Source organism: Ostrinia nubilalis, chromosome 25, assembly GCF_963855985.1.
Source record: "Ostrinia nubilalis chromosome 25, ilOstNubi1.1, whole genome shotgun sequence".
Classification (NCBI taxonomy): Eukaryota; Metazoa; Arthropoda; class Insecta; order Lepidoptera; family Crambidae; genus Ostrinia; species Ostrinia nubilalis.
In genome coordinates, this window is record NC_087112.1 from 6,750,670 (window position 1) to 7,263,071 (window position 512,402).

General features: G+C 38.2%; 5 protein-coding genes and 15 non-coding genes across 25 annotated transcripts; 18 read left to right on the forward strand and 2 right to left on the reverse strand.

The window, feature by feature from the left end:
* Positions 1–51,861: 51,861 nt before the first annotated feature.
* LOC135084097 (uncharacterized) lies at positions 51,862–57,783 on the forward strand. The gene is made up of 3 exons (XM_063978840.1): positions 51,862–54,214; positions 56,957–57,153; positions 57,766–57,783. Exons 1-3 carry the CDS (start codon positions 51,862–51,864, stop codon positions 57,781–57,783), a joined length of 2,568 nt encoding a protein of 855 aa, XP_063834910.1.
* Positions 57,784–113,876: 56,093 nt separating this feature from the next.
* Positions 113,877–241,280, forward strand: LOC135084238 (zinc finger protein GLI4). Of its 5 annotated transcripts, none has more exons than XM_063978993.1 (21): positions 113,877–114,179; positions 153,224–153,266; positions 171,710–172,124; positions 204,940–205,058; positions 225,173–225,265; positions 227,129–227,332; positions 228,248–228,434; positions 228,779–228,922; positions 230,491–230,653; positions 230,924–231,118; positions 231,292–231,456; positions 232,913–233,030; positions 233,414–233,616; positions 233,925–234,023; positions 234,477–234,642; positions 234,948–235,068; positions 235,872–235,997; positions 236,659–236,749; positions 237,167–237,337; positions 237,880–238,020; positions 238,356–241,280. In XM_063978993.1, exons 3-21 carry the CDS (start codon positions 171,961–171,963, stop codon positions 240,465–240,467), a joined length of 4,782 nt encoding a protein of 1,593 aa, XP_063835063.1. In that variant the 5' UTR covers positions 113,877–114,179; positions 153,224–153,266; positions 171,710–171,960; the 3' UTR covers positions 240,468–241,280. The 5 variants fall into 5 exon arrangements, with proteins under 5 accessions (XP_063835063.1, XP_063835060.1, XP_063835061.1 ...); XM_063978990.1 differs by having other exon boundaries at positions 153,224–153,262; XM_063978991.1 differs by having other exon boundaries at positions 113,877–114,175.
* A 15,179-nt stretch (positions 241,281–256,459) lies between these two features.
* On the forward strand, positions 256,460–256,532 carry Trnaa-agc (transfer RNA alanine (anticodon AGC)). Its single transcript has one exon. It is a non-coding gene; the product is annotated as a tRNA-Ala (tRNA).
* Positions 256,533–256,785: 253 nt separating this feature from the next.
* LOC135084148 (dual specificity protein phosphatase MPK-4-like) lies at positions 256,786–257,780 on the reverse strand. Its single transcript, XM_063978893.1, has 2 exons — positions 256,976–257,780; positions 256,786–256,851 (listed from the first exon to the last, which is right to left on the reverse strand). Exons 1-2 carry the CDS (start codon positions 257,675–257,677, stop codon positions 256,834–256,836), a joined length of 720 nt encoding a protein of 239 aa, XP_063834963.1. The 5' UTR covers positions 257,678–257,780; the 3' UTR covers positions 256,786–256,833.
* A 5,616-nt stretch (positions 257,781–263,396) lies between these two features.
* LOC135084185 (twitchin) lies at positions 263,397–474,449 on the forward strand. Its single transcript, XM_063978926.1, has 163 exons — positions 263,397–263,593; positions 291,328–291,546; positions 294,748–294,887; positions 297,478–297,499; positions 297,945–298,107; positions 299,114–299,255; positions 300,475–300,610; positions 300,687–300,890; positions 300,962–301,263; positions 301,421–302,047; positions 302,134–302,306; positions 302,400–302,573; positions 302,666–302,920; positions 303,008–303,127; positions 303,310–303,726; positions 304,048–304,155; positions 304,271–304,384; positions 304,500–304,673; positions 304,766–304,879; positions 304,970–305,071; positions 305,156–305,254; positions 305,337–305,432; positions 305,851–305,940; positions 306,043–306,138; positions 306,250–306,402; positions 306,920–307,009; positions 307,096–307,191; positions 307,384–307,476; positions 307,611–307,700; positions 307,807–307,899; positions 308,032–308,127; positions 308,646–308,738; positions 308,850–308,933; positions 309,020–309,136; positions 309,249–309,344; positions 309,845–309,958; positions 310,090–310,158; positions 311,131–311,235; positions 311,481–311,525; positions 311,858–311,890; positions 312,104–312,166; positions 312,489–312,581; positions 313,497–313,547; positions 313,848–313,946; positions 314,035–314,127; positions 314,219–314,338; positions 314,522–314,638; positions 314,824–314,919; positions 315,009–315,068; positions 315,190–315,264; positions 315,350–315,406; positions 315,480–315,575; positions 315,699–315,785; positions 315,954–316,034; positions 316,114–316,206; positions 316,760–316,840; positions 317,505–317,681; positions 317,856–318,059; positions 318,650–318,694; positions 325,778–325,922; positions 328,954–329,190; positions 329,617–329,753; positions 332,896–333,021; positions 333,108–333,537; positions 333,624–333,729; positions 333,810–333,970; positions 334,055–334,193; positions 334,283–334,497; positions 334,608–334,939; positions 335,063–335,246; positions 335,471–335,595; positions 335,906–336,083; positions 336,568–336,692; positions 338,031–338,190; positions 338,741–338,874; positions 339,240–339,411; positions 340,789–340,940; positions 341,424–341,574; positions 342,291–342,399; positions 364,122–364,318; positions 364,963–365,104; positions 365,657–365,805; positions 366,555–366,712; positions 367,232–367,373; positions 368,352–368,491; positions 370,117–370,351; positions 373,375–373,581; positions 374,195–374,358; positions 375,019–375,154; positions 375,923–376,047; positions 376,775–376,931; positions 377,517–377,714; positions 379,899–380,158; positions 380,703–380,853; positions 381,793–382,074; positions 382,541–382,681; positions 383,425–383,583; positions 384,230–384,368; positions 385,301–385,464; positions 386,648–386,811; positions 387,446–387,595; positions 388,764–389,031; positions 389,725–389,885; positions 390,512–390,653; positions 391,148–391,256; positions 391,711–391,915; positions 393,570–393,837; positions 394,354–394,514; positions 395,457–395,601; positions 396,079–396,231; positions 397,229–397,357; positions 397,855–398,045; positions 399,588–399,702; positions 400,209–400,404; positions 401,338–401,556; positions 402,101–402,302; positions 403,031–403,175; positions 403,738–403,869; positions 404,715–404,928; positions 405,855–406,008; positions 411,169–411,405; positions 412,271–412,485; positions 413,890–414,109; positions 414,819–415,001; positions 415,490–420,295; positions 420,849–421,016; positions 421,770–421,922; positions 422,688–422,837; positions 423,742–423,936; positions 424,677–424,881; positions 425,500–425,658; positions 426,805–427,009; positions 427,820–427,956; positions 431,290–431,499; positions 432,982–433,188; positions 433,693–433,841; positions 435,358–435,478; positions 436,369–436,566; positions 439,174–439,293; positions 440,424–440,588; positions 441,074–441,244; positions 442,131–442,247; positions 442,714–442,879; positions 443,657–443,817; positions 444,507–444,665; positions 448,952–449,159; positions 449,888–450,074; positions 451,201–451,355; positions 452,277–452,429; positions 453,722–453,851; positions 454,338–454,437; positions 454,793–454,958; positions 461,533–461,657; positions 463,225–463,420; positions 465,479–465,648; positions 466,310–466,428; positions 467,013–467,163; positions 468,174–468,340; positions 469,309–469,447; positions 470,237–470,354; positions 470,847–470,983; positions 472,788–472,957; positions 473,684–474,449. The coding sequence occupies exons 2-163, from the start codon at positions 291,374–291,376 to the stop codon at positions 473,888–473,890; spliced, it is 29,658 nt and encodes a 9,885-aa protein (XP_063834996.1). The 5' UTR covers positions 263,397–263,593; positions 291,328–291,373; the 3' UTR covers positions 473,891–474,449.
* LOC135084144 (uncharacterized) lies at positions 274,701–279,350 on the reverse strand. 2 transcript variants are annotated; one of them, XM_063978889.1, is made up of 2 exons: positions 278,693–279,350; positions 274,701–275,264 (listed from the first exon to the last, which is right to left on the reverse strand). In XM_063978889.1, exons 1-2 carry the CDS (start codon positions 278,729–278,731, stop codon positions 274,941–274,943), a joined length of 363 nt encoding a protein of 120 aa, XP_063834959.1. In that variant the 5' UTR covers positions 278,732–279,350; the 3' UTR covers positions 274,701–274,940. The 2 variants fall into 2 exon arrangements, with proteins under 2 accessions (XP_063834959.1, XP_063834958.1); XM_063978888.1 differs by having other exon boundaries at positions 274,701–275,907.
* Positions 343,363–343,524, forward strand: LOC135084328 (U1 spliceosomal RNA). Its single transcript, XR_010259825.1, has one exon. It is a non-coding gene; the product is annotated as a U1 spliceosomal RNA (small nuclear RNA).
* Positions 344,430–344,591, forward strand: LOC135084325 (U1 spliceosomal RNA). The gene has a single exon (XR_010259823.1). It is a non-coding gene; the product is annotated as a U1 spliceosomal RNA (small nuclear RNA).
* LOC135084336 (U1 spliceosomal RNA) lies at positions 348,628–348,789 on the forward strand. The gene has a single exon (XR_010259833.1). It is a non-coding gene; the product is annotated as a U1 spliceosomal RNA (small nuclear RNA).
* LOC135084335 (U1 spliceosomal RNA) lies at positions 349,716–349,878 on the forward strand. Its single transcript, XR_010259832.1, has one exon. It is a non-coding gene; the product is annotated as a U1 spliceosomal RNA (small nuclear RNA).
* On the forward strand, positions 350,925–351,086 carry LOC135084326 (U1 spliceosomal RNA). The gene has a single exon (XR_010259824.1). It is a non-coding gene; the product is annotated as a U1 spliceosomal RNA (small nuclear RNA).
* LOC135084329 (U1 spliceosomal RNA) lies at positions 351,998–352,159 on the forward strand. The gene has a single exon (XR_010259826.1). It is a non-coding gene; the product is annotated as a U1 spliceosomal RNA (small nuclear RNA).
* Positions 353,291–353,452, forward strand: LOC135084337 (U1 spliceosomal RNA). The gene has a single exon (XR_010259834.1). It is a non-coding gene; the product is annotated as a U1 spliceosomal RNA (small nuclear RNA).
* Positions 354,667–354,828, forward strand: LOC135084330 (U1 spliceosomal RNA). The gene has a single exon (XR_010259827.1). It is a non-coding gene; the product is annotated as a U1 spliceosomal RNA (small nuclear RNA).
* On the forward strand, positions 355,759–355,920 carry LOC135084338 (U1 spliceosomal RNA). The gene has a single exon (XR_010259835.1). It is a non-coding gene; the product is annotated as a U1 spliceosomal RNA (small nuclear RNA).
* On the forward strand, positions 356,740–356,901 carry LOC135084331 (U1 spliceosomal RNA). Its single transcript, XR_010259828.1, has one exon. It is a non-coding gene; the product is annotated as a U1 spliceosomal RNA (small nuclear RNA).
* Positions 357,754–357,915, forward strand: LOC135084332 (U1 spliceosomal RNA). The gene has a single exon (XR_010259829.1). It is a non-coding gene; the product is annotated as a U1 spliceosomal RNA (small nuclear RNA).
* LOC135084333 (U1 spliceosomal RNA) lies at positions 359,387–359,548 on the forward strand. Its single transcript, XR_010259830.1, has one exon. It is a non-coding gene; the product is annotated as a U1 spliceosomal RNA (small nuclear RNA).
* LOC135084334 (U1 spliceosomal RNA) lies at positions 360,482–360,643 on the forward strand. Its single transcript, XR_010259831.1, has one exon. It is a non-coding gene; the product is annotated as a U1 spliceosomal RNA (small nuclear RNA).
* Positions 363,489–363,650, forward strand: LOC135084339 (U1 spliceosomal RNA). The gene has a single exon (XR_010259836.1). It is a non-coding gene; the product is annotated as a U1 spliceosomal RNA (small nuclear RNA).
* Positions 474,450–512,402: the final 37,953 nt, after the last annotated feature.

The following is a 512,402-nucleotide window of genomic DNA, read 5'->3' on the forward strand; positions in this document are numbered from 1 at the left end:
TACGACGCGATACAGTGGAATTCAGCTCGCACAGCACTACGTACCTACAATTTTATTCACCTACAAGTTTTGTCTCTTTCTATCGCGTGCCTCTGAACTCTTCTTACGCTGTTAGGGTTGCTGTCTAATGAAAAAATAATTAATCTACTTATTTGTAATGAGGTACGTATGTAGGTAAGTATGCATTCATTATGGAAAACCTTGGGAGAGGCCTTTGTCCAGCAGTGGACGTCATTTGGCTGAAACGAACGAACGCATTCTGAGCAGTAGTCATAGTAGGTTAGGTTCCTATACTATCCTAAGAATTATTGATTACCTACATGGCCAACATACCTTTCAGCATCTTTGGGAAGCGGAAAAAAAAAGATAAATCCGGTAGATTACTTTTCCAATTTAAACACCCGAACGCCGCACAATATTTCTTTCTCTTTATGTCCATATTTAAATAATACTTCGATCATAGAATTATAATCATACTACAACGCACGCCAGCGTCCTGACGAGCGCGCGCGTGACACTCGACTGATATAATACCCGCCGGCGGGGCGCTTCGCTGTAGGTAATTATCGGATGTACCGCGCGGAGTGAGCCAGGCCTGCCCCGGGTGAGTTACAGGTGCGTTGCTGGTATTCAAGGTATAAGTACGCTCTCTTCTTGAAAGAATGTAGGTCGTATCAGTCCGGAAATACCGCAGACAGATAGTCCATTCCACAGTTTGGTTACGCGGGGTAGGTTCTGGAGAAACGCACAGTTGTGGACTAAATAAGGTATGTACGCTCTTTTCTTGAAAAATTTAAGGGCGTATAGGACCGAAAATACCGCAGACGACATTCCACAGTTTGGTTACGCGGGGCAGGAAATTTCTGGAGAAACGTAGTTGTGGACTGCTAACCAATGATGACATCTAAGTGATGGGGATGAAAGTGCAATTTTCATGAACCTTGGAAGTTGGAACTTTGGAAGTTCCGAGTATCCTACCAATTAGTGTAATTAGTTCCAAATACCCCGTCATTAAGGGATAATACTGCACACGACCACCGGAACCAACACACGGCGCGTGGCCTAAAATATTTTGATTGAAAAACTGGTCAAGCGCGAGCCGGGTTTCTGCTGAAGGGGTTTAAAGAAATTATTTTAAAAAGTCAATATTTAGTCATGCAGCAATAGGGCAACATAGGAAGGAAAGGTCACTTTTCTGCAGTAAAATTCCATCTATGGATCGGTACTTATTGTCATTCCATAATATGTTGCCTCTGTGATATAAGAGAAGGTCATGCCCTGCATTACAAGACTTGATGATGATAATGACTATCATACCAGCAATGCTACCTATGAAAGACTTTTAAAAGACCAATAACATGATCGGTAAATGCCTACGTATGACCGGTATGGTATACAACCATTTCTGCTTTTTTGTGTTTGTGATCAGATTTTCGCTTCAGCTGGACCCAGGGTTATAACTGTCCGCTAACACATGATACTTCCCAGGTAATTCATACATTAAAAATTCAACACCTCACAAGCTCATTTGCCAAACCCTGCGGGGCCCTAAACGCACCGAATGCAGCACGGCAATTAAAATCAGACACCGCGGGGACACGTGCGCGTGACTCACCGGGAAACTCAAACAGCGTGTCGTGCTTCGCCGATGACTGTGTGTTATGGAAATATAGAACATACTTATCAAAGTTTTCACGGGGATTTTCGCGAAAAATTTGCGGCAAAATACGTGTTGAAGTGGTGAAATACGTGTTAGCAGTTGAAATCACGATTTGAAATCACCGACATTTTAAACACATTTTTTTTCAGCTCTGAACTCTATCGATCGGTTTACTTCACCAATAGCTTTTTTGCACTGTAGAATGATTGCTATTATATTATTAGCTATTCTAAAAAGCTAAAATATTATCACATAATAATTATGTGGAATGTTTATCTTTTGTTTGTTTTGTTTGTCGGAGGATCTTTACCCAGAAAAATCAGTTTGCTCTATGTAAGTTTTCTAATTCTTCAACTCTCCTTTTATATTTATTTCACTGAACTTCTATTATTCTCTTCTTTTCAATGGTGTTCAGAAAATTTGCTAATCTATTTCAAAATCTGTAAATAAAACATACAATGATTTGCAGTTTCAAATTTCAACTCGCTTTACAGTTAAGTTACAGACAGACATAACTCATTGTCCTAATTGGTACCGCCCATGGTGGAACAAAACAAAAACAATGGAAAGCACACGCGGGTTAATTGACACCATTTACCCTTTCCAAATCAAGGCAACATCCTTTTTAAAAAAAGCTTTTAACGAGTACACCATTTACGGAGTCTGACGTTTGATTTGGTTTCTGTGCGTGCGAGTTCTGAAATATCATATATTTCATAAAATAACGCATTGCAGATCTAAGTCAACGCTCGCATGACATCGCTGTTAGTACTGAAATTACGTTTTTTTAATATGAACTTTAAAAGTTGAAATAGTGCCGCTATGGCCAAATAAGGTGTAAGGTACAGGTCAGGCAAAAATTAAGCCCGTATCATGACATGATACCAAGTATATATGAATCATGGTAGGTAGGTGTGATTGCGGTAAAGTACCTGCCTTGTTCTGCATAACAAAACCATTACTCAAAAAATTTGTTAATTCTATTAAAAATACCCACCACGGACATTCAAATTCAACCACTATGCTAGCATTTGTAACACTTAAACTGCGCTTACTACTACTACTTCTGCGACAAAAACCTCGATGCCAAACCATATCTTGTCGCAGCCCCTTAGTTGATCAAAATTGACACCGTTCAACACTAATCGAGCTAAAAAAGCACAAAAACATAGCTGCTTCTGTGACAAAAGCTCGACAAACTGCGACAAAAACCTCGACGCCAAAACATAACTTGTCGCAGCCCCTTAGTTGATCAAAATTGACACCGTTTAACACTAATCGAGCCAAAAAAGCACCAAAGCAGGGTTGTAATTAACCGTTGATGTCACGGCCTAACGCGCAGGGCCCGTACACCCTTTGATCTCTTGTTTCGGCTTATCAAAAGCTTGTTGCGTCATCATTATTTTTGGGATCGGCAAAAATAGAGACGTGACGTCATAATTCGGGTATACAGGTATCCTGCCTATACTGGTGGGGTCAAATTTTTTAGATTATATTTCTGAATTTTCTTGCGGAAATAAAGTAGCTTTTGTTGATAATTAGTTTAAAATTACAATACAGCAAGAGAAGGAATCGCGAGAGATTAGAAGAATATGGGAAAATTCAAAATATGGTACTTTACTACCTCTACAAACCCTTGAGAAAAGCTAGAAAATCGATATCAGAGTCAAGAGTTAAATATATCCAATTAATCCCTAAAGTTGGTTAATAGAGTCAAGTTGTTTGTAACGTAAAACTTTACTTACAGAAAGCTACAGCAAGCTCCTGTTTACAATTAAGCTTCCTGAATTCCTGATCTAATTTAAACTAACAAGATCTCTAATGAACCCACATATCCATGTTCTAATTGTCGAATAGGAAGGCTGAAATGCGATGCCTAATCCAACTGCCGATGCCTTAATTGTTAGTGAGAATTCTAGATCTAAATACAGGCGTATAATAGCACATTAAGCTTAACATTGACCTACATATCGAGCTTAAGCCACAAGGATTGACAAGGAATAACAAACAACTTTGCAAAGCAACTAACAGTGTCGTAGGAAATGGAACTAAAGAAAATGGAACCGTTAATGAAACTAGGTAGTCAGATAAACTTCAATTACATTACTGTAATTGTGTGTTTGTAACGTTAGTCTCATCTGCAAATAGTAGTACTTAAGTAGTAGAAACGTACGCGTCACTATCATCACATTGCGTCGGATGTCATGTGCAATCTGCCAAACATCTGTACCCCGTCTAACTTCCAACCTCCAACGGTACAAATCGCTGAAGCTCGTAAAAATACCTTAACCGTTCCACTTGGGCTGTCGACGGTACACAGGCAATTCCAGGATCCAACCAGTAAGATTGATGATGCGTACACGCGTTCAGCTTTGGAGGGAAATGAACCGCAACCAATTTGTGTGAATCCTTGTTAAGTACTTTACCCCGATTTTTGGGAAACACCAACGCCTTTTTAGGAATTCTTATCTTGTGCGAGAACTCCCTTTTTTGGGGAAATTGGATGTTCCATTTAGATTTTTAACTCGGAATTGCTCGAGCTCATAACCGGGGTTCAATAGATAAGTGCAACTCTCCCTTTCATAATAAAAATGAAAATATTTACACACGATTTCAAGGAAATTCGCTCTTATTCCAAGAACTTTAGACTCTTCAGTATGAAGGAAAAATACTATTTTGTATTTCAGACCAAGTTCTGGCAAAATATCCCAGCTTATCTAACATTAGAACAATACATACAGAGTAGTGTTCTATGCTAAAGCTTATGCATGTGCTATAAGCCGGTAGTCCGCTAAAAACTTCCTAGGATTGCGTTAACAATTTCATTTTGAAGTAAGATAAAGAAGGAACATTTTATTTCACAAACCAAGAATAAGGAAAATCTATGGTCGCAGTAAACGGACATTTCTTTCTTTTTGTTTCCTTATATTAAAGTCACACGTGCTGTTATTTCTGTTTCAGAACGCGTTTGTTTTGCTTTAGGAAGTGCTCGTAATTCTTGTGGGTAGTGGGATAAACAGACCGATAAAACTACTAAGGCAAGTAAAACACTAATGTGTATTTTACGTGACAACTGAATGTAATAAGGGGATTCTTTGAGGGCAAGGAAGACAAAGTGGACGACCGAAGATCGCACCTGTTCAAATCTATTTAGTGACAAGTCGCAAATGTTACCGCAATCGGGAATCATTTTGATAAAAAGATACAAAAACCAAACCAGTAGCTTCGCTGCGGTCATCCCTTGAGCTAACAGTATACCGTGGCAAAGGCTTCTTCTCTTTAGGGTGGTTTTAGTGTCACGCGGACTGTCAGTGCGGATCGCTCCGCACAGTGTAGCCGATCTGTATGAACTGCTAGAGAGCGGAGCAGTTCCTCCGGACCGCATTACTCTAAAATGCTCCCTAGAAGTTCATACAGATTGGCCGTGCGGAGCGGGTCCGCACAGGGACGGTCCGCGTGACGTTAAAACCAGCCCTACACCCTTCACTCCTAGTCCTGGTGGAAACACCTCGCCGCATGGTCATTGGTCAGATTACGGATGTCACTAGGTCATTTCAGCAAATAGGTCACCGTCACCTACCGCTCGATTTGGTTCCTCCCACATTGTTAAGAAGATTAAGAAGACCAGTTGCTCGTTTATGAGATTCTAACAGCAGTAGACTGCTTTATTATAAAATCAACATCATCAGGCCATTTAGTCTCCACAAGGCAAAAGCAAGATTTGGCCTACATTACCCACCCTGGCCAGACGAGTCGGGGCCGCATTTTAAGACAAGATATTAAATAAACAATAAACTAGCTGAACGGATTGACTTGTTTCATTGTACTCTGGGTGAATTCACAAAGATGACGCTTTTTAATTTATGTTATTCTTAGGTTTATTTGTATATTTTCATTTAATTTACTTAAAAAAAAATTACTATTGTTACGTTCCTGTCATATTTCGCTTGTCTATTGTATTGGATTTATGTAAAAATAGGCTTAAGCTTGGAAATAAATAAATAAATAAATAAAATAATTATTATAGCATTTGACTATGAAAGAACGTAGATGTGTGATACGTATAAGTTCATTTCAATGAGAATAAGGTCAAATCGACCTCAAAATCCGATAAAACCATTTCGCGATACTACATGCGACCGACAGGTAATCTGTGCCAGCTTCATTGCAATATTCCATCTATATTATCTAGTCGGCAAACAAACCGTGAATAGTCGGTTTTTGCCGGTGAAGTTCCATTTAGAACGGAATAGGTTCGTCCAAAAGGCTTTTTGAATCAAATATGACAGGTTATTTTAGTTTCGTTTGTTTGGATTTTAATAAACCAGTCAGTTTGTTTGTAGTTTTCAAATGGTTAGTATGACAGTAAGAATTTTGTGTTATCTATTTGGTATAACCAGAAATTATGTGTCTTAGAATTTTTTTTTGATGCAAGACAAGGCAGTTATTTGAGATGCAGTCTAGGATGGTACATATTATCTGCCCTGTAAGTGCCCATTCACTCTCGCCTTGAAAAGGCCCGGATTATAGTGTTCAGGAAAGACAGCAGCAGGCAGCGGATTCCAGTCCCTGCTGTTCAATAAACAGTCAAAGATACGTTTAGGCACATAGATAATAGCCTGACATGAATGTGTAATATCATATTGTAAGATTTCCAAAAAAGGTAATTTGGTAAAGAAATGGTATTCCGACAGATTTGTTCAATCCGCCATTAAAACAATGGGAACAATTTCCAAAAAACAAAATTAAAAAGTACTTTGTATTTAATACGCGAAGGCGCAATAAATTATTATTATAAATGGGAGCTTAAACTGGAACGAAACAAAACGAATTTTCCAAAGCTCCGTCAGTATTGGAAAATATCCTTTGCGAAATTTTGAAGCAGAAACGCGATTTTGTTGGGAAGCTATTATGAATATTTGGAGTGTTATGTACACAGTTTATAGTTAATATGTAGACAACAATGTAATAACTTAATCTGTGGCTCAACAAGAGTTAAGGCATCGCCTGTGTAGGTTGCGGACTTAAGGTAGACTTGCTGTTGGTAGTGAGCTTTAGTATTTTACCTAAATTCAGTACCTGACATTGTTGGTTTGGTATTGTGAGCAATGTCTGAACTGAAAACATTCGTGGCCAACCGCGGTCACGGGAAGGCTTCAATATCTAGGCTGAGAAAAATGCTTTCGAATACGAAGCATTCCTCAAACCAGCTCCAAGTAACACATGCACATCACCAGGCGTGCTAAAGTTTTCGTCAGCAAGTTTACAATTGGACAGCACATATACGACAATTTTCCAGCACATTCACTGATGACTTCAGAAGTTGATGAAGGTGATGAAAAATGGCATGAGGAATTAATTGTTAAGTAAGGGATCAACTTGTGTAAGAAGTTAGTGTCTCGAAGTAGTGGTAGGGTTGAGACGTGTAATAGTGCTCTTTGGGAGCCTAGTTGCATAAATAAATGATTCGATTTGCTATGAAAATCGTATCCATGCGATATCCAGGCAAACAAACTAAGGGTAGAAGAAAATTAAAATTCATACTAATGTGGGTACTTTAACAAAATTTCAGCAAACATTTTCAACTTCGCTATTTATAAAAACGCGCGCTGATGAGTGTCGTATTTTCTTCCTGTTCCAAATTGCTTTCTGGGAATATCCGATGTCGGCCATTTTTATTCCAAGTGGCTGTCGAAATTAAATAATGCATCTTTCGGGACAGACGTTGATATAAATTACAAAATTGGCCACGTGAGAGTTATCCGTTTGCAGAGGATCCCGTACGTTAGATTCTGGTATTTTTTTCCTGTAATACACCATAATAATTTATTAACGTCTATTGATATGGAGTTTATCAAGGAATCAAGCCTAGGATCGAAAGACGTCAAGCGTTCAATTCTCTAACAATTAGTAACAATGAAGGTAGACGTCTAGCATCCAACTGTCAATGAGATTATGATTCATCAAAATCATCATCATTTCAGCCATAGGACGTCCACTGCTGAACATAGGCCTCCCTCAATGATTTCCACAATGGCCGGTTGGTGGCGGCCTGCATCCAGCGCCCCTTCTCGCTACCTTTATGAGATTATTTTTAAGCTAGACGAATCCAAATTAAAAATTAGTATGTGGCATCCATACAACGATACCAGCAATATTTTATTCATGAAACAAATAAAGCAGTTTCATACAATTTATCAGTAACAAAATCCACTTTCAGAACTAAACGATAAATTAAAGTCAGCCGGAGTCTCAAGGGAGTAATTAAACAGGGTGACAACAATTCCGAATCGTACTCGGATCTCAATTAACAACTTTTCTTCTGAGACTATTATCAACAATATTAACTCGCTGACCTTTCGCGGCACTAATCTAGAAACTTGAGTGAGAAAGCGCTAGATGGAACTTACTTCTTCAAGCACTTTAATCGGGTCAGGAATCAGGATCATAAGTTAAATTATATTTTTTTCATCTCAAGTTAAGTCTTCTATTTTTCTATCGCAATTTCTTGACTTATCTAAGCCCAACTCGTATCGTACATGCCTTAAAGTTTTACGAATTGGGGAATCACACACACAGCAAATTATGATTAAATAAATGCTTTATCACCTAAAAGTCTACATGTCCTAAGGCTTTCAAAGCACCAGCAAACTTTTTAAAGCAACTTATTGAAAATCCAATCGCATTTATCATTGACTAGCGGCCGCCCGCGACTTCGTACGCGTGGATCCCGTTTTACCCCCTTCATCTATCTTACGCGGTTTAGATTTTTTCATACAAATGTTTTTTCCCGCTAACTCCCGTTCCCGTGAGAATTTTGCAATATTCTGTTGTAACTAAGCTTTAAATTTACTAAGGTACTATCGGGGACTCGGACGCCTTGACACCTTAAGGGCCTAAATTGTTTGCACACGCACGCTCGATTATGCTACGCCCCGTTCATTCATGTTTCGGGTCTAAGCAGCGTCGGCGCACCACTGTAGATGTTTGCCCTAGCAAACCAAGCTCTATGTAAAGCGTTTAGGATTGAGTATTGCTTATTACCCGCATCCGTAGCGCTCGTTTGGCAACGTCGCATTTTAGTCAATTTGAAACCCAGTAAAGAATCGCTACAAAATATTATATGGGGCTTCGTGTAAAATTTGAACTAGCGATTGCTCGCTCGGGTCACAAAATTGGTATCGCACATTGTAACTGCAATTTCCCGAGAAAAAAGTAGCCCTTTCTATAAATTATTGTTGATATTAAGAGTGTAAATCTCATGATATTAGTTTAGCTAGTTAAGGCGAGAAATACAAAATCATACAGTTACTTTCGAATTTTACTTATTTAATAGGTATTTAATTTATTCGGAACTTATAATTTATAAACAATATGTTATTGAATTAATTAGTAAAGAGTTAAGGAATATTTGTGGCTTAAAAACAATTATTGTAAGATCTGGCTACATAATAACTTTCTTAAATCCTTGAATGTAAATAAAAACCTATAATAGGTTTCTATTTATTTTTAATACATTAGCAACTTTTGTTTTCCGTTTTAAAGAAACACTTATCTACGTTATTACAATTTAATACAAATATTGCACTAGGTAGCAATGATCCAGGTAATTGGTTATCGTAAATATTATAATATTAAGTTAGTTTTATTTCAAATTCAATTTTTTATTGCACATTAAGTGTCTTTACACAAGGTCTTAAATCAATAACAATTAAACTTAAAACGAAATAATACTTAAACAGTTAACAATGTATAGATAAGTATGTAAGTAAATATTATGTATAAGAATTAAGATTTATTTTGAGAGGCATGGTTCAGTAATCGCGCGGAGGTCAATAAAAAGGCAATCAAACAGTCCAATTACTAGCACGGGTCAACACAAAACAAAATCAATCGGTTAATGATCACAAAACTTCACAAAAAAACAAAGGAGAGAATATGTCGACAGTTCGCCAAAGTAAAAAGCAGACAGACCTCGTATAAAAACACAATATTAAATAATAATTAACTTTAAAAAAAAAAACCGACTTCAAATGCGTGAACACAAAAAAAACTAAAAATTGAAAATATTGCGTATAAAAAAGTTCATCCCCAATTTTCCACCCTTGGGGGTGAAATATTTTCTTCAAATTCGCATGAAACCACCCTTTTGATAATACCTATTCAACAAAAAAATAATCGTTCAAATTGATTTATAATCGGCGGAGATATTGCGTATAAAAAAGTTCATCCCCAATTTTCCACCCTTGGGGGTTGTTTTTTCTATTATTAAACTTAAATGGGACCACCTTTGAGGTATTACCTATACGCAGAAAAAAGATTTGTTCAAATCGGTTCATAATTGGCGGAGTTATCGCGTAACAAACATAGAAAAAAAAAACATACGGGTCGAATTGAGAACCTCCTTTTTTGAAGTCGGTTGAAAAATACATATCTATTTGTTTGTAACCAAATTCTATTATAAAAATTCTAAGGCTGAGTTGCACCATCTTACTTTAACTTTGACAAACGTCAAAAGTCTGTCAAATTCCATACAAAAAGCACCGGTTACCGTTATAGCTACGGTCAAAGTTAGGTGGTGCAACTCAGCCTAAAACTGAGAAAGATTGAAAAAAAAGAAACATTTCGTTTTAAACCTTAACCGTATGACAATAAAGTGCACAATGGTATTTCGTATTGCAACCTAAGCCCTGATTGTCTCTTATTGGTCGTAGTAAAAATATAGTAAAATGCGTAACCAATTAGAGACGGGGTGAGCACGTGACCGGAGCGATGCGCTTACGCTAAAATTTCTACAAAGTGGTCAGGCGGAAGAGTCCCCGATAGTACCTGCATGCCAAATTTCAAGCGTCTATCTTACGTGGCTTAGATTTTTTCATACAAATGTTTTTTCCCGCTAACTCCCGTTCCCGTAAGAATTTTGCAATATCCTGTTATAACTAAGCTTTAAGTTTACTAAGGTACCTGCATGCCAAATTTCAAGCGTCTAACTTAAGCGGTTTAGATTTTTCATACAAAAGGATTTTCCCTCTTGTTCCCGTTTCCGTGGGAATTTCGGGAATTCCTTGTTGTAACTAAGCTCTAAGTTTACTAAGGTACCTACATGCCAAAATTCAAGCGTCTAACTTAAGCGGTTTAGATTTTACATACAAAAGGATTTTCCCGCTAATTCCCGTTCCCGTGGGAATTCCTAAGTATTCTATAACCTGCCCAGGAGTATGAAGAATAATTGTACCAAGTTTCGTTAAAATCCGTCGAGTAGTTTTTGTTTCTATAAGGAACATACAGACAGACAGACAGACAGACAGACAAAAATTTTACTGATTGCATTTTTGGCATCAGTATCGATCACTCATCACCCCCTGATAGTTATTTTGAAAATATATTTCATGTAAAGAATTGACCTCTCTACAGATTTATTATAAGTATAGATTTTGTATCTTTTGCTTTAATTTACGTACTTTAATTAAGCTTCAAGCATTAAAGCTGAATCCAACATTTCGTACTAGCATTTTCCAAACAGGATTATCCCTCGTACTTCAATATTAATGGCCACCCTAGCGATGAGGGTGATTGCCTAATCTGAGCATTAGTGTCTCAGGTGCATACAGACAGAGACGTGACGCACGTAATGGTATACTTTGTTGTAATCACTTTAAGTGGTTCTTTTTAATGTGTTTAATGATTAATTTCATAGTATCTATTTGTAAAACAATGTTCAAAGTAACAGTATAAAAAGTGCTCAATATTAATGAACTCAAAATCCATACAAATGTAGCCGGTAGCCGAAAGTTAGTACATAAATGGTGGGCGAAAATTTCACTCTGGAAGCATTTCCATGTTCATCAATTTTGCCTTTAAACGGATATCGGATAATTGGATATATAGGCATCTATTCTAGTGTTGTGGCAATTATCTGACGATTCTCTAGTACCGATAATGACTTAATTAACCATAACTTTGCATCTATATCAACTGTTTGGGTTCGTCTTCGAACATAGGCCTCCTCTTCAACCTTCCCTTCTTTTCAACTACTTTTTACTACTTTTAAGCTTTTGTCCCCGGACACTTACATCCAGTTTATTCCAGCCTGTTGCCAGATATCATCTGTTCATCTTTTAAGCGGTCTTCCTCTGCCGTGGTAATGATTGTAGAGTCTCCACTCCAAGATCTTTCTGGTTCACAATTTATGAGTCTAGAATTTTTCTAGGTTTGTAACCAAAAATATTAAAGAATTAATTGCAATAAGTATTGATAGTATCCAAAATACTTAAAGAATTAATTGCAATAGCTTTCAATACCACAGAATTAAGAAATCTTTAATCATGTGACTGAACACCATGATCAAGGTATAGTTGTTTTGTAAATCTTATCATCGATAATCGACATCATCCAACAAAATTACCTCCTTAACTTTACAGAATATTGAAATTTAATCGGTTTCGGTCAAATTAATAATCGGTTTATCCCTTAAAATATTAACGACACTACTCTGTGATTAATTTCAGCGGGCTTCGGACTTCGGATTAAAGGGATTGATTAAAGATAAGAGAGGTCCAATAATATAAGGTTGACCTTGTTGGTTTCCTTAAACCAGAGAGTACCTACTATTTATTATATTATTTATGAAAACAAAACAACGCAGGCTTTTGATTGGTTGATTAGATCGGTGTTTGAGCTTAATTTTGTACAGTCAGCGTTAAATACTGATAACCAGTTTGACCTCTTTGACATTTATTTTCTCTTTTCTCTTCATTTTTTTGATGTGTATTAAGTTGTCAAATATTTTTTTTCTTTCTTCCTATCTTTATTTAGTTTAGTTCGTGACACCCAACAAAAAGTTGACAACAGGGTCATTCCATCGTTTCGGGTGTTACGTTCGTACACACATATTCAACAATTTCATGTATTTTGAAATAGTATTTTAATAATGTTAGTGCCTTAATCTGTCCGTTTTTAGTTGTTTTATCTAAATAATAAAGTTTGTACAGCTTAGAATGTAGGTTAACGAAAATATGAGTCGAAAAGTGTGCGTTTCGGGCGTTACGAGATTTTGCCTCTATGTTCTGACTGTTTCTGCATTTACTCGAAATTTAGCGAATTTTCTTAAGGAATCATACCTAAAACTTATAGGACTTCTAAAGTATGAAATTTACAAACCATGTAATATACAATCACTATTACTTAAAATGTTTTACTATTTTTTTATAATTTCTTTCTTTGTTTCGGGTGTTACAATGGTTCTGTTTCGGGTGTTACGAGTACAAAAATTCAACGCTTTTTATCGATAAAATCGGTGTTTTATTAGTCTCTAGGTACTACAAAATAAGGAGTACAACAAATAAACACAAATAGAGCCAATTCTGGTTTGAAATTACGAAGCAGCTTTTTTAGAAAAATATACAAAGTTCAAGTTTAATTTTTCCTCAAAATATAGCTTTTTCTATTGTTTTTGGCTTGAAATAGCATTATTTTTATTTATAATTACGATATTTATTGGAAATGTCGAACATCGAGACTTTTTAGCAATACCTTAATTTTAGTGTTAAGTCAACATTTCAAAAAAGTCTTAAATAGAGAAATATGACTCGTTTTCCGATGCCAGCGCTAGAGGGAGGTGGAAGGACCCTCACAGTAATACTTTTTGACTTCTCCAAGCAATATACACACATTATCGACATTAAATAAAAATGTGATACCCGAAACGTTTCGGGTGTTACAGTTTTTAATCAAGAAAAAAACACACTTAATTAGTATCATGCTCAGATATTAGTTAGTATTTGAAATCATTACTACCATGACCTTACTTTTACCAAATATTGTTATCCTAATCCATGTGTAAGGTACAATAATAAAGCAAATACCTGTTTTTTTGTTTCGGGTGTTACATCGCCGAAGTAACAAGAAAACACACTTAAAACTTGATGATTATCAATTTTTTTGGGACTATGACGCTATCTACTAATACTATGATAAATACCCTCAAATCATGTAGTGGCAAAACGGTTCACAGATTGATAGTTTTTTTTAAATCGAATTACTAATAATTAGAGAGAAAATGATCATTCAGACAGTTGACTTAAGTATAGACTTTGAAGACTAATAACTTAAAAATTACTTGTTTCTTTCAGATTTTTATTGTTGCAAATTATAATTTGGAAAGTTTACTTTCAAAATTCATCAGATTTAATGCGAAAAGTACATATTTAGTTTTTCAGCCTCGGTAACATTTGTCATGGAATGACCCAACACAACAACTTGATTTTGATTGTAACAAAAACGTGTAGCGAACTTTGTGAATACTTTGGGTATCACGAACTATTTGACGCTGAATGCTGATGCTGGTATGAGAAACACGGATACATGTATACGGTATACCTAGATAATGAGCTTTAATAAATGCCTTGGGTTATTATAGATTATTACGTAAGTTTACACATACCGTCGCTAAAGTTTGTTCGGAACTACACCTAGCTGTCGGCACCTCCCCTGCAAGCTAGCACACTAATAAAGATCGCAAGTCCCACACAATAGGGAGGATATACACAGGAAACTTGTGAGACAACAAGAAAGAAGATACGAGTATGCAAGAAATATCTTTAACAGAGTAAGTAAATATTTTTAATGCAGTGGTGGAGCAGATCGTTTTCAAGAATTAACTTATGAAAATGACCTTATGGAGGTGGCAGGAAGGCGCTGAATGCAGGCCGCTACGAACCAGGCGATGTGGATATTAGTGGGGGGGGGGGGACCTATGTTCAGCAGTGGACGTCCTGTGGCTGAAATGATGATGATGATGATGACGAAGACCACATCGTTTTCCAAGAATTAAATTATTAAAAAATCTTAATTTAAATTGAGCTCCTTATGCTTTCATGACTGGAGGTTGAAAGAAAACTGTCGACATTTGCAAGTATATTTTACCGGTAACCCAGTGTGGTGAAATAATCCTGTTGAATATTTTCAAACTATTTTACCTTATGATAAAATAAAACTCTCCAGTTTCCCAACTTTCCTCGTAAAACGCAACACTGCTAAATTTACTGCAAACCAAATTTCGTAAATAAGGAACACGAGCGGAAACTTAAGAGACACGACACAACTGACAGGAGATGACGATTATGTACAGCAGGGGTTCCCAACCAGCAGTCTACGGACCACCGTGGTCCGCAGGAGTTGAAAGGTCATAGCAGACTTATCAGCTCGGAAAGGTATCGCCTTTCGCGCGCTGTCAACCGCGAGGCGAGGCGTTTACGTTACGGTGCGGATAAGTGTGCGTTGTAGACGTTGCGTTTTATACAAAGAATACTGACCGCATCGAGTTAATAAGTGTGCTACGTACGTTCTGAAGGGTTAGTAGTAGTTTCGCACGAATGTGCGAAACGTCCCCTTTCAATAATAATATTTTTTTAGTAGGCGTTCCGCCCGGATGTGCGCCTACACTAAAGAAATCAAAGTGGTCCTTAGTCCAGAAAAGGTTGGGAGCCACTGATGTGCAGGGAGCGCGGGCGAAATCGATGTCTGAACCGCAGTACAATCCAATTGTGCCAGTAAAGCTGGATTCATAAGCGTAGCACGTGTCGTGATGTTTCAGTGTGCTTATCATGAGTTAACGTTAGGTTTGCTCGCTAGTGACTGCGTAAGAAATGACATTTAATGTATGACAGATTGAACAGCGCCCCTAGCGGCTACTTTCAAGAACGAAAATCTTCATAAATTATTTTTTTGTCGCACTCGCCAGTGAGTGAGCTCACGATGCTCACGAAGCTCATGATAAAGCACACGGGAGGCAGTTTTAAGAGGATCAGTTTGAAGAATCAGATTTTGAGAGCTATTGACAGGAAGCAACAAAAGGCTGAATTATTTTTTACCAAAAAATATTTAAAAACATTAAAATTATTTTAACAGCACAGTGCACAAATTATATCTCAGAATCCTCCAACTAATAAAAAGTTAGTTGGAAAATATTTCTACATGTTTAACATTAATTCAAACTGCAAAAAGTACTCCAAGCCTTTTGCGGTGGAATTTTTAATTTTATGCAACGCGGCGTGCCAACTTTATCTGCGACGTTTAATACCGAACAGCGACATCTGTCGGCGTCTGTTAAAACTTTGTCTTGTCTGCGACGTTTGATTTATTGAAACTTAGTTCTTTCTCACATGCTTTAATTTTAGTTAACGTCTTAAGAGTTGGTAATTTTTTTTAAGTCGATGTGCGAGTTTTAGTGATTTCAATTAATAAAATTGTCATAATTATAATCAATAAAGTACCCTTATTTGAGGCGAATGATTGATCTCCCTCTAGTGTAGTAAAATGATGAGCTTTCTAAAAATTAAAATTAGATTTTAAGTTATACGCGGTCGCGAATACTGAACATATTTTGCATTCTCACCTTTGGTGTTGTCGTCGTGATAAGTTACAAATGGACAGAACTATAAATCTTTCTCCTTTTCCATTTGTAAAGTCAAACAAGCCAAACGGTTTCGAATTTCAACCTCCATTTTGCATCAGTTCTGTCTGCAAACGGATCGACAGCCTCATTTATAATGCTTTTTGTAGCTTTCAGCGATCATAGATATGAAAGACTTGTGGAAATCTAAGCTACAAAGGCTTCAAAAGCTTTTAACTAATAAAAGTCACTTAAAGGACGTAGCACACTTATCAACCCTAAAAGGGATCGTAACCGTATCAACTCGAGGCGGTCAGTATTCTTTGTATGAAACACCATACTGCACCGCACTTATCCGCACCGTAACGTAAACGCCTCGCATTCCGGTTGACAGCGCGCGGAAGGCGATGACAGCTCGCGAATGGCGATACAGCGTGGATCCCTTTCCGAGTTGATAAGTCTGCTATTATCTTATAATTTGGCTAACATTTATAATATTTGCTACCATCATTGTAGTGGTATTTTATTAGATGAAATGAAAATTGTATGTGCAGACGACGACACGTCAAGCTGTAAAATGTAGCATTTTATGCCGTTATAATAGGTGCGTTTTTGCTACAGAAATGTATAGTCTGATATGCTAGCGCCTGTACTGTACTTGTTCGTCAGTCTTACGCCCGTATTTACAAACATTACTATGAAGTCTCGAAGTGCGCGTGTACGCACAGGGTGACAACGAACCAATCACAAAGCTCTATTTAACGCTGTGCGTTAGATTTGCTGATTCACTTAAGCAAGCATCGTTTGTGAATACTACGGGCGTTAGCTACGATAGATTTAATAGTAGTCTTAATGAGTTTATTGAAGAATTTCATTACCCCAAGGCTACTATCGATTTCATAACCACGTGGGCGCAAATAGGTATAATACTGACCTAAAGCCACTAGTAATTTGGCGCTATCGTAGGCGTCGCTTGCAAAAACCATGTCAAAGTGTTGCCCATTGACCTGATGACTGATCATTTGTGAGTTAGTATGTCGATGAGGTTTTTTATTTGGTAACGCCCACCCGTATTACGTGTGGAACAATATTGAGAAGTCATCGTGTACTTGATTCAACTTTTGAATGGGTAGCTGTAACAAACCTTTGTTGTACGACTAAACTCAAGCTAATTTGTACCTTATATAGGTACCTATTATAGGTATACAGTGTCAGGTCAGCCCAAAACCCGCTACAAGAGTAGCATTCATTAAATCTTCCTGCGTGCAGTTGTTTGGGCACGCAGGGCACGACATCATGTGCTTCATCCACTGGGGACAAAACCGCACTTGCACTGTGAGTTTGAGTCATCCAATTAATGTTATTGTAAATCAATTAGGAACACTGTTCAGCACGTGTTGTGTACTATGCAACAACCCATCCACTATCCACAACTGGCATATTCATTCATTATTAATATTGAAATAGAACAACTATTTTAATTAAAAAAGTATGCTGCGAGTTTGTTAAACATGACTTCACGTCATAGACTTACAATTTATCAAGTGATACAAACTAATGCTGATAAAATTAATTAATTAAAAATAATGAACTAAATCAAAACTAAAGAAAGCGAATTAACAACCCAATACCAAAGTCCAATATCCAATTTAAATACCTATTTAACAAACAAGTTCATTCAACATTTAGACACGTGTGCACCGGACGGGACACCAGCGCTTAATGAGCTTTACCGCTACGCGTACGCGCGTGACGTCACACATCCTACGGTGCGCCGGCGCAGCGAGCGACCAAATTGTTGAATGGACTTGCGGTGTAAAAAATATAAACATTGACACGGTTTTGTGGTTTGTTTTTATGACAATGTAACTAGATACGTCGTTTTACGGGACTAGGAATGCAGGATTCTTTATCGGATATTGTGTATTTTGTTTTTAGGGTTCCGTACCTCATTTTTTATGTAGAGCCTTCTTCTAATCTTCTCTGCTAGGCATCAGCCCATAATTTATGTTATCCCGAAGCAGTAGTAGGGCAAGCTATATTTGGCACGTGTATTTGACTGCAATAACACGTCATGTAGGCCTGCCTAGGATGCGCGATAAGCGTTTATCACGCATTTTATCGATTTTACGTGATAAGCCCATACATTTGTCGTCTAAATCCATAGATAAGATTTTATCACGGTGCGCAGCCTAGCCCGGCTGATGTTAAATGAGATACAGTCTAGGTCTTAAAGGTATTAGTATTTATTTTAAGCGAAGTGTCTAATCGTTTCGCCATTATTTTTAACCGACTTCAAAAAAGGAGGAGGTTATATGTTCGACTGTATGTATTTTTTTTTTTTCTATGTATGTTCACCGATTACTCCGTCAATTGTGGACCGATTTTCAAAATTCTTTTTTTGTTCGATAGGGTACACTTCTGAGGTGGTCCCATTGTCACCAAGTTAGGATCTGATGATGGGATCCTAGGGAAATCGAGGGCAACCCTCAAATTTTATAGGCACGTATATCGTTTTTCAAACTTTTTCTTAAGTTATTCAAGTATTTGCTCCTGGAAATCATCATCTCATATTGATGAGCTGATGATAGAAGGTAAAACTCCTTAATGCTTAGGAGTTGGAAGATAATTCTTTTAATTTTATAGATAAGTATAGTTTCTAAAGTTATTCAAGTGTTTACATCAGATATTCATCATCTCATCATGATGAACTGGTCATGCTAGGTACAACTCCTTAATGCTTAGGAGTTGGAGGATAATTCTTTAAATATTATAAGTACAAATAGACCAACAGTTGTATTCTTTCATGTTTTTAAGGTGGGCTGACGGTTTAAGGTCTTTTTAGGTTTCCTATATGGTAACCTGTATTTTGTAGGGAATATTATTTTACGTGCCGTGTGGGGACGGCCGTAAAAGAATACTTTTCCCCACCGCCCACAGGAGGCGTGTCGTAAGAGGCGACAAACCCCTGTAGCACCGGACGGGCAGCAGCGTCTGCGTGCGAAACCAAGTAAAAAACTGCGATCGCCAACCCGCCTGCCAAGCGTGGCGATTAGGGCAAAACCCTCCAAATGGTGGCACAAACAAAAAAACGGCCCCTAGTCCCCGGCGGCCCCACTATCCCGGACCACGGTAGCGGTCACGGTAACGGTGGGGCAAGGGGTGCGAAGAATCCCCGGGGGATGCCAAGCTACCAACACCGACGACCTCTGGCCCTGGCAACCTATAACGCTCGCACACTGCGTACAGATGTGAAGCTAATGGAACTCGAGGAAGAATTGAGCAGGTTACGGTGGGATATCGTAGGATTATGTGAAGTCCGAAGAGAGGGAGAGGACACCATAATTCTCAAATCCGGAAACCTGCTCTATAACCGGGAGGGCGACCAGCAGTCCCAGGGTGGTGTCGGGTTTATCGTCCACAAGTCCCTTGTCAACAACGTGGTCCAGATCGAGAGTGTTTCGGCGAGGGTAGCGTACCTGATACTCAGAATCACCAAACGGTATTCGCTGAAGGTCATACAGGTATACGCACCGACCACGGAACACCCCGACGACGAAGTGGAGACTATGTATGAGGATATTTCCAGAGCCATACATAGCTCCCGGTCCCATTTTACCGTTGTGATGGGGGACTTCAACGCGAGGCTAGGTAAACGAAGCGATAATGAGCCGAAAGTGGGGCAATTTGGGTATGGAGAGAGGAACGCACGTGGCCAACTGCTGGCTGGCTTTATGGAGAAGGAGGGCCTCTTTATGATGAACTCCTTCTTCAGAAAGCCAAAACAGCGAAAGTGGACATGGCTGCATCCCAATGGCGCTACAAAAAATGAGATAGACTTCATCTTGTCGACGAAGAAGCATATATTCAATGATGTCTCTGTGATCAATTCGGTCAAAACAGGAAGCGATCACCGAATGGTAAGAGGCACATTGAATATCAGACCCAAGCTCGAGAGATGTCGACTGATGAAGTCTACGCTCCGCCCAGCGCCCATCCAACTCCAAAACCCCGAAAGCTTTCAGCTCGAGTTGCAAAATCGTTTCGAATGCCTAGGAGACTGCGAAAATGTGGACGAATACAATGACAGGTTCGTGGAAATTGTCCAAACGACTGGGTCTAAGTTCTTTAAAACCCGTCGTTCAAAAGGAACCAAAAAGATCTCTGACCTCACTAATCAACTCATGGAAGAGAGACGGAACTTGGTTTTGCAGTCCTCTGAAGATGCTGCTCAGTATCGGCGCCTTAACAGACAGATCTCCAAGTCTTTGACTCGCGACCTACGCCAATTTAATACAGACCGTATTAAAGAGGCGATTGAGCGAAACAAAGGCTCTAAAGTGTTCGCAAGAGATCTGTCTGTTGGCCAAAGTCAACTGACCAAGCTGAAGACAGAGGATGGCAGAGCCATTTCGTCGGGGCCGGAGATATTGGAAGAGGTTGAGAAGTTCTACGGACAATTATACACGACTGTACGCGCACCTGTCACAAATCTAGCCGAAGACCCAAGAGCTAGACTGACCCGACACTATACCGAAGATATCCCGGACGTCAGTCTGTACGAGATTAGAATGGCTCTCAAACAGCTGAAGAACAACAAGGCACCGGGTGATGATGGAATCACGGCTGAGCTTTTGAAGGCAGGCGGAACGCCGGTACTAAGGGCTCTTCAGAAGCTGTTCAATTCCGTCATCCTCGAAGGAAAAACGCCTACGACATGGCACAGAAGTGTGGTGGTACTCTTCTTCAAAAAAGGTGACAAAACCTTGTTGAAGAATTATAGACCCATCTCACTTCTGAGCCATGTCTACAAGCTGTTTTCGAGAGTCATTACGAATCGTCTCGCTCGCAGGCTCGACGACTTCCAGCCTCCCGAACAAGCCGGTTTCCGAAAAGGCTTTAGTACCATAGACCACATACATACGCTAAGGCAGATTATACAGAAGACCGAGGAGTATAATCAACCACTTTGCCTGGCGTTTGTGGATTATGAAAAAGCCTTCGATTCGGTCGAGACCTGGGCAGTGCTACAGTCTCTCCAAAGGTGCCAAATTGACTATCGATATATCGAAGTGTTAAGGGGTTTGTACAAAAACGCCACAATGTCGGTCCGCCTCCAGGATCGGGACTCGAAACCTATACAGTTGCAGCGAGGGGTAAGACAGGGAGACGTCATATCTCCAAAACTGTTTACCACCGCCCTGGAAGATGTCTTCAAGCTTCTGGACTGGAACGGATTTGGCATAAATATCAACGGCGAGTACATCACCCACCTTCGATTCGCGGACGATATCGTAGTCATGGCTGAGACCTTGGAGGATCTAGGCACAATGCTCGATGGCCTCAGTAGAGCCTCTCAACAAGTGGGCCTCAGAATGAACATGGACAAGACAAAAATCATGTCTAATGTCCGTGTTGCACCCACTCCTCTGAAGGTTGGAGACTCTACACTCGAAGTTGTTGACAATTATGTATACCTGGGACAAACAGTCCAGTTAGGTAGGTCCAACTTCGAGAAAGAGGTCAATCGTCGAATCCAACTCGGATGGGCAGCGTTCGGGAAGCTTCGCCATATACTCACGTCCGAAATACCGCAGTGTCTTAAGTCGAAAGTATTTGACCAATGCGTGTTGCCAGTGATGGTATACGGATCTGAGACGTGGTCGCTTACTATGGGCCTCATAAGAAGGCTCAAGGTCACCCAAAGGGCGATGGAGCGGGCTATGCTCGGAGTTTCCCTGCGTGATCGAATCAGAAATGAGGAGATCCGCAGGAGAACCAAAGTAACCGACATAGCTCGCAGAATTGCTAAAATCAAGTGGCAGTGGGCGGGGCACATAGCTCGTAGAGACGATGGCCGTTGGGGCAGGAAAGTTCTCGAGTGGCGACCACGGGCTGGAAGACGTAGCGTGGGCAGGCCTCCTACTAGGTGGACCGACGATCTGGTAAAGGTCGCGGGAAGAGCCTGGATGCGGGCAGCGCAGGACCGTTCATTGTGGAAAACCTTGGGGGAGGCCTTTGTCCAGCAGTGGACGTCATTTGGCTGAAAAGAAGAAAGAAGATTATTTTACACTAGACATGAAGAATATGGTCTCAATGTACTGCCTACCTTCAGTGGTAACATCAAGGTAATAATTAGTTATAGTTAACTAAAAAGCAAGAAATAAGTAAAATTTTATAAAAAAAAAAAAAACCGACTCCAAAAAACCTACACTAAAAAGTAGAAAAATAATTACTAATTACCTAGTTATTTATTAGGACGAATTAATATTTATGTAGGTATACCATGATTGATACTTTTGGAGTCGGTGCAGGCAAACTTTACATGTTTCATAATCTTGGCACCGACTCCAGAAGTATCAATCATGGTATACCTACATAAATATTAATTCGTCCTAATAAATAACTAGGTAATTAGTAATTATTTTTCTACTTTTTAGTGTAGGTTTTTTGGAGTCGGTTTTATTTTTTTTTATAATTTAATCTCATCGAGTAAAATCAAATGTAAATAAGCTAGCTTATGACGATTGCAAAGAGGAAAAAATACAATAAATTCTATAAATAAATAGATAAGTAATCGTCGATTTAATATGATTTATTTATAAACCGATTACCAAAGAATGTCAACAGCGTCCGCTACGTAATAATCCGTATTATTTAATCATTTAAATTAATCCCTTGCCCAATTTTGTGACAGTAATAAATTGGGTTTGAATTACCAGCCAATATAATATTCATAAACGTTGACGGTCTGGATTGGCGGTGTGAGTGCCTCGTTGTGGTCGCAGTTGCTGGTTTGAATACTACTACTACTTACTCTAATTACTTTTAAATATTTTTATTTATTTATTTATATTAGGAAGACCAGGGTTTACATAATTGATTATTTTACAATTAATAACACTTGATAACCACTTATAGGTCCCCACAGATAGAATTGTGGTGGATATTTAAAGAAATTATAAAAAACAGATATAATTAATATGGTACACGATACACCTAATGTTGTATTGAAGAGATAGCACCATATTTGAACTTCCCGTTACCTCATATTTATAATAAAAAACATGATATAAAAAAAAAACTACTTGATAGGCTTGAAAAAACGCTCGCTCAGCAGCCGCCTAAGCGCTGGTATGCTAGTATAGAATAAATCAATATCTAGTTCCTTACTCAGTCTGTTAAAGGACATTGTCAGAAACCGCCTAAAAACCGCCCAAAAACATTAACCCATCATAATTATTTTCTATTTTTTTTAATACATTAAGCACCCTTTCATTCTAATGGACACTTAAGCATTGAAAAATTAAATAAATAAGTCTTTTAACGTTTATTCTATAATACTATTACAACTTCCGGACGTTTTGGTGCGTGGCATGGTCTAAAACCTATCAAGTTCCATAATTTTTGCCGATAAAATCTGTACGAGGCATTACCGTACTTTATTGCTGGGAGTCCATGTATAGTGATGTTCCTGCGGCCATCATAGACAATAAAATATCGATTTTGAAAATAAAATAAATCGATTAAACTGCTTTGCCTCTCAACAAGTGGGTCTTAAAATGAACATGGACAAGACAAAAATTATGTCAAATGCCCGTGTTGTACCCACTCCTCTGAAGGTTGGAGACACTATACTCGAAGTTGTTGACAATTATGTATACCTGGGACAAACAGTCCAATTAGGTAGGTCCAACTTCGAGAAAGAGGTTAATCGTCGAATCCAACTCGGCTGGGCAGCGTTCGGGAAGCTTCGCGAAATTCTCACGTCCGAAATACCGCAGTGTCTCAAGTCAAAAGTATTTGACCAGTGTGTGTTGCCAGTGATGGTGTATGGCTCTGAGACGTGGTCGCTTACTATGGGCCTCATAAGAAGGCTCAAGGTCACCCAAAGAGCGATGGAGCGTGCTATGCTCGGAGTTTCCCTGCGTGATCGAATCAGAAATGAGGAGATCCGTAGGAGAACCAGAGTGACTGACATAGCCCGCAGAATCGCTAAAATCAAGTGGCAGTGGGCGGGGCACATAGCTCGAAGAGCTGATGGCCGCTGGGGCAGGAAAGTTCTTGAGTGGCGACCACGAGCTGGAAGACGTAGCGTGGGCAGGCCTCCCACTAGGTGGACCGACGATCTGGTGAAGGTCGCGGGAAGTACCTGGATGCAAGCAGCGCAGGACCGGTCTTTGTGGAAATCCTTGGGGGAGGCCTTTGTCCAGCAGTGGACGTCTTTCGGCTGAAACGAACGAACGAAACTGCTTTGAAGACTAGATTTGCGTTAAAAGCTAAAAAGATATTGACACTATTACAAGAAGCTATCTAAAGTGTCCAACTGGTCGAAGGTCGTAAATAAAATAAAAATAATTAGGACCATAAACTGATATTCATGGTAGGTATCATAACTGTAAAAGTGTCAGAATCCGATGTTGAATCCAATGCCAGTTGAAGTGTGAGAAACATAATATATCAACCTAGTATAGTTGCCAGTCTCTCATAATCTGTGCCAATTAGGGTTTTCGCGATTGAAAAATCCGCCAGATGGCAATACCACGCAATACGTAGACGTGAGGTCCAAATGCTGCATGATTGGTTATTTTTGACATGACATTGACAGATATCCACCAATCATGCAGCATTTGGACCTCGCGTCTACGTATTGCCATCTCGCGGATTTTTCAATCGCGAAAACCCTCATTCATAGCACATGTATAATAATAGATTAAATGAACTTTTATAGATTGTGAAAGAGAAGATAAACATTTTATTATTTTATTAAAATCTTGCCACGAGGTAGTTTTTCAGTAGAAACCAGGATTGGATAATCGCTACAGGCAAGTATCAGAACATTTTATAAATATTTTTAATCGATTATATCCTTGTGAATCGTTTTAATAAATTGTCATTTTACTTTTTCAATTAAAACTTTTTCAATCCCTAGTCTTGTCAAACTGTCATAATGTCAACAAATTATAAATGTCACGTCAGTTGACTCAATTTCAGTCTTCTGTGCGTTTATTGTATTTTTATTTCAATGAAATAGTGCTAAAGGGTTAGTACTAAAAGTGAAAGCCTTTTTTCAGAAAGAAAACCAATGTGGTGCCCTTATTATTCATACTGTTTGAAAGTTAAAAGTCAGTGATACAGAGTTGCCGACATTATAACTCCGTAGTGATACCATACCAAAGAAGAAGTTTTCCTAAACATTTGTGTTATTTTTATATGTGATCAAATAAAAAGGATTAATTCTACTGCTCAAATGGAATAACTTATCCCAAGAGACCGAATATAAAAAAAAAACCTCTCCATAGAAATTATCACCATCACGAGGATGTGAATTTTTTTGAGAATTTGATATTGGTCCTGTAAGAAAAGTAGTTGTATTTCAGTAGTAGAATCAACCCTTCTTGTTTCATCAGCAAGAGTAACTATAAAAACGCCCTGTAGGTAGGTATTATTAAGCTGAAGAGTTTGTTTAGTGTCAAAGACTGTCACACAGTGTAACTTAAATTGGCATATTATGATAATGAACATAAAATCTTAAATAAATATTTATGTTAATATTTTTTCTATTTATTTATTTATTTTCCCAAAGCTTCACAGTGACAGCTGAAACAGCAATACTGTTGTAAAACTAAACTTAGAACAAACTGTTACAAATATTTTACAAATTAAAATAAAACAGCATGTTGCTTTACTTTCTCGTATAGGTAATAAATGTAATTAATGGCTAGATTAATTATTAATGTTACTTTGTTACCCTCAATAGTGAGGAGATCTTATAAAATGGTAACCCTGATTTTCATTGTCATTCAAGTGCTCTTTCTTCGCATAGGCTTCTGTGATTTGGCCAAGGGCCACACACATTGCGATAACATTATGCGACATTGATTTGACAGCAGCGGAGTGAAGTCTTGCGACTATGCAAAATGATACCCTGTAATCGTAGCGCATATAGACATAGACGGGGCGGGGCACATAGCTCGTAGAGCTGATGGCCGCTGGGGCAGGAAAGTTCTTGAGTGGCGACCACGAGCCGAAAGACGTAGCGTGGGCAGGCCTCCCACTAGGTGGACCGACGATCTGGTGAAGGTCGCGGGAGGGGCCTGTATGCGAGCGGTGCAGGATCGGTCTTCGTGGAAATCCTTGGGGGAGGCCTTTGTCTAGCAGTGGACGTCTTTTCAGCTGAAACGAACGAACGAACGATACGTATTACCACTATTTACCAGACATTACTATTTATTGCATACTCGCCGGATTACACGTAGGAGCACGCGCGTTACAGCTTCGGCCTTGCATTATTATAAGATCTTGTACCGCCCTTTTACGAACTTCCTCCGTGAGGATATCCCCGCCGAATTCTATGATGAACCTATCAAAAGTCATATTCTGCAATGTCAACCCACCACAAGGTGGACCGACGACCTGATAAAGGTAGCGGGAAGGCGCTGGATGCAGGCCGCTACCAACCGTGCGATGTGGAAGTCATTGGGGGAGGCCTATGTTCAGTAGTGGACGTCCTGTGGCTGAAATGATGATGATGATGATGAAATGAATGAAAATGACAAATCTTCGAACGTGTATAATACCGTGCCAAAGTAATCATATAATTTTGGCACCTTAATAACTATTGCCGTTTTTGTTGTAAAGATCATGCAGCGCTACTTGCGGATATTATTGGAAAGAAAACTATGTGGGCTCTAGATCTGAAGCCGCTTTAACGAACACGAAGTGCTCATACAATGCGGCGTATTTTCTTCCAGTCTTTAGTCAGGACTTTAGTCGAATTAAAACCCCGGTTGAACGTGATATAGCCGCACTAGAATACGATGCTTTTTTGCATAATCGCAAGACTTCGTTCCGGTGTCGACCGAATGTTATCATGATGTATGTGGCCCAGGGGTTACCGTAGCCGCTAAGGTTTGAAACTTCTTGCTTAAAATATTGTAGTCTTTGGCATAGACTACGACGGTAGTCATGGAGATAGGAGTTTGTTATCTCGTGTCAGATGTAAATGGTGAAAAGAAAACTCATGATTCGTGTTATTTTTATGCAATATGTAGGTATTTTATAAAAGTGGAACCCCGAGTGATCTCCAAAACCCATTCTATTATTATATACGATTCGGCTTCGATATCTATAATACAATAGGAGTTTATTTCATGTGTCAGATGACAAGGGTGGAAACAACCTACGATTCATGTTGTTTACAGTTGTTTATTTACGTGCAATATGTGGGCATATTATAAAAGTGGAATGCCGAGTTGTATTTCTAAAACTTGTTCTATTATTTTTATACTATTTGGCTGCGACATTTGCGCATTTTTCGCGAATCGGTGTTCATACATTCACACAATACATTAGACGCCATGTTGTCATAAACGACATATTATAAAATCGCTGTGATTTAATATTCTTAATCATTAATTTTATGGCAAGTGTCCATCAGGAATCATTGTTCTTACACACAGAATCTTATTATTTCGCTTTCGGGTAGTAATATGTCAAAATTGTTGGTTTTTAGGCGAACAATGTATGGAGAACGAACATTGTCCTTTGTCGCCAGCACGCCATATAAAGCTATTCTGTCTATAGTTAGTGGTTTAGTTTATCCGTTATTTGGTCAAATAGTTTATTCAGTACAAAGGCCGTACCACCACTTCGGGACTACATACGGGCTGGTGCTGAGAAGAAGTGGCGGAAGAAACTCAGTCACGTTTGACAGCCTCTTCTTCGATTAACAAGAGCAATTTATAACTTTCTTGACACGTAATAAGTGAATGTGTTATTTTACTACTGACACTGATTTATTAAGTTACTATAGGATTTTTCATTAGAGTTATTTACTCAAACTTTCAATAATTGGTGTATTTAGGACTTTCTATTATTTATAGTCATTAAATATCATTTTAAAAGTTTCACAGGTTTTTGTCCTAATTGTCATCTAGTAAGTCGGTCAAGTGTGTATCTAACTTAGTAATACATAGAAAGTTAAATAGAGTAGCGAGTTCTAATTCATCCGTATTTTATGTATTTACCCTGATTAGTATCCCGGAGTTTCTCTACATCATGAGCGTTGCGAATGTTATTCGTAACTACAGGACCGAGAAAGTTTCCCACAAACTCTTCTACATTTTAAGGGTCATTTGAAAAGGTGGTTTTAGGTGGATAATTCTGAAAAGACGGTTACAGGATTTGATAAAATGGGATTGCAATTTATAGAGTATCATTACGACTTTTATAGCTACCATATACAGTATAGTTTACCTAATCCGCTTTTGCATCCGTTCACTACTAGCAAGTTTTTTTTTGGGGAAGGCCTTTGTAAAGCTGTGGACATCATTTGGCTGAAATGTTCGAAAGAACGAACTAGCTATATTTCTTAATGTCGTAAGTTCATTAACCAGACACTACGTTTGCTGACAATTACGAGGTCTTCCTCTACCGCCCACCTGCCAAGTGTTAGCTAACTTTTTGAGCAAGGTCTATCGACAAGCCAGGGGATCTAGACAAATCCCAAAATTTAAGTACCATTCGTGACAGTTTTAATTTCGAAATCGCTTTGTATCTAACATTCAAAAACAAAGCAAAAGCGATTGTCACGTATGCAACTTTGTCTAGCCCAGCTAGACCTGCAAAGTAAATTCAAATGGGCAAACTGTTGGTTCCTGTGTTAATTAACATCCATGTAACAACAATGTATGCATAGTTTTGACAAATAAATGACTATATAAAATATTGCCATTCAAAGTTACTTTACAAATACAAAACCAGAGGATTGGTCAGCGAAACGTCGCTCAAACATCACATATCACCTAGAACGGCACCAAAGCGAGCATAACTGTAACAGTTCCGTACGCCACAACTGAACATGTTAACCCATGAATTGCAAAGCGTTTTTATAAATATTCCTGTTGTTGATACGAATGTGGCAGACGGCGCGTGACGGTGTATGTGTAGACTTAAGAGGCCATTAAAGACATCCGTATAAAAGTGGGACTAGCATAAAGATGTTCGTTTCTGGTAGGAAAAGTCCCACATAATCTAGCTGACCCCGTGCCATTTCATTAGATCAAAGAAGGATTTCTACTGGTCCTGCTGCCTGCCTGCATTCAGGTGCTTCCCATGACCTTCACTAGATCAAGATGTTACAAAATTCTATAAAGAAAAGCCATTATTTCCATGACCTTGCAAATGTCGACTCTAATGGGATTCTGATGAGCAAAGTATGAAAATATGTTTATACCAACTAACGGTTAGTATCTAAGGGACGTAAATATTCGCAGTAATAAAATTTTGATAAAGGTCCAACCAGTCCAACTTTATTAGCAGTTACTACTGATGTACCTTTTAATTAGCATATTACCGCAACTTTTAACTAAAACTCTAATTAGGTTTGTCGATGTAACTCTGCTTGCCGTTAAAACGATAAACAGATTACAGACCGACTTGAAATTTTTATTAAAACTAAGTCATCATTCATCATCATTTCAGCCACAGGACGTCCACTGCTGAACATAGGCCTCCCCCAATGCTTTCCATGTTGATCGATTGGTAGCGGCCTGCGTCCAGCGCTTCCCTGCTACCTTTACGATGTCGTGTTACCAGGGCCAGTCGTCGTTGGTGTGGGTAGCCAGTCCGCCTCCGGAGATTCTTAGCACCCCCCGCCCCGCTGCTACCCTGACCGCTACCGTAGCCAGGAACTGCGGGGCTACCGGAGACTGGGGGCCTGGTCGCTGTTGTGTTCCTCATTGGGGGGATCATTGCCGATACTCGCCACGCTTGGCAGGCGGGTTGGCGAGCGCAGTTTTTTATATGTTTCGCACGCAGACGCTGCTGCCCATCTCGTGCTACAGGATTTTGTCGCCTCTTACGACACGCCTCCTGTTGGCGGTGGGGAATTGTATTCTTTACGGCCGTCCCCACACGGCATTAAAACTAAGTATAGGTACCTATTTGTTACATTACATGCGGGCACTTTTGGGTCTCCCCATCAGAGTCTATATCTATAAAGCATTTGTCACACTGGAATTCACTGGATACGTTCTGCCACAAACTTTTGTTCTGCGGCCTAGCTACGTCCCTACGCACCGGTCAGTTTGCGTTCTTTGCTCGTTCCCGCACTATCAGATCGCATCAATGTAAAACATTATAGAGCTGTCAATTTTGTTTACACGATGCGGGCTGCGATCTCTGACCTGACCGCAGACCGCATCCAGTGTGGCAAATCCTTAATTAAAGGTAATGATCGGGATTGTTTAACTATCTATTGATACAACACTATCAATCAGGCAACGATAACATAATTGATTGAATAAACAAACATTTGCGATCTTTCAAGCACCATTACGCAAACAACATAAAGCAACCATCAAGCATTAATGACGTTGATACGGAAACCAAATGAAATAGTGCGTTCTTAGTCTTACAACGTAGGGCTGTTAAGGTTTATTTATTGAAACAGATACATTATCTTTTTTCTGAGAGAATGAAGCGGTTTATCTATCGAATTCAGACATTAAACTTTGATTGGTACTTGTTTGAATAGTGTATTTGGTAGATACTACCGTTCTATTCATAAATTAATAAAACTTTAAGTTTTTTTTACCTGATTAGCATGATAGCTTTAAATTAAGACGGAATATGTTTCAGGAGAACAAAGATATTAGAGAAAATTACGTTAAAATGGTACTAAAATGACCGCTACCAATGTCGATTGTAATATTAATGTACTTAACCCATTTATAACTTTGCAATGCTAATATTAAGTACTTCTGTAATTAAATAGTTGGTGTATCGTAAATGATGAAGCAATTCTGTTTGTTCTCATCAAACAATCACAATCTTGAGTACATGTCATGTATGATGTTCAATGAACAAACTTACGAGTGAACGTGTTACCGTCGGTGAATCGGTTGGAAAACGGGCCATACCTGAAAAGAAGAAACACAACTCCGTTAATTTTCATATACTTATTTTAAAACATAAATGAGCTTACAGTTATGACTACGAGTAACATGGTGTCTGTCTATAGTTGGACAACACTGAAGTATTTCACATAATGACATTTACAGGAGGGGCGCTAGTGGCGCTAGCTACTATCAATACTGGGATATTATAGTTCAAAATTTTGACATCAAAAATTTATGTAGTTCAAAAATTCAAAATTATAATAAGAAAATCGTTCTACTTTATTCTGATATCTCTGTGCTTTGATTGACACCTGACAATCATAGTTTATAATAGCTAGTCCTTTGGCCGCAAAACACAAACATGCTATAGGTCTAGTCTCGCTTAACTCAGCCAGTGCTTGAGGTGTAGGAGCGGCACGGCAAGGGCGACATTGACATATTATGACGTGATCACGTGACTAGGGTTTCTGCTCGAGCTTTCTCGAACTCGAGAAAACTCGAGAAATTTAGCTTCATTCGAGACGAGAAAAAAATTACCGGAGCTCGAGAATTCTCGAGTTTCGATTTTGAAGCTTTAATGTTCTTAAAAGCCTATTTTCTTAGACAAAAGTAAGTTTTTAATTATTTAATAGTCAACGTTGCTTTTAGACTGGCCTAGTCTTTCCTTTTTTAACTGATTTGATTTGCAAAAGTAATGATCTCAATCGAAACTAAGTACCTAATAATGTTCACCAACGAGTATGCTATTTATTATGTATGTGTTACAGGAAATGTATGAAATCTAGGAATTGTATACTTTTCCTAGGAAATGTATACAATTCCGAAGCTTAAAATTTGTGTGCCATAGACAACTAGGCGTACAAAAAATTTGGCGATTCGATAGAGACCCCGCGTAATCGGATGATGCAATATCCTCCCCTCGCACCGCATGTCCACGCGTATTTATTGAAATCTTAACATTTCCGATTGCTGTTTAGGAAATGTATAATTTTCCTAGGAAATGTGTCTAATATAATTTACATCACACATTTCCGGGTGATTTTAGGACTTATACACAATTCCTAGGAATTGTATACAATGACGGATTTCATACATTTCCTGTAACATATCGACGGCAGAAAGCGGAAATGTCGTATCTCAAAAATTGGCTAAAATGACTTTTAATTGTATTGTATTAAGAAAAAAAAGCCGCGTCGAATGGTGTATGTATCGTCTTTCTACGATGAAAAAAAATATAGATACGTCATAGAATTTTTTCCAGTTTTTTTACAATTTACTTGACCAATTGCTGTAACTGGTCAAAAAAACGCAACTTTCGAAAATAAAATAGATACGACCACACTACTAGTATGTTAAACAGTTACAGCACTCTTTTTCTGAGTCGAACATTGATTTTTAAGGAGATACAGCATTTCAGCCGCCCTAAAATCTTACGATGTCGAACATACAGCAAATGAGCCGAACTGACGTGAGTACTTATAAAATAGTTACTGCATTTCAAACGTATCATCTAATAGCGAAAATCTTACTAACATCATTAGAATAGAGTCTTGTTTTGTGTACAGCAAGTAATACGTCACTCTAGCAAAACAAACCCCCTCCACCCGCTGCGTCATACGCCATTCTGATCACGCGGCAGTTGTGCGTTAGCGCCGATAGTGAGAACGCAGAATTGTAAATTCTTAAAATAAATATTATTTTACATTTTTATTTGTTGTTTCGTTTCAGCCGAAAGACGTCCACTGCTGGACAAAGGCCTCCCCCAAGGATTTCCACAAAGACCGGTCCTGCGCCGCTCGCATCCAGGCCACGCATTTTGTCTTGTCCATGTTCATTTTAAGACCCACTTATTGAGAGGCTCTACTGAGGCCATCGAGCATTGTGTTTAGGTCCTCCACGGTCTCAGCTATGACTACGATATCGTCCGCGAAACGAAGGTGGGTGATATACTCGCCGTTGATATTTATGCCGAATCCGCTCCAGTCCAGAAGCTTGAAAACATCTTCCAGGGCGGTGGTGAACAGTTTCGGAGATATGACATCTCCCTGTCTCACTCCTCGCTGCAACTGGATAAGTTTCGAGTTCTGATCCTGGAGGCGGACCAACATTGTAGCGTTTTCGTACAAGCCCTTCAGCACTTCGATGTATCTATAGTCAATTTGGCACCGTTGGAGAGACTGTAGCACTGCCCAGGTCAGTCGAAGGCTTTTTCATAGTCCACAAACGCCTAAGTGGCTGATTATAATCTGCCGTAGCGTATGTATGTGGTATATGGTACTAAAGCCTTTTCGGAAACCGGCTTGTTCGGGAGGCTGGAAGTCGTCGAGCCTGCGTGCGAGACGATTCGTGATGACTCTCGAAAACAGCTTGTAGACATGGCTCAGAAGTGAGATAGGTCTATAAATTTTTCAACAAGGTTTTGTCGCCTTTTTTGAAGAAAAGTTTCACCACACTTCTGTGCCATGCCGTAGGCGTTTTTCCCTCAAGTATGACGGAATCGAACAGCCTCTGAAGAGCCTTTAGTACCGGCGTTCCACCTGCTTTCAGAAGCTCAGCCGTGATTACATCATCACCCGGTGCCTTGTTGTTTTTCAGCAGTTTAAGAGCCATTCTAATCTCGTACAGACTGACGTCCGGGATATCTTCGGTGTAGTGTCGGATGAATCTAGCTTTTGGGTCTTCAGCTAGATTTGGGAAGTACACTCGTGTATAATTGTCCGTAGAACTTCTCAACTTCTTCCAATAACTCAGGCCCCGACGAGATGTCTCTGCCATCCTCGGTCTTCAGCTTGGTCAGTTGACTTTGGCCAACAGACAGATCCCTTGCGAACACTTTAGAGCCTTTGTTACGCTCAATCGCCTCTTTAATACGATCTGTATTAAATTGGCGTAGGTCGCGAGTCAAAGACTTGGAGATCTGTCTGTTAAGACGCCGATACTGAGCAGCATCTTTAGAGGACTGCAGAACCAAGTTTCGTCTCTCTTCTATAAGTTTATTGGTGAGGTCAGAGATCTTTTTGGTTTCTTTTGAACGACGGGTTTTAAAGAACTTAGACCCAGTCGTTTGGACAATTTCCACGAACCTGTCATTGTATTCGTCCACAATTTCGCAGTCTCCCAAGAATCCCAGGCATTCGAAACGATTTTGCAACTCGAGCTGAAAGCTTTCGGGGTTTTGGAGTTGGATGGGCGCTGGGCGGAGCGTAGACTTCATCAGTCGACGCCTCTCGAGCTTCACAACGGTAAAATGGGACCGGGAGCTATGTATGTATGGCTCTGGAAATATCCTCATATACATATAGTCTCCACTTCGTCGTCGGGGTGTTCCGTGGTCGGTGCGTATACCTGTATGACCTTCAGCGAATACCGTTTGGTGATTCTGAGTATAAGGTACGCTACCCTCGCCGAAATACTCTCGATCTGGACCACGTTGTTGACAAGGGACTTGTGGACGATAAACCCGACACCACCCTGGGACTGTTGGTTGCCCTCCCGGAAATAGAGCAGGTTTCCGGATTTCAGGATTATGGTGTCCTCCCCCTCTCTTCGGACTTCGCATAATCCTACGATATCCCACCGCAACCTGCTCAGTTCTTCCTCGAATTCGGCGAGCCTCACGTCAGGCCGCAGCGTGCGAGTGTTAAATGTTGCCAGGGCCAGAGGTCGTCGGGGTTGGTAGCCTGTCGGTACCCGGTGATTCTTAGCACCTCTCGCCCCAACGTTACCGTGACCGCTACCGTGGCCCGGGATAGTAGGGCCGCCGGGGACTAGGGGCCGTGTTTTTTTGTGTCTCTTCATGAGGGGATTTTGCCTTAATCGCCACGCTTGGCAGGCGGGTTAGCGATCGCAGTTTTTTTTTGTGAGGTTTCGCACGCAGACGCTGCTGCCCGTCCGGTGCTGCAGGGATTTTGTCGCCTATTACGACACGCCTCCTGTTGGCGGTGGGGAAGAGTATTCTTTATGGCCCCCCCCCCCACACGGCACTTGTTGTTTACGTGTTTAAAAATAATAAATGGCAAACCTCAGGACAAAGTATAAGTAAGTGATTGTTGCAAGCAATAAAGAGAAAGTATAGCAGACTGATTTATGTAACTAATGAACAAAGAAGGAAAAGTAACATGATGATTATTTTTATTTAGTTTAAAAACTAATACTGAATTTAGCAGATTGATTGTTGAAACTAATGAAGAAGAAAAACTATGGCAGGCTGATTGTTAAACTTTTAAAGAGAAAGTGTATGCTTCTTAAAATTAATGAAGAAGAGAGATAAACTAATAAAGAAGAATATTTTAGTCGGACTGATTATTATAATTAAAAAACAGACTGATTTTTTTGTGCCATTACATTCTTAAAATTTAAATAAAACAGTTAAGAAAAAGATACAGTATTTTATTGTTTTCACATCTCTGACTCTTATTGTAGATAAAACATTTCAAATGTAGAAAGTTATTTCATTATAAGGTCCATACAGCTAAATAGCCCTGTACAGTTTATCGTTTCTTTGAGATACAGCAGATCCGCTGCCTGGGAATTGAAGTCAACTTAAATAAGCCATACATTTTACCTTCCTGATACAACATTTCTGCAGCTCGACATTAAAAAATCAATTGCTGTAACTAGTCAAAAGTCAATGAAGTAGTAACTCTAGATTATTCCAATCACCTTTATTAAATAAAGTTTAATTAGTAGACAAAACATGTAAAATTTCAGCTTTCTAACTTTCTTAATTTAAGATTTATGAATTTTTGAAATAGTTTTTTTGCTCTGGTGTAAAATCGGACTTTTTGAGATACGACAAAATCGCTTTCTGCCGTCGATATGTTTAATCTGACTTATTTAAACACTGAAAAATTTGTTAACTAGACAGTCACCTTACCTAACAGACGTTAGGTTAGGTATTCGTGCCTCCTCGTAAAGTTTATTCAAGTAGTTATCTGTAAGAAATTAAAAAAAAAAATATTAAAAAGTTTTTTTTTGTTCATAAAAAAAACTATTTATCGTAATTTTGCTATTTGGACTTGTGTTCTTTAGAAAACAAGTGATTCAATTGTAGCTCCAGATTTTTATTGTTATTTATCCTTAAAGTACACGCGACTTTATGACTTTTGTTATTAATTAGTAGGTAAATATTAATTATGAAAGAAGATTTTATTTTTTGTTTATTTCCTTACCAAAATAAGTGTTACTAAATTCTAATATTGATTGTTGTGCATAAAAGTAGGTATAATAGATTAAAAAAACCTGTGTTTTTATTAAATTTCAACCGATTTCAGCAGTTTTCATTAAAAGACTCGAGACCCGAGAAAACTCGAGACTATGGCCTCGAGAATTCTCGAAACTCGAGAAAAAAAATAGGTCGAGAAATCAGAAATCCTACACGTGACAGAGCATACAAATCCGAAGGATATCTGAAGTCTCGCTGACGTTACAAAAACACCCCCCCTCGTGCCGCTCCCATACCTCAGGCACTGACTGAGTTAAGCGCTAGACCACTAAACTTTAAATATTACTGCACTTAATAACACAATACCAATAAGTACAATATTATCAAAACACTTAAAGTTATCTGTTTAATCTGGCTACCGATCTCGACACTTGTAACGGTAGGTGTGGTTATCAGCTGACACAACATGGAAATGAGGTCAAGCACCTACCAAGTCAAAGCGTTACGTCAGCGCTAAGTCAATTAAATACCATAAGATTATGGAATTCTGGAGGAAGGTTACTCTACGGACCTAATAGAAGAAGAAGAACTAAGTCCAGTATTTGAGAACTGGATTCGGTTATGGAAATTGGGTCAAGCACCTACCAAAGTACCAAGTCAAGACGGTTACGTCAGCGTTAAGTCAATTAATGGTATACCATACGATTATGGTGGAATTATGTGGGGAGGTTACTCTATGGGTAGACGGCTACCGTAGACTTGAAAATGAACAATATTAGAACAATTATGAATCGACACTAAAACATGAATAATTCAGATAAAGATTCAAGCCAATCACTGGTCTGAATCAATTTTCAATCTAGATTTGTTTGAGCTTCGTTTTGTCTGAAGGTGAATTTAATTTTACAGTCAGTCTACGACGATACTAAACAGCATTTTAGCATCAACAGAATAGGCCAATACTTACCGGTCATTATGGAAATCATAAGGGAGGCCTCTGTTCAGCAGTGGACGTCCTATGGCTGAAATGATGATGATTAAAAAGTAAAAACAGATACAAATAAATAAGAATAACATCCGTAAAAGTCCAATCTTGTTATTTCATCAAATAAAGGCAATTTCTCTTCTTCTTCGTCGCTACACTCTTGCCAGAGTGGTCGTGGTCGTCACGCCTGGTTTGGTGGCAAGCTTCACAATCCGTCGCCATTCCACCCGCACTGCAGACTTTTTTGTACACGTGGAGTGGACCATTGAGTGCGGTTTTGAAATGATCAGTCCAGCTCAAGCTCAAAGGCGACCTGCCGCGCGCTCTGCAAGACAAGTCGTTCAACAGATGCGCAGAAGGCAATTTCGTTCGTTCGTTTCAGCCGAAAGACGTCCACTGCTGGACAAAGGCCTCCCCCAAGGATTTCCACAAACACCGGTCCTGCGCCGCTCACATAGGCCTCCCACTAAGTGGACCGACGATCTGGTGAATGTCGCGGGAGAGGCCTGGATGCGAGAGAAGGCAATTTAAGAGACCACAATTCTATCACTGCAAAATCTTAACGTCTCAATCATCAAACTCCAAAATTGAGCTACACTGTTGTGCGTGCCGCAATTGCGTGCGCGCATCCATCTCAATTGGATGATGGCCGGGGTCACGATAATTGGGATGTTATGCAGTTAACTGGTAACGCGATAATTTTTCTAGCGATGTGGGAATTGACATCATCGAGGGATGCGTGTGAGCACAGCTACTGTCAAACTTGTGTTGTCATCATCATCATTAGCATCTTTTCGTCTCCACTGCAGGAATATGACCCAGCAAGTACTTAGAGGATTGTAAATAATCTCAAAGTTGCACAGCGTGCTATGGAGAGGGCTATGCTCGGTGGTTCTTTAAGAGATCGAATCAGAAATGAGGAGATCCGTAAACGAACTAAAGTCGTTGAAATGATCATGATGCTGAAGTAGAGAATTTGACTGATCAGAAACGAGTTTGCAAACGATAATGTCGCATATCAGAAGTTATGTGGCTGTACGTACATGAAGGTACTATTTTACAGTCAACCTTTTAAATCAATTTAAAGGCTTCTGAGTTCCTGAATCTTAAAATAAATTCAAAACTACCGTGTGGCAATGGCGTGTTAGAATACATGACGTAGGTGGTCCAGTACTACTACTACTATGTTACATCATTAATTCTAAGGTACAAAATGGCCACCGTAAAACAGTGAAAACATGAGGCAAAGGGAATATCACACATTATAAAATCCACGGAGCGACAGTGGCTGTTAGGGCGCTGCTGCCTGTAGGGCTGCCACCTAGCTTACACTTACATCAACCATGTGAAAAAACAAGGTAAAGTTATATCCGAATATTCCCAATTTTCATTGATTCCCGTGTAGCTAGGATCGTCAGCTTGTGTCCGCCAACAAACAAATATTGAATGCCGAGTTTATCCCAGGGGAAAATTAAACTAGTCTAGATGGATGGATATCATCCCAAACGAAAGTAAAACCTTGAAAAAATAATGCATTGTCAATCCGTCTAAACATTTGCATCTTTTTCCTTCCATCATTTGTTAGCACTGATTCCAGTGTTAATACAGTTGAAGATAATATCATTTGTAATGTGAATAGTGTAATAACTAACCCTTTTTTTTCATGCATTTTCCAATCGAAGAAAAAAAACTAATAACTAACCCTACGTTGGACCTAAGTAAATAGATAAATCTTACCCCGTCGGATGGTAACCCTATCCATGCATGGTTAGCAGTCAAAAGGCTCGTATAAATAAAATATGACTTAGTGTACGTCATTTCTACCAACTGCAGAGAAGAGGCTAGCTTTTTACAGTTTTACAGTCTGAAAAAATAACTTAACAATTTTCTACACGTGTAACGTAAGGGACTAACATCAGATTTGTCTCTGTACTCTGTATTCACTCAATCGCTTCATAATAACATTTCCTTCTTCCATTTTCGTTAATATTTTTGTCACAGACTATTTAAGTTCAGAAGAGTCATGTTTCTCAAACCGGCGAGAACCGCTGAGTAATTATTCACTGTATCACCGCCTCTAGACGTAGTAATTTGCGGCAACTGACAGTGTTATAAATTAGTTCAACTTACTATGAACCCGCTCATTATGAGGTATAAGACGCACGACGGGTGTTGTAGTGATGCTACATATGAACATGGTAGAATATTTTGAAACATTATTACCTACATGACATTCAGTTTAAATCTTTATTCACTGAATTTTCCCTAAGTAGCTGATTAACTAAGACATAATTGTAGCATTAGTGTATTTGTAACTTGTCTACTATATGGATTCTGTAAGACTACAGAGCCTCTGGAAGGCATCGGTCTACGTTCGAACTTTCCACATTTAATACGTTAATCTGAGATCTGCTTTAGTACCTACTCATTGACAAAGATGACAGTGACAAGTTTCAAATGCGTATCTATCACTTGCTAGTAACCGAAAACCGCCTACTCACTCGATGCATTGCCTTCAACACCGATATACCTACCCACCAGTCGTCCATTTAACCACAACACTATTGTGTAGGCAAAATCAATATGCGTCGCTTCTGTCTCCATTTTATATGGGTCATCGGGCATCCGTCAGCCATGCCTGACTGAAATAGATGAGGGTGTTTTATGACGGCTCTTTTATCGCCTCCGTGGAAATCTGGTTACACTGGAAAGGTTACAAGATAATGCTATTTTGATTGGGAAAAATGGTTTCATGTTTATTCGTAAAAAGCAAAGGCGAGTGTTGTGAAGAAAGACTGACATTTCTCATATTGTGACAAGTAATATTTGAATACAGAATACACATATCAGTCAGAATACGCAAAACGTTAGCGCGACAAGCGTACAAATCATTACTTGTGTTGTACACCTCAACTCTTGCTGCGCGACCTATTACTATAAATGGACGATAGATGGCGTTGTACCAATTCTACATTGCGGTGTGAAAGTATTTATCTGCTTCATCACTACCGTGGGAAGAGAGAACATCTGTTGAGAAAACAGTTGTGAATAACACGCATCAGTAAATTTTTGATACCGGATTTATTTATTTACTAGAATAAATAACTTTTATCTATTAGAATACATGAGAAGCTTATCGGTGGATACAGTAATTGTTGGTATACATTAATTGTATTTATTTTATTTTTTCCGATAAAGATAAAAGTAGTTAGTGTTATTAGCTGATTAAATATACGAAACCACAGAAATACATTCACCAAAATAACGGGCCAATGTTTTTACGAGCAATATTTTAGCGCCGATAAGTTATGTTGTCCTGTAGCCATAGAATAGACATAAACAGAGAGCTCACTTGACTTGATTGTCATTATATTTTTTTCTATCATATTCACGTTTTGTGACAGGGAAAGATCAACGAATTAAAGAACTATAGTGTTATTTTTTACCTATACAATAAAAATACATTACACAGCACCATCTGGTTTTGTCAAGAAAGAAAAGTTTCATTAAAATCAAGTTACAGAGCGCAAGTGTTGCTGGCCATACTAATAGATAGACAGACCTAGACCAGACCCTAGACCTATCATTAACGAATCAGCGATTAGCATCAGAATTAGTTTTTTACCCAATAAATATTTCCGGTACCCATATGGCTTACGATAGCTGCATACGTTTCATAAACGACACTATGATTTGTGCCTATCCTTTAAAGCTGGCGGTACTTCTGTATTTATTTCCACTATGCCCTAACCGAGGAAGTATCTGATACTGTTCGTGATAGTTCCACGTTTGATGTCAGCGTTTTATAAATGGTATTTCCTATCTGGAGGATTGGGATATCGGGAACTGTGGCATGAAGATTACATTCGATTTACTCGATACCATTAGGGCTTGTTCCCACGGAGGCATCCGTTTTTTCCAGGAACTGTTTTTGCAGGATTTCATTTAGTATGAACGTGTTTTAATATTAACGTTCTCACGAATATTCCGTTTGCAATGTCCCGCAAAAAATCGATCCGTTCGAATTTGTATGTTAATTCGAATTTACACACATTTATGTGTGTTCACATGACAATCCAGTTTTGCGGGATCCAGTAATATAGTCCTGCAAAACTGGACTGTCATTTCAGTCAGGCTCAGATTGCTATGGGAACGAGTCCTTATGGATAAAAGAAATTGTATCGTTTATAACTAAAATACATACGTATTGCTATTGAATCCTCGAAGATTTCCTGGATTATTTCTAAATGGAACTCATTTGTGATGAGCAGACTGGAAATTAAGTATGATTTAGATACTTTCTACACTCTTCAATAAATTAAAATGATCAGTGTACCTACCATGAGTTTACGTTAGGTGTGCTCGCTAGCGAAAACGTCAAAAATCTCTATGGAGATTTTGTTTCTTGAAAGTAGCCGCTAGGGGCGCTGCACAATATGTCATACAATTAATGTCATTTTTTTACGCAGTCGCTAGCGAGCACACGTAACGTAAACTCATGGTAAGGGGGCGTCCATAAATTACGTGAGACTTTTAGGGGGGGGAGGGGGTCAACAAAAACCTCACTAAATCTCACGTGGGGGAGAGGGGGGGTCTCAGGAAATATCACGTAATTTTTTCCACAAGAAATAGAGAAATAGAGTTTGCCAGAAAACTGGGTTTAAAACTTAAGTAAAAAAATTGGCCAAGTGCGTGTCCTGCCACGCGCAGTGTAGGGTTCCGTAGTTGTCCGTCGTTAACAAAATATATTTCAGAAGCAACCAATTACTTCATCTAAAGTAGCTTTTAATATTTTCTTCTAAGGATTTTTTATTAGATATGAAATTTTATAATACATGAGTTAAATGACTATTACTCTTAAACCAACTGACCCTAACCGTTATAGTTTTCTTGAAAGTTCATAAAAAGCAGTATTGTTATGAATTTTTCCAGATTTTTCAAGCCAACAGTCTAGTTTTTAGAGGGGGGGACGCCCTACTCGAACAAAAATTGGCACTTTAAACTTTAATAGTTTGCAAACGGATCCCTAAATCGAAAAATAGTCTTTGAAACCCCCAAGTCATCCAACGATAGCCTACACGATGGTGTAGAAGATGAAAAAAAATCATCCCCACTTTACATGTAGGGGAGCTACCCTAAAAAAATATTTTTTCAAAATTTTATTCTACCGTTTTGTCTAGTGCCAATAGTTTCCAAGCAAAACCTCGGACAGACAGACATATCGAAACTATAAGGGTTCCTTGTCAGGACTACGGGACCCTCAAAAATTATATTTTCCATGATGATAATGACATTTTATTCTATACCGTCTAAACAAATAAAATTAACAATGCTTCCGTCTTCATGTGTGAATACTAAAATGCAGAATAAATGACGAAATTAAGAAAATTATAAAACAAGTTTTTTTTTTATCAAAATCGATCTTGCTAGGTTATGTAGAAAGGAACAATAATAGACTAGGTACCTACTTCTGTAAAAAAAAAATCAATGAGACCCTAGTACTACTAACCGCTGTCACTACACGTGTTTTTCTGGATCTATTCGTATTGCTGTTGGTGTACCTTTATCAATAAATAAAATAAAATAAATAAAATAAAATCAGTAGGCTTAGTGCGACTTTATATCGATCGTGACAATGACATGCATTAAATGTATGATGATTGTACAGCGTCCCTAGCAGATACTTTCAAGAAATAAAATCTTAAACTTTATAGATCTTTTTGATGCACTCGTTAGCGGCAACGGTAAATGCAAACTCGCACTAAGCACACAACAAAAAAACTTTCTCAGTTAAATTACTCCAAAACTATTAAATTTCGGATTTTTTTAAAATATCACGTGAGATTGGGGTGGGGGAGGGGGTCAGGCAAAATCTCACCAAATCTCACCAAGGGGGGCGGGGGGGTTGAAAAATAGCCAAAATTGTCTCACGTAATTTATGGACGCCCCCTAAGCACACAGTTTTAAATGCAAGACGCGGTTGGTAGTCTAAATTCCAAGACACATGCAATTATCGCGACTTAATGTACTGGTGACGCCATCTTTTGGTGGCATGTATTAACTTCAGTGGCAGCAGAGGACATGCCACAATGAGTCAACTGTCTGAGTAGTTTTACAAAAGAAAGTAATTATCTAGAATACTTCAAGCCTTTCACGTGAAGTCCTATAAATAGAGAATAAAAAGATAAACTAAACTTAACCAGTTAACCCTTACACGCTTATAACTATTCCAAACCATAAAATTATTTTTTCTTTAGTTATATCTATTTGTTTTAGTCTAATTTAACATAAAAGTAGTACAGAAAATATAAGTGCTATGTATTTCAGTGTTTTTCAGTCGGGGACACATATGTCCCTATATGCGTTAAGGTAAACATTGCCTCATATATTGAAAATAGAATACTTCGACGCTTTTATTGCAAAATAAATACAAATCACACTAAAACTACACATCAAATTTAATCAATAAGCTTATTTTTAATATTTATAATAAGAAATTTAAAATAGAATCTTACGTATTTTTGTGTCTGATCAAGAAAGAGGTCTATGATGAGATGAGGCCTCATCTCATCATAGACCTCTTTCTTGAAGTTAGACCTACCTAACTAGACTGTTTGTTTCAAGAACAACTTTGAGTGTAGAGTCTTCCCCGTTCAGAAGAGTGCGTGTAACACGGATATTTGACATAATTTTTTCGTCTTGTCCATGTTTATTTTGAATCCCATTTATTGAGAGCCTCTACTGAGGCCATAGAGCATTGATTCTAGGTCTACCAAGGTCTCAGCCGTGCCGTGACTACAATCGTTGAATCTTACTTGGGGGGACAGCATCCGAGAGGCTTCGCGACTTCTTCTTATCCAAAATACCGCAGTGTCTCAAAACCTTTGACTGAAAGTCTTTGACCAATGTGTGTTGGCTTGGCGGCTATGACGCACGGAACGGAGCCGTGTTCCTTCACTATGGGCCTTATGAGAAGGCTCAAAGCCACCCAAAGGATGATGAGGAAGTCCGAAGGAGACTCAAAGTAACAGACATAGCCCGCATAATTACCACACTTTCGCGGCAATGGGCAGGGCACATAGCTAGCAGAAGTGATGGCCGTTTGGGCAGAAAAATTCTTGAGTGGCGCCCATGGATAGGAAGACGCAGTGTGTCAGGCCTCATGTTCCTGTGCTGCTCATATACATTCATGTATACGAGCAGTACAGGAACGATTGTTGTGGAAATCATCAGGGAAGCCTCTGTCCAGAAGTAGATACCCTTTCATCAAGGAGAAAACCATCTTCGTTGTCACTATTGTCAGTCATCATGACTTCTAAATTTCGTCTTCCCTGAGTGAAATTTTTTCAAATCGCTTTGATGGCAAATGATTTACAAAAAAATGTATAAAACATCAATGTAAACATACAAATTATAACGAGGCAAACAATATCCTTAGTAAGAACCAAGTTGCCTTTGACGCACATAGGGACACCCGTGTCCCAATACATATTTTTCCATAATATTCATTATGCTTACGAAGAAAATAGAAAATAAGTAATAAAACTATAATTATACTTATTAGTGAATGTAAATCGGAAGAAACATAATGGCCAAAAAGCTGCTAAGTAATATTAAAATATTTTTTAATTTTGACGTCTAACGAATTTTTTTTTCACGTTTTGTGCCAGTATTTTTTTACACAAAGAATTGCGTTTTTTATTATTTATAGCGCATAAACATAAAAGATAATAATAAAATTTAAGAATATTAAATTCCAAAGGGTTTAACTTAACTAGTATTACTGTAAATCGTAAAAACTATGCGGGGACAAATGTGTCCCATATGCGTGAAAGGGTTAAAAAGCCACCATAGAGCCGAGGCAGGACGCGGTTGAAAGGAAAATTCTCGATTCAGTGGGTACGTACGTCTAATGAACCTGAAAGGGCAAAAAGACGTTTAAGAACTTTAAAGAAAGTCGCGATTTGCTGACCTGAAGTTCTGTAGAGTCTGCTTTTACGACCTCTATTGAGCTTCAGGCTATACAGAGTGACAAGAGTGGGTAGTTTTAATATGACGCTAGTTGGTGCTATAACTATGCTGGGGATAATGAGATAGCTAGTCAGTTCCTCTGTGGTTGATGATTCATGATGCCAGTTAGTGCTATAACTTTGTTGGAGATGTCAACGTGAAATTGTGAACTCTGTCAGTTTATAATATAACGCGTTAGATTGTAAACTAACAGTGGGTTAGGTTAGGTTATATTGTAATTTAACTACGTCAGATTATAATCTGACGGTATTCACAATTTCACGGTGACAGAGATACTAGATAGCCAGTTCCCCTGTGATTATGATTCCGGGTGAAGCTGGCTTTCCACTTTCGGCCTGCCGGGCTAGGATACACGCCGTGATATACTCCTATCAATGATTTTAGACGTCACAATCGATAAAATGACGCGATAACTGCTTATCGCGGCGAGCATCTTGGGCCTAGGCCACTTGCCATCAGGTGAGATGCAGGCCAAGAGCTTCTCCATTGTCGGAAAAAATTAGAGGATACGAAAACGTAGACACTTTGTAACCCAAACACATCACTGGAAGGAAACCGAGTCATTATATTTATTTTTTTGACAACGATCAAAGTTATATGGTGACAAGTTGAAGCAACTGGACACAAGAAGTTACTCGTAGCAAAGATAAAATTATTGCAGCATAAATTAAACTAACAACACTAATATAAATACTGAGTAAGATACGAGAGACAGCTTGTAATAAGCATTGTCAATCGATCACTCTTGCGACATTAAAATGATATAGCTAACCATTTATTATTAGTCTGTGTTTAAATTAGCTTTGTTTTTGTAAATAAAGATCTTTAAACATTCGCAATCATTATACAACTTTCTACTTTCGTTTGTAAATGATATAACTGTCATTACTCATTATCATAATGAACGGACTGGAAGACAAATCTCTAACTAAGCGATGCAAAACTTCTTGGAATTTTACTGCTGTAATAAAAACTAAACTGCAATAATAACTAATTAGATGTAAGATTAACTGATGGTTTTACTTGTGTCTATGATTAATGTGATAATATCTCAATGATTTCTTATGGTAATAGCAAATAACTCTACTACCCATTATAGAGTCTGCCGTAAAATTACAATTGAACGTCTACTTCATACAAATAAAAGGTTAAAATTCTTAAACGATGTATTTGTTACGGCACTGTAACAAGTGGGATAACTTTTAAACTTACGCCAATATCGGCCTTTATAAACGTGTCACAAGAAACTCGCACACCGCGATGTAACTCAGCACAGCGACACCTATTGACAGATTTACAAACTAAAGTGACTAAGAATACACTGTGCTGTTTTAGAATGTTTTCTTTTTTGTGTTTTATTCTCCTTCTATTTTTATTCCATTTTTTTTTATGTTTTAACTTAACATTTCGGAGCCTGAAGATTAATGACAATTGATATTGTTTGTTTGTGAAAATTGTGAATAATATAATACATTATCATTATGGTCATCTTCATCAGAATCAAGGTCAGGCATTGACTAATCTAATACCAAGCACGTTAAAACAACTGACAAACAAATGAGCTGTTCTTTCGTCAGCGAATACGAATCGCTCGAAATTTTCCACGGGAGTAGGGTTGCCAGGTGTCCGGCTTTTTACGGTCTTGTCCGGCCTGTCCGGCTTTTTATTTGACTGCCGCGCAAGGCGAAAGACGAGCCACAGAATAATATGAAGCGCACGCATCAGGATGCTGGGCAACCGATGATGATAGTGCTCACTCGTGAGCTAGCACACACACCCTACACAGGAGTAGGGTTGCCAGGTCCAAAAACCCAAAAGCCGAACTCGGTGCTTAGTTTGGCCGGATTATTTATTCAATTCGCGGAAAATAATGTTTGTACTAAAATTTTTTTGTGGCCCCCAACACATTTTTTTTTATATTAGTGCTACTGAAATGCGCTTGCAATTGGAGGTAGCGGTTTACTCCAATTGCAATGTGGTGTTTTAGATGGGGATTCTGTGGGTGTTCATTTAAGGCCCTGGCCCGAACACCTAGCAACCCTACACGGGAGGCTGAAATTTTTCAAACGCACCATCATTTGTTAGCCGGACGTGTCCAATAACAACGATAATATTAATTTTCGTGCCGTTCGCGGTTTAATGGTCTTGTTAATTGCGTGCGAAGTACATAATTAACCACCGGTGGAACATCCAGCGCAGAACGAATGTGATGGTATAGTTTTGTGCCAGGTACATAAACATATATACAATAAATCTGTTTTTGTGCCATGTCAAATTAATTTTAGAGGAGTTTTTGGTTCAAGATTTGGTTTTGGGGGAAAACTTTAGCCGAGCATTTTGCTGTAAACATCGGGAGTTGTGCGGTAACATTACATACAAAAATAAAACACCCGAACTGAGAACCTCCTCCTTTTTTTGAAGTCGGTTAAAAATACGCTGTTTATTTTCTTTTATCGAATTTACCTTTTTCAGGTTTAGGATATTGCTTTTGGCAAGAAGTAATGTATGTAAAAGAGCTTTTTAAAATCCTACTTGCAAAATAAATGAATTTGAATATGAAAACTGCAGGTAAATAATTTGTTAAATACGTAATACATAGAAAGACCTTTACTTATTTACATAAAATCATTTCCTTTGCCATAAATTCTTTCATATTCGCCCAATGTAAACATGTAATTTTTTAACGTCTTCGAATTTCTGATAACCTGTGGTTATTTACAAACAATGTTTCCACCCGATTTAACTGACTGTACGGGCGTGATAACTGTGACATATTTTGAACTCTACCACAAGGAAATAAGGTTGATCATTACCTCAAAGCTTGGAAACATCTCGCGCCGAAGGGACGCGGTAACACGCCTCGTTTTCTTGGTAAATGTTTATTTAATGCCAGAAATTAAGGTTAAATTAATCAGCTCTTTATGGCTTTGAAGAATTTAACGATATACAAACACGGTGTTCTGAGAAAACAATACTTGTTACGATAAGTAGTAAGTAGTTTTTCTAATGGCTATATCAACAACGTCTATAACCCAGCAAAACTTTTTGAAGAAATTTCGCTTATTCTTATTAATACGATAAAATACAGAACCGCAGAAGTAAGTAATCGAAGAAGAAATAATACTCACTCCAACCAAGGAAGTGTTAACAAACATTCAACGTCATAAATCGTCCCTCGACACCTCATAACTGGCGCCCACCGTGGGGCCGAAGGGCGCACCTAAAACAATTTCCCATTACACCCCACAGAACTGAAGAACCAGAACAAACACTCTAAATGCCATTACGTTAAAGACCAACCTCCTTTGTTACGCTACATGGTCTGCAATTATTTGGCGTCAATACGAAATCAACCCTATAATTGTTCCATTAGAGCTGATTTTACTTAGTTGGAAGCGTATCTAGGGGAAGCTAAGGCAAAATTGAAGGTTGAAGTCGCGAGACAGTCTGGAGTTGTGAAGACCATTGTTTTGCAGCAGCATCGTAAACAATATTACATCAGGATTGATAAGTACGTTCAAAACAAAAGGCTTTGCTCCATTGACAACGAACAATACGGAAACTTCGATCTTCATAATCGAATCCGACCTTATTTTACCTTTAGGTAACATTTTTATTGTTTCATTTGGCACAGTCAGCAGACGGCATAAAACCGGGATCGGCCGACCCAGATACGGGATTAACGACGTAAGTGCCCATATAAAGGCTGAAGAATAACACACGGTTACCAAAACACGAAAGTTTATTGATAATATTGTAAACTTACAAACGTGCACGTGAGACTATAAAAGGTTAAAATCTAAAACGGGCAGAGAAGATTCGGGATTTTATGATTGTTGTGATGTTGTGTAAGATATCTGAAGTGCTATTAGATCGGTAAATACTGAGTTACCTCATAGTTTACAGTTTTGAGCCAAAATTACCATAATAGCGGTTCTAGGAAACTTTCTGAGTCGAGATAACGAAAGTCTTGAGGAACTTCTCGAACTATTGAGTTCTGTTAAATTCCATCCTTAGTGTTTAATACCTCCATGCTCAGCATACTGGCTGATTCGATATTTTTTTATAAAAAAAGAAAAAAAGGAAAAAAAGCTGTCAATTGTTTTTACATACTTCGCAGCTCGCTTTTTGTCTGTAACACAATACAATTTTTCTGCGTCGTATCAAATCAAATATTATCATCGTCGTTTTCTTAGACCTACTGGTCAAACGTACTCCATATTTTGTGTGGTCATTTCGAGCACGAATAGCTCTTTGGATTCTACAGTCAATAAAAAACGCTCATCGAAAACTCTAAAATTTCCAGGTAGCACTTTTTAGCACGCCATTGTTAATTTCGTAAGCCGAAAATTCAAACTTTATTGTATTACTTTTACGTTATTTAAACGTTGACTCAAGCAAACACAGTTTTACTTGTCAATTATTTCGTAAAATCGTAATAAATAACTCGTCTTTTCAAACTCATTTTCATCGTTGAAAACTTGAACATTAGGTCGTATTGTCAATATTCATGATCAATTCAATCGTTATTGTATTACTTTTACGTTATTTAAACGTTGACTCAAGCAAACACAGTTTTACTTGTCAATTATATCGTAAAATCGTAATAATAACTCGTCATGTCACACTAATTTTCATCGTTGAAAACTTGAACATTATGTCGTATTGGCAATATTCATGATCAATTCAATCTTTATTGTTTTACTTTTACGTTATTTAAACGTTGACTCAAGCAAACACAGTTTTACTTGTCAATTATATCGTAAAATCGTAATAATAACTCGTCATTTCACACTAATTTTCATCGTTGAAAACTTGAACATTATGTCGTATTGGCAATATTCATGATCAATTCAATCTTTATTGTTTTACTTTTACGTTATTTAAACGTTGACTCAAGCAAACACAGTTTTACTTGTCAATTATATCGTAAAATCGTAATAATAACTCGTCATTTCACACTCATTTCCATCGTTGATAACTTAACATTTTGTCGTATTAGCAATATCCAAAATGGATGATGATTCAAAGTTAACTTTACTGAATACTCGTCGGGAGTATGTATTTCGTGAGATTCAAATATTGTACGATTTATCTCAACATATTACCACAGACAGGAGCAAACTTGCGATATTTAAAAGTCGTTTCAAGCGCATAGATGCTATTCGAACTGAATTTGTCGAAATTACAGACGAAATAAACCGGTTAATTTTAACAATTAATCCAGACACACAAATTGATTACAAGAAGGTAGAATCATTTGATTTATTGTATTATTCCGTTGTTTCGGTTGCTGACGAGGTGTTGCCGTCGTTAGTGTCAAATTCTGCCGCGGTTGCGAGTAAGGTCAGTGACCCCGCGTCATCAAAACAATGTCCTCAGGTTCGTTTGCCAAAAATCGACCTACCAAAATTCGATGGCAATCTTGAGTTATGGCGAACATTTTATGACACATATCTTTCTTTAATTCATGAAAACGCAAACCTCAGTACTATTGAGAAATATCATTATTTGCTTTCTTGTCTCACTGGATCTGCATTGTCAATAGTTAAAAGCATACCAGTAATTGCTGATAATTATGAAATTGTCTTCAACGCATTGATTGAAAGATATGATAACAAAAGAATTTTAGCTGTCAATTACTTGGAAAAAATATTTAATTTCACACCATTGAAAACAAATAGTTTCAGTGAATTGCAAAAGTTAACTAACTTGCTAGTAGAATCTGTTAATGCTTTAAAAGCAATGAAAATTTCAAATTTGGGTGAATTTATTTTATTCTATCTTGCATCCAAGAAATTAGATTCTCAAACCCGTGAGCGTTTTGAGAGTGAGAACTTTAAGGTTGGAAATATAGTACCTGAGTTTGAAGACTTAAAAACATTTTTGTTAAATTACATCAAAATTTTAGAAGCCTGCGGTCGTTCTACTAAAACAAACAATTTTCAAAACTCAAATTCTAAGCAAGGTGCAGAACTTAAAACAAATTATAATCACAAATCTTCTTCTTTTCCTATTGAATCGGGATTGTGTTCAGAGACAGGGTCGAACTCATGCACAGGGCCGTATTTGACTTCTGATGATCACGGGGAGGATTGTAATTCCGAACCAGACTTGAACACAGGGGTGTATTCAGCATCAAATAAATTCCCTGACTGTTCATGTTGTGGTTATTCTCATCATTCTATTTACAAATGTCCAGTTTTTCATGGAATGTCAACCATTGATAAATTAAGTTTTCTTAAAAGAAAAAACCTTTGCAGCAATTGTTTACGCCTGAACCATCAGGTAGATAATTGTTTTTCTAAATCAAATTGTTCAAAATGCAAGCAACGTCATCACACACTACTTCATGAGGATGTGACTGCTTGCCCCAGTACCTCTTTGACTGTCAAGCAGTTACCTAACACTGATACTTCAGTGAATGCAGTGAATGCTAGTGCCCATGTAACTCATGGCCAATCGCAAGTGATTTTAGGCACATGTGTTGTTCAAGCTCGTGGTCCCAGCGGTGTGATTAAGGTTCGAGCCCTTATCGATAGTGGAGCCCAAGATTATTTCATGACTTCTTCGTGCGCTCAGCGGCTTGGCTTGCCATTGCGGCGCTGTATGATTACAGTTGCTGGACTAGGACAAAATACTGTACACCAGGTGAAAGGTGTGACGTCATGCGTTATCCACCCCTGTTTATCTGAAGAACCTCGGTTTGAAATCTCACCAATCATAATGGATACCATTACAAATAAAATGCCAACAGCGCAAGTACCTTCACACGTTCGAGATTCTTTTAGACACTTGGTGTTAGCTGATAAGCAGTTTGATAGACCTGCAGAAATTGATCTGTTGCTTGGAGCAGAGTTATTTCATAACATCTATGATGGCCAACGTTTGTTTTTTGGCTCTGACTTGCCAGTAGCTCTTCACAGCGTGTTCGGATGGGTGATCAGTGGAAAATTAGATCTTTCTTGTCGACCACCAACTTCAACCACCTCTCTCTTCGCTTCTACACTTGCCCTAGACAATGTAGTCAAGCGTTTCTGGAAAGTTAAAGAACCTCCTATAGTAAAGATTGTTAACCCAGAAGACGTGAAGTGTGAAAACATGTTTTCTGATCTTGTAAGGCGAAACTCAGATGGTCGTTATGTGGTGCCTATAATGCTTAAGGATCCACTTGAAGAATTGGGTGATTCGCATCAAATGTCTATGTCTCGCTTGCATAATTTGGAAAAGCGACTTATTCGTCACCAACAGTTGAAAGCTGACTATATTCAGTTCATGCAAGAGTGTTCTGATTTGGGACACATGACTTTAGTGGATTCACCTTCAGGTGCGAATGGAAACATCATACCACATCATTGTGTGATTCGCCCGGAGAGCAGTAGCACAAAACTCCGTGTAGTCTTTGATGCTAGCGCGAAGACTGGAAATGGAAAATCATTAAATGACATTGTTTATACTGGACCGAAACTACAGAATGACATTGTTGATATTATCACAGCACTTCGGCTGGATGGTATAGTTTTTACAGCTGACATAGCTATGATGTACAGAAATATTGATCTGCGTCCCGAGGACAGACAATATCAACATATATTCTGGAGAGACTCACCGGAAGAGACTGTGAGTGAATTTGAATTAAACACTGTGACTTACGGTGTGAGTAGCTCACCTTATCTGGCTATTCGTACACTTCATCAGTTGGCTCAGGATCATGGTGAGCAATGGCCTCGTGCAGCAACTGCATTGCTCAAAGACACCTTTATGGATGATATCGTGGTGACAGCTCCGTCGGTGGACGTTGCCTTAGAAATAAAAGACGAGCTAATAAACTTACTCGATTGTGGAAAATTTGAGCTGCGTAAATGGAGCAGTAATTCTCTTGATTTTCTTTCACATCTTCCAGCTGATCATTGTCAAACACCTAAAGCGTTTTGTGATAAAGAAAATCAATGTAAACTCAAAATTCTGGGCATTCAGTGGGACCCACTCAATGACAAGTTTACTTACACTCATTCAGAAATGAACCCGGCTTGTACCAAGCGGATTGTTCTCTCGAGTGTGGCAAGAATTTATGATCCACTCGGATGGCTAACGCCAGTGGTATTATTGGCCAAGATGTTTATACAAGAACTGTGGCGTCTACAACTAGACTGGGACGAACCAGTTTCTGCTGAAATGTTACAGAAATGGCAAGATTTCGTACGAGAACTGACAAATTTATCTAGTATCAGTATACCTCGGCAAGTAGTTCACTCAACTACTGCTAGATGTGAACTAGTGGGATTCTGTGATGGATCTTCCAAGGCGTATGGATGCTGCGTATATTTACTTACGTTAGATGAGCCCAAAACCTCTCATCTGCTGATAGCCAAGTCTCGCGTTCTCAAGCACATGTACCAACTACTGGAAAACAGAATTATTATCGTTCAGGTTACGGCGTTTACAGATAGTAACGTTGTGTTGGTATGGTTGAATACAGCACCACACAAATTGAAAATGTTCGTTGCTCACAGAGTCGTAAAAATTACGGATGATCTCAGTGTTGATAACTGGAAGCACGTAGCAACGCATGATAACCCTGCGGATTTATGCAGCCGTGGATTTCGCTGTTCCCAGCTTGTTTCTCACAAAGTTTGGTGGCATGGTCCTGCTTGGCTTGTGACTGAGAAATCGTTGTGGCCCGTGCAAACGGATATCAGTCCTCCTGATATTGTACCCGAATTGAAACCGGCGGCTTCTCATACCTTAACTGCGTCAAAGGAAACTAATATTGATGCGATTAGCGAGCTCGTGGAAAGATCTTCATCTTTTTTACGTTCTCAGCGTGTTCTCGCATGGTGCCTTCGGTTCATCGGCAACTTGAAAAAGAAAAGGGACGACCATGAACATAACACGGATTTGACTACCACGGAACTTGAGAACTCACTGGTTGTTCTTATTCATAATGAACAGAGACGCCATTTTTCTGAAGTTCTGGACTCTTTCGCTACCAACTCCAGTTTCAGATGTAACAAATCGCTGCTCAAGCTCAGTCCATTCATTGATGAAGCTGGATTACTGCGTGTGGGGGGGCGTTTGCGTAATGCGCAGCTTCCATTAACAGCGATTCACCCATTTCTGCTTCCGAAGCACTGTCATTTGTCAAAGCTAATTATTGATCACTACCACCGGGTATACTTACACTGTGGGCCGCGTGTCCTTCAGAATTGGAACAAAGAAAATACTGGATTCTTGGTATTCGCAACATGATAAGATCCAGACTTGCGAAATGTGTCACAATGCTTCAAGGTCAAGCAATTACCAGCACACCCCTTAATGGGAGACCTTCTAGGCCCGAGAGTACAACCAGCTCGTTGTTTTCAAAATATTGGAATAGATTTCGCCGGACCTTTCACTGTCAAAGAAAGCACTAGACGTAACGCTCGCACTTATAAGGCTTACGTTTGCATTATGGTCTGCTTGGCAGTTAAGGCTGTTCATTTGGAGGTTGTTACTGACTTGTCGACTCCAGCTTTTATAGCAGCCCTTGATAGGTTGTTTCACGCCGTGGACTGTGCAGGCTCATAATCAGTGACTGCGGTAGAAATTTCATAGGAGCGAAACGGTATCTTAACGAAACTCAAAGGTTTTTTTCCCGCTTTGAGGTGTATTATGTATATAGTTCTAGGGAAGTTTTATTTTTGTTTCTTAACTAATTAATTCGTTCATTTTGTTTTAATGCAGGTGCTTATCCTTGCAACTTTTAAGTTGTTGCTAGAGTGCAATATAATTTAATTTTCACTGTCCCTGTAAGAATGCGTGCAGTGTTTTATTATTTCTTCTTTTCCTCTTGAAGAGGTTTAATTTACTTTTTTTTTGAAATCCCTAAGTGATTTCAAGTGGGGGGGTATGTTTAATACCTCCATGCTCAGCATACTGGCTGATTCGATATTTTTTTATAAAAAAAGAAAAAAAGGAAAAAAAGCTGTCAATTGTTTTTACATACTTCGCAGCTCGCTTTTTGTCTGTAACACAATACAATTTTTCTGCGTCGTATCAAATCAAATATTATCATCGTCGTTTTCTTAGACCTACTGGTCAAACGTACTCCACTTAGGAAGGTATATTTTTAATTTCTCAACAATTACTTCAAGCATTCTCCTTCTTGGCCATAAAACCTTTTTTTTTATCATTTACTTGTGATAAATTCTTATGAGACGAGTCTCAATATAATTTGCAGTCTGGTTATATTGTTGTCGATCAAACAAGTTGCAAAATGACACGCCCGTATTCACAAACATTACTATGAGGTCTCACAGTACGCGTGGACGCACAGGGTCACACACAAACCAATCACAGAGCTCTATTCAACGCTGTGCGTTCGATTTGCTGCTTCACTTAAGCAAGCATCGTTTGTGAATACGGGTATTATAGTTTTAAGTCTGCACATGATCCAGCACTCATCAGTAAAATCAATAATCTGTGTACACGAAACACAAATTAACTAAGTAGGCACGCACTTGTTAGATTAATTATATTATGTACATACCTGATTGATATTAATATTTCATGTGACCTATAATTAATATTAGTAACTACACTATTAATTAACTTTCTGTAACATCACACACACCAAGTATCAAACAGCCGCCATATTAACTGTCAGATAAAATTAAGACTTCCGTTTGCAAATAAGAATTTATTGTAAGATTTCCAGCTTTTGGATAATAATTATTAATATTTCTTAAATATTATTAAATGTATAATTAATAAGCCAACTTACTATCCTTTGATCAAAAACAAATATTGTAAAATGAGAAATTCCAACTTCCGGGTCCGTTTAAATATTATTTAACTTCCTGTTTTCTGATTGGTCGTCTTAAGTGACCAATCAGAGTTTAGTAGAGGAAAGGTAGGAGTATGGGTATAAATATATGGAATTCCTCGTTGAAAGGCAGTCTCGATGGATCTTTGAGGTGATGCTGACCAAAGTTAAGTGTACATTGTTTATTGATACCTACTATTATTATGCTTGTTGTGTTATTGTATTGTATTGTATTGTATTATTGTGATATTGTATTAACACCTGGCTATGTGGCTGCGCCAGGCCTATTATATTGACACCTGGCCAATTGATGGTGACATGCCACGGGGTCGGGTCGGTAGTTTGATGACCAGTATAAAGAAGGGCAATGCTTATAGTTGCCGGTTGTGTTATGGTACAAAACCTAAGTCGTAACCTAACCTAAACCTAAGACTTAACGTAACCTAACTTAGAACTTGTGTTCTGTGTGTTTGATTATAAATACTGGTTATACAGAATACCGTCAAAATGTTAATAATAAATAAGACTTAATTACTGCTAGACTACTCATTTTTATATAAGTTATAAATTGTTGTAACTGGTTGGAAAAGAGGCTGACAAAGGTGACTGAGTTTCTTCCGCCACTTCTTCTCAGCACCAGCCCATGTTGTCCCGAAGTGGTGGTAGGGTAAACTATATTTGGGACGTGTATAAGTGCCCTGGAAAAGGGCTTTATACTGAATAAACCATTTGAATTTATAATTGGATTTTTAATTTGGAACTTGCTTATTTATTAAACTACAGTATTATAGTCCTATATATTTCCACGGTATAATACGATATGATAGGAATATAACGTAAAGTATTTTATGCTAGATTTTGCTTATTATTATTCTTCTTTTTGTGGTAACTTTATTAATTAAAGAATCTGCTTTAATACATTAATATTTCCTAATTTACAAATGACTAATTCCTAAAATCTAACATCAGAAGTGGGATTCGAGCACTTTTGCTAATACGTCCTTATCTAAGTTTCAGAATGGAACCTGCTCTCTGGCTCAGACCTGAAAACCGTATGGGATGCTGCTTTCTCGAATCGAAGACCTGATGAAGACGTGGTGCTGCCAGCCTTCGAGCCAGCGGCCGGCGGCAGCGGTGCAGAAGGGTGGTGCAAATACTTCGAAGAAAGATCGAAGGAGTTTGGATGGAGCAGCTTGGTGACGTCGCAAAGGCCGGTAAGGCCCTTAGGGGCTTTGCTTTAGTATTTATTAAGTTGTGAAATTGTAACACCCATCTGAACTGATATCGCTGTGCTCTAGTATAATATCAAATCTAAGAAACGTCCCTCAGAGCAGAATTGTACTAGTAGTAAATAGTCCTAGTATGGCAGTGTTGTTTAACTTATGGTCGAAAATAGGGGGACTTTGTCAGATTAAAAAAATAAAACAAAGCATGAAATTTATTTCAATAATCAAAATACATTGTGTAGGAAAACATCAAAAATAGTTTTCATATTAAGAAATCGCATAGCTAGATACCAAATACAACTAAAATTTATCAGATTTAAACTACAATATTACATTTGAAAATATGTCGGGTCAAATTGACTAGTAAAATAAATGAATTTCAAAAACAATTAAAAAAAAAACGTATTTATTCACTACGTTTTTTTTTTCTCTTCTTTATCTCACCGCCCGGATGATTTAACACCGTGTCTAGTTATTTTCTTCTTTTGGATGTATTATATTCGATAAGTCTTTCTTCTAGTCTCGTGGCATTTTATCGTTTTTTCTGTAGTCTGCTGTTTTACCTCTTCATGCCATTCAGACTCGTATAATCCATTGTAGGCTATGGATATATCCTAATCTTGATTGATGGTTTTTTTTAAATTTAGTTTACTTACACTATTAAAAACACTTGGTTCATAACATGATTACTACCGGTACATCCATCCAGTGAAATTTAATATTTATGCTGTCTCTGATATGCTCAACGCATAATAAATTGTAATTGAATGTCAGATTGGCCGAACGTATTATGAGAAATTTAACAATAAAGTTACACTACTGTTCCAAGGTTAACGGGTATTTTTAAAAATCTCGTTTGCTAAAAATCAGTGGAGCAAATAAATCATGTAATAGTATACAATCAATGTTGAATGATGTAGCTACTTGATAATTATATACCTTGATTAATTAGAAACCGATAGCAATATAAACAAATAGATACTGTTACATACAATTACACCATAAACACTTATGTTCTCCTAATATTACACATTATTTCACAAGTCCTCGACTCTAGCTTTAATTAAACAATTTTCTTTACACGAGAATAAATATTTATAATGTGCAAACGGTCAATACAATTTCTGAAAAAAAAAAAGTGATAGATTTCTTATTTATTTTTCAAGGCGTTGGTTTAACAATGAAAGAAAGGTATGTTATTAATAATTATCTAGTTAAATTACCTCGGCGATCTATAGGTGCCTAGATACTACATTAATTTCATTTTACGAGATGATTCGTCACTATTACATTTCTTTCCGGTGTTTACATGTTTTTAAATGGACAACTGACTAAAACAGAATCGATTACTTAATCATAAATAGTAAATTATTTTACACCATAATAATAGCAGAACCCTTGTTACACTGTCAATAAATTACTGTAGATTATCGACTAAATACAAAACAATTGTGTAAAAAAAAAAAATATTTATTCGTCGGCGTTTCGTATTAAGTTAAAGTATGTTCTTCTTCATTCATCTGTCTTATGTTAGTAGTTAGAATAGAAATGAACAAACATTATTGTAAAAAAAAAAAAACCAGGAAATAAAATATTCACATTAAAATCAGGCTACTTGGTATAACATTGTTTATAACTAAACCTCACTTTTTCTAAACTTTGCTAAACTCCGTATAATTTTCAGTAAGGATATAGTTATTTTAAGACATTATTCGATACTATTTTTGTCTCTTTAGAAAGGGGCCCAATATATTATATGAAATGGTTTAAGTTTCTTTTACACGGCTTTCGAGACCTAATAATATTCTAACATTACAAGTAGGTGATGTAGTATATCTACGTGTCCCAAGACCATTGGTTAAAAAAGTTTTAGGTATCTTCAATTCAAAGGACCTTATTTCATTTGTAATTTGAGAAATAATATTGCATAATGTGGTCTCTGTTTACGGATAATTGTTTTGCTCTGAGAGGAATGAAAATTAGCGTTGATTATAATAATAATAATAATAATAAATCATTCTTTATTCAAGTTACTAGGACTCAGTTTGTTAATAACAATTGCACTTAAAAACTATGTTAGTTGAGTTGAAACAGATGTAAAATTGAATTTAGATTTAGATTTAGAATTGAAATAAGTATTATAATAAATTATACTCATTTCAATTCCAAACCCACAAGTGTGAGGTTATGCATACATGAGTCATCCCCGCTTCACTCCATAGGCTGTGTCACAGCAATGCCTCACGTACACACAATCCAACCTGCTCGCAATCATGGTCAGGATGCTGTTGCCACTACTCCGGACCCTGCGCACCAGGGATGCACATTTTTTGCGCATTGTGGTAAAAAAGCAGTTGACCCGTGCCTCTGCAAACATCCCTGACGCACTGCAGAAGCGGGGCAGTCCCAACAGCACCCTGAATGCATTATTGTACTGCACCCTTAGGGCATTGAAGGTTTTTTGAGTGTATCTAACCCACAGGCTACACGTGTAGAAGGAGGTACAATATGCTCTAAAAAGAGCAATCTTGACATCCGCTGTACAGCGCGCAAACCTGCGAGCCAGCATGTTCGCTCTCACCGACAATGCCCGCCGTTCTCTTTCTATATCCTCATCATCCTTGAGGCCAGGGGTCAATACGTGACCAAGATATTTAAATTTATGCACTCTCTTCAGTTCAGAGTTATTAAGGAAGACCGGTGGTAATACATCATGACGTCTACCCCTGGCCTCAAAGACCATGAGTTGGCTCTTTAAAACATTATAAAGTAGACCATGGGTCCCCGCATACTCCTCACATTTGGCCACCAATTTTCTCAGACCACACACAGACGCGCTCAGCAGCACCATATCATCCGCGTAGCTTAAGTTATTGACGCAAACTCCATCTATATGACAGCCGATTCTGGTGCTGCTGAGCTCGCCTATGAGGTCATCAACGTACAAGTTGAAAAGCGTTGGCGAGCACAACCCCCCCTGCCTCACCCCGCACTCCAACCCATACGCATCCGACATGGTTCCCTCCCATTTAACATTGTTGACCTGGTCTTTATACCAATATTTAAGGATATTTACGAGTTCAACCGGCAGGTGTGCTTTTTCAAGTTTTTTCCATAATTTGTCGTATGAGACCAGGTCAAATGCCTTAGAAAGATCTAAAAAGCATGCGTATACGGGAGTTTTGCGCTCCGTGTAGTATGTGACTGTATGCTTAAGACACAACACCGCGCTTTCCGTTGACAACCCTGGCCGAAATCCAAACTGACTATCACGCGGTTCAAAGTGACCATTTAGCCGTGTATTAAGCAAGCCGTCAAAGACCTTGGAGATAACAGTTGCTAGCGAGATAGGCCTATAGTTATTTTTGTCCGCGAGATCGCCCGTCTTATTCTTCACTATGGGCACTACCACCGTTTTTGTCATGTCACTAGGGATGTAGCCATGTCCTATGGAAAAATTGTATAACATGTACAATAATCGTGGCAAATGTGGCCCAGCAAATTTTAGGTGCTCAATGCTGAGACCGTCATGACCAGGGGATTTCCCTCTAGACATCGCTTGTATTTTTAATTTAATTTCTTTTATGGAAAACGTTATCACCCTGTCCACTCCGGCGACAGCATCCAGCTCCGACTGTGAGGGACCCAATGGTGACTGTACAGCAAAATGACTTCTAAACAAGTTAGCTATCTCTTTAGGCTCACTTATACCTGATATTATAGTTGCTTAAGAAAATTATCGGTATTGGCCCAAGGAAATGATTGATAGAGATAAGATTTCAGAGCTGACCGAGAGATTGAGGTATTTTATGATTAACTACTTTGTAACTATTTTATGTGTATCAAAAAGAATATAGGATAAGAAACTTAACCAATCGTTAGTTTGGTCCTAAAATGTTTGTCATTTAGTAGTTTGTCGTTTCTTTTTCTTCAAAATGAATGTCTGCTGGTTTCTTGTGTATTGGTGCCAATAAGTGATCATGGACAGCAGATGATTGCGAAGGTTGGTACTGATTCTCGATGGGGTAAGAGTTTTTGTTAAGGACCTTGACTTGAGGAGACTTCAACTGTGACTTTTGTGACAAAGACTTTTGTGTATTAAAATTTATAAACTTTATAAATGTGAAAAGAGATATTATAAATTAAACTAAATTAAACGAGCACTGTCACATGGTCGGTGTATTACAAGTGTGTAGTGTATGGTGGAGTGTCATAGTGTGTGTGTTTTGCACATATTTTTTCCCAATTAAATAATCGTAATAAACAGTCCAAACTTTATGGTGATTAATAACTAATGATATAATTTTGTCTGTTCACTAACGCTGTTAATGACGGCTCGTGTTATTGCGTTTCGTATTATTATGTTTATTTATTTAAGTTCTTGTACCATGTTTTTTTCTCTTTCTTCTATTTTTATCTTCTTATTTTCTTCTTGTAAGTAGCTAGAATAGGAATGAAGGTATTTCATCAAAACTTCTCAATTCTGCCTAATTTCATTGGTACTTTTTTTTAAATAATTTAGTGTCCTATTGGATTAGGCAGCAAAGACTAAGCTATGTACAAAGTTATATGGTCATTAATCTTTGGTATCCAAGGAATTTTTTTTTTTTTTCTCTCAAATTTTTCTTCTCTGGTTTCCCTTATCTTTGTTCGACCCTTTTTATATCCGTTTTTATTTTTCGTTATATTTTGTTTATATCCTAGTATCCATAGTACAAACTTTGCTTAGTTTGCGACTAGAAACTTAGTGTAAATGTCCACGGAAAAGGTCCAAGGATATTTTTATGTACCTACACAAGCAAACATTCCAATGAATATTATATCATTATACCGTTTAAACATAAATGCGGTAAATTGTGTTAACAGTTAAAACCAAGTAGTATAAGAAATTTAAGCATTGGTTTGCCTAAGCCTAAAATGTTTATCCAGTAGTTTGTCGTTTCTTTTTCTTTTGTTTCTTTAAAATTATACAAGACTTTAATTTGAACTGTGACTAAGACTTTCCTGAACAAAGGTTTGTAGCGATCCTACCTACTGGACTTCAGATAAACTAACCATGTCAGGTCAGACTTAAGACTACATTGTAATAAAATTAAATGTTATAAGACTGGTTGCAGCCAGGGGAACTCACTATATTTCTATTTAGGATTTTGGCAAATGAAATATATTTCTTGTTTATCTTGAAATTCAGAAACGACAAGCTGCTGGAATTATGTGAGAAATTGGACCGATATTGTTGACGGTCATTACTGTAGTTGAAGATGGGACCGATGATGGTCATTACTAGAGATGAAACGGATAGTTGTTTGGCCGGATACCGGATACCGGATATCCGGCCAGCTGCTAGGCCGGATAGCCGGATATCCGGCGGCCGGATAGTTGACCCATTGTCTCGTTGCATGTCGTGACGAGTTTAGCGCCGCACAGGTGCTTCAAACGCGATCAGTGGGTCTATTAGTAGACTAGACTAGTCACACTTTTCGAAAATCGAATCAGTCCGAATTGAATGTCAGATTTTGCCTCTTGTCTAGGGGGCAGATCAATTCGGTCGGTTGCCATCGTGGAGTGTGTGATTGAATAGCGAAAATTAAATTAGTTTACTTGCTGCATAATCTGACTGAACTGCATCATGACATCAGACCATCATTGAAAAAAGATTGCCTATTTTATTTGGCAATATTTAGACTTAACAGATATTTACTATTTATGTATTCGTCATTAGAGTGAATAGCCCAGAAAAAGAAATTAGTTTTTTTAAAGACCTTAATATGGCTTTTTGTAACTTTTTGGACTTTAAGTAAAAGTCGTCATTATTATAAGCCATTTTATTGATGTTTACCTCATTTTATTAATAGGAAATTGTCGTAGTTTTTTAATATCCGGTATCCGGCCGGATAGTGAGTTACTATCCGGTATCCGGCCGGATAGTAAATTAAGGCCGGATATCCGGCCTACCGGATAGTTACCGGATATCCGTTTCATCTCTAGTCATTACTGTAGTTGATGGGACCGATGATGGTCATTACTGTAGTTGATGGGACCGATGATGGTCATTACTGTAGTTGATGGGACCGATGATGGTCATTACTGTAGTTGATGGGACCGATGATGGTCATTACTGTAGTTGATGGGACCGATGATGGTCATTACTGTAGTTGATGGGACCGATGATGGTCATTACTGTAGTTGATGGGACCGATGATGGTCATTACTGTAGTTGATGGGACCGATGATGGTCATTACTGTAGTTGATGGGACCGATGATGGTCATTACTGTAGTTGATGGGACCGATGATGGTCATTATACTGTTGTTGATGATGGGACCGATACTGTTGATGGTCAAATTGTAATGATTTTAAAATAATATAATAATCAAGTTAAGAATTACTAAGAACTGTTTATTGAGACTGTAATTATTTTATGTGAGACTGTAATTATTTAATATTAACTATTAAATGGGTGAATGGCAACATTAGAAAAAAAAAATAATTTAATTGATAAATAGGTACTTCGAGAGCGAAGTACATGTCAGTATGGCCGTGTTAGATTAATTATATTATGTACATACCTGATTGATATTAATATTTCATGTGACCTATAATTAATATTAGTAACTACACTATTAATTAACTTTCTGTAACATCACACACACCAAGTATCAAACAGCCGCCATATTAACTGTCAGATAAAATTAAGACTTCCGTTTGCAAATAAGAATTTATTGTAAGACTAGCGGCCGCCCGCGACTTCGTACGCGTGGATCCCGTTTTACCCCCTTCATCTATCATACGCGGTTTAGATTTTTTCATACAATTTTTTTTCCCGCTAACTCCCGTTCCGGTGGGAATTTTGCAATATCCTGTTGTAACTAAGCTTTATGTTTACTAAGGTACCTGCATGCCAAATTTCAAGCGTCTATATTACGCGGTTTAGATTTTTTCATACAAATGTTTTTTCCCGGTAACTCCCGTTCCCGTGGGAATTTTGCAATATCCTGTTGTAACTAAGCTTTAAGTTTACTAAGGTACCTGCATGCCAAATTTCAAGCGTCCAACTTAAGCGGTTTAGATTTTTCATACAAAAGGATTTTTCCGCTAATTCCCGTTCCCGTGGGAATTCTTAAGTATCCTATAACCTGCCCAGGAGTATGAAGAATAATTGTACCAAGTTTCGTTAAAATCCGTTGAGTAGTTTTTGTTTCTATAAGGAACATACAGACAGACAGACAGACAGACAGACAGACAGACAGACAGACAAAAATTTTACTGATTGCATTTTTGGCATCAGTATCGATCACTAATCACCCCCTGATAGTTATTTTGAAAATATATTTCATGTACAGAATTGACCTCTCTACAGATTTATTATAAGTATAGATTTCCAGCTTTTGGATAATAATTATTTATTTCCAACTTCCGGGTCCGTTTAAATATTATCTAACTTCCTGTTTTCTGATTGGTCGTCTTAAGTGACCAATCAGAGTTTAGTAGAGGAAAGGTAGGAGTATGGGTATAAATATATGGAATTCCTCGTTGAAAGGCAGTCTCGATGGATCTTTGAGGTGATGCTGACCAAAGTTAAGTGTACATTGTTTATTGATACCTACTATTATTATGCTTGTTGTGTTATTGTATTGTATTGTATTGTATTATTGTGATATTGTATTAACACCTGGCTATGTGGCTGCGCCAGGCCTATTATATTGACACCTGGCCAATTGATGGTGACATGCCACGGGGTCGGGTCGGTAGTTTGATGACCAGTATAAAGAAGGGCAATGCTTATACACTCGACATCAAATAAATCGCACCTCCCGCGACAAGCATTTTCAAACGTATGCATCCCCACTTCCCACCAATATTGGCACCATTTAAAAGCCTAGTTCTAACCTTCATTTCATTAAAGGAAAGGTTTTTACCCCAAAAATGTGTCTTTAGAAGGATCCAGAGTCACTTCTTCAAAAAATAGGTAGTTACGCTAGAGCCATCTTTTATGGCTATAAAACTGTTAAGTTGGGATTAATCGCTATCCATCTGTTAAAGAGGACACGTGAGATCATTATTTGGTTTTATAACCATAAAAATTGGTCTAATTGATCCCATAGGTGGGTCCAAAGTGAGGTATTTTTTCAAGTCACATTTATGGTATATGTTAATCATTTATTAAGAAATCAAATGTGTTTTTCTTTAAGGATATTTATTGGGCTTTCAAATAACACCAATATTGTTGGGGCACCATGATTGTGTCAGAAGAAAATCGTTAAAGTTCGCGTCGCGGAAGGTGCGGTTTATTTGATGTTGAGTATAGTTGCCGGTTGTGTTATGGTACAAAACCTAAGTCGTAACCTAACCTAAACCTAAGACTTAACGTAACCTAACTTAGAACTTGTGTTCTGTGTGTTTGATTATAAATACTGGTTATACAGAATACCGTCAAAATGTTAATAATAAATAAGACTTAATTACTGCTAGACTACTCATTTTTATATAAGTTATAAATTGTTGTAACTGGTTGGAAAAGAGGCTGACAAAGGTGACTGAGTTTCTTCCGCCACTTCTTCTCAGCACCAGCCCATGTTGTCCCGAAGTGGTGGTAGGGTAAACTATATTTGGGACGTGTATAAGTGCCCTGGAAAAGGGCTTTATACTGAATAAACCATTTGAATTTATAATTGGATTTTTAATTTGGAACTTGCTTATTTATTAAACTACAGTATTATAGTCCTATATATTTCCACGGTATAATACGATATGATAGGAATATAACGTAAAGTATTTTATGCTAGATTTTGCTTATTATTATTCTTCTTTTTGTGGTAACTTTATTAATTAAAGAATCTGCTTTAATACATTAATATTTCCTAATTTACAAATGACTAATTCCTAAAATCTAACACACTTAAGCATTGAGTACAGTTCTCAAGTAGTGACTACGCCCCTCATAGTACGCGACCCCCAAACTGGAAGCCCCTGTCTGGCCTTCGGGCAATTTGTCACTGGTCCAAGCCCCGACCTACCCTCACAACCCCTCAAATAAAAAGCATTTGAATAATCGAAATGATGACGCAGACCGAACTCGTCTCGCGTAGGACGAACTACGAATGCAATGAAAGAATACGTTGGTTTGGTATTGAAAGAAACATTATTGAACTCTGCAGTACAGTAGTCACATTCTCCTCAGCCATAGACTAAAGAATTTCAGAGAATCAGTATGGGGAATCTGCCAATACCAAAACGGTGTAATGTGCGTAATTTCATACATATTCATACTGATTAACAGCCCGATTAGACTATGGAACGCCAAAAAGTCTATAGTAGAGTTAATTGGTCCATAGTACAGTCTGACTGCTCTACAGATTATAAAATTTTGTTGCAAAATTGCAGCTATCACAGATGTTGTAATCACACTAGTATAGTACGGTATGATCTTCAATGCTCCTGGTTAAGAACATGTCTACGAAGAACTGAACAGGATCAATCAATGGTCTGCAAGTGGAGTTTGGGTTGTAAAAAAATGGCAAAATAACTCAGTTTCACGCTTAGAGAGCCGCAAACCAGGGAAAAACATTTGGATAGTCTTCCTGTGACAGACTGCTGTGAAACTGAGGACAACAGCTAGTTTAAAATATTTGCTTTAAGTTAATGTCACTTTTATTAGGATTCAAAATCGATTTTCAATTTCTGACAATTCTCATAGAACAAGATGGACAGGTTCGTTGACTCTTACCCAATAAAAGTGCTAATAGTTTCTGAGGCACTCACTGAAATTACTATTGCCCCATTTTTACGACTGTTTCGTGGAAGCTGAAATATTCGTATTTAGCTAATATCCAATATTGGATTGGCTATAGGATTAAAGTGGGCACGTCCAATGGGACTTGGGTCTAGTCTAGTCTGCTTTACGATCTAGATAGAAGAAAGTGTAATATGGACTAAGACCAAAAGGTAAGGAGCAAATGTAAAATAGGTTTATTCAAAATCGCAGGAAAACGCAGCGTGGGACGTCCACCCACAAGGTGGACCGACGACATCATAAAGGTAGCAGGAAAGCGCTGGACGCAGGCCGCTACCAACCGGGCACATGGAAAGCATTGGGGGAGGCCTATGTTCAGCAGTGGACGTCCTATGGCTGTGATGATGATGATGATTTTCACAATCATCTTTGACATGCTAAGATGCACAATAAATACAGGACGAAGTCAAAAAATCGATTCAATTTCAAGCAATTAGGCTTATTACTGGTTGAATTATTATACATGGAATTTATGACTGAGATTGGAGCAAGTTTAGAGGGTTTTTACCCAAGTCCCACTTCTCGAGATCTCAGTAAAGCCTAACAGGATCGAAACATAGCTGTATCTCTTTATGATTAATCGGAATAAAGAATTATAATCTATTGAAACAGAAGGGAATGGAAACACTTGCTTACAAGTCAACTTTTTATATTTCGCACAGTAATCGGACAGAGTTTCAGCTTAACTTAGTATTCGGTATCGAATGCCCCGGAAAATGAGCTCCTCAGCTATATAATACAAAACCCCCACCCAAATGGTGTGGCCATCGATAACCAACCGGTAGTGACGTCACAGTCTTATAGCGGATGTAGTCAAATGGCGTACTCTGCATTACGGATGTGGCGGCGTTGGCTTGGCGCTGGCTTGGCGCTGGCTTGGCGCTGGCTTAGCGCTGGCTTAGCGCTGGCTTAGCGCTGGCTTAGCGCTGGCTTGGCGCTGGCTTAGCGCTGGCTTGGCGCTGGCTTAGCGCTGGCTTGGCGCTGGCTTAGCGCTGGCTTGGCGCTGGCTTGGCGAGGCAGGCATAGGCTGGCATACGGTGTTGCGTTACAATCGGCCATCCTGAAACAATTGCTCCCGCAATGGGAACAGAGAGGTTTGTGATTAGCTTTCCATAGCAGATCTATTAAATCTTCAGTCTCCAACTGCTCGTCCGAGCTGCTGGCACTGTCAGACACAGGAGCTATACTTTGGTAAGGCCACAAAGAGTCTGCAGAAACTAATGCCGTAAAACTTTTGTATCTTAAACCCTTGATGCTTCTGAGTTTGTACCTATCATTGCCAACAACTTTGGTTATAATATAGGGACTAGAATAGAGCTATGTAGCTTAGTGTTGACCTTAGCAGTACTACTAGTAGGAGCCTGTCTCCAAAGCACCAGATCACCTTCCTTACAAACATGAGCGTTTTTTTTTCGACGTTTATCAAAATTACGTTTCATCCTGGCACTAGCTTTTGTTATACGATCACTTGCTTTCGCAGGTTTGCTCTTGTGTGGTTTCAACAACACGCCCCGGTATAGAAACATCGCATACTGACCTACCACTACGAGAAAACATCAACTCATATGGTTTAAACCCAGTAGTTTCATTAATGGTATTGTTTATACCACAGACTACATCAGGCAACGAATTGGACCCGTTACCCGCAGCCTCGCCCGGGTCCGTAGCACGCAAAGCATTGCGGATAGTTCTGTTTGTAGCCATTAGCACGCGGGCATGAAATAGCTGTCAACGTATGTTTAAACTGTCTATCTGTTCCAAATTTCCTAAAATATCTAGTACTAGTAAAAATATCCAAACAAACTAAAATCCTTTTTAGTACTCTGATAGTTTCTATTGAGTTTACTGTTCGAGTTGGTCCCGCAATAACAAATTTACAAAATGCGTCGGTTATCACTAACATTTATACGCTTGCCCTTTTTATTTTTTTCTGCAGAATGGACCAAGATAGTCTACGTGGACCATTCGAAAAGGCTCGGTTGGTTTGGGAACAGGGTGCAACATACCTTCCTTATTGCCATGTTCGCCTTTCTTTTAGGCACAATGTAAAAAAACTGTTACATATTTACGAATAAATCGTGACATTTTAGGAAACCAAAAATCAGTTTTGATCAATTCTAGGTATGCAACGTTTTAATCCTACCGTGCCCTTTTTCGTCATGATGCATTTGAACTAGGTATTTACCACCTAACTGTTCTGGAGCATCTTATTGAATCTTACCAATTAATGGGAATTACTACAAGACGATTCCCGTATAGTGTTTTTCGGTAAAACAATTATCATTTATCAACACAAAATCTTTTGTTATATCGAGGCCTGCCGTACTACTTTTTAACTGATCAAGTATAATTTTTAATTTATCCCCTTGTGACTGAAATTTACTGAGGTTTACTGAGACTTGAAACATTAAATAAATTTAGACACACTTTAAACAAATGGCTGTTAGCTAAGTGCTTCTACTCCATAAGAACTCCAAAGGAATAAAGGTTGACATTGTAATGTGTATTTTATGAATCATATTGTGTAGTATTATTTTAAATTTAAGTATATAACCTAGACATAATAATGGAATCGGAATTAATCACTTCATTGTATTTTTAATTATTTACTAAAATGTGCTTTATTAAGTAACTATTTTATGATCAAACCACTGTACCATATTCTTGGAAATAAATGTTATCTTATCTTGAACTGTATGAAACCAATCTGAAACTTGTAACTGTATGACGACTCAGGGCATCGACGTGACGCATCCTCTCGCCTGGTTTGTTTTCAACACTTACTTATATCATAATATTGAGTAAAAAAAATAACCACAACCTTGCGATTCGTAGGATAATATCACGCTTCGTTAAAGTAGCTCGCACTGCAGTACAGTCAGTTACAATTTTGACATGTTTACCTACTACATACACACGAAATTTTCGTAACGACTCGACTACCGCCAATGTTTCGAGTTCGTAGCTAAGTATGATACATGCTCTTTTCCTTACAAGTAAGTAACGCCGCTAAAGTAAATGACAGGTCGTAAAGTTTCATCAGATTTTCGTTGTAATAATATAAGTACCCGCTATTCTTGCTTTGCATGCATCTGTACGTATTTCTGTCGGCAAGGCGGAATCTTATAATGCTAAAACCGGCTTAGCGCAAATACACTTTTTCAGTTCCTCAAAACTGGCGATTTGTTTACTTACTATTTCAAAAGTATTCCAAACACAAGTATTTTTTTATTTTGTTTAGATCAGTTAACGGACGGGCTAGTTGTGCGAACTTGTAAATAACTTTTCGAAAATAACTACAAAAACCGGACGGGTGCTGGAAATTGTGAAACTGCAGTCAACTTTGATTCTGCAGGATGTAATCCGTGTTGTGAAATTTCATGACCTAAATAGGTGTACTTTATTTCGTTAAAAGGAGCATTTTTTTTTATTTAGAACTTTTGCAACACTATTTGTAATATTTGAATTCCTGAATCGACATCTACCGAGGGCAATAAGAGATCATCTAAAAACGCCAGGATTTCGTTTTGAGGACCGTCAGTATTAGATGCCGTTCCGTTTTGGTTAGCGTTCACGAGTTTATTAATAAAAGGCATAAAAACAGCCGGTGAACTGGCTAGACTGAAGGGAACGCGGGCATATTCGAATTGTCCTTGCTTACATATTCGAATTGTCCTTGCTGACATAATAATGAAAGCACTTTTGTGAGAGTCTTCAGGAGACAGTAAAACCTGATGGATACCCTTGTACCATATCGAGACAAGTAAAATTTACCTTACCGGCTAATTTTGAAATGTGATCTTCCTATATTTTATCGTTACAGTGTTCAGGGCACGATAATCTACGCAAAGCCTGCTGTCGCCGTTCTTTTTCTTTACTAATATTACGGGCGATGCTTAATTACAATCAGATTCTTTTAAAATAGTACCGGCATCTAATAATTCCGAAACTACTACTAAAGTCTAAGTATCTCTTGCTCACAATGATAATCTATAAGGTTGTCGATATATGGGCTGATCAGTGGCGAGTTTAATTTTAATTTGAACTAAATCTGTACATCCTATTCCGTTTGTACTACTTGCAAAACTATCTTCATACTGCATTATTAAAGGAATCAAACTACTACGCTCGTTTTCATTTAATTTTCCTATCCTTATATCGGTCAGCGAAACACCACCTATCATAGGGTCGGACTTTTAGTCTACCGATGAGACATAATGTGAATCTAACATATGCGAGGCACTTTTGAGTTGAGACTGGCTTGGCACTTTAAATAAACAGAATTAATCATAAGATGACATGGCTTGGCTACTGACCTGGCTTACTGTTGGCTCCTCGCAGCTCAAGGCGCGCGTCAGGACTTGACCAGCTTTCCACACGACGTCCTTTCCACCAGTGTTCACCACCTTGATGTTATCGTTCGAATCGTGTATATTTCCAAGCTGATCGATTTTCTTCAATCACGTAGATACTTTTTTTTCTTCTCCGTCTGGGTCAAATTCTGGTATGAGCGATGCAGCACGATGAGCACAGTTTCTCGTTCTAGGTCACGTATCGCCCTGTCCACTTCATTTTCCAAAAGATGCTTCAATAATTTTCTTGCCGGGGGTAGTGATAAATCACGGTCATCTTCGTTTTCGTTTTGGTTTGGTTCTCGGTTTGAAGAATTCCATCCAGGTGGCCGGACCCCGTAGCCTCCATCTCCAGGACGATTACGTTTCATATCCCACTTCTGAGTGAAACAGAAGGGAATGGAAACACTTGCTTACAAGTCAACTTTTTATATTTCGCACAGTAATCGGACAGAGTTTCAGCTTAACTTAGTATTCGGTATCGAATGCCCCGGAAAATGAGCTCCTCAGCTATATAATACAAAACCCCCACCCAAATGGTGTGGCCATCGATAACCAACCGGTAGTGACGTCACAGTCTTATAGCGGATGTAGTCAAATGGCGTACTCTGCATTACGGATGTGGCGGCGTTGGCTTGGCGCTGGCTTGGCGCTGGCTTGGCGCTGGCTTAGCGCTGGCTTAGCGCTGGCTTAGCGCTGGCTTAGCGCTGGCTTGGCGCTGGCTTAGCGCTGGCTTGGCGCTGGCTTAGCGCTGGCTTGGCGCTGGCTTAGCGCTGGCTTGGCGCTGGCTTGGCGAGGCAGGCATAGGCTGGCATACGGTGTTGCGTTACACTATACTAATATTATAAAGAGGTAAAGTTTGTGTGTTTGTATATTTGTTAAATTGTAAGGGGTAATCTCGGGATCTACTGAACCGATTTTAAAAATTCTTTCACCAATAGAAAGCCACAAATTATTGCTTAGTGTCATAGGTTATATTAAAAACCGATAAAGACAGTAACCCAAGTTTTAAAGAGTACGCATATCTTTAACGAAAATTTGGCGAGCCCTCGTTCGCAGTGCAGTAATTGGAAGAGGGATAGGCTTACGGCGTTCGGTCACGAACATCTGTGCGACAAACCGCCAATCGCGGCCAAATTAATTTTGATGATATTCGTTATATTGACGTCAATTTATCACAATAGCTTAGTAAATCGGGAAAGGTGAATTTGAAAAGTACTGTTAGTGTTAATCAAGCACTCCACGTTTTCATGGTTTGACCATCCCTGAATGTAGAAAAAGAAACGAAAGTCATCGATGTTTAAGGGTTTGATCATTCTTTATGCAGAACATGGCAGGTATTTGACCGCAATCGCAGCTAATGTCAAGTGAGATGCAGTCTAGGATGATACATACTTATAAACTCTTGCCTTCAAAAGGCCCGGATTGATCCCAAAAGTATTTTCATGGCATGGCTGAGTTTGGCATCTAGGGATGTACGAGTAGGTACATGTAATCGGAAAAGTCATCCGACGTTGATTCAGGTTGATTCAAACTCAGTCTATGTGCCCTTGTTGAATACAGACTAAGGCATCAAATCGGAAACTTCTGAGTCGAGAGATTAAACTAACCACTTCATAATTGAACCATTATTTTATCTTTACCAAGTTTCTCTTTAATACCCGTTTTTAAATCGTTCCATAAATGTATCCTGAGCGCTTAACTTATTACAGCACTTGTTTATATGCAAACCTTTTGTTTAGAAACAATGGCCTTTTAGCCACGCCATTTAAAATCTCTAAGTACAGGAATTATGTAGCTTTGTTTTATGAACGTTTTGGATTAAAATTACAGTCGTTTCGCCTGCTTTTATGGGGGAAACGTTTGGTTTTCTTGATTTACATAATAATAAAGATGGAGCACTTTATCTTATTTAGACCCCATGCGATGACTTCATTAAACATGGTACGGTATAGTAAAGTCTATCGTTTAGGTAGTATTCAGAACTGACGACCGATGGGGCAGCAAGGTTCTGAAGTGGAGGCTACGTAGGTAGGGTACTGGACCAACGGCCATATAAATTAGCAGTATGCTACTCGTACCAACCGGTCAATATAGAAAAAACTCCCATAGGGAGTGGAAATCCTGTGGCTGAAATGATGATGATGATGTGGAGATAACTGAACAAAAGCAACCCTATTGCTTTAAGATACAGCCCTCAATATAATCAGACCGCGAAATCTAAAGACGCTACATTCTGGGAAACGAGTTTTCGCTAACTTTAATACTTTCATTCAAGGTTTGATCGAAGAAAGATACGGAACGCTTACGTTACGGAAGTGTGTTGAAAGTTTTAACCCGGCGCCAATGACGTGAAAATAATTTCAAAGACGATGACCCCGGGTCATATTGACCCTAATTTCATCGATCACTTTTTAGGAAATTGAACAAGTAATCTTAATTTTAATTACTGTCCATGTATATAGGGTTCATTATTGAGTTAATAAAACAAAAATAAAACGAATACAATTCATAAATATTTTTTTTGAAATTTTTTAATTAAAACATGAAAAAATCGTGTATAGAAACACAATGAGTCTATATTTTTGGTTTTTGATAAAGATTTTTTGTATTAATAGGAATAAACAATGTTAAGTAGTGTAAAAGAGATAAAAATCAACTTTTTTTATGCAGATACAATGAGATAAGTCTTCTACTTCATCATTCAGAGCCATGGAACTGCTGCAACTGGTGCAGTATGTAATCAAATGGTCTGGGCATGTAAATGCGGCATGACGCACTTGCCGGCGTCGTACTGATGCAAGGTCGAGATTATCCAAAGACTGAGTCCACATCACTTGCGTCTTTTCACTTTTGTTGTCATTTTTACGTTCTGGCTATTACAGTCTGAAATTCTTCACTTTCGGAATCCGACTCTTCTAGCAACGTTTAATTCTTGCTGGGTCATGTAACAAAGACATTTTGACTAAAAACTTAAAAAAGAACAACATAAACTAGCACTAAACACAAAATAAGCGAATAAAAGTAAGCCACAAAATAACCGCGCCACCGATGACGCCGGGTCATAATGACCCGTTTTAATTTGAAGCCTGTGTATCTCGCTACGTAAGTGGAGTCACACTGAGCTAACTAACGGAATGGACTTAGGGAGGTTGTATCTCCAGCTATACGAACGATCGAACCACAAAATGGACGCAAACAAAAATTATGAACGTTTGAAAATGCCTCGGGTCAATATGACCCAGCGTCATTGACGCCGGGTTAAGAGGTTATAAAGTCTGTATATGGATCATTAATGAATCTGGGCCAGATGAATTCGGGAGGAAAGGCAGTTTGTGAGTTTATTTATTCCTACGCCTCCATGGTCCAGTGGTAATACACTCGACTTGAAGTTTCTAGGTTCGATTGGCAATTCGATTTATTACGCATGAATCTTTCTTTCTATCCTATGTGTTATAAGTTACAACAACAACCAGGGGTTGTTGAGATTTCAGACTAAATGAAACGTCATACGTTATTGACATGGCTCATAATGTCGGCTTAACTTGCCTTCTGTCAGAAGTTCCGATCACAGTTTTGTTTTTAGTACAATAAAATTCACGCATATGATGTCCTTCTAACCAAAACAAATTACTATCGAACACAAATAATTTTATTGCGTACTACCTGAAAATCCGAACCCAGAACTTCTTCGAGTCGAATGGATCTAACTCTCTTACCACCGGTAGTAACTATTAGACAATTATAATCTGTGCCACTGGATCACGGAAGCATTATCATTAAATCTAGATACCCACACATATCATTTCTATAAACCGTTCCACTTAGACATGTATAATAGATACGATTTCCTTTGATTCGCAAATACGTCTCATAACACAATGTAATATTCATAAGGCAACGCATAAGAGCCAAAGCACACGATACATTGCGGCGCCGCAGAATCGCCATATCTGAGTGCCACAGATATTTGAAATAAAATAGTTTATTCAGTACATTCATATTCCTGCGGGTGGTAAGAGGCGACTTAGGGACTACACATTAAACAGAGAACGGGCAGCAGCGCTCTCTGACAAATCAATCTTTTAAACTGCGATCTCCAGCCCGCCTGCCAAGCGAGGATTATGGCATAACCTTCCACTATAGTGGAGGAGGCTCATAGTCCAGCAGTGGACTGCAAAGGGCTGTTAGTGATTCTTTCCAGGGCACTTAATACACGTCCCAAATATAGCTAGCTCTACCACCACTTCGGGACAACATATGGGCTGGTGCTGAAAAGAAGTGTCATGGCAAGAATTTCTATGTAAGGGCTCGTTCCAATGGAAATCCAGTTTTGCGGGATCCTGCATTACTGGAAACTTGATCGTGTGAACACAACTTCCAAAGAAAGTGTGTGTTTGAAATTCGAATTCCAAATTCGAACGGATCGGTTTTTTTCGGGACACTGCAAACGGGATGTTTGTGTAAATGAAGTCTACTATTAAACGGGATCCTGCAAAAAACGTCATATCTCCGTGGGAACAAGCCCAAGCCCTAAGACGACGCAGCGAAACCGCTCGGGCGTCGCACCGCAACCGCAACGCATCATGTGCTTTGGCCCTTAAACTAATTAATTGCTTCCCCTTACATTAATATGTGCGGCGTAAAGTACACCGGGGTGGTAATCAAATTTCCTTTGCAATTTGTAAAATGTACACAAGTTTGAGGGTACACGGAATTTAAGACGTAATCCTTAATGAAAGGAGCACGGGATTAATATGAGTGAGATGTATGAGATTATAATTAGGTAGTTAATACTATCAACTGAAGTACTTACCTACTTTTTAGAGCTGTCAAAAGTTGATTTTAAATATGTATAGATATTATTGGGAGCTACGACGCGGTAACATGTTCGCAGCCTCAATTAAAAAACTACTAGTCTTTTTTCTACTCTGGCACTTCATTATGGCAGGACACATAGAACGCAGAACTGACGGGCGATGGGGCAGTAAGGTTCTGGAGTGTAGGCCACGTACCAAGCAAAGTCTAGCGTGGGATCTACAAGGTGGACAGACGACCTCATAAAGGTGTCAGGAAGGCGCTGGATGCTGGGCGCTACCAACCGGTCATTATGGAAATCATTGGAGGTGGCCTATGTTCAGCAGTGGACGTCCTATGGCTGAAATGATGATGATGACTCCATTATCGATTTCTAAATATATCATGGGGAAAAAAGTAACTATTTCATTACGAACTTACGATAAAAAATCAGCAGCATCCAGTGAAAATACAAATTCGCTACAACTGTTACAAGTTACGGGACAATCCAACGGTAGACACAAAAAAAGTGTACTTTTTCTAAAATATTCCCACTCATACATAATATTGTAGGTTAGCAGATACAACATACAGCTTTTATAATACAATTAAGATGGGAACTGCTCCGTTTTGATGCACAGTCTCACCGAAATTAAGAATAGAGTCATTAATCCGCACGTTTGTAAAATTGTGTACGCAATTATCTCGCAGAAGTCATCGAGAAATATTTTTGTTATGATGGCCTTCTGACCGGAAGCCGTAGTCTGGGCAGGCCTGCCATTAGGTGGACCGACGATCTGGTGAAGGTCCCGGGAAGTACCTGGATGCGGGCAGCGCAGGGCCGCAGGACCGGTCGTTGTGGAATTCCATGGGGGAGGCAATTGTCCAGCAGTGGACGTCATTTGGCTGCGACGACATGGCCTTCTCATAATTTAGCAGTTTTTTTTAGTTACATTGCATTCAGTTGAATATGTAAAAATTATGTCCACTAAAAATGCGATTAGACCATTCGTCTTGGAGGGAAAATGAGGAAATTGCTCCTGACCTTGTTTTTATCAGTGAATTCTAAAATATCAGTCAAGTATTGCAACTTAGGCGAAGTTGCAATACTTGAAGGTCCAAGCGCCCGTGACGTCCAAAGGGTCTGGAGACCACTGTTTATAGAGGAATATCCAACTTTAAAGATAATTCATCATCATTTAACACAAACAAACAAGACATGAAGTCCTATCAATGTGCAGTAACTCAATACAACGAACATACCGACCGAATACGCTTGTTAGTAGCCAATTATGTAACAATTTATCTTCGTAAAATCTGGGATATTTTCTGGATACGTGGCGTGTGCCCGGATGAGATCCCCTTACCAATTAACTTCGTTGTAACACTTGGAGGTCTTGCGAGTTAAGTTAATTTGTAACGAGTTTAAAATTTCACGTTCAGAATTCACTTCTAGATTTTCCCAGAAGTTTCTGCATAAAATTTTTAGATGTCGAGTGCCATTTGTGGTTGAGGAGCGTCAGAGGTTTATGTACAGTTTAAAAGTCGTGCACTTATATGGAAAGTGGACGATTCTAAAATGGGGTTGTAAGACTAGATCAAATGGTCCTGCCTCTACACTTACATTAATAAAGTCATGAATGTCATCTTACATAATATGTTTTCACTAGTAATTTGACTTTTTCAACTGTCAGAATGGGCAAACTCAGCCAGTGGTGTAGTTTAATTCCACTGTCCACCGTGTCTCTTTAAACACTCAACATTGGAAACACCAGTGTGCTTCAAATACGCACCACTGAAGCCATTAGACAGAATAATAATAAAGTGCCTCGCTTTTCTTGCGCTTATTATCCATCTAGGCTTTATTGATCTAAGCCTCTACATATTAACAGAGTTTAAATTCTAATGCTGAGTAAAAAAAAACATAAGACTAAAGGCAAACAGAAATCTATTATTATTTGAAATTGAATTCTACACGGCATTAAAGTCAAGCTAGATGCTCGCTGTTCACGCGAAATAGCCCCCGGCGTATCGTCGAACATTGATATGATACATACGAATGTTTATTCGGCGAAATGGAATAATGGAATATGTTTACATAAATTTAATAAAACGCTCAAAGTCAAAGTCAAAGTCAAAATTTCTTTATTTGTTTGGACTAATAAATAGTTCTTACAAATCGTCATTTTGCTCTTAAGGAGCCTCTACATGTCTCATAATCTTTTTACCCTACCAGCGCTTCGAGACCAACATTTGGCAAGTGCTGAGAAGAAGCGCCGCAACAAACTCAGTCACCACTGTCTGCCGGTTAATATAAATAAATAGAAATATTAGTAGTAGGTACATTCGATTCAGGAGCAGTTCACTGAATTTACCATGCATTCTTGTATGGTGTATCTTATAAGAATGGGTATACAAGATTGCGTGGTATATTAAACAAGGTAGTGACGTGCTAATATCTAGACTTACATATTAAGATACAAGTAGAAATTACTCGCATACATAAATTTGAATAACTTGGATTGACCAGTCCCCGAAAGCAGCGCCTGTTCACAGACATGACGAGTGAACCAGCCATCGCTTCACTCGACCATATTAGAGGGAATGTAACGACCCGCCTCACTACGCCACCACCCCAGAGACATTTTAGTGAGAATGACAATTCCAAGTTATCTCTTTAAAATAAAAAACTAATAATAAAGCTAAGTAACAGTCCAGATTGAGAAGCATGACACTATAACATTTGAGAAATTATTATGAGTTTATACATTACTTTTCATTTTAATTCTTTTTAGTGCGAGCATGAGAGGACCATAATCCTACTCCCAGGATGACTTATCATTAAGAAAATCTCGAGTTGTATAATAGGCTTTTTTAAGCATGTGATCTTTAACTATATCTCAAGGCACCAACTGAACGGAATGGTACACAAATTATCACAATAGCAGATTATTATGGTAATACGAAACAAACTAGAGTTTGCAAGGGTAATATTTCAAATTGGACTGTTAACTAACATAGAACAATCAACTTTAACTATAAAGAACTTCTTGAGGATGAAACATTTAAAAACGTCATAGGTATGGACTCATTGTCAAGAAAATATTGAACAAATGGTTTAAAATGCTAATGACCGAATACACACAATAGGTTACGCAAAACTATTCACGAAAGTATCTCAAAAAGAATTGCTAGCACATTTAAAATACACTTAAAAGACTTGAAACATACAGAACAGAAGTAATTTTAAATAGCTAAACGCTATGAAGCCAAGAAGCACGAAAGTACATTCGATGATAACGTTTCGCATATAAATTAGGTAGAACCCACAAAAGTTGATGAAAATAATAAAGCTGGATGAAATAACGATGGAAAATTCCCTACAAAACGGGAATCTGTTTATGTTGAAATCTTATTATAACTGTGTAAATTTTCAAAGAGAACTCACTGAGAAATTTTTGAAACGAGATGGCAGATTATAGGGCAGTGTCGGGACTTTTCTCAACGTTAATTAAAGTAATTTCCTATACCTGTTAAGATTTTAATTGAGGTCCTAGTAATCAGACACCAGACTACAAGGATCTAAGTTTTATATTACTTTAGAAGTCTAGTCTATTTTAGGTCTAGCGTTAGATTTTTTGCAACAAGAAGACTTACCTTTTTAGATTCAACGCCATTTCCTGTAACAAACAAGAAATTATTTAAAAACATAATGGCATGAAAACAAGGGAGACCAATCACAATTGATTTGATCAACAAATTGAAAGCACTTTGTCTAAACGGTGATTTTAGTTCCGCAACATTGGTTTTCTATACAATTTAGAATACCGTTTATTTCAATGTAATAGACCGTCACACAGTTCATGATGATGACACAAAAGATGCATCGGATTCAATACAAGTGCATAATGGGATGATTGTGTGGGCTAACGGAACGATTTATAGTGTGTGAATGATGTTCGGTATGTAGTAGGATGTCATCCCACGGATGCGCAGAGGTCCTAGATTCATGACCATTTAGAAGTCTCAAAGCTTTATTCACAAACTCGAAATTTTCCTGTGCAGTTTTGATGACACTGACATATTTTGCTGCATTATTAATTTTTTAACAGCCGAGAAACTAGATCTCAGAATTTTTTAGTATGGGACTCACCGCCGGTGAATCACCCTCAGGCCAATCGATATTTTAAGGACTGAGTCTGCAACCAATAAGCCATGCAAAATGCGTTTATGTATGTTGATAGTAGCGAATTTGGAATATAATTAGTTCTTTTCATTTCACCTTCACACTTATTTTATCATTAAAGCTTTTAAATATTTTATCAATGTTAATCTCATAATGTGTTTAAAACCAATACGATAGTTCAGTGGATATAGCGCAACAAATTCACCTTATACAAAAACCTAACCATATAACAAGTTGAAAATACACACAAAAACTCAGATCACGCAATAATGCATGTAACACGTGGGGCAAACCCCTTACTTACGACCCCCTAGCTAACAAACTGGTTTATTTTGAACCCTACCACTTGAGTAATAAAGGCGTGGATTTGTATGGTGCGGTGCTTAACACCCCTGCCATATAAATGACTGCAAGCAGTGCAATCCAGGGTGCAGTGGATCGATACAGCGAAATATTCGGAACCCGATTTTAGTAATTGAGACCGTCTGCCGTGAATGCGTGGTGCAATTTATATCTAGGTGTGTCTTTTGAATGAGAAATGACTCAGCTAACGTTATCTTCAAATCGAAATCCGCTTCTTATTGCAGTTACTACAAAAGGTGCAAAAAAATCTTGATGTAATTAATAACTTAGCGGTTTCTTTTCTCGCAATAAGTACTAATGCTACTACCTCGATGATAGAATCTTTGAATACAGTTCTCTTTCTTTTCAAAAATAAAGGAATGTTTTCTTTGAGTAAAATTTTATATCTACAGTATTCACAGTACTTTCCCTGCAGGTGGCGTTACAAAATTCCACCCCGTATAAAGCAAAAAGCTAAAGATGAACGGATTTTTCAGACAGAATAGCCTACAATCTTTTGTATCACTCACACCAAACATGACTCACATCTGCTTTTAGTTTGTTCCGATTTGCACGCACAAGGGAAACAAAGAATCCATTAAAAACAACATTTGAAAACAAAATCAACAGATTGTTCTAGTGCACTAGAGCAGCTTAAACGGAAACAGATCTAGACAAGGTTAGTTCACGGTCAGATCCATCTATTGATAAAAACATTGCAAACAAATTCACAGCGGATCAAAAAAAAGATAACGTGAAATGTTTTCTAACAACGATTAGTGGATCAAAAAAGATAACAACGGTTCACAGTAAATGTAATAGAAAAGAGCTACAAGAAAGAAAACAGGGCGTTTCTTTTACCGAATATTGTAAATATTTGCACTTTATAGACAGTGCAGTATTAAACAATGAGGAAAAAATTTTAAACGTAGTTTTATTTTTGGTCGTATCTGTTTTCGCGGAAGTATACATTACGTAAGCTGTAACTTCATAAGCAGATACGGCGAAAGATAATATCCCGAAACTCCCAAAGGAACAGACCGCAAGATGTTGATAAAGTATTATAAATGTATGAAAATAGGACGAAACTGTGGACGTATTCTGAATTCTCATACAATGGAAAATGACGTTCCTATTCGTGATAAGCGCTCAACTAATCGTCAACTATTCAGTGGAACTATTAGCACAGCAGACGTATTAACTCTAATTGGGAACTCACTGGTGCATACGTGCGAGTTCGACAGAAATACAAGCGAAATCAATTATACGGCTTATGATGCTCAAAACAGTAAACGCAATTAGACAGTTGACAATATTAATACTGCCCATGATCATACGAATTGTAAAAAAACGGCAAAAAAGATTAATGCCCATCAGACGATCAAATGAAACAAAACCAAACGGCGAAAAAGATTAAAGTATTCGTTTTATGATTTATTGATTATACAATTTTAATTTAGAAATTTCAGATCGTTTAGAAATCTCGGTCGCTAGATACCAGAATTCAGAACTAACTTCACACACGAATTTGTTCTTTACAATCTACAGTATACGTTCTAGAATGGTGAGTCAATTGGAATTGGAGCAAAACAAATAGAGTGATCCAGAAACAAAGTCCCAAAGTGAAAACTGTTAACAGAACTGGAATATCGATTTCTACAAACAAGTCAACGGCCTGTGGTGATATATCGGCTACTAGACGGAAAACTCGTGTCTGGGCTGCCATTCACGGAGCTATAAGGCTCTGGCCATACACACTGCAATAATTAAGTTAAACTGGTCCATGTACTACAAACTGTACAGTCTCTTAATATTTTACTATTGTGCCTCGAATGTTTGTATGGTTGGTATTGTGAATGGATTAAGTAACTGCTCAACAATTGCATTTCTAATCTATACTAACATTATAAAGCTGAAGAGTTTGTTTGTTTGTTTACTTGAACGCGCTAATCTCCGGAACTACTGGTCCAATTTGAAAAATTCTTTCAGTGTTAGATAGCCCATTTATTGAGGAAGGCTATACAACATCACGCTACAATCAATAGGAGCAGAGCAACAATGAAAAATATTGCGAAAACGGGTTTTCACGCGTACGAAGTCGCGGGCACAGCTAGTTATGTATAAATGGAGTGAATGATTTCAATTTGCAGCATTCAATAACTGGCCTTGACCTTAAAAATTTTCAAGAAAGAAACTATTGTTCTGGAATAACTGGCCTATTTTAATCTTGTCTAAAATTTTTGAAGGTAAATTATCTTATACTTTGCCATTGACTTTCTTTAAATCGTAATTCATTCTTCTACGTGACAGTAAAGGAAATAAAACGACGATCCTTACTATCTACACTTCCCTTTTGCACTGTGTATTTTGATATGTTTCGTCTGAACAGAGCTTAATCGTATGTCAAGCCGAAGCCATAAAACGGGCGTCGATAAACATGCTGTCACGATACATCGTAAATGAAATCGTAAAGAACATGACTTTCCACGAGATAAGCTTGTGTCGCCGTTTAAGTGCAACACTGCTTGCCGATTTGGTTACAGCTCGGAAAATACTGACGATACAGCCAAAGAACAAGGTGGACCGATGACCTCATAAAGGTAGCAAGAAAATGCTGGATGCAGGCCGCTACAAACCGGGCGATGTGAAAATCATTGGGGGAGGCCGATATTCAGAAAAGGACGTCCGATGACTGAGGCAAAAAACTTCTGCCGACTGAAAGAAATTAAAAAGAACATGAAACTAAACTTAAAACAATAAGTCATAATAAAACACTAGACGTAAACTGAAACAAATTTATTCTTCTCAATTTAATCTGCGAAATACTGAGCTAAGAAATTATATCATTACAAACTGACTAATTTAACTCGGACAAAACAGCGGTTCTTATTAATCAAGTCTGCACAATTTCTTTGGCCAAACAAGAGCAAAAGCCAAACGGAGAAGGGAAAGTGGAAACAAAAGTTGCACGGCTAATTTAAACAGAAAATGGAGTGAGGGTCTTTTTGGCTAATAGCATTTAAATCATGGCTATTCGTTTCAGTGCTCGTAATCAGTTCCTGTCACAATTTGGGAAATGGATCGTATGATATGAGGGATAAGGATAATCTTGGGGGAGGAATCATCGACTTTTGCAAAGATACTTGTGCAAACTGATGACCAATATCGAGTTATAATTAATCATTACAACTTTTAAGATTTTAATGTAAATATTTATATCACAAAATCATGTCTACCCATGAAAAAAAATCAGCTTGCCGCTCTCAGCAGGGCATTTAATTTTACGGCTAAAATACGACATTCAAAAATACAAATTGCTTAATATGAATGGTGTAAAAGTGTGAATTTAGCTGCACTTACTAAAACGACTTTAAAACTGTTGAATTGTTTAATTTGAACTCGTTTTAAGGAAGGAATTATCGAGTCTCACGACACGAATCGAGACTTTAGTGCTCATTTACATGACAAAATACAGAACTAACCACGGCATCTGAGTTCACAGGATCGCCCCAGCTGTGGCCCAAAGAGAGGAACAAAATACATGCAAATACGATGTACTATTGTACGCATTGCAGTACGTGAATTTGTGATATCATTTCACACATTCAGGAATATCTGTTACCAGTATGCGCGACATGCGTACACAATGAAATGTATTGTATAAATAACTTGCAGTAATAATTCGGTTTAATCTAGTTCATATCAAATGTTGATTAGATAATGGTATTTTGAAGGCAGTTAGTTCTGTTCTGCTGTTACAAGTTTTATGATTCAGTTATTACGCTACTTTTCAATTCTGATATTATCAGAGACTAGAAATATTTAGAAGCAGAGTAATAGTATGGACTATCATTGTAGAATGCGCTCCATATATCATAGTTATTGACGACGCGTTCAACCTTTTGAATAATAGACATTGCACGTGTTACAACAACTAAGCCATCTGGATGTCTGTGACATATTGAAATATTACAAAGCTGGAGATTGTACCTTGTTATTTCTTTATTCTGTCAAGGCAAATGCATTGAAAAGTAACAAATGGCAGAAATAATGAAGCGAAGTCAAACTTTCAGGAGGGACGAAAACCCAAGAAATGATGAATGGGACGTGTTACTGTGGTATGTAAGAAGAGGGATGGAGCAGCATATCATCGACGTAGAAAGATGAGGATCTTAATTCGACGAAATTGCTGAATACGGTCTGATATACGACATTTTGAGTACTTCCCCAAATTGAGGAGTACTGCAGTTTTATTTGCGCATCTTTTCTTAAGAATGATAAAATATTAAAGTAAAATGCGTCGTTTCAAGCCCCATCTATTTTGGTAGCATCGTAAAAGAACCGCATTTATCTTGTGGCGTATTTTTAGACAATCTTTGTTACCTCCACTTCAAAGAATATCCAAACATATCTCATTTTTCGGTTTTAATTCAACTAATTCAATCTTCTTGGTTCCCGCCCGTGACCCTTGGTGTTCTATAGAGTGGGCAGACATTTCCGTTGTAACAAGCATTGATTTATTGTAAACCTCTTAGCATTTATCAACCGAGACCAATCCAAATCAGTCGAATTCACGAGCACTGTTGTAGTTGGGAGGCGTGAAATTGAATTCTTTTGATCCACGGGTCAAGTGTACAGGTCGAGTTGGAATAGATCTAATTAAAGAGAGTGAGAAAGCTTCAAACAAGAATATTAGAGATATTTTGTTAATGTAAATTAACAATTACTTTCTTGAGCGTAACTAGCAATTATAAAATAGCTTGAGGAAAGGAAGGAACAAATTTAAAAGGAAATGTTGGAGAAAATGTATCTATTTGATATCAGGTTTTGCCAAATTAAAAGTCAGACCTTAAGGCGATTATAATTAAAAGTGAACGGCCAAAAATAAATATGAAACACACAAGATTAACCAAGATATCTTTAAAAAATTACGACTTTATCAGATGCCAGTTTATCAAACTGGATGGAAAAACTATTAAAAAAAACTAACACTGATTGACCTAAACCAGGAAGTGCGCACATCGTAATCTACTAACATTTTAATCCATCGCATCACTGCAAAGCCGATGCGACTAGCAGGAACGCTGTATGTAACCAAAACAAGTGTAAAGGGCAATACACATAGCTACAGCTACGACCACGCGCAAGCGCAATCACAACAAGCCCTCCGAGTGCACTGGCCGTGTGCCCGTGACTCATCTGTCAAGTGTATGCGTGGATGCGTGCGCGCAGGCTACCGAATTAAACCCAGATAACGTGCGCGCTATATTTAGAAGACGTTAACTTAAGACTTAAGAGCACTTGGAAAGATGGTTTTCAAATTTTTGGGGCAAGGACGAAATTCCGAAGCATTAAGGTTTCAAGCCATAAATTGTGGATTCAGTGAAAGGCGGTCCTGAGAAAGATTTATTTTCTCTGAGGCACGCTTAACACCTTTAAAGTAAGATTTAATCTTTTCAAGAAATAATTTGTGGTCGCCACAACACAATAGATTTTAAACGGAAATTGTAAACAATTCATAATATTAAAGATAGGTCTCAATGTCACTCCTTGGGAGACACCTATTCACACTTTCGACAGCGATTACTCAATGGCCACTGCGTCATTCTACAATACAACAAAGTCGTGGACAAAATTAAGGTATTATTTTAAGATTTAGTTAGAAAGAGTCGACTCATCCGCGGGAGCGAGAGATCTAAATATGGCGATACCAACGCAGAGTTCAAATCCGAGCGTTTTGCACGACGCTCAAAATTATAGTGGTGAAACACATGTTTATGAATCGTGGAAAGGTAAATTGAAATTATCTTGGTCATAATAATACGATAAAATAATCCGTATGATAGGGAGGAGTGACACAGACAAATTATTAAATAAAAGTGAGTATTACAGTTATCCATTAATTAAGTAGCAATACGGAGCTACAGGCCTGAAATAAGTAGTTTGCAATAAATAGCCAATTTAATAGTGATTTATAATTTGATTGCACTCCTTACTTAAGCATGAGTGACATGATGATTTTCCAATGAGTGATGTGTTATCAACATATGTCGTGATAAAATGATTAACTTTTAAAAAAAATAAAACCGACTTCAAATGCGTGAACAGAAAAAAAAACTAAAAATTGAAAATATTGCTTATAAAAAAGTTCATCCCCAATTTTCCACCCTTGGGGGTGAAATATTTTCTTCAAATTCGCATGAAACCACCCTTTTGATAATACCTATTCAACAAAAAAATAATCGTTCAAATTGATTTATAATCGGCGGAGATATTGCGTATAAAAAAGTTCATCCCCAATTTTCCACCCTTGGGGGTTGTTTTTTCTATTATTAAATTTAAATGGGACCACCCTTGAGGTATTACCTATACGTAGAAAAAAGATTTGTTCAAATCGGTTCATAATTGGCGGAGTTATCGCGTAACAAACATAGAAAAAAAAAAAAAAAAAAAACATACGGGTCGAATTGAGAACCTCCTCCTTTTTTTTGAAGTCGGTTGAAAATAAACTGATGACAATAAGTGACGTCTTATCATTGTTCGTAAACTCAATGGAGGCTTTTCTTATTTGTTTTGAGAATATAATATATTTGAGTTATATCTAATAGAAGCTTGACTATTGGTTTTAGAACTTCTCGACGAATTCAGCTTCTAGTTCAATAATATTAAATCCATGAACAAGGCGCTTGCAACAGTGCCGAAATATCGGAAACTCGAAATTATGGTACATGGTAGCAAACCCGTCAGTAATAATAATTATGTTAGTAACCATGAAAGTTTAAAACAATATATTAACTATACTGTAATCTTGTAAATCTTTCATGGAAATTGACAGGGTTATACTGACTGAAAAAAGGTGATGATTTAAGCTTATGCAATCAAGAGTCAATCAATGTTCTACTTGACAGCCTAAATATGAATTCCATCGTTGAAGCCTTAAAAGTCCACAAATCTAATAAGAACGACGATAAAACGTTACATAACGCTAATAGTGCACTAGCTCTCGAAAAATACTTTCTTAGGAGCAAAGTAAATTCTACTTTAGTGGGAACTTGCTACTTTATTTCCTCTATAGAGCTCAAGTTTTCTCGTACGTCGCTCGGACGCTGTATTTTACTTAGTGCTAGTGAAAGCGTTTTTAATGGAACGACATTTTATAAGGACGTGGGTGATGTTTATCGATTTGGAAACACTACTCAGTCTTAAGATTCTTGTCACAATTTTCTGTGATAGTTAAAATTTGCAAAAACTGTTTTATCTGAAAGTTAAAAGGAGTATTGGTCATCATACCACCATACAGGTGTTATTAAGCATAGATCGATCCATCCAGGAAGACGCACCCCACCATTTTTCCGCTAATGTTTGAGTGTTATCGGTACGCGCTAAATTACCCATGAGTGCACACGCACACTACAATAATGACGCTCGGATTGCTCAGAATCAGATCAAACTCCCCGCACATCCTGAGATCGTTTTGGATGTGAAGAAGAATAAGTAATTTATTCTGGTTCTTATGAAGTTTTAACAATAAACACGATAATTTATGACAGATACAGAATTACCAGGCAAAAGGAGAAAATTAAGATTAGAACTAATTTCCCTTTTGCGAAATTAATACAATGTGATTATTCCAATTCATTATTGAGTTATTCCAATTCAATCAACAGGAACTAAAAAACTGATCGTCGCTTCAACAATTTCTCTGAGATTGTTTACTGAGACAATTATAATGATAGAAAGAGTGGTCGCGAAGAATTCTGTAATTACGTCGAATTCTTTATTGCTGTGAGAAATCTAATCAGTCTTGCCAATAACTAGTAACGAGGACACAGATGGATAAATCTCAGTGATGAACACACAAAAATTATTTCATCAGTTTTAGAACTGAAGTAACGCTCAATTTTTTTCAATATCTTCATGTATGATCAACGAAATAAGTAGAAACTTTTGTTCCGCTTTACGTATCTGTTGTTTTTGATATTGCATTTGATAATTAATCAAAATGATTGTGCCATTTACTTCCTTTCTATTGAAACAAATTAGCTTAGATCGCACTTTACTTTAAATCACAATAAAATGTCTAACCTAATTATTTGAACAAACAAAGATTTTGTAACGCAAAACATTTAATTAAACAATATTTCATTGATGACAGGTGTAAATAGCACTTAACTTGATTAATATTGTAATTTAATATTTATTAAGACAAGACTTAAAAATGTAACAGCTAGAAATCGTTATCAATTATCGTCAAAATATTACTTGTAGCGGTCGTAAAAAAGTGACGTTTATTGAATTTTAATTTAATTTCATTATTAATTTCCTTTTTTCTGTAATGCGGATTTCGGCACGTTTGCGGATTGACCATCACCTAGGTTCTAATGTGACGTGCGTATACTCGTACCTTATAATCACGCTATTGATTGCGTTACTGAGGGTAGGCCTCCTACTAGATGGACCGACGATCTGGTGAAGGCCGCGGGAAGAACCTGGTTGCGGGCAGCGCAGGACCGTTCATTATGGAAAACCTTGGGGGAGGCCTTTGTCCAGCAGTGGACGTCATTTGGGTGAAACGAACGAACGAACGAACTGATTGCGTGTGTGTAGTCCGAGTAATAGTAAAAACATGTATGAAGAATTTAAATGCGGGCAGCCCGCATGCGTTCCAGATCTGCACTGAAAATCAGCATCACAGGAATAAGAAACTAACATTTCTAAGGAGTATGTCATCAACTTGCAATACTTTGCTTCTATCCGTAGATCAGCCAAGAAAAGTGTACCGCACATCCTGCGGTTATACACTTTCTCTAAGATACCAAGAGCATGAATGGATATTAATATCGCTAGCATGAGTAATAAGTCGTCTATTACCAGTAGTTAATCTCTTTTTTTCGTATTATACCAAACTAAAGAAAGAAGCAAGGTTTCTTTTACATTTTATATTTCTCGTTCTTACTGCTACATCTCTTGTATTTGATCTACAGCTTGACCATCAACAAAAGCTCAAGCAACGTGACCTTTATTTAATACACTTATAGTGACAACGACTACGACACAATAACCCCAGAAAGTATTTTTTTGAGAAAGTGGCCATATTTTTTGCACTGACATTTTGTGAATATGACGTTCTGCGTCAAATCCGTCCGTAGGAGACAACATTTCACAAGTCACTCAGTATTCAGTTGCAGTACATGCATTGTCACAATTAATGCAGTACGAAACCAGCAAACCGCAGGCGAGTCACCAAATTGCGTAAAGGCATCACGGAGGTCTAGAATCTAGGATAAGCGGTCCTCTCGGCTTACGGCCCGCGATGATAACCCAGGACAGAGGTTCTCAAACTTGAGAACTAAGACGTTAATACTTTCGATCAGTTATAGGAATCTTTAAAAATAAAAAGGAAACGCTGAATAACTTTTTTTTTCTTTTTTTTATGTGACAGGAGGCAAACGAGTAGACGGATCACTTGATGGTAAGTGATTACCGTCGCCCATAGACTTCCTAATTCCAAACAACTGCACCAAATTGGATGATTCTTTTTTTTAGTTGATTATTGTCTGCCAGCAGGACAAAGTTAGCATGAGATATTTTGAATTTGAAAAAAAAAAAGAGATAATCTTATATTTATTTATTTTCCATATCAATACACACAGTAAACATTAATATTTTCTGCCAAACTGTGACACAGTTTGTCGGCAGCAGTTCTCATAGCGGTACGAAGTTCGCTGGGACAGCTAGAAGCAAATATTTCTTGACTGAAAATAAAGTAAGTACTAAACGATTTTGGCTGAATATTACGGAATACAAATGCTAAAGAGGATTACATTACAGTATCCCGATTTTAATTAACGTTAAAGGGTCGGTAGATACTAATACAATGGGCGACTAATCGCTTTATTAATCCGCATCAAAATTAAATGTAGAACGGAGTCAGCAAATTCAGGTTATCTGTGATTACCTGATAGGTATGAAATATGAATCAACACTAATCTCCATTTATTGTCCCGAAAGCAGTGATAGAGTTAAAATAATACTGGGACGTGTAAGAGCGCTTTTAAAAAGCCTAATGCAGAAAGTATATGACTTTTATGATATTTTGATCGTCAACTGTATCAGCTTAAGTTTCCTTAGCACCCATATGGGGCAATCTACAATAGATTGGCAGTCGATCTACCTGGTCATTGACCTGGAATATATAGTTTCGTTGGCGAGCATGTACGGCACCAATTTTCTACACACGACTGAGAAATACCAGCACGGATTTTCGAACTTGGTTATGGCGACTTTCATTTATACGGCGGTATTTAGTTTTCCAAATATAGCCATCAATTTTGCTTTATAAAGGCATCCATCAAATCTGTTAAATTGCGGTCTTCAGTCCGAAAATAGTTTTATTAAGATAATTATCATTCATAAGCAATTTCGTAAAACGATGTCAAATCATAATCAAATAATCTTCACGTCAGAAGGCTGTACGAGGTGCTATACTAACATAACAGCCGGCAAACAATTGAATGACCCGATGATGCAACAGTCATTACCACGGCTGCAGTATTGTTATTGTTCAACTCCACCAGTTCTGGTAGACCCTCGTTAAATACCTCATTAAACCACTGATGAGGTTCCAGGCAAACTGGCCGCATTTTACCACCTGCGCCAGTTTTTCCTGGCCCGCGATACCTCCCGCAGAATTATGGAATTGCCAGCGAAATTAACCATTTTCAGAGTTCACATTTCATTGGACGGCAAACGCCGTACGTTGTCGCACTTGGCCTCCTTCACAGAAATGGCGAACAGGGGTTTTGATCAAGATCAAACCGAGTCTATTCTATTGTGAAGATGAACTCACCCACGGTGTAGTTGTTTATGATTGTGATTAAGCCGAAAAAACATAGTTTTTTTGTACATAAAAGTATCACATTATTCACATTGTTACGGCTACAAAGTTGCGCCCGCATTTTTAAAGGTTCAATCGCAAATGCTCGTAAAAGGTGTTGGTTAACTAAAAAGACCAACACCGGACCTGGAACTTGAACAAAATAAAACTCGTTCCCCACGCAGCCCCTTTAAGGTACGCCCGAGGAAACTAAAGCAGCTAATAGTTTCAGAACCATTTTAGGTTCCACTCAGCGGTCGCACGGTGTTGTGGCGACAGTAAGAGCGGTTCTCCGACCCAATCGGAATGACAATGACCGACTTTGCGGTCCTTTTCTCCTTTGAGATCATCGTCTGTAAATAAACATCGCGTTAAAGGTTACCGTAATAGTAACGTTTTCGAGGAAAGTCGGCTGGGATTTCTTTTGACACTCATTTCGTAACTAAGATGTGTAAAGAGTAAGAAAAATTCGCGCTTCAGAATATTTTATATGGTTTCGCTCAGTCAGTAAGTTAACAGGGAAACTTTTCCCAGAAATTACTCTTGATTGGTGGGCCTTTTTACTATCTCATCTGAACTATAAAAACACCAAAAAAGATACTGAAGTTTTAGTAGCAATCCTTCTATTACGTCATATTCAATACTTTCTAAATTCAGCATACGCTTTATCTGTTTTTCTATCCAGATGGTAAAAAGGGAAAAAGTTTAATTGAAACTGAAAGGATGTCGACTTGTTCTCGGTATTCCGCTTTAGAGATTTGACGTAAACCGCTAAGATAAGCCGTTTAGGCAAACGGACAGTGTCTCAGGAACAAAGGAAGAACAATTTGTGGACGCAATTCGCTAAGTAAGCCCAAGTAATTTACGGCGTTTGGAAGAAAAAATGGCCGGCCGCAAGACGTTTCTTGCCTTAAGTTAGTTGGCTAAACCAAGAGATTATTTTTCTAAACATCTGGGAGATGACATCATAGTCATTAACAGAACTGTATTCTAAGAATTGGGCAAAGAATGGTAACTTTATAAGGAGTAATTAGCTCATGATTTTAGAAAGGATAAAGGAACCCTGAGATTTTAATAACAATGTAAAGGTTAATCAAGGCAAAAAGCTATAGAAATTCAAGCCTTTTCAAAATTAACTTCATTTCTCTTACCCGACTTTCCATAACGGTATCCGCAGTTCCCTCGGAACATTCTCAAAACAGGGTTTGTAATTTCAGCATTATTATGCACATAATCATGGAACAAGACATCTATCGGAGTCCTTCATAATTTAATGGAAGTAGGTACAGAGAAAACTTTCCTTGGCCATAAGATCGAGACCATAAACGCCATGACGTCAGAGTCAGACTCGGAGCCAGATGTGAAGATAGCATTGTTTGGAGTCAAATTTAACTGCGTCGGCCGCATGTGTGTGGCTTATAGACCAGACCGTGGTAAAAAGGAAAAAACGAACCAGGGCAACGCCCTGGACGTGGTAGGAATAGTAAGTGCACGATCGCGACCTTTGCGTCACTGGGGAACACTAGAATCTACTGCGGAACGTGTCAGAAACGGAATGGTCTTGTGGATTTTTTATTACATCCAGTAATGGAATGATTATTCTGCGGGTGATGGTTTGTCGAAGTTTTGTTCGACTTTTTACATGGGTTCCATGTTTGAGTTCAATCTCTTCTGTTAAGATATGAAGAACTATATTACGTAGATTTGCTCTAATTTTGATTCCTAGCCTATTCTTAGTCTACTTCAAAATTTGTGTACCTTGAGCCAAACAAAATAGGAAGTTAACTGACTGAGGGCACTTCGTAGCTTTCATGAACCTTTGATTCAGACGACAAAGAGGAGTAAATATTTACGATGAATCTAAGCAATTCTTCTGTGATGTCATATCTTTTGAAAGACGATTGTATGAATCAAGCGAACTATGGTATGAATATGTTTGTTTCTAATGCATCTGTTAAGACTTCAGTTAAACTTGAAGGTGGTCTAGATTTCCAAGTGTCAGAAATGTCTGCTTACTTAACTGTAATTTACGTAACTTATGAAACATTTTCTGTTAAAAAAATCAAGCCAACTGCATGTAGTGCAGAGACGAGTGTACAAATTAACAACGCATCTTGATTAAGTAATTAAGTCCAGTAAGATAATTAGCACTGTTTTGAAATCATCAGAATGTTATTCTTTCTTTGATTGTGTAATTGTTGATGTAATAAAAGTAACATTTGGCGCGGTCATCTGAAGTTGCGATTTTATAATTTCTGTGTAAGAATTTAATGTCTAAGATTGTTCTGATTAATTTCGTTGCGGGTCAAATGACAGTTTAACTTTCCCCCGGGACAAACTTGACCTACACTGGTTGGGTTATAATGGCGGTCAAGCTGTAGATCCGGGCTACACAGGAGTTGCAGCGGCGGGAACGACAGGCGGGAATAGACCCGTCTAAGGTAGTTTTTGGTGAAGGAATACATAAGATTCCTGTTAGAACTGTATAAGATGTTTAGCTAGATTTGCCATAGTCTGCGGCGCACAGAATCATCAGTATTATTGCCAACGACAGATTTTATAGGAAATTGATGGTGAGTTGCAAATGGTTTAGCAAATCGTGACCATATTGTTGCATTTATGTAAGAAGCCATCAGAAGTAATGATACCATTCTTTGCGGTAACGACGTTGTTACCTAAGATATGGTTTGTGCCTTTTTATCTTTGCATTATATTTGATGAGAGAAACATTTACGTTGAGTCAAATGTTGAGTGAGAGTAATTTAAAGGTTAATAATAGATACCTAATGATTTGTTTAACGATAAATAACAGTGACTTTTTAACAACTCTACCACTCTCTACGCCGCTCTGTCTCTCTCTACGAATAACTTTTAGCTTAAAGATAACTATTTTAAAGACAATAAAACTGTGTATGGGGAAGTCATAATTTGAAACGCTATCGATATAATAAATCATTATCGCTAGCGGATCAAAACTTTATTAACAGCCTAAAATTCACGCTAGCACATGATAAATATTCCCAGAATCCCATTAATCTAATGCCAATTAAAATTATCCCCAAAATTCCGGGCGACATTGATTGATAAGGCAAAACAACCAATAATGATGGAAACGCCGCGCTCTGACCGATAACAGGGAAATTAGGAGGCTGGTTCAAAATGATAACAGTGGGTAATTTCTCTCAGCACTTGGAGGATACCTTCAAGGTGAACCGCCGACCTCATAAAGGCGCTGGACCGATCGGTTATTATGAAAATCTTTGCGGGAGGCCCATGTTCAGATATGGACAACTTATGGCTGAAATGATGATGATGATGATGATGACTTGCGAGGATCCAGGCGGTTAGCGCAGGACCGGTCACAGGAAATTCTTGGGGGAGGCCTTTGTCCAGCAGTGGACGTCGTTTGGATGAAACGAACGAACGATCACTCCGGGAACACGGATAGAAGTAGAGGAGTCGAAATATCTCACGTGACATTATGCTTGCACTTGCACTAAAGAGGGTAAGTAGGCCGAACTTACACCAAAGACTGCGACTTCATCCAGACTTGGAGCTACCAAGTCAGTGAACAAATGAGTGCGGAATTCCACCAATTTATAAGCTTCAGCCTAATGACGTCCACTGCTGGACAAAGGCCTTCCTTGAGGATTTCCACAACGACCGGTCTTGCGCTGGTAGCATCCAGATTCTTCCCGCACCTTCACCAGATCGTCGTTCCACCTAGTGGGAGGGAAGCCTGCACAATTTATTTTTTGGGATACCATTAGTCTAGTTTTTTCTGGATGATGTTCTATTGAATTTAGAGATCTGCAGCGAGCATCCACCTTACCAGCTAACTGGTAGCTAGTAGCTACCTCATGCCAACCAGTTAGCTGCTAGCTAGGTATGATGATTGTTGAACTTTTAGATTAGGTAGGTAACTTAAGCAACCACAATGTGAAACTTGTACGTGATGATGCGACAATTATAATTATCGAAGTTTTGTCTAATTTTAATGTTTAATTACTTCTAGGGACTAATAATTGCCTCTGATACGGCGAAATTACGTAACGCCTACCTCAGTGTTAAGTTACAAGGTTAATTGACAATTTTCATTATCACATGTGGTTTAATGCTACTGTTTTGCACTGGTAACATTTAGTGCCATGGCCAAAACAATAAAAATAGAATACTTAGTGTGAAAACAGTTTTAACACTTTACTTTTTCTTTTTATGGTGAGGTTTTGAAAAAAAATCGATTTTATATTTAGTTGTAAAATAATGGACAGAGTAGGAAAGAACATAGCATGATTTCTTTCCATATCTTGAAGTTATTATGCTGACAATACCAAATTGTGTTTAATGTGTATGAAAGAAAAAATATAAAATTATGAATCTTCTAATAAAACTCATCCAAGCTCCAACATTACAAAATAATATTATAGATATTAATTTAATTAAATTGCCTGCTTAGATTCAATTCAATTCTAGTGTTTTTACTAACAATGGGAATTATTTTAAGTAGGTTTCTATTTAAACTCATAAATAAAAGTAAAGGGTAAATGAAGACCAAAAACATGGCCACATGGAAACAAAATCACACCCTGAGAAAAGGGTGTAACATAAAAACAAACATTACAAGTACCTAACAGCACATTCATGTGTAAACATAATAATTTATGGTGTAGCCTCTACTTTTTACTCATTGTTTTAAAAAATTGAAAAGAACTGAATATCTCCGTGACAAAAACTAGTATTTAATCGAAGATAATCTTGGCTAGAAATTCAATGTCTTGGAAAATATGAAACATTCAAGGAATTGGAATTTATTTTATTCTAATCTTCTAGGCTTCCTTAGAAGCCTTCCTTAGAATTTAATATCTTAATATTAAATTTTCTTTATCCTACATAAAACAGGTGTTGAATGTGTTCAACAAGAGTCTTAAAAAATAATAAAAATTGGATGTTCTGGACCTAATTTTATAATTAGTTCACCGCTCATGGTAATAAACATAAATGGAATATGTACGTACCTACATCCTATCAAAGTAGGTACCAAAATCAATTTTATCATGAGTAGATAAAAGGTACAGAAGTAATATAGATTTGTATATTATCTTACTCTGATATTATTGATCCAATAGTAAAAATTACAGTTAACAACAATCAGTGAGCTTTGCACATGAATTAAGTTAAGCCAAGAAGTGAATCTAGAACTTGGTCAAATTCTTCTCATACATACATGCAAGACATACCTATAAGTATAACACTTGCATTTCATTATAACAAATTAATTCAAGAACCTACATGTGTAGCGTAGTAACAGTAAATCTATGTGCAAAGATGATCTAATTAGACACAACACTTATGTAAACAAAGGCTTGTATTTTTACTAGGCACACCAATTGATTATTCCATGCCAGTAAGTAGGTACTTAATTGGCCGGAAATAATAATAAGGTAGTGGGAAAAACAAGTCGATGCGTTCCCTTTGAAGAAACAGAAGTAGGAATATCAAACATTCACGATTTCATACACAATGCATCATTCCGAAGCATTTCCATGACTAGCACATACATATTATCGAACGGCTATTGTGTTAACAATAAAAAAGCATTCAATGAAGTCTATAAAAGGGGGTAAATATCGATCATACACTCACCACAACATGATAAGCATTAAGCCGGCGAACCTTAGCAATCGTACCGATCTACGACTTCGAGTCACGATTTTACACAGTAACGTTCACTTAAAATCACAAACGAACACAACACTACAATCGCCGGGTCAAAAACATACGATCAGAACCAAATTTCAGTCACAATTTTATAGAAAAACACAATTCACAGCAATATTCACGATAGAACTGTTTAGTGGAGCTGTCACATCAACCCACTTCGGCACAATCGGCAACAGACTGCCACCGGATTCGCCCATAGACATCAGCTTTGCTCTGTATCGACTACAAAATACTGTTCCAATAATCCAGCAAAATGCGATACGACATTACAATGCAAAGTAACCGTAATCTTATAAGGACATTTTCTTTGGTCGGGTAGGATCACTGCCATCTAGCGATAAAAATAAAAGTTTTAAAAGCAGACTACTGCCATCTAGTGAAAATGTGAGAAGACATGTGCTTTTAATAGCAACTAACTGTACCCTGACATCTATTTTATGTTTAGCGAACTAACTCAAAGCACTCACAAAGTTATAACGTAGCTATTCTCAAATCATGTAACAGATGGCGCTAATTAGATATTTAGCTTTTGTCGCGAGTTACCAGCGAGTAAGCACAACAATAACTGGGTTTACAGTTCGAATCCTTGGCAAGACAAAAGGTGTATTTTTATTTCATTCATAATAATTATCTATTAGAAGAATAGAAAATTATTATAATTAGTGAATTAAAATTTAAAGTGCTATGGTTTGGTCGATATAGAACCGTTCGGGATAGAACCGACGGAAAGTTGCAAGCCATTTTTCCAAAAATTTAAAATACTAACGTTACCATCATTATATATACTAGAGATAGCGATGTTTGTTAGATCTAATCCTGCAATGTTTCAAAATATGTCAGATATTAATAACCGGACACGCCGGGACAATAGATTGGTTGTTCGTAGTTGCAATACTGCGCTTATGCGTAAAAGTGTGTTTTGTATGATACCCGCAATATTCAATAAAATTCCGAAGACATTAAGGGAACTCAATATAAACTTATTTAAGCTAAAACTGAAAAGTCTTCTTGCAGAGAAAAGCTATTATAGTGTTAATGAATTTATGACAGATAAACTTTAAATTTGAAATTAAATGTTTCTAAAACAAACACACACGACACAAACTAAAATAATAATAAGTAATTTTTTATGACATTTTAATTACTATTTTTGAATTTTTAATATTGAATTGACATTGTAATATTACGACGACTAGTGACTTATAGTTTTGACTACTTAATAAGCAATCAAGTGTTTTGTGCCATTAATGCATGTGAATTATTAATTTATTCATTGATTTATTAATCACTTATATTATTGTATGCCAACCAGGCGAAACATAGTGAGACTATCACAATGTAATATTTTTATCTGTAAACACCTATGTTTCACAATAAATAATTTTGAATTTGAATTTGAATTTGATATTTTACATTACTATTTATTGTGAAAAAATACTGATTAACGTAAATGCGCCTATTACCGCCAGTTTAAGCTGACTTCGGATAAACGTTAGAAAATTAGATATAAGACGTGGTGATAGAAAAGACATTTTAATTTATTTATAACAATGATGAAGTAATCTTTGAATTCAAGTAGTAACAATGAGTATTCAATCACACAATAATTAATAAATAGCAATTTAATCTGAAAAAGCAGTTGTTTCTATTACCGACCTATAGACGAGGTGTGTTTCTATTAACGTTTTTTCTGTTTCTATTACCGACCGCTAAGAATATTGCTCTTCAATTGGGTATATTCCAAGAGGCACGGGTTCGATTCCTACTATACCACTTGATTTTTTCAAGTTAAATTTGTTTTGCTTTTAGTTTTAGTTATTTGTTTTTTTTTAAGTCATTTTTTTATTATTAAAAGAGAAAAGGCCCGCTTCTCGAAAATAAATAAATAATCAAGCAAAAATAGTAGAATAATACATTCCTCTATTATACTTGATTACGCGGAACCCGGTATTCTAGTGAGTAGTGGGGGTCATTATTTAAACTATATTTGAGTTTTAATAAAAAATAATTTTAATTTAATATTTTATTGTTATTTTTAATTTGACTATAATTTTAAATTAGTTTTTGACCTATGTTTTTTGATTTTAATTGTGTGTAATTGTGTATTTTAATTTAAACTATGGACAATTGGAAACTGTCTGTTTAATTATTTTAAATATTTTTTTTTATTATTCAAAAGATCTGAAAAAGTTACATAGTAGTTGTGATAATGCACGATTGGTTTGGTGTCATGTCATAAATGTTAGTTATATACAAAATACAGGCTTATAAGTCTTCGTAGGTGGCGTTATAGTTATGAGGCGGTAATAGAATTAAGTATGAATAATTACTTTATTCTATTAGCGACCGTAAAAAAAAACAGTAACCAGCTAAAATATCTACTTTAAAGAAGACGTAATCAGTGAAGTATCATTTTTATTAGGTTCATTTTATATCAAATAGGTACTAATTAGAATTTAACAGGTTTTTATAAAATCTATTGTCATACATTATTAGAGATATTCCTTAATGTTCATTGCAGTTTTATGCCAAAACTATGACAATTAACGTATGGCGTTAATTGATTTCATTATGTGAAATATTCTTATGAATCGATCAAGACAACAAAATGGAGGTTAAATGCGTAATTAAAGATATAAATACTAAAACAAAAAACTTTATCAAAATTCTAACAACGCCATGGGTCGTTATTAGGAACAAAATTATGAAAAGTGTTTCTATTACCGCCCTTATTTAAAATTGTATTTAAGCCACAAAAATACAGCGAGAGGGCTATATTGAGGGTTTATTAAGGAAACTAAAGTACGAATTAATATTGTTATGCAAAAACATGTTGGTATACTAATTTTGAATGTGTTAAAATCGCTAATTAATAACAAGGTGCACCTTAAGTAGCTGGGAGCGCGTCAGTATGAAAAGTGCGTCCGTTGCGGGCGCGTCCCATTTAATGTCAAATAACTCCGTTTACTGGTTATTTACGAATACAAACTTTAATCGTTTTGATAGTCAATAAACATATCTAGATATTTTTTAGGTAACGTGTTTTCTGGAACCTGTTATTATGTCTTTTATGAAAGAAAGAAAAATAGGGCGGTAATAGGATACAAATTTTGGGGGGTCGTTAATAGGCGCACTTACGTTACTTACTTAAAATGTTATTTAGAACAGAAATTAAAATCCTAAAGGTCAAACCACTCAAATAAGAAGCTGAAGGTCACTAACTCTTAAATTTCTCCCTATTTAGTAAAAGAAACATTCCCATACACAGTCAATTTTTGTTTTTGTGACCTGTTTTCGGCCGTAAATTTCCGAGAAGCCGAAAAAACCGGGATTCGGCGTGAAGCGAGCTAGGGACCCGGCACTTCCGCCCGCTGACCGCGGCAGGCGGATTAGGGTGTTAGGACTAGTGCTGCCATGGAGTAGATAATGTACTATGTACATTATAACTTTTTTTTATACAAGAACAAGCAAGTCAAGATATACTTAATTAAATTGAGGCGCATGAATGGCAAAGTCGAGGCAGAAAAAGAAGAAGAGCTAAGTAACATAACATAAGTAAGGAGAAGGGTACAGAGTACGCAGAACTGATGGCCAATGCAAATGGGTCAGTAAGGTTCTGAAGTGGAGACGGAAACCGCAGCGTGAGACGTCCTCAACACAAGGTGGACAGACGCGACCTCATACTCGTAAAGGTAGCAGGAGGGCGCTGGGTGCAGGCCGTCATCAACCAGTCAATCTGGATATCATTGGGGGAGATCTTGTTCTGCAGTGGACGTCCTGTGGCTTAAATTATGATGATGATGGTGAAGTAGGAGCTTTAAGACAGATTTCTTGGCTTTTTTAGGCAGAGAAGATTGATAGAAGGCTTTTGAGGATGCTTTAGCCTAGCAGTAAGGTCAAAAAGTGATATTGAAACGAATATCAGCAGGCAAGGTATGAATTCAAGGAAGGACATATTAATGGTGTTATATGCAAAATGTCTCCATTCAACTTTGCAGCGGCACGGAGGTTACATGAAGTTCTATATCTTTACCACTAATAGTATAAAACAAAGTCTTTTTCCGCTGTCTGTCCCTATGTTATGCTTCTTAGATCTAAACTACGCAACGGATTTTGATACGGTTTTTTTAGATAGAGTGATTCAAGAGGAAGGTTTATCCTACTTAGTGTAGTAAGTAGTAAGTACTTACTATATTTTGGTGATATTTTTATAATTATTTTTCCAACCGACTCCACACCACCCCTGTGCTCAGCGTGAAGAATGCTATTAAGTGGATGGGCAGAAAAAACAAAAATATCTCTATCGGCGGCAGACGTGATAATTAGTAGAGCGGCCAACGCTGATTGTGGACCCTATCATGTTTGCTAACTACCGTCCTATACAACAAGTATGATTACTATTTTGACTCTTGATGTCTCTTTGTGATTTCGAGAATTTCGTTGCGGGTCCCATGACAGAACTTTCCCCTGGGACAAACTTGACCTTCACTGGTTGGGTTTATATTGGCGGTCAAGCTGTAGATCCTGGCTACACAGGAGTTGCAGCGGTGCGCGGTGGGAAAGAAAGGTGGGAATAGTCCCGTAAAAGAAAAAAATACACAGTGGAACATAAAACCCCCTCCTATTTTGAAGTCAGTTAATAAATCAGCAAAATATGCGAGCGTACGCTTTATTAGACGTGATAATTAGTGGAGCTCGGTTAACGCCTAACTGACCTGACTCTATCATGTTTGCTAACTACCGTCCTCCTATACAACGAGACTAAGTATTGGTAGGATGATTACTATTTTGAGTCTTTGATGTCTCTTTGTACATACCTCGAGATTTGAGAGAAAAGGAAAAGAAAAAACACCACCAACATCAAGTTTTCACCAATATCTGAAAAAAAAAAGCTGGCAAACGTAATGTAACGTATTTAGATAATATTACGGCTACCCTGCTGCTGGCAGCAAGTGGATGAAAGGCTGAAATAATGATGAAAAGGTCAGGCAAGAAACACCAATAAGTAAGTACGATCTCTCACTTTTTTCCAGCCGCTGCAAGCTATTCATGAGGTCGTCAGTCCATTATGTAGGTAAACCATTATTGGTATTAGCCTATTTCTCACTAATAGTTTCTACAAAAACGTTAACGAAATTCAGTTTGCCATAATAAAATAAAACCCATCGTGGTCTTGCCAATATCGCTCGCGCTAATACCAATAAAACCCATGAAAAATAGCTTAACCCATCACTATAACGTTGAGAATAATCGATAGGGCCCGTGTGAATTAATAAAACACACTATATTGGTATTGCCCAGTAAAAATGGTACGGCTGTGGTGTCAGATGCCACCGTAGGATACCAATAAAGCCTATTTCGATTTATTGGCTTGTTCCTTCGGTACTGGCGAGTATAGAAGTGTCTTAAAGTAATAAAAAAATGGCGATTTTTTTTTAGTGAAACAACTGGGCCCAAAATTGATTCCCTAATTTGGGCTTTTAATTCATGCTGTAGCCTTAATACATACAATATAATTTTGCGATAATATAACTGAAGTGTCCCACATTTCTGACATTTACAGAAGGGTGCTGATATTAATACTGGGTTATTAGTTCCGATTTTTGCCACTTGACGATTCAGCAAAGTTGCATTTAAAATAAAAATATTGGTAAAAAATAATGTCAAGACCATTTGACAGATTTATTTCGGACTTTGTCTCGATACTAAAGTACTTGATCATTGTCTCTACTGTGTTTAAAGTGACAGGGACTACAATTCTGCGCAGTCGGTGACATTAGTCAACATCTTAACTAACAGGTAATACTTAACTTTCTTTTAATGGGTCTATTCAAACTAACAATGAGTTAAGCACCCATTTTATTCCCTTTATTGCAAAATCTCCTACTGTAAGGGCGTATTATTGTCCAACGACAAACAATACTGAATATTGTCTTTGTTTTTTGAAAAAATGTTTTCTTCGAAGCCTTCTGTGTGTGACTGTAGATCGTAAATGTATGTATGGTTCGTTTTGGGTGAAAAAAGTATACTTTTTACACATGCTGGGTACAAAGGGTCCTGGGAGATATTTATGACTTTATATCTTGTCGTCTCGCTCGTATTCACTGTATGAGTATAAGACTCTTGGTTTTGTTTATTAAGAGTTTTCTGTTCAAAATGAGTGCAGATTAATTTTAATTACTTTCTCTGACATTTTAAAGGGGTGCGGAAAAAACAATTTAAATTAATAAAAAAAGTACGAGTAACTAAATTAGTAGTATTTTACAGAAATTATACAGGGTGTTAGGTAAATGGGTATATGAGCCGACACTAGCCCATGTTAACATGGGCATATAAATGGTATGGTGAAGTCAGAAAATTGATATATTCATTTTAATTATTTAAATTTTCATACAAATCGGATTTTATAAAATTTATTTTGTATGAAAAATTAAAAAAATAAAATCATGATATCAAATTTCTGACTTCACCATACCATTTATATGCCCATGTTAACATGGGCTAGTGTCGGCTCATATACCTACCCATTTACCTAACACCCTGTATATAACATTTATAATTTATTTGTTGAAATTAGCATCTGGGTATACCTACTAAAGTTTACAGTATTAATAATACATTATCCAGTAGTCCAGCAGTGAACGTCATTCGGCTGAAACGAATGAATGAACAAAGTCAAAGTATTTATTTGAACCAACCTGGGTAATGGATACCGCATATCCGAAATATTTAATCACATGAGTAAAGTAACCACAGTTAACAGCATGACAATATTTGCCAATATAGCGTAATTCCTCAAGGAATTTTGAACTTCACACTTTCTTATTAAAGTTCAAAATCATTTTGGCACATTTTGGGGTAGCATGATGTGCTGTCTTCTAAAATACAAACATTGGTAACGTAGCGCCCTCTATACTTGGAAGTAAAAATTTAAATCTCTGAAAGACCGCGCGTCATTTTTCCCGCCAATTCGCGGCGGCCATATTGTGACCACTAATGAAGGCTAGATGAGTCTGTGTTTCCATTCGCCGCTCATGTTGACCCGCCCCCGCTGGCGGGTAGGCGGATTATTTAAAACTAGTAGAGTTAGGTATTTTTAGATAGACACCAAAGAATTATGAGGTTGTTATTTATTTATAACTTCACTGGATTAAATTCTAGGACCCTTTTCAGAGCACGTCCGCGACGACCACTGGCCGGAAGACGTAGTATGTGTAGGCCTACGGAATCTCTAAAAGCGAAGTACCACTCACTGATTAATCACGAATTAATCAGAAGAACATAGGAGGGACCTAAGGTTCGACTCACCCCGTCCCGTCATTCGACAAATCCTGTGCATTGAGAGATTTTACACCATGGTAAGTAGTGTAGGTTAGTGTTCGAATCAGAAATGAGAAGATCTGTAGGAGAACCAAAGTGACTGACATAGCCCGCAGAATCGCTAAAATCAAGTGGCAGTGGGCGGGGCACATAGCTCATAGAGCTGATGGCCGCTGGGGCAGGAAAGTTCTTGAGTGGCAACCACGAGCCGAAAGACGTAGCGTGGACAGGCCTCCCACTAAGTGGACCGGCGATCTGGTGAAGGTCGCGGGAGGTGCCTGGATGCGGGCGGCGCAGGACCGGACTTTGTGGAAATCCTTGAGGGAGGCCTTTGTCCAGCAGTGGACGTCTTTCGGCTGAAACGAACGAATGAATGAAGTAGTTCCATGAGATTCGTAGCTCTATTCCAAGTGGAGGGTATTAGTAAATCGAGCAAGCACAGGTGTCCGGCCCGACACAGTAGCAATCTATTTGTACAACGGACCCGCTACGGAAGACTTTTGCGGGTAATCATGACTTTAGCTAGTCGTTGCATGGTTGCATTGTTATGTGTGATACATGGTGATACACGTTAAATAGTTACTTTAAAAACTTATGTATTCGCCCACATTAGTTAAAACTACTAGAATTAGCAAGTAGGAATTATGAATAGTCACATTACCAATCTTTGCATTGCAAAGGTAGTCAAATAAGGAAGCGACTCCCTTCATGTGAAGCCTGAACTCTAGATTTTTGGCTTTTGACATTGATTACCTTAAAATTTTTAAAACATTTTAACTCTGTAAGCCAACCTAGCTAAATTAAGCAATCGGTTAAGATGATTCAGCTTATCCAATGAAAGGAATGATGAGCTAAATCATTTTTTATTTTATTCCCATGTAGGTAAGTTAAATAGGTATTGTTGGTGGAAATTTTCTGCATACCGTCAACATGATTCACTAAGAATCGATCCAATAATTAAGACCTCATTTAGGACACCCAGAAGTTTTGTAACGACATACCTTTTCACTGTATCATCAAGACTCTATTACCATAGAAATAACTAATATTGTTTAATTTATCACGATATCTTTAACGAAAACGCCATAACCAGCTATGCATACAGTCGACTGCGGAACAAACTATCCATTTTCGTTGCAAAATCGTCTCTACTCCAACCACATAAGATACTAAGGGGTTTAGCTGAAAGTATCGTGGGTTGTATTTCCCGAACATGGCACTTTAATCAATAAAATAATTAAGCAATAACTACCATCGATTAAATTCAATATGGCGTCGCGCCCAATCGACAAGGTGGAGTGTATGGGCCCCATAAAATGGTTAATAGATAGATATTGCCCGGAGACCCGTGAAAACGACATCGGCTTTCTGTTTTACCGATTCGGCCCAGTGGATTGTACCATAACTGAGCCATAAAAAAGTCCCACCTTTCGTTCCCACCAGAACAACTGTTCTCAGGATCAGAAGCTCGACCTACAATAAAATAAATAAGCAAGCATGGAAGCCTACTATCCTGGAGAAAAGAAAATTGTTGAATGAATCTGCAATAATATTAATTCAGAAGAAAATAGGAAGAATACCTTCTTACCTACGCTACGTGTACTATGACACCATCAAGAATCGAAGCTGAGACCAACTGACTTATTCACTCACTCATCACGAAATCTCAGAAACTACAAGTGCTAGGAGTCTCAAATTTTGCATGGGGGTTTCTTTTAGGAAGTAGATGCTAGACGGGGTTTTGCAAAATTCAACTCCTAAGGGGGTAAAACGGGGTCTACGCGTACGAAGTCGCGGGCGGCCGCTTGTTTATTATAAAGCTTTAAGCTTTGCTTGCAAAAGTCCATCTAAAATTAAAAATTAGATGCAATTTAAACATCAGCAAAATTAGTACTACCTATTAATTAACTAACATTAAGGCGAACATTTTACCTTCTTAGCAACTTTTAATAAGTTGCCCCAAAACATAATTTTCGTTGTAGAGTAGGTATCTTAATTCAAAAACCGTCATACAATCTCAACTCAATCCAATAAAGTTTCAAATTCAACGGCACAAATGCAACAAATCATAAATATGACAGTAATAAATTCAGCCCAATGCAATTCCAAGCCCGTTTCTGCCGCGAAATATTGCCAGATGAAAGCTGGACAAAGACCGAGGGGCGAATCAAAGGGCCAAGAGGAACCAATTCACTGGACACCATAGGATTTTTTATAATCCCATCGATTAACATAAATTCCATCGAGGCGGCCTGTGACACTGGCACAGTCGGGGTATAACAGCCAGGTCATTTATTTATTAGTCAACTGGGGTCTACCCGCGGCTTCGCCTGCGTGGATTTCGGGAGGCACTAAAAATCTTTACCGCGTGCGTCTACCGATCTAAAGATTTTATTGCCAAAAGCAGATACATTTTATTAAAACTATGACGGTCTTCTTCTTCTTTTAAAATTTAAATTGCACCTTTATTTGCTTCGAAAACAATTACACGACCCTCCGATAGTATCAAGGGAAAATAAGTTAAGATAGAGATTATTCCCATGTAAAAGCTCCTACTGAGATGTCTTTTGCCCTCGCCTTTTCCCGTTTAGGATCAACTTCGCTGGTAAGAATCGTCAGTGGACACTGGAAAGATCCAACTCCCTCGTGTCTCTTTGGACATTTGTCATCCAAATCGTTTGTAATGTGCTGGCTGTATTCTCCTGGCATACGGGCTCTTATCAAAATGTTTGCTTTTTATAAAGTTCTAAGTTAACCCTGTTAATAAGCTGATCGCTTACTTCTCAGTCCGCGACCGGTTCGGGTGAGAAATTCACTGTTAAGTGTACGTTTTTTTGGGCATAAAACTACATCACGGTATCTTTGAGATAGGAAGAAGTTGTGGTGTGATTGCTTGGTGTGGTATTAAAAGAAGTTTTATCAAAAAGCATTTTGATTCACTTGACGCTACACCCACATGAATGTGTAGCAGCTAATATACAATAGACTCACTAGCTTTTGCCCGCGGCTTCACCCGCGTTTGTCACAGGTCGTCATAAATTATAGCCTTTAATGTTATTCTGGGTTATAAACAATAATACTGTAAAGTTTCATCAAAATCTGTGCTGTAGTTTTTGCGTGAAAGAGTAACAAAGATGTTCACATCCAGACATCCACACAAACTTTCGCATTTATATTAGTAGGAAGTAGGATAGTAGGATTATTTTTCTTTTCCATTTGAAATAGCATTTAATAAATTGGATAATTTTATTTTTTTTAAACTGGAAGCGATCTTTTATCACATTGGAATTAGCTGTCTTAACACTTTTTTTATGAATAACAAGGCAGGTATTTGACCGCAATCGCACCTGGTGTTAAGTGAGATGCAGTCTAGGATGGTACATATCTGCCCTGTAAGTGCCTATTCACTCTCGCCTTGAAAAGGCTCGTTCCCGAACTGCTGAAACACAACAATGCTGATAACATTGTTTTTGTAGCGGCAGACTTAACAAAGATGGTATAGATTATAGTTAAGCGGACTTAAAAAAACTAGCTGAACCTGACAATACTCTTTATACTTACTATCTATCTTCTTATCTTCTTCTATTATTATAAAGCTGAAGACTTTGTTTGCTTAAACGCGCTAATCTCAGGAACTACTGGTCCGATTTTGAAATTTTTTGTATTGGGTAGCCCATTTATAGAGGAAGGCTTTTAGGCTATAATAACATCACCCTAAAGTAAATAGAGGCGCAGTATAGAAAATTTTGCAAAAACGGGAAATATTTTCACACGTACGAAGTCGCGGGCATAGTTAGTGTACACAATAATAATACTGCCGTTTTACTTTTTGAAGTATACTAATTTATACGAGTAGGTTGAAGTTTTATATTGTCCAGAGCAATAAATGTAGAGTGTACATTATAAATCCGACTCCATCATTATCTGTAATGTAAACAATCCCACAGATCTCAGTGTACATTACATTACTTACTTCGACAAAATCTCTGTTGTATGAATCAGCGCGCGCGCAGGTGTAAATCCACTTATTTAGCAAATAAGGGAAGTTTTAACTGTAAGGTATTTACGATGGGAACATGACACATAGGTAGAACCTTCTGTCATTGATTTGGTTTATATTTTCATGGGCTTGATTTTTTTATCGTGGCTCTAAAATTTAAATAACTGTTCTTTCTATCATCTAGAGAAAATCTCTTCAAAATTGTTTCGTTTTTGTCGAAATTATAGACATCTAAAACCATAACCCTCCTTCTGGCGCAGTCGGGTAAAAAGCAATAGTTTTGACATACCAACAGATACTAAATTGAAGGTTTCCAGGAGTGTTGCTCTGCTACCGTTCATCACTCTTCTTGACCTTTTATGGGACTCGAACTCACGACCGTCTTTGTAACTGCCATGGCAGCGCCAAGTCACTAGATGGCGCTGTGCGCTGTTAGCTTAAGTATCTTTTATTGTTTTATTATTGAAAATAAGGTTAACTTATGAATAGGTGAGTATGGCAATTTAAAATTAAGAAATGTGAATCTTAGAAGCTTTTCCTACCTTAGTCATACGCAGGCAATCTTAATAGGAAATGTAGAGCTTGAGCACACAATACCTAAAAGTAGCAATGTAGCCTAAATTGGATCAACTTGGCTTATACAGGGTGTCCCAGAATGGGTGAATCAAACTGCTAGGGGAGGTAGCTCTACTAATGTACTATCCCTAAAAAATATGAAAAAAAAAATAAAGCGCATAAGGACACAAAACATTTTTTTTAAAGTGAAAATAAATCAGCTTTGCCTAAGTATCTGGCTGTGTTTGGAGTTTATTTGTACTTTTGTATTACTAATATAAATTATACATGATCGCTTCGTTTATCTGTAAACAAACTTTTGAAAATAATGACTAGATTTAGAGTTTAGAGCACTTTATTTAAAAAAAAATCCGAACTCAATTTTTTTTTTTCATATTTTTTAGGGATAGTACATTAGTAGAGCTACCTACCCTAGCAGTTTGATTCACCCAATCTGGGACACCCTGTATACGAGTATTATTATGTAAAATAGATAAACAAAAGAAAGCTTAGTGGTCCATGTGCAAGACAAAAGACCAACGGCCTGAAAGACAGTTCAGGGTTCAAAAAAACCTTTTTAGTGCGATCCACACATTATCGGTACATGTTTATGTTTGTTTAAGCCCATTAAGCACAGCTTGATACTCCTATAGAGGTAGAAAGTCCCAAGTTCCGACCATCCTGCACCGTAAGTCGACCCCGCATATTTCTGCAAAATGTCAAAACGAAAAAGGACGTGTTTATTGCTGTACACATGCATAATTTTTATTATGGCCGCAGAAAAAGTGACAAACAATAACAATACATCAGTCCCGCACCGCAAAAACCTTCGTTTTACTGAAATATTGTGCAAGAATGAATATTTAAAATTCAATGCCGACTCATTTCATAAATCTGAATTCTTAGTTGAAACGCTTCACGGGCAACGCTTCAGAGGTGTTGGTTAAGTTGACGCACATTGTTATTCATTATAAATACACAAAATAACTTAATTAAAGACCGAAAACCGGCATTATAAGTCAGAAAAAATACACAGCCTCCGCGCCGGTCGAGAGCTCAGCTGTCCCTGTCGCACCCGTTCAATTTCATCCTCCATCCCTTTTCGTGCCAGACGAACTTGTAAATTGTTCTTTTTACAATGCGTCCAGAGCGAAATGACGTAACTCAACCTCTTAAAAGCACTTACGACTTTATTGCTCAGTAAGAAAGTTGAATTTGAAATGTTTTGAGTTCATAGTGATGTTTAGTGTATTGAGCCGCTGATCAAGTTATCTCTCTCAGACAAAACAAAATACAGCACAAGTCTTTTGAGCTTTCGAGTTTAGTTGCTTTACCGCGATTGCTTTTTGTAGCCCCGTCCCTTTTCTTGGTGCATTTCATTCGTAACACAAACGGGTTCGATCTGAAATCCTTTGGCTCAGCACCCCAAGGTATAACCAACTTTATTGGGTAACTTATAAAGGTTTAAATAGTTTGGTAGTTGTTAATAGTAAGGTTGTTTGAACAGTTTTCGTGAAGTTGTAACTGTCACGTTCTATCGAACAGAGATGTGGTCTTTTTGGTCGTGCATCGAGACATGCATTGCTCTAAGTTAGTTTTCGTACGATGCAACTAATGCATGATTCATTTCGCCTTTAGCGGGTGACGAGAGTCCGCGCACATGCCTGACATCGACATTCCATTGTAAACGATAGTGTTGTTTGTTTCTTTTTTATCGGATTGAGTTACTAAGATAGTCTAGTAACAACTTTATCATCGCAATGTTTTGTTGATTACTTACCTTAAGCGGCAATTTCTCTCTTCTGATATATTTCTCGCTAATAATACGTTCTTGAAACCATAAAGGCTGTAAGTTACTATAGAAATATCAAAATCACTCTTTCTATCTCCACTATCTTTATAAACATCAGTTCTATGTACACAGATTTTTTAAATATAAGTTTTGTAAGCTTATTCAAGCCAGTAATAGCGTAATATCTAGTACCTACCTTTCATGAGGTAACGATAGGCTAAAGTTATGACAATGAATTAAATTCCTAATATTGTGAAACGTATTAATTACAGTTTAGCACCGTTTTACAGCAAGTACAGGTAGGTAGGTACTAGGCGCTTTTTAAGCTCGAGCACAATCTGAAACTTTTTTGTATTAAATCAAACGAGAACTGGGCTATTTGCTATTGTCACGTTCTTAATAGCCTGTCCCTTCAGAAAGCATCAAGTCAGTCACCACCAACGTATTACCTATTTAAATCGTTTACTCTAAAAACTTCAGTTCTGTTCACAAATATAGGTACCTAAACCAAATTATCGAAGTCCATGATGCACCTCATCCTTTTACCTATCGTATGTTTTTTTTAGTAATGAAATTAAAACAAAAGTCTAATTTAACTTTGAATAGAAGTTAAAAACTTTCCAGTTAAAAGTATTTACAGCAGCAAGCTTTCCTCAAACCAATACGTCTTCTAATCATCCAAAGAAACGCAGTATTTGCCTGTGAACTAGCGCAGCTTCTGTATATCTACTACATTTTTGTGGACTTTCCCAGAATTTGTCCTGCTTGAGCCATCAGTGCCCCTGTCATCGGCTCCAACCAATATTTGCTCAGTAGTCGGTACCACAAACAGTCATGATGAGTGTTGACTGTTGACCAACCACTTCACAAATAGATAATTATTTAGACCGTATAGACAATGGGTTTGCTTATGCTTGAAGGTCAGACTGGCTTAAGATGTCTTGGAATTTAAAATCAACTGTTTAAAAGTCCAGTAAAAGGTGAAGATTTAAAATTGATACCTATTTTCTTTCTACATAGTGTAGACTCAAACTCTCGTTCACACAAAGCTTTCAAGCTTGTGACTCGGCTTTGACACAAGCTTTTTGTTATAGGTAATCTCACAGTAAAATTTAATATCTCACAGTAAAATCAGAAACGAATAAATTTCAACTCAAAAAAGCGACCCAAGGCATTATATTCAAAATTCGTGAATATTGCTGCTAATATAGTTTCATAACGGTATTTAAAATATTTGAAAACCAATAAACGAAACATCTCAATCAATATTCAAACACTGAAACCTTTTTTTTAAATCATCAAGTGATTTATTTATTCATCCAAGGGTTGTGGGTAATTACAGGCCTGTTCATCTCCGCGAGTTTACATCTAAAACAAAACACGCACGATGGCCCACCTACAGGATACTATTCGACAAGGCCTCACTTACGAGCGAACATTAACTCACGCACGCGTATTCTTGTGTATGATGGAAGAAAATAAAGAAAATGGTGTACTAAATACTGTGCAGTATTTAACTGCCTAAATAATAATAAAAACACAGAATGTACTTTTTTAAGTTGCCCCAAGGCACTGAGAGGTAAATAAGTAGTTAATTATTCATGATATTTCATGCTAAATCATGTATTTCCTCCGCCATTTTCCGCAGTTTGGCACCTCGCGTCACATCATTTTACCGAAGTCAGCCCTATAGCTTCGGCGTAGTGCCGATCACTGACGTTTGTCAAAAAATGGTGCTTGACTCTTGAGACAGGCTAAATTACACCGTATTGTTAATGACATTGAGCATACATTTTTTTAAATACCTTCGCGAAGTAAAACTTCTGTACGTAGTACTTATTATTATTCTGTGGTAATTATGTCTAGATTCGGACATATTAATTTTTCTGAATATGTTAGTAAGTAAACTGATTTAGCTATATTATCAACTTGTTAACTTAACTGTTATTAAATAAGACAAACAAATTAAGAATATTCAAAAATGCAAGTCCACACACGGAATTTGGACTTAGAAATAATGTTTTTTCTATTGGGACTAGCATCCCGTTTCTCGTTTGTTTGTATACCAACTGCACTGTTTATTATGCTTGCTCCAGATAAGTTTTATTTGGTTACCTGAGATAGAGATTTGAAATTTAAATATTTGCCTTCATTACTGGAGTTTCAACGTTTGCTTTAACTTTGGATTGAGCTTCTTCACAATTTCCGAAAGTTTAAGTAGTTTTTTTAATGACTTTTTGTAATTGGTATTTTTTTCTTCTTAACAAAAAGAATATCCAAGTACCTAATCTATAATTTACTTCTGTCAATAATATCCATTCTAAAGCAGTCAATTTCCAATCTACCAACAAACCCTTCATTCATAGTCCGTCCTGGACGACCGATCCCATTTTGCCTTTGGTTATCGTAATGTCATTGACCTATCTCACTGTGCTTAAGTGCTGTACCAGAGCTTTCAACTTATAAGCTCCGAACTTCAAAGTTTCAAAGTGATTCATACCGGTAAAAACACCTGTGGGCGTCAACTTTTTACTATTTTGTCAGCATAATTAGTTTACAAAACAAATAAAACATTATTTACTCACACCTCATTATCAATTTATTTATCCAATCGTCGATTCCACACGAACATAAATCAATAAATTTGTAAATGCAAATTCATGAATTATCATTGTTTATGTTAGTGCATCAGTCAACATAGCGCTAAGAAAATGAGATTAAGACATTATCTGGTTAGTACTATCCACGCTGGAGTGAGATGGAATACAAATACAACTGCATATAATTTGTACGGAAATAACTTTCGGTGCGAGCGGGATGGCGCGATTGAAATGTCAGGTTCGACGCGCGCATAATGAGAAAAGCGCCGTCTCTTTCGCTCCTGACGTCTTACAATCGTTTATTGTCATGTTACTGTCTCATTCTGACGTTCAAGATTGAGATGAAATTGCTGGCGGCGCGGTGCAAGTCCACTCGGGCTACTATATCGGATCGCACTGCGCCGGTGTCGGACGTAGCCACTATCGTTCTTTTTTTCTTTCGTAAATCATCAATAAACAATCGGCATTTATTTTTTTGAACAAAACAAGTGACTGTTGACAATCTAAGTGCGAGTGCCAGTGACATTGCATCGGTTGACGAATAAAAAAATGTGTTAAAAAGTTTTAAATTGACAAGTGAGCATGTGTGGTGCTGTATTTATTAAAATGCGAATGGATTGCTACCGCTGCGATATAGTTTGACACATGATGACCTGACAAATCAAGATAATTATCAGTAAGTTGCTTCTTTTTATTATTTATTTTTTTCAGCCGCTTTTCTAAAGCACATTCTAAAAATTCAAAAAAATTGAGAATGCGGCGTTTTGTGTTTACCGCTAGCGGGATTTTGCGTTCTTCTTTTCGGGTGAAGTGACAAGTCTTCTTTTTAAACCCAAACATGTGGTCCAGGGCGTTTTGTACCTGCGGCCAAGACGTGAAGGGCTCCTTTTTGTGGTAAAAACAAAGACATCCCAACGGACGACGGGGTGTCGCGCCGTAGTACAGTCACGTTTTTAGCCATTCCTGAGAATTCACGGAATTTATTTTATCACTGCTACGTTCGCGTTTTAATAAACATGTAAAGTACCTAAAGCGAATGCGCTTTGACGGAAATCGTGTGAATGAATGAACTCCTCAGCGGAAGACATTTAATCTTATTCATGAATAATCGAGGTTGAAAATGAAGGAATGATTGTAAAAAATACCATGTTATACATTGACTAAATCTAAAAAAATAGGAACTACCGAAAATAGGCGTATTTACCTGAATATACTTAATTTTACATAAAAAACACTTTTATTCAAATATTGTATACTTAAATAAATCCCAGTCAAGAAATATTGTATAATCACCATAATAAAGCATCTGAAAATGTTGCAAGCAAAATAACAAACACACAATGTTTTCTAAATTCACGATTATTTTCACTGAAGTTGTTTCATCCATAAAATGACGTTAGGTACCTTATTAGGTACAGTTATGTCATATTTTATTAATAAAATCATCAGTTATTATCAAGATATTATCCATACCAGTAGGTATCTGTATTCTGATTTTAAGTAAAGCAAACTTGTTGTTCCCAAGCTTTTTAACTGACTTTAAGTCAACGGAAAATACATACTAAAGCTTTGCGTTAACGAATATCAATAATTTATTAAGTTTTTAAATTGTAAGATAATGCCAATTTAATATAATTACATATGCAACTCCTTTTACATCTGATAGCTTTTAAAATTGTTACTGAAAAAATAAAGGCTTATTTCAGAAATGACTCCCAAAATTCCCTTCAAATTAGATTCAAGTGGAGTAGTCAAAACATTATTAGTATTTTCAATAGACAATAGAATCTTTAAATAATAACTATGAGCCTAACAAAACAAGTATTAATTTAGCTATAATGTCAGAAGCGGTTTAATTGTACTAATCATTTTGCAGAATTTAATATTGTGGGTATCCTGAAAGAGTTCACAGTTTTCGTGAAATGCAATACAGTGTGAGTCACGTTAAAGTGTACATATGAAAATAGATGAAACTAGACCTATTTTTATCGACAAAAAAGAGGTCAAAAATTTTTTGAGATTTTTTTTAAATTTTTTATAGATTTTTTTTTCTTCCAATTACTTATTGTAAAGAAAACGTAATAAATTTTAAACCAAGCGGTATATCCTGATAAAATAAAAACAGTAAAAATGCTGAATAACAGGCGATATTAAAAAAATACACAAAATACACAAAAAAGGCCAACAAATAATAAAAAATGATACTTTTTGAAAAAAATCTGCTTAAAAATTCGTGTTTTTTTGGTTATTTGATAAATTTCTCCAAAAAATGCCCCTATAACTGGTGGTTTTTATTACTTTTTATTATTCTCTATCGTATTACCTTTGTAAAACCAAAAATCGCATGTCTCTATCCCTATCACAACATTTGCTATGACCTCTTTTTTGTCGATAAAAATAGGTCTAGTTTCACATATTTTCATATGTACACTTTAACGTGACTCACACTGTATAGTGATATTAGGAGTAATCTACACAAAAATGCGACAATTTTATTGGAACTTACCTGTACTTACATATTATTATCTTTTACTCCTTCCATAAGGGGTTAATTTTTAAAACTTTGAAGTGAAACTTACAACCTGGAAATGAAAAATTCAAATGGGCATTATGTTTTCAATGTATCGCTATTGGTTTCTATAAATAAATTAAACCTCAAAACAATAATAAAATACTTATTATTATTTAATAATCACTAGTTAACCGACGGAATATTAAATACAGTTAATTATTGCTTTGAAACTAATTAAAACGTCAGTAATCATTTTATCATAATTACCCGGTCATAGATAACGCTTTCAACGCACAGGAAAAACAGTTTTAATCAGCGTAATTATTATATTAATTTAATTTAACATAGATATGAAAGAACAGGACTTTTGAGCTTTTAACATCACTAGTTGGGTTTTATATCGGCAATATTGTTAAAAGTTACATTTTCTTTACAATATAGTGTAAGTGAATATGAATACCAGTTACACACAATATTCAATATTGTCAGCAATATTGTGAACTTGAAATAACCTATTTTAGTTAGTTTTTATACCGGAGCTGTGTTATTAAAGCAATTGATATAAAGTTACAAATTTTAAAGTAACCAAGCAAATAGTAGTTTACGGAGTAAAAGTTACAATGTTAAAAAATACTTAATTGATGACTGTAGATCCCATAGATGATGTAAAGCTTGCGTTACAATCTCTATAAATCTTTTTGCTAAATACTACTTAAATAAAGATATTTAATCAGTAATCAGCAGTGTACTTATACCTTTAAATACAACATAATGACAGCACTAAAAAGTTGTTAAATAAAGAAAAATAAGGCCAAATTCACATGCTTGTTCCGCGCATATGTTAATAAGTTTAAGCATAACTAATTTCTCCTGAAGCTAAGTTTAATAAAGGTGCGAATCCCCTTTAGAATTCGCACATTACTTAAACACATCGAAAGCGCCGAAAAAAGTTGTTTTGAAACATAACGAATATAATTAAAATTCATAAAAGTTTTGGTGAAAATATCTTCGGCAATTCAAACCGCACAGCCTTTGTTCAGATCAAATCGATAATTATATTGTCCGGATATTAAAATGAGCTATAAATTACATTAACATCTTCACATTTCACGATGCATGCGCGATGCCCCCCCCCCCCCCCCCCCCTATAGATCCCGATCGATTTGACCCCACCTCAGGGCTGCCAAAACTATAATAAACCTTTAAAAATCTGAAACTTTTTACTCCTCCTCAAAGAATAAACTAAATTAAGTCATATAGCTTTTGTGACTAGGGAAAAATTAAATATCGCTATGTATTTTCTATTATTTAGCTTTCTACTTGTGAAAGAAAGAGAGACTACTTTTTAAATAAACTCACAAAACAAACTTTAACTCTTTGTTATAATAGTGTGACTAGGGATTTCTTTAGATCTTTAGCCCACATTATTTCGAGCTGAGCTTTAACCGGCATCTGAAATCTCATCGAAAATCCCAATGTAACTTGCAAGAAATTTGGTTATACACGAGGTAATGTAAGCTTTAATTTGACTTGTATTCAAAGCTACACAACCTTCTTTTGCCCGAATATCTTGTCGCAACACAATGTACCAACCCTATCACCGATCACGACCGAGCATCGATGAAGTAATGATTTGTTTGTATCACACAACCCATTGTAGACTAAGGTCTTCCAAGAGACTCCTGTGGGTTCCAATATTTAGTTTCTAGCACTAACACTGCAATAAAACTACCAACAATATGTACGTTCATCGATAATACTCATTCTTTAACATAAGGTAGTATGCTCTGTCTGTCTTGCTTTCACGCCTAAACCACTGAACCGAATTTAATGAAATTTGTCATAGAGATAGTTTGAGTCCCGGGAAAGGACATACGATAGTTTTTATCCCGGTTTTTGAAAGAGGGACGCGCGCGATAAAGTTTTTCCGTGACAGAAAATATTCCAAGCCGCGGGCGGAAAGCTAGTGTACAATAAAAGCTTTTAAGTTTGTTAAGAATCATGTGATAAAGCTGTTTCAGTATACGCAAATCATTTGAGAGGCGTTTATTAATTTGCAAGATTGATAGTTTTTATTGGCGCAGACTGTGAACGTTTTCAGTGAGTTTATCTGCAGTGATAACTTTGTTTTAAAACCCCTAATAATAAATTACAACAAGTGTAATTTTTGGGCCAAGAACAAGCAAACCAAGCACAAATTAACAGTGCGTTTAGGATCAGAATTCCGAACAAGCGCCATAGCTCATCTCTACTCCACTCCAGCGCAGGTCGACGACTCAAGCCGACTAGGGCTGCGAGATGGGTCTCAACCTTTTCTTAGAAGATGCCATTGTTATTGTTACGTTGTGAAATATTGTTTTCGGGGAAATAGTCAGGAGTATGGTTCGTAGGTATCGTTTAACTTTTAAAACCCTTGCGGGGTTGAAATAATTGCCACAAACTATATTCAAATTCCACTAATTGATTACATTAGTAATGCATATTATGTATAAATCAAATTACATTTAATTTTAAAAACATCGTCTAGAATAGTACTACCGGACAAGAAAGACCCTTATCTTTTGGTGCTATCTTATAAAATAGAATACAGGTTCATCAAAATACTTATTATTGAATTTAGATTTTAGACGCATTGTCTACAGCTGAAATTGGTCTTTAATTTTAGTGCTATCTGGGGTAGTTAAAATAGGTTATTTGGAACTTAACAAATGCACACAAAATCTTGTGTGATACTCGTATACTGGCGTATCAGAATAAACAGAGCATCTTAATATGTAGTTGTAATAAGCGATATTGCAATTAAAATCCAATTGCTGTCGAGTGTAACACACTATATTGCCACACACAATACTCAATATTGTTTCTAGAAGAAAAATAAATAAATACATCCAGTGGCAGCCCTGCATCTATCGATCTTCAATCGAGTTGATTAAGCAATTACCGAAACTACACGTCCGAGCTATCGCGCAGGCGCGGCAACGTCTGCGGTTTGTGTCTATTAACTTTTAAACCCACACAAAATAAGCCATTATTCTCTTATGCCTTTCATAATAAGGGTCATCGGTAACAAACTTACAATGATGGATCAAGATTGGTTTGGAATCATCACGTATGATTCGGCGAGCGACATTAGAGAGCAATTTTGGAGATCACGTCTCGCAAAATTGGGCGCTGTGCTAGAGTTGTGTTTAGTGTCTTATTATGTCAAATATAGACTTGTGTGAATGGACTTGGAAGATATTATGTCGAAAGTCAAAAGCAATATTTCTCTATAGAGTAAAGTAGGTAAGTAAAGTATAATGTTTAATCTAAACTTTTGACTAAGTTTTTAAACAAAAATTATAGAGTCTTGTCACCGTTCCATTAATTTACTGGGAATCTCTAGATTGCAATAATATAAGTATGCAATGCAATAAAAATATTTCCACGGGTTACTACTGCTCAAGTAAAAAAGACTGCTACAAAGATATATAAAGCTTTTAATATAGTTATTAATTAAAAGTATTATTGAGAATATTAAGATGAGTAAATGTCACTGGAACACGCAATATTCGTTTCTGTCACTCACAGGAAATTCTCATAAAATACCGTAGTCCTACATTTATACCTATTAAGTATATTTATTCCTTATATTTGTCGTTAAATTCCAAAACTATTTTATCTCATTTCTCTTAGATGTTTATGCGACTTCAAAATATGATATTTCTTAAACCTCTGCGTATTCCAGAACAATTTAAAGGCAAATAAACAGATGTATGAAAAACAGTAAAAAAGGTACTCAGTTCAGAAGAAGGCAGGTCCTATAAAATGCTCAAGTAAAACCACACGAGCCCTACACTTGGTTTTATATTGGCTATTAAACTAGTATATTATTGCGCACAATCGCACGAACAATAACGTTATAATAAACGTATTTATTGGACTCATTATGGTTTAAGACAAATAAATTATATTGGGAATTAAAAATATTAATTAAGAGTAAGCAATATTCGATACTTATTCATAATTACAAGTTTTCAACTGCCTTTAATTTTATTATTGTTATTAAATAACAGACTTAATATCACGGACTCACGGGGCACCGTACAGTACAGAACAATGAAAAAAAAAACACACTTAACAATCAGGGCGATTGACGCGCTATTTTGAAACTTAGGCAATAATTTTATTACATCTTTATAGTTCAAAATTCAAATTTATTCTATAACTCTAATTAAATGATGTCAAGATTAGGGCCCATGAGTTTTCAAACTAAGTATTCAGTAAGAAATCAAAGGGAAATAACCGAAGTGAAATGTACATAATATAGTGAAGAAATTATGTAACGAGCCTAGATTAAAATAAGACATATAACCGCTAATAATTACGTGGTCCACCCACGGTTTACCGGTCAATTTCGTGCTCAGGTACGTACAGTCAAGCACATCAAACATTTATTGCAAAGCCGCTCTTATTCCAAGAACATAAAGACCTCGGGCGTTGCTGGATGTGCTGTCGAACAAAAAAAGTGCTGCAATATTGCTGATATCGTTAACGTATTCGGGCTGGGTCTGGAACTGGTTGCGCGGTCACGGCCTTAGATGAAGACATTCGACTGGACAGGGGAGGAGTGGAGTCGCTCACTATATTGAGATTTTGAAAATATAGCGTGCAATATTGCTCGTATCTTAACGTATTCGGGCTTTTCGGGTTTTTACTTGAAGACAGTCAACTGGATAGGAGTGGAGTCACTGACAATATTGAGATTGATAAAAAAATAGGCAATATTGCAAATGTTTGGCGAAAGTTGGACGAAAAAAATTTTTTTTTCATAAAAAAAATACAAAACAGGTATGTTTCGCCAATAAAGTGAACGCGTTCGCCTGAACAAGTAAGAACTGGAGTGATAAGATGTTTAAAGATTTTAAAGGGTGGAATAAAAACTATTGTGACGTGCGGACGTGCGCTACTGAGTACAGTCGCGGAATGAAAAGGTTCGTCACCTTAGTGTCGGTTTTCGCTTGCACTAGGTACTGTAAGAGTCAAACCTGCCAACATACCAGTGCAAGAAACAGTGCTGCTAACATTTAAATAAATGTGACGTTTGCTAACGAAGAAGGTTTTGCTTATTTTTCTGTCCCATCAGTGCAATGTTACAAAATGTATTTTTTTTATTTAATAGAAATAATAATGGCAGGTTGAACCAACAAGAAGGTTTTAGTTTATCAATCATAAAAATTTTCTTGACAAGATAAATGTCAAACAACTTTAATCTGAATAATTTTGAACTTTACTGACTAACAGTTAAAGATTATTTTGTCTATCTCGAGATTATTCTGTAACATAGTTTCAAAAGGTAATATGTGCTCGCGATTCGTTGAAGGAATCAATTTGAAAACTGACGAACCTTTTCATTCCGCGACTGTACAAGATGCTGTTTTAAATATGTTTCAATTTGTTATAAATTGTGAAGTGAGATCGATCAATTTATTTTCAAAGTCTGATGTCTTTACAACGATACTATATCTCGCTCTTGCAAGCTTAGATCTTGAAAATATTACAGGTAATGCCAAGGGTAGCCTTAATGGAGAAACTTAGATGAGGACCGATGAACTTAAAGCGGAGATTAATTAAGATAAGTCTGCCAGGGGAGTAATTGTATCTTTATTAATTAATATTTCAATTCCAAGGGTGTTATTACACCGGCGGTCACATTCGATGTGCAATCAACATCTAGACCTTAATTGTGCGACATTATTAACCTTTTATTGGAAATTACAGGTTTAAATTCGACCGTATGATAAGATCGTAAGATTCTTAATATGGTGGACACTTTTCCTGTGCCCTTAAAGCTTAGTGTCGTGAATGATGGCCTTTAACTTGACAATCAACAGATAGGTCATTAATACATTGATCAAGATCTTAACAAAAACCTACTTAATCAGAGTAGCTACATCTTACCTGAGTCTGTCAACATAACAACGATGCTGCATTTTGGCCTGGTCAAATAAAACATCCTTTATTTAACATAGGTAGTTGAAAATTTCAGGTACAGCTCGCTCACTTTCTATCAGGTGAGATGCAGGTTAAGTTTCCCTGTGATAAGAAAAAAAAAATGGAAATGACATATTCATTTAATTTCCCCAAACCGAAATCTTAGTACTTCGGCAGTTTTAAAAATACGCTATTCGTTGAAAGCTATTCTAGCCAAGAGAACACCCACTTTTAATCCCAGTATACTCTGTAATTATTTTCAAGCTTAAGTTTATATCTAGTTTTCTTAACCCGTTAAGTACAGTTATTCTTTGAAAGGGCGCTCTCTACAGATCTACATTGTTAAACACAAACAGGATGACCCCAGCAAGACTAATGATGTTGCTCCCACGACTTCATCAATTACGACCTCAGCGGATATTGTTCTTCCATCAATAATATTACTATGACCACAACATAAGCGTGAGCAGTAGTATCCTTTATGATCTAAAGGAGATAGTTTATTGCACTCAAGAAAGTAAAGTGTAAATCCACCACTGAATGCTTAAGAAAACGAATCATTAGTGCTAATTTCCCCTCTGAATCCTAGGTCCAAGTTTTGCATTTGATTACAAGCTTTGAAATTCAAAAACTCATGTAACAGCATATGTCAGATTTGATCCCACTTTTCCGGAAGATATTCAATTTTATGCTTTTAACCTTAGCGGTGGCTTTGATTGTGTCTGATAGACCCAAAGTTATGGATCCATCTTTAGGAACAAGTCCTACTGATGCAAGCAGGCATTCAAAGGTTGCAAATATTAATCAGCTAGGGATCGACGAAATTACAGTTAAGATTCATACTATAAGAGCCTTTTGGTTGAAAGGAAAATTCTTTACCCTCGTATAACAAGCTTTTGATTAAAATTTATGAAAGAGTGGGCTTTCTGTACCTTTCTAATTTCTTTTTGGTTTTGGTTACAACACGGAAGGGGTTTTATAACTTTCTTATTAAATTATCGTTCCAGTGAGAAATGTTGTTTCCCAAACAGATATGACTTGATAATAATTAGGATGCGTTCGATAGGGTGTATCGGAATTATCACGCTTGCTCTAATTTTATATGCGTCATAAACGTTGAAAGTTACTATAATTGTTAAATAAACATTTTAGGCTTATGTTGGTGACTCAATTTTTTAAAGCAAATGAATAAACAATTTAAAGAAACGATCTACAAAAATAAACATGAAACAGATCTGCCTAAAGATAAACAGAATAAAAACGTCAAAGATTTCTGCCTACAATTAGCACAGTGTGAAAATATAAAGCAAACATGAGATAGCGATACAAATAATGATTATCTGCTCTTTGTACAGTGAATGTAGATCAAAATTGTTCAGCAACCGTGACACGACCAGAAAATACGGGCACAAAATATTTGAACAGTCACTGCTGTAATAAACGGACAGGAGCGAGACGAATCCCGGTCTCTACAAATAAATAAAAAAAGCAAGCGTCGAAAGAGCCATCTTTCTAGGGTAGAACTAATTGGTGTTCGTTGGTTATACTTAAAAAAGTTATTTGTTATACTCTACACTATTTTGATTGATCCTTCGCGCCGAGACGTGAGGTAGCCGACGGCAAAAAACAAAATTGACCGACATAAAGATCCAGCCATGTTTCTTTCTGTACTTACTTTAGTTAACGGGCACATTTTCACATATTTAAAACGAACGGTTTATCTGCACTTAGCGTACAGATAATGATCCTGGCGAATCGATGATTACACTCGATAGTTAGATAATAAGAACGAAATTAAAACTACGTTATTATGTTAATATTATGTAATTATGTCCTAAGGGACATAATAGGACTGGAATTTTTATAATAAATATCAAGCTGCTAGCATTATTAGCGAAAATTTAATTTTAAATAAGCGCTATTACTGTAAAGAGCGTATTATCATATTCAACAAAATATTATCAGTGGATTGTTTAATCGGTACAATTATGGACTATCATACTGGATCAGGACAAGTTGTTAATGCACCTGTCAAAATCTGTTTTATTATTAAGAGAGGATGATCTTGTGTTGATATGTACATGGATGATATAGCCATAGCTCTATAAACGAGAGCACCTGTGTGCCCACTTATGAATATGTAGCCCCTTTGTCCCCAAAGATTCTATGCGGAGTTGCTAACAAGGGATCAGGAAAAAAAGGCCAAATACACCAGATTTGTTGGCGAACAATGGCCAGACGGTCAGGTAGAATGGATTCCCTATTGTTGGCTGCCATTAGGATGTAATACCTCAGGATTCCGACGCAATGGATGCCATTGGCAAGCTTTTGAGATCTAAAGCTGTCGGTATTACTTGGAAGCTTGTAAATGTTTTTGACGAAATACTCGTAACTTCTGCGACTCGAACTACTACAAAAATTATTGGGTCCGTTATATCTCCAAATGAATAAAGTATCACTACAAGATCCTGTCAGTGATACAGCCATAACGAATATTGAATTCCAAAAGCCAGTAAACTTAACAATTTATAAGTTTTCCAAAAAGCCCCAAACCTGTAATTCCCGTAACAAAAAAGGCATCTCAAAAAACACCGATACAAAATTGAGGATGATTTATACAAGAACTCTATTAATATTTCCACATCTTGATCAAATTCCGTATAATCAGATATCGGTAACATTAAAAAATAAATTTCTCTATGGCTACATTACAAATCATGGCCGGACGCCGCCCGTTAAAATTAATGACATTTCTTTCACGTGGCGTTGGTTGTAAGTAACCGTCTACCTGCGTCTGACGTGTGTATTTAGACATCAAAATAGACCTCTCTTTCACTCCGATATCTGTGAAACAAGTTTCGGGAACAAAACAATTCCTTTTGTTGTCCGCTTCTAATGATTTTCGACACTTTTGGAGTATTCTGCGAATCGGTTCGTCTGGTAGTTCGAAAAAAAGGTCGCAAGGTGTTTCGGAGTCAAATGGGGTGTAATTTACGAGGTTGACGCAAAACGTGATAAATCCGACACCGATATTACATTTAGATCGGAGATTAGCTTCACTTTATTTTGGAGCACGTACGCTCAAGTAGCCGTGGGCTGTCGCCATATTTTTTTGCTATTGGTCCATTAGAAGCTGAGATATTCATTTTTCTTACGCATTTTTAAATTAATAACTTCTTTCCAAATGTTAGCCGTTAAACATACCTACCCAATATTTGTATTCTAGAAATCTAGACTATTTAGGTTTGCAAAACTAAAAAAATAATGATACAAAAGTGTCTGAAAGAATTAGTTAAAATTAGGGGAGTAGATAGAAGCTTAGAATGTACCAGAAGAGACTTGTGTGCTCAAGCAAAGCTCCAATTATGAAGGCCTGTTTATCCAGCCACTTAGTGGAGGCAAATGAATTACCAGATTTTAAGCACCGGAAATCAAACACAAGTATTAAACAATCAAGCAATGGAGTGTGCTTAAGTTTTATCTTATCTGAGACAGACAGACAGACAGGATGCCCGTGTTAACTCCCATCCAAGTGACAGACAGAGCTCGGTAAACTGCTTGTTAGTGGATAACTGAAGATGATTGCTTAATGTTAATAAAGAGCGAGTTTGGTGCGGTTGTATTAGAGAGTAATGACCGGAAGTGGAGCTTCTGTTAAACTGTTTGAGTACCATTTGAAATTAATTATGGGAAGCAGAACTATGGCTTGGGACATAAACTGGACCTAGAATATGCATTGACACAGCATGACGTATGACGAGTGAATGAACCAAGTTTATGTGATACGGTGGGGTACACTTGCTACACTGATGCTATCGGAGATGATACAGGAATTTTTCAAGCCGTGTAATTTTTTAAAGTTCCCAAATTACGTATGAGTGTACCAGGCACAGTCCAAACATCACCCTCGTAAGCGTCAGGTGATAATCACAGTTTGCCCTGTCACTTAACGTTGCTTCGCTAGCTACTGCGAGTTTCCACGACGCCCGAACCTGGTCACTATCCCTTAAAACCTTAGAAATACGGTTCAATTCAAGGCACAAACGCATGGACCTAAATGGAATTGTAATGTTTAAATATTGTTTCAATATCACAATGTTGCTGTACTCTTGCATCTAAGAAATAGGGTTCATTTTTGAATGGTGAAACTAGTGCACCAATGTTTGGACGTTATTATTATCTTGACGTTGATTTAGGCTGCGTGCGCGCAGGATTATATTATGCGTCGGGTGTATTGTTAGCTTTTTTATTACCACAGATAAAAAAGGAGTGTGGCAGGAATACAGGTCTAGCAATTGAAGTAAACGTACCCTTTGCGTAGAATTTATTGTGATATCGTTTTTTGGGTTTTTGTTTTTGGATTCATGGGCCTTGAGAGGATAAGTGCGGGTTTATTTTATTGTTTGAGGTTTTAAACACTTAGTTTACCTGCGGATTACTTATGATACTTTCTTTGATCGGGGTCTGAAAAATTCATCAAATTGAAATCTTTGAATAATCTATTTTTTTTAATAGATACTAGAAAGTTAATTATGATGATTCCTGGAATCCTAGTTTGACTCCGTTTAAACTGTGTAATTTAGAAAATTTACAATCATCTGTCATATGTATAAGTGTAGCATTGAGATTGTCTGGTCTACCATCTTGACAGGCCATTGCCATTGCCTCAGAACCCATAGGTATTTTCTTCAGTAGGTGCTTTAAATAAGTAAATGCAATAAGATGCCATCATTAAGATGTTAGTTAGTGAAATATCGAGTAGATACCTTTCTCGATTTCTCGATCGAGTTTATTTATGCTCCAATAAAACATAGATTTCCTAGTATCCTGTTCGGATCTAATTTATATCTTATTTACAATCCAATACTACTATAAGTTATCTAGATTTATTGGAGACATCGGTGACACGGCATGAGAAGAAACGCTGGTAGTTTTAACGTGGTTATCTGAAGTAGACTTAAATATTACTGAAGAAAAACATTATATTCTGAAAAAAATTGACCACTTTTTTATTTACTGAAACATCAAAATGATAATGAGATCAATGATCATTTTATTTTACTAAATTACGCTGTAAATAAAAAATAATTTAACGCCCGTATTCACAAACATTACTATGAGATTTCACAGTACGCTGTGCGTTCGATTTACTGTTTCACTTAAGCAAGCATTGTTTGTGAATGGGCGTACGTGCAAAATTGGCTTTCGTTTTGACAATTTGATTGATAAAAAATTAAAAATCTTATCATAAAAAATAATAATTATAATTTATTTAAGCTTAACTGTAACTATAACAATAACCGGTGTTTTTGTATAGAGTTTAACAGACTTTTGACATTTGTAAAAGTCAAAATAAGATGGTGCAACCCAGCCAGAAACTTCTAAATAAACTAGCTCTGCCCCGATTTGAGTGACCAAAGGTGTCACACCATCAAAAAGCACAATTCATTGTCCTGTATCACCATAGTATATCACCGTTGCATCATTGGCAGTAGAATTTCTTGTCCAAACACCGGGAATCGAACCGAAGTATCGCCCACTCGCATTCCTAACCAAACCAGTTTGGGAGGAATTAACTTATTAGTGCATGGGAAATTTACGGCGAAACCTAGTTTAGAACAATACTTGAAGGTTTAGAGAAATGAATTAGGTTTAGGTATCAAGTTTGGTCACAGAATAAAATGTTTGGTGCCAATTTACTTACATCATTTATTTATTTAAGAGGACAACCAAAAAGATATACTCTTTATAACGTTTTTATCATCATTATAATCATTTAAAAGCGATAGGACGTCCACTGCTGAACATAGGCCTCCCCATTGATTTCCATGGTGATCGAACTGATCGATTGGTAGCTGCTGCCTGCGTCCAGCGCCTTCTTCCTACCTTTATATATCCATATTTCATATCCATCCTATTTCCCATTCTTTTTAATATTTTTTCTATAGGTAATTTTCATTATTTTTTCATGCAAGCCAGTAAAAGGAACAGTAGAGTTCTTTATGTAAAATCAAATTGAATTTGTTGCCTGCTTAGGTACTTTGGGCAGCTTAAAGCTAAGACTAAACTTTATATAAAGTTTTAAACTTTATTTCATCGACGATTAGTCTGAACTCTTAACTCGATTTATATGACATTATGTTTGATAACGTGATAAACATCAATAAGATGGTCGTGATATTATTTTTCTAAAACTATAATTTTCATCTCCAACTTCAGAAACAGCTACGGTTTTCAGGTATAAATAATATATTATCATTTTTATCGTCTCGTTTGATTGTACATCACAGATTGCTCGTTACAATGCCCCGGGGCAGGGTTTAATTATTATATTTTCTGTTTATGAGTTCGTATGAACAAAATATAGCAATGGAGTACGTCCCATCGTAAAACATGATCGTGCGCCGCTCGTCGAATAAAAACCATCGTAATTTGACTGTCCGGAGTCGTAGTAGGTTTTATTGTAGGTAGGTAGATCATTTATTGAATTAAACTCTATAATAAAAGCATACTCTCTCTTAATCTCTATGGTGTAGTTACCTTACGCCCGTATTCACAAACGATGCCTGCTTAAGTGAAACAGCAAATCTAACGCACAGCGTTGAATAGAGCTCTGTGATTGGTTCGTGTGTCACCCTGTGCATCCTCGCCCACTGTGAGACCATAGTAATGTTTGTTATACACCATAGAGACAGAGATTATGTTCATTAAGGTTTGCTAATGTTATTTACGAATTATATGTATTACAATATTATTTAATTTTGTCATGTACCATCCTTGCCATCCGCTTTTCACTTAACTTCGAACTCCTTTCCTTATTTTCCTTTTGCCTGTTGGCCTGTCCAAACAATAATCCCAAACCTACTAAAAAGTATAAAATTACTAATTTTTATTTGACGAATTTGCGATATAATAATATGATTACATTGTAGTAATCATATTTTAACCAAGCCTATGCTTACTTTTAATTTACTTGACGTTGTTGATTCACCAAAACTTTCTCTCTACAATCATTTAGACGAAATCATTAAACTTATCATTAATAAAATATCTCCATCCTAACGGTCAGCGATTGTATCATTATCGAGCAATCAAAATACTCATGTAATAGATCAATCTCAAATTACCTTAAACAGTTGAACTACGAACAAACTGAAGAGCTAGTTAAATCATATATAATGTGACACACACACATACACACACACACACATAAACACACACTCACACGCACGCGCGCGCGCGCGCGCGCACACACACACACACACACACACACACACACACACACACACACACACACACACACACACACACACACACACACACACACACACACACACACACACACACACACTTACGTGTACGCACCCACAATTCACACAATCTGACAATGAAGAAGTTTCAAATATTTTTTATTAATTTTTTTTTCTTATTGATAAACTTAAAAATATAAGCATCATGGCTGAAACTTAAATGGGCGGCCGGCGTAACGTCGCGGCACCGCCTATGTTTGAGTTCCATGCGAAAATATATACGTAATTTCAATAATTATTTTCTCAAACATTTCTTGATGGATTTAAAAATAAAAATAAAACCTTCATCGTCTTTTTAGCTTTGGACCATATTTTTAATCCCATTCGGTGAAATATGGTTTTTCAACATCACGAAACTTCTCCATTAACATACTTTTTATCTATGTATAATATGTATGTATTTACAAAAAAAAAGGGATTTAAGTAAGTTTAAAATATATAGTTCTCGTAATTGTAATATTTAGTTTCTAAAAAATAAAAAAATAAAAAAAAAATGTAACTACTTCTCACATGATAATTTTATCTGCGAGCTGCGCGTGTACTACGCTCCCAACAAGTACCGAATGCGCTGGCCGGTACATTTGTCTATCCATACCTGGCATTGCAAAATTAACCTTACTACAACGCCTTAGAAACCGCAACGTTGGAAGATGTGTACCGGCCAAACGTTGCCCGGTTGGACGATGACGAACACTACCAGTCGCAACACAGTTTTTACTTAGCGGCGGGTAGGGGACGGAATCTGATACATTTTGCCACCCTCATTATTGCTTATTCAGTAGTACTTTTTACTATTAATATAATTTATGTAAAACTATATTGTGTAAACAAACAATGTACCTACACTTACTGATAAGTTATGTTTTTGTTGATTAGTTAGTAAGAATAATGGATGGCTCAATAAAAATATTTTTGATTTTTGATTTTTTTTTTTGATCATTATTTTTATCTCTCAAAGTGCTTTTAAAATATTTCTTTATAGGATTATAACACTTGTTTATTATCATTCTTGGAAACGTGCTACTATAAATGTATGGAAGGATATCCTGATTGATAGTAATGATTTTATCGACGCACTAGCTGTGCCCGCGACTTCGTACGCGTGAAAATAGTTTGAATAATATTTCCTGTTTTTGCAACGCTTTTCCTTACTGCTCCGCCCCTATTGTAGGGTGATGTTTTATAGCTTAAAGTTTTCAAGACGGACTAGTAGTTCCTGGGATTAGCGCATTCAAGTCTACAAACAAACCTTTCAGCTTTAGTACTTATAGATAGCTTATGTGCGCATCTTATCAATATCCTTTACTTATGTCTTATTGAACTATAAATCAATAGATTTGAATGTTTTATGATTTCTGATCTCTACACACATTACTGATTAACTTGCATACGATTATAGAATATAATAAGTAAGCTTTAAAAATAGCTTTTTATGTCACACAGCTTTGTATGCTTATTCAAGCTTTTCAAGCTTCAAAATGTATGTTTATGATTATTATTTTTTTTTCAAATTTCACATTTTATGCATATCGTTCACCTTATTATACCTAATATATTCACTTTGACAACATTTTTTTTCTAGATAGATACATGACACAAAAAAAAAATCTAACGAGAAATTAGAAATATAAAAGCCACTTTTTAATATGACCATTTAACAAACAGAATGCAATATGCAAACAATTTCAGCACTTCAAAATCTCATACAAACACAAACTCATTATTTGTACAAGTGGTTCCACTGTGGATCCACCATGGATCCATTGTGCCTATTGTCAACTAAAATCCATATGACAGATTAAACAGACTGTTAACAAAAGAATATGGGGATTTGTGAAAATTATAAAGCTTTTGAGTACTTAGGGACTCAGATGATGTACCTGTTTAAGTACCTGTCAATGCGACTGTCATTTTTTTTGACAGAATTTGCTCGGTGTTGAGGACGTTTGCATTTAAGGGTTAAGTTTTTTTAAAGGGATATTGGGTTCGGACCATTGTCGGTGGTTTATTAAGAATAATGTAGGAAAGATGAAAGCACGTAACTGTTTAGAAGTGGTTAGTGGTTATTCGTACATTTTATTTACAATTTACCGCTTATTTCTAGAGGTTGCTAGGACAAAACGTAATTCGAATCGTGTGTGTATCACGTGTTAAAAAATCGAACTTTCCCCAGTTCGATTTCACTGGGGATTAAACAGAAAACTTAGAATTCTAGAGCTTATATTTAGCTTTTATTCACCAAGGCGGTTAAAATAAATATTTTAATGTTTTTATGTTCACTTCAATATTATCTTCGTGCTGTGCTAATATTATTATAGCGTGTTTTAATATGTTATTATTTGCATACTATACAAATACAAAATGGCTGACACACCAAATCCAAACATAAATCAACTCCCTCACTCCACGACAATTACTCACAATCCTTCCAAAAATAGATCTTGACCGGAAACCCTGGATCGGAACATTTCAGGGCTGCGCCAACTTCAATTAACACCTCCCACTTGAATTTCAACCCTCCAATGCCGAGTTACGGTCTAAAATACCTTGACAGAACCAAAATACAGTTTAGTTGTGTAGTTTGCCCACAATATCTCAGTGTAACTCTAAAACTGTTTCCTAGAAGTCTTAAGCATTCTCAATATTGACCAAGCAGACCCGGGAAACGGTAGCATATTGATACTTTGGATTCCATACTGTCAATATTGGTTGAGAATGCAGTCGGATTGGGTAACTTTTTTGGATTGTGGACGCTTAGACCCTTTCTTGGGTTTGGTACAGTCAACCATAAACTGCTGAGGAACTTTGCTTTCGTTTCTAATTTTTAGAAAAAAAAAATGCTTTTGACTTTTTAAGCTCTTTGAAAAATGATCCAAATCCCTCACTCTTATCCATTTTTGAAAAATAAACAACTTTTTAAACATGTAAAATCTCTTACAACACGCAAGTTAACCATATAACTGTATCAATTAATTTTACATACCTATTTTAAAGTGTTTGTTGCTAAAAGACTTAATTAAAAAAATAACTGTCTTTTCTTAACCACGTGTATTAAAAGCAGCTGTAAAGAGTGTCGCATCATAATTATGTCAACGATTATCTTTAACATATATTTTTTAATAGTAGCAGTATTTTATAAAATATCACGACACTTTAACTAAGTTAAGTTTCACCAGAAAGTCCATGCAAGTTTGATTAGTAACAGGGTTAGCACTTCTAAAAAGTATTTAAAACTATTTTCATTTATTTTCTCAAAAAATGTTCATGTATTTGTATGACATTTGAAGGTTAAATTACATATTTAAAATGAAAGAAAACAAAAACAACAAATCATGTACAGAAAGTAGTTACGAAGTTACATTATTAAACATATACTCGTACAGCAAAACCTTTGCTTGTACCTTCATTATAATTAAAACCGGTCTCGAAATAATAATTAGAATTATTAACATGTTATTTTATAATTTTGGGCACAGCGTTATCTGTTGATTATTATTTTTTGAGTAATAATTACATAAATTACCTTGATGCTTCGGGCGATGCGCTAAAAAGGCTCGTGAAAGGTTGGGTTTTAAACGTACAAAATTATAAATTCCTCGCTTGTTCCATGAAAGATGTATTAATTTATCTGCCGTCCAATGTAACGTGGGTTATGAATGCAATATCATAAGTGCCACTTGTGGTCTAAACTGAATAAATATTTTTGATTTTGATTTTTTGATTTTTAATATCAGTATATGCCTTCTAGATTTCTAATGTATTAAACATTAGTATGTTTTGTAAAAAGGATCGAAATAAGGTTAAATTATATTTAATTGCTCACTTTGGTACAACGAAGGCTTTCTGCATGCGTAATTAAACTTTGGAATACTTGGTATAATCAGAATATGGTTACGTAAATTTCTGCAGCATTGTCTTTTCGAGCTTACAATTTTTAAGGTTTGAGTCTTCTTACTTATTTTAAACTAACAATTTGTTGAACTAATTCAGTTAGGTATACTTTATTGAACTGTCTCAGTTTACATTGAGGTGTGCTTTTTGAGTTCTTAAGCATTATTTTTATTTCTTGAGATATTATGTGGTCCCGGTAGAGTAAAACAGAACCACTCCCACTCTTTCCTTGTATGTGTCGAGTGGCGACCTAAAAATATTATTTAAAAAATGTATAAATTATAAATTAAAATTTGGAATTTGGATAACATTTTATTTACAGAAATTTTACACGCTTATAAAACTAAAACACGAAAACGTTGCATAATTTAAAATTATTTCAAAAATTATCTATTTTTTTCTCTGTGCTGGCAACCCTGCGCTCCACTGTCAATATTGACCGGCGCTCAGCCGCGACGCGCGCGCACAACCAATATTTGCTTGTTTGCTATGTGCGATCACCGTAATAATGTACAATCCCATCATACTACCCATTGTTGTTGCAATACCGACCTTATTGTAACTGCATAAGGTCCTACAGTGTTTACCTTGACGTGCCATGAAGATTTTTTTAGTTACGTTAAAGGAAACATGTTATCGATATAGGTTTTTGTAGCAGACTGTTATCAGCGTTTGCCTTACATTGTAACAATAGGTTTAAACACAAATACTGATAACTGATAACAAAGCTTTGTAAGTAATATTATGATAAAAAAGTTATAGAGTCATAGAATATACTTTATACTGCAGCATTTCACTGACGATACGTAGATTTGTGTCAAAAAATTACCATTAGTGTGCGATGCGAAGTTTTACTGTTGACTATTTCGGTGTTTTAAGTTAACCTATCTCATAAAGAAAGCTCGCACTGCAATGTGGTAGAAATTTTCCACACCAGACTTAACTTATTATTAAGCTAATCTACGGTCAGGAACATATAAGTAGATTGGTTACTCGTAAACTAATAAAGACATAAAATATCAACACCATCATCATCATTTCAGCCATAGGATGTCCAAAGCTGAACATAGGCCTCCCCTAACGATTTCCAGATTAGCCGGGTGGCAGTCGCTCAAATCCAGCGCCTTCCCAAAAAACTTGTAATGACATTTCATCATCATCATTTCAGCCATAGGACGTTCACAGCTGAACATAGGCCTCCTATAACGATTTCCAGATTGTCCGGTTTTTTTATGCACAACGAGGAAGCTCTTGGCCTGTATCTCATCTGATGGTAAGTGATGATCAGGCCAAAGGTGGAAGCGAGCTTCACCCGGAATCCTCAACATCGGAGGAACTGGCTATCTTACCTCTAACTGCCGGAACACAACAAGCTGTTAACATTGTTGTTATGGCGACAGACTTAGGTAAGATGCGGTAGCTAGCCAGGTGGCAGCGGTCTGTATCTAGCGCCTTCCCAAAAAAACTTGAAATGAGATTTCAACATCACACTATCATCGTCCATTGTTGACTTAACACAGTCCTCCCCAAACCTCAGACAAACAGAAATTATTCAATAACAGAATACTTATAAACGCCTACACACAATAACAATCAGCAAAACAATGAAGAAAGCAGAGTTAATCGGTAAACCTGGCTCACAATCACAATGAGGGGGGCGGGGCGCGAGCGCATGTGTGTGTGACTAGGGTTACCAGAAAAAAATCAGAAGTCCGGAGAAAAGATCCGATTTTCATTGAAAAATCCTGAGATTTTGTTGCAATTTGAGAATTTTCTCTAAAACTTTCTGAAACATTTTAAAAAATCGCATTAGTATTGTAGGTAGTATTGTTTTTATACTGCGGATTTTAGGGGACCATACTTACGCATAGCCACTTGGATAAATTGTGTTAATTTTAATTGTGCAATTTAAGAACACTTTTTTATTGGTTTAATTTTATTTAAAGAAATCTTTTAAATATACTGTAACCTATTTTATTAAAAAGTCTAAAAATCCTGAGATTTTTGAAAATCCGGCCGGAGAAGAGTTCAAAAATCCTGAAATCTTAGGACAAATCCTCAGACATGGTAACCCTATGTGTGACTGGTGTGTGGTCAATACACGAGATTAGAGTGCGCTTTCAGCGAATATTCATTGTTATTAAGGTACGTAACTCAAAGGGTGTCAGAGACTAAGTTCGTTTAAGTTAAAGGACGTCCACTGCTGGACAAAGGCCTCCCCCAAGGATTACCACAATGACCGTTCCTGGGCTGCCTCCATTTAGATGCGACCTATTACCAGCTTTTTTCCCAAAGTGGCAGAGGTATACTTGGTGGGACGCGTTGAAGAGAATTCCAACTGACAGAGGTCTTTTTCCGAACACGTTATGTTACCCGTTAAATTGCAAGTTGCTTTAAATTTCCGCAGGCTTTTAAAAATATTTAATTACATGAACCATAAGTATTTTACTTAAAACAGTTTAACGACCAGTGAAAAATAGGTACCTACATAGAGTTAATTTAACGAGCTAGACAGTTAATAAATCGAGTGTTACAACGAAGCTGCGTTTTATCGAGGACATACTTCAAGAGGCGCCAGCTACGCCATATTTGATTAGGCTTGAACTTGGTAGCTTACATAATATCACAGACGTTTTAGAAGAGCAGCTAATGTAAAGGAACTAATATTTATTAATTACTTTATCCGTCGTGTCATATGCTAGTTGACATGGGCAACTCAGCGGATAGGAGAAGTCTTAAATAAACAATTTGCAAAATCGAACTGCTTAAGGCGGGAATTAAACCCACGATCTTTCGCTTGCCGGGCGACTTCCAACCGTTTGAGAGGCGACTCTAATCGCTAAGAAATTATAATAGGAGAAGTCGATCCTTAACTTCGAACTCCTATGTTCTTCTGATTAATTTCGTTGCGGGCCCAATGACAGGTTAATTTTCCCCCCGGATAAAATTGGCTTTCACTGGTTGGGTTTTTATTGGAGGTCAAGCTGTAGATCCAGGCTGCACAGGAGTTGAAGTGGTGGAAATGAGTGATGGAAATAGTCCCGTTAGCACTGAAAACACAGTACAAAACCCTCCTAGTTATTTTACTATGGAAGTTAGACAGGCTCTTTGAAAATGTTCGTGTGCTAAGAAAAAAGTAGCTCGTAGAGACGATGGCCGTTGGGGCAAAAAAGTACTCGTGTGGCGCCCACAGGCTGGAAGACGTAGCGTGGGCAGTCCTCCTACTAGGTGGACCGACGATCTGGTAAAGGTCGCGGGAAGAACCTGGATGCGGGCAGCGCAGGACCATTCATTGTGGAAAACCTTGGGGGAGGTCTTTGTCCAGCAGTGCAACGAACGAAGAAAAAAGTGATCGTGTTTCAATGAATACGAACTACTACGTATTATTCTTTAGTGCAGTAAGAGGTACGTGTATATGAAATAACAATAAACTGTATTGACTTGATTGGCACTCAAACCCTCCGAGTGTAATCCCTGAAATCATTGAAACATAACATTTTATCTCAACAATCAACTTTACGAACTCAAATATAACTGTTGAGCCACAGTGTAGATAGGAACAGTAGTTGTGGTGCCAACACCTAATAAAGTACAAAATAGCATACAAAAGGCTAATAATAATTTCAAGTCACAAACATTCTGAAAGCAAACACTTCATTTTAGTATTAATATTAATTAATTTTCAATCAAATGTATCGATTTTTAATAGATTTTAAATTAATTAAAATAGTCAATGAATTGCTTGTGGCTTGTGTCGAAATCTGTAACACTTTGTTTTGAGTTTTGACAGTTAAGAAAAGAATTGTCAGTTGATTGATTGATGGTGTTAATTCCCAGTATTATAATAACCTAGAATGTGACAGAAGTTAATTGATTGCGATAATTTTGACATCGGTGTCAATGTCAGTGTATGGATATTCTGTGTCTCTTTATTTTGTGGTCAACGGGTGATTACTTCCCAAAACTTTATGGTCCAAAATGCGCACCGTTTCTCCTCGAACGTGCTGTAATGATAGTGATGTGCTCGCCTCTATATAATTTAAGAAGGATTGAGTTATTAGTGCTGCTACGGCTTGAGTTAAACGAGTACTGGTTTAATGTTTAAGAGCCGTATGTATGATTTGGAGTTACAATCAATAAGATTTAATGACATATTTGCAGGTCAGATTGATTGTAAAATTTTATGATGGAATTGGAATCGAGAAATTGTATGAAATGTTTCGCCTGAATACTGGGTTGGATTCTCAGATGGGGATCACACATTTTGAGCACTCTCGTATCAACCTAAGTGTATTCGAAATTGATATTGTGCTGTGTACTTTCCATAAATAAATAAAAAATACAAAATAAAAGTGACAAAATAATATAAGATACAAAATTAGTTGTGTCTTCTTCAGATTTATTTCTTGCTTAACCTAAGATAAGTCTATTAATTTTCACGCCTCGAATGTAGAGTCAACAGCATAATATACAATGTTTTTAAAGTAAAATAGCACTTACTCAAATACACAGCGTTAAGCTTGCTGTGTCCATACGTGGGGTGCTTAACGTCTTTTTGGTTGTCCTAATGTGATTTTGATATGACCATCGTCGAGTGTCGGTAACGCTTTGAGTTTCACATTAGTAGTAGCGTGATCAATTTTCTTAGGAATGTTGTGGCGACGAAATTAAGATAAAGTATACGTCTCGCTTAGTTGTTAAAAGGTGACAATAATTCTATAGTTGGATTTAGGGCGTTAGAAGAAAGCTATTATCACTGTATTTTACAAGCTTTGCGTCAAACCAACACTACAACAATGTCGTATTGTAACCTCTTTCTAAAGGGTTTCATAACTTTATTTGTGATTGGTTTTGTACTGGAGAAAAATTAAACTTCAGTATCGAACTCAGAACATTTTCGTTGTGAGTGCAATGATGGCTTAAAACTAAGTAACTCTGATGTCTTGACAAATTTTAATTTTAATAATGTCAATTCGATGTAGGTAGTAACTCAAGAAATTTCTTAAAAAATCAATCAAAATTACTTTATCATTTCATTGAGACCTGTTAAAGAATTTTAAGGCTTAATCCAAGCGTGAAATAATTAATTCTATCATACACACTTTCTTTTTTGTCACCATACATGTAAAATATTGCTGATATGAAATCAGATTGATGTTATGATTACAAGATAACATAAACCCACCTTCTGATCGATCTCCTGATATCTGATGGTATCTTTCGTGTTATTTTGAAGATCTTAATTTATTCTTCGCGTATCGATGCAAAAATGAGATTGGCAATACAAGTAAGTATGGTGCTGGGCTTCAAGCTCATTCATAAACTTTGTTTGGTAGTGAAAAACTAACATCTTATTTTCTTTGAAAATTTTGAATGTTTTGTTAGTAAATTATTTTTTGTTCTTCTGCTGTGCCTTTTCCATTTCATTTGGAATCTTATCTCCTCATTCTAACTAGATATTGCTTTTTTGCTTGGTAAAACTAAGCTTTAAAACTATTACCGAATATTTTTTGACATCAATTTAAACACAGCCAGTGTAGGTTAGTTTAAAACGATCCAACCAATCTAATTTATATTTAAAGTCATTAACACTATTGTGCTACATGGTCAATATGTAATTATAAAATGATCTAGAAGCAGCTCTTTAGAGTCTAAAGATTGTAATATAATTTCCAACTGTTTTTGTTACTAAACAAGTCACTATAGTTGAACTTCAGCTGAGCGTTGCATCATGCAAATTTCGAACTTTTTATTGTAAATACACGAGTTACTATAACATTAAAGAGAAATAACACAAGCTTTCCAAGCCACTATAACACTAAAGAAAAATAACCCAAGCCTTCAAAGGAAGCAGTCTATTACAATGACAACACCGTCACACGTGTTCAAGACAAAAACTGCTATTAAGATTGTATTCGGGAACACAATCGAAAATTCGGGCTCGTCATCATCCCATCTCGGCATCATCAGGACATGTTAATCTGAGATCATTAGGCACGATAAAGACATGCAGTGATTACCCTACAATACTACACAAAAAAGGTTGACATAGTATAGTTAGATGGAGAAGCTCCATTATGCATTTTCAACCCGATCGAGCTGCGAGTCAAATGCGACTCTCCCTCCCACTTACACATCAAGATAAATATTGTGGCATCTTGTGTTGCTTGAAATAGATGCCATTTTGAAACAAAAACATAAATGCTGTCAAGACGTGTAAATTTTCAAATGATTTTAGTTTTCTTTTAGATAAATCCAAACACAAAAACGTTTCATCATAATAAGATCTAGCTTTTATGTTTTATTATGAGAATAACTTCTACTTCTATCTACACTGTGGCACTGTAATCAATTCAAGGGCCCCGAGAAAGCGACAAAAGTACGCCCACATACCTTTAGAATAATAAGGTAATTTCTAAACCAAAAAACCTGAGGTATGACACTCAATTAAAGCAATTGTCTCCATTTGACGTCAGAGGCTTTAAATAACTTAAAGCTTATCTTGGGATTGATCTTATAACTCTTTGATGGGTTCAAGGTTACTGGACATCAATTATTCTGTTTTGGACAAACATAATATGAGTAAGTAATATAACCATTGAAAATCTTTACTGGCATAATTTTTACATTATTCGATTAAATCTGACATACGGATGTAAGCGATTATTGAGAAATCATATACCTACCTACACATATTTATAGGTGTTTTGGGCAAGCTCGTTTCACTATCATCATATCTTTCAAGTTATAGATTGATATCACGAGCTGGACCGTCATATTAAAACTTGAAAGCGTTTTTTCTTATTGGCCAATAAAGTGATATGAGATCTCTAACTCGGTGAGGTGAAGGCTACGGCCATTATGACGCCAATTTTTGGAGAACGACTTTTACACGACACGATTTTTCGATCACAAAGTTTTTTCGATCTGAGTGTGACATTTTATGCACCTATCTTACTGAGCTTATTTATACTGTGGCTCCACAAGATCATAACGGTTCTGACTGATCAAGAAATTATTGTATGGATATGATAGCAAAACGCTCTGTCATCTATTTTGTATGAAGGGTTCGTTATAACTCGAAAATGAGTTGCTCTTTTGGTTGAAGCAATTAATTAATATTTTGAGGGCTTTCTTCGTATACAGTTTGGGCTGGGCTTCCAATTATTTATCGTTCGGCTTGAGATCTCACTCGAAGTTGTTTACTGGGAGAATGTTGGAATAGCTCGGGAATTTTGTTGACGTTTTGGAATTTTGGAACGTTGATGAGAAGAATTTGAGTAGGTTGTATTGCTTAGGTAGCAGGTATTCTTGAGTCTTTGTAAACCCAGATTAATTTGACACTTAAGTTTAAAGTACTTCAGTTGGCGAAGGAAGGCAATTGTTTCTTGTTTTAAGCAAATCAGATTTATTACAAGCAGTAGTTAGCTTTCTTTTGAATTCTTTTAAACCTATTCTTAGCTAGAAGCTAAGTTGCTTCTTAAATCTTTGAATATTATTCAGAGCACATTCTCAGGCATACTGGCAGTATTACTTTCACGCATTATAACTTAGAAACTTTATCCCCATTGAAACTGGACCAAAAATCACCACACACCATATTCTTTTTTGATCGGGCAACACAGCCCGTGAAGCGGTCCGCAAAACAAGTCCTAACGAACATATTTTTTCCCTTTTCTACTCTGGCAAGACAGTATGTCTGCCCGCTTCTCCCGCGGGCGGTACAGGATTTTTTTGGGACCACAAAGCTTGTTCTTATACGTAATGGCTTCATTAAAGATCCCCACGGTCTTGGGAAGAAAGTTTAGGCTGCTCGAGCACGATTAAGGTGTTTGAACGCTAGTTTTGTGGTTGGAGTCGGTCATGGGAAATTTAGAAGAATTATTGTGGTCTTAGAACAGTGATTACTTACTTAAACTAAGAGGTAATTATAGGTATTTACTTTACTGGATAATCGGAGTGTCAAAACCGTCTTATTGATGTTTAAATACATAACCTGGAAAAGAAAAACAATGAAGATTACAATAACTGTGCTTAAGTAAAAGTACTGAGAGCAGTCGTTATTATTGTAAAGACACTGAGAATCTGTACAGACACTGAAAGTCTGATAGATACTAAAGAAAAAGAACATGGTGGTAAAGTTAGTTTAAAAATCAAAGTGTTAGAATATTAAGTTATTGTTTTATTTGTGACACCAGTATCGCCTGGCCACCCTGCTACCCTGGTAGCAGAAATTAGTTACCCTGTGTCCGATCAGCCTTAGATTCCGCAAAAACTGGCCTCTCCTCACAAAATTTCACGTGTTTGAGGAATAATGTGTTCAATCGAAATCGTTACAGTAATCGCTGCTGAGTTATTACGCAATTATGGCCAGGTTTTTGAGTATCCTGAAGATTTTGTGGTCGGTGAACAGTTTAGTGGTTCCATTTTGGAGTAATTTGGATTCCGGTGGCTGCTGCTGACAGCATTTGCTAATTGCAAATGATGTTTTAAACGGTATTATGATATTTTATGGCTTACTGGTATTGGAAGAGATCGATCCTCGAATTTTTTGGTAGCATTATTGCAGTATTGTTACGGAGGAGTGTTAAGAAGATAATTTGTTGACTCTAGGTACTGATATACTGTTCAGGTATTTCTCGCGACCTTCATCGGTCCACCTAGTGGGAGTCCTGCTCAGACTACGTCTTTCGTCATTTCAGATATTGCCCCATTTTTGTTAAAACATAATTTCTTATCACAAAAATATTACATTCTTTCAATAGTTTTGCACATTTTATCGACCACTAAATTATTCATGAACTTTTGTAGAAGTAACTTAAGTAAAAAAGCAAAACGGTCACAATCAAGCTTGATTACTTATTCCGCGAGCAAGCGAGAAAGCATACGATGGCAGGTCTTATAAATTCCCAGAGCAATCACCATCGAATTTCTTACTTTAGTGCCTCGACCGAGGGCAAGGCAAAACGGAACGGCCAGGACAGTTCAAATATAAGCTCAAAGTTGCACAGCGTGCTATGGAGAGGGGCTATGCTGGGTGATCCGTAAACGAACTAAAGTCGCTGTCATAGCCGTACGTATTAGCAAGGTGAAGTGGCAATGGGCAGGACACATAGTACGCAGAACTGACAGCCGATAGGGCAGCAAGCTTCTGGAGTGGAGGCCATGTACCGGAAAGCGCAGCGTAGGACGTCTACCCACAAGGTGGAACGACAACCTCATAAAGGTAGCAGGATGATAATTATTAAATTTGCTGACTGACAATCATCATCACTTCAGCTACAGGACATCTACTGATGAACGTAGGCCTTCATCAATAGTATTTATTTATGTCTCTCTATCTCCTCTCGGTTTTTACACAGAAATCTTACTGTTTCGCTCACAGAGGGAAAATCTTGGCCAATCAGCCATTCAAAGTTGTCCCAAGAGACTTGGCTTTCCTCCCCAAATCTTGGCTAAGCCAGGTTGTATTGTATTGGCTGTTCTCCCCACCTTATGCCTTAGTATCTTGACCGAAGCGTTATTCGTTTTATTTTCGCCTTGTAATTAGGTATGCCGTTTTGTGCGCGTGAGTTCTTCGGGGAACCGATAATTTGTTGCCGCGGAAACGTACCGGTATACCGGTAAATAAGTTTATTATACAGGGTGTTGATTTCAATCCTCGCCATATTTATTTATGTGATCTATTATGACTGACATAAACGCACTATCCTCCAAAAAAAAAAATTAGAAACGAAAGTGGAATATTTTGGGAATATTTTCCGTGCGACATCAACTGTACTGTGGCTCGCAATACTGCAATAGGTTTCCACTGCGGCACCATCAAGCTACGCGTATTGCTCGCTTATCATGTCGGATAGCTTACTGAAGGAAGCCACTTAAAGTAGGTAGTGTAAATAGGTATTTTTCTTTGACTAACTAAAGTTAGTTCTTTTTATTTTTTTTATTGAAGTAATTTTTTTTTCAGAATAAGCTACTTAATCAACTCCCTAAATATGGCGAGGATTGAAATCAACACCCTGTATAAACGGTATTTCGTTTAATTAAAATGTTTATTCAATAAGATACCGTCATTAGTTGCCGGCAATTTGTTGTAATTTTTGTGTGTGACGGTGGAGTTGATGACATTTTGACAAGTGATCAAAATTTGAGTTGATCGCAGCTGCATCAAGCAGATGTGCGTCATCATGATCAATAAAACTGATGACGTTTATGATAGCTTTAAAACCTCATTAATTTTGAAAGATAATCGTCTCCTTAAATTAAATGGATTTTACATAAGAATTTAAATTTTAATGTGTTTGTTATTATGTCACAAGCCATTGTGTTTCTTTACAATTTTCAAAGTAACATTATTTTTCAAAGGACTGCTTCAGCCAACGCTGTTTCACAGCACAAAAGCAGCAATCTAATTTTTTAATCGATACATGTTTAATATCAATACTAACTGAAGTATTTCTGAATCATATCGTAAGCTCAGAGCTTTATAAGTGGTGACTCATTAAGACAAGCATTTATTAAGAATGTGTCTTCATCATCATCATCATCATTTCAGCCATAGGACGTCCACTGCTGAACAATAGCCTCCCCCAATGCTTTCCATGTTGATCGATTGGTAGCGGCCTGCGTCCAGCGCTTCCCTGCTACCTTTACGATGTCGTCGGTCCACCTTGTGTCTTGTCCCATTTCAATGTTCCAGTGTCTAAAAATAAAGCAGAGAAATCCAACAATTTAGATCTTACCAAACAAAGTGCAAACAAACTTTATAAATCGATCGCTTTAATAGATAATAACAACAATATGGCCAACATTGGCCGCACAAAACCAACATTAATCTGGACGCAACATGTGTTTATCTCTATTCACCCATTGAAAAGGTGCAATAAATATGGTGCGCGCGCGCACACGTTTGCAATTGAAACGTATACTACTTAATAAACGCTGGCGCAAGTATGCCGGTACACGATCTCGACTCGTGTGGCCGGCCGCACAACCCGACCGATGATATTTATCGACGTCGATAAAGTCGATATAAATTTTTGTGCACGCCCCCATCACTAGAAGTGTCAAAAGGTTAATTAGATGCGATTGTGAGGTAAAAACGATGCTCAATTTTTTATTGGGTTTTGGGTTAGATTTTTCAATGGGCGCAGATTGAGGTGGCAAAAAATTACAGTTTGTAACAAAATTAACAATATGAATTAAATTGACGGACCAGACGTCCACGTGGTAACAAAACGGTCGCGGATTTGGATCCCGGAAAGGCAAAAATAGTTGTAGTAATGAACACGAGTAAATTATTCGTTCATGACTTACGGTAAATATGTGTTTAATAATTATAATGTGTCTTAGTAACGTCTAGACACTATTCTCTTACTTTGTTAGGCTGAAAACAAGTACAGATTAACCTTTAAAATGACTAGAAAGTAAACAAGAACTTTGAGAACTAATCCCCATCACATTCCCACCGTAATAAACATATTCCTATTATCAGATACGAGACAATCGTCACCATCGATCTCTCGATTAGATCTCGCGGCGACATCGCATTGAAACAAAAACGCAGCACCGATTCGGAGTTCAGATATCGATATCTCAGTTCGAATCGATTTATTCACAGTCGAGAACAAGATATCAGTCTCGGGCTTAGATAAGATAGAGTTGTTCTTTGTATGTGTATGTAAAAGTTGCATTAAGACGACTTTATGTAAAGTATAAAGGTAAAACAAGCTCATATAGCTTTCTCGAAAAGTTCATTCTAAAATTGCGTCAGAAGTTTTTGAGATTTTCGGGAAGAATGACGACAACACATCAAAATAAATACTATGGCATTTTATCTAATTGTAAGGGCGTTCCCACAGCACGCATCTATTTTTGTGGTATCCAGTAGTGCCGGAACCCGCAAAACTGGATTTCAATAGTGTGAACATTCATTTCGTCGTTTCAGTCAAATGACGTCCACTGCTGGACAAAGGCCTCCTTTGTTTTCCAGCATCTAGTATGCGCTGCCCGCATCCAGGTTCTTCTTGTGACCTTTACCAGATCGTCGGTCCACCTAGTAGGACGCCGACCCACGCCACGTCTTCCAGCCCGTGGTCGCCACTCGAGAACTTTTCTGCCCCAGCGGCCATCGTCTCTATGAGCTATGTGCCCCGCTTACTGCCACTTGATTTTAGCAATTCTGCGAGTTATGTCGGTCACTTTGGTACTCCTGCGGATCACTCATTTATGTGTTATTTGCTGGACACAACAAACGGGATGTTCGTGTGAACGTTAATATCAAAACACGAACACTACTAAACGGGATCCTACAAAAAACGGGATGTCTCCATGAAAACAAGACGTAATAGACGCCATTTTGAAACAAAAACTTTAAAATTCTGTCGACAAAATAACTTCTACAAGATAATACGTGTAGATCTCAACCAATCCAGCATCATACATGTAATCAATTTGCGATCGATCACGTGTGGTCTTTATCCTGATCGGTGTGGATTTACTTGTTCTTTCTCACCATATTTGCCTTGTGAATAACGGTAGTGATGTGCAGTGTGCATGTCGATATTTTATTTTAAAACTAAATCAAATAATATGTCGACAAACTTAATTTTATTTCTTGGTTGCTTTTGAAGTAACTTTATGAGGCATAAAAGGAAAACGTCAATTTATTGTAACATTATAGGATTACAAAAATAAATAAATAAATAAATACTTATTCTACTAAACATTAAAGTAGCTGAGGCAGTGGTAGTATTTATATTATGTAGGTAATTAATTGATCAAGAGATTTAGAAACTTATTAAGCTTCAACATTATTAGGTTCACTTTTGCTTTTATTAAAGCAAAATGGCTATCAATATTATCTTGAATTAACAACGTAGAATATTCCAGACAGAATCAGCTCCACGAGGTGGTTATACTCATACTCTAATTTATTTGCTCTATAATGTGTGGTCTGTATCGATTGCCGATGCGATGCATCGATATCTCGGGCAATGTTATTATCGCGACGTATTTGCCTGCGCGTGCGCGAGTTTATTTTACCGACAGCTAGAGATGTGATTACATCGATATTCTGAATTAACTCTGCAAACGAGTTCGAAGTTTATATTTAACGTTGAGTTATTACAGTCTTATTAGAATAGCGGATTAAAACGTGATGTTTTTCCAATCGAAAGCAAGATTTAAAGAAAGACAAGTTCTTTTATTAACAACTTTATGAAGACTCTATAAATATAATAAATATTACTGTGTTGGCATCTAAGATCTTTTATAGACTCTACAAAGAACAAATTTGAATACTTATACACGTTCCAAATACAGGACAATGTAACAATTACTTTCGATTCAACATTGGATTTATGAGTTTAGGTACAGGCGACTATTTTGTTACAAAATCGAACTTATTTTATCACTACATAAGATGCTACAGTGATAAGCTTGATAAATGTAAATGGCATTAAATAGCAAAATTATATGTACTACTAATACGTTCTCTACAAAGAAAACTGTCTATAACCACAGGTTAGTAGTTAGAACGATCGCTTCACAAATGAAGTCGTGGCTTCATTCAAATCGCACAATATCCTGAATATTCTAAAGACATTTCCTTGAAAACTTAATGGGAAGTAGGGAATAGGTTAGCAGAATCTATCCCACTAATGCTTCGTCATACTAACTACGTATTACTATCCAATTTTGTTATTGACTCCAACACTACAAGTGTCCCGAGGCGGCTTCTAAGTTACTTATAAATAAGTTCTAAGTGCTAAGGTGCTTAGGGAGTTATAAGAAGTCTGCTGCATGCTTTTGCCTGTATAATCGACGAATAGGAGTGCTGTAAGTACTAAGTACCGGTTGGATTGTAACAACTGAGGTTTATAAGCTGGTTTCAGATGTTATGAGACGCCATAGGCATCTAACATGGGTCAGTCAGAATGATGGTCAAACTTTAACGTAACGTGCAAGAAACAGTATCACACTCGTATTACTAATATCAACATCAATAATGATAACTCAAGTATGGTTATCATTGAGACTCATCTGGGAATCAAACCTAGAACATCTGAGTCGAGAGAATAATCTGTCTAATTAATAGACTGTCAAAGTTTTTATAAGATAAACATTAGTAACTTTTTGTCTTGAATGAGCTTTAAATTTTTCAAGTTTGCGCACAGGTTTATGCATGGTACATAATTTATTTTATTGTCCTTTTTAAGTCATTTTTTACTCACAACATATAAATCTCCTCGCGTTGTATATTAATTACGAATTCAAAATAAAACCTTAATCATTCTTTAGATCAATTGACCCCAATATGAAATCGATTTCGAGGAACGGGTTCGATCGATTCGGGCTCAATAGGGTTGCCAGCTTCGCATTAAATGTTGACATGTGAAATTATAGTATGCAATGTAGTCAGAAAAACTGTTTTAACTGCTACAGACGTATTAAAAAACGTCTTTTATGAACTGACACTCAGAAAAAAAATACAAAATAGCAGCACGGCAGATAATAAAGTATGGCCGTTTCAGAGAGAAGAGCTTAAATGGCTTCGTTGCAGAACATGGATAAAAAATATTTGAAGTATATTAATTGATACATGTAACACTTGAAAAAGAACAAAATTTAAGATGTTCTAGCAGAAATATGAATTTTGAACTTCTATCAGCACATTGTACTTTAATATCTTTTTAGTGACTGACCGAGTGGCAGCCCTAGCCCCACTATATCACTGGTGACACTCGAGAGACTGCGATAAATCTTGCAAGGGTTAATTAAATGCCACACAATGCTTTATAAGTGCTTAAGGACTGGCTGGTGAAGGGCCGGAGATGGAGGCAGCTACAGTGGTGCCTGTAGGTACTGTGTTAAGTACCAGATAGGATGCCAGGAGACTCGAGTGTAAAAGAGCTTTTTAGAAGCTTCTGAGAACAAATGAATTGTGATAAATAAGCTAAGACTAACTAAGACTTCTGTTAAAGCCCAATATATATATGAGTAAAATAATTCACTCCATTTTCATCATTTTCCAGCCCTCAGAGCCCGAGCGGATAATACAGAGAAGATCATCATAGTAATAAATAGCGAATTGACATCATAGTATAAAATAAGACCATCAAGGAGGAATATTTCGAATTAATCTTATTGTATCTATCCTCCCTGTCTTTTATAAACATGATAACCCTCTTATGCGGTCGGATAAAACAAAGCCATTTTTTCTCTGAGTCAGAAACTGAACTTATCCTTGATAATATACCAAACATCAAATGTTTACTTGTGCCTTTACCAGCTGGATCTGATTTCCATCAATTCAGACGATCCCAATTGACACTGACAAAAGTCGAACCAGCTTCACGCCATCATTACAAAACTAACAGTTTTAACGCGTTAATTGAACGGACTCGCGCGTTGCTTTTCCGACAGTTGGCTGCGCGCGCGCACGCTCGCTGATAGTATCCTTAGATCTTAATCGACTGATGTTAGCGACTCTGACGGTGCTGCGAATGATTGAAGATTTAGTTCTTATTTTCTGACCGTTGTTTCATGGGAATAAACTTCATTCATTCGTAATTTAGAGCTTTGTCTTTTCGATTGAGTTTTCATTCACTCATTGCCAGACAGCCGCGAGAGAGTGAAGTGTATGTTGACTATAAGTACTAACAATTCATGTTCATTCAATCAATGTTCCTAAGTACTTTGTCTACCTCTTCCTTTGATATTATAGAAACATTGACTTAACTTGTAATCTTAAGATACGTCAATTAAACTGTATCTAAAAAAACCCGTCTGATTGTGCTCAAATTCAATATATTCAGTATGTGATGGGACATCGATCTCCAAAGTAAAAACTTCCCCATTTATTATCACATCTGATTTTTAATAGAGGCTTTTTTTGACCAGAAAACAGAAGCGACTTAACCCTCTACTGTCTTTACGACAATCAGGCTCAATCCTTGACTTAAGCCATAATCTCAGATATGAGATATGAAAATATTAAACTCTAAGCGAAACCAGTAGCCCGACCAATCAATCAACTCGTCCGTTAAGCTGTGATTAGACCGTTTTATATGTTAATAGCCATTGCAATTAGCCAGGCATCCATCATGAAGTTATTTTCGATTAGTTTCGTTATACCTAACTGCTACCGCTTTTATTGGCGTGGATGAACATTCGGCGGTCAAGTTTAAGGCCATTTTGAATGATCTCCTATTATTATTAAGTTATTTATTACGTCATTACGGTTATTATTTTTTATATTAGTCATTGAGACTTGGAAAAAGTATTTTGATTTTAGTTAGGGACCAAAAATACTCGTTATAATTATGTAGGATGTAACGCATTTGCTGTGAATCTGTACTTCTGTTATAAACATAATGTAGAATTCTTTCTACATTTTACTTTCTAGTAATCTCTAGAACTACTCAACTGATTTTGACAATTCTTTCATCAGTAGAAAGCTACATTATTCCTTAGTAACTTAGGCTAAGTAAAGAGTTTTTCAGAAATTCAACGATTTTCTTTAATTTGATGAAAAACTGTGCAAGTTATGTTTGTTTGCAACAACACAAACAAACATACATAAGAACACAGTCATCTCTCCTCAACATTGAACAAGAAATATGACGCCTTGAGACTTGATTGCGATATTAATTATTGTCGTATACGACAGCGTTTTAATTATTGTCGTAAGCGACAGCGTTAAAAATACACTTCGGAATTAAAGCGACGACTTTATACACTCCTGCGCAGGATATTGATGGGTGCCACAGACTTGCAACAAAATTAATAGTCTTGACTAAAAGTCGGTATGTAAACATTACAATGGAGAGAAAAGAGCTGTGCATCAATTTACTGTCAAACCAAAAAAGCGTCACATCGGTGATGCCAGACCATTTTAAAAAAATTTGTTACCTATGTAGTATGATGTTAAGAAATGGCTACTGTAAATTGCACTTGCTGGCATTTTAGAACTAAGTATTTTTTTAGCCCTATCACATACCTCAGCGATAATAATATCATAAAATAAATCATCTCGCGTCCTTTAATCACCTGCTAAACAAATCTTGTGATTACCCCACAAGTGTGAACTCGCCGTAAGAGCGTTTTACACTCTACGACTTCACCATGACATGTTGGGATAATATTCATAAACCTACATTAAATTGTTTAGCGCAGTTTCTGTATCTTCAGTTTGAAAATTCAAAAGTGCAGAAATATCTATGCTAGTTGTCATACTAAGGGAGATATTTTTTTTGGTAAGCTTGAGACACAATCGAATTTTCCGACAATTTTTCACAAAAGATAGAATATCATACGACATTATGATGCATCATAAACGTATTTACAATATTTCTGGCACACTAATGCCCGTTTTCACCATCAATCCCTAATTTTTAAGTGACCCCTATGACAACAAAAAGCCTGTTATCATGTGTCATCATAGGGTCACTTAAAAATTAGGGATTGATGGTGAAAACGGGCATCAGTCACTTGTTCCTTGACGAAAAAGCGACTAAGGCCTGGTTTTTGAACTGAGATTGGTAGTTTGAGCGTGCTCATCTTCTACTTCTTCGCCTGTGCAACTTCGTTCACCAAATCGTGCCATGTAAATCCCCTCAGGCGGTGCACACACCGGCCGATAATTAAAGAGGCCAGTGGATGATAAATAACGAACTGTCGGTGTTTTTGCCGCAGATGTCATTACCTCGACGGACTCTATCAGTCCGCGCGAGATTAAGGGATGTGTGTAGAGATGGTAACACCGATTGAGACATTAATAAGTTGTAGGAGACGAGGAAAAAAAAATAGCACGACGCGCCAAAATTTGATTTCCACTATTATTTATTTTACTTATTTTATTTTACTATGCTCAATATTAAACGTAGTCACGTTTGTCTATAAGAAGTAGACTGAGATTGAATCGAGTTTTTAGTGTTTTTTCATAATACAGAGTAAACCATTTGACAAACAGTATATTATCATGTGTAATGTGACTGCAGTTCTGAATATACAGGGTTAATTAGGGATAGTTTTATAAAATTGCAATCATGGATTTCTATCAATGCCTTTGAGTTATGACTTTATTCCCAAGTCATTTTTTAATAATGCCTATAAATACATCTTTACAATGTATGCCAAAAATTGAATGAAAAATATTTTAAACATTGTTAAACTTACAAAAGAAAATAAGAATAATAAGAATAATAATAAGAATAAATTTATTACTTAATAAAACTTAGCCTAATAGAAGCATAATACATAAAATGCTGTTTCTTTTTTTTTACTTTCATTCTTATTGTGCATCACTTGTGTGGCTCTAACAACTCTATACAGATCCCGTTCACGACAGCGTAGCGCATGTATAATCGAGAGGGTCGACTTGATGAGAGTGCGTGAGAGCTTTTTTGCTGTGCGCGCGCACCCGCCCGAAAAACAAATAATTGGCTGGAAAAAATGTCGCCCAATTGCTTGTTAATTTTTAGACGTTACTTTTTAGATTGCTCGGCTTTCTCTGGTGGTGATGAGTCAAATACAGGTTGTAGGTTCGAATCCTGATAGAGGCATATGTTAGTGTTATGAGCATCATAAGCACGTTATGCTTAACACTATGGCATTTTATGTAGTTATAATAGGGCGATTTTTCAATAAAAAATCATGGTTTGTTTAACTGTTGACTATACATAATTGACGTTATTGCTGGTAAAATGTAATAATTTATTTATTATATCGAGAAAACTAAAATGTCTTTTTTAACTTACAAAGAAATAAAAAATATTAATCAGAGCTTAAAAAAAAAATAAGTATAATATTGGATAGATCTTTTACACAATTTTACTTTTGAGCTGCATGAAACCACAAAGCTATGTTTTGGCTACTGTCTTTCATCATAAGCTTTACATATTTAAGTCCATACGCTAATTTGACAAAACCTTCAAATCCAGATGCAATCCAATGACGCAATCCGAAGATAAATATCATAGCAATCAACGCGTGGCGTAAAAACTGTAAATTACATCGCAGGAGCGCAATAAACAACACCTCGACAATCGGACACGGCTCAAATATATTAAAAAACACTATTTATGGTGCGAGGCCTCCATACTCTCACTACACGAAGTGGGACGCCACAGAGTTGCGACGCGCGACTGTTACGTCATTGTCACTTACAGGCTTTTGCCCGCGTGAAATTGTATGTCACAAAAAAATGTAGCGCGAGTCCCTGTTTCAAAAACCGGGATAAATAAATATCCTCTTTCCTTTTCCGGGACTCCGACTATATCTATACCAAATTTCATCAAAATCGGTTCAGTGGTTTAGGCGTGAATGTGTAACAGACGGACAGATACAGTTACTTTCGCATTTATTATTATTAGTAGGGATTCTGTTTTACACATGAGAATGAACAACTATATTTTCTTAACGCCACCACTTTAGTAATTAGTCTCTTGATGACTATCGACATGTGAAATGCAGCTAGTTTATTCATATCTTAACAACCAGCTACAATCTAGTTAATTAATTATAATAATAAGCCACGAAGCTGTATCGCAGATTTAAAAAGGAAGTCTTAACTAAAGTAATTAGTTACTTACTAAACTTCATTTATTATTTATTTATTTTATTTGTTATTTTCACTTAACGGAAAAGACAAGTCAAATTGGTAAAAAAGGATGGTAAAAAGTAGGGTTACCAAATTATGTAACTTCATTTTAATTGGTAATTTTGTCACCAGATTTTTTTGAATATACTTAGGCTAGAATACAGATTTAAGTAACATACTAAATTGAGTGTGCTTGTAATACCTACTTTCATTTGTTTTCTATAATATTCCAGAATAATTCTATGCTGAACAGGTGTTCTACTAAACTAAATTTGTCTTCAGTCGCATTTCCGTGGCGACACATTCAAGTCCCATTGCTTTATTACACCAGCTGAAAACCCATTTTGTATATTTCGAAATTGTGACCAGAGACATTTTTTGCGCTAATTTTTAGTTTGCAAACTGAAATTATAAATACATTATTTTTATTTGCAGATGATGGAGTTGTCACAGGCTCATTAGGACGGAAGAAGGGTGAGTAAGTTTGTTTGTCTACACTTATACACTAATATTATAAATAGGAAATATCCTTGGACATTTTACACTGCAAAATTAAGCAAAGCTTGTACTATGGGTACTAGATATCGGATACAAACTTACTTAAATACTTTTTTTTATAAATACACGCACAGATAGAAATCACACAGATTTAATTTTACTATTCACACACCAACAATTAACATTTCACCCCACAAATACTATGTCAGCGTTTGCATGTAAGCAATCAATATTTAAACCTACTACTCCTCACCTATATGTATCAGATAATCTACAAACCATACAAATTAACCATAATTAAAATAAGTGAATTTAGCGTGAAACATAAATTCACCATGTGCCTCAGGGGCTACAGAAAACTACCTACTATTAACCTTTACTGCAATAAATGTCTCCAGCGGTTCAGATGTAGTCGTAAATAGAAACATTTTTCTCACCGTTTAACACAAAACATAATGATTGGGTGGATTAAGCTTGTCACTAGGGCTGCCACTTAGAAAACACGTGAGGATACGTAAAAACGGTTGAAGCATACTCAACTTTTAGTTTCTGGATATTAATGATAACTTGTTTTAACCGACTTCAACAAAAGGAGCAGGTTCCCAATTCAGTTGGTATTTTTCTTTAGACTAATAAGTATTGAGAAACAAATAGTTTTCCTTCATTATGCAAGTTTTGAAAATTTGAAAATAAAAAAAGAAGCTTTAACCTGATATCACCTGATAGTAAGAGTTTGGCGTGACGCGTGACTTCATCAAAGGCCTGATAAAGCTTCTAGAGTAGCTTTACACCATTATTTTGATTCCTTTCTGGCCAATTTATTAAAGGCTAGAATAACTTTAAATCGCTTAGAAGAGATTACAGATTGAAGTGAAAAAACACTAGCATACAGACCATTTTACTTGTACTGAAATATTCAGTTTAATTTTCTTTGCTTTTTATAAAGATTTTTTGGGCTTTTTTTGTTAATTTTAATATAAAATTTGATAACCCTATGCCCTATACCCACCAGTAACGCATTAAGGCGCTTCGTCACCGGCAATTTATTAAGGGCAACCGCAATTAACAAAACATAGCACCTGCCCGGACTATTATTTATATAAACGTAAACCAAATACTTTGCTGATGGGATTTTGTTAATATCAAAATATATCATCTGAGATTAAGGATCTTGAGTGAAGCTAGCCTCCACCTTCGGCCTGATCACTTTCCATCAGGTGAGATGCAGGCCAAGAGCTTCTCCGTTGTATAACAACGACTTCTTCCTCTATCAACTTCTGGAACTTAGTACGCTTCGAGGTCGAATAGCATGTCAGCCACAATTATGAATTTCATATGTATTCTTACTGTGATTGCCACAACGCGTACAAAAACTCATAAAAAATATCATTTTATTTTTGCAAGTAGGATTTTAAAAAGCTGGTTTGGGACAATAAATAGGCCAGTGCTGAGAAAAGCGTCGTGAGCGTTTTCATTAGAGCCATAACACGAATTTTGCTAGGTGGATGTAGGATTGTAGGTACTCGTATTACTGTGACCACAAGGCGTTGTGAGCTATTTTTTTGCTCAATGAGCGTTATCGGTCTTTGCGCGTAACATGTTTATCACCCCTTCCAGTGTATATTTTGTGCTAAAAAATTACCTGTCATTCTTCAAAGTTATTTTTTTTTTCATTCATTACACTGGCCTACAGCCATTTTGGTGCCGGGGATTTAAGACCTGATTTTAAGTATGTCTTGCATGGCAATATCAAAAATGTAATCAGTTTTTCTCTATCAGCTCTAGTTCCCGAGATAACTAAAAAACAATTTTCACAATAAATATGTATTTTTATTAGCATTAAACATCAAGAAATTGTCTTTTGAGTGATTTTTTCGAATGAAACTTACTTGGGCAATCTCGCATGATTCTCAACAGTAGTCGGTCATCATATGAGCGTCCCATCTTCCTTGGTAACTATTTTCCATTGTTTTTATGTCTTGGTGAAAACGTTTTCCTTGTTCTTCGCTTAGTTCTCCTAAATTTTGTTGGAATTGATCTAGTTTACTGTTAAAATAGTGTAATTTTATACCTATATAACAGCCTAAATCTTTGAATTGAACCAGCACATCCTATACTAATTCTACATAGTTGTCAGCCTTATGCTTTCCCAGGAAATTTTGTACAACTGCTACAAAAGATTTCCACGCAAACCATTCCGCAGCGTTCATAGAAATCTTAAATTTAGTGGAGTCTTTTATTAATACAGTTATTTGAAATCCATCAAATATACCTGCTTTTAGTTTTTCAGTACTTAAACTTGGAAATTTCTGTTAAATTAACTGGAAATATTTGCCATTTTCTCCATATCATAGGCACTCCAAGCTTCAAAAACTTACGTTTGCCTTTCTAGTATCTTCGCAGATGTTCAACGCACATTATACATACAATTTGAGGCACCTAAACCTTACCTTTGTATTTAATTTCTATACCGAAGTAAGCAAAATACAAAAAATTCGCCATGTTTTTGATAGTTTCACGCTGATATTTCAGTAGTATTCACCACAAACTTATCAAAATTAATCAGGATCGTTAACACAACATCTAGACGTACTATCCATAGCTAAATAGTAACATAAAGTTTATCGATGTTATTGTAATAATGACTATTTGCGAACAAGACGGGAAAAAAAACTAAAATGAGGGTAGTCGACAAACTAGAGCTGATGAGTTGAAATGAAGTATGTCAATATATTGTAGATTACCCATATTATCGATCGTATATACAAAAAGAGCTGCACCAAAAAAACATTTTTTTTTTGCAGGCCTGTGTTATCATTTTACAAAGGAAGTTCTTAAACATATTACAATTAAATGCATTGGCATAAACCACTGAGGTTTGTTTGCAATGCTTGATGCGGTCAGTCTATTTAATTGAAATTGGTTAATTTCGCTTTTCGTATTATATTGTAGGTAGTATAACGCCGTTAACGGCTACTGAGCTTTGGCAGCACAAATTACTTATCTGCAAGTGTTTTACAAGTAGATATTATATCCTAATTATAAAAGTTAATAATATTAAAATGTTTATAAAAGTAATTATTGGCATAAGTAGCTTGTAACGTACACATTACATGGCAATTTGCACTTTTAACGCAAATAATCTGTCTTATTTATAGAGAAATAGATGGTAACATTTTATTTATAACTAGCTTTCCGCCCGCGGCTTCGCCCGCGTGGAATTTTGTCTGTCACAGAAAAACTTTATCGCGCGCGTCTCTGTTTCAAAAACCGGGATAAAAACTATCCTATGTTCTTTCCCGGGACTCAAACTATCTCTATGCCAAATTTCATCAAAATCGGTTGCGAGGTTTAAGCGGGAAAGCGTAACAGACAGACAGACAGACAGACAGACAGAGTTACTTTCGCATTTATAATATTAGTTGGGATGAGCTTTATGCAATAAAGGTCTTTACCAGCCCATATCTTGTCGGCCGTTTGGTGTAGTGGTTCAGAACGGACTACTATGCCGAGAGGTCCCGGGTTCGATTCCCGGCCGGGCAGAAATTGAAATGATGAATTTTAATTTCTGTGACGGGTCTGGGTGTGACTATGTATAATATTTATGTATTTAAAAAAAAAAGTATATAAGTAGTATATCCGTTAAGCTAGCACCCATAACACAAGCATTAAGTTGCTTACTTTGGGGCTAGCTGGCGCTGTGTGAAATTGTCCAAAGATTTATTTATTTATTTATTATTTATTTATCTTTTTGGCCAATGAACCTTTGGCCCCACAGCTGGGCACGGGACAATTCCCACCTCTCGTTCACACCACTGCAACTCCTGTGTAGCCAGGATCTGCAGCTTGACCGCCATAAAAACCCAACCAATGAAGGTCAAGTTTGTCCCGGGTGAAAGTGAAACTGTCATTGGACCCGCAACAAAATGAATCAGAAGAACATAGGAGGAGTTCGAAATTAAGATTCGACTCCCCTCCATTGCAAAGCACAGCTGGGCAGTGGGCATATGACAATTTATTCAAAACCATAGCAATTTTGAACGTGCGTGGGCTTTAAATTGCACCTGGCTACCACCATCTTACCTAAATCTGTCGCCATAACAACAATGATAACAGCAATGTTGTGTTCCGGCAGTTAGAGGTAAGATAGTCAGATCCTCCGTGGTTGAGGATTCCGGGTGAAGCTCTCTTCCACCTTCGGCCTGATCATCACTTACCATCAGGCGAGGTACAGGCCAAGAGTTTCCTCGTTATGGTGAAAAAAATCGAAATAGGGTTTATCACAGTAGATACAGTAAATATCAATATTCCCTCAGTATTTTTTCAATCTGCAGTGAAAAAACAGATATAGGTACGAGTACATTTAGTCCGACAAAAAATATACATTTATGTTTTTACCAGCTATGATTGGTCCATTTTTTCTTTCATAAACAGCTCTATAAAACTAGTAATAAATAAAAAATCTAGTTTCGATCTTAATCGAGACTTCGCACTTACCTAAATATTGTTTTATAGCGGTAATTACTTTCTTAAGTGTAAGCTTATTATTTGCACACGAACCTTTTTTGAGACCATAAACAAAACTGCCTTTTTATAATTGCGTAGCTCAATTAATTCTCGTAAATAACTCATCACTTATCCCACTTATAATTAACTAGTCGAACAACAGACGTAGTAACTAACAACTCCTAACTACACTTTTATGTCCCAATTAAAAGCTCCTTAGCGCACTGCAATTGCCAATTATTTGTAAGTACTGTCAAGTTATAAAAAGACCGTACTGTCAAGCTTTTACCTGGAGGGAAGAAGGTAGAAAAACGAACAGTTTTTTTAATTTAGTTAGGGTGCCACTGCATTAGTGAAATCGTAACGCACGCGAACTCTACATAAGAACCCCCTGTTTGCGACTTTTTTGGCCTTATCAAAAGACGCGTCACAAGTTGGCACCAGTTAACACTATTTTTCATACTCATTGTTAGAGCTTTATAGCGAATTATTCCTTAAAAAACTCATAAAACTCATTTATTTCTGTAAATAGGCTTAAAAAAAGTCACTTTTACACGTCCCAGTATTAACCCTAGATAGCATTGTTGTTTCGTTGTTTTTGTTAACTTTCTTTTTAAGACTTTTCATGACTGTAACTGTGACCTTTACTATCGACTGATTGTCTGATTTGTCTGACTTCTTTTATATGTTATTTTGATGTAATTAATGGTCCTAACTAAATAGAAGTTATAAGAATGCCTCATTATTTTGTATTTGTTATTTATGTAAAAATATTATATTATATTCATCGTCATCATCATTTTCAGCCATGTAAAATTATTGTGGATATAAAGTAGGTAACTAAATTCTCCATTTTACACTATTAAGTCTCATACTCCTTTTCATAGACAGATGGTATATGTATGTATAAACCATATAAAGACAATAGTTATAGTTATTATATTTCCCTAATTTCTGATATTTATGTAGGTTTACAATATTACAACATTTTCACCACCTTATTCTCTACCATACACGTGCGTCTTCCTTCTTTCTTTTCCTTCTTTTTTTTTCAAGCAAGAGCTGAAAATCAGTGTTCTGCTCATTTCAGAGCAGTGTCTACACTGAGCTCTCTGCTTTTTTGCATCGCTGCGGCACACTTATACCTTAGCGCGCAGGATTTTCTTTCTTTCTCTTTGTAATGTACTATATCTTTCCTGCTACTCCTGTGTTTATTAATCTTACGTTTTGCTTCTTGTGTGTCAATGTGTTTTGCAAATAAACCATTTATCTATCTATCTATCTATCTAAGTTGAATAGCCTAAATATTTAAGCCTACACTTCGCACAGTTCTGTGAACACTCACTCTGCCCATTCGGGAGCAGTGCTCCAATGTAATTGCACCCTAACGATGCATCTCTAAGTGCCTGACACACACCTGTGTGTTAACGTACTTAAATTGATAATGCGTTTCTTTTCGAGGTTGACTGTACTATCATCAAGTTTGACATGTCAAGTGATAAAGAACAACTAATTGCAGTTTACTTTTACAACCCTAATTGATAAATGTCAACTACCAATGGATAAGTTTGACATTATCTCGGGTAGTAAAGTGAAATTAATATATTTTGTAATTAATTTTTGCGTATTCATACTTAATTATTTATTATTGCAGTAATTGTGAAGGCACCGTGGTCATTGGTTTGATTATCAGGAGGATACTAATTGAAAAATTAATATCATGTATGAATTTTCCCTTTTTAATTAATGTACCAACCGTTCATAGTTAAAACAGTTTAATTTCAGTCTAATTTTGTTTTACATGTTATTCATCATCATCATCAACAGCCCTTTACAGTCCACTGCTGGACTATGAGCCTCCTACATTTTAGTGGAGGCTTTTGCCATATTATTTTATCCATTTATTTATGTTATTTTAATTCTTAGGGTGGATTCGACCAAACAAGAGTACCTACCTAAATATTAATCTCAGAATAAATCGTCAGTTTTCATATATTTCCCATACTGAAACTGTCAATGTGCCAATTATACCAGGAGTTATTCTCGGATAAAAGTTTGGTTGAATTGGGCCTTAACTAATTATTTCATTAGATTTCCCTTTGAATGGTTAACATAAGTACACTAACGTTGATAAAACAAAATGAAAGTGAAATTATTTATAAGTTCTTTTGTTTTTTGCCCTCGTTAGCCCATTAACACACGATCAACAAATAATCATTGTAACATTCAAATTGCAACATATATTTCTGCAATCAACTGAAAAATCCAGAGCTAAGATAACATATCTTTTTTAATGCTACATGTATATTTATATGCACACTGATTACATACACTTCAACATACTAAATGTCGGTGTGTTTTATATTTATTTTAGTATCGATAAATCTTTAGAGATCTTAAATTATGCGTCTGATTGAAATAAATAACCACAATGATATTAAAATACGATTCGGTGTAATAATTTTAGTGAAATTATAAATGGTTTTAAGCAAAGCATTAATATTTTATTTGGGATATTAATGAAGGAATGAGATAGTAAATAACAATAATATATTGGTCTGCATTTGAAAATCAGCACATTAAAACTGCACAACACTAATGTCCCAGATACGAGTATGACATTGACAGGCGGGCGCTACTATACTGGGTTATCAGTTCCAATTTTTGCCACGTTCGACAACACTAAAGTGTCCCATATAACTGCGACATTTACAGGAGAGCGTTACTATTAATGCTGGATTATTAGTTCCGATTTTAGCCACTTGAGTTTCATTACCACAACCTACAAGTTAAATAAACACAATGATAACATGTGTTTTTGTTTATATGGCTACATTCACTTGTCAAGTCTATCGAGGTTAGAATCTAGAGATAGATATTATTTTCTGACACATAATATCTTTAGGCGCATTTAAAAAGAAATGCTGCCAATGGTTAAAATATGTTGGAAATTGAACGAATTTTAGGCGTAAAAGCCTTAAAGCGAGCGTTGCAGTCTTTCTGTTAAACGGGGAAGCCGCAGGCAGGAGCTAGTCTATGCATATGAGTTCGAAGTAAAGCAAAACCCCATTTATTAAGTAAACATACTATAAAAGTGCACTGCACGTGACTTACCGGTCGTCGCGTATAAATACATTGTATGCAACAAAAACATGGCTTCGTAAATACAGAAATTCAGGCGAAACGATTTGTTATTTTTGAAGTGTAATTTACTGAAACTGAAAACGTGAATGATGATGAACGATTAATGTTTTTACTTAATACCTACTACTTTAGTGTTATTTGGAAGAAATTAAAATAAATAAGTGATTCAATGCGCAGCGCACCAGAACAGGTATAATGTTTTCTATGCTGTAGCCGGTACGAGGTAGAGTATAGCACTTTTTAAAGCATAGTAGGTATAAAATCTAGGTATAGGCTAGATGAAAATAAAATCGAATACGAACTTCAGTCGAGCATTCGGCATATTACTGCTTCGAATTTCATGATTATCAAAAACACTCTCTTTTACCGCACAAACGACCACATTCTGTTCCACAATTTTTCATGCAAAAAGCTTTGACTCCATTATTGTAAAATTTTTAAAGCTCCAAAACAACGTTTAACTATGATAAAAAAAAACAAACAAGCATCAATATCATCATAGTTAAAATAAAAATATGCGCACACAATTAAAACCGCGCGAAAACCAAATGAAATCATGCCTCTCATTTGTATTCCGCACGAGTCCCATGCCCAAACTTTGTGATAATCAACGATTAGTGCGCCCGCGCACGGGCTCATTCCTGCCACATTACCGATAAGTCAAGACACAATAGCACACACATCATTAACTATGGCCTCTGAGGCACCGCGGCCTGAACGCGAATTGGCTGATTAGAGATCTTATGTCGCAAGTACCTTTGAAATTGCTCGAGACGTATAGTGTGAACGCGCACTTCAGTTAGTTTCGCCGTAAGACGCCCATACTTCGGTGTGCTCGTGCTTCGTCTCGGTTGATTTCGCGCATAGTGTACTTGCGCTATTATAGTTTGCCATCGATTTTGTTGGTCAATCGGTGATGCTAAGTGGGCTGCAAGTTGCAACTCCATTGGACATAAACAATGATTTTCTGTACCTGTCTCACAAAAGGTTACTTACATTTTTGAGCATTTTGCGAATTGAAAAGACTGTGCTTGAGTAGGATCGAATTTTAAATTTTGTTCTACAAGCAATAGGACTGTATTTCAAAACATCGCTAAAATCGAATTCAGTCTTAAATTCTGCCCTGTGATTAGTCTAGATATTGAAATTGAAATGATTAAAAGCCTCAATCTATGGTCAAAGATTTGAGAATCGTTTAGATTACTTTTACTAAAAAGCTTAACGAATATTCGTGAGACAACAATATCATGAAAGAATATTATAAAGAGCATAGAAAATTTTCAAGGAACCCACTAAATAGAATCAAATAAACGTTTGTAAAATGATTTAACCATGATTATCACTCATAATAGCCTAATAGCACATAAATCATCGCATCAACGCGTCATTTTGCGGCGATGATCCTTTAGAGGATTTAGCATTCATAAAGACGTTTAGACGCTGTATGAGAAATATTTAGCAAAGGAAACTACTGAGAATTCGTCTAAATATGACATAAATTATGGTAATTTTTATGTGAGGAAGCGTCCACATTATATATAATACGTGGGTTTAAACGAGTAGGTATGTAGGTATCCGCTCTTTAAAAAAACTTTATTCCATTTATATGCAAAGATTTCATAGATAAGGAACTATCGCGCGTATTCACAAACGATGCTTGCTTAAGTGAAGCATCAAATCGAACGCACAGCGTTGAATAGAGCTCTGTGAATGGTTCGTGTGTCACCCTGTGCGTCTACGTGTACTGAGACCGTATAGTAATGCTTGTGAATACGGGCGTATGTTTTGGCATTTTTCTAAAATAAAAAGTCGAAGTTTCTTGGATCTAATTAACAAAACCATCTGACCGTTTAATATGCTATAAATGCCTCGAAATGACTAGCAATCAGGTTTCCAATATAAAACAGTCCAAATAAGTTTCACCTACTATTTTATTGTTCTTTTTTATATGCGCGGCTGCTAGTTTTAGATATTTTACTTCCTTCATTCGTGTGGAGAATATCCCAACTCGATGTGAAAACAAATATGACGAAAACGAGTTTTAAATTAAGGTGGTAGAGTTTAGATTGGGCTGTGTTTTTTGGAAGGTGAGTTTGGTTTGGAGCTAGGCGTCAAGCCATTAAGTAGTCGACGCCAAACGGTAATAAAAAGTAGAAAACATAAATAAGTTTTACCGTGAATGAACGCAGTGGGGACGCGTCTGCAATATGCGAGTGATGTATAGCGTACAGTTCACCTGATACAATTTGAATACCTTATCATTACGGGAATAAGATTTATATTGGCAATATTTTTCTGTACACGCTGTATTGAAGGAATTCGCAACGCAAATAGTTTGAATTTTAATACAATTTATTCTACGGTCGACACATTAATTTGATAGTCCATAAACAACTGTTTAAGTGATGCAGCAAAGTCATTGCTAGTATCAATTGTGATTGGTTTGCTAACAGCCTAATTATAAGTGTCTAGGTTTAAGTACTCAAAAATGATAGGCCTTGAATGTTGGAATAGTCTAGACATTTAATAACCTTGGTTGTCTTAATAATTTTTAGTAGTTGTAGGTATTAAAATTAGTTGAATTTTATTCAACCTCTGTCATCTTGAAGTTCATATTAATTCGTTCGTATTTACCTGAAAGAAATATTGTAATACTCCGACAGACGTAGTGTCGTCATTATCATTCAACGAATATAAAAAAACTAGCGGCCGCCCGCGATTTCGTACGCGTGGATCCCGTTTTACCCCCGTAGGAGTGGAGTGTGGAGAGTGGAGTTTCGTAAAATCCTTTCTTAGCGGATGCCTACGTCATAACATCTACCTGTATGCCAAATTTCAGCCCGGTCCGTCCAGTGGTCATCTCGAAAAATTCAGTTTTTGTCAGCATATTCCCATCTCATTTTTGGAAGTCATCGTTTTACTAAAGGGTCTACTTTCTCATGCACAAAATAGAGTTACACTTAGGCTGCACCACCTAACTTTAACAGTAACTGTAACGATAACCGGTATGTTTTGTATAGGGTCTGACAGATTTCTGACGTTTGTTAAAGTTAAAGTAAGATGGTGCAACCCAGCCTTACATAAGCAATTTTCAAGATGACTCAAACATACACTGAACTGTCCAAGTGATGTCAACATCTTATCAATCAGACACAAGTGTAGGCATTCAAATAGTAGGACTATGAAAGTTTAGTGTAATCGTAAGTCGGCCTCATTGTGGCAATGTTGCCAGTCCATGGCGTGAATTATACATCTCTACTAATATTAAAAAGCTGAAGAGTTTGTTTGTTTGAACGCGCTAATCTAAGCAACTACAAATCCGATTTTAAAATTTTTTTTCGTGTTGGATAGCCCATTTATCGAGGAAGGCTTTAGGCTATATAACATCAGCCTACGGGTTATACGGGCGGAGCAGTAAAGAAAAATGTTGCGAAAACGGGAAATATTATCCAAACTGTTTTCACGCGTACGAAGTCGCGGGCCCAGCTAGTGTAAGTCCTCGTCTATTCTAAACCAGTGGTACCCCGGACGCACGTCGTAGCCCGGGCCAGCGGTCTCATTGTAATTTATGGATGTCCGTGTGCGCTTGCGCAGCATACAAACTCTGCGATGAAAGGATCAACCGCCTTGTACAGGTGACATCTAGATAAGCACTATGGTGTCTTGTGTAGTGGTAATTGGGGATAATTTACAATAACTAAATGTGCGGTCGACTGTATGAGGGTGACAGTTTATTACGTAGGTATGGAATTTCAGACGGATTCTCAGTATTTGTAGTATGAAATGCTTTTTGAATGGTATGGATACCGTCATATTAATAATTGCAAGATATAATGTAACATAGTGACAGAAAGAAAGAAAGACAAACAAACATCGCGCAAGATTCTTCAAAACCAACATGTGATCTGTATAAAAACTATTTTATCGATACTTTAACGTATTTGAATATCGATGGACAGCACTACCACTACCGTGAATACCACCGGAACAATGTTTAAATACTTCCTGTCAAAAGCAAATAGCTCTTGGGTTTGCCCGGAATGCTAATTTTATAATAGCAAGTGAAACAGATGGTGTGAGATATAATATATCATACACTTTTGTTACGAAATTATTTTTGTGTTTCCAGAAGATTACTGCTCAATGACTGCTTAATTTGAATTTGATCTATCATCTCATCATCATCATCATAGTCATTTCAGTCACAGAACTTCCACTGTCGAACATAGGCCTCTGATTTCCATTGACCGGTTGGTAGCGGCCTGCATCCAGCGCCTTCCTGCTACATTTATGGGCACTTGATAACTTGATCTATAAAGTGACTTTAATGTTAGAAATGACCTCTATGTATAAATGTGGCTACAAATTTTCTTATTCTAAGAAATGCTGCAGTAAAATTGTACAACTGTAAACTGTAAACAAAGGAATCGATCAAATCATCATCGTCATCATCATTTCACATTCAAAAGTTAATGGTTTCAGGCAAAATAAACATAACTGTCATAAATAAATACGTCATTCGAGATGGAGTCGATAAAAATCAAGAACTTGGCTGCGATCCATCTGAATTTCTGGCCGAGTTCGATTCAATAACGAATATTTAAATTTTTATCACGAATCGATATAAAACGGGAATGAAATCTCCCGATATAAACGCGTAGTAAAAGTGTTAAAAATACCAAAGTGAAAACTATAATATACTTAAGGATTTCAACCTTGTAAAGGTAGCAGTATAGTAAGGTGCTAGATGCAGGCTGCTGCTAACCGTTCGTTCGTTTCAGCCAAATGACGTCCACTGCTGGACAAAGGCCTCCCCCAAGGTTTTCCACAATGAACGGTCCTGCGCCGCGGCGCCGCCCGCATCCAGGCACCTCCCGCGACCTATACCAGCTACTAACCGACCATTCTGGAAATCTTATGTACTGCAGTGGACATCCTATGGCTGAAATGATTCTAATTCAAGTGACATCATTACGTAGTAGAGTTCTTGAAAGACATCACACAAGAAAGCGTAACCTTACAGTGAATTCCATGCCCTTATTTTATGTAATGTCTTCAGGGCAAAGAATTTCCCACTTCAAAAATTTAACTTGGTCAAATGGTAATTTCAAATATTTGTCTAGTGCTGTACAGTCGAGCGGAGAAAATCGTGCGTTACAAAACAACAATAGTTACTACTCATGACTAATATTTGGAATATTTTAAATTAACGGGTTTAAATGACATCCATCTTAACACTAGAGACGAGAAAAGACTTAAGTGAGTTTCAGTCCAGAAATTCTTTCCAATACTGATGTATTTCTTCTTCTTCAAAAATATACTTACTTTTGAAAATGAAATGCCAATATAATTAAAATATTCTCATCGTTTTTATAACAACAAATCATTGCGGTCAACGTTTTCATGCTCAGTTTAGAACAGACTAAAAAAAGATTGCTCTATGGTTTCTAACCACAGAGTAAATGCGCACGCGTCGAGCACAGCGTAAATTGTCGATCCGTGGTTGGACTGTGGAATGGAATATTATGGATAGAAAACTATTTATCATTGGATGTTTATCGATAATATGCAATATAATATGCGATACGTTTCTTTAGTTTTGACGTCGAGACACATGTATCATGTATTTTGGCGTGTCTTAGTGTCACATTGAATTCTTTAATCATAATTATTATTACTATCTGATAGGGCGAACTTTGTACCGCCTATGTTCATCAAAATCAATGTAGATTTCAACACGTGATGGCAAAATAATAAAAAAAAAACTTTATGTGAAATAGCTTTTGCGTCACATTTCCAAAATAGAGACCCAGAAGAAAACACAGTTTTCTTCTGGGTCTCTATTACTATCCCTCTATACTAGTTTCATTTAAATCTGTTCAGTAGTTTAAGCATGGAAGAGTAACAAACATCCATCTGTCCATTCTTCCATCGATCTACAAACTTTCACAATAGGATTCACAGTAGTGAGCTCAAACTCCCGCGCAGTTGAGTTCTGAGTGATTTGACATTGTCAATTTGACATGTTGATTGTCTGTTCCCGTTCGGTAGATGGCGCTAACACTAATTACTGATAATATTTCTTCAACAAAGATTGTACTCAACGACTGTGCTAATATTATGTAGTTGTATACCGCATGATTCACAGTGCACTCATACAAGATGCATTCATAGTGCAGCCGAAGCGTGTTTGTTTAAGGTCAAGCTTTCCGGCTGCTTTAACGAGCTTAATGCAAAAGCTTGTGAAAATTTTAGTGCAAAGATAATTTTATTTGCCTAAAATAGTAAAAACACGAATAATTATACCTAACTATGTAAGTAAAATAAATGGCTCTAGCCTTCGTTAAATTGATTAAATTACTTATCTATCTTCTATCTTTATCTTCATTTTATAAATAAAAATGAATTGATGTTCGTTAGTCTGATTAAAACTCGAGAACGGCTGGGCCGATTGAGCTGATTTTGGTTTTAAAATATTTGTCGTAGTCCAGGGTAGGTCTAAACGGTGAGCAAATACGCGCGCGATATTGTTTTTCTGTGACAGACAATATTCCACGCGGGCGAAGCCGCGGGCGGAAAGCTAGTTTAAAATAAATGGCTCTGGCTTTCGTTAAATTGATCAAATTATTTAAAGCCCCTGATATAGTCACATTACCATCTTTCTTTCAGGTAAATTCTCCAAATAATGATTCTAGTTCTAAGATTTACTACCTACTTTTCTTGATAAGTAGGTCATCATCATCATCTCAGCAATAGTACGTCCACTGCTGAACATAGGCCTTCCCCAATGCTTTCCATGTTGCCCGGTTGGTAGATACGTACCTACTACCCGTTCGCGCTAAGTTTGCCGGTCCGTGGAATGCGCGTCCCTTCCTCCAACCGCGGTTAAACGCAATTAGTTAGTGATTAAAACGCAAATCAGTGTTTTATTTGACGTAAATGCACAATTTTTATCAATATTAATGAATAAAAAAATATTTTCAATATAGTTTGCTATAGTTATAGACGCTTTCCTTCGAGTGACGTCATATCGCCAGCGGCAAACTTATCGCGAATGGATAGTAGGTAATTGAAGCAATATCCTATTTTGTTATCACTGTGTACACAATGTGTAGATTTTAGCGGTAGTTAGCTAAATTTGAAGATCACTCCACCTTAATCAGGTAGCGCGGCACAGCACGGTATGCGCTAGCGCAGCCCCAAGTCAACTTCTCGGAATAAAGATAAAAACGCTGGCGACACTCAATTTATTGTGCGTTTCGAATACTCCATGCCTTTTTACTATTCTCCCATACCAACATTCAATCGACAACCTATTTCACACCCTAGACCTTTGCAATAAAGTTCAAATTCCAATAAAAGATCGCTACAGGTAATTTGTCCAGCGGGAAGTATGTAGTCATATTTTACAGGATTATTAGTTTAAGCCCGACGTTTCTATTTTTTAAACCCGTTTATAGAGGGATTGATATATCTAAATATTTTACATATGTTGAGTAAATGTTCAGAATGCAGCTGGGTCATAACGCTAATCGAATTTACATGGAAAGTATTATTTTCAATAAAAATATGGTAACTGGCCTTTGCCGATGTCGTAATTTTCATTCTGTTGTTAATTCTATGCTAGTTTCGTTGGTTAACTTTATAAAGAGATAAAAGTACTATTTTGGAAATGGCTAACAATACTAATGGCTACATGGCTACTTCCACACTTGTTAATAAATGTTAACGGGAAAAATGAAAATAAAAAGTTGCTGAACTTGTTAACATTTGAAAAGTACAACTCTATAAAATCTATACTAATATTATAAATGCGAAAGTAACTCTGTCTGTCTGTCTCGCTTCCACGCCTAAACCACAGAACCGATTTTGATGAAATTTGGCATAGAGATAATTTGAGTCCCGGGAAAGGACATAGGATAGTTTTTGTCCCGGTTTTTGAAAAATTTCACGCGGGCGAAGCCGCGGGCGGAAAGCTAGTATTTATATAAATCTCAAGCCACCGCAACGCAATCATCTAATAAGTTATCTGTGAACAAATCTAACCGACCAATAAAAAGGCAGTAATGAACCAGTTCATTCAGTTCGGAGAAGAGGAACAATCCGACGGGTAAAAACAATTAAATCGTAATTAAAGGCCGTATTAAGAGAGCGGCATGCGCGCACGCATCGCACCCATATTTTAGGGATAGTGATGTGCGCGCAAGTTATCGATATTTTGGTGTCGACATGGTCAAAACCTAAATTAATATCTTTATCTTTCGTGAAATCAATCGGATACACTGGCACAATTAATTGGTACCTATCCTGAGATTCTTTTTTTCAAACCGGGCCAGTAATTTCGGTTTCTATCCAATACAAACAAACTATGCAATCTTTATCTTTATAATATTAGTGTAAGATAATTTTCATGGCAAGTACACAGAGTTGTTTAGATCAGTGATTAACTGTTTTTTTTTATTATACCTTCATCAAAGAATATAAAAGTCTAGCATATAAAAGTGGCTTGTATTAGGAAGCCAACAAGCAAAGTACGTTGCCATTAAAGCCAACACACGCTTTGTAAAAACTTAATAGTGTTTATTGTACTTGCGATTAAACTTTGCTTTACGACGTCTTGAATTTCCAGTGTTATGATTACGCAGTACCACCGTAGAACAATAAACCGCGTATAAAACAATTAAACTACACTTTAATTACCATGCCGTTTCAGAAAACGCTCAAAATCACGACTCGCACAAAAGCTGTGAGGTAATAAAAAAGGAAAACACACCATTTATCGTGTCCATTCAAAATTCTCAGTACAATTTTTGAATGGTCGATAAAACTTGACACTCGAAACGCCCGCCAATTTTGCATACATAAACATCGTAAATCTCATTGAATGAAAATGAGTATCGATATGTCGATATCGAGTTTTACGATCGATTCATTACGCGACTATAACTCGGGCCCTATTAAGGGGACAATGCTTCGAGCTGAGTCCGAAACAATCACATCTTCATTAATTACGGAAGGAATTTTTCTGATGGTTGGTCCTTTGGTGTTTATGGTGTAAGGCAGAAGTTGAACGCGTGAATTGTTTTAAAGATCATTTAATTTATAACTGACATTATGTTAATAATGTGATAAAATATACACCTATGTAGAAATAGGTAGATATTACATAATAATGAGTCTGACTGAGCCTTTTCAAAGAGATTAGGTACTCATCTTCATCACTTGGTGATGTGACCAGTGATCCCAAGACATCTATACTGCCTGCCACAAAATTAACCATTAAAGACTCAAAGCTATCTTAATAAATTAATCAGATTTCGCTTCTTTCTTTTGACCTATTTCCCGCTACCCGCAACATTTCGTCCCCCGTACCACGCGACACCTGTATGTGCGACGCAGCCTCTCAGGCAACAAATTGTCGCTCCACTTTTTGTCACATGCCCGCGACTTGTCATGATTTTTATGTAATTAAGACCGTTTCCCATGTCTATGTAATTTTTATGGTAATTGGCCCCATTGTGAGAAACGAACGATTTTGACAAAAACTGGAAGTACGCTTTCAAAGTAAATTAATTCAATTATGCTGATTAAAACGAATCCTTTTTTGGGCATGTCGAATTACAGAAGTGCCAACGATTTTGTGAACGTACTTGAATCCACGCTTAATGAAGTAAATTCTTTGCAATTGTTTATTCAGAGTTATTAAAAACAAATGTCGATAAATTGCCGATAAGTGTAATGTCAAGTCAACACTATTTTCTTAATCCTGCGAAAGCTGTTACGTTATCTGAAATCGTGGGACATAGTACTAATTATTTTTTGCGTATTAGGAATATCGAATGCCATCGAGAACCACCTGCTTATATCGTATTGGACTCAAATGTCCCCGATAATACTATAATACTAATACTATAATAATGTAAGACCAACTGCTATAAATAGTAACACTGAGTGCAGAAATAAAATTAAGAAAGCGAGAAAAGCAACCCTTTAGATAAGATTACAGCTGTCGATACTACAAAGCAAATTGAATTTAAAATGCTAATAATTCAAATACTAGACGATGAAAAAGATATCACTGGTAGTGTTTATTAACATTTGCAAGTTATCATTGTTGACTATCTACTAATAATGCTAATCAGTAGCAATTTGTTTTATAAGTTCCTGTTTAAATATTCATACGAATAGATATAAAAATAGGTGTATTTGTATCATAAGATAGTTGGATTTGGATTTCCTTATATCCTTATAAATTGTTTTTTAATTATTCTCATTAGCTATTTAATAGGTTATCCGTAATATATATTCCACTTTTTGTTTATGATTTGCATCTTTAAATTTCATTCAAAAGCAGCACGTCATGTCGTATTATTTTAGTTAAAAACGATTTTAAACAAGGCACAAAACATTCCCACTTGTTGAGTTCCGACGAAGTGCGATTACACTTTAAACTTGTATTAGAAACAATAAAATAATTTACGTCGTTGTCGGAACGCGTGCTCCACTCAATGCCAACAAAATGAATAACCAACCGGGCCCTAACATTAGTTCAGCAGAAACCCGACGCGAAGAAGGGAGGTAATCGCTTCACTCACTCTTAAAATAAAGACATAATAGTGGCAATTGAAGTAACAACTGACCGACACGCAAACGAACACAGACACGTTAACTCTTTCGCTTTACACGCAGAAAAACACGTTTAATTTAACAATCAGAATGCAGCCACCGAATTTGAGGGGAGAATAACGAACTATAATTTACTCTTTGTTACAGGTGCAAAAAACAGAAGAATGATAGAAGTGGATCCGCAAAGTACACAATACATCATAAGCAACGATGCAAAAAGTGATAAATTATAGCAAGTCAACGATAGTGTTGATGAAAATGGATGAGATACGCTTAGAGTTGACTTGACTGGTGCTAAATCTACAACAGTTGATGAACATTGTGAAAGTGATAGTGTTTTTATATTGACTGCAGTGGAAGAAGGACTAGATGATGTTGAAGTGTTAGGACTTAAAATAATGCCAGATCGGGAGTCGGTAGGAGGTCCAGGGACAGCGGGCAGCGGTGGTTTTTTGCCTCTACAGTTCCCGTCTGCTTTTGCAGCCTTCCATGCGACGACGCCCCCTGGTGGTGCACCCACGGCAGCCATGCATCACGCTACGCATTATCATCATCATGCCCAGTAAGTTTTTTTTTAATTTATTATATTTGTATTATGAATAACTCTTCCTGCTGTAGAAGCGATTCTAATTGGTGGTGGAATATGTGGATGTGTAATGATTTTACTGAGCAATTTCAATAGGTGTAAAACAGGGAGGATTTGCTTCTACGACAATGCTAATTATTTGATAGTTACTATTGCACCTAGAGTTGCTAAACTTGAATTCAGTAAACCCATGTTACTTAGGTAACTTTCTGATTTGATGTTACAACTGTATTTATAATGTTTATCAATCTTAGCTTTAATTAGTAAACGAAATTGAGTCTATCCATTAAAGCGCAGTAAAGTTGCGTTAGTACTTCAAGCCTTTATAATTTACTCGCTACTTCAACATAATGGCTCACTCCTAATTCATGTTTATTACGGCCTCCGCTAATAGCATTATACCAGTTTTCATAAAACACTTTTAGTTTTATAACCTCGTTAGAAGCTTGCCCATCGAAGTGGGAATGGTCGAAGCCTTTCCAATATCTGAGGAATCCATCTACATATGTAATTTTATTATGATTCCTTGCAACGCCAGTGTCCTTTTAGTATCTCGGTCGTTTCGTTCCGAAACACCGCCTGGGCTCATCGGACCAGTCTATAACCTAGAGTGCATCATTAAGCATTACAAGACCGCGAGACCTTTTATTGCATAATTGCACCAGTATTATTCCATACAATCCACCAACACACCTACAATGTTGTGTACAATTCCAATTTAAAAAAATTGCACTTCTTTTATCGCCAATAAAATTCATATTTGCTTCTTGTGCACCTTTACGAACATCCCGTTCCATTACGTTTATTACGAATTCAGTATCTTTTTTACTGGATGCTATTTCAGAATTTATATCGGGAGCAGGTAAAAATTTTTAGATTAGATTAGAGCCGGCGTATTAACCGTGGTTTACGGGGGCTATAAATAAGCCCCGCCAGGTGAGACAAGGTGTTACTTAATGATAATTTATTGCATACAGCGGACGCGTAAGTCGGCCGATTTGACGACAGCATTAATCTTTTGTAACTGGACACAATAAAACACTATCGTAAATTCGGAAAGGGACCGTCCGATTCCGAGACTCATTGTCTCTGACAAATGACTGAGGAAATCGTCAACGGGATTGAGACGTTTACGTTGGCGTTAATAAAAATGAGACGCGAGCGCTTTAACAAATGAGCTGGGCCTCGGAGGGTGCGAGACGCATGGTTATCGGCGCGGGCGCAGCCGAAACAATGATTAATAACCGAGCACCGCGCCTTGGGGTAGCCCCGAGTTCGAGCTCCAAAATTAAAATTTCAAATCGTTAATTTACCAAACGTTCCGAATTTAACACACTGACGAATGCGACGCTAATAGCTCTCCTCCAGCTTGCAATATTTTATGCTTTATTATTGAAACCCCCGAGTATCAATAAATGCTTTTGTTCGCAAGCGAGACCTCTCGCATGTGTAATTTTGTGTTTCTTAAATCTCTCACGCTGGAAGATGGATGCGTCGTTCCCGAGCTCAATTTATTTAAGCGCCCCTTACCTGTGCAATAAACTTGTTGTTTTCTACGTCTTATTTATAGTGATTGCGTAACTCGTTATGTTGAATATAAAATCGAATATAAATTTGTGGTATGAAGACGTTTCTCGGAAGTGTCGCAATCCTTTATCTGCCTTAGTTTCGTCACCGGATGCCAGGCCAGCCCTTTAACGACAGTTTCTTGGTGCCTCATTTAACTTTCTGCTGCGATAATTGCCCACACGTGTTTATTTCCAAGCTGTCTAATTATAGGGCGCACAATGCGTTGGACGCGATCGGTTATTTTGGCTCCGTTTGCTTCGTCAAAGTCGATTTTGTCCAGCCACAAAAGAGGTGTTGCCAGTCGACTGTCGTTTGATTCATTAAGTCCTTTTGAACTGATTGATCGTATCGCATGCCTCTTCACCCATTTATTCTGCGCCCGCTTTTTGTCGTTTCTATTTGTATTAACGTTTCGCTTCATTAGCGCTCCCGTTTCAGGAATAGAGTTGTTTCAGCTTGTCTTTTATTTTAGCAATCTTTGTCGTCATTCATGCTTCTAGTTTGAAGATGCTCTTTTGTTTTATAGCTCGCTTCCTAGTAGTTTAAAAGCAGAGTTGCCATGTGCGTCACCACAATGGTTCCTAACCATAAAGTGCCATTCTCCGGCCCGCATGTTTGCCTCATTGTGCCTGCCTACGTCCTGCCTTCACAAATCATCGAGAAAAAAAAAGCATGATTGGTGTATAGACAATACATTCGAGCAAGATTGGTCGTCGTGTGTGGTGTATTGTTACTCGAAGTGTCTACAACAATTAGGGAGCATCTTTATAATCTAAATCAAAGTTATTACACGGTGTTGTTTTATCTTGATATCAAATACGTGGGATCTCTTGTAGGACGTTAATATTATGGTCCGGATGAAACGGTTCTTTTAAAAGCCCAAAGGCTATCAGAGTGAAATCAAATATCAGTCGTATTGAAACATCAACACAACAAAATATATCATGTTCATTTATTTTTTACGTTGAAGCTTTTATGGTGTCACTTTTTGGAAAGGCATTTCGATTATGTAAATGCCGTGTTAAATATTCGTTTCGGAATGTTGTTGGTCCGTTGGTTTTTTGCAAAAAACTCATTTGCAGAGTACATTGTGGGGAAATTTCGGAGACATTGTCATTAATGAACCTGTACGATGACGTCGTATTTGTTTAAATTGGTATTTTAAAGAACGTGAAAGTCCTTATTTCAGTGGTAGTGTGTACAGTCAGTTATTTATTATTCTTGGAAAAGGGAACAAGTTAGCGCGTTCTGTACGTGTGATTTATTAGTTTGCACGGGAAGTTTTCTGCAAAAGTGGAATGAATAAAACGTCCAAAACTAATTATTGGTTCTTTGAGCGAACCTCGAAAATGGAAAAGAGATTTATTGAGACGTTTACTATTAAAAACGAATGGCGACCTTTTTGTGTGTGAAGTGAAGAAACAACCGTTGCATTGTTCGTACCTTCAGTTTTAATTTAATTGTTAAATGCATTTCTCATTCATTTTCGTTAACCTGCCACTTTTGAGAGGTGAATGTTTATGTAGGTATTTCACAATGAATTAACTTTTGTGAAGTCACTGATATCAAAGGATACATGGCGTTTTTAGATGTCATAAAAGTGTCTCAATTCTAAAGCAATAATGTAGTTTAGAAATAGCAGAGCTTAATATGGGAGCCAAAAGCTATTGACTGCCACTGCTTACAATCAAAGGTACAAACAAAAAATGCTCTAATATGTCATAATTTCTGTCCTTTAACATAATATTCTGCTATTTAGCTTTGCCGAAATCCGATATAAAAAGCTTTGAGCGTTTAGTAGCGCAATTTGTTCACTGGTTAGTTTTTTATTATTTGAAATTTAGTTATCAAAAATGTATATAGACCCGTCAATAAAGCCATTAACTCTATTTTGCGGTGCCCCTTCCTGTTCAATTTTACTATTAACTATTTTTTCCAAACGGTTTCTACGCAAAACCTCATAAGTCCATTCAGCTGTTTTTTCGTCCAATCGGTCAGTCATAAAACGGATCCGGTCGTAAATTGACCGGCAGGCATCCTGTCACTGAGGGACCATTGTCATAACCACGCCCACAGTATAAATACACCAGGAAGCACTCGGGAATAGTCGGGAACGAGGAAGGAATAGGTGTGCAGTTGAGATTGGGACTGTGTCACTTGGTGTTTTGCATTGCACCTTGTGTGTGGATGTTTTGTTTTTTTTTAAAATATATTAAAGACTAGATCATGTTTACACGCAACAAACGCGTACAACATGGTTAATAGTCCCTTCAATAGTTTTTTATTCAACTCTACATTTTCGTTAAATATTAAGCAAAAAAAACTAGGTTGGACGTAGAACTTAGGTAAATTATGTTAATTCTGTTTAAGTAATCGCTTTCTGCTCATTAAATTAGGAATATTGATATAAACGCAACGTTCATAACTTAAATTATAACAACTATACGTTCATTGTCAGCTTAAAAAACATCACAACTAATATTGGCGCATTCTGTCACTTTACATAACAGCCGATGATTGGTATCTCGAAACAAATGTGAATTTGGGTTAATCGCTTCTGCGCCCCGGCCGTCGTGACCTCCCACTTGGCGGACTAAAAATATCATACTAATATCAATAATTAATGCTTATTGTAAGCAAATTCGTGTCTCATAATGTTACGTTATAATGACATGGAAAATAATTCAGTGTGATAATGAATGTGAAATAATGGTTAAAGACTTGTTCTTTGTAAAGGACGGTATAATTTGTATGACTTAATTCTGGCTGACTGTACTTTGTTAAATGCTACAAACACCTATGTTGTAAATTGAAGAAGTAATTAGTGAAAAAATGATAGGTTTGATAAAAAAAATTCTACGATTTGTTAGGTCATAGACGACAGCATAATATCAAGAAGCTGTATGTAATAACTAGCGGCCGCCCGCGACTTCGTACCCGTGGATCCCGTTTTACCCCCTTAGGTGGAGTTTCGTAAAATCATTTCTTAGCGGATGTCCTACGTCATAACATCTACCTGCATGCCAAATTTCAGCCCGATCCGTCCAGTGGTTTGGGCTGTGCGTTGATAGATCAATATGTAAGTCAGTCAGTCAGTCACCTTTGAGTATTTAGATATGTAGCAACAAAAATCTTGTCTTTTATATGCAATAAGATATACCCTAATTTTAATAGGGTCTAAAGTAATCAGACAAAACGCTAAGAGACCAGAATTTAGGATATTAAAATAACAACCCCAGAAGCTCGAGCAAAGCTCCAATCTTACAAAAGCTGCGTAAACAAAAAAGCTTTCGCGCATGCAATGTCGCGTGCGCGCGCCGCACAGTAGCGCGGTACAGTCGGCAGGGTATTAAGATCAGGTAGAATATAATGTACTTTATTAGGTATGTCGACATGGTCATAGATTCTCAAGTCACTTCTTTTTATCACAGAAAAGTTTGTAATTAAAACTTACACGACATTTAAAAGTCACATTAATCAATGAAAAAGTATAAAAATTATCTTCCTTTTATGAGCAAACCTACAAAACTCATTTGTAAAAAATAGATTTTACTTTTTGCAGCCGAATTAAATTTATAGCGGTTGTTCAAATACTGTCATTTTATTTGCAGCTTTAAATATGTACCTATATTATTTTTAGTCGGTTTCACTTTGATTTGTAAAATTTTATTATCTACTAGCTTTTGTCAGCGGCTTCACCCGCGTGAAATTTAGACATTAATTATAGCTTATATGTTAATCTGGATTATAAACAATAATACTGTAAAGTTTTATCAAAATCCGTTCAGTAGTTTTTGCGTGAAAGAGTAACAAACATCCAGACATCCAAACTTTCGCATTTATAATATTAATAGGATAGGCAATCTAAAATCAGGATTTTTTATATTTATCTAAATTTATCAGGATTTTATATTATCTATCTAAAAGCAAGATTTTTTCTGTCAACTGTACCAACCATCTCCAGAGTCTGCGTAGCCTGTCCGGGGCTCATTATCCGGGTATCGGGTTCGATTTATTGGGATCAAATTAATTGGACGGCATTTTGGGGTTATGTTGTTTCACGTCGCGGCTGCAGGGATTTGGCAATTTAAGAACTTAATGTAAATTAAGTTAGAAGAAATGAACACTGAAAAAAGTTCGATCAATAAAAGAAAGAAAGAAAAACGTTTATTTGGTTTGTAATATAAAATTACACAGTAAATATAATATTTGAAAAAACACTGAAATTTATTTAACCCTTACGGCGCCTTTTTTATAACAACTAACTGTTACTTAGATTGTTATTAATTTTATTTTGAAACATCATTTTACTTAAGCCAGATAAGACCTGATCAGCTATTACGGTATGGTTGCAGACTAATGAACTAAAGTACTTTATCATTGTGTTACCAACACAGTTTACATAACTAATTAAAAAAACAGTTCCTCTGTGGTGCAAGCGGGTGAATCTCGCTTCTACCTTCGGCCTGATCATCACTTAACCATCAGGTGATACAGGCCAAGAGTTTCCTGGTTGAGGATTAAAAAAAAATCTGACACAGCATTATTCGATCTTACTGACTGTTCTTTAATAAATAAATTGATAACAACCGTTCGACACGTACACTGCACTGAACTTACGACCTCCGATCAAAATGGAGGTTTAACACGTAAGCGGATAAATATCACGTTTTCGACATATCTTAAGCTTTCACGACATATTTATTAACCGTTTTAATAACTGTATTGTTTTACAAATAAATAAAATAAAAAAGAATTCACCAGATGCGTGCCTAACATAATCTAGCTAGGTAATTAGGCATTGTCCTGGTAAATTGTGTTTTATCGACGAACACTTAAGAACTTCTTTTCAGAAAAGCAAAAATCTGTCAAATTCTTTAGGACAATACACTATTTGCTTGCACTTGGTAATTTTTAATTGCTATTAGCACTGCACGCTCCTGCCTCAAACAATGAAAAATAATTCAACTTACACCAGCTCCTTAAATAAATGTTTCTCCGAATGTTTTTCTACACAATGTTTTCTTTCGTACACAAAATATTTTAACGCGAACAAAGTTAACCCTGTAACACAATACGCTATCAAAGCGCGTTCGTTCGGAAACCCCGCACCTGTTGACATGTTTACAAAGACAACAGCTTCGGTGCACGACGGGTTAAGGAATGGTTGACAAGCGGGACGAGCGAATGAAATAAATTGCATTTATTGTACAGATAGCTCATCAAGATGTACATAATAAGCTGTACATCTTATGCAGTTGTGATAAGAGCTATAATGCAATAAAAACCTGATGTGCAGTCGACTGTACACAGTAATCTGATTCCCTCAATTGAGTTCAATATCTCATGAATTTAGTCAATAAGTAAGTTTAAGCAAAAAAATATGTTTAATCACCGAAAACTTTGTTGCATTCATTCGCATATAAACTGTTTTTACATTTAAAAACATAAATTACTACTGATGATTATTTTAAATACATGTGAATCAGAAGTGTCATAGCTTGCACCATACGTCATTGTAAATGTAGACGCGTGAAGGGTTAAATTTGTACAGGATTTCGTTAATGACTTGAATTCAGTATTGTTATTTCAGTGGCGTGTTTACTTTTTCTGGGTAAATGTTAAAGTAAGATTCATAAGGAAGCCATTGAGTTATTATGAGTATGTACTACGTACCTAGAGTAATATTACTTCAATGAGGAACCTAAGTTTATATAAGTAACTAGCCGTTTTACCCCCTTAGGGGTGGAGTTTCGTAAAATCCTTTCTTAGCGGATGCCTACGTAATAACATCTACCTGCATGCCAAATTTCAGCCCGATCCGTCCAGTGGTTTAGGCTGTTCGTTGATAGATCACTATGTCAGTCACCTTTGAGTATTTAGATAGGCGGTTGTAATTTGCTATTCAAGAAGGATTGTTTCAATATTGAGATTGATTCTAGCTTTTTGATTTATGAAACCCAAAGTAACTTAATAAATAAGCATTTTTATGTCAAAAATATTATGATCATTACACAAGTTCATCTCCGAGTTCAAAAAACAACGTCTCAAAAAGGCAAAAACATCGTAAAGGAACGAGAAAAATTGCGAAAAAATTTAAATTGGGAGCCGAAGATGTCACGGATCGAATAAAAATAAAATGCAATCATTATTGTGGCACTTACCTGAGAGACAGTCATGACTATATTTTTATCGGGCGATATAAAGTGCAGTTATGTTCGTGAGACATTTAATAAAAATGTTACACCTCCCATAATCACAATTGAGTTACAAGCTGCAGCGTTTTTCTGAATTATTTATTAGATTTTTTCTAATTTCTAGCAACTTGTTACCTACTTTTTGCCCAGTTGCTGGAAGAAAAATATTGGATCTGGCCCGTGGACCAAGTTAATAGTGGGCCAAGTCACTGGAAGACTCGAATTAAGTCGGTCTGTTGAGAAACAAGTAACAAAACACTAAAGTTTTCTTTTAAACTACTGGAACTTCAGATTCTGAGCTGAAAATCCTGATTCAGTGACGTTTCACTGCGTTTCACTGCCATTGCATTGCGGGATATTAACGGGTCATTTTTCGTGCTGGAAAACCATTTGTAAAGAAAAAAAAAAAGGAATTCTGTTCCTTTCAATTACTACGTGTTGAATGGAAGCTAAGCATGCAAACAACTCAGATACCTACTATCTGTTTAGCTGTACTTACGAGTTACCTACGATGGTTATAATAATATTCCCTTTACGAGTATGTCATTGCTCGTCTATCTACGAGTGTTATTAAGAGAAATATTATCAGTTTTAAGACCAAGTCTCAATCGCTTCTTCTCACTTCTTGGCCCACCCAAAACATCCTGCCACGTAGGTATCCGGTTCTTCGTAAACTGCCCGCGAATTTCGATAACGAATAATCGTAAAATGCAGCTTTACAATTTAATTATGTGACCGCTACATGCGCACTGACAGCTTCGTAAAATCATATGACGACGTAGAGACGACAGCATGTCAAAGTACACATTTTTGCTGCAAAAATGCACCCTATTTCAACTTCTTAAGGTGGCACAGATGTTTTTGTGTCCTTCGTGCGTGGGCTAAATGATGTTATGCTACCTTTTCCCTAAAACCCCTTGTTAGGGCATCAACACACTCAAATTTATTGGCGGTCGTGTGATTTTATATTTGTTACAGTTTTGCAACATTGTGCAGTGATATTTTTTTAATAATCGAATAACTGTTCGATATTTTAAAAAGTTTGCAATCGAAACGTATTTTCGAAAGGTGTTATTTTTTCAGTGTCTCCGAATGAATTGCTTTTATGATATTCGATGATGTAACACCCACAAGTAAAACGGCAAAGTTACTATAAAACTGCCTTCTTGATTTTGAGTATCTACCATGAATAATTTATTTTACAAAATTCGCTCTAAGCTCCAAGTTTGGTCAAAAGTTTTTTCCAATTCAGGTGCTCTCCCATTTTTCTCAAGCAACGGAATCTAAATGATGATAAAGACCTATAATTTTAATTATCTATTTACTATTATTATGAGTATTGTCTTTTCCTCTGAAGTCTATTTAGAGTTTTTAGAGGATACATTCCCTTCCCAAATAAAAACCCAGATGACAAGAGTGAGTACTTAAACTTCCCTACACTTGGTTTGTTATTTTCAAAGGTCAAAACCCTAGGGCTAAAGTCGTAAACGTTGTATCTCAATAAAAATTACCCTACCCTACCAGCAACTGACTGCGTTTACGAGTGTGGAGACTTTTATGCTCTTGCGCATGGGGCGTTTTAAAACTCGCTTGCAGGATGAAGATGTATGGGAAGTTAGAATTGTGACTGATTAAGGAAAATGCTCTTTGTGTACTTAAAGAAAAGCTATTTTATTTTATATATAAGCTGTACCCGCGATTTCGTATGCGTGAAAATAGTTCGAATAACAATACATGCCTCTTTTTTGCAACATTTTTCATTACTGCTCCGCTCCTATAGGCTGTAGGGCAGCGATACGTGATCTCACTCGATTATTTCTAAACTATACAAGATATCGAAAAACTGGTTACTGATTCTGAAAGTGCTTCATAAGTTTTATCAAACGGTATCAATAATAGGTTACAGATTAAACTAGATCTATCCGAAAATCTGTATGTTTTATTTTACTGTTTAATAACCTAAATACTTTATGAACATGGTGTCTTCCCTATTCCATATTGTTACCTTCTACTGACGGGTTTCGAAAACCGATCTTCATAAAAGTAGAAGCAGAAAGTGAACAAAACCCATTTTAAAAGTAAATACACATAAAAGTTGTTTTACATTGTCACTTGTTTCTCTTGCAATGTTATTTATCATCCAGGGCTTGTTATAGCTTCTCATAACAAGTGCTCACTGTTCCATACTCATTGCTAGTACAGTCAGCAACATAAATGGGCACTATTATCACCCCTAGGACCTTAGACACAAGGTGCCATAAAGTTTGTCGTCAGCTGTACTAACCAATAATCATTACTTTGAGCATGACGTCATTTCGAGAAAGTGCGAATGTTGCTCTCATCTAAAAATATTTCGCGATAGTGACGAGCCTTGATGTTACTTGATACTTGTAATTGTTCCTTTCAGCTGTGATATTATAACTTAACAATTTTATAGCTTTTAAAAACATTTTCATTTGTGTAGTCTAATAAGTATTAAAGTCTTCTTGATCTTCAAACTCTTAAAGATTTAAAATTTACACAGTAAAAAATCCAGTATAAAAAATGCATTACCAGACAAATACACGAACCACGCATGTTTAACTCTGCGTTTACTTCAAATGAATTAAAATTTTAATTATAAATTCGCTTGCAGAAATAAGTACATCATAATATAAATTGTTTAATCTAAAAATGCAATAATGTAAGTCATAAAATAGTTCATCGTATTGAATAGAATCGTTAATTCTCAAATTTTTATTACACTGCTAAATGGTTCGTAAAATAAACTACGTTTTATTAGTTACAAGCTTTTTTTCGTATTCGTCCTGCTTATTAAGTTTATAGCCGCTATAATTAGTAATCATATTGATATTTACTAGGTTACGATTCAAAGAGAGCCGAAGACGTGTTTTTTCTTAGCTCTAAAAATACATTTAATTGTCTTCTTTAAGCTTTATTAGTCTTTTGCGATGACCACATTGTTTACTATGTATCAAGTGATTTTGTCACAGTTATCGATATCGCGTTCCAGAAACACTCGCTCCCATCATTAGTACTGGACAGTACGTTCGTTGTGACAAAGGTCAGTTCGCGTACGTTGACAGGACAAGGGCGGACTGATATAGATCTTATTTCTATAGGCATAGGACAGATATAGATTCTAGATTTGTATACAGCATTTCAGACTTAATATTTTTATTGCAAATTCGCCCCTGTCTATACTTATAAAATAATATAAAGCTGAAGAGTTTCTTTGTTTGCTTGAACGCGCTAATCTCAGAAAATACTGGTCCGATTTGAAAAAATATTTTTGTGTTAGGTACCTACCTAGCCCATTTATCGAGGAAGGCTTTAGGCTGTATAACATCACCCTACAGTCGATAAGGAGCGGAGCAGTAAAGAAAAGTGTTGCAAAAACGGGAAATATTATTCAAACTATTTTCACGCGTACGAAGTCGCTTTTCATTAATAAAAGAGACCCCAGTGCATATCTTGATTTGCTGTCTGTTTTATTATAGTTCTAGATGAATCGATGCCTCAATTGACGACGTTTGATCTTTGCTTTGTTTTTGTTACGTTATTACTTCAATGCGCTGGTCTGTTTATATTTTTTTTGTGATTGAAATATTTTTGTTTGACGGGGTGCGGCGGTGTTTTGTATTAATTCCTTTCATCATCAATTGGCATTCTGTTCATATACTCGTACTTCCGGTGGTTGTGACTCTATTAAGATAATTATGTAACCAAATGAATACAAAAATTATTGAGCGAAGCGATTATTTCGCTCGATTATTGTACTTCTTACTGCCTATCCGAAATAATGAATGAACTTTCACTTCCTAATATCCTGCTCTTTCGTATGAATTAAGTAGAATGAATCAAACATACATTTTCATTTACAAAAGTCCAATATTTTCAAACATCCTTAATTATTATAGAATGCAACTGACCACGAAAGATATCAGCTTGTGTAATCCAATAAAGATGAGTCACCCATTTTGCTTTTAGCAACGTTAACAAAGAGGGTACAGTGATAGTGTACCTATGCAGTAATCAATATATGGCGGGCTATCTCACTCGACCCCTAGCTGATAACGTAATGCTCATTCTTGCATGCTTAAGGTCAATATTTAAGTTAAAGATGACATCTGTCTTGGAACGAAGATTGCTGCAATGCTTGGAATCATCGCAGAATTAAAAACTTCTACTCATCCAGCTTCCTCCCTAATATCATTATCATCATTTATAATGCGAACAGCTAGGGACTGGAATTCGCTGCCAGCTGCTCTCTTTCCCGAACACTTTAATCCGGGTCTTTTAAAGGCGAGAGTGAATAGGGACTTACAGGGCAGATATGTACCATCCTAGACTGCATCTCACTTAACACCAAGTGCGATTGCGGTGCCTGCCTTGTTATGCATAAAAAAATCAGCCACAGGACCTCTACTGCTGAAAACTCTATAGTCTGTTGCGCTGTCCTCTGCCAATAAGTTCGAAACACAGCTTTATTACAATTGGAGTAAGGATTGTGTTGTCAACTTTTTGGCCACTTTGGATGTCACGAACTATTTGACGCTGACTGTTCAAACAACACAAAGGAGAAGAAAGAAGAAACCCTTTGTCTTTCGTTGCGGGTCCAATGACAGCTTAACTTTCCCGCGGCACAAACTTGACCTTCACTGGTTGGGTTTTTATTGGCGGTCAAGCTGTAGATCCTGGCTACACAGGAGTTGCAGCGGTGGGAAAGAGAGGTGAAAAAAAAACCCTTTGTCTTTGTAAAATGTTTATTCCTCTGTAATGAAACTAGATATTATGACCATACTTTAGTTAAAGCGATGTTATTGGACTGCTCAACGTTTTATTCATAACGGATACTTTATGATTAAATTATAACTCGAGCCGAGATATTGATCTGATCTCCATCATTATCTAGAATTAGATGGAAAGTGGAGATACGTACCTACTTTATAAGTGGCGAACTTGCTTAAGTACGAAGATTAGAATCTAACTAATTAAACTTTCAAATTAAACACAAATTAGCAAGTTTATAAAACTTTAGAACTTGTCGATATTAAAATGTTGAAGAAACCTTGTTCTTAGGGCTCGTTCCTACAGAAATCCAGTTTAAAATCCATTAAAATTTATTATTTATTTTATTTACCTTCTAGAGCAGATGAAAAAATTTATACAAGATGTAGAAAAACTTGACTATCTCACCTGTCGCAAATTTAGTAAGCTTTTTTTGGTTCATAATAGTCATGTCACTAGGACGTATAGTTTCCGAGGATTAAGCAAAAAAAAAAACGAAAAATGGTACCTTCAAACCCCCCTCTCCCCTCCGGCTCAAGGACTAAGGGCGGGGACTTTTGCTATGTTCACCTCCTAACTAGTTTAAATAAAGTCCCGAAGTCAGACATAGTGTTCCACGCATTTTCCTCTACACTGTCGTTAAAGCATTCATTGACTGGACTAAATCACTTCTAATGACACAACTACAACTCATACAAAATTGAAAGTTTTCCTAAAGCTTTTTTCATAAAGTTCAATTTTATGGCTTTTAATATTTTCAATTACACGTGTTGTATTGTAAACACGAATCCTCCAAAGCACCTTTATGTCTCTAAAAATAGAGTTCACAGTAATCAGTCACCCAGATCTTTAGGAAGACTTCCGTCCAGCCCAGTCATATCCGTACCTAAAATAATCCTTCATAACTAGAGAGCGTCGACCTCTGTAGTAAACAGGGTGTTCAAATTTGGTTTTTATTGTTACGTAAGGGCTCGTACACATAAACACGATATGACGTCAAATCGTGGTACGATGCGGTATCGTGTCACCATGCGACGTCGTATCGTGGGTCTATTTTACTCTTATCACCCAGGTGATCAAAGTGGACTCCATTTGACACTTTAGTATCCTTTGATCACCCTTCATCCATGGATAAGATCACCTGGGTGATCAAATCCAGATGATCAAAATGGAATAGATTATATCGTGGGAATATGTTGGGACATATCCCCGATTATATCGTGGACGATACAATCTATTTCAGACCCACGTCGTGGTCAATGGTAATCTCGAAAAATGGACCGCACTAGACGTGTTCTTCTCTTGCTGATATTTTTAAAAATACGAATAAAAAAGAAACAGAGATGCTGGATACAAGGTTATAGTGAATAGGCACTTACATAGCAGATATGTACCATCCTAGACTGCATCTCACTTAATATCAGGTGCGATTACAGTCAAATATCTACCCTTGTTCTGCATAAAAAACTATCCATTCCTTTCAAAAAAGAATAACAAGAGTCATTTTAAGAAGTCGATGCTATGTCGCTTGCTCGTCGTAGATTCCAATGACGACGTCGCATCATGACACGATGGCGCGACGTCGTATCATGTTTGTGTGTACAAGCCCTAATTAAGGTAGAACCGTGCAGGAAGTACACCCACAGGCGAGGCTGGCGCGGCAATAAAATAATACCAGATGATTTATTTGTAAACAGTCTGGATCGCAGTCAACGCTTGCGCACAATAAGCCGTACACCGGCAGGAAATTGTGGACGGAGATTGTGCGTTTATGGCGTTATGACAGTGTGTGATAAAAGCTCTTTGAATAAGCTATTCCATTTATAAGTGAAAATGGGCTTATGTTTGGAAGGAACTGAGCAAATGGAAAATGTGTAGCGGAATGTCTTTGAGCGGAAAATAGTGATACTAACTATTGTAACATGTCACCATTTCACCTATGAGTCACCACCACCACAATAAAGATTTATTTTTGTATTTGTAGCTTTTCGCACATGTGAATTCGCGCAAGTGTACCAGAACCCTTTTCGCGCAAGTGTCCATTCGCGCTAATGTCTTTAAAATCGCGCAAGTGTCGCGCTAATGTCTTTACGCACAAATGTCTTTTCGCGCATGTGACTTCGCGCTAGTGTTTTTCCCCCAAAATAAGTGACTGTATTTTCATTGAAAACTATTTATTTCACACGACGTTGCCAGCGTGTGTACCGCAGCATGCAGTGTTTGTTTACAATGTCCGATCTTGTTTATTTTCCCTGCATATGGATTAAAAAGCTTCCAACCTCCATTTTGGGAGTTTATTGCCAGTTCTATTTGGATATTGCCGCGAGTTAGTGAAAACAGACGTTTGGAACATAAACTAGGAACACATGACCTAAAAATCCATAAGCTTATATAAAGCTTTTTTATTTTGCTTGGTTATAAGCAATTAGAACAAAATTTTTCCCAATTTATTAATATGAAAAATAAGCGAATGATACTTTTAAGTTTTTTTGAAACAGACCACAAATGATCCTACTGTTAAAGAAAGATCTAAATTACTTCTTTAACAGTAACTAATAACCATAACCGGTGTTTTTGTACAGAGTTTGACAGACTTTTGACGACTCCTAAGGTTAAGATGGTGCAATCCAGCCTTAAATAATATGAGAATAATCTAGAACGTTAATAACATTAATTATTAAATTAAATCAGTAATCATTTGTTAACATTTTAGACACGTATAGACAGACCGACAAAACATCCGTGACGTAACGTCATGAAAGGTAATTTATTAGGCTATAATTCTTATTTGACATTCACGCCCAATTTTAAGTCACGTTACTTTACGCTTTTCAGGCGTTTCTACATCAAAATTGACGAGAGAAACAACGTCTACGCAGATTACCCTAATAGCTGAACCCACTTAAAGCTACAACTATAAAACTACTAGTTTGGACAGCTATGATCGTTTTACGACTAGTGTCGAAATTCTAACTAGTTGATGATTTACAGATGCTATAGTGGGATTTTATTGCTTTTTTGTTTTTATTTTTTACTGCTTTATGGCAACACTGGGCGAATGATTTTGATATGTTCCAGTTTTTTAGGTTTGGTACTGAATGAGGTGATGACGATAAAACTTAGAAATATGTCTTTGTTTTGACAGACTCCAAAAACATGTTTTTTTTACTTTTATTTCTTTTTGGGATCTTGAAAATCTGGAGACTATTTAAGTCAGGAAGAGATGTGGAACTCTCTAACGGTTTATTCCACTTAGTTCACCTGGATGGGTTCGAGGTGAAATGAGCACACTAAAAACTCCACTTTTTTCACCCAGGTAAACATAGTGTAATAATCCCTTTCTAGCATTTGAATTATCAGGATCTTAGCTTGCCAATGAATCCAAGCCAGTGAGGGTAAAATTGTCCCTAGGGATAGCTTACTGCAAATAATTGAAATAATTTATCAGTAGAATTCACCAGGAGTTCGCTGTTGGTCAAAATTCCAGCACAGCTAATAAGGTACTTACGCCCGTATTCATAAACCATGCTTACTTAAGTGAAGCTGTAAATCGAATGCACAGTGTTGAATAGAGCTCTGTGATTGGTTCGTGTGTCAACCTGAGCATCTACGCGCACTGTGAGACCTCATAGTAATGTTTGTGAATACGGGTCTTAGACTCCAACTGGGAAGGTCTAGCCTGCACCTTACTTCCTGCAGCCGAAACAACAAAGTTAACATTAATATTGTGTACTATTCTATATGAATATAGTTTTTACTATATTCGATCTGGAAACCTATCTTGCATTGCAATTAAACTGAGTTGCATTGCAACAGCAGATGCTCCATTAAGGAGGCTTCGTCAATTTTGTTAACCTCCTATAGAGGAGACCGAGGAGAGTTTTGATACTGTGACATTGTCGATCTTTTGGAACTTATTAACTACTTGCGAGCTCGTAATAGTGCGCGTTTTTAGTTCAAGTCTCGAGTTTACAAATGCGCGCTGTTGCGCTGATAGTTAATATTTTGCCTAAAATCGACCATGTCACTCTCCTCTGTCACAACTCTCCCCAGTCTCCCCTACATTTAAATTCGAATTACAATACAGTAGACACTTCCGCGAAGCAATCAAAGTTATTAGTATACAGCTCAGCAGCACTCAACACCAAATTTTAACGGATTTACGATAGTCATAAACCCATTGTGACATAGTAGTACATCAGCGCTTCAACTTACCACAACATGTCTATGTCTAATTTCCTCATTAAATGAACCTTAACACAACTGTATAAAGTTCAAAATATATTTTTTGTGGGTAAACAAAACAGATTGAGACATCAAGCTAAAGATTATGTTTTATGAGGTTCAGCGTCAAATAGTTAATTAATGTTGATAGTTTATTCTTTTATATGAGTATTTTTATGACAGAACGTGATGTGTGGTCATGAATCACTAAAATCTCAATATAGCTAAAATTATATTGTCAAGTACCTAATTTAGAGACCGAGATCATTAAGGTACCTAAAGTCAATCGAAAATCATTTCAATTCGTCGAATATAGCGTAATATAGTCCAGACAAAATAAATAAGTAAGTACCTATGTCCTAGAATTAAAATACAATTATAATTAAAATTATTTATAGTACCTATGTAGGGTTCTTTTTAGGGTACTTCCAATATAGCTTGCTTTACCACCATTTTGTCCCGAGAAGATTAGATTGTTATTAAAAGCTATGTTATAAAAAAATGTTAAAAAAATAACTTTAAAGTTTCTAAAGTGTCTTTCTAGACTTCTACTACAAGTTACGTGTTCTCTCACAGAAATTTTATTATTATTATGGAAAATCACTTATCAGTTATCGTGTGCTCTAAAAGGTTTCGAACCTGCGACTCTTGGCCCACGATAGTTATCTTAATTGCATGTATACAAATAGGTCAAATTATATCGGACTGTTATGAGGAAATAATTCATAAGCAATGACAGAAACCAATAAATTGTCTTGTAGAGACGGCATATCAAGCTTGACACAGCGGTATCTTATTTAGTCGTAATAGGGACTATATTGCAACAAAACTGTATAGGTTGATGTGCAATCAACAATAGGTATTAGAAGAAATACATTCACATAGACCACCCATCATGAGGCAATGTTAAGAAATGTTCTAGATAGTATTGTTCAAGAACATTATTATTAGTGCAGCTAAACAAATACAGTTGTAGTCTGACATTTGGTTGAATCGATTAACAACAAAGTTGAGTCGCATTATGAAATGAGCATCAAAACTTATTCAAACCAGAGGGCCTTGTGTGAGTTTACATTAAAATTAAACGTCGTCACTAGTGAGCGCGTAAAAAAATGACATTAAATGTATGACGGATTGTACAGCGCCCCTAGCGGAAACTTTCAAGAACTAAAATGTTCATATTTTCTTAACGATCTCACTAGTGAGGACTTTTGATGTACCTACTCACACACAGCCCTCAGAGCATAGTATTTAAGTATAAGTATGTGATTGGTTAAAAATGGAATAATTGACTTGAATATAGTGTTCTTAGTTCTTACTTAAGTGTTACTTAGCGACATTTCATGAGGGCTATCTATATAGTTCTAGTAGACTACAGCTCTTATTACAAACTAGTTGCTGCGATAGACGTAGTCTAATGTCAAACTATATTTAATATAGCGTCCGTAGTTGTTCGTTTTTCATTGTTTTTGGACCATAAGACAAGGGAATAAAGTTCAAAATATGGTGGGAACTATATTCCCACTGCAGTAATGGAAGGGCGCAATCTTCAAACATTGCGCCGGCGCAGGACGCTCAATTAACGGCGTCCTTGCAGATAATCTTGCAACTGGAACGTGTCAAATCTCACCAATTGCCTGCATTGTCTAGATTGATAAATGTATGAGATCTGAGATATTTTAGGAACGTGAGTATAAATTGTTTCATCCACGAAGACGCGCCCCATCCTTCTTACGCTAATGCTTGAGTGTTACACTACAATAATGACGCTCGTATTGCTTGGATCAAACTACCGCATCCCGCGCTTTTCTCGACAAAAATTGGTGGGGCGCGTCCTCGTAGATGAAACGATCTATAGTTATGTGAATATGTCAAAAAGGACATAAAAGTATTGGAACTCTACGAACAAGACGTTAAAGATAGAATCAAAATGGCGGCGCGTGATTGGGAAAGCCGACCTCGCGTAACGGGATAAGAAGAAGAAGGGAGTAGATATGTGGCTGGATATCGTCTATATCTATAAAAGCGAAAGGTTACTGATTGACTGACTCACTCATCACGAAATCTCAGAAACTACAATAGGAGTCTCGAATTTTGCATGGGGGTTCATTTTAAAACGTAGGCGCCCACTAAGACGGGATTTTGAAAAATGCAACCCCTAAGGGGGTATAACGGGATCCACGCGTACGAAGTCGCGGGCGGCTGCTAGTTTATGATAAAGGATAGTCGCTTAATACTAATGCGATACATTTTGAAACAGATGTAGTACATCATATATTTATTCGATAAAAATAGCTTTCTGAAAAAATTTAAACCTGAAAAATCCTCGTAAAATGTTTATTCTTGTCGGTCATTCTCACGATTAGGCGTTCTCAGCCTAATTACCATATCATTTTTTAAATTTGGCTTAATTGACTTAAACGCATTTAAATATGAAACACATGAAAAGTACGAATTTAACAATCGTTAAGGCGTCAAATTATTCCAAGCGGTTTTCGCGTAAATTAGACCCAAAAATTTTATGGTCACGGTAATTAGATAAGGCTAATACTTAATCTAACGGTAATTAGAAAAAATATGTAAAATAGCAAGAAAACAATATCTTGCATTGATAAATTTGTATATAAATATATAGCGTCATAAAAAAACGCTGTAGGTACACTTAATAACCCTTTGAAAAAAGGAAAACACTCATTTCTATTATTTATTGTATCAAGATATTTTCAGTATACTGCAATAATTGAGGCTTTAACAGGAACACTTAGTTTCGGCCAGAAGGGGCTACGTGTCACATTTCATCAGAATCTTAATCATCATTTATTTGATTTCAATGTGGTACAAACGATTTAACGTACAGATAATGGATCAGGAGATCTCACAAATTTGATTTTTCGGATATGCATATATCGAAAAATTAATTAATGATTTAAGTGATTTTTCCTCTTTTTAATCTATCTGCGATCAGCCATCACCCATTATCAGATTAAATTGAATTTGTAATAATGACAGTTCCAGCTCAGCATATCCCATGATTTGTCACCTCGATTCTTTTACAATAAGTTTTCAGATTGATGCTATTCGCTTTCTCCTGAGCCTAAATGCAGAATTCTTAGAAATAGATTGCATGAAGGTCTAGTCTTTGGTTGTAAGCTTTACAGGATTTTCCACACCCTCTTTGACGTTTGGTACCACTTCACTGGACTTTGTAAACCAAGGTGCACAGCTCAAGATTTTTAAAACTTTATTTTGAAAACGTTAAAGTATTTCTACATTTGCGAGGCTAAGTCGATGCCATGTCTACATGGGTTTTAGGATCCATTTGTATATAGTTTGTTCTCCAAGCTTCTTCTGTCCAGTACCCATTGCATATCACGAAGTTTTTTCTATGCATAACAAAGCAGGTAGGATGCAGTTTAGGATGGTACAAAGTGCCTATACACTCTTGCCTTGAAAAGTCCCATTGTCTGTTGATTTGTTCTCTTTTGTTTTTAATGTGATCACGCCAGGTAAGTGTTACTGTTGGAAAATCTCATCTTCTTAGGGTAAAGGTATTATGGATAGATGTTAATGGTATTATATTAGAATTAATTAATGATTTAAGATGTTAATATCAATTATACTAATAGTAAAAATAAGTATCTGGTACGAGACATGTTTCATGCAGGGGTGACATCTCCTGGCCATCAGAAAGCCCCGATTTCACTCCAGGTAACTTCTTTTTGTGGGGTCACCTTAGGGGTTAAAATATACTTTTAAATCCAACAACCATGCAGCAACTGAAGCTGAACATTCGTCATGAAATCGAATCTATTTCGAGGTTACTCTAACGAAAGTTTTTAAAAATTTTGATTGTCAGATTGGAAGAAAAGTCCGTACAGTTGTTATGCGAAAGTCTAGATATATTTCATATTTTATCATCATACTTATTCAATCGTGAGTGCAATTTGTAGGTAATAATTTCATACAACGGTGATTATAAATATACGGTAATTAGTACATGGAAATTATAAAACGATAGTTTTTCTTCAAAATTTCCAAAATCTTCAGTGTATGCAAATACTGTCTTACTACAACGTATGAAGGCCAAAGTACTGAATCTATTTAAATTAACAACGTGGATCTACCTTCAAAAATCGAGTATAAAAATAAGGACATGGTAAATAGAAAAATTGAAAACCAAAGATATGGTAATTATACTCTTACGCAATTCATCGACGGTACGCCAACGCAATAGACGTCTACTTGCTAACAGGTCTTAGAACTAACTAAGGGCTCGCGCCGCGCGCGTAAATGATGTGTCAAATATTATTATTTAGGCTTGTGTGCCCAAAAATAGAAAACGTCACGGGAATTAGGACTTTCGCTCGGACAAGCAGTTTTTTAATTCTAATTATTTACAGAATGGTTCTATTGAATAGATATTTTGCTATGCGTAAGACAATCTTTTGTACTCTTTAAAATGTTGAATGGAGTAAACCAAATCTATACGACATAAAAATTACAGCCAAGTTTTAACATTAAGTCGGTGTGCGGACGCGTAACGGTAATTAGAGAACAGAGGTTCATGAAATTAATTAAGTCACAAATACTTAAAATAAAGGCCTATGATTTAATGCACAACTGGATGGGGTTGTTAAGTAACATATAAAAATACTTGCATGTCTCTAATTTGTCATTTTTAACGATTTAACAGCCCGGACACGCAAAAACTAGCTCATCTGAGAATGGCCGTTGTGAACTTTTGGTAATCAAGCAATTTAACGAATGAAACTGCGTCAGGGGGGACTTCAACCTTAAATTGAATACATTTTATCTAAAATAAATACGTATTTTACTGAATTCTGTTGAAAAATACGTTGACAGATTCATCTAATAATTCTTTTCATTTTAATTGACGCGCAAAACGTATTCTTGGAATAACAAAGCCCACGCAACAGTAGCAGCGGGCAAAAGCTTGTTTTAACGACTCCTTTATTTAAATCAACAACAGCACACTAAACTATACAGTTTTGTTGCAAACTGACTCCTAATACAACTACATTAAAGGCCACAGTGTTAAACTTGACGTGCCTCTATGCCTCGGTTCACAATAGACGCACACCGCTTAGATCTGCGCAAGATCTGCGCGCACGCATAGTGACATGTCAATCTATGCCTGATGCATTATGCAGCAACAGCCTGTTTACACGCTGGACAAGCTCAAGCCCGTTAGAGCTTGACCACAGGTCGGGGAGGTCGGCCAGTTCATCCAAAATTTTAATATTTCTATTCTCAGCTTAGTTGTTTATCATCTGTCAATCGCATTGCAATTGAGAGAAGTTGACCTTAAGCTTAGAATTTGTCCTGTCTTCTTCTGATGAATTACGGGTTCAATAACAGTTTAACTTTCCCTTGAGACTTAACAATTACAGGTCAGGTTTAATTGTAGTACAACCTATACTTGATCCTGGTTACACAGCAGTGCGTTGTTGAGAATGAGTCCATTAATAAGCCTCAAAGCAAAAAAATGGCTCACAAATAAAATTATTTGTGAGCCATTTTTTTGTTACATTTTATTTATAATTTAATAATCACAAAATTCGCTTTGACGAGAGATTGATTGATATAACGTTTGTTTAAATTAAAACCGAATCAAAAATTTTATTGCTTGTTTATTTGAGCTGTGTCTTTCATTTTACCTGGTTTCACCGTAGACTCTTTTATGACTCTACCGAACTGACTGAGGCATTTTATAGACTGTCCAGACCAGTTAGGCATTGTGGCCAGGCTAATTGGAGACCAGCCACGACGGCTTGTTTGAAGTGTGGCATACTGTTCTGGTTATTGCTATAACTTATTTGGTTTTTGGTCATTGGTTGTGTTTAGTTTTTTGCACTTTTGTCAACTAGTTCGTGAACTATTTACTTATTTAGAGATTAACAAAACTTTTGACTAAGTTAAGAAATCAGATACTGCAGTAAGCTTATTTACCCTATTATTTATAAAAAGGAAAGATTTCATTGTTTGTTTGTATTAAATAAGTAGACTCCGAAATCGCTGGACCTAATTTGGAAAATACTTTCGCCATTAGAATTAAATCCTATATTATTTGTGATGAACAAAGGCAGTACGAAATTTGCCGGGTCAGTTAGTTTTTATAAAAGGTTTCTTCCAGTCCACTGTGGTATGCACATCTTGCTTATGGTGCCTGAGGATATAGGAGTTAAAACATGTAGAGCCAATCTGATTGAAATAATTTTGTCCAAGATATTTGTATGTCAAGTAACTTTACCGATTCATACACTTACTTAATTATCGTAAAACTAGTAAATAGGCAAGTTGACCTTAGTTAAACCACTCCGCAGTAATTGGAAGGCGAAGGCGCATCTAGGGTTGCCAGGTGTCCGGCTTTAGCCGGACATGTATGGCTTTTTAAGGACTTGTCCGGCCAAATGTTGTCTTGTCCGGCCAAATGTTGTCTTGTCCGGCCTGTCCGGCCTGTTCATTCAACCACTCAAGAGATATGAGGCTAATTGTGACATGGTCTATTAAAAACATATTATGTCCGGCTTTTGTGTTTTTGGACCTGGCAACCCTAGGTACACCCACATAATGGCAGATAATTTTGCAAATACAAGTAAATGTTTAAAATATTTTAGTACTTCTTAACTTTTGCAGTTAAATAAGTTATTATGGCCGTTTTTATGGTTCAAAACTTGACCAATTACTTCTGTGATTGCAGACAGAATGTTTTGAAGTATTTTTTAGTTGTTAAAAGTTAGCTTGCTGTGTATATTTTTTCTGACGAAAGCACATCGAAATTTTACAGTATTCAGAACAATATTTCTTGAATTTTTGAACTTATACCGAAGACATAAAGTTAAAGATCGTACTGATTGCATCTTACTATTTTAACATCCACTGAATTGGCAATTAAACCAGTTGCAATTAAAACAAAACATATTTAGTATATTGCGTTCCATGTTCAAATTTTTATAACTTCAAAGGATCAGAAGCATATTTAAGTTCACATTTTAGCTTCATTCTCAAAATAACATAAAACCCTTAATTTTATATCCCAAACTTTAAAACCTGATAACTGCTTTCGGCCTTTGTTGTGAAATTCGCCAGTTTGTCAGAATTTAGGACAAATAATGAAAAGCATAATCCCCAGTTTAAATTCGAGCTCAGATTTATAGGGTACCCGACGAAAAGTCCGGTGGGTAGTCAAAAAAAGGTGGAATATAAAAAGTGACCACTTCAGCCGGTGAGAATTATGGCGTCGAAATTTTGAACGAGTGACTTTGGTATACAGGGTGAAGGCGTCGTTGAACAAAAATATATTGTTTTTTGTGTAATATGTTAATTTTTGACACATCCTAAATCCAGGCAGGACTAATTTAAGTCGGAAACCTTTTTATTGTTATATTAATATAACATTAAATAGCGTTTTACTTTCATGAGCAAAAAATGCTATTCTGATGATGAATCAAAGATAGATCGCTAAAAACAATTTTTTTAATTAAACTTTTTTTTTAGTTTAACTAAACACAATTTTCAATTGTCCGCATTGATACAAAAACATGAATTAATGAATTTTCTTATGGAAGCTCACAAACACAATGTTATTAACGTATTAAACAAAAGCCCAATAGATAGGTGGCAAAAACCATCGAAACAAACAACTCTGACACTCATGAGTGACACTTCAATTAAGCTACAAAAACATATCCTGACATGACTCACCCTGTATGTTATCCTTCTTAGAAGGTCGGGCATGGTCACCGCGGGAGCCGTCCTTATTTTACGCCCATATATTACGGTCACACTAGTGACCACTCGCCGTTTTGGTATGGGTCATTTTTTTGCAGTTTTTTAGGGATCCGTACATAAAGGTGTCAACGGGACTCCATCAGATATTTCGTTGTCTGTCTGTCAGCGAGATTTGTGTTATGAACCTGAAATAAATATAAGGTTGAAATTTTCACAGAATGCTTCTGTTGCCGCTTTAATAAGAAAGTTAAAAATAAAAGTTCATACAAGAAACATTTTTTTAAATTTTATAATGGAAGTACAAGAAACCTTTTTTCTGTTTCTGTTCGATTTACGAAAGTATATTACTTACACACTAGCTTTTAGTCGCAGCTTCGCCTGAATTTCGGTCTATCACAGAAATATGGAAAAAAACCATGGGAGAAACTATGCTATATTATTTTTCCCTAGTTCTCAAATTGTTTCTGTACAATTTCACCTTAATCAGTTCAGTGATTTAAGCGTGAAAGAGTAACAAGTTCGCAAATTATAATTTTAGTAGGAATAATAGGATAATTTAAGTAGGTTTCTTGCGCTGCTTCTTCTCAACACTGGCCCATTTGTTGTCCTAGCAGTGGTAGGGTTAAATAATTTTGGGACGTGTAAAAGAGTTTTTTATAAGCCTATTTGCAAAATAAATAAATTTTAATTTGGATAGAATAAAAGTACATGGTGGTCAGATCAGTTTTGTAAGATACGGAACCCGTTGTCCGTAAACTCAACTCGCACTTGCCCAGTTTCTTTTTATTTAGCGTCATTTCGTTCGAGAATTCATTGATTGAGACATAATTATTTATGCTAAAAGGTGGCGGTGCGTGAATCATGCCGTTCAGAAGTATCTATAAGGTTTTAAAGAACACCTAAGTAGTTAACGATTTAGGTAGATTTTTCTTATCTTTTTTTTAACCGCACACGGACTTTTAACGTGTCTGTTAATTTGTATTAACTTGATTCAGAATAGGTGTCTTTTTTATCGCACTCATTTGCTAGAGTGGAATTTATTTGTTTCAAAAGTGTTAACAAAGGACATAAAAAATTAATAACAATACAATAACAAAATCGCACTTTTAGTTCTACCTCTAGGTAAGTTATTTGACTAAAGATACGTCTTATAAATAGTTTGGAAATGAAAACTTTATTGATTTATGTCAATAGTGAATTACTTACTTAGCTATAAATTGAAAATTAAATGAGCATAATACCTTACGTTTGTTATCTCAAATTTTAGACCAATTAAGACAAGATATATTTTTACTGATTTATTTAAATTTAAAACGCTTTCTTTTCCTTAAGTAAATCAATCTTTGCATAAAGTTGTAATAGGAGCTTAAAGAGCTTAAAGCTTCAACATTTCCATGAACAGCATTCTAGAGACATTAGTCTAGAATCTAGATTCAGACATACTCCGTTCGAAATAGACTCGTCCGGGCATGTCGCAGTCCGTACCGACTAATTGGGTTTTCGCAAAAAAGCTAAACCGCCACCGACACAGTTTAAGTCACAGCAAATAAGCCCTTATGTCCTTAACTTTAAGCAGGCCTGGCTCACTCCGCGCGGTACATCCGATAATTACCTACAGCGAAGCGCCCCGCCGGCGGGTATTATATCAGTCGAGTGTCACGCGCGCGCCCGTCGGGACTTGATGTTTTGCCTTTAATAAATAATTTCTTTTGAATACAATTTATGATGTTTTAAGAATTTTATCGTTAAGATATTAACTATTACCTTTCCGTGTAGGTAAATGAAACGGAAGAGTAACATCGATACACCAAATTACGACAAGCTAGTTCTTTTACCATAATGCATAGGTACCCCAACAATATTCAGTAAAAAATAAATTGTTGCCAAAGTACAGCGAGTAACATTAGATTAAGTTTGTGCAAAGCCAAATACAAATATGATTTTCGGGTGATGCCTCTCGTTCTAGGATGTAGCCGTTTCGGGTCCGTGGCCGAGTCCCCCTGTGTTTGACGCACCCGTGGTCGACGCCCCCGGTCAGATAGAAGCAATTTTTAATCAAATGTCAGTCACAAAAATATTTATAAACGAATAAATATTTATACTGATCGTACAAAAAAATGTTTAATATTATTTTACCATAGTGATACCTAAAAATATAATAGGTTTTATTTTAACCTATCATATTTTATCATAGCTTTTATTTACCTATAAATCGTTTTACCTAATCAAAATAATTGTAACAATCAGTCTTTAAAATAACTCTACTCTCTCTACATTTAACTAACTACAAATAAAAGTTTTAATAATAATAATAATAAAATCTTTATTTAAGCAAGACAGATTTACAGAAAACGGAATGACAGTCTTAAGCTAATTACATGCTATGGTGGATTGTGAAGAAGTGTTGGTAGCGGTTCTCGCACTAGGTATGCACCTGTATCGCGAGAAACCAAGTAACATTTTGCCAAGAAATTTTTATGCGGGTGGACTGAATTGGCGACTGCCTTTGGGTAATTTACTTACACAATACAAATTTACAACAACAAGCAAATTATACAAGAGTGGAGATAGATTGTATGAGTGTGTGTGAGCGTATGTGAGTACCTGCAGTGCATGTTGTCTTTATTGTGGTATTTTGAGTAGGTTTTCCGTTTCCATGTACGAGAGGGAAAGTAGCCATTTAGTGACGTCTCTGGCAGCCTGCCGAACTGAGGAGAGTCTGGTGTCACAAAAGCGTGTTATTTTGTTGTATATAAAAGGGAGCCTGAAGTTAAGGTGGTTCCTAGCAAATGTGGTCTTAACCGGGTACGATGGGATATGGAATAATCTCTTTTTGAGAATTTCAGGATAGTTTGGAGAATTTAAAGTGTTGCGATGAGCAATACAGAAGACCTTCAGAAGGTATAGTTGTCTCACATTCAGTACGCTTGCGTCATTGTAAAGGTCCCTTGTGGGGTAACGATACGGTTTTTTCAGCATAACCTTTAGGACTGATCTTTGAGCCCGCTCAAGTCTTATCATGGTTGTTACGCCAGCGCCTCCCCACGCCGTGATGCAGTAGCTAACGAGGCTCTGACAAAGGGCTATGTAAACTGTCTTGAGTAGGAGCTTATCAGCTGAGTTCCGCAGAAGGCGCATGACATGGATTTGCTTTCTAGTTTTGGATGTAAGTGAAGCGATGTGATGTTTGAAGGACAGGTTTTCATCCACTTCTACCCCCAGATACCTTATGTGATCTGACCGAGCAATAGGAATACAAGAGCACGAGGAATAATTACAAGAATGTACTTTAAGTACAGTGGTATCTGTTGGACTTGATGGTCGTGTCTTATGGAAACATAAGTATTTGGTTTTACTGAGGTTTAGAGTGAGGAGATTTCTATTTAATTATAAAAGTTTTAGTATTTTTAACAAAAAATTAAATACATCATTTTAAATAGCGTCAAACATGCATGGTTTTCGTTGACTGTACTTAGTGCAAAAGCCGAAAAAAATATGATATTAAATTTATTTAAATCGGGGGCTTCAACCACGGGTGCGTCGAATACTGGGGGACTCGGCCACGGACCCGCCGTTTCGTGTTTGCGTAGTAAGTAGGTAGGTATGATGTCATTCTTTCTTCTGTGATAGTAGGTATGTTTAATTTATTTGTCTTATGTTAAAATAGATATGAATGAAGACATTGTATTAAAATAAGTACTTTTTTATCCTAAGTAGGTATATTTAAAATGTTATTTTTACAAAGGTAAAATAACACTAATACTTACCTACATACGTACCTCATTACAAATACCTAAGTAGATTAATTCTATTTTTTCACTAGACAGCATAGCAACCCTAGCAGCGTAAGAAGAGTTCAGAGGCACGCGATAGAAAGAGACAAAACTTGTAGGTGAATAAAATTGTAGGTACGTAGTGCTGTGCGAGCTGAATTCCACTGTATCGCGTCGTAGCAAGACTCGCATTTATTTAAATAGTCTTGCGGAGTAATCCTTCTGTACCTGTACTATTACTTATTCTGTGCTTTAAGACCTAACCTACATTATAGCTTTCCATGTAATTGCAAACCCGTTTCATGAAAAATTCATGCCGGAATGATTGAGTCGTTCACATCGCCTCGTAAATTAGAATTTTAAAATGGCCGACCCATGTTACAGTTCGATTGCTATTGCAAATGAAGTTATGTACCTTTTTTAGCCAATTAAGAAGTTATATTTTAATTAGAGCCGCACGAGAAAATTAATTTGTTAGGTTTGCTACATCTTCATAGATGAACTAATGATTTATTGAAGGTAAAAATTGGCGATCGAAAAGCTTAAAAAAAGTAGTTACAACAATTATTGTTAATGTTTTTCTTTTATAATAAAATATAGCTATATCTAAGAAAAGCTTCCAGCTGTGAAAACTAGTAATTCTACTAGAAAATATACCCTTTAAGTGCAATAATTGCGGTTTAATGATATTATTTAAACTGCATTAAATGCCTCAAGTGACATTTATCTGCTATCACCAAGTAATTATAATTAGCAATCGAATGATCTTAGACGATTACAATCGTAATACCGTATTTTATTATATTTAATTGCAGTCGTAAAGGTTATGGTGAATCTAAAGTTTCTTATAAAAATAATTGCACTGCATATAAATACAATTGTTGAAGGCTTAGAGTAATTATGGGGCTGTGCAGCAATTATTATTTATTATTTGGAAAACAATAAAATAAAGATAAAACAATACGACGTGTGGACGCGCTTTGCCGCGGGCGGTGCGCGCGCGCACACAGCAAACACGCTCAATTGAGTGCTTCAAAGCACACTCCTTTACGCCATTTTTTAAATATCAAACTTTAAACCCTTTTAAATATTAAATCATTAACATCTTGTTAGTGTTCTATGTTAATCATGACATCATCGACGCATAATTTATCGCTGGACATGATAATTGGAAAATATAAGGTAAACGGCTACTAGTTCGTGATAGTACGTAAGTTCGTAAGTTTTTTTTCTAGCTCAAATAATAAGCAAATGGAATATTATTTATAAAAATTCTTCATTACTTCAAAAACTCTATTATTTAAGCTATCTAAAAAACCAAGTACCAACATTGTGGTGCCAAAAATGAGAGCAATACGAAGCTTCAAACTCTCAGAGAGCCAAAAACAGCCGTGCGGCTTGCAAAGGTTGCTCTCACCGTAAGGTTAGCGCTCCAACTTCTTAAGCTTATAAAAAGGCGAAGGAACGTCCATTTAAATAAAACTTGTAATAGTGGTTTCATGTGTTTCTTGACAATTGATTTAGCTTAGAAAAAAGTTATATGAAAACGTAGAATTCCTTTAAAATTGTGATTAATTGACTCACGAAATAGCGTACATATTATTTTTCGGGTGTCCCCTATTTCGTGACACTACCGATTCAAGGATATTATGGATAACATTTTGATGCTTGGTTTTTAAATAATTATTTATGATAATTTAAATGTAAGTTATGAAACAAATAATGCATTTATTTAAGTTTCTCATGACCTAAATTCGGTATATGTTTCGTTCACTAGAATTTATATGACACGAGTTTGAAGTTCACATAAATGACCAATTTTAAGATAAATTAGCATAAGTAGTACCAGCATTATTTTGGTTTTATTTCGATTTGTTTTATTTATCTTTGTTTATTTGTAATGTATATGGGATAGATAATAGTTAATTGACACATTTTGACAATAATCCATGAATTTTACTTGGAGAATTTGGAATAATCAGTATCACGAAACAAGGAACCGTATTATTGTTACTTTTTTCCAAGTTCGTGATATATAAATGTATGGTGTTAGGTACTTTTATGACACATACCATCAAAGAAATCGACATATTTTTTAGTTTTTAATAGTTACCTACCTAAGAAAGAAATTAATTAATTACTTACTTTTTATTATGAGTCATTGGCGTATCTGGGGTTATTTTCAGGGGGGGGTCTACCCTCACTTGAAACAGTTCCAGGGGTGGGATTATGGGGAGAAGGGGGGGGGGGGGTACAAATAACAAATCTAAATTTTATGGGTACGAAGGGGGGGGGGGATAAGTAACCCCCACATTTATATAAATATTTTCACATCATCATCATTATCATGATTTCAGCCATAGGACGTCCACTGCTGAACATAGGCCTCCCCCAATGCTTTCCATGTTGATCAATTGGTAGCGGCCTGCGTCCAGCGCTTCTCTGCTACCTTTACGATGTCGTCGGTCCACCTTGTAGGTGGACGTCCCACGCTGCGTTTTCCGGTATATTATAATAATATTTTCACATATCGCTAGAAATAACAAAAAATTTTTATGGGTACGAAGGGGGAGGGGGTAAGTTCCCCCCCCCCCTACATTTCTAATGGTTATATAAATATTTTCACATATTGTTAGAATTAACAAATCAAAATGTTATACTAGACTCACATTATTTCTTATGAATATTTCAGGTAAGCAATATCGTCAATTTCACATAATATTAATATAATTATTTTATTCTAAATTTTTATTATCGTTTTTAAATTAATTAAACCCTTAATCATTATTAAAATATCCTAACTGGATGCATAAAACCTTATCCCGAAATAGGGGACATGAGTTCACGAACTTAGAAACAGAGCAAAATTTTGTCACGAAACAGGATCCAAACAAGAGGTCCGCAGAACAATTAATATAAAAAAAAGTTCAAACTATATAACAATAAATTATGTATTAACTTACTGTCAAAAGACCAAAGTTTAGCATACAACAGCTTTCATACTGATATCATGCTTGGTTATTTTTAAATAAAATGTTAAAGTCGTAAGAGCCTTAATATACCGAAGTAGGGGGCACTTACCTTAGTCAATTTCATAACAAAACAATGCTCAGACGCTCATAATTTCTAATTTGAAAACAATGCGAGCGATTTAGTCCACACAAAAAGTTCGCCCGCGCAAAATCTGTAAAACTTGTTCCGTAAGAGATTCAAAACTTTCTTCCTATTAGGAGTGAAATCTGTTTGTATCGCGCTCCTTGTCGCACCCGTGTCCCGGCAACACCTGATCCCGTGCGCGAAAAAGACAGAGTACATGAAGACGTCACGCGGAGCGAAGGCGCGGGATGTCTTGCGCTTATTTTAAGTTATTTTATTTGTGTGCGCCATCTCTTTTGTTTTCTTTTCTCAAAGCTACGTCTTTGTTCGGTACGGGGGCGCAATCGTCCGAGGCTGGTAAGTTGGATAATTTCTTTATCCCGGTCGGCCCACCCGACAATTTTCTGGCCGTATTATTATGAACTTGATTTGTTTAATAATTTTATTACTGAGCGCATTGCGAACGTTCCATTGTGTTTTGTTTGCTCTTTCAGTGCTTTCATTTTGTTTCCTATCTCACGTGGGAAATTTTACTATTGTTCGTCTTTACCATTAACAATAGCCTTATTACTAATTTCATTTCTATCTGCTACATGACCATTTAATTCGATATTAGTCTTAAAGTATCCAGCTGTTATGATCGTTTTTGCTCACAAACGTCCAGACACATTACGTCACAGAATGCGGTCTGAGTCGGGTTTTTGACTTTTTATTGTGCGGAACCCCACTGCTAGGCCTTGAGATTTGCACCGTGATGTCCTCTGTGATACCCGAATGCCAGCAACTTGGACCTTTTGTCGTCGGTTGACTTGTTATTGTCAGGAGATTGCTTACTCCGCCTGACGCATTTGTTGTAACTCGATACCATCGCGAGAGGTGACTACTCAATCGAAAGTGAAGTTTGTTGGTAGTTGATTTACACCGTTTAGTACCTTTGATAAAGAGCAAAAAAAGGGAAGGAAAAAAGAAGTGTAGAAAAAAAAACTTTTAGAGCCTTAGGTACATTATACTTAACTATAACTTCAAACTCCTATGTTCTTCTGATTATTTTCGTGGCGGGTCCAATCGCAGTATAACTGGCAGTCAGGCTGTAGATCCTGGTTACATGAGAATGAGAGGTGGGAATATTATCGTGATAAGCCTTTTAGACTAACAACATTCCAAGAAACAGTAGACACTTTCAAAACTATGTTCATCATCATCAAAAATCCAGCCACAGGACTTCCCCTGTTGAACATAGGCCTCCCTCAATGATTTCCATATTGACCGATTGTTTGCCTGCATACAGCGCCTACTTGCTACTTTAGGTCGTCGGTCCACCTTGTAACCTTTCTTATTCCGTAGAATTTATTGTCTTCTTGAATCTTCTAACTTTATCTTTGTTTTCAGGTTAGCCGCAGCAGCAGCAGCGGCTGCTGGAGCTACCAGCGAGCTGAGCTACCTCCTGCATCCAGCTTACCGTCCCGTGCCATACGACCACCCCCTCTACGGGGCTAATGCTTTAAGAGGTAAGTCCATTTGATTACTAATAAAGGGGTTAAGATGCTGGTGTTACGGACAGGTAACCCAAAACAGCATCATTTCATTACATAGGAATTTAATAAATAAATGCTTCTGTGTCTGAACAGTTGGCGTGTACCATTTCTATCAAAGTTCTCGATAAACATCAGAAACAAGTTTAGGAAAGTCACCCGTCTCTACGGATATTTTAACATTGAATTTTGAAAAGTCAACAACGTATTATAGTCTTATATGATAATAATAGTCATGGTTAGGATCATATTACATAGCTTTTCAATGTATCAGCAAAAGGTTTTCAAAAGCCTTCCAATAGAAAAGCCAAGTCCAACTAAGATGATTTCCTAGAATCTACAATAATAGTCTTTGACTGTCACCAACCACAATTTTAAATCCACTTTGTATTAAGAATATGATGTGTTCATAACGTGATAAATACGAGTAAATCTATGTAGAATTCACCACTTTGCAACCTAAGATCATCATTCATAAGTTACAACAGTTAATTTCATTGGTCAAAGTCGTTCACCACTTAAATAAGTGGTCGAGTCGCCACGCCTTGTCCGCGGTCAATCGGTTGGCTTCACTCGGCTTAGATTTCTGGTGCTAATTATCATTATTATAATTAATGCGATCATTAACATCATTACCATTAACACACGTGATAAACATGCTCACGTTGTTTTTACATAAATTATGAAAAAAGATTAACACATCAAGTTCATCAGAAAGCTTATATCAACTTCATTGTTATTTATGAATTTAAGTAAAAAATTGTCTACAGTTTTTCAGGTTGTACGTAAAAAAATATGCATTTTTTTTAGTTTTTCAAGAGGTAAAATATGCATGCAATCGTAATTGATATGGATTCTTCTATAAGTTAATAAGAAAGCAAATGAAAAGTAAAATATTAGCAATTCATAAACATCATAAATCTTAAATATTTTTTTTACAAATATGAATGTTTTTTTTAAAGTGTATTAAGTAGGTAGGCACTTTTTTTTTTGAGAAAACTTTAGACATTAGTATTTAACTTCAGACATTGTTCAAAATGTCCTATGTCTGTGTTTTACTGCCACTTAAACTAAAATCAAGTGTTTTTTACTTTAATGCTTGCTGAAGAACTTTAATAAAAGAGCTTACTGAAGATTTTTCTTTCTACTAAACTAACTAAATTAGTTTCCTCAACACTTCAACTGTAAAATTTTAGTAGTTTATTTTTCTATCTTTTATTCTTCAAGAGTTTATTACATTTTATCTTTTTCCCTTTCTTTCTTTCCTGAATAGCAACAGTCCACACTGACTTGCATCAGTTTCCAAGACCATAAGTTTCGTTTTACGTTATCAGCTGCATTCGACCGAATGTAACCGCAGCCGGGTGATAAGCTGCAATATTACACCGATGGCGAATCGCAGCATTCCCAGACATGGTGATTATATTATGTTTTACAATAAAATTGAATTCTGAGACTGAAGAATCTTCAGTGAAGATGTAGCATTTTACATGAAGACTAACGCCCGTATTCACGAACATTACTATGAGGTCTCACAGTGCGCAAGTACGCACAGGGTCACACACGAACCAATCACAGAGCTCTTTTCAATGCTGTGCGTTCGATTTGCTACTTCACTTAAGCAAGTAGGTATCATTTGTGAATAGGTACGGGTGTTAATTTTATACTAACTTACATAGTTTTGCTTAATTTCCAATCTGCATACAACTATCGGAAAATGCATCTGCTATAGGAGTTAACCTAAACAACTAAACTTAGCTCTTGGTCTGCAAGTCTGAAACCAGCAGTAATTAGGTATGGATTAATACATATTTTCAGCTATTCGTAGCAGTGAGATATTAAATAAATAAATACCTATCTTTGGTACTTTTACACATCGTCATCTTTTTTGCCAATTTAATGTCTCTTAGTTTCTGCTTTTAAAGCCTCTTCGTATAATCTTTCAGTCATATTTTCAACATTTCTAATAATAAAATAATATTAACTTTCAAATAACCCGACCATTTCTTGGTCCTGAAATTGCAATAACAAAACAATAGCGTTCACCGAAGCTCTTCCATTTTGAACTTTACCCCAACGACTTAACAATCAACGTAGTCCAATATAAGGTCCACTGTCCATCTCACAAGCGTCGCGAAAGTCCTCGCTATCGCTTCAATTTATCTATACAGAAAAGTGTTAATTAGACGGCGAGCTCACGACTGCTACCATTTCGTTTCTAACTGCCATTTGAATGTCAACTCTACAGTTTTAAGCTTAGGGCTGAAAGTAAGTTTGGGGTGCATTCAGATGACAGATACGTAAAGCTGGCTATTAAAGGAAAGACCGTGTTTGACTGGACCTGGAATTGGCGTGCTTTGAATAACGAAGGCATTTCGGCCTTCAATTAAGACGTTTCGCCTTTTAAAGCTAGTTATTGTTAGAAAGCCAGTTTAATTTGCGTGCAGTTTTTTCGAGATAAGTGCCTACCTATTCGAAATTTCTTTTAGCCTTGCTATTTGAGACCAAGGAATATTTTCATTGATAACTTCATACAGAAATCAGTTTGTAATAAATACTTCCTCATTAATGATTACTTTATCAAGATGAAGCAGAATTCTAAAATTTTATTTTAGTTTCATCGTACTACTTAATTTACTGCAGCGACTAATTTTGAACGTTTCAGAATTATGCTTATATTTTTGAACGTTTCAGAATTGTGCATTTTGCTTTAAGCGCGCTCATCTTTATACGAACTTTTCATATTAATTCATCTTCGAGTAAAAGGAGCACGCTTAAGGACTTTGCATCATCCCGCAAAAAGCCGATCCGTTAGAATTTGTAATTCGAATTCTATTATGCTCACACGACAGTCCAGTTTCGCGCGATACTGCATTAGGTACTGGATCCCTCAAAACAAGCCCTAAGCTGGTCTCAATCCAGAAACCGGACCATAGAGTGAAATTTGATCTAACAAACAAAAGCATCGCTATAATAGACAAAGATCCTCCATTTACCAGCGCTTTGAAAGGGGTAGACGGTACTGGGATAGTTTTCCTAAAGACGCCTCCTCTGATATTACTGGGACCGTAACAGATGCACGTGCATTAATGCGCTTGGGTGAGCTTTAAGCGAGGAGAACTAGCGGTTATGACTTGTAAAAATCTTTCAAAAAAGCTAATCGAGTCGTAAAATCACCTAGCCTGAACCAAGAGTCTCATCTAATGGTAGGTGATGATCAGACCCAAGGTGGAAACGAGCTTTACCCGGAATCCTTAACCACAGAGGAACTGGCTATCTTATCTCTAGCTGCCGGAACGCAACAATGCTGTTTAACATTGTTATTATGGCGACAGACTTAGGTAAGATGGTGGTAGCTAGCCAGGCGGACTTAGAACAAGCCCTACCACCAACCAAACTGAACAGAAAAATCTGCCCCCACCGGGACCTCTGCGTCTGAAGCAGGTGGTCTTACTACTAGACCACAGAGGCGGTTTTTAAAAACATCTCGATACCATGGTATTACTTGTTCTAAGTCCTCCTGCCTGGCTAGATACCACCATCTTACTTAAATCTGTCGTTATAACAACAACGTTAGCAGCATTGTTTTCGGTAGTTTGAGCTAATATAGCCAGTTCGTCTATGGTTAAGGACTTCGGGTACCTATAGCTCACCTCCACCTGCCATCAAATGAGATGAAGGCCAATACTTTCGCCAATTTTGTGTGCACTCCGTGTCCATATTTTTACTTATCTAGAAATGATTAGTTTTTTGTGGAGGTAAGATAGCCAGTTCGTCTATGGTTAAGGATTCCGGGTATAGCTCGCTTCCACCTTCGGTCAGATCTTCATTTCCATCATGTGAGATGGAGGCCAATGCCAGATATTTGCTTTTGCCAATTTTGTATGCACTTCGTGTCCAAATTTATGTATGTTTATCTAGACAATTTTATGCAGCTATTTTATTTTTTATTTTACCAATGGTCCGTGACCCTCACTCGGCATGGAGCACACTGAAAACCAGCGCCGTGGCCTTCGTCACCGTGGGCCACGGCATATGCTGAGTGGGGTCCCGTTGCAGTGGGCATCTTGTTGGTGAATGGGTGGCACTGCTCAGTTTACTCTTGTTTTTATTTTTTCTTCTTTTATTATTATGTGCCACTGTCATGCCTGTATTTGTGTGATGTCCATTGTAATAAATGTATCTTTCTTTCTTTCTTTCTTTCTTTCAAATTTTCCCTTAACTTATGAAATACTTATCTAGAAATGATTCAGTAGTTTCTTGTGGAGGTAAGATAGCCAGTTCATTTGTGGTTTAGGGTTCCTGGTGTATCTCGCTTCTACCTTCGACTTTCTCTTGTGACTTAGACTCCACCAGAGCCAAGGTACCTGAAACTCGCCTGCACCGCGCATTACCGATTCGCCGTGGCCAACCTTCGTTCCCATCCTGCAGATGGAGAGCTATTAATCAGATAAGCAAATAGATGTTTGACATGAACGCTTCAATCAGCGTAGGAGTGATGTGGAACAGGATATATGCGGCGTTTTTGTAGGTACTTAAGGAGACTTATCCAACCACACTTTCCTACTGTCACTGCAACTCCTGTATGCCAGGATCTACAGCTTGACCTTCAATAAAAACCCAACCAGTGAAGGTCAAGTTTGTCCCGGGGGATAGCTAACTGTTTTGGAACTCGCAAGAAAAGCAAAAACTGCTCACTGAAAACTAAAGCAAAGCCAGTGTCTTATGTGTTTCTAACAGATTACATTAATAATCTGATGTGCTGATACTTTGCAGTTAATTTCATATCTAATAATTTTATTATTCTAGTTTTACACTGATTCTTTAGTCCAAAGAGTAGAAATTTTATCTTTTTACTCAATTAAAATATTTTACATACTTCAGTAGTAGGGTAAACCAGAGAGTGATTGCCCACTGGTAGTGATTACCCGCTTTAAGAATAATATTGTCAGGTGCTGACTTTGAATCACTCTAGTTAGATTTGAATTTGCCAATTAGATGGCTCCGAGATCAATGTACAGTAGATTTAAAATTTACAATAGGAAACACTAAAAAAAACAGTTATGGCGGATTTTGTCAAGACGGGTGAAAATGTTACTCAAATAGTTAAAGACTTTAACAATTTTACTAAGGAATTACTTGCTTAGAGGTTAAATTTTTTTTTGCAAGTTATTTAATATTCAACTAATGGTGTAAAGTAATGATGAAATTATAAGTGTTTTCTCCATTATCAATGAAAATAACTGATACAATTTGATTTCTAACGGTCATTTTAACGGTGGGTAATCACTGCACGTAAATCTGTATATTTTTATTTATTGCCCACCGTCATTTCAGTTATTGCCATATGTTAATGTATAGTTATTGCCCAGGGCAATTATTATTAGAGTGTTGCCACCATGCAGAAGCAGTGTTTAAGTTGCTCATTGCTAGACTTGTTTTGCAATTTACATGTATAAATATTAAAATGGCTTTTAATGTTTCATTTTCAGTATGCCAAAGACTCCAAAAGTTCAATATAGCATAGAAAATTTGCAAAAAGCTGTACAAGATGTATCCAACAATTTATCTACAAGATAAATTGCTAAAAAAATGGTTTGGCTTGAAAAAATTGATAAAAATTCAAACGAAAATACAAAAAATGAAAATCCTACGTTAAATCTACTAGTGAAAATGTTAATTGTAAGGAAATAATTACAACTTTAGGGAAGAATAACCAACAGCTAATTGAACATTCTGAGCAACCACTTAAACTGATATCAAAGAAGATAAAAAAATAAATACTTATAAAATTCAAATTTTTGCGTCATCTATGTTTTGAAGTAAATGATTCTGTCTCTACCGATTCTGACTCATCAACATCAGTTCAAGAAATATTTGATAATATGTTAATAAGGCCAAACGCAATTTATTTTGAAATTTTGAAGACTGTACTACTAGAATTTAAGTTTAATGTTTTGTTTTATTTATTTACAGCCTATTTTGTCATTTTAAAATTGATTATTTTGTTTTAAGATACTGGGCAATTACTGTGCTTTGATGTGGGCAATTAGTGTAAGTAATGGGCAATGACTGTACTTTTTGGAGGATTTTAAATTTATTGCAATATTTTCTAAGTTACGTAAGTTTTAACTAAAAACTGTTAATATTCTGTTTAACAGTTTATTGAGTTATAAGAAAAAAGTCATAAATGGTCGATAATTAAAATACTTTCTTTAATTTTTCATCTCAATGAGTTTGAAATCTTTAAGTGGGCAATAGCTATACGGTTTACCCTATGGTAATAAAAACCAAACAGTACCGAAAGTAATAAAAAGAAATCACAGCATACTTAAAGTACCTACGTATTAATTTAACATTATAATTAACTCAGCTGCAATATGATTAAGAAAACATTAAGTTAATTAAAAAATCTCAAATTAAACCCCAGTAACTGGTTCGGATTAAATTACCCACCCTTTTATAGGTCGCACTGACCAATAAACGTGAAACCTAACCCTGCGCGCACGCACCGAAACTGTTTACGGCAAAATAACAAAAAAAACTGTATACAGGGTGGCCGAATATGCTGTTAAAAATATACTATGCATTAGAAAGAAAGAAAGAAAAGCATGTATTTATTCGATGTAAGTGAAGTTAAAGATTAAAGATTCAATTGTTGTTTTTAGCTAGATGGCAAGACAATTTTGGTAACTAAATTACAGAAATCGCAAATGACAGTTTTTGAAACAACCAAAGAAATTATATTGAATGAATTTCGTTAATTTGTTTATCTATAAATCATTCATACACGTATCGCACATTATGCATTTACAGGATACAGGATTGTGGTAGTTTTTAAACAACATAATTAACATTATAATATTACTAAGTTACCTACTTTTTAAATATATTTTTACGTTAGCCAAATAAAAGGAAAGGTAGAGCACCTGATGGTCCACGGTGGCCAAGGACTTAGAGCCGAAACAAATATTTAAACAACCCAGGAAAGACTTTCCTGGATCCTAGAGCCGACCCCAATAAATACTTAATGGGAAAGTGCAAAGAAGAAGAAGAAGTTAGCGAACAATGTTTTTGGCAACTAAGAATAAATACACCCTGTATAAAAAATGGCAACGGTGTTCGTTTACCAAGCAGTCGGGCTTTGGTTACAGTCCCGTGAAATGCTTTAGATAACGCTCAATTAAGTCCGACTTTAGTCGGCGACTTTTAACGCCTTTATGCAAGAATGAACAAGCCTATAAATGATCGAATGTTATTGTTACATTAATAATTTAACATTAGAATATTAATGTTATTAGATGAAAATGTTAAAGTTTATGAAACTTAAATATCGGATTTCAACAGACATGCGTTGTATTTACCACAAAGTATTACACGAAGGAAAACCAACTGCTTTTTACTTGTATACTCCATTTACATGAATAAAGCTCCATAAATAGACGAAAAGTCAATTTAAAATGATTACAATAATTACAACAGGTAGGTCACAATCAGAAGGTTCATTATAAATTAATATGGTCTTTCCAAAGAATCCAATCACTTTGTTTCATTGTAATTAATTCGAAAGTCCGCTCCAGATAATTAAATTATTTAAAGAATCGAAACATTAATGACTTCATTGTAAAACAACAATGTTTTATTCAGTTCGCAGACATTTCGATCGGTAATTTACTTTTCTTATGACAGTTGACGAGTATTTAGTTTCTTATAATAATTAGCTGGTTAAAAGTCACGATAAAAACATAACATGGCAGCAAGATAATGTTCAAAAACATGTTTTTCTGGTACATGTAAAGTTTTTGCTACCAAAGTTCGAGTCTCGGGTAAACTTTTTGCGTTCCGTTACATGTAACGAATATATTAATATTTGAATGAAGTTAGTATGTTGAAACAACGGAACGTTTATTTTAATTAAATTATTTTTTGCATTTATTTATCACATTAACGCATTATAAAAACAATCCTTTTTTGTTGGAAGTTACAGTAAACATTTACAAAATTTGGAAATGCATTACCAATTTTATTTTCTTTCCAAGACACCCCACTTCATAATATTTACTTTATTATAACGAACACTATAATCCGGGACTTTTCAAGGCGAGAGTGAATAGGCACTTGCAGGGCAGATATTATTACTGCATCTCACATACCAGGTGCGATTGCGGTCAAATACCTGCCTTGTTATGAATAAAAAATCAATCATTTTTTATTTATAAATAATATTTTTGGCTGGCTCCTGTCGCATAATGCCATCGCGAGTGTTTCAATGGAACTTTTCTCCATGATCGAATTTCGTCCACTGCAGAGGTCACCGGATGCGTCGTACCAACTCCTTCGCCGACCTATATTACTCATTATCTAGCAATAATTTATCATCATTATCGTCATTGGGTCATTTAGTCTCCACTGCAGGAGCACCTCTTTGTAATTAATTAAAGGCAAATGAAGGATTTGGTTTACACTTCCCATGATGACCAGACGATTTGGGTATGCCTTATTATAATCCTTACTATCCCTTTTACGACATCCACGGGAAAAATGGGAGTCCTATGGGGGTTTGCATAAAAATAGATAATAAATCTTGTCAGACATAACGAATTGGACATGACTCGTTTGGTCATAAAATACACACACCGACTTATTTAGCTTACAAGGTGAAATTGCATAACCAATTAATCTGGAACCTACGAGTAAAAAACTACATAAATAATAATTTATTCACCACGAACAAGCAGTCTTTTTGTGGAACAGTATTTTTGTCGGATGAGCGGATACTATTCAATTAAAATTATATTAATTCAATAACTCCGATCTGCATTCTTAATTGCTACGCATTCAAGACATAACAAGCCCGATAAGCTGTTCTTAATAATGTAAAATAAAACACTCATTTTCTAAGATGATTGGGACCTAACCGAAATGGCGACCATTGATCGCAAACCTGCTTCATTCACCAAGATAATATCACCACTTATCTCCATAAATAAAACATTTAACAACTAGTCTTTAAACATTTACCCAACTCCAATCAATTAGTTGAAATATCAATATTGATGAAGTTTTATTATGCAAATAGCTATAGCTACCGAATATAAAGTCTCAGATTATTAAAATATCATATTCGAAATGAGCAATTTCCGCGAAGTCATTAAATTAAAAAAAGAACTAGATGCGCCTGAGTGCGCCCGAGGACCCGCCAGCTGCGCCATCGCTGCAAAATTTCGCAAGCGAAGTGACAAGCCGAAATTTAATAACTTACTCAGAAATGTGCTAGCAAATTGGGAGCTGACTGGTCCAACCGGCTCTGTAACCCTACACTGCCTAACCGAGCACTCCGACACATATAAATTGTATTTTTATTCAAATCGAGCCTACGTGCGGCGATAAAGCCTCTTTAAAACAAATAACTACTCATTCAAGTACCAACGGCGCACAAAAACCAACCTTAACTGACACTAATAGAGTCAACGATTCAAAAACAACAAAAAACGCATAAGATCCAGGCGACAATAACCTTTACAGATGCAGTAACAGAGTTGTAGTTGCAGAAGTAAGAGATTTCGATACACCACTTATAGCGGAACCGGCAAAGGCTAAAAAGAAACTTAGTGCTCGATGTAAACAATGTAAATATCACTTTCTCGGTGAACGCACAAGACTTAAAGTTGAACGATCTCGTGCATCAGATAACACTGTAAATGATGATGTAAATGTTGAGCTTATTCCCGAGACATATACAGAGGACAAATTTAAAGGTTCATTGGGACACTTTTTCACTCAATTTGCTGCCTTCGTTATCGGTCCATAGAAAATGTAAGCCAACAGGATGCGAATGACATTTACAGCATTTTTATTTTTTTTTTATTTTTATGTGATAGGAGGCAAACGAGTAAACGGATCACCTGATGGTAAGTGATTACCGTCGCCCATAGACACCCGGTTCATTATCATTGCACAAAATACACATATTGTGCAATGATAATGAACCGAGATCACTCAAGGATAGCGGGAATTAAAATCATGTGTGCAAATGATATGCATTGCGTATTCCTTTTAAATAAAGTTGTTTGCACGGAGCCTTCATTACGTGGTTTTTCTCTCTCCGAAAATGTTAATCACCATATTTACCTGTCCCAGGTTTTTACACGACGGAATCTTATGAAACATTTTAATAAACCCGCTAATGATACAGGTGCCAATCACGATCATGTTAAATGAAATATTTATGTCAAAGTTAATGAGAATATTAATAATGAATTTCAATCTGGGCTTAGGGTGCTGTAATTTAAAGGTTGTTATAATTTCGCGGGTGAGAATATAAAAGTTTTGAGAAGTCGAATCCTAAAAGTCGATATACCGAAAAATTATTATGAAGGTAGATATAGTTATACGAATGTATATGTCTTCATCGTTCGATAACCGTAAATTAAGAACCAACTCGTTTAACTGAGCGTAAAAACTGTGCGCGAGAGATTGAGAGTTCATGTTACTGCCGAAGGAAAAACGAAAAAGGCGCGGGCGCTTCGATTGTGAAACGGAGAACGATAAACGTCAAAGAATTGGAGAGGCTGGAATAGATTCCGATGGAATAAACTTACTTTTAGATGCTACATACAATCAAGTATATTATTAAGTTACTAAAGCACCTGACAGTGCTTTGAGTAAGCTTGAAACATTTTGTTTCAAAATTTCCAAATGTTGTAATTCCTACTATTTTTTGCGTATGAAAAGAAAATCAATATCATATTTACGTCATGATCCACTTCGATAGCATCCGGGCCCTAATTGAAAAAAATGGATGATCGTAAAATACGTTGCAGAACGCATCGTTTATTTTCGAGCATTCGATTTTCTCATCGATAGTCCGTAATGATGATTTATCCCGCACATAACCCCATCACTTCTCGTTGTAATCCGAGTATTTTTTGCACAGGCCCAATTTACAAAACGTCACAAACGGAGCTGACATTCCCATTTATTTTTTCAACCACCTTTGTCACGCTGTCCCGGAGTTTAATCTTTGTCAACGAGGAGCCGGGTATGGAACGGGTTTTAGAAAGAGACGCCCGATGCGCAAGAGCGTGACAAGTGACCGGATTAATGCATTTTAAACGAAGAAGGCTTAATTTTGATCTCGGACCTTAATTGAACGACTTTATGTTTGAGATTTTTTGGATTTGAAACGCTATTAGGAACCTGACACTTATTGGCTTCAATCGTTCGTGTGATGATTATCATGCAGTGATTTTATGGTTTTACATCTTCTAAACAGTTTTGATCACCAATTTTAATCAGTCATTACATTGATCGTGCTTATTGACTAACTGATCTACCGAAATTCGTACCGCCTGATAGTAAAAGATTTTTTCAAATCGGTCCCGTAGTTTAGAAGCCTATTCAATACAAACAAAGAATCAAATCTGTCGTCTCTATAATATTAATCATATAATTTAATTTTCAACAATATAATTCCCATTCATATTTTCCATCTATAGCTTTATTTGTATGCAAATCAAAGCAATCTCAAAACCCATCTCCATAATTTAATAAATTGCACTACTTTGAAGCGTTTCTAAACTGTTAACCATGATGAAGTTATTGACTTCGGCAGTAGATCTCATAAGTATAAATTATAATTTGTAATCTATTTATCAAGTTTCTTTCAAGAGCCGCTGAGCGACTCCACGGGATTGTAACTTGTTTTATCCAATGATTGATAATCACCATACTCTCGGCCTTAGATAGTATTACCCCGCTGAGCTTGATACATTCGATACATTTTAATAAATATCTCCAACATCCTCGCTTATAGCGATAATTTCTTCATATAACTTTAATGTTTATGTGAATGAGGTCATTTGTATTTGTTCGGACGAGCTTTGACGTCTTTAGTAATAAAAGTTAATGTCTGTTTTGAAAACTAGATGGCGCTGTCTTTAGTTAGCCCGCGGTGTCGAAGTACTTAGTCAACAGGCTATTATTTATGGAATAAATTGTGACGAAGATGGAAGTACAAGTTATAAAAGTTTCAAGTTTCTTACGAGTATAAGTTATAAAAGATAGATGTCTTTAGTTAGTGATTATCATTAATCAATCACTGTTACATTATGACGTATCTAATCAATTTAGTTATCTCTTTATTACGTAATTATTTAATTGCTATTGTGCAATATATTAGGTCTGTTATCTTTCTAACATTCGATTCAAAATCACTAACATTAAAAGCTCCTGCTATAAAAATGTATTCTAAGTAATACAACATCTAAAATACGGCTTTCTTCGTCCACAAATCATAACCATCATAGACAGCATAATTAAAACTTTGGAGCACAACTACAAAATGCCCGTTGGCGAATCTAAAGGGGTATCGATCGGTAATCTCAATCGATTTGTTGTATCGTAAACCTGTTCTGGTCGATCGATAAAAACCCGCCTTCGCTGATTGATCCGGTCCGTGGATTGAGACATCTTTGGAATGGTTCCGTTGGTAGGCTGGATGTGTGGCCCAAGTGATAGGATGTTCCAGGGGTTTTGATATATTTAGATAATTATTTCTAGCTTTTGCCCGCGGCTTCGCCGTCGTGAAGTTCAGTTTGATATATAATTTAAAACTGACTTTCTTGCTTGACACTTTATCGTTGTAATTTGACCAATTTAATAAAAATACTGTTAAAGTCTCATCAAAACCCGTTTCGTACTTTTTGCTTGAAACACTTAGTACTAACCAAGCATTCATCCATCTATTCTTACATTTAATAATTTTAAGTACTGACTTTTACCCACTTTGCTTTCTTTAAAAAGACTATCGCGCTCGTTAGTTTTTCCAAAAGTAGGATAAAACTCCTATGTTTTCCCTGGATCTCAAGTATGTCTTTTAATATAAATATGTATAAAAATAACAGCGAGAGATCTCAACTTATACCAATCGCCACACCCACGCCGCACATTCATAATTGTTCCCAGAAATATCTATCTTTGATCGAACTCAAGTGCACGCTTAGCTTTAACTTTCATAATGTAATTATTTCTAGGGTTGGTAGAGATGACAACACGTCAAGCTATACCTACATTTGGTTGCACAATCGAACCAATATTGGTGTATGAGGTGTTATAGTGCTTAATTTGAGTGCTATCCAACTTATACAACATTTATGATAGAAAAAGATTTTTCGTCCACTAAACCACAGTATCGTTTTGTTTGGTATTGTATCACTTGTTCATTATGATATTCTTAGGGAGAGACCTCTACTAAACTGCTGCAAGACTATTAGGTAGTTTGTAATTATTACTGTCAAAAAACTTGCTATTGTAAGTTCTCTAGGTAGTCGATTTTTTGTGCGATTAAAGTTACTTTAACTAGACTTTTGCTGCCTCTACATTCTTCGACAATATTTTCATGAAAAAATTGTCTTTTTTTAGCAACAAGAATCAACATTACTATTTTTTCAAAGACTATCCAACTATACAGAAATATCACCCAAATTATGCCTATTATTATTTTGCCTAAACGTGTTTTTTTTAACCACTGTTGTGTGTGATAATCAATTACGTCCGCGCGATTAAATCGTTAGGCATATTAATGTCCGATTCGACACAAGCTCGTAGAATTATTTATACATCTTTATCCAATTTGTTTCTTTGTAAAAACTATAAATTTTACAAAATAATTTACGTCAAACCTGTCTATTGCTAGGCTTTTTAACAGAGATTATTATTCTATTGATGGCTTGGCATTATTATGATTAAAAAAACTCGATGAAGCCATTTATTATGTCACAAAATCTAGATTTCTAATAAATCTGAATCAGTTGTAGTCTACTATGAAAATGCAACGTTTTACTCGATATGATTAATTTGTGATTTTATAAAGATTTAAAAGTGCATGAGACTCTACTTATAGTTTTTTTTTTATGAAAATATACCCTCACCTAACGAACAAACCATTTAGGTACATAAATATGTGTAATAAGAAATAAGTACAGGAGGCGGTACGTGAAGGTTAATACCGTGGGGTCTTATGCATTTGTAATAGAAGCGAATTTGCAACAAAATGGTTAGTCGGATGTCTGTACATCCCATACAAAAATGACGAACCTTTGTTCTATCAATTAATTATCATCCGGTAGTGTTAGGCGCCAAGTTGCGAACTCGCGAGATAATTACCGCAAAGAAAACACGGCGCACGCATCATTTTGTTCCTCTAATTAAAACTGGCGATGTCAACGGAACACGGCACGGAAAGCATAAATCATGCGACAATTCGAACCCTGTCCTTCCAGGAAAACTAATTAACAACTTAACACGTGTTTTTGTCGCGAATTCTTACCCAAAATTGCCTTACGAAATGTGTTTTTGAAATAAAAATCAACATACACATTCTGTTTCGTGAACATCTGGTGCTGCTACCTTTCACGTAACGAGTGCAGATTTGAACTATAAATACAATGTTAAATTCTAAACAGACAAGGTTCTTTGTTAATTTCACACATTAGAATAATTAAAATAAGTAAATAAAAATATTCGTTCATACCCAGGACTCTCAGGAGTCCACAGGAAGAATTTTTATACTTAAATGACAACACTTCAAAGTTTATTTGAAATGTTTTTCTAATAATTCATTCTGTATTCTTAGAGTTTGGTAAATAAAAACCTCAAAGTCTTTTACCAAACTCTACATTCTGTTCCTATTTCATTTCAATTTATTATTGTAACAAAAACCATAATTTCAAATCACTACAATTCTAACACCATAATCAAAGAAACTAGCGGTTTCTATATTTCGTCTGCTGAACGCAATAAATCCGGACCGGGTGATATATTAATTACGAAACCCATAAACGGGTAAACATATAAATAAACATAGGCTATTATTAGGGCTATTAAAGCTGTAGCCGTAACAAGCGGAAACTGTTGGTTTAGTTTATCGTTAATTACTATTTTTATTTTTATTCCGAACTTGGCCCCAGTTTGCCCCTTTACACGTTTTTTAAATGCCGTTTCTGTTGAGTATTTAATTAGAACGATTTTACTTGTCTGCATCCTGTATTTAAAACTATACAGGTTTAGCGTTATCTCAGTCAGTGCCTGAGGTATGAGAGCGGCACGGGAGGGGTGTCATTGACATTATTATGACGTGACGTGACAGAGCATACAAATCTGCCCCCCTAGACAAAACGCACTTTTTGATCGAATCGAAAATCGAATCCGTCAAAACTCCATAGAAAAAAGGGGCTTTTCGACCACTTTTCGACTGGTTTGCGATTATAATTTGCACTTTGTCTAGACCCACTGAAGAACACTGAAGTTTCAATGACGTTTGCCTTCTCAAAAACACCCTCCCTTGCCGCTTCCATACCTCAGGCATCGACTGAGAGCTATAGTTTGATTTCCATAAACTTACCCTGAGGTGGAATTGTATAAAGCAATCGTAATCATTTGACAGTTCATAACGTACGATAAAGTCAGTTAAACAAAGCGTTTGACAGAATAATCGTACGTTATGAACTGTCAAATGATAACGATTGCTTTACACAATTCCACCTCTGGAAAAGGAGGCTGACAATAGTGACAGAGTTTCTTGCGCTGCTTCTTCTCAGCATGGTCATTTGTTGTCCCAAAATAGTGGTTGGATTAAAGAAATACTGGGGCGTGTAGAAGAGGTTTTTAAAAGGCTACTTGCTAAAAAAAAGAGAAGTCAGTTACACTGAATTTTCTTTTGCCGTTACTATTTTAAAATCTTAACTGTCGGTTCTGACTTAATATTCTTTGCCCAGATTAAAAATGGTATTAAAATTTTATAAATGCCTGTAGGTACCAGTGAATAGAGTTGTAGTTAATTAAATAAAGAGGTGAACACTCTCGTAAAACTACACCAAAAACTAACGCATGGCGTAAAATTATTACTCACCTAATTAAGTGATAACTGAACAATTATTAAGATAACGATTAACGATGCCCCTAATTACGGGATAGCTACCGGGCTGAACCGTTTTGCATGCGTTGTCACTGTAATTAATGCATAATTTGTGTTATTACAGAGGTTCGTTCGTTCGTTTCAGCCAAATGACGTCCACTGCTGGACAAAGGCCTCCTCCAAGGTTTTCCACAATGCACGGTCCTGCCACAGTCCTGCGCTGCTCGCAGCCAGGCTCTTCCGCGACCTTTAACAGATCGTCGGTCCACCTAGTAAGAGGCCTGCCCACGCTACGTTTTCCAGCCCGTGGTCGCCACTCGAGAACTTATTACAGAGGTTATTGGTTGATGATTCTGGTAACTAGGTGGAACGATATTGAAAAGAACCGCCTCTGTGGTCTAGTGGTAAGACCACCTGCTTCAGACGCAGAGGTCCCGGGTTCGATTCCCAGTGGGGGCAGATTTTTCTGTTCGGTTTGGTTGGTGGTAGGGCTTGTTCTAAGTCCGCCTGGCTAGCTACCACCATCTTACCTAAGTCTGTCGCCATAACAACAATGTTAACAGCATTATTGTGTTCCGGCAGTTAGAGGTAAGATAGCCAGTTCCTCCGTAGTTGAGGATTCCGGGTGAAGCTCGCTTCCACCTTCGGCCTGATCGTCACTTATCATCAGGTGAGGTACGGGCCAAGAGCTTCCTCGTTGTGGATAAAAAAAAAAAAAAAAAAAAAAAAAAAAAAAAAGAAAGAAACATTAATCATTAGAAACTAAATGATCCGGCGAACTTTGTACCGCCTATGTTCACCAGAAATAATGTAGATTTCTAATAGAGAAAGATTTTTTCAAATTGCTCCAGCAGTTTTCTGAGCCTATACTTGTATTCTTATATTGTATTCTTGTATTTACAAGATAACAAACAAAATCTTTCCTCTTTATAATATTAGTGAAGATAACTCTGCTAACTTTAGATAAAAAAGCTCAAGCTATTTGTGGGTTATTACTTGTTTTTGATCATTCCTGAAATAAGTAACTACTACAGACCTACAGTCCCAAAAAAAGCCCATAAAAGTCTGATAATAACTTTTTTTCTACCAGCGCTTCAAAACAATGATTGTATAATATCATTCCATTATTGCGTTGCGTAGTTTTATAATGACCCCAATTATTTTGCAATTTTAGAGACAGTCTTTGAAACCTCTTTAATATTTGTAATGAGGTAGTAAAACGTCTGAAGTATTTCTTAATCGATACCTACGTCGTACAGCAAAGACCCTGGTATTAAAGATAAATTGATTCGCCACCTCCTTGAGTTTTTCATTTATCTGTCAATTAAGTGCCCAGTAGTGCCTCAAATCACAGTTCAGGGCAGTTTCTGAGAACACCAACAGCCGAAAATAAACAAACACCCAACGTTTATGAATAAATCATCAAAATATTCGCGAAACAAAAAGCGAAGACAGAGACGCGAACATATCCTCCAACGAGAGCGAAGGAGAGAACATTAACTAGATCCTCCGAGGTATAATTATGCTGTTAAGGTTATAATTTCACGTTGTTAAAAACGATGCGTGCGTCACATTATAACTTTTTGAGAATTTATATCAAAGATTAACACATTTTAATAGTTTATGTTTCCTGAATCATTTTTAATGACGTTTTTAAGAGTATTTACGATCAAGCTCAGAAGCTTGAGTCAATTACCTTATGAGTTTCGAATTGGAATGCGAAATCTATCATAGAATTTATGATAGTAAAAAAAAATTTCGACTAAGGTGACCATGGTTTGCATATTTTTTGAGGACACAGTGGACTAAAAAAGCTTTCAAAAATCACTAAAGCACTAAGTGCGTAATTAATATTATTCCTCCTACATTGTAAACGTACCCTAAGGCCACAGATGAACCACTCAAGCGTGATTTTATCTCACTCTATAACTAAAGGGTGAGTGTTTTATACTTTATTTATAATTTCTTAGAAGCTGTCTCAATCTATGGAGATATACATAGCACCAACTACCTGCCCGATACAACCTTTGATTATAGTATAAAAACCTCGTTAGAAAATGCCGACGGTTTTTTGCAGTATCCCAACCCATGTTCTACTAATCGCTTTATGACATTTGATGGTTTAATGAACTAGTTTTTTTTCTTTTAACGCCGTCTCACTTCGGGTGTTCATCGGAGCAGCTCATTATTGCAGACAGATAAATTTGATAGTGTTTTTGTTTGCACGTTTTATAATGACATTTAACAGTCCAGGCACAAAGGCGGATAACAATTTTATTAAATATTTTATAACGCCTCCGGTGAATTTTAGTCGTAAAATATCTACGCGATTACAAATTCACGTCGTAATGCCTTCATCTCGCCGCACATTCGAATAACAACCAAACACATAATTTACTCGCATCTCATTAGTACACGCCGCTACAAAGTCCCGGCAAAGACGCCGCCCCAACAAAGCCATTGACATTCATATTTTAACTCCAAACGTGACCACGAAACCACTAGACTCCTCGATACTAATTTAACGCCCAATCGGTTCTGATAAAAATTAATACATCAATCCCAAATCGCCCGATATAAGCGTAACGAGCAAAAAGCGACCCAATCGAACGCGCCGACCGCCCGATTATTCAAGTATTCGAAAAAAGAACATAAAGACAGTTTTCGGGTGAGGTTCTTGCGGACGGTTACAGAAATGTCGTTAGGGTGACCATCGCGGTCCGGTGGAATTCGAAGCGGGCCGACTTATTGGGCATAAGTCCGATCGATGATAGGTATTTTTTCGTTTTTTTTTCGTTGCAACATTGGCGACGGTTCTCACAATGGATGAAGACATAAAAATTTCGTTTGGACTGCAGCGCGGCGCGTCAAAACGGACCACATACGATATTTTCCGTAGGAAGCGGTTGGATTTTTCTTGTTTGGGTTGGTTATTCGGCAAATTGGAGATCGCTCACGCCTTTAATATTAGCCTATTATTTCTGGCGGAATGACCGCCTCGGTCGGCGAGGAGCGTGATCAACAAATCAAACCGTTTTGCCTTTTTTCGGTTCGGACCTATAGTGTTTGTTTTCAAGCGTATTATATGTGATTATTTAGGAAATTCGGCCGAAATGACGCCCAGCCGTGGGGAGGCTTGATTAAGATGATTAATAGCCCAAAACTATAAGGTTGGGTGAGGTTTCTGATGGAATTCAATTAGGTTTTATGATTTCATCCCGCGACGGGCGATGCTATTGTATGGAAATAATCTTGTATTTTTTAGTTCTCTTTCAACACCGTTTCATATTGTACGACGTGATTTAAGCAAAATCACATAATCTGTTGCTTGGTTGTTTTGATGACAGCTTGTATTAGACCAAATTTACGACTTCATCAAAATGTTACAGCTTAAAAACGACACATAAATTACGTTAACAAAATGCGGGTGGCAACTAGGCACTCATTTAATCTATCATGCCATCAAGCTAAATCATCGTGGAACTTCGTGAATTCCAGCACCGCAAAAAGGTAAAAATGTAAAATGGCAGACTCAATCCGCACTGCAACATTGTCGCTAGTGGGGTGTCCAACTTTGAAATCTAAGTTTAGTTTCAACAATCCGTTCTCGAGAATAAGCTCGTAAAAGACATCTGTGGCTATTATTAATCTGTGTTGGCGTTAAGTGGACACTTTATTTTCCAGTTGTCCAACTTGGTGACGTCTCAATCTGCAGTTATTGCGCTAGGGTGACCACACGTTAAGATTTATGACGTTATAACGACATTAATACATGCCACGCCTATTATGTTGTGATTGGTGTATAACATGTTTGTTTTTAGGCGTTTGCAAGCCTTTTCTGATTACATGCATTTTTATTAATATAACTTGCAAATATTTTTAATGGTGTTAAAAATATATTTTAAACGTGTAATAACGTAAAGTGTGTGCCTACTTAAAATGCATAGCTTTTTAGTTTATTAAAATTATTCCTCACTTTTAAGTAAACAATTTAAACATTCCTTCATATAGTCTTTTTTGACAAAGATCTGTTTTGGAATGCGTAATGTTATTGTGATGTTATTTTCTGACGTTTCGGTATGTTACAAAAGAATGGCTTACGGAATCGCATTTGCATGATAATGTTGTATGTTTTAAAGTATTTAAAGTGTCTAATGGTTGTCTTTTGTTCTAGGACTAGAGTACTTAAGTGCTGCGAGGAGTTTACACCCGGAGCTTCATGCTGGTAGCACGCTCGCCAGCCAAGACTACCAGCTTAGTTTAGAAGGTAATTATGCATACAGTTTTAACATACAAAGAGGGTTTATTAATAACCATCCCTTTTGTCGCACATTCGAATAAACAAACAAAAACCTGGCTAGATTGAAATTGGGACCCATAATCTAATGAGTATAGAATAGTGACACATTTTTCTTAATTGTGTGCGGTCGTTTAATAACGTAGCTATAATTGTTTAATTTTTCACTTAACAAAGTTATACCAAACGTGGGTTTTGCAGTTGTTTAATGTTACTTATTACTGCAAGCATTATTAGTAATTATTATGTTATAAAAGTAATTACCTACCTAAGATTTTACTAGTAAAACTTACTTTATGCTCCGTAAATTTTGTAATACCTTTTTTGCTGTCTCAATACGTAAGTAATGCTTTAATTTAACACTAGCTTTCCGCCCGCGGCTTCGCCCGCGTGGAATTTTGTCTGTCACAGAAAAACTTTATCGCGCGCGTCCCTGTTTCAAAAACCGGGATAAAAACTATCCTATGTTCTTTCCCGGGACTCAAACTATCTCTATGCCAAATTTCATCAAAATCGGTTGCGAGGTTTAAGCGGGAAAGCGTAACAGACAGACAGACAGACAGACAGACAGACAGACAGACAGAGTTACTTTCGCATTTATAATATTATACTAGCTTTCCGCCCGCGGCTTCGCCCGCGTGGAATTTTGTCTGTCACAGAAAAACTTTATCGCGCGCGTCCCTGTTTCAAAAACCGGGATAAAAACTATCCTATGTTCTTTCCCGGGACTCAAACTATCTCTATGCCAAATTTCATCAAAATCGGTTGCGAGGTTTAAGCGGGAAAGCGTAACAGACAGACAGACAGACAGACAGACAGAGTTACTTTCGCATTTATAATATTAATATAGTTGGGATAGTTGGGATTGAAGTTACTAACTGGATACTTATAGTACCTCCTTCATGCAATAATAAATCTTTATCTCCAGCGAAATTGGACGATAAAAAATCTATTCTATGAAGCTCACCCATGATTTTTTGAGGACTGTCCACAAAAAAATAGAAATTATGTACAATCTAAGCTTAAACTTTAGTGAAGTGTTTGTTAAATAGACTCAGCAAATTAAGTGTTTATTTTATGCTCAATGGCCTGGCCATAGCTGACTAACAGTTTTTAACTGCGTGTGAGTGTGGGACAACATGTGAAGATAAATAAATATAACAATAGGTTTGACAAACTGTATTGTCGACACAAATGAATAAGTTAATTCGTAGACGCTTCGTTTTAGACCTCAGTTATTTACAAAGTACAAATTGTTGTCTACAGTAACATAAGATGACACAGGCGTTTAGTTTGATGTGCTGTCGCCTTTACTACGCGTGTATAATCAGCATCAAAGTTCGTGACACCCAAAGCAGAGAATAAGTTCGCCACGTGTCTTTGTTACAATTGAAATAAGGATGATGTCAACTTTTTGCTCACTTTGGGTGTTACAAACTATTGAACTGAATGTACCTAAAACCTATTTCTATCTTTTTTTGGAACCTTTTTTTCTGCACCGCTATGTCCTTGATAGTCTTGGTTATCAAAACCTAACTACTCGTAATATAGATTTCTTAAGCTGCATATCTATACTAATCTATACTATATTATAAAGAGGAAAAATTTGTACCTATTTTTGTATGTTTGTATGTTTGTAATGAATAGCCTCAAAAACCACTGAACGGATTTTGATGAAACTTTACAGTATTATTGTTCATAATCCAGAATAACATATAGGCTATAATTTATGACGATCTGTGACAAACGAATTTTCACGCATGCGAAGCCGCGGGCGGAAAGCTAGTTGGTAATATTTTAGTCCGCTAATAAACCTTTTTGTATCATTTCCAGGATCTAGAATAGCCTCCCCAACCCGTCTTAGGCTGTCTGGGGGTGCTATTGGTGCGTCAGCCAACCGCAAGAGGGCGGTGTCTTGGAGCCCATATTCTGCTGAGTCGTTAGACCTGGCTGCTGTCATCAGGGCCTCTCCCGCCAGTCTGGCGGTGAGAGCGCCATCTGCTGCATCCACTGGCAGCTATGGACATCTTAGTGCAGGTAACTTGAATGGAACTCTACATCATTGTAAGGGCTGCATGCATACCTAAACTATTGTTGCTATTAGGGCATCAGCCAACCGCAATAGAGCGGTGTCTTGTAGTCCACTGGCAGCTATGGACATCTTAGAGTAGGTAACTTGGTTGTAAATCTACTTCTGGTAGACCATTGTGAGCGCTGCATGCATTGAACTATTGGTGATATTGGTGCATCAGCCAACCGCAAGAGGGCGGTGTCTTGGAGTCCATATTCTGCTGAGTCGTTATACCTGGCTGCTGTTATCAGGGCCTCTCCCGCCAGTCTGGCGGTGAGAGCACCATCTGCCGCGTCCACTGGGAGTTATGGACATCTTAGTGCAGGTGATTAAGAACTCCTTATGGCAATAAGAACTTCTTTGGTACCTCTGGTAGATATATACCATCCTAGCTCATCTTCTGCTACTGGTGATACTTTATGAAATTGTAGCCGAAACCGATAGTGAAAAAATTTTGAAAATACAAGATCTAAAAGATGACGAATAATGACAAGTAGAAAACTGTCCACTCAGGATTTAAAGGTCTCAATTCCACCTTTAAATCTACTGTTTATCGAAGATTTAGGGAAAGATTCACACCGTGGTGAGCGTCATCATAGGCTGCTGCTGGACTTATAACGCTCTCCCTTTGATAACCAGGCTTATCATCTATCAGCTTATCTCTTCTTTTCTTCTTCTCCATCAAACTTTGCAAGACGACGTGGTGGACGGTACATACCCTACTTTTCTAGTGCCTAAGGTGGGAATCAAAACAACGACCTTTCGCTTGCCGGGCGACTGTAAAAAAAAGTATTTAGTAGCAATTTTTGTGTTATAAAACTGAACTACAGGACGCTTAGTACTTGAAAACCTCATCTATAAAACAACCTTCTCCCTTCCAGGTGCGATATCGCCCGCGCTATCTCTCTCCCACGCGTCGCTCGCGCAGCAACTCCTCGCGCGAGGGGGTGTGGTGGGGGGCAGCGGGGTGCTAGCGGGAGGGGTGTTGATGGACCCCGCGCATCAGCAAGCGGCAGCGGCGGCGGCGCACCATGCGGCGCACGCGCATCTGGTCGCTGGAATTCATAGGTGCGTATGAAGTGGTGGAACTTTGGTGGAGTCAAGAATTGAAAGCGTATGAAGATTTTAAATAATATAATTGCACGAAAGATAGGCAAAAATCAGTAGAACCTATGTATAAGTTAAGATTTTTTGGCACCTAACTCAAAGCTTGAAGATAAGTCGCCTCCTATCAAATCAACCATTTGTTAAACATGGGTGGCAGATACAGGTGACACATACTGGTTATAATGAGTTAAAAAAAAATAGTACCTAGATATCTGTTTGGCCTGTGAATGGCGAACAAATTCAATTTATTCCATTATACATCACTTTACATTATTATATTCATCACTTCATCTACTTCTCACCAGATCTCACATCTCATCGCCGACGCAGCTGCTCATAGGCGCGCCGGTTGACGTCAGACCCGGCCTGGGGTTAGACGGCACCCCTCCACAACATATGCAGCAACCACCCCAGCAGCCTGAGGTCACCAGCATCATGGAAGCTGACAGGTACAACAATAGGACTAATCTCACATCCATTTCTCCACCCCCAACACTGTAAAGTACCTCCTGTATAGCCAGGATCTTCTTCTTCTTCCTCGGTCTCTCACCGATGAGGATCGCGACCACATTATAGTGTTGATTGTTCCATCGTCATCATAACCACATCTGAACATCTTGTCAGCCAGGATCTATCTACCTTCAATGTACCAGGAGGATAGCTTACATACTTGGAACTCTGAAACCTTGGGAGCTGGTAGGTCTAGTGCAAAAGATCCATTACAGTAACCTGCTAGATACCAGCAAAGGTTGAGTAGGAGGAGAGGAGGAGAATAATTTACTGACTTGGAACCCTGAAACCTTAGGAGCTGGTAAGTAGAGTGCAGATGATCCATATTATAGTAAGGTGTAATGTTCACACTGTTCAGGCCTCCAACTCGGTGGTCAGATGGCCTGGTGAATTTATTTATTTAGGAAAACCAGGGTTTTACAGGATGTCTTTAGGAAGGCTAGCCTATGATATCTAATCGGGTATTTAAATGTTATAACTTGCTAGGTAACATAGCTGTAGATAATAGTGCAGAATTATTACAGAAATATCAGAATTTGTACCTTCTCGTATACACAACTAAAAAAAATGTACTAAAATATTGCGAAACTACGAGTTAAATATTACGCTGATGTAGGTACTGACACAGACATCAATTGAGTCATGAATGACCGCAATCAATCATAGTTGACGTCGCACGCTGATGCGATGCGCCTGCTAATGACATTCTGTAGACAAGATTGCGGGTCAGGGTACCCCAAACAAAGAGTCGAACTACTGGGGTGACAAATTGCATTGACCGTTGCAGAGCAGGACAAAAAAAGTACTTTTGCACAAATAATCTGTTGAACATTATCAAGAAATTGTCGTAAATATAGGTCTAGCTTAACGGAGTCAGTGCCTGAGGGATGGAAGCGGCACGGGAGTGTTTTGTGATGTTTTAAACGTCAGTGAGACTTCAGACGTGATTCATATTTATACATACGAGTATATGCTCTGTCACGTCATAATTATGTGAATGTCACTCCTCCCGTGCACACTCCTATATCTCAGGCACTAATTCAATTATACACTAGACTTATTATTAATTATATTTCCTTTTCTATAAGCGTACGGGATATTAGAATGAACCTAATTATAAGATAAACCTTTGTAGAACTGTAGCTAATAAATCAAGTAGGTATATGTATTACACTGACTCTACAAACAAGATGTAAGATACAATTGGCCTTCATTACATTGTATTGCACTAGACTGGACAATTAAATTGAATTGTACCCTACTAAGTAGTGTGTTTGATTTGTCACTTCAACATCAGTCAATGTCCAAACACTGTTCTAACAAGGTCTGTTATAATCCCCGGTTATTCTCCTGCCAGACAGAAGCCAGTATAATCAGACATACTTTTTAAGCTTAAGGTGTTTTTGTCAGTATCTACCTTGCTGCTTCATACCATAGAATGCACCACACTGCGCTTGCCGAAAGGAGGCCTTCACTTACAAAGCTAATAACCACCTTTATTTTACAGTGCATCAACGATAACACAACGAAAGTCACCCCAGAGCCTGATGTCTCATCGAGACAACATGCACAGCAACAAGCCGTTGTCAGCGGCTGCCGAGAGCACTGTCCACGACGGTCTGGACTCCAAGGATGAGCCTGGAGACTTTATTGAGACCAACTGTCATTGGGTAAGTCCTACTACAAACTTATTTACAACAGATTTTGAATGTTTTACGTTAAAAGTTTCATAATCTTGTTAATTCTGTAATAAATTCTTCTGGATGGTCATAATATTATTTACTTCCAATTTTGGATCTATAGTTAATTTCCATCCTCCTCAATCAATAGGATGGAAACTGGTAGTTTTAATATCCTATACCCATTTCTTTCTTGTAATCCTTTTCTGGTTTAAGTACCATAGTGTTATTGATCTCTCATAATGACTGTATTCCTTTCAGGTGGACTGCAAACTTGAGTTCCCGACTCAAGATGATTTAGTAAAACACATTAACACGGACCACATCCACGCCAGCAAGAAGGCCTTTGTATGCCGATGGGTAGGCTGTTCCAGAGATGAGAAACCCTTCAAGGCTCAATACATGCTGGTGGTGCATATGAGGCGGCACACGGGGGAGAAACCTCATAAGTGTACTGTGAGTATAATATCAGTAACTTTAATGTTAAGAAATTCTATTTTACTTTCAACACCTTCTACTTACTGTTCATGAATAGTCATCATTACTCATCATCGTAATTAAAAACCACTTGGATATTTTATGTAGTTCCATTGCTGATCATTTTGAAATATTTTTTTTATCTTTTTCAGTTCGAGGGTTGTTGCAAAGCCTACTCTCGACTGGAGAACCTAAAGACCCATCTCCGAAGTCACACGGGCGAGAAACCTTACACCTGCGAATACCCTGGATGCGCCAAAGCCTTCTCCAACGCAAGTGATCGAGCTAAGCACCAGAATCGGACGCATAGTAATGAGGTAAGCCAATGAATACCTACTATCAAATACCTGTATTTCCTTAATACGTCTTGTATTATGTGACTTTAGAACTTTTTGTAATGTCAACTTTGCCCTGGTGTTTTTTGGATAATAAAATACGTTTTTTCTAGTAGAAATAGCATGCAAGAGCTAGAGAACTATCATTGATGGCATTTATATTTTTAGGGGTAGTATTTAAACGAGCGACTGTAAATTTATGTTGTAAGTGTCAAAAATAATTAATGTGGGCTAAAGAATTACTAAGTGAGCGACTGAGTGCGAGTGACGAAAAATCAAAAGAACAGCAACTTACAAAAAAAAAATTGAGTTCCTTAAAATACAAAATGAGAAGCTTCATAATATTTGAGCGACCTAATATTTGATTGAGTGTCAACGTTAGGTCCTGCATTTTTTTCAATATTTGGCAAATGCTTTTTTTATACTGAGCGGTATTTTTAACTTTAATGAAGTGTTTCGAATGCAAAAACTACTTTGAAAAATACTATTATGAGCAGCGTATTATGAGCCCACATTTAAATAAAAAATGATCTTATGAAATAAATATTTGACGGAACACTATTCTGGTAGCGAAAAAATAAATCATTAAAATTTAAGGGTAGGTAATCAAATGAAACAATGTATTACGAAAAATTAAATAAATTTGTATTTTCTTAAATCGAAAAAACAAAACAAAATAAAATAAGTCGCTTCTGTCAACCCAAAAAAAAGTAATCTTATTAATAAGGTTCATTGATTGGTACCTATGAGGATTGAGGAGCTCTACCTACTCATCGTCACTGTATGATAAGTGCTGGCTTGGACTTAGCGGGCCGGCCTCGTTTTCTTTTTTGTCCAATAGGTATCAGTTTTGCTTCCAGTGGCGGTGTTGTTAGTTTGAGCCGAATTGCTAGACCCAAAACGTGTTTGCATACATATTTTGTTAAAAATTCGGGACAGTCGCCCCGCCCCCATTCGAATTCGCGCGCTGTAACAATCTGTAGTTTTCATTAATAAAGCGTATCAAAATAAAAAACATGAGACCTCAAATATAATATCAGTAACCAATAATCATTAATAAAGCAGCTCACAAAACTTTGCTTAGAATTAACTTTTTTGTAGTTCGTTCAGTAAAACCTCAATTAGAAAAATCTAATGTATCTTCATATTAAAGTTGCCCTCTCTGTATTTCTAGTCGCTCACTTAGTAATTTAGTCGCCCGGATAGTATTTTTATGTCTGAAATGTAATAATCAAAACCCACATTTTGTAAGTTCGTTCTGGATTTTATTATTGATCAATATTCGTCGTTAGTTTGGTTAATTTTTCGCTTACTCAAATTCATACCGCTCAAGGTATTAAAACAGTATGCCATCATCAGTCGCAAAGTTTTTTTTTAGTCGCTCGTTTTATAATTCCCCTATTTTTAGCTTACATAGATGATGCCATCTCTTTTACAGAAACCATACGTGTGCAAAGCGCCCGGTTGTACCAAGAGGTACACTGACCCTTCATCTCTTCGGAAACACGTGAAAACCGTCCATGGTGCTGAGTTCTATGCCAGTAAGAAGCACAAAGGTGAGGTTTTCTTCAGTTTTGTGTTTGTCATAGATTTTGTATAGAAATACCAGCGTCAAGTAAAGGACGAAGCACACTTATCAACTCGGAAACGGATCGTAACCGTATCAACTCGAAGCGGTCAGTATTCTTTGTATGAAACTTCGTACTGCAACGCTCACTTATCCGCACCGTAACTTAAACGCCTCGCCTCGGTTGAAAACGCGATACGGTTTTGATATCTTTCCATCTTTCAGGGTCGATAAGTGTGCTATGAACTTTATACTGGGACGTTAAAAATGCTATAATATAAAAGCCTATTTTCATAAAATGCCCTTTACGAAATTTCTGAATAGAGACCGATGTTCTATCAAAGAAGACAGCTAACCAACTCCTATCCTCAGGCTGCAGCCGCGGAGACGACTCCGCAGAATCAGGGGGCGGCGGGGCTGGCTCCTCCCCGCGGTCGGAAGAGGGGGGCATGCCCCCCGGCGCGAGGGGGCACACGTCCTCCGCGTCGGTCAAGAGCGAGAGCCCTGCTTCACCGCTGCCTCTGGCGTTGCACACTCCTGCGCATCAGGTATGCTGGAACAACATGAGGCTTTATGTAAGACCAATATGTTTTGAATTACAATGTTTTTTGCTGCTTTTTTTCTTCGGATTTAATGATATTTTTAACCGTTCTTTTTTAATGAATTTCTGAGATAATAACTTTCAATATTAGTATTTTAGAGCCACATAACTTCAAACGAATCTTCACTGGGATCTGAGTAATTTCCAAAGATGTTTTGTATTGTTGATGAAGATGGTAGTTTTGCTGTTCTACTCCATATTTATTAATAGAAGACCTTTAATAATGTTGCTTTAAATGATAAGTGTAGAGTTTATTTAATAATTATGGTTTTGTCGTTTCAGCTTTCAGCTCAATGTGGTGGAGAATTGGACTTTGGCGGTTCTGGTCTTGGTGGATTTAGTGATGAAAATGGCGCCCCTTACTTCAGATTAGATGGAGAGGTTTGTACCTTTGAGCTTTAACCTAATAATACTCAAGTAATTCTTGATCTTTTTTTCATCAGATAAGGTCTTGTGATGTTGATAGGTTTCCTGATGGTACCCATACGCGATCGTTATAGTCCATGCACATAAATAAGTCTTACTTATTTAGATTTTTTCTGGATTTTCTAATATGTGACCTAACAAAGATCCACCAGTCTTATTTTAATGTTATGTAGGTACATACTTACGTCGTTTTATTATCCTTTCATTTGAGACATTTAGGACCTTATTACAAAAAATATTAAACACGCGTTGAACATTGATTTAAATGAAATATCATATTTCCGTACTAAATAACAATTAAACAAGTGTTTAACTTTTTGTAATGAGCACCTTAATGGCTAACTAATTTAGTTCCAAATGTTTCTTTTTGCTTATTTTCTAACTTTATCCCATAAACATTTTCTCCAGGTGGAACAAGAAGTAGTGGGTGAAGTGGGCCAGCTACCTCTGATGTTGCGAGCGATGGTGGCGATAGGGGAGCCGCGGGCGCACCACCACACCCCCCGGTTTGGGACCAACAAGATGGGGGTGGGGAGGCTGATGCCGCTTGCGCATGTCGGCGATATTGGTGGGGGTAAGTTACACACACTTGTACAAAACTTTATCATAAAGCGAGGGGGATGTGCCCGGTGTTTTTTCACGAGATCGAACCAAAAGAAGAGATCCGAAATAAAGTCGCCGTATGTTGTACACAATCAATGTTGAGAGAAATGTTTAGAGTATTTCTTAAGACAATACCCATACAATATTTTATGTCATAATAATATGCCGGCACTCGTGTTGAGTTTCAGATCTTAAATACATAGATACCGAATAATATACATTTGTACCTACACTCTATCAATTTTGCTATCACTAAACTGACAATTTGTTTCTCAGGTGGAGTGCCAGGCCGGACGGAATTAGGCAACACTAACGTAGCGGTGGAACTTAAAACTGGGCTCCCGAATACAAGGAGAGACTCGGGAATTTCTTCGGGGAGCAGCCTTTATAGTGCCAGGTTAGAATATTGACTAATATAAGTGAAGTAGCAAATCGAACGCACAGCATTGAATAGAGCTCTGTGATTGGTTCGTTTGTCACCCCCTGCGTCCACGCACAGTGCACACTGTGAGGCCTTATAGTAATGTTTGTGAATACGGGCGTTAGTCTATTGCAGCTGGAAATGGTACACTCAACTAATAAATAAAAAAATGCTGATGACAGAGCTAGCTAGTGCTTAGTAATAAAGAGTCTTCAGGCTCATAAAGCTTTAAACTCGTACATCTACAAGACTGGACTACCGAAACTAGACACCTTTGCATCCTTTTTTCAAGTGCCCTTACGACTCTGAGACACCATGACGATAGTATACAGTTACCTCTTAGCATCATCAGGTCCATTGGTCTCCACTGGAGCGTGACCCTCTCTAATTTACCAGAAGCAAATTTTAGTATTATGAACAGTATATTATGCTAAAACCTAATTAAAAGAGGATCCATCCTACTTTAATATTATAAATGCGAAAGTTTGTGTGGATGTCTGGATGTCAGGATGTCTGGATGTCAGGATGTCAGGATGTCAGGATGTCAGGATGTCAGGATGTCAGGATGTCTGGATGTCTGTTACTCTTTCACGCAAAAACTACTGAACAGATTTTGTTGAAACTTTACAGTATTATTGTTTACAACCCAGATTAACATATAGGCTATAATTTATGACGATTTGTGACAAACTTAATTCAACCCGGGTCAAGCCGCGGGCAAAAGCTAGTAATATCATAATCCATCTAACTATTTATAAATTCAACTTGTGACACTGCAGGTCGTCTGACATCTCCCGCAAGAGCAGCCAAGCGTCAGTAGTGTCGGGTGCGGTGGCAGCGCCGCAGCGCGTCGTGGCGCAACACAACGCGGTCTACGACCAGCTCTCGCCTGACAGCAGTCGAAGGTGAGATAATAATAATAAATACTCTTTATTGCACACCAGATAAAAAAAAACAGAAAGAAAAGGAACACATAAGGTACAATTAGGCGGTCTTATCGCTATGAAGCGATCTCTTCCAGACAACCTATGGAGAGGACAGTTACTTGAAACAAATATGTCGAAGGTGAGATCTTCTTTTCTTCAGTAGAAGAGAAGAGAAGTAGTAACTTATGAATATTCGTTAGTTCACCCAAATGCTGTCCACTACCGGACAAAGACCACCTCGATGGATTTCTAGAACGACTTCTGAACATATGTATTTTAACGGATTCGGATAGAATGCAGTGTAGAAACACCATAAGCACTGAATCCTAACAAAATCTGAGAATATCGGACCGTCTATCTGAAGGTCTCAAGTCACCAATCCCCCAAGAAGGAAGTGATTCATTCCAATACCTTTCTTCCCTGGGTTTTCTTGAAGAGACCGCTTCGCAAGCGAACCGTAGGACTCATAAGATAGTGGACGTCCTATGGGTGCAATTACAGAAATTCTGGTCAAAATTCTAATTGGCGAATGCATTCAAGATCTACTTGGGGCTGCATAAAGAAAACTTTTAAGAAATTTCCATGTCTGATGTTGCGAATACTTCGTAAACTAAATCCTCCAATGTGTGGTTTATTTCAGATCTAGTCAAGTGTCGTGCGTGGGGTATGCGCCGGCGCCGTCGTCCGCGCTCGCTGCCGTCCAGGCCGTCAGGACCTCTCAAGGGAACCAGGTAATTTGACATTTAATACTTTATTCGAAATCAAAGTATGATTTCCCGCGTAATGATAGCTCTGAAGAAACAGTTTTTCCTACACTTGCTCACATAAGATGCAGCCTACGGAATTCTAGCCTATGAGCTATTTTGATATGATGTTTTTCATCCTCTGCATCTCCATCTGCTTGTAATCTTTTGAGGGTACGTCATTGTGGATGACTTGCAATATCATCGCTCTCCAGGCTGTTATAGACTGTGATGGTAGGTGTCTCCACCATTATTTCAGTGAACATTTTTTACATAGAGTGCTTTATATTATGTATTCCTTATAACGTAAAAAGTCTACTATGAAAGAGTACATCGTTTCTTTTCTTGTCCTGTTGCTAGTAGTAGCTTATCATCGTCGTTAATCAAAGTTCGTTTTTGCCACAGGCTGTCTTGCTCCGCGGCGTGACCTGCTCCGAAGTGAGGGCCGAGGAGTTGGCTCTAGAATTGGATCCCAACGTGCAGGTGAAGGAAGAAGCCCGGAGGCTCTCGGAGCAGTCCAACCTTAGCGACCCGGCGCAGGCCTACCAGCCCTACCCGTGTGGAGCTGATGATGTGGTGAGTTACGGTCACATTATTTTTAAAGGTCTTTATCACAGTTGAAACTCTGTTTCACTGTTTTTTGGGACACCCTGTATATCTTAATACCATAGTCCATACGGAATAGCTTGGCTAAATGTGAGTGAGTACTTTGATTTGGATCACTCCAAGGAAACTTGGACTCGGATCACTGAAACGTTGGATCCAGTGACTAATGCCCGTTTTCATAATCAATCCCTAATTTTTAGTGACCCATATGAAAACATAATTCCTGTTATGTGTTACCATAGGGATCACTTAAAAATTAGGGATTGATGGTGAAAACGGGTATTAATCATCTTTCGGTAGCTGGGTGTTTTTGGCAGTCAAGCCTTAGATTTTGGCTATTTAGCAGCATTTGCAACAAGAATGGGAATTGTCTTCTTCCTGAATCGATACAATAAGTTTGGAGGTCCAGTAGTTTCGGAGCCTAATCAATCTTTCCTCCCTAAAATATTAGTGTAGATAACACTTATGTAGGTACATATGCACATGTATTAACTATTGTAATCATTTTCCAGGGCGACGCCGCGTTCCCGTTCAAAACTGAAGACGACCACGACACCGTCACGTACAAGGAGTCCCGGTCCAACTCCACCGCCACCGTGGTCATCACCACCGCCCAGGTCCACCATCCCAACCAAGAAGTTAACTTGGAACAGGTAAGGATCATCACCAATGCTGGTCTAGGATTGGTGGATTGGTGGTCACTTCTCTAGCCAGGACTTAAAGATTGTTCGTAGATGTCAGTAGATTTTGGTAGTCAGTGTTCTGTGAATAATTACATAATCTCAAAAATCGGAGAGTTTAATTCCTTGTGACTAACAGTTGACAGCTCGGAAGATTAGAAATTATAGTTTACCTATTCTTATCTCTTAATTACTACACTAGGTAGATTTATAGCACGTACTTCCAAAATTCTATCCATTTATTTGGTTTATGCTGAGTTCGTGTCATAGACTTATTGCATAATTTTACCATAACAAATTCTTTACAGGTTGCAGAAGGTGAAATGGTGGAGAACAAGCTGGTGATCCCAGACGAAATGATGCAATATCTTAACCAATCAATATTGGCAACCGAATCGGCGGCACCAGCTCAGACCGACTCCACCAAAGCGCCTGAAGAAACCAGTCAGGATAGCGATGCCACCAAAGACAATGACGCCCAAAACGCGAACAACACCAGTGACAAAATCAGTGACGTAGCGACCAGTGACGATTCTCTACTCAAAAACCTAGGTGCCATAGGAAGTGATCTCAATATCAGTGATATCCCAGTTGATTTAAGGTCTTTAGACGTTAGCATGTCGGGCAACAGCGGCTCTCTTCTAGCTACTAAGTCTCCGGACGACAAGAACCCCCTTCAAGAGCAAATCATACCTGAAGTACCAAACGAGAAGTGTGAACAGGAATACACCAAACCGGTGACCAGTAACATCAACACGAATAATCCGTTGCAGTCACTGCAGACGATGGCGGCGAATCAGACGGAGCAGTCGAACCGTATGAGGATGAACGCTCTACCTCAAAAACAGACTTCAATAAGTCCAAAGACTATGGTGACCACCCCTCAAAATGTGCTGAGTCCACAGAACATAGCTCATAGCATGTTGAGTCCGCAAAGCCTGCCGCATAGTGCTATGAGTCCTCAAAGTGTTATGAGTCCTCATCATATTCCTCATAACGTCATGAGCCCACCGAGCGTGTATAACGTCATGAGTCCTCAAAGCGTCATGAGTGTCATGTCTCCTCAACACAATGCTATGAGCCCCCAAAGTATGCAGAGCATGATGAGCCCTCAAATGTCTAACCAAATGATGATGAGTCCACGCCACAATAACATGGGCAGCCCCATGTCCCAGAATATGGGAGGACAAATGGTCAACATGGCAAGTCCGATGGCGCAAAACATAGCGAGTCCCATGAGTCATGGCATGCCGAGTCCGATGCATCCAGGACTGCAGAGCCCCATGTCACAAGGAGTACCCAGTCCCATGGTACAAAACATGTCGAATATGACGATGAATTCGCCGGGGCAAAACCAGAATCAAAACGTAATGATGAACATGAACCAACAGCAGCAAATGCAGCAGATACCAGGAAACTACATGAATAATCGTCAAAATTGCAACCCCAAGATGCCCAATAGAACTAATGTCCCCAATCAGTATCAGAACCACAACTACAATCAAGCCCCGCCATACCCGATGCAGAATCAACAGAATATGAACAGGAGTCAGAATATGCAACAGTATCCGATGATGCAGCAGTACAATCAAAACCAAATGATGCATCAGATGCCACCGAATCAGCCAAATATGGTTTACAATAACCAAATGATGAACTATCAGCAACCTATGAACTATCCAAACCAAAGCAACCAGATGCATCCCATGCAAATGTCGAGGTCCTCGATGATGAGTGTGGACAACAGCGGGAACATGAGTCGAGGGGCGATGAACAGTTACTGTGAACCGCAGAATCCTCAGTACAACCAAAACATGCACTACCCACAACCGCCTCCTTACAATTCTGTTGTAAACGCTGCAAATGTCATGGGTCCTCCGCCTCCTAAAAATAATCACCAATACAACCAAGCGATGATGAACAACAACCAATATTATAATCACCAGCGGCCGTATAACCAGTGGGACTATCCTGGTAATCAGTTCAACAAGCATAACGTGCAAAAATCGGTTCAGAACTCTGTGAACATGTCAACTGGAAGTCAAAAGCCTAACGGGGTCAGAGCATCGATGAATTGCAACCAGATGATCAAGAATATGGGGGAGCAGCAGCAGACTGATTGTAGTATGAACAGTTTGAGGAGCCAAAACAATCAGCCCAGCGATGTCCAGGTCTGGGACATCTCCCAATCGCAGATTGAAGCTAATAACGGTAGGAAAAAGAACCAAAATGGCATGAGACAAGAAACCTACCAACGGACTTTGGAGTACGTGGAAAGTTGTGAGAACTGGAAGAGCTCAGAAATGGTTTCCAGCAGCACCCACCCTTTACAAGGTGGCGACAACATGGTTGTGAACGATCTCCAGACATCGTTGTCTTCGTTTTATGAAGAAAACCAATACCTCCAAATGATTCAATAGATTGTAGTTTTGGTAACTTTTCGGCAACTGATGGTGCAAATAGAAATAATGGTTGTATAAATCTCTCGTGGAGACTGACTAATTTTAAAATTATTCTAAATTTATATCGAATTAAAAGTACATTAGCTCTAAAAGTTATTTTTAAAAGACATACACGCAACCTTTTTTGAATATTGTAAATATTGTTCAAACGTCTTCCACTGTTGGTTTAAGTACAATATTTTATCATTTACTTACGCATTTATATTACTATAGGTAAGATTTAGTATGTGCCTTCAATGTACATTTGTACATAATATTTTAAGATTTAAACTATTGTCAACGAATGAATTTCTCAATGTGCCTGTAACCAGATTTTTAATATTGACTTGAAAACTTGTTAGTACTACACTGTAGAAATATTTTTATCTACGACATTATTATGCTAAGTGCGCCTTCGAGATTATTAGGTAGATAAACAAAATTGTACAAATAGACATTTTCTAGAATTTTTACAGTGTTGTTAAAGTTTTTAGTTATAATGATTGACTTATGAATATTATTATATCGAATAGTGTGTATACTTAAAGCAATATCATAGTTTCAAAACTTCTGAAGACAGAATCTCCTAGCTTAAATTTTATATTGAGATTACTAGTTTATAAGTAATTGTTAATTATTTTTTATTTAATTACGATAAATGTCGACGCACAAATAATTGTAATAGAACAAGGAATTTGTATTTTGTAATAAATTATTGTTTTTACTGTTTGTAAAAGAATGATTGTAGACATCTGTGACAATATTTTAATGAAATTATCAAATAAAACTCACCTATCATGAATTAAAGGTATTTTATATTATTTCCCCTTTTCAAATAACAAATAAATATTGTGCAAAATGTAGCAATGAAAGGACCGGACGGAAGTCACGTGGTCAGACCGTGCGCCATGACCAGTGGGTCTAGACAAAGTGCAAATTATAATCGCAAACCAGTCGAAAAGTGGTCGAAAAGCCCCTTTTTTGTATGGAGTTTTGACGGATTCGATTTTCGATTCGATCAAAAAGTGCGTTTTGTCTAGGGGGGCAGTACTCAAACCGGAAATGGACATTACCCTCATAATTTTTTTGAGTTTTCAGTCGATCGATCGTGGGTTCGATGATTTTTTATGGAAGGTTATTAAATTGTATGTAGAATATTTTCTACATAAAAAGTAGGGTTTTCGTTACAAATACACACACAAGAGGATAAATACTGGTCTGATTTTGTTGATTAGTTCTACCTTAACTTTATGTGAATGAAATAATTCAATTTTTTGAAATCAAGTGGTTATAAAAGCTGCTAAAAATAATTTAGGTAGATTTAAGAGCGTTGTCACATTTTTCATGCAGAAATCGAGAATTTGGCAGATTTCGAAATGATTTTAGTCATATAATTTATTGTTATAGCTTCTTTTGACTTAAATCATCGTAATTATCATACGTTTTTACGGAATGTCTATTGACAAAATCTCGTTCAAATTGGATTTTTGCCTACGAAAACAGCGAATTTCGAAAGCCCGATTTCCAGGTAACTCGCGAAGGCACAACTTTGAACTAATATTACAACAAATTTATTTCTAAGTAAGAAGATAGAATGTATTCATTAGTATAAGCATACCCTGAAGAAAAAAGTGTATTGAGAAAATTTTGATGTTTAATTCATTAAAATGCATTTTTATCATGTCTAAGATAGTCAAAATTCGAGAAAATTACTGCAAGAAAACAGGTCACATCTCATAATCTAAAAGTCATTTGGCAACATAAACTACTTTATACTTAAGAAGAAACATAGTACTATTATTGTGTGAAAAAGAAAAAATATCTATCTTCAATCTTCAAACGAAAAATTAATTTGAAAATACTATAAAATCGGGTGCATCAAATGGCATAAATCAGTCGTGCTTTGGCACTCGTAGACGCCGGGTCTATGTCAGTTGACTGCCCACTGACGTATATGCGTCACGCGTGATTTTTTCGTAAATTGTAGTATGATTGAGTACTTTTGATCCGCAAGTATTTTTAATTTATTTGTTTAGGTAAATCGGACTTGTAATTTCTTTCTTTTCAAACTTTTTATTATTTTACTTACAGAATATGGGTAGAATAGACAAAAGATATTATTATGGTATCTGTTTGGTCAGGAAAAAATAAATGACTAATAAAAATTTTAACAGGGTGTCAAAACATTAGTCTATGCTATTGTGTTTCTACCAACATAAAATATACTCTTCCTTACTAATAAAAGTTGAATAGCGTCTGTATGGTCACACAACGCTTCGTCATGTTTTTCCGAAAGTTCAATTACTGACGACTGAATGAAAGAAATTGGTGCGTAACTATTCATCTGATATTAAACGTTTAGTAATAAAGGGGTAGGTCAGGTAAATGGCAAATCCAACAGCGGTCACTCGATGACACTTAGACAAATAGTTTTATAAAACGTCAACTAAGTTGGTTGTAGATACTTATACAAATGAACGTATAAAATGAGTTTATTTTTAAAAGTATAGGTACAGGGTGGAAACGATAAGTGATTTCACTTGATTTTTAATTATACAAGATATCGAGAAACTGTTTACTTTTCCTGTAAGTGCTTCATGAGCTCTTTAAAACAATAACAATAAATAGGTCAAAGAATAAACTGGATCTATGCGAAAATTCAATGTTTCCGAAGAGATACTAATTAATAAATACTTACTAAATAAACAGATAAACGGGACGGCATTAAGGCACTCAGAATTCTCAGAAACCATTGATTTCGTGTTTGTTTGTAACTGTATTAAATGTATGAAAGCTGGAAATAAAGGTTTTTTGAATAGATTCAGTTCGTTCTTAAACATATTATTGATGCCATTTGCTAGGTCTCATGAAGCACTTTTTCAGTAAGTAACCATTTGTTCGACATTTTGTATACCTACTATAAGAAATATTCGAGTGAGATCACTTATCGATTATTTTCGTCATCCTTATTTGTATTAAATTTAATTAAAATACACTAAGGCTGAGATGCACCACCTAACTTTGACCCTAACTGACAATAACCGGTGTTTTATGTTAAACAGATTTTTGACATCCAAAATTTTGATGTCAATGTTAAAGTAAGACGGTGCAACACGGCCTAACAAATGTATCGTAGACAGTACTTTTTATTTTCTTTATAAATCTTTCTTTTCTTTGTAAAGCTATCTACAAGCTTTTATTTACTTTGACATCTGGAGTTGTAAAATCTTGCAACTTAAAATTTACTTACTTCCCGTTTTCCCATTGAGCTGAAATTTTGCATGTCTACACAGGCATGCAAAATTTCGTTTCATTTTGCACTAAATAATTTAATTTACACGTGTTTTCATGCGATGGCCAAGTCAATATATTTATGTAAAACGTTAATGATTTCCTGGACTGGACTTGGTATTACCTACATGGATCTCACAACTTTTTACCGTAGAACAACTGAGTAGTGAGACTTGGATTTTTGACAAGTATTGTTTTTGATGGGTTTGTATTACAGAACGCATGTGTACCTAATGGGATAACTGTTTAAAAACACGATTAGATAAATTTTGCTCTATAGATAAAAATCTTAAAGTTACCTCTGATTTTTTAGCATTATACGAGCGTGGTTTATAATAATAAATTCTATAAAATCACAATGATATCAGTATTTACCTCTTTGATTTCCTGACTTGTTTAGATTTACAAAAACTAAATATTTATTATTAACTTTTAGATAATAATGTGAATGGCGCTTACGATGTTTAGTTACGAGCTCTTTGATGGACACAGATATTATAGATAACGTTTAAAAAATGGCACGCTCGTTTTCATACATTTCATTCTATTTATACACCACTAAATTTTTATCACCGAAAAAATTTTAACAGGTTATGTAGAAACGTGTGGAATATAGAAAGCAAAAGAAAAAGAAATGGTTTTCATGAAGTTAATTTTTTTATTAAATTTTCGTTAGTCCGTATTTTACGCGTCACAGCTGGGTCACTCCGCTGCTCGCTAGAGTAGTCGTACGCGCTCGCACGTTGCATCGATCTGTCTGTCTCGCTCACGCCTCGACCACGCTTCCAGTGTTGTTATTACATACTTAGCTAACTTAGACCGTTTTTAATTCTAATAAGTGTTACATTATCGTACTTAAATAGTGCTAGCGACGCGTGTGTCAATAAATTACCGATTTTAGGAGGATATTTTGAGTCACTTTATTTTACTCTTTTTTTTGCACAAATGGGATCAGTATCAATAACTCATTACCCAGAATTTTTTTTTTCGGTGATTAAAATTTAGTGGTGTATAACCTATCCATATTTATGTGCGGAAACGTCACAAAATCAGAATAAATTTTAATTTTTCCATCCCGCATCATAAAAACTAAAAAGTCAAAAGTAAAATTTAAATAGTAAATATTTTTCATAAACAAGCTTTTGATGCTGTAAAAATAATAAAATAAAAAATAAATTCTTTCAAACCCATCAACTTATTACTTTAATCAATTAAAAGATTAAAAACTTGTCGCGGGATTTACTAGTGTAAAAAATACATTAATTACAAAACTTGATTTTGCTAAAAGTCTGATCTGAGAAAAAATCAAATAGGTAAATTATACATTATTTCTTTATTATTATGTATGTATGATGTACTGTCTTAGGTACGATACAACTACGGATTAAGATCGTTTAGTCGACGCAGCGTTGAAATTGTACAGATAAATGCAGTTTGCGCACTCACTACGCGACGTCAAGCAATAAAAACCTAAAATTCGAACGCCAACTTTTTGCTACAGCGCTCTTAAATAGAGAGAAAGAACTAAAGAAGGCAGAATTATTATGGCCATCTCTTAAGAGCGTTGTAGCAAAAAGTTGGCGTTCGAATTTTAGGTTTTTATTGCTTGACGTCGCGTAGTGAGTGCGCAAACTGCATTTATCTGTACAATTTCAACGCTTCGTCGACTAAACGATCTTAATCCGTAGTTGTATCGTACCTAAGACAGTACATCATACATAATAATAAAGAAATAATGTATAATTTACCTATTTGATTTTTTCTCAGATCAGACTTTTAGCAAAATCAAGTTACGTAATTAATGTATTTTTTACACTAGTAAATCCCGCGACAAGTTTTTAATCTTTAAATTGAGTAAAGTAATAAGTTGATGGGTTTGAAAGAATTTATGTTTTATTTGACAATATTTAATTTTTTAACAATAAGCGAAATTATTTGTGTGAGTACCTAAAACAAAACAAAAAAGACATCACAGATTTTTTACAGCATCAAAAGCTTGTTTATGAAAAATATTTACTATTTAAATTTTACTTTTTAGTTTTTATGATGCGGGATGGAAAAATTAAAATTTATTCTGATTTTGTGACGTTTCCGCACATACATATGGATAGGTTAAATAATAAATAAATAATAATAAATCTTTGACAATTTCACACAGCGCCAGCTAGCCCCAAAGTAAGCAACTTAATGCTTGTCTTATGGGTGCTAGCTTAACGGATATACTACTTATATACTTTTTTTTTAAATACATAAATATTATACATAGTCACACCCAGACCCGTCACAGAAATTAAAATTCATCATTTCAATTTCTGCCCGGCCGGGAATCGAACCGGGGACCTCTCGGCATAGTAGTCCGTTCTGAACCACTACACCAAACAGCCGACGAATAAATAGAATGAAATGTATGAAAACGAGCGTGCCATTTTTTAAACGTTATCTATAATATCTGTGTCCATCAAAGAGCTCGCAATTAAAAATCGTAAGCGCCATTCACATTATTATCTAAAAGTTAATATTAAATATTTAGTTTTTGTAAATCTAAACAAGTCAGGAACAAGTTTAAACACTCATTATGTTTAAATAATTTAAATTGAAATGTTTCTCAGGAAGTGAATTATTGTTAATTCTTATGAGAAATAAAGTTCTTAAACCGTAAACCGTCAGGAAATCAAAGAGGTAAATACTGATATCATTGTGATTTTATAGAATTTATTATTATAAACCACGGTCGTATAATGCTAAAAAATCAGAGGTAACTTTAAGATTTTTATCCATAGAGCAAAATTTATCTAATCGTGTTTTTAAACAGTTATCCCATTAGGTACACATGCGTTCTGTAATACAAACCCATCAAAAACAATACTTGTCAAAAAACCAAGTCTCACTACTCAGTTGTTCTACGGTAAAAAGTTGTGAGATCCATGTAATACCAAGTCCAGTCCAGGAAATCATTAACGTTTTACATAAATATATTGACTTGGCCATCGCATGAAAACACGTGTAAATTAAATTATTTAGTGCCAAATGAAACGAAATTTTGCATGCCTGTGTAGACATGCAAAATTTCAGCTCAATGGGAAAACGGGAAGTAAGTAAATTTTAAGCTGCAAGATTTTACAACTCCAGATGTCAAAGAAAATAAAAGCTTGTAGATAGCTTTACAAAGAAAATAAAGATTTATGAAGAAAATAAAAAGTACTGTCTACGATACATTTGTTAGGCCGTGTTGCACCGTCTTACTTTAACATTGACATCAAAATTTTGGATGTCAAAAAACACCGGTTATTGTCAGTTAGGGTCAAAGTTAGGTGGTGCATCTCAGCCTTAGTGTATTTTAATTAAATTTAATACAAATAAGGATGACGAAAATAATCGATAAGTGATCTCACTCGAATATTTCTTATAGTAGGTATACAAGATGTCGAACAAATGGTTACTTACTGAAAAAGTGCTTCATGAGACCAAAAGAACCTATATTTCCAGTTTTCATACATTTAATACAGTTACAAACAAACATGAAATCAATGGTTTCTGAGAATTTTGAGTGCCTTAATGCCGTCCCCTTTATCTGTTTATTTAGTATTTATTAATTAGTATCTCTTGATGATATTGTAGCAAGTTAAACCTAAAATCATGTTTTCCGTAAATAATTTAAATAAGAATGCAATTTACGAGTTTGTTGTTTGATTATTATATTATATATTACTCAATTAAAAATTTAAATTTAAAAAATTAACACTTCTAAAATGGTAGGTATGGCTGGCGGCATACATTTAGTATGAAATTCGGAAACATTGAATTTTCGCATAGATCCAGTTTATTCTTTGACCTATTTATTGTTATTGTTTTAAAGAGCTCATGAAGCACTTACAGAAACAGTAAACAGTTTCTCGATATCTTGTATAATTAAAAATCAAGTGAAATCACTTATCGTTTCCACCCTGTACCTATACTTTTAAAAATAAACTCATTTTATACGTTCATTTGTATAAGTATCTACAATACAAATACCTAACCAACTTAGTTGACGTTTTATAAAACTATTTGTCTAAGTGTCATCGAGCGACCGCTGGTGGATTTGCCATTTACCTGACCTACCCCTTTATTACTAAACGTTTAATGTCAGATGAATAGTTACGCACCAATTTCTTTCATTCAGTCGTCAGTAATTGAACTTTCGGAAAAACATATTGTGTGACCATACAGACGCTATTCAACTTTTATTAGTAAGGAAGAGTATATTTTATGTTGGTAAAAACACAATAGCATAGACTAATGTTTTGACACCCTGTTAAAATTTTTATTAGTCATTTATTTTTTCCTGACCAAACAGATACCATAATAATATCTTTTGTCTATTCTACCCATATTCTGTAAGTAAAATAATAAAAAGTTTGAAAAGAAAGAAATACAAGTCCGATTTACCTAAACAAATAAATTAAAAATACTTGCGGATCAAAAGTACTCAATCATACTACAATTTACGAAAAAATCACGCGTGACGCATATACGTCAGTGGGCAGTCAACTGACATAGACCCGGCGTCTACGAGTGCCAAAGCACGACTGATTTATGCCATTTGATGCACCCGATTTTATAGTATTTTCAAATTAATTTTTCATTTGAAGATTGAAGATAGATATTTTTTCTTTTTCACACAATAATAGTACTATGTTTCTTCTTAAGTATAAAGTAGTTTATGTTGCCAAATGACTTTTAGATTATGAGATGTGACCTGTTTTCTTGCAGTAATTTTCTCGAATTTTGACTATCTTAGACATGATAAAAATGCATTTTAATGAATTAAACATCAAAATTTTCTCAATACACTTTCTTCTTCAGGGTATGCTTATTCTAATGAATACATTCTATCTTCTTACTTAGAAATAAATTTGTTGTAATATTAGTTCAAAGTTGTGCCTTCGCGAGTTACCTGGAAATCGGGCTTTCGAAATTCGCTGTTTTCGTAGGCAAAAATCCAATTTGAACGAGATTTTTTCAATAGACATTCCGTAAAAACGTATGATAATTACGATGATATAAGTCAAAAGAAGCTATAACAATAAATTATATGACTAAAATCATTTCGAAATCTGCCAAATTCTCGATTTCTGCATGAAAAATGTGACAACGCTCTTAAGGTTGATAAAAGCATAATCCCTTTAGAGAATTGGCCGCGTGCTGAAAAATAGAATAACTGAGTGTACAGAGACAGTGTACTTGAACACCTGGCTGGGACCACGAAGAATGTAATGTGATTCGACGATGTCAACACAGTGCTGGTGACTCAAAGAGGAAAAAGAAGTACCTGCGTACCTAAGGTAAGTAATAATTTTTATCTTTACTATGCGCTATGTTTCATTTTTAAGTTCTACCTACTAATCGAAAAGAGTGCAAAATTCCAATAAATTGATAGATCTGTTAATGCAGCTGTGCATGCGTCCCTAATAGTGCATAAATTATTATATAGGGTATTCGTATTTGATTCGACATACTCGTAGGTACCTATGACACACAGAAGACAGGAAGACAGAAGACATCACTCTGTGTGTTGTTATCATGATTTCTCAAGATCATCATTATGGGCCATTTCAGACGTAGTAGGGTCCGTGTCGCACCCACTCTCTTGAAGGTTGGAGACTCTACACTCGAAGTTGTTGACAATTATGTATACCTGGGACAAACAGTCCAGTTAGGTAGGGCCAACTTCGAGAAAGAGGTCAATCGTCGAATCCAACTCGGCTGGGCAGCGTTCAGGAAGCTACGCTATATACTCACGTCCGAAATACCGCAGTGTCTCAAGACAAAAATCTTCGAGCAGTGTGTGTTGCCAGTGTTGATATATGGATCTGAAACGTTGTCGCTTACTATGGGCCTCATAAGAAGGCTCAAGGTCACCCAAAGGCCGAGTTTCCCTGCGTGATCGAATCAGAAATGAGGAGATCCGCAGGAGAACCAAAGTGACTGACATAGCTCGCAGAATTGCTAAAACCAAGTGGCAGTGGGCGGGGCACATAGCTCGTAGAGACGATGGCTGTCGGGGCAGAAAAGTTCTCGAGTGGCGACCACGGGCTGGAAGACGTAGCGTGGGCAGGCCTCCTACTAGGTGGACCGACGATCTCGTAAAGGTCGCGGGAAGAGCCTGGATGCGGGCAGCGCAGGACCGTGCATTGTGGAAAACCTTGGAGGAGGCCTTTGTCCAGCAGTGGACGTCATTTGGCTGAAACGAACGAACGAAGGGTACCTAAGCCTCTTAGGAGCGCCATAGAACTCCATGTCTTTCTGTATCTCTCTTAATTTGTACACAAATCTCTACATGCAGTACCAAACGAACAAATCTCCAACTTTTTTAAATAGACCCATTTTATTGATACCGATTCGCTGGCAACGGGTTCAGAAATAATAACGTCTATTTTAGAGTCTGTTGTGACGTAACGCAGTGGAATTCACACCACAGTCGCAGTTATTTTGGGTTGACGATATGGATTTTAAGACCTAGTACGTACCTATAACGATTTGTTTTCGTGGTTCAGAGTTAATTTTTCATCATTTCAGCTACAGGGCGGCCACTGCTGAACATAGGCCTCCCCCAATGGTTTCTCTTGACCGGTTAGTAGCGGTGACTTAGGCATTCCGTGGTCCCGATCTGGTGGTTTCCTTGATAGACTGCTCAACTGCTGCAGTTTTAAGTTTTATTTTTCTGGTGGAACTAAATCCGTGTGAAAGTGGTTCTGTCTGTTACCTACTCGAGTTTAAATCACTGAACCGATTTAGATGGGTATAGAGATAGTTTGTAATTTTGGGACAAAATCTGGTCAAAGTTATGATTTGTGTTCACTCTATTCTTGCTAGACTAATGCGGAAAAAGTAAACAATTTACGTGCTATCTTAAACTTAAGTTTATGCCAGTTAGTTTAAATACGAATAAAAAACCTCAAGAGTTATGCTAAGTAGTCCATCGGTAACTTTAACAAAATACCTAACTAAAATAGGTTCAGCAAACGATTGTATTTTTGTACGATTTTCGTATTTTATGAACAAGTTTTTCAGTCAATTTCAGTAATCCATCTTGAATAGTCGTAATATAATGATGGGCTTTGGGTTAATTGCTTGAAAAGTTTCTTAAAAACCCTTGTTTAACCTCAGCTATTATCACACGATAGAAGCAATAGAAGTAGGTATCACTGGGATATTAAAATAAAATGTTTCCTACATTAATAAGAGCGATCGAAATAAATTTGTTGTGACGCTGTCTCGTGACTATTATGTGAAAACGAGATTAGTATTGCGCAATGTTTTGTAAACTTGTATTTGATACAATCAAGTCTTAGATAAAGGAGTTGCCAGTTCGATTCCCACTTAGAACAACATCTTGTGTCATTAGTCCAAACATAGTATGTACTTGTTTTAGATTTTTGAGCCAATAAAAGTCAGCCTTCTATTTCAATTTCAGATTCTACTACACATCCCTAAACTTCTTACAAAACTAGAAACACAATATTTTTTGCGTTGTTCTTTTTTAATCAGGGTTCCGTAGCCAAATGGAAAAAAACGGAACCCTTATAGATTCGCCATATCTGTCTGTCTGTCTGTCCGTCCGTCCGTCTGTCCGTCCGTATGTCACAGCCATTTTTTTAAGAGCTATACTGTTGAAACTTGGTAGGTAGATGTATTCGGTGAACCGCATTAGGATTTTGATGCAAAAATAAAAAAACTAATAATAAATATTGGGGGCTCCCCATACTTAGAACTGAAACTCAAAAAATTTTTTTTCATCAAACACATACGTGTTCGGTATCTATGGATAGGTCTTCAAAAATGATATCGAGGTTTCTAAAACATTTTTTTTCTAAACCGAATAGTTTGCGTGACAGACGCTTCCAAAGTGGAAAAAAGTTGGTCCCCTCCCCCTCTAACTTCTAAAATAAGAAAATGAAAAAATCTAAAAAAAAACATATTATGTACATTACTATAAAAACTACCAACGAAAATTGTTTTGAACGAGATCTAGTAAGTAGTTTTTTTTAATACCTCGTAAATCGTAAACCGCTTATTACCGCGTAATCTTTCATACAAATAACTTAAATAAAAAATAATAATTTTAATTTCATAAATCAATGGTATGGAACCCTCGGTGCGCGAGTACTGTACTTATTGCGCAAGACAAGACAGGTGCACGTGCACCCAGGAATAAAAATACTTTATTGCAGTTTTGTAATAGCATTTTAATTTTATTACAATACTAGCTGTTCCTACCGCTTCGTTTGCCTTTCAGTCAAACTTTGAACTGCGTGGAAATTTCAGTATGTTAGATATTGTCTCAAATTGTAACTTGATTATTTACCATCCAGCAGCAATTAGATAAAATTGCCGGGAGAACAGATGATCTGAAGAAGTTACTATAAGACATTGGATAAAAAACGTGACATAATGCTTAGTGTAGCATTCAAAATTCAATTATTTTTTTCAAATCCAGTAGATGACTGAAATGATGATGATTTATCAGCCAGTGCTATACTGTTTAAATGCACAGCACTGATATAATACAACTTAGATCTTAGATCAAGATTATTTTATTTTGTTAATTAATTTGGCATTGACAATGTATCGACCTACTTCTGAAAAAGCTCTGAAAATACCGCCCCGACCTTCAGGTGAGCTGAAGGTGTGAATGTGTTTGTTCATACAGACGGACGAATTATTTTTATACATTTCCACATTCTTCACGGGTCGGCTGACTTCAGGAGATGTTTCATTTGAATTTGTAGATAGCGAACATACTTTAGACTTAGCTTTATCGAATTTAAAGAGTTTTGTGCGAATGTTCATCATCATCATCATCATCATTTCAGCCATAGGATGTCCACTGCTGAACATAGGCCTCCCCCAATGCTTTCCATGTTGATCGATTGGCAGCGGTCTGCGTCCAGCAGTGCGAATGTTATTTAATTTTATTTTGGGTTTAGATTTATTATCTACCTACTGATTCGCTAAACTATTGTGTACGTCTTAAACCTGTAGGAGTATAGTTGAAAGAGATTTGAAAATAACAAAGCACTGCGTCAAACGATGTGGTATCGTCGGACGAGACTTTAGTTGAAATGTTTGGTTGAATATAAATATTTTCATCGTCATCAGTGATTAGTTTTCGATGCGTAGTAAGCAAGACCTCTCTAAAAGTTTCAGCGAGTGGCCAATAGAGGATTTGGCGTACATTCCACACCCCTTAAAGGATGGAAAGGCATGACTTTTGCATTTTTGTCACATAAGTGCCTTTTATGCATTCACGAGAAGATTCAAGCAAGCCAAGGTGTTGAACATTGTTTAAAATGTCGATAAATACTACAATTTAGCAAGTGGAATTACACAATATCAATAAACGGTCTTAGTAACAAAACTAAAATACGTTTTTCTCATGACCCATTGAAACAGAACCGACAAAAATCTACGTAAAATTTAGTCTAGATCGGATCTGAGATATCCAAGAAAACAAGTGTTGGCATCACTGTTGTACGGAATTAGCGTCTGAGTAACGGCGCCCGCGCATAGCAAATTGGGATTATCTGCCCATCTGTCATAGGAACGAAACGCGCGGTTAAAATGTTGAATTTAAGTTTGGTGGTAACCCAGCGTGGGAAGGCCACCTGTCTGATGGACGGACGATCTGTTTTGTGAGGAACTATAATATTAAAAGGCGATTTTACATTGTGTGTCCCATCTGACAACCGAATCTAGGACCACCTTCGAACTCCTCCTATGTTCTTCTGATTAATATCGTTGTGGGTCCAATGACAGTTTAACTTTCCCCGGGGACAAAGTTGACCTTCACTGGTTGGGTTTTTATTGGCGGTCAAGCTGTAGATCCTGGCTACACAAGAGTTGTAGCGGCGGGAAAGAGAGGTGGGAATAGTACCGTTTTAACCGAATCTAGGACTTTTGAGTCAAGAGTACTAAGTCTCAGTCATCTCTACAACTAATGATCCCAAGTGCAGAATTTATATATTTGGATTTAAAGTATACACTGAGCTATTTATTCACAAACGTAGGTTAAGTATCAATTACGGGTACAAGACATTGGATTTATAATAATACATCATCATAATCATTTTGTTGGCCAATAGGACGTCTTATGTACATTGTATGTACATATGACTCCCCAATGATGTCCAGATTGACCGTTTGGTAGCAGTCTGCATCCTATATTTTTTTAAATAATTTAGATTCTATTTACACCATAACTACAACTTCAAAGTCTTGTTACATCTTCAATTTTCAAAAAGCAAAGCTATTAACTAAACACCTCGCGAGCTATCAGCGCTGTAGTCGGGAATCGAACACCTGCCCGCTTAACCTCTGTTTAAATATAGACAGACGAAAATACCCAGCCAATTAATACCTAACAACATAGAAATGCTGGTTGTCCGGGAATTATCCGGCCTCAAATGTTGCGGTTGGGAAAGTGATGAGATAATTTAATTAGGTAGTTTGTAAGTAGGCACCATTTTTATTTAGAGACTGATGAAGTTATTTAAAAATCAAATTAAAAAAATCCTTTTAAAGTCTTTTTCTTTTATATAAAAAAATTGTTAAAATTGTATCTGCAATGGTCAAATAAATAACTAAACTCATTCTTTGACATAATAAAATTTTAAAATTGTAGATAATTCAAATGTTTAACAATGTTTTTGGGGGTATGTAGTAATCAAACACTTAAGATGGTAGATTTAGAAGTCTGATGCCTGTTTTCACCTTCAATCCCTAGTTTTTAAGTGACCCCTATAAAAACAAAATACCTGTTATTTGTTACCATAGGGGTCACTTAAAATTTGGGGATTGATGGTGAAAACGGGCATAAGTTTACCTATTGGAATTACTGGAAAAGTACCGACGTGCTAAAATTGTAATCAGGTAAAATACTATTTTTTTTTCTGAATTTAACACTTTAGAGACATATCGAAACTAAGGTCAAAATCCACTAAACTGGAGACTAAGGCTGAGTTGCACCACCTAACTTTGACCGTAACTATAACGTTAACCGGTGGATTTTGTATGGAGTTTGACAGATTTTTGACGTTTGTCAAAGTTAAAATAAGATGGTGCAACTCAGCCTAAGTGCGTATCTTTAGACAAAAATCATGAGCTTATAACATAGCTAGCTACAATTAAAAACATAGCCTCCTTGGGTGGTCGAGTGAAGATTTATCCAGGTCGGATATTTATCGGACATTATTCGCATTGTACACTTGGCACTGCGATTCCGAACATTGTTTTTGAAGTTTATATTTTTAAATTGTAAACACGTTGTTATGTCTTTTAAATAAACGTTTTTAAGATTTTAGATAACAGTAAGTCTGAGTTGCACCACTTAACTTTAACGGTAACTATAACGATAACCGGTGCTTTTTGTACGGAGTTTGGCAGATTTTTGACGTTTGTTAAATTAAGATGGTGCAATCCAGCCTAAGGCTGAGTTGCACCACCTAACTTTGACCGTGACTATGACGATAACCGGTGTTTTTTGTATGGAGTTTAACATATTTTTGACGTTTGTCAATGTTAAAGTAAGATGGTGCAACCCAACCTAAGAGTACCTATAGCTAATACGTAGATTTGTAAAAAGGTATCTGTATAATTATGCGGTCACTGAACAATTTGTGATCCTATAATGAAATCATTCACACGATAACACCTAGAAGCGGGCAGCGCAGGACCGGTCGTTATGGAAATTCTTGGGGGAGGCCTTTGTCCAGCAGTGGACGTCATTTGGCTGAAACGGACGAAAGAGCGTACGATATTAATATCGTTGAACGATACCTCAACCACCTCTTTTCTGAATCCCCATTAAACGTTTGCATCACGGTATAACACGATCGTGTCAATTAATCATGCACTCCCGCGCATGCCAAATTGCCAAGTGACGTCGCCATTTTGTGATTAACGTTGTATGAAGAACATTTTCTCGATGTTGTTTTTCTCGATATATTTTTATCGATATAAAAGCAAATTGTTAACAGCACGAGTGATTTATTTTTGAATTTTATTTTTTAATGGTTCAAAGATTGTGGTAACTGTGGCGCTTTAATTTTTATTTGTCTCTATTTTGAAGCAGTATTGCCACTGACCAAGAGCGTAATCGGGTAGTCAACAGTGTAATTTTTATAAATAACTAGCGGCCGCCCGCGACTTAGTACGCGTGGATCCCGTTTTACCCCCTTTTCCCGAATGTTCTTTGCTATAAACCTCACGGAGCCCGAGACCTTTCCAACGAATGCAAAACCGTGGAAATCGGTTCGTGCGTTCTGGAGTTATAGCGTCAGGGAGGAAAACCCGACTTATTTTTATATAGTAGATAAAATAATAACTAGACAAAAGTAAAGTTTGAGTTTGCGATCAAGTAACATCAAAAGTTCAGGAAAGTTCTCGAGTGGCGACCACGGGCTGGAAGACGTAGCGTGGGTAGGCCTCCTACTAGGTGGACCGACGATCTGGTAAAGGTCGCGGGAAGAGCCTGGATGCGGGCAGCGCAGGACCGTTCATTGTGGAAAACCTTGGGGGAGGCCTTTGTCCAGCAGTGGACGTCATTTGGCTGAAACGAACGAACATCAAAAGTAAACATTTTTGAACTGGTTTAATCAATGACAGTCATTATAATGCTTAATTTTACGATAGTCACTACCGGGGGCGTAGCTCAGATGGTAGAGCGCTCGCTTAGCATGCGAGAGGTACCGGGATCGATACCCGGCGCCTCCAATCTTTTTGTACAATTTTGGAATTTTTCAAACACAAATACCGCAAATTATGAACGTTTCCTAAAATAATTGCGTGCTATTACAACAACATTTATTTCAATTACAGTTTGTATGCAGCATATTATTTTATTACACCCGGGCCGCGCCGTCGTTTATTAAATGAATCTAGCCTTGTGTCTATTTCATCAAATAATAATAATGGGTAAATGGAAATTATTGTGTAATCTCTACTTTAGGTAATATTATCAAAATCATTTTTTTTATTTTGAATCATCACTTTTATCCAATTATTTCCAAGTATTTTACCGCTTGAAGAAGATCTGAAAAGAAAAACTGAAATGAAACAACAAAAAATTTTACAGACTTTTACTCTTTTTTTAACTTTTCGTTAGTGTGACACAATAATGCACTTGATCTGTTTATCTTGACGTAAATTTAACCAACCAGGACAACTATTGGGACTAGGACCCCAACCAAAACGGCTGCTAAGGATGCAATCTTGTATTTGTGTTTCCTCGCATTGACGTTCATGTACGCTTCGAATCTTTGGAAGCCTTTGACGTCATAGTTCAATCGCTGGTACTCCTTCAACTGACTGACGAAGCCAGGGTTCGGGTTTATGAAGCGTCTCCGTTGTCTGACGTAGAAGTATGCTTGCTCGAACGTCAGGCTGTATTTTTCCATGAGATACGCGATAACAATCGTGGCGGACCGGGAGACCCCGAAGTGACAATGCACGAGGACGTTCCCTTTCTGGAGTCCTTCATCGATGAAGGCGTTGGCCATTGGGAAGTAGGACATGAGATTGGTCGAAGGAGTGTCGTCGGCCCGAATGAAGAGCGTACTGATGTTTGTATTAGCGAAAGTTGACTTCGGAAGCCGATGCGCCTCAACGGTGAGCACATGGGTGATGTTAAGGTGTCGTAGGACGCTCTGGTCGGCTGCTGCCCTTGCATTGCTGAGGTAGAGACCTGGGACGATCTGGCTGTAGCAGGACTGAGTGCAGAGGTCGACTTTATGGTACAAAGCCTTCCTAGACCAGTTCTTGAGGCCTGTGAATGCGATTACTGGGTTCGGAATGCTCAGGAAGGCGACAATGAACGCGCTTTTCACCATCACCATAAATAAACCTCTGACACTTATCATTATAATACTTTGCCGGTGCCTCACATTTTTATTTGTATTTTCTTTGCACTTGCTTGTAAATTTTGATGTGACGTTTATGATGGCTCTTTGACAGTTGTTTTGTTCTTCGCTCGTCTTTGATGAAGGTTGGGATGAATGAGGTCGGTTACGCTTTTTTTTTAGTTTATTTTAAGAGATTGTTTACTATTTAATTTAGGAGTGAGTTTCGATTGTTTTCTGTGTTTATTAATCAAGAGTTTTTCGTAGCTTTAAAGTTCCAATAATGCTGAATTATCTTTGAATTAAAATATTGTTCGTTCATTTCAGTCAAAAGCTAATATCCACTCACTGCTGGTAAAAGGCCTCCCCCAAGAATTTTCACTAGAATTAAAATGTGCAGTGCTAATTTATTCTCGTAACTTTTTTCTCCTAAAAATCATCCCTTTTCGCCATAATCTTAAACTTTGATTCGATAACTGTTTCCAGGAGATTGATTATGGCAGCTACGAGTAAATTCTTTGATTTTATAGACACTCAGGTAATCATGATATTTTGTTTAAAATAGCACTATGATTCATTACACAAAAATAGTGTCGCAAACGAGATTCGAACCTGTACTGGCACTGTAGTAGCCTCCTCGAAAATATTTAATGATTGAATGCTTAACGAATTTCTGTCTTATTTTCTCTTTTCCGAATTGCAATGGAAAATGTCCAGACTTACGCCCGTATTCACAAACGATGCTTGTTTAATTGAAGCACAAAATCGAACGCACAGCACACTCTGTGATTGGTTCGGTGTCGCCCTGTGCGTCCACGCGCACTGTGAGACCTCATAGTAATGTTTGTGAATAGTGTAACAGCCAACACCTGCAAGATCTCTAGACCCAAGCCGGCGGGTTGGTGAATGCGACCTACTTAGTATTTAGGTCGACGGCTGGAGGCGACATTGAATCTGCGTACGCGCATAGGTATATCTGGCTGTAGGGCTGGCGAGGTGAGGAATGCCTTGGGTGAGAGTAGAAAAATATTATGTGTATCATAGAAACAAAATAACTAGTCGCTATGTAAAGATACAGCAAAAACAACATAATTATCTTCTATAGGTTTTTTATTTTATTTTTCTTCAATACAGTCCAAGGATGTAGAGAATTATCTACTTACCTTCAGAACAGAATTCCTCCTCTCTTCAAAACAGAATTACTTCACTGTATTAAACGCGATTTAATTGATTATAAACCACATTTTATGGAGTAGATATGCCAAGAGCCAAGAACGAAAGTGTAATACTTAAATAAATAGTTTAAAATTAGGGTAAAGTCCAAAGTATCTTACTAAAGTTAACCGCTACAATAATTTCACCTGTTTCAGTATTATTACAGTAATTTCAGCCCTGCATTCGGGTAATAAGCATATGAATTTTATGTCACAATGTGAATTGCTATACTTAAATCATATGGAGTTATGTTCGTCATAAAATAGTCACATCGCACAGACAGACAATTATGATACTGAGAGATGTATGTGTATCAATATTATGACAGTGAGTTATGGTGTTAAACAAAATATACCTACTACAGTACGGCTAGCACGAAAAACTTTCGAGTTCAAATCGTTTGCGTACTCGAATCGCCATCAAAAGATTTAGTAAGAAAACTACAACAGCGCCCTTGTGAACGTGTCGTAAAGTGAACTTAGTATGAGATGTGGTTGCACGAAACTTAATTTGAGAATCAAAATTGTCACGTTATCGTTTAATTCGAAGATTGAGTATCGAATTTTATCGAATACGCAAACGATTCGAAGACGAAAGTTGTTCATGCTAGAGGTAGGTACAGAACATCCACTGTTGGACATAAATTAGGTTTCCCCCAATGACTTCCACTTTGGCCGATTTACTTACTTCATCATCGACATCATTTCAGCCATAGGACGTCCACTGCTGAACATAGGCCTCCCCCAATGATTTCCACGATGGCCGGTTGGTGGTGGCCTGCATCCACCGCCTTCCCGGTACCTTTATGAGGTCGCCGTTCCACCTTGTATGTGGACGTCCTACGCTGCGCTTTCTGGGACATGGCCTCCGCTCCAGAACCTTGCTGCCCCATCGGCCGTCAGTTCTGCGTACTATTTGCACTGCCCATTGCCACTTCAGCTTGCTAATCCGGTTTTTACTTATTTATAACATGTAAAACGATTTTTGTAACTTATTGCAACTTTTTACGTTATTATTACCACATTGATTACGAATTTCTAACACACTGAAACTAATTATTCATCATATTGACATATATCTGCCTAGCATTCTCCTAGATGTCTAATAACGGCCATCGAATATAAAGAACTTTTTGAACATTTCATTCATCTAGGTAACTACGTACTTAATCTAGAACCACAGCTCATCAGTAAGTGCTAAAACTTCTGTAAAGTATAAAGACCGCGTTTCTTGCCAAGCCACTCCATCAAGCTCACGTACACAATGCTAACCACACAATAAAATTGTCCGTCCACCGGGCAAATTATCATTTGTAACAGGTTAACTTGGCCAAAGTATCAATCATAATAATTTTCGTGTCGCCTTAACGTTATGAGTAGTTAGCAAGTGTCGTCGTCGTCGTCGTTTCAGCCAAATGACGTCCACTGCTGGACAAGTCTCCCCCAAGGTTTTCCACAATGAACGGTCCTGCGCTGCCCGCCTCCAGGCTCTTCCCGCGACCTTTACCAGATCGTCGGTCCACCTAGTAGGAGACCTACCCACGCTACGTCTTCCCAGCACGTGGTCGCCACTCGAGAACTTTCCTGCCCCAACGGCCATCGTCTCTACGAGCTTTGTGCCCCGCCCACTGCCACTTGATTTTAGCAATTCTGCGAGCTATGTCGGTTACTTTGGTTCACCTGCGGATCTCCTCATTTTTGATTCGATCACGCCCATAGCCCGCTCCATCGCCCATCGCAGTTAGCAAGTGTACACACACACACACACACACACTCACAACACTTTACACACAACACTCAACACATATCACCCAACACACAACTAAATTTACATATTTTGTTAGCTATTAATAAGAATAATAAATAGATTTTAATTATATACATACAGGGTGGAAACGTTAAGTGATCTCACTCGATTATTTCTAAACTATACAAGATATCGAAAAACTGATTACTGATTCTGAAAGTGCTTCACAAGCTCTTTCAAACGGTACCAATAATAGGTTACAGAATAAACTGGATCTATCCGAAAATTCGATGTTTCCAGCTTCCATACATTTAGTTAAACCACATAATATTAAAAACTTTACAAGATATTCAAAAACTGGTTACTGATCCTGAAAGTGCTTCACGAGCTCCATCCAACGATACCAATAATACGTCACAAAATAAACTGGATCCATCCGAAAATTCAATGTTTCCAGCTTCCATACATTTAGTACCGCCACAGTCATGGCACTCAAGTCTTGATAATATTAAAACAAATAAAGCCTAAAACAAATGTTTTCCGAGAATCATTTTAAATAAGAATGCTATTTACGAGATAATTCTAAGTGTTTATTATTTAATAAAAAAAATTATACTTCCGATATTGTTTGGCTGGCATACATTTAGTATGGAGGCTGAAAACATTTAATTTTCGGATAGATCCAGTTAATTCTGTAACCTATTATTGGTACCATTGGATAGACCTCATAAAGCACTTTCAGGATCAGTAACTAGATTTTCGATATCTTGTATAGTTTAGAAATAATCGAATGAGATCACTTATCGTTTCCACCCTGTATACCTACCTACATAATTACTTAAGATGTAATTTTACTTGTCATCCTTTAATAGAGACTAATATCATTATCATTAATGTAAGCTTTGTTACTATTATTATTATGTTTTAATCTTAATTTCTTATCGCAATAAATTGCCTGACTTGTGTGTTCTCAGACCCCAAAGTAAAGATCTTCTTGTAAAAACTAAAAGGCTCCTGCGACACAAGCTATGCTTAGTGCAGAAGCCGCTAGTCATAAGAATACTCTGTACATTGATTTAATGGCAATAAACATTTTATTTATTATTTATTTATTATTTATTTATCATGAACAATTGGGTTGTTGATAACAGCGATAACTAATATGAGAATCTGGACTAACGGGACTATTCCCACCTCTCTTTCTCACCGCTGCAACTCCTGTGTAGCCAGGATCTACAGCTTGACCGCCAATAAAAACCCAACCAGTGAAGGTCAAGTTTGTCCCGGGGGAAAGCTAAACTGTCATTGGACCCGCAACGAAATTAATCAGAAGAACATTGAAAGTGTTAAGTACTTATGGTTCGACTTCCCACCAGTGCAAAGCGTATGACAGGAGACAAAACAAAGGTTTGTAACCTAGGAAAGTTCTAAAGCCTAGGAAGTCCGATTAGTTTTATAATTTAACTGTAAATTACAATTTCAGTGGCAAGAAACATACTTATATTCAAATTAATTTGGCGATACATTGAAGTGAATTTATAGCTGCTCTATCTTACAAAATTTGTGAGAGAGTCACATTCTGTCAGCATAAAAGCTACGTAAATAATTTAGTTATCACAAAAATGAGAGTTCTCAATCTTCAAAATCTACAAGAAACCACATGTAGATTTTTTTTATGCATAACAAGGCAGGTATTTGACCACAATCGCGCCTGATGTTAAGTGGGATGCAGTCTAGGATGGTACATATCTGCCCTGTAAATGCCTATTCACTCTCGCCTTGAAGAGGCCCGGATTATAGTTTTCGGGAAATACAGCAGCAGGCAACGAATTCCAGTCCCTAGCTGTTCGCATTATAAAAGAGTCATCGAAACGCTTAGTGCGAGCTGGTGGAATGATAAAAAGATATTTAGGCTACAGGTAAAAGTAGAGCTGGTATCCCTTGGCTGGGTACACTGTATATACTACCCACACTGAGAAATGCAGTAATTTACCACAATGTCCGATTCAAGGGTAGCTGTACAATTTATCGAATCTTTATAGTGATAGTTGGCAATCTTATCTTTCGTATCGTAGGGCAGTGAACCAAGAGTATGTTGGCTTTGAAAACTGTTAATACCAATACTGAAAGTAATACTGGTAATACCAATAAACTGGTATTTAACTTTCATTACTTATGTATTCCTAGTAAAGTTTTATTTAACTTAAAAAATGTCAACAATCGGACATAAGCTCTTTCAAAAGATTTTAGGAAAAAAGAGGATTTTGGAAAAGAAAAGCTTATTTATAAGCTAAGACAAAGTAGAATAAAATGATTTCTTTTCGATAGATTTCCTGACATGGGAGCCTGTGCCCCTGGTCAATATGTCCTAGGGTTTCTTGAGCAACATCTAAAGGTGATAAAGCCAATCTAGTAGAGTCATCTAGAGCTTTCCATAGATTTCCAAATAAATAATGGCCTAGCTGCATGGATGTCTCAATTTTATGAGGAACCTCCCTCTCTTTATCATGGGAGAGGAATTAGTATACTTTTCATGATGGTTGTTATGAGAGTCTATAAGATTGGTTATTATTCCTTTACTGATTTTCCAAAAAGTTTTGTCTCTAAATTTTTCAAAGCAGAAAACTTGGCAAGCGATTATAAACCGTATTCTCATATATCCGCTTCGGCCGTCTTAATCGCTGGTCAAACTCAAGTTTAACCGGTCGGCCATCACTGCAAACTAGACCGCAGTTTAAAATAGTCCGAAACGGGCCCATGTCTGCTGCGACTGCAGTTTGTGAACACCGCTCCTCCGCTTGGCCGCGTCTTTACTTAACTTCCAGATTTATATTTTAATTTTATACCGAGTATAAGTGTTGTACACAATGAGTATTTTCGGCTCCGTTCGCGAGTAGGGTCCGTTCTGTTCAGTAGGCGCTGGGATCGCGTCGCGCGAGTCGGCCAGTGCGCTAGTGTGCTTAAGTGACCAAAAGTGTAAGTGATTAGTGCTTATTAATCGATTAATGCTTGTGCGGTGACGTGAAGTGGGGCTTCGGGCTAACATACTAACGCATGCGTGGGTGGAAATTTGATAAGGCGTCGAGTTCGGGCGAGTTACCGATTTTGTATGTGTGGAGGCGGGCGGGCAGACTATTTTAGTACTGGGCGGGTATTTTGGCGGTGTGGCTGCGCGGGCGCCGCGCACGTTACTTCGAAGGAATCGTGGATGGATGACGTCTCGTGCGTGGAAAAGTTCACGAGATTTGCATGAGCTTAATCCCAGTATTATATTATGTTACAGTATAAAATTTTATTTTTTATGACCATTTTTGTAATGTAAAAAGTAAAATTACAAACATGACTGACATGTCTGTAAAAATAGATTTAATTAGGCCTTGATTGCTAACATAAAAATTGAAAAAATCGACCGACTGTTCCTAAAAATTAAAATGTAATTTAACAGATTTTTGATGTAATTTATTGTCTGTAATGATATCTCATTAAAACGACTTTCATAGGCCATAAAATGCCTACAAAAATTCAACTATAACGTAGATCTAACTATAAATCTTTTATAACTAACGCACGTATTGTTACAAATTATTATAAATCTTTCATTTGCAATCGAAAAACAAAGATATAAAATGTCAGAAACATTGTCGCCGCTGGCAAGGCTGGGACATTATTGTTATGATCTTGACACAATAACAATAAGAAAGTAAATAATAATAACGTCTAGTGGTACTGAATCATTGCAACATGTAATGTATTAGAAGATTATCATTACACACTATGTAACACTCCCAGTTGTTACAATGATACTGTTACATTAGATTTATTAATGACATTTTAATTCTGATTTATTAATGTGATTTAATACCTAATTATTTATGCGTTATGGTTATTATCAGACAATGTTTTTTTTTATTCTATCTGAATACCAACAGCATATTTTTTTTGTTGTTTTTATATTAGCTAAAACATTGTTTCAATCATGGACATTTTATTTAAAAAAAATAGTATTTAAATATTTTTTACAGAATATAAAGTACAAGGTACTTACAGTTGTTGCTGTTGCTGCAATAGCAACTCACAAAATATAAGAATGATATACTGTTTGAATAACATTCATTGGCCGATATAATAATTTTATGAGCATTAAAATTAAACAGATTCACTTAAATTGTATGCTTAATTAGTTAATAAAAAAAGTTAAAAAAAATCTCAAAGAAGGAACTCCTGTAAAACTTACTACTTAAAACAAATTGTTATAGAAGTTCCGCCAGACATGTATAATTAAAATAAGATAAGATTAATTAAATTGATAGTGTTACAATGACATGAATTGAGCAAGAATTTAAGAAAATAGAACTGAAATTTTTGATATACTTATTTAAGGCTGGGTTGCACCATCTTACTTTACCTTTAACAAACGTCAAAAATCTTTCAAAACCAAAACAAAAGCACTGGTTATTGTATAGTTACGGTTAAAGTAAGGTCGTAAGATGGTGCAACTCAGCCTAAGTGTGAACGCCGTCATTTGGCTGAAAACGAAAGGAATCCAATAGCATTATTATCTTTCTCATACACAGGTATTTGTTATTTCTGAGGTTGTAATTCATCTGATATGTATGGATTAACAGTAACACACAACATTTCTCTAGATTCTAGAAGAACTTTGTCTGGGACAAAACCCCTGGTGTTAGATACCAAAAAGTATACAAAACTAATCCTAATTTTTGAAATTGACTGAGAATCATCTAAGGCTGACTCATTTTGCTTTAACGACAAACGTCAAAATTCTGTCAAACTCCATACAAAAAGCACCGGGTAACATTATAGTTTCGGTTAAAGTTAGGTGGTGCAACTCTGCCTAAATCAATATAGGCAATCTTTAATCTAAAGGCCAAAAGTATTGATTGAAAGGGTGGGTCTGTTTCACCTCGACGTTGATCGATGACCGGGCCGAGCATCGAACCCTGGGCCGTGCCAAAATGCCGGTCAGTCACGTGGTGTGAATACTTTGATCGCAATCAAATTAATTAAGGAAAAGAATAGGACGGATCAAATTGTTAATACATGATGATGATGATGATGATGACTGATATTTTCTTAAAATGTTCAAAATCATCAGACGGTACGTTGTCGTGTAGGTTAGGTTAATAAAAAGACAAATAAATCAACCAAGATGTTGATTTTTTCAGTTTCATAAAGAAAAGACTTAGAAATGATAAAATGACCTATGGAAAACAAGAAAAATCTTTATTTATTATTTATTATGGAGGAACGCAAACATACAGTAATGCAGTGAAATAGGATAATATTGTGTCATTAGGTATTAATTAAAATTATGTGGCATTATCTATAATTCTGGAAATTTATGATAGCCTTCGTTCGTTACCTACCAAATTCCAGTAAAATTCATTCATACATATAACTGTCAATAAATATGTCGTCTTTATTATGTGTGTTTATCCATGAATGACTTTCATTGCTAATGAAATTACCACAAATCTAAGAATATTTTAGGGTTAACTAATTTTGCTAGATTTCACAGATGTTATGTGTCCTACTTATTTTCATTTTGATAATGAAAATAAGATTTTGTTTGAATAATGAAAATGCAAAAAAATTTGGTATTAGGTATACCATATTAAATAACACGAAACTAGACTTACCTCCACACTAGGCATTGCCTGTCCTATGGAAGTAGATACTATAAGGGCTTTTTCCTACGGTGACATCCCATATTTTGCAGGAACTTGTTTTTTTTACTCGATCCCGTTTAAAAGTATGCGTGTTTTGTTATAAACTGGATTGCCATGGGAACGAGCCATTACACGAAGATCCCGTTTGTAATGTCTCGCAAAAAACCGATCCGTTTGAGTTAGGAATTTGAATCGCAAACATAATAATATGTGAGTTCACACAATAGTCCAGTTTAGCGGGATCCATTTGATTGTCGTGGGCAATGGCCTAATACCTACCTACTCAAGACAAGAAAAGTCTGGGACTTGTTAGTTAATCCTCACCTTGAAATGAAAAAAAATGCGAGACAGAACAATTTGTTCTTGATACAGCCCGCAACAAATTAAGAACAATTATCAAAGACTGGTAGATTGCCAGCTAAGACAACTATTATGAAATTCAGCAATTAAATACTAAGAAGTGATTTTGACACGTCGCTGCAACTGTGCAACAGATGCTCATTAAAAAATAAAGAAAGTTTGATGTCACATACTGATAAAGTTAGAATGTCATCCAAATAAACGACTTTCATATAACTATACTTGAAATGGATTTGTTGATGGCTTTAAGAAATAATCGTGTGTAGTAGTAGCACAATAACAACGTGTGTACATGAATTAGTACGTAATAATAATATTTAATATTTTTGTTTCAATACTAAATCGGAAAATAAAATAATAGGTATTTGAAGGTAGACTTCACGCGTATCTATTATTTAAAAAAAATTATAATGATTCAACTTTTTTCTTGATATAAAACATTAAAAAATATATCTGTTTTCCTGCGCAGGCGTTAATTTTTAGCGATATTGAAGTCATGCAATTTTCAATTGTAACTAACGAAACAAAATAAAGTTGATCATCATTAATACACAACACTTAACATAATTGGCAAACAAATAAGTATTATAAATAAAATAATAAATGGATTAATTAATGTTAATAAGGGAAATTAAATATAATTTTCTTGTTAGGTTTCTTAGGTATGTATTACTTTTGTTTACAACATCAGATAACGTCCAATATAAAACTTAGATTTTTTATAATGGTAAATAATGTTACCTATATTCGAGTAAATAAACATAAAATTAATGGGTCAAGGTGGTGAAGAGTAATCTTATTTATTTACTATAAGTTAGTGCTTTAAAGTAAACCTAATTCTAAAAGTAATTCTAGTACCTATAATACAAGCTTTGCTTAGTTTGGGGCTAGCGGCGCAGTGTAAAAAATGTCCAAGGATATTTACCTATTTATTTATTTAATTAGTTAATAAAAAATAATTTAAGACTTAAATTACTTTCTTTTGGGTTAACCATGCAATTTTCTGCGCCGAAAACCAAACTGACAAACTAATGGCAAGTAACCTTCAAACTGTGAAACAAAAATAACCTGTGGCTGAACCTACCGACTATTCATAGATGAAATCATAGCAACAGAAGGCCTTAGCATAAATATTTTTCACACAAGATTATCACCTGTCCCTCTCGCACTCAAGCGAAACCACAACACTGTCTCTTTCCACATGGCCAAAAGCCAACAGTCGACACTTCAGTTACGAAATATGAAATCTAATAATGACGAACGTTATTAATAAAAATTGCAGCGATACTTTCCGATGTGAGTGCAATGACGTCTAGTGATAAGGACCGAAAGGTTGAAGATAGAGATAAAAATGAGATAGAAAAGATATTTAGGCTCTTAGGAAAGGTAGGTGCGTTATATTACTAACATACAGAAAAACATATAAAATAAAAACAAAAAAATAAGGGTAAAACTTCAAAAAGTCGGCCGGTAATAACATGACTTTCTTTTTATGCTCATTTTATTCAACTTGGATATTTTTTACCAAGCAATTTTGAAATTTTTAGATATGCTTGGCCATTATTGAGTTCTTAGGGGGTAATTTCACGGATTTCACACTTGAAAGAAAGCAGATTTTCAAACATTTCTTCTTCAACTATATCTGATTCTGTGAACTTTTCAACCTGTGTGGCTATTGTGGGTATTGTAGACCTAATCCTCGATTTGTCTCTGGTAAATTAAAAGGGGTTCCTGCTCCTGAAGTGGAGAATAAATGGCTAGATGATACTGATGCTGATGATATCTGTGAAATGGAAGATTATTATCTAAAAATCTTCACCTATGTACTTGCGATCAAAGCAGTACAGCATGCCACTGTGTATTTAATCAGATAATGCAAGAGAATAAAAAATTATGAGTTGCATATCATTTGTAATGATTAATTAACCAACCAAAATTGATTAATTAACTATAAGGCAATTGACCTTTTTATAATACAACAGCTGTTTATCAACCATGTCCAAGCTCCAATAATCATAATTGTCTTCAACACCTCTAATTCTCAAGCATTAATTTTCTATTGTCTATTGCTGTCCTCATTTAAATCTCACCGAGAACATTAAAGTTTGCAAGTTTTTAGGGGTTGGATGCAAGAGAGATCATTAATTTGTGAAATAAAGTATTGCCTTCTTTTGACATTTTAATGCAATGATGAATCTTAGCATCGAACACTTTAATTTTATTCATACACGTTTTTCTTCATGGTGTGGTGTTTCCTTTTTATAACAAGTCGTCATCATCATCATCATCGATACAGGAACTCTCTAATTCACAGACAAAAATGGTAGCCTACGTTTGAAATAAAACCAGCACTAGGTACTCGTAATTTCAATAGGAAATATTTTCCAATTACTTACCTACTACTTTACCATGTGAATGCACTCTTATTAGAGATCATTCGGATCGCAGAAAACAGTTTTTAAGTTGTATTTTCTACATCTGGCAAGATGTTATGTCAGGAGCATTTCTGAACTTCCCACCTGTTGGACATTTAATAATTCTTATCTCTATTTTGAGGGAACACAAAAGGCTGTCACGACTTGTTTCTCAATTACTCGGTATGTCAGTGTTAATTTAGAAAAACGTTTTGGCACTAACGTCCAGGATTGTCATAATAATAGAGATGTTTGCGAGCAAAGGTTTTGCATTGTGAAAAGCAAGATGCGTATGAGTAAGCAGGGTTTGTTTTTTGTTTCACGTTCAAAAACGTTTGCCTCTGTTAATTTAGCCACAATGTATTTCAACAGCTTGTCTTCTAAGAATGTTAAACGAGTGCACCAACTCTTGACAGAAAGGTCTTCTCTGGCTTTCACGTGCCAGATGTTGTTTATACGGGACTAATCCCACCTCTTCCCCATCACTACCACTCCTGTTGATCAAGGATGTACAGCTGCTTCAGCAGGAATGAGATTGTCTTCTTCTAACGCAAGGGTAATAATAACTGATATCACAACTAGTGTCAAACTCGACAAAACAAAAGGTGAAGCTCGCTTCCACCTTCGGCCTGATCATCACTTACCATCAGGTGAGATACAGGCCAAGAGCTTCCTCATTGTGGTTTAAAAAAAAACTTTGGGTCTGACATTTCTCAGTTTGGATCGAAACTTGCCCTCCGATCGACTGACTGAATCTTGCTTTTTTGGATGTTTAATTTTGGAGTGCGTGTTGATTTTGGTAATTAAATTCAGAACCTTCTAGTCTAGTCTAGTCCTAAGGTTTGACTCTCTTAGCACTGGATTGAATCACGGAGGCGATGACGGGGTCGTCAAAACATCTAGGTCAAGTTGAAGTAGAGCTTTTTTTAACTTTTATTTTGTACTCGCTGTGTCCGCGAATTCTTTATGCGTCTTGTCTTGCGCAAAATCTTTTGAATTTTTTTTTTTTTCGTTTTCGCAACACTTTTCATTGATGCTCTTCTGCTATTAGTTGTAGCGTGATGGTTATTACCTTCCTCTATAAATGGATTATCTTACACAATTTTTCAATTCAGGCCAAGTAGTAGGTACATAACTTTGTTTTCGATTTTCACTGTCCAAATTGTAAAAGATCAACTACAAGAGTTTATTCATCAGTCTGCAAACTTTTAATTACTTTTGGATATGTGCCTGCATCAAAATAAATTGGTCGGGCAATAAACGGTTTTACTAGCAAATTAACGCCAATTTTAATGTAGCAGTCGCATAGTTATTCTCAAGGCTTTGAACCTCGTTAATGGACGCCAAACGGATGTTTCTGTTTCTGATGAATAAACATAAATTGATTTTTTGCAATGTTGGTTAGTAAGAAGTTTGATATTTTAATAATTCTTGGAGCTGGATTACAAGGTTGCCAGGGTCGGAAAATTTCCAGTTGTATTCTTGGTATTATGTTCCCATTGGCTGGAAAAATTGGAAAATATTCCCATTGAAGTTTATAGCCTACGAAACTCTAAATTGTAGGAAATCCAGGCAAAAGTCGAGTTCGTGTTTCAAAATTGAAGCTTCTTAGGATATTAAGAGTAGGTTTTAAGAACAGTGAGACAAAACCTAATCCACTTAGTACCAAAAATAAACACGACGAATAATATTTAACTAACCATCAAGATTTAAATGCGAATGTTAAACTGTCTTTTGTAAGAATAAACTTAGCAAATTAATTGCTACGTTGAATTATTTTAGTGTTGCGTTTATTAATAGCCGTCGATAGTTCAGTGTATTGCACTTTATAAATATAATGTTATGAGTTTAGCTAGAAACGATAGACGTAGATACTTGTAGCTACTCGTAATTTATATTGAAACTGAGCACCAAAATACACTAAACGTTACCTACAATATATGTAGATAACTTCCTGAATACCTATCTATGAAGGAATGCAGTGTTTCGAGATAATAATTGTGAATACAACTGAATACTGAAATCCAATACAGATCGCAGTCTTACAGTAGCAATAAGTAGATTGACATATTCATATTCAAATTAGCAAACAATAGGGGTTTTTAGACAAAAGACAGTGCTATGAAAAACAGGGTCAAAAATTAGATTTTTTCCTGTTTTACAATTGAATTGAAGATATTGGAGGGAGCTAGTTTTTTTCAATCATGAAATTCTTTACGATTATTTGATAACATTTAAATTCGTAAGATACCAGTAACTTTTAGTTCATGCAGATAGTAGTGTGGTCAGTAAATCTCAAAGTTTCTTATTTATAACCATTCGTCCTTATGTTCAGCAAACGTGGGTAGGCACATACGTGACATCCGTCGCGTTGACGATAATATTACTCTGTTTTGTACTCTTGAAAGCATTCTGAGAATACGCGTTAAATCAGACCGTACTGTTTCAGAATCCGTTGGGGAAAATGTTTTGCTTAGTATACGAATGTTGATTATACCATACCATATTATAGTAACTAGTAGATCTTCAGTTTTGTCGTTAATTTATTAACTTATGAGCATCCAATTCTATCAATGTTCTTTGACTCCATAATGTTGCTAAGCCACAAGTGTTAAATTGAATTGTATTTTTTACGATTTTTTTGGAATTGTAATTGCGTTTCTCCACCAGATGTTTTGCGGCGTAACGTTTATAATCGTTTTGATTTATTACGTGTTTAGTCTGTCGAGATACTAAAGTTTATTTGACCAACGGGACTTCTAGCTGAAGGATAAGAATCATTATTTGTTTTATTATAATTTTCTTGGTCTACAAGTCACAGTTGATTTTAGTGTGTAGTGCTATTTTTAATTTTACCTTAATTACCATGTTTGGAGCCACATATTGCTTCTTAATTTCGAAATTCACTCTTCAGGTGTTGAAGATGTCCTATAATATTAACATCCTTACAAGTAGCTCCCTCATCTTGTACATTCTATCTTTCAATTCGTCTGTTAATAAATTCCTTCCTAACATCTCCTTATACATCCCAAGTGTATGTCCAACTAGATCCAAATATTTACAGAACAAATCAGCGCGTTGCACCGTGTGGGTGTGACGTATTGTTGATACCTGCCGCTATTTCGGTGCGATTCACGGTTGCAGTCACGCGCTATAAATATCTACAGATTTACGATATCAGTTTTTAAATTAAATACATTTCTTCATTCTTAGGACTGATGATTTTTAATCGTGTGTTTTGAGATATCGATGGTGGAAGTATCAATTACTGTAAGGGACAAAACGCGATTTTTCAGGAGAGCCAAAAAACGTTTTTTTAATTCTTTATACCTCAATATCTTTTCATGGGATGTTACGATTTAAATAGTTTCTATGGCAAAGTTTCTTAGATTTTTCTCTTCTTTCATAATATAAACGCCAAATTTGGGAAAAATTGGTAGTTTAAAAGATAGCATGTCCCTTACATTAAAAAAACGAGCTTGACTGTACCTTACAATGTTGAAATTTCACAGTATATAACGTCCTGTATGTTGTAAGGTACACTTAAGAATAAACACTACAGTAATATTATTGTAACTTGGCAATTTTAACAGTGAAACATGATGTAAGTAGAGGTTGCAATCGAGAATTCATTAAAAAAATGAACAGAAGAGATAGAAACAAGACAACTAAGTGTTCACAAATTAGTCATTTATGATGCCTACGTCTGCATTTGTGAACAAGTTGTCTTGTTTATATATTTTCTGTTCATTTTTAAGCAGTTGGGGTTTTTGTTTTTATTTTGTTCAATCATCGTTCGTTCGTTTCAGCCAAATGACGTCCACTGCTGGACAAAGGCCTTCCCCCAAGGGTTTCCACAACGACCGGTCCTGCGCTGCCCGCATCCAGGAACCTCCCGCAACCTTTACCAGACCGTCGGTCGATCTAGTGGGAAGCCTGCCCACACTACGTCTTCCTGCTCGTGGTCGCCACTCAAGATTTTTTTGCCCCAGCGGCCATCAGCTTTGCAAGCTACGTGCCCCGCCCACTACCACTTGATATTAGCGATTCTGCGGGCTATGTCAGTTACTTTGGTTCTCCTGCGAATCTTCTCATTTCTGGTTCAATCACAAAGGAAAACTACGAGCATAGCAAGCCTCAACCTTTGGCCTTGAGCCTTCTTATGAGGCCCACAGTAGGCGACCACATCTCAGATCCATAAGTTATCAAAGACTTTTGTCTTCAGACACTGCGATAATAATATTTCAGACGTGAGAATATCACGAAGCTTCCCGAACGCTTCCAGCCGAGTTGGATTCGATGATTGACCTCTTCCTCGAAGTTAGATCTACCTAACTGGACTGTTTGTACTTGGTTTAAATATTTGTCAACAACTGCCGAGTGTAGAGTATCCAACCTTTAGAGGAGTGTGTGCAACATGGACATTTGGCATGATTTTGTCTTGTCCATGTTCATTTTACGAACCCCTTGTTGACAGGCTCGACTGAGGCCATTAAGAATAGTGCATAGATCTTCCACGGTCTCAGCCATGATTATGATATCGTCCGCGAATCAAAGGTGGGTAATTTACTCGCTGTTGATATTTATGCCGAATCCGCTCCAGTCCAGAAGCAGTTCTCCAGGTGGTGAATAATTTCGGAGTTTTCAGTTCCCCCTGTCTCATCCTTCGCTGCAACTGGATAGGTTGTGTTGTTGAGTATTGAGGTTTCAAATCTTAATCCTGGAGACGTTTAACTGGCGGTTCGTACAATCCTTTCAACACTTCGATGTATCGATTTAGTCAATTTGACACCGTTGGAGATAATGTAGTAGGTACTGCCCAGGTCTCGATCGAAGAAAAGGCTTTCTCATAGTTCACAAACGCCACGCAAAGTGACTGATTATACTCCTTGGTCTTCTGTATAATCTGCCGTAGCGTATGTGTGGGGTCTATGGTACTAAAGCTTTTGGAAACCAGCTTGTTCGAGAGGCTGGAAGTCGTCGAGCCTACGAGCGAGACGGTTCATAATGATTCTCGAAAACAGCTTGTAGACATGGCTCAGAAGTGAGATGGGTCTATAATTCTTCAATAAGATTTTGTCGCCTTTTTTGAAGAATACTCTTCTTCTGTGCCATGCCGTAGGCGTTTTTCCTTCGAGGATGACGGAATTGAACAGCTTCTGAAGAACCTTCAGCCCCTCCGTCAAAAACCCAACTGCGTAAAAATGAACAGAAAAAAGATAGAAACAAGACAACTTAGTGTTCATAAGTGTAGTGGGAGTTAGATGCATTAAATACATCACCACCAAAAGAAGTCATTGATAAATTCCTGTAAGCATATTAACGTAAGGGCCTAATTATGATAAATCAAAAAGTTTCAAATGAAGTAAGGTTCAATGAGTTCAAAAGTTAAAACCAACAGTTTAGGGTAAGGGCTGAATTGTATTATTAAAACAAATTTACGTCCTTTAAATCAATTGTTTCCCCAAAAGTCGTATTCAGACGACTAAAAATGTGTAAGGTAAGGGTCATTTTTTTAAAGATATCAACATTTCAAGTATACCAATCGATAGAGCCGAAAATTCTGAATGCGTTGGTGTTAGGGTCCTAACGAATATTAGTAAGAAATAAAATAGTGGACTGTATTAAAATAGGTTGCTGTAATTCTCGCCAGCCTAATTACAATCAATTATGAGAGTACGCGGTATTTGTGCGACGACGGTGGTGTCCCAAAGGCGAGTGTCTGACCCGAGCGCAGCCGATGATGACGCTGTCGGCCCGAGGTGACGTTAGTCATTGTACGCCGCCCGCACGTCTCCTCCCGCGCGTTGTTGGGTTCTCAACATGCTCCCCGGCTTGAAGTCTGAAGACGAGAAGACTTCAACAATCTGGAAGAGGGCACAAATTAATGAGGGCTCTTCTAATGGTGCCACCCTTCGTCTTGAGCTCAGCGACTCTAGACACATTATCGGTGCCAGGATAGAGCTTGATGACTCGGCCCATAGACCAGAGCAGTGGTGGAAGAGCTCTATCTTTGATGAGCACAAGAGCGCCAATCTTTGGTTCTGCCTTCGATGACTGCCACTTCACCTTCTGCTGTAACAGAGCCACATACTCCAAGGAGAAGCGTCTCCAAAAGTGCTGCTTTATGAGCTCTATTCTCTTGAAGCGCTGCAGCCGGTTGATGTTGGTCTCCTCCGGGATCTGTGGATGAGGCACAAAAGACAGTGATCGTCCAATAAGAAAATGGGCAGGAGTAAGGACAGAAAGGTCATTGGGGTCTGAAGAGAGAGGAGTGAGTGGACGGGAGTTTAAAACGGCCTCAATTTGAGCGAGGCATGTAGCCATCTCTTCGAATGTGAAGTTGGTTGTCTGTAGCAAGCGTCTAACGTGGTATTTGGTTGATTTGACCGCTGCTTCTGCCAGACCGTTAAAATGAGGACTATGTGGGGGAACGAGTTTAAATTCGATGCCCTCCTGAGCTACACGGCTTTCAAGGTCAGACTGAACCAAGAATCTCGACAGTTCATTGTAAGTGCCTACAAAATTTGTTCCGTTATCGGAAGTAATGCTCTGGGGCTTTCCCCTGCGAGATATAAAGCGGTTCAAAGCAGCTAAGTAAGCGTCAGAAGACAGAGCCGTAACGAGTTCAATATGACAGGCTTTAATCGAACTACAAATGAAAATTGCCAAATATGACTTAATGAGTCGACATCCACGACCGCTACGGTCTGCTATCAACACTGGACCTGCGTAATCAACGCAACAATGCAAAAAAGGGTACTCTAACTCAGTTCGAGATGCTGGCAGCTGTCCCATGATTGGTTGGATAGTATCTGCCTTGAATCTGCAACACCGAACACATTTATGTACTGTGGCCTTGGCTAGGTTTCTGCCACCTAATGGCCAATAAGTTTGCCTAATGTTGGCTAAAAGAAGCTGTGGACCAGCATGTATAAATTTTAAATGAAAATAATTAAAAAGAACTTTTGTAAAATGATGTTTAGAACATAATAAAATGGGATGTTTAGTATCGAAGCTGTATGGGGAATTTTGTATTCTCCCACCAACTCTAATAATGTCATTTTTGTCTAAAAATGGGGATAATGAGATAAGACGGTTTTTGATAGGAAGTGCTTTTCCTGACTTTAGAATGGCAAATTCAGAAGGAAACATTTCCATCTGTGCCTTGTGTATGATAACATTTAATGAATTATTAAGCTCTTGTACAGATAAGTGACCATTTAATTTATTATTTTTATTTTTGCAATTATAAATGAACCTTTGTAAATATGCCATTGATCTTTGTAAATATGTAAAATTTGATTTGTTTTTTATTAATTCAGAGATGGGGTCAGAATTTGAATCAGAATTGAGATTGAGATCAATTGAACAAGCGACTAATTCGGGTAGATCATGTTTTTCATCATATCTGTTATTAGGATTTTTTGGCCAGTCTGTCTCGTCTTTTAATAAAAAGCTAGGACCTGTCCACCAAAGAGAAGAAAAGCAGATGGAATCGGCCTTCAGCCCCCGAGAAACATGATCCGCCGGATTGTCCTTAGAAGGTACGTAGCGCCACGTGTAACTACTTGTATTTTCCTGAATTTCATTGACACGATTGCGGACGAAATTTTTAAGTTGAAGAGGTGGAGTTTTTAACCACCCTAACACAATAGTGGAGTCACACCAAAACATGCAACTTTCAATAGGGACGCTTAAGGCAGCCAACACTTTACTGCACAATCTTGTGGCTAATAAGGCTCCACAAAGCTCAAGACGCGGCATCGTAGTTGGCTTGATAGGCGCTACCTTACTCTTTGACGTCAAAAGGTGAGCTGTGACGGACCCTGAATGACTCACAGAACGAACATACAAACAAGCGCCGTAAGCTCGTTCCGATGCGTCTGAAAATACGTGGATTTCATAATGATCAGAGCCGTCGCTAAGAATCCAACGAGGGATTTTTAAATTGTTGAGATAAGGTAGAGTAGACGAAAATGAACTCCACAACTCTTTTATTTCCGACGAGACATCATCATCCCAGTCATATTTATCCACCCATAACCTCTGCATAATGATCTTGGCCTCAATAATGCATGGACTGACAAGACCCAGAGGGTCGAAGATCTGACTGATGACAGATAGTATGTGTCGTTTTGTAAGTTTTTTGCATGTTTCTATATTTATTGAATAAGAAAGAGTATCTTTATAGCAATTCCAATGTAAACCAAGAGTTTTAGATGAAATGTTTTTATTTATATCTGCAAATTCTAATTTATTATTATCATTGTTTTGTGTTTTTAATTCTGAAATCTCTTTTAAAATTGTGTCATCATTTGATTTGAATTTTCTTAAATTAAATTGAGCTGATTTTAAAGTTGATATTACCCCTTTACAAGTTTTAATTGTTTTTTCTTTTGTTGCTCCTCCCCCCAAGTAATCGTCAACATAAAAATCTCGTTCAATCGATTTTTTGACGTCACTATCCTGAGCTGTATGTGCTAAACTTACTAAGCACTTGGTGGCCAAATATGGAGCTGATGATGTCCCATAGGTCAATGTATTGAGTGTGTATGTTTGAATGGGTTTTGAAGGGTCTGATCTAAAAAGAATCTGTTGAAGAGAGCGTTGACTAGGATGTAGTTCAATCGCTCTATACATTTTTTCGACATCGCCAGTTACAACATATTTATGTTGGCGAAAGCGAAACAATATGGAGGTCAAATCTTCCTGTACTGTGGGGCCTATCATCTGGATGTCGTTAAGTGACACACCAGTACTGGTTGCGGCTGAAGCGTCAAATACAGTACGGAGCTTCGTTGTAAGGCTCTCTTCACGAATGACACCGTGATGAGGCAAAAAATAATTGATATTTTGAAGAGGGTTGGGCGAAGGCTCCCTATTAAGTGTCATGTGACCCAAAGACTCGTATTCATTTAAGAAATCCACGTATTTTGCTTTGAATTCGGGCTCACGAGTAAATTTTTTCTCTAAAGATAAGAAACGGACTTTAGCCTTTTGAAAAGAGTCGCCTAAGACTGAAGGATTTTGCTTCAGCGGCATTTTGACCACAAAGCGCCCGTCATCTTTACGAGAGGTATTTTCTAAAAAATGCTGCTCACAACTACGTTCCTCAGAAGACAGGGCATGCTCGACAGATACACTATCAAGCTCCCAGAATCGAGTTAAGTCGGGGTCAGATTGTTGGTTGATAAAATGACATACAGGAGAAGATTGTTGTGCCTTAAGGCGGGTAACATACCCTGACACCAGCCAACCCAGTTTGGTTTCGTAAAGTTTAGGTTGGTTTTTCCCTAAATCAATGAAATTATTACATAAGACTGACCAGAAAACATCGGCGCCGACCAATATGTCGATCGCTGAAGGTATGTTAAAAGACGGGTCAGCTAAATGAATTCCCAATGGAAGGTTAATATGATCAATATTAATGAATGAAGAAGGTAAAGATTTAGTTATTTGGGGTAAAATATGACAGTCAAGAGTAACTTTGAAACTATCATCGTGAATCGACATAATAGTTAGGCTGCAAGATTGTGTGCTAAATGAAGTGTTGTTATTTATTCCCGTTACCGTGGCGCTAGCACTCCGTTGAGACAAACCCAGCTTACCGCATAATGACTGCGTGACGAAGTTCGCCGTGCTACCATTGTCGAGCAGCACTCGAGCCTGGTGCACGGCGCCCTTGCTGTCCAGCACCTTCACCATCGCTGTGGAAAGCAAAATATGTGGCGGAGTAGTAATCTGCTTATTAATGTCGGTGGAATTTGCAAAAGTATTAATTGGGACAGAAGGTCCAGGCGTGGGGTTTGATTCATGTAAATGCAAAAGAGTGTTATGCATTTTTTTGCAATATTTACAAGGCACAAGACTGCATTTATTTTCTACATGACCTGGTCTAAGACAATTTAAACAAACTTTGGCGTCTGACGCCTTTTGGATACGGGTTTCAATAGGAAGAGCACGAAATGATTCACAATTGAATAAGAAATGATTCTGTTTACAAATAGTGCACAGATATGGTTTTTTGAAATTATTATTATTTGTTTTTGTCTCTTTTTTGTTATTATTATTATTAGTATTGTAGTTATTTTGTTTATAATTTGTAGTTTGTAAGTAAGAATTAGTTTTAGAACTTTCTATTTTATTTGTATTATTATTTTTGTTTTCTTGCAATGTTTCCAATAAATCTGCTCTGTTACTTAAAAACTGTATAAATATATCTAATGAAGGAAAATTCGTTAATGTATTTCTATGCTCCTCCCATTGCCTATGCGTTATTGAATCTAGTTTTTCTGCCATCATATGGATGATGAGTGTGTCCCAATGTTGGGTAGGCTGACCCAAAGTGGACAACGCTCTAAGATTTTTATTTGTTAAATCTATAAGATGACGAATTCCTGTACAAGACTCAGTCTGTAAGTGCTTGACGTTAAATAAGGCCTGGACGTGGTTATTTACGAGCAGTCTTTTGTTATCAAACCTATCGCAAACTAACTTCCAGGCAGACTCGTAATTGTCTGCACGTACATCTAAGTTATCAATGACAAGAGAAGCACTACCTTTCAAAGATGCACGAAGATAATGTAGTTTATTGATGTTATCTATGTCGGTTCTGGAATGAATTAATGATATGAAAGTATCCCTAAATTCGAGCCAGTGTTGATAGTTCCCGTGAAAAACTGGCAATTCAATCTTTGGCAATCTCACGCAATTAGATTTAAAGCTACTGGCCTGTTCATCATTGTCGCTCGCCACGGCTCCTCCCTGGAGTCCGCGATGCTGGCGCGGGCGAGCGCCCAGCAGGACGCGCGCCTCTGCCACCAGCTTGTAGTACGTGTCTTCGAACTGCTCACGCTCCCTGCACTCGTCATCTTGGTCTTCCGATAACTCCTCGATGTTGCACTGTAACGCATCATATTTGGCGTATAAGTTTTCAAATTTTTGCAAACGACTTTCTAAATCCACTAACTGCAAGTTTCCTGGTTCATCAGAACTTTTAAGCAACCTTAAATAATTACTAAAGATCGTCAGCTTAGCCTTCATACAACTACGTTTCTTAAGTAATTTTTCGTCAGCCATTATGAATGAAAAGAAAGATGAATGGAAGACGGAAGTTGTAAAATTATCAATAAAATGCAATGAATGGAAAGGTAATAAAACAGGTGCAGCGAGCTAATGACCCGGCAGCGAGGTGCAGCGAGCGTCAACAAAAGAACAGCTGTGCGATCGTAGATAAGGACGGCCGAGCGGCCCGCTCCGTTATCTTAATAGCCTACAAGCAAAGGAAAAAAATGCGTATGAAGACGAAATGTAAATACACTGCGTTAATAAGTGCAATGATTGAGTTTATTTAATATAACTAATTATGATTGTGATTTTAATGATTAAATGTGGTAATTAATATTAATATGAACTAGCGTGAAGCGCGAAAGATTGCTATAAAGAGAAGAAAAGGCAAAATTTAAATAATTTGGGAAGCACTCGCTCAATTTTAGCAATTTAAACACTGTGAAAAAGAGGGATAATTAAGGAAAAAATTGGAACGACTCACGTATCTTCTATAAACCTTCCAACAAATCCTTGGCACAGGTCACAATGATAATGACTGTGCGATATTGATGACACGACGACTCGAATATGTGGCGGGTCCAAAGTCCGTCGCGCGCTGTCCTCCAAATGACCTGCGTATGGCGCGTGCGGTGCTTGCGTAGTATCATGTATCCTTGCGGGAATAATGAAGGCTCCCGCAGGTATCTAGCGTAGCTGAAGTCCACACTGAAGAGCTCCAAATTGAAGGGTCTTGAATTTTGAAGGAATTCTTGAAGTGGTATTCCCGATAATATTCTCGCAAATAAGACGGCGATATCCTAAAGGACCATTGTTAGGGTCCTAACGAATATTAGTAAGAAATAAAATAGTGGACTGTATTAAAATAGGTTGCTGTAATTCTCGCCAGCCTAATTACAATCAATTATGAGAGTACGCGGTATTTGTGCGACGACGGTGGTGTCCCAAAGGCGAGTGTCTGACCCGAGCGCAGCCGATGATGACGCTGTCGGCCCGAGGTGACGTTAGTCATTGTACGCCGCCCGCACGTCTCCTCCCGCGCGTTGTTGGGTTCTCAACAGTTGGTATATATAACTCATTTTGGCCAAAATGTCCCTTACATTAATTGATACTTCCACCATCGATATTGCCAATGAAATTTTTCTTCATTCCAATTTTCCTTACCCTCCTTTTCATTTTTAGGTTAGTTGGAATGAGAAATTATTAAATTAGCTTGAACTTGGGTACTTCTCATTTACACTCAAATTTGATGGTCACACAATAATAGTTCATAAACGGTATAAGTTAGAACAATACCTTTGAAATCAGATGATAAAATATCTATTTAGCTACATACAAAATAAATTTTATCGTAATAGAAGCAAAAATAATACGAAAAAATCACATGAAACAATAAAAAACGGGGTCATTTTTCGCGTTCTCATCGTGTCACACCTTCGGTTGCAATGAAACATTTGGTTACTGCATTCACAATTTTCATTCAATTTGTGTGTAGCATATACTAAAATCATCGTAATTAAATATACTTTCCACACAATAGTCAAAAAAATGTCTTCTTATAATTATTTTGAATTGAGAAAGCGAAATACGTTGGTCACACGATTTTAGGTACCTAAAATTTTGAGTAATAATACAAGATTGCCGTTAAACCGAACACCAGGAACCAATCACAGTGTTCTATTCGGTTAACGTCAGTCACGCTTCGACCATTGGGGAGGTGAGATAGGTCGATCGTCGCTCTGCGAAAAAAATACGTAGCTTTTTGTGATTGTCCATAGACATACCGTCGCTTGCTTGAACAATATTTTCTACCTCTAAAATTTAAACAATTTAATTGAAACTTTGCCATTGAAAACTTAACATGTTAGACTTATTTGTGTAGTATTCGACTTGAACCGTTAAATTCAAATTTAAGGATAATTCATAAAAAACTAAAATTTTCGTCACCTTCGTGGTGTTTTATACACGAAGGTGATTTTAGGCCACGAAAGTGATTTCTTGCTTTGGTTTATTTTAAAATATACGTGACTGGTGTTTATGTTTTTACAATATTTTAATAACTAATAAATTATACGTGGTAAAGTAGAGATCAGTACATCAATAAATAAATAAGGGCCTCGTATTTTTGTTGTCTGTCTGTATGACTGTATGTATGTCTGTATATGTGACTGTGTATCTGTTTGTAAGATAAATTTAATCTGAAGTTTGAGTTAAAAGTTGTACAACAAAAATACGAGGCCATCTGGCCTAAATAAAAAATATATTTTTGTTGAGGGACTGATAAATCAGTTAGAGTTCTTTTTATTTAGGTACTGATAATCCGTTTTTTGCTTCTTTAGCATTTCAGAATGCCACCAGTGTCACCCTTAAAACCAATTGCGTAGAATCTTGTAACTTAGTAGGTGACCTAATCGGTAAAATTTTATCTTGTATTTAAGTAGGTACCTATTTATATTATGTTATTGCTATTTATCTATGAAAATAAGACAAAATATATGTTTTATAAGAGTCATTTACAGTAGTAAAGTTTGAAAAAATTATTGCTGTGAAGTACAGAATCACTTTCGTGGCATCAAAAAATTCAAAACGTTAAATCTTCCAAACGAGACTCACTATTTTACTGATTTACTGAGAATACAATCTTCACATCAAGCGCTACAATTTTTGTTTACAAAAAGTTGAAATAAGTTAGAAATAAAATTCGCCACGAAGGTGACGATGAGAACCGTGAAGATGAGAAATACCCACTTATTTGGTTATGATTCCGTCAGGAGAAGGTACGTTAAGCCGTCATCAAGCGATTGCTCAATGTAGGTATGCTATGACGTTACAAGATTTTTACCAGTTCATGGTTCATGCTTCATAACTTATATGAGTATCAAGTTAGGGCATTGAGGATCGTTTTCTTAAACTTCTAAAAAGAAAATCAAACCCAAAAGGAAACCCCTTGAGAAGAAGGACTCGTAGGAAAATTGTTGGCAGTCTTTGAGAATTTATCGTAAGGAGCTTAATCTAAGACAGAATAAATTAAGCTCGTAATAAAAAGCTTCGTAGATTACTATGCCATAATATTTAATAGCCTTCAAATAGAGTCACACGACTGCCGTAGGTTGATGACCGCTAAGATGGAGATTATAAAGAATAGACTACTGTTTCGTTTTGTCCAACCAGTCGGCCTATTTTCGTGATCGGGAACGATCATGTCTCGACACCAGACTCCGGATATCGGTTCTAGTCCCGAAATATCCCAGTCTTACTCCCAATAGAGAGGGTATAAATACAATACTGTATTTTTGGTGTTGATCAACCAGGAGTAAGGAAGGTAGGATGTACGGATGACAGCACATACAAATTATCATAGGCTTGATCGAGCTTTGATGTCTATTTGAAAACATGGGAAATGTTACGAGTTTCTGTTCAAGACCGAAATCCTCGTACGAAAATTTCGTATTTTAAATTAATGATCGTCAATTTCTGACCATCTAAGTAAGTGTATTTGATTTCCGTAAGTCAGGTCAGGGTGTAATCTTACGCTACGTCATTGGTCATATTCTCTGGAGAAACTCCACCTTCCATCGGTTTTTCTTTGTCTATGAAATAATGCACAGTTAAATTGTAACTTTCGTCATTAGCTTCATAAGCTCTCTTATCTCACTCTTATTTGAATTGTCAATTTTTAGGCACCCTTTTGAAAAATTCTAATAGCTTTTCTTATAACTGCCAATAATTCTATTACTGAGATTGCGTGGGTGTAACGTCTGCGATTCTGTCTGTGGGCGGGTTATCCAATCAATTAAAATCAAACAAAGGCATGTGAGATACATAACAATATGAGCATTTCGTTATGCGTCTCAAATGAACGTCTGTTTTGTACTACCTACACACTTGCAGCTGATTGCATACCGATAGATTGTGCAATACAACTAGAAATTGTAATATCATATGGTTTAAGATTTCAAAACATGTTCAATCTTGAATAGATAAAAGCATGCTAGTTTTCTGATTGTAAGCTATAATCAGATAGTTTGAGAAGAGTCGTCGTACCTGAACAATATTAAAGTAGTTGCTCAAATGCATCCCAAATGCCTCCTTCGTGTAGGTTCCATTATGTATAAGCTGATGATGGCTGATTTGGGCTTGGTTGATGATGATGATGTATCATCACCGCCTTTAGTCTAGATTACTAATTACTTAATTTTTCACTGTGTTACCTACTATCTCTTAGTTTTTATTTTTGCAACTGTCCACATTGCATGCCGTGGCAGCCTTTAATTAAGACAGCACTTAGTTTTTAGCACTTTTAGTTATAGTAATTTCATGTATGCGTGTTTGTCTTGTTGGTTGTCCTAATAAATAAAATAAAATAAAATAAAATAAAATAAATTACAGGAGAACGACCTTCTGTAATTTTCGAAAGGTAAATAAATTTGGGTTACAAGTTACAACACTCTTTACATTGGCCAGACAAATTGTAGCGGCTCGATGTTCGCATTTGTCTCTTCCCTTTTTCTTCTTCCCATAATCGCCTTTGACTACCAATCAATTCAAATCATTCAAAGATCGGAGTTCTCCCTCTACTCTGATAATATTGTAGATTAGTAGGTATACGAATTAGAATATACATATAAGAGTCAAAAATACGCCCCCGAGCATACCTCAACAATAATCTGGCTGACAATTGGATCGAAAAAAGGTCACATACCAACAATCTAGAACAGATCACGCACTATTTTCCGAGCAATGATATTTATTTCCTCTCGCTCCCACTCATTAGTCACCAATTAGAAAGAATATGTGACAAGGAAGCCACGAGTACAGCCCACTAGAAAATTCCTGATATGATTAATGATTGTTTTTTATAAACACGAGTTTGCATTTTTAAGATGCTAATGACACCGTTCATGTAAATCTGTCTCCAATATTTTTAATTTTTACTTTTACTTTCGTATCAGTTAAATGACGTCCATAGTGGGACAAAAGGCCTCCCTCAAGGATTTCCATAACGACCGGTCCTGCGTTCCCCGCATCCAGGTACTTCCCGCGACCTTCATCAGATCGTTGGTTCACCTAGTGGGAGACCTACCCACACTATGTCTTCCGGCCCGTGGTCGCCACTCGAGAACTTTTGTATCTGCTAAAATGTGCGATGAGTGATTTCACCAACATCAACTTATCTTTCATTATCATCATCATCATCTCAGCTATCCGTCCATAGCGTATAGCGTCCACTGCCGAACATAGGCCTCCCCCAATGCTTTCCATGCTGCCCGGTTGGTAGCGGCCTGCGTCCAGCGTCTTTCTGCTACCTTTATAATATCGTCGGTCCACCTTGTGAGTGGACGTCTCACGCTGCGTTTTCCGGTACGCAGCCTCCACACCAGAACCCCACCGGCTGCAGTTACTGCGTACTATGTGCCCTGCCCATTGCCACTTCAGCTTGCTGGCTATGTCAGCGACTTTAGTTCGTTTACGGATCTCCTCTTTCCTGATTCGATCTCAACTTATCTTTGGGGAGCCTTTATGACGTTAGCTACTTCCTTTCTGTCTGCCTCTACCTTCACTGGATTGTCTATGATTTGCAACGGTGTTCAATGTTTATTCACATAAAAATTATAGGTTTACAAATTATTATTTCTCGCTATTCCTGTTTTATATAGCAGCTCCAAAGATCACAGGAAACCAATAAGTCGGCAACCGTAGAACAAACATTATGTCTCACTCCCACTCCAGAATAATTCCAAAACCACGGATACGGATAATTTCAAATATCCGGTCAGATACACAATGACTTCAACAATGAAATTGGAATATTGTTAGCAGAGATAAACAACATTGATTATAAAATTGTGAATAAGAAACCCACACAGTTATACCAGTTACACTTGAACATCTTTGTGCACGAACATTACAAGCTTATTATGACCTATGCATTTAATTTTACACAACCTTTTCATTTAAGACTTACTATGTGTCATCTATTTAGTGTAATAATAATTAGGCACTTCATAATCTTTTTGTTTTCATGTGTAAGCATGGAAGTAACCACCTGAAAGTTTGTATTTTCACCAAATATTTTAATAACCAATTATTATTACATACTAATTGCGCCGAATATGTAATTACATCACATCAAATTCACAATTCACGTGCGTATGAGTAATGAAAGCTCTGTTTACACCTGTCTGACAAATTCATCATTTTTGTTCTCGTTAGCCAAAGCACCAACCATGTTAAGTGAACTCTACATCATCAAAACCACGATACATCAACGTCCGAGTCAAATGTTTACTATCACTAAACGCCAACACCTGATGTGATCACCTGACTCCAAAATCCAGTTGCCAAGAGGCGTTTCGACTGAAAAATATACGGCTCATTTTGATTTATGAATAATAAAACTGAATATACTCGTCAAAATTAGTCCACGTAATAATAGAACGGCTTTTTCATCCTTGACGCTTTTTGTCTCCGCAAAATAGTACTTCGAACCGAATGAGTAATTCTTGTGGATGAGAAAACAAAACGACACCTTAGTTTTGTTGAAAATTAACTGACAAGGCTAAAGACTTTACGCAGACAATAAAGTTGCTCAATTCAAATAAACATGCCTAATTGGAGCGCTTAATTACGATACAGTTAACACACCTTCTGTATGTTAAGGTGTAAATATCGTGGAAAGTATCCAACATCTAGACGGTTCGTTACTGACGTGGTTACATTACATTTATCTTCACTTTTGAGTGAGGTTTATCTCGGCACTTGCAACAATCCACTCACTGTTAGATCAGCTCCTATCTTCGGCGGAAAACACCTATGCAAGCGACGTCACCCCATGACGAGTAGTTATCCAACCGCCTGCAGCGTCCCACGCAAATTCCGTCCCGCCCGCCTCGGCCGTCGGCCAAAATTTTCATAGTTTAGTTACGATTTCGAAAACGACCCGACGCGTCCCGCCGCCGGCGACAATCCGCCCGATTTCTCTAACGAATCCAGTTTCGCATAACCTTCGTCAAGTTCTCGATTTTCAGCGAGCAGTTCTTGTGATTGTGATTGACTCAGTGCACCGTGTTACCATTGGATTTTATTTGTGTTTTCATTTAATTGGGTATGTTAATTTTTATTTCTATTCCACGCTGGAAGATCATTGGAATTTACATTTAATAACCAAGGACCTAGTATTGACCCTTGAGGCACGCCAATAATATTTTATTGACTATAAAATTCCATATGAAGAATTTTTATTGAGCTTTCGATATGAAAGTTGGATAAGAAAGTTAGGTAATCATAGGAAGTAACAGACGGTGCAAGTTATAAAAGCTTTGCTCCGCGCAGAAACGCGAGAGCAAGGGGCCTTCAGAGTCTACAGAAATAGCACAAGACGTTTCGTTCACACTTGAGAAAATTTTAACACAGGACACCCACTCGCTTAAACTTCACCTTGCCAGTGTAGATGGCGCTGACCGCTGCGTGAGTCACATTGGAGTTGCGATCGGCCAAAGAGGTTTCGGCCAGATGATGTGCAATGATGTATTGTATGACTTATAGGACAGCGTATATGATTATTTCAGTTCTGTTTATGATTTAGAGTCGTCTTGCCTTGGATGCGTTGTATTTATATCAGGTTATGAAATGTTGAAGTGGTTTATTTCAATCATAAATTGAAGACGTGCGCTTGGAACAAGTATATCGGTATTTAAATCATCACTTTATTAGTTTCAGCAAGATTTATGCATGAACTTGAGTTCTCTGTTAAAAACAACGTAAAATCAAATTCTGGATTCATCTAGAATTATAGTGTTGGATTTAGGATAAAAGTGTCAATGTTGCAGTTATTTATTTTATGAACTGGCTGACCCAGCAGACGTCCTGTCATTCAAAATTTCCATAGAACTTTACTTCAGTTTTCCCAAATGAAAAATCTGTGTAATCGGATTATCAGTTTTTTTTTATTGGAAAAAAAATGTGCAAATAAAAAAATCCCAAAACAGACCAGCTAAATCTCAAGTGGTGTACTCACATATACATACAGTACTCGTATACTAATGTAAGAGCACTTTATCCTAATTAATAGATGATTGTCGTCACCTTCCGAAAATTCATATTCTTTGGAAGACTTTTCCATTCTATTCCAACATTCTAGTCAATTCCATGAAAGATATTCTTCACTACCTATCACTTCTATCTCTATGATTAGGTTAATAAGAGTGCTTCCTTTATTTTCAAGTGGTTTAATAAACCTGGTATGTCAGATTATGTAAGCCATCATAGGCATGTGATATTTCCTTGGGATATTTCTCAATCACTGGCGGATTAATGTATTTGTAGCACTGAATCATTTCTTTTAATTTTCTAACAGATTGGTTAAAATGTACACTTATGAAGCAATAATGATTATGATAAAAACAGTAAACTTATCATTTTCGATGAGTAGAGCTGAATATGACCTATTTTCACTCTTTCCGTGGATGTCGTAAAATCCAAATATGGGAAATACGAACGTCAGACCTCCCTAACCCATGACCAACGTGGGGAGTGAAAGAACAACTCTGGAAATGCTCCTTCAACGGAGACTAAAATGACCTGATGACAATTATTTTCCAGTATTGCGGTAAATGTCCCACCTGAGAATCTTACCCAGAATGTTCAGATCAAAAGTATAATACCTACTTAGGCTTAGACAGGTAGCCGAAAATATTTGACAACCTTTTACAAGAAACGAACATGGGACTATGCGATGAACTATTGCACAGTGCACTATTTAACACATTTATGCAATTAAATGTGATTTTAATTTGAAATCTCAAAAAATAACTAATCGATATTGTTTAAGCTAGTATGAAATAGTAATGTTTTTGTATGGTTAGAGACTTGGAGCGAACATACTTCTGAATACAGGTCTGACCATGTTACATCAAGTCACCAAATTGATCCGAAAATACTGCGAAATATTGTATAACGCCAATTGGTATTCGCAACATTCTAAAATAAGCTTTCTCACGATAATAATAAAATCGATGCGCCAGATGCATTAACCCATTTGGCAGCGCATTCACCCTTTCGATTTCTCAAACAATTTGTTTTGTATTTTCGTTTGCATTGTTTGTTTATTTTATTCTATGTGTAACGCCAGAGTTTAACATTTAAGGGAAAATATGTAATAGGTACATATATGAGTACATAATACTAGTCCATAGGATGACGAATACGGTGTGATGGAAGTTTCTGGAGAGGTATTTTTTTTTAAACATATGAAATTATAAAAAGGATCTTTGTATTTGATTCAAAATTAATATTCTTTACCTATTCGACAAATCGTTACAGTACAACGTTTGTTGCATGTTGTTTATAAATCTAAATGTTTCATATCAATGACAGTTTAAAAAACTTTCCCTGGGGACCAACTTGACCTTCATTGATTGGGTTGTTATTGGCGGTCAAGCTGTAGATTCTGGCTACACAGGAGTTGCAGTGTGGTGGGAAAGAGGGGTGGGAATAGTCCCGTATCCAAATATCTGTAATTTTTCTAGGGATGTTTCTTGTCGTGCTTCTTTCTCTTTATGGTCTTACCATAATCGTTAGTTTCGTCCAATTACGTCCACTTCTGTACAGAATTTCCATAACGACCCGTCTTACTCTGTTCAATTAATTATTATCATCCTTGAAATTGTTCTATAAAGTAACTTAGTAGTAGTTAGCTTAGGTTGACTTGACAGTGCCCCTACTAAAGTACCTACTTCGTGTTTCTTATAATATTACCTTTGTTTGTCCTGTGTCATTCGCATTGCACTGGCCTAAACCACGCCTAGTCAGTCTCATGGTAGACTTGAACCCACGAGCTTTCACTTGCCAGGTTACTGCTGTTACTAAAGAGTTTTTATGCCCTTAGACCCGTTTAATTAAAGTTTTTTTACATTTTAACAATATGTATTCCACTTGGTTACTTGATGACTTTTACTCTTTCTGACACGACTGAATTAGACTAACACCGTTTAACATGTTCGACGAATCACAGAATCATTTTCGTTACATTTGATAACAGACAACAGTGTACTTAACTTACGTGCCTAATGAGCGAATATCTCTAAATCAATTTTGTCACTATTGAACCACGGAGGTGTAAACACTGTACATAAAACGATGGAAATATGGTAATTTTAAATATACCTGTGTAATTACCCATCTACGAGTACTTATGTATACCGAAGAATACAGGTAGTCCCTCATATAATATCGGCAAACATCTTCGGCTCATTAATTGTTTAAATTGTTTTATAACTATGGAAACCTATAATTGTATGTCAAAGTCAGTCAAAGTCAAAATTTCTTTATTTGTTTAGACTAATAAATAGTTCTTACAAATCGTCATTTTGCTCTTAAGGAGCCTCTACATGTCTCATAATCTTTTTACCCTACCAGCGCTTCGAGACCAACATTTGGCAAGTGCTGAGAAGAAGCGCCGCAACAAACTCAGTCACCACTGTCTGCCGGTTAATATAGATAAAGAAATAGTAGTAGTAAGTACATTCAATTCAGGAGCAGTTCACTGAATTTACCATGCATTCTTGTATGGTGTATCTTATAAGAATGGGTATACAAGATTGCGTGGTATAAGAATGGGTATACAATATTCCACTTGGTTGCTTGATGACTTTTACTCTTTCTGACACGACTGAATTAGACTAACACCGTTTAACATGTTCGACGAATCACAGAATCATTTTCGTTACATTTGATAACAGACAACAGTGTACTTAACTTACGTGCCTAATGAGCGAATATCTCTAAATCAATTTTGTCACTATTGAACCACGGAGGTGTACCTAAACCCTGTACATAAAACGATGGAAATATGGTAATTTTAAATATACCTGCGTAATTACCCATCTACGAGTACTTATGTATACCGAAGAATACAGGTAGTCCTTCATATATCGGCAAACATCTTCGGCTCATTAATTGTTTAAATTGATTTTTACCTGTGGAAACCTATAAGTGGTTTGCTTGTTGACTATCTTATGTCATTATTACACCCTGTTAAACCCTGGTTTTCCTAAATAAATAATAAATTAGAGAAGGCCCTAGCTGTCCACAGTGGAAACTATATTACCTGATGATGGATAATGATAATATCTACTTTATGTGACCTCAAGTCTCACAGCAAATTCTTTGTCTCCAGGCTACCCACCACTTCGTCCCCCACAGCATGATACAAAGCTAGCACCATGGGGGTGACCGACGACTTGGCCCCAAGCTTCACCCAGAAGCCGCAACTGCGCCAGGAGGATGACGGGAACAAACTCATCTTCGAGTGCCAGCTGCTGGCCTCTCCGAAACCGGAGATATGCTGGTACAGAAGCGACGAACTCCTCAAAGAGGATACTAGGACTAAGTTTAAGTGAGTATTGTTGGTTTTGTTTGGCATATGTGCAGAGATGAGTGTCAAGATGTGGTCAGAGATGCACGAAACGTGCGTTTAACAAAATGACAATTTAAACTGGTGTTCAGCGCGCGTTTAACTTTGTGAAAGTTGTTTAAAAGTTCGATTACGATAAATTGCATTAATTAATCAGTGGCAAGGTGTTTAAAAAACATTTGTATGTAGGTACAAATCGTACAAACATGGTGATGCATATCTTGACACATGTTTGTGAACGGCAATAGAGTGATTTGTAAGTATGTGTCTGTCTGTCACAGGCAGTTTTCTGAGAAATTATTATAAACTACCAACTAGTATATTATAGGTTACACAAAATTCTTGTACTTGAAGACTTAACTTAAAATTATTTAATATTTAATTTATTATTTAATTATTGTTTGGTGATTGTTTGTCAATGAAACTAAGTATTGCTAATGAAGAACTTGACCCATATAATTATTTTCGTGTCGCTGGACAGATTCTAAACAATAATGAGCATTATTGTTAGCAGCTCGTATAGTTGAGATTTTCTTGCATTTAATTACGGTAAGTAGTTATTCTGCACACAAATGTGATATTTTGACTGCAATGACTGCAATTTGAGAAAAAATAAATGAAATACAAAAATGTTACTCAAAAGTGTTGATATTTGTAATGTACAATTTATTATGTACTATCGGCCACAGTTCCGGCCATGTCGTCTCGTTCTATCGCAATCAATGAGAGCGAGAGAAAAAAACGGAATACATAATATTTATAACGTTTTTGTCCTTTGAAATATTTTATCATTCATAAAGCATTTTTTATTTATTTATGTGTTTACAAAAGTATCGTGGTGATACTTTTGGGTCAATAGTCAGACGTCACCTTGGTTTTGGACAATTTGTTTGATCAACCGCTTCCTTTGATGCAACGATTGAAGCCAAACAAGCGGTCGGTTGACACACTTGGCAGCCAGGCCAATGGTAGGTGATAGAAAAAGTTAGAGGCACACATAGAGACGATGCGATGATGGTAAACATGTGCAGTCGACAACAGACTGAGGGCTTAGTGTGACTTTACATCAAACGTTGTACTAGTGAGCGCGTAAAAAATGACATGAAATGTATGACGGATTGTACAGCGCCCCTAGCGGAAACTTTCAAGAACTAAAGTTATCATACATTTCTTTAACGCACTCACTATTGACGACGTTAGATGTAAACTCACACTAAGCCGTCAATACATTTTTGTGATAAAAATCGCACATTATTACTACATTATAAGATGCCTCAATCTAGAGCTTAATATGCCGTTATCTGTACTTACAAGAGTTAATTAATTGCACGTGACTGCGAGGATAAATAAAACATCGATGTATTTTCACCGGATGCTTTGTAATTCGTTTGTACGTTGATGGATTTTATCTGCAACAAACAAACAATGTACATTTATTAAAAAGCATAATCACTCGGAAATGCCAGATTTTTGAATATTTTACTATTAAATTGTTCAATTACAGTAAAAAACAGTTTTTGAAATATAATTCAGCATTCATTTCGAACTTCGTAGTATGAATTGCTACGGCCACTACGCCGTAGTAGCGCGTAGGTCCCGGCACAGCTACGAAATTACTACGATGCTACGAATCCATTCGCTTGTAGCAACTTCAACATAAAAATGTTTATTGCTCTCATTAAACCTAAATATTGTATCATTGTATAGTACATTTGTTTTATGTCATCTACTAAATTCTGAGTAAGTTAATGTTGATTTATTCAATTCATATTATGATTTAGTATTGTTGTGAAAAAATAAAACGATTTTTACTACAGATTTAAAATGATATTTTCGTATGTCAAACTTTTGCTATCTTGATGATTGTTTCTGAATATTTGGCTATCAACGCTATTTAGTTAGAGAAATCGACATAACTAACTACCATTTTAACCATAATAATATCTTGAAATGGCTGCCACTCAAAACATTTGCATAATGACTATAATAAAATCAAATTAGGTTTGCTAACCATGAAATCTTAAAACTAGCACATAATCCATTGAGAACATTAAACCAAAACCGTAAAATATACTCGTGTTAGACGAACCGTTAAATTTTAACCGTGAAGTTTTGAACCGGTTCCAAGATCTGTCGCCGACAGATGTTATCGTGTTAACATTCTGTTGCAGTTGTTGAATTGTCATAACGATACATCATTCGTTTAATATTTTGTGTTGTTATATTACTATTTTTCTCGCGGGCAGATGGCAACATTGTTGCAAATGCAAACATCCTATTACCAAACATCCATTCTAAAAAATCGAATACCTTAGTGTGATATATAGCAAGTTTGAACCCCTTTTTAACAAGCAGATTTAGAATCATGATATTTATTTAGAAAATAATATTTTATTTACTAACGATATCCCAAACATTAAATCATTACTAAATAATGTTGCTACTTTTTTTCTTTCTATATTTTCTGTCCAACATAGTACATCGTCAAATGATACGTATCTAACCATTTAGTTTTATTGAAAAAAAAAACACACCGATTAAATGCTGTTGAATGATTGTTAAACAAATAAATAAATAAATGATACTTTAAGATTAACGCAGTTTGGCATCTCCATAATATTACTCAACGTTAAAATTATCACTTCACGGGATTTATTGCAACAATATCTATTTTAACGGTAAATAATATTTACCCTCCCGACGTTTCGGCTCGGTTGCACGAGTCATGGTCGCGGGCAGACTGAAGAGATGCGGCGTCGTCTGCTCCGGCGCGATGAGTTTTCTGAGATGAGATGACTCGTGCAACCGAGCCGAAACGTCGGGAGGGTAAATATTATTTACCGTTAAAATAGATATTGTTGCAATAAATCCCGTGAAGTGATAATTTTATAGTAAAAAATGCAACATAACAGTTTAAAATATTACTCAACGTTGTTTTCAAGTACTAGTTTTTAACATGCGTTTAGGTATTCTTTTAGAGGTTCACATTTGAATTGATTTTGGATCTTAACCTAAGATACTAAAGTTGTAAGTTTTTAAAAAAGTGGAGGAGTATTCTTTTATTTACTCCCTTAACTGGCAAGCAATGTCCTAGTTTTAGAATCTTAACCTAACATAATAAAGTTTAAAATCAAGTGGCAACTGAAATCTTGAGGGTTTAATCGTTCTCCTCGCCATCTTCAGGATCCAGAGCATCGCCAACAACAAGTTCCTGGTGGTGCTCGAGCTGGACGACGTGATCGAGAGCGACGCGGGGCTCTACAAAGTTAAGGCCAAGAACAAGATGGGCGAGGTGGCCGCCTCCATCAACCTTAACTTCAGCCGTGAGTACCAAGCCTTAATTTTTTTTCGGGGAAAAAATACATTGAGTGGCATACCTACCCTGCGGGACCAGGGTAGGTTATGTGGGGCTCACCAAGTCAGTAGGACAAAGGCATACCCACTGAAAAGACCCCGGTGCTCCGTCATTCGCTTAAGTGGGAAGAAACTGTGGGATTCCGAACAAAGCCTTCACTACCACAGTCCGGCCACATAAGGTCGGCATAAACAGTAATAAGTACCTACGCGTCCATTTGTCATTGAAAAAACATGTGCTTTTTCTTATGTCAAATCGACTCTGTTGCAAATCAACAATGATACCTTGATACCAAACCCTTAGATTGCAAGTATTGCAACCAAACTCTTTCAAGAATCAATTACTTTTCTGTAAAGTTCACCAAGTTATACTTACAAATACAACTTGTAAACATTCACTGTCGAGAACTGATGGTCTCAGTTTAGTTTCTTAAATTAGGGAATACTTTAACTTCTACAAAGTAATTAATATTGGAACCTGAGTATAAATATTCAGGACTTCAAACCGTAGAGCATGTCACGTAGGTACTTAACTTTATTGGAACGTAATATCAGCTTAAATGTAAAGCCTTCGCATTAAAAACATGACAGATTACGTTACCTACAATGAATGTACTGAACAAAACATTGTCACTTACATTCACCGTAATCCTACACTGTGCCAATAAAAATACCTTCACAAATAACGGCGTTAGTCATAGTCCGAAATAAATGTCTGCAAAAAATCGTCGCTGGTGATCCCACGCCCGTCGTGAGCCAAGATGCGCCGGCGCACGTCGCCACCGCACAACAAACGTGGAGGCAGTAGGACTTATCCTGTTAATTATAGAAAAAAAAATACAAAACGTAAAAACTAAACTACAAACTGAAAGTAAACAGTCACTTTAACAAAAACTGCCGATTTATGCGAGTGTGATATTTTATGTTTTAACACACATTTTATATTTTATAAAGCATATTTATATTTTATAAAGCATATTTATATTTTATAAAGCATAAATAATATTATTTTGCAATTAGGCCTTTAAAAAGCGCTTTAACCCGACCCAATAACTTTCACTCTTCTTTTCAAAAGAACGGAGATGACCTATACGATATGATTTTGGTGTCCATACTTGCATGATAAGCTTTTAATAGAGTCGGAAATATGCGAAGGTAAACATCTTATTGTGCTTGGTCGATGTCGAAATTAAGCTTCCTGAATCAGTTTAAGTATACCTAGTAGGTACCACTTAAAGCACAAAAAAATCATGCAAGGATAAAAAAGTCCATTTTTTAAGCCAGAAAGTTTTAGAGTAAACCCTCTGAAACGACACGCATTGTAGCCCACCCGTCAGAATTGTATCACTTTTCACTTACGACAATCGTCAGACATGTTAGACGTTGTAAACATGAAAACTATGACGAAAATTGATGATTACTCATTACAGTGGTATGAATACACTTTAGACTTGACGCGAGTGTATATTTATAGTCATTTGTCATATGAAGTCTGGGAAAATAGGGCGAAGAAATCTTGTTACAGCTTTGTAAATAAGGTCTTATGAATGAAGACGTATTTAGACTTGGAATGCTTTAGTGGTGATACAAGCCACTATCAAACTCTAAATAAACGAAAAGTGATTTTTATTTATTTTTTATTTTACAAGCTAAACAATACAGTGTAAAAACTATGAAGACTAACATTTTAGAAAACTTATAACCATTAAATGCTTGTTTATCAATAAACAAAAATAGAAAAGAAGTTACCAAGCCAAAGTTACCTGCTAGCATTTAAATTAAAGTTTGCTACAAAAAAGCACCTTTCAAGAATATAATAATACCTACTTTGTTAATGATATTTTAAAACAACAAAATTCAGCAATGTTTCTAAGATCACAACAAACATAGTTAGCTTAAGATAAACTAGCAAAAAGGTCAGCTAATGTAGATCATCTCCACATTAGTTTGAAGCTAAACACATGGTCATTCTCATCTTCAGACCTTTATCAGCTTTTTGGGGTTCACTCTCTAAATTAATTCTCTCCAGAAAGAGCATTGCCCTGAATAGACATGTTGACACCACCACTCAATTGACGTACTTTTTAAAACTGTCAAAACGAAAATCTCCCATAGATTTTGTATGGCACTACAAGCAAGTGACGTCACTATTTTGTCAACTCAAATAAACTACTTTTTTCAATTACAATGCGACCAAAAATCGTAATTTACAGGTAAATTAAAATTAATGAAGTTTTTAAGACCAGAATGAAGTGTCTTTTTAGAAAAGTTGTGATTTCGAATTATTGGAGAATGGTGTCAAACTGTCCATTTTACAGAATTTTGTTCCTAAAACTTCTCACCTAATCTTGGATACTCAATTCCATAGCTAAAATCCAAGGAATTCTTGCAATCCGGTTATCAATGATCCGAATGTTTACGTCTGGTTTCCGAGAGTGATAAACATTGGGTATCTGCTCTAGATCTGGTTCTATTTGTGTTGTGAAGGATTCCACAACTATTCCTTAGCTGAACAAACTTTAAGATATACAAAACTAATTGCTTTGTTTTTATTTTCAGCCGCTGACGAGGAAAAACAGAAGTGAGTATCAACCGAATTCTTTGATACAATATTTCTAGAGTTGTGTGTAAAAGTGTCATTTTTCCTAAAGTACCTACTTATAAGTTGCAAAAACTATATACACAACAAAGATAGACGCAACTCATGTTGTGCCACTCGATGTAAGCCTGATCTATCAGTTTTTTAAACAAAACTTCTATTTAGAGCGATTCAAAGCTCTTTATTTTAGATTTCACATTTGATTATCCCTTTCAAACTTAATTCTGGTACAGTCAGCATCAAATAAAGATACACAAAGTGCCCAAAAAGTTATCAATGTACACAATCTTATTCCAGTTGTAACAAAGATGTATTGCGAACGTATTGGTTACTTTGGGTGGCACGAACTAAATGACGCTGTTTGTACCTAGAAGTGTCACGGCTAGATTATTATTCAAGTTAATGGTTTTTCTTCGATCATTTTCAGACAAGTGGACGGGAAAGCGCCTACGTTCGCGAAAAAGCCGGCCATCAGGCAGGAAGACGATGGCAAGCGGCTCATATTCGAGTGCCGCATCGAGGCCGAGCCGGTGCCCAGTGTGGCGTGGTTCCACAACACTAGCGAGGTCAAACCCGGAGCCAGGCATAAGGTAAACACCGTTATACCCTACACAAAAGGTTCAAATTCATATGCTTGAACAAGGTTGCTACACCAAAGGCAAGTGTCAATGCCAGACGCAACATCAGGGATAATAGTAAGGTGACCAAAGCACATTGTTCCTTCCTTGCCTTCTTAAAGTCCTCGGTCCACAGAGCAAATTATACTAAGTTTTTAGATTAGGTTACATTCGAGGACCGAATCCAAAACCTCTTAGTAAAGAGAATATATAAACTCTCCAACTACAAGCCTAATATTAGAGTTAAACGTCAGGATAAAAACAATCATGAAAAATGTGCTACACTCCACATACTGTCACCTTACAAATCTGGAGAGCATGGTATAAATAGGCAAACTTATGTAACAGTTAATGACACTCAAACAAGTCACCGATCAGAAATAGACACTAATTAAGAACAAGACTAGCGTAATGAGAGAAAAGCTTTTAAAAACGTAAAAATAAAAACGAGAATGGCTGCCATAGTCGAACCTATTTAAAGAGTTCAGAGATGGCCTTGACCCCGATCTACTTGGCTAGAGGCGGCACCAGGTGTTCATAGTACAGGGTGACCTTATGACCCAATTTTGTCTATTAATTTATTGGCCAATCAATGATTCTGTCATCAATTTACTTTCAGAAGCTTTTTTTTCTATTTTGACGACTTTTAATTTGGAACTTGAACTTATTTCTTTTAAAAGACAAATGCATTGTGTAGTTACGTTGTTAGGTTTATAGTGTCTATTATATTCATGATGAGCTGTATCGACCTTCAAGTTGCAATTCAGTTTAACCAATTCTTTTAAAAAAAATTATCAATTCAAATGAATGCAGCTTTATTATTAGTATAGTTCAGCACCTCTTCATCTACATCTGCTACTTCCGAGACTTTACATGCTCACTTTGGTTAGACTACGATTTTGATATCTATCTATCAAGAAGAATGAGGTATTTCCATTTCTAAATCCAGAAATACAGCGTTTTTTTTATTTTTCTACAGTTGACAGTAAGCAAAGAGGGGAAGTCATATTATGCCTCGCTCGAAATCAGCAACGTGACAGTGGAGGACGCTGGCAAGTACCGCGTGACGGCCAAGAACGAACTTGGCGAGAGCAACGCCACGATCAGCTTAAACTTCGACAGTGAGTAACTGACACTATACCTACATATATTGATGATACCTCACGTGATGATGATTCAGGAAATGCTTTTGATCACTTTGAAGATATAGGAGTCATTAATAATGACGAATTTGTAGTAACAGACATTATACTTATTGAATCTGATGATGCTTCATGTGTTGATGATGATTCAGATGATGTTAATGGTTATTTTGAAGATGTAACCAGTGATGTAGGTGTCAAAACGTTAATGATCACTTTGATGATATAAACAGTGATTTACATGTTGGACTTGTTGTAACACATAAACGTTACTTGAAAACTAATTGATATGGTAGTTCTTATTACAATGAAAAATACACTTATGTTGATCGTATTAATTTGTTGTTAGAGTTACAAGCTTAAGTTTTTAACATTTGCGTTATTGTTTTGTGTGATCCTAATCCTTAATTTTTTATAGATTTATTTTTGTCAGTAATCGTAGAATTTGCAGCAAAGCTTTTGTAATCATCGACTAATTCTATCGAATTATCAATTACTCTACAATAATACACTAGAATTCTACGTAAATTACGAAACGCTGTTTTGTGATTATCTTAATTTAAGATGTTTTCTTAATGTCTAATAAATACTTCGTTTCTAGACTTACACATATTTACACTCTGCACTTACACTACTACACAATCTATAGATTTATTTTTATTTACGTTTTATTAAACACATTTTACACCAACACTATTCTCACGTATGCTGATTTATGTCGTATCCTAATTATATTTATTAGCATGTATTTATTTAATTATTAATGGTTACGTACAAACTTTGACTATCATCGTTTTCACGTTGTTTATTTGCTACCATGCTTTTATTAACAAATAACTTTCCCGCATTAGTTTTGGTAGTTAGAAATAATATGCAATTTGTGCTTCAGCAATTGCACATAACGAAAACTTTAACAGGCGACTGTAATGCGTACTGATATTAGATTGGACGTAGATTCAAGAAATTACACGTTAATATGAATTTATATTATATTTATCTATTGGACTACTATCTATTTCTTATAATACTCCTCAATTAACTTTATTAAATGCCAAAATTAATATTGGTTTATGATTAATCTCACACGAAACTAAAAGAAAACATCTTAAATTTAACGTCATTGGAAAAGCTGCTGCAAGTGATCGGATTTATGACAAATGTTTTAAAACTGACACTAATACCTGAGTTCACAATGTAGGCGACGAAGCGCCCGTGCCTGAGGACTTTATCAAACCGACATTCACGGAGAGACCCGTCATCAGGCAATCGGAAGATGGTACCAAAATCACTTTCGAATGCAGATGCGTTGGCAAACCGAAACCAACCATTGCATGGTAAGATCCCACAACACATGTTAGCAAACACAACAAAACAGAATACACCATTAATGTCTTATCGTCAATGATTCAGGTACCATGGAAAAAAATTAATAAAAGAAAGTAGTCGATACAAAATCACACTAGAAGAGGACCAAACGTTATACCACATGGCGCGGCTAGAAATCTTAGGCGTAGAGAATTCGGACAGAGGAGAATACAGGGCATTGGCGAAAAACAAACACGGTGAAGGCGTAGCAAAAATTAACTTAAATTTCGAGGGTGGAGACAAACCTAAGTATGCACCTTCTCATTTTAAAATTGTATTCTTATGATAGGGCTGCTATTAAAATTTTATGTTTTGAACAGAATCCCCGATGGTAAAGCACCGAGGTTTCCTAAAAAGCCAACAATTAGACAAGAGGGTGATGTGTTAATAATGGAATGTGTATTAGAAGCATATCCCCTACCAGATATCACGTGGTTTCACGGAGATAAAGAAATCAAAGATGGGGCCAAAATGAAGATGTCTAGAAAGGCAATTGGAAAAGATACGTTTAATCTGACCTTAGAAATTTTAAGCCCCACCAGGGAAGATGGTGGGAACTATAGATGTAATGCCTTCAACTTGTTTGGCGAGAGTAATGCGAATATTGCTCTCAACTTCCAAGGTAAAACAGGATTTTAATGTCTTTACAAATGTAACACGTACGCATACAGTAGCAATAGCATGTAAGGCTTTAAGCTTATGGGCTGCATGAAGCTTCATAAATAAACAAATACATTTAATTCATGTAAGTAGTAAAATAAAAACGTGTTTTTTCTTAGGTGGGGATGACGAAAATGGTTTCGCACCGTCGTTTGTGGAGAAACCCCGAATCATTCCCAACGAAGACGGAACACTTATCACAATGCGTTGTGTATGTAAGGCCAAGCCGGCGGCTGAAGTCACGTGGTACCGAGGGACGACGGTCATTAAGGCTAGCAGCAAAATTGAAATCAAATCGAGTTTAATGGAAGAAGACATATACGAATTGGTGTTGCTTTTGGCAAACCCGACATCAGCGGATGGTGGCGCATACCGCTGTCATGTCAAGAACGAATATGGCGAAAGCAACGCTAATCTGAACTTGAACATTGAGGCTGAACCAGAACCAGAAGGTGAAGGCCCAACGTTTGTCGAAAAGCCTACTATTCAATCAAAGGACAACGGCAAACTAGTTATAATGGGATGCAAGGTCAAGGCTAGCCCGAAACCGACGATCGTGTGGTACCACGAAGGCAAAGAAATCAGGGACTCGTCGAAAATTAAGACCAGGGTCGAGGTCAAAGAAGACATTTACACAATAATATTGGAACTTATTGATCCTGGTATTGAAGACTCCGGATTGTATAAATGCAATATCAAAAATGAACTTGGGGAGCTCAATGCAAATCTTACGCTCAATATTGAAAGTAAGCTTATTACAATATATTTATACCGCAATCTGATATCAATAAAGTAGTTAATTAATTACTAATAAATATAATTTTCTTTACAGTCATTCCAGTTATCAAAGAGAAACCAAAGATCATTAAGATAATTAAAAAGAAGACTGTTATTGTTGAATGTAAAGTATTAAGTAAATTTGCACCTGCTTGCACTTGGTTCAAGGAATCAAGCGCTGTCAAAGAGGACTCAAGGCACACTGTGCTTATTGAACCTCTGAGAGAAGTAAGTCCATACCTACCTTTATTTGGTATCTCATAAAATGTAACTGTCTTCTGTCTTCAATGGTTTATTTATTTTATTAATTGTTAATTTCAGGGCGAATTCACAGTCAAATTGGAAATTTCGAATGTTTCACAACATGACAAAGGATCTTACAAACTCGTCGCTAAGAACGAGAAGGGTGAAGCGACGTCACAACAAGTCGAAATCACGGACATACCTGAAGAAAAGGGAGACAAACCCCAGATCATCAAGCACTTCAGGAGTTTGGTAAGTATCTAGGTACAATCTACATACTTCTCTTTCAAAACCTTGTGAAAGATTTCTGCAGAAATGTGAATTAATGTTACTTTTTTCTTCAGGCCAAGAAAGAAAACGAGGAAGCTGAGTTCGTGGCCGTGCTCAAGACATCAGACCAGTCTTGCAGATGCACATGGTACAAGAACTCTACTGTAATCAGGGATTCCTCCGAAATCAACACGTCCTTCGATGGAACGAACGCCAGATTAATCATCAGGAAGGTTACGTCGAAGTACGTTGCGAACTACAGAGTCGTTATCAAGAACGAGTTTGGTGAAGATGAGTCGAGTGCTGACTTGACCATCGTTGAGGAAAAGGTATGTATTTAAAAGTAATCTTTAAAGACAGATTATGTACCCTAATTTTTCATTCTTACATATCATTAATTCAAATGCATTATTTAGAAAAAGAAGAAGGAGGAAGAGGAAGAAGAAACAACTGTAATTGAGGAATCAGAAGAAGAAATGTCGATAGTAGAAGAAAAGTCTGTTATCGAAGAAAACCACGTTGAGGAGAAAAAGAAGGTAAGTAATTTTAAATTATCATTATACTTAACTGTTGCATTGGTACTCCTAACTAATTTAATAATCTATAAGAAAAGGGTCCTCAATGGCACAAAATAGGTTGACTATAATAGGATTTCTGATAAGAAACTTGAGTCTTTTTATTGCGACTTGTGATTACAAATGAATGAATTTTAATGTAGGAAGAAGAAAAGAAAATGTCGGCCAAGAAGGTTGTCAAGAAAGAAGAAGTAAAGGTTGAGCAATCTCAACAAGAAATTGAAATAGATGCTAAGAAATCTGAAACAAAGATGGAAGCAAAGAAAGTTTCCAAGAAAGAAGAAGTCGTTTCAAAACAATCTGAAATGGAAGTTGAAGAAGCCAAGAAAGTTCTTGAGAAGAAAACTGCTAAGACAGAAGAAGAGAAGAAAGCTCTTCTCGAGAAGATTGAAAAGAAGAAAACAGAATCCGAACCTGAGGCTAAAATTGAAGGCATTCCAAAACTCAAACCGGTCAAACCCAAGGAAGAACCAGTTGAGGAAAAGAAAGAGGCCGCTAAAAAGACTGAAAAAACTGAAAAGAAGGTCGTCAAAAAGAAGGTTGTTGCAAAGAAAGAGGAGGTAAGTGACATTTTTCAGCTGCACATAGAGCAATGTAAAAAAAGCTTTAAAACATTGTTATAGAGAAATATAACTATACCACAGAACTTTAGTAATTGTTAATTATGTAGTTGTAAAACATTTTTTTACTTTTTTATAAATATTTAGATTTAGATATGCATAGTATTGGTGTAACTGCTTTGTTGTATACATGCACAGATCAACTTTTCTCAAATACTATTGATCTGTAAGTTATTATTTACTGACATTTTTAATGTGATAACATAATTCTCTAGTGTGTATGTGTTAACATTCCATGTGCTAAATTGTGTTTAAACTTAGGACGAAATCGAGTTTGTCGACGATTACGAGCGACCCGTATTGGAGAAGTATGAAAAGATTACACCGACACCACTCGATAAAAAACCTAAAGAGGATGACACTCCTAAGGTAATCACATCACACTACTTTTCACTCACACACACAAATATTAATTTTTAAAATCCTTTAAAATGAAATAATTAAGACGGTTTTCATTGAGCTAAAACAAAGTGATATTATTTAGGCTAAACGCGCATCTGTATCAGAAAGCGTTAAAAGTGAACAGGAGAGTGAAGATGAACCTTCTGTGGCTGGACCAGCCCCAGAGAAAAAACCGAAAACTGCTGAAAAAGCAAAGGTAATAAATAATTATCTAACAAATTCAAAACATTCAATGCATTTGTTGAAGTCCCTAATATATTCAATTAAATTAAAAAGATAATTCATTCGCTAAAAATTGTATTTCAACTTAGGTCGAAGAAGAAAAGGCCGAGCCAAAGAGGCCAAGCATCAAAAAAGGTGTACGTAAACCAGAAGAACCGGTTGACGAGATTTCTCAAGTTAAATTGTCCAAAACACCAACTAAACCAACAGAGGACAAACTTGAGGAACCACAGGTTGCTAAGACTAAAAAACCGGTTAAGAAGGTAAACTTTCCTCCATAACTTAAATAGTTTTATGAAATATAATAAAATCAAGTAAAGAAACTTAGGATTCTTAAACTTTTATGTTTCTGTAGCCGGGTGAACAACCCGAATTCGTGGATGATTATGAAAGACCCGAACTTGAAAAGTACGATAAAATGACGCCTACTGCAACAGATAGGAATAAAAAGCAAAATGGTGTTCAAGAGGTAATTTTTATGTCATATTTTGCAACTTGTTTGTTCCTTACTTACTAAAGTTTCATATCTCAAATTAAATTTACTTAAAATTATACTTAGGCCGAGCCTGAATTTGTCGATGACTACGAAAAACCTGAACTCGAAAAATACGAAAAAGTTACACCTACACCTAAGGACAAACGTCGTCCTAGTGATACTCAGGTAAAAAGTTTAATAAAATAGAGTTCACTATAACCCACTTTGTTTGATGAAAACATTATTTGACTTATTCATTATGTTCTATAGGATGATAGTGAAATGATGAGAGGTAAAATAAAGCCTAAACCTAAAGAAGAAGAGCCTGAAATGCCATCTCTTCGAAAGCGTCCTGTTACAAAGGATAAGGTACAACATAATTTAAATAAAATCATTTACAAGATACGATCTCCCAATTTCAATTGAAACTAATATTAAAAATATTTATTAGGAAGAGGAAAAACAGCCCGAGGAAAAGCCTAAGGCTAAACCCAAAAAGTCAGATGAACCTCAAACTAAGAAACGTCCGTCACTTAAAGAAAAAGAGGTATTAGAACTTATTTTATACACACACATAAACAACGAGTGGTTTGCAGAGGCACTATTTACAAAAGGACATTTTTCTCTATACTCTTCACTTACTTTCTACTTACTCATTTCACATACAAAGCTTCACTGCACACAATTCTAAGCAATAATCCTCTATCGCGGCCAAAACAATTATTATTATTCGGTAATCTTTTCAACTTTTGAAAAAAACTTTGCATGCATGCCAAAAATGCTGTAAAAGGCTTCGCTTTATATGTAAATTTTCAGTGTGAGGTTTTTAAAACTAATAGCAGTAGCATAAGGTTTGGATTCAATGAATTCATAGGTACCTACACAGAAAGTTTCAGAAACACCAGGTAGGTAATTAAAGTTAATTTTCTTCTAACGAGAATTGAAACGTTTTGTTACTATTGAAGGTTGCAGAGGAAGAATTTATTGATGATTATGAAAGACCGGTTCTCGAGAAATACGAAAAACTCATACCGACACCTACAGAGAAAAAGAAGGTACACACATGCACACAGTTTGTTCGCACTATCTTCAGTTACATTTACTTTTTAATTATCATAGATAGTTACATTTCAATAACCAATTGATATCTTTATAAGGTCGAAGACAAAAAGGTTGCTGAAAAATCTAAGGCAACACTTGACAAAACGGACGAAACACCAGCCAAGAAACGTCCTTCTCTTAAATCAAACGAGGTAGGAACTACGAACTTAGGATTCTTTCATCTCTCTTTAAAGAGATTTGATTTTATTTGAAGTAACTAAACACAAACTATCTATGATAATAAGCTCGATATTATTTATTAGGAGGAAGAACAGAAACCACAAGATAAACCTAAGGCTAAAGTATCGAAGCCTGATGAACCTCAGTCGGTTTCAAACGATACTAAACTGTCGCCATTTGATAAACCTGAACCTACGACAGTTGATAAAAAACGACCTTCTGTCGACGAAGAAATGGTATGAACAATTTGAAGGAAAATTTCGCTATACAAAAGACTTTTTGGCTGAAATAACTGGTTTTTAAAACATCTAGTAAACACTCTACTTAATACACATTTCCGGTTTCACAACACACAATTCTATGCTATAAAACTCTATTGCGACCACCTACAAACTTTGCAATTTAGCGGCAATTTTCTTTTTTTATCTAGGAAGTGTAAGTATGTAAATAAATGCTTCACAAACTAGCATGGCAAGCTGTACAATGCTTAGCTTCGAATAATTTTCAAAGGAAAAAAGTTTGTCTTTACTGACGAAAATATTAAAAGGAAGAGTGATTAGCGATCCACCCTCTTATTTATAAAGTAAAATAGTGAAATATAGTTTTTTTCTTGCTGTGATGAAAGATAAAACTAGTTAACTTAAATTTTTATAAATAAAGGGGTAAGTATAATAGGTACACAAAGATTTCAACATTGATGAAATCAACGTTTGTGTAATATGTAGTTTACTTAAACTTGCAACAATTTTAAAGGATGTGGACGAAGAGTTTGTCGATGATTATGAGCGGCCAGTACTCGAGAAATACGAGAAAATAACACCAACGCCTACTGAGAAGAAAAAGGTACACTATGCAGTAATATTTGTAGTATTTCACACATTTAAAAATACATAAAGGTTCTTTAACTAAAGCCAAATTCGTATTGTTAGGATGATAAGAGTAAGCCAGAAGAGAAAGCAGAGGCAAAACCTGCCAAGACAGAGGAGCCCCAAGTCAAAAAGCGTCCCTCACTTAAAGGAAAAGAGGTATCAATTCCATCTTCTTTAAATATTCTTTGAATTTTCCTTTCCTTTCTCTTGATGATGTTTATTTGAAAAAAAAATGAGCTGTATCATCTTCTTATCATATTTTCTCACTGTCTCTGACTCTATCTGTCTCTATAATATTCTCGTCAACGCCTATTCTTTAAATTAATCATGGTAAATACGTGTTATTAGGAGGACTCTACAAAACCAAAGGATGAACCTAAGCCAAAAGCTCCTAAAAAGGACGAGCCTCAACCTAAAAAAAGTGTTTCAGTTAAAGAAGAGGTATAAAATTATATCAGTTATTTTGTAGATTTAATAAATATTATTAATAAACTAAGCCGTGATATCAAAGTTTTGGCATCTTCTAAGTTCTTATTTTTACAAATGTACTTTCTCATAACTTATCGATTAAATAGGTTGACGACGAGAAACTTGAAGAAATACCAAAGGCAACACCAGTTAAAACAGAGGAACCTTTGACTAAAAAACGTCCATCACTGAAAGAGGTATACAAACACTCCAGTTCATTTCTATCTTCACCCTCTCTTGACTTTCTAATAAAAATCATTTGGGAATGACACTTGTAATATACCTACAAAACTATTTTATTAGGATGACGAGGAAGAGACAGTGGAAACCACGAAAACCACCACAGAAAGGGTAGAAACAAAAACCAAGAAACGACCTTCTCTTAAAGATAAAGAGGTACACACATTTAGTCAAATTGTCAATTCAACTTTATCTTTAGCAATTCTTTGCAAGACTCCTTTTGGGTCTGAAGCTTCAAACAATTGTGTTTATTTCGATGTCAGTTATTGAATAAAGTTATGTTATTAGGAGGAAGACAAAAAACCAGAAGAAAAACCAAAGGCTAAAACGCCTAAGACGGATGATGCAAAGCCTAAAAAGCGTCCTTCGGTTAAAGAACCTGAGGTACACATTTGAATAGCAGTAGTTATGACATAACATGCACATAACTAAATACGAATAACTGTAGTAGATGATAATTTACACAAGAGTAGAGTGAATTAGAATAATACACGGCAAGAACTTAGATTAATATCACACTTTAAGTTTTCATAGCACACGCCACGCCACGAGCTAGCTCATAATCCTATTGCGATCCTCTTCCTGCACCGACAAAGTTATTGAAATATAATAATAATAATAAATTAAAGCCACTCTGTAAATATAATTTACGCTTATGCTGTAAAATGCTTTGCTTTGTAAAAATAATGTAAATATTAATATTTATTCAAGTACATATTGTAGTTCGTTCGCACAACATTTTGTTGCTAGCACAGTAACAATATCACTCAATAAAAAAGCATAAACAAGGTCAAAGGCATTATGTGCATTTTTAATATAAAAGCAAAAAAAAATCATCAAATAACTGCAGAAATACAATAACGCTTGCTACCTACATACTCACATAGAACGTAACGTTAAAGGTTGCAGAAGCCGAATTCGTCGACGATTACGAGCGACCCGTTCTCGAGAAATACGAGAAAATCACACCAACACCCACTGAGAAAAAGAAGAAGGTACACAGCACTCGCACAATGCTTACAATATACAAATTGCTCCGTAAAACATTAGTAGTTTAGTTACAATGATATTTAGACTTATTTCTTTTCAATATACCTATTTGTTAGGACGACAAAAAACCAGAGGAAGAGGTTCCTTCAGCCACAGCTACTGCCAAACGTCGTTCTGTTAAAGACAAAGATAAGCCTGAGGTATGATAAAATCTAAATACAGTAAAATCAGTAGGGAATTTTTTGACGTCATATCCAATAATAATAATTCCAAATCAATTCCTTAGCCTATGGACGTGGACGAGGAGTTTAGTTTGTCCAAACCCAAAACTCCAGCCAAGCCAGGAAAGGAACCTGAAGACGTTTCGCTTACACACAAAACACCAGCTGAAATCAAACCTACGGTTCGTACACTTACATTTTTGGTTTACGCTGCAAACCCTAAAAGCTTGCCAAAACAATCTTGCTGAATCCAAAAGAATATAGAATTAAAATATCAAATAACTTTCAATATAGGAAGACGAGGCTGAAGCGAAACTCAACATTAAGAAACCCGAAATCGTCGAAGAGAAAACACTTAAGAGACCTACACCTAAATCTAAAGAACAAAAGGTACGACAATTTTTGGATGTTTACGCCTTTAAAAATGCAATAGCCAATAAAAAAGGGAGATAAGAATATATCCATAAGTTAAGAATCTTATCAAAATTATTCGCAGACAGACACGGTGCCTATGAAAAATAACATACCACCGTTATCGGCACCAGACGTACTAAAACGACTATTAATACTTGTTAAGGTACCAGCTGGTAAAACGTAGTTACGATCTACTTCTATCGTGTGGTTAGAGAATTTAGTTTTAGGATAGATTTCAGCACCAATTTAATTGCAAATACACTTATTGGAGATTTTTGGAGAAAAAATATCACAACGCACACACGATTGTCAAAATAATAGTACACTTTTTCTTTTTATTATATTTTCACTGTAGATATTTTTACTGCTTTCTCTTGTTCTATCTCCCCTTTTGACTACAAAAGCAAATACAGCATCACTGTTACCATCATTTTCTTCCTGTGAATATTATTTCATTATTTTCACTATGGGGCCAGGGTGAGGACACAGAGGAGGCTGTCAGTATCACCAAGCCCCGAACTAAGACCAGCACGACTGCTCCTGAAGAAGCATCTCTTACACAAAAGACTCCTGCTAAGAAAAAGCCTACGGTACTGATCCTCTTTCATTAGATTATCTCAGCTTTAAATTGAAAATTAAATATTATGCTTTGTTATGAAATAATATTTTTCAAACGAAGTGTATGATTCCAAAATTACAACGTTTATTAATTCTGTATCAGGAGGGATCAGAAGCAGCTCAACTTAAGGTGAAAAAACCGGCTGTTGTCAAAAAAGGAGATGACGATGAGGTAGAAAATTGCTCTAAATTTGATGTGACAAGCACAAATTGGCGTATTGAACATTGGCAATTGCAACCCAGCTGAGATAATTGACCTACAACTAATATTTTCCGTTTTCTAGATAGTCTAATCCAGTTTGGATTACCCTAAACACACCGTTTTTTTAATTGCCAGCGCACAAAAACTAACATCCTTGTACGCAGTAAACGAACGCTTATAGAACTCCATTAAAAGCTTTTTATACTTCTCTAGGCACCTCTGGTAGTACAAGATGGTAAATTCGAAAAACCACAACTCAAGAAAACTGTTAAGAAGACCACAGTATCACCTACAAAGGAGGTTGGGACTAAACAGACCGACAAGGACGGGGTAATCATTGACAATGTTGAACTTCTTCGTGACTTCTATTCTTTCTGTTTCGGTCTTTTTTACTTCATCGAATGCAGATATAGCTACGGTCTAGGTTAGTCCAACGTATGTGCACATAAAAGTGACTCTATACGTTTGACAGCTAAGACCAAGTCTGCTACTCTTGCGATCGGTGTAGTTTCTCACCCTACACTCTATATTTTATCAATATCACTGTGTTTGCACTCCAATGCACATCCACACTCCCACAAATTCCACTGTATAGTTATACACCAAAATATATTTACTCAATGTTAAATGGTCGAATCAAAGGTTCTGAAGATGTCCTTCGTTGTTCTAGCACAAGATGGCGTGGGTTGTAAGTCGCATCGCATGTGCTTGATATTTGTTTTTGTTTAATGTTTCTGTGTTTATTTCCAGCTTTCGGTAAGTAAGTACATCTTACGTACTAAACTTCAGACTTGAAATGTAAAACCCCTAGTAAAAAACTAAGTCTTCTTGACTTGACTTCTAAGTAATTGGTTGATTTTTAAATAAAAAAAAAATCAGGTGCAGCTCAGAACTATGGATGTCCATTTAGCCACTTATCTAAGTTAGTTTTAAAATTTTCAGCTCGAACTGGACTTTGTTGATGACTACGAGAGACCAGTTCTTGAAAAATATGAGAAGATCACGCCTACTCCCACGACTAGGGAGAAGAAAGAAAAGGAAACTAAGGTAAGGAAACAAAATAATAAATAAATAAAAGACAATAAACCTGTAATTTTTAAGCAAGGTAATAAAGTTGTGGCATGAACTGAGTCTGAAACTATAATAAGCTCAAATAAAGCCATAATGAAAATATTTTCTGCTTAAGTAATGATGGACTTAGCCCAAAATGTGAAAATACATCTGTCACATTTTATAATTTAGTTCATTTAAACCAGCTTCATTTATTTATTGGTTGTTATTAATTCTAACAGCAGGTTACGATGATATCACAACAACAGCAACGTCTAGAAGTGAAGGTAGAATGGATATGTCATAGCGTGACCCCATCTCATTATCTTTTCCTGGCCACTTTAGATTGAATTTGGAAAATCTAGTTTATTTGATGACATGAAATCGATATTTTTTTATTGATCATCAAATACCCAAAAACAAACAGTTCATCCATAATGTGTTTCCCTTTCTTGAAGATTTTGATTTCTTTTGTATAATATTTCCAAATGTTCCGTCCCGTTTGACCCCAGTTAATGTTTATTTGCCACGTGTACATTTTCCTATTGTTTTGTTTTATGTTAGAGTTATGTCCAAGAATTCTTGTGCTAATATAAAATTTGCATTTTCTTCCATCTAGACTGAAAGCCGAAGGACTTCAATCCAGTCTGAGGTATCAATTTCGAACTCAATGCCTTCTATTGCTTGGCTATAAAAAATAATTATTGCGGGTACTGCCAAAACTTTTTATCACATGTGCTAGTTTAACATAATCGGAAGTATTTTCTTCGATTTAGTGTTTGGTATTTTCGATTTTCGTTATAAGCTTATCGCTCAGTCACACTTTTAAAAAAGTATGAAATTACAAATTGGTAAAATTTTTTAGGTCAAGGAAGAATCTAAGATTGAGAGCAGAAAGAGCTCCGTTGCTGAAGACAAATCAATGAAAGTAAGTGTCAGTTTAATTCCTCATACTAACTTAAAAGTTTTTGAAAAATAAATGAACGATCTAAAAGTTATCCCGAAGAATACTTACTCCTATCTTAGGTTTAGAAAATATTTTGAGAAAAAAGTCGTAAAGTTAGTTTACTGCTATTTATTATTTCTTAAAAAACATCGCTAAGGGGTACGTAAGGGTCAGGGCCCCAAACAATAGATTTTCTATTAATTGTTTGGTTTTTCGTCAGTTATAGATATAGCACCCGAACAAGTACTACTCGTACTGCTATATCAATTTAAATCATCTTAATAATTAACATCTTTCAAAACAGTTCACAAAAGAGACTGCAGAAAGCAGAAAATCATCGCTTTCTGTGGCCGAGAAGCAAGAAGTGGGAACACTGAAGAAATCTTCGGCCCAGAAGGTAAGTCTTGAAACAACTATCTTGCATTATTATTTTGGAAAATATCATTTAAATTGTAAATGTGAACTTTCTTCGATTAGAACAAAGTCCACAACCTTCTTTAAATTTTTAAATTCTATTTAGAGGTAGGTAGATATATAATTAGTTTGTTTAGCAATATTTAGATATTTTAGCATTGAAGCAAGCCCTGGGCAAGAGCCGCACCCTAGTAGAGTCCTACACCTGTAGTCATGTAGACAGTACAAGTTTTATTACTACCCCCGCTTTGTAAGATTTGCAGTATATTTCCAGCGCATTTAGACCCACACCGTTTTAGAATTTGTTGAGATTTTCGTATCCACTAGTTAGTATTTTTCTTATTTTGCATTCCTTTTCTAGATTAAGGTTTTACTCATAAATCATCATTGTAGGTACTATACCTATCAACGATTAACAAAATAATGTGTTGGTTAGAACTTTGACGAGTCGTATTTCATCAAAGTAGCATAATCCATCAATATTACGATGCTATAATATTGATGAATTATGCTACTTTGATGAAATACAAAAATAAATACAATGTTAGGAAATGTTTTGTTATGTTGATTTACGGGTACCTTCAACAGAAGTAGAGTAGTTAGCAAAAATATTTGATACCTCTTCCCTTAAAGTATTACTGTAGAATTCAAGAGCTATGAACCATTTTATTTATATCACTTTGAATACTGCAGTAACGCTTGTATTTAATTTATGCAACGTGTAATTAAATTAACTTAAAAGTTCTAGCAACAGATTTTATATTTTCACTTTAAATTTTTGAAAAACAAAAGCAATTAATTCTTCACACAAACAAGTTCTACGTTAATTTAATTACACGTTACACACATGCAGTACCCAATGATGCTTATTCACATTCCAAATAACTTGTGATTTTAGCCTACCATTAAGGAACCAGAATCAAGTGAAATGAACCAAATTAAATTAAAGGTAAGTCAGGTCTGAGTCTCTCAGCATGTCATTCTATCTCTATGTTACAAAAGAATATAAAGTTTCTATTTTCTTATCTCAATTTCTATGTAAAACATAAAAAACCAAAGATACTTCATTTATGTTTTCTTTTGTATATAAAATTTATTCAACTTTTCAATTTCTAATTATTTTTATATCGTGTGTTAAGTAAATAACTATTTTGTGATTAATTATACACGTGAATATACAAGAAGACAACAAGAAATAGGTACATCAAATTGTGTACTACGATGGGTAACGTTGTATTTTTGTAAATAGGACGACACTATAGAGATAGAAGAAAAGGTACCAACAGAATCTGTCGATAAGCCATCAGAAAAGACGTATCCATGGCGACCTACGAAAACAGACACTCAGGTATATACACATCACTCACAGAAACACACACTTACATATTATTAAACTTAAATCAAATAAAAATTATTTAAAATAATATGTCGTATAGGAAACCAAAGAAAAAGTGGAACCTAAACGTAAGCCTAGCTTAGAAAAACCGACGGAACCAACACCAGTAAGACGAAGATCTAGTAAAACAAAGGTAAACCTTCATAAAATTCTAATATCTCATATTATTTTAATTAACGAAAAGATATTTTATAAATAATATTAAATTATAACAACCTAAACAGGATACGGTAGAAGTTGAAGAAACTAAGATTGTAGAGGAGACAGAAACCAAGCGAAAGGTTTCTGTAGACAAACCAAAAGAATTGGCTCAACCTCGGCGAAGGCCAAGTAAAACTACTGAGGTAGAGTCTTTATTACTATAGAATTATGTTTAGAAAATTAGTCTAAAGTTAATTTTATTTTGCACTAGCGGCCGCCCGCGACTTCTTACGCGTGGATCCCGTTTTATCCCCTTCATCTATCTTACGCAGTTTAGAAATTATCATTTTATTTTGCATAATACTTACAATGAGTTCTATGAACAGGAATCCAAGGAGAACATTGAACCTGTAACAATACAAAAAGTAGAAGCTCAGGACAAACCAGTAGTTGAAAAACCAGAGGAGCCTAGCTATCCTTGGCGTAGACCAAGCAAAGTTGAGGTACTTCAATAATACTTAATTTTTCATTACTAAGTTCATAACTAAACAGATGTTATCGATATTAAACTGATATTTTAAATAATTCTTCAAAATGATCAAATATAGACAGATAAATAGCTAAAGCATTGAATTCAGTAACGTAAAATACTTTAAGTATATTTTGCTAATGTTATTATTATAATCAGGACAAAACTGAAGCAATGGAAGTGACAGAGAAAGTATCTGTTGAGAAAGAACCAGAGCCTTCTTATCCTTGGAGACGTCCCTCTAAAACTACAGAGGTATTACAATCTCATTACATAAACTTCAGCTCATCTATACCTTTTTCAAAATAATATTATATTGAATTTCATTATCATTTAAATTTTAGGCTCCAGTAGAGAAAAAACTTGAGATACCTTCACCGGTTGTAGCAGATGAAAAGCCAAAGGTATTACTAGTAGTTCATTACTTAATAAACAAATTGATAATGATATAAATAAAATAATTAATTGCGATCCTAAATACATTGATTAAAGTGGTGATATTAATTTAAACATTGATATTGCTAGGAACCAGAAGCACCTAAAACACCAGTACAATCTCCATTCTGTGCTTGGCGTAGGAAATCTTATAATAGTATGGAGGTGGGTAAAATTCGATACTAAAATTGCAAATTAAATACCACATAAATACTTTTTAAAAACATTGTTAATTGTAATTGTTCTTTAGGATGATTTTGAGGAGGTTAAACCATGGGAAACAACTAAAGAAACTGACAAACCAAAGGTACAATAAAAACAATTTAATTTCTTAAAATTGAACACTAAACGCAAATACTTAATAAAACTTATTTTAATAGGAACCTGTTGATGATATAAAATCGGAGAAACCCGTTGAAACGCCTAAACAATCCCCATTCTATGCATGGATGAAAAAACCAAGCATTGAGATTGAGGTTGGTATAAACATTACAGTAAAAAAGTCACTCAAACTCATACTGAAATAAATAGAACAATAAACACTCAACATTATTACTCATTTACTCATGGATCTCATGTAAACATTTTTATTACAATAGGAACCGGAAGAAGTTCCAAAAATAGAAATACAACCGATAGAAAAACCAAAACAAACTTTATATCCGTGGAGAAAGTCAAACACGGAGGTAAAATCCTACAAAACATTCCACATTCATAATTTGAATATTTAAATTCAAATCATGCCTTTATAATACACACAGCAACACCATACAACATGCACTCTCATACACAAGCACTGGCACGTTTGAATTCTAAAATCATAAAAACAAAAACTAAATTTTAAAATTTATCAGGAACCGGAAGTTAAATCGGCTCCTGACACTAAACCGAACGAAGTTCCGTTCTCATGGGATGTCATACCTGAGATACCACAGGTAGATTATCATTATTAAAAAGTTTATTATTAAAATATAACACGTACAGTCAACTAAATATCGACGTTTTCAAATTCAGGCTGAACAAACTCCAGAGTTGGAAGACAAATACAAACCCACACTACTAGATACATCTGACACATTACCTTGGAGAAGACCACGGTCTCCTCAGGTACACAATCTCCTTACACTTTCATATTACACTATCACAAACATACATCACAACAGAGATCTCCTTGTGAAAACGATAAGTGAAATAGGGAACACGTTTTTTGTCACTTTAGGCTTTGAACTCAGTGCAGCTTGATGAAAATAATCCTTTTTAAGCCGAATTTGAAGTCATATTTTTAGCATCAGTAATTATTTGGCATTGATCACTCTTAAAAATTGCTATTAACGTTGAGATATGATTGCCAATGTTTCAGTCATAATAATAGCCAAACATTAAAATTAATTGTGAAAGCGCTTACTTATCGCTAAAATTAATTATCTCATCAATCAGACCGAGTGTACAATCAGCATTATAAATGTCATTTACTTTTACATTCTGTGCATTTTTTAGCACATAAACTGTTACTGTAAAGAATTCACTGATGCTGATAGTACAGTAAACATCATTCTAGAGTTTCAATGCTTCACTAAAAATAAAAATCACTTACGTTTTCTCAAGGAGAGATATCTGATATACACTTCGTATGGTCGCCATTAATTGAAATTATCTGTAGGCTGAAATGACAGAGGACAAAGACCGTAGACAGAGCACATTAGAAATCCCACAGCCCGCTTTTACCAGCAACCCTGACGAGGTACATCCGCACAAATGGGATATTTGAGCACTGCACTAAATTTTTTCACAGGATTTTGATTTAGCACCAGCACTATCAATTGGCACCAAAATTTTAAATTTGTTGTTACGCACATTATCTTCAATGGCTCGAGATTTAATAGTAAAAACGAATATGTTTTAGACTGATCTTTGAAGATTCTATTATTATTAAATTTCTAGCCATTGATAAAGTAACTGTCGCACTTGAAGTAGAAGAATGTAATGTATTGGGCATGTACATACCGTTGTATATTATGTAAATGAACCTCCAGCAATGCACTATTGATAGTTATAATGTAAGCACACAGTACACGAATGAAATGCAATGTTAGCGGAATAACCAATAGTTCTATCTTCACTGTATTTTTGTGTTACTAACACAATTTCCTGCTTTGCTTTGCTTATTAATTTATGGTTAAGTTGCACATTATACTACACCTAATTTAAAATATCATGTGAATTTGATAATTATTTGGTTGAAGGTAAGTTAACCATTGTTTATTTGGTAATACAATTTTCCCTTTTTTCTAAAGGAAAAAAAACACATGACAATAGAATATCTTCCTATGTAATGTAATTTTCGTACAGAGAACAAAATTAAACAAAAATGTAGGCAAATTGCAAACAAGATGTTCAATTTACAGAAAGTGGCAGTCAAAGAAGAGAAAATCGAAGAAGAAGCCAAGAAGGCTAAGGTTACTTCAGTTAAGAAGAAGGCAGAAGAACTGCCTGAAATACCAGATTATGAAAGGCCAGACCTTGAGAAATACGAGAAAATGGACTTTACACCTTCAACTAGGGACAAGCCCGAAAAAGACAAGGTTTGTGTTGATATTAAAAACTTGACAGTATTTTTTTTTTCAATTTCTTTAAGACTATTAAAAAATTGAGCATGATGTACTTACTCGTTGGATGTTAGAGTGTAATGTGATGAAGAAATAAAACTTAAAAAGTCGAAATTAATCATTATAAAATTTTGTCGTTTTGTCATGCAGCCCATTCCAAAGGTGCCTGAAATCAAGGCACCGGAAGAGAAGCCTGCAGCGCCAAAGATCGAGGTCATCCGAGAGAAATCTCCAAAACCCGACATGCCCAGGAAACCATCCTTGGTGCCTGGCGCGCCCGTGGGCAGACGTGGGTCCCTCATACCTCCTCCAGAGGAAATGGGTAGACGTCCATCGCTCATCATCAGCGACGAGGTATGTAATCACTTTTCCAATCACGATAGAAAAAATAATATGATTTTTAACTTCAAATTCATTATTTTAATCGATTCAACAATTTCAGTCAAGGTATGAACACAAGTAGATTTTCTGGTTATTGTGTCGTCCGACATGTAGTTATAGTATATTTTGTATAATTTTTATTACTATTGTACCAATATCAAAGTTGTTATCTTTCGTTTCGAGTAAGAACTACCTAATTTATTTTCAAATATTTTTTGATATTAGTACAAAATCACAAAGTTTAGCCCTCCTTTGTAGCTTAGATTCCTATTATCTCGAGCCGAACCCTTAACATTAGATTGACCCCAGAATGCCCCAGATATCCCCAACGGATTGCCCCTAATCATCTAAAGAACCGATGAGCTTCACACATTTTACAGCCTCCAATGCTTTGTAGAACCAAAATATGTAATTTTCACACTTTGAGTTTATTTTAGAGTCCCCTTTTCCCTGCTTCTAGATCAATAGTTTATTAGCCTATAGATACACATTAGACTCTAAAACACTGTTTATTAGATCGTGTATTTAGTCATTTTAAATACCGTACAAAACATAATCCACAGGAGAATAGAAAACTAAGACCTGGTGAGGTGGTCGAAGAAAAGAAGGTAAAAGCAAAAACCGCTAAGAATATTACGTGAATGCTGTCCGTTATATTGCCGTGATAAAAGTCTTAACTGTATCTTTAAAACGAAATATTAACGCGTTTGCATCTGACGCGGTTTACGAAACCAAATCTGGACGATTGCTGATCACATCGTCATTAAATTTGGAAAAAAACAAGTGATGGTCCAGTCTTGGTGTTTTAAAAAAACTTGTCGTCGCATAAAATCTGCACACACTTGTGGTCATCGCGCACAAAATTGCACAGCTTGTACGCACGCCACGCACACAAATAACGGTCACAGAGTATGTTCGTGTCGATATTCGAGAAATTTTACAAGATTAACCTGGACACATGGTGCGTTTAAGAACGCTTCTCTTACACATCATGGTCTTGGAGCGGACACTAACAAAATTTAACATGAAAATGATGCAATATAACGTAATAACTCGCACAGCTGAGTATCTGCACCAAATAATAAAACCAGTTAGGCTAGGTAGGGCGTTAGGTTCGGCCAAGGAGATATTAGGCAGGCAAATGGTTTTCACGGGGTTATTATCAATGTTTTTTAACAACAGGTCAACAAATTACGCCCTGGCGAAGTTTTAGACGAGAAAAAGGTGAGATCGACTGGATCTGGTCTGTTTTAGGTGGACGCTGCTCGCTTTTGCAAAGCATTTTGTTTTTAGATGTTTTTTCTTCTTTTATTACACTCCCGACATTAAGGACAGTTAATTCGTGAATTTCACACAATATAACACGATATCTTTTGTCCAAATAATTTTGAATATTATGAATCAGAACATTCTTGACACCTAACTCTTGTTCACTATTAAATTCAACATTTAAAAAGAGTAAATACCAGAACAGTTTCCTTTTTCACACAAATGATTTACCTTGAATTATTTAGTTAAAAACCCCCTTATTAGTTTTTAAATGCACAACGTCCCCATACAATACATCATTCCTTTTAGTTTTCTTTTAGATGTTAATTCCAATTCTAAAGTTTAGTTCACTGCTTTGCTGTCCAGCTAAACTTAGTACAGAAGCTGGAGCAAATGTTTGACTTTTTTGATTGGTAAAAGAATCAGCAAAATATTAAAAAAGTACTTCTACAAGTACTTAATTTTTAAAAATGCTAAGAAATCTGATTCTATTACCAACATGCTTATTAGTTGACTTTTAGAATGGCTTTAGTTTTCCGATTCCCTGATAACTGGTTTTAGTTTTAATTTTCCGCTAATCCTGATAGTGTTATAGTTTTGCAAAACACACTTTATACATACAAACAATTTAACTATTAATGAATTATAATGTGCAAATGACACACTAAAATTAACGCGACTGACATATTCATTCGACAGTGCTATACTTAAATTACATTCCAAAACACTACATTTCACACCTACACAAACATCTCACACCCACACGTAATATTTAAAATTGTTAATTGCACAATACATTTATTTAAATTATATTAATGTATAGTTATAATTCCATGCACATTAACAGAGAATGTATTACTAAAAGTATATTTTTTTCCGAAAAAGAAACGCAGCAGGCCGGGTGAACTCGCGGACGAGGTATACCATGTGTGGAGAATATATGTTTAGATATATGTCATAGAGAAAATATTAGATACGTGGCTAACATAGATTTTTCCCAACGTGATTAATTCGAAGCCAAACGAACTGTTGTAGAAAGAAATGAAGAAAACAGTCATAAATGTAACAAAAAATTTATGACTGGATTTCTTGAAGGCATACATTAAGCAAATTATGTACGATTCAATGTTATTGTAAATATAAAACAAATAGTTATAGTGCTCCTAACCCCTTGTCATCCTAACACATAACTATAAATAAATAAACCTAAACATAATAGTAAATGCATGGTCCCAACGGATATAATAAAACTGATAAAACCGATCCTTAATATTGGTGATATAAATTTACAGACTATAAACATTTACATTTACGTTAGAATGGGTGTATCTGTAAATTTATTGACTGATAAACAAGAAAGTGCATGTTCCAATGCCACTAATGTGCGGAAACCAGATAACATTTATACATAGAAGGATAACGTTAATGATCAACTTTCTAGTCATCTTACCCAGATTTATAATATAGAAAACTGCTGTATGAAAACGAACTTAATAGCGATGCCTAGAAGGTTGAAATTAAAGTTCTAAACGTTGCCCTTTGCCTAGATGTCACAAAACATGCCCTCACGTAGGCAGACATGCCTGAAGACTTGAACGGAGTCTAATTGTGTCGCAAACAATAATTATAAATCACTCAGATTGAATTAGAAGCGGAAGCTAAACAAAGATGCTATATTTAGACAGAGATAGACGCCAAAGTACTGTAACCATGACGCGGATAATGTAAATCATGATGAGAAAAAGGCACATTAGAACGAGACAGACGGTTAATATCCATTTGCTATAAATGATTATGATCAACAGAATCGTGTAGGTCCAGACATAGTTTATATGCAACTGTTGACAGCTGTTGGTACACAAACGCATAAAACGCTTGATAAAATTAGGGTTGCGAGACCCAATGCAATAATTATTAAAAATATGATGGTATGGCAAATAATATAATACAAATATTGACAAGATAAATAAATGGCCACAATTTATCTAATACAACAATTTACATTATTTATGTAAACTAAACAAAAAAAACACAAAAAGTCACAATCCTAATTAAACCTTTTAACTTGTTATTAATTTTAATTACATGCACTATAATGATAATATTTATTATTTGCGATCTAATTTGGCAAAATAGATCGCGCCACCTCGGGCCTATTAGAAATGAAAAATCGCATTCGCAGCTGTTAGAAGAGAGGCGTGTACACTCGGAGTGAAAGATGGCAACATTATACAGTGACGTTATGCTCGAGGACAATACGGAAGATTATTTAAATATATATATTATGTAGTTCCTTTCAACCAAAAAACTGGAAAAAGCCCCCCATTAGTTTCCAAAACGAACGCTCTATGCTTTCCGAGACCTTCACCAAATTGATTTAAACAACTGAGTCCTTTCTAAAATACTTATTTATCGCCAAAATCTTAAATTTTCTTTAAACGCCATTTTAAACGCCAAATTAACTGTACTTTGTAGTGTCAATTTTTTTAACAAAGTTTAAGTTTACATCAGGGTAGATGGTAGAGTTTGAAATACGTTCCTGAAATCCAGCTCTTATACTTTCCTAACCTTTTTAATCAAGCGGGGTAAACGTTGTTATTTCTGACCGATAATAAATTGACTGCCTTGAGTTACCTAGAGCATAGAGTCCACACTCCACACAGTTAGTTCTAACTGCAAACGTCATCACCTTCAGTTATGATTTAACGCCGTCGACTGTTGATGACGTAAAGGCGTTATAAACGCGCGTGCGCCTGGACCGAAGACGCGATATGATGGATGGATATTCTTCTAAATATGACTGCGCGATATAGGCCAAGATCGGCCACTTGAACTCTGTCATTGTCAGCTGATGCCAACCCAGTGAATTATTGCGGTTACTCTGTAGTCTGTATTGTTAAAAAGATATATCTCGCCTCATCTGACATCTGTAATTGGTGGACACAGTTCGCAAGAAAAAATATATAAATTGGCTAATAGACTAGACATCCAAATCTTAGATTGATGACACCGTTTTATCTGGCCTTCGCATCGTCTACAATGTAACGATTGATAAACAGAAGACAAGCCTATTAATAATGCAATCTAAAAAGGGCATCTATAAACTAATAATAAACCCAATGCCAGCACCAAATTGTGATTGAAAAATCTTTCAAATAAATTAAAGGAGATGCATAGTCTTGTTACTAAGCAGTACTATGCACGACTACTCGTATACGGATTTGTTTAGGTAAATCTTTCTTGACAGCTACAAGCAATATTGAAAAGAAATTCTGTCATTCAGAAAAATACGATTAATCTAAGCTATATTCTCAAAAATAAAAAATAGAAATAATTTAAATGAAAATAAAAAAATCATAAATAGTACGTGTAATTAGCAGCGCAATTAAAGATTACAAATACGAGTAAAATGGCTGAATGAATAGTTCAGAATAATTTAAAGCAATTATTGTGTCAAATGTAAGAAAAATAATTGATCAGCTAAGAATACAGAGAGTCTTTCGCTAGAGTGCAACAAAATTGCCAATAATTTCGACTATAAGCTAAAAATTCTAATATTTTAAACGTTACTTGACAAACTTTAACACCGATATTAGAAAATAAAATAGCGGAACGAGAAATTCAGACAACTTTGGCGCAGCATCATGCATTTCTATGATCTAAACAACAGATGTATTGTACTGGATGACGTATCGAATAGCGCGAAGGTATTTGATTGACACATTGATGTGGAAGTAAAAATACCTGTTGTGCGCGTGGGCAGATCCGCGGCCACACCGGCAGTGGCCAGGAGAGCCGCGGACAACGCTGTTCTCACCACACTTGGCAATAGCGCCAAGTTCACGCCGATGACTGGCTATTGGCTGCGACCCCTTATCATTAATCAATACATCGGCAGGTGTTACCCTTTAAACCGCAAATTTTGATTCTTCAAAAGCAGCATCAACCTAATCCACGCCCTAAAACAATGCAACAACGGTTGGATTTGCTTTAGATTCAAATATTTTAACTCCTCAAGGATCTTCAGTCAAAAATACAGATGTGACAGCACGACACAACGAATTTGTCGGCTTGTTAGTAATTTGCTCACCTATTCGTAACTTGGAACCCCTTGGCAGCGATGACAATCGTTTGAATAATTACCATTGTATTAGTTGCCAATCAATCTTTCGTGCGTTTGCGCAAGCCTTCAATCTCATATAATTTATGAATCGAGACAACTGCGGACGGTCCACGGTTGGGTTGTTGGGATGTTTGGCCAGGAATGCGGCGCGGGCATCTAATGTCATCGCCGTCACGATAACACGAACCGATTCAAAAATGCTGACATGGTTTTACTTGATTCGCGGAAAGCAAAAAGCACGTAAAGTACATGCCTGAATTAGGCTCTATGTAAAGTTATGAGAGACGGATACGATAACGTCATTGCCTAAGGTCCAGTCCAGTGTCGCCAACGTGGCACTTTTCGACAACTACGCGTATATATTTACGCTGTCCAAGAACACGCTACACGGATTGCTCACCTTAATCTGATAATTAATTGAAATGCTCTGCTGATTTGTGCTGTGCAGAAATAGAAGTGCGCCCCTCCCCGCCGCTGCCGAGCGGCCATCCTGCCCGACCCTTCAGTCTTTTGACATTCGCGCCCATTTTTAGATGGAACGACACTTACGAACTGTCCAAATCGAAAATTTACCGACCAAACAAAAAAATAGTAAAAATAAGGTGTAACACTTAAAACAATAAGCATTTAGGGGTTTTAAAAATGAATCCTCCAGGCGTAGGACGACGGAAAAGGCTTTCGATGAACTTTCGTGAAATGAAATAATTGTGTGGAATAGCAAAGCATCTGTGATAATTTTTATTGTTAGCGACTTTTTTAGTTTTAAGTTACTGTTTCGGCAGTTTTGTGGCATCTTAGTTCTATGTGATTAACACGATGGCAGCGGTGGCTAAGAAACCTCTAGCTCCGCCTAAGCCAAAAGTCGATCCGGTAAGTACGAGAACTTTTTTGAAAGCTCCTAAGTTGGTTCCAAGTTTACTTTGAATTTACAAAGGTCATTCAAATATTGTTCAAGTTATTCAACTGTGGGATTATTTTTATTTTACTTATTATGTACTTTCTTCAATTTAAAAGTTTTCTATTAACATTTTCTTTGTACTTTTTATTGTAAAAATTCTAGTTTGGATTTTAAAGTGGTTCTAAGTATATTTTCTTCGGCGTATTTTAATCTTATTTTATTTAACTTAACTGTTTCTTAATTTTAATTACAAATAGGTAAACTATTTTTAAACATTTGTCACTTTAGCATTTTTCATGTCATATTAAACTACAAGGTTACCTAAGTTACACCTTTAACTCAACAATTTACTCACACTTTTTAATTTCACGTAGACTTTTATTGCTCTTGACAATTTTCCATTAGATATTAGGTAAGTCTGTGAAAGACGAATTAATTTTAAAAATTACCTCGATAGAGTAGGTACCTACTTTCTTTCCACGAGTGATATGAGCTATTTCATAAAGCTGTCATGGTATTCCATGTAAACCTCTGGAATTTGCCCTAATTAACACTATCAGCTAGTTACAGACCTGGTAATATATTAAGCCATATGTGTCTTTGAGCTGTAACCATAATTTTCCGCCTACGCGCCCATTCCCGCGTCATCAACACATACGCACTCGTTTGATTCATCTTCGGATCGCCATCAATTTTGTTTATACTCTCCTCTGCCACTAATTAATTCTGAATCAGAACAATAATATGCTTGATTGAAAATTTACTGGCATCTAATTAGGAACGGGGCTCGACCTGAATCTTACTGTGATCATTAGTGCCTTCTAAGAGCGTTTCAGAACTATCGTCTTCATTTTGGGTATCATTAGTTTCGTTAATTAGATGTTCTTTATATCAGGTGATAGCTACACGATCATAATATATGCCATTAACATAATTTCATAAGCGAGACGCGCCACTTGCGCCACATTTGTCAGGAAGTCCAGCTCTTCATTGTCAAGCCACTTGGCGACCTCTCATAACGTGTCGCATCTGTCATAACCGCGCTAATGCATCATGTATAAAATTTTGCTACAGCGATATCATTTTTCAACGTACATTTATATTTGAACCACTACAACGATATTTCAATGGCCTTTGATTAATTTCTGCTATTTGTTTGACTATCATCGGACAGATGAATATAATGTTTGTCATTAAACAGGAGATTGAGTATTTGCGTATTACTTTATGAAAATGCAATATGCTTTGTGCGGTGAACGGAGCATCTTGTTGAAAAACGCTTTGATTATTATCTATTACTATTCCGTTCACCGTAACTTCTCTGTTGATTTCTTCGTGATTAACATATGTTACTGAACTTGCGATCCTGGAAGTGTTACTAACTTTATCTCGATGATATAGCGACGAAAGTCCGGTGACGCCAGAAGACCGTCCATCCAAGATTTGGAGGACCTCATCAACAAACCATCGGTGCCGTTGAAGCCTCTCGGCAATGAGGGACCGCCGGTCATTGTCGACGTGCAAGAAAGCTACTCGGCTGTTGAAGGTTATTATTTCACTTACTTTCTACTTGATATAATGAATTTAAGAACTTCAAGTAAGATTTTTAAGTTATTGAAGCGACAATAACTAGACGACCCTAGAGTTGGCCATCGAACTCCTGACTCTAGGGTCACTAACTAGTTTGATCGGCTAGTCGCTAGTTCGCAGGGAATCATATTATTATTCTATTTAGCTTAACTTTAAGGAGTTAAGTGATATTGGTAATTTGTTAACGAAAAATTGTTACTCGTAACCCATTAAATTAAGTATAAGTAAGATTTATCTCAAATGATGTCATCTCGACGGTCCCTACGTATAATAACGTATCTGAAAACGGCCAATTTTACAGGAGAGCGGTTTGAAGGTTTAAACATGTGTAGCTCACGTTCTATTTATCATACATTGATGAAATTTGGTATAATAGTTTTATATGAGGTATATTTTATAAAACATGAAGAATTTTCAAAAAATAATCACAATAAGTGTGTTATTTGTCATTTACTCACTTATACAACGGAAAGTTTCTAATTACAAATGACGTAAGTGGTACTTACTAACTTTTACGTTGGAGTAATATATTTGTTTAAATTATTAACTGCCACATAAGTGATTGTACATGGGAACAAAGTTCAGCTACTACTGACCGTTACTCTGAATCTACGCCCATAGTCCTGCTCGACGAGGCATAACAACGTCCCGCCTCGTTTCCCAGATAGTTGCATATTAGAGGCACTTCAATACCTTAATATTCTTCCTTATGTATGGCGTCTTTTGACTGACGAATACCTGTAGAACCGGTAAATTTTCTTTGTCAATAGTGCCGGCCAGGTTTAACAGCATGGCATCGAGTCCAAAGATCCACATAGGTCTATTTTGAGTTCGATCTTGTGGAACATTGAATACAACTGGGTAATAAATGGAACCCTTTTCAAGGGCATGGACATTTCAAGGTATTATCTGTCATGCAGACAGTTTCATCATTACAAGAATATCCTCATACCTTTCAGAGCCTCTCCTCTAACAGCAAGGCGACTTGCCTGGGCGCCACAGATGGCATGATGATCGCCCCAGGCCAGGGACCACATATATTTAAAGGCATCCCTGACACCTTCACCTGACGCCCACATAACTGTCAAAGCTAAGGCCCAGATCAAATATCTAAGAGTAAGGTCCTGTTAATCACCAGTGGCGTCAAGTAGTGAGCGCGGTGACCTTAATTGTATATAACCAGTGGCAGCTCGCACTTTACCAATCCGTCACCGTGCGTATGGAAGACAGCTTGCTTTTTCGTGGCTGCTTCCCTAATTTGGAGGTTCGAAAACTCTATGTCGGAAAGCTATGGAGAAAGGCCGGGAGCTCTATACTGGCACCCTCAAAAGCATGATTCTGTCTCATCTAAGGCATCACCCTTGCAGGGAAGAGTAAACAGGCCCAGAAAGTCTACAGGACTACATCGTCTGCTTTAACGCAGCGTGAATAACGAGGTGAAAGCTCCGCCTTAGGAGGACAGAGAGGCCGTTAACCGTGAGACTCGCTAGACTGTCCTGTAGTCTAGTAGTTGATAAACCAACTCGCCGTGGCTAAGTTGGGTGACCGAACCTTATTCGCTCTCGTGCTTAAGTTTAAGGTTACTCGAGTTACTCGCACCATGACTGAGCACGGATCCTTCGAGCCCTACCTGTATCGCGATGGCTAGGAGCATACGACACACCATATTCTTGCGGGATAACATAGTCAAAGCTATGTGGACGGTAACAAAACCTAGGTGGTAATGAATCACCTCTATCTGAGAAGACAAAGTGCCGCAAGAAGCTGCCGGTACGATAGCGTGACTACGAACCAAGTGCATTTGGATTCACTCCAGAGAAGGTAACATTATGATTGCCTCCTATCTTCCTTCCTCGGTAATGGCCAGCGTAACGGGGGCGTGAGGCCGCACGGGAGGCATTGCATAGGCCACCACCACCGTCTGCTGACGGTGAGTGTGTGTACGGGAAAGCTGTGTACTTCCAGTGGCTGTCGTTTCAACTATCGCCGTGTAGGGGGTAGGTCTTTGTCCGGAATCTCAAAGTTAGCACTTATAGCGAGTGACGGGGCACCAGGGTATTTTTAGTGGGTATAATACCTCATGTATGCAATATCGTGTAAGCATTATCATGTAATAGTAGCTTCTAAATGCAGTTAATTGAAACTACTTTTGATTGTGTTACCTGCTTATATTTATTTCTGAATGCCCTAATATGCTTGATAAATAAATAAAATAAATTTAAAAAAAATTTTACTTGTATTTTGTATTATAAAGTAGCATAGGAGAAGAAATTGGTAACGTTGAGTCTAATAAATGACCCTAAATACTTCAGTCGTGTTGTATATCATATTTTATATTGTTTTGTCTTCATTTTAATCTCCACCAGATATTGCTAAAATACAATATCTCAGCGTAAAACACCGTTACTGGCACTAACTTATAGACATAAAACAAACTTTTCCAAAGTAAAAAATTTGTAGTGGCAGTTACGGCTATAAGATAATTAGATTTTCCGACGTAAAAATAGGTAAGTGCCACCTACTTATAATAGTAACGTTAATTTTCCCTAGTAAAACAACGCAACTACCTTATGCCTACAGTTAATTGATTAATTTGCACTTGGTATAAGGTTGAGTGAAATAAATTAAGTCAGAAACCATAATAATACCTATTTCCTTCATAAATTACGTATCAATTCACTCGATTTGCGCGAATGAAAGTGACAGTTGCGGGGCTGGGCGCGCGGAGTAAGGCGAGCGGTCCAACGTAAAATTTCTTAACTGCCATTAATGCAATTTTACTGCGGAAATCGTACCAATTTTGTAGTTGCGGGATTTGTTTTTTGATGTTTTAAGGCTCAATTTGAATAAAAACTGTATGTTTTTTTAACTGAGCCGTAACTGTTGGGTGCTCTGAAGGTTTTGCAAACAAAAACGGCAAATCACGGAACTGGTAGATACTGAACTGTACGTAGGGACCGTCGATCTAACAAAACTATTTCCTTCAGACCAAACTGGATACCTCACGGTACAAGTGGAGGGTAATCCTCCACCAACATTCAAGTTCTACAAAGGCGTCACTGAGATCATTGAAGGTGGACGCTTCAAATACGTCACGGATGGTGAAACCGGCCTCATTACTTTGTGCATGAGGAAGGTGAAGCCCAACGATGAAGGCAAATACAAGGTGGTGGTCAGCAACATCCACGGGGAGGACTCCGCTGAGATGCAGCTCTACGTGTCTGGTGAGGATCTTTATTACTTCAAAAGTTCCATTAAAATTTGCTTCACATAGAGGCTTTACATTGCCTGTGTATATGGTATCCTGTAGATATTGTTTATCGTAGCAATGCCAACGTTATACATACTTACTCACCTCAATACTATTGCATATTTCTGCATTCCCTTAAATCTTCCTACATACAACAGTATTATTGTCTAGAGTAATCTAGCATTGTTTGCATTTCGTTCTTTTAAATGTTCTATCTAAGTACATTTTTATTTTTCTTTCCGTCATCACATCTTGCCTATGAAAACACGCGGCTACGGGTAGACAGAACGTACATAATCCTTTTAGTATCTCAATATCGCAATTCAAAATGCGCAAAGAAAAAACAGACCAGCTCTAAATTCTAGAAGAAAATAGTCCAACATGGTTACGTTTATTACAGACTCCAGTGGCATGGACTTCCGTGCTATGCTTAAGAAGAGAAAGTACGCAAAATGGGGCGAAAAGAAAGAGGACCCCGACTGGGGAGACCTCAAGGAAACTGAGAAGCCTATACCACCACTCAAGAAGGTCGAAAAGGTAATTATCTTTTCCTGATACTTTATTTACCCTGATTAAAGCTGTCAATAGATAGGTGGTGATATAAACATCTTAAAAACCAAATAAATAAAGTAAAACAAAACAATGCAGAAAAATATTACATTACTTCATTGAAGTAATATTAGTACGTAGTACATTATAACTCAATGCATTACTTTTAATAATCTGTCATTTTTCTGCACTGTTTTATTATATTAAAAGTTAAATTTATAAATAAAACAAGAAGACAGGCAGCTCCATCAGGCAAATGGCTAAAATTGCGTTTCAACTCACCTTGAAAATCTGGTTTATTGATGTTGACCATTTGACTGTCAATAACATTTTAGGTAACCTTTACTTTTATGACATCGAATGCATCATATATTTGATCTTTAGGGCTTAGAGACTGGATATTTCGAAGAAGATGGCTTCATAGTAGTCGTCTCCGAGGGTGTGGAGATGTTTAGATTCCCCGCTGACAGACGCAGGAGCTCTTCCAATTGGTCCTGGTTTAAGGTCCTCAGTATTCTAGAATGTATTATCATCGTTCATTCCATCTTGCATTTCAATATTTTTGTCTTCAGTGATGGTATTGTTAACAATGTTGCATCTTGCCTGATCTCTTCTGAATTGAACTTGTCTATCCATTATGTTGTCTTGTCCATTAATATCGTCATTTTATCATCATAGATCACAGCATTATAAAACTTGCATTTTTCTCAAAACTCTTGAACATTCTCGGCTATGCTCGAGAACTTTATAGTTCGTAAACGAGGTTCATTGGTTTGGAATTTTTTTTTTTTTAATTAAAATCACTATTGAAAAAAGCAAACGTCATTTCATGTTTTGTCAACAAAGTCTAAAATGACATTGTTGTTACAAAATAAATACGCAATATTGGCTTAGTTTTGTGAATTAATAAACGGAAGTACTTCAAGTAAAATAAAAATGTCTTCTTCAAATGGTGGATTCATAAGGAGAATTTGTAATTCATTCAAAATTTTCGGCTTTACTGTAAGTTCCAAATTTTTTGGGTACGTTTGATAAATTTAAAGTACCTACTTATTCACTTGAATCAGTTGATTTGCGGTACATTTTCATTTATTTCATCAGCGAATGATTCTTCTCATCTACTTTAATCAATCGATTCATTGATCATTGTGTCGTCCTGCTCCAATCAGTAACGCTTTGGTTATTTAGCTAAAGTCATCTAGCTTCTCCTCAGTTGGCTATCATTAACTGTAATAGTAACGTCTCTTGTCGATTCTAGGGTATCTTTGAGATTAAGAGACGTATGTCTCTATCAGAAATAATACCTGATTGGCCCGCTTTGATGGAGGCTGCTAAAATAAAGGTTCGATAAAAAGGAAAGATAAACCGTAAACCGTATAAAACCAAGAGCTTTGTATCTTTTAGAAACCTTAACACGTCATCTTCTTTGGTATTTATAATTTCAGTAAATAGCACAAGAATATTATCATAATTTGTTTCTAAAGGACGCAAGTGTTCTTTTAAATGAATGAACACTGAATGATAAACTAAAACAAAACTAAACTTATCCTCTGGAATTGTTACCTTCAAAAATACTGGAATGTTTGTTAATAGTCCATTCTTTAGTATTTATGTTTTATGTTCTTTGCAATAGTAAAAATATTAATGACTATACAACAGTTTGAAGATCATAATTCCGGAGCGATTTAAATAAAATAATACATTAAAACTGAATTAAAAAATAACTCGCACAATGTTTTTGTATCACCACTTCACTTTTCTTTAACTTGAACATGATTTCAGGGAATGTAAGTGGAATGAATTTGATGATTATATCACTTTTGGTATTTTGTCCGTTCTTTGTATTTCCAGGTTTTTATTTGACGTCGGATTGAGGAGCTTCTGTCACGTCATTAATATCAAAACTATGTCCTTTGTCCACTTAATTCATTATTAATTTCAGCTGATGCATCCGGTGTTTGCAGATGTTGGAATTTGTTTTTCAATAATCTATGTGTCATAAAAATTGTGAATTTTTAATTGTATTAAAAGCGTTAATTGATAACAGCTTATCTACACAACACGTAATTCGCTGTGAATATTTTAATCAAAATTGTTGTGTCTGAGATCTAAATATGAACCCATGCCAAAAAAGATAAGAAGATAAATGTGTAAAGATTTGACTAAGGATGAATGGATATTTTATAGAGATCCCATAATAGAAGACCGTCACTGGCTGAACTGATCCCCGACTGGCCGGTTCTGCACTCGTTCAAAAAAGACGAGGTTTGACATCGAAATAATGTCCACCATAGGACGGCACAGTGCACTCTATATTGTGGTCACCAACTGTAAAATATTTGTCGCACAAAATGTTATGTTCCAGTAGTAACATGAGATGTATCATTATTAAGGATATTATTTAATCCTTTTAAACTTGGAGATGAAAATTCAACCTTGCCCTTGACTGCTGAAGGCCTAGCTGACCTTACGACAAGATTAATAATCTTAAAACTAGTCGCATTTTGTATTATCGATTTTGTACACATTAGCTTAAATGGGACTATTATTGGTGTCTCTCAATACTTCAGATACTTGATAATGATACATCTCATCTTAATTACTGGCATCTTGCGACGCTATCGATATTACATAGATGGCACCTCTACAACACTCTATCCTCTATTCTATGAAAAGCAACTTTTCTGTGCACTCTTTCGTCAATATCTATAGTAGCACAACGCACCACGATGTCAAATAGTTGCACAAGAACATCAACGTTACAGGGTATTTCACTTCCAAAAAACTGTGATCGGCACTGGAAATATGACGGTTCACTTTGCACAATTCTTCGAAACACGAAAATTCCAATTTCTGTACAAAAGCATGGAGTTTGGTTGTGGTTGCGAGTGACGATGATGAAAGAATGGCTGATGAACCTAACGCCTCGGCTGACGAATGTAACGGTTACACAGATGGTTTTCAACTTGCATCTCTTAACATGCCGAATGACGTTGACAGCGAGGGATGAATCCGAGGGTGTCTTCTGATCAGCACCTGAACAGCTTTTTGTACCGAGCACTTTTTTGTGACTGCACCGTTGTACTTTTACCTCAATAGGTATATTAATTGGCACTGAAATTGCTTTCAGAAACAAGAGTCGTTCTTGAAGCCCCTCGTAGATCAATTTGCAAAGGAAGGCAAGGATAAGAAGGTGGTATTCGAGGCCATCTTCACGAAGCCCAATTCGAAACCGAAATGGTTTTTGCGAAAGGACGTATGTATTCTTATCCAAAAGATATATTCATATAAGTAGGTATTGATATGACTTGCATAACTGAAATTACATTTGCACCATTTCAGGAGCTATTCCCAGGCTCAAAATACAAGATGACAAACGAACAAGACTCGTACAAGCTGATCATTATGAACCCGAAGGTAGAAGACACGGGTAAAATCACGATTGAAATCGGTGGTATCACTTGCACCGCCTTCTTACAAGTAGACGAGCCTGACCCGACGTACAGCTTCACGAAGAACCTGAAAAAGACCACAAGTGGATACTTCGAGCATGAAGTCGTGCTCGAGTGCGCTATTTCAAACAGTTTGGCTATCGTCTCTTGGTGGAAGGGAGAAACCAAGATCGAAGACGGAGAAGAATTCCAAATCTCGAAAGATCTGTCTGGTGTATGCAGGCTGGTGATCAAGAACGCTAAGTTTGAAGATGCCGGCAAATACACGTGTAAAATTGAGAAGCAAACTGACAAGACTGAAACTGATGTCAAGATTGTTGGTAAGTATTAAAATCAATTACTTGCAGTCATTTATTTTTTAGGAATATTAATATGTCCTGATACTCAAATCATAAACTTTTTTCAGAATACCCGTACAAATTCACCAAGGTTCTCAAATCGCAACAAGCAATTGAGAAAGACACCATCACGTTACTTTGTGAATTGGACGATGCTGGTGGCACTGTGAAGTGGTAAGTAGAATAAAAATTCAAACTTCAAATCATAAATGTGAACGACCTAGGACTTGAACATAATGAACAATTCTTAACAGGTTCAAGAACAATGAGCCATTAAAGACAGACAAACGAGTCACGATTGTGAAGGAGGGTCGTAAACGCAAGGTCGTCATTAAGGATGCCAAGGTCACTGACGCTGGCAACTACAAATGTACGACCAACGCCGATGAGACAACGTGCGAGTTGATCGTCAATTGTAAGTAGAAACACATGAAATATATTAAAAGTGAGAGGTTTAGATTTTGAAGTGAGTAGAAGATTAATTTGCATCTTTTTCTAGACTCGAATCGCTTCAACAAGAAGTTGAAGGACACCGAAGCAATTGAGAGGGACAAGGTTGTCCTGGAAGTAGAACTTCAGGATCAGACAGCTGAGGCTGTTTGGTCTTTCAATGGAACACCTATTGTTCCTAACGAAAGGTACAGAAATAATTTTATTTTTATCTATTTTTAATGATTGTTAAAAATGATCAAGATTACTTTTAATAACTCTTTATTTTTTTGAATAGGGTTGAAATCAAAAACCTGGGCGGTGGTAAACACCAGCTTATCTTCAACAAACTGGAGATGGAAGATGATGGTGAGATTCTCTGCGAGTCCGGCAAGTTGAGCTCGTCTTGTAAGCTCACGGTGAAGAAGGGAGAGTCGAAACCATCTATTGAGTGTCCCGACGATTTCTACGGACCAGCTGGACAGCCGTTCGTCATTGAGGTGCCTTATAAAAGTAAGTATAATGCACCCATATTAGTCAACTCAAACCAAGTTGACTTTGTTTCAAGATGTAAGTAAACGCTCTAGTGGCCCTCGTTATTTAAAATAACTTTCTTTGTACAGTTGATGGCACCCGACAAACGCCTATCGAAGCTAAATTATGGAAAGATGGCAAAGCCTTGCCTATCAAGGAAGTCGAGGCAGTGGTTGAGCAAGAGAAAGTACTGTTCAAGATCAAGAAGCCGACAAGAGAGGCTTCGGGCAAGTACACGATTAAGCTGTCCAACGCCCAGGGTGAAGACTCCAAAGATGTTACCATCACAATGCAAGGAGTACCAACACCTCCCCAGAATGTGGAGGTATCGGAAGTTTTCCAGACATCATGCGTTGTCTCGTGGAAGACGCCTCAAGACGATGGTGGTTCCCCTATTGTGAAATACATCATCGAAAGACAGGTAAATAATGTTACAAACGAAAAAATCGTACTTGAAAATTTTGCCAGGGTTACCAATCCCACCAGGCTGTTGTTATAAAATTTTGCTAAGTTCAATTATGTAATTATTAACATGGTGTTTTAGGACCTGTCCCTCAAAGCCGGTTGGGACAACGTGGCTGAGGTGCCACTTGGCCAACCAATGAAATACAAGGTTGAAGATCTCATCGCAAAGAAGACGTACAAGTTCAGAATTCGTGCCGTCAACAAGATCGGTTCCAGCGAACCTGGAATTTTCGGCAAGCCTGTGCTTGCTAAAGATCCATGGGGTAAGAATTGAATCAACCATCACAAACTAAAGTCAAAGCTTTTATTTAGTACTTAGGCCCTTCCCAGGGCGCTTATACACATCACAATAGCTTGCCGTTGCCCTACCACCATCTCGGGACAATAGTATGGGCTGGTGCTGAGAAGAAGTGGCGGCTTCAGTCACCTTTATCAGCCTAAGCTTCTTGGGTCAGTAAAATAATGTAACCAATCAATTTCTTTTCAGACGAGCCATCTAAACCGAAGAATGTGGAGCTCGTCGACTGGGACAAGGATCACGCTGATCTCAAATGGCAGAAGCCAGACAATGATGGTGGTGCCGAAATCACCGGATACGTTATTGAGTACAAGGTAAATAATAAGTTCCTAACACAGAACTAAACACTGGAGCTATACCGGGCCTGAAGAATTTTTCTGCCTCAACTCAGAACTCTATTCTCAAACTACCTAGACTCAGTCCTGTGATTGGTATTATGCTTCTAATAACCTCAATCTATGTTTGAAAATGATTTTAGTTTTGGGCTTAGTTCTGTAATACGCACCAATGAAAGAAACGTGTAAGACAGCCAGCAGCTGTTGTAGTCAAATCATTGAAGTACACTCATCTTGAATATTTATCTTTTCAACTAACTACTACTAATGATGATTATTGCGTCTCCAGGAAAAGTTCGGCAAAGACTGGGTAAAGGGTAAGGAGGTGCCCGGCGACTGCCTGGCTGCAACCCAGGATGGACTCAAGGAAGGATGCACTTACGAGTTCAGGGTCCGCGCCATCAACAAGGCTGGACCTGGTGAACCCAGTGACAGCACGAAGCCAATTGTGGCTAAGTGCAGATTTGGTGAGTAGAAATGGATAGGAACTCCATCTAAAAACTGAAAAATCTTTTTTACTCCTTAAAGAATAAAAAGGAAAAATTGGAATCTCAGCACAATAGGGTAGTCGACACTCATCGTCCCTAGTCAATAGAAATACTTTTTAAGAGCTGACAAAAGGCGACTCCTCTTAGATTTTTTATGGCAAAGGGGTCTAAGACGTCATCAGGTCTCTAACTCGATATTTATTTAGTCAACTGAAAAATGGTTATTGGTACTATAGTCTGGTCTGTGAGCACGTAGAATTTTGTCTGTTAAGGATGGGTAGCTTGGGGTCATTGGACAAAATTCTACGTGCTCACAGATCGGGCTTTAGCTGTTCTAAGATTAAATAAAGTTTCTAGCTTCTGAAAAATATTTATTGTTAAATCAATGGGTTTTTATTGTAGCGTTGTTGAAGAGCAAGGCAGGAAATCAAACAACTGAAATTAACTGTAATATTATTTACAGTCAAACCATACATCATCGGAGACGGTCTCCAAGGAATGATCATCAAGAAGGGACAAGTGATCACCTACGACATCAAGTACGGTGGTGAACCTGAACCGGAAGTCAAATGGTTCAAGGGTGAAGAGGTAAATACTTTTTTCTTTAGACTCCTTTTTCTAATTTTTTTTTCCAGCAGATTGATCTTGAAATTACTTGCACGAAGTTTCTTTTCGTGGAATCATCTTTGATATTTGTAGCAAATCTACCGTCGAGTTTTAATTGGATTATTATAATAACGTATATTTTACTTTTTTCCAAAAAAGAAACGCGGAAAGGCGTACACGGAGAAGGTCAGGGTGAAACTGAATGTTGTCGTTTATAAATGTTCTAAAATCTACTGAAACTGTCTTATCTATATCTACATAAATGTGGCTAACAAAACTACACTTTATACAGAAATACGCACACTATGAAATGAATTTTAAGTTAGGATTCTATTGACGAAAATTTCTGAAAAAAATAAAATAAAAACTGTACGCAATGCTGATATTTTTATTTTTAAAGTTAACTTAAAGTTCATTTCATCATACTCAAAAGTACCTACATACTACTATGTATTTAAGAAAATCGCAATGTGTGCGATTCACCTTTGTCAAAGGACTCGATATATCGCTTTCAATGTTTTAACAACTTTACATATTAAGGAAGTTACTTTTAAATTAATATAGAATGCACCAACATGCACATTAAAAGTAGATTTCAATTCTTGATTCTTCACGGTAACCATCGAATGGTCATGTCCCATACCTTGACCATTATTAAGTATTCTTTATTGATTGATATTGATTCATTAAAACAATGTGATAACACTTTCATATCGGCATTTTAATGCCAACTAAAACAACACATAACACTAACATAATACTGTCACACTTAACAATAACTATCTAATAAAACTTTATGTTTACGTATTTTGGATTGAATCTGATCGCAACATTGAATTTGAACTCCATTACACATTCGTACATAATTGCACTTTGATTCACTTGATATACATAATAGCACAATCGATCATTGTAACGATCACACCCTTGGATGTACCGAGGGAAAATGGGATATGTTCGTAACATCTTCCTTTCCCTATTGTGACTCTAAGGGAAGATAGGAAGAACAAGTTACATTTTGTCTCGAAAAATTATTTTTAATCATGATCAACCAATACCATGATAACACCAGTAAATATCATCTAATAAAACGACGATCAAGTAATCAATAAAACGTACATGCTACGGCATCATTTTCTTCTTCGATTGCATCAAAAATAAAAGTAAAATATCACACAGTTGAATCTTAACTAAAATAAAACGCATATTACAGTCAGTCATTCGTCACTTATTACATCAGTAATTCTAACTTACATTAAAACATCAAAAGATCAGATTCGATCCCCCAAAGCTCCTCGTAACACAACCATCCGTGTGCAGGAGATCAAGGATGACGGCGACCGCATCACCATTGACAAGTATGAGAAGAACACAGTCCTGACTGTGAGGAAGACCACCAGGCCAGACAGCGGGAAGTACAAGCTGGTGCTCACCAACTCGTCGGGAACCTGCGAGAGCATAGCCGACGTTGTTGTGTTGGGTAAGTGTGTTTTATAAATGCTTTAGCAGACGCGTATTAAAGGTGTCCTTAGCGCATAACTGAGTCCGGGCCAGCACAAGAGGGGTGATAAGATGTGACAGGGCATACAAGTCTGAAGGACATCTGAATCAGCGTCTCGCTGGCGTTTGACGCCACAAAAACACCCTCCAGTGCTGCTCCTATACCTCTGGCATTGACTTACTTTGTAGCTATAGGTACCTAATATTAGATCGACTATTGACACACATAGTGTGTGGCTTATAGGAAAAGACACCCGAGTTACCCTTGAGAAAGTTACATTAGTAAGATTCACTCATAAAATATTTAGCCCGTGACTGGTTCAAATAAACGGATTAAAAATTTGACAAGTTTACCTTGAGTTTGCAAAACACTTCATTAGTTCCATTAGGCAACAGAGATCTAATGTTTAGGTTACCTACTTTCATTCAATTGACTTTTTTTACGTTTGGAGACGATATTTTCCCAACATCATTAATGTTACCCTACGTCTTACTCTCTTGAAATCTAACATTCGCTGCGATTTTTGCAGACAAACCCAACCGCCCCAACGGCCCCATAGAGGTTGTGGACATCCGCGCCGAGAAGGCGACTGTCAAATGGCAGAAGCCCGACGACTGGCAGGGATCCGACATCACTGGATACACACTCGAGAAGATGGACATGGTGAGTCATCCTCTAGATTCAGCATAGAAATTATCAATTATCCAGCATATAATTTAATACTTAAAGGAGAAACTCTTGGCCTGCATCTCAAAGAAAGTGATGATCAGGCCGGAGGTGGAAGCAAGCTTCAACCGTAGAAACTGGCTATCCTTACCTTCAACAGCCGAAATACGACTATACTGTTAACCCTGTAGTTTGTGACAGATTTAGTAAGATACTTAGTGGTAGCGAGCTAGCCTAGACGGACTAGGACAAGTCCTATTGAGCAGAAAGTTTTGCCCCCACTGGGAATAATGAACCCGGGACCTTTTATTCTGAGATTGTTTTCCCAGTTTCCCCAATACTTACCTACTACTTTTTTATAGGACACCGGCAACTGGGTGCCATGTGGTGAGACTGGAGCTGAGCCAACAGAGTTCACGGTCAAGGGTCTCACTCCGAACCACAAGTACAAGTTCAGAGTACGGGCCGTCAACAAGGAGGGCGAGTCTGAGCCTCTGGAGACAGACGGATTCATTGTTGCCAAGAATCCTTACGGTAAGTAGAAATATCTATACAGTGTGAGTCACGTTAAAGTGTACATATGAAAATAGATGAAACTAGACCTATTTTTATCGACAAAAAAGAGGTCAAAATTTTTTTGAGATTTTTTTTTAATTTTTTATAGAATTTTTTTTCTTCCAATTACTTATTGTAAAGAAAACGTAATAACTTTTAAACTAAGCGGTATATCCTGATAAAATAATAACAGCAATAATTCTAAATAACAGGCAATACTAAAAAAATACATAAAATACACAAAAAAGGCCAACAAATAATAAATAATGATACTTTTTGAAAAAAATCTGCTTTAAAATTCGTGTTTTTTTGTTTATTTGATAAATTTCTCCAAAAAATGCCCCTATAACAGGTGGTTTTTATTACTTTGTATTATTCTCTATCGTATTATCTTTGTAAAACCAAAAATCGCATGTCTCTATCCCTATCACAACATTTGCTATGATCGTTTGAACAAAGGCCTGCCACAACATTATTCTCCGCTGCAGTTAGAGACAATTTTAATTTTAACTAAAATGATTATTTTACTTCGAAATCTTTTGTTTTTATTTAAAATCTAACTTGTCTTTATCAAAATAACAAATCTAGAGCCATTTTCAGTTTCGTTGTTAACGAAGCGTTGAATGGCGTGCCCGGAGAGGCTTAGTTCAAACGATCATTGCACACGTTGTGATAGGGATAGATACATGCGATTTTTGGTTTTACGAAGGTAATACGATAGAGAATAATACAAAGTAATAAAAACCACCGGTTATAGGGGCATTTTTTGGAGAAATTTGTCAAATAACCAAAAAAACACAAATTTAAAAGCAGATTTTTTTCAAAAAGTATCTTTTTTTATTATTTATTGGCCTTTTTTATGTATTTTATGTATTTTTTTTAGTATTGCCTGTTATTTAGCATTATTACTGTTTTTATTTTATCAGGATATACCTCTTAGTTTTAAAGTTATTACGTTTTCTTTACAATAAGTAATTGGAAGAAAAAAAATTCTATAAAAAATTAAAAAAAAAACTCATAAAATTTTTGACCTCTTTTTTGTCGATAAAAATAGGTCTAGTTTCATCTATTTTCATATGTACACTTTAACATGACTCACACTGTATTTATGTTATTTTTTAACTGCTGCTGAGTACAACTAAACTTCACAAAACCATTAGCAAGTATTGGATGGAACTAAACGCTATATGACAAGACAGTTGACAACTGTTGACAGTGACAGCAAAATTGGCGGGCGGTCGTTGAGCTGTCAAACTTTTTCACTAAACTTTTGAATTTTGTTTACAAACAAAAAAAGTTTCTTCAGTATCAGAAAAACACATTTTCACCATGGTAATCCCTGTATTTTCCTTCCAGACCCACCGAAGGCGCCAAGCAAGCCCAATATTGTGGACTACGACAACATGTCGGTCACACTGCAATGGGAACCGCCAGTAGACGATGGTGGAAGACCAATTTTGGGCTACGTTGTTGAAATGAAAGACAAATTCTCACCAGACTGGATCGAGGTACGTCTAAACAACAATCTAGTACACTTTGGCTTAGCTTGAAAACAGTTTTGGTAGGTTTTTCATTCATGAAATTCAGATTATCAGTGATCAAACTTATTCAATGAATAACTTTTACTTAGTAATGATAAAAACTATAAAGCTACTCCTAGATGCACAATTTAACTAGTAAGTACTTAATACTTTCTTTCATCTCAGTTTCAAATAGGTTTTTTAACTACTTGTATTTGATAGTAATGTAAGAAATGATCAAAAACTAATGAAATAAATATTTATTTATATTTATTTACCTACTAAAAGACATACATAATTAATATTTGATGATTCATTTAAAGTAAACTACTGCATCAGAAATTAAACTATTTTCGTTATTCTAGGGGACCAATACACTACTTAGATCAATTTTTTACCAATCTTTTTTTAAAATCTTATAGCTATTATCAGCTCCCTCATTTATTAATTGAATTTTAATCGCTTATATAGGTGACCAAGACCAACGACACAAAGACTGAGTACAAGGTAGAAGGCCTCAAAGAGAAGATGGTATACCAGTTCCGAGTGAAGGCGCATAACAAGGCCGGAGTCGGTGAGGCTTCGCAGCCTACTGACAACCACCTGTGCAAGCACAAGAACTGTGAGTATTGTTATTGACTAATAATTTCTGCTAAGGTAGCAAGAAGGCGCTGGACGCAGGCCGCTACCAACCGGGCAACACGGAAACCATTGGGGGAGGCCTGTATTCAACAGTGGACAACCCATGGCTGAAATGAGATGATGATGAACAATTTCTGCTTGGCTTCAATTGCTTCAATTCTTTTATTTGTATAAAATTAACTAAATCCAATCAGTAAAATTCTCATTGCTAAACCATACTAGGATGGAGAATCTTATTTGAAAAAAGGGAAAGAGGTTGAATGTATTTTTTGCACTACTAATTTATTCTTAGCACTCCACTATAATTGTCCTGAATAATAGTAGGGTTCATGTAGAAAAAGTTGATATGTAAGAGCTTTTAGAACTGACATTTGAAGAACTTAAAATACTAGCACATCAAGTAGCAGTAAAATAAGACAATAGAAATCTATTGTTAGATTGTTCTCATTGGAGTACTAGGAGTCTTCAGCGACTTATCCCACTTTTATCTTGGTCCATGGGCCAAGCTACTGAATTGAATTTTTAAATAATATGCAAAAGAAAAAAATATTTAAAAATTCAATCCAGTGAGGTCATGAATTCAAGCTAAAAGTGGGCCAAGTCACTGAAGAGTCCTAGGCCTAGGATATAGGCTGAACTATACTATGAAAGGTTCATTACTAAGAAACTGATTTAATAATGTCTTCTCTAATGCAGTGAAGCCACGCATCGAGCGCAGCACATTCAAGTCGGTGATCATCAAGGCAGGCCGCACTCACAAGTGGTCGGTGGATGTCATCGGTGAACCCCCACCAGAGATGTCATGGTAAGTGCTGCATTTTTACTTAAATACCACCTCTCAGGTCTGGACAGTGACTTTAGGGTTAATACTGCTTAGGGGCCGACCTACTATATTCCTTCTCATTATTGCCGATTTTTGACGTTGACTTGACTTGCCTGGTGGGAGGCCCTTGAATCCACGGGGTCCTGAGCTGAAGCCCAAAAAGCCATAATAATATGGTAGTAGTGTAGGTATAAGACCTAAATGACTACTGAGTAGTGAGGTTAAGGTAAAAGCTGACAATATGTTTCTTATTTAAAAATTTCTGCATACTTATGACACTATGTTTACACAAATTCTTTAAGCAATATTCTTGCTAGAATCAAATTAAATTACATGCTTATTTCTGGGACATTAATATAATTGTATTGTTCTTGGTTTGAATAGGAAAGTAAATTACTTTGGGTTTTTTTATATCCCAAGCTTAGATAATAAAGCATCCCAAGGTAAAGCATACTAAACGTTATTATTAGATTGCTTTATAATATGCCAAACCAATCAAATTAAAGTCTCATAATAACAATATGCAATAAATGTGTCACTTATTAAAAGAATTCTGTATGAGTAATTTAATTTTAACTCACTTAACTTGAAAAATCGCAAAAAACATTAAATCACACTGTAGGAATTTTACTAAATACCTACCTACCACTTAAAAACTTTCAGAAGGGTCATACTTGCACAATGATATTAGTAAAGCACATTTTTTTTAAATATAAATTAAATCAATGTACAAAATTTTTGTATCTATTTGTGTAAATTCAGTACATTGAAGATCATCATGGTTGTCTCAAGCTAAAAGCACACTGAAGTTTGTATCAAAAAGCCTGTCAAATATCGCCACAAAGCTCAACTAGATGTCGCTCCGCGCTGAGCGCCGTTTTCTTAGCCCGCGGTGTCCAGATTTTTTTTCCCGTAAAGACCCTCGGCGCCCGACGCTGTGAAAGCATACTTACCTGGCGTAGGGGACACCGTGATCACGAAGGCGGTTCCCCCAGGGCGAGGCCGGTCCATTGCACTGCGGACGGGTTGACCCCTGCGATTATCCCTAATGCGGATAACTCGGACGCGTAATTTTTGGTAGTGGGGACTGCGTACGCGCCGTCCCCCCCTTAAACCCTTAAATCGATTATCCAAACTAAGTCATTCTGTAACACAAGTGCTGGGTCATCCTCTAGCACAGATAGATAATAAAAAGATAAAAATACTTAGCTTATGAAAGCTTAGTCTTACAAGAATTAATAGTCTCTATTTTCACTCTCTAGTTCGAACTAGTTTTTGCCCGCGGCTTCACCCGCGTGAAATTTAGTTTGTCACAGATGGTCATAATAATTATAGCCATAATGTTATACTGGGTTATAAACAATAATACTGTAAATTTTCATCAAAATTTGTTCAGCAGTTTTTGCGTGAAAAAGAAACAAACATTCCATCCATAATAACTTTCGAATGTATAATATTAGTAGGATTCTCCTATAATAACGCTGCGAATTTGCTGCTACTATCACGTGGTATTTTTACAATGATCTATTACAGAATTTCCTTATAAAAATATTGTTTTTTATTCATAATCGGGCGCTGTCCCCTTTTCTCAATATCCCAATAATGAATAACCCATAATAATAATATCCCAAATTAATCGGTCATCATAAGTAACGCATTAGTCACACATGCATTATTTTTTATTGATTCATAACATGTTGCAGTTTCTCTAAATACTTTCATTAAATGCCAATTAGTAAACTATGGATGTTTCTACAAACTTCCCTTGCGTGTTTGTAATACCACTGAATCTTAACAACTGTTCTCAACAGAAAAGGGTCTGCGGCCTGCGCCCCTCGTTAGATGTCGTTTCATTTTCCCAAAGCACGCAACCCCTGCAAAACTAACTGTACCAAACATTTGCAACTCTAAAAGCAACTAGATGTCGCTCCGCGCTGAGCGCCGTTTTCTTAGCCCGCGGTGTCCAGATTTTTTTTCCTGTAATGACCCTCGGCGCCCGACGCTGTAAAAGCATACTTACCTGGCGTAGGGGACACCGTGATCACGAAGGCGGTTCCCCCAGGGCGAGGCCGGTCCATTGCACTGCGGACAGGTTGACCCCTGCGATTATCCCTAATGCGGATAACTCGGACGCGTAATTTTTGGTAGTGGGGACTGCGTACGCGCTGTCCCCCCCTTAAACCCTAGACATGATTTGAATCGATTATCCAAACTTAAGGCATTCTGTAACAGAAGTGCTGCTGGGTAAACCTCAGCGCACCTTATGGAAGCTTAATGCGATATTAAAATTTATGCTATAATAGCACTGCAAAAGTTGCTGCTGTATTTATTATTATTCTGTGCTACTATCAAGTGTTTTTTTTTTTAATATTTAATTGTTTTGAAAAAATGTGGTATTTTTTAAACGGTTTTATTAGCTCGCCCTGTTTATTTCCTTTGAAAATGTGTAACTTATTTTGAAGTATTTGAAGTAATCGCTTCTTGGTTGGATTTCTCCTTTAACTATAAATATTTTGCTAACAACACATGTGACTTAAGTATTTTTGTTCATAATCAGGCGCTGATATCCCCCATAAACATAAACAATATCCCTATTAATAATCATCACATAATAACTCAATCACATAAATGCATTATTTTTATAATAATATTGTAGTATGCGCGTCACTACGCACACACTCACCTCCCATAGGTAGTATATAAGGTTATACACTCATAATAAACGGGCTCTTAATACGCAGTCAGTCTACTTATTTAATCGTCCCAACGCCCAACGTTGCATGGCGACCCTGCCAGTGCTGCTCACGCAGCATTGCGCAGATGGTTTAGTAGAAAATTAAAGTTAATTAAAATAATATTAAATAAATTTTAAAATGTAGTGAAAAGTGGATTAATAACAATGGACTAAAATTGGACTAAATGAATCTTCAATAAAATTATCGAACTAAAAATAAATGCGTACGTGAAATAGAAATAACAGTGCCAAATATCAAGAATTTCCTGATCCTGATCAAGAAGCAAGACAACGGACCGAGGTGATGAAGAACTGTATGAGCTGGGCGCCGGGCGATGATGGAGTCAGATGAGGTAACAACAGTGTGCTGGGTGCCGGGCGATGATGGAGCCAGATGATGAGGTTGACAGCAGTTAGCAGGGTGCCGGGAGTGTTCGAGTCGGAAGTGGTCGCAGCCGGGAGAACCCTACATCATGATAAGTCCCCGTGCAGAAGTGCCCATATGCCCCATGAAGAAAAGTCCTCTTGTCCTCTTAAAAATTAGGTCGTCGTTCTACGGTAAAATATTTTTTTTCATTAATTATGATTATCATTTAAATTTTGGAGATTAATTTAATTTTTGAAATGTTAATTTATTGGTTTAATTTGATGATTTTTTTTTTAATAATTTCGTAATTTTGTAAAGTAAATTATTTTGTGAGAATATTTTTATGGATATATTGAATGTACTAATTTAATTTAAACTTAATTCACAAATTTTTCAAGTTATTTGTAATTTTCAAATTAATTCACAAAATTGCAATTTTATATCCTTAAAGGAATAAATATAGAATTCGATATTTTTATTGAAGATGTAAAATGTTTATTACTAGGTAATTTGAATATTTTTATTGTGTAATTGTTTTACATTTTATAATAACGTTTGTTGATGACTTAGTAAATTTACTGATAACATAATAATATTGAACAATATAGTAATACTGGATAATAAGAAAGAATAATAATTTGCATAATAATTTTATTTCATGATATTTTTTTTAAGATTTTATTTATATTTTGGCAATTAAGTTATGTAGTTTTACACCAGTGATATTTTACAGTCTCATTTTTTTACATTTTATTTGATTAGGAATTATTTACAGTAATTTTTAAAATAATTTGATTGTCTAAAAGTAGGTCAATAATTTTGTTACTCAGTCATGTCATTGCACTCAACGCATACGACTTATTACAAATCAGCAAAACGTGATTTAGCATCAGACACGTTATGATGACATGTAGGTATTTTCTAGCGTATCGACACAATACTTCGCTGTAATTAAGATCTTTACTTTTAAACAATAATTGTGTTTGATATGCAAGTAAATATTTTAAATTAGTATCATATTTGTAGACTTTTAAGATCACCAAGATCACATCTCTAATATGGATCTTTAACAGAACATTAATAGGATTATTGATTGATTTGATTGATTGGATTTAACTTTGAAGTAAAACAATATTTTGTCATATTTTTTCATGATGCAGTAATATAACTAATTAAAATATTTATGTAATGACGAAATAATAAAGTAATTTATATCATTTAAAACGTAATACTTATAGATTTTGATGATTGATATGATGAAAAATATTTTGCAGTGTAGGTAAAATATCACTTGGCTGACAACTCGATTGCTGATTTATTTGGGTCAACACACAATAGAATATTGCACAATGATTAACTGTAATTGAAAGTTTTTGACTATGAACGTAAATTATTTTACACAAATTCTATTTGTTTTGTTTTAACTATGATTCTATTACAGTTACCTATATTCAGTACTTTTGTAACTTTAGAAATTATTTAGAAAAATGACTTTGAAATTATGTATATGAAAAATAATATTTTGATATCATATTATGATTACACGGATAAGACGATAATAAGAATAATTTTGATTCTATGACATGAATATAATTTATACAATGTATAAAGTTAATAAAAAAAAACTTATTGTGAGTTTAGAAAACTGTAGGCATAGGAATGTACGTTAATGTTATTAAATGATGAAGGCTAAGAGATAAAGGTTTGTTGTTATAATGCAGGTTTTGGTTTGAAATTAAGATAGGCAAAGTTATAAAATAGTTTGATATTGTTTGTAAAGATGAGCTTAAAGTTAGGCATGCATTCATTACACAGGATACTTTTGATTATTTTGGACTGATCACCCAAATATTTAAAGATATTCTAATGCATTGATTGCGTAGGTTTGTGAGATTGTAAAGTATTTTGTTAGATATTTAATGAATATTGAAATATTAAACATATGAATATTATGTAAACATGGTACTAAAATAAATAATATTAAGGGGAATTATCCTTCGTTCGATCATGGTGCATACTAGATATCTCTGTGAGAATAGTTGGAGACATAAATAAGTCTTAAAATTATCCCTTAATTTAAATGATTATTATAAATAAATAAATATTATTATAAAGTGCGCGCACATTTTATAAAAGTACCATGATGAAATGATAAAATGAATAATAAGTCGACTATAAATAAATAAATAATGACTTGTAAGTGTAGTAGATCTACTAACTATTAAAACATGAGGGTGGCCACCTCATAAGAATTAATGACGTATTATCGGATAGGTATGGAAACTTTAATGGATATGACTTAGGTACTACATAGTACGAATTAGTACGAAATACTTGGATATGACTTTAATATGAATGAATAGGTATTACATAAAAATATTATTGTTGAAACATTTTAAATAGTCGTCAACAACACGTTTAGATTAAGTATTAATTCTTTTTTAATATTTTTTAACACTATTCATTTGTTATGGTTATTTGACACCACTAATTAAAATATCTTTGTCTTATTTTACTCAATCTTGAAATTATTGGAGAATGGTGTCAAGTACCCAATTTTGTAAAACCTTTTTTTTTCTTCCATTGGCTTTCTTTTATGTAAAAAAAAAAAACAAAAAAAACGGGGGAGGTGTAGTATGCGCGTCACTACGCACACACTCACCTCCCATAGGTAGTATATAAGGTTATACACTCATAATAAACGGGCTCTTAATACGCAGTCAGTCTACTTATTTAATCGTCCCAACGCCCAACGTTGCAATATTTTAATTGTTTATTGAGTCAATAACATGTTGTGGTTACTCTAAATACTTTAATTAAATGCCATCTAGTAAACTATGGATGTATCTACAAACTTCCCTTACGTGTTTGTTAAACCACTGAATCTAAACAACTGTTCCCAACAGAAAAGGGTCTGCGGCCTGCTCCCCTCGTTAGATGTCGCTTCATTTTTCCAAAGCACGCAACCCCTGCAAAACTGTAACCGTACCAAACATTTGCAACTCTAAACGCAACTAGATGTCGCTCCGCGCTGAGCGCCGTTTTCTTAGCCCGCGGTGTCCAGATTTTTTTTCCTGTAAAGACCCTCGGCGCCCGACGCTGTAAAAGCATACTTACCTGGCGTAGGGGACACCGTGATCACGAAGGCGGTTCCCCCAGGGCGAGGCCGGTCCATTGCACTGCGGACAGGTTGACCCCTGCGATTATCCCTAATGCGGATAACTCGGACGCGTAATTTTTGGTAGTGGGGACTGCGTACGCGCTGTCCCCCCCTTAAAACCTAGACATGATACAAATCGACTATCGAAGCCAAGACATTCTGTAATACGAGTGCTGACTGTGTCAACCTCTGACACAGCATATATTATTAAGAAAGCTTTAACTTGCCTGCACAATATTTAGTCTACCTATTCGCGCATCCAGTTTATGCTATAATAACACTGCGAAATTGCTGCTACTGTCAAGTGGTTTTTTTAATTAATTATCTGAATATTATTATTCAGAAAAACGTGGGATTTTTTTCGTTTGAAAATGTATTTAAACTTATTTTGAAGTATTCGAAGTAACATCGCTACTTGGTTGGGTTTTCGTTATTTCTCCTTCTATAAATACATATTTTGATAAAAACACATCTGACTAAGTATTTTGGTTCATAATCTCCCCATAAACTTAAAACAATATCCCAACCCAATCAATAGTCATTACATGTAACTCAGTCACACATCCATTATATTATTTTTATAACAATCTCATTGTTTATTGATTCCTAACATGTTGTGATTTCCCTAAATATTTTAATTAAATGCCATCTAGTAAACTATGGATGTATCTAAAAACACCCTTCCATGTATGTTGTATCACAGAATCTAAACAAGTTTTCTTTAATATAATGGTATCTGCGTTCTGCACCCCTCGTTAGATGTCGATAGTAGAATGTAACTACAAACTTCCCTTACGTTTTTGGTAAACCACTGAGTCTAAACAAATTTTCTCAACAAAAAAGTGTCTGAGGCCTGCGCCCCTCGGTAGATGTCGCTTCTTTTCCCCAAAGCAACCCCTGCAAAACTGTAACCGTACCAAATATTTGCAACTCCAAACGCAACTAGATGTCGCTTCGCACTGAGCGCCGTTTTCTTAGCCCGCGGTGTCCAGATTTTTTTTCCTGAAAAGACCCTCGGCGCCCGACGCTGTGAAAGCATACTTACCTGGCGTAGGGGACACCGTGATCACGAAGGCGGTTCCCCCAGGGCGAGGCCGGTCCATTGCACTGCGGACGGGTTGACCCCTGCGATTATCCCTAATGTGGATAACTCGGACGCGTAATTTTTGGTAGTGGGGACTGCGTACGCGCCGCCCCCCCCTTAAACTCTTGACACTGTTTAAATCTAAGTCTTTCTGTAATACATGAGTGCTAGGTCAATCTCTCTAGCACAATGTATAAAAGCTTAAATAAATGTGCTTATCTACACAAAATTTAATAATCTCTATTTTTACCAAATACGCAAAGGCGTAGCGACAGCGCTCATTAGGTGATAAAACGCGGCCACAAAATGCATATGCTCGTCATTTCATTTATTATTATCATTTATCATGTGTCGTCACGACATGTCGCGGAATCGCAACGACAGCTAATAATTATAATGATATGACGCCACAATGACGCGCGCATGCGTTTTGAAGCCGCGTCTGTTGCCGCGTTTTGTCGTCGAATGTGCGCTGTTGCGTATAGTTCGATATTTGACATTATCCTATCCATCCTTTATTACTGCGAAATAGCTGCTAATTTCATGTGGTTTTTTTTTTTACAAACGATCTATTCCATATTTAAAAGTGTGTTATCTACTGGTAAGAAAATATCTACTTACTAAATAACATCACTACTTGGTTGATTTATCCATGTAATTAATATTTTGCGCAAAGGACATCTAACTAAATTCATTTTTTTCCTTCATAAACTTACACAATATCCTAATAATTGATAATTTATTACGTTATATCCCAATCACAATTAATCGGTCATCACCAATAACTCATTAGTCACATATGCATTTTTTTTGATAAATTCATAAATTCATACTAATAATTTATGATGTGGTTTCACTAAATATTTTCGTTAAATGCCATCTAGTAAACTATGGATGTAACTATAAACTTCCCTTACGTGTTTGGTAAACCACTGAGTTTAAACAAATTTTCTCAACAAAAAAGGGACTGCGGCCTGCTCCCCTCGTTAGATGTCGCTGCATTTTCCCAAAGCACGCAACCCCTGTACAATGACAACCGTTCCAAACATTTACACCCCTGAAGGCAACTAGATGTCGCGCCGCGCTGAGCGCCGTTTTCTTAGCCCGCGGTGTCCAGATTTTTTTTCCCGTAAAGACCCTCGGCGCCCGACGCTGTGAAAGCATACTTACCTGGCGTAGGGGACACCGTGATCACGAAGGCGGTTCCCCCAGGGCGAGGCCGGTCCATTGCACTGCGGACGGGTTGACCCCTGCGATTATCCCTAATGTGGATAACTCGGACGCGTAATTTTTGGTAGTGGGGACTGCGTACGCGCCGTCCCCCCCTTAAACCCTTAAATCGATTATCCAAGCTAAGTCATTCTGTAACACAAGTGCTGGGTCATCCTCTAGCACAGATAGATAATAAAAAGATAAAAATACTTAGCTTATGAAATTAAGCTTAGTCTTACAAGAAATAGTCTCTATTTTCACTCTCTCGTTCGAACTAGTTTTTGCCCGCGGCTTCACCCGCGTGAAATTTAGTTTGTCACAGATGGTCATAATAATTATAGCCATAATGTTATACTGGGTTATAAACAATAATACTGTAAATTTTCATCAAAATTTGTTCAGCAGTTTTTGCGTGAAAAAGAAACAAACATTCCATCCATAATAACTTTCGAATGTATAATATTAGTAGGATTCTCCTATAATAACGCTGCGAATTTGATGCTACTATCACGTGGTATTTTTACAATGATCTATTACATAATTTCCTTATAAAAATATTGTTTTTTATTCATAATCGGGCGCTGTCCCCTTTTCTCAATATCCCAATAATGAATAACCCATAATAATAATATCCCAAATTAATCGGTCATCATAAGTAACGCATTAGTCACACATGCATTATTTTTATCATTTAATGCATAACATGTTGCAGTTTCTCTAAATACTTTCATTAAATGCCAATTAGTAAACTATGGATGTTTCTACAAACTTCCCTTGCGTGTTTGTAATACCACTGAATCTTAACAACTGTTCTCAACAGAAAAGGGTCTGCGGCCTGCGCCCCTCGTTAGATATCGCTTCATTTTCCCAAAGCACGCAACCCCTGCAAAACGAGAACCGTACCAAACATTTGCAACTCTAAAAGCAACTAGATGTCGCTCCGCGCTGAGCGCCGTTTTTTTAGCCCGCGGTGTCCAGATTTTTTTTCCCGTAAAGACCCTCGGCGCCCGACGCTGTGAAAGCATACTTACCTGGCGTAGGGGACACCGTGATCACGAAGGCGGTTCCCCCAGGGCGAGGCCGGTCCATTGCACTGCGGACGGGTTGACCCCTGCGATTATCCCTAATGCGGATAACTCGGACGCGTAATTTTTGGTAGTGGGGACTGCGTACGCGCCGTCCCCCCCTTAAACCCTTAAATCGATTATCCAAGCTAAGTCATTCTGTAACACAAGTGCTGAGTGCTGGGTCATCCTCTAGCACAGATAGATAATAAAAAGATAAAAATACTTAGCTTATGAAAGCTTAGTCTTACAAGAAATAGTCTCTATTTTCACTCTCTAGTTCGAACTAGTTTTTGCCCGCGGCTTCACCCGCGTGAAATTTAGTTTGTCACTAATGGTCATAATAATTATATCCATAATGTTATACTGGGTTATAAACAATGATACTGTAGTTTTTCTTCAAAATTCGTTCAGCAGTTTTTGCGTGAAAAAGAAACAAACATTCAGACATCCATAATAACTTTCGAATGTATAATATTAGTAGGATTCTCCTTTAATAACGCTGCGAATTAGCTGCTACTATCACGTGGTATTTTTTAAAATATTGCATTAAAAAGAAATACCTGTTTAAATTTAGTTGAAATGGAACGCGAAAGTTTAATATCTTAAATATGGTATTGATTAGAAAAACGTGGTATTTTTGAAATGGTTTTATTTAGCTTACTCTGTTTATTTCGTTTGGAAATGTATAACTTATTTTGAAGTAACAGCATCGCTACTTGGTTGGATTTCCGTGATTTCTCCTACTATACATACATAATAATTTATGTATATGTGGCCAAAAACACATCTGACATAAGTATTTTTGTTCATAATTAGGAGCCGCCATCCCTCATAAACATAAATGATATCCTCACAAATCTCACAATATGTACCTCAGTCACACATGCATGTTTCTTATAACAATTTCATTGTTTATCGATTCCTAACATGTTGTGGTTTCCCTAAATATACTTAAATTAAATGCCATCTAATAACTATGGATGTTTCTACAATCTCCCTTACATTATGTCTGCTGTTTTACGGAATGTAAACAACTGTTCTTAATAGAATAGTGTCTGAGTCCTGCACCCTCGTTAGATGTTGCTGCATTTTTCCAGAGCACACAACCCCTACAAAACGAGAACCGTACCAAACATTTGCAGCACTGAAGGCAACTAGATGTCGCTCCGCGCTGAGCGCCGTTTTCTTAGCCCGCGGTGTCCAGATTTTTTTTCCTGTAAAGACCCTCGGCGCCCGACGCTGTGAAAGCATACTTACCTGGCGTAGGGGACACCGTGATCACGAAGGCGGTTCCCCCAGGGCGAGGCCGGTCCATTGCACTGCGGACGGGTTGACCCCTGCGATTATCCCTAATGCGGATAACTCGGACGCGTAATTTTTGGTAGTGGGGACTGCGTACGCGCTGTCCCCCCCTTAAACCCTAGACATGATTTGAATCGATTATCCAAACTTAAGGCATTCTGTAACAGAAGTGCTGCTGGGTAAACCTCAGCGCACCTTATGGAAGCTTAATGCGATATTAAAATTTATGCTATAATAACACTGCAAAATTTGCTGCTGTATTTATTATTATTCTGTGCTACTATCAAGTGTTTTTTTTTAATATTTAATTGTTTTGAAAAACGTGGTATTTTTAAACGGTTTTATTAGCTCGCCCTGTTTATTTTCTTTGAAAATGTGTAACTTATTTTGAAGTATTTGAAGTAATCGCTTCTTGGTTGGATTTCTCCTTTAACTATAAATATTTTGCTAACAACACATCTGACTTAAGTATTTTTGTTCATAATCAGGCGCTGATATCCCCCATAAACATAAACAATATCCCTATTAATAATCATCACATAATAACTCAATCACACAAATGCATTATTTTTATAATAATATTTTCATTGTTAATTGAGTCAATAACATGTTGTGGTTACTCTAAATACTTTAATTAAATGCCATCTAGTAAACTATGGATGTATCTACAAACTTCCCTTACGTGTTTGTTAAACCACTGAATCTAAACAACTGTTCCCAACAGAAAAGGGTCTGCGGCGTTTCAGCTCGGAATGACAACTTCTCAAAATGACAACCGGGGCGCAAAATGTCCACTTCTCAAAATGACAACTTCTTAAAATGTCAACTTCGCTAAAAGACAACTTCTCATAATGTCTATTTCTCACAATGACAAATTCGCATTTGGTCAACTTTACATAATGACAACTCTAGAAGAACTAGAACTCTAGAAATAATGAAAATAAAATATCAACAAGTAGTTGACATTATGCGAAGTAGACCAAATGCGAATTTGTCATTGTGAGAAATAGAAATTATGAGAAGTTGTCTTTTAGCGAAGTTGACATTTTAAGAAGTTGTCATTTCGAGAAGTGGACATTTTGCGCCCCGGTTGTCATTTTGAGAAGTTGTCATTCCGAGCTGAAACGGTCTGCGGCCTGCTCCCCTCGTTAGATGTCGCTTCATTTACCCAAAGCACGAACCCCTGCAAAACTGTAACCGTACCAAACATTTGCAACTCTATAAGCAACTAGAAGTCGCTCCGCGCGGAGCGCCGCTTTCCTAGCCCGCGGTGTCCAGATTTTTTTTCCTGTAAAGACCCTCGGCGCCCGACGCTGTGAAAGCATACTTACCTGGCGTAGGGGACACCGTGATCACGAAGGCGGTTCCCCCAGGGCGAGGCCGGTCCATTGCACTGCGGACGGGTTGACCCCTGCGATTATCCCTAATGCGGATAACTCGGACGCGTAATTTTTGGTAGTGGGGACTGCGTACGCGCCGTCCCCCCCTTAAAACCTAGACATGATAATTAACGATTATCGAAGCCAAGACATTCTGTAATACGAGTGCTGACTGAGTCTGAGTCAACCTCTGATACAGCATGTTTTATTAAGAAAGCTTTAACTTGCCTGCACAATATTTAGTCTATTCGCGCATCCAGTTTATGCTATAATAACACTGCGAAATAGCTGCTTCTGTCAAGTGGTTTTTTTAATTAATTATCTGAATATTATTATTCGGAAAAACGTGGGATTTTTTTCGTTTAAAAATGTATTAACTTATTTTGAAGTATTCGAAGTCACATCGCTACTTGGTTGGGTTTTCGTTATTTCTCCTTCTATAAATACATATTTTGATAAAAACACATCTGACTAAGTATTTTGGTTCATAATCTCCCCATAAACTTAAAACAATATCCCAACCCAATCAATAGTCATTACATGTAACTCAGTCACACATCCATTATATTATTTTTATAACAATCTCATTGTTTATTGATTCCTAACATGTTGTGATTTCCCTAAATATTTTAATTAAATGCCATCTAGTAAACTATGGATGTATCTAAAAACACCCTTCCATGTATGTTGTATCACAGAATCTAAACAAGTTTTCTTTAATATAATGGTATCTGCGTTCTGCACCCCTCGTTAGATGTCGATAGTAGAATGTAACCACAAACTTCCCTTACGTGTTTGGTAAACCACTGAGTCTAAACAAATTTTCTCAACAAAAAAGTGTCTGAGGCCTGCGCCCCTCGGTAGATGTCGCTTCTTTTCCCCAAAGCACACAACCCCTGCAAAACTGTAACCGTACCAAACATTTGCAACTCTAAACGCAACTAGATGTCGCTCTGCGCTGAGCGCCGTTTTCTTAGCCCGCGGTGTCCAGATTTTTTTTCCCGTAAAGACCCTCGGCGCCCGACACTGTGAAAGCATACTTACCTGGCGTAGGGGACACCGTGATCACGAAGGCGGTTCCCCCAGGGCGAGGCCGGTCCATTGCACTGCGGACGGGTTGACCCCTGCGATTATCCCTAATGCGGATAACTCGGACGCGTAATTTTTGGTAGTGGGGACTGCGTACGCGCTGTCCCCCCCTTAAACCCTAGACATGATTTGAATCGATTATCCAAACTTAAGGCATTCTGTAACAGAAGTGCTGCTGGGTAAACCTCAGCGCACCTTATGGAAGCTTAATGCGATATTAAAATTTATGCTATAATAACACTGCAAAACTTGCTGCTGTATTTATTATTATTCTGTGCTACTATCAAGTGTTTTTTTTTAAATATTTAATTGTTTAGAAAAACGTGGTATTTTTAAACGGTTTTATTAGCTCGCCCTGTTTATTTCCTTTGAAAATGTGTAACTTATTTTGAAGTATTTGAAGTAATCGCTTCTTGGTTGGATTTCTCCTTTAACTATAAATATTTTGCTAACAACACATCTGACTTAAGTATTTTTGTTCATAATCAGGCGCTGATATCCCCCATAAACATAAACAATATCCCTATTAATAATCATCACATAATAACTCAATCACACAAATGCATTATTTTTATAATAATATTTTCATTGTTAATTGAGTCAATAACATGTTGTGGTTAGTCTAAATACTTTAATTAAATGCCATCTAGTAAACTATGGATGTATCTACAAACTTCCCTTACGTGTTTGTTAAACCACTGAATCTAAACAACTGTTCCCAACAGAAAAGGGTCTGCGGCCTGCTCCCCTCGTTAGATGTCGCTTCATTTTCCCAAAGCACGCAACCCCTGCAAAACTGTAACCGTACCAAACATTTGCAACTCTAAACGCAACTAGATGTCGCTCTGCGCTGAGCGCCGTTTTCTTAGCCCGCGGTGTCCAGATTTTTTTTCCTGTAAAGACCCTCGGCGCCCGACGCTGTGAAAGCATACTTACCTGGCGTAGGGGACACCGTGATCACGAAGGCGGTTCCCCCAGGGCGAGGCCGGTCCATTGCACTGCGGACGGGTTGACCCCTGCGATTATCCCTAATGCGGATAACTCGGACGCGTAATTTTTGGTAGTGGGGACTGCGTACGCGCCGTCCCCCCCTTAAACCCTAGACATGATTTGAATCGATTATCCAAACTTAAGGCATTCTGTAACAGAAGTGCTGCTGGGTAAACCTCAGCACACCTTATGGAAGCTTAATGCGATATTAAAATTTATGCTATAATAACACAGCAAAATTTGCTGCTGTATTTATTATTATTCTGTGCTACTATCAAGTGTTTTTTTTTTTAATATTTAATTGTTTTGAAAAACGTGGTATTTTTTAAACGGTTTTGTTAGCTCGCCCTGTTTATTTCCTTTGAAAATGTGTAACTTATTTTGAAGTATTTGAAGTAATCGCTTCTTGGTTGGATTTCTCCTTTAACTATAAATATTTTGCTAACAACACATCTGACTTAAGTATTTTTGTTCATAATCAGGCGCTGATATCCCCCATAAACATAAACAATATCCCTATTAATAATCATCACATAATAACTCAATCACATAAATGCATTATTTTTATAATAATATTTTCATTGTTTATTGAGTCAATAACATGTTGTGGTTACTCTAAATACTTTAATTAAATGCCATCTAGTAAACTATGGACACAGTATAGATTTATCTACTGTGCTATGGATGTATCTACAAACTTCCCTTACGTGTTTGTTAAACCACTGAATCTAAACAACTGTTCCCAACAGAAAAGGGTCTGCGGCCTGCTCCCCTCGTTAGATGTCTCTTCATTTTCCCAAAGCACGCAACCCCTGCAAAACTGTAACCGTACCAAACATTTGCAACTCTAAACGCAACTAGATGTCGCTCCGCGCTGAGCGCCGTTTTCCTAGCCCGCGGTGTCCAGATTTTTTTTCCCGTAAAGACCCTCGGCGCCCGACGCTGTGAAAGCATACTTACCTGGCGTAGGGGACACCGTGATCACGAAGGCGGTTCCCCCAGGGCGAGGCCGGTCCATTGCACTGCGGACGGGTTGACCCCTGCGATTATCCCTAATGCGGATAACTCGGACGCGTAATTTTTGGTAGTGGGGACTGCGTACGCGCCGTCCCCCCCCTTGAACTCTTGATACAATTTAATTGTAATCCAAGTCCTTCTGTGATGCAAGAGTGCTAGGTCAATTTCTGGCACAATGTATGATAGCATAATGTTCTTATCCACACGAAATAATATCTGTTTTTACCAAATACGCAAAGGCGTACCGACAGCGCACATTAGGTGATAAAACGCGGACACTAAATGCATGCGCGTCATTTCATATTATTTTATCGTGTCGTCGCGACATGTCTAATCTAATCTAAATAATTACAACTTAAAGGTGACTGACTGAAATAGTGATCTATCAACGCACAGGACGGATCGGGCTGAAATTTGGCATGCAGGTAGATGTTATGACGTAGGCATCCGCTAAGAAAGGATTTTACGAAACTCCACCCCTAAAGGGGTAAAACGGGATCCACGCGTACGAAGTCGCGGGCATCCGCTAGTATAATATGAGAATATGACGCCTCACGCCACAATGACGCGCGCATGCGTATTGTAGCCGCGTCTGTCGCCGTGTTTTGTCGTCGAATGTGCGCTGTTGCGTATACAGGGTGTTAGGTAAATGGGTATATGAGCCGACACTAGCCCATGTTAACATGGTCATATAAATGGTATGGTGAAGTCAGAAAATTGATATCTTCATTTTAATTATTTTATTTTTCATACAAATCGGATTTTATAAAATTTATTTTGTATGTAAATTAAAAAAATTAAAATGTTGATATCAAATTTCTGACTTCACCATACCATTTATATGCCCATGTTAACATGGGCTAGTGTCGGCTCATATACCCATTTACCTAACACCCTGTAGATAGTTATCTTATCCATCCTTTATTACTGCGAAATAGCTGCTACTATCACGTGGTATTTTTTTTCACCAACGATCTATTCCATATTTAGAAAAATGTGTTATCTATTGGTAAGAAAATATCTACTTATTAAATGACATCACTACTTGGTTGATTTATCCGTGTAATTAATATTTTGCGCAAAGCAGATCTAACTAAATTCATTTTTTCCCTCATAAACTTACACAATATCCTAATAATTGATAACTTATTACGTTATATCCCAATCACAATTAATCGGTTATCACCAATTACTCATTAGTCACACATGCATTATTTTTATAGATTCATAATTCATATTAATAATTTATGATGTGGTTTCACTAAATATTTTCATTAAATGCCATCTAGTAAACTATGGATGTAACTATAAACTTCCCTTACGTGTTTGGTAAACCACTGAGTCTAAACAAATTTTCTCAACAAAAAAAGGGCCTGCGGCCTGCTCCCCTCGTTAGATGTCGCTTCATTTTCCCAAAGCACGCAACCCCTGCAAAACTGTAACCGTACCAAACATTTGCAACTCTAAACGCAACTAGATGTCGCTCCGCGCTGAGCGCCGTTTTCCTAGCCCGCGGTGTCCAGATTTTTTTTCCCGTAAAGACCCTCGGCGCCCGACGCTGTTAAAGCATACTTACCTGGCGTAGGGGACACCGTGATCACGAAGGCGGTTCCCCCAGGGCGAGGCCGGTCCATTGCACTGCGGACGGGTTGACCCCTGCGATTATCCCTAATGCGGATAACTCGGACGCGTAATTTTTGGTAGTGGGGACTGCGTACGCGCCGTCCCCCCCTTAAAACCTAGACATGATACAAATCGATTATCGAAGCCAAGACATTCTGTAATACGAGTGCTGACTGAGTCAACCTCTGACACAGCATATTTTATTAAGAAAGCTTTAACTTGCCTGCACAATATTTAGTCTACCTATTCGCGCATCCAGTTTATGCTATAATAACACTGCGAAATTGCTGCTTCTGTCAAGTGTTTTTTTTTAATTAATTATCTGAATATTATTATTCAGAAAAACGTGGGATTTTTTTCGTTTGAAAATGTATTTAAACTTATTTTGAAGTATTCGAAGTTACATCGCTACTTGGTTGGGTTTTCGTTATTTCTCCTTCTATAAATACATATTTTGATAAAAACACATCTGACTAAGTATTTTGGTTCATAATCTCCCCATAAACTTAAAAAAATATCCCAACCCAATCAATATAGTCATTACATGTAACTCAGTCACACATCCATTATATTATTTTTATAACAATCTCATTGTTTATTGATTCCTAACATGTTGTGATTTCCCTAAATATTTTAATTAAATGCCATCTAGTAAACTATGGATGTATCTAAAAACACCCTTCCATGTATGTTGTATCACAGAATCTAAACAAGTTTTCTTTAATATAATGGTATCTGCGTTCTGCACCCCTCGTTAGATGTCGATAGCAGAATGTAACTACAAACTTCCCTTACGTGTTTGGTAAACCACTGAGTCTAAACAAATTTTCTCAACAAAAAAGTGTCTGAGGCCTGCGCCCCTCGGTAGATGTCGCTTCTTTTCCCCAAAGCACACAACCCCTGCAAAACTGTAACCGTACCAAACATTTGCAACTCTAAACGCAACTAGATGTCGCTCCGCGCTGAGCGCCGTTTTCCTAGCCCGCGGTGTCCAGATTTTTTTTCCTGTAAAGACCCTCGGCGCCCGACGCTGTGAAAGCATACTTACCTGGCGTAGGGGACACCGTGATCACGAAGGCGGTTCCCCCAGGGCGAGGCCGGTCCATTGCACTGCGGACGGGTTGACCCCTGCGATTATCCCTAATGCGGATAACTCGGACGCGTAATTTTTGGTAGTGGGGACTGCGTACGCGCCGTCCCCCCTTAAACTCTTGACACAATTTAATTGTAATCCAAGTCCTTCTGTGATGCAAGAGTGCTAGGTCAATCTCTGGCACAATGTATGATAGCATAATGTTCTTATCCACACGAAATAATATCTGTTTTTACCAAATACGCAAAGGCGTACCGACAGCGCACATTAGGTGATAAAACGCGGGCACGAAATGCATGCGCGTCATTTCATATTATTTTATCGTGTCGTCACGACATGTCTAATCTAATCTAAATAATTACAACTTAAAGGTGACTGACTGAAATAGTGATCTATCAACGCACAGGACGGATCGGGCTGAAATTTGGCATACAGGTAGATGTTATGACGTAGGCATCCGCTAAGAAAGGATTTTACGAAACTCCACCCCTAAAGGGGTAAAACGGGATCCACGCGTACGAAGTCGCGGGCATCCGCTAGTATAATATGATAATATGACGCCTCACGCCACAATGACGCGCGCATGCGTATTGTAGCCGCGTCTGTCGCCGTGTTTTGTCGTCGAATGTGCGCTGTTGCGTATAGATAGGTATCTTATCCATCCTTTATTACAGCGAAATAGCTGCTACTATCAATCAAGTGGTATTTTTTTTCACCAACGATCTATTCCATATTTAGAAAAGTGTGTTATCTATTGGTAAGAAAATATCTACTTATTAAATGACATCACTACTTGGTTGATTTATCCGTGTAATTAATATTTTGCGCAAAGCAGATCTAACTAAATTCATTTTTTCCCTCATAAACTTACACAATATCCTAATAATTGATAACTTATTACGTTATATCCCAATCACAATTAATCGGTTATCACCAATTACTCATTAGTCACACATGCATTATTTTTATAGATTCATAATTCATATTAATAATTTATGATGTGGTTTCACTAAATATTTTCATTAAATGCCATCTAGTAAACTATGGATGTAACTATAAACTTCCCTTACGTGTTTGGGGGCCGTCCATAAATTACGTCATCGATTTTTTCAGATTTTAGACCCCCCCCCCCTACAATCATCCTATCGTCATTTCTTAATGACCCCCCCCCCCCCCTTCTCCCAAAATTGACGTCATTACAAAATTAAAACACTTGGTTAAGAATCACCTTTTTTTTTAATAGATAGAGTGATTCTTAAGGAAGGTTTATACAGTGTGAGTCACGTTAAAGTGTACATATGAAATTAGGTGAAACTAGACCTATTTTTATCGACAAAAAAGAGGTCAAAATTTTTTTTCTTCCAATTACTTATTGTAAAGAAAACGTAATAATTTTTAAACTAAGAGGTATATCCTGATAAAATAAAAACAGTAATAATGCTAAATAACAAACGATACTAAAAAAATACATAAAATACCCTGAAAATGCCAACAAATAATAAAAAATGAAACTTTTTGAAAAAAATCTGCTTTTAAATTTGTGTTTTTTTGGTTATTTGATAAATTTCTCCAAAAAATGCCCCTATAACAGGTAGTTTTTATTACTTTGTATTATTTTCTATCGTATTACCTTTGTAAAGCCAAAAATCGCATCCCTATCACAACATTTGCTATTATCGTTTGAACAAAGGCCTGCAACAACATTATTCTCCGCTACAGGTAGGGACAATTTTAATTTTAACTAAAATGCTTATTTTACTTCGAAATCTTTTGTTTTTATTTGAAATCTAACTCGTATTTATCAAAATTACAAATCTAGACCCATTTTCAGTTTCGTTGTTAACGAAGCGTTGACTGGCGCGCCCGGAGAGGCTTAGTTCAAACGATCATTGCAAACGTTATGATATCGATAGAGACATGCGATTTTTGGTTTTACAAAGATAATACGATAGAGAATAATACAAAGTAACAAAAACCACCTGTTATAGGGGCATTTTTTGGAGAAATTAATCAAATAACCAAAAAAAACACGTATTAAAGAGCAGATTTTTTTCAAAAAGTATAATTTTTTATTATTTGTTGGCATTTTCTGAGTATTTTATGTATTTTTTTAGTATCGCCTATTATTTAGCATTATTACTGTTTTTATTTGATCAGGATATACCTCTTAGTTTAAAAGTTATTACGATTTCTTTACAATAAATAACTGGAAGAAAAAAAATTCTATAAAAAATTTAAAAAAAATCTCAAAAAAAATTTGACCTCTTTTTTGTCAATAAAAATAGGTCTAGTTTCACCCACTTTAACGTGACTCACACTGTATGTATAATACATGTAAGTACCACGGGCGAAGCCGGGGCGGGCAGCTAGTATTATTATATGTAATATTATTGTTAGAGTATTTTATCTGTAGTTATTACTGTATTTGTGTACATCTATGTTGCATTATGTATGTTTATTATGAGTTATTTTAGTATTGTACGCGCCTTAGCCGCCTCTCACATTTGCATTCTCACTTACTAGGTGTGCTGGAAGAAATTTATTTTTAGAAATAATCGTTCTGTACGTGAACAATAAACTATAAATAAATAAATAAATAAATAAGAATGACGTCAATTTCGAAACACCCCCCCCCCCTATCTATCATTTACCGTCATCCGCAGACCAACCCCCCCCCCCCTAATTTAGAATGACGTAATATATGGACGGCCCCTTGGTAAACCACTGAGACTAAACAAATTTTCTCAACAAAAAAGGGCCTGCGGCCTGCTCCCCTCGTTAGATGTCGCTACATTTTCCCAAAGCACGCAACCCCTGCAAAACTGTAACCGTACCAAACATTTGCAACTCTAAACGCAACTAGATGTCGCTCCGCGCTGAGCGCCGTTTTCTTAGCCCGCGGTGTCCAGATTTTTTTTCCTGTAAAGACCCTCGGCGCCCGACGCTGTGAAAGCATACTTACCTGGCGTAGGGGACACCGTGATCACGAAGGCGGTTCCCCCAGGGCGAGGCCGGTCCATTGCACTGCGGACGGGTTGACCCCTGCGATTATCCCTAATGCGGATAACTCGGACGCGTAATTTTTGGTAGTGGGGACTGCGTACGCGCTGTCCCCCCGGAAACTCTTGACTAAGGTCTTCGAATCCTGCAACCTCACCATGTTGAGTATGACACCAGTGCAGTATGACAAACTACAAACCTGTCCTAGAAAATCATCCTCTTTTACTTTGATCTGCTAGTGAACTTCTCATTTAACGCAGATGGGTTTTCTTTTCAAACACATAACTTTACGAATACACTGAATTAGAACGTCTACAATAGTCTACATGCAATATTTTTGCAACGCATTTTATGACACATTTTGTACAACCCATTGGTATATTGGCATGTGGGTGCAGTGTGAGTTTACATCAAACGTATTCGATGAAGATTTTAGTTCTTGTATGTATCCGCACAGGAACGCTGTACAATCCGTCATACCTACATGTATGTAATTTTTTTACGCACTCGATATCGAATACATTTTCTGTAAACTCGCACTACGCCCCCTGAACATAAGTTTTAATTACTAATTCATTCTTCATCAGGTCATGGCGCGAAAACATCAAGCTGGTCAACACAGAGCGCATCAAGATCGAGAACAAAGACTACCACACCGACTTCACGATAGTGAACGCTGTGCGCAGAGACACCGGCAAATACAAGCTGCGCGCTGAGAATTGCAACGGGTTTGATGAGGAGACTGTGGAGCTTACTGTGTTGAGCAAGCCTGGATCGCCTAAAGGTGAGTTTGGATTGACAGTATTTGACAGTCCTATTGGTCATCATCATCATCTCAGTCTCAGCCAAAGGACGTCCACTGCTGAATGTAGGCCTCCCCCAATGCTTTCCATGATGCCCGGTTGGTAGCGGCCTGCGTCCAGCGCCTTCCTGCTACTTTTACGATGTCGTCGGCCCACCTTGTGGGTCTACCTATTGGTCACCATTTGCATTTTTCCACTAGAAAAAAAGAAAAAGAAAGACCTCTTGTAATGTCAGTTAATGTATGGTATTTATTAAAAGCTATTCGACCTGAAACTAACGAGTATATTTCCGATCATACCCGTGACAATGTAGTACCAATTATGCGCTATTAACATACCAGAAAAATACTGATAATACAAAATACAAAATGCCTACAGGAAACAAATTTTTGGGAAATCAGCCTTCGATCAGCAGAGTAATAAAACTGCCACAAATAGTGTTTTACAATAAGTAATTTATTTAAGCAGTATGGTTGATTATTACGACCAGTAAAGAGTTAATACGTCAGCAATGCATAGGCATTACGACTTTTCCCTTTAACCTTAAGTATTTCAGAGTTAAAGTTGTTTATATCGGCTTACCACTAAGATTATACCTAAAATATGAATACCATTTCCTCGCCAGGCCCGTTGGAAGTATCGGACGTGCACGCTGAAGGCTGCAAGGTCAGATGGGAGAAGCCAGAGGACGACGGCGGCTCCCCCGTCAAGGAGTACGAGGTCGAGAAGATGGATCTCGCCACCGGCAAATGGGTGCGCGTGGGCAGGTCAGTAAATGATACTGATGTAATATTTTGCTATAGATTTTATAAAAAAATCTTTGAAGGACTCTGAATTCACAGGAATTCTGCAGTCTAGTGGTTAGAGACTTGGGCAATCAACAGATCCTGGGTACGGTTTCCAGGTTGGACAAATCACTCTGAATTATGGTTCAGATTGGATCAAATTTACAGGCTTGATATAACTTAATATTTAATTTTTACCAAGATTTGATATTTTTTATGAAAAGTGAAAAAAATTGAAAACATAAAATATCCATGTTTTGAAAGCCTTGACAAGTTATCAGTTCAATTGACTTATTGGATCTAATACCAAAATAATTACAACAGTCGTCATGTCGGTCCACATCCTGAGATATAGGATTGAGCTCTAAATAAAATTACACATTCTAGTAGCACAATACCTCGCATTACAACTACATAAATGCCTCATTTCTTACCCTGCCTTCGCCTGTACAAATAAATCTGTAGGTACTTAATTTCTGCGTGTAGCCTAAGTAATACCTTATAAATCTTAGTTCACACTACCTTCCATTACAGAGTGGCCGGCGACAAGAAGCCTCTAGAGATGGACATCACCGGCCTAGAGCCTGGTCACCAGTACAAGTTCAGGGTCACCGCTGTCAACGACGAGGGAGACTCCGAACCACTGGAGACCGAGAGAGCTACGCTGGCGAAGAATCCCTTCGGTGAGTACAGTGACAACCCTAGATCAGAGACTTGAGTCAAGCAAAATATTTAGATAATATTTTTTTATTTTTTCAAGAATTGATCAGGATCTGTGTAAAACCAGTATTGTAATTGAACTGGAAATAAAAATAAACTATGTGGAATCAGCTTAGCGTGACGTCACTTTACACACTGCGCTGCCTGTGTGTTGTTTATCCGTTTTGGTGACGTCACATTCAATTTCTGTCTACGGCATTTTTAGACACTTTCTAAAAAAGAAAAGCAATGGATGGTTTGAAAACGCCAAAGTTCAAGAAATGTGAAAAATTAAAGAGATGCAGATGGAATTGGCGCTGGCTTGGTTATCTAAAAGTTCTTCTGTTCTGTCTTGTCATCATGATCAGGTTACTTAGTATGTAGTCTGCAGTGGACTACAGGAGCATGACTCTCTAATTCACGAGAGCCAAATGGATTTAGCTTACATTTCCCATGCTGACCAGTCAACAAACTGACTTCCAATACTGCCCTAAGGAATTCGACAACGACCGGTCCTGCGCTGCCTTCATCTAGGTGCTTTCTGGGACCTTTACTAGGTCCACCTAGTGGGAAGCCAGCCCACACTACGTTTTCTTACTTATTCTAACTTATACTTATTGACATTTATCGAGGCAGCTTGAGCTGGACCTCATGGCCCTTTGTTTCCTGTATTGACTTTAATTTTTGTTTGTGGGAAACAATAAATGATTGTAATTAATTTATTTGTCACCAGACGTGTCAGACAAGCCCGGCAACGTCGAAGTGGCTGACCACGACAACCAGAGCGCTGAGATCAAGTGGGACCCGCCCAAATCGGACGGCGGCGCGCCTATTCAGAAGTACATCATACAGAAGAAGCCCAAGGGCGGCGATTGGGAGAACGCTGCCGAGGTACGTTAAAACATACCAAGTTATTCCTCTGCAGGACACATATCCATCACCTCTCCCCCTCCCTCATCATCCATTTATACCCCTAACATTCTCTAAAAGCTGCCATCAGTCACTAGCTATGTCGACTCTCAATCTCTCGTATTAAACTCATCATCATCATCGTCAGCTGGTTAAAACTGAAACTGAAACTTATGTCATCTGAAGATAACGTCATTTTGATTTTGTCCTTCGGATAAAGACAAGCATAACTTCGCCTTGGTCTAGTCAAATCATTAAGATCAAAGATACGACTTTTTTAAATAAAATATTCATAGATTAATCCAATGTTTTTATAAAATTACGACATCATAGTTCATCAAAATTCGTTCGTGACGAAACCATGAGACCACGCATATCTGATTTTAATTCGGAGAGTGACTAAAAATTGCAGTGGTTAAAGTAATACATAATGGGAGTGTAAAACCGCTTTTTAAAAGTCTATTTGCAGAAAATAAATAACTATTGTTTCTCTCATTCCAGGTGCCCGGCACACAAAACTCAGGCAAGGTTGAGGGTCTGCCGGAAGGTAGCGAGTACCAGTTCCGCGTGATCGCCGTCAACAAGGCCGGACCTTCCGAGGCCTCGGAGCCGACCAAGATGACCACCATCAGGCATAAGGCTTGTGAGCATTATTTGTTTATTTATTTATAGAAACCAACAACGATTTAAAAATTAGGTATGGCATTTTTTACCTTAAAGCCTGGGTATTTTAAAGACATTTTATGGATTCTTTGGCGAAGATCAAATTGCTTAAATACATAGTATCGAGATCAAAGAAAAGTGTATTTAAAAGTCTATTGCATTTGTATTCACTAAGTGGTGCCGTTTACGAGTTTGTCACTAACTACCTGGTGAAATCCACTCCAACTGGTGAACGAAAATCTCAAACCCTCTTTCGGTTGTGTTGTTTGTATGTCTAGTATCTCGACATACATGATAAAATGTAGAAAACTTCCAGACTCATTTAAAATGAATTTTATCCAGGTCTTATCTCAAACTGTCCTCTCAATGGGTTTGTTTAGATAGGCAGCCTAAATTTTGCCGTTTAAAGCTCGATTCACACATATCAGTGAAGTCACAGTTCAGGCTCAGTACCGGCACAGTGCGAAATATTCTTTCATACAGTTTCTATGAACGCTTCCCCACTTGTCAGTGTCAGTGACGACACAGTGCTCTCGGTGTCAGTGCCGACACCGGCAATCACGGACGTATTCGTTGACGACGATATTTTTTGTCGGATCACGGACGCCGCCGCGGCCATCAAAAGCAAAATAACTTACTTCATAGTTTCTGAAAAAGAATATTGAAACAGCTCTCTGACATAATAATAATAATAAATACACTTTATTGCACACCAAACAAATAACATAACAGAAGAAAAGGAACACACAAGGTACAATTAGGCGGTCTTATCGACATTTTAAAATATTCAAAATATTTCACTGACGCAACACTGTAGCATTGATACTGAACTGAGCGGACACTGACGGAACTGTGGCTTCACTGATATGTGTGAATCGAGCTTAAATTTTCCATTTCCTTGTTTTTATTATTTTAGTGTGCATTAAAAAGTATCTAACTATCTATGTATCTATTCCAGTGAAACCTCGCATCGACCGCACAAACCTCAAGGCGTTGGCAGTGCGCGCAGGCAAGCCGATCTTCTTCGACGTCAACGTGAAGGGAGAGCCCGCGCCTAAGGTGCAATGGTTCCAGAAATGGAAGGGCGAGGAGAAGGAGGTAAGTTGTGATCATATATGTAGATACTAGCGGCCGCCCGCGACTTCGTACGCGTGGATCCCGTTTTACCCCCTTCATCTATCTTACGCGGTTTAGATTTTTTCATACAAATGTTTTTTCCCGCTAACTCCCGTTCCCGTGGGAATTTTGCAATATCCTGTTGTAACTAAGCTTTAAGTTTACTAAGGTACCTGCATGCCAAATTTCAAGCGTCTAACTTAAGCGGTTTAGATTTTTCATACAAAAGGATTTTCCCTCTAATTCCCGTTCCCGTGGGAATTTCGGGAATTCCTTTCTTAGTGCACCTTTACGGTACCTAAGCTACGTCCCTTCCAAATTTCAAATGCCTACGTTTAGCCGTTTAGGCTGGGCGTTGATATGTCAGTCAGTCAGTCAGTTTCTCCTTTTATATATTTAGATTTAGATAGAGAGATGCCAACTAATGCGCTGAGTTCGGAACTCAGTGTCGCATTAGAAATTCACACACACAAAAAAATTAAAATATGTGCTCATTATCCACTGCGGTATCATTACTCAAAATGCGAATAATCTTTAGTGTAGTACTGTTTAGTGTAGTAGCAAGCAATGTAAACTGTTTACATTATGACGTCGCTGATGTCATCATTGTGATCTGTGGTTGTGATAATTAATGAATTATCAGTCTACTCAAAACTGAAGCATACGAAAGAGGAAGGTTTACATTTTATACCGTGTAATGGCTATGCTTTTTTACGTCCGGAAATAATAAATACGGCCAATGTGAGGCCTTTAGTGAGCAGGCGGGGCCTACCCACTAAGGCCTCAGCCTCGAACTTAGCGGGCAGCGGGGCGGGAGCGGCGGCGGCGCTGGAGCGGGGCGGGCAACGCAGACCCGTTCTCGAAACAAGCGGGCAGCTCGCGCGGCGCTTTAGCGGCGAAGTGTTGTGTTCGGGGTTGTGTTGTCGAGATATTTGTTTTTATTCGCAAACGAAATGTCTGAACAACGGCGACAATTTTATTTCGATTCAAATTTATTCCTAACGCTCGATTTATTGTGGGCAAAAGAAGGAGTGCGCTGCCCGCTCGTTGCCCGCTCCCTCGCCGCTGCCCGCTCGTTGCCCGCTCCGGCGCCGCTCCCGCGCCGCTGTTTTCGAGAACCGGTCTATTTGATTTTACGCATAAGATCCTGCCGCTCCCGCGCCGCCGCCGCCGCCGCCCCGCTGCCCGCTAAGTTCGAGGCTGAGGCCTAAGACCCGACGGTGTCCACCACAGCACAATAAAACGGAGCCGCGAGTTATTGTACTAGCTTCATCATCATCATTTCAGCCATAGGACGTCCACTGTTGAACATAGGCCTCCCCAATGATTTCCACAAGGGCCGGTTGGTGGCAGTCTGTATCCAGCGCCTTCCCGCTACCTTTATGAGGTCGTCGGTCCACCTTGTACTAGCTTGGACAATGGACATTCGTCCGCAGTTCCGTTTCAGGCTAGAGTCAAGCTCTCCAGCGAGCCTCTCCGAATTCGATGGGTCCTCCATTCCCCTACACCAATTATTAGAGAGAAACGGCCTGCAAACTTATCAAATTAAACACTGAGTGACTTCTTAGTTCAATTTCAAATCTAACCCCCCAACTTCCACTCCCCAGGTCACAGAAAACGTCATCAACGTAGACTACAACACGAAACTAGACGTCAAGGAGTCCGTCCGTGCCATGACCGGCACCTACCGTATCCTGGCCACCAACCAGCACGGTTCTGACGAGGCCGAGGTGGAGATCACAGTGTTATCCGCGCCAGGCAAGCCCGGCGGCCCGCTCAAGGTGGCTGACGTCACCAAGGGCGGCTGCAAGCTGTCGTGGAAGAAGCCCGAGGATGACGGAGGTGAGTCATGTACCAACCAGCACGGTTCTGACGAGGCCGAGGTGGAGATCACAGTCTTATCCGCACTTTCTGACGTCACCAAGGGCGGCTGCAAGCTGGCGTGGAAGAAGCCCGAGGATGACGGAGGTGAGTCCCATGTACCAACCAGCACGGTTCTGACGAGGCCGAGGTGGAGATCACAGTCTTATCCGCACTTTCTGACGTCACCAAGGGCGGCTGCAAGCTGGCGTGGAAGAAGCCCGAGGATGATGGAGGTGAGTCTCATGTACCAACCAGCACGGTTCTGACGAGGCGAGGTGGAGATCACAGTCTTATCCGCACTTTCTGACGTCACCAAGGGCGGCTGCAAGCTGGCGTGGAAGAAGCCCGAGGATGACGGAGGTGAGTTTCATGTACCAACCAGCACGGTTCTGACGAGGCTGAGGTGGAGATCACAGTCTTATCCGCACTTTCTGACGTCACCAAGGGCGGCTGCAAGCTGGCGTGGAAGAAGCCCGAGGATGACGGAGGTGAGTCTCATGTATCAACCAGCACGGTTCTGATGAGGCTGAGGTGGAGATCACAATCTTATCCGCGCCAGGCAAGCCCGGCGGCCTGAAGGTGGTGACGTCACCAAGGGCGGCTGCAAGCTGGCGTGGAGGAAGCCCGAGGATGACGGAGGTGAGTCTCATGTACCAACCAGCACGGTTCTGACGAGGCCGAGGTGGAGATCACAGTGTTATCTGCGCCAGGCAAGCCCGGCGGCCCGCTGAAGGTGGCAGACGTCACCAAGGGCGGCTGCAAGCTGGCGTGGAAGAAGCCCGAGGACGACGGAGGTGAGTCTCATGTACCAACCAGCACGGTTCTGACGAGGCTGAAGTGGAGATCACAGTCTTATCCGCGCCAGGCAAGTCCGGCGGCCCGCTGAAAGTGGCTGACGTCACCAAGGGCGGCTGCAAGCTGGCGTGGAAGAAGGCCGAGGATGACGGAGGTGAGTCTCATGTACCAACCAGCACGGTTCTGACGAGGTGAGGTGGAGATCACTGTGCGCGCCAGGCAAGCCCGGCGGCCTGAAGGTGGTGACGTCACCAAGGGCGGCTGCAAGCTGGCGTGGAAGAAGCCCGAGGACGACGGAGGTGAGTCTCATGTACCAACCAGCACGGTTCTGACGAGGCTGAAGTGGAGATCACAGTCTTATCCGCGCCAGGCAAGTCCGGCGGCCCGCTGAAAGTGGCTGACGTCACCAAGGGCGGCTGCAAGCTGGCGTGGAAGAAGGCCGAGGATGACGGAGGTGAGTCTCATGTACCAACCAGCACGGTTCTGACGAGGTGAGGTGGAGATCACTGTGCGCGCCAGGCAAGCCCGGCGGCCTGAAGGTGGTGACGTCACCAAGGGCGGCTGCAAGCTGGCGTGGAAGAAGCCCGAGGATGACGGAGGTGAGTCTCATGTACCAACCAGCACGGTTCTGACGAGTCGAAGTGGAGATCACAGTCTTATCCGCGCCAGGCAAGCCCGGCGGCCCGCTGAAGGTGGCAGACGTCACCAAGGGCGGCTGCAAGCTGGCGTGGAAGAAGCCCGAGGATGACGGAGGTGAGTCTCATGTACCAACCAGCACGGTTCTGACGAGTCGAAGTGGAGATCACAGTCTTATCCGCGCCAGGCAAGCCCGGCGGCCCGCTGAAGGTGGCAGACGTCACCAAGGGCGGCTGCAAGCTGGCGTGGAAGAAGCCCGAGGATGACGGAGGTGAGTCCCATGTACCAACCAGCACGGTTCTGACGAGGCTGAGGTGGAGACGTCACCAAGGGCGGCTGCAAGCTGGCGTGGAAGAAGCCCGAGGATGACGGAGGTGAATCTAAATAAGATCATCAAAGTACAATCAGCGTCAAACACCCAAAGTGGCTAAAAAGTTCGCAACACGTCTTTGTTCCAACTGGAATAAGGTTGTGTTGTCGAATTTTTGATCACCTTGGGTGTCACGAAGTATTTGACGCTGACTTGTACCAGGCCTGGCTCACTCCGCGCGGTACATCCGATAATTACCTACAGCGAAGCGCCCCGCCGGCGGGTATTATATCAGTCGAGTGTCACGCGCGCGCCCGTCAGGACGCTGGCGTGCGTTGTAGTACCTAATTCTATAATCGAAGTATTATTTAAAAATGGACATAAAGAGAAAGAAATATTGTACGGCGTTCGGGTGTTTAAATTCGAAAATAAATCTACCGGATTTATCTTTTTTTTCGCTTCTCAAAGATGCTGAAACTTTCAGCCTGAAAGGTATGTTGGCCATGTAGGTAATCAATAATTCTTAGGATAGTATAGGAACCTAACCTACCATGACTACTGCTCAGAATGCGTTCGTTCGTTTCAGCCAAATGACGTCCACTACTGGACAAAGGCCTCTCCCAAGGTTTTCCATAATGAATGCGTACGTACCTCATTACAAATAAGTAGATTAATTATTTTTTCACTAGACAGCAACCCTAACAGCGTAAGGAGAGTTCAGAGGCACGCGATAGAAAGAGACAAAACTTGTAGGTGAATAAAATTGTAGGTACGTAGTGCTGTGCGAGCTGAATTCCACTGTATCGCGTCGTAGCAAGACTCGCATTTATTTAAATCGTCTTGCGGAGTAATCCTTCTGTACCTGTACTATTACTTATTCTGTGCTTGTACTATTTACTCAAGTCTGAGTGACTAGCCGGTGAGTCTATTCGGTACTTTCGCTCATACCGGCGAGATGCTAGGACTGAAAGGAATAGATGAACTTGAAAATCTGATATCACCTCTCCTATCACACGACTTAGACTCCTGTATAGCCAGGATCTACACTTTAGTTTCCAATGAAATCCAACCAGTGAAGGGTTAGTAGCCCCGGAGGATTCTTCGAGCTTCCTATGAAAACGGCGTGAAGGTAGAATAACTTGAATATGTTGACTACACCACAACGCAGCTAATGATCGCAACGAGCATTTCACTGCTCAGTTCACTATTTTTTGTGCTAAGATGTTTTAATATTGTAACAAATCTTTCTTTCTTTCCCCAGGCAAGCCCGTCTCCGGCTACGTAGTAGAGAAACTAAACAAGGCTACCGGCCGATGGGTGCCGGTTGGCAAGACCGATGACACTGAGATGGAGGTCAAGGGCCTCCAAGAGGGAGAAGAGTACGAGTTCAGGGTCAAAGCAGTCAACGAGGAGGGCGAGTCTGAACCGCTGAAGACCGACCACTCGATCATCGCTAAGAACCCGTATGGTAAGTGGATAGAGTCCATTATTGAAATCTTGAAGGTTCATCAGAGCCAAAGTCGATCCAATATCGATATATCCAAAATCTGGTAGCAATTTTACATAATGTCGGCGCATCTTGCTGCTGACCTATTTAGCAGCAGCTCTACGTAATTAAAGATTTTCTATAACAAAAACATGACTCAAGATTTTTCAATCAAAAATGACATTAGTATGTTATAAATTACAATACAGGCAGGCTAGGATGTTCGGCATGATAAAATCCTATCAATGATTTTAAATGACATTCATCATCATCATCATTTTAGCCACAGGACGTCCACTGTTGAACATAGGCCTCCCCCAATTACTACCACATCGCACGGTTGGTAGCGGCCAGCATCCAGCGCCTTCCTGCTACTTTTATCAGGTCGTCGGTCCACATTGTGGGTGGAAGTCCCACGCTAACATTACTTAGATGACATTATATCGCGTAAATTCGATAAAATGGCGAAATAAAAGCTTATCGCGGCCTGCTTCTTAGGCTTACTGACCTTTGATATGGGTCATAGTATTTGAGATTACTTGTTAAAATTATACTGATACGTGTTCTATAAACCCAAATTACTATATTTCTCCAGATATCCCTGGCAAGCCGTCCGTACCAACCATCGAGGATTGGGACGTGGACCGCGTGGACCTCAAATGGGAGGCGCCCAAGAACAACGGAGGCGCCCCCATCACCGGCTACGTCATTGAAAAGAAGGAGAAGTTCGGACAGTGGCAGGAGGCGCTTGTCACTTCGGTGAGTGTTCATTTGATACTTTTACAAAGATATTGTTTTCCATCAAACTTTTTATTAGTTACGTCGTAAGAACTGCGTTCAACAACGACCAGAATAACCCTCGCTTAGTATTATTCGTAGACGTCAGTATGTCAGTCAGTCGTAGATTATCACTGGCTCGCCGTCTTATATTTATTTACTTATTTTATTTGTTTATTTATTTGGTTCTCCAATAAATTGCTTATGACAAGAGTTCAAAATAACTTCTAAACGCTCGAGCTATAGAATCTATTCCTGGCTATACAAGAGCAACAGCTAGTGGAAACGAAAGGTGGAAATAGTCACATCTCCGAAGTGAAACTTCTAGTAGACTATTTCAGATTTTCTTGTCGGGAAATGCTGTGCGCATATCCACTGGCCGAGGGGTCACCGCTAAAACCCGACGATGTCCTCCCGGGCCATTGACAAGGAGCCGCGAGTTATTTTATCCTAGAATTGGACATTCGTCCGCGGCTCCGTCTCAGGCTATAGCTCGCTCTTGAACGAGCTCCTCCAGCTTCGAGGGAAATGGTGGATCCCCCTCGGATTATTCACTCGCGGCGCACAGTAGACTATCTCAGCTATGCTTAGTTGTAGCAAGGTTAATGATACTGAGTTTTAAAACAAAATGTTCCCTTCCAGACGCCGGAATGCAAGGCCCGCGTGCCGGATCTGAAGGAAGGCAACACGTATCAGTTCCGCGTGCGCGCCGTCAACAAGGCCGGCCCGGGAGAACCGGGCGAGCCCACGCAACCGCACGTGGCTAAGGCCAGGTTCTGTAAGTATCTTAAGTATAACAAACTAATTTAGATGATAGATGATCAACAATTGACCGCATAAGACCTATAGAGAAATGGGAGTGGCTGAAAATCAATGCAGCTTGAGTATTTTCAGGCAGCATTAGCTGAGCCACCTCCAATTGCTTCCATAAACTATGTCAATCTATGTCAATCAATTGTAAGGCATAAATTCTCTAAAACACGATTCTAGCCCTAAGGGTTTAGTTTGTAAAGTTTGCTCGAGTAATAATAATATGGCAATTTAGTGAGAAGGCAGCATCTTATACATAATATCAGTAATTTCAAGACACAGCTTCTGTAGAAGATACAAACTTAGCTTTGAAACCTGGTACAATGTGCCAAATTAGGTAGTTGACAGCATAAACAGACAATTCTAGGGCACACTTCTCTAATAACACTAGTCAAGTATTTTTCAATCAACTGTGAATTCAGATTTTTAGAACATCAAATTTTAGTAACTTTGATATTAATCAGTAGGTAGTTAGCCAATGAAGGCTACCGTATGAACGCTAAAGCAGTAGAAACTCACGCATTTGCTCTAAGGTGGCACAACTGTAAAGTCTTGTTACTCGCCAGTGATGCCAACTACTGAGCGCAAAGACAGTACCTACTCTAAATGTTCATCACATTCTGAACTATGCAGCCCCTTCCATTGAGTATCTTATCCAGTAGATTATTCCTCAACTACTGTAAACTTTTAATTAAATTCTGATCCGTCCAGCCTTTCAATTGAGTACATTTTCCAGTGAAACCGCACATCAACCGCGACAAGATGACGGCGATCCGCGTACGCGCGGGCACCACCATCAAGCTGGACGTCGACATCAAGGGTGAACCGCCACCAACCAAGACCTGGACCTTCGCTAAGAAGGTGTGTATTAAGGCTTTGTGTAGTCGAAATAACATCAGTATTCTTTTTGTAGCAAAGCACACACTACACAAGATTCCATAGTTAAGCACTATGGAATCTTTATGGAATATAAATTTGTGAAAATTGATGTGCTGACGTCAATAATGCTAGCAAACTACGCCACTACTGCACCTAGACTGCAACTAGAAGCCACGATAGCCGAACGGTGAAGGGGTCGGACTGGCCGACTCGTCATCCGAGGAACGCGAGTTCGAACCCCGCCGCCGCTCGACTATTGCCCACTTGTAACACAAGCATATTTAGCTTAGCACGAGGGGCTAACGGGACTATGGAATAAGATTTTCACATTTCTACAATACTTACGAAATTATAATTCTAGTAATCTCATAGCTATTCCCATTATTTGATTTTAAATCATGTTTATTTAAGTATCCTACAGAATAATGTTGTCTCGAGAATCACTAACCTCCTTACTACGAGTATAATACGTACACGCTTGTTGAACAGTGTTTTAAAGTGACATTTAGTGTGGAAATGGTGATCATTTTCAAATGTTAAAATAGTGTTCAACAAGTGTGTAACTTTTTATTAGTAAGGAGGTTAGAGTCTAGTTAATTACAACTTATTTAATGTGTAAAAAAACAATGTTATCTTGACTCTAGACAAATCCCAAGCTTCGTCTAGTGTTGTATTTTTGCACTTCAATCCTAATATTTATGTCATCCAGGTCCTGGAGACCGGCCCAGGCTTGAAACTGGAGAATGAGGACTACAACACCCGTCTCCAGATCTTCGACTCGTCCTGGGCCAACTCAGGCGTCTACACGCTCAAGGCTGAGAACGAGTCTGGAGTGGATGAGGCTACAGTGGAAATCACTGTGCTTGGTAAGTTGCCACCTAATATTGAACCTTATTGCCTTGTTTTCTAAGATCTACAATATGCAATAAAACATTTAGACTTGTTATGCTCGTCAGGACAGTTCTTTGCTGGAGATTGCGTTGCACATTTATTAGACCATAGTTTGCTATAGTACTTCTTTGGTTTAAGAGGTAGTGATAAAGAATTTAAGGGTCAGCCCCTTAAATTCTTTTAAAGGTGACTATGCCCGATTTCACCATCAATCTAATTAATTTATAAGTGACCCCTATGTAAACAAAATTCCTGTTATGTGTTACCATAGGGGTCACTTAAAAATTTGGGGTTGATGTTGAAAACGGACATGAGTTTCTTTCGTCACTTCTTCCCGGCACCAGCTGTAATTGTCTTGAAATGATAGAGCTATACATACATAGCATGTTATAAAGTGCCCTAAAAAGGACCTCTAAATTAAAGAAATTCAATTATTATTTTTGCGTCTTTTGCTGTTCAATATTCGTCTCAGCTAAAAGACGTCCATTGCTGTACAAAGCTTTCCCCCAAAGATTTACACCTTCTATATCAACTCACATTTACAATCTTTTCTCTCCCAGACAAGCCAGGCAAGCCTGAAGGCCCGCTAGAGGTATCAGACGTTCACGCCGACCACGTGAAACTGAGCTGGAACAAGCCTAAGCACACTGGTGGACTACCACTGAGTGCTTACGTACTTGAGAAGATGGACACGCTTACCGGGAAGTGGGTGCCAGCAGGCACCATCGACCCAGACAAGACCGAGGCTACAGTTACTGGTAAGTCACTGTCACTGATGAATGGCTGTCACTGATGAGTCGCTTTACTGTATAGATGACCCACGCTGAACTGTCCCACCAAACTCAATGACGGGGGCGCTACCATCGTTCAACTATATGGTTTCCATCATGGCAAAAATCGGAACAAGCGATCCGGTATTGACGGTGGCGCCCCGCTGTCAATGTCATGGATCGTGGATAGAGACAGTTCAGTATTGGATTGGAACCATACTGATAAGTGTCGCTGTCACTGGGAGTAGTCGCTGTCAGTGCTGATTAGTCGTCACTGGTAAGTAGTCGCTGTTACTGATGATTAGCTGCTGTCACTGTCAGCACAGTCACTGTCTAAGATGGAATAAGCCTAAGCACACTGGTGGACTACCACTGAGTGCTTACGTACTGGAAAAAATGGATACGCTTACTGGGAAGTGGGTGCCAGCGGGCACAATCGACCCAGACAAGACCGAGGCTACCGTCACTGGTAAGTCGCTGTCACTGATGAGTCGCTTTCACTGATGAGTAGTACTGTATAGATGACCCACGCTGAACTGTCCCACCAAACTCAATGACGGGGGCGCTACCATCGTTCAACTATATGATTTCCATCATGGCAAAATAGGAACCAGCGATCCGGTATTGACGGTGGCGCCCCGCTGTCAATGTCATGGATCGGACAGTTCAGTATATTGGAACTATACTGATAAGTGTCGCTGTCACTGGGAGTAGTCGCTGTCAGTGCTGATTAGTCGTCACTGGTAAGTAGTCGCTGTTACTGATGATTAGTTGCTGTCACTGTCTGTACAGTCACTGTCTAAAATGGAATAAGTCTAAGCACACTGGTGGACTGCCGCTCAGTGCTTACGTACTGGAAAAAATCGTTTATTCCCGATGTCCCCCACTATTTGTCCACCACTGGTGGACATCGAGAAAAAAAGTTGCAATGTCCACCAGTGGGGGACAGCGCTACTGAAATCTTCCCGTTGGGCCCTACTGGTGGACACTGAGAAGAAATGAGTTGCTCTGTCCCTCAGTGGTGGACATCGAAACCAAAAAAGTTCCGTTGTCCCCCACTATTTGTTTTGTTTTCGTGATTGTTAAAAAGTATTTTTTTTAATTCGTATCAAATATAATTCTCAGTTTTTTAACATCCCACCTTTCCTATTTATGTAAACTTTTTCAATTTGTCGTGAACTAGATCCTGCAATTTCCGTCATTATTACACATAATAAGTGCAAAATAGTAACATTACCGACACAATAATTTCTGATAACATGAACATTGTAAGTAGGTACTTGGAAAATTAAAAATGACAAAACCGTTCCGATTAACGCACACTTCCTAGGGGCGTCAGTATAAATTAAGGATTGTTTTAAACTATAATAAAAATGCTTTTATAATGTATGTATTATAATTATTAGTATAAGATTTAATTAAAATGTTTGTATTCATGAACACAAATATAATAGTGGAGGACAACGGAACTTTTTTGGTTGCGATGTCCACCACTGAGGGTCAGAGCAACTCATTTCTTCTCAGTGTCCACCAGTAGGGCCCAACGGGAAGATTTCAGTAGCGCTGTCCCCCACTGGTGGACATTGCAACTTTTTTTCTCGATGTCCACCAGTGGTGGACAAATAGTGGGGGACATCGGGAATAAACGGAAAAAATGGATACGCTTACTGGGAAGTGGGTGCCAGCAGGCACCATCGACCCAGACAAGACCGAGGCTACCGTCACTGGTAAGTCGCTGTCACTGATGAGTCGCTTTACTGTATAGATGACTGTACTCAGTCACTGTCTAAGCTGGAACATTACTGGTGAGTCGCAGTCGCAGTGTCAGAAGACTGGTGAGTCGCTGTCACTGAAGAGTAGTCGTTGTCACTGAAGAGTAGTCGTTGTCACTGAAGAGTAGTCGTTGTCACTGATGCGTATTTAGTGTCACTGTTCACTAAATGTGATAAAACAAGAAAAACTTATACTGTGGAAAGTGATAATCTGCTCAAAACCGATGTACAGTTTAAACTGTCCAATTTCACCACTGGAGGAACACCGTTGAACGTATTCCTCTCCAATGAATGACTTCTAAATATGGCCGGTTGAAAGCGGCCCGCATCAATCACGTTCAGCAAACTTTTTTCTGTCTACTTAAAACAATGTAACTTACGCCCCACCCTTTTCTCACAGGCCTAGAGCCAGGCCACACCTACCAGTTCCGCGTCAAGGCCCTCAACGAGGAAGGCGAATCGGAACCCTTGGAGACCGACCACGGAACCCTAGCCAAGAACCCGTACGACGTGCCAGCGCCGCCTGGCCTGCCAGACATCGTGGACTGGGATGAGAAGTCCGCCAAACTCAAGTGGGAGCCTCCCATTAGGGATAATGGTGCTCCGATTACTGGATACATCATTGAAGTTATGGATAGAGACCGTGGAGAGTTTGTCAAGGTAAGCGTTTAGCATTGGTTTTCAAATAATAACATATTAGTTTTACTCAGGTACAAATCACGTACTTGATACATAAGGTATATTAAAACTTATCCTTTCACCATAGTCTGTCCATGGACGCAATAAGATTGGCATATTTGTTATAAACTCCACTTAAAAGTGATTGGAATCAAACTGGCTCTGCTATCTTTCACATGTTAGTCAAGCTGGAAATTTATGGATTCCAAACTCTCTAAAGTTGTCATTTGGAGCGGGAGTTGAAGCTAGTGACAAGCCTCCAAGACCTTTTAAAATGCGTAGATAACTATTTTGAGATCGAAAGACTACCACCATGTCAATGGCTCGAACTCCTCCTATAGTCTTCTGATTAATTTCGTCGCGGGCCAATGACAGTTTAACTTTCCCCCGGGATCAAAATTGACTTTCACTGGTTGGGTTTGTATTGGCGGTCAAGCTGTAGATCCTGGCTACACAGGCGTTGCAGCGGTGGGAATACGGTACCATTTTCTCATGACATTTTCTATTCTTCTTCTTTCATCCTCAGGCTGCCGAGATCCAAGGCAACATCTGCCAAGGCACAGTGCCCAAGCTGGAGGAAGGCAACCAGTACCAGTTCCGTATCCGCGCGCTGAACAAGGCCGGCCAGTCGGAGCCTTCGGAGAATACCAACTGGCACACCGCTAAGGCGCGATTCTGTAAGTATAATTGAGCTTATAGCCTGACCAGGAACATAAAAACCCTCGCCATGTTGCGGAAAACTAATGGTACTAATTTCTTTTAATGGCAACAGTAACTGAAAACTTCATTGACATGTCACCTTGCATGTCAGTCTATTGCTGTCAAAGTGTAAACAAACTTTATTTTAAATGGGCGCAATTATTCTGTGAATTAAATTGCTAAAATCTTTTTATAGTCGTGAAAGAAAAGTGGTTACAAAGGATATTCGCCTTTGTCTAAGTAGTGTAGTGTCGAAGTAAAGTCATGTCGATATTCAGTAGTGTCGGAGTAACGTAATGTCGAAGTAACGTTTGTCGGAGTTCAGTTTTTGAGCCAATTAGCCCGTAATCCTGAATCCTGATACATAAAGTTAGCCTATTAATTTAACACAGGTACGACTGTACTCAGTGTTGCACTATCAAATGCAATTGACGCGCCTCTATGCCAGGGTTTTTATGTTCCTGGTCAGGCTATATAAGTAATATTTTAAAACATCACTTCGAAAAATCCTGGCGTAGACTTACCGCTAACCAAAACCTAGTCAAAATGTGATAAAGTATAATTGGAATTGTGATTCAGTGATCATTTTAGAGTCAATAAGCATTGTTTTATCATTTGACAAGTAATTTCGTAATTTAACGCGTAAACACTAACCCTCTTATTAATAAAACTTACACGCTCGTTGAATAGTGTTTTAAAGTGACGTTTAGTATGGAAATGTCATTTTAAAACAGTGATCAACAACTGTGTAACTTTTTATTAGTAAGGGGGTTAGTGTTTTTTAACTTTATTTTTAAAGATTCGAAATCTATTATAATTTTTTTTAATTTAGCATTGGCAACACTTTGTCTTACCCGTTCATAAAGTTTGAATTCAAAATCGGCCTGAATAATCCAAAAAAATATATTTTCTTCCAGTGAAACCAAGAATCGACCGCACCAACCTGAACCCAATCACCGTCAAGGCTGGTCTACCAGTGTCTCTCGACGTCAAGGTCTTCGGAGAACCACCAGCGACCGTAACCTGGTTCTTCAAGGGAACGGAACTAAAGAATGGCGAGAACTTAGAGATTATTAACGTGGATTACAACACCAAGTTCCTGATGACTAAGAGCAAGAGAGCTAATACTGGAAAGTACGTCATCAAGGCTAAGAATGAAGTGGGAGAGGATGAGGCTGAGGTGGAAATTACCATTCTTGGTGAGTGCTATTTGTGTTTTGAACTTTTTGTAGGTTTGAAATCGAGTGACAAATGATTTTGGTAGTGTACATTTTGATTTGGAAGCTAGATTCGTATGAACTGTTGTAATAAAGCTTGAAGAACCATTAAAATAACTGAAATGTGATAAGAAATTATAGAATACCTTTGTTGTCTTATGCTAGTGAGTCAGACTCATTCGACCATTAAGTCATGGGTTTGATGCTCAGGTTTTATCTTTAAATACAAAGAAAAATGTGAAGTTTCCTGGGTTTAATTCCATAGGTCTAGACATAGATCTATATCCGCTGTCAAAACTGTTGATTAGGCTACCTTCTCTAGTTTAAATCACAATGAGAGTTCTTTCATTACAAAAAAATAAAGTTGCCGTTTACGAGGCGTTATTGTTACCAGACAAATAAAAACTTTTTGTTTACTTCTTTAACTTACAATCAATTTCCACCACAGGCAAGCCATCCAAGCCCAACGGTCCACTGGAAGTCGCTGACGTCACCAAGAACGGATGCACTCTTTCATGGAAGAAGCCCGACGATGACGGTGGCTCTCCCGTGGAATACTACGAGATCGAGAAACTTGACCCGCTCACAGGTTTGTTAACAAATATGTTTCTAAAGTAATGTATAGGAAGCAGAAAGATAAAATCCAGCTTGACGGTATTTTCTGGTACCGATTTCCGTGGTGTATCATCATCACCTGATAGAATCCATAGGCTGACATAGGCCTGAGTAGAATGTCAATGTGCAAAGAGATGGGTTTTCTATTCAACAAATAGAGAGTTTTCCCTTCCAATCATAATTGCCTATCGTTTTATCTTAGTAGATGATCTTGGGATATACTCATACATTATTGAAATATTACTTTGTGTAATCGTTTCCAGTTTTTTTTTTATAAGACCCGGTTTCCATCAACGTGGATCGGAGCCTTTTCAGCCTTTTCTAGTTTCCTGAGTAATGAAATCCGATTGGTTATAAAATACTTCTCCGCTCCGCTCCACCTTGATGGAAACCGGGCCTTTAACTAATAATATGACTCCGTGCTTCATGGAGCACATCAGAACCTTTTTGGCACAATATATTTATAAGGACCTAATGTTTCTTGTTTCAATTGTCAGCACTTATTACGTGTCATGTAAGCTATAAACTACTGTATTGGATTGAAAAAGAGGCTGACAAAGGTGTCTGAGTTTCTTCCGCCACTGCTTCTCAGCACCAGCCCATATGTTGTCCCGAAGTGGTGGTAGGGCTAGCTATATTTGGGACGTGTATAAGTACCCTGGAAAGGGCCTATGTACTGAATAAATTGAATTAAATCATTTCTTATCTATCCCTCAGGACAATGGATCCCGTGCGGCACTGCCAAGGACTGCAAGGCAAACATTACTGGCCTGCAGGAAGGCAAGCCCTACAAGTTCCGTGTCAAAGCCGTCAACAAGGAGGGCGAGTCTGAGGAGCTGGAAACAGAGAAACCGATCATCGCTAAGAATCCTTTCGGTGAGTGCCTATTGTTCTTCCCTCTCTCTCGTAACGAGCTGCTAGCATGAGCGACAGAGACAGGTAGGCCAAGGACTGCAAGGCGAACATCACGGGCCTGCAGGAAGGCAAGCCCTACAAGTTCCGCGTCAAAGCCGTCAACAAGGAAGGCGAGTCGGAGGAACTGGAGACTGAGAAACCAATCATCGCTAAGAATCCTTTCGGTGAGTTTGTATAAATCTGGAGCAAAAGGGATGTATGACCCAACCCTTTCGCTCATAGCGAGATGTTAGTGTAAACGACAAAGACAGATAAACCTAAAAATATTGTAGCGACCTTATGAAATAGCCAATATACTTGGCCATATGGCCAACGCGTCCAGAAGACAACAAATAATACAAATCAAATATTAGCTTCAAACTCGTGGATATCGGTCGGTCTTTTCTTACAAAAAAAAAACACCCCTATTTTGCATCTCTATTTTGAGTAATGATGATTCTTTACTCACTCTTATCACCTATTTTTTTCCTTTAAGTTTTCTGCTGTCCAATTTGGTGCATTCATATTCTTTATTACAAACAAGAGACATAAGTTTTCCAGTTCATTTTAATTATCATGTATTTCTCCCTTTCGAAGGATGATTACTAATTAGTTATTACTTTCCCAGACGAGCCCGGCAAGCCCGGTCGTCCGGAGCCCCGGAACTGGGACAAGGACTTCGTGGAGCTGGAATGGAGCCCGCCCAAGGACGACGGAGGGGCCCCCATCACCGGCTACATCGTGCAGAAGAGAGAGAAGGGTGGAAGGTGAGATTATGGTTCCTATTATTATTATCATCATTATCTTTTTAGCCACAGGACGTCCACTACTGCAGCGGTTCCCGAATGGTGGTCCGCGGAACCCTGAGGTTCCGTGGAAAGGCCGCAAGGGTTCCGTAAAAATATTATCCCACGTTTCGTGACCGACGTTGTTCGCTCGCACCGACTTGTTTACGCACAAGGGAGGGGCAGGGCGTGCGGGCGGAGTAGTACGGGGGTTCCGCTAGGAAAAGTATAATCAACTAGCTTTCCGCCCGCGGCTTCGCCCGCGTGGAATTTTGTCTGTCACAGAAAAACTTTATCGCGCGCGTCCCTGTTTCAAAAACCGGGATAAAAACTATCCTATGTTCTTTCCCGGGACTCAAACTATCTCTATGCCAAAATGCCGTTTGGTAGCGGCCTGCAGCCAGCGCCTTTCTGCTACCTTATGAGGACGTCGATCCAACTTGTAGGTGGACGTTCCACGCTGCGCTTTGGTTTCTATGCCGTATGGTATTTAATTATGTGCCAAGGTATGTTGCTTGAAGATTTATTACTCGGTAAATGTTTATTGGCTAGCTAGAGTTAGGACTTACACCGGTAATTTGTTGTCAGTCAAGCATTCTGTTTATATCGATATCAGTTAGATGTCACAAAAAAAAATAGCGATGCCACAGCTCTCAGCAAAAAAAAAATCTAGTCAGGAGAGAAAAGTGAACTGAAGACAGAACCTATAGGTAACATTTTTTCATTTGCAAAAACAGTGTTATCTTCCTTTGATTTGAAACCCTGGCTCAGTTCTTCGAAGTGAATTCAGCGGAATTCGAAAAACGGATCTTTATTCGATGTCGGTTTTTAATATGCTGTTTTACAGCTCTGAGTCAGCACTTTTGAGCGAACCACTCGTTGATTCATGTACTAAACTTAACCTAACCCCACAGATCATGGCAAGACTGCCTCAAGACGACCGGCGATCGCCCGACAGGCCGCGTGACAGACGTGGAAGAAGGCCACGAGTACGAGTTCCGAGTGATGGCCGTCAACAAGGCCGGCCCGGGAGAACCGTCCGACCCTAGCAAGTCCGTCATCGCCAAGCCACGATTCCGTAAGTAATCACCTATATACTGATAGGAGACTGCTCCTTTCTTATTGGAAATAATATGAGCTTTGGAAGCCATGATGTGGAAGAAGGCCACAAGTATGAGGTCCGAGTGACGGCCGTCAACAAGGCCGGCCCGGGAGAACCGTCCGACCCTAGCAAGTCTGTCATCGCCAAACCTAGATTCCGTAAGTGGTCATATACAAGTCTTTTTATTCTTTCGATGTCAATGACATAACATTTGGAAGCCATCATGTGGAGAAGGGCCACGAGTATGAGGTCAGAGTGACGGCCGTCAACAAGGCCGGCCCGGGAGAACCGTCCGACCCTAGCAAGTCCGTCATCGCCAAGCCTAGATTCCGTAAGTAATCAACTATAGAAATAATCTAATTTTGAATGGCAATGCCATAAGCTTTGGAAGCCCATGATCTGGAGAAGGGCCACGATTTGGAGTTCCGAGTGATGGCCGTCAACAAGGCCGGCCCGGGAGAACCGTCCGACCCTAGCAAGTCCGTCATCGCCAAGCCTAGTTTCCGTAAACAACCACCTATGTCAGTCTCCTTTTTTATGGCAATGACATAAGATTTGGAAGCCATGACGTAACGGACGTGGAAGAAGGCCACTAGTAATAGTTCCTAGTGCTGGCTGTCAACGAAACTGGCCCTGGCGAGCCCTCTGACCCTAGCAAGTCAATCGCTAACCCTATTGGACATACAACAATATTATAGCGTATAAAAACCGCAAACAATTTTCAGCAAAAAGTATCTTCGATCGTTTCAACCTAAGAACGTACTGCTATACAAAGATCCCCCATAGATTCCACTGCGACCGGTCCTGCCTGCATTTTGGTGATCCCTTCCCGTGATCTACTTCAGTTCGTCAGTCCGTCACGCAGGAGGCCTTTCTACCGTTTTCTGATTGTCGCCACTCGAAAACTTCTCTGCCTTAACCATCAGCTCTACGAAATATATGCCCGGCCATTGCGATTACTACTTTATTACTTTTTGCGTCTAGCTTTTGTCCGCAACTTCAGCGTAGATTTTGATACAAAAAAGCCTACGATCGATCCATATCCGATCCGTATTCGTGAAAATACGGTCCGAAGTAATCGTAAAACTATTCGTATGGTACTTAGTTTCCGTAGATCCGATTTCTATCATCGTATATTAAAATATTGTTTCCTCAACAGTGGCCCCGAAGATCGACCGCAAGAACTTGCAGAATCGCAAGGTCAAGGTCGGCCAGCCTCTGAAGATGGAAGCGGATGTCAAGGGCGAACCAGAACCCACCATCACCTGGACCTTCAACGGACAGCCGCTCAAGCCTGAGGAGCGACTCAAGATTGAGAACAAGGTGAGTGACGTCATACTGTGCTAGTCCGAATCGCAAGGCCAAGGTCGGCCAGCCTCTCAAGATGGAAGCGGATGTCAAGGGCGAACCAGAACCCACCATCACCTGGACCTTCAACGGACAGCCGCTCAAGCCTGAGGAGCGACTCAAGATTGAGAACAAGGTGAGTGACGTCATACTGTGCTAGTCCGAATCGCAAGGCCAAGGTCGGCCAGCCTCTAAAGATGGAAGCGGATGTCAAGGGCGAACCAGAACCCACCATCACCTGGACCTTCAACGGACAGCCGCTCAAGCCTGAGGAGCGACTCAAGATTGAGAACAAGGTGAGTGACGTCATACTGTGAGTCAGGAACCCAGGATCAAGGTCAAAGGGAGAGCCAAAGCCCGCCATTACGAGGGCCTTCAGTAACTTGCGCCCGTATTCACAAACGATGCTTGATTAAGTGAATCAGCAAATCTAACGTACAGCAATGTAATTACGTGCGAGCGATATGGATGGGTAGTTTGGGGTTATGGTACAAAATTCTATCTGCTCGGCGACCGGACTTAACCATGTTATTTTTTGCAATATTCTTATGTATCTAAGACCTCAAAAGCTCGTTATTTCCCATCTACTAATAGTCTTTTATATCCTCAGGACTACCACACATCGTTCGCGCTGCAAAAGCTGACGCGCGCCGACAGCGGCAAATACGTCGTCACTGCTAAGAACGACAGCGGAACTGACACGGTCGAGATCGAGGTACAAGTTGTCAGCAAGCCCGCTAAACCGAAGGGACCACTCAAGGTGTGTATCAAGCTTATTTGTTTTTAAACACTATAGTAATAAGGTAGATTTCTCAATGGCAGGGGAATAGATATTCTGCCCCTTTTCACTGACTTCAAAAAAGGATGTTCTCATTATAATATAAATTAATACGTAATAGCAGGCCTATTCATCTCCGCGAGTTTACATCGAAAACAAAACACGCACGATGGCCCACCTACAGGATACTATTCGACAAGGCCTCACATACGAGCGAACATTGACTCACGCACGCGTATTCTTGTGTATGATGGAAGAAAATAAAGAAAATGGTGTACTAAATACTGTGCAGTATTTAACTGCCTAAATAATAATAAAAACGCAGAATGTACTTTTTTAAGTTGCCTCAAGACACTGAGAGGTAAATAAGTAGTTAATATTATTCATGATAATTCATGCTATAGTTCCAAAATACTGAACTGTCCTATCGATGACATTGACAGCGGGGCGCCACTGTCAATACCGAATCGCTGGTTCCGATTTTTGCCATGTTGGAAACCATAAAGTTGAACGATGGTAGCGCCCCCCTGTCATTGAGTTTGGCAGGACAGTTCAGCGTGGGTCATCTATAAATCATGTATTTCCTCCGCCATTTTCCGCAGTTTGGCACCTCACGTCACATCATTTTACCGAAGTCAGCCCTATAGCTTCGGCACAGTGCCGCACTGACGTTTGTCAACAAAATGGTGCTTGACTCTTGAGACAGGCTAAATTACACCATATTGTTAATGACATTTAGCATACATTTTTTTAAATACCTTCGCGAAGTAAAACTTCTGTACGTAGTACTTATTATTATTCTGTGGTGATAGTGTGTACATAGAGTCTAGGATGGCATATTTCCTTATACCTTCAAAATATCCTATTTGGGAATGATATGGAAAGTTATTCAATGTCAAAAGTTCGTTCTTGCTACAAAAGTTTTTAGTTTTTCCAACATGAAATATCATACATTTGTGCTCAATTTCTCAAACCTGTTAGATGGTAGATTTGTTTTTTAATAGAAGTTATTTTAGGTAATCAGTAGGTACATGCCCGCGCTTTGAAAATGTTTATTTAGTAGTATACTCTTTGTATTGCCAGTGGCGTGTACTATAAAGATCTTCGTCAAAAGTGTTCGACAACATCGCTAATTTATCCCTACCCCCAGGTATCCGACGTCAAAGCAGACGGCTGCAAGCTCAAATGGGAACCACCGGAAGACGACGGAGGCGAACCGGTCGAAAGCTACGTGGTCGAACGAATGGACACCGAGTCCGGTCGCTGGGTGCCTGTGTGCACCACCAAGACTCCCGAGGCTGACGTCACGGGCTTGAACGAGGGCAAGGATTATATGTTCCGAGTGAAGGCAGTCAACCCGGAGGGCGAGAGTGAACCGCTTGTGACAGATACTGCTACGACTGCTAAGAATCCTTATGGTGAGTGGATAATGTATTGGCAAACTTACTATAAGACGCCTGGTGTACCGATGAAGATAGCTATAGTTCTTGCAGAAACCGAGTGAGCTTTATATTATGATTAATTACATATCTGTACACGCGTCAACGTATGCGTGACACATGAATGTGTACGGTTAGCATAAAATATAATATAGTAACAGCAGAATAAAAAGTAAGAGATCAAAAGCATTTTTCTTCAGCTTTTGAATAGGTAATATTGTCATGATTTTTATCCGCGTGATTCCGGTAGAGTAAAATAGAACCTCACTGTTCCAGTGGATGTCGTTACAGACGAGTAAAGGCTCTCCCTTGCTGGCTAAGGATTAGACGACTAAGGGTTTATGAGCCTACATCAGGTGTTTTCAACCTGTCTGGCCAGCATGGGAAGTGTCAGCCAAATCTTTCCTTTTGCCTCTGGAAAATTCGAGAGGGTTTCCTTACTGTAGTGGAAACTAAATAACCTGATGATTCTGGTTCTTAAAACACCTTCATCCAAACCTCTTCAAATCATGAGGCCAGAGCGTGTGGAGTGTAAATGCAAGCATCCATTTTGCCGCTGGTAAATTAAACACACACAGTGGAAACTAAATGACCTGATGATTCTGGTTTTTAAAACACTCAAACAAAAACAGTCCTTATTCCTTTCGCCTTAAACATTATTCTCTATCACAGGCGAGCCCGACCCGCCCGGCAAGCCCGAGTTCAAGGACTGGTCTAAGGAGCACGTGGACCTCAAATGGGAGAAGCCAGCCAACGATGGCGGCGCTCCTATTACCGGCTACATCGTCGAGAAGAAAGACCGCGACACCGGCAAGTGGGTGAAGGCTGCTGAGGTAAGTAGAAATTTAACACAGGTTTAATTATTTCACTGAAGAATAAACTTGACATTTTGACACACTTCCAATAGTGAAACTGTCAATGTGCCAAATTTATTCTTCGGTAAAAAAAACCGACGATTGAAAAATCAGCCCTAAATGGTATAGAATTAGCAGTATAATTCACAGAATAAGACCACCCCCAGTCTTTCCGTGAATGTCGTAAAGGGGTGATTAAGAGACAAATATGTGAACATCAGGCCTAAACCCGTATAGCCAGCTCTGCAGCGTGAGGAGTGTCGGTCAAATCCTCTATTTGCCTCTGGTAAATTAAAGAGGGCCGTATTCCTGTAGTGGAAATTAACTGATGATGAGGAACTGGTATAAAAAATTTTTTTGAACTATAAAATTTCTTACCAGTCACCTCCAGCTAAAAAATAACAGACTAGTGGATACTTGGTCCCTGTAGCTTAGTATAAGCACTTGCTTCTTACTTAGCAGCAAACTCAGTTTTATTTCACCTTATTGTCAAGTTTACTAAAAATAAAGATACAACAGGCCAAACCTCTCTCTCTTATGGTCCTCTTCAGTCCACACTCTTCTCATTTAAACGTCGTGAATATTCACCTCCCTTTCCCTCTCAGGTGCCCGGCAACAAGACAGAGGCCCGCGTGCCCGATCTGATCGAAGGCAAGACCTACCAATTCCGCGTGAAGGCCATCAACAAAGCAGGACCTGGCAAGCCGTCCGCAGCTTCAGAGAATCTGCTGGCTAAGGACAGGTTTGGTAAGTAACTCAGCTATAATACCTCCATGGATTTGAACCTGTGTCTTTAGTGTAAGGCACCCATTTCCAAACCCATTTGCGCGTGATATCCCGTCGTGCGCTCTCTGCCGATATAGCTCTAGTTAAGATACCTCACAGATTACAGACTTTTAGTTGGCCGATAGTTTGACCGACAGTTTGACCGACTTATGTGTATGAGGATTCGACGATACCAAATCGTTGTAATGTGCGGACTACCACACATTTCATGTTCATATTGATTAGCCCGACCCAACAGTAACTATCGGCCGACAAAATGTCTGCAGTATGAGGGCTGTCTTAAGAGAGAAAAGCGTTTCTCTGAGCATCAGTCTAAATGAGTAGAGATGTCAAGAATAATATAATTCTACTCATGCAGCTTCATATAACAGAATAACATTATCCATTTCTAGCTGATCCATTTTGCTCAAAGTCCAATAAAACACATTTTTATTGTATGCTTTTGTTTCTTGTAGCGCCACCTAAGATCGACCGCACCAACATGCGAGACATCACCATCAAGGCTGGCCAGAACATTCGGTTGGACATCAAGGTTTCTGGTGAACCTCCACCAACTAAGACTTGGTGAGTTTTATATTTCAATCAGTGTTTTTATGATAAAGTAGCAATTAATATTGCATTTAAAATTATAGAGGACGATAATCTGCTGTATTGATTTTTGTATATTTTTTTCTACATGCTGCAGGATTTCAAGTAAGATTGATTATATCCTAAAGTTACGGTAAAAACTATACGGCATCATTAAGTTACGATAAAACGGGAACCTAATATTATAATTATCTTGGAAACTAGACTTTAAACATTTCTATGTAAGTAAGTCCAAGGGAACGTAAGCCTTTCCATAGAAGAAGGCACAAAGCTAGTTTTGTGGCTTACCTCCACACGTGAACTGCCATTGGTTTAAATGTGGACATAAAAATATATTTTATAAGCTTGTACACAGTATACCACCTTAGCTACCACTATAAGCATAGATATCAGTAGCAATTATTTTTACCTTATCATCCCAATTTCTCAGGTTCCACAACAAAGAGCGTCTCTCAAGTCGCGATGACCTGACCATCGACACCGAAGACTACAAGATCAAACTATCGGTCGTGGTCTGCAGCCGCAAGCATAGCGGTACTTACGTCCTCAAGGCTGAGAACAGCAGTGGACGCGATGAGGCCACCATACAGGTCAACGTACTCGATGTACCAGCCAAGCCTGAGGGACCACTCAAGGTAATACTTAGTTATAGCTTCTCCCTTTAGCAGCAAGCGCAGCGTAGACTTGGAGCGAGATCAAGCGCGAAGCTCAAGACCGAACGCGATGGAGGACTGTTGTGGACGCTCTCTGCCCCATCTAGGGGACATAGGACCTTAAGTCAAGTAAGTCAAGCAAGCGCAGCGTAAGACTTCCAGCCACATGGTGGACAGATCACATGGCTGGAAGATGTAGCGTGGGTAGGCCTCCTACTAGGTGGACCGACGATCTGGTAAAGGTCGCGGGAGGAGCCTGGATGCGGGCAGCGCAAGACCGTTTATTGTGGAGAGAAAGGTTACAGGAAGGAATTGGATGCGGGCTGCTTCTTCCACAGCCAAACTGGAAATCATTGGGTGAGGACTATGTTCAGCAGTGGACGTCCTGTAGCTGGAATGATGATGATGATGACTATAATGATGATGATTTGGTCGTGACTTATCTTGTAAGACTACAAGATCAAGCTATCGGTCGTGGTCTGCAGCCGCAAGCACAGCGGCACTTACGTCCTGAAGGCTGAGAACAGCAGTGGACGTGATGAGGCCACCATACAGGTCAACGTGCTCGACGTACCTGCCAAACCTGAGGGACCACTGAAGGTAATACTTAGTTATAGCTTTTACCTTTAGCAGCAAGCGCAGCGTAGACTTGGAGCGAGATTAAGCGCGAAGCTCAAGACCGAACGCGATGGAGGACTGTTGTGTTTATGCCCTCTGCCCCATCTAGGGGACATAGGACCTTAAGTCAAGTAAGTCAAGCAAGCGCAGCGTAAGACTTCCAGCCACATGGTGGACAGATCACATGGCTGGAAGACGTAGCGTGGGTAGGCCTTCTTCTAGGTGGACCGACGATCTGGTAAAGTTCGCGGGAGGAGCCTGAATGCGGGCAGTGCAAGACCGTTTATTGTGGAGAGAAAGGTTACAGGAAGGCATTGGATGCGGGCTGCTTCTTCCACAGCCAAACTGGAAATCATTGGGTGAGGACTATGTTCAGCAATGGACGTCCTGTGGCTGAAATGAAGACTAGCATTTGGCTGCGGCTTATCTTGTAAGACTACAAGATCAAGCTATCGGTGGTGGTCTGCAGCCGCAAGCACAGTGGCACTTACGTGCTCAAGGCTGAGAACAGCAGTGGACGTGATGAGGCCACCATACAGGTCAACGTGCTCGATGTACCAGCCAAACCTGAGGGACCACTGAAGGTAATATTTCCGACAGCTAACAGCGTCTTTACAAATGCGAAAAGCAGAGAACTAGTCTTCCCAGTTCTCTGTGAGTCTTTGCAGAAGTAAAATTGGTATTTCCGAGGAATACAATTCTCCGTTGTCCAGGTTGTACTACTTCTGTGGCGTAAAAGTTTATTGAGAATCCAAAATATTACTGCCTCAATATCTCAAGCTTTGTGTAATATCTCAAATCGTCATATTGTCAGCTCTTTAGCGAGAGCACAAGTAATAATGACTAATAGATCCTTTGGATCTACTACGGAATCGGTGTTAGGGATCCAATATAAATTAAATATGAAAGATTGTACTGTCTTCTTTAACGAGCAGTACAAGCTGTATAATTTTCGATCCTGAACACAACGTAATAAGACTCAAAAAGCACTAGCACTTACCCTTCAATCCTTCCCCAGATCTCAGACGTCCACAAAGAAGGCTGCACGCTCAAATGGAACCCGCCCCTAGACGATGGTGGTGCGCCCATCGACCACTACCTGGTCGAGAAACTTGATACGGAGACCGGCCGCTGGATGCCGTGCATGAAGACCAAGGACCCGAAGGCCGAGGTGGAAAACCTGGTTCCAGGACACGAATACAAGTTCAGAGTGTCTGCGGTCAATAACGAGGGCGTTTCGGAACCCTTGGACGCGGACCACTCGATCATTGCCAAGAATCCGTTCGGTGAGTGCTGATATTGAATTTTGTAAAACATTCGACATTACCACCTTTTGTAACATTATGGATTAATGAATTATTGAGTATTGAATCTCTGGAAAATGGAACAAAACAGTTGCGGGTTTGAGTATAGTATATTTCACGTAGGATTAGTACGTGAATAGCCTACCTATAGCGTATGGCTTGAGCGTTTTATGCTTATAGAAGTGAAAAGCATTTTTTTTTTTCAAAAACCTAAAGAAAATGGTTTAGTATGCACTCGTCTGTAGTTGCTGCTTTGTCACCTGTTTTATTTTTAAAATACAAATATACTCTCATTTTCCATCTATGTGGCATTGATGGGATGTCAATCCTAAACTTCGAAACCCTCCAATACTCTTCTGATTAAATTCATTGTCAAGTCAAAACTTTCCTCTCGTTCCTAAGACTCCTCAACCTTCACTGGTCCAAATTCCAAACTATAGCTCTTTCTTGACGATAACGTGCAAGTTCCAATTTTAAAATCACCGTCTCCTCTCGCAGACGAACCGGGCAAACCCGGAACACCGGAAGTGGTTGACTGGGACCGCGACCATGTTGACCTTAAATGGGACAAGCCCATCAACGACGGCGGCGCTCCCATTACCGGCTACATTATTGAGAAGAGGGAGGTCGGCTCGCCGAAATGGGTGAAGGCCTGCGAGGTGAGTGGAGTCCTCTTAGTTCCTATATCTAGACTGTCCAGAGTCAAGAGCTGGAGCAAGGAACACCTGGATTTGAAATAGGAGAACTCAAATCGTCGAGAAGAAAGACCGCGACACCGGCAATTGGGTGAAGCCCGCTGAGGTGAGTGGAGTCTCTTCCATGTTCCTCTATCCAGGCTATCCGCTATCGCGCGTAATTATGTTGCTGTCGCGCTCGCACACTCACTGCGGGCGCCCGTCGCACAGTCGCGACAGCAATAGAATTACGCGCGAGCGATAAGGATGGGTAGCTTGGGGTCATTAGACAAAATTGTACGTGCTCACGGACCAGGGTTTAGTAACATGTAGACCTGAAGTGGGACAAGCCCATCAACGACGGAGGCGCTCCCATTACCGGCTACATCATTGAGAAGAGAGAAGTTGGCTCGCCGAAATGGGTGAAGGCCTGTGAGGTGAGTAATACTACTAATACTTTTTACTTATAGTATTTTAAGTCGATTATCTTTAGCACTGGATTAATTAGTTTGTTGGGTACTTTTAAGGTACTGTAGATAGTAGTCATTCAGTAACATCACTCCAAAAAAGTCACTAGAATGATTCGGGATGACGAAGAGTAAAAGCGAATTCGTTATGGCCCCATAAGGGCACTACGAGTCTAGAGGGCTTTGATGGATGGAAGCCTCTTGCGAAGACTGCCAAAGATCGCAATATTGCAACTAATAATCATTTCAACTAATTTGCTACTCCTGAGACTGGAACCCAGCTAAAGCTACAGATAGTATAGTACTGCAAGAGCTTATCAATTAAATTCTACTTGTTGAATAAAGGTATTTCGCAACGCAATTTCGTAATTTCAACTTGGGAGTGATTTCATGAGTATCCCCAAAGGTAAAGACGTATATCACCACTAAATTGGCCGTTAAAATGTGTGTTTCTCGTCAGGTCGGCCCCCACGACAACGAGAAGGCTACAGTGCCGAACTTGGACGAGGGAACGGAATACGAGTTCCGAGTGAAGGCCATCAACGAGGCCGGCCCTGGCGAGCCGTCAGACGCCAGCAAGTCTGTCGTCTGCAAGCCCAGGAAACGTGAGTATAATATTTTATTTATATCGTAATGTAAACGGGTAAAGTTGTCTTTTGTTTCGCAAATAGATTTGCTACAGTTTTTAAAACTACCGCTGTAAGCGCGTGATATAAACGCAATGTCGAAGGAATCAAGAACATTAGTTACTAAAGTTGTGTATCATGAGACGGATCATTGATATTGGAATAAATCTCGTAAACGTTTCAAAGTCGGGAAAAACTTCAAGGACATGGATCAGAGAATCAACAAAGTTCTCGTGTCGACAGCAAACCTACACAGTGTCAGCCCAAAACTCCGCTACAAGAGTGGCGTTGTCAGCAGCATAAATCCTCCTGTGTGCAGTTGCTCGGGCACTCAGGGCACGACAGTGCTTCATCGAATGGGGCACAAAGTTCTTGCTTGCTCAGTATCGAGACTGTGTTCATGCCTCTTTATTTTACTTATTGTCCCTTTATTTACCTTTATATTTCCTTCCCCAGTGGCCCCGAAGATCGACCGTCGCAACCTACGCACCATCAAAGTTCGCGAGGGTGAACCAATCGCGCTTGACGTTAAAGTGTCGGGTGAACCCGCGCCAGATGTCGCTTGGAGCCTCAACGGCAAGAGCGTCAGCAGCGGCAACGGCCTGAAGCGTAAGTCTCATCACCATCATCATCATCATCACTTGTACGCGAGGCGAACCCATCGCGCTTGACGTCAAGGTGTCGAGTGAACCCACGCCAGATGTCGCTTGGAGCCTCAACGGCAAGAGCGTCAGCAGCGGCAATGGGCTGAAGTGTAAGTCTCATCACCATCATCATCATCATCACTTGTACGCGAGGGTGAACCTATCGCGCTTGATGTTAAAGTTTCGGGTGAACCCGCGCCAGATGTCGCTTGGAGTCTCAACGGCAAGAGCGTCAGCAGCGGCAACGGCCTGAAGCGTAAGTCTCATCATTATCAGCGATTGAAATACAATGAAATAGTTTATTTAGTACACAGGCACTTTCCAGGGCACTTATACACGTCCCAAATATAGCTTGCCCTACCACCACTTCGAGACAACGTGGGCTGGTGCTGAGAAGGATTGACGTCAAAGTGTCATGAAATAAACCTAGTTTTCACTGGTCAGGAAATGACAGATTTTTTTTTTAAACTTGACCACCTAGGATCGGTAGAAAAAAGAGGTGGGAATAGCTTCATGGATAAAGGGCTTTCTCGCAATGCACATTGCTGAGATCTTTGACTAATGACTCTACATTATTGGGGGTACCCTACGCAGCACTTGTCAATACCGTGATCTGCCCCTTCATCATCATCATCATCATCATTTAAGCCACAAGACGTCCACTGCTGAACATAGGCCTCCCCTAATGTTGACCGGTTGCTAGCGGCCTGCGTACAGCGTCTTCCTGCTACCTTTATTTATGATGTCATCGGTCCACCTTGAGGGTGGATCTGCCCCTTAGTCAAGATTATTAGTCATCGATGCTCCTCCAAATGCAACGGTCCCCTGTCTCTTGACATGGCTAATTCTTTCAACTATTACCATCAATATTCATCAACAGATCATACTTTATTATACCAACCTAACATATTCTTAATTAAATAATTAATATACCATACTTGAACCATATAATTTTGTTCCAGTGGTGAACGTGCCATACTTGAGCAAGTACCAGCACTCGAGCCCGCGTCGCAAGGACTCTGGTACCTACAAGATCCACGCCACCAACAGATATGGCGAGGACAAGGCCGAGTTGGAGATCATTGTTACATGTGAGTATATATCTCTGAAAACATTGTTAGACTCTTGAAAGATGGAAAAAGTTTTAATTAACAGTTTACTGTTCTTGTAAGATCGCATAAGTTTTTTTATTATGCTTTATGAAAATCGATATAATTGCGAGATTAACCTAGCAAATTAGATTAATAATAAAAGAGCAGGGCAGGAAGTTTATTAAGTAATTTGGTTATGTACAGAAGATAGCACATGAAGCTAAAAACTGTGGCTTCTTATGTAGTTTTAGTTGAACATGCATCGTCTGATGTGCTTTCGGCTGTTTTATGCTCCACCGTAAATAGTATTTGCATTCTTCTACATAGATAGTTTATTAATGTTACCTTCGCAAATACCTATAGCTTGGGAGGGTATCTCAAAGAGTTGTGTATGAAGGATTTTTAATCATAATTATGTATATCAAACACAATGTACCTGACAACAGTGTCCTAAATATGTATCAAATAAATAATTTTTCATTCTTTTTTCCCAACAGCCAAGCCCGAGAAGCCGGAAGGCCCTCTCGAGGTATCAGACATCCACAAAGACGGCTGCAAGCTCAACTGGAAGCGGCCTAAGGACGACGGCGGCGAGCCCATCGAGGCCTACCTCGTCGAGAAGTACGATACCGAGACCGGCAACTGGGTGCCTGTCGGGAAGACGTTGGGCAACGTTCCCGAGATGGAGGTGAGAGTTTGGAACAGCTTTGTATCTAAGACTTTACGTAGCATCGGCTCTGGTGTCATTAGTAAGGAGTCCCAAAATGCCGCACGGTATCTATAATCGTAGGTGACGACCACGTTACTGAGATGGAGGTGAGTTTGAAGAATCTTATAGGTCTATGCTAGATAGGAGTCGCTCTACTCGCGGTCAAGTGTGGACGAACAACGAGTCTACAGCAATCACTCCCCTTTGCGTGATGCAAAACCGTTTGTGTTCGTCAAAATACCGACAATAGGTGAATCACAGCCAAGCCCGAGAAGCCGGAAGGCCCTCTGGAGGTGTCAGACATCCACAAAGACGGCCGCAAGCTCAATTGGAAGCGGCCTAAGGACGACGGCGGCGAACCCATCGAGGCCTACCTCGTCGAGAAGTACGATACCGAGACCGGCAACTGGGTGCCTGTCGGGAAGACGTTGGGCAACGTTCCCGAGATGGAGGTGAGTTTGGAATAGCTTTGTATCTTTGTCTTAGAACCTAAGACTTTACGTAGCGTCGGATTTGGTGTCACTAATAAGGAGCCCCAAAATGCCGCACGGTATCTATAACCGTAGGTGACGACCACGTTACTGAGATGGAGGTGAATTTGTAGAATCTTAAGGTAGGTTTATGCTAGACGAGCAGGTTAAGTGCGGACGTACTACGAGCCTACAACAATCACTCCCCTTTGCGCGATGCAAATCCCTTTGTGTTCGTCAAAAAATCGACAATAGGCAGAGTACAGCCAAGGCCGAGAAGCCGGAAGGCCCTCTCGAGGTGTCAGACATCCACAAGGACGGCTGCAAGCTCAACTGGAAGCGGCCTAAGGACGACGGCGGCGAGCCCATCGAGGCCTACCTCGTCGAGAAGTACGATACAGAGACCGGCAACTGGGTGCCTGTCGGGAAGACGTTGGGCAACGTTCCTGAGATGGAGGTGAGTTTGAAGAATCGAATAAAAGCGTCGATCCGCCGATAGCGGAACGCTGAAGGTGTCAGACTGGCCGATTTATTATTAGTGATCCGAAGAACGCGGGTTTGATTCACCGCCGCTCGACTATAGTGGTGAACCCTCTCGTAACACAAGTATATTTAGCTTATCACAACAAAATTATTAGGAATTTGCATTTACAAATTCTTAAAATTATGTTTCAGAGCTCAAAAGAAGTCCTGAAAAAAGAAAGTTAAAGGTCTACTTCAAAATACTAAACGAGTCGTTTCTTGAGGTTGTTGAAGTGCCGAATATTGTAAACTACCTTGTTTCTTTTTCATCTGAATAACTCGTATAATAAAAGTGTACATAAGATAAAATGGTAACATCATCATAAGGCAGGATGCAGGATGACCTTCATCGATTTACCAAAGGCAAAAGCTGCTAAAGGAAGGACTTTCCATGCTGGTCAGACGGATTGCGAAACCCTTGTTTTCAAATTGTCCTCCCTTAGTCCCCTATTACGACATCCACCGGAAGCGTGGGGTCCTATTCTATTCTGCCAGAACCACATGACTGATCGTGTATATTTATTTTTAGGTGGACGGGCTGATCCCAGGCCACGAATACAAGTTCCGAGTGAAGGCACTGAACAAGGAAGGCGAGTCCGAACCGCTGGAGACCTTCGGCGCCATCGTCGCGAAGGATCCGTTCAGTAAGTGATGACAATAATAATATCATTATTACGATAGATAATTTCGTAACTTTATTTTATTGAGAAAGGTATACTTACCAATAGTAAAACACATAAGACAGTTGCTTATAACTTGCACTTATATTTCCCATAACAAGCACATGCAGGGGCTACGCGTGCGTCGTTTATTTGACGTTTACATCCAATTTGTCTTTTTCATTTCTAACTGGACAGCGGCCCATTTGGCTAATTGGCAATAGAATAAGATAAGATATTACTTTATTGCCTCGATTACATACATATTCCGACATTAAAATTTTTGACGTTACAAATATGTATAATATTTCAAAGAATATGGTTAGAATAATTCTTATAATGAAAAAGTTCTACATATTCTGCCATAATTTGTTGGCGCAGAATGTATAAATATAGGTGATTGAGAAACTTCTTGTGAGTTCTTCGCTTTCTTTTTTTTTTGATAGTCAGCTAATTATAGGGTTAAATCTAATTTCACATTAACTTTACAGCGGTGCCAGACGCCCCAACCGCGCCAGTGCCAGAAGACTGGTCTGCCAACCATGTGGACCTCAAGTGGGAGGCGCCTATCTCAGACGGAGGCTCGCCCATCATCGGCTACATTGTTGAAAAGAAGGACAAATACAGCCCGCTGTGGGAGAAGGCGGTGGAGACACACACGCCTACACCATTCGCCACTGTCAACGGGTGAGTTAATATCAAAGCTCCAGGACGCTAATACAAGTCCCAAATACAGCTTGCCCTACCACTTCGGGACAACATATAGGCTGGTGCTGAAAAGTGGCGGAAGGAACTCAGTCATCTTTGTGAGTCAACTGGTAAAGCGAGTGATCGAACAACCACTTAGATCTTTAATGAGAGGTTCCTATCTTTGATGGAGACTTGCCCATCATCGGCTACATTGTTGAAAAGAAGGACAAATACAGCCCTCTGTGGGAGAAGGCGGTGGAGACACACACGCCTACACCCTTCGCTACTGTCAACGGGTGAGTTAACTGATCGGGCGACCGGTCAGCGTAGATGAGGTTCTGAGTGTTGTGGAATAGAATAACACCCGATTTCTGAACCGGGCCAGGGAGGGACAATTAGAGGCAGCGGCTTTAAAATAAATTGTTTACTTTGTTTAGGATCAGGTTCACCGGCACCAGATACTTATATAACCCTAATGATAAAGGTTCCTGATTACCGGGGACTATATTTCTTATTTGCTATCTGACAAGCTGTCAAACCAATCGTTGCAGTTTATCTGACAGGCGAGTTCCTAATAGGCTATAGGAAACTTTATTAACTATTGAAAATGCCCTTTATTTTTTCTGCTAGAGGGCCAAACTTTCAAATCTGATTCATTCTAAACCATTCCAAAACCTTTATGCGCAAATTGTTAAATTCGCAAATTGTCAAGCGGTCGCAATCTGCCAAATTCGCAAATTGCCAAATTCGCAAAATGTCAAATGCGCAAATTGTCAAATTCGCAAAATGTCAAGTTTTAAAAATACCTTACCTTCAGAGTGGTCGAGCAAAAAAAAGAGAAAACTATGTTCAAATAAATTAAAGTCCACTAAAACCAAGAACGAAGATATCAATCTTAATCGATCCACTAACGTATCCTCTCATCCCCAGGCTGATCGAAGGAAACGAATACCAGTTCCGCGTGATCGCCATCAACAAGGCCGGCCAGAGCAAGCCTTCGGATGCGAGCAAGAACTTCGTCGCGAAGCCCCGCTTCCTGGCGCCCAAGATCGACAGGAGACACCTCAGAGATGTCACCATCTCTGCCGGGTCTACGCTCAAGCTGGAAGCTTCTATCACTGGAGAGCCGGCCCCGGCTGTGGAATGGAGGTACGTGGTAGATAAAGCAAGCGTTTCGTTCATTCGAAGGACGTCCAGTGCTGGACAATGGCCTCCCCCAAGGATTTCCATAACGACTGTTCCTGGGTTGCCCGCATCCAGGCTCTTCCTGCGACCTTCACCAGATCATCAGTCCACTTAGTGGCGGGGCCTGCCCACACTACGTCTTCCGGCTCGTGGTCGCCACTCGAGAACTTTACTGCGCCATCGGCCATCAGCTGTGCGAGCTACCTACGTGCCCCGCCCACTGCCACTTGATTTAAGTAATTCTGCAGGTTATGTCGGTCACTTTATTTCTCCTGCGGATATCCTCATTTCTGATCAAACACGTACCCAACATTGTCACTAGACATCTATCCTTGGACTATCTCTTGGACGACCTATTGTTTGATTAGTCTTTTTAGTGAGTCAGTGAGTGACACTCTGAACATTATTTATTCACCCAGACATAATATCTCCAGTGCAGCTTATCTTACTAGCACAGCTACTGTGTGATTTGGTCTCAAAATAAAAACTTAACCTTATTTTTCCATAGATACCAAAACATGCCTCTCCGCGCATCCAAGGCCGTATCCATCGACAATCCAGACTACTTCACGAAGCTGGTGATCCGGCCGGTACGCCGCGACGATTCCGGCGAGTACACCGTGACAGCTGTCAACTCCAGCGGCAAAGACGTCGTCAACATCAACGTGGTTGTCACTGACAAGCCTATGAAGCCTGAGGGACCGTTACAGGTGAGTGAGGAGCAGCGATCTTCTTTCTCAGCACTGGTCATGTGTTGTCATGAAGCAGTGTAATTTAATTAAACAAGTGTAATTTACAATTAAACATCTCAAATAAATGCAGTGGTAGGGTCTAAGTTATACTGGGGCATGTAAGTGTTTTGTATCTATTTTCAGAAATTAAATAACTTTTATAACATTTTTTATGACTGACAAGGCAGGCATTTGACCGCAATCGCACCTGGTGTTAAGTGAGATGCAGTCTAGGGTGGTGCATAATATCGTATCATACTTACCTATGTACCTGAACTGGAAGTAAAATATTGCTATCACAAACTTATTTAGTCGAATGTCAGCGAGCGAGTCATCCATTTCACCATCATCATCATTTTAGTCATAGGACGCCCACTGCTGAACATAGGCTTCTTCCAATGATCTCCATAATGATGTTGTGTGGTTGGTAGCGGCCTGCATCCAGCGCCTTCCTTAGTAGCACCTTTACTTATTAGAAATAATCTCATGTTGCAATACCCTAGCAGGGTCCATGTTATGGGTCTACTTCTATTTATGAAAGAACCTTTGTATACCAACAAACCAACATGGAGCAATAAATTATTTGAATTTATCCATTTGCCATTAGTAAATTAAAGAGGGTTGTGCTCCTGCAATGGAGACTGTATGACCTGATGGTAATGTCATGGATTAATATTACACTATATTGACTATTGCTATTTTCTCAGATCTCGGACGTCCACAAAGAGGGTGCCACCCTCAAGTGGAAGCGGCCGAAGGACGACGGCGGCACCCCCATCGAGTACTACCAGGTCGACAAGCTGGATACCGAGTCTGGCTGCTGGGTGCCTTGTGCGCGCTCTGACGAGCCTAGTAAGTAGACTTTGAACAAACAAAATCTAGTTTTTATTCAATTAGTCCCGCTGTGCAATGGAGGAAAGTCGATATTTCGAACTCCTCGCATATTCTTTTAAAGAAGTTTGTATACTAAACTACTAAGCCTTCACTGGTTGGGTTTTAATGAGGGTTTTCGCGTATGAAAAATCCGCCAGATGGCAATACGTAGACCCTAGGTCCAAATGCTGCATGACATGTCAAAATCCACCAATCACGCAGCAGTCAGACCCCACATCCACGTCCCGTCATCTAGCGGATCTTTTATACGCGAAAACCCTCATTGAAAGCCAAACTGTAAATCCTGAGTATACAGGATTTCCAGTTCAGAAAAATAGAGTTGGGATTAGGATTAGACACAATTGTCATTGTTTCTCATGCTAATTACTCGCTATAAGTGAAAGAGAGACCTGAAAATACGTCGTGCAGCAACCCTCCTAGTTTCTTGCTATTTATATCATATTAGAGCTCTGAAATAAAGCAAAGTGCTTTTAATTACCTCTTTATTAAATAAAACACTAACGTGATTGTATTATTGCAGAGTGTGATGTGACCGGCTTAACTCCGGGCAAGGAGTATAAGTTCCGCGTGTCCGCTGTGAACTCGGAGGGAGAATCGGAGCCTCTGACTGGGGAGGAGAGCATCATCGCCAAGAATCCGTTCGACGAGCCTGGTATGTAACCGGTTACAAGTTTATGATGTATAAACTTAAGTGTGTGTTCTTTGTGAAAGAAGTTGTTTAGTCAATACTTGTAGATGTCACTTTGAATTATTTAAAAACAAGAATAACACTACAAGCGTATCATTTGAACACTAAGCAGATGTGGAACTAATTACAAGGACACTTGAGAAGCACCTCTAGAGAATAACGTTCGTGGTAGTTTCAATATTAAAAATGTTTTGCTCTGTTTTTTTCCGTCGACAGCACATCAGATTACATTTTTATTGGAAGATAACTCTTATACCGTTGACTCTTTCATTTTGATGTGTCGTCGATTTTACGTAGCAATAAGCGATTGCCGTGTCGATTCTTTTAGTAATGCTATTATTGGAATATGAACATAAACCTGCGTGTAAAGAAACAAAACGTCGAAGCGTTTTGTTATTGGACGACTCGCTCGCCTCTAGCGCATCCTTTTATGACTAATCTCGCCTTGTATTTTGCTATGTTTCCTTTCTCATCTCTTTTGGTCTTAAAGACCCATTTACAGGATATAGCTTTTTTGCCAGTAGGTAAGTCACATAAAACATAATAATGGAATGATATTTATATATGCTATTTTGTTTGGGGGTGCTGGATTGTTAATACAAGTCTTGCAACCTTGACACATAACTCCTAGTATATTTTTTTTTATTTAAAAAATAGATTATCCCGTTAGCTCGTGACCCCTCGTGGTAAGCTAAAAATGCTCGTGTTATGTGGGCTCACCACAATAGTCTAATCTCGAGTCGGCCAGTCCGACCCCTTCACCGTTCGGCTATCGTGGCTTCCATATTGACACAAGCATTCTCTCACAGGTGCGCCAGGCACGCCAAGCGTGACAGACTGGGACAAAGACCACGTGGATCTCAAGTGGAGCCCGCCGCGTACTGACGGTGGCGCACCCATCACTGGCTACATCGTCGAAAAGAAGGACAAGTTCGGCAACTGGGAGAAGGCTGTGGAGGTGCCCGCCGGTCAGACAACTGCTACAGTGCCCGACCTCATCGAGGGACAGACTTACGAGTTCAGGTAGGTGACAGACTAAGACAGAAAACCACGTTGATCACAGGATCTCAAGTGGAGCCAGTCACTAGCTTCATCGTCGAGAAGAAGTCCTTCTTGTCCAAGTTCGGCAATTGGGAGAAGGCTGTAGAGGTGCCTGCCAACCAGACAACTGCTACAGTACCCGATCTGATAGAGGGACAGACTTACGAGTTCAGGTAGGTGACTCAAAAAGGCAGAGACCACGTGGTTAAAAGCTAAGCTGCTTGCATGCTATGTGGTGTAGAAAAAGGACAAGGTCGGCAACTGGGAGAAGGCTGTAGAAGTGCCCGCCGGTCAGACAACTGCTACAGTGCCCGACCTCATCGAGGGACAGACTTACGAGTTCAGGTAGGTGACCCAAAAGGGCAGGGACCACGTGGTTACAAGTGGAACTGCTTACTAGCTACATCGTGGAGAAGAAGGACAAGTTTAGCAACTGGGAGAAGGCTGTGGAGGTGCCTGCCAACCAGACAACTGCTACAGTGCCCGATCTGATCTAGGGACAGACTTACGAGTTCACCTGAACTACCTACCTAGGTTCAAACCAAAAGAGCAAAGCCCTCTGAGGGCTTCCGCAACAACCGGTTCTGCGCTGCCCGCATCTAGGTGCTTCCCATGACTTCCAGAGCAATCTACCAAGTGGGAGTCCAGCAAACACAGCGTCTTCTGGCCAGTAGTCGTCGGTCTTCTGGATATAAGCCCCCATTTTCTTATCAGCTCTGCAAGCTGTCTTTAAAGGTTTTTGGTCAACCAAACAGGAGAGCGTTCTTCACTAATTGCCAAGATATGGTTTCCATTACAAAGCCAAGCTGGAAGCTACCTTTTTTGTCTTACAACTTTGCTCTTTTCCGAATCAACCCAATACATAATTTATTATCACGGCATTTTACAACCTATTACCATCCGCACAGGGTTCGCGCCGTGAACAAGGCAGGCCCGGGCGAGCCGAGCGACAGCACTCACCCTATCGTAGCCAAGCCCAGGAACTTGGCGCCGAAGATCGACAGGACCAACCTCATCGACATCAAGCTCAAGGTCGGACAGAAGTTCGGCTTCGATGTCAAGGTAAGCGAACTGGGACATACCATATTTGGACCAGAAGCTGTAAGTAAGAAGGGAATAATATTGAAATTTTACCTTAAAATAAAATTTGTATTATGTTTCCTCAGACGTCCGAAGTCCATTATGTGAGAGAGTACATCGTATTTCCTTGCGTTGTCGCTAGATGTCGCTACTTTACCGTCACGTGACCACGCCGCTAGCGCCCCCAATAGCCAAATCTGGAACTAACTCAGAAACCAGAGAGCGAGCCACCAGTTTGTGTCATTGTTCGGCTCATAAAACAATAATGAGGATATGGTCTAGCACCAGGAAGGCATTATTTGGACTTCGGACGTCTGAGGAAACATAATACAAATTTTATTTTAAGGTAAAATTTCAATATTATGTGTTCCGTTTGACGTCCGAAGTCCATTATGTGAGATCTGTTTGTTATCTTCTGGTGGCTTGCGAAATAAAAGGCAACAATGTGATATTAGTAATCGTATATGTAGGAAAATGTAATGAAAGTAAACATAACAACCAATTAGCTGGCAAAAATTAACTGACCATCATTTCAGCAACATAAAGGTAAAATAAAAGTAAAGGTAGTTAATTGCGATTGATAAATAAAAATAAATACAATTTAAATTTTCTATTATTTAGAGGGTGTAAAGAATTGAGAAAGCGACTTTTCTGAAGTCACATCATTACTTCGGCCACTTTTTTCTACATCTCTGTTATAAAACTTTCTAAAAGTGTTTTCATGCCGCCAATTAGCTTTTTCTAAAATTTCATTAATAGGATATTTTTCTAAAAAATTTAGTGATGACCCCGCTGACCTACAGCTACCAGGGGAAGCCTCTATTCCTGCCTCAGAAAGAGTTCGTTTTACCCAGCCACCTATGATTACCGCGGAGGCTGGCTTAACAGGTTCTCTAGTTGTGATAAATAAATTTGTTAATGAACCCCTTCTATTTTTTGAGATATCTATCAACGACCTTATCCAAAATAAAGCATTTGTATTTCTATCTGGCGAAGCATACAAAGTCCAACTTGATTGTTGATAGGATGCCGAATCTGTCTTTGAACCAAATACGGGATGCATGGTAATGGAATCTCCATTGTCTATTAAGTGATTTGTATCACAATGTAAAAGTGTCAAATCATGTACTCTACGACCCGAAGCTAACAAAAGAATTGTGGCAGTACGTCTAGAAACATCAAAAATACTAAGTAAATTTGGATTGTTATTTTTTAAAAACTGAATGATTAATCTTGCATCCCATATTGGCAATTTAGGAGGAATTGGTCGGGCCAAAGAAATTGCTTTAAGAATGTGTTTAACTAAGTTGTTAGAAGATATTTTAATGTCAGAGAGTGTTTCACAAATAGATGCTATTACCGATTTGTGCACAAGAATGGAACGATATGCTAAACGATCTGTTAGAAACAGTCGCTAGGTACCTTGCTACGTTATCAGGGGAAGGGTTTTTAAAATCTAAGCTATTTTGAAGACACCACTGCGACCATCTATTCCATATTGGGGTGTATGTTTTTAGCGTCGAAAGAAGCTGCTTCTCCTCCGCTGTCCAACTTCCTGTTAAGGCGTCCCAGCCGAAATGAGCCAAGCTTCCAGCTGTAGGTTGTGAACTTGAGCTGGTGGCCGTCCCGTCTGAGTGTCTATCAGTGTCGACGACAGGTTCTGAATCTTCACAGGGCGTGCTAGGGCCCGGTTTTTCAAATCTGGGCGCCAAAAGGGCTTCGTCCACTTGGGTGCAATTATGATGAACTTGCCTGTTGCCGAGTTGAGGTGATGGAGTACTCGAGGCAGCAGGGATGGTGGAGGGAACACCCACGCTAGGTGGTAATTCCAGCACCTGCTGAACGCGTCGTGAAAGCAAGCGTTCGAGTCTGACAAGTCTAGCGTAGCATAGTTCGATACGACATGAGCTTCGCTGGAAGCGAAGAGGTCTATTTCGGGGGTTCCCCAGCGGTTGAAGACCTTTACTGTCGCTTGGTGTAGTAGGTACCATTCTGAGCCGGCGCGATTGCGCGAGAGGTGATCGGCTTCTGTATTGTACCGGCCTGGCAGATGGTGAGGGACCAGTACTATGCTGAGGCTGTCCGTCAACGCTAACAGCTGTCTGGTCATTTCGAGTAGCTTCGCTGATCTCGTCCCGCCCTCGTTCTTTTTGTACGACACCACGGTGCGATTGTCGCTCTGCAAGATTACTGTAGAGTGTTGAAGAACCTCTGCCTTTGACGAGATAGCGGCTATCACTGCGTACATTTCCTTTAGATTGCAATGCCATCTTTGTTGACGACGATCCCACGTGCCTTGAAGTGTATCGTTGTTTACCGTGGCGCCCCATAGAATGTCTGATGCGTCCGTGACTAGGTAATTTGTTGGAAAAACCGGTTGGTGAATCGGGGTCTTCTGACTTATGTTGTCGAGCCACCATTCCAACTCTGACTTTACTTCGTTCGTGATGGGACTGGGTCGCCGCGGGCTTTTTCGAAGTACATGGCTGTGTCGCTGCAGCGTTCGGCAATGCAACCTTCCTCGGAGAGTGGTGAAGGTTGCGAAATTGAGGTACCCTAAAAGGCGTTGCGCCTGTTTGAGGGACCAACTGCCGGCTGCCAAGCGGGTCAATATACATTGGCGAATCTTCCTCACCTTGTCCAGGGGTAGACACTTGGTGTTGAGTTGTGTGTCCCAAAGTATCCCCAGAAACTCTAACGACTTTGTTGGCGCAAGAATCGACTTTTCCCAATTGATATTCCAACCCAGGCTGGAGAGGTATGTCAACGCTACCTGAACATGAGCTTCTAACATTTCTCTGTTCTGATGCACAATGATGAAATCGTCCAAATATACTATCAGGCGGAGACCTTGGCTGCGCAGTAGTTCGGCCACCCAATTTGTGACAGAGGCGAACATTCTTGGTGCTGCAGCTAGTCCGAAGGGAAGGCAAGTCATCTGGAGTAACTGACCCTCGTAACTGATGCGTAGGAAGCATCGATGCTGCTCCGCAATTGGCAAGTGGTAGTAAGCTTGGCTGATGTCCAGTTTTATCATCCAATCGTTGGTTTGTAAGAACTTGGGCATTAGGTAGTGATGAAATAAATGAAAAGTTTTGGGATTCATGAACTGATTCAATGCTTTTAAATTGAAAATGACCCGATTTTTGCCGTTGTTCTTTGTTATGATAAAAAGTGGGGAAATGAAAGACGGAGTTAAGGGAGCGGGCTCTAGAACCCCGTTCTGAATCAATTCTTGGATCTCTGATGACATCATCACTGATGTTGGGGTTTGATATTTTTGCATTATTTCCGGTGTTGGGAATACTAATGGTGGCATTTGATCGAAAGGAATGCGCGCTGACGAAATCAAATTGAGAATGGTTTTTGGAGGATCTAATTTGGCCCAGGCTGCTCGATATAGCCTGAGACAACCGCCCGAAAACCGTCTCGAGTCATTTGTTTCTATACCTGCTACCTTGATCTTTGCGCCCCCCCCCCCCTTTTTCTTTTTGTCTCGTTGATCATAGTGACGCTTTTCCGATTTACCCTGTTGTTTATTTTTTGACTGCTGTGTATTTCGAAAGGAGTTCTCACGAGACGTTGAGGCAACGGGGGACTTCGAGCGCAATAGAGATTTAAAACGAGAAGCTGGCTTTGCCCTAGGCATGCTTTCCTTGACCAACTTTTCAGTACCGCCTATTTTTTGTAAATAACCGGCCAAATCTAGAGGGTTAAACATGTATTCCGCAGAAGGTGGAATCTTTTCGATATCTTCACGCGTAAATTTTTCTTTCAAACACTTAAGAAGTGCCTTACGACGAAATTCTAAAACTTCTGCGCGTTTCCCGCATACCATTTGCAGAATATCATGTGAAACCGCTTTATAATCAGAATCGTTACCAAAAAGTTCTCTTAACTTATCGTGAATTGCAGATAATTTAGCACTCGGTTGCGAAGACCACTCAATAAGTTTCCGTAACGCCGTATTCAGCGATTCGTTTTGTGTCAATAGGGCATTCGATAAAGCCGCAAAACTACGTTCCATTTGAAACCATCTAATCGGAGCGAAAGGATCTTCCAAACGTCTCAACTCCTCATTTATTTTTAATTCGCAAAAACCCGGAAACGCTACGTATTTTTTCTGCACATCCGTATAACGCACCGCATTCCACTCCGTAGAATTGAATCTCTGCATACTAATAAGCTTAGAAACTCGATCGGGATCAGCTTTAGGAATCGAGGGCTCTTTAACGGAAACGTCAAGCTCCGCGATGTCGCCCACCGGAGCGGGGGCGCAACGGTATTTTGCAAAAAAATATTAAACTTTCTACTTTTATCTCGAAAGTTAGAAAAATTATGAAAATAAAAAATTTTTGTAGGTAGAAATGAACGTTATGATTGAAAAATCTAACGACAACCGGTCGGTTCGAAAAACGACGCAACAATGACACAAACTGGTGGCTCGCTCTCTGGTTTCTGAGTTAGTTCCAGATTTGGCTATTGGGGGCGCTAGCGGCGTGGTCACGTGACGGTAAAGTAGCGACATCTAGCGACAACGCAAGGAAATACGATGTACTTTCTCACATAATGGACTTCGGACGTCAAACGGAACACATAATAATTATTATTGAAGATATAAGCTATAAGGGCGTATAAGCAATACCCGTAGTATTGCTTATACGCTCTTATTGACGCCCGCGATATGTTTTTTAGAACCAGGACTCGAAAATTTGTTTCATTAGCACTACTGTTTAGTAAATATATTAATCGAAAATGGCAACTGGCTACCAGAAGAAATTCCTTTTGAATAGAATTTCAGAGGTGGAATTGTGTAAAGGAATCGTAATCATTTGTCAGTTCATAACGTACGATTATTCTGTCAAACGCTTTGTTTAACTGACTATCGAACGTTATGAACTGTCAAATGATTACGATTGCTTCACAATTCTCCTGGTTAGATTTGCAATAAAAATGATGATGAACTGTAACAAAATGCAATACGTACTACATAGGTTCAGTTTTAATGCTATTCAGCTCATTGATTTTAAATATTAACACTTTTTACCTATTGCAAACATTGTCACACTGTAGTAGCCTTTAATCAATAACCTCAAACTTTCCTACGACTTAATTTACGAACAACTTTTTCAAACATCCCAGGTGACCGGTGAGCCCATGCCAGAAACAAAATGGTTCCTGGCCAAACGCGAGGTCAAGTCCGGCGGCGAGATGAAGGTCCAACACTCGGACTACAACACCAAACTGAACTGCAAAGCAGCAACGCGAGCAGACAGCGGCCGCTATACTATCACTGCTGAGAACAGCAATGGGAAGGACGTGGCTGAAGTGGAAGTTATTGTGCTGAGCGTACCTAGCCCGCCTGGAGGACCGCTCAAGGTACGTTTTTTTTCTTTTTATGGCTTGTATTTGGATGTTTGTTGCCAGTTTCCTCAAGGTACATTTCCTCTTTTAACTTGTGTAAACGTTGTAAGTCTTAAAGGTTCGTTTTCTTTTTTATTTATGGCGTGTGTGAGAATAGCCAATGTTTTATCTGTGTCAGTCCCACAGTCAATGTAAATCAATGAGGGCTATCGTTTTTATACTTAACAGTTGGCACCCCTGGCGATTGACAGGACCTTACTCTACAGTGGCGCCATCTTGATGAGTGCAAATGCGATACCACTTTAGCACTCACCAGTTGGTGCCACTGTCTTCGCTACTAGCAAGTGACAGGATCTTACTCTACAGTGGCGCAAACTGGTGAACGCTAAAACGATAGCCCTCATTGAAAACCAATTTCAAAAGTAATTATTTACCAGTTTCCATCTAGATTCAAAATATTTTTACACTTTTGGGATAGTGACTGACACCAACATGAAACAATTTTGTTGGAACTAAATGTTGGTTTCCCACTCTGCAACTTTAGTGTAGTATACGGTCTACAATTTGGCCTCCAATGAAATCTTGTTGCTAATCGTATAAAAGAACTTATTGTTTAGTTTTCGATAAGATTTAAGCTCATAAAATGTTGGGATATCCGTGCTGACAGCTCACACACATTTAACTCAGCTGTTAACTTCAAATGTAAAAATAAAGATCTTAAAGTATATTATCTCTTAAAAGTGGAACACAGTACTTATTGTAGATATAAAAATAATCGATCACAAATTCCTAGAACTAACAACCAAGAACTGCAAGAAAATTATTCCTATCCTCATCTTTAGGAGTCAAGCATTTTAACAATCATTGTCTTCCATCTCAGGTGTCTGACGTCCACGCCCACGGAGCCAAGCTCTCCTGGAACCCGCCGGCTGATGACGGCGGCCAGCCCATCGACAAATATATCGTGGAGCGTATGGATGAGGCCACGGGACGATGGGTGACCGCGGGAGAGACTGACGGCCCGCAGACCAGTCTCGCGGTGGATGGACTCACGCCCGGACACAAGTACAAGTTCAGGGTCCGAGCTGTTAACAGGTCAGTTATTAGTTACTTATCTATAGATAAGTTTTGTAGTTAAAGGTGAGCGCATAACTGAGTCATTGCCTGTGGTATGGGAGCGAATATTTGACGTGGCAGAGCATATAAGCAGAGTAAATACAAATGAGTAGGTCATCTTCATAGAAACGCACCGAGCGCGGTTTGTATGTGAGCGCGCGCCAATACGTATGCGGCGCGCACGCACACACTGACAAAATTCGGTGCAACTCCCCGCTAATCAAGGCTCAATTTTGTCAGTGTGTGCGTGCGCGCCGCTTACGTATTGGCGACCTACTCATATGTATTTACTCTGATATAAGTGAGCACAACACAATGAGGGCTATCGTTTTAGCGCTCACCAGTTAGCGCCACTGTAGAGTAAGGTCCTGTCACTTGCTAGTAGCGAAGACAGTGGCACCGACTGGTGAGCGCGAAAGTGGTAGGAGGACTATCGCATTTGCACTCATCAAGATGTCGCCACTGTAGAGTAAGGTCCTGTCAATCGCCAGGGGTGCCAACTGTTAAGTATAAAAACGATAGCCCTCATTACACAAGCACATTGAAGTCTCACTGACGTTTGACGTAACAAAAACACTCCCCTGTGCCGCTCCCATACCACACTGATACAGATGATAGTTTCTTCCGCCACTTCTTCTCAGCACCAGCGTATATGTTGTCCCGAAGTGGTAGAAGGGCAAGCTATATTTGCGACGTGTTTATGTGCCCTCGAAAGTACCTATGTACTGGAATAAACTACACTCGGCATCAAATAAATCGCACCTCCCGCGACAAGCACTTATCAAACGTATGCATCCCCACTTCCCACCAACGTTGGTACCATTTGAAAGCCTAGTTCTAAACTTAATTTCATTAAAGGAAAGGTTTTTACCCCAAAAATGTGTCTTTACAAGGATCCAGAGTCACTTCTTCAAAAAATAGGTAGTTACGCTATAGCCATTTTTTATGACTATAAAACTGTTAAGTTGGGATTAATCGCTATCCATCTGTTAAAGAGGACACGTGAGATCTTTATTTGGTTTTATAACCATAAAAATTGGTCTAATTGATCCCACAGGTGAGCCCAAAGTGAGGTCTATTTTCAAGTCACATTTATAGTATATGTTAATCATTTATTTAGAAATGAAATGTATTTTTCTTTAAGGATATTTATTGGGCTTTCAAATAACACCAATATTGTTGGGGTACCATGATTATGTCAGAAGAAAATCTTTAAAGTTCGCGTCGCGGAAGGTGCGGTTTATTTGATGTTGAGTGTATATTGTTTTATATTTTACAGGCACTGACTCAGTAAAGCGCTTGACCAATAAGACAGTGTGTAACATAATTATACAACAAAAAGCACATACAAATATTTATTTACTTTTATTTACCTACCCCCAGACAAGGCAAATCCGAGCCTCTCACTACGCCCCATTCCACCGAAGCGAAGAATCCGTTCGACGTCGCCGGCAAGCCCGGAACGCCCAAGATCAAGGACTTCGACCGCGACTTCGTCGAGCTGGAATGGACCAGGCCAGAGAAAGATGGCGGCGCACCAATCACGGGATACGTCATCGAGAAGAAGGACAGATTCGCGCCAGACTGGGAGGAATGCGCTAAGGTTCGTATGGCTATTTATTTAGAGTCTATTTTGGAATAATTAGGTGTTAAAACAAGCCCGGAACGCCCAAGATCAAAGACTTCGACTGCGACTTCGTGGAGCTGGAATGGACCAGGCCAGAGAAAGATGGCGGCGCTCCCATCACGGGATACGTCATCGAGAAGAAGGACAGATTCGCGCCAGACTGGGAGGAATGCGCTCAGGACTGATGACCTGAGGTTGATGTTAGCCACTGGCTGTGGCGTGTTTTAGGAGAGACGTGATTATGTCTACCTTTTAGACAGGCTGATGATGGTGGTAAACATTAATTAAATTAAATTTGCTGGAAGTTACTGCATGTAAACAGCTCAGAGCTACCTGCAAAACAACGGGAATTATAGGGATGAGCTGAATCAAACCTTGGTCTTCTAGAAAATTATACATATTACCATTGTGTAGTTGAGTGGGAAGAATATTTATATCTTTTTGTCCCTGGTCTAGCTTATACTTATCTCAGCTTTACCAGCTAAACCAATCCCAACCATAAGTGGAAGGACACATCACCACCGTACAGGGTTTCCCAACCTGATAGAAGCCGCTCGCAGTACACTTCTGTAGGTTTAGCATGTGATGGTTACTACATTAATGAAGGGAATCAGCAGACTTCGAGCCTGATGATGTGATATTACTGTAGTAATATTTTTGCTAAATTATTTACTTCTACCCGCAGGTGGAAGGCGACGTAACAACCGGCAAGGTCCCCGACTTAATCGAAGGCAATACTTACGAGTTCCGCGTACGCGCCGTCAACAAAGCCGGCCCAGGAGAGCCGAGCGACGGCACCTCGCCGCACGTGGCGCGCGCTAAGAACCTGCCGCCCAAGATCGACAGGAACTTCATGTTCGACATCAAGGTGGGTTCATAAGGTTTATATTGGACTCTAGTGTCTAGAGTCCCGTAATAATGTACGAATGTTAGGCATCAACCGCCTTTATTCCTTAATAAAAAGTATCAAGTTGAAATGAAAGAAGTATTACTCACGTCGCTATTATACACCTTATATGGCTATTTCACATTATTGTACACAATTTCAGTAAACAGAAAATCCGCAGATCTTAGTCTTTCATCCAAGAAAAGGGAAGCATGATAATGATAGCAATATCATCAGCTAACTTGTTAACAAATTGATTGTTAAAGTAGTGAAGCAGGTAATTTGCTCACATAACTGCCAGTAAAATTACCAACCGTGCAATATTTTGTAACTTTGAAATATGTCTATGTATGGGTATGTACGAGTATGTTAAAAATTTAGGGCTGTACAATACTGTCTCGTTTAATGCTCACACTTTTATGTAAGCATGTGTGAGTATTTTTTCAATTCTTGTCATTCTTGTCTTCCAGGTCAAGGCCGGCCAGAACTTCGAGCTGGACGTGCCAGTTGCAGGCGAGCCCACACCTACCAAGGAGTGGCAGCACGCAGACAACGTCGTCATGAACACCGACCGCGTCAAGGTCTCAGGAGACGCGCACTCTACGCGCCTACGCGTTGTGGATGCCAAGCGCGCTGACAGCGGAACATACACCCTTAAAGCCAAGAACATCAATGGTTTGGACACAGCCACCGTCAAGATCTTAGTCCTAGACGTACCGTTACCACCAGAAGGACCACTCCGTGCAGACGATATCACCAAGTCCGGATGCACACTCCGCTGGAAACCGCCCAAAGACGACGGCGGCTCCGAAATCTCACACTACGTCGTCGAGAAAATGGACCAAGAGAACATGCGCTGGATCCCCGCTGGAGAGGTCCAGGCCTGCAGCATCCGCATCGACCATCTTATCGAGGGACACGATTACAACTTCAGAGTCCGCGCTGTTAATAAACAGGGAGAGTCCCAGCCGCTCATCGGCCACGAGCCCGTCACGGCGAAGGACCCCTACGGAACCCCAGACAAACCAGGAACGCCCGTCGTCAAGGACTGGGACAAAGACCACATGGATCTTGAATGGGTGCCGCCGAAGAAGGACGGAGGATCTCCTATCACTGGATACATTATTGAGGCCAAGAAGAGGTACGGACCTTGGGAGGTGGCGGCCACGGTGCCCGGAAACCAGACCAAGGGCACTGTCTCAGGCCTTACAGAAGGCGAGGAGTACGAATTCAGGGTCATCGCGGTCAACAAGGCCGGAAACGGTGAACCTAGCGATGCCTCCACTCCTCAAATCGCCAAGGCCAGATTCTGCGCACCGCACTTCGACAAAACTCTGCTCGCCGACAAAACTGTCAAGGCCGGCCAGAGAATACAATACGAGATACCCATCGAAGCTTCGCCGAAGCCGACCGTCGAATGGCAGATCAACGGAAAGGTCGTACATCCATCAGACCGCATCGATATCCAGGTTCTCCACAACAGGGTTATTTTAGACATTCCATTCTCGGTCCGATCGGACGGAGGCGTTTACAAGTTGACCCTCAAGAACGACCTCGGAGTTTGCTCCGCCACCGCCCAAGTGACGGTGCTGGACAAACCTTCGAGGCCCGAGAAGCCTTTGGTGGTGTCCGACGTCACCAAGGAATCGTGCTCGCTATCGTGGAAGGTGCCTTTGGACGATGGTGGATCACCGATCTTGCACTACGTCATCGAGAAGATGGATCTGTCCCGCGGAACGTGGTCCGACGCTGGCATGAGTACGTTCTTATCGCACCAAGTGACGAGACTTATTCACATGAAGGAATACCTGTTCCGAGTGAGCGCTGTCAACGCGATCGGCCAATCAGAGCCGCTAGAGTTAGACAGAGCTATTGTCGCTAAGAACGAATTCGACGAGCCGTCCGCTCCCGGCAAACCGGAAGCGACTGACTGGAGCAAGGATCACGTGGACTTGCAATGGACTTCGCCCAAATCGGACGGTGGAGCTCCGATTACGGGATACATCATCCAGAAGAAGGAGAAGGGAAGCCCGTACTGGGTGAACGCTGTTCACGTGCCGCCTAAACAGACCAAGGCTACGGTTCCGGATCTGACTGAGGGCCAAGATTACGAATTCAGGGTAATCGCCGTCAACCAGGCTGGCCAATCCGAGCCCAGTGAACCCTCAGATATCATCACAGCTAAGGACAGATTCGTGGCGCCTAAGATTCTTACGCCACTCAAGGAGATCAGAATCAAGGCAGGACTTATTTTCCACTTGGACGTCGACTTCCTTGGAGAGCCTATTCCTGAGGTCACATGGACTTGCGATGGAAGACCAGTGGTCGCAAACGAAAGGACGACAGTGACATCTGTTGGACACCATACGATTATCCACACGGTGAACTGCAAGCGGTCAGACGCTGGCAAATACAACTTGAAATTGAAGAACGATTCAGGCACTGACGAAGGCAGCTTTGAACTGATCGTTCTTGACGTACCCGGAGCACCTCAACCGCCATTCGAATACGAGGAGATTACAGCTCAATCCGTCACGTTGTCATGGAAACCACCCAAAGACAATGGTGGCAGCGAACTGACAGCGTACGTCATCGAAAAGCGTGACTTGACGCACGGAGGCGGCTGGGTACCAGCTGTCACATACATCAATCCTAAATTCAACCACGCGACTGTTCCGCGACTTACCGAGGGAACCAAATACGAATTCAGAGTGTTCGCTGAGAACTTGCAAGGACGATCCGAGCCTTTGGTCACTGACAAGCCGATCATCGCCAAGAACCAGTACACGGTACCTGGAAAACCAGGCAAGCCCGAGCTGGTATCCGCTGATAAGGACCACATCAAGATCAGATGGTCCTCACCCATCTCGAACGGTGGGTCGAACATTATCGGTTACGATGTCGAGAGGCGCGACAAGGCCACCGGCCGCTGGATAAAACTGAACAAGGATCCCGTCAGGAACAACGAATACGAGGATGACAGGGTCCAGGAAGGCCACCAGTATGAATACAGGGTGTCCGCGGTCAATGCCGCCGGCCCTGGTCAACCTTCTGACGCTTCCAACGTCTTCGTGGCTAAACCGATGAAGGAGAAGCCGAAATTGTGGCTGGATCACCTGATCGGCCGCAAGATCAAGGTCCGCGCGGGCGAACCCATCAACATTAACATTCCAATCACCGGCGCTCCCACACCAAAGATTTCGTGGACCAAGGGATCTATTCCTTTGGTACCATCACACAGACTGTCCGCTGAGACCAAGAACGACGAAACCAAGCTCAGCATCGAGAAATCGACCAGAGATGACGCTGGAAAATACACGATCACGGCACAGAACGAACACGGCAAAGACTCGGCCGATATCGAGGTCATCGTCGTCGACAAACCTGGAGTGCCTAAAGGACCTCTTATTTGCACTCCCGTCACCCACGACGCGATCAGTCTGACCTGGCATCCGCCTACGGACGACGGCGGCAGCGAAATCACCGGCTACGTCGTCGAAGTCGCCGAATTCGGCGTCAACGACTGGCGAACCGTCGCCGGATTCTGTCCCAAGTGCTCGTTCACTGTGAAGAACTTGACCGAAGGAAAGAAATACGTGTTCAGGGTACGCGCTGAGAATCTGTACGGAGTATCAGATCCTTTGGAGAGCAAGCCGACGGTGGCTAAATCTCCATTCGACCCACCAGATGCGCCCGATGCGCCCAAGATTGCCGGATACAGCTCGAACAGCTGCTCATTGGAATGGGAGCCCCCAGCGAACTGCGGTGGCAAACCCATCACTGGATACTACGTCGAGAAACGCGAGCGTGGTGGCGAATGGGTCAAGGTTAACAACTACCCCACGCCCAATACCTGCTACACAGTATCTGACTTACGCGAGGGCAACAAATACGAGTTCCGCGTCATCGCTGTCAACGAGGCCGGACCTGGAAAACCGAGTAAACCGACTGAACCTATCACGGCTCAAACTCAAAGACTTAAACCCAGCCCGCCAGAGGCGCCGAAACCGGACAGAGTCACCAAGGATTCTGTTACGTTATCATGGAGGCCTCCCAAGAGCGACGGTGGAGCCAAGATCAAGGGCTACATCATTCAACAGAAGGGCAAGGGCGATAAAGACTGGAAGGACGTCAACGACGTGCCTGTCCCGAGCCTCGTTCACACCATTCCCAAGCTCAAGGAAGGCGCCGAATACCAGTTCAGGGTCATCGCCGTCAACGACGTCGGAAGATCCGACCCGAGCAAGCCTACCGCCGATATTGTCATTGCTGAACAACCTAACAAGCCTTGCATGGACCTCGGTGGAGTCAGGGACATCACCGTGCGCGCTGGAGAAGACTTCTCCATCCACGTTCCTTACACTGGCTTCCCTCAACCCACTGCGTCTTGGTTCGCTGATGACAACCTGCTAGACGTCGATGGAGATTCGAGAATATTCCAGAAGATTACACCCGAATCCGCGTCGCTTGTCGTCAAGAACGCCAAGCGAACAGACGCTGGTCAATACCGTTTGCAACTGCGCAACCCGTCCGGATTCGATACGGCCACGATCAACGTCCGCGTATTGGACAGGCCGGCGAAACCAGAGAACCTTCGCGCCGACGAGTTCGAGGGTGAAGCGCTCACGCTGTACTGGAACCCGCCCAAAGACAACGGAGGCGGTGAGATCACCAACTACGTCGTCGAGAAACGCGAAGCGAGAACGCCCAACTGGACCAAGGTGTCTGGATATGTCACGACACCGTTCTTACGCGTGAAGAACTTGAACGTAGGCAGGGATTATGAGTTTAGGGTTATGGCTGAGAATCAATACGGTCAGTCCGACCCGGCTCAGACGACTGAGCCTATTAAAGCCAGGCATCCATTCGACCCGCCAGGAGCGCCTAGTGCACCTAGGGCTGTTGAAACGACAGAATCCTCCATCACGATTACCTGGACGAAGCCCCGTCACGACGGCGGCTCGCCTATCACTGGCTATGTAGTCGAAAAGAGGTTGATAACCGAAGACAAGTGGACGAAGGCGTCCCACGCTCACATTCCAGACACGACGTACAAGGTGACGGGACTGATCGAGAACCACGAGTATGAGTTCCGAGTGGCGGCCATTAATGCTGCGGGCCAGGGTCCTTACTCGCAGAGTTCGGACGCTATCCGCGCGTGTAGGGCTCCCAACTCGCCGAAGATCACCAGCGACCTCAGTCTCCGAGACATCACGGTTATTGCTGGAGAGGAAATCAAGATCACCGTGCCGTTTACTGGCAACCCCAGGCCGAAGGTGAGACTCTTTATTTTTTTAATTTGTTTATAGAGATCAGTGTTTATTTGATATACTGTGTAAATATCGAATATCCAAATTAAGTAACTTATTTAACGCTAAATTTTGGAGGTGTAATGGCTAAGTAGGATAAGAGGGTCCTTTAACTAAGATGTTGCTTCACCATTAGTACCCTATTTGAAGCAAATAATGATAATATTTGTACAGTATTTGTCTCAGTATCACTTCTATGACTCAATCGGATGAACATAAAATCTAATAGGAAGAATCATAAATGAAATATTATTTAGTAGCGACATTATCATACCTCATCGTTCATTACGGCGCTTCTTCTAAACGCTTGCCAAATGTTGGTCTCTAAGCGCTGGTAGGGCAAATAGATCATGAGACATGTGAAGGTTTCATAAGAGCAAAACTTAGTTTTTTTTTCATTAATCTTATTATTTTATTTGAATATTTCACAATTTGTAAGCACTATTTTTAATAGTCCAATAAAAGAATTTTGACTTTGACTGACCCATCGAATTGTCAACTAATCATTTTTGCTATCCAGGTGTCCTGGATGGTGAACAACGACGAGGTATTCCCGGACAACCGCATCCGGTTCGTGACGTCCGACCTGGATACGGTATTCGTCAACACGTCCGCCAAGCGCTCCGACACCGGCTCCTACACCATACAGCTGACCAACAGCGAGGGTTCGGATAGTGCTACTTGCAGAGTGAGTATTACATTATAGTAACTTCGAACTCCTCCTATGTTCTTCTGATTATTTCGTTGCGGGTCCAATGACAGTTTAACTTTCCCCTGGGACAGACTTGACCTTCACTGGTTGGGTTTTTATTGGCGGTCAAGCTGTAGATTCTCTCAGGTGGGAAAGAGAGGTGGGAATAGTCCCGTTACATGATAACTTTAGCTGAGTTAAATGAGAAAGGACTGAATTGAAACGACGTTCTGAACTATATTCAATCCAATTTGGTTCACTTTCGGGCTTGAATCTATTCTTCGCTAATAAACTATGCAATCAGCGCCATTACAGAATATTATAAGCGTATAATGATTGATGAAGTTGTTTTCATTTTTATTTGCTACAAGGCAACTGCCTCGTACTGAACTTGGCTGTGAATAAGACTTCTCCCAACTTGTGGGTCTCGTAAAAGGCCACTGATTAATTTTTTATGTATGACAAGGCAGGTATTTGACCGCAAACGCACCTAAATATGCATTAGAATATTAACGAGTTAGGGAGGCCTGATAATAAAAAATAAGGCCTCTCTACCCGTTTGGAGTGTAGGTTAAATCCTGCATTTGCCTCTAGTAATAGATGGTGCTTCTCCAGTTGAGACTAAACCACCTGATATTGTCTAGTTGGAAACCACAAAGGTGGTTTTGTATTTAAATAACCTTAATGATGAGGACTTTGAATATGTGTCAATGAGTGGACTTTACAAAACGCGTTATCTTATCCCCACAGGTGCTGGTAGTAGACAGGCCGTCCCCACCGGTGGGACCGCTCGAAGCCTACGACATCACTCCAGACACGTGCACATTGAGCTGGAAGCCGCCCATGGATGATGGTGGCTCCCCCATCACCAATTACGTGGTGGAGAAGATGGAAAGCAGTGGTGTAAGTAGTCGTATTATCTACTATATAAAAATAAGTCGGGTTTTCCTCCCTGACGCTATAACTCCAGAACGCACGAACCGATTTCCACGGTTTTGCATTCGTTGGAAAGGTCTCGGGCTCCGTGAGGTTTATAGCAAAGAAAATTCGGGAAAAGGGGGTAAAACAGGATCCACGCGTACGAAGTCGCGGGCGGCCGCTAGTGATACTATGAATATTAACTATTCTAATATTACTGCCCATTTATGTTGATGACGACATACTCGAAAGTATAAACATGTAAAGAGATATGAAGAGAGATACCCAGTGGAAGTAAATAAATTAACTTGAATTTTAAGATTTTCTTGCAAAAACAAAGTAAATCTTCTTTCTCATTGCAGTTTTGTATGTTGATTTAAAAAATTGAAACCCATAATTTTGCATCTTAGCGACATGCAAATCTGGTTCTGAATGTTATGGTTGATAAAATATACTTTATCTGGAAACAAATCGAGGCAGAAGCTCAGTGGTAATCTAATTAAGTACCACAAAATGGTTGCTACTAAAATGGTTGCGCTTTCGGTTGTGCTGCGTTTCCGCATATTACTAAAACTTATTTTACACAAGACGGGAATATAATTAGTTGCCTTGCATTATCCCTCGATGGATTTATAGTTGGACAACACTGAAGTTTCCCAGCTATGACATTGACATTATTAGTTCAGATTTTTTACCACTGGACGTTTCAAAATCGTTTGACAATATCATCAATGTTTTATGAATCCACAGATCTGGGTGAAGATCTCATCATTCGTCCGCAACTGCCACTACAACGTGATGGGCTTGGAACCGAACCGCAAGTACACGTTCCGCGTTCGCGCCGAGAACCAGTACGGAGTGTCCGACCCGCTGACCATGGACGACTATATCACTGCCAAGGTGCGTATGATTGATTTGGTTTAGGATTATGAACCTTATACTGAAAAATTAGAGTTCAATATCGTGGATGATTAACAACCTCTATGCCAGAGGGCTGAGTGTGAGTTTACATCAAATGCGCTCATGAGTGCGTAAAAAAATTACATTTAAAATGTATGACAGATTGTACACCGCCCCTAGCGGAAACTTTCAAGAGTTAAAATTTTCATATATTTTTTGAACGCGCTCACTAAAACTTACACTCAGCCCTCAGAACTATAATTGTTGGTCTCAAGAATTTCTGGGCCAGCTGTTGGCCAAAGCCCTAATAAAATTAATATTAGTCAACATTGTTTGTTCCAATACGAACAATAGTCTTGTCGTGGGGTTCCGTCCAAGTAGAACCCCAAATCTTTTAGTGGATGTCGTAAGAGGCGACTCTTCATTAAACTCAAAATTCTCCGTTTGCCCCGAGTAAAATTAGAAATGGTCTTGTTCCTGCAAAGGAGATTAGAAATGACCTGATGATGATGATAAATAAGCATTTTACACCTAAATATAATGTCGGCATTTCAAGTCTATTTTAATATTGATCTACTTGACTGTTATCAACTTTATACAGGGTGTTAGGTAAATGGGTATATGAGCCGACACTAGCCCATGTTAACATGGTCATATAAATGGTATGGTGAAGTCAGAAATTTGATTTCATCATTTTAATTATTTTAATTTTCATACAAATCGGATTTTATAAAAAAAAATTGTATGAGAATTAAAAAAATTAAAATGATGAAATCAAATTTCTGACTTCACCATACCATTTATATGACCATGTTAACATGGGCTAGTGTCGGCTCATATACCCATTTACCTAACACCCTGTATTTGTCTCTAGACTGATGAATAACTCTATTCCATCTTGCAGTTCCCATTCACGATTCCCGATCCGCCGGGCGCGCCACGCGTGACCGAATGGGACGGTTCCACCGCCACGGTTGTATGGGATAGACCGCGCTCCGACGGCGGCGCGCGTATCCAAGGATACAAGATCGAGTTCCGGGACGTGCAAGACGGTGTCTGGAACAGTGCCGATTACCTTGTCAAGGACTGCAATTACCAGGTAAGAAAAAAGAAAAACATTTCATTATTATCACTAAGGCATCCCTCACACTAGCATCGCTTAGAGCACACCTCTTAGTGGGCGCTGGCTCTACGACGTCGTTCGAAAGACGCTAGTTCGGGGGTTCCTAAAATGTTAATAGAGAAAGTTGTACGGCTCCTGTGTTTCACATAACAGTAAAACAAGAAAACATGAAAAAAGAAAGAGGGAACTAAGAAGTGCCATTCCGTCGTGATTGCAATGTCCATGGCAAAAGGACTCACACAGCATCACAGCACTACTACCAGGTTACGAGTTCGATGTCCGCACATAAACATTTGTTTTGTTTGAATTAATGTAGTTTCTCATAATATTTTAAACTATTATGTTGCATTGTTTTACTATAAAATTATCACTTCACGGGATTTATTGCAAGAATATCTATTTTAACGGTAAATAATATTTACCCTCCCGACGTTTCGGCTCGGTTGCACGAGTCATGGTCGCGGGCAGACTGAAGAGATGCGGCGTCGTCTGCTCCGGCGCGATGAGTTTTCTTCACCCACCTTAAAATAGATATTGTTGCAATAAATCCCGTGAAGTGATAATTTTATAGTTTCTCATAGTTTAGTGTTTTCTCATAAATGTTGGTATTTGCTAAAAAAGCAAGCAAGCAAACAGTAAATTCTAGTGTCATTTCATACAGGCTGTTGTATGATATACTTGAGGGTACGATTTTTAATCATGTTCCATCCCACCAGGCATACAACCTCGAAGCGGGTCACGAGTACGAGTTCCGCGTGCGCGCTCAGAACGCGGCCGGACTCAGTAAATATTCTGCCAGCTCGCAGAAGTTCAAGGTCAAGCCGCGCTGCGGGCCCCCCGGGGCCCCCCGTGCCCCCCGCGTGCTCCGCGTGGGCCGCAACTACATCGACTTGTCGTGGGACCCGCCGCACACTGATGGAGGTACGTAACTTAATCTAACGAGACTATCCCACCTCTCGTTTCCAACTGCAACTCCTGTGTAGCCAGGATCTACGGCTTTAGCAAATACTCGGCCAGCTCTCGCTCCCACCGCTACAACTCCTGTGTAGCCAGGATCTACAGCTTGACCGCCAATAAAAACCCAACCAGTGAAGGTCAAGTTTGTCCGGAGGAAAGTTGACTGTCATTGGACTCGCAACGAAATTATACTTCTAACGTAAGACATACTCAGCTTGTTATTACCAATTACTTTTGTATGACCTTATGAAGGTTGCATGAAGACGCTGGAATCACTCGGCCAATCTGAAAATCATTGATTGGAGGCTTATATTCGGAAGTGGATGTCCTGCACCTTATTAATGATGATGCTCAACTCAAGCCCCGCTGCCAAAAATATGTCACATACTTCCTCAAATAGATCCCGTAATTTTAAAGTTAAAAATTTACCGTGGAAGATTGTAATTAAGTCGTGGCGGGTGTTCTCAATGTTAACCTCTTACCTCTAATAATGTAAGCTTGAGGACATGTTACGATCTAAACCAGGTTGAAACTGCACAGCGTAATAAGATTGCGTTAAAAATATCCATTCCACATCCCCAGGCTCCCGCGTGACCGGCTACATCATCGAGAAGCGCGATGTAGGCAGCTCGGTATGGGTGAAGTGCAACGACTACAACGTGCAAGACACGACATTCACCGCGCTCAACCTCGGCGAGAAACAGGACTATGAGTTCCGCATCATCGCCGTCAATGCTGCAGGTAAATACAAATATTCTTAGGGCTGATTTTTCAATCGTTGGATATATTTTACCCGAAGAATAAGCTTGGCACACAGTTTCAGTAGGGGAAAATGTCAAAATATCAATTTTTTCTTCGGTTAAAAGATGCCTGACGCTTGTGAAATCATCCCTTACACAAATCTATCCAGTAATATCTTTTCTAACTACTAATACTTTCAATTCTCAAACAAATGTTGCTGTTTGTTACTACTTATTCTACTTTGGTGGTCAGTCATTATTTTTAACATGATGTAGATGGGATCAAAAATATTGACAATCCGAATCCGTATTATTCAAATCTAAGTAGGCTAGAATAATTTTAACGGACTCGCTAACGTAAACTTTTGTAGGGTATCATTAGGTTTAAAGCAAAATCTTCTTCATTCTTTACAAGTGGGCTACTATATAAATAAATAAATAAATAAACCTTTATTGTCACCATAACAAAAAAAAATACAACTTTAACACAGCTTAACAATTAAAAATAAGGTGACAAGGGCATCCGGCTCAGCGTAAGCTGTACGGCACTAGGTCCATGCAGCGCTGGTTTTCAGCCGGTGCCAGTCTCCTGCACAGTAATACAGCGTACATAGGTGCAGTGATATAAAAAAGAGAAACAAGATAAAAATAAAAAACCACACACTTTTCATCACCAGTCACTAAGCCTCTCCCACACCGTCACACCGTCAGCTCGTTAAAACAAAATCAAAAACAAAGGAAGAATAATTACCTATATGCGACTTCGTTCAAAATTAATTGTTTTTGAATAAGCGATTCCTTCATGGAAGCTTTAAAACTTAGCAAACAATCTTTGCTTCGCATGGGTGGAGGAAGATTGTTCCAGATCTTTGATGCCGCATATTTAAAAGAACCTTTAAAGCCTTGTGTCCTGTGTATGGGTATACACAATTTATCTCCCACTCTGCCACAAGTGTTCAGACCATGTGCGTTCTTTGTCCACTCAAGTTTCTCGTAGAGGTAATGAGGTGTATGACTTTTGACAATTTTATGCATAAGAGTCATAAAATGTAATTCTCGTCGTGCTGACATCTTAAGAACCCGTTCCTTATTACTGAGGTCACAACCATTATCATAGCCATCTTACTAATATCAATCTATTCCACAGGCAAATCCGAGCCCTCAACTTGCACAAGCCCAGTCCGAACGGGCGAGGAGATCGGCGGAACCAAACCGGAATGGGTGAAGCAAGTGCCGCCACACATGGCCGCGCCGCTCGGCAGGCCGTACACCATCGAGTGTGTGGCCACTGGCAACCCATCGCCTACCGGGCGCTGGATGAAGAACGGCAGGGAGTTGGTGCTGGGAACCAGGTATGATCAATCGACAGTACATGAGACCATACATTTCTGTTATAAAACAGTACAGTCAACGTCAAATAGTTCGTGGCACCCAAAGTAGCTAAAAAGTTCGCAACACGTCTTTTTACAATTGGAATAAGGTTGTGTTTCACCACTTTGTATATCACAAACTATTTGACGCTCACTATACAGTCCGATCACTCACACAAATGCAATTCTCAGCTTAAGTTGAGAGGACTATACCTACTACCACTGCGTAAGTCTGTAATCATTGTCATTGTGCTAGGCTGCTGCAGTGGACTGCTAGACATGAGCCGCTAAGTGCCTGAAAACTTGGCTGAGCTATTCCGATCCTTTCTAAATTATACCCTTGTTTAACATCTTGGTAATTAATGTTTACTCTTCCCGTCGCTGAACTCTTTAGCAGGGTAGAATTGGAATATCAGAGTGGTTTTAGCAAAATAGAATCCCCATTCTTCCCGTTGATGTCGAAAGACGCGACTAAGGGAGAAATATGAATATGCAGAACTATTCCCACCTCTCGTTCCCACCGCCGCAACTCCTGTGTAGCCAGGATCTACAGCTTGACCGCCAATAAAAACCCAACCAATGAAGGTCAAGTTTTTCCCGAACGAAAATCATAAGAACATCAGTTTGAGTTCGAAGTTAAGAAATATGAGTATGGGAACATATTATTATTGGCCATCTTCAACACAAAGGCCAACTTGGGTATTGTAGGCAAAATCCCCCATTTACCTCTGGTACCTACTGATAATGACTAAAAGACCAGAAGATGATGATGAAAACTGTCTGTTCCACCAGGTTCATCGCGGAATCCCGCGAGGGTACGCTGAAGCTGAACATCCTCGAAGCCAAGGATGATGACGAGGGCGACTACACGTGTGAGGCGTCCAACAACATTGGCTTCATTTACAGCACTGGACACCTCAAGATCGGAAGTGAGTATCAAATATAATAAGAAAAAAAAAGTCTAAAGACTTAGTAGTTTGACCAATGACATGCTGTAGCTTTTTAATACATAAATCTTCAAATCTCGCCTTAGGCAGTTCGATTTTTTCAAATAATTTATAAAACTTCAAATTCGAACTATTATCAGGCCTGTTCATCTCCGCGAGTTCACATCGAAAACAAAACACGCACGATAGCCCACCTACAGGAGGCGATTCGACAAGGCGTCACATACGAGATACGAGCGAGCATTGACACACGCACGCGTATTCTTGTATTATGGAAAAAAATAAAAAAATACTGTGCAGTATTTAACTGCCTAAATAATAATAAAAACACACAATGTACTTTTTTTAAGTTGCCTGAAGACACTGAGAGGTAAATAAGTGGTTATTGTTATTCATGATAATTCATGCAAATTCATGTATTTCTTCCGACATTTTCCGCGATTTGGCACTTCACGTCACACATTAGTTTGCCGAAGTTCGCCGAGCCAGCTATTGTCAATTATTATAGGTGTCAAACAGGATAGGGTCTTTGCGCTGGTTTTCGTCCAACTATCGGAGTTGCCAACTTTGTGATCTTAAAATACCCTTACATAAATGTATCATATTATTTTATGTCGTTCGAGTGCTCATAAAGGCAGTCAACTAAAGTCCATACTGCAACGCACACACAATCCGCACCGTAACGTAAACGCCTTGCCTCGCCGATGACAGCGCGCGAAGGGCAATGACAGCTCGCAAAACACTGACGTATATCAATGTCTCATGGACTTGGCGTAACTTTAAAATAAACGTACTCGGTACATTACGCACACATTTACACGCATTATAAATACATACACGATTTAAGAAAACAACATGGCCGCAATATAGGCAATCAGCTGACAGGTATTTGTGTGTGTGTGTGTGCGTGTAGTTGTCAGCTAGTTGCCTATAAATATGTTGTTTTCTTAAATCTTGTATGTAGGTACCTACTCGGCACAAGTCAGGTAGTTAGTGACGTCACATGAAAATGTTGCCAAAATGAGTACTGACCAAACATTATCTATTTCTTTTTTTTATACATCACCAGGGGTAAGTTAGAAAGAGATAAACAGCTGTTTGTCATTAATTTGTCGAATTTTTGTATAGATCTATATTTCCTCTCCACTATTACCTCCATGCCACAAAAGGCGATACGTTGTTGATCCCTTTCCGAGTTGATTTGCCTGCTATAATAATATGACCTGAGCTATGCTTTAAAAAAATGACCCTTAGTCATCTAAGATTTAATTTTGTATGAAGAAGTTTAATAAACACTTAAAATTGTATTTATAATGCTATCAATTAGACATACGTGCCAAAAACTTTTCCTGTCAGCACGTTTTTTTTCTAGCGCGATGATTTCTGCAATGTACCGGTGACCGGTGTATGGCCGCGCATTTACGTAATTTTTTGGAACTCACTACTTTTTAAATTACATTTTCATTTAGATAGAACTGTTGCTTAGGCATTATAGATTGCAACAAAACTAGCGCGGGATGGCTACTGCCTTCTGTGAATACAATACTTTGTATTCAAATTTTACGCATGTGTTTATGGCAGCTCAGTGAAATGGACGAAAACCGAAGTTAGATAGAAAACCAGCACAATGACCCTACTTTCAAAAATTAATATTGCGATTTTATAAATCACTTAAACAACTTTATATTAATTTGCGGTACGAAGTACGCCGGGACAGCTCGTAAAACAAATTCATTATTTACATATTACTAATTTATCAACGATGTTCATTGTTAGTTCATTAGTTGTTCGTGTTTCGTTTGGGTTAGACCAAGAGCCGAATGCAAAAAATAAATGTTACTTAATTATATTAATCCTACAAAAAACGGACGGACGTGTGCAAGTCTAATAGCCATATACTTGGTTAACTCATTTTAAAAAGTGCACAAAAACGTTCTATGTTCAGACAGACTATATGACGAATCTATAAGGGTTCCGTTTTTGCCATTTGGCTACGGAACCCTTAATACCGTATCAAAATCTGTTGCATAGTTTTAAAGATCTAAGCATACATAGGGACAGACAGACAGGAAAGCGACTTTTTTTTATAATTATTACGTAGTGATGATGGGCATATAGACCAAATAAAGACATTTTGATTTAAGGGGGGGACATCGTAAGAGCCATTCACATTTTTATGAGAAAGTTAATAAATTAATATATTTAGGTTTTTGAAATCTAAAACAGCCAGGAAATCAAAGAGGCAAACATGATACCTTTGTGATTTTATAGGAATTTTATTGTAAAACACGGTCATATTAAACTTTTATAAAAAAATCCAGAGGTAAATTTTTTTTTCGAGAAAATTTTTTCTAATCGTGTTTTCGAAAATATCATCCCATCACACATACGTTCTGTAATACATAATATTGAAAACAGTGCGAAATATCGTCAATTGCAGTTTTCACATACTAAGGGCCCATAATGAAATTAGTATAATGTTTGTTTATGTAATAAAATTTGGTTTGAAATACCTACTGAATTGAATTTTTATTTCTTACTAGCTTTTTGGCTTCGCCCACGTGAAATAAATTGTCACAGTTATGTGTGTTATAAAATATTTAGGTGCTAGCTCTTACACTATATAACTGGCGGCCGCATGTAGCTGCGCGTTGCCGCGAAGAGCAGTGAATGCAAGTGTGGTGCGCTAGATGGCGACACAGTAGCTTCTTGTAGCAGTCAGCCCTATGGCATCAAGACAGTACCGATCACTGACGTATGTCAACAAAACGGTGCTCGACTCTTAAGACAAGCTAAATTACACCATATTGTTGATGACATTGAGCATACATTTTTTTGAATACCTTCGCGAAGAAAAACTTCTGTACGTAGTACTTATTATTATTCTGTGCTATTATCATTAGTTCGAACCATTTTTAGGGTTCCGTAGCCAAATGGCAAAAAACGGAACCCTTATAGATTCGTCATGTCTGTCTGTCTGTCCGTCCGTCTGTCCGTCCATATGTCACAGCCATTTTTTTTATTCGTCCACAAATTGAAGTTCTTTTCGATATCCGTTAATTTTGTGGGTGCTGTTATATCTGAAGTCTTCTGTCCTGGTGTAAGAATTTATGCAATGACGTCTGACAACGTCAGCCATTGTGCCTGATTTTCTGCAAGCCTGGATTAATATTTCTATAGGTGTCCAATCCGAACTCAAAACAAACTAAATTAACTTCTTACTATGAATCGTATGCTGAGTACACTTATTTCCACGACAACACTCAAAACCATAAAATCCAATTATCATTTTTCTAAACACAACTCTTTCCCCAGGCCCGCCTCGCATCACCAGAATGCCAGGCGACATGCATCTACCAGAACACGAAAACACCAAGATCAAGATCCTCTACACCGGAGACCAGCCTGTTGACGTCACGCTTACCAAGGACGGCCACAAAGTGTCCGAGTCGCCAAGGCTGAAATACACTGTCTTTGACGACTACATGCTTATATTCATCAAGGATATCAGCAAGGATGACATGGGTAAGCTAATTTAGAGTTTATTATAAAGAATCTAAGATCCTAAATGCAGCGCGACACCAGTCCGTGACGTAACACTTAGCAAGGATGGCCACAAAGTGTCTGAGTCGCCAAGGCTGAAATACACTGTCTTTGATGACTACATGCTCATCTTCATCAAGGATATCAGCAAGGATGACATGGGTAAGCCAATCTAGACTCTATACTGAAGCCATTAAGGTTCTAAATAAAGCATGACATAAGCCTGTGACGTCACGCTTACCAAGGACGGCCACAAGGTGTCCGAGTCGCCAAGGCTGAAGTACACAGTCTTTGATGACTACATGCTTATATTCATCAAGGATATCAGCAAGTATGACATGGGTAAGCCAATCTAGACTCTATACTGAAGCCATTAAGGTTCTAAATAAAGCATGACATAAGCCTGTGACGTAACACTTACTAAAGACGGCCACAAGGTGTCCGAATCGCCAAGGCTGAAATACACTGTATTTGATGACTACATGCTCATCTTCATCAAGGATATCAGCAAGGATGACATGGGTAAGTCATTCTAGACTCTATAGTAAAGACGCTAAGGTCCTAAATGCAACACGGCAGCAGTCCGTGACGTCACACTTACCAAGGATGGCCACAAAGTGTCCGAGTCGCCAAGGCTGAAATACACTGTCTTTGACGACTACATGCTTATCTTCATCAAGGATATCAGCAAGGATGACATGGGTAAGCCAATCTAGACTCTATACTGAAGCCATTAAGGTTCTAAATAAAGCATGACATAAGCCTGTGACGTAACACTTAGCAAGGATGGCCACAAAGTGTCTGAGTCGCCAAGGCTGAAATACACTGTATTTGATGACTACATGCTCATCTTCATCAAGGATATCAGCAAGGATGACATGGGTAAGCCAATCTAGACTCTATACTGAAGCCATTAAGGTTCTAAATAAAGCATGACATAAGCCTGTGACGTAACACTTAGCAAGGACCGCCACAAGGTTTCCGAGTCGCCAAGGCTGAAATACACCGTCTTTGATGACTACATGCTCATCTTCATCAAGGATATCAGCAAGGATGACATGGGTAAGTCAATCTACATTGGAAACGCTAAAATTATAAATGTAGCATGGAGAATTATTTCGAAAAATAATGATATGCAAGCAAGTTTTGCATCTGCACCCCTTGGGTGAAATTGTTAACAAGAGCAAGGCTATATTACGTTTATAAAAAAGCTTTTAGCAACTGACTTACTCCCTGAATAAAAAGGATCTTCTGTGTTACACAAAAAAGAAAATAGAATTGTGTAAAATTGAAGTAAAATATTGGAGAACAGTTGGAGAAGTACTCCAATTGTTCTCAAAATAAGTTTTATTTTTTAAGAATTCAAATATTTGTTGAGCATAGCAGTGTGTAATAATTTCATTCGAGAGATTTAGGACCTCATCGATGAAAGTTTAAACATCACTAACTCATCCTCAATTCCAGGCACATACAAGCTCACAATCAAGAACAACTCCGGCGAGACATCCGACTCGTTCACCGTGACGGTGACAGGCCTGCCCGGCCCGCCGCAAGGCCCGCTGGAGGCCACTGACGTCAGCCGCCACTCCTGCACGCTGGCGTGGAAGCCTCCCGCGTACGACGGCGGCTCGCCCGTCACTCACTACGTCATCGAGAGGAATGACACCTCAGGTACTTACTGCTTTATATCGTTCTCAGTGACGGTGACAGGCCTGCCCGGCCCCCCGCAAGATTGTCGCCATAGTTTGAACCTTAAATACGTATTTTAAGGTCGAAGCCAGTAAAAACATTCAACATGTTGTTTTAGCTCTTATGTTAATTCTATTTAGTAAAGTCATTAGGCAACCACTTCCAACAATGATTGGACACAGCCACAGGGCTATTGTGCATTGGAAAAGAGTTGACTCTTTGTGTGCAAACGGATGTTACAGTGTAGAGATGAGGCACTAACTTTTGTCTACCACAAAAAAGGTAATAGGGTGGTGGTTAGCACCCCTTAGTGTACCTATAGAGAAATCACTTTACTATAGAAGAGATTAATCATCTAAACATGATAAATGTCAGGGTCTTTATGGACTACCTACAGGAATAAAAAAATATTTGTACATTGAGATTAAAATGTTGAAGTATGTGTCAATCTCTAATATTAATATTTATTTACTTGTTTTCTCCTAGGAACGGCCTGGATCACCATTGCGTCCTCTGTACGGGACACCAAGTTCACAGTACAAGGGCTGGTGGAAGGACAGGAGTACAACTTCAGGGTTCACGCCGCTAATGACAATGGCGTTGGACCCGCGCTGGATGGAGTCAATCCTATCAGGGTTAGTATATAATATTTTAAACTATTATGTTGCATTTTTACTATCTCATCTCTTCAGTCTGCCCGCGACCATGACTCGTGCAACCGAGCCGAAACGTCGGGAGGGTAAATGTCTTATTTACCGTTAAAAAAGATATTGTTGCAATAAATCCCGTGAAGTGATAATTTTAGGGTTAGTATAGTCTGAAAGAGTGTTTTTTACTCCTTTGGTAAACTTGTAGAATGATACTTATATGAGATCTTCTCTTAACCTTTCTGATTTCATTTTTTCTAATGCAAAGGTTTAGCAAATATACAGCAATTATAGTCTTTTTCACGTAAGATGATCCGTATGACACTTCAAGGTTATCCATATTACGCATACTACATATGCAGAATATTTTTGAAAAAATATTTGTATTTTATTAGCAATATAAAAAAAAAAAATTAACTACTTGTCTTGAAATTTATAGTAAAATCTGAGTCTATTGATTATATTTTAATTAAATACGATGTAAAAATATTTTTTATTTAATGTACGCAATGTGTGAAACGGAATAGATTTAGTGCTGGGGTATTTCTTGTATAATAAAATCGATTATTTCCGCGGTTCATTAATCGATTGCAGTGAATACTTAGTAATTAAAAACATCACAAAAATCAACTATATTTTTCGATTATTGACTATAATAAACGCATTGAAAATAAATTAATAGTTTTTAATTTAAAGAAACAGAACCAATACTTTTTAGGAATCGTTTTTTTTAACACGAACCATGAAATTTGAATATTATCAATAAAAAATTGTTACAATAATATTTGTAATTAAAAAAAAACATGTTTTTTGTTAAATATCACCTATACAAAGTATTTCTCTAAAAGTAGGTTTTACTAACTCTTCGAAAAAAATCGATTGATAAATCGCTATGGTTTAGTTATGTGACATCTCTAAATCTTTCAAACTCGAAACGTCATACGGATCATCTTAGGTGAAAAAGACTATAATGAGTACTTAAAACTTGATTGAAATCGTCATCACTTTAATTCAGTCTTTCGAAAATAATAGGGCTGAATTTACCATCGTCGGATAACTTTTAATTGAAGAATAAGTTTGGCACATTGACAGTTTTAGTATGGGAAATAATGTCAAATTGACAAGTTTATTCTTCTGTTAAAAGTTTACCGACGATGGTAAAATCAGCCCCAAAAAAGCTAGACTACTTACACCCAAAATTTTATCAAGGTTATAAACCGATGTTTACAAGCATATGATGCTTTAATATAAGGTCAGTAGTCATCTTTAAAGTCCAATTTAATAAAGTTTGTAAGCTCAATCCTTAAATAAAATGTCTACCACTGAATCTCTTATGCCCATTTTCAACTTCAATCCCTAATTTTTAAGTGACCCCTATGGTAACACATAACAGGAATTTTGGTCTCATAGGGGTCACTTAAAAATTAGGGATTGATGGTGAAAATCGGCATAAATCAATCAAATGTCCCAGAGTCCTTAGACTAAACATCTTTCCATATTGCAGGCGAAGGCACCTTACGACCCGCCATCAGCGCCCGGCATTCCCAAGATCCTGGAGGTCGGAGGAGACTTCGTCCACCTGGAATGGGCCAAGCCCGAGAGCGACGGAGGGGCTAGGATACAAGGTACATTATATCCTCAAAATGTTTAAACAAAATGCAACTGATATTTTTATTATGTTCATATAAGTATGTCAATGCAATGCCAATTTGAGATCTCTAGGTCTAGACAAGTGGCAGTGGCACTTTTTGATCGAATCGAAAATCGTTCCCGGAGCGTTGTAACTCCAGACAGGAAAGACAATACAATTGTCACGTTTTGCCACTTGCAGCCCCCAAACAGTCCCCCTGTTTAAATAAATATGTATTTTCAAAAATTTTTAATTGAATTCGGTAATTACTGAATTCAGTGTTCTCGCTCTTGCTTGGCAGCATAAAATGGCGATGCTAGCAGTTGTCTACGTCAGAAAATATATAAAATTCATATAACTCTGTTTTTGGCAATAAACACCTTCTTCACCTTTATTCCATTCGGGACATTGGGGACAATGATTTTAAATTCCCGTCCAGGCCGCGTTGGACCTATGTTCAAACCTCTGTATTGAGCCGACGAACAGCATTTCTTCAATAATTCTCTTATAAGTTGACCCGCGTCTCTCTTAGGCCCAGAACAGACGGTGAAACGCAACTGCAACGAAACTGCAACTGCTAGTTACTTTTGAGTTGCATCTAAGTTTCTGCCATAGCGTCCGTTGAGAGACCACACATGACGCGACCAGTTTGAAACTTTCAGTTTCAGTTTCATTCATCAGAATCATCAAAAAGTTGCAGTTTCGTTGCAGTTGCGTTTCACCGTCTGTTCTGGGCCTAAGGAGACCACACATGACGCGACCAGTTTGAAACTTTCTAACTTAGATGCAACTCAAAAGTAACTAGAAGTTGCTGTTTGGTTGAAATTGCGTTTCACCGTGTGTTCTGGGACTTACTCTTGCAATAACTTATACTACCTTCTCCAGGCTACTGGGTGGACAAACGCGAGGTCGGCGCAAGCACGTGGCAGCGCGTGAACGCTGTGCTCTGCCTGCCCAATATGCTGAACTGTGCCAACCTGATCGAGGGCCGCCAGTACGAGTTCCGCGTCACCGCACAGAACGAGGCCGGCCTGTCCCCGCCTAGTACCGCCAGCCAGCAGGTCAAGGTCGTCGACCCCAAGGGTGAGTGTCTGATGCTGTAGATGTACCAACCAACCATCAAGGACCATTGTACGAGACGCTATATGACCCAGAACGAAGCCGGCCTGTCCAGTGTCCACCCCTAGCACTCAAAAGTCGTCAACCCTAGGGATGTGTCATCAGCATCATTATTTCAGCCCAGCACCGCCAGCCAGCAGGTCAAGGTCGTCGACCCCAAGGGTGAGTGTCTTGTCATCTATTCATGTCGAGTGTCGTTGTACTATACACGACACCGCCCAGAAAGAAGCCGGATTGTCCTCCCTTGGCACTCAAAAGTCGTCGACTCGAAGGGTGAGTCATCAGCTGCATCGTCATTTCAGCCACAGGACATCCACTGCTGAACATGGTGACAGTGGAAAGATGTATGATCACTACAGATGTAGATCCACCATCGAGGGTAGTCGTATGAGACTCGTCACCGCCCAGAAAGAAGCCGGCAGATGTATGATCACTGTAGATGTAGACCAACCATCACGGGCCGTGGTACTAGACACTCCAGAACGAGGCCGGTCTAACCTCGTCTAGCACTCCAAGTCGGAGACTCAAAGGGTGAGTAAGTAATCAGCATCATCATTTCAGCCAAAGGACGTCCACAAAGATCAGTCCTACGCTGCATCCAGGTGCTTCCCGTGACCTTCACCAGTTCGTTGGTCTACCTAGTAGGAAGTCTGTCCACACTACGTCTTCTGGCCCATAGTCTCGAGTTTTTTCTGCCCCAATGGCCATCAGTTCTGGGCTAGATATAGCACGTGGCAGCGCGTGAACGCTGTGCTCTGCCTGCCCAACATGCTGAACTGTTCCAACCTTATCGAGGGCCGCCAGTACGAGTTCCGCGTCACCGCACAGAACGAGGCCGGCCTGTCCCCGCCTAGTACTGCCAGCCAGCAGGTCAAGGTCGTCGACCCCAAGGGTGAGTGTCTGATGCTGTAGATGTACCAACCAACCAACCATTAAGGACCATTGTACGAGACGCGATATGACCCAGAACGAAGCTGGCCTGTCCAGTGTCCACCACTAGCACTCAAAAGTCGTCAACCCTAGGGATGTGTCATCAGCATCATTATTTCAGCCCAGCACCGCCAGCCAGCAGGTCAAGGTCGTCGACCCCAAGGGTGAGTGTCTTGTCATCTATAGATGTCGAGTGTTGTTGTACTAGACACGTCACCGCCCAGAAAGAAGCCGGATTGTCCTCCCTTGGCACTCAAAAGTCGTCGACTCGAAGGGTGAGTCATCAGCTGCATCGTCATTTCAGCCACAGGACATCCACTGCTGAACATGGTGACAGTGGAAAGATGTATGATCACTACAGATGTAGATCCACCATCGAGGGTAGTCGTATGAGACTCGTCACCGCCCAGAAAGAAGCCGGCAGATGTATGATCACTGTAGATGTAGACCAACCATCAAGTGCCGTGGTACTAGACACTCCAGAAGGAGGCCGGTCTAACCCCGTCTAGCACTCCAAGTCGTCGACTCAAAGGGTGAGTAAGTAATCAGCATCATCATTTCAGCCAAAGGACGTCCACAAAGATCAGTCCTACGCTGCATCCAGGTGCTTCCCGTGACCTTCACCAGTTCGTTGGTCTACCTAGTAGGAAGTCTGTCCACACTACGTCTTCTGGCTCATGGTCGCTCGAGTCTCTTAAGAATTTTCTGCCCCAACGACCATCAGTTCTGGGCTAGACATAGCACGTGGCAGCGCGTGAACGCTGTCCTCTGCCTGCCCAACATGCTGAACTGTTCCAACCTTATCGAGGGCCGCCAGTAAGAGTTCCGCGTCACCGCACAGAACGAGGCCGGCCTGTCCCCGCCTAGTACTGCCAGCCAGCAGGTCAAGGTCGTCGACCCCAAGGGTGAGTGTCTGATCCTATAGATGTAGATCCACCATCGAGGGTACGGGACTATTCCCACCTCTCGTTCCCAGCACTGCAACTCCTGTGTAGCCAGGATCTACAGCTTGACCGCCACAAAAACCCAACCAATGAAGGTCAAGTTTATCCCGGGGGAAAGTTAAACTGTCATTGGACCCGCAACGAAATTAATCAGAAGAACATAGGAGGAGTTCGAAATTAAGGTACCATCGAGGGTAGTCGTATGAGACTCGTCACCGCCCAGAAAGAAGCCGGCAGATATATGATCACTGTAGATGTAGACCAACCATCAAGTGCCGTGGTACTAGACACTCCAGAACGAGGCCGGTCTAACCTCGTCTAGCACTCAATGTCGTCGACTCAAAGAGTAAGTTATCGGCATCATCATATCAGCCACAGGACGTCCACTGCTGGACAAAGACCTCCCCAAGGATTTCCACAAAGACCATTCCTTCGCTGCATCCAGAAGCTTCCGGTGACCTTCACCAGATCGTTGGTCTACCTAGTAGGAAGCCTGCCTACACTACGTCTACTGGCCCATGGTCGTCTTTCGAGAACTTCGAGGCCATCGGTTCTGAGTTACACTATTTTGTTGTGTAGAAAATCAAACTTGCGTTTGGTTAATTTAAAGTAAAAACTTTGCTATGATGACAGCATAATCATTTTCATAATATCCAACGGGCTCTAGTATTTACTATAAATGTTTATTTGTTTACAGCTGCAACGCCGCCAGAGATCGTGAAGCCACTGAAGAACGCCAACTGCATCCAGTACCACAACGCCAAATTCCAGTGTACCATCACTGGTCAGCCGAAGCCTACCATCACGTGGTACAAGGGTGAGTATCTTTATCTCCTTTTATTTATTCATTTTATTATTAGTGAAACAATGATTGTTAGGAAAACAAACAGCATTTTAAAACAAAATTTTATATTGTATGGCAACATAAAAATATGATTTTCTCTTTCAAAGAGCGTAAAATCTTGATAGATCTTGACTTAAAACTGTTAAACTTACTTAAATTCTGTCAAGTTTGTTGCGTTAACTTAAGAGTAAAACATAAGTTTGCAAGTAAAAACGCCATATAACAGCCTTGACAAGTCAAAATAAGAAATATTGACTGCTCCTGATTATTTTTCGAATAAATAAGTCAAACGTATATTGTTTGACTTATTTATCAGAAACATAAGCGGAGGCTGTTAATATTTCTTAATTTGACTTGTTGCTGAAAGTTCATCAAGATCATTAAAAAAATAAATAAATACTATTTTACATGTTGAGCATTAGGTATCTTGCCGATTCAATCTTGTACCCAGTCTAGGGGCCAGCACTATTTTCAATGTAGATCTATAAAAGGCCGCTTTCTTATTGTTGTATTCACTGCAGGAGCCAGTACTACCACAGAATAATAATAAGTACTACGTACAGAAGTTTTACTTCGCGAAGGTATTTAAAAAAATGTATGCTCAATGTCATTAACAATATGGTGTAATTTAGCTTGTCTCAAGAGTCAAGCAAGTTTGTCAGAAGTTTTGTTGACAAACGTCAGTGATCGGTACTGCGCCGAAGCTATAGGGCTGACTTCGGTAAAATGATGTGACGTGAGGTGCCAATCTGCAGAAAATGGCGGAGGAAATACATGATTTAGCATGAATTATCATGAATAATATGAACTACTTATTTACCTCTCAGTGTCTTCAGGCAACTTAAAAAAGTACATTCTGTGTTTTTATTATTATTTAGGCAGTTAAATACTGCACAGTATTTAGTACACCATTTTCTTTATTTTTTTCCATCATACACAAGAATACGCGTGCGTGAGTCAATGTTCGCTCGTATGTGAGGCCTTGTCGAATATTACTCTTGTAGGGGGCAATCGTGCGTGTTTTGTTTTCGATGTAAACTCGCGGAGATGAACAGGCCTGGTACTACCTTAAATATAGATCTACAAATCTTTCTAACCCACAGGTGCAAGGGAGATAACCAACGGCCCGCGCCACCGCATCTGGAGCGAGGGAGACAACCACTTCCTGACAGTTGTGGATGTATTCGGTGAAGACGCCGATGAGTACGTCTGCCGCGCCGTCAACCGCGCCGGAGTCAAGAGCACACGTGCTGAGCTGCTTATTATGAGTGAGTATACCTTTAACTCTAGTCTAAAAGTCCAGCCAAATTTACAAATCCATTTCCTGTCAATTTTAGAGGTCCAGCTTCAAAAAGTTCCAAGTCTACCTTCTGTCAACTTCAAACAATATGGTCTACCTGTGGAATACATAAATAATAATGACATTTTAAAAATCTATAAAACCACATTGAAAGCTAAAGGCTCAGCATCAGCGAGGTTGGACACAGCTTACCCCGCGCTGGCTTAGAGCCTCCTTCTACCTAAGAAGTCTCAAGTTTACCTCTTGTTACACCTAAGTCGGTTTCAGCTCATTCAGTTCAGTCAGCTCTAAAAATAGAAGAAAATAGCTCTAAGAAGCAATTGTTACATTTCATAAATTTTACATGATGTACTTATTAATTTGCATCATTTAGGTATATCTAATTATCTTATTAGGCCTAAATTTTATTATATTTAAATTAATAAATCAACTAAAAACCCGTGTCTTCCACAGCCGCGCCGAAACTGAACGTGCCACCACGCTTCCGCGACACGGCATACTTCGACAAGGGCGAGAATGTGGTCGTCAAGATCCCCTTCACAGGACACCCGGTGCCCAAGATCACGTGGGTGCGCGAGGGAGAGACCATAGAGTCTGGACTACACTACCATGTGGAGAGGAAAGGTGAGTCGACCATAGACTAGCATGTGATGTGTTGGCAACGACAAGGGAGAATGTGGTCGTCAAGATCCCCTTCACGGGACACCCGGTGCCCAAGATCACGTGGGTGCGCGAGGGAGAGACCATAGAGTCTGGACTACACTACCATGTGGAGAGGAAAGGTGAGTCGCCCATAGACTAGTGGTGATACAATACTAGACCGGTGTATCATCGTCGTTAGGTCTTTGGTCCCCATTGCAGTCATCTCTCTAGTTTGGCTAGACGCAAATGGAGGATTTGGTCTACACTCCCCAGACTGGTTGGGGAGACCTAATGTTCTCATATTTACCCCTTGTCGCCTCATACGACATCCACGGAAAGAGTGCTGTTGTTAGTAGACTTTGCGAAAACATGGGGTTATACGGGTAGTATTGTAAAAGTGACTGGCAAACCAAAAACTTATAAGTGATCAATTGTAACAGAGGCTGTGATTAGCTGAAATAGTAGTCACTAAGCTGTTGATTTAGTTGTTAGTTTAGTCGAATACGAGAGAGACCAGTAAATATGCCGTAAGTTCGCCTTAAGTACCAACTATATGGCATTAAAGAATAAATCTACTATATAAAAATAAGTCGGGTTTTCCTCCCTGACGCTATAACTCCAGAACGCTCGAACCGATTTCCACGGTTTTGCATTCGTTGGAAAGGTCTCGGGCTCCGTGAGGTTTATAGCAAAGAAAATTCGGGAAAAGGGGGTAAAACGGGATCCACGCGTACGAAGTCGCGGGCGGCCGCTAGTAAATAAATAAAAGTATGCGAAGACCCGCGAAGGTTGCAGGCTACAAACTAGTATACATTATCGCTTAAGTTTCCCCAATAAATTATACTTATTTTTCAATATTTTTTTCCAGAACGCCACGCGATCCTGACCATCAGAGACGCCAGCAAACTGGACTCAGGGCCGTACAGGATCACGGCTGAGAACGAGCTGGGACAAGACTCGGCCATCATCAACATTGAGATCAGTGGTTAGTATTGAATATTTTTTTACATTTATCGACATATTTTCAGATCTACATCTTGGTGAATGAATATGAATCGGGCGCATTAGCGCCAAGATCTTTGTCAAAATTACTAAGGCATAGACTTCTTAGTCGGGCACTCTTGTCAGAGTGACGGGAGATGTCATCTCCAAGAGTAGCTCTCCTGGCGATGTGCTTCTATTTCTGACGGTTAGAGGCGTCGCGAGTACACTGGACATAGACACAGTATTACAGACTCAATCTTGATTCATTGTTGACGCTCTTCAACTGAGGCTTCCACAAAATATTAGCGTTATGTTCTATGTTCTTCCCTAGACCATGACACATGGTTGCCATTTTGGTTCAAACACCAAATTTAAATAATTTTACTAAACAATGAACCAAATTGATTATTTTTCTTTCCTTCTTATTCCTGTGTTTCAACCTACTATATTCTTCCATCTACCCGCAGATCGCCCAGACCCACCACGATTCCCAGCGGTGGACAACATCGGCGTGGACTCTCTGGCTCTCAGCTGGAAGGCGCCAGTCTGGGACGGTGGCTCCGACATCACAAACTACCTGGTGGAGAAGCGAGAGCACCCGATGACCAGCTGGATCCGGGTCGGCAACACCAGGTTAGACATTTTATTATTTTTTTTCCACAACGAGGAAGCTCTTGGCCTGCATCTCTCCTGATGGAAAGAGGCTGAAGGTGGAAGCAAGTTTCACCCGAAATCCTCAACCACAGAGGAACTGGCTATCTTATCACTAACTGACTGCCAGAACACAAAAATATTGTTATGGCTACAGAATTATGTAAGGTGGTGGTAGCTAGCACCACCAACTAAACCGTCGAAATCTACCCTGACTGGGAATCGAACGGTCCCGTCTCTGGGTCTAAAGCAGGTGGTCTTACCACTATACCACAGAGGCGGTTAAAACTACTATGACGTGACTGTCGCAGAAAGTTAGTATTCCTTTAGAATAGAGCAACAACCACAAGTTGTCAAACGAAACCAATTTTGGATGAACTTGTGTGTCAATATCAAGATTATTTCACTGTTTTGTACAATAAATCAATCACTGAACCAGTCACTACGTTTCTGAAGACTATTTCTCATAAATATCCACGACTTCACTCACGTAAAATCTTCACTCACGTAAGATCAAATTTTAAGCGTGCCACTGAACTGTCAAATGGTTGCTAAAAACGGTTCTGTTTGGCGTGACGGCGACGGCATCACGCATCTCTTTTTATCGCACAGTGTTGCTGCTAGTAGTATCTCGCTCGCTCAGTTATTTGTTGCTCTATTCCTCTAGGTATATTAACTTTATGGACTGACGCGGATGTGTGAAGAAGTCTTTAGAACAACCTAAAAAACTTGCTTTTCAAAACTGAACCTTATCCCCAGGTTTACCACCATGGCCATCACGGGTCTGGTGCCCGGCAAACAGTACGAGTTCCGCGTCTACGCAGAGAACATCTACGGACGGTCGGAACCTAGTGATACTACCTCGCTGGTGCAGACCAAGGCCGTCGTCAAGAAGGAGTTCAAGAAGAAGGAATATCCTGGTGAGTTGAGAAGACTATGTACAAGTTTCTTTTTAAATAAACCAACTTGTAAATATCGAACTGCCTATGGCGGGAATCGAACCCACGACCTTCCGCTTACCGGGAGACTGCTCTTTCAACTGAGCTACTTAGACACTGAATGAACCTGTCGAAATTTTCAAGTGTAATACGCTGTTACGGCCGCGTTTCTTCTTCTCAGTCGTTTCGCTTAGCTTGAGAGCCAACTGCGCTCATCTATTGCCCGGTGAAGCTGGAAAAGCTGCTTACGGCTATCTGCAAAGTCAAAATAAATAAATAAAAAATCTTGGCAGAGCGGTCGTGGTCACGTTGAGGCTTTGAGGCGGATACATTTTTGTAAAATGGAATGAGAAAGAAGCTCTAGAACTAGCTAGAAGTCAAATTGAACTGAAAAATGTAAAAGCTCGTCCGTTCCTTTCAACAAAAGGACATTGATGGGCAAAGACTTTCCTCAAGAAATTCGACAACGATCGGTCCTGCGCTGCCTGCATTCAGGTATTTTCCGCGACCTTCATTGATATCCGTTAGACTCCGAAATTGGTCAGCAGTATTCTACTACCATGGCCTCATTGCTAAGCCATTTGCCAAACGTGGCCTTTACGTCATAAACCTCACATGGCATAGTAACCCATACCTTCTATCCATACTTGACCCTAACCTTTCCTCCGCAGTGGACGAAACCGGCAAGCGTATCCGCACGAACGCGGACCACGGACCAGTGAAGGACTACGACAGTTACGTGTGCGATATCTACAGCAAGTACGTGCCGCAGCCCGTCGACATCAACACCTGCTCTGTGTACGACAGATACGACATACTGGAGGAGATTGGTGAGTTGCTATTTTGTTATGTTCTGTAGTTTTGTAGAATAGAACTTGCGTAGATAAGCGTTGCCGGAATAACTCCTGTATTCACAAACGATACTTGCATAAGCAGTGCCGTATTATCCATAAGGCACTTTAGGCCAGTGCCTAGGGGCCCACTATGGCCAGGGGCCCACTATGACCAGGGGCCCAGCACTCCCGATAAAAAAATGAAAAAAAATAATGTTAAAGATTATTTTTATGCAACAAAACTCAAACCACCTCAAAACTTCGCCTTATTTTGGTTTACACATCCAATCGTCATAATATTTCGATATTGTGTAACCTAATTAATTTTCGTGACGTTGGCATTACTGCTTTGGTTTACATGACAGGTCGACGGTCGACGCCCTTCAGAGGCTAAAAAGCCTCACTGCGGAGGCTAGGGAGAGGGCTGAGGGTGTGTTGGCTGTATCATTCAATATAGCCAACGCTTTCAATACTATCCCTCATTCCACTATACTCTAGGCACTTCAACATCACAGGGTGCCTCAGTACCTTTGAGCGCTGCTGGCCGATTACTTACGGGACCGCGAAGTCCTGTATGTTAACAGAGACGGCCAGCTCTAACGGCGCGGTATAGCCAGCGGGGTTCCGCAGGGTTCGGTGCTCGGTCTACTCTTGTGGAACCTAGGCTTCAACTAGCTCCTCCGGGGCGTCCTTCTCGCGGGCATGAGTGTCACATGCTATACGGATGACACTCTGGTCACTGCCCGGGGAAGACATTTGGGGCCTCGGCACGGCTGGCGTCGGCGGGCGGCACATTAGCCGCTCGCAGAATACAACGCCTCGGTCTGAAAGTCGCGCTGGAGAAGACTGAGGCCCTCTTCTTTCCGGGGCCTCGCCAGCGCGCCCCTCCCGACGCGTTGAGGACGTTAGGATTGACGTCAAAGGCCAAATGAAATATCTGGGCCTCACGCTTGACGGGAGGTGGCATTTTAGCCCGCACTTCAACGGGCTAGCGCCACGCCTCCTCAAGGCAGCCAGCGCACTGAGTTGGCTCCTCCTGAATTTGGGAGGGCCACAAACGAGGTGTCGTCGACTTTATGCCGGCGTTCTGAGGAACATGGCGCTGTATGGCGCCCCAGTCTGGGAGAACGCACTCAACAAGAGGGAGAATGCTGCCCTTCTGCGCAGACCCCAGCGGGCCATAGCGCAGAGGGTCGCAAGGACGTGCGTCCTCGCTGGTACTCCTCCTTGGGAGCTAGAAGCTGGGGTCTTGTCTGTCATCTATCACTGGATGGCAGACAAGACCAAGGCGCGTGGAAAGCGCCCGGCCCCGGAGCAGTGCGGCGCCGTCACGAAGACATGACTCGCGCGCAGTTTGACCGCCATTGGTCCTGTTCTGGACCAATGGTTGGAACGACCGCACGGGTTCCTCACGTTCCGTCTGGCGCAGGTGCTGACTGGGCATGGCTGCTTCGGTTCGTACCTGCAAAGAATCGGGCGAGAGGAATCCCCGTGTGCCACAAATGTGGCGCGGCGGATGACACGGTGCAGCACACCCTCGCGGTCTGCACAGGCTGGGAGGAGCAGCGTCGTGTCCTCACTGCGGTCGTGGGCCGGGATCTTTCGCTTCCAAGCCTGGTCATCGCCATGCTGGGAAGTGAAGGATGCTGGAAGGTGGTCGCCTCCTTTTGCGAAGAGGTGATCCTTCAGAAGGAGGCAGCGGAGCGCGAGCGAGAGAACGATCCTCTCGCCCCATCGCTCCGCAGGCGGAGAAGGGGCCGGAGAAGGCAGTTGTACGACCGTTCTACTCTGCCCCCAGGTGGCGGCCAGCAGGCCGGGGGTGCGGGGGCACCCTTGTCACCTTCGTCTGACGGGAACGGCTTGGCGTTTCGGGCATTCCCGTCGGACAAGGGGGGCGTGTAGGGTCCGCCGTGTAGGCGAGCTGTCGCTGTAGCGTGGTGTCGCGGAAGTCTAAGGCTACGGCCGGATACTCGCGACACCCCCACTCGGGCTACGACGAAACGCCGCGGAGGTTTTAGTGGGTATACCCCGTCCTTTTCCCTTTTTAGGGCGCCGGGAGTCCCACACACCACCCTGTCCCCCTGCAATGGTGACAGTGCGCAAAGCATTTCCTCCGCGACAAAAAAAAGGGGGGCCCAAAACGAGCTGTGCCTAGAGGCCCCGAGATGGTTAATCCGGCCCTGTGCATAAGTGACGCTAAGCGAAGTCGAACGTACAGAGTTGATTAGAGCTCTGTGATTGGTTCACACTCACTCAAGTATTGACTATGAACATGTTTTTGGGACCCTGTGTGTCCACGAGTACTGTGAGACCTAGTAATGTTTGTGAATACGGGCGTAAGACTACTTGATGCCATAAGCAAATACACACTTTTTTAATCGACTTGTGTCAGGTAATACATTTTAATGTGATTTTAAGACTTAATAATACATTTAAAAAGATCTCAGATTATTTATTATACACAAAATATTTACTCAGTGCTTATTCATAGATTGTATTGCATGATAAGTATTACTCACCCTAATAAATGTATGAAATATAAGGTTGAAAAAGTAAACGTGCACACTTCATAATTATAAAGTACAGAATATAACTACAATAATAATTTAAATAAGCATGTAAATATTAAATAAACTAAAACTCACGAAGTTGCTTGCGAATTTTCTCTAGGCGGTCGGAATTTTTAGGTCCATTTTTACAATATTAGAATGCATGTTTAATAAAGTATTATTATGTAGTTTTAAAACTCCTTACTTTATGCCTTATTGATGGCTTACCTCAACATCATATTGAGATATCAATATTTTATTCATTGTCCGTCCGAGATTGATTCTTTTTTAATCCGATATTTTCAGCAATGTCAGCATGTCAGCAATACTAACCATTAAAATAGTCCCAATTTAAAATCTAAATAAATGGACCATCACTTAGTATCCAAAGAGTTTTCATTAACATAGCGACACTAACGAGTAGATTTGAACCTTAATCCTGGTACATATAAAGATGAATTTCGCAGGTGACTTCATGAGGGCTTCGTCTAAAAGGAAACGCAAACGCACTGGAGGTCTGTGTGTGAATAGATCGATGTAGTGCATCTCTTTCTCTGCATCCTTCTGTCTCACACGCATACTATTTATACAATATTTATACAAATAAAAGCTTAGATATACAAAGCATGATATAAAAACAAACTATACAATTTCAAAGACTTTTCTATGTAGATCTACGGCAATGAATTTTAGCGTTTTTTGGTATTTAGTACAATAGAAAAACATAAAGATGTCTAAATTAATATTTGAGATAAAATTCGTCTATCGATCCAATACTTGGATTTGTTTCAAAATGTTTTTCTATTGGTTTTATTGTAGATTAAATAAAACTTAATCATATTATTTTTCAACACTATACATAATAACGGTATATATTATTATATAAAACATATTATTATATTGTGGTAGTTTAAGTGCACGGTTTTAGCTTTATACAATATTTAAAATTAATATTTATTCATCAACAAATATTTATAATTAACAGGAATGTGCGTCTTCCTAGTTATAAAATACATATATAATTTAGACGATTGGCAACAAATAACCGAGCACAAAATTTTAGATATCTTATAATATGTAATACGAATAAGTGAAAATATGTTCCTCAATAGAAATCATAAGCATTCGATTCCTAAAGCCGCGCGTAAGGGTTGCTACACACATAAGCGGGCTGACATTAATCGCGACAACTGGGCGCTAATAATCAAATATACAAAATGGCGATAACTAAACAAAATGGACGATGGTGATCACTTGCCATCAGGTGGTTCACTGTCAAGTCTGCTGCAACCAAAAATAACTTTTTTCAAAATGAATTCATATTTTCACTTCAAAAATATGTATGCTTACCGTGAGTTTACGTTAGGTGTGCTCGCATCAAAGAAATCTATGAAGATCTTAGTTCTTGAAATTCACCGCTTCGGGCGCTGTACAATCTGTCATGTCGGCCGATAGTTTAGTCGGGCAGTTGATCAGTATGGGCATGTATGGGAGTGCGCACACTACGCCGATTCGATTTGGCCGATTCTTCATACAAATTAAAATCGGGCACAACTATCGGCCAACTAAAAATCAACGGTGTGCGCCTACTCTTAATGTCATTTTTCTTCGCAGCACACCTAACGTAAACTCATGGTAAACACATTAACCTATCTAACTAAAATCACTCAAAACCAATCACCCATTAAAAAAGTCCCAAAACTCAGATGCATGAGGTGCGTTGCACTGTTGTAGGCACAGGCGCGTTCGGCGTTGTCCACCGTTGCCGTGAGAGAGCCACCGGCAACTATTTCGCCGCTAAATTCATCCCGGTCACCGGTGCGATGGAGAAGGAACTCATCAAGAAAGAGATAGACATAATGAACCAGCTGCACCATAGGAAACTGATTAATCTTCATGATGCGTTTGAGGATGACGATGAGATGGTGCTGATATTCGAGTTGTGAGTATATTTTGTACTCTTTTTTGTTGTTCTGTTAAAGAAGTATTGAAGAACCCTTCCCTGTCTTCGCTGTAAACAAGTCATACTCTGGTTTTGTGTAAGATTTTGGGTTACTAAAAATTTACGTTAAAATGTAGTCTCAGTCTATTTACCTACATGAAATACTTTTAGAGACTACTAGCTTTCCGCCCGCGGCTTCGCCCGCGTGGAATTTTGTCTGTCACAGAAAAACTTTATCACGCTCGTCCCTGTTTCAAAAACCGGGATAAAAACTATCCTAAGTCCTTTCCCGGGACTCAAACTATCTCTGTACCAAATTTCATCAAAATCGATTCAGTGGTTTAAGCGTGAAAGCGAGACAGACAGAGTTACTTTCGCATTTATAATATTAGTATAGATTCAGAAATTTCGCTGATATGACCCAAATGGTAATGTACTTTTTTATTTTTGGAGAATGTTAAATCCCAAATGATTGTTTAATTGGGGAAGGCAGCCAGCAGTGGACGTCATTTGGCTGAAACGAATATCCCAAATGTAACTTCCTTAGATCTCTAGCGTCTTAGACTGCCCTAAATACAAAATAAACACTAGTTCTATCGTAGTAAAAAAAAAAACATTTTATTATCAGACAAAAGCAGTCCATAGTTTGGTTAGCAACAATTTGATCTTAGAGACTATGTTAGTAGAGTAATAAAGTAGTAAATCTAAATAAATCCTTCCTTCCACAGCTTGTCCGGAGGCGAGCTATTCGAGCGCATTACAGAACCTGGTTACAACATGAGCGAGGCCGAAGCGGCTCACTACATGCGGCAGATTTGCGAAGGTGTCAGGCATATGCACGAACAGAACATTATTCACTTGGACCTGAAGCCCGAGAACGTCATGTGCCAGACACGCAGCGGCACTGATGTCAAGGTGAGTCTGACTTCAGGTGATGGACACTACATGCGGCAGATATGCGAGGGTGTCAGGCATATGCACGAAAAGAACATCATTCACTTGGATCTCAAGCCCGAGAACGTCATGTGCCAGACACGCAGCGGCACTGATGTCAAGGTGAGTCTGACTTCAGGTGATGGACACTACATGCGGCAGATATGCGAGGGTGTCAGGCATATGCACAAACAGAACAACATCCACTTGGATCTCAAGCCCGAGAACGTCATGTGCCAGACACGCAGCGGCACTGATGTCAAGGTGAGTCTAACGTCAAGATCTTCCAAGCTTCGGTCGTGGAATAGAGCCAACATCAATGTGGACTTTAGGCAGTGAGGATACGGTTGAAAACTAATAAAAATACACTTTTCTTCAGCCTCATTATGACTGTAACATGTGCGGTTAGGGCCTGCATTAAAAACGCACGCGTTTCTATATCGAAAAATAGTAAGAACAGCGCAGCGTGGCGCATACTCGTGAGATGAGTTTCCACACGCGTGATGGGTGGGAATATTTTTACGTAAATGTCATTTGCATGGAAGTGTCCAACCCTGCCATGTACTGCGTGTGCGCAAATAAATAACCTACCAACTTTTATTCGTCTCCTTGAGTTTTCTTCCCTATAAATTTTGGTACGAGGCTGGTACTTGTAGTGCAACTAATAGGCGTGCGCACGCACCGGATATCCGCATAAGTTTTAACGTACAGTCTTAAATAAACTCGCTCGTTTGCCTCTTATCACATAAAAAAAACTCTAATGATAGATTACTCAGAATTTTAAACTTTCGCGTTCCATTTCAACTAAAATTGTAAGACATGGGTCTTAACGCGACGTTTATTAATGAGTTACATTATGTACTCACGGCTTGACGTTCGGCTGCGATGCTGCAGCCGTGGTCACAAGCAGACTTCTTGTTTTAGATTACTCAGAAGTTGCGACTAATATTAAAGATTCTCTATTTTGCAACAACATTTAAATTGTAATGTGACATGCAATAAACGATTTGAATTTGAAAAAAGATGGTGCGAACGAGATCTCTGTGATTTAGTAAAAAGTAACGTAAATAGACCACGATCAAATTCTAACACACTATGTCGTTCACAGATCATCGACTTCGGTCTGGCCACGAAACTGGATCCCAACGAAGTTGTCAAGATCTCCACCGGTACGGCCGAGTTCGCCGCGCCCGAGATCGTGGAGCGCGAGCCGGTTGGATTCTACACAGACATGTGGGCCGTGGGAGTTCTATCATACGTGCTGTAAGTGTTTCTCCGATATGTCACCTAATAGGCGTCTCGAAGGGGGAGGAGAGGGCAATAGACAGTTTGACACCATACCCCAATAATTGGAAACCACAACTGTTTTAAAAAGACCCTTCATTCTGGTCTTAAAAACTTAATTTATTTTAAATTACCTGTAAATTACGATTTTTGTTCGCATTGTAATTGAAAAAAGTTGTTTAATTGAGTTGACAAAATAGTGACGTCACTTGCTTGTAGTCCCATACAAAATCTATGGGAGAGTTTCGTTTTGACAGTTTTAAAAAGTACGTCAATTGACTGTGGTGTCAACATGTCTATTGTCCCCCCTTTGGATATTGTAAACCCCTGCTACATCTCTACCCCACCCTTTTGCCTCGTTCTTAAGTGTCTAATACCATATTATGGTAACACATATCAGGAATTTTTTTTTCAAAGGGGTCACTTAAAAATTAGGGATTGATGGTGAAAACGGGCATAAAACCCAGACAAATGTCTAAAACTGAATGTGGCCCCTCCCCTTTTCTGGTTCAAACTGTCCTTTCTACCCTCGATGGGTTATAAATGTGTGGTTTCTAAAATTGACCACGATTTTTATTTCTGTATCTATTCAGATTTAAAATGACTATAAAATGATTAATGGTCTATGGCTGGGTTGCACCATCTTACTTTAGCTTTAACGTCGTCAAAAATCTGTCGAACTCTATACAAAAAGTACCCGACGTTATCTTTATAGTTATCGTTAAAGTTAGGTGGTGCGACTCAGCCTTAGTTTATTTACAACAGTGTTTTTCGATAAATTGACTGATAAACTAAATAGAACTGCACTTATGATTAGAATATCAACACTAGATTTACCCTATTCATAAGCAAATAGTATTTAAATTAAACAACAAATACTTACCTCTATTTATCCCACAGCCTCTCCGGCCTATCACCGTTCGCGGGTAACAACGACATCGAAACCCTTAAGAACGTGAAGGCCTGTGACTGGGAGTTCGACGAGGAAGCCTTCCAGCATGTATCTGATGACGCCAAGGACTTCATCAGGCGGCTGCTGGTTAAGAACAAGGAGTGAGTACTGTTTTGATAACACTTGAGTCATTAAGACATTTGTAGGACAATCTATACTAATATTATAAAGCTGAAGAGTTTGTTTGTTTGTTTGTTTACTTGAACGCGCTAATCTCAGGAACTACCAGCACAGAATAATAATAAGTACTTCGTACAGAAGATTTTCTTCGCGAAGGTATTTAAAAAAATGTATGCTCAATGTCGTTAACAATATGGTGTAATTTAGCTTGTCTCAAGAGTCGAGCACCATTTTGTTGACAAACGTCAGTGATCGGTACTGCGCCGAAGACATAGGGCCGACTTCGGTAAAATGATGTGTGACGTGAGGTGCCAAACTGCGAAAAATGGCGGAGGAAATACATGAATAAGCATGAATTATATTTTGTGTTTCTAATATTATTCAGGCAGTTAAAAAATACTGCAGAGTATTAATTGCACCACCGTTTTTACATATGGTTTATTGTCTTTACAATGCAAATGGGTGAAGAATACGTGCGTGCGTCAATACTCGCTCGTGATTGTCCTGTCGATTTGGTATCTCAGGAGGGGTAGTCGCGCGTGTTTTGTTTTCGATGCAAACTCGCGGAGATGAACAGGCCTGCTACCAGTCCGATTTGAAAAATTCTTTCAGTGTCAGATAGCCCATTTATCGAGGAAGGCTACCATCACGCTACGAGTAATAGGAGCAAAAATGATTTTCACGCGTACGAAGTCGCGGGCACTGCTAGTCACGAAATACAGGGATAATGTACAAAGTTGCTTGTAGTGGATAGAAAATCGTCAAAGATGAAATAGAAGTAACAAACATACTTTTGTCAAGTAAAGTCTGCCTTTTGCATTTATGACGTTGTGTATTATTATGCATGTAGATTCATCTATGTATTTGTTTATTAGATATAGTCGACCTGCCTACGTGATCAGAAATGAAAAGAGCCGTCAGAACTAATTTAATTAAAAATTAAGCCCTCAAAATTACTAAAACAAGTAGAAGTGGGCAAGTCACATAGCTCGTGGAACTTATGCCTTTGGAGCAGAAAACTTCTCGACTGGCTACCATACTCCTGAAGACTTATTATTGCAGGCAGGCTGAACACTCGGTAGACTGAAGATCAGATGATGGTCTAGAAAAGTGCCTGGGTGTTGGCAGGCCCATTATTTTTGGAAAGTTTTAAGTCTTTGTGCGTTAGAGGAGGCCTTTGTCCAGCAGTTAATGACTTTTGGTTTGAAACAACGATTAGTCGTAGGCCCTGACATACCTCCATATTCTACTTATTCCCACTTGTCACCCCCAGGAAACGTATGACAGCCCACGAATGCCTGATGCACAAGTGGTTAGCCGGAGACGCGGCTGCCGCCAGAACCGCCACCATCGAAGCCAGGAGGTACGAGGCGCTGCGCAACAGGCTACGGGACAGATACGAGGTGAGTTATGAGAATAAACTTTTTAGAATGATACGTATTGCATGCAAAAGACAGCGTGCCAAAAAGGTCCTCAACTCGGCATTAGTCGTGTCATTAATCGCGTAGACACGGCGCTGATTTTCAGCCCTTTCCAACGAAATAGCAGGCCTTAAGCGCGCATCGACCTGTTCTAGCGTTTCACTTTCGATTCACCATTTTTTTTTATCCACAACAAGGAAGCTCTTGGCCTGTATCTCACCTGATGGTAAGTGACGATCAGGCCGAAGGTGGAAGCGAGCTTCAATCGGAATCCTTTTTGAACCTACACTGGACAGGGAATTGGCCATAGATCAATAATAATATTTCAACATTGCTCCAAATAATCTTAAGTCCAATCGAAAACCTAATCTTAAGTCCAATCGAAAACCTGTTCCGTTTTTTAAATCAGGTACCTAATTTACTAATTTGCTACTACTAAGAGATACTAAAATTACCATTTTTGTTTAGAACTGGTCATCGTTCGCGCTGCCGATCGGCAGGCTGAGCGAGTACAGTTCGCTGCGCAAACTGCTCATCGAGAAGTGGAAGATATACGACGGACAGTTCGGTGAGTTCATTACACTCAAGTTTATTCTGGCACTCTCACTGTAAATAAGGCTCAAAGTAAAAATCATAATTTCCAAAAAAAAAAACCTTTAGACAGTCAATTACTTTTATCAAAAAAATCGAGTATTTCTTGATAAGTTAACCGACGGAATAATTCAAACTCTTGCTTTTTTACCAAGGAAACATCCCTATTGCCTCGGCTATGGCACTTGGATATGTGATTGCAATTATGTACTTTGTTTATTGCCATATTAATATGTATGCCTGTATGCCATATTACGAGTATTGCTAAAAGGGAAGCAATTTCCAGTCTTAACTTTTATTTTTCCCCATCATAACATCGTTCATATCAACAGACCGGCGGCAAGCGGCGCCGCGGTTCGTGATCAAGCCGCAATCGGCCTTCTGCTACGAGGGCCAGTCCGTGAAGCTGTACTGCCGCATCATCGCTTGTGCCACGCCCACCGTCACGTGGTCTCGCAACAACCACGAGCTCAGGCAGTCCGTCAAGTTCATGAAGAGGTACCTTATCTTATACGAAACCCCGCCTTAACTTAGTGCCCTATTAGGATCCTGTGCTTCGCCTCTCATTCTTCTTAGCCTGGATAAGAGGAACTTCAGTCTTCTAGTGGGCCCTGTCATTTGTGGGTCGCGCATCAACTACGAGTTGCGCCAGTCCGTCAAGTTCATGAAGAGGTAACGTCTTTGTTGTAGTCTCTGTCCCTCTCTGGCGTCTCGTAGGGACAACGTGCGTTTTGCTACGAGAGCCAGTCAAGCTGTAGCCACGCCCTCTGTCACGTGATCGCTACGAGGCCTTCTGCTACGAGGGCCAGTCGAGCAAGTTGTAGTCACGCGCTTTGTCGAAAGAGAATGTCTCCAACTTCCTCATTGGCCCTAGAGCAATTCCAAGTATACCATCAATAAAAGCCTAATTAGAGTCATCAAACCTCTCAGTCATTCAATTAGAGCCATTAGAACTTCATAACTATGAGTTGTTTTCTATGTGTAAGCTGAGGACACGTGTCTCCAGCTGACACATCTGTATCTTCGTAAATATTTATGCTACGATAATGTATTATACCTCAAAAATTACAGTCGAATCCAAATAGTAGGCTTTCCACTTTTCAAGACTTTAGCTCAAATACTGTTAAAACCACGATCAAAAAACTATGTGCGAGCTGGAGTACCGTGTCTCCAGCTTACACATCTGTATCTTCGTAAATATTTAAGCTACATCAATGTTTTATATCTCATAAATTAAAGTCGAATAAAAAAACCCGACTTCAATTCTTTCAAAGCTTTATTTCGAACCGTTTTCGAACTACGAACCGATACGTATGTGTAAGCTGGTGACACGTAACACACGGTGGATTATTAAAACCGTATAAGTTAGAGTTGCGTTTTAAAGATCAAATAATTCGTTATAATTGAAGTACACACGAGACATAATTTCAAATCTCTAGGCCTCTTAGTTTCAGAATTAAAAGCCAAAAACTATTTTCCCGCCAAATAATTCAAATAATATGGGTCGACTGCGACGTTGCCGTTCCGTGCGTCCACTAGAGCAATCGAATTTGAACTTAAAAACTAGTACTGTTCAATGAATTCAATGACTGAATCATTTTTATTTGTAGTTTAAATCATTTAATTTCGATTATAAGAATTTTAGACTAGGAGCCGGCTGATTTCTGTATTGAGTACTTAATAACCTATATTTTATTAATAAGAAAAAGCTAGGTAAAACAAAATTATATTTTAATATACAAGTATAATAACGAACTTGTTTCCAAAGACTCAAATATTTGTGGCGTTTCTAAACGCAACCACTTTAATTTTTATTTAAATACCGTGAAGTCCCACGATTCTGCCACGTCAAGTGGCAAAAATGGGCAACAACTATACAGGGTGGAAACGTTAAGTGATCTCACTCGATTATTTCTTAACTATACAAGATATTAAAAAACTGGTTACTGATCCTGAAAGTGCTTAATGAGCTCTTTCAAACGGTACCAATAATAAGTTACAGAATAAACTGGATCTATCTGAAAATTCAATGTTTCCAGCTCCACTTAAATACTTAAAATAAACTCGTAAATTGTATTCTTATTTTAAATTATTAATGAAAAACATTGGTTTTAGGCTTTACTTGCTATAATATTGTCAAGAGATGAGTGTCATGACTGTGGTAGTACTAAATGTATGGAAGAAGGAAACATTGAATTTTTGGTTAGATCCAGTTTATTCTGTAACCTATTATTGATACCATACCATTGGATAGAGCTTGTGAAGCACTTTTAGAATCAGTAATCAGTTTTACGATATCATATGTAGTTTTTAAAATAATGTGACTTTACCAAATGTATGGAAGCTGGAAACATTGAAGTTTCGGATAGATCCAGTTTATTCTGTAACCTATTATTAATACCGTTTGAACCGTTTGATAGAGCTCATGAAGCACTTTCAGGATTTTCCAATCGCGAAAGCCCTCTTGAATTCTTCTTCTTTTGTTGAAAAAAAAAATTAACAATATTAACATCACAAATCACAATCACTACTAAGACATCACAAAATAGACGAAACACAGCATTTTGCACAGAATTGGCCGTAAGGATCTATATCCATAGCCGTAAAACTTGTATTAAAAAAAAAGATGACAGTTGACTGCAATATTGAGAAACAGTCAGTGTTGCCAGAAGGTTACTTTTGTAACCTTTTAGCTGATTTTTGAACTGCTTTGGTTACTTTTAGGTTACACTAATGAAAAGGTTACTTTTAGGTGATTTTTCGGAATTTGTAGAATTAACTTTTACAGGTTATTCAGTAAAAAAATATTAATAGTGTCAATTTACAAATTATTTAAATTGAAACGTGACACTCAAAATGTTGATGATTTCCAATTAATTTTAACACTTTGTATGAATTTTGGCTGATTGGTAAGATAAGAGTCGAAGATGAAAGTTGTTAGTACGAATCAGCTTTATGAATCAATATGATAATAATATCAATCGCACGTGTGAGGGTTACTTTTTTTTCTATTTCTGGTAATTTCTGACAAGACCCTACTGGCAACACTGGAAACAGTTTAAGTTTAGTTAGTAAAATATGATTTATCTGTGGTAATTAAATAGATTAATTAGATTTACGAATCTCTGATGGATGAGTGATACCCGACCCGAGGTTTCCGCCAACTGGGACCGCAATCAACTAGGACCGCGGTCCCAATCGCCAGATCAGTAAAAATTAAATACTTTTCTGGGACCATTCATAAAGGACAATGATCAAAAATGTATGGAGTGTGGTCCAAATGTCAACCACCACCTATGTAGTAAAATAGTCTACTAAATACTGATTCATTATAACCAAACCGCAATCAAAAATATGCTGTCAGTAAAAAGTTTAAGACTGAATGAAAAGTCATGTTTTTACCTTTTCATCTGAAAATTAATGTTCTTGATATCATTCTATCCATCGCACATTTCGGATTAATCTATGCATATTATGTCATGTCGCTTAGTGTGCCGTGTTAGATTCTCGCTAAAAGAAAAAAAAAACTCAGAAGAAAGACAACAATATTGGAATTATGGTCGGGTGGTCGCTGCTCCGCCCCTATTGGTTGTAGGGTGATGTTATATAACCTAAAACCATCCTTGATAAATGGGCTATCCATAACAAAAAGAATTTTTCAAATCGGACCAGTAGTTCCTGAGATTAGCGCGTAAACTACTACAATTTTTCATACAGTCATAACTTTTTACTGACAGTTTATTTATTTTTCGTCCCATACTGAAAGTTAATCTCTATTTAATGGACCATAAGCCAATATAGGTCTCATTAGTGGTGGACATTTGGACCACTTTTGGTCATTGTCCTTTTAGTACGATACCGATTTTGGAATGAATAATATATTTTTTTAAGTTATCTATGAGTGAACCTAGTCGCTGGAAGAAAAATATTTAATTTTTATCGATCCAGCGACTGGGACCACTGTCCCAGTTAATTGCGGTCCCAGTAGCCGGAATCTACGGCCCGATCGCGAACGTCTTCGCTTTCGCTTCGCGAAGCCCACACTCGGCCTCGTCGGCACGCGCACCGACGATCGCCAAACGGCTAGAGTACCTTCTGTACTCGCCACTCTGCCCGGTGAAGCTGGAAAAGCTCCTCCAGCTACCAGCGCGCGTCCCTTCAAAAAAAAAAAAAAAGCCGGAAACCTCCCCGACCCGACCGTGGATCACCAGTATTCTACTACACAGTAAAGTATAGGGTAAGGTGGGGCACAATGTTACAATGCATATTTCTCCGTCCCTTTCTATTAGTTGTATGATGTTCAGCGGCTCAGTTCAGCAGCTCTTATGAGCTTGACAAACGTGTATACCAACATCATACAACTAATAGAAAGGGACGGAGAAATATGCATTGTAACATTGTACCCCGTGTAACATTGTGCCCCACCTTACCCTACCTAGGTTATTAAAAGTTGATCGATCTGTGATAAATAATTTACCTGATTAATTAGTTTTATGATGAAGTAGGAATTTTATTTCATTAGTGATACCCGACAAGAACGTAGATCATCGGATTTCTAGTAAAGTGTATCTACCTTAATTATTAAAAATGTTAATTGATCTGTGATAATAATCGAGCTGAATAAAAACGTTTTTGATTGTTATTTTAGTATTTCATTCTAGCTATTATATTTCCAAGAATAACCTGGTTTTGCCATGTCTGAATACAGTTTTTTTTTCGGTTTCGGTAAAACCGGTTTTGTGACCCCCTAAATCCCACCCTTACGTTCATATAAAAAGAATGTGCGTAATCTATACGTACTTAATAAGGCACCTAAAATAATAGAGAGGAAAGAATTGATTGTATTGAACAATGAACCGTCTCAGCTATAAAAGACCCACTAAACTGAACTGTCCCACCAAACACATTGATAGGGGGCGCCACCATTGTTCACCTGTACAAGGTTTCCCAAAAAGTACTGTCAAGCCGAAGCCCAGAGGTAGAGTATCACTAGGGCTACCCGAATACTCGATTTTTTCAAGTTATTTATAATTTTCAGATGATATGATAATGATGAAAATCTTTATCATATTTCAAAAACTGGGATAAAATCTATCCTACGTCCTTTCCCGGGACTCAACCATTTCTATGCCAAATTTCATCAAAATCGGTTCAGTGGTTTAGGCGTGAAAGCAAGACAAAGTTACTTTCACATTTATAATATTAGTATGGATGCAATGTTTTTGCCTCGATTAAATAAAACATTGTGATCAAAATAAAAACTTATTATCAAAATATTTTATAGGTTATTAGGTACTCAATACACAAATCAGCCGGCTCCTAGTCTAAAATTCTTATAATCGAAATTAAATGATTTAAACTACAAATAAAAATGATTCAAACAGTACTAGTTTTTAGGTTCAAATTCGACTGCTCTAGTGGACGCACGGAACGGCAACGTCGCAGTCGACCCATATTATTTGAATTATTTGGCGGGAAAATAGTTTTTGGCTTTTAATTCTGAAACTAAGAGGCCTAGAGATTTGAAATTATGTCTCGTGTGTACTTCAATTATAACGAATTATTTGATCTTTGAAACGCAACTCTAACTTATACGGTTTTAATAATCCACCGTGTGTTACGTGTCACCAGCTTACACATACGTATCGGTTCGTAGTTCGAAAACGGTTCGAAATAAAGCTTTGAAAGAATTGAAGTCGGGTTTTTTTATTCGACTTTAATTTATGAGATATAAAACATTGATGTAGCTTAAATATTTACGAAGATACAGATGTGTAAGCTGGAGACACGGTACTCCAGCTCGCACATAGTTTTTTGATCGTGGTTTTAACAGTATTTGAGCTAAAGTCTTGAAAAGTGGAAAGCCTACTATTTGGATTCGACTGTAATTTTTAAGGTATAATACATTATCGTAGCATAAATATTTACGAAGATACAGATGTGTCAGCTGGAGACACGTGTCCTCAGCTTACACATAGAAAACAACTCATAGTTATGAAGTTCTAATGGCTCTAATTGAATGACTGAGAGGTTTGATGACTCTAATTAGGCTTTTATTGATGGTATACTTGGAATTGCTCTAGGGCCAATGAGGAAGTTGGAGACATTCTCTTCTTTGTCGAATGATCGCTACGAGGCCCAGTCGGTCAGCTGTAGCCGCGCCCTCTGTCACGTGAGCGCTACGAGGCCTTCTGCTACGAGGGCCAATCGATCAAGTTGTAGTCACGCGCTTTGTCGAATGATCGCTACAAGGCCCAGTCGGTCAGCTGTAGCCGCGCCCTCTGTCGCGTGGTTGCTACGATACGTTCTGCTGCGAGAGTCAGTCCGTCATGAATAGGTAACACTTGCGAGACACGCACGATTGATACTGTAGTATCTGTCGCCTCGTAGCGACGACGTGCGTTCTGCTACGAGACTAGTCCGTCAAACTGTAGCCACGCCCTCTGTCACTGATCCCTCGAAATGTTCTGCTACGAGGCCCAGTCGGTTAACCTCAGGCAGTCCGTCAAGTTCATGAAGAGGTAAGGTTAAATAGGCATAACGACATTTGACGTCACAAAGAAGGACTTTTCAAAAGTTACCTCTTTCCTATCACTGCAAATCCTGTATCTATCACCAGAATCTACAACTTGATCTCAAAAATCTCAACTAATAACTTGTTTTAGAATATGTCTTAGGCTGGGTTGCACCATCTTACTTTTACTTTGACAAACGTCAAAAGTCTGTCAAACTCCAAACAAAAAACTCCAGTTATCGTTACATTTACTGTTTAATTTAGGTGGTGCAACTCAGCCTTACTGTTCTGATATTTCAATAATACGTGGAAACATTAGTGAAAGAGTTACTTCGTTAGCGTAAAAGCTCCCCAAGATATGGCTATTAAAAAAAATTTGTTTGCCTTATACTCGCACAAATACGACTACTCATTTATGACTGTGAAATGAACCAAAGGTTAAAATTTTTCGGGCATATAAGTTCCTAAAAAGCTATCAATTACTTTCACAGAAAGTAATAAAACAATTCATAAATCTACATAGCTAAAAGATTACTGACACTATATTCGTTCACACAGATACGCGGGCGATGATTACTACTTCATCATCAACCGCGCGAAGCTGGAAGACCGCGGCGAGTACATCATCCGTGCGGAGAACCACTACGGATTCCGGGAGGAGGTCGTGTTCCTCAACGTACAACGTAAGTCATCATCATCATCATCATCATTAACTCACTCACTGTAGAACGTAAGACTTGCCTTTTCTGGGGTTTGATTCAGATATGAAACACCTGTGTGTGAAAGCTTTATTCCTTTTTGGACTCTCGAGTAACACAACAAAGAACAAACTTCCATGTTTTAACTAGTCACAACACGCTCATATCATCATCATTTCAGCCAATAAAAGTCCACTGCTGGATGTAAGGCTCCCTTATGGAACGCCACAAAGTATGATCCCAGGTTTTATCCATCTAACTAGACGCTCATAATATGATCACTATTGTAGCTAATGACAATCTACTGCTGGAAGAAGCCTCCCACATAATTATAATATCCCGTTTTTTCCATCTAACTACTGCTATCTTATCGTAAGGTTGGCGATACTAGTTATTTTTTGCGGTCGTCGGTCTATCGAATAACGGGCGTCCTTACAATACGTTTGCCAACAAGTATGCCCATTCGAGAACCCGCTTGCTCGAACTTTCGTCTGCTTCCGACATATACGCTCGTATATTGACTCGATAGCTGCATCTCTTTAACCCCCTTGTCTGGAAGAATTCATGGGCATAGCAAGTTTCAATTTTATATTACTCGAACGTACTTAAATATCTCGCAGCCACCAGAGCATATAACGCTTAAAATATAATAGCCATATATTTATAACCAGCAATAAAACGCCAAATAAAATCATTATGACTAATATAATGGCACAATTAATAAACCTAGCTAAACAATAAACCTGTCAGATGAGATAAAAGCCAACCGATCGGTTCAACGACTTAATAGTTTAAATGTGAACAATCAGGTCGCGGACGCCAGATCTATTCTCGCGCTGGGCCTAGGCCGTATTGTACTTTAATTAGTCTAGATATTTGAACGGTGAAACGAGTTTGTGTTGTGTTCGGTGAAAAGGTTAAAATCGTGTTGTTGATGTGCGATACCGTGGAAAGTCGTTTCCGGTAATTTGTGTTTTTTATTTTTCAAATGTTAAAAATATCTTAACTTTTCTGCTCTTTTCAAGGTTCGATACAAATCAGTTGAAGCGTTTTACTTTTTGAAGTTATGCATCTGAAACTTATTTGCATTTAAAAGATTCGTTTTTTTTTACTCTCGTGCCAATATATTTTTTTTTAATTCTTTTTCTCGAGCAGATTTAACCCCACAACTGATCATTTAACCCTCTTGTCTCAAGCCTAGTGTCAAGGCTTAAAAACAATGACAAAATTAAACTTTATAGTGCGAAGATCTACCTACAGGCTTTCCAGCACAACTCTTTATGTAACTCTTCTCCAGCGGTTCTCAAAATTCAGCGCCAACCTTTGCCCGGCCTTATTATTTTAAGTCTTACAGCTTTCTCTCATAGTCCAAATACACCTCAAACTTGAACAGCTTGAGATTTTCCATCACAATTAACAGTGTAATCCTCTTTCAGCAGTTCCCAGCACTTGCCGGGGAACGAACTTTAAACAGTCTATACAGTATACCTAAACTCTCTGTGACTCGCTTTAGTTATCTATCACAACTGACCGTGTGACGTGTGTATTCCAGCGGTTCCCAAGGTCCAACGCCAACACTTGCCAGAAGCGCCACGCCGCCGCGAGGCGTTGCCCTACACCTTCTGGCAGGAGTCGAGCGAGACGGCGCCCGCCTTCACCTTCCAGCTGCGGCCGCGCGTCATGCAGGCGCGCGACACCTGCAAGCTGCTCTGCTGCCTCAGCGGCAAGCCCACGCCCACCGTCAAGTGGTAAGCCCACGCGTGGACACTGCTGCCCACACCTTCTGGCAGGAGTCGAGCGAGACGGCGCCCGCCTTCACCTTCCAGCTGCGGCCGCGCGTCATGCAGGCGCGCGACACCTGCAAGCTGCTCTGCTGCCTCAGCGGCAAGCCCACGCCCACCGTCAAGTGGTAAGCCCACGCGTGGACACTGCTGCCCACACCTTCTGGCAGGAGTCGAGCGAGACGGCGCCCGCCTTCACCTTCCAGCTGCGGCCGCGCGTCATGCAGGCGCGCGACACCTGCAAGCTGCTCTGCTGCCTCAGCGGCAAGCCCACGCCCACCGTCAAGTGGTAAGCCCACGCGTGGACACTGCTGCCCACACCTTCTGGCAGGAGTCGAGCGAGACGGCGCCCGCCTTCACCTTCCAGCTGCGGCCGCGCGTCATGCAGGCGCGCGACACCTGCAAGCTGCTCTGCTGCCTCAGCGGCAAGCCCACGCCCACCGTCAAGTGGTAAGCCCACGCGTGGACACTGCTGCCCACACCTTCTGGCAGGAGTCGAGCGAGACGGCGCCCGCCTTCACCTTCCAGCTGCGGCCGCGCGTCATGCAGGCGCGCGACACCTGCAAGCTGCTCTGCTGCCTCAGCGGCAAGCCCACGCCCACCGTCAAGTGGTAAGCCCACGCGTGGACACTGCTGCCCACACCTTCTGGCAGGAGTCGAGCGAGACGGCGCCCGCCTTCACCTTCCAGCTGCGGCCGCGCGTCATGCAGGCGCGCGACACCTGCAAGCTGCTCTGCTGCCTCAGTGGCAAGCCCACGCCCACCGTCAAGTGGTAAGCCCACGCGTGGACACTGCTGCCCACACCTTCTGGCAGGAGTCGAGCGAGACGGCGCCCGCCTTCACCTTCCAGCTGCGGCCGCGCGTCATGCAGGCGCGCGACACCTGCAAGCTGCTCTGCTGCCTCAGCGGCAAGCCCACGCCCACCGTCAAGTGGTAAGCCCACGCGTGGACACTGCTGCCCACACCTTCTGGCAGGAGTCGAGCGAGACGGCGCCCGCCTTCACCTTCCAGCTGCGGCCGCGCGTCATGCAGGCGCGCGACACCTGCAAGCTGCTCTGCTGCCTCAGCGGCAAGCCCACGCCCACCGTCAAGTGGTAAGCCCACGCGTGGACACTGCTGCCCACACCTTCTGGCAGGAGTCGAGCGAGACGGCGCCCGCCTTCACCTTCCAGCTGCGGCCGCGCGTCATGCAGGCGCGCGACACCTGCAAGCTGCTCTGCTGCCTCAGTGGCAAGCCCACGCCCACCGTCAAGTGGTAAGCCCACGCGTGGACACTGCTGCCCACACCTTCTGGCAGGAGTCGAGCGAGACGGCGCGCGCCTTCACCTTCCAGCTGTGATGACACCTGCAAGCCTACGCCTCAGCGGAAAGCCACGCCCACCGTCTAGTGGTAAGCCCAAGCCCACCGTCAAGTGGTAAATCCACGCCCACGCACAGTAGGACCCAGTCTAAGAGTACCTTCCAGCTTGAAGGTAAGTTCAAAAAAGTGCTGTTTGCCACGCCACCAAGCCTCGAAAAAGTGGGATTTTGGGCTGCCACTTGGACACATCATCCTATTGTAAAATATCACTCAAAACTTGATTTGTTTTAGTCATAGACTCTGTCCTGTGATTGGTCAAATTGTGGAAATTCAACCAATCAAATTAAAATTCTAATTTATGCTTGAAAATGAAACGAGTTATAAGCCATGTTCTGTAATATGCACATTGAACACGCTTCAAGACATTTTCATATTGATACAGGTATAATAATCCCAAAATGGAAATGATTATGAAAATGTGGGTCCCCATAAGCCCCATAATAGTTCTTGTCTTTTCAGCCAAATGACGTCCACGGAAAAAGGCCTTCCCCAAGGTTTTCCATAATAACGGTCCTGCGCTGCCCGCATCCAGGCTCTTCCCGTTCGACTAAATAGTTCTTGATACACAAAAATTCAAAAACACTGCAAAAATTGAAAAACACCCGCTATAAATCTAAATTTTACATTACCAAACTTAATTAACACCTCCATTTCACTCCATCCAGGTACAAGGATAGAAAGGAGCTATCCAAGTTCGACTATTCCATGACGCACGCCGATGGCGTCGTCACCATGGAGATCGTCGACTGCCGGCCCGAGGATAGCGGCAAATACAGCTGCATCGCCACCAACATCCATGGAACCGATGAGACCTCGTGCGTCGTTATTGTTGAGGGTAAGTTGTAATATTGTACTCCTAATTAAAAATGTTATCTGGGACGTTGGTAGTTGACAATATAACCAAAAACTTCTAGGCACATTTCCCAAAAATTACTTCATTCTAGTCTCGAAAATTTTGTCGCGAAATATGATTTTTAGTAGCAATCGATAGATTGTCAGCCCCCATTGCTTTACAAAAGCTATGGGAGAGATGCGTTTTGTGAGCTTTCTGATTAATCTTTCTATTCTGATCGGTGTGTAGTGTTTGCCTATACCAAACTTTGCACAACCTGTTTATAAGAACTGCAAATCACTAAAATTAAAAACATGTCAGTGCTAGTTGAAGCTAGTTTTTTGGAAGAAATAAGCAAGCTAATAAATAACTTTTTATACGCTCGGTGCAAGCTTTATAACTGCGTCCTTGCCTTCAGTTATATCAGTGGTGAAATTGTGTAAAGCAATCGTAATCATTTGACAGTTCATAACGTACGATAAAGTCAGCTAAACAAAGCGTTTGACAGAATAATCGTATTGTTATGAACTGTCAAATTATAATGATTGCTTTACACAATTCCACCTCAGGTCTTTTCTACTACTTCTTTCTATCTTTCGCTCTCACCACCAAGAAGAAAATAAAAGTTATTGGAAATACATTGTAAACTTGATTGTGTTTGCAGGCGAGGTAGTCTCACCCGAGCAAGCGGCGCTCGCGCACAACTTCCTGCACTCAGGAGACCGTCGCTACATCGAGAAGCCCATCAAGCCTGCACCACCACCTATCATCACCAAGACTAAGGTACGCTAACATTATGAACCCCTTCTAGTTCGAGCCGTGTAGTTGCAGTTAATAGGAGCAATTTTCCACAATGGCACTGCATTTACACATTCTTGCGAGTTTCCATGTGAATGGGGAGGCGAATAGTGAGCATGCATAATATGTAAACAGTGCGCTTGTGTCTCTCGCCTCGCCTTGCATATGAACAGTGTGGTATACGAATGTTTCGTCGAGTCATAAGGAGAATGGCGAACACGATTGTATAATTGCGGCATTAGGCATCCCTAACCCGTCTCGCCAGTATGGGGAGTTAATTTAGATCAAGGTAAAATTAAGTTGATTGCACTCCTGCGCCGATGCTGCTATGATAAAAATAATCTAGTAATAAAGAATTGTGATTTGAAAACTACAAGGCTGAGTTACACCACCTTACTTCAACGCTAACTATAACGATAACCGGTGTCTTTTGTATGGAGTTTAACAGACTGGACGTTTGTTAAAGTTTAAGTAATTTGGTGCAACCCAGCCTTAGTGTTTACAATGAAGCCTACCTACTATCTACTTTAAATATAAATCTTACTATAACAAATTCCATGTACCCCCAGGTCACAATCGACCCGCCACAGAAGTCGCACGCCGCGCCCAGGCCCAAATACTCGCCGCAGAGCTCGGTAGAAGCGAGCAAGAAGAAGTACGGCGCCAAACTGGACTCGGACGCGTCTTCGCGGTCGAGGAGCGCCACTAAAGAGCTAGTTTGTGAGTATTTACTTATTTAATTACTGCTAAATGACGTCCACTGCTGGATAAAAGCCTTTTCCAAGGATTTCCATAATGAAAGGTTCTGCGCTGCCCGCATCCAGGTACTTCCTGGGACCTACAATAAATTCTCCTGAAAATCAGAGTCGATCAACGTTTATTTAGTTAAATATAAGATTTTAAACTTTCGCTTTCCATTGATAATTGAAAATGAGAACAACGGGTCTCAAATGTGACATTTAATATGTATTAAATGCCATTTAATGCAAGCAGAAATCTGCTAGTAGCAATAACTTCTTAGGCCCAGTTTTTTGATTCATAGTTAAAATAACAAATTGTTAAATTTTGCTACTAATGGTTAAATATTAACAAAATGTTAACTAATAGTTAAAAAATGTACTAAAAGTCAAGCTAACCATTGTTCGAAAAACATTTTTTTCTGAAATTTAACCACTTGTCACTTGACATCTGTCAAATTTGACTATTGGTTATTTTAACTACGAATCAAAAAACTGGGCCTTAGTCTTTAAACACAGCCAAACTGTCAAGCTGTTAGTAATCATTATACTGAAGACTATCGTATTTGCGCTTGGCTGTTGGCTCTATGAATAAATAAGTCCTTTCTCTCCTTCAAATGGCTGTAACAGTTGCATCAACTGTTGACCACTAATAAGATAGGATAGGAGGCTTATAGTTCCAAGTTCATGCCGAATAATCTAAAAAGGCAACGAAGTACCCTCAAATTAAGGCAGTCCGACACCGACTATTGTCGCATATATGAAAAATTAGCTTTTGCCCGCGGCTTCACCCGCGTGAAATTTAGTTTGTCACATATCCTCATAAATTATAGCCTATAATGTTATTCTGGGTTATAAACAATAATACTGTAAAGTTTCTACAAAATCCGTTCAGTAGTTTTTGCGTGAAAGAGTAACAAACTTCTAGACATCCAAACTTTCGCATTTATAATATTAGTAGGATTACCATTAATACAATAAATATCTTTACAGTACCAGCGTCAGACTCAACTATGTGCGCGCCGTCATTCGCGCGCGCGCTGCCCGACGTGCTAAACGCGCGCGACGGAGCGCCTTTACTACTGTCGTGCGCCGTGCGAGGCGACCCCGACCCGCGCGTGCAGTGGTACAAGAACGGAAAGCCGCTGCACTCGTCTGAGGTAAGTATCTACATACATCCGGCTCGAAGGACCATCCGGCTCGAAGGACCATCCGGCTCGAAGGACCATCCGGCTCGAAGGACCATCCGGCTTGAAGGACCATTCCTGCTTGAAGTGCCATTACTAGCCTGTTCTGTGTCTGCACATTATTTCATATAGGTTATTTAATTGCTATCTAAATTAACGTAAGCCTCAAAGAGAACGCAACAAAGCTTTTTTATTCTACTAATTGCTCGCGCGTAATTATATTGCTGTCGCGACTATGCGACGGGCGCCCGCAGTGAGTGTGCGAGCGCGACAGCAACATAATTACGCGCGAGCGATAAGGATGGGTAGCTTGGGGTCATTGGACAAAATTCTACGTGCTCACGGACCAGGCTTTAGTAGCAGTCTTCTTCTAGACGTTAGTCCCTCAAGGAAGCTCAATTTGTAATTTGTCATCCATCTACGCGCCAGAAATCATATTATCAATCAATAGCCTTATTCACGTAACAAAACTTCAACGACAACCAATCGCTGAGTTGCGATCCTATCGAGTAATCGTTCTACCGAACTGACCCTTGTAAATACGGATTTAGAACTGTTTTTCAATGGGACGACTTCTGAACGTCAGCGAGATCTTGACTGAAAATACGTGAATGAGGGCTATTGTTTTAGCGCTCACCAGTTAGCGCCACTGTAGAGTAAGGTCCTGTCACTTGCTAGTAGCGAAGACAGTGGCACCAACTGGTGAGCGCTTAAGTGGTAGGAGGACTATCGCATTTGCACTCATCAAGATGGCGCCACTGTAGAGTAAGGTCCTGTCAATCGCCAGGGGTGCCAACTGTTAAGTATAAAAACGATAGCCCTCATTAGGCCACATGTTAACTCAACGTAAAATATCTATGTCAGCCCAAGATATTGTTTATACGACTTTTATAAATGTATACTTATAGACATAAAACTAACCGACAATATTTGCTCTACAGGTGGTAGACCTCAAGTACAAGAACGGCGTAGCCTCGCTGGCAATCAGCGAGGTGTTCCCCGAAGACGAAGGAGAATACTCGCTCAAGGCCATCAACAGCCAGGGCGAGGTCGAGACCAAGTGCAAGGTCTCCGTCAAACGTGAGTATCGTCAACTAGCTGTGCCCCGCGGTGTTACCCGCGTTAAAACGTAGCCTATGTGTTAATCCATGGTGTCAGCTAACTCAAAACTAAATTTTATTAAAATCGCTCCAGCCGTTTAGACGTGAAGAAGTAACAAAGAACATACACACTGACAAAATTTTGCCTTTATAATATTAGTGTGATACGTGGAGGGAGCAAATCAGTTTTATTTATACGTGACTATTCACACCTCTCTTTCTCACCACTGCAACTGACTAATAAATTGACTGCCAATAAAAACTTAGTGAAGGTCAAGTTTGGGCAGGGCTTTTCGCGCTTCAAAATTAAGAACGAAACTTAATATTTAACATACTATTTTCAGGGGAAAGGAGCCCTTCCCCTGGAGTCACATAGTTATTACATTATTGCTGAACTATTATAGACTGACTAACTAGCAGGTGCTTCTTAAAATATTACGAGCCATGTAGTTTGTATTTTTATAGCAAGAACAGAGTTTCTTATTTTTATATCAAGCATGGTTATACCAAATGTAAAATTACAAAAATGCATCTATGACTATATGCCTCCGTAGATGGTAAACGTTTGTTTTGCATAGAAAATTTATAATAGAAAATTATTTACACATACTTATTACAGTGAAAAGTACAGTATCATACAATGTGGAACTCCTTGATGATTGTCCAAACAGTCCTATGCACCAAGTTTACACACTAAAACTTTCGCATGATCTCTCAGGCTGCTACTAAAGACCTAAATATGTACTAATGATTTAATTACCACCTCCAGCCATGGACGGCGCGGCGGCGGCTCCCGGAGCAAAGACCGGCGACAAGCCGCCGAGGATCGTGGACCATGCGCAGTCGCAGGTCGTCACCGACGGCGATGCGGTTACGCTGGCCTGCAGGTAACTAGATCGATAGATAACACGCTATTGTACACCTTACGAAACAACAACAGAAAAAATACACAAACCCTCTTAGAGCGCTTTACCTTTATTATATGACAGCGGATGCCTGCCTTCATTATAAAAACGCCGCTGCCGCCCTGCTGTCGCGCTTCTTACGCCCTAATGTGAAAGCGCTCTAATGAATAAAAAGTTACACCCAATTGAAAATTTTTTTAAAGTGACATTTAATTAGAAAGAAAAAGACGACACCTTTTTTTGGTGCACAACCATAACATAACAATCGGGCGGTCTTATAGATATTAGATAATTTTGATGTAGAACAAATCAGTATTGTCATTATTTTTATATTAGATTAGAATCAGCTGAAAACAACATCTTACAACAGCTAAAATACATAAATACCCAAACAACGCCATCTATTAACAAACTAAATAACCTCTTTCTCATCCCATAATTACTACAAAAATTAAACCACACTTTTCCCTACAGAATCGTAGGCGCCGAGCGTTTCGACGTGGTCTGGCTACACAACAACAAAGAGATCAAGCCTTCCAAAGACTTCCAGTACTCGAGCGAGGCCAACATTCACAAGTTACACATCGCAGAAATATTCCCTGAGGATGCTGGTGAGTAGTTCAGATGGTGACGCATAGATGGCGTTAAATTAGTAATTTGTTAATACGGGAAAGTTATAGTGAGTAGTTAAGTTAGTGATGCATAGATGGCGTTAAATGCAAGATTTGTTATTATGGAAAAGTATGTTGAGTAGTTGAACTAGTGAGACATAGATGGCGTTAAATATGTAAATTTAGACAAAAGTAAATCGATGTTATGATGCCAGTTTTAATTGTTGATTTATTTTCATAAACTGATTGATTTATTGTTAGCCGGTTACGAATTATCATGATTTATTAAAAAGAACTAGCGCTGTGATTTCTCACTAGACACTTCTAAATAAAATCTTCGATGTTCGACAAAACGTCTGTAGATGGCGCTAATGTTTAAATTATATTGAATGCAGTGAATCCGGGGTTCAATTACCCGTTGGGACAGTTAAAATCTGAATCCTTGCATTTATTTTTAATTAATCAAAAAAGGTTGATGTATAATAATAAAATAATAAACACACTTTATTGTACACCATACACAAAACAAGAAAGCAAGAGATACAGACAGTACAATTTAGGCAGTCTTAAGCGATCTCTTCCATACAACCTATGGAGGGGAATATTTCTGATATTATGGTTTACTAGCTTTCCGCCCGCGGCTTCGCCTGCGTGGAATTTTGTCTGTCACAGAAAACCTTATCGCGCGCGTCCCTGTTTCAAAAACCGGGATAAAAGCTATCCTATGTGCTTTCCCGGGACTCAAACTATCTCTATGCCAAATGACATTGGGAACTTTTTGCCCCACTTTTCGAAAAGTAGCGGACACAAACGAAACCTATCACAGATGATACATACTAATATCCAATGAATTTCCGTGCATTTTTTTTTTCTCTCTTATATGGGAATATTGAGAAAATGAAGTTTTAATATTTTATTTTATTTTACATTTAGGTAATATTTTTGACGACCTCCGTGGCGGAGAGGCGCACACACCGGTTTTCAAGGTGTGCCGGGCCAATCCTGAGGTCCCGGGTTCGATTCCCGGCCGGGACAATATAGAAAACGATCTTTTCACATTGTCTCTGGTTTGGGTGTGTTGTGGTTCGTCGTTCCCGATTTCCATAACACAAATGCCTTAGCTACTTATTTTGGGTTGGAGTAATATATGAGATGTTGTCTAATATTAATTTAAGTATTTATAATATTTTATTTATTTATATTATTTTATTTATATTTTTTATTTATTTATATTATTTTATTTACTTTTATTGGTTACTCTGCAATGCCAAACAACATAACATGTAAAAATATCAAATCATTTTAGGCAAATATATTTTCAACTTAGACTCGTCATATCTCAGAATTCCCATATAATATCACAACATAGCGCTTTAAGTGAATATACCTACAAGTATAAAGCTTTGAAATAAAATACGTTTCATCTTTGTCCGCCGTGGGGCATTTTCTCATATTAAAGTTCCCAATGTCCTTTCATCAAAATCGCTTCAGTGGTTTGGGCGTGAAAGCATGACAGACAGACAGAGTTACTTTCGCATTTATAATATTAGTATAGAGTAATGTTAAAATGGCCGCTGGGGCAGGAAAGTTCTTGAGTGGCGACCACGAGCCGGAAGACGTAGCGTGGGCAGGCCTCCCACTAGATGGACCAACGATCTGGTGAGGGTCGCGGGAGGTGCCTGGATGCGAGCGGCGCAGGACCGGTCTTTGTGGAAATTCTTGGGGGAGGCCTTTGTCCAGCAGTGGACGTCTTTCGGCTGAAACGAACGAACGAACGATTGTTAAAATAACATTTTGTTTCTAGGCGTATACACATGCGAGGCATTCAACGACGCGGGCGAGTCGTTCTCGTCGTGCTCCCTAGTAGTCATGGTGCCCGGAGAAACCCCGGCGGCGCCGCAGTACAAGCTGTTCCCAGGATCCGCCACCGTGTCATCCGCGGAGCCGGCCGTGTTCACCGCGGAGCTGGACAAGGTAGAGTAGACCCTATGGTCAGGCATCAGAGTCTCTTTCAGCTTGTGGCGCCGCAGTAGAAGCAGTTCAGTCAGTTAAGTTCACTACAGTCGCCTTCAATTTGTGGTAGAATAGACCCTATTCCCGCGCACTAAAGGCGCCTATAGCTTGCGGCGCCGCAGTACAAGCTGTTCCCAGGATCCGCCACCGTGTCATCCGCGGAGCCGGCCGTGTTCACCGCGGAGCTGGACAAGGTAGAGTAGACCCTATTGCCAGGCTCTAGAGGCGCCTATAGCTTGCGGCGTTGCAGTACAAGCTGTTCCCAGGATCCGCCACCGTGTCATCCGCGGAGCCGGCCGTGTTCACCGCGGAGCTGGACAAGGTAAACGGGACTATTCCCACCTCTCGTTCCCACTGCTGCAACTCCTGTGTAGCCAGGATCTACAGCTTGACCGCCATAAAAACCCAACCAATGAAGGTCAAGTTTGTCCTGGAGGAAAGTTAAAATGTCATTGGACCCGCAACGAAATTAATAAGCGGACAAGGTAAAGTGGACCCTATCTCAACGCATTAAAGCCCGCAGCAGTCCCAGCATCTGAAAAGACTTCCACTGCACAGGGTTTACTTATTGCTCGTTTTTTAGTTAAATGGGGAAATTGTTTCCATTTTTACTCTTCAGAATCTATAACTAATATCCTTTTGACCTCTGAGCTAAAACATCATACTAATTATCCAAAATCTTTACAGCCACCACTCCAGCTCCAGTGGTTGAAGGACGGCAAGCCAGTGGACGAGACATCAGCCCGCTACAGGTTCACAATGGAAGGCACGTCGCGATATCGCTTCGAGATCGCCAAGGCCTCGCCCGACGACGCCGGCCAGTACCAGGCCCGCGCTGTCGGTTCCAAAGGCGATGCGCACGCAGCCTTCTACCTAAACGTCAGCGACATCTAAACAAACCAATGACCAATAAACAGGGACCCAGAACACTACCCTGCGGTACCCCCAAAAAATGGAGAATGATTCAATTGAGCAATTTTTTTTATACAACTCGGAGTCTAAGTGTGTAAAGAAGTTTTTTTATATTAAATTATTTATTAATTTATTAAGTATTCATAAGTGTTACACCCTATCGAATGCCTACGAGAAGTCGCTTGGACGGAATCCTCGCTCTCTAGTCACTGTTAACGTTTAAATGTTAATTTATTTATTCGAATTTATCCGTTGTTATTATTTCTTTTTGTTTTCTTTATCGTATCTATTGTCCTGGCCTAACAGAATGCAGCTTTTAAATTTAAGCTTGAGTTTATACTTTATGTTGCGGTTGTGGGGATGACGAACCTTCGCCGAACGTTCGGAGCGCCACCGAAGAATGCTCGACGGACGGGCGTCGCCTCTAGCTACGATCTGTAATAATTATTTTTATATAACTGTATTATTTAATTGTACATAATTTAATTTATATCATGTGACCGCGTAATTTATAAATAAATATGTATACCTGAAAAATAAATATGGGTGTTTCATTTTGAGGTCATCTCAATCAACTTTGTTCAAAACATTGTGTAATTTAAAAAATCCTAAAAATAGTAGAGAATAGAATCATCATCAAATTCAAATGAAGACCTCCGTTTCAGTCTAACTCCACTGCTGGACTGCTCCTCTGTATTTATTATTGAATCAGTCACATCATCTGAGACTTCTTACTTTCCTTTCATTGGTTTTGCGAGACTTAAAATAATGTCCAATAAATTATTCATTTTTAGAATAAGATGCAGTAACCGGGTGGGTCTCATGGAGACCAAACACCAGCTACTAAAATATTACTTGTTTATGTATGTCTTCTTATAGAAATCGAAGCGAAAGTCAGAAAAATACTACAAAGTACGTGATAACTTTGTATCGTTTTGAGCCCTTTGAGAGGCGATGATAGCATCACCGCAGCTACAATTTATAACAATAATAGCTTGCATTAAAACCTCAAAGTTGATTTCCACAATCCACACTTTTGTTACCTCACAAGCTACAAATAGGCGTCTCGATCCGACACATAATCGAGGCATTACAGACTAGTGTTGTGTTGACAATCTATCGACATCGAGTCAAGTTAGATGACGTTTTATATCAAGCAAGGTCTAGTCAGCACTTAGTACAGTACCCGGCATTAAATATTGCACATCGACCTTTGGAAAGAGACTCGGTTAATTTCGGCTCGTAGAGCGTTATCTCTGTCGTACACTACCTACTTAGATACGATTGACAAAACGTCATTGACAAAACATTATTCAATGAAAATATTGTCCGAACTCTTAGTATTTCTCTTCGACAAATACTTTAACACATTGTGAACCACTTTTCTTTCACGACTATAAAAAGTTTTTAGCAATTTAATTCACAAAATCAATTGCGCACATTTAAAATAAAGTTTGTTTACACTTTGACAAAACGTCATTGTCAGTCATTGTTCAAGTGCGACAGTGATAACGCTCTACGAAACCGAAATTAGCCGATTGTCTCTTTCTAAAGGTCGATGTGCAATATTTATCGCCGGGTATTGTAATAGTGTGTGAGTTTTGAGACAAATTATTGTGATCTTTTTACCATTGTTGCTACATAAAACTCATTTATTTTTGCAAATAGGCTTTTAAAAAGCACTTTTACACGTCCCAATATTAACCCTACCACTGCTTCGGGACAATAAAGTCGGTCCTGAGAAGAAGCAGCGCAAGAAACTCAGTCACTATTACAACATACAAGGACGTTACTAAGATGCTGTGCCAAGTACCACCATCAGAAGGATCAGAATCTATGCTATTACAAAAAAGATATTACTGAACTACTGTACATGACTCCAGTTAGATTAGAAGACGTGATTTTGCTGATCACTTTGGTCACGAGTCACGAGTGAGATTCAACTACGCAACGCCAGCCGCCAGCGTTGTAATCCGGTACAACGAACCACCATTCCAAGCTACGTCAAAATATTTCAAAGATCAACAATTCACCAAATTCTATCGATACTAAAACAATCGATTCACACAACACTATTACGAACCTCGAACGTGACGCGGCAAAACCTCTTATTCAAAATACGCTTATTTTAAAATATGAAATCCCAGGAACCAGTTATGATTGTTTTTTATTCTTCACTCTACGAGGTGACGGGATCTATTCATGTCTTTTGCTCTTTTAAAGATCCGAATGAGTTGTTTAATTAAAACGGAGTGATGTGTTAGTTCTGTAATAATGCGGGTAGGTGTCGTTTTACTAGCAACATGGAACGTCGTAATTCAATTATGGAAATAAAATTTTAATTATGACCAGGCCAATTTGATCGATTCATTGCAATTTTAATATTACCTTTCTAAATAACTTTTATTAATTCGAAGGTAGTTTTTGCGTACGATCGTTAATTAAGTACGCCATTTACTTATTTTTATCAAACTAGTCACAGAATAAGTAATGGTCTTTAGTCCTGAAAGTGGATGTAAATTTTGGATTTAGTAATTTAATTATAAAATTAGGTGTTCATCTTACTAGAACAAATTATTTAGTTTTTTTTAACGTTGGCAACCCAAAATCTAATATTAGGCAGTTAATTGGCTAAGCTTACGGAGTCCTTATCGTGAAGGTAGAAAGACACGATGGAAAAGCATCAGAGACTTTTGAAGATAGCCTAACAGCATGAAAGTGTAAAACTGGCATCGTGGCATCAGCGACTTCTGAAGCGAACTATAAAGCATGAAGTGTGAACATTCAACATGCGCTTTGACTGCGGCCTGAATCTTCGAAAACATGAGGTAAGACCCTTGATCTTAAAAGTGAATTAATTCGTACACACAACTAATTTGTGCCACTTTTGTAATGGCTGCTGACATTAAAATTACGGCTCACAATGCATAATCCAACGCGTAGGCGTAGCATTGAATTCGTGTGCAGGCGGAACATAGGAAGTGACATTAAAGATATTACAGAGTTTCGGTGAAGAGTGAGTACGATGATAATATTATAAAGTACCCGCCCGCGACTATGTAGGTACGCGTGGATCCCGTTTTACCCCCTTCATCTATCTTACGCGGTTTAGATTTTTTCATACATATGTTTTTTCCCGCTAACTCCCGTTCCCGTGGAAATTTTGCAATATCCTGTTGTAAGTAAGCTTTAAGTTTACTAAGGTACCTGCATGCCAAATTTCAAGAGTCTAACTTAAGCGGTTTAGATTTTTCATACAAAAGGATTTTCCCGCTAATTCCCGTGCCCGTGGGAATTCCTAAGTATACTATAACCTGCCCAGGAGTATGAAGAATAATTGTACCTACCAAGTTTCGTTAAAATCCGTTGAGTAGTTTTTGTTTCTATAAGGAACATACAGACAGACAAAAAATTTACTGATTGCATTTTTGGCATCAGTATCGATCACTAATCACCCCCTGATAGTTATTTTGAAAATATATTTAATATACAGATTTGACCTCTCTACAGATTTATTATAAGTATAGATAGATTAAGGATAGATGCTTTATACAAAAGAAAAATAAGGTCACAAAATATAATTATTATTAGGTTTTTAACGGAGAAGCTCTTAGCCTGCATCTCCCCTGATGGAAAGTGATGACCAGACCGAGGGTAGAACCGAGCTACATCTGGAATCCTCAACCACAGACGACAAATTCATCCCACACCTATTTTATTTGGTACTTAATCTCAAATTTTTCATTATCCTCTCACCATCGAGGACTAGAAAATAACTTTCTATAGAAATGCTTACCAGTAGCTGTGCCAGTAGGCACTTTTACATTGTTGTGTAAATCTCTGCACCTAATAAATAAACGAGTGATTCGATGTAATCGGGGAAACTAAACTACTAGAAACTCCATAAACGATTCGTCTCAACTACTCGAAATTAAGCGTCTACCGTTAAACCTGGATAGACGCCATTAAAGTTATACGCATCACGGTTCACACGTGGTTAATAGTCGATAAAACGGTAGCTACGGGACCCTGCAGTTAACCTGTGCTCGGAAACCCCATTAGGATACGAAAAAGGATGAAAAAACTAACCTAATCACGGGGAGGCGGACGCAGAGATGCGACTGGCGATAAGTCGGTACGCACGAAATTGGGTTTGTTGTACTTTGTAGGGATGCTGATAAACAACATTCAAACACAAGCTTAAGCTTAATTGGAGTACATTCAATCTTGAGTGTCTTTTCATAATACCTACTTACCTAACTTACAATTTTACAGTTTTTCAGTCAGTAAATAATCTAATTGTTGATGGTGGTGGCTACCAAATCTTAGTTACTATGATTAATGTCTGTGCCAATTCCTCAGTCCATCGAGATCTAAAAATGGTCAATTTCTAGTCTGAATCGTCATTCATGGTATAGTTAGTTAGGTTAAGTTTGTTTTGTTTTGTGAATAAAATTGTTTTTTATACAGGGCATACAAGGCAGGTATTTGACCGCACCTGATGTTATGGAGATATCTAGTGTTACGTTTAACTGTCATTTAAGTGCTTATTCACTCTCGCTTTGAAAAGGTCCAGATTATAGAGTTGGTAGCGTAGTTACTGTCGCATCTCTGTGGCGCCCAAACCGCCGGTACCGCAGCAGCGATCAGAACAAAAAGTATCATATCTCCATTCCATATTTCAATATTTATCACAGGATCGTTCGTTTTCGGTCAAAATTCGTAAAAGGCTCGAAGTAGAGTGTGCTCTTTTTTCAATATGGAAGTTGTATTTCCTTTATTTTTGGCCGCTCTGTTATTATAAATGAGCTCGCCAGACGCGGGTTTTATTAACTTCTTATTTGTGGAGTGGATTTATAGAAAAGTTTAATGCAGGACGAACGAGATCAGTTCTTCGCGAACTGCTGATTTATCTAGCAATCAGCTGCAATTTTTATGGTAATTACATGGACTTCCAATAATAAATTACTGATAACTTTTGCTATTATTCATTTTAAATATCAACTTTTCAATGTGGGAATTTAGGGTAAACTTTATTAAGGGCTCTTGAGCTTATTCCTTTTGGCTATGCGGTCCTGTTCAGGAGTCTTAGAATTACTAGAACTGATAACCTAATTATTAGTTTAGATAGGTACCTACTAGCTTTTGCCCGCGGCTTCACCCGCGTGAAATTTAGTTTGTTACAGATCGTCATAAATTATAGCCTATATGTTATTCTGGATTATAAACAATAATGTATGTAATTATAAATAATAGTGCGCAGAACTGACGGCCGATGGGGCAGCAAGGTTCTGGAATGGAGGCCGCGTACCGGAAGGCGCAGCGTGGGACGTCCACCTACAAGGTGGACCGACGACATCGTAAGGGTAGCAGGGAAGCGCTGGATGCAGGCCGCTTCCAATCGATCAATGTGGAAAGCATTAGGGGAGGCCTATGTTCAGCAGTGGACGTCCTATGGCTGACATGATGATGATGATGATGAAACAATAATACTGTAAAGTTTCATCAAAATCCGTTCAGTAGTTTTTGCGTGAATGAGTAACAAACATCCAGACATCCATACAAACTTTTGCATTTATAATACTAGGACTAGGACTAGGGCTAGGATAGTAGGATCTTTATAACATCGACTTTTACATTTTAATTCATCCTATAATATTCAATCAGTTAGACAGCGTACGAAGACTTACAAATGGAAAAAAAGTTAGAATGTTGTTTTTGTTAAAAATGAGTGTCAATAAAGTTCAAAATTCCGTGAGTTCATTGAAAATAATTAGAAATGCCCGTATACGGAACACGATGCAGTTTTGAATCAGTGCACGCCTTATAGTTAATTTTTCCATATCTTATTTGATTCTTGGAGTCAAGACACCGACTGCGTGGAGTCGCTTTGCTCAAAATATTTAATTTAATTTATAGAAGACATAACCACGCGAAGCTACTTTGAATATGATTTTTTAATCAAGGTACAAAATAGTTTTTATAGTTATTGCTTATTCAGCACACCAGCAATGGAGTTATATCTTTTGTAACCAAAAACCGGCAGCAAACTAAGAACTAAGTAAACTCAGGTCGGCCGTTTGGTGTAGTGGTTCGAAACGGATTACTATAATTATTCCGGAGGTTGCGGGTTCGATTCCCGCACAGTACAAACATTTGTGTGCATGAACATAATATTATTTGTTTGTTTTGGACTAAGTGTTTTCTATGTATAATACTCGTATGTATATTAAAAGTATGTTTATATCCGTTGTCTAGTACCCATAGTAGGTACAAGCTTTGCTTAGTTTGGGACTAAGTAGAAGCGCAGTGTAAATCAATGTCCAAGGATTTTTATAAGGTAATTTTTCATACCTGTGTGCATAAAAATGTTTAGTATGAAAAACCTCGTTACGATCGCTATGTTAACTTGGCCTTGCTAACTGAAACTAATGGAAATACACTGAAAAAGTTTAAAAGTTACTTTCTGATAAGTTTTATTTGCGAAAAGGTGACTGAGTTTCTTCCGCCACTTTCTTCTCAGCACCAGCCCATTTATGTTGTCCCGAAGTGGTGGTAGGGCAAGCTATATTTGGGAGGTGTATAAGCGCCCTAGAACGGGCTTAAGTACTGAATAAAAGATTTTATTTGAGTTCAACGAACAAAGAACTATAGGAGAACGGTTCCGAAGTTTTCAGTATGTTTAAAAATTAATTATTTCATGAGCACAGTCGACTCCACCGCCGCCTCTGTTCCAGCACTTACAATACTTTATTACGTCGTCCATCGAAGTCGTTTATTTGCGCGATCGGCCCGTACTGATTTAAAACTCATGTGTCTTCAGTTCGATTCTGGCCGGGTGCTCGCCGATCTCATACACGCCTAGATATCTCTTCTTTGTACCAACTTACGAACGCACTTTACATATACTTTAAGTCTGTTAAATAAGGTTGATTTTTGATTGGGTTGGTTCAGCAGATGTTGGTATTTATTACAACAATTTAAGTTCTATAATAAAGGCAGATAGATTTTAATGTAAATTGTTATTCATGTGTTTATGTCTTCCTCCAGATAGGATCGCACTAAAAATAGCTTGTGTGAGATAGATTGGGGTATGTGGAGTGAATTTTAATAGTTTTGTTGTTAAGTGCTTGTTATAGAAATGTGTTAACATAATGATAGGTTTATGGGAGCAAAGATTTGACAGTAGGTTTGGTGAGTATGTACTGTAGTTTTTTTTTGTTAAAATCAAAATCAAAAATATTTATTCAATTTAGACCACAAGTGGCACTTATGAACGTCAAAATATTAAATTAACGAGTTTAAAATTGAAGCGCGATCGTAATGTAAATGGATGGGATGGGGCTTCATGAGCCACCATAGGGCACCATAGGTGTCTGATATTGAATTTTCAGATTGATGAGGTAACATGACCTCTTTTTTTATTCACAAAAAAGTACTCATAATTATCCTCAATATTTGTCTCACCAGGGAATCGAACCCAGGAGTAAATGATTAAAAAGTCACGTGTGGTGTGACTGACGGACTGACTGACATAGTGATCTATCAACGCATAGCCCAAACCACTGGACGGATCGGGCTGAAATTTGGCATGCAGGTAGATGTTATGACGTAGGCATCCGCTAAGAAAGGATTTTACGAAACTCCACCCCTAAGGGGGTAAAACGGGATCCACGCGTACGAAGTCGCGGGCGGCCGCTAGTTATTTACAAAGGTAGAGCAACTAGTAAAAGCTAGTTAAAAAACGAAGCCCTAGTTTCATTTATTCCCACTCATTATTTCCAATCCGACTTATTTACAGCTCATAATATCTCGGTCGCTATTCTAAATCAAGGCGCCTATTTAAAATCTGCGCGTACGCATCTCACACGAAAGAAATCGAATAACGATTAGTGCGAGCCATTTCGAATTGGGTATTCGCGAGTATCACCATGGAAATAAGCATAAATCCTGCTCATAGATTAGAGAACATACAGAAGGTTACATACGTTGTAAATAAGCTGACTTTTCTACCTAATTAATTTAATTTGACGTAAATTAACGAGTTTGAAATTCAAGCTCGATGGTTAAGACCTTTTTTAGAGAAACTAAACAGATAAATACTTTAAATATTAAAACAATGGTTTTTGTAGCATTAAAGTAGAACTCTAGGTTTGTAGACAGAATAAATAAATGATAAATGCTACATAATACCCATAGATTTGATGCAGTTTGTTATTAATAATATTATATTTAAAAGCTTGCAGAAAGAAGTATTTATTTAAACGTCATTACTCCATTGACCATATACTATTGCGTTGTGATTTTAAGTTTTTTGAATTCGGTTGTTTCTACAAAGCATTTAAGGCATTGGATCTTCTGTACCTGTCCTATCTTTGCCCCAGTAACTTATTGATACCCGGGGGAACCCTCAAACCTTAAACGAGCGATGACCCCACGCTATTGTTTCAAGCCACAAAACAAAAACTTTAGGAAAGATTAAGATTAACTTGAGCCCTTCGATTGAGTTCCGTCCGAACGTTTTAGAGAGAAAAATGTGCCTATTTACAGTACTTTTGTGTACTGTACTATTTGTATATGTCAACGTGAAATTGTGTACTCTGTCAGTTTATAATATAACGCATTAGATTGTAAACTAACAGTGGGTTAGGTTAGGTTAGATTGTAATTTAACAACGTTAGATTATAATTGGACGGAATTCACAATTTTACGGTGACATATACATACAGCGTGGGCACAGATGGCAATACGTCAGACTTTGGACTTTTGTTATAAAATAGTATATTTGATGCTTGGCGTTTCCCTACAAGATCACAAAAGGAACGAGTGGATCAGAGAAAAGACGGGGTCAGCGACGTGGTGGAAGAGATTGAGAGCCGTAAATGGAGATGGGCAGGGCACATTGCATGAACCAGGATCGCTGGGCCAGAAAGACCCTGGAGTGGAGACCCTGCAACAACACCCGCGGCAGGGGAAGACCGCCTAAACGGTGGACAGACGACATCCGGCAGCAGGCTGGGGTGAACTGGATGCGTGTGGCCTGGGACAGAAGTCGGTGGACGGTTGAAGAGGAGGCCTATGTTCGAAGGCGAACCCAAAGGCTGATATAGATAGATAGTATATTTGCAATAACTTAAACTTATTAACCGACTTCAACAAAAGAAGGAGGTTCTCGTCTATCCAATTAAATTTGATATTATGTTTAACACCTTTGAGGACATATTGTCAAAATTTTAAAAGATTGAGTTATTGACTAGCCCTACTTGTTTTCTTTATTTTAGGAAACGAAATAAATTCAACAAGTAACGCACAGGTAATTATAAACCAATCCAAAACAAAGATATTCCGTTTCACTCCTTAAAAAAGCTCATGTTCCATCATTGTAAGGCTGTCATTGATCATTTTCGAAAAAACCCACCAAATTCCCGATCGGGTCGAAAGGGCTGGGGTTACTACTTTTTTGTGCCCTTCTAAGGAAACGTCAGATTAGGATGATGTTCAAGAGTAGGACTGGTTTTGAGTACAGTCGATAGCACATGAACTATACAGGGTGACTTTGAAATCGTTGGCATCCTTTTAATAAGACTCTACTCATGATACATAGTGCGTTCCCCAAATATGAAACTAATCCAATGAGATTTTTTGTCATTATTTTTACTATGTATTTGTATTAGTGTGCTCATAAAGAGTTTAAAACTATTGTACAGTCAACATCTGCCTATAACAAGTTTTTAAATATTGAAATTTTAATTCATTGCATTTGTCTCTTATTTAGGGAATGTAATGATAAATGATAATGAATCTTATTTTAAAACGATGTCAACGATTTCAAAGTCACCCTGTATATTTTTGTTGCAAAAGAGCACTTATTAAAACTACATTAATTAATTAGTGTTTACTTTGATGTGAAAGTTCGTAAGGTGTCAAATAGTTAGTGACACTCAAGTAGCCAAAAAGTTCGCAACACGTCTTTGTTTCAATAGGGATGTTTCCTGGGTAAAAAAGCAAGAGTTTGAATTAGCCCGTCAGTTAATTTATTGAAAATACTCTACGTATTTTTCGCTTTTTCAAACTAATGGAAATTGAAAAACATAAGGCACTTCAAAGTTCAAAAGAAGAGGCCCATAATGTCAAAGAGTGCTTAAAAGTGTAGCACTTTGTGACGTCACGCGGAACTTCAACGCATCATAACTTCGTAATTATTTGTTTGTTTGACAAATAAAAATATACGTGTCCACTATTTTTTTATATTATAATTGACGGACTAAAAGATTTTTTTTAGAAAACTATTAGATATATTTATACATTAGCTAAAAAAGGTTATGTTGTCAGCTTTTTGGCCACTTTAGGTGTCAGGAACTATGATGCTGACTGTACATGCCCTTTATTGGTCTCGTTAAAATTCCCTGAGAAGGTAGTGAATCAAAATTTTTGTGAACCCCTCACGAGTCTGCACGTGTACGAAATGCAAAGACCTTGTGGGTTCCTTTTGATATTATAGCGAATTATAATAGGTAAGGTTACAAAGAACTAAATAAGAAGATACTTAAAAAGGTAGTGAAAAAGGATTAGCTAGGAATTTGATGTACGCGGCTTTGACATAGAATTAGAATTTCATCCTTTATTCACAAGTCTCTGAAAACGACACTAGTGATTGGTTCAAACATTAAAATTTAATCAATCTTTATTCAACAAACATAGTAACTAATTCTAAGTTATCCATTTTATGAGAGCAGAGCAAAGTTTTGGAAATGTTAAAATACATTTGCATACCTTCTGTTCTTGTGATATTATTGTTTGATAATATCAATGTCTTGTAAACTTTCACTAAGAACTGATTTCAATTGTAGGACAACTTTTAACTTTTCTCTGCTGTAGATAAAAATTACTTTCTGGCATTTGAACTCGAGTTAAACTCAAGTTGATCTCTAGTTTCAATTGATTTATTTTTGTGTGGATGAAAATTTCTTTTTAAACCAGTGTTCATCTCGGGTTTAACTTTTTAGTAATAAGATCTTCCTTGTTTTCGGCAATTAAAAAAATCGTAACATACAACTGCATACAATCGGTAAATCCCAATGCCATCTTCCCTGTAGGTACAACGTTCCCTTTTGAGTACATTCCGAAAATTGTTCAATTAACACTTTTTGCTCGCGAGTGACTCCTGTTCCCGGTACTTTGACGGGGGTCCACGTGATCGACGATAGGGTCACGCGCAGCACCCAGGTATGTTTGTGAGTACTGAATTTAAAGTAAATTTTTAGCAAATAGTGTGTTTTACAAAAGATCTTTATTTATACATTAGCTAAAAAATTCATACTTAACATACTACGTAAGATACCATACCTATAGATACGTCATCATTTCAGCCACAGGACGTTCTTTGCAAAGATAGTGACACCACAAAATTTTTAGGCATTTGGTTAGATTATAACTTAACCTGGAAGACTCACATTAGTGTTATTTGTAAAAAACTAAACCAGTACTCTTACGCCCTATACAAACTATCTAAAGTAGTGAGCCAGTCTACAGTGTTAATCGCCTATCATGCATACGTCTCATCGACTATCCGCATTATATTTTAGGGAAACTCTACTGAGAGAGACGTCGCTTTCAGAGCACAAAAGAAATGCGTAAGAGCAGTTTGTCAACTTAAACTTAGAGACAGCTGTAAGCCCTATTTTAAATCATTAAATTTGTTAACCCTTCCATCAATATATATGTATAGAGGAAATCAATAAAAAAAACCCAAGTATGTTTCCTACTCATAACAGCAAACGTCACAAAAACAGGATATGCGCACAAATCCACAAAACGACTCTTTTTACGAAAATTATTTCAGGAATGGCACCCCGTATTTATAATAAACTGCCACAGGGTATAAGAAATAAGGAGGACATATTCTCGTTCAGGGAATGTCTTCATAAGTTGTTGGTAGATAAGGCTATATTATTCGATTAGCGAATTCCTCCTGGACAGTTTCATGTGTTTGTAATGTATGTAGTCCAAATCTAATACTTTTGACATACCAAGTAGATTGTAGTTGACATTATGTAATTTTAATATTTTTATTTTATTATTTTTGAATTGACATTAATGTAATTATTGAGCCTGAGTTGTCTGACAGTACTTATTATAAATGTGAATTCTATTTTGTTTGAATGTAAATGACAATTACAGTAATAATTTTGCTTGACTAAAGGTGGAAGACGGAGATACCTACTTGAAAAATTGTAACACCTACTGATGTAAACCCATTTTCGCAAAATATGTATATGATTTGATTTGAGAAGATAGGATTGGCCGGCTGCCCTAGCAGCTGCAGTACTAGGCCTGGGTACATAATAAATGTTTATTCAGTTCTTTGATAAGTATTTTCTCTTGACTTCATTGGTAAGTCCCTGGCTTATCGTAGTTTCCACTGACTTCTATCATCATCAGCTCGCGAGTGACTTTGTTCCCGGTACTTTGACGGGGGTCCACGTGATCGACGATAGGTGATAGGGTCACGTTTGTGGTCACGCTTGTGGTGACGCGCAGAACCCAGGTATGTTTGTGAGCACTGAATTTAAAGTAAACGAGAAAGCATTTTCAATAGCTTTTTTGAACTCTAAAACACAATAAAAATCTAGGAAAATAGTAATTTAACAATGCTGCCGGAAAACGCAGCGTGGGACGTCCACCCACAAGGAGGACCGACGACATCATAAAAGTAGCAGGAAGGTGCTGGATGCAGGCCGCCACCAACCGGCCATTGTGGAAATCATTGGGGGAGGCCTATGTTCAGCAGTGGACGTCCTATGGCTGAAATGATGATGATGATGAAGATGGTGCAACCCAGCCTTAGTAAAAAGGAATACCTACTATCTAGTCTGAAAAATTAAATTAGTTAGGTCATAGAGGTCGTAGACCTAATGAAAGTAATTCTTATACTCGTAGCATTAGTCATAGTTTTATTAATAAAAATATATTGTAACTGCGAATAATACATACACGACACAATAATCTCGTCCGAAATAATTCAAATCAAAATGCCAGCGCATCAAACGACGTGTACTTTGTAGCATTTCTTTGTCTCATTTATAATTAGTGCACGCGATTATTAATAGGGTGATCTAAAATGTTTGTACCTTTCATTAATTTGAATTTATTGATTAACTAGTTAAATCAGACTGATGGACATTAACAATAACTTTTAGGACGTCTTGGCGTGGTGGTTGCGTACCGATCTACGACCCGTGCGGTTGCTGGTTAGAATCCCACTAGAAGCAAATACAAATTTCACGAAAACAAGTACTTTTATTACTGGAAGACTTGGCTGTATAGTAATGTAAGTATAGCATGTTAAATGTTCAATTATGTAGCTATTTCTAATTAGCTCTACCTAATTTGGCTCTATGTGTGTTGAAAAAACATCAAGGCATACAAAAAATCCAATAGTAATAAAAAAATACTTGATATACCTACTTAAATTTTATGCGAAACAAGGACAGTTAATAACTAAAAAACCAAAAACCACAATATCTAATAGAATCGTGGGTTTTCAGATGCCATGAAAAGTGGATTATCTATCTAAGTCTGTTTAGATAAAGAGAAAGTTACTATCCAAAATACGTATTATGTATACTACAATATAATATTATCTAATAACCCCCGTATTCACAAACATTACTGTATTAGGTCTCACAGTGCGCGTGGAGACATAGGGTGATACACAGTGAACCAGGTGAACCAAACACAGAGCTCTATTCAACGCTGTGCGTTCGATTTGAAAGAAAAAAAAGAAAAAACATTTGTTTGGTACTAAAAAATAAAACAATTTGCTGTTTCACATAAGCAAGCACGTTTGTGAATACGGGCGTAAGTCAATTGTTTAGAAGAGGTTACTATCCAAGATACATACGACATACATACTATCTAATAAGACAGTTCAACCTAAAACACTGTCTTACTCATCAGTCCCAAAACAGTCCGTTCTCATAGACTTGCATAGTTTATTTTTACTTATAAATTAGTTCATCTGAGTCCGCTAAGACTATAAATAAGCGGCAGTGACAAAGGCTGCAAGACTACAATGTTCGCGTGTAAGTGAAATACACTACATCCGTGCGATCGCTGCCTTCACCAGTACATATGAATTTTATGAATCCGGATTACGGGTGGCGTGGAGCTGTCACTGAACAAAGACGCATCCTTAAAAACTTTTTTTACATAATTTTTTAAGTAAATTAAAGTTTATTTTATTTATTTATCTTTATTAAAGAAACATACAGCCTTGTTTGACACATGCAAGTTTGTTTCAAAGGAAAAAAATAATGCAGTCTTAAAAAAAGGTAGGCAAGTGTGGAGAGATTTTCTTATAAGAATTTAGACACATTCGAGACAGCTCAATGTGATCAAATATCACACTTATTTAGCTTTTCTATTTTGCTGTTTTCAGCAAAATGAAGTCCACTGCTGGACAAAGGTCTCCCCCTAAGGATTTCTACAACGACCGGTCCTGCGCTACCCGCATCCAGGCAGCTTTTGGCAGGCATGGAGAACTTTAAATTAGTTTAGAAAACCATAGATTTGAAAATGAGAATAACGGAGTTGAATGGTATTTAAAAAAATAATGTCAATCTTACTTCTAAACTCAAAACAAAGGAAGCAATTTTGCTGGCCAGTTCCTATTCCACAAACCCAGAAAATTACATTTTTTTCTATAATTTCCATAAAAATTGCAACGCGCATGCGTCTCCTTAGCCGCGCGCGCCGGCCCGCGGCGACGTGCATCGATTTATACCGATACTCGATAATTAAAAACAATCCGCCATATTGCTTTTTGTCTCTTTTATCCCCGTTTTTGTGCGTCCCTCATGTGATTGTGTGCGTTTTGCCCCTTTTTCATTTACCCAGCGTTGCATTAACTTGCCTAACTACAGATTCTTGCATTCAAAACGTTTTAATTTAAATTATCGTTCCGCTTGTTCGATTTTAAATTTCGTTATTTGGGTGGCGCTGTATTTAATCGAATTGAGATTTAAGAATCTTCTCACAGAAATTGACTGAAGATAAAATTAAATGTACGGACAACGACATCCAAAGCTCACCTAATACTGTGGCATTTGGTCTAGTTGTTTTGTGCTATTTTATAACAACAACTAGCGGCCGCCCGCGACTTCGTACGCGTGGATCCCGTTTTACCCCCTTAGGGGTGGAGTTTCGTAAAATCGTTTCTTAGCGGATGCCTACGTCTTAACCTACCTGCATGCCAAATTTCAGCCCGATCCGTCCAGTGGTTTGGGCTGTGCGTTGATAGATCCCTATGTCAGTCAGTCAGTCAGTCACCTTTGAGTTATATATACGTACAGGGTGTCCCAAAAACAGTGTTAAGTCGAAGTCCAGAGGTAGAGCATCACATATGGGACACCCTGTATAGTCTGACGTGCTGACGATGTTTAGTCTATCCCACAATGTCGAATGCGCAGTGGCACAGTAAACCGCGTTGTCGATACGTTACTGGTTTGATTCCCCGTTAGCTTGTGAACTATTGGTTGTCTATAAAAAAATGAAATTTTTAATAGAGTTCAGGAAATTAGTAGACCCATTCTTTTCTAGGGAATTTGATTCATCATCATCATTTCAGCCACAGGATGTCCACTGCTGAACATAGGCTTCCCCCAATGACCGACGACCTGATAAAGGTAGCAGGAAGGCACTGGATGCAGGCCGCTACCAACCGTGCAATGTGTGGAATTTGATTCCTAGATGAAAATTAGTTAATATGCTATTTTTCATAGAAAAACTTAAAAGATAGTGTAACACTCGTGCTTATTTGTGAGCATTGTATTTTCTTTGGAATGATTTCTATTTCAGTACACTTTTATTTCATTTAGAGCAATATTAAAAAACATAACAATGACAGATACCGAATTGACAACTGTCACATTTTATGTTCAAAGGTCAAAGAGTAATGGCCTCATTTGAACGAAGTCATAACGAACTTGCATTGTGTTGCGGCGTTTATTCCCGACCAAAAATCAATATTGACCCCCAACAAAACTAAATTTTGCACTTTTTCAAATTTCAACACCGAAAAAAGTCGAGCGCAAAAAATAGTCCAGGTGCAGTGAAAGGGTTGAGTGGTATGTGTGTCCCTTTCTAACTCTATAAGAAATCGTGCCTTCTCGCTCGCTAACCCTTTGATGAAGGGTGGATTTTTTTGGGTCAAATCTCGTATTTTCTCATTGATTTTTTAACATAATGAGATATTGTGTTTCGGCGCTTTTGTTAGAGTTTAAAGTTTAGAATTCACTCTGGATTAAACGATGTCGTTTGATGGATGGCCGCAGTTATGCACATGGCGGTACAAATGTGATGTGGGCCGGGTGTGTCGTTTTTAAAGGATTTTACTTTATTTTTATCGTGATACCTATGAGATATTTTTATCTATTTTGAGTAAGTAACTATACTACGTTCACAGATAGATGTAATACACAGTTAAACGGTGTATAGACCCAGGTAAAGACATTGGCAAGTTTTTATTTTGGTTTTTGGAAGAAGAGCTCGATGAAGACTCATACATACATTACTGATATCATTGTCATCAGGTCATTAAGTCTCTACTTCAGAAGTACGACACGACTCTATCTAATTACTTACCTGGGGATGAGTTGGCCAAAATCCCCACGCTGACAATGGTGAAGATTCCCCACTTTGGCATCCATCTGGTGGCCTGATATTTGCATTTGTCCCTTAGTTGCCTTTTCAAAGCTTTACGAGTCGAATCATAAATGAGGAGATCCGTAAACGAACTAAAGTCGCTGACATAGCCCGACGGATTAGCAAACTAAAGTGGCAATGGGCGGAGCACATAGTACGCAGAACTGACGGCCGATGAGGCAGCAATGTTCTGGAGTGGAGGCCGCGTACCGGAAAACGCAGCTTGGGATGTCCACCAAACAAGGTGGACCGACGACATCATAAAGGTAGCAGGAAAGCGCTGGACGCACGCCGCTACCAACCGGGCAACATGGAAAGCATTGGGGGAGGCCTATGTTCAGCAGTGAACGTCAGTGAATGGCTGAGATGATGATAATGATGATGAGGCTTTTCGACGTCCACGGAAAGAGTGTAAGTCCTTCTCTACTCTACTCTACTGGAACCATACGGTCATCTTTCTGACATTGTGAAGCGGTAAAAGTCTTTTTCACAAGCGCTATGACTAACATCTTACTCAAAATATTCTTACCGCCTACGCCGTCCTATTTTTACTAGTCCATACAAAGATATAATCGCTATTTCTAAAGAAATATATCGACGGCAGAAAGCGATTTTGTCGTATCTCAAAAAGTCTGATTTTACACCAGAGCAAAAAAACTATTTCAAAAATTCATAAATCTTAAATTAAGAAAGTTAGAAAGCTGAAATTTTACATGTTTTGTCTACTAATTAAACTTTATTTAATAAAGGTGATTGGAATATTCTAGAGTTACTACTTCATTGACTTTTGACTAGTTACAGCAATTGATTTTTTAATATCGAGCTGCAGAAATGTTGTATCAGGAAGGTAAAATGTATGGCTTATTTAAGTTGACTTCAATTCCCAGGCAGCGGATCTGCTGTATCTCAAAGAAACGATAAACTCTACAGGGCTATTTAGCTGTATGGACCTTATAATGAAATAACTTTCTACATTTGAAATGTTTTATCTACAATCAGAGTCAGAGATGTGAAAACAATAAAATACTGTATCTTTTTCTTAACTGTTTTATTTAAATTTTAAGAATGTAATGGCACAAAAAAATCAGTCTGTTTTTTAATTATAATAATCAGTCCGACAAAAATATTCTTCTTTATTAGTTTATCTCTCTTCTTCATTAATTTTAAGAAGCATACACTTTCTCTTTAAAAGTTTAACAATCAGCCTGCCATAGTTTTTCTTCTTCATTAGTTTCAACAATCAATCTGCTAACTTCAGTATTAGTTTTTAAACTAAATAAAAATAATCATCATGTTACTTTTCCTTCTTTGTTCATTAGTTACATAAATCAGTCTGCTATACTTTTTCTTTATTGCTTGCAACAATCACTTACTTATACTTTGTCCTGAGGTTTGCCATTTATTATTTTTAAACACGTAAACAACAAGTGCCGTGTGGGGGGGACGGCCATAAAGAATACTCTTCCCCACCGCCAACAGGAGGCGTGTCGTAATAGGCGACAAAATCCCTGCAGCACCGGACGGGCAGCAGCGTCTGCGTGCGAAACCTCACAAAAAAAAACTGCGATCGCTAACCCGCCTGCCAAGCGTGGCGATTAAGGCAAAATCCCCTCATGAAGAGACACAAAAAAACACGGCCCCTAGTCCCCGGCGGCCCCACTATCCCGGGCCACGGTAGCGGTCACGGTAACGGTGGGGCGAGAGGTGCTAAGAATCACCGGGTACCGACAGGCTACCAACCCCGACGACCTCTGGCCCTGGCAACATTTAACACTCGCACGCTGCGGACTGACGTGAGGCTCGCCGAATTCGAGGAAGAACTGAGCAGGTTGCGGTGGGATATCGTAGGATTATGCGAAGTCCGAAGAGTGGGGGAGGACACCATAATCCTGAAATCCGGAAACCTGCTCTATTTCCGGGAGGGCGACCAACAGTCCCAGGGTGGTGTCGGGTTTATCGTCCACAAGTCCCTTGTCAACAACGTGGTCCAGCTCGAGAGTATTTCGGCGAGGGTAGCGTACCTTATACTCAGAATCACCAAACGGTATTCGCTGAAGGTCATACAGGTATACGCACCGACCACGGAACACCTCGACGACGAAGTGGAGACTATATGTATATGAGGATATTTCCAGAGCCATACATAGCTCCCGGTCCCATTTTACCGTTGTGAAGCTCGAGAGGCGTCGACTGATGAAGTCTACGCTCCGCCCAGCGCCCATCGAACTCCAAAACCCCGAAAGCTTTCAGCTCGAGTTGCAAAATCGTTTCGAATGCCTGGGACTCTTGGGAGACTGCGAAATTGTGGACGAATACAATGACAGGTTCGTGGAAATTGTCCAAACGACTGGGTCTAAGTTCTTTAAAACCCGTCGTTCAAAAGAAACCAAAAAGATCTCTGACCTCACCAATAAACTTATAGAAGAGAGACGAAACTTGGTTCTGCAGTCCTCTGAAGATGCTGCTCAGTATCGGCGTCTTAACAGACAGATCTCCAAGTCTTTGACTCGCGACCTACGCCAATTTAATACAGATCGTATTAAAGAGGCGATTGAGCGTAACAAAGGCTCTAAAGTGTTCGCAAGGGATCTGTCTGTTGGCCAAAGTCAACGGACCAAGCTGAAGACCGAGGATGGCAGAGACATCTCGTCGGGGCCTGAGTTATTGGAAGAAGTTGAGAAGTTCTACCGACAATTATACACGAGTGTACTTCCCAAATCTAGCTGAAGACCCAAAAGCTAGATTCACCCGACACTACACCGAAGATATCCCGGACGTCAGTCTGTACGAGATGAGAATGGCTCTCAAACTGCTGAAAAACAACAAGGCACCGGGTGATGATGTAATCACGGCTGAGCTTCTGAAAGCAGGCGGAACGCCGGTACTAAAGGCTCTTCAGAGGCTGTTCGATTCCGTCATACTTGAGGGAAAAACGCCTACGGCATGGCAGAGAAGTGTGGTGAAACTTTTCTTCAAAAAAGGCGACAAAACCTTGTTGAAAATAGACCTATCTCACTTCTGAGCCATGTCTACAAGCTGTTTTCGAGAGTCATCACGAATCGTCTCGCACGCAGGCTCGACGACTTCCAGCCTCCCGAACAAGCCGGTTTCCGAAAAGGCTTTAGTACCATATACCACATACATACGCTACGGCAGATTATAATCAGCCACTTAGGCATTTGTGGACTATGAAAAAGCCTTCGACTGACCTGGGCAGTGCTACAGTCTCTCCAACGGTGCCAAATTGACTATAGATACATCGAAGTGCTGAAGGGCTTGTACGAAAACGCTACAATGTCGGTCCGCCTCCAGGATCAGAACTCGAAACTTATCCAGTTGCAGCGAGGAGTGAGACAGGGAGATGTCATATCTCCGAAACTGTTCACCACCGCCCTGGAAGATGTTTTCAAGCTTCTGGACTGGAGCGGATTCGGCATAAATATTAACGGCGAGTATATCACCCACCTTCGTTTCGCGGACGATATCGTAGTCATAGCTGAGACCGTGGAGGACCTAAACACAATGCTCGATGGCCTCAGTAGAGCCTCTCAACAAGTGGGTCTTAAAATGAACATGGACAAGACAAAATGCGTGGCCTGGATGCGAGCGGCGCAGGACCGGTCTTTGTGGAAATCCTTGGGGGAGGCCTTTGTCCAGCAGTGGACGTCTTTCGGCTGAAACGGAACAACAAATAAAAATGTAAAATAATATTTATTTTAAGAATTTACAATTCTGCGTTCTCACTATCGGCGCTAACGCACAACTGCCGCGCGATCAGAATGGCGTATGACGCAGCGGGTGGAGGGGGTTTGTTTTGCTAGAGTGACGTATTACTTGCTGTACACAAAACAAGACTCTATTCTAATGATGTTAGTAAGATTTTCGCTATTAGATGATACGTTTGAAATGCAGTAACTATTTTATAAGTACTCACGTCAGTTCGGCGCATTTGCTGTATGTTCGACATCGTAAGATTTTAGGGCGGCTGAAATGCTGTATCTCCTTAAAAATCAATGTTGGACTCAGAAAAAGAGTGCTGTAACTGTTTAATATACTAGTAGTGTGGTCGTATCTATTTTATTTTCGAAAGTTGCGTTTTTTTGACCAGTTACAGCAATTGGTCAAGTAAATTGTAAAAAAACTGGAAAAAATTCTATGACGTATCTATATTTTTTTTCATCGTAGAAAGACGATACATACACCATTCGACGCGGCTTTTTTTTCTTAATACAATACAATTAAAAGTCATTTTAGCCAATTTTTGAGATACGACATTTCCGCTTTCTGCCGTCGATATTAACAATTCAAATCCACCGGAATTAGGGAACTAACGGAGTCAACATGACGAAGAACACACGATTGTTTAAAAGCTGACTACACACACCCACGCCAAATCACAAACGGGCCCAAAAAAATAATTAAATAGAATTGTAATTGTGTAATATGCGTTTGCGCCGCCATCTTCCAAACATCTGTTATTGTCAACACACCTGAGAATAAGACGCTGTTGCTATCTCTATCGCACGTCCCGAAATTACGAACGTGTGAAAAGGACGGACCAATGAAAACAGTTTCGACGAGACGTGGAAGTGACAAAAAACTCATGCTTCCTGTGTCTTTGGTATCATTTGAAAAAGGAATAATGCTGATGTAGTATATTCTAGCTTGGGAGATAAATTAATTTTTTTTTCATAACGTTTCATGTTGTAAAGGTATAATCCATAATTTATTTATTTAATAGGACAATCAACGAGATATACATTAAAACCATCTTCACAACATTTTTTTACATAAATCTAAGTGCTATAGGTACATAATTATATGATTCCGTAGGTACCTACTTTTTGAAATTGAACATTTAAAAACGTTATTACTACATCTAGAACTTTTCATCAATTGACACTGAAAACTTTTAAAAGCATTTCACTATGAAAATGGTCATGAAAATCATTCAACCCGCTTCATTGCCATTGCTGAAAAATCCAATAAGAAAACTTTAATGACTTCACATAAGACTGACATACACTCAGCGGCACGGAATTTGGCCCAAGCCTAAACACCCAGATATGAGGCCAAATAGGTGTTGTATACCTAAGTTTCGTGTGACATGTTGACAGAACATTTGTTTTTGTTAATTTAAGAGGCTATATTCATAAAAAAATGCATCTGTTTAACTTTTCTGACTCTAGAAACGCATTTCGTTGTTGTAGCGTAAAGAGTACGGGTAAGTTTAAATTCGATATTAAATGTTGTAAGAGTTTGGCGTTTTGTTTTTTGTTTTTAAATTAATCTTAGGGTTATTCTCGTTTCCATAATTTGAGAATAATGCCCATTACTCCAGCTCATGTTGCCCAAATAGTGTTACTTAGAACTCAAGGGCGTACGCAGCGAGAGATGGCTGAAACTTTCAATTTATCGCGTACAAACTTAAAATACACGTTAAAAAGGCATGACCAGACCGCCCTATACACAAGAAGACCAAGAAGTGGGGGAATTAAGGTGTATGTCAACGCGCGATGACCCGATTATCGTGCTTGCAATATCATGAAAGCGGGTTATCACTACGTTTGTCATACGCCAGCGTTTACAAACAGCAAGCCCAATGAATGTCAGTGAGCACACAATAAGAAGAAGGATGGAGGATCATAACCTGCATACTTAAAGACCAGTTCGAGGACCAGAACTTCTCCGATACCTTCGCGAAGTGCGACTTACGTTTTCTAGAGAACATGCAAATTGGACGTTAGACTAATGGAGTAAAGTTCTATGGATCGATGATTGCAGAGTCACCTTAAGAGCTCCAGACGGCCGTGGAAGTGTATAGAGAAGGTGCGGAGAAGAGTTACTATGCAAACATACAGTTTTCGTAAAGAGTTTGCTCCATTAGCCTTGCGTCCAATTTGCTTGTTCTCTGCGAAACCCAAGTCGCACTTCGCGAAAGTATCGGAGAAGTTCTGGTCCTCGAGCTGGTCTTCGAGTATGTAGGTTATGTTCCTCCATTCTTCTTATTATTGTGTGCTCACTGACATTCACTGGGCTTGCTGTTTGTAAACGCTGGCGTATCTCAAACGTAGTGAGAACCCGATTTCTTGATATTGCAAGTACGATAATCGAGTCATCGCGCGCTGACATACACCTTAATTCCCCACTTCTCGGTCTTCTTGTGTATAGGGCGGTCTGGTCATGCCTTTTTAACGTGTATTTTAAGTTAGTACGCGATAAATTAAAAGTTTCAGCCATCTCCCGCTGCATACGCCCTTGACTTCTAAGCATCACTATTTGAGCAACTTGAGTTAGAGTAATGGGCATTATTCTCAAATTATGGAAACGAGAATAACCCTAAGATTAATTTAAAAACAAAAAACAAAACGCCAAACCCCAACAACATTTAATATCGAATTTAAACTTACCTGTACTCTTTTCGCTCCAACAACGAAATGCGTTTCTAGTGTCAAAAAAGTTAAACAGACGCATTTTTTTTAACATAGTATCTTAAATTAACAAAAACAAATGTTCTGTTAACATATCACACGAAACTTAGGTATACAACACCTATTTGGCCTCATATCTGGTTGTTAGGGCTTGGGCCAAATTCCGTGCCGCTGAGTGTAGTTTAAAATTCAATATTAGAACAGATATATTATCAGGAGTTAAGCCGCAGTTACTGTTTTAAATCGAGTTTTGAGAATATTTTCAGGAATTTCAGAACTCCTATAATACTTCTCTTGTTAAATATTTAATATGTTTATGTCCAAACTGTGCATATACTACGCGCGCTATGAAGTTTTGACGTATTCCATACAATGTGGACTTTTTAACAATTCGAAAATAGAATGTTTTTAACTTAACCCTTCCTTATTTGACAAAAAAGAGTTTTAAAGGACAATGTTCGTTCTCCATACATTGTTCGCCTAAGAACCAACAATTTTGACATATTACTACCCGAAAGCGAAATAATACGATTCTGTGTGTAAGAACAATGATTCCTGATGGACACTTGCCATAAAATTAATGATTAAGAATATTAAATCACAGCGATTTTATAATATGTCGTTTATGACAACATGGCGTCTAATGTATTGTGTGAATGTATGAACACCGATTCGCGAAAAATGTTTTGTATTGTCGTCACGCCGAGTCGCAGCCAAATAATATAAAATAATAGAACAAGTTTTAGAAATACAACTCGGCATTCCACTTTTATAATATGCCCACATATTGCACGTAAATAAACAACATGAATCGTAGGTTGTTTCCACCCTTGTCATCTGACACATGAAATAAACTCCTATTGTATTATAGATATCGAAGCCGAATCGTATATAATAATAGAATGAGTTTTGGAGATCACTCGGGGTTCCACTTTTATAAAATACCTACATATTGCATAAAAATAACACGAATCATGAGTTTTCTTTTCACCATTTACATCTGACACGAGATAACAAACTCCTATCTCCATGACTACCGTCGTAGTCTATGCCAAAGACTATAATATTTTAAGCAAGAAGTTTCAAACCTTAGCGGCTACAGTAACCCCTGGGCCACATACATCGTGATAACATTCGGTCGACACCGGAACGAAGTCTTGCGATTATGCAAAAAAGCACCGTATTCTAGTGCGGCTATATCACGTTCAACCGAGGTTTTAATTCGACTAAAGTCCTGACTAAAGACTGGAAGAAAATACGCCGCATTGTATGAGCACTTCGTGTTCGTTAAAGCGGCTTCAGATCTAGAGCCTACATATTTTTCTTTCCAATAATATCCGCAAGTAGCGCTGCATGATCTTTACAACAAAAACGGCAATAGTTATTAAGGTGCCAAAATTATATGATTACTTTGGCACGGTATTATACACGTTCGAAGATTTGTCATTTTCATTCATTTCATCATCATCGTCATCATTTCAGCCACAGGACGTCCACTACTGAACATAGGCTTCCACATCGCACGGTTGGTAGCGGCCTGCATCCAGCGCCTTCCCGCTACCTTTATCAGGTCGTCGGTCCACCTTGTGGGTGGACGTCCCACGCTGCGTTTTCATTCATTTATTATTTTCTTAAAGTGCCGGAAAAAAAATAGTTTCTAGCTGTCCCAGCAACTTCGTCAATAAAAAGTTGTCTTGTCTTATCTTTAAAATCGTAATATTAATTTCTGAACGTATCCTGTTTGACACCTAATAATATTATTTGACATAGCTGGCTCGGCGAATTTCGGAAAATTAATTTTGACATTGCAGAATATGACTTTTGATAGGTTTATCATAGAATTTGGCGGGGATATCCTCACGGAGGAAGTTCGAAAAATGGCGGAACAAGATCTTATAATAATGCAAGGCCGAAGCTGTAACGCGCGTGCTCCTACGTGTAATCCGGCGAGTATACAATAAATAGTAATGTCTGGTAAATACTGGTAATACGTATCGTTCGTTCGTTCGTTTCAGCCGAAAAGAAGTCCACTGCTGGACAAAGGCCTCCCCCAAGGATTTCCACGAAGACCGATCCTGCACCGCTCGCATACAGGCACCTCCCGCGACCTTCACCAGATCGTCGGTCCACCTAGTGGGAGGCCTGCCCACGCTACGTCTTTCGGCTCGTGGTCGCCACTCAAGAACTTTCCTGCCCCAGCGGCCATCAGCTCTACGAGCTATGTGCCCCGCCCCGTCTATGTCTATATGCGCTACGATTACAGGGTATCATTTTGCATAGTCGCAAGACTTCACTCCGCTGCTGTCAAATCAATGTCACATAATGTTATCGCAATGTGTGTGGCCCTTGGCCAAATCACAGAAGCCTATGCGAAGAAAGAGCACTTGAATGACAATGAAAATCAGGGTTACCATTTTATAAGATCTCCTCACTAATGAGGGTAACAAAGTAACATTAATAATCTAGCCATTAATTACATTTATTACCTATACGAGAAAGTAAAGCAACATGCGGTTTTATTTTAATTTGTAAAATATTTGTAACAGTTTGTTCTAAGTTTAGTTTTACAACAGTATTGCTGTTTCAACTGTCACTGTGAAGCTTTGGGAAAATAAATAAATAGAAAAAATATTAACATAAATATTTATTTAAGTTTTTATGTTCATTATCATAATATGCCAATTTAAGTTACACTGTGTGACAGTCTTTGACACTAAACAAACTCTTCAGCTTAATAATACCTACCTACAGGGCGTTTTTATAGTTACTCTTGCTGATGAAACAAGAAGGGTTGATTCTACTACTGAAATACAACTACTTTTCTTACAGGACCAATATCAAATTCTCAAAAAAATTCACATCCTCGTGATGGTGATAATTTCTATGGAGAGGTTTTTTTTTATATTCGGTCTCTTGGGATAAGTTATTCCATTTGAGCAGTAGAATTAATCCTTTTTATTTGATCACATATAAAAATAACACAAGTTTTTAGGAAAACTTCTTCTTTGGTATGGTATCACCACGGAGTTATAATGGCGGCAACTCTGTATCACTGACTTGTAACTTTCAAACAGTATGAATAATAAGGGCACCACATTGGTTTTCTTTCTGAAAAAAGGCTTTCACATTTAGTACTAACCCTTTAGCACTATTTCATTGAAATAAAAATACAATAAACGCACAGAAGACTGAAATTGAGTCAACTGACGTGACATTTATAATTTGTTGACATTATGACAGTTTGACAAGACTAGGGATTGAAAAAGTTCTAATTGAAAAAGTAAAATGACAATTTATTAAAACGATTCACAAGGATATAATCGATTAAAAATATTTATAAAAATGTTCTGATACTTGCCTGTAGCGATTATACAATCCTGGTTTCTACTGAAAAACTACCTCGTGGCAAGATTTTAATAAAATAATAAAATCTTTATCTTCTCTTTCACAATCTATAAAAGTTCATTTGGTCTATTATTATACATGTGCTACGAGTATGAATGAGGGTTTTCGCGATTGAAAAATCCGCGAGATGGCAATACGTAGACGCGAGGTCCAAATGCTGCATGATTGGTGGATTTTGACATATCTGTCAATGTCATGTCAAAAATAACCAATCATGCAGCATTTGGACCTTACGTCTACGTATTGCCATCTGGCGGATTTTTCAATCGCGAAAACCCTCATTGGCATAGATTATGAGAGACTGGCAACTATACTAGGTTGATATATTATGTTTCTCTCACTTCAACTGGCATTGGATTCAACATCGGATTCTGACACTTTTACAGTTATGATACCATGAATATCAGTTTATGGTCCTAATTATTTTTATTTTATTTACGACCTTCGACCAGTTGGACACTGCTTTTAACGCAAATCTAGTCTTCAAAGCAGTTTAATCGATTTATTTTATTTTCAAAATCGATATTTTATTGTCTATGATGGCCGCAGGAACATCACTATACATGGACTCCCAGCAATAAAGTACGGTAATGCCTCGTACAGATTTTATCGGCAAAAATTATGGAACTTGATAGGTTTTAGACCATGCCACGCACCAAAACGTCCGGAAGTTGTAATAGTATTATAGAATAAACGTTAAAAGACTTATTTATTTAATTTTTCAATGCTTAAGTGTCCATTAGAATGAAAGGGTGCTTAATGTATTAAAAAAATTAGAAAATAATTATGATGGGTTAATGTTTTTGGGCGGTTTTTAGGCGATTTCTGACAATGTCCTTTAGAACGCGCTGCGGCCAGCATGAGAATATACTTCTTTTGAGTTTAAAAACGTTCTGAGATTAGACGTTATTTTGGTTTTCCTTTTTAGTTTTGACTTTGGTTCGATATTTTTTAGTTATGAATAAAAGAAAGGCAGTTCGCGGATAGCGGTATTGGAATACATCCTTTTGTGATATTAGTTGAACAGGTTTCTGAAGTTATGGTAACTAATGACGTTTAAGGTTTAAATAAAAATGTTTCTTAATTTCTAGGGTACCGTATGAGCTAGATAGATAGTTTAGTAAATATATCATCATCACTATTAACTTGAAAATATTAAAGAAAATAATTATAAAAATTTACGAAAAACATCGGATAGGTGAAACTAAATTTTTAAATTTTTCTAAGTAAAGGTTGTAAAAAAGATGAAATGTCAAATGTTGGAACAAAAATAAAAACTGAAATGTCCGTTAGAAAAGTTCAAAAGACACGAAATATGGTTTAAAATCCGAATGGAAACCAGTTCCTTTAAAAAAAGTTGCCAAATAAAGAATCCTAACATTTGGCAAAGAAATCGCGTTTTTTCAACCAACACCCGGCGGTAACGTGACTCCGCGGTTTTGTCAAAATATTTTATACTGTTGCATAATTTTTTTACCCCTTTTTACCCCAAAACCCCTTTCCGGAAGAACCCTTTGTTAACGGGGTGAATGTAAGACATCTGATATCGTAGATCCGAGATAACTGTAATGACAAGTTTGATACAAACTTTCGTAATATCAAAAGAATTTTTTTGGTATAAAGGCGCATTTGAAGATTTTTTTAAAAGTTTAATTTATAATTGTTAAATACTCTGGGAATAGGTCCTTTCAAAATTTTGGTAAATATGCCTGGCCTAATAATATGAAAGGAAAAGATAGAGTAGGTAGGTACCTAGTAAAAAAAAAAGTAGAAGCAAAACTTAAACGGATCATGAACTAAAGCTAGCATATTAAAACATATAAACTGTGTTGTTTTCAGTTTTCAATTTTAACAGTAAGAATTTACTTTAAATTCCAACATTGAAATTAAAACATGTTTTGCAAGTAAACGCACCAGAAAATCTAAACTAAATATTTTCCAAAATACGCCACCAAAAAGCGCAGACATGGCAATTAAAATATTATATCAAGCGAAATGCGGCCATTTTGGAATATTCCGCGCGAAAAAACGTCTAAATCCCCAAATATTTCTAATTAAAGTCGCTGGCACAAAAACCCTGGTCGCCGTTATTAATTTTGAAAAATTTAAACAAATCCGCCATTTCTGAGATCGACAACTATGCGGGATATTTATCGCGCGCATTTTTGCTAAGCAATTTTGGCGGGCGTGCGATAGAGATGGCTGACGCGTTTTCTTTCAAATGAGAGGGATGGATTTTGGTGATATGTTGCAACGTAGAGACATGTAAGTGAGGATTTTGAAAAAATGATGTCTTTTCATCGAAAAATAACGGGGTTAAGTAATTTTGGATGGCAGTAACTTTTTTAACAGATAATAAATTTAATATTTTTAAATATTGTCTTGTAAGCTCAAAAGATATCATAAACATAATTACCTAATCCAATTAATTCCCCTTGTAGAGTTGCCCTTTTGCGTCAGTCCATTTCATCCCGTCCTTGAAATCTTTCGCCCTTATCTCTTCTGTAACCCTGAGAAAGCGTCATGGTCACACTCAATTAAAAAAATCACAACGATCGTTAAAAAAGCTACAGTTTTTGCATTTGAAATAAATCTCTAACATGATATTTTAACTGTTCATAAAGATTCGACTTTCAAATCTCTCTGTACTTATTTGGTTACAATTTACAAGTACATTTTATAACAACTAAGTACGAAAAGTCGTAGCGTTTGTTAAATCCCAAATGAAGCTTTTACTTCGTGTAACATTTGTCTAGTGAAATATCAGCAAGTTCAATATTTTTGTCTTTAAAATTGGGCATTTTATGACTTATTTTCACTCGCCACTCGGCCGTATCGAGCGACGTGAATTTCCGAAAATGTCCAGTTTTTGCGAACGCTCGTAATTTTAGGAAAATTCGGATGCGCGCGCGCCGCCGCTTAGCTGTAATTATACCTATTTCGATCTTCGGCCTTTTTGCCCGCGTATTACATTGTAATTCGACAGCATCGAAAGCCAATTACAACCACCCTTATTACTATCACATTAAAGGCCAAAATTGAACTGGACATAATTATAGTAATTATTATGCTGAAAGAGGTGAGAACAGACCAGTGTTTTTGTTGTATTCTCGAGGATTTAAAAACAATTAATGTTTGTAGGTGCATGCTTTTGTTTAATTAGTAAAAAGTATTTAATTTTATTCCTTTTGCGATTGATGAAAGATATAAAACTTACAAGATTATTATCTTATCTAAATTATTCAGTTCCCGCGAGTCCCGCGACGGTATTTTTTCATAAAACTTTAACCCTTTCAGTGTTTATGAGAATGCTTTAGCGAATGTCAACCATACCCTTTCCAAACTAGTTTAATTACAATTATTTTATTAGGTAAATAATTTTAGTAAAACTAATAACAATAGATAAAATTGATAAGTTTAAGTAAATTTACTCGGTAAACGATTACGAGAAAATATTATTAAGAGTTGTGTAAAGTTTTGCAAAGAGTTGAGAAGAATCATAACTGAAAAAAAAAACCGGTTACGCAAAGACGAAATCTAATTTAAAAATCTCGTCTTATAACCCAAAAATACAGCAGGGGTACATCTGACCCACCTGCTAAATCTCGACCCGAGCACAAAGCGGGGCGCATAATAGACGAACGCGAACCCCGCACATCGCAAAAAAGTCCGTGACAATCGAAAAAAACCGAAAAGATGCCAAAGGTGTCTCAATTTTTAACAAAAAAGTTCGCCAAGGTTAAGACCCATGGGAAAGAGTTAGATACGCTTTAAAACACTCCCTTTTCCCCATCTTCCGCGTTTTTTTCACGTAACTGTTAGAGAGGGTACCGTTTACTATTATGTTCGGTTCAAAAATTGCCAAATTCACCCCTTTTAGGAAGCAACAGATGATGCGAGACGCGTGAGATAGTTTTTTTTTTCTTTAATTTTTCGCCGTTTGATTTATAACTGTTTGCAGTAATTTGAGATTTTTATAGAAATTCCGACTGTTGTAGGAGATTTAAGATGGATTTAATAACGGTTTCTGGCGAATGGCGATATCATTTTTTGTATGGGAAATATTTTATGATATTTGATACTGTGATAAATGATGAAATTAATTATAAGGAAATTATTTAACGTGGCGATAAAAGATACACTTTACAGACTTGATATTCGTTATTTGTCGGTGCTTGAGTACCAAAATGAATGTCAATCAAATTGTCACAAGCTATCAATACAGAAAGCAAATAATCTTATTATGATGCGCGATTAGTTTTTAATAGCAAAAAGGTTCCGCTATTGATTTTTTCTTGGCCATTTCGTCATTGTCCGTTTTTTATTGTGCCCCGCGCAATCAGAAGCCATTGTCCGATTTTGTGGGCAAGATGCCCCTTTTTGACCATCTTGGGCAAAAAACGGAAAGGTCGCCGGGGTCATAAGTCAAGCTATTCAGCGTTATGGGGTCATTTCTTCGGTCTATTTCAACAAAAAGGTGGTATTGTGTGCGGTTGCGAATTCCAGAAATGTGTGTATCGTAGTAACGCGATACCGGTGTGACCCCGGGTCAATCGAGCCGCGGCATTGTAAGGGTTAAAGGTGGCAAATTAAAGTTTTAAAGAAATAGTCAAGATTGTATTGAAATGTATTGATAATAGGCAAGGTGATGGTACTGAATGGCGATTCTGATTGAAAAGTGCATTCAGCAGTTTAAAAAAAGTCGTAAGTGCTTACATACGACGCAACCTCAACACTAAAGCATCGTATGTAATATTCATAAGTGTGATTTTACAACATAATGGTTCCGATTGATATTAATTTAGGAAAGGTTTTGGTAACTTCCCAGGGTTTAAGGTTTTAGAACTAGGTGCTTCGTTTTATAATAAATTATGATAAAGCTACGATAAATTAACGTTTGCTACATTTATTTTTAGCTGGGGTATCTCGTAGCATCTTCACCGAGTGCTAATTAGCATGTTTTAAATTAATTAAAAGTAAATTAACGTCAATTTATGCCGTCATCGTAATTTATAAAACGCGAACGATTTCACGGCTTGTAACAATTTTAAGTACAGGTTCTTACATTGAAATAAATCCGTATAAATTAAATTATAAATTCTTAAGAACACTATAAATCTCAGGACAAAAGTTCAAAAGATATTAATGTAGATTAACCTTGAGGATTATTTTAAAATATTCGCTTCACCCCAAGAAAGATTCTCACGATTCCCCCTGTTTTGTGAATTTCTGAGTTATCTGTTTACGCGCGGTTGGCGCAAAAAGTAGATCATTTGAAAGTGGTTCCATTGTCAATTTTTTGGGCGAAAAAACTCAAAAAACGTGACCCCATTCTACTGATGAGGTCCTGACATTGTGAACTAGGTTTAACCCTGTGCGATTTTGAAATTCGATCTGGTATTTTTTTGTGGATTTTATTGATGATATTGGAATGGTTTTTTTAAGGAAACTTTCTTGTGAGAAGATGATTGTGAGCTTTTACCTATTCAGTTTTTTTTTTCAATCAACTGATTATTTATTCAATAATTATTACTTAGGGTATAATTTTACTCGATGTAGGATTGTAGGTAATGGCTATAGATTTAATATACTGAAAGGAAAGGAACAGTATCTTCACAAAATTTACTTATTTTCAGAAGTAGAAAAACATTTTGATTTAATTTAATTTGATCTTAGGACATGTCCACACGATGCGTGTGCGTTATTGCGCGCATGGCAACTCAACACGCATGTTTGTAAAAGTACTCACATACAAACTCCCAATGACATTTATAATTTCACTCTGGCCAACATTAATATGGTTATTAAAAAACCAAAAAGGCATTACGATTCCTGAAACGGCCCTGGGAAACGTGATCAAACAAAAGTGATGAGAAAAAAAACTATCGACAAACAAAATCGAGCGCATCGACCAGAAAACTTATTGTATTAATATCACATCGATACCAGTCGAAACCGCGACCGTTTCTTGGTAAAAAGCGCACAGCGCCTCATATGTGCAAGGCTAAAAATAATTTCCAACGTTTAATACAAAAATCTCAATAATTAACTTCGTTACAGCCCAATAAATTACAATACGAGAAAGAAATGCAGCTCGATGCACACGACGATCCCGCGTCTGTATATGGACACACGATTGTAGCTAGTGATGTGCCTGATGCGGGATTTTGTATCGATAGCTTTTAGCTACAATGTTGTCGTTTGAAATGCTGATTTAAATGACATTAGCGTGGTTGGAAGCTGGTTTATACCTAGTTACTGAGCTCCATTTTTAGATGGAATTTACAATGCTTAATTGCGACATTGACTCATAATGTGCTACTTTAGCTGATGGACATAAATAAAAGCTCATAAAGTAACTTAATATCACTAGAGTTGGTAGAAGAATACTAGATAAATTTTGAATGATTGTTTAGAATTTACTTAATAATGAAACATGTTAAACTAAAACTTTCATGGATTCATTGATAATGCTTAGAAAATTTAATTAATATCGCTGTCGTCGAAAGAAAATGTCATGCGATCGGGTGATTATCTAAACCACAATAAACGAAAAAATAATTTAAGTCATAAATTACACATAACTAGACTTCGTATTCTAGGTATTTGTACTGTAATTACAATCAATCTGATGTCAACAAAATATTTACTTTGATGATTGTATCGCCGACTAAAGTACGGCCAACTAGGAGCGATAAAAAAGGTCGATACGACTGTCGAGTTGACAATATATTCTGAATCTTCCCGTCTTGTGTATTTGTCGTAATGTCTCGTTCTCCCGCCAAAATATGTCAAAGTCAGACGGGTTCATTTGGTATCGCTTCTCGTTGGCCGTACTTTACATCAAAGTATCGACACCAACCTATCGACACCTCAATCCGCGCACCGGCGCATCCCTACACAGCCCGATCACAAATACATTGGTATGATTTATCGCGAACACGGACAACAAGTCATGTGTGGATAGTATCAGCACACATACGCATGCGTACGTGAGGACTCGGCCGCGACGTCTTTGCGTATGAACTCTTTGTGCGAATTTTGGAATTGCGAATTTGAATTTGAATTTCGAACGGGCAAAGAAAGATAATTTTGGTGCGTTCGCTTTTTAAATGTATTTTGCGGATGTTTTAGGTACTTTTTTTTCTTGAGTTGATTTTTTTAATAGCAAAACGAACCTGCCTGATACAATACTATTGGTAAAAACATGTGTTACAATAACCTATTGTACAATTAGTCTTATTTATAAGCGCTTTGGAACATATTCTGTTAGCTTGTAAGATGATTGAAAAATAATAAATAAATAAATAAATTGTCATTAGGTCCTATTTTTGCAAAGTTTAATTCATTAAATTAACTAACTGTAACTTAATTACTTTTATTACTAACAATATTATTTGAAAAAAAAAAACCAAATGCTTAGTAGGGACTAACGCAGAAACAGCACATCCTATTACAGAACTTTACAGTCTTGATTAAGACAATGTGACAAGTGACGGTAAGCCAATAGAAATGAGATTAAAATTAGCATTTCAAGCTGCAAGTAAAGTAAGTAATTCCATCATTTTATAATCTACAGACTGCCACAAACAAACAATATAAATATGAAACTCCTCATAAAATTAGGTTAAGTAGATAATGAAGTACTAAAATTATGTGTTCAAAACTGCCACAACAAAATGACTCTACACGCGTTACAAATAGGTATGTTTATACTTTACTCGCCACAAATTATCAAATAGTTTTCACAAACGAATTTCAAGCGTGAAATGTTTTGCGTCCAGCCAACCAAAACGCGCAAAATGTAGAATTGTGCGTAAATTGTAAATTATTAAGACTCGCGCCGCCCACTGTGGTAGGCGATGTTGGCTGAGTGCCTGGTTGGGTTTACAGGGCCAATGTTTGAGCCAATGTTGGTGATGCATTTTTAACACTTGCCTCAGATTTAATTAAGTAATAAAAAATGTAATCAAGGTCATTCTCGTTCTAGTAAATACAATGCTTATTTCAGGATACTAAAAATGTATACTGTAAATTAATTTTTAATGGTAATTAATTATTTTGAAAGTTGTTAAGCAATGAAAATGGTAAAGATAGAAACATATAAAAGAAAACATTTTCTTACATTTCATGAAACTTGACCGATGTACAATATTCAGGATAGTCATCATACTCATCATCATCATTTCAGCCATAGGACGTCCACTGCTGAACATAGGCCTCCCCTAATGATTTCCATGTTGATCGATCGTTCAGAATAGTACCTAATTATTAAAAGGGAAAAATATTTGAAATAATTTGTTTTGATATAAGACTCTAGTTTTAGAGTAAATCCCCGAAATAAAACTTCCAAAAAATCTTTGGTTAACACCCAGTAACTTATAATAAGACAATAAATAATTTCCAAATCTGTAGAAATGTCCCAAAGGCCAACCATTTGCCTCTACCTCCAATGCCAACAACCATATTGGCCCCAAGCGTAACAAATGCGGGAACATGTCCACTAACTATCGTCAAAGTTCATCTGATGGGCAACCAGATCGTCATTTGTCTTTCAGAGTTTACTTCTTAATTAGTCTAATTATATTTAGTTTGACTTTGAGTCAGGAAATGCATAATTTACGGGAATGTAGAGATGTGTTTTTTATTAATGAAAATTATTTTGTCTATTATAAATGAATGAAATTCAAGTTGTTAAAATATTGAACAGTTTTCTCAAGATCGTCATCTGGACTCCTCCAAGGATCACTTAAAATAAAAAATATGTAAAAGAAAACGTAACTTATCTTTACTTATCGGGGTGACTCTACATTTAGAAAAATAATTAGGGCTCTATAAAAAAAACTGTCAAATTGTGACCATAATCCGCGGTCGTTATGTTTACGGATATCAGTTGTATACCGAGAGATTTTTTGCCTTTTTGTTCTTGAAAAAGTGGTATTTACCTACTTAAATCTACCTAACTGTTTTATGTTCGTTTCAGCCAAATGACGTCCACTGCTGGACATAGGCTTCCCCCCAGGATTTAAATTTTTAAATTAATACATTCGAAGATTAAAATTACGTCCAACCATTTGCTTCCCCAACCAACGTTGGCTCCAACACAACAAACGCAGGCCCGCGTTGACAGACGAACTAGCTAGACTATAATGCAGTTCTAAAATAACCGGTGACATTTTAGCGTCAGGAATCGAACTTCAGACACAGAAATCACGCGGAGTTATCGCCGCATTGCTTGGCACAATGGTGGGGGAATTTTAATGTTAATTTAGTTTTAGCTAATGAGTCATGAGGATAAAATAATACATACATATTTTAGGGTCTGTCTACGCAGACAGAAGAGATTTCATTACGAATTCATGCATAGAACGGTTTGTATCGGGCGGGAATCGAACCACCACCACCAGGTCAGCCATCATTAAAAAAGGTAATGATATTTTATAACCGCAACTTAGCTACAAGGCTGCTATACAGAAAATGTGATAAATCAACCAGATAGAGTCTACCTTAATATAAAAGTTTTCATCATGGTCGTGAACGGGTTAACGACGTGCTTCCAGTTTCTAGGTTCGATTTCAGATGAGACCATAGTGCGACATTTTGAGTATTTATATCCTGGTATTTGCGGGACACAGCAAACGGGATGTTCGTGTGAACTTTAATATTAAAACACGTATACTAAACGGGGTCCTGCAAAAAACAGTTCCCGTAAAAGAAGGGATGTCTCCGTGGGAACCCTAATTCCATTCTATTCCGGTTACCGACGATTCACAATAAACCAGTCATCCACCGTCTAGATTTTAGAGGCAGATTTATCGCCCGGCATAGCTTGGCAACGCTGCGAGTTGGTGGAAACGGGCCCAACGTCTGAGGAATGACACATCTGTCAAACAATATGTAGTAATTAATTTGACTTCTGTAATCCTGGTTATTAACAAAAATAAAAAAATAATTTTTTTTCCCTTGCAAACTTACGCCCGTATTCACAAACGATGCTTGCTTAAAAACACCAAATCGAACCCACAACGTTGAATAGAGCTCTGTGATTGTCACCCTGTGCGTTCCACGCACACTGTGAGATCTCATAGTAATGTTTGTGAATACGGGCATTAGATTATTACTAGGTCTTACAGTAGGTATGTTACATGCTTTCTTTTGTAACACTAAATTTGTGTGAGACTGGTGCCTGAAATAGGTTTTGTTTAAAACCTGTTTTGGATGGATTATTATTATTATTTTAATCACAACGAGGAAGCTCTTGGCCTGCATCTCTCCTGATGGTAAGTGATGATCAGGCCGAAGGTGGAAGCGAACTTCATCCGGAATCCTCAACCATAGAGGAACTGGCTATCTTACCGCTAATTATTATTATTACCAATCTCAACAAACAAAACAATTATAAGGTTTAACAAATAATAATAATTAAATAAAAAATTAAAACAATTTCCGTCAAATAAGATAAGAATTTGTTTAAAAATTTGTGTTAGGTATTGTATATTTAAATGCACTGTACAGTGTACACTGTACAATACAATGTAAACCTAACAAATTAACCTTTCGTCTGCTCGCTTTGATGGACGAACGCTGTTATGGCAACAAATAAAATTCAAAGAACTAAACACGGTGATTGTTTCTTTTTGATTATTATAAACATCTTGATTTTAGGCCTGTCAGTGGAAGACATTAGTTTAGTTTCAGGTAGGTAGTAGGTGAACCGACGACCTGATAAAGGTAGCAGGAAGGCGCTGGATGCAGGCTGCTACGAACCGTGCGATGTGGAAGTCATTGGGGGAGGCCTATGTTCAGCAGTGGACATCCTGTGGCTGAAATGATGAGGTAGTAGGTAGGACAGTGAACATCACACCAGACTAAAGCCCTTATTTACAAAATGCTTGCTTAGGTGAAGCAGCAAATCGAACGCACAGCGTTGAATAGAGCTCTGTGATTGGTTCACGTGTCACTGTCACCCTGTGTGTCCACGCGCACTGTGAGAACTCATAGTAATGTTTGTGAATATGAGCGTATATTGTCGTTGCAAAATAATACCTATTTCAAATACATAAGGTGCCCCAGTATTTACCTTGACGTGCTGTTTTTACAAACCGACCCAGTTTGACTGGTAGACACTACTTAATTGCCCGTTTGCACCTGGTTTACATAAAAAACTCAGTCTCTAACATTAAGGAAAATATCGAATACTTTGTAATTGATAAATTAGAACAAAAAGTATGAGGAGTTAATTTCAGACTAAATAAATCATTGTACTTAGAAAATAAGATTAAAACAATACATCGCAAAAAGATGCAAATCTAAAGAAACGTCGTTCTGGGAAAATTATGAGTCATACATTAATTAAGCAGTTATCAGAATAATGGCGCAATGTATTGTTTGAGATAATGTTTAAGACTTAAGAAAATAAAATACAAAACGATCTTTAAAAATGTTGACTATTTTAAAAAAGTTTCCACCTTAATTTAAAATTTATCTTGGATTTTTTTAATGTTAAAAAAATACAAAAGTTGATATCAAATAACAAACGTTGATTAAAAATAACTGATTGAGAACAAATAATATTTTTTATTATTTTAAACAATTTTCTATATTCTAAAACAATTCAACTTAAAAACTTCAAAGCAATTCAAACATCGAGCGTCATAAACTTCGTAAGCAAACCCCAGTTCAATCAAACCATAAAAAATACACATCTGATCTTACAGTTAACCCTAAAAAGGTCCCTTTCTCGAGTTTTTTGGCGGAAAAAAAGCGAGCAAACGCGTCTCTCGCTCGCGAGACTTATTCGTAGCCGGGTGGCTGCGGCGAGCGGTACACTCCACGACCGTACGCATTCCACAAAATTACAGGAGCGCGGGAAACTCGATGCCGAAAAACCTTGACCGCTCAAAAAAAAATCAAACCACCCGAACCGATCATCGATTCATCCTCGATAACACAAC

Coding starts and splice junctions, on each gene's coding strand:
- LOC135084185 (XM_063978926.1), top strand. CDS start 291,374: ATGGGGGTGACCGACGACTTGGCCCCAAGCTTCACCCAGAAGCCGCAA. Junction 308,934..309,019: donor AAGACAAAGATAAGCCTGAG/GTATGATAAAAT, acceptor TCAATTCCTTAG/CCTATGGACGTGGACGAGGA. Junction 421,017..421,769: donor CGGATAGTGCTACTTGCAGA/GTGAGTATTACA, acceptor TTATCCCCACAG/GTGCTGGTAGTAGACAGGCC.
- LOC135084097 (XM_063978840.1), top strand. CDS start 51,862: ATGGATACCATTACAAATAAAATGCCAACAGCGCAAGTACCTTCACAC. Junction 54,215..56,956: donor GCGTGTGGGGGGGCGTTTGC/GTAATGCGCAGC, acceptor TCTAAGTTTCAG/AATGGAACCTGCTCTCTGGC.
- LOC135084238 (XM_063978993.1), top strand. CDS start 171,961: ATGCCAGATCGGGAGTCGGTAGGAGGTCCAGGGACAGCGGGCAGCGGT. Junction 230,654..230,923: donor TTGAGACCAACTGTCATTGG/GTAAGTCCTACT, acceptor TATTCCTTTCAG/GTGGACTGCAAACTTGAGTT. Junction 238,021..238,355: donor AAGAAGTTAACTTGGAACAG/GTAAGGATCATC, acceptor AATTCTTTACAG/GTTGCAGAAGGTGAAATGGT.
- LOC135084148 (XM_063978893.1), bottom strand. CDS start 257,677: ATGATAAGTGTCAGAGGTTTATTTATGGTGATGGTGAAAAGCGCGTTC.